At 45.0% G+C, this 576716-nt stretch overlaps 2 protein-coding genes across 3 annotated transcripts; one reads left to right on the top strand and one right to left on the bottom strand.

Moving 5' to 3' along the window:
- The first annotated feature begins 114074 nt into the window (after window positions 1-114074).
- Window positions 114075-152163, top strand: CCDC92 (coiled-coil domain containing 92). Of its 2 annotated transcripts, XM_073586116.1 has the most exons (5): window positions 114075-114413; window positions 126531-126825; window positions 135100-135265; window positions 137701-137742; window positions 150978-152163. In XM_073586116.1, exons 3-5 carry the CDS (start codon window positions 135136-135138, stop codon window positions 151748-151750), a joined length of 945 nt encoding a protein of 314 aa, XP_073442217.1. In that variant the 5' UTR covers window positions 114075-114413; window positions 126531-126825; window positions 135100-135135; the 3' UTR covers window positions 151751-152163. The 2 variants fall into 2 exon arrangements, with proteins under 2 accessions (XP_073442217.1, XP_073442218.1); XM_073586117.1 differs by lacking the exon at window positions 126531-126825.
- Window positions 152164-170686: 18523 nt separating this feature from the next.
- On the bottom strand, window positions 170687-480082 carry DNAH10 (dynein axonemal heavy chain 10). Its single transcript, XM_073586115.1, has 79 exons — window positions 479851-480082; window positions 476632-476757; window positions 475876-476024; window positions 399919-400027; window positions 399703-399818; window positions 398705-398933; window positions 398436-398593; window positions 394739-394969; window positions 394456-394646; window positions 386740-386938; window positions 383362-383556; window positions 382843-383013; window positions 370454-370630; window positions 369718-369894; window positions 367344-367513; window positions 366216-366367; window positions 360518-360679; window positions 359624-359831; window positions 358392-358548; window positions 354227-354703; window positions 352632-352790; window positions 352179-352295; window positions 350951-351053; window positions 349106-349284; window positions 343181-343392; window positions 340578-340734; window positions 339410-339643; window positions 339199-339321; window positions 338820-339053; window positions 320117-320340; window positions 315791-316060; window positions 315523-315706; window positions 315055-315189; window positions 314183-314335; window positions 313257-313445; window positions 312778-312924; window positions 312142-312333; window positions 311116-311234; window positions 305794-305952; window positions 296282-296417; window positions 296073-296195; window positions 295830-295964; window positions 295030-295246; window positions 294821-294940; window positions 282111-282256; window positions 281816-281968; window positions 281414-281674; window positions 280800-280972; window positions 280586-280679; window positions 274241-274408; window positions 273961-274149; window positions 273710-273881; window positions 271536-271739; window positions 271351-271431; window positions 271016-271213; window positions 261835-261996; window positions 258612-258786; window positions 240100-240281; window positions 235509-235645; window positions 234053-234270; window positions 233186-233407; window positions 229171-229318; window positions 227345-227624; window positions 226924-227153; window positions 225073-225346; window positions 207148-207252; window positions 206854-207008; window positions 205550-205704; window positions 204533-204716; window positions 204073-204273; window positions 202827-203036; window positions 198808-198903; window positions 185436-185607; window positions 184964-185095; window positions 183724-183935; window positions 177637-177804; window positions 175532-175712; window positions 173551-173696; window positions 170687-170979 (listed from the first exon to the last, which is right to left on the bottom strand). Exons 1-79 carry the CDS (start codon window positions 480071-480073, stop codon window positions 170833-170835), a joined length of 13929 nt encoding a protein of 4642 aa, XP_073442216.1. The 5' UTR covers window positions 480074-480082; the 3' UTR covers window positions 170687-170832.
- Window positions 480083-576716: the final 96634 nt, after the last annotated feature.

Raw genomic sequence — 576716 nt, 5'->3', positions numbered from 1 at the left:
CACTTTTCAGCCCAATTCTCCAATTTACTCAAAACTGTCTGTAGTTGCAAACTGTCCTCCTTTGTGTTAACTACTTAACATAGTTTTGTATCATCTGCAAATACTGATATTTTACTGTGCAAGCCATCCACTAGAACATTAATAAATATATTAAATAGTAGGGGGCCCAATACAGAACCCTGTGGTACCCCACTAGTAACCCTGGCCCAATCTGAGTATGCCCCATTAATAACCAATCTTTGGTTTCTATCACTAAGCCAGCTACCTACCCATCTACACACATTTTCCCCTAGCCCAAGCTTTCTCATCTTACTTACCAATCTTTTATGTGGTACAGTGTCAAATGCTTTACAGAAGTCGAGATAAATGACATCCAATGATTCTCCTTGGTCCATTTGAGAGCTTACATCCTCATAGAAGCTGATCAGGTTAGTTTGACAGGAGCGATCCTTCATAAATCCATGTTGATATGGAGTTAAACATTTATTAACATTGAGATATTCCATAATGGTATCCCTTAGAAACCCTTCAAAAATTTTACCCACAACAGATGTTAAGCTTACCGGCCTATAGTTTCCAGGTTCCCTTTTACACCCCTTTTTGAATATTGGTACCACATTTGCTTGCTGCCAATCAAAAGGAACAGACCCTGTTTCTATAGAGTCTTTGAATATAAGGAATAGAGGCCTGTCTATCACATTACTTAACTCCCTTAATACTCGAGGGTGAATGCCATCAGGGCCTGGTGATTTGTGAATTTTAATCTTATTAAGGCGGTTCTGCACTTCTTCCTGGGTTAGGCAGGTAATACTTAATGGGGAGTTTACATTATCACTCTGCATTTCCCCTGGCAAATCCTTTTCCTGTGTGAACACTGTTGTGAAAAAAGTATTTAAAACATTTGCTTTTCCCACATCGCTCTCTATGATTTCACCCTCATTGTTCTTTAAAGGGCCGACACCATCAATTTTAATCATTTTACTGTTTATATAATTAAAGAATAGTTTGGGGTTTGTTTTACTTTCCTTAGCAATGAGTCTCTCAGTTTCCACTTTTGCTAAATGTATTTGTTTTTTACACATTTTATTTTTTTCTCTATAACTTTTTAATTCTTCTTCATTGCCTTCTTGTTTTAGCTTCTTAAATGCCTTGTTCTTGTTATTTATTGCCCTTTTTACATCCTTATTTAGCCACATTGGTGTTCTCCTGTTCCTAGCCCTTTTATTTCTGTACGGTATGGCTAGCTCGCAGTGGGTGTGTAAAACTGATTTAAATATTTCCCATTTATTTTCTGTGCTCCTATTTTTGAGGACATTGTCCCAATCAATTCGGTGAAGGTCCTCTCTAAGCTGATCAAACTTTGCTTTCCTGAAATTCAGCGTTTTTGTAACCCCCTTCCAGGGCACCTTACTGAAGGATAAGTGGAATTGTATTATATTGTGGTCACTGTTCCCTAGGTGCCCATCGACTCGTACATCTGTTATTCTATCTGGCCTGTTGCTTAAAATTAAGTCCAGAAGGGCTGTCCCTCTAGTTGGGCCCTGCACAAGTTGTGACAGATAATTATCCTTGGTCACTGACAGAAATTGGTTTCCTTTCTGAGATACGCAGGTTTCAGTTTCCCAGTCTATGTCGGGGTAGTTGAAGTCCCCCATAATAATCACCTCATTGTGATTTGCTGCTTTGTCTATTTGTTTCAATAATAGATTTTCAGTGGCTTCTGTTATATTTGGTGGCTTATAACAAACCCCTATGAGGATTTTATTACTTTTCCCTCCTTGTATCTCCACCCATAGAGACTCCACCTCTTCGTTTCCCTCTTGTATATCTTCTCTTAGTGTGGGCTTTAAAGTGGACTTTATATATAGACAGACTCCACCCCCTTTCCTTTTTTTACGATCCCTCCTAAACAAATCATATCCTTGCAAGTTAGCCGCTCAGTCATAGCTGTCGTCTAACCATGTCTCAGTTATTCCTACTATGTCGTATTTTTCCTCATACATTACCAGCTCCAGATCTTCAATCTTATTAGTCAGGCTCCTTGCGTTGGTCAGCATGCAGGAAAGAAGTTTTGCTTCCTTTTTCTTAGCTTCCTTCTGAGTACTCTGTCTTGGGTCCTCTGTACCACATCTAGTATCCTTGATTAGTTTATCCTTCTGCTGCATGTTCTTGTCTGTTGTTTTTCCTCCCATCCCCTCTTCTTCTAGTTTAAAGCCCTCCTGATGAGTGTGGCAAGTCTTCTGGCGAATGTGTGTTTCCCAGGTTTTGTGAGGTGTATCCCATCTCTTGCGAGAAGTCCATCGTAGAGGTAATTCATGCCATGGTCCAAGAATCCAAATCCTTGCTGCCTGCACCACCGTCGTAGCCAGTTGTTCACCTCTAGTATCCTATGAGTATATGGAAGTATCACCGACACCAAACCCGCGAACTACCAACATTAAATAGCCACCCCAGAATCAAAGAGAGGCGAACTAGCATTAACCCTTACCTGGACAGGATGGTTCCGCCTCCATCCTGGTGGAACCATCCTGTCCATAGTTTTGACAACAGGTACCTACAAACTTGTAATTAGTAAGCTTGCCTGTTTAAGGGGTGAAAAGTAATCACTATGCTGTTTCACCTCATGGTCTGTTCTACACTGAATACGGACCAAAGAAAAGCTAAGGAGAGAGTTGTCTCACAAGATTAAAATGAAAATGCTAGTTAAGCATGTTAAAGGTAAAGGATATAAGACCATCTCCAAACAGCTTGATGTTCCTGCTACCACACTTGTGTAAGCAGGTGACCGATTACAATGCACAGAAGGCACGAGGCGGGAAGAGTCAATGAACAGCAGTAAACCATACAACAGTAAACATACAATAGATTTTGGAATACAATTTGATTAATGGAAAAGTTTCTCAGGCATTATATTTGTGTCCTTACAAGGGTGGTACACTCGTTCCTTGGGAGCTACTATGAAGGCTCTTCCTGCAACAATAGCCCTAGATGGGGGTCACCTGGTTTTTCCACTAGGCCGCAAGTCCTTCTTAATAGGCTATCTAGGAATATTGAGCTCCAACCGGCCCCCACCTGTTGTCTTAACTCAGGCCAACCCTTATACCCTAAGTTATCATTGGAAGTGATGGCCTGGCTCACTCGTTTCATCCCTCTGTAACAGCAGGCGTCCTCATCTGGTCCACATCTCTTTGCAGATTTTCAGTCCTTGACAGATGGCAGGAATCTCTGAGGAAAATCTGAGGAAAATGAAGAGAGGGCTGGGTCTCAGCTCTTGACAGGCGCCATCTGAGCTCTGGATCTTGACCGGCCTAGGGCAAAGATTCTGATTTTGACCAGCGTAGTCTGGGCTCTGGGTCTTGACTGGTGCAAGTCGGGTCTTCTGGTCTTGACCGGCGCAGGTTGGGTCTTCTGGTCTTGACCAGCATAGTCAGGTCTCTGGATCTCACTGGGTATCGTCCGTGATCTGACTGAAGGCGGCCAGCACCCTGCTAGTTAACGCTCAATGCTGAGATCTATCGCGCTTCAATGTCATCTCTGGCCCACGTGTGCACTGCTCCTCTCTTTGGCACCAAATCCTTGGCGAGCAAGACTTTTATATCTGGGAATTCCTTCATCCAAGACATCTAACCAGGTCATGCTCATGAACTCTCTCCCTATGCAACTCTGCAACTCTTCTTGTGCCGGTAAGTTCCCCATGGTTTCTTCCAGCCAGCAGATGGCTGTCTCGCCTCACTAATGCCACATCACGCAGGGGCTCTTCAGAGGTACCATTGCCTCCTCTTACACTTGCACACATAATTCAGAAGTTTACAATCTATGGGACTGTAGCCAACCTCATTAGACGTGGCAACAAAAGGAAATCTTATGACAAATTGAAAGACAGATAATTTGAATGGTAACCAAAGAGCCCAGAACAACTTCCAAAGAGATTAGAGGTGATCTCCTAGGTCAAGGTACATCAGTGTCAGATTGCACCACCCGTCGCAGTCTTGGCCAAAGTGGACTTCATGCATGATGACTGAGGAGGAAACCACTGTTGAAAGCAAATCATAAAAATGCGAGACTGGTATTTGCCAAATGCATATTGACAAAACCACAAAGCTTCTGGAAGAATGTTCTTTGGGCAGATGTGACAAAACTGGAGCTATTTGGTAAGTCATTTCAGCTCTATGCTTACAGACACAAAGATGAAGCTTACAAAGAAAAGAACATTGTACCTACTGTGAAATATGAATGAAGTCTCAGTTATGTGTTGGAGCTGATGTACTGCTTCTAGCAGGGTCTCGTGAATCTGTGCAGGGTACAATGAAATCTGAAGATTCTCAAGTCATTCTGGAGAAAAATATGCTGCCCAATGTCAGAAAGTTTTGTGTGAGTTGCCCATCCTGGATTTTGCAACAGAACAATGATGCAAAACAAACGGCTAAAATTGTTTAAATTCCAGTCCGTAGGAGCTGCTAAACCAAAATGGGAGCATTCTTTTCTGCACAGGGTTTAGGGGAAACCCGACCTTTTTCTAAGGGCGATATGTCTGAAATTGCCGGGATTGTTTGCTGGAAATTCCGGAAAGATTTGGGACTATGGCAGTGTCTATTTTCTAAAATAGGCTTCTGCACCTACTGTCCAGCAAATCAAAGCAAAACATAGTCCCTACCAAACCTTTATGGTATTGATAATGACTCTCACAAGCCTTGGCACACCTTTCCTTAGAATGGCAGCATTGTGTGATAGACTCTTTTTTTTATTTTTTTCAAAGGAGCCATCTCAACTGGCTGCTAATGAGCATAATTAGAAAGCTCAAGACATGGATGGGTGGAGTGGGAGCCCACCCTTTTCGGCCCCAGCTCCAACAACAAGGTCCTATTCTGGACTTTAGACTAAACCCTTTTTAGAGAAAGGCCTCTTTCTCTGCTGAACACACCCTGTTTGTCTGAAATATTACATTTTAACCCCTTAGTGACAGGGCCAATCTTTTAAATTCTGACCAGTGTCACTTTATGTGACAATAACTCTGGAACGCTTCAACAAATCCCATTGATTTTGAGACTGTTTTTTTCATGGCACATTATAATTCATGTTAAAGGTAAATTTAGGTTGATATGTTTTGTGTTTATTTATAAAAAATATCAGGAACTTGACAAAAATGTAAAAAAAATGCAATTTTCAAACTTTGAATGATTATCCCTTTAATCCTGATAGTCATACTACAGAAAAACATTAATAAATAACATTTCCCACATGTCTGCCTTACATCAGCACCATTTTTTAAATGCTAATATATTATGTTAGCCTTTTCGGAGGTTTAAAAATGTAGTAGTAATTTTTCATTTTTTTCAAGGAAATTAACAAAATCTATTTTTTTGACAGACCTATCCAGGTTTGAAGTGACTTTGGGGATCCTATACATTGGAAAACCCCAAACGTGATCCCATTTTAAAAACAGCACCCCCTGACATACTGAAAACTGCTGTCAGGTAGTTTACTATCCCTTCAGGTGATTTTCAGGAATTAATGCAAAGTGGTATAGCAGGAATGAAAAAGTGTTTTTTTTTACCACCTAAATATCGCTAACTTCTGATCAGACCACTATAGCCGTGAGACTCTAAGGCAACTATTTGGCCATCAACTGCTATGGCAAACATCAGTACCACACAATCATGATCTCTGTGTTTCAATCAGATTAAACCGGAAGCCCTCACATTCTATTAACCGTTTATTTGACTTCATTTTTGACAGCAGCAACTAAGGGGTTAAACAGATATGGATGGTGCCAACACTGATCGTTTGTGATACAGCAAGTTGTCAACTATAGTGTACAGCCGACAGCTGCTGGATTGTCACCTGTATAGGGATGATATTCTCTGATATTTCAGATCAGTAAAAAGACGTATTGGCTGTCATTAAGGGATTAAGGGATACTGTCATCAGCAAAAAACGCTACTAACCTGCAGATGTGGGCTTAATCTGTAGGTTAATAACATTACTAACCTGCCCAGCGCCTGCATGCAGCTGAAAGCTGCGGGGAGAAAATTAACTTTATTCTCCCCGCCAGCATTCGGTTTCAGTCATGTGGCGGCACCGGCACAGATTCAGTCACCACTCTGAGAAGCAAAAACATGTAAATCAACAGCCGCGGAGACACCATCACATGTTTCTCAACGCAAGCAATGACTAGCCAGGTCTATCACCGGGAAGGAACAACCACGGGAAGGGCAGTCTCCAATGAAGGAAACCACCTATGCCAAAACATGGTATCCATCCACAGACAGCTGTTTCGGGGTATTGCCCCTCATCAGTGTGGAGTAGGAAACTGGCTAGTAGGAGCAATGCCTAGTAAAAAGACTGCGAAAATGAGGATGAGTGACCTCATGGAGATCAACATCCAACACTGCGGAGACACCATCACATGTTTCTCAACGCAGTGATTCTAGAGCAATTCCCCCATCCCTTGTGGGAAATATGCAAAAACATGTAAATCAACAGCCGCGGAGACACCATCACATGTTTCTCAACGCAAGCAATGACTAGCCAGGTCTTTCACCGGGAAGGAACAACCACGGGAAGGGCAGTCTCCAATGAAGGAAACCACCTATGCCAAAACATGGTATCCATCCACAGACAGCTGTTTCGGGGTATTGCCCCTCATCAGTGTGGAGTAGGAAACTGGCTAGTAGGAGCAATGCCTAGTAAAAAGACTGCGAAAATGAGGATGAGTGACCTCATGGAGATCAACATCCAACACTGCGGAGACACCATCACATGTTTCTCAACGCAGTGATTCTAGAGCAATTCCCCCATCCCTTATGGGAAATATGCAAAAACATGTAAATCAACAGCCGTGGAGACACCATCACATGTTTCTCAACGCAAGCAATGACTAGCCAGGTCTTTCACCGGGAAGGAACAACCACGGGAAGGGCAGTCTCCAATGAAGGAAACCACCTATGCCAAAACATGGTATCCATCCACAGACAGCTGTTTCGGGGTATTGCCCCTCATCAGTGTGGAGTAGGAAACTGGCTAGTAGGAGCAATGCCTAGTAAAAAGACTGCGAAAATGAGGATGAGTGACCTCATGGAGATCAACATCCAACACTGGCATAGGTGGTTTAGAATCACTGCGTTGAGAAACATGTGATGGTGTCTCCGCAGTGTTGGATGTTGATCTCAATGAGGTCACTCATCCTCATTTTCGCAGTCTTTTTACTAGGCATTGCTCCTACTAGCCAGTTTCCTACTCCACACTGATGAGGGGCAATACCCCGAAACAGCTGTCTGTGGATGGATACCATGTTTTGGCATAGGTGGTTTCCTTCATTGGAGACTGCCCTTCCCGTGGTTGTTCCTTCCCGGTGAAAGACCTGGCTAGTCATTGCTTGCGTTGAGAAACATGTGATGGTGTCTCCGCGGCTGTTGATTTACATGTTTTTGCATATTTCCCATAAGGGATGGGGGAATTGCTCTAGAATCACTGCGTTGAGAAACATGTGATGGTGTCTCCGCAGTGTTGGATGTTGATCTCCATGAGGTCACTCATCCTCATTTTCGTTACCACTCTGAGAAGCAACCGCTGTAACCGCGCCCTTGACACTGACTGACAGCCGGCCCCAATGCAGAGCAAAAATCAGTCAGAGCCGGGAGTTTGGTTACAGCTGAGTATACAAAGCAGTGAACGTGTAAGGATATGGACTGCATTGTCCCTGTCCATGAAGACAGCATTGTATTATAAGAATAATGTTGTGTGATTTTACTGTGTTTTATTGTTTATTGTGCCATGTGAAATGTGACCTGTATCATGTGCTTTTTAAAAAAAATATATAAAGTGCTCTCAGTGAGAGAAACTTTATATATTTTTTTCTACTGGCTAACACGGTACCAAACCACTTTTTTCGTTTTACTATGTGCTTTTTAGTAATGTAATGTAAATAATGTATAGTGTTGTAAGGTACTGATGCTGCTGTGTAAATACTGCAAAGATAATGCCTATTGTGAGTAACATGCACTAAGCTCAGGTATAAGGAAAGTATAAGAGATAGTTTAGGGCTTTGGTTTGACATAGTCACTGTAGTTAAGTAGATGCTGCTGGGTCCAGCCCACAGTTGGAGGGGTTAGGGCCAGTAAAAGGGAACCTCTTCCTGGTTTACTCAGGGTCAGTTAGTGAGGGGAGTTTGTTTGAATGAGGTGAAGTTGAAGGTGCTGTGAGCTGAAGCACAGTGTGGAGAAAACGTTCTGGCACTTTGAGGTCGTACAAAACTCTCAGCGGACATTCCTGTAACGTCCGGAGCTCAAAGCTCTGGTCGGGGCTATGGAGAGCACTGACAACCCTTCAGTACACACAAAGATAGCCATGGAACCGCGCTAGGAAAGCGTACCAGATCTTGGGAATACTGCAGTGCTGGATGGATGGGGAAGCCGTAGGGCTAACAGGACCTGTTAAAGTATGTAGTACGAGCTAATTGTAAGAAAATGGTTTAAATGTACTGTGTTGATGAAACAAGAAGCGGAGGGTGCTGTGCCCGATATTGCTTGTTAAAGACTGGTGTACTCTAACTGTCCAGTAAAGCTGAACTTGTTAAAATGAACCTGGTGTCTCCTGATGTGTGCGGCTGATACTGGAACTGAGGACATGGAGCCAAGGGAGGCATCCGGCCTACATGTGAGTACACTACAATGTACACAGCACAACACATATGGACTGGGACACGATTTGTTTGTAAAGTGCCAGGGAGCTATGCAGCAGCAGCTCACCCATGACTACCATCCTTGGCACCTTACAATTGAACCCATACCGGTGTTGCCCCTGTGACTGAAAGAAAATGCTGCTGGGGAGAATAAAGTTAATTTTCTCCCCGCAGCATTAGGCTACATATAGGGACTAGTTAGGTTAGTAGCACTATTAGGGTAAGTGCACACGTAGTTTTTAGGTTGTGCGGATTTTGTTGAAAAATCCGCAGATAAATCCGCAGGACAAAAGTCCTGCAGTTTATCTGCGGATTAGCCTGCGGTTTTGCCCTGCGGTTTCACACCTCATAATGATAAGATGTGAAACCGCAGCGGAAACCGCACAAAGAATTGACATGCTGCGGATTGTAACCCGCAGCAAATCCACGCTGAAAAATCCGCAGCATGTGCACAGCGGGTTTTTTTTCCATAGGAAATAAAGGTACTGTACAATGCAGCAGAATCTGCTACGGACCCGCAGAGCCAAAACCGCTGTGGATCCGCAGCAGAATCCGCAGCGTGTGTGGGTCGCCCTCCCAGGGCCGTGGGGTACTCGGTACCGGGCCGGTGTCGGCGGGATGTGTCACAGCAGCGGTGACCCGGTCCGTGGCCCTGGGCGCCCAATTAATGGGGGAGAGTTTGAATGGTGGAATGTAGTTAATGGAATAGTTTGTGACGCCACCTGTGGTGTTCAGCAAGTGAGATGTTAAGCCGACGCTGTTTGCAGATCCTCTGTGGCTGGTGGTGTGTTGCAGCCAAGATGGTGAAGCTCCCCACAGGTGAAGCTATAGCCCCAGGGCAGTGTAGATGTGGAGTTAGAGGAGAGGCACAAGCGGTGTGGAAGTTGGTACCCAGATGTAGCAGTGCTGGGTGTGTTGACGCAAGAATCAATGGAGGACACGAGGGCTTGTAGTTCCAAAGCTTTACTCACAGTCTGTAGTACACACAGGTGCCTGCCTCCGTACTGTGTCCTTCGGGTCAGAGGCTCAATCAACCTCCAGGTCAGATGGAATGCTCCCTTCCAACGCTCCGCCAACATGTACCTTTCTGAACGTCTCTTCTTATAGCGCCTTTAAGTGTGAAGATCTCCTAGTACTGAGTTACACTGGAGTTCCTCCTGACAGATGTTCCCAAGAACTCTACTTGTACGGCAGACAGCTGTAGCCTGCTTCGGGGACTCCTTACTCCTGAGTCCCGGCTCACTATCCAAGTTGCTGTTGTGCCCCAAGTCTTAGATGGGAGTAGTGCATTTACAGCCCACTATTCCACCGGTGTCTGCTGCAGAACCATTAGTGTCCATACAAACTCGGGGACCGGGCCCCAGCCTTGCGCTTAGAACTTTTAGGCAGGGTTCTTCCTCTAACCCACGTCCTCTCTGTTCCCTTTTACTCCTTCGTTCCGTACTAATCTCTCTCTCTTATGGAAGATCAGGTTTCAGTTCAATGTCTTTCTCCTTCTTTCCTTTCCCGTGCAAGCAGACCCAGGTCACTGAGGTCTGCTGCAGCACCTTCTTCCTCCATCCCTCTCTCAGGGATCTTCTTTCCTCACTCCTCTCTGAGTGGCTTCCTCTCCCAGACTGATCTGTAATCCTAAACATTCCCGCTCTTTTATGTATTCTTAACTCCACCCGTATCCCAGTACATTTCGTGTTCCAAGCAGGGAGCCACCAAAGGTGCTCTGCTACGCTCTATGCAAGGAGCCACAATGTGGCTTTGCTGAACTACTGTGTTGTGTGGGGTGCGAGTGTTGGAGCGCGGTCAGGAGCCTCCAACTTACCTGGATGGTGGGGCACCACACCTCAGGAGGAGGTGCAGTACCTCTGTGGCGACTGAGCCTCAGGAGCGCCACATACCCCCCATTAAACACAGCATGTCCACGGGCTGCAAGGCAAACAAATTTGACAGCACAGGAACATACAAAAATTTTTTGTAATGCTAAACAAACATTTCTTATACTAAACTTCCCAATGTGGGAGGCCCTCATTCTTGAACGTTGCAAACAATTCTTAATTAACTATCTAAAATCTTAAGTCAAATGTGCAATTTTTAATACAATACGTAATTCAAAGTGCTAATGTCTGTTACTCACTATCACTTCAGTATTCTTCATCAACACATTTCTTTCCATCTTTAGTGCACATTTTCTACTTTCTTTTAACTCTGAGTGACAACCGTGGTGCCTGGTTCATCACCTACATTTCCAATTCTTTATTCAAATCTCTCATCTCTATGTCAAAACATTGCTAATTCTATATAAAAGCCATTTCCTAGTTACCAATACTCTCATAAGACACATCATTATCAAATACTTCACATTAAAACTTCCAACAATTCTTGTAAACGCTGGACACCGCTCCCAGCCGGGATCTCTTGCAGTGTCCTTTGATTGGAGTCATACTCCAGATGAGGTAGACCTTATCTTCGAAAAGTGTCTATGTTAAACTAAGAGAGGGCACCTAAAGAGGTGCAACTATTTACAATAGCAGTTCTGGACCATTCAGCGTTCATGATCTCTATAGTTCAAGTATAAAGGCTGCCAACAAAACTGGGCAACTCTGGGAAAATAAACTAGGACATGATAACCAAAAATGGGAAAACTGGTGCAAAAAAATAGAAAACAATGGCACAACTGTGCAAATACCCTCCTGGGTAACGAGATTTACCAATGGTTGTTGTTTCCTCCTGGGGTTTCTGGACTGGAACCGCTACCAGATGTGATGCTTTGGGTATCTTCATCTTGTTGCTGGTTGCTTGCTAAGTGCATGTACTCTGCCTCCCACAGGGAGAGATAGGGACTGGTTGGGGTAATTGAAAGGGCCATGAAAATGTCAACTGCTTGAGGGGACGGCATATCCGCTACCACTGACGGCACTTCGGCTGTGGTCGGCGACTCAGCCGGTGTTGACGCTGCTACCTCAGAGTCCGATTCTTCTGTGTCCTTCAGGACCTCAGCCAGCGGCACTGCGGTCGGGGATCACCGGCGGAGGTCAATTGGGCCATCCCTATTCGTGGGTTCCGCTCCCAAAACTAGGGTCAAACCTGGAACGGTAATCATGCCTGGCGCTCCCAGCCGAGGTTCCGGCCCGGTACCTGGTGGTGTACGGCAGCAGCCGCAACTCCCGGCGTTGTTGATGGAGCGGACCGCAGTTGAATTCGGGCAGGGGCAAGGCTGGTTTCGGCCGGGGTCGTCGGTGGAGGCCAGGGAAAACGGGGGACGCGGTCCCGGCAATCCGTTCTGCTCCAGAGCCCTCATATATCTCCTCCGGACGGGACTCATCCAATGGCAATATCAGTTGTAAGGTGGTGGCGGACGCTGCAGAGGATGTATCAGCGGTCGCAGCCTCCGCAGGGGTGGTGTTATGAATGGGTCACCGAGGAGAAAAAAGCAAAACAAGCTAAGCCACAGAAAACCAGAGTGGTTGGTAACTATGCAGATTGTAGATCCCTGATCTTACCACACAACTAGCAGTAGCCGTGGAGCGTGCCTACGATGAACCTAGACGCCTCGTCACGGCCGGAGGACTACATAAGCCTAAAGCAAGAAAAGGGAAAACTAACTGCCCCAGAGCAGACCCCAAAGGAATAGATAGCCCCCACACATGTATTGACGGTGAAAAAAGATGAAGGCACAAACACAGGCAGGAAAATAGGCTGAGCAAATGATGGGGCCCAAACTAACTAGACAGGAAAGAAAAGGAAAGACACTATCTGCAACCTGCAAAAAACCCTACAAAAATAGTGTCCAACACTTATGATAGCAAAATTAACCCTGAAGTCACTAGACTTCTTCCACTATATCAGCACTCTGAAATATTCTGAGACAGAGCAAAAAGAGACCGAACTAGTAAGGGACAAAAAGCCAATTGGCAAAATACTGATAAATAAGAGTGGAAATTCAGCTCAGCCCCCAGCCGGGGCTGGCAGACCACACAAAAAACTGAATAGACCAACAAAATCAAGTGAGAACATTAGCAGAAAAACTTAGCTTTAGATGACTGGAACAGAGCTGTAAACCAAGAGCTGACAAGCCAGAAGGAATCACCAGCAACTGAAAAGGGCGTCGGCTGTCTTAAATCCAATCAGAGAATCCTGAGATCCAATCGTCATCCTCATTCTCAGGTGGCAGATCTCCACCGATCAAACCAGCCACACCACCTCCCGTCACCACCAGAGGGAGTCCAGAAGGGGAACTCACAACTGGTGAACCAGAGAATGAACTCACAACAGTACCCCCCCTTGAGGAGGGGTCACCGAACCCTCATCCACGCCACCAGGTCGATCAGGATGGGCCCGGTGAAATGCACGAACCAATCTATTGGCATGAATATCGGAGGCAGAGACCCAAGAATTATCCTCCTGACCATAACCCTTCCATTTGACCAAATACTGGAGTCTCCATCTAACCAAACGAGAATCCAATATTTTCGCTACCTCATATTCCACATTGCCTTCGACCAACACAGGGTCAGGAGGTGCTCCCATAGGAACTACTGGCTCAACAAACCTCTTCAACAGAGATATGTGAAATACGTTATGGATCTTGAACGTAACTGGAAGAGCCAATCGAAACGAAACAGGATTAAGAATTTTCAAAATCTTATAAGGACCAATAAATTAAATTTAGGAGATGCAACCTTCATAGGAATATTCTTAGAAGACAACCAAACCATATCACCCACTTTAAACCAGGGACCAATGGTCCTATGCCGGTTGGAAAATCGCTGGGCCTTTTCCTGAGAGAGTGACAACTTACCCACCACTTGGTCCCATATCTGCTGCATTCTCTCAACCACAGTGTCCACACCTGGGCAGGACGAAGATTCCACTTGCCCTGAAGAGAATCGAGGATGAAACCCAAAATTACAGAACAAGGGTGACATCAAAGTGGCAGAACTAGCTCTATTATTCAGTGCGAATTCGGCCAAGGGCAAAAATGAGACCCAATCATCCTGATCAGCAGATATAAAACATCTCAAATAAAACTCCAAGGTCTGGTTTGTTCTCTCAGTCTGTCCATTGGTCTGGGGATGAAACACGGAAGAGAAGGATAACTGAATTCCCAGATTGGAACAAAAGGCTTTCCAGAATTTGGAAACAAACTGGACTCCTCTGTTGGACACAATGTTCTCAGGAATCCCATGTAACCGAACCACCTCTGTTGTAAAAACAAGGGCACCAACTCAGCAGAAGATGGCAACTTTGGGAGTGTTACAAGATGGACCATCATCGAAAATCTATCACAAATCACCCAGATAACAGTCATTCTCTGAGAGACAGGAAGATCAGAAATAAAATCCATTGAGATATGGGTCCATGGCCTCTTGGGCACCGGCAAGGGCATCAGCAACCCACTAGAACGAGAACAGGGTTTAGACCGAGAACAAGTCCCACAGGACTGTACAAAATTCCTGATGTCACGAGATAAGGCAGGCCACCAAAAGGACCGACTAACCAAATCTCTGGTACCAAAAATACCTGGATGACCAGCCAATGCGGAGCAATGAATTTCAGACATCACTTTCTTTCTCCACTGGTCAGGAACATACAATTTTCCCATAGGGCAACGCTCAGGTTTATCCTCCTGAAATTCCTCCAGGGCGCGTCTCAAATCGGGCGAAATGGCAGAAAGAACTACCCCCTCACCTAGGATGGTAGTAGGCTCGGTCACACTAAGAGAATCGGCAAAGAAACTCCTAGAAAGGGCGTCTGCCTTAACATTCTTAGTGCCCGGAAGAAAAGAGACCACAAAATTAAAACGCGTGAAAAACAAGGCCCATCTAGCCTGTCTAGGATTCAAGCGTTTGGCCGACTCCAGATAAATCAAATTCTTGTGATCAGTGAGGACCACAACTTGATGTCTAGCTCCCTCCAACCAATGTCTCCACTCCTCAAATGCACACTTCATGGCCAACAATTCCCGATTCCCCATGTCATAGTTGCGTTCAGATGGGAAAAACATTCGAGAAAAGAAGGCACAGGGATTCATCTTAGAAGTCACAGGGTCTTTTTGGGACAAAACAGCTCCTGCACCAATCTCAGAAGCATCTACCTCCACCTGAAATGGAAGTGAGACATCAGGTTGCCGTAAAACTGGAGCTGAAGTAAATCTCTGCTTAAGCTCCTGAAATGCTGAGATAGCCTCAGGAGACCAATTCAGCACATCAGTGCCCTTCTTGGTCAGATCAGTCAGTGGTTTGACACTACCAAAAAAATTACCTATAAATTTACGATAGAAATTATCAAAACCCAAAAACTTCTCGAGGGCCTTCAAAGAAGTAGGCAGAACCCAATCATAAATGGCCTGTACCTTGGCCGGGTCAATTTCAATAGTCGATGGTAGAGTTGAGCGAAACGGGTCGAAAAAATTCAAAAGTCGCCGACTTTTGGCAAAGTCGGGTTTCATGAAACGAAACCCGACCCTAGGATGAGGTCGGCCACGAGGTCGGCGACTTACGCGCCAAAGTCGCGTTTCAAAAGTTTGTTTTGCGCTCTTTTTCAGCCAATCAGGATCCACGGACACTGTGGGCAACGTGATGACATAGGCACGGGTCACCACCATCTTTCAGAAGGGCATGCAAGTGATTGGCTTGCTTTGGTGGGCGTCACAGGGGGTATAAAAGGGCGTGCACGCCGACCGCCATCTTACTTCTGCCGATCTTAGTATAGGGAGAGGCTATATTGTGGTGTGGTGTTGGTTGTTGGGCTGCCTTTTAAGGCTTCCTGACACGCTGGCATTGCTGTTTACCCACTGCTCCGCAAACTGCTTTTTTAAAAGCAATCCAATCTCCCTTATCCTCTCGTCACTTTGGTCACAGGCAGCTGTGCCATCGAGCGTGTCACATAGCGCTCAGATATCAGTGGGCCGCACACAATCCACAAGTGTCCAGTGTCCAAAAGTGTACGCAGAGATTCAAAATCTCCATTATCCTCTCGTCACTTTGGTCACAGGCAGCTGTGCCATCGAGCGTGTCACATAGCGCTCAGATATCAGTGGGCCGCACACAATCCACAAGTGTCCAGTGTCCAAAAGTGTACGCAGAGATTCAAAATCTCCATTATCCTCTCGTCACTTTGGTCACAGGCAGCTGTGCCATCGAGCGTGTCACATAGCGCTCAGATATCAGTGGGCCGCACACAATCCACAAGTGTCCAGTGTCCAAAAGTGTACGCAGAGATTCAAAATCTCCATTATCCTCTCGTCACTTTGGTCACAGGCAGCTGTGCCATCGAGCGTGTCACATAGCGCTCAGATATCAGTGGGCCGCACACAATCCACAAGTGTCCAGTGTCCAAAAGTGTACGCAGAGATTCAAAATCTCCATTATCCTCTCGTCACTTTGGTCACAGGCAGCTGTGCCATCGAGCGTGTCACATAGCGCTCAGATATCAGTGGGCCGCACACAATCCACAAGTGTCCAGTGTCCAAAAGTGTACACAGAGATTCAAAATCTCCATTATCCTCTCGTCACTTTGGTCACAGGCAGCTGTGCCATCGAGCGTGTCACATAGCGCTCAGATATCAGTGGGCCGCACACAATCCACAAGTGTCCACTGTCCACAAGTGTACGCAGAGATTCAAAATCTCCATTATCCTCTCGTCACTTTGGTCACAGGCAGCTGTGCCATCGAGCGTGTCACATAGCGCTCAGATATCAGTGGGCCGCACACAATCCACAAGTGTCCAGTGTCCAAAAGTGTACGCAGAGATTCGAAATCTCCATTATCCTCTCGTCACTTTGGTCACAGGCAGCTGTGCCATCGAGCGTGTCACATAGCGCTCAGATATCAGTGGGCCGCACACAATCCACAAGTGTCCAGTGTCCAAAAGTGTACGCAGAGATTCAAAATCTCCATTATCCTCTCGTCACTTTGGTCACAGGCAGCTGTGCCATCGAGCGTGTCACATAGCGCTCAGATATCAGTGGGCCGCACACAATCCACAAGTGTCCAGTGTCCAAAAGTGTACGCAGAGATTCAAAATCTCCATTATCCTCTCGTCACTTTGGTCACAGGCAGCTGTGCCATCGAGCGTGTCACATAGCGCTCAGATATCAGTGGGCCGCACACAATCCACAAGTGTCCACTGTCCACAAGTGTACGCAGAGATTCAAAATCTCCATTATCCTCTCGTCACTTTGGTCACAGGCAGCTGTGCCATCGAGCGTGTCACATAGCGCTCAGATATCAGTGGGCCGCACACAATCCACAAGTGTCCAGTGTCCAAAAGTGTACACAGAGATTCAAAATCTCCATTATCCTCTCGTCACTTTGGTCACAGGCAGCTGTGCCATCGAGCGTGTCACATAGCGCTCAGATATCAGTGGGCCGCACACAATCCACAAGTGTCCAGTGTCCAAAAGTGTACGCAGAGATTCAAAATCTCCATTATCCTCTCGTCACTTTGGTCACAGGCAGCTGTGCCATCGAGCGTGTCACATAGCGCTCAGATATCAGTGGGCCGCACACAATCCACAAGTGTCCAGTGTCCAAAAGTGTACGCAGAGATTCAAAATCTCCATTATCCTCTCGTCACTTTGGTCACAGGCAGCTGTGCCATCGAGCGTGTCACATAGCGCTCAGATATCAGTGGGCCGCACACAATCCACAAGTGTCCAGTGTCCAAAAGTGTACGCAGAGATTCAAAATCTCCATTATCCTCTCGTCACTTTGGTCACAGGCAGCTGTGCCATCGAGCGTGTCACATAGCGCTCAGATATCAGTGGGCCGCACACAATCCACAAGTGTCCAGTGTCCAAAAGTGTACGCAGAGATTCAAAATCTCCATTATCCTCTCGTCACTTTGGTCACAGGCAGCTGTGCCATCGAGCGTGTCACATAGCGCTCAGATATCAGTGGGCCGCACACAATCCACAAGTGTCCACTGTCCACAAGTGTGTGCAGAAATTCTAAAACTCCCCTGTCCTATAGACACCTTGTACCTTGTTTTACATTACTATATAGTTTGTTGGATTTTGTCTACATTTCTACCAAAAATGAGGAAGGCTGGTGGAAGAGGCCGTGGAATTGGACGGGGGTTGGCAGCTGGTAATGATGGTGTTGGTGGTGGATCTGATGGTAGTGGCAAGAGCAAAATAGGACCGAATGCAGGAGGTGCTGACCCTGCGTCATCGTCTGGCTACATAAGGACTCGAACGCTTAGTTTTCTAGGAGTTGGCAAACCGCTTTTAAAGGCAGAGCATCAGGAAAAAGTTTTGTCTTACATTGCTGACTCAGCCTCCAGCTCTATCGCCTCCTCTTCTTCAGTTGTAAAAAGTAAAAGCACTGAGTCGTCATTGGAGGCTCATGTTCATGAACCACACCTTTCCTTGTGTCCTTCACCCCAACCAAGATTGAAGGATGACGCAGGCCATACTACTGATTACTCCATGGAGCTGTTTTCACATACCATGCCTGGATTATCAAGTCAAATGGTGAATTACCCAGGCCAAGATGAATCTGACATGGAGTGCACTGATGCACAGCCGCTGATGGATGATTCTGCTGGTACATTCACTCAGAGCACTACATTGTCCTCGCAGTGTACAGAGCCAGATTTTGACCCTGATGAGACTCAGGTGCCCCTTCCCGCACACTATACCACCATACACGGTGACACAGAGAAAGGTGCACATGACATAGAAGAGGAGGTGATGGATGACCCAGTTGTTGACCCAGATTGGCATCCATTGGGGGAAGAGGGTGCTGCTTCCAATAGCTCAGATGAGGAGCATCCACAGCAGACATCGACATCGCAACAGCTGTTATCTGGCAGGCCCGGAGCACTCCAAAGACAGGTTCCAAACATCAAAAGAGTTGCTGGACATCTTGTCCAGAGGGTCAAAAGATCACAGCGTGCTAGGCTGCAAAATGTCTGCCAAAGTAGGAAGAGTGCAGTGTGGCAGTTTTTTGAACAAAATCCTCATGATCAGGCCAAGGTTATCTGTAAGAAGTGCGCAAAGACCTTTAGCCGAGGGAAAAATCTGAAAAATTTGAATACCAGTTGCATGCTTAGACATTTAACCAGCATGCACTTGCAAGCGTGGACACAACACCAAACCTCAAGTGCCACATGTGCAACTGATCACAACGAAGGTAGTCAGCAACGCTACATTGTTTCCCCCACTGTAAGCCCACCGGTTAGCACAGCAGCAAATGTTGAGGTGTCGTTGCAAGGCCACAGCAGTCAGGGAATCCCACTGTTATATCAACGAAAGACTGATTCTAGGCCATCAGAAAGAACAACAACTTCATCACCATCATCAACCCTCTCTCAGTCCGCCCTGTCCACTGCTACTTCCACCATATGCAGCTCTCAAGTCCAGCTCACCCTCCCAGACACTATGAGTAGGTCAAGAAAGTACTCAGTCTCTCATTCGCGTACACTGGGTTTGAACGCCCACATTGCCAAACTAATCTCGTTTGAGATGATGCCCTTTCGGTTGGTGGAAAGCACAGCTTTCCGCGAACTCATGGCCTATGCAGTACCACGCTATGACCTACCCAGTCGCCACTTCTTCTCTCGCAAAGCCATCCCAGCCCTCCACCATCATGTGAAAGACCGCATTGTCCATGCACTCAAGCAGTCAGTGAGCGGAAAGGTGCACATCACAACTGATGCATGGTCCAGTCGGCATGGCCAGGGCCGTTACGTGTCCATCACTGCGCACTGCGTTAATGTGGTGGATGCAGGGTCCACAGGGGACATCGGTGGTGGGACAGTGCTGCCTAGCCCACGGTATAGGAAACAGTTGGCTGTAGGCGTTCGACCCTCCTCCTCCTCCAGAAGCGACAGCTCGTCCACAGAGCGCAGTCGTACGAGCACTCCATCTGCAGCTGCCACTGTTGCACACGATGTGTCCCCCCCGCCGGTCGCCTGTACACTCCGTTCGTATGCAGAAGCTGCAGCGATTGCTCCACCTTCCCAACCACCGCCTCATTATCGACATTGCAACAAGGTGGAACTCCACCCTGCACATGGTGGAGCGGCTGGGCGAGCAGAGGCAGGCCATAATGCATTTGTGGGAGGATACACGGCCAGGCACTTTGAGAGCAGACATGGAGTTGACAGGCGTGCAGTGGTCGAAGCTGAAAGACCTTTGTAAAGTCCTTCAGTGTTTTGAGGAATGCACACGGCTGGTAAGCGCAGACGACGCCATCCTAAGCATGAGCATCCCACTTATGCGTCTGCTCATGCAAACTTTGACGCACCTTAAGGAGCAGGCGTCTGCAGCCAATGTTGATGAGGAGGAAGAGGAGGAGGGAATCCTTGATGACATTCAGCCATTGTCTGCTCAGGGACCTCTCCTGGACGAGGTGGAGGAAGAAGAGGAGGAGGAGGAGGATGCATCTCGTGGGGCAAGTGAAAATGTTGGCGTGGCAAGGTCTGGTACAGGGTTTGTGCGTGACTGGAGGGATGTGGATTTGCCAGAAAGTGCTCCTCCACCCAGCACTCGCAGTGCATCATTGACACCGGGAACATTGGCCCACATGTCAGATTATGCCTTGCGGATCCTAAAAAGGGACCCCCGCATTGCCAAAATGATGAACGATGACGACTACTGGTTGGCCAGCATCCTGGATCCACGCTATAAAGGCAAATTACAAAACATCATGCCACAGGAGAACCTTGACCTAATATTGGCTAATAAACAAGCAACTCTGGTAAATCGGTTGCTTGAGGAATTCCCAGCACACAGCAGCGGTGATGGTTCTCACACGAGCCGTACGGGCCGGGGGCAGCTTGGCAGAGGTGTTCGTGGTGCACACAGCAGAAGTGGCGTTGGAGACAGGGGTTTCATGACAATGTTGTGGACTGATTTTTCAAATACCGCTCACACAACTGGTAATACTGCATCGATGGAAAGTGACAGGAGACAGCAGTTGTCAACTATGGTTACAAACTACTTTTCCTCCCATATCGATGTTCTCCCACACAGGTCATTCCCCTTTGACTATTGGGCCGCTAAACTGGACACCTGGCCTGAATTGGCCCAATATGCCTTACAGGAGCTCGCTTGCCCAGTGTCGGAAAGAGTCTTCAGTGCAGCTGGATCAATCCTGACAGAAAAAAGGACCCGTCTGTCAACCCAAAATGTGGATGATCTAACCTTCATTAAAATGAACCACGCATGGGTTTCCAAGGATTTTGTCCCACCTTCCCCTGATGACACATAGGGTGACAGAAAAATGGCTTGCTTTGGTCCACCTCTTCCTGGTACTTCACCTATTTCGCCTTTTGCATCAGTTGAATGTCCAACATCAACATATGCCACTTTCTAAAACTCCATAACTGTGCTGCCTCCCCCCCCATGGCCGGGGTCACCACCTAGCGCACGACACCGTGCGAGTGCCGTTGCCCTGGACAGGTGGGTAGGCCGACTCTTGGGCGCGGGCACTGGCACAGGGTCCCTCATAGTGCAATCAAGTGTCTCTGACGGTGGTGGTGCACACCCGCCGTCAGACACACCGCTGTACTATGAGGAGCCCAGTGCCAGTACCGACGCCCACGAGTGGGCCCCCCTTGCTTGGCCAGGGCCCCAGCATTTGCAATCTTTACCTCTCCCTGCTCCTCCGCTGTGTAATCTGGGCCGTCAAATCCATACTGTGCCTGACACCGTCTGAGCCTGCCTCCTGAGACATATATTTTGAATGTGTACGCTATCCATACATGTTATCCAGGGATACGGTACCCTTTCTAACCTTTGTGCAATCACGTGCAATCCATACTGGGCCTAACACCGTCTGAGCCTGCCTCATGCTGTATAGACATATATTTTGAATGTGTACGCTATCCATACATGTTATCCGGGGATACGGTACCCCTTCTAACCTTTGTGCAATGACGTGCAATCCATACTGGGCCTAACACCGTCTGAGCCTGCCTCATGCTGTATAGACATATATTTTGAATGTGTACGCTATCCATACATGTTATCCAGGGATACGGTACCCTTTCTAACCTTTGTGCAATCACGTGCAATCCATACTGGGCCTAACACCGTCTGAGCCTGCCTCATGCTGTATAGACATATATTTTGAATGTGTACGCTATCCATACATGTTATCCAGGGATACGGTACCCTTTCTAACCTTTGTGCAATCACATGCAATCCATACTGGGCGTGAGAACGGCTGGCGAGCTGTTAAGCAAGCTACAGCACCTGTCCAGACAAGAACAGGGATTCCCTAGCGAGGAGACTTATTTGATTGTTTTCTATGTTGGGACAGCAATTTTTGGGGAGCACTATACTCTGGAGAATGATAGATGGGGCCCACCATACACTGGAACATTCCAAAGGTGGACATCAGACACTGGAGCAGCATTTACAGGGCCCATTATACACTAGAGCATTAGAAATGGGGCCCATTATGTTTGGAGCATTATTTGGGCCCATAAGACAGTGGAGCTTCATCCATGGGGACCAACATATACTGTAGCATTATGTGGAGCTCATCATATACTGTTTCAAACATTATATGGGACCAATGATTTTGTATGGAGAAATAGATGGGCCTCGTCATGAGATGTAAAAAGTGAGGTATTTTTCATTGTACTATACCGCTATTTCTCTGCCGTATCGGAGCATGATGAGTTGTGGTATGTGTTAAAGGGGCGCTCTTTCGCCCAGGGCACATGAAAACCTGCAGCCAGCCCTCCCCCCCCACAAATTTAGCCAAATAACCCCCATTTTTCAGTGCGTAACTTGTATTATGAAGTTAATTAAGGTTGACAAGCTTAAGTAAGAAGAATTGATGCTTTTGGCATTCAAATGGGCACTGTAGGTGTGTTTCCTGTCCTCCTCTCACTGCCGACTTTTATTCCCCATTGACTTACATTGGGTTTCGTGTTTCGGGACGACCCCGACTTTTCCCTATAATCGGACGATCTTGCTCGACCCGACTTTTGGAAAAGTCGGGTTTCACGAAACGAAACGCGACCCTAAAAAACCAAAAGTCGCTCAACTCTAGTCGATGGAGATAAGATAAATCCCAAAAATGAAATCCTCTATACACCAAAGAGGCATTTCGATCCCTTAACAAACAGGGAATTCTCCCTCAAAATCCGGAACACTGTCCGGACGTGTTCCACATGAGAATCCCAATCACTAGAAAAGATCAAAATATCATTCAGATAAATGATCAAAAACTTATCCACAAAGTCACGGAAAATATCATTCATAAAGGACTGGAAGACAGAAGGGGCATTAGTGAGCACAAAAGGCATCACCAGGTACTCAAAATGTCCCTCCGGAGTATTAAACGCCGTCTTCCATTCATCCCCGTGCTTGATGCGAATAAGATTATACGCCCCCCTGAGGTCAAGCTTAGTAAACCAGCAGGCACTCTTAACTCTGGAGAATTAATCAGACATCAGAGGTAACGGGTACTGATATTTAACCGTCATCTTGTTAAGGGAACGACAATCAGTACACGGTCTTAATGAACCATCTTTCTTGGCCACAAAAAAAAACCAGCACCTAAAGGTGACGAGGATGGTCTAATATGACCCTTCTCCAATGACTCCTTAATATAGGATCGCATAGCATCATGTTCGGGTACTGATAAGTTGAAAAGCCGACCCTTGGGAAATTTACACCCAGGCATCAACTCAATTGCACAGACATAACTTCTATGAGGAGGCAAAGACGCAGACTTGCAATCACTAAATACATCAGAAAAATCAGCTAGATAATCAGGAATATCATGAGACTGAGGAGAGGTGGAGAAAACAGGAGCGTCCCTAAGAACACACTGACAACCCCAACTCACCACAGACCCAGATTTCCAATCCAAAACTGGATTATGAGTTTGTAACCAAGGAAAACCCAGAACAATAGTATCATGCAAATTATGCAGCACCAAAAATTTACAATTTTCTTGGTGGTCTGGGGCAACCCGCATCGTCACCTGGGTCCAAAACTGAGGTTTATTCTCCGCCAAAGGAGTAGCATCAATACCCCTCAAAGGAATAGGCGTCCGCAGAGGCGTCATGGAAAAACCACAACGTTTAGCAAAGTCCAAATCCATCAGATTCAACGCTGCTCCTGAATCCACAAAAGCCTTCGTGGAAAATGTGGATAAGGAGCAGATCAGAGTAATTGCCAAAGGAAACTTAGGTTGTATACTGCCCACAGCAAATGTGTGTGCAAAACGATTCTCTCGTTTTGGGCAGATAGAAATAGTATGAGAAACGTCTCCACAAAAAAAACACAGCTTATTATGCCTACTAAACTCCTGACATTGCGCCCTAGACAAAACTCTATCACATTGCATAGGTTCAGACATTTGTCCAAAAGGTGGCAACTCCTCTCGTGTAGTTTTGCGTTCACGTAAACGCCGATCAATTTGAATGGCTAATGACATAGAATCGTCAAGACCAGAGGGAACAGGAAATCCCACCATAGTATCTTTAACGGTTTCTGACAAACCCTTCCGAAAGAGAGCTGCCAAGGCACCATCATTCCAGGTAGGAAGGACTGCCCACTTTCGGAATTTTTGACAGTATAACTCTGCAGAATCCTGAACCTGGTTCAATGCCAACAGGGCTTTCTCAGCTTGATCAATAGCATTACGTTCATCATACAACAACCCCAAGGCTTGAAAAAATGCATCCACATTAGTCAGAATAGGATCTTCAGGTGTCAAAGAAAACGCCCAATCCTGGGGATCGCCGCGCAGCAAAGAGATGACAATTTTAACCTGCTGCGCAGAGCTCCCCGGTGAATTAGGCTTCAAGGCAAGAAATAAGTTATAATTATTCTTAAAATTCAAAAATTTAGACCGATCCCCAAAAAAAACACATTAGGAGTAGGGATCCTTGGTTCAGCAGCATGTGAATGAGCGAGATAGGCGGAAATTCCCCACACTTCAGCAGTGAGCTGCTCCACACGATCAGACAATCTCCATTAAAAAAAATCCTCCTACAGCCCCAGAGAAAAAGAGGAAAAAATATACATATAAAAAAAAAAAATTCTGACACTTTTTTTTTTTTTTACAATTCTTTCCTTCTTTTGAGTACCCTAGAATCTGCGGTATGGCTGGTGATTCTGTTATGAATGGGTCACCGAGGAGAAAAAAGCAAAACAAGCTAAGCCACAGAAAACCAGAGTGTTTGGTAACTATGCAGATTGTAGATCCCTGATCTTACCTCACAACTAGCAGCAGCCGTGGAGCGTGCCTACGATGAACCTAGACGCCTCGTCACAGCCGGAGGACTACATAAGCCTAAAGCAAGAAAAGGGAAAACTAACTGCCCCAGAGCAGACCCCAAAGGAATAGATAGCCCGAACTAGTAAGGGACAAAAAGTCAATTGGCAAAATACTGATAAATAAGAGTGGAAATTCAGCTCTGAACCCAGCCGGGGCTGGCAGACCGCACAAAAAACTGAATAGACCAACAAAATCAAGTGAGAACATTAGCAGAAAAACTTAGCTTTAGATGACTGGAACAGAGCTGAAAACCAAGAGCTGACAAGCCAGAAGGAATCACCAACAACTGAATAGGGCGTCGGCTGTCTTAAATCCAATCAGAGAATCCTGAGATCCAATCGTCATTCTCAGGTGGCAGATCTCCACCGATCAAACCAGCCGCACCACCTCCCGTCACCACCAGAGGGAGTCCAGAAGGGGAACTCACAACTGGTGAACCAGAGAATGAACTCGCAACAGGGCGGCCTGGGGGCGAGTGACTTCTCCTCTCCCCGTTCTTCTGACTTCTTTTCTCTTTCCATCATGGCATTCTTCCTGTCTTGGCTCTTTTCTCGCCACTGGCTTCTGCCCCTCCTTCTTGGGGCAGCGTCTTCTTCCAGCGCCTCCATACCAAGCCAGTATACGAACCCCTCGGGGGGTGGGCCATGTTGCTGTCACATAGTAATTCTGGCAGGGGAGGCACAAGACTGTTCGCGGTCTTTTCCTAGGACCTCCCATATCGTCACGCCCTTCTTCTCCAGCGACCATTTTTATTGTTCATTTTGTAGTCTATTAAATTGGGTCTTCTGCACATTCTCAAAAGTTTTAAGTCCAACAAATCTTAGGCACACAGAACCCGATGGCATCGGGTCTCGTCATCCTGTTCGTGACGCCAAGTTGGGTTACTCTCCCAGGGCCGTGGGGTACTCGGTACCGGGCCGGTGTCGACGGGATGTGTCACAGCAGAGGTGACCCGGTCCGTGGCCCTGGGCGCCCAATTAATGGGGGAGAGTTTTAATGGTGGAATGTAGTTAATGGAATAGTTTGTGACGCCACCTGTGGTGTTTGGCAAGTGAGATGTTAAGCCGACGCTGTTTGCAGATCCTCTGGGGCTGGTGGTGTGTTGCAGCCAAGATGGTGAAGCTCCCACAGGTGAAGCTATAGCCCCAGGGCAGTGTAGATGTGGAGTTAGAGGAGAGGCACAAGTGGTGTGGAAGTTGGTACCCAGATGTAGCAGTGCTGGGTATGTTGATGCAAGAATCAATGGAGGACACCAGGGCTTGTAGTTCCAAAGCTTTACTCACAGTCTGTAGTACACACAGGTACCTGCCTCCGTACTGTGTCCTTCGGGTCAGAGGCTCAATCAACCTCCAGGTCAGATGGAATGCTCCCTTCCAATGCTCCGCCAACATGTACCTTTCTGAACGTCTCCTCTTATAGCGCCTTTAAGTGTGAAGATCTCCTAGTACTGAGTTCCACTGAAGTTCCTCCTGACAGATGTTCCCAAGAACTCTACTTGTATGGCAGACAGCTGTAGCCTGCTTCGGGGACTCCTTACTCCTGAGTCCCGGCTCACTATCCAAGTTGCTGTTGTGCCCCCAAGTCTTAGATGGGAGTAGTGCATTTACAGCCCACTACTCCACTGGTGTCTGCTGCAGAACCATTAGTGTCCATACAACCTCGGGGACCGGGCCCCAGCCTTGAGCTTAGAACTTCTAGGCAGGGTTCTTCCTCTAACCCATGTCCTCTCTGTTTCCTTTTACTCCTTTGTTCCGTACTAATCTCTCTCTCTTATGGAAGATCAGGTTTCAGTTCAATGTCTTTCTCCTTCTTTCCTTTCCCGTGCAAGCAGAACCAGGTCACTGAGGTCTGCTGCAGCACCTCCTTCCTCCATCCCTCTCTCAGGGATCTTCTTTCCTCACTCCTCTCTGAGTGGCTTCCTCTCCCAGACTGACCTGTAATCCTAAACATTCCCACTCTTTTATGTATTCTTAACTCCACCCGCCTCCCAGCACGTTTCGTGTTCCAAGCAGGGAGCCACCAAAGGTGCTCTGCTACTCTCTAAGCAAGGAGTCGCAATGTGGCTTTGCTGAACTACTGTGTTGTGTGGGGTGCGAGTGTTGGAGCGTGGTCAGGAGCCTCCAACTTACCTGGATGGTGGGGCACCACACCTCAGGAGGAGGTGCAGTACCTCTGTGGCGACTGAGCCTCAGGGGTGCCCCATGTGCACATAACCTTAACCTGCAGATTAAGCCCTTATCTGCAGCTTAATAGCATTTTTGCTGGTGACAAGTTCCCTTAAACAGTATAAAATACCTCTCCAGCAGCTGTATTGCTATCCTAATAAGCAAGAGGCAGCAAGGATTTATATTCCACACTGCTTTTCTGAAAGACCATAAACAGCTTCATCATTCAGTGCATATTCATATACAGTGCATAGTTAACATATAACTGTTAGTTCACCCAAAACTATAGTAAAAGCATGATATGCTCTCATGATTCAAGTTAAACCCGCTTTTAGTAGTTTAACTACATCTACTCTTTTTCCTTGGGCCCTTTCATACTCAGGTTGTTAGGAGCAGGGCCGGCGTTAGGGACAGGTGTAAGGGGGTGAAACACAAGAAGAGTCAGGGGGTTGCCTCCTCTGTTCCGTGCCCGGAACCATTGAGCTGTACAGCAGGTTCCCCGGGGGGCACACAAAGAGGTCGGGACAGGAAGGAGGCAGGGCAGAGAGCGAGAAAAGTGCATGCGCGGTCCTCAGAGCAGATTGGGCAGCGGTCAGGGCAGGACACAATCACGCTCCAGAGAGGAAAGAGAACTCCCGTTCAGAGGACCCTATGGGGGTCTGTACAGAAAGACTGCATCTTGTGAGTACGTGGAACCGAAGTCTACAGTGACAGGAGAGGTGCGTCCTGACCCCCGCGCAGAGACAGTAGCCAATGCAGAGACAGTGGCCCGTGCAGAGACAGTGGCCCGTGCAGAGACAGTGACCCCAGCGCGAAGCCCCGGTAACCACAGTGTTATTGCAGAGCTCCTGATTCCTGTGGAGAGACTTAATTGTAGACGGATCTTCGTTTCCCCGGGAGAGAATGTAGTGTTGGAGCAAAGGACTCAGAGCAGAAGGGACCCCGTTTGCCTCATACCCCCTCTGACTCTCGCAGTAACCCCTAAGACCCCGCCTGGAGATTATTAAGACCACAGAGTTCACAGAGACTAGAGACGACAAGTGCCGCTGCTGTTCGGCTCCTATGTGGGAGAAGTTCGACCCTGCAAGCAAGTCTCTTTCAGACTGTTAAGTTCTTTCTAAGAAATGCCGTTTATTACTGTTTATACTGTTTGCCTGTCTGAGAAGTTGTTTCACTCTTCTAATACTCGCACTGTTATATTGCCAGTTTATATCCCTGTAAAAAAACCTTTAACTCTTGGTCCGTCTGTTCCATGGTGACATACTCAACACCTGCACTTTGTTACACAGGGATACTAGGCATTTGCCAAGGGCCCCCACTCCCACAGGGTCCCCAGCCAGTGGCATGCCACTATTAGCGGCACATCACACGGCTGCTAAGGGGCTCGTGAGTCAGTTGGTAGAGGTGCCAACTCCGGTACCCCCTGCATCGTGCAGTCTACTGTATCGACATCATAGATGCCAATACAGTTGAAATCACTGATGGAGAGCTCGTCAGGTGATGCTCCCTCTCCCATCATTCCCCCTCTGCTTCTGACACACAGCAAAGACTAGAGTAGCGGGGGAATGAGGAGAAGGTAGTATGTATTTATTTTTAAATTAGTGAGTATGTGGTGGAAATAATACTGGAGGAATATGAGATGTGCATTATACTCTATGGGGGCTGCATTATACCATATGTGGGCCGCATTATACCATATGAAGGCTGCATTATACTCTATGGGGTCTGCATTATACTATTTGAGGCTGCATTATACTCTATGGGGGCTGTTCTGTACTCTGTGGCGGCTGTGTTATACTCTGGGGCTGTATTATACTCTATTGGGGCTGCACTATACTCTATGGGGAGTTTGCTGTACTATATGGAGGATTATGGGGATGCATTATACAATATGGAGGACTATGGAGTGTGCATTATACTGTATGGAGGCCTATGGGGTACATTATACAATATGGAAGACTATTGGGTGCATTATACTATATGGAAGGCATTATACTATATGGAGAACTATGGGGAGTGTATTGTACTATATGGAAGACTATGGGGAGTGCATTATACTATATGGAGGACAATGGAAGTGTAATATACGTATTATACTATATGAAGGTCTATGGGGATTATATTATACTATACGGAGGACTATGGGGCACATTATACTATGTGGAGAACTAAGGGGCACATTACACTATATTGATGACTATGCGGAGTGCATTTTACTATATGGAGGACTGTGGGGTGCATTATACTATGTGGAGGACTATGGGGTGCATTATTCTAAACAAACAAAATGCTGCCTATTCATCTAGTGATTGGATTTTTTATGCAGGAAAAGAAATCATTGTTCTCGGCAGCACATCACCAAGTGAAATCTGCAGATATGCTGCTGATAACTTGATACTATATGGGGATAGATTGATCTACTAGTGATTGTTTTGTGCCCAACATTCTTCCTCTGACGATGTAGAGAGGCGGGGGAACAAACAACTTCAATATTGTTGATCACACTCGTTTGACGGCCTGAACTCAGCGCATGTAAATAGAGTTGAGCAACTTTGGTCGGATCGGGTTTCATGAAACAAAATTTGAGTTGGATGAAACTGGTCCGACTAGGGCAAAAAAAGTCGGAGTTTCGTCCGAAACCCGACCCCAATGGAAGTCAATGGGGAATAAAAGTCGGCATTGAGCGGATGACCAATTTCATCCGACTCAAATTTTGTTTCATGAAACCCGATCCGACCAAAGTCGCTCAACTCTACATGTAAATACAACCGAAATGTTTCTATGTGATGGTGAACTATGTTAGCATTTGGGGCCCACTTTAAAATTTTTCTCCAGGGTCCCAGTTTGTCTAAAAATGGCCTTTGGATTTCAAATTGAACTCTAAAGTGATGGTGACAAAACATAACTTTTAAACGATGAGAAAACCCCTTGAATAGCAATTATATTTTCAGCTATAACGTGATAGCGACGTCACTATATTTAAAAATAGTAATATTAATGCCCCATTATACGGTATTTAACCAGAGCTTTAGTTTAAAAAGAAGCTTATCACAATGACAATGCAGTGCAATTTGTAGGCACCATGTTATAGAGCATTAGGAGCTGAGTAGATTGAAATATGGTTGTGTGAGAAAAGATTAGTATGTTTTATTCATTTAAACCTCTCCTCTTTCTATGACAGTGGTCCAGTGGGTGGTCCTATCAGTGACTGACAGCTGTCTTTGTATAAGTGTGCTGTCAGTCACAGATAGGACTGCCAACTGGTCGAAAATCTCAGAAAGAGCAGAAGGTTAAATGATTAAAGCAAAAGTTATACTAAATTTGTTTTCACAAAATTATATATCAATCTTCTCAGCTCCCCGGGCTCTACAACGTGGTGCCTGCAGATTAGACTGCATTTTCACGGTAACAGGTTCCTTTTAAGAACAAGGACTGATATCTGAGGCGTAAAAAACGTAGCATCTTACAGTTCCAGCTAAGTGAATGGGATTTAAAGAAATCTCATGCCCACTATGCTTTCTTTTAAGCAGCATGACCTGCAGAGAATTTTGAAAATCTGCAACATGTCAATTGCCCTTGCGATAAATAAGTGTTTTATTTGCATATTTTCCCTATAGACTTAAATGAGATGAGGAAAATCCACAGGTAAAAAACTCATATGCATTTTTATTGAGTTTCCGCAGTGAAAATCCAATAAAAATGCAAGTCATCTGCACCTAACTTTATCAATAAAGAATTATCAAAGCTAGGTAACAGAAAGGATCCAAAACATGACAGTCCAAATGGAGACAAAAACATTAAAAATGCTATATAAACACATGCAAAACACTCAAAAATGCAATTTCCCTAATTTAACTACCGTAATTGGTACAGAAAGGCTTCAGAAAATCTGCAATATCATAAATGCAATTTGAGTTTTGGGGCATTTTGTGTATATATAGCTTTACATGGGCTTGTGTCCGAACAGTTGGGTCTGGGTCCTGCTCCGATCACATCTATTTTGAAGTCTGCTGACACATAGTGAGGTAAAACTACAAGAGTTAGGGGCTGTCACGATTGGGTACACCATATCGTGGCAGGATAGCTTTTATGCTTTTTTTATCAAAATAGTGTTAACCATTTGCCCTATGTTATTTTCATGTACTATTACTATTTATTTATTTACTTACTGCAAGATATTTGCTCATTTTGTTTTTATCTCTGTTTTTTTTTTCTAATAAATTGACCAAAGTGTGAATGTGCTCATGCATTGCACTTATACCAGGATATGTTCTGGCTCATTTCTTTGGTTTTCCTTTAGTTTTTTGCACTTTGTACACACAGGGGTGTGGCTCTCCCTTTATGGGGTGGACATTTTATATATATCTAATCTATAAAGCTCAATGTATGTGTGTATGTCCGGGATTGGCATCGCATCCGCACCGTCGCAGCTACAGCCACAAAATTTGGCACAGTCACACGTCTGGACCCCGAGAGCGTCATAGGATATGTTGTGAGGCGAAATTTTAACCCCACGCGTTCCAATTCACCAAACAATTTTGCCCCTATCTACATTATGGGGAAAAAGTGAAAGGAAAAGTGTTGGAGGCAAATTGACAGCTGCCAGATGTGAACAAGGGGGACTTAAAGAATGAGAGCGATGGCGCCTAAGAGTATATACCATACAGTTGCTAAGGTGGGGCCCTGACATGTGCTTCAACACATATACCACCCTCAGCACACATTTCACCACACATTCACCAACCTCACTACATAAAAGTCGAAACACAAAAGTCGCCACTCAAAACTCGCCACACTGTCCCAGAGCTGTTTAAAAGATGAATAATGAGCTGTGATTGGTTGCTATCAGCAACAGTTTTCTTTGTAGACAGTTGTGGTAACTGAGGCCTATTATTCTTATCATTTCTATGGTGTTATCGTCCTTCTGTAAAGCTGGAAATAACACCATTTAGTACCATGCCAACACAGACCACCCTCTGACACAGACTGCAGGGGGAGCCCAGTATCACACAGGATAGGAATAGATACACGGCTCAGCAGACAGTATCACACAGGATAGGATTAGATACACATCTCAGCAGTCAGTATCACACAGGATAGGATTAGATACACAGCTCAGCAGTCAGTATCACACAGGATAGGATTAGATACACAGCTCAGCAGTCAGTATCACACAGGATAGGATTAGATACACAGCTCAGCAGTCAGTATCACACAGGATAGGATTAGATACACAGCTCAGCAGTCAGTATCACACAGGATAGGATTAGATACATGGCTCAGCAGTCTGTATCACACAGGATAGGATTAGATACACAGCTCAGCAGTCAGTATCACACAGGATAGGATTAGATACACGGCTCAGCAGTCAGTATCACACAGGATAGGATTAGATACACTGCTCAGCAGACAGTATCACACAGGATAGGATTAGATACACAGCTCAGCAGTCAGTATCACACAGGATAGGATTAGATACACAGCTCAGCAGTCAGTATCACACAGGATAGGATTAGATACAGAGCTCAGCAGTCAGTATCACACAGGATAGGATTAGATACAGAGCTCAGCAGACAGTATCACACAGGATAGGATTAGATACGCAGCTCAGCACTCAGTATCGCACAGAATAGTATTAGATACACGGCTCAGCAGACAGTATCACACAGAATAGGATTAGATACACAGCTCAGCAGTCAGTATCACACAGGATAGGATTAGATACAGAGCTCAGCAGTCAGTATCACACAGGATAGGATTAGATACAGAGCTCAGCAGACAGTATCACACAGGATAGGATTAGATACGCAGCTCAGCACTCAGTATCGCACAGAATAGTATTAGATACACGGCTCAGCAGACAGTATCACACAGAATAGGATTAGATACACGGCTCAGCAGTCAGTATCACACAGGATAGGCTTAGATGCACTTTTTTTGTGCAATATAATCACTATAATTTGTTATAACTAACCACAGTTGGTTACTATGCCCAGGCAACGCCGGGCTCTTCAGCTAGTATATATATATATATATATATATATATATATATAGCTTTCCACGGGCAGGTGTCTGTACATTTGGGCCTGGGTCCTCCTCTGCCCCATCTGTTTTGCGGTCTGCACACATAGTGAGGGGAACTAAAGAGTTAGGGTTAGAGATGGGCGACCCCGAACACTAAAGTTCAGCGTCCGTACCCTACTGTTGGGGCACAGACACCGAACAAGGACTTCACCAGGAAGTCTGTGTTACTGCCCCGGTACGCGAACTGGAAGTTTTTGTAACTGTTCGGCCAAACCTGTCGGACCTGAACATCCAGGTGTCCACCCATCTCTAGTTAGAGTCCATCCCGATTGGTCATACCTTGTTGCAGTGGCATGGCTTTTACACTTTTTCAATCAAAATAGTGTCAACAAAGTACCCTGTGTTAACTACATGTACTATTACTATTTAGTTACTTACTAAAGGGTATTTGCTCATTTTTTTATCTTAAGTTTTAACATCATAAATGCATCGAATACTCATTGTGAGAACTTAGCGTTAGGAAACATTTTTGCAGTTGTTCAGTGATAGAGTCCCTCCATGAAGAATCTACTGATGAACTGATTTGTGAGGTTAATGATTAGAGAGAAGACACATTTGCACTGCGGAAATGGAATCTTTTCTTGAGATTCCTAGCAAGCAGAGACAGGCCCGGCCTAGCTTCTACAGGGAAATACTATGCAAAGAATTCATTTTATCTACCAAGGATGAGCTGCTCGGCATTAGGTGTGAATGAACGCTTTTCTGCCAAAAGCATCAGTTAATCACAGGCAACTGGAAAATGATACTGTGGAACAAGCCATTTATTACCTTTTCAGGTTTCTAGAGTTCTTTTGTATTTTCCAGCCTTTTTCCAAGTACAGTGGAATATTCTATAAGGGTTTCACTTTAATCAATCCATTGCACTGAGCAGCCAGTTTAACAGACTGTGAAATATCTATATTGCATTGCAGCCTTGAATAATGCATGTCATTTTCTTCTGTGCAGTATGTGGTTTAAAAAATCTAGAGTGCCCCCATCTGGTAAATGTAAGACACTACAGTCATGTAAGCCATCATATACCTTACAGTACTAATAATACGTGAACTCAAGCAAAAATAGTGAATATGTTCTACATTGTTAATGAATGTTCAGATATAGCTGTCTCAATTAATTTTTTTCTGCATGAAAAATGCAGACTATGACCAGAAAATGAATTTTATTTGCATTTTTATGTATTTTTGGTACATTTTGGGGTGCTTAGTTATTTTAATCTCAATAACGAAAACTGCTGTAAAATTGCTGAAATAGACATTTAAAGAAAAAAAGCAAGGAAAAAAATGCACCGTGTGAATGAAACTTAAATTAATTCTGTTAGCAAGACTTCATACCACAAACTATTTATGTGTGCATATTGCTTTTTGAAATACAAGTCCACCAATATCATTATATGGTCAGTCCTATCCTCAGTTACTGATAAATCAATTTGAATTTATATACAAATGAGCTTTTAAGACTCTGTCACTCCAGCTCTATTCCTTGCCCAGAGATGCCTTCTGCTATTTGATTAATGACTCTGTTGCCTGAAGTCACACAGGGTATGGGCTGTCAGTCAAGCAGGAGTAGTTGGCTCTGGGTGGGGAATAGATCTGGAGTGGCAGAGGCATCAGATCTACAGCTTCATTTACTGGTCAAGTCAAATGCTGATGTCTCAAGTAATGGAGTAACAGATCGGCCATGTAAAGCTATTACTGGACTTGTCTTTGAGTTATATGCATACACAAATAGTTGGGGGGCTGAAATACTGCTGACAGATTCTTTAAAAAAATCATCCATTTTACTGTTACTGTAAAACTGAATTTTTTTCCACATGAAAAATACAAGTTAAAAATGCATAAAATGTGTGAAAAATACTTTAGGTGTGTATTAACTTTTTCATCTACTGCTAATAACCTCTTTATAAGGGTATTCTGTAAGCAAGTAGACTTTCAAAAATTAGATGCTTGTGGGCTCTAATCAAAATAACAACTATGACACCTCATAATTGGTATTTGCCTAATTATTTGGTCTATAGCAACCTCTAAATTATCGTCTCATATGGATTAACAATTCACAATATGGGCTTGTTAAAAAAAAAAATATGAAATTCTCAGCAACTTACGTAAAAAAAATGGAATATGTAAAGAGACTAAAACTACAAAAAAAAATGAACAACAATTATGGCTTGCCTTTTTCACTTAGTAGGAAAACATTTTCAATGGTGGGGCTAAAGAAAATTATATGTGGCGTCAGCGCCCTCTGGAGGTTATTTTTCATATTGACCCGCAGTCACTGACTGATAAAAGCCTTTAATCTGATAAGAATATCCAATATTTATGTTTCTCCCTCTCCCATATTGATAGTTCTGCTTCACGTCACTTGTCTTATCTATTGCATTTTTTCTGTGTTGTATTGTGCATAAATATGTGACTCTTCAGATTTTGTATTAGTCTAGCCTGATGAAGAGACCTGAGTAGTAGTGTTGAGCATTCCGATACCGCAAGTATCGGGTATCGGCCAATATTGACTGTATCGGAATTCCGATACTGAGTTCCGATACTTTTAGCATATCGAATACCGGAATCGGAAGTTCCCATAATGCTATGAGCCAGTTTGATTTGATTCAGCCAATGACAATCCTCAGAAGTGTGGGCACATCCTGTTAGGCATGTAGGCATGTTAACTAATGGCATGGCTGTGATTGGCTGCTGAAATGATGTCATGATGCACTATAAAAGCCACCGCAGCCGCCATTTCTGGTTCACTCTGCTGTGAATTCAGTTAGGGACAGGCTGCTGTTCAAGACTGTGAGGGACAGTTAGAGATAGCGATTTTCACAAATCATAGTGTGCTTTACCCAGGCTACATAATCCACCACTGTAGCTTTCTTTTGCCTTGCAGCAGCGTTCACAGCTGTCTGCAAGGTCTGTGTGAGTGCAGCTCACACTGAGTAGTGTGTCCTGCAGCCACGTCTGGTTGTAGGCCGCTCAGTGTGTCACTGCCTCATACATATTTTTATTTTTTTGCTGCTCATTTTTCATTCTCCTATTAGTGTGCACTGTGCATCCATCCGTATCCATATACGTTGGTTGCAAACACTATAGGAGTAGACAGCGGAGCCTCTCTGCAGCCTTTCAGTGCTAGTGCCCAGTTTGCTGCACTGTTCACGGCTGTCTGAGAGGTCTCTGACTGTGTGTGAGTGCAGCTCACACTGAGTAGTGTGTCCTTCAGCTACGTCTGGTTGTAGGCCGCTCAGCGTGCGTCACTGCCTCACACATATTTTTCTTTTATTGCAGCTCATCTTTTATTCTCCTATTAGTGTGCATCCATCCGTATCCATATACGTTGGTTGCAAACACTATAGGAGTAGACAGCGGAGCCTCTCTGCAGCCTTTCAGTGCTAGTGCCCAGTTTGCTGCACTGTTCACGGCTGTCTGAGAGGTCTCTGACTGTGTGTGAGTGCAGCTCACACTGAGTAGTGTGTCCTTCAGCTACGTCTGGTTGTAGGCCGCTCAGCGTGCGTCACTGCCTCACACATATTTTTCTTTTATTGCAGCTCATCTTTTATTCTCCTATTAGTGTGCATCCATCCGTATCCATATACGGTGGTTGCAAACACTATAGGAGTAGACAGCGGAGCCTCTCTGCAGCCTTTCAGTGCTAGTGCCCACTTATCTGCACTGTTCACGGCTGTCTGAGAGGTCTCTGACAGTGTGTGAGTGCAGCTCACGCTGAGTAGTGTGTCCTGCAGCTACGTCTGGTTGTAGGCCGCTCAGCGTGCGTCACTGCCTCACACATATTTTTCTTTTATTGCAGCTCATCTTTTATTCTCCTATTAGTGTGCATCCATCCGTATCCATCTACGTTGGTTGGTTGAAAACGCTATATAGGAGTAGATAGAGGAGCCTTTTTTCTGGCTTGTGCCCTTTAGCTGCAGCCAAATTAGTATTACCCTATTTTTTGGAGCCTCATCTTTTGCATTGTAGGTTACCTTCCTGCATTGTAATAGCTCCAAAAAGTTAGTGTTACTATCGCTTTCAAATCTTTGGTCACATCCTTTTAGTTTTTTTAAAAAACAAAAACAAAATAAAGATCACCAAACACTCCATTTGACAGTTGTGTAGGCCACATTAGCTCCTATTAAAGTGTAGTCCACACACACTTCATAAAATTAGTGTTTCTTATACCTGTTACCAGCTGTTCAGGAATGAGCACACTAAGCCCCCCCTTTGTATTTTTCTGCCTATCTTTATCAGTCTACCAAGATGAAGAAGGCAGGGAGTAAGGCACGTGGGCGTGGAGTTTGAGCAGGGAGAGGACGTGGGGATTCTGCAGGGAGAGGACGTGGGGATTTTGTGCCTGCTGCGGGCACCAGTGAGTCAGCATCCCCCAGTTTTAGCAGGCAACAGTCCTTTATGCGCAGCTTTGTAGAACCTCGCCGTACCCCACTGCTGCGGGAAGAACAAATTGAAGCCATTGTCGGATGACTTCCACGTCCTCTCAGGGCCAGAGCACTGAAGAGCAACCGTCTGTCTCTTCACCACCTGCCAAAGTGCCCAGGCAGTCAGAGAGCCCTGGACAGAAGCCATCACAGTCTCTACTTCTGTTCTCTGAATCTGTTGGCTTGGAAAGAGGGAGACAGCCAAGCAGCATTCCAGAATGTGAAGAAGAGGGAGTATACAGTGATGCGCAACTTCTTTGTCCCTCTGAATCTGAAGAGGCGGGTGGGCCAGTGCCTATGGTCAGCACACCTCAGTACGCATCAGATGATGATGAGACTCAGGTGCCACTTTCTGGTGCGTACGGTGCTGGCGAGACAACCCAGGAGAAGCAGGTGTTTGAAGAGGGGAGTGTAGATGATGAGGTCCTTGACCCATCATGGCGTGAGGAACAGGAAGGTGGTGGGAGCAGCTCTGAGGAAGAGATTCCCAGAATGGCCAAAACAGGAGGGAGAGGGAGGGAGCAGACTTGGTTGCCTGTAGCCTCCACTTCGGCACCCGTTAGGAGCATTCCTCTTTCAAAAGCCAAAACGGGCGCTCCCAAGACTTGCAGTGAGTGGTCCTTTTTTGACACAGTTGCAGATGACATTTGCTTTGTCAAATGCAAGATGTGTCATCAGAAAGTCAAAAGAGGTAAAAATGTCAGCAACCTCAATACCACAAATATGTGGAAACATGTGGGGACCAAGCACGAGGTGGAGTTACACAGACACACTGAAGACGTAGGCCAACGTACAGAACCACCTACCACCTCTTCAGCTCGTGTTGGGGCCTCTTCCTCCAGCTCACACACAGCTGGTTCGGCTTCCTCACAGGATCGCCAAGGAAGAACCTCTGGCACTGTTGTCTGGAGACCCAGTGACATTCCACCCACAGCACCACGTTCCCAGTCATCCTCACACTCCCAGGCCACTCTACAGCCATCGTTAGCACAGGCATGGGATAAAAGGCGGCCATACTCGGCAAACCATCCCCGAGCACAGGCTCTGAATGCTGGCATTGCCAAACTACTAGCCCTTAAATGCTCTCATTCAGTCTGGTGGAGACTGACACCTTCCGGAACTTCATGGCATTGGCAGTCCCACAATACACCATGCCCAGCCGCTTTTATTTCAGCAGGCAAGCCGTCCCTGCCCTGCAAAAACACGTGGAGGGAAAAATAAAACATGCGCTACTAAACGCCGTCAGTAGCAAGGTCCACCTGACCACCGATGCGTGGACCAGTAACCATGGACAGGGACGATACCTTTCCCTCACTGCCCATTGGGTCAATGTTGTGGAGCCGGGTACAGATCTGGAGAGTGGCGCTCTACGTGTACTGCCAACTCCACGGATTGCAGGAATCCAGTCTCTACACATTGACTCCTACTCAAGTTCCTCAGAAACAGCGCTGCAGGAGCCTGTTACGACCGATCTGAGCACAGCCGTGGCCAAACGTCAACAGGCCGTACTTAAATTAATTTCTTTGGGGAATCGAAGCCACACAGCGCAGGAGCTCTGGAATGCCATCAAGCAGGAGAGCGACGTGTGGTTTGTGCCAGCGAATCTCCAGCCAGGCTTGGTAGTGTGTGACAATGGCCAAAATCTGGTGGCAGCTTTGGGCCTAGGCAACCTCACTCACATCCCATGTCTGGCACATGTGCTGAACTTGGTCGTGCAGAGCTTTCTGAGGGACTATCCGGATCTTGATGCACTGCTGCACAAGGTCCGCATAGAGTGCGCTTACTTGCGGCGTTCCAGCACGGCAAGATCGCGCCTTGCTGCTCTGCAGCGCCGATTATGCCTTCCGGAACATCGCATCATATGTGACCTACCCACCAGGTGGAATTCAACATTACATATGTTGGAGCGGTTGTGTGAGCAGCAGGCAGCAGTCATGGAGTACCAGCTGCATCAGGCGCAAACAAGTCGCACTGTGCGCCGGTCACACTTCAGCACCACTGAGTGGGCCTCTATGAAGGACATCTGCCTTGTTTTGGGTGCCTTCGATGATTCCACGCGGATGGCGAGTGCAGATGATGCACTAGTCAGCATGACTGTCCCCCTTATCTGCCTGCTTCAAAAAACACTGCAAGCACTAAGGGAGGAGGTTTTGGAAGAGTTGGAGGATGAGGAGTCACAAATGCCATCTGCTTCTGGACAGTCTGCGCTACGTGGTTCCTCACAAAGGCCTAGGCAGGGGACACTTTGTGAGCAGGATGAGGAGGACTCAATGGAGGAGGAAGACATCTCTCCAGAGGAGGGAGGTACACAATGCTCTAGTCAGGGTGGGGTAATGCAGAGCAGGCAGAGATGACGTCTCAAGCAGGGGACAGCGTTTCTTTGGCAGTTGGGAGTCTGCAGCACATGGTTGTTTTCATACTGCAGTGCCTGAGAAACGACCGCCGCATCGCCCACATTCTCAACACAACTGATTATTGGGTATACACCCTCCTAGATCCTCGCTACCGGGACAACTTACAAAGCCTCATATCACCGTTGAACCGGGAGCGTAAACTGCGGGAGTACCAAGACACACTGGTGCAGTCCATCATGTTCTCCATTCCACCCAATAGTAGTGCTGCTAGTGCTTTACAAAACAGCTCTGTGCGTCGAGGCAGTGGAGGAAGCTCGGCACAAAGAGGGAGCAGAGGCAGCGCCTCAGCACAAGGCAAGACCACTATGGCTCAAATATGGCAAAGTTTTGTGTGTCCGCCACAAATGTCTACACCATCACAGATGGATCCAGTCAGCAGGAGGCAACGTTTCCGTCAGATGGTGACACACTACATGTCTTGCCCTGTCAGTGTACTCCCAGATGGCTCTTCCCCCTTCAAGTTTTGGGTCTCAAAGCTGGATACATGGCCAGAGCTTAGCCAGTATGCATTGGAGGTGCTGGCTTGCCCTGCTGCCAGTGTATTATCGGAATGCGTCTTTAGTGCCGCAGGTGGTGTACTAACAGACCGTCGCACGCGACTATCCTCCGATAATGTTGACCGGCTTACTTTTCTGAAAATGAACAAAGCCTGGATCTCGCCAGAATTTGCCAGTCCTCTACCAGAATAAATAATTGGTTGGCAACAGTATCCAGGTCTCCTGTTGTGTTCATGTTTCTACCACCTGAACTGTAATCCCTGGGCTTCAACACAGCCAGTTGTCGCTCAGAAGTTCCCATTACTAGTAGTGGGATTGTGGACAGAGCAGGAGACCTTGCCGGACACACATCAGGGGATAAACTGACGTGACTGAGCCCCAGTAACACAGGAACAAGTGTGGATTGTGCAGACGCCACTTCAGAGCAGCAACTGGCGGGGTTGGAGCCCAGGGGAAATACTAGAGACAGTGGAGCCAGAGGCCATAGTGGAGCACGGTTACAATCAGTAATAGTCAAAAACCTATATCAAACTTGCTGCAAGTTTGCCTCCGCCTTCTGCATGATTGATCCTGGGCTTCAACACAGCCAGTTGTTGCTCGGAAGTGCTGTCCGCACAGAGAAAAACACTAGCTCCTGTGTTAGTGGGGTTCAGTAACGTCTGCTGTTCCCCTGCTGTGTGGGCGACAAAGTCTCCTGCTGCCTCCACATTCAAAAACCATCAGGCCTCAGCCTGCTCCATGCTTGATCCTGGGCTCCAACAACGCCAGTTGGTGTTCAGAAGTACCGTCTTCACAGAGAAAAGCACAATAGCTCCTGTGTTAGTGAGGTTCAGTAACGCCAGCTGCTCCCCTGCTGTGTGGACGACAAAGTCTCCTGCTGCCTCCAAAATCACACTACATCTTATTTTCTACTCGCTCCAAGTAGGCCTCAGCCTGCTCCAGGATTGATCCTGGGCTTCAAGACAGCCAGTTGTTGCTTGTAAGTGCCATCCGCACAGAGAGAAACACTAGCTCCTGTGTCAGTGGGGTTCAGTAACGCCAGCTGCTCCCCTGCTGTGTGGATGGCAAAGTCTCCTGCTTCCTACACAGTCACACTACTACTGATTTTTAACTGTGCTCCACTTAGGCCTCTGGCTCCACTGTCTCTAGTATTTCCCCTGGCCTCCAACCCCGCCAGTGGCATCTACACAATCCACACTTGTTCCTGTGTTACTGGGGCTCAGTCACTTCAGTTGATCGCCTGATGTGTGTCCGGCAAGGTCTCCTGCTCTGTCCACATTCCCATTACTAGTAGTGGGAATGTGGACAGAGCAGGAGACCTTGCCGGATACACATCAGGGGATCAACTGACGTGACTGAGCCCCTGTAACCCAGGAACAAGTGTGGATTGTGCAGACGCCACTTCAGAGCAGCAACTGGCGGGGTTGGTGGCCAAGGGAAAAACAAGAGACAGTAGAGCCAGAGGCCTAAGTGGAGCACGGTTACAATCAGTAGTAGTGTACAACCGATATAAAACTTGCTTCAAGTAGGCCTCAGCCTGCTCCATGATTGATCCTGGGCTTCTACACAGCCAGTTGTTGCTCGGAAGTGCCGTCTGCACAGAGAAAAACACATGCTCCAGTGTTAGTGGGGTTCAGTAATGCTAGCTGCTCCCCTGCTGTGTGGACGACAAAGTCTCCTGCTGCCTCCAAAATCACACTACATCTCATTTACTACTCGCTCCAAGTAGGCCTCAGCATGCTGAATGATTGACCCTGGGCTCTAACATCGCCAGTTGCTGCTCAGAAGTGTCTTTGGCACGGGTACTCCCTCCTGCCCAGCCTGGTTCCAGCACGCCTGCTGTTTCCGGGGATTGTCAACGTCACTTTGCCACCAAAACGTTGTCCAGTCGTGTTGCGGTCGGGTTAGTCGACTCTATGGTGCCTGCAGTTTAGGTGCTTCCTATGTGGGCTGCGGGTTCTGGTAATAAAGGCTGGTTCCGTAGTGCCAATAGGATAAGCACCCCCTGTAGGACTGTGGGTTTCGGTAACAGCGGCCGGCTCGCGGCCTTGCAACGTTGTTTTTCAGGGGTAGCTGAACCCATCCGGGTTCCAGCACCGTCAGCTGGTTCTCGGCAGTGCCTTTGGCCTATTTGCCTCCTTCTCGGTATCCGAGTTCCAGCAACGTCTGCTGGTCCTTGGTAGTGCTTTGTAGCACAGGTACCTCCTGCTTACTAACCGTGTTCCTGCACCGTCAGCTGGTCCACGGTTGTGCCATTGGCTCTTGTTCCTTCTGCTGCCCATCCGGGTTCCAGTACCATCAGCTGGTTCTCGGCAGTTCCTCAGCCTTCTTGTACCTTCTGCTACTTTTCAAAGTTCAGGGTTGTGGAAATGGTTTTTGGTTCTCACTCTGGATCTCCCTGACGACGACCCTGAAGACGACGACCCTGAAGACCACACCGAAGAAGACCAAAAAGATGACCCTGAAGAAGATGACCAAGAGGACAAAGAACATGAAGACAACCACCAAGATGCAGAACAACAAGAGACAGAAGAGCAAGAAGCAGAAAAAACAAAAGCAGAAGAACATTAAGCATAAGACTAAAAATCAGAGCAAATGATATTATCTAAATTATAAGCAGAAGAAGACTAAGCAGTGTATGGGGGTGAGTCCGTTCCTCCTCGTGGTGCCCCTGGAAAATGCCTGCTGCTGCAGGCCAAACTGAACTCGGACAAATCCTGTTGTAAGTCTTTTGTGACAGGCAGAACGGAAGGTGTAATCTTCAAACTTTTATAGATAACAACTACAGGAATGCCTGTCACAAATAAGAATATGATGAAGAAGAAGATGAATAAGAAGAATATGAAGAATGTACAAAAAAAGAATAATAGGAAGAAGATGAAGAATGTAAAAAAAAGAATAATAGGAAGAAGGTGAAGAAGAAGATGAATAAGTGAATAAGGTGAAGAAGAAGTTGATGAAAAAGATGCTGCTGCTGAGGATGATGAAGGAGAAAGTGTTGGAGAAGTAAAAAAGAAGGTGAGGAGCATGGAAGTAGTGAAACACACATATCTAACAAAATATACAAAAGGTTAACATAGTCAATATCTTTGTAACTCCGAACATCTTTAAAAAAAAATGTATTCCTGCTATTCCATTTGATTGGGCTAAACCTCTATGCCTTTAATGTCTCCTCCACCTCCCCCAATACATTCTACATTATTCTTAGTTGTTTTTCTTCATGTAGAATTAAACTACAAGGAAAGAAAGGGTTTTTTTTTATTCCAATATTTCTGTTCCATTGACTTGAATGGGACTTCCGGGATCGGAATCGGCGATACCCGATACTTTTTTGATATCGGCCGATCCAATCCGATCCGATATTATTCAATATCGGGTGGTATCGCTCAACACTATTGAGTAGTCTCGAAAGCTTGCAATGTGTTGCCATGTTTTCAGTTAGCCATTAAAAGGTATCAACCACTGAGGACTCTCTATTCTGAATATTTTTCTATCTACTGGCTAACACAGTACAAAGATATTCATCTTTCCTTTAATCTGATAAAGCACTTTTCTACATGGGCTATAATTAAAAACTTCAGCAGTGGGACTGAAGATCTGGCCATATTCAGGGCGCTAAAGCACACAGCTTGCCGGTAGTGTACTCTCCTTACCCTGGTAACAAGCCTCACTGAGTCTGCAGGGTGGCTGATAACTTAGGTATTGATAGATGGCAAATTGTAAAGTTGCTTGTTTTTACAAGCACTTTGCAAATTTACCCATTTAAGAAATTGAGACCCCCTCCCTTAATGAGAGTTTCACAAGATGAATCTTCAGGAGCACACCACTCCCAGACCCCAACTTCCTCTTTGGTTGGGATTGGCACACTCCAGAAGATTGACAGTTCAGACCAGGGAAATGATGGCACTGTGCTCTCTTTTAGGCTGCCAGCAAAGGCAGCTTTAGATCTGCAGTGGTACTTCAGAGTGGCACAAGCAGGCTTTGAAGTATTGAGCCTGCTCGAGCCATATACTCCTGCCCAGGTAACAATTTGAGAATTGATTCACATGTAAATCGCCATGAAAAAATAATGCCCATCACTAGAGTTGAGCGAAACGGGTCGAAAAAATTCAAAAGTCGCCGACTTTTGGCAAAGTCGGGTTTCATGAAACGAAACCCGACCCTAGGATGAGGTAGGCCACGAGGTCGGCGACTTACACGCCAAAGTCGCGTTTCAAAAGTTTGTTTTGCGCTCTTTTTCAGCCACTCAGGATCCACGGACACTGTGGGCAACGTGATGACATAGGCACGGGTCACCACCATCTTTCAGAAGGGCATGCAAGTGATTGGCTTGCTTTGGTGGGCGTCACAGGGGGTATAAAAGGGCGTGCACGCCGACCGCCATCTTACTTCTGCCGATCTTAGTATAGGGAGAGGTTGCTGCTGATTCTGTAGGGAGAGCGTTAGGCAGGGAAGAAGACAAAAAAACTGCTTCTGCTGCTAGCGATTTGGCCTGCACAACACACAAGTCACTGTGTGTGCAGTGCAAGGGGAGGCTATATTGTGGTGTATCAGTGGTGTTGGTTGTTGGGCTGCCTTTTAAGGCTTCCTGACCCGCTGGCATTGCTGTTTACCCACTGCTCCGCAAACTGCTTTTTTAAAAGCAATCCAATCTCCCTTATCCTCTCGTCACTTTGGTCACAGGCAGCTGTGCCATCGAGCGTGTCACATAGCGCTCAGATATCAGTGGGCCTCACACCATCCACAAGTGTCCAGTGTCCAAAAGTGTACGCAGAGATTCAAAATCTCCATTATCCTCTCGTCACTTTGGTCACAGGCAGCTGTGCCATCGAGCGTGTCACATAGCGCTCAGATATCAGTGGGCCTCACACCATCCACAAGTGTCCAGTGTCCAAAAGTGTACGCAGAGATTCAAAATCTCCATTATCCTCTCGTCACTTTGGTCACAGGCAGCTGTGCCATCGAGCGTGTCACATAGCGCTCAGATATCAGTGGGCCTCACACCATCCACAAGTGTCCAGTGTCCAAAAGTGTACGCAGAGATTCAAAATCTCCATTATCCTCTCGTCACTTTGGTCACAGGCAGCTGTGCCATCGAGCGTGTCACATAGCGCTCAGATATCAGTGGGCCTCACACCATCCACAAGTGTCCAGTGTCCAAAACTGTACGCAGAGATTCAAAATCTCCATTATCCTCTCGTCACTTTGGTCACAGGCAGCTTTGCCATCGAGCGTGTCACATAGCGCTCAGATATCAGTGGGCCTCACACCATCCACAAGTGTCCAGTGTCCAAAAGTGTACGCAGAGATTCAAAATCTCCATTATCCTCTCGTCACTTTGGTCACAGGCAGCTGTGCCATCGAGCGTGTCACATAGCGCTCAGATATCAGTGGGCCTCACACAATCCACAAGTGTCCAGTGTCCAAAAGTGTACGCAGAGATTCAAAATCTCCATTATCCTCTCGTCACTTTGGTCACAGGCAGCTGTGCCATCGAGCGTGTCACATAGCGCTCAGATATCAGTGGGCCTCACACCATCCACAAGTGTCCAGTGTCCAAAAGTGTACGCAGAGATTCAAAATCTCCATTATCCTCTCGTCACTTTGGTCACAGGCAGCTGTGCCATCGAGCGTGTCACATAGCGCTCAGATATCAGTGGGCCTCACACCATCCACAAGTGTCCAGTGTCCAAAAGTGTACGCAGAGATTCAAAATCTCCATTATCCTCTCGTCACTTTGGTCACAGGCAGCTGTGCCATCGAGCGTGTCACATAGCGCTCAGATATCAGTGGGCCTCACACAATCCACAAGTGTCCAGTGTCCAAAAGTGTACGCAGAGATTCAAAATCTCCATTATCCTCTCGTCACTTTGGTCACAGGCAGCTGTGCCATCGAGCGTGTCACATAGCGCTCAGATATCAGTGGGCCTCACACAATCCACAAGTGTCCAGTGTCCAAAAGTGTACGCAGAGATTCAAAATCTCCATTATCCTCTCGTCACTTTGGTCACAGGCAGCTGTGCCATCGAGCGTCTCACATAGCGCTCAGATATCAGTGGGCCTCACACAATCCACAAGTGTCCACTGTCCACAAGTGTGTACAGAAATTCTAAAACTCCCCTGTCCTATAGACACCTTGTACCTTGTTTTACATTACTATATAGTTTGTAGGATTTTCTCTACATTTCTACCAAAAATGAGGAAGGCTGGTGGAAGAGGCCGTGGAATTGGGCGGGGGTTGGCAGCTGGTAATGATGGTGTTGGTGGTGGATCTGATGGTAGTGGCAAGAGCAAAATAGGACCGAATGCAGGAGGTGCTGACCCTGCGTCATCGTCTGGCTACATAAGGCCTCGAACACTTAGTTTTCTAGGAGTTGGCAAACCGCTTTTAAAGGCAGAGCATCAGGAAAAAGTTTTGTCTTACATTGCTGACTCAGCCTCCAGCTCTATCGCCTCCTCTTCTTCAGTTGTAAAAAGTAAAAGCACTGAGTCGTCATTGGAGGCTCATGTTCATGAACCACACCTTTCCTTGTGTCCTTCACCCCAACCAAGATTGAAGGATGACGCAGGCCATACTACTGATTACTCCATGGAGCTGTTTTCACATACCATGCCTGGATTATCAAGTGAAATGGTGAATTACCCAGGCCAAGATGAATCTGACATGGAGTGCACTGATGCACAGCCGCTGATGGATGATTCTGCTGGTACATTCACTCAGAGCACTACATTGTCCTCGCAGTGTACAGAGCCAGATTCTGACCCTGATGAGACTCAGGTGCCCCTTCCCGCACACTATACCACCATACACGGTGACACAGAGGAAGGTGCACATGACATAGAAGAGGAGGTGATGGATGACCCAGTTGTTGACCCAGATTGCCATCCATTGGGGGAAGAGGGTGCTGCTTCCAATAGCTCAGATGAAGAGCATCCACAGCAGACATCGACATCACAACAACTGTTATCTGGCAGGCCCGGAGCACTCCAAAGACAGGTTCCAAACATCAAAAGAGTTGCTGGACAGCTTGTCCAGAGGGTCAAAAGATCACAGCGTGCTAGGCCGCAAAATGTCTGCCAAAGTAGGAAGAGTGCAGTGTGGCACTTTTTCGAACAAAATCCTCATGATCAGGCCAAGGTTATCTGTAAGAAGTGCGCAAAGACCTTTAGCCGAGGGAAAAATCTGAAAAATTTGAATACCAGTTGCATGCTTAGACATTTAACCAGCATGCACTTGCAAGCGTGGACACAACACCAAACCTCAAGTGCCACATGTGCAACTGATCACAACGAAGGTAGTCAGCAACGCTACATTGTTTCCCCCACTGTAAGCCCACCGGTTAGCACAGCAGCAAATGTTGAGGTGTCGTTGCAAGGCCACAGCAGTCAGGGAATCCCACTGTTATATCAACGAAATACTGATTCTAGGCCATCAGAAAGAACACCAACTCCATCACCATCATCAACCCTCTCTCAGTCCGCCCTGTCCACCGCTACTTCCACCATATGCAGCTCTCAAGTCCAGCTCACCCTCCCAGACACTATGAGTAGGTCAAGAAAGTACTCAGTCTCTCATCCGCGTACACTGGGTTTGAACGCCCACATTGCCAAACTAATCTCGTTTGAGATGATGCCCTTTCGGTTGGTGGAAAGCACAGCTTTCCGCGAACTCATGGCCTATGCAGTACCACGCTATGACCTACCCAGTCGCCACTTCTTCTCTCGCAAAGCCATCCCAGCCCTCCACCATCATGTGAAAGACCCCATTGTGCACTCAAGCAGTCAGTGAGCGGAAAGGTGCACCTCACAACTGATGCATGGTCCAGTCGGCATGGCCAGGGCCGTTACGTGTCCATCACTGCGCACTGGGTTAATGTGGTGGATGCAGGGTCCACAGGGGACATCGGTGGTGGGACAGTGCTGCCTAGCCCACGGTATAGGAAACAGTTGGCTGTAGGCGTTCGACCCTCCTCCTCCTCCTCCTCCTCCAGAAGCGAAAGCTCGTCCACAGAGCGCAGTCGTACGAGCACTCCATCTGCAGCTGCCACTGTTGCACACGATGTGTCCCCCTATCGAGCAGCTAGTGGAAAGCGTCAGCAGGCTGTGTTGCAGATGATGTGTTTGGGCGACAGACACACCGCCGAGGTGCTGGCCGAGTACTTGAAGCGACAAACTGAGTCATGGCTGGGCAGTGTACATCTTGAGGCAGGCAAGGTAGTTAGTGATAACGGCCGTAATTTTGTGGCAGCCATAGCCCTTTCAAAACTCAGCCACATACCTTGCTTGGCTCACACCTTGAACCTGGTGGTGCAGTGCTTCCTCAAAAATTATCCGGAGTTAACAGCCCTGCTCCAGAAGGTGCGAAGACTGTGCGCGCACATCCGCCGGTCGCCTGTACACTCCGTTCGTATGCAGAAGCTGCAGCGATTGCTCCACCTTCCCAACCACCGCCTCATTATCGACATTGCAACAAGGTGGAACTCCACCCTGCACATGGTGGAGCGGCTGTGCGAGCAGAGGCAGGCCATAATGCATTTGTGGGAGGATACACGGCCAGGCACTTTGAGAGCAGACATGGAGTTGACAGGCGTGCAGTGGTCGAAGCTGAAAGACCTTTGTAAAGTCCTTCAGTGTTTTGAGGAATGCACACGGCTGGTAAGCGCAGACGACGCCATCCTAAGCATGAGCATCCCACTTATGCGTCTGCTCATGCAAACTTTGACGCACCTTAAGGAGCAGGCGTCTGCAGCCAATGTTGATGAGGAGGAAGAGGAGGAGGGAATCCTTGATGACATTCAGCCATTGTCTGCTCAGGGACCTCTCCTGGACGAGGTGGAGGAAGAAGAGGAGGAGGAGGAGGAGGAGGATGATGGGGATGATTACTTAGGGGAGGAGGATGCATCTCGTGGGGCAAGTGAAAATGTTGGCGTGGCAAGGTCTGGTACAGGGTTTGTGCGTGACTGGAGGGATGTGGATTTGCCAGAAAGTGCTCCTCCACCCAGCACTCGCAGTGCATCATTGACACCGGGAACATTGGCCCACATGTCAGATTATGCCTTGCGGATCCTAAAAAGGGACCCCCGCATTGCCAAAATGATGAACGATGACGACTACTGGTTGGCCAGCATCCTGGATCCACGCTATAAAGGCAAATTACAAAACATCATGCCACAGGAGAACCTTGACCTAATATTGGCTAATAAACAAGCAACTCTGGTAAATCGGTTGCTTGAGGCATTCCCAGCACACAGCAGCGGTGATGGTTCTCACACGAGCCGTACGGGCCGGGGGCAGCTTGGCAGAGGTGTTCGTGGTGCACACAGCAGAAGTGGCGTTGGAGACAGGGGTTTCATGACAATGTTGTGGACTGATTTTTCAAATACCGCTCACACAACTGGTAATACTGCATCGATGGAAAGTGACAGGAGACAGCAGTTGTCAACTATGGTTACAAACTACTTTTCCTCCCATATCGATGTTCTCCCACACAGGTCATTCCCCTTTGACTATTGGGCCGCTAAACTGGACACCTGGCCTGAATTGGCCCAATATGCCTTACAGGAGCTCGCTTGCCCAGCTGCAAGTGTGCTATCGGAAAGAGTCTTCAGTGCAGCTGGATCAATCCTGACAGAAAAATGGACCCGTCTGTCAACCCAAAATGTGGATGATCTAACCTTCATTAAAATGAACCACGCATGGGTTTCCAAGGATTTTGTCCCACCTTCCCCTGATGACACATAGGGTGACAGAAAAATGGCTTGCTTTGGTCCACCTCTTCCTGGTACTTCACCTATTTCGCCTTTTGCATCAGCTGAATGTCCAACATCAACATATGCCACTTTCTAAAACTCCCTAACTGTGCTGCCTCCCCCCCCATGGCCGGGGTCACCACCTACCGCACGACACCGTGCGAGTGCCGTTGCCCTGGACAGGTGGGTAGGCCGACTCTTGGGCGCGGGCACTGGCACAGGGTCCCTCATAGTGCAATCAAGTGTCTCTGACGGTGGTGGTGCACACCCACCGTCAGACACACCGCTGTACTATGAGGGGCCCAGTGCCAGTACCGACGCCCACGAGTGGGCCCCCCTTGCTTGGCCAGGGCCCCAGCATTTGCAATCTTTACCTCTCCCTGCTCCTCCGCTGTGTAATCTGGGCCGTCAAATCCATACTGTGCCTGACACGTCTGAGCCTGCCTCCTGAGACATATATTTTGAATGTGTACGCTATCCATACATGTTATCCAGGGATACGGTACCCTTTCTAACCTTTGTGCAATGACGTGCAATCCATACTGGGCCTAACACCGTCTGAGCCTGCCTCATGCTGTATAGACATATATTTTGAATGTGTACGCTATCCATACATGTTATCCGGGGATACGGTACCCCTTCTAACCTTTGTGCAATGACGTGCAATCCATACTGGGCCTAACACCGTCTGAGCCTGCCTCATGCTGTATAGACATATATTTTGAATGTGTACGCTATCCATACATGTTATCCAGGGATACGGTACCCTTTCTAACCTTTGTGCAATGACGTGCAATCCATACTGGGCCTAACACCGTCTGAGCCTGCCTCATGCTGTATAGACATATATTTTGAATGTGTACGCTATCCATACATGTTTTCCGGGGATACGGTACCCTTTCTAACCTTTGTGCAATGACGTGCAATCCATACTGGGCCTAACACCGTCTGAGCCTGCCTCATGCTGTATAGACATATATTTTGAATGTGTACGCTATCCATACATGTTATCCGGGGATACGGTACCCTTTCTAACCTTTGTGCAATGACGTGCAATCCATACTGGGCCTAACACCGTCTGAGCCTGCCTCATGCTGTATAGACATATATTTTGAATGTGTACGCTATCCATACATGTTATCCGGGGATACGGTACCCTTTCTAACCTTTGTGCAATGACGTGCAATCCATACTGGGCCTAACACCGTCTGAGCCTGCCTCATGCTGTATAGACATATATTTTGAATGTGTACGCTATCCATACATGTTATCCGGGGATACGGTACCCCTTCTAACCTTTGTGCAATGACGTGCAATCCATACTGGGCCTAACACCGTCTGAGCCTGCCTCATGCTGTATAGACATATATTTTGAATGTGTACGCTATCCATACATGTTATCTGGGGATACGGTACCCTTTCTAACCTTTGTGCAATGACGTGCAATCCATACTGGGCCTAACACCGTCTGAGCCTGCCTCATGCTGCATAGACATATATTTTGAATGTGTACGCTATCCATACATGTTATCCGGGGATACGGTACCCTTTCTAACCTTTGTGCAATGACGTGCAATCCATACTGGGCCTAACACCGTCTGAGCCTGCCTCATGCTGTATAGACATATATTTTGAATGTGTACGCTATCCATACATGTTATCCGGGGATACGGTACCCTTTCTAACCTTTGTGCAATGACGTGCAATCCATACTGGGCCTAACACCGTCTGAGCCTGCCTCATGCTGTATAGACATATATTTTGAATGTGTACGCTATCCATACATGTTATCCAGGGATACGGTACCCTTTCTAACCTTTGTGCAATCACGTGCAATCCATACTGGGCGTGAGAACGGCTGGCGAGCTGTTAAGCAAGCTACAGCACCTGTCCAGACAAGTACAGGGATTCCCTAGCGAGGAGACTTATTTGATTGTTTTCAATGTTGGGACAGCAATTTTTGGGGAGCACTATACTCTGGAGAATGATAGATGGGGCCCACCATACACTGGAACATTCCAAAGGTGGACATCAGACACTGGAGCAGCATTTACAGGGCCCATTATACACTAGAGCATTAGAAATGGGGCCCATTATGTTTGGAGCATTATTTGGGCCCATAAGACAGTGGAGCTTCATCCATGGGGACCAACATATACTGTAGCATTATGTGGAGCTCATCATATACTGTTTCAAACATTATATGGGACCAATGATTTTGTATGGAGAAATAGATGGGCCTCGTCATGAGATGTAAAAAGTGAGGTATTTTTCATTGTACTATACCGCTATTTCTCTGCCGTATCGGAGCATGATGAGTTGTGGTATGTGTTAAAGGGGCGCTCTTTCGCCCAGGGCACATGAAAACCTGCAGCCAGCCCTCCCCCCCCACAAATTTAGCCAAATAACCCCCATTTTTCAGTGCGTAACTTGTATTATGAAGTAAATTAAGGTTGACAAGCTTAAGTAAGAAGAATTGATGCTTTTGGCATTCAAATGGGCACTGTAGGTGTGTTTCCTGTCCTCCTCTCACTGCCGACTTTTATTCCCCATTGACTTACATTGGGTTTCGTGTTTCGGGACGACCCCGACTTTTCCCTATAATCGGACGATCTTGCTCGACCCGACTTTTGGAAAAGTCGGGTTTCACGAAACGAAACGTGACCCTAAGAAACCAAAAGTCGCTCAACTCTACCCATCACCATTTCACATATTGCCAAAGTTTATATCCACCAGTTAGCAAGCTCACTTGAATCAAGTGACTTGATATTTTGGCGTAGCCAAGCGGAATTCCCCATAATGTCTTACATCTAGCACATCACATGATTTAGCACAAAAAATTAGTGGAGACTTTCAAAGATAATATAATTCATGAGGCAGGGAAAGCAGCAGTCATTTTAGGGTTTATAACCTGGAGAGAAGAAGTCAGAGCACCCAGCTCATCATTAGAGATAGGGGAAAAAAGGCTTAAACAGAGTGTAGTGTATTACTGCAGTGCTAAAGAACATAGAAAATAGGAGTGGTAGTCTCAGTCTGTGAACATACCTCTCAACTTTCATAAAAGAGAAAGAGAGGCAAAGTATGGGGTACAACATTTCTGCCCATGCTCTCAACCACACCACTGAGCCAAACCCATTTTACATTTCTTTCCATCCTGGCAGGAGGAAATATCATAGAGGAATGGTGGAACATTAAGCACAAAACAGGAAAGAATAGTCCCAGCTCACCATTGAAGTTTATAGGAGTCCATTGTCCACAGAACCACGAGCCGTCCACTCATGTATAGCAATTGCAGGAAAAAGAGGAAATGTTCCGGCTTCTCGTAAAATTTTCAGCGTAATCTTTATTCTATAAAAAAAAACATTAAAAATATAATGGACAGGAACAGGAGCAAGCGACGCGTTTCAAACACAGTTGTTCTTTATCAAGCTAGATAAAGAACAACCATGTTCGGAACATTAAGCAGGACAGTGGGAAGCGGACTCAAATCCGGGACTCTCCCGCTGTATGTGGGACGTTTGGATCCTATGGATTTTTTTTTGTTCATTCATTGTTGTAGCAGCCATAACTTTTTCATTTTTACATAAACTTCACTATATGAAGTCTTTTTAACCCCTTTACCACCAAGGGTGGTTTGCACGTTAATGACTGGGCCAATTTTTACAATTCTGACCACTGTCCCTTTATGAAGTAATAACTCTGGAAAGCTTCCATGGATTTTGACACTGTTTTCTCGTGACATATTGTACTTCACCTGGACCCGTAGAAGCGAGTAATCATGAAACGGCCGTTGTCCGGCACCTCCCTCCCTTAGCATTCCTCTAACGTCCTGCATGTCCACATATCTGTTGATGGAATTCATGTGAAATAAAGACGCACAGTTTTTCAGCTATATCGGTGAGTGCTGTATATTTCTTCTTTTTTCATTTCACATTGAAATATTCATGTTTTTCATGCAAGCACCTCTGTTTTTTGACTGAAATATATACCGCAATACTTCAGATAAATAGCTCCATCTGTTAATGTGGTGATTTGTGTGCCCTAGTTTGCCGTTCATCTGTTTGCTCTTTGCTGGGATCATCCAAGCCTAGCCCTAAACCTAGCCCTAACCCTAACTCTAATGGGAAAATGGAAATAAATACTTTTTTTATATTATTATTTTTCCCTAACTAAGGGGGTGATAAAGGGTGGTTTGTTTGGCAGCTGTCACACGCTAAAAGATGTTTTTTATTGCAAAAAATAGTCATGTGAGGTCTTATTTTTTGCGGGACGGGTTGACGTTTTTGTTGGTACCATTTTCGGGCACATGACTTTTTTTATCGCTTTTTGTTATGATTTTTGGGAGGCAGAATGAACAAAAAACAGCAATTCATGAATTTCTTTTGGGGGGCATTTATTCTGTTCCGCATGTAGTAAAATTGATAAAGTGGTTTTATTCTTTGGGTCAGTACGATTACAGCGATACTTCATTTATATCTTTTTTTATGTTTTGGCACTTTTATACAATAAAAACAATTTTATATAAAAAATTATTAGCTTTGCATCGCTCTATTCTGCAAGCTATAACTTTTTTATTTTTTCGCTGATGACGCTGTATGGCAGCTCGTTTTTTGCCGGACAAGATAACGTTTTTATTTATATCCGTCTTTTTGATCACATGTTATTCCACTTTTTGTTCGGCGGTATGTTGTTAAAGCATTTTCTTTTGCCTTTTTTTAAGGGGTTCACTAAAGGGGTTAACTAGTAGGACAGTTTTATAGGGCGGGTCGTTACGGACATGGCGATACCAAATATGTGTACTTTTATTGTTTTTTTACTTAAAGAAATGTATTTATTGGGGAATATTTTTTTTCTTTACTTAGGAATTTGTAAAAAATATTTTTACCCTTTTTTTTCTTAACTTTTTTACTTTGTCCCATGGTGGAACATCACTGTATTATATCAGCTCGCTGATCTGACACTTTGCAGAGCACTGTGTCAGATCAGCGATCTGACAGACAGTGCAGGAGGCTTGCCGGTGCCTGCTCTCAGCAGGCACTGACAAACCACCTCCCTGCAGGACCCGGAAGGACCCCACGGCCATCTTGGATCCGGGGTCCTGCAGAAAGGAGGCACTCAGAATAACGCAATATGAGCCCCCTTATTGCGCGATGCTTCCCTATGCCACCGAAACACTGCGATCATATGCCGGGTGTCAGCAGTGACACCCGGCTGTAATCAGCCGCGCTCCCCCGTCAGCGCTGCTGACTGGGTATGATGTACTATCCCGTCCATGGGCATTCAGGGTCAGGGCACGGGATAGTACGTCATATGTCAGAAAGGGGTTAAGTGTCTATTTGCAAACATGCCTGCAAGGTCCCCTTCATCTGTGTGCTGTCCGTATACACAAGACTTCCGGTATGACACGTACTGGATCAGAATGCAGAATAGAAATTACAGATTTTTAGATGAGATAGATATCCAGAGATATGTAATTAGTGCCTTATGTGTAGCTTACTATGCATGGATTCAGCTAATAAATAAATGGAATAAACAACCTGGGGTTCCCCACATTTTTGATAATCAATAAAGGTAAAGCAGACAGCAGAAAGCGGATATTATTATGCTGGGAAGGTCTATGGCTATTGGGCCCTTCTTAGCAATAAACTACCAGCCCTCAGCTGCCCCAGAAGCAGTGCATCACATTAGATGCGGCAATTCTGCTGCTTCGCCTTCACTCTTCCTGATTGCCCAGGTGCGTTGGCAATTGGTGTAATGGGGCTTGAGGTTGATGTCAGCTATGAATTGTCAAAAAACACAAATGAAATCATGCCCTGTGTTTAGTAATGGAGAGGTTTCTAACAGACACCTCCATTAATAACCCAGTAAAAAAAGAAAAAAACATAAAAAAAAACTTTATTTTTTTTTAAAAAAAACACTCCACGACAATTTCCCTGGTTCACCAATTTTTTTTTTAAGTCCTACACAGGTCCAATAAAGTCCAGGGAATCTGACGTAGGCCACAAATGGAAACCTGAAAAACATAAAAATAGTGAAATAAAAACAAGACTCTGTCCTTTGTTCACCAGTTTATTATAAAAAAAAAGGTAAAACGCAGATCTGAAGTAGTCCAGCCTTTCTCGTGAAGATGTTCTGTGAATCATGCTTACGGTGCTGTGCTCAGACGGTGATGTAACCACAAGTCAGAGACACCGGGTCATGCTGCGCTCCGCGAGACCTGGTGATTGTGGAGAATGGTGATATCAGTGTAAGTAGGAAGACCGGGAGGTGGGTACCTGCATCATGCCGGGTCCGGAACTGCTGAGGCTGCGTCCCATGTTGCCTGGGGGAAAGTATAGGGAACCGGGGAGAGGGGGCGTGGCTAAGCTGGGTGGTGAGGAGAAGGCGTGTAAAGGAACAGGCAATTTCCCACTGTCAGTGAGAGTGCAGAAGGGTGTGCAGTGGGCTCTGCACCCAGCGCAGCAGAGCCAAGACGTGCCGCGACCAGGCTTACTTGAATTCTCCAGCGGGACCATGACGGTGGAGAACGCCGCACACCTGGATAAACGTCGGGCAGCACTAGTACGGAGAAGTGCGGGCCAGCTACAGGACACTGAGGTTTGTCTCATGCTTGGTACAGGGACCCCTGCAGCTTCCTCCATTTTGGCTGCACAGGCTTATGGACTAGGGGCTCAGCAGGCAAAGCTGGAGACCGCCCATTGCAGCCAGAAATTGGAACCTTAACAGAGGACCCCATCTGAGGACTCTACGCCGGTATTACAACCCCCATCGGACTGTATACCAAATAGTACCAGCGGGAGTCATGATAAGTGCTGTTTAAACCTCAGACTGTTGCAGTAATTCTTATTCTTCCCTTAAAGGGAACCTGTCACCCCCCAGGGCATTTTTAACTAAAAGAGCCACCTTCAGCAGCCCTAAGGCTGCATTCTGTGAAGGTGGCTCTTCTGTTTCTGACCCCCATTATCGGCAAAATATTGACTTTTATAACTAGGTCCTCATACCTTGAATCAGAAAAGGAGGTATGGAGTGTGCCTCTGTTTAAGCTGCCTCCCAGCTGTCCATCAACCCGCCTGCAGCATCCTGGCACCGCCTCCTCCTGTGCTGGATGCCGGAGGGCAGCTGCATTGTTCCAAAAGTCCTCGGGTATGTGCAGTGCACGCTGCCCGGGAACTGACATCAGGCTATGAAGCCCCAGATCCCTCCCCGCAGTGTGTTATGAAGTATTCACACTGCGGGGCTGGGAATCATGCACCTGCGCATTGAACAGCTTTAGATTCGCCTGTCCCCATCTCCCTCCTCCTCTTTGTTTTCATCCTTTGGCAGTGTCTGATGAGCTGAGCGGTTCACTGGCAGTACAGCTCATCAGACACTGCCAAACGAGGAAAACGAGAGGAGGAGGGAGATGGGGGCAGGCAAAGCTAAAGCTGTTCAATGGCAGGTGCAGGATTCCCAGCCCCGCAGTGTGAATACTTCATAACACACTGCGGGGTGGGATCAGGGGACTCCAAAACACGCTGGCTTCATAGCCTGAAGTCAGTTCCCGGGCAGCGCGCATGCCCAAGAACTGTTGGAACAACGCAGGCGCCCTCCAGCAACCAACAAAAGAGGAGGAGGTGCAGAGACAATATAGAGGGGGGTTGATGGACAGCTGGGATGAGGCTTAAACAGAGGGATACGCCATACCTCTTTGTCTGATTCCAGGTATGAGGACCTAGTTATAAAAGTCAATATTTTGCCATTAATGGGGGTCAGTAACAGAAGAGCGACCTTCACAGAATGCAGCCTTAGTGCTGCTGAAGGTGGCTCTTTTAGTTAAAAACACCCTGGAGGGGCGACAAGTTCCCTTTAATTCTTGTATACTGTTTATTAACTCCCTGCGAGATTATTTGCAACTCTACTGTTAAAATAAATAATATTGTTATACTACATTGCTCTACAATCCCTGCGTACTGCATCTCAGCACCTGCTTACATTTGGCGTAGTTGGCAGGATGCAGTCTACGAGCACAGAGGCAGCAGACCAAACAGTCATGGGTGTCCCGAGGGCCAGCTTACTGCTAGGGGCCATGCTCAGCAATCTCCCAGAATTTACAGGGAGCAATTCACTGCTATCTGACTGTACTGAGCAGGTTAAAGGTATGCTGAGGATGCACTCTGTGAGCCCCACTATGCAACCAGAGATTGCTATGATGGCCCTGGACGGGGAGGCTAGATGTTCTGTAATGTTTCGGCCCCCACATGAATGGAACACCTTCAGCAAGGTGTTGCAAATTTTAGAAGAGATGCATGGGGATCGCACTGATGTCAGAAAATTGCAGATGCGATTTTTTAGCCATGTTCAGAGAGAGGGAGAATCCGTGACTCAATATATGAATATGCTACAAGAGGTGCACTCGGCGATCGCCAAGCAGGATGATGTGGGCTTGGGACCCCCTGATGTGATCTTGAAAGATCAACTTGTAGCGGGCCTAAGAGACACGTCACTTAAACAAGCTTTGCGGGAGAGCCTGCGTACCGATCCATGCATGACTTTCCTGGAGATCGGGGCGGAAACGCACATGTGAGAGCAAGAGCAGGGGACGGCAGCCTCGGCAGGAATGGTTCGGAGTAGTGGTGCACCCACCTCACCCGCGGCCGATTCAGGATGGGCCAGAGATTCGGAAAGAAATACAGAAGATGTGGGAAGAGTGGTCTGGCCTCAGAAGAGTCCCCACTGTGACTCCAAATCCATCCAGAGACAGGAGTGACTCCGAGTCCCGCTTGCCCGTTGTACCTCACCACGAAATGGGACAATCCTGAACAGAGAGACATCCGACTTGTTTCAAGTGTGGGGACGTTGGACACTATGAAATAGCACAGAAAGAGGACTTAAAAATCCTCCAATAATAGAAAACAGCAAAAGAGCAAAAAGGTTTACTCGTCCAAGCCTCCAGACAAATGCACTACTACTACTCACAGCCTACCAATACATGGAGGGGGCGGTTGCCTGGTATGTTAATGCACAATAAAAAACTTGTATGCGGCGCTGTTCACACAACCGCCCCCTCCATGTATTGGTAGGCTCTGAGCGGTTGTTTCATCAGTATTCTTGCACCTGTGTTGCCATCTTAATTATATGGGTCCACTGCATTTGTCTGGAGGCATGGACAGGTAAACCTTTTTGCTCTTTTGCTGTTTTCTATTATTGGAGGATTTTAAGTCCACTTTCTGTGCTATTTCAGTGTCAGGATTTAGTGTTAGGTACCCGTAAACGTGGAGAACTTTGGTACAGGTTACGGGCTCACGTATTTTGGCCAAAATATCAGCTAATACTCCACATTTTTTAATGTGTTTTTTGTACTTTTTATTCAGGGTGCAGTTGGGCCCATTTGGTCTTGTACACTGCGGTGTCTGTTCAAATGGCATGCATTTTGATAGCGCTGGGCAGCCCGCCTGAGCTAATAGAAGGGTGTCACTACTAGGCTGGCCTAGATGCTGTGCATGGCCATAGTGTGAACAGCGCCGCATACAAGTTTTTTATTGTGCATTAACATACCAGGCATACCATGTATTGGTAGGCTGTGAGTGATTGTTTCATCGGTATTCTTGCACCTGTGTTGCCATCTTAATTATATGGGTCCACTCCATCTGTCTGGAGGCCTGGATGGGTAAACCTTTTTACTCTTTTGCTGTTTTCAACGTTGAACACTATACCTGAGGCTGTGCAAGACAGGGGAGGCCTCTTACTCGGCAGCCATTAAACTAGTGGGCTCCGTGGCTGGGGGACGATGCCTTGAGCCTGAGAGTCCAAGGAGGAGAGAAGGCAGTTCCGAATGTTTAATTTCCGTGAGTCCCCTTGTATGTACTGAAATGAATGGTCAAGCCATTCACTGTCTAGTTGATACCGGTTCACAGGTTACTACCATGCCGGAAGCGTATTTCAGACGTCATTTTCCTGAAGTGACACAGCCAGAGTGGGGCCCAGTAATTAAGCTGACGGAGGCCAATCAGTTTCCCATCCCGGTCACAGGTGTGGTCTGGATGCAAATTACAGTGTGCGGCAAATATGTGGGCCGAAAAGTAGTAGTGTTGACCGCCGGAGAAAATAGCAACGGCCCTCCAGTGACTGGGGATGAATGTGCTGAAAGAACTCAGGACTCTCTTGATCAGCAAGTCATCAGATGCTTTTCTGGACCGATGGAGCCCACGAACCGCCTAGAGGAAGGTGTTTCAACAATTGATATGGGTCGCCCAGGCAACGTCGAGTGAAGGGAAAGTCATAGCAAAAGTGATAGTCCCTGCAGCTGCTAAACTCGTCCTCCCGCCTGGCTAGACTGTTCTCACGTTGCCCGTTTGAGCTTGTACACCCCTCGAAGGAGTGGAAGTCCAAATAGAGCAACCTTAATGGACCAGAAACCATTGGGACTCCTCATTGCTCGGACATTAGCCATCGTCCATGATGGTAACATGGTGGTGCGGTGCGTCAACCTGGGGGAGGACAACTTTACTCTCCCGCCCAAGAGTGAAGTGGCGCAGGTGCTGAGAATGTAACCAGAGGCCATCCAGTTGGCAGTCAAGCAGGGAGAACCATGGGCTGTAGCCGTTACAATGACCCCAGGGCACCCGCCTGGAATCATGAAGGAGGGGTGCCGAATCTTGAAGCAATTACGGGCTGAATTGATGGGACTCTCACCGCAACAGGGGCAACAGGTAGAAGCCATACTGGAGCGTTACCAGGAAGTCTTCACCCATCATGAAGATGAGTTCAGGTGCTCTACAGCCATAACCCATGAAATACCCACAGGAAGTGCCACACCTATCCGGGAGAGATACTGACAGATACCGCCTCAGATGTACAAGGAGGTGAAATATTTTTTACACATGCTGCAGAGTGGAGTCATATCAGAGAGCCAAAGCCCGTGGTCCACTCCCATTGTCCTAGTTCGGAAGAAAGATGGGACCCTGTGATTTTGTGTCAACTATAGGCGACTGAATGCCTGTATGGTGCGGGACTCTTACCCCTTACCCAGAATTGTGGAGTCGCTATTTGGGAAAGGCAAAGTATTTCTCATCCCTGGATCTAGCCAACGGACACTAGCAGGTGCCCCCATGGCTGAACACGACCGGCCAAAGACAGAATTCATACATGGGGAGCAAGTGTTGACTACAGAAGCACGGCCTGAAAGTGAAGCCCCAAAAATGTCACCTTTTCCGGAAGCAAATTGATTACCTGGGAGACATCGTATCCGCTGAAGAGGTGAGACCTGTACGTGAGAAGACTGCAGAGGTACAGGACTAGCCCACCCCGAAGACAGTGAAGGACGTTCGGGCCTATCTGGGGTTGACTGGTTAGAACCAGAGGTTCGTGAAGAATTTCACCTGTATCGCAAATCCGCTGCTGGAACGACTAAAGGGAGTGCCGTCTGGTTCGAAGAACTGGATTATCCAGTGGGGAGACAGCCAGGAAGAAGCCTTCCGAGCCTTGAAGATGGCCTTGACTGAGGCCCCAATACTCACCTATGCGAACTTCTCACAGCCCTTCATTCTTCACACCAATGGTCTGCATGGTCTGGGGGCCATGCTGTTGCAGATGCAGAAAGGGAAGGAACGAGTGACTGCCTACATGAGCCAGTCCCTCCACGACTCAGAATGGAACCCGGACAATTACAGCTCCTTCAAGTTGGAATTGCTGGCGTTAGTGTGGGCGATGACTGAAAAGTTTGCCGAATACATGTCAGGATCCGGTTTTGGTACGTACCAAATAACAATCCTCTAGCCCACCTGGAAAATGCAATGTGGGTGGCCCGCATGGCGAAGTACCGGTACAAGATCGCATATCGGGCCAGAGATGAGAATACGCATGCTGATGCTCTGTCGAGAGTGACCCATGAGCGACCTAAGCGTGATTAATATGAAGAGTTGGAGGCAAAAGAGATTCCTGGCTTTCGGGACCTCGCCAGGTCATTGGTGGCAACTCACGGACATATCGTAGAGGCATCTGGGGAACAGGTGCTGGGGCGACCCTGGGATGACTGGGTGCGACTCCAGAAGGAAGATAAGGAACTTGCCCAGTTGAGACAATGGGTGGCCCTGAAGCAACTTCCCAGCTGGTGTGAAAGAGACACTGTGTCCTCGGGAACTATGCAGATTCTAAGGCACTGGGAAGACTCCAGTTGGAAGACGGCTTGCTGTATAGAAGGGTGCAGTTGGTGCGAGAGTTGGGGGGTCACCTGTAGTGATGAGCGAGCATACTCGGTAATGCTCGGTACTCGCCCAAGCATCGCTGTACTCGCGGTACTTGGCGAGCACCAAGCATTTCCGGGATCATTCAGCTGGAGCCTGGGTCTCTGCCCTGCATGTTTGTCACTCTTTAGAGAGCCAATCAACATGCAGGGATTGTCTGCCACGCACTGTAATGCCGCAGTCATCTTGGTTGTGGCATTACAGTGATTGGCTAGTTGCGCAGCGTCATCAGGTCTATATCAGTCCTGGCGCCGCCCTGCTCATTCCAGTCAGCTCCAAAATCACCAGTGTAGGGAGAGCTGCTGCAGCGATAGGGACAGAATAGGTGGGGTAACAATTACTGTGGGTATACCATTGTTGAATCCACAAATCTAGCTAAACCATCAGTCCTTCTAAGGACTAATTACGGTGAGGTATATAGATACAGCGATAGGTAGGCAGGAAGTGTATGTGGCTATATATATATAACAGTGCTAGCCAGTGACATGGTATAGGACATGGTTAATGCCCTGCTCTCTCATGGTTAACTTTTGCTGGCCTCCCTTTGGATCTGTGACTGGTATTTATACTCACTCCATACTAGGATTCCCTGTCAGCTATACTGTTGTTCTGATTGCAACACCTGTGACTCTTTTATAGCAGAGCCAGCAATCACACCTGCATATTAATCATGTGCCCTTAACTAAAGAAACTAGAGTGCAATGACGCTCACCACCACCGGGGGCAAACTTAGAACAAATGACACCACAGTGCAATAATCCTAATGGCCACCGGGGGCAAAATGCAACCTTAAGCACAGCTTAGGGGAAAAAAAAGGTTACCTGTGCTTTTTATATGTCCTGATCCAGCATGGATCATGACAGTACCCTCCCCTTAATGAGGGGCCTCCGGACCCTCAAAACCGCTCACCATCAGGGAACTACCTACAGCGGGGACGCCCAGACCCAGAGTTCACCCCAGCAACTACCTGCATGTCAGGTTGATGAGAAACGAGCCCGCTGGTATTGGCAACGTATGTTCTGGAGGCAACACACCTCTCCGAAGCTCTGACCTGGGGAACAGGTTGTGTATGTGTATGTTTGGTATGAGCTGGTAAGACTCCACAACACACTTCCACTGGATGTTTTTTGGTGGCCACCCATACACGCTCGTTCACACACAGGGCCGGACCTGAACGTTTATTGTCACTCGATCGTTTGTCACCACTTGGAGAACTCTTTCTGGGATTGACAACAGAGGTGTCCCCCTGTGTCACCACACTCACACCCCGCACCTCACCAAGGGGTACACCACTCTCCAACCCTCTCCACCACGAGGTCTGCACCTCCCAGGGTTGGCCAATGGCGAGGGTTGAGATTTGCCCCTACTCTTCTGCAGCACATCTGCTGCCCTCACCAGAGACGAAGGGGTCCGTTGAAGAGAGATGGCAGAGACAGTAGTTCCTAGGCAGCAGCCCTCACACGAGTGCCCCCAGCTGACCACTTCCCTCGCCAGCCAATCTATTACCGGGTTGTGTCTCTTTAGCCAATGGAGGCCTAAAACAATAGGTACTGGCATTCCCTTCAAGACGTAGCATGATAAGGACTCCTCATGATGTCCTATACGCAGATGGATATTCTCTATGACCTTGGTCAAGCTCCCCTGGCTCAGTGGAACAGAGTTTATGGCCCGGACGCTTATAGGCTGAGCTAGCGTCCTACACCTCAGACCATGAGTCTGGACAAAGCGAGCATCCACCAGACTGACTCCTGCTCCGCTGTACACAAACACCGGTATCACCTCCGGTACCCCGCCAGCCAAGACCTCTGTAGACATGGTACTTTGGGAGGGCAAAATGGAGGAAATGTATACTCCCTGGTCGCCTCCCTCCAAGCGACCAGGGGAATGCGGCTTCTCAGATGGCACAGATAATTTGGCGCGCAATGGGCAAGCCTTCAGGACATGACCAGTCTGCCCACAGTACAAACATGCCGACACCACTCCCCTAACCGTAGGCAGCTGGAAAACAAACTAGCTCCTCCTACTTGCATAGGTTCGTCTGGAGATTTGGCATGAACTGGGCCGGCTCTGGCTCTCATAAAATGGCCAGGCTTCCCACAGGCAGGAAAAGCATACCCCTACACCACGACGAGCCGCAGACACCCCCTTTTTTGTATCAACAACACCGGGCTCTCTGGGTTCCTCCGTCCGCACTGGTGGGTCTTCCTCCCTAGTAAGGACATCAGGGGGCTCTTTTTGTATGTCTTTCCCTAAGGCGTCTATCCACTCGGATGGCAAGGGACATGGCGGCTTCCAGCGACCTGGGAGCAGCCTACTGCTCCAGAGTATCCTGCAACTTAGGAATCAATTTGTGCAAGGTTTGTCTCCAAAGTGCAGGGTCATTCCACTGAGTATTAGTTGCCCACCTCCTAAACACTGAGCAGTACTCCTCAGCGACCCGGGCTCCCTGTTTACACCTACGGATTCGAGATTCCGCCAGGGCGACGCCATCAGGATCCCCATACACAAGCGCCAAAGCCGAAAAGAACTCGCCCATGGACTCTAAAGATGGAAAATCGTCCGGTAGGGAGAAGGCCCAGGATTGGGGATCCCCTTTAAGAAGGGACATAATGATTCCCACCCGTTGCTCTTCACTCCCTGATGAACGAGGGCGCAGCCTGAAATACAATTTACAGGCTTGTTGAAACACCAAGAATTGATCTCTCCCTCCAGAAAATCTGTCAGGGAGGGATATCTTGGGTTCTGGCTGAGCCTGTTCCTGGACCAAGCCCCCAGCGCCCACCAACAGCCGCAGCTGCCGCACCAACCCTCCGCGCAGCCCCCTAATCTCATTAGTATGGGTCTGCAGCAATTGGGCAAAGGGCTGAACTGGGTCCATGGCTCAGCAGAAAAAAAAGTTGCAGTTGGTGATAATGTCACGTGGACCCGTCCTGTGTGACGCGACCAGCAGGCCGGTAACTAGAACAACAGGACGCGGCATGTGATACTGTCCTGTGTGGCACGGCTCGCAGACCAGTAACTAAAACAACAAGACAAAGGGAAGGGAAACAGTTACAACGGTGGGCCCTGCGATAGGAAAAGGGGACATGGAGACCTCCTGCACTCTCCTGAGTCAGTGTCCCTAACGCTCCTAATGTTCCCTATGCCGGTTGCGCACCGGGCGCCAATCAGGAACCTGTCGCCCTAGCACACCCTACACCTATCCCTTGCTAGGGAGTTGGGTGGCGCATGCACTGGCCCCACCGCTGTACTAATACACACTAAGGAAAAACACAAACAGGGAAACACCACTTAGCTTTACTCTGTTGCACTTGCTCCTGGCAAGAGTCCACCACCAGCATGCAGCTTTCCTCCTGAATAGCTGCCACCAAGCTCTGTCAGAGCTGCAAGGAAATCCCCTCTGACTCCTTCCACAACAGGTCTCTGACTGAGCTGCCAGGACCTCTCTCTAGATCCTTCCTCCACCAAGGATGGTTGAAATGAACACTATCACCAACACTGATTGCAACACCTGTGACTCTTTTATAGCAGAGCCAGCAATCACACCTGCATAATAATCATGTGCACTTAACTAAAGAAACTAGAGTGCAATGACGGTCACCACCACCTGGGGCAAACTTAGAACAAACGACACCACAGTGCAATAATCCTAATGGCCACCGTGGGCAAAAACCAACCTTAAGCACAGCTTAGGGAAAAAAAAGGTTACCTGTGCTTTTTATATGTCCTGATCCAGCATGGATCATGACACCGTCCCTTCCTCCTCTTCAGGTCGAATCTCACCGTCGGAACCTCTAGGCCCAGGTTGGAGTTCTGCTAACCTCGCCTCCACGCGTCGGGACAGCACAGACATTTGACCGTGGACAGTCGACACCCTCTCTGTCTCTCCTCGGCATCCGACGTTGTGACACTGTCTAGCTCTGAGTGGAGCTCTCCTTCTCCCACTGTACCATTCCCTCCAGGGGCGACACTCCCTCCAATTAGCAGAACCTTCAGAGGGGTGAGCGGTTCTTTGCCATCACTTTTCTCGGGTAGAGCAATTCCTGGACAGGTGTCCCACTCTTCCGCGCGCCCAGCACCAACGTCTGTCTGGTGGGCGCTTTGTCTGGATCGTCGACCTCAGCGGGAAGCATCTCTCATCTGCGGTTGCTCTTCACTTCAGGATACGGGGTTACACTCTGGAGCCGCCACTGAAGGCTTCTTCATGCTCCGCCCCTCTCCTCTAACTTCCTTCACCTGCTTCCACGCTTTACCTCGGGGTATGCCGCTGGTCCCCAAGACAGCAGTAAGGGCTTCCCCCAGACTCGATTTTTTTTCCCAAATTCTTCTTTTCTCCAGCCGTGAATCACAGGTTTATGTTGGCTCTTCATTTGGGCTGGGCACTCTGCAGTTGTAGCATGTGGGTGGTCCTCTTCGCTGGGCAGCACTAGTCTCATGTTGGGGGGCGGTCTCTCTGTCTCACACCAGTGGGCTGGACTCTTCAGCAGGGGTCCTCTTGGATTCAGCCATTTCTTCGCGGATCTGCTTAATCTCCTTCTTCAAGTCTTACACCCATTGGGGGGCAACGGCCGTGGCGGCAGCTACCTCCCCGCTCCATACCTTCCCCACCGGCACTGTCACTCCCTGCTCCTGCTCACGCGTGCACTCCTCACTCCCAACCTCAGAAAAAAGTCATGCCTAGCTTAACCAACATACGCTCTCGCAGGGCCTGCTTCATCATCACATCTCCCAAGCCCGTCAACGGCTGGTCTTGTAGCACAACGTCAATTGGCCCTACACCTATGCCACCCTTCCGTACGATGGCAGTATGGAGTTCCAGCAGGGCATTCATAAATTAAGTCATGGTTTCCCCCTCTCTTTGAACTCGGTGAAACAGTTGCATGCGCAGCTCCCCTACATCAGTGGGGTCCCCATGCATCTCCTCGAGTATCAGTAGAACTTTGTCCAGGGTATCTCTCGACTGGGGCGGTCTAAGCATGAGTCCCGTGCCTCCCCCTCTAGGGCCATCACAGCTATTTCTGCCTCCAGGGTCCGCGTCATGGGATGCATCCGCATCATCCCTCAGATGCGCTCCGTCCAACTCCACAACATAACATTGTTCCCAGAGAATTTTGGCAGATTAACATGGCTTCAAGGGAGATACAAGACCTGGGGCCTTCCCCCATCTGCTTGGTCTGCCCCCTCCGCGCCATTGTGCGGCATCCAGCTGACTATGCCACTTGTAATAAACTGCAGGTGCTGAGGATGTCACCACGGATCCAAGACAGACCAAGAGTTAAAGATTTATTTATAGGGATTTTTCTCTCCATGCAGGGAGGAGCATAAGGGGATAAATGTGACAGCAGAAAACAGTCATATAACACAATGGAACAGTAGAAAGAAATAAGAGAGTTATGCAGGCATTGAAACGGTTAAAACTCAGGCAATTGTAACTTATTAGTCCAGTCAAAGCTTGACTGAAGGGTCTACTTCTCCCACGTTGGCACTGACAACAGCGGCGCTTGCAGTCTCTACAGTCTCTCTTTTTAATAAAGTTGGGACCTCAGGGGTTAAAGCAAGGAGCAGGGAGATGCTGCGAACCTGAGTCTCCCTTGCTCTGAGTCTCTGTATGATGCCCTGTCTGTCTCTCTGCAGGAACGATGCTGTGCACACTATGAAGTCTCTTTACCACACTCAGGGGCTCTGGCTTGTCACTGCTGTCACCTGGACTGCACGCTCGGGTCACTCTCTGCACTGTCAGGGGGAAAGTCTTCTCTGGTCACAAAGGCTAACGGGTCCACGTACTCATATGCGGCACTCTCAACGCCTCGTCCATCAGACTCAGTCCCTTGACCCGAGGTTCTCTCTCTCTGGGAGCGCAGTGCTGCATGCTCTCCTTTCGCACCCTTTCCCTGCACAGCTTCCTGTCCAGCAACCCTCCTCTCTTGTCACAGCCTCCCACGGTCACATGGACCAGTCGGTCCAGGCCCGAATGTCTTCCCCCCGGCAATCCCCGGATACGAAGCAGGAAAGGTAACCCTTTTTAGACTCTTCATCCTATTCACCCCCTTACAATCCTGCTGTCCCATCTGTCTACATCCTGCCCCATGATCCTGCACCATGTGTCTCGCATCCTGCCCACTCCTGTGTCTCACATCCTGCCCCCTCCTGTGTCTCGCATCCTGCCCCCTCCTGTCTCGTATCCTGCCCCCTCCTGTGTCTCGCATTCTGCCCCCTCCTGTGTCTCGCATTCTGCCCTTGTGTCTATTCTGCCCCCTCCTGTGTCTCACATTCTGCCCCGTGTCCTTTCTGCCCCTCCTGTGTCTCACATTCTGCCCCAGTGTCCATTCTGCCCCTCCTGTGTCTCACATTCTGCCCCGTGTCCCTTCTGCCCCTCCTGTGTCTCACATTCTGCCCCTCCTGTGACTCACATTCTGCCCCTCCTGTGTCTCACATTTTGCCCCTGTGTCCATTCTGCCCCGTGTCCATTCTACGCCCTCCGGTGTCTCACATTCTGTCCCTCCTGTGTCTCACATTCTGCCCCCTCCTATGTCTCACATTCTGCCCCTCCTGTGTCTCACATTCTGCCCCATGTGCATTCTGCCCCATCCTGTCTCACATTCTGCCCCGTGTCCATTCTGCCCCTCCTGTGTCTCACATTTTGCCCCTGTGTCCATTCTGCCCCATGTCCATTCTGCGCCCTCCTGTGTCTCACATTCTGTCCCTCCTGTGTCTCACATTCTGTCCCCTCCTGTGTCTCACATTCTGCCCCATGTGCATTCTGCCACATCCTGTCTCACATTCTACCCCCGTCCATTCTGCCCCTCCTTTGTCTCACATTCTGCCCTGTTGTGAGTTCATTTTCCCCTTCACCATTGAGGTCTGATGAACTCCCTCTTCTGGTGAAGGAAGGTAGTGAGGCTGATTACCAAGCACCTGAGCAGGATGATGATGACTGGGTGACTGGAATTGCTGACTGGATATAAGGCAGCCGACGCCCTTCTGCCTTGCTGGTGATTTCTGAGAGGGATTCTAGGAGACCAGTCTGATTCCTGCTCCTCAAAAGCTAAGTTTCCTGCTCTGCTTTTTGCATTTGTGTTTTGGTTTTGTTTTGCCTTGTTTTTCTGGATTTCTGCCATTCCCTGCTGGGGTGAGCTGAATTCCTTTTTGCTCTGTCTTCAGAAAATACCTGCGTACTGATATAGTCTTTTTGAAGCCTAGCGTCTTCAGGGCTTTTTTCCCTATCAGTCTGTTGGCTCTTGTTTTGATAGGGTTTTGGCGGATTGCAGACAGAAGCTTTTCTATCCTTTCCTATTTAGTTAGCTTGGGCCCCATCATTTGCTCTTCCTATCTTTCTATCTGTGTGAGTGTTTTTTCATCTTGCTTCACCGTCATTATATGTTGGGGGCTGCCTATTGCTTTGGGGTCTGCTCTGGGGCAGTTTAGATTTCCCTTTCTGTCTTTAGGCTATTTAGTTCTCCGGCTGTGATCGAGGGGTCTAGGACACCGTAGGAACTCCCCACGGCTACTGCTAGTTGTTGTTGATAGGTTCAGGGGTCTGCAATCCGATAGCTGCCAACTTCTCTGGTTTTCTGGACTTAGCTAGTATTTCTGTTTTTGCCTCCTACGGTGACTCATTCATAACACTGCCCCCTCCCGTGTCTCACATTCTGCCCCCATGTCCTTTCTGCCCCCTCCTGTGTCTCACATTCTGCCCCCGTGTCCATTCTGCCCCCTCCTGTGTCTCACATTCTGCCCCGTGTCCATTCTGCCCCCGGCTTGCCGCTCTCAAAAAAATTAAAAAAAAACACTTTCTCCTTACCTTGCCACACTCCTGCAGCAAAGCTCACTCCATGCAGATCAAGCTCGCACTCGCTGGCGAATGACAATGATGTCATACGCCATCGATGTGCACGCTGACATCAGCTGCCAGCCTCCGATTGGCTTGCGGCTTTTAACTATTGACATGCGGGCCCGTGCCCACACGTCAATAGAGTTTAACTTCCGCTAGGGCCCTGTTTAGCCTGCCCCTAGGGCCCGGTGAGCAGATGAGACGGGGCCCGGTGAGCAGATGAGACGGGGCCCGATGTGGGCCCCCTCTGCCCGCCAGGTCCCATACGCCAGTCAGGGCAGTAATGCCCTGATGGCAGTGGGTAACCCTCCCAGGGCTGTGGGGTACTCGGTATTGGGTCGGTCTCTCAGAGGGAGGTGTCACAGCAGTGGTGACCCGGTCCGTGGCCCTGGGCGCCCATGTAAAAGGGGTTGAGTGGTGGAATAAAGTTTATGAGTGACTCGTGACGCCACCTGTGGGGTTTGGCAAGGAAGGTGTTAAGCCGACGCTGCGGACAGATCCTCTGGGACAGATGGTGGGGTGCAGCAGTGATATTATAGTCCTCCACAGGTAGGGCTGTAGTCCCAGGGAAGAGTAGATGAAGAGAATAGGGGTTAAGGAAGAGGGTGAAGTGTCTGGCACAGAGATGTAGCAGTGCTGAAGAAGTTGCAGAAAGAAGGCAAGGACACAGCGGAATGTAGTTTCTTTACCTTTACTTTGTAAGTGCAGTCCAGGGTCCAGATTACAGATGGCATAGGAGTTGATTAGCCTGGAAGCAACTTAGGAATCTCTCTGTCAGATGGGTTGTGTGGTCTCCTCTCTAGCGCTTATTTTTAGGTACTTGCAGTACGATGTTACACTGAAGTTCCACTTGCTTATTCTCTTTAGAACTCCCTCGTATGGCAGACAGCTGTAGCCTTCTATCTCCTTTGGCTCACACGTTGCTGTGGTGCCTCCGAGTCTTAGATGGAAATAGAGTATTTACAGCTTCCTATTTCTCTGGTTTCTGTTGCAGGACCGTCAGTATCCATACAACCTTGGAGACCAGGCTCCAGATCATGCGCTCTAGCTGGGAATGAGTCTCAACTCTCTGCTCAATCTCCCCGCTCCTCTCCTTACATCCACACACTTTGCCCTCCTCACAGAACTAACTAACTTTTCCCCTTCCTGGCCCCCAGAGAGCAGCTCTTTCCCCAGTTTTGGTTCAGAGCTCCCTCTGCTGGCCTGGAGTGGGAACTGTGTTGTGTGTATTGATTAACTGCTAGAGAGACCCTTCAATGCTTCCAGGCATAACATCACACTCCCTAGGAGGAAGGTAATGCCACTGTGGCGACCATACTCCTGGGGGCGCCACATTCCCCCCTAGTGCAATTCAGTACTCCTGGACTGAGAAAACCTGTAAAACATATAAACAATTAAACAATTATAAATGTACAAGATTTAAGAAAAAAAATGAAAAATACAAAAAACACAGCTCAAAAAGAGTCCTATGACGATTAGTCCATGCGTCATTGTCCATGGTCCATTAAAACAAAATGAAACTGTTCAAAAAGGTGGGTTCTTACAGAGTCTCTGTAGGCACAAAACTTAAAACGTTACATATTTACAGGTTAACATTTACATTATTTATTTAGATACGAAACCTGAGGGGTGGTATACCTTGGGTACTACGGACAGACCTGCGTAGCACTGGTGTGGTTGGGAACCTCACTGGTTGCGTGGTGCTAACTTCTGGTGTAGTGTGTGCTGTACTGGATACACTACTGGTGGTTCTGCGTAACACAGGGATACTAGATTTCCTAGGACCACTTCTACTCACTGTAGGTAAACTGGGTAGTAGCTGTCTGAGAACTTTTAGACTCACCATGGGCATGACAGATTCACCACTGACAGGGCGAGGATTCTCTGGCTCCACTGTTGGTGTGGCATCTGCTGCCTGAATTTCCTGATTTTCAGAATTTTCTTGAGTCACTTCTTCTTGCACTACCAGTTGGGGAAAGGTCAAAACTGGCACCACTATGGCTTCATTCACTCTAGTCCAATTTTCAGGGAATTCTCTGAGTACAGTGCTGACCTTTTCTTCTTCTTCTCTGGGTTGAAGGTTGTTTTGTTCTCCCATCCTTTCCTTTAGCTGGTCAGGGCACAGTTTCAGATGATCCCTCGATACTGCTGATGATGTTTCTCCTCCATCCTTACTGATAAGGCACACTTTGGTGTTGTCGAAGTTTGATGGTAAGACGGTGTAGGGTTCAGCTTCCCATTGGTCATCCAATTTATGCATCCTTCTTTTCCTCTTTAGGACTTGTTTTGGTGACAAGGGAACTGCAGGTGCATGTTGATTGTAGTTCTTTTCCTGTATTTGTCTCGCCTGAGCTAGACTCTTTTCTACACACTCTTGTACTCTTCGATATTGCTGCTGCCGCTCTGTATCCTAATCAGCATCTGGTGATGTCACCTCAGGTGTAAGGACTCCCATATCCAAATCAATAGGCAACTTGCCAGGCCTCGCTCTCATTAGGTACGCTGGAGTGCAGTTGGTGGAATTCACAGGAATGTGATTGTAGAGGTCTACCAGATCTGGCAACTTTTCTGGCCACAGATTCCTCTCTTTCAAAGGCAAGGTCTTCAGTAGATCGATCACCACCTGATTCATCTTTTCACACATGCCATTGGTCTGTGGATGGTACGGTTTTGTCCTGATCTTCTTGCAACCGTACAAGTTACAGAATTCCTGGAACACTTCTGCCTCAAAAGCTGGACCTTGATCTGTAAGCACTCGCTCGGGATATCCGTGTGGTCGACAAAAGTGCTGTTGGAATGCTCTGGCTGCTGTCCTGGCTGTTTGATCCTTGACAGGCACGACTACCAGGAATCTTGAGTAGTGGTCAACGATGGTAAGAGCATAAATGTAGCCTGAATGGCTTGGAATCAGCTTCACATGGTACAGGGCTACCAACTCGAGTGGTTGTTTGGATATTATCGGCTGCAAAGGAGCTCTTTGGCTGTTACGGTCCTTTCTGCACAGGTTGCATTGTCCACACTCCCGGCACCAATTTTCAATGGCCTTCCTCATTCCAGCCCAGTAGAATCTCTCCCGGAGCAAGGCTTCCAACTTTTTCCATCCGAAGTGTCCAGCTCCATTGTGATAGGCTTCTAAGACCATTGATGCCTCCCTCTTTGGGACTACCACTTGCCAGTCCAACTCATGAGTGCGGGCATTGATACTCCTCCGACACAGCTTTCCTTCATACATGAACAGCCTGCCTCTTTCCTTCCACAACTGCTGGGTTTCTTCAGGAGCATCCGACTCTGGGTGTGAGTCAGCTTGTGACAGTAGCTCCTTCACCAGGCGGACTGCGGGGTCGCTATCTTGGGTTTCTGCTCAGTCATGATGAGGCAATGGATTTAGGGTGGCCTGCTTCATGATAGACTGTCTGTTTCTCACTCCTTGGGCACGTTGGGCTGCAATTGGCCGGTGGAAGGCAGGTAACTCTATTTCTTCGAGTGCCTCAGGGTCTTCTCCTGCATCTGGCAGATTGGGCATTCTGGACAGCGCATCAGCATTGGCATTCTTGTGCCCTGCTCGGTACTTGATGGTGAATTCATAGTTAGACAGCCGGGCCATCCATCGCTGCTCCAGTGCACCTAGTTTTGCAGTTTCCAAGTGAGTCAACGGGTTATTGTCCATGAAGATGGTAAACTTGGCTGAAGCTAGGTAATGCTTGAATCGTTGAGTCACAGCCCAGACTATGGCGAGGAATTCCAGTTTGAAGGAACTGTAGTTGTCAGGGTTCCTTTCAGTGGGACGAAGCTTCCTGATGGCGTAGGAGATCACTCTTTCTTTGCCATTCTGTACCTGTGACAGTACTGCTCTCAGTCCCACGTTGCTGGCATCAGTATACAGAACAAATGGTTGGTCATAATCTGGGTAGGCCAGAACTTCATCTCCTGTGAGAGCCATCTTCAGTCGAGTGAAGGACCTCTCCAGTTCCTCATTCCATTCAAATGTAGGACTCTTCTTCCTGGCTTTCTTGGTCTGGCCCACCAGAAGATTTTGCATAGGGGTGGCTATCTCAGTGAAGTCTTTGATGAACCTTCGGCAGCAGCCTACCAACCCGAGGAATTGACGTACTTCATGGAGGTTGCTGGGCTTCTGCCAGTCCCGGATGACGGTGACTTTGTCAGGATCCGGTGCCACACCTTCTGCACTCACTACATGACCGAGGTACTGTACCTTGGGCTTCAGGAGGTAGCATTTGGATGGCTTCACTTTCAGGCGAAAGTTGGACAAGGCTTCAAACACCTCAGTCAGGGGCTTCAGATGGTCTTCATAAGTCTTGAAGAAAACAATGACATCATCAAGATATAACAGGACTGTCTCGAAGTTCTTGTGTCCAAGACAGCACTCCATTAACCGTTGAAATGTCCCAGGGGCCGTGCAGAGCCCGAACGGCATGTAGTTGAACTCGCAGAGACCCACTGGTGTAGTAAATGCTGTTTTCTCCTTGTCTGCCTCTGCCACGGGAACCTGCCAATACCCACTAGTGAGATCTAAGGTGGAAAAATAATTAGCAGTTTTAAGTGCGGCTAATGATTCCTCAATTCTGGGTAATGGGTAGGCATCCTTATGTGTAATGCTGTTAATTTTTCTGTAATCAACACACATTCTCATGGTACCATCTTTCTTTTTCACAAAGACTATTGGGGCTGCCCAAGGGCTGCAACTGTCTCTGGTCACCCCAGCCTCCTTCATTTCCCGCAACATACTTTTGGCACATTGATATTGTGTTGGAGGTATAGGCCGGTACCTTTCTTTAATGGGTGGATGATCTCCAGTGGGGATACGGTGTTGAACCCTTTTTGCCTTCTCAAAGTCTAGAGGGTGTTTACTGAATACCCGCTCATACTCCTGAGTCACTCGGTAAACCCCATTCTTTTGGTATGAAGGGGTGGAGTCAGTTCCCACCTGCAGTTGCTGACACCACTCCTCCAGCTGCTTTACAGAGCCATTGTCCTCCACATGGTCGGATGAGACCAAGGGCTCCGCTGCCTGTATGGCGTTGTTGCTGACGGTAAGCAGCTTAGCAACTGTGGCATACCGAGGTATTGTGGCCTCCTCCTCCCCACAATTCAAGAGGCGTACAGGTACTCTCCCTTTGCGAACATCAACTACCCCTCAGGCTGTCAGGACAGTGGTCCGGCTATCAGAGAACACTGGCTCTACCAATGCTTGTTAATCTTTTCCTCTGAGGCCTATGGCTGACCGACACCAAATCAACATTTCACATCTGGGGGTATCGCAATGGGGAAAGAATCATTCACTCTGACGCTGCCAATTTCTCCGCCAGACAGTTCTACCTGCTGTCTTTGCATCAGGGCCTTGATCTGCTTCTGCAGGACTCGTTGTTCACTGGAACCAGCAGTCTCGGCTACCTGTTGCAACAAAACAATAACCTCAGAAAGACAATTTTCAATCACATTGGTACCTAAAGTCATCATTGGGTTACATTCTCGTCGATCAATATCTACAACTATCAGACCTTGAGACTTTAACTCTACTCGCCCCACTTTAATAGTAATCTCTTTACATCCTACTTGCGGTAAAGACTGACCATTACTGGCAGCTACTATGAGTTCATCACTTGGGCCACGGGTAAGTTCAGATTCAGCCCAATACCGCTTGTAAAGGATATATGGCATAGTTGTCACCTGAGAGCCAGTGTCAAGCAAAGCGTTCATGGGGATGCCATCAATCACCACTGGGAGGACCGGTCATCTTCCAACATACTTGGCTAGCCAGTTCTTTGGGCCTTGTGGTCCTACTCCTGGGGGTTGGCCCTCTGCCCCAGGGGTTGTTCGTTTAAATAACAGAATCTTGCGATGTGGCCTGCCTTGTGGCAGTGACGACAGATGGGACGTCCGTCCTGGTCATAGCCATCGTTGTTTCTCCCTCGGAGTGGCGGGGATCCTCTTCTTCCATAGCCACGGGACATCCTCTGGACTGGAAGCCAGCTGGATCTTCTCCTTTGAGGACACCTGCAGGGACTGCACAGTTTTAGCAAAGTGCAGCCATACCTTTGGTCAACTCCTCGACCTGAAGACGCAGCTCTTCAGACGGATCTTTATCCAGAGTCTGTGCATCAGCCTCCGCAGGGCTGAGAGGGAAAGATGCTGCCTCCTGATGGTATGTGATCGCTGGGTGCCTAGGGGGCGCTGGACGGCTAGCAGTTGGTTCATGCAGCACCCAAATAGCCCGGTGTTTGAAGTCTGCGAAGTCCAGATCAGGGTTCTGTAGGGCTATGATGCGCAGCTGTGCTCTGTGGGTGCTGGATAAGAGTCCTTCAATAAGCTGCTCCTTTAACAGTCTGTCTCCATCTTTCACACTGTCTGGATCAATCTGCTTGATGGCTCGCAGCGCCTCCTGCAGGTTAAGAGCATAGTCCCGTATACTGTCCTGCTCTCTCTACTTACATCCAAAGAATATCATCTTGATCTCAGCTGCAGGACGGGTGTCAAAGGTGCTTCTTAGCTTGGCCAGAATTCTTTTAACAGTCTGTTTATCAGTGTCCTGCCAGGTTTTTACTTCCCTCTGTGCTGCACCTGTTAGCTGCCCAATAAGGATGTTTCTGGTCTTCAGACAAAGGATACACCTCAAACAAACTGCACAGTCTCTCTTTAAATTCACTCAGGGTATGTGACTCCCCTGAATACTGCGGTAGCCAGGCTGCTCCCGGTATGTAGGGCATAAACAGCGGCATTATGGGGACCGCTGCGGTGGGCGCTTACTCCTGCTGCGCTCCGGAGGCGGCGCCGTCTGATGGATTCAGCGGCGCCATCGGAGCCGCAGCTGCATAGGGCCCTGCATCTTGTGGAGCTGGGGGGTCGGCGGGGGTGTTCATCACCGCGTCTGCGCGTGCCTCGGACATTCTCTTCCCCCCTAGTTAACGATGGGCCAGGCCCTGGGTTGCGCTGGCTTACCGGTTGGATGATCGGGGGACGCAAGGGCTGCAGGTCTCTGCTCCTCCCACCTCTCGCGCGCTGGTCTCTTCCCACGCGACACTTCACTTCTTCGCGCTCTTCGGCTGGCTCCGCCCATGACGGCCCGCCTCTTTGGGTTCCCGCGCGCGCCAAGCAGCGGGATAATGGCGGCAATGGTAAAAACAGTCTAATGCACACAACACAGTCTCTGGCACACAGGACCCGGGGACACCGGGCTCTGTAAATCCCGTTTGTGACGCCAAAATGGGTCGCCCTGCCAGGGCTGTGGGGTACTCGGTACCGGGCCGGTCTCTCAGAGGGAGGTGTCACAGCAGCAGTGACCCGGTCCGTGGCCCTGGGCGCCCATGTAAAAAGGGTTGAGTGGTGGAATAAAGTTTATGAGTGTCTCGTGACGCCACCTGTGGTGTTCAGCAAGGGAGGTGTTAAGCCGACGCTGCAGACAGATTCTCTGGGACAGATGGTGGGGTGCAGCAGTGATGTTATAGCCCTCCACAGGTAGGGCTGTAGTCCCAGGGCAGAGTAGATGAAGAGAATAGGGGTTGAGGAAGAGGGTACAGTGTCTGGCACAGAGATGTAGCAGTGCTGAAGAAGTTGCAGAAAGAAGGCAAGGACACAGCGGAATGTAGTTTCTTTACCTTTACTTTGTAAGTGCAGTCCAGGGTCCAGATTACAGATGGCACAGGAGTTGATTAGCCTGGAAGCAACTTAGGAATCTCTCTGTCAGATGGGTTGTGTGGTCTCCTCTCTAGCGCTTATTTTTAGGTACTTGCAGTACGGTGTTACACTGAAGTTCCACTTGCTTATTCTCTTTAGAACTCCCTCGTATGGCAGACAGCTGTAGCCTTCTATCTCCTTTGGCTCACACGTCGCTGTGGTGCCTCCGAGTCTTAGATGGGAATAGAGCAGTATCCATACAACCTTGGAGACCAGGCTCCAGATCATGCGCTCTAGCTGGAAATGAGCCTCAACTCTCTGCTCAATCTCCCCGCTCCTCTCCTTATGTCCACACACTTTGCCCTCCTCACAGAACTAACTAACTTTTCCCCTTCCTGGCCCCAGAGAGCAGCTCTTCCCCCAGTTTTGGTTCAGAGCTCCCTCTGCTGGCCTGGAGTGGGAACTGTGTTGTGTGTATTGATTAACTGCTAGAGAGACCCTTCAATGCTTCCAGGCATGACATCACACTCCCTAGGAGGAAGGTAATGCCACTGTGGCGACCATACTCCTGGGGGCGCCACAGGAGCCCTGCATGTGACTCTTTTTTATTGCCATTTCCATATTTATAAAGATTTTCTCGCCCTATTCATTGCTTCTAAGGGAGAATAATATCCATCATAAGGCATCTGATGGTGAATGCATCCATTTTCTTTTGTTGGATTCCTTATAAACAAAACACTACAAAACTCAAATATCGCCTAATAGACTTCGATCTATTATGACTAGTGATGGGCAAGCACAAAATGCTCGGGTGCTCGTTGTTTGGGTCAAGCAAATTGGAATACTCGAGTACTCGGACAGAACAACGAGCCCAATGTAAGTCTATGGGAGACCCGAGCATTTTTACCACGATTTCCCCCGGGGGTCCTTTTAAGGTCTAAAAACGTGTGAAAATGATAGAAACTCTGCTTAAATTACACAGGGACATCATGGGGATCGCCCCTAGAAGCATACCTGACTCCTAGTTCACAGCTTTAAACAATGTTGCCAGAGTTTCATGCTCTCTTTACCGGTGCACCAAAAAACATACCAAAACGAAACCAAAACAGATTTTGCTGGGAATTATTTTAAGGTATATCCTTTCCAGGTTAATGACTTATATAAGACAAAATAATGAACCCCAGACCAAAATGTTCCTCCACCACTCGGGCTATTTTCAGATGCAGCGTTTTTTAAGCGTTTTTCAACTTTACATTGCTTTCAACCAAAACAAATGCATTCACTGTGAAATGTCATTGTAACATTTACCAACCCTAGCTGGCCATATGGTGTGTGACACATAAGCAGACATATCTTGTTTCATTTATGAAGGACGGACTCTTAAAGTCACAGGGCCTATTTTTACTGGGGCATCAGGCAGCATTAATCTGCTTAAAGGGGCATTATTAAACAGTGGGTCTCCTAAACAGTTGTAGCCTATGTAGTGAGTGGATGGGCTGCCAAGAATTACGACACACCCCAATACCCCTTTCACGAGATGTCCAGGATGGCTTCCATATAAAATGTTGCATTGAATCCAAGGCCTGCCCTGCTACCAAGTCATATGCACCCCAATAAGCCTTTGAACCCACATACTGGATGGGCACAGGAAAATCCCCTTCACATTATTCATTTTGCACTCCCATTCTGTTTTCTTATGCATTGACTGCAAGGCCTGCCCTGATGCCAAGTCATCTGCACCCCAATATGCCTTTGAACCCAGGTAGTGGATGGGCCCATGAAAATCCAGTTCACATTATTCACTTTGTACTCCAATACTCTTTTCTTATGCATTGACAGCAAGGTCTGCCCTGCTGCCAAGTCATCTGCACCCCAATATGCCTTTGAACCAAATTAGTGGATGGGTACAGGAAAATCCAATTCACATTATTCATTTTGTACTCCCATACTCTTTTCTTATGCATTGATTGCAAGGTCTGCCCTGCTACCAAGTCATTTGCACCCCAATAAGCCTTTGAACTTAGGTACTGGATAGCCACATGAAACAAAAGTTTCCATTATTATTTAATTATTTATTACCGTATATACTCGAGTATAAGCCGATCCGAGTATAAGCCGACCCCCCTATTTTTGCCACAAAAAACTGGGAAAACTTATTGACTCGTGTATAAGCCGAGGGTACACAGTGAGTGGCCTCAGTTATCTGCAGTGTGTGGCCCCAGTTATGATGCACAGTGAGTGGCCCCAGTTATGATGCACAGTGAGTGGCCCCAGTTATGATGCACAGTGAGTGGCCCCAGCTTTTCTGCACAGTGAGTGGCCCCAGTTATCTGCACAGTGAGTGGCCCCAGTTACCTGCACAGTGAGTGGCCCCAGTTATGCACAGTGAGTGGCCCCAGCTTTGCTGCCCAGTGAGTGGCCCCAGTTATCTGCACAGTGAGTGGCCCCAGTTATGCACAGTGAGTGGCCCCAGTTATGCACAGTGAGTGGCCCCAGTTATGCACAGTGAGTGGCCCCAGCTATCTGCACAGTGAGTGGCCCCAGTTATCTGCACAGTGAGTGGCCCCAGTTATCTGCACAGTGAGTGGCCCCAGTTATGCACAGTGAGTGGCCCCAGTTATGCACAGTGAGTGGCCCCAGTTATGCACAGTGAGTGGCCCCAGCTATCTGCACAGTGAGTGGCCCCAGCTATCTGCACAGTGAGTGGCCCCAGTTATCTGCACAGTGAGTGGCCCCAGTTATCTGCACAGTAAGTGGCCCCAGTTATCTGCACAGTGAGTGGCCCCAGCTTTGCTGCACAGTGAGTGGCCCCAGCTTTTCTGCACAGTGAGTGGCCCCAGCTTTTCTGCACAGTGAGTGGCCCCAGCTTTTCTGCACAGTGAGTGGCCCCAGCTTTTCTGCACAGTGAGTGGCCCCAGTTATGCTCAGTGAGTGGCCCCAGTTATGCTCAGTGAGTGGCCCCAGCTTTTCTGCACAGTGAGTGGCCCCAGCTTTGCTGCACAGTGTGTGGCCCCAGCTTTTCTGCACAGTGTGTGGCCCCAGCTTTTCTGCACAGTGAGTGGCCCCAGCTTTTCTGCACAGTGAGTGGCCCCAGCTTTTCTGCACAGTGAGTGGCCCCAGTTATGCTCAGTGAGTGGCCCCAGCTTTGCTGCACAGTGAGTGGCCCCAGCTTTTCTGCACAGTGAGTGGCCCCAGCTTTTCTGCACAGTGAGTGGCCCCAGCTTTGCTGCACAGTGAGTGGCCCCAGCTTTTCTGCACAGTGAGTGGCCCCAGCTTTTCTGCACAGTGAGTGGCCCCAGCTTTTCTGCACAGTGAGTGGCCCCATCATGTTGCTGCTGCCGCTGCCTCCCTTACAAAAAAAACAAAAACCTGTATGCTCACCTCAGTCGCTGCCCCCTGCTCATCAGCGTTGCGCTCTGCAGTGACTGTGCAGGCAGAGAGCGATAGCGCCCTCTGACCTAAATGTCACTGCAGAGGATGCAAGACAGCAGAGCGCAGGGACAGGTGACTATGCCTCCCAACCCCCCGCGTTCATACTCACCCGGTCCTGGCGCTTGTCTCTGCAGCTCCCCTGCTTGTTCTATGTTGTCCGCGCTGCTCTCTTCCTGGTTCAGCGGTCACGTGGTACCCGCTCATTAAATATGCGCATATTTAATGAGCGGGTACCATTTGACAGCTGAAGCAGGAAGAGAGCAGCGCGGACAACATAGAACAAGCAGGGGAGCTGCAGAGAAGGGTGAGTATGATCTGACACCCCCGCTCCCCCGCCGATCCCCCCCGGTATATGACTCGTGGAATCATAGTGGAATGCCACTAAACATACATAACCACGACCACTGGAAACACCAGATTTCCTCTTTACAAGATATGGACGATGATGGTACTGATGCCGACTTTGAAATTTACCACATCCACACCAAGAAGATGAAGATCGCAGCGGCAAAAAATGTTCAAAAAAGGTAGTGAATTTCTGGAAAATCATTTTCTCTTGGGCAAAGTTTCCCTCTTACTAAAATGGTACCGAATGATGCATACACAGCTCTCATGTCTACTCAGCATGAGATGATTGAAAAATTATGTATTCTGATTTGTCCATGTCCACTTTTGAAAGCAAGCAGAAAAGAAGGATGATACAGCGGGAAGAAATGTGATTTTGGTCTGTAAGGAGGTGATGTCAGGTACAGATAGGTAGATCTGCGTGTCATCGGTGTAGTGATGCTATTGCAAACCATGCCATTTCATCAGCTGTCCCAGGCCGAAGGTGTAGATGGAGAAGAGTAGGGGTCCTAGAACTGAGCCTTGGGGAACACCGAAAGACAGGTGTCGAGGTGAGGAGGTGGTGTGGGAGAGGGAGACAATAAATGTCTACCTAATAGTCTTGTTGTTTTTTAAAGACTCTGCTGATAACCCCAAAAAGGCCATTTGCACCATCGGCCATGCGCGCAGCAGCAGGGGTAGCAAAACTACCAGCCTTACCAGCAGCAGCATGATCAGGCACATGGCAGCAAAGTACCCGGCTTTGTTGGTTGAACACCAGGCTCCACGAACAGTGTCTGCGGGTGATACCACTGATTCTTCCGCTGTTGTGCGTGCAAGCAAATCCCCTGTCCATGGTGCATGCAGAGATGCCTCCTGCTCTGCATCTGTAGTTGCACACAAACTCAACTAGCACCAATAACAAGCATGTTCAAGTCCTTGTCCCATCGCAGCGTTCAGATGTTCATATCCCAGTACTTGGAAGGCAAGCGGAAATACGCAGCCAATGCCACAGTACTAAATTCACACCTTTCTCGTCTGCTTGCGCTCAAAATGTTGCATTTTAGGCTATTGGTAGATAGAAGCTTTCTGCAACCTGATGGCGGTGACCGTCACAAGGTACTCGGTCCCCAACCGCCACAACTTCTCCTTGTCTGCCATCACGACATTACACAAGCAAGCACGTGTCCCACCTTACCTGGGCCCACAACAATGCTGTTACAGGGAAAGTGCATCTAACCACGGACACGTGGACAAGTCCTTGTGGGCAGGGACGGTATATCTCACTGATGGCACAGAGGGTTAGCGTAGAAGAAGTCATGACCCGGTTGGACATTGGGAGACCATGTCACAGATGTATGGAGGTGACAGATTGTGGAAGGCTTTGTATGTCATAGTTAGGGTTTTGAACTGTAGCCTATTGGAAATAGGAAGGCAGTGAAGGGCTTGGCAGAGAGGAGAGGCTGGGAAATCACGGAGGGACAGTTGGATTACTCTGGCAGCAGAGTTTAGGATAGATTTGAGTGGTGTAAGAGTGTTAGAGGGGAGGCCAGAGTAGAAGGTTGCAATAGTCGAGGCGGGAGATCATGAGGGCGTGCACAAACATTTTTGAGTTGTAGTGAGCAGGATGAGGCAAGGGCTTGGATATATAGCTTGAAATAGAGGGCAGAGTTGAGGATCACCCCAAAGCCATGAACATGCGGGACTATTTGTCCTGGTGTGCAGTCCCGGCATTACACAGTCGCGTGTCCCACCACATTACCTGTTCCCTCCACAATGCTGTTACTTGGAAAGTCCACCTAACCAGAAACACGTGGACAAGTGCATGTGGTCAGGGACGGTAAATCTCACTGAGGCCACAGTGGGTTAACATAGTGGAAGCCGGGATCCACTCCGACCTCGGTTTGATGCACGTCTTCCAAACCCGGAGTATTGCGGGCCCTACGTCAATCTGGGTTTCCCCCCAGTCTACAGCCCCTGCACCTCCTCCTCCTTCGCCTCCTCTTCTGCCTCCATCTCCAAAAGTAGCACATCAGTGACTAGCTGGAAGCACTGCAGCACTGCCTCATCAAAGTTGCAACAGGCTGTGCTGAAGCTAATATGCTTAGGTGACAAACTTCACAATGATGAAGAGTTCCGCTCAGTACACCCCGTACACACACGGCTGTGCTACATCCACCCTGTAAACCCCTCCTGACCCCACACAGAAACTTTACGGCTTTGTGCACACGATGCAGATATCCAGTGGATCCGCAGCGGATTTTACCGCGCAGAAACGTTGCATATCCGCATTGTGATGTACAGTAGCCTTAAAATCAATGAAAAAAAAAACCGCTGTGCAGACGCTGCGGATTTTTCCGCGCGGTTTTCCTGTGGTACGAAATCCGCAGCATGTTACTTCTTTTGTGCGGTTTTCCATCTCCCCTGTCACCAAATCCGCAGGGGGAAAACCGCACAAAAACCGCAAGAAAACCGCAGTAAAAATGGAAGAAATCCGCAGGAAAAATGCAGGTCATTTGACCTGTGGATTTCTTCCATTCTGCGAGGAAAAATCCATAGGGCTAAAAAGTCCGTCTGCACTCAGGCTACGGCCTCTTTCACACTTCAGTTTTTTGCATCAGTCAAAATCCGCCAAAAGGACGGATGGCGGATCCGTTTTAGAACTGAAGACAACGGATGCCACCCATCCGTTTTTTTTGACGGATCCGCAAAATGAAGAAGTTTAAAGGAAGAGAGAGAGAGAGAGATATTTTTGTTTTGTCTGGCACCCAGCAAGAATTTCAGGTTAAATCAGTGTCTGGAGGATCCGCCAGAAAAAAAAACGTTACAAGCTCTGTTTTGAAATCTTTGAGGATGGTGACGGAAAGCAACTTTTGGTGGATCCTCAAAAAAAACGGATACAACGGACAGCAATCTGTCACAATCCGCCATTAATGAAAGTCAATGGAGAAAAAAACGGATCCTCAAAAGAAAATTGAGGATCCATTTTTTTCAAAACCTGGCGGATTGTGACTGATTGTAAAAAACTGAAGTGTGAAAGAGGCCTACCTCATCCAGCACCATGCGCAGCAGAATCCTGTATACACTGAGGCCCCTGATCATGTGACCCCTGACTCCTCCCCTCCTAACACCTCATCACAGGTCCTGGGTGCAGCCATAACACCACTCAAAGGAAGGAGCTGCACAGCCAATGAGTGGCTGCAGCTCCGTGATCGGGCCCCTAAACACTCCGGGCCCCATCACAGCTGCGAACCCTGCGACCGCGGTAGTCCCGCCGATGCTTATACCCCTGATGATGCTGTGCAGCCAGCCAATCAGTGCACGACCACAACTAAGATGGCTGCGGCGTTTCATAGCCTGGCAGACCATCCCTGCAGCGTGATTGGGTCTCTAAAGTCCGCCAAAAATGCTGGGTGGAGACCCGAGTTCCCGCCGAGTAATCCTGGAAACGCTTGGTGCTCACTGAGTGTAATATCCACAAGTTATGAAGAATTCAAGGTATTAAACTTTAGATATGTTTTATTCTTCGTCCTCCAGCACACAGCATAACAGTTGCATTCCCATGCTACCCAGAAGTGAAACTGAAACTTCCCTATTCATCCCTCTTGTCTCCACCCCCAAGTCCCTAAAGTCTGGCTTGCTTAAAGAGACAGATCTAATTATTATACATTACATCATCCCCTTTTTTTTTTTTTTTTTTTTACTATAAATAACCCATATTACTGATAAATGCAACAACATGAAAACGTCCAAAGAAATCATATGTCCGTTTTGTCTTATTTGTTCAATTCCAAAACCAGAGAAACAAACAAAACAAAAAAACCAAAACAAACAAAACTGTAGTTACACTTCTTCAATAAGCCTCGATGGAGCTCTTCTCTCTCGTGTAGGATAACGTCTGGGCTCATTGAGAGGGTTCATTATTGATGGACCAGCTACCTCTTGTTGGTCCTCTCCACCATCGGATATCAAATCTTCCACCAAAGAGAGTTCATTGTCATCATTCTGCGGTATGACTTTAAAATATGAAGAATTTCGCGTTATGGAGTGTCCATCTCGTTCAGCTGTGATCATGCTGCCTTTCCTTTTAGTAACATAATATTTTGCAGGACCATATACAGGTGAGGTCTTGTTGGTTGGTCTTTGACGTACCACCACGACATCCCCTCTTTCGATGGCACTTGACTGTGTCCTTCGCCTTCTGTCTGCATAACGTTTCATGGCTTGTTTGTTGGAGAAATCTGTGGATCTCACTGAGGAGTCACTCGGTCGGGGATGGCTGGTCACATCAGGGAGACGTATACGCAGGGTTCTGCTGAACATTAAATGAGCTGGAGCAGCATTAGTAGTGGAGTGTGGCGTATTGCGGTAATTACGCATGAATTTGTATAATGACTGTTTCAGTGGGATGTGCTCCAGACTCGCTGCCTTGATACGTTTCCCCAGAGTGCGCATAAAACGTTCCACAATTCCATTGGCTTGCGGCCAGCAAGGTGTGATTTTCCTGTGATTGAATCCCAAGTATTCAGAAAATTGTGTAAACACATGTCCATTGAATGGAGGTCCATTGTCTGTTTTAACCACTCTTGGAATACCATATGCCGAGAAAATGTCGTCCAGCTCTGGTATGACATTATTAGCAGATGTTGAAGAGATAAATTAAATGACAGGGTATCGAGAATATTCATCAATTGTTACGAGAATGTATTGGCCATTTGGCAATGGTCCATATATATCGACTGCCACTTCCTCCCAGACAGCAGTGGGTAACGGAGACATTTGTAATGGCTCTAAGTTTGATGATGGAGTGATTAATTGACAAGTAGAACAGCGTCTAATCTTTTCTTCCACCAAGTGATCCATATTTGGGAACCACACTTTTTCTCTGAGTAACTTCTTTGTGCCAACAATTCCTAAATGACCTTCATGTGCTATCTGTATGACTAAGTTACGCAAAGTCTTAGGTACAACTAGTTTGGTACCTCGAAGAATGAGGTGTTCTTCAGTGACTGATAATTCCTCACGTACGTTTGAGAATAGTTTTAACTTTTTCAGATCAATCTCAGAATCAGGAAATTTTTCCTTTTGAATTTCAAGCCACCTTCGATTTTGGATGATTTGTATTAGGGCACAGAGTGTCTTGTCTTTTGTTGTTTCATTTATAAATTGATCAAGAGAAAGTGCTTTTGGCACGGCATGATCTGTAACAAAACGTAGGTATTCTTCAATGGAGGAATGCACAGGTATATCATCATTAGTAGGATGTCTTGAAAGATAATCAGCCGGATTGCTGTATTTTCCAGGTTTGTGAACAATTTTATAGTTGTAGTCCTGTAGACGTAGGCCCCATCGTTCAATTCGTGCAGGCATTTTAGCTCTGGGATTTCCAAAAATTGTAAGAAGTGCTTGATGATCTGTGACAATGGTGAAGGGAGATCCATAGAGAAATAAGTGAAAGTGTTCACATCCCCAGACAACTGCCAAGCTTTCTTTTTCAGGTTGAGAATTTTTTCTTTCAGTGTTTGTTAAACTCTTACTTGCATAAGAAATGATGTGAGGATTTTGATTGTTATCCTTGTACTGCCACTTCCTCCCAGACAGCAGTGGGTAACGGAGACATTTGTAATGGCTCTAAGTTTGATGATGTAGTGATTAATTGACAAGTAGAACAGCGTCTAATCTTTTCTTCCACCAAGTGATCCATATTTGGGAACCACACTTTTTCTCTGAGTAACTTCTTTGTGCCAACAATTCCTAAATGACCTTCATGTGCTATCTGTATGACTAAGTTACGCAAAGTCTTAGGTACAACTAGTTTGGTACCTCGAAGAATGAGGTGTTCTTCAGTGACTGATAATTCCTCACGTACGTTTGAGAATAGTTTTAACTTTTTCAGATCAATCTCAGAATCAGGAAATTTTTCCTTTTGAATTTCAAGCCACCTTCGATTTTGGATGATTTGTATTAGGGCACAGAGTGTCTTGTCTTTTGTTGTTTCATTTATAAATTGATCAAGAGAAAGTGCTTTTGGCACGGCATGATCTGTAACAAAACGTAGGTATTCTTCAATGGAGGAATGCACAGGTATATCATCATTAGTAGGATGTCTTGAAAGATAATCAGCCGGATTGCTGTATTTTCCAGGTTTGTGAACAATTTTATAGTTGTAGTCCTGTAGACGTAGGCCCCATCGTTCAATTCGTGCAGGCATTTTAGCTCTGGGATTTCCAAAAATTGTAAGAAGTGCTTGATGATCTGTGACAATGGTGAAGGGAGCTCCATAGAGAAATAAGTGAAAGTGTTCACATCCCCAGACAACTGCCAAGCTTTCTTTTTCAGGTTGAGAATTTTTTCTTTCAGTGTTTGTTAAACTCTTACTTGCATAAGAAATGATGTGAGGATTTTGATTGTTATCCTTGTACTGCGCTAGAATAGCACCCAGTCCTAAGGGACTGGCGTCCACAATCAGTTCAGTTCGAAGGGCTGGATCAAAATAAGCCATAGTGGTTGTCGAGCAGAGTTCATTTTTAATTGTTTCAAAAGAGGCCTGACAGTCTTGAGACCATTGAAAAATACAACTTTGTTTTGTAAGTTCCCGTAGTGGATTGCTGATTGTTGAAAAATTCGGAATATATCTAGCACAGTAACTTGCCATTCCAAGGAAAGAACGCACTTCACTGGCATCCTGTGGAATTGAGGCTGTTCTGATAGCTTCCACTTTCTTGGGGTCTGGTTGTACTCCTTTTGCCGAGAAGATGTGACCATAGAATTCTAATGAACCCTTGTCAAACTCGCACTTCTCTTTGTTTAAAGTGAGTCCAGCAGAAAGCAGACATTCGAAGATAGCATATAGAGCACGATTATGCTCAGCTTGAGTTTTACCAAAAACCAATATGTCATCACTGTAATAAAAGGCATTTGGGATGTGTTGAATGACACTCCTTATTGCATCCTGAAAAATTTCTGCTGCTGAGCAGACTCCAAAAGTCAATCTTTTGTATCTTCTGAGGCCCACATGGGTGGAAAATGTGGTCAAGTATCGGGACTCTGGACTCAGTTCTAATTGATGATATCCCTTATTGAGGTCGAGCTTTGAGAAGACGGTGGCTCCATTTAATAAATGAATAATGTCATCAATCGTAGGTGAGATATGTCTTTCCCTCTGGATAGCGGTGTTGGGCAGGCGCATGTCAACACACAGTCTCACTTGATCAGGAGTCTTTGGTTTTGGAACTACCACAAGTGGAGAGACCCACGGAGTGGGACCAGTAACAGTTTCAATAACGTCCTCATCCATGAGCAATTGGAGTTCCTTTTCTACCTTCTGTCTCAGGTGAAATGGAATACGCCTGTGAGGCTGGGCTACTGGACGAACATTGTCATCCACATGAAGGTGTACTTGAGAGTCCTTTAGTTTTCCCAAACCACTAAATAGGGAGGGAAAGCTGTTCACCATAGTTTGTACATCCATATCCGCAGGGTCAGTTATGGTATGAATAATCTGGATGAGCCCTAGCTCCAAGGCAGTGTGATAGCTGAGAAGACATCCTCCCGATCCTTGTAATGTGTGGAAAGTGGTTTTCTGCCTGTTTTCTTTATATCTAATTTCAGCATCAAATTGTCCCATTATAGCTAGAGGTGTTTTAGATCCATAAGGAAAGATTTTAGTCTGCACTTGTTGTAAGACTGGCCTTGTTTTCAATTGTTCATATGTAGTGCCATCTATGATATCCACTGAAGCTCCTGTATCTATTGTAAAGGTAATGTCAGTGTTGCAGATTGAGAGTGTAACACAGGGAGACTGTACTGAACCAGTGACAGAGGTAGTGAACACATAGTTCTCAGTCGCAGACATTTCTTCTGTGTCCTGATTTATCACTTTTACATCTGCAGATTTTGTCATAGGCAGCGGAGGCTTATAGTGCGCTGATTTGCAAACAGCTGCAAAATGATTCCCTTTTCCACATTTACTGCAGGATTGTCCCATAGCTGGACATTTGTTCTGGTGGTGAGGGAAATCCTGTCCACATCTATAACATTTCTTCTGTTTCTGGGCTTGTTTGTCTGGTAAATTTTTCTGTTTGAGATTATGCACATGTAATTTATCCCCATTTTCCATTACGGTAGCCTGATGATCTGCTATTTCTATAGCACGGGCCATTTTGAGCAAATCATGTAGAGAAATATCCTGCTGCAGAGCCTTACGCCTTAGGTTATTAGACGAGCAGGTGACAATTATTTGAGTTAGGATTTCATCATCTACATCTGTAAAGGCACATCCATGTGCTAACTCTTTCAGCCGTGTGACATAAGTGTCTATGGACTCTTCTGGAAGCTGCTGGCAATCCTGAATTTATATCTTTCATATCTGATGTTCTGTTTGGGGTTGAAGTAGCCAGTGAGAGCTTTAGTGCAGTTGCTGTACGTGTCTGTTTCTGCTGCAGGTAACGTACTGTATATGTCATAGACTCCTGTGCCTGCACAATGCAGAAGCAAAGCTCTCTTTCTTTTCTCCTCCTTTATGTCCATGGCTTCTAGGAAATTCTCAAATCTGTTTAGCCATTTTCTCCAGTTATGGGAGAGATTAATGACATCAGTCATATCAAATTGTGGGAATGTGTGTAAGTAGTCAGCCATGATAGAGTCTCTCAGTGGTGCTGGTGTGTGAAGCGGTAAAATATATTCCGTACTCACAGCAGTAGGTGATTATATCCCATCCTCGTCGCCAGTTGTAATATCCACACGTTATGAAGAATTCAAGGTATTAAACTTTAGATATGTTTTATTCTTCGTCCTCCAGCACACAGCATAACAGTTGCATTCCCATGCTACCCAGAAGTGAAACTGAAACTTCCCTTCTCATCCCTCTTGTCTCCACCCCCCAAGTCCCATAAGTCTGGCTTGCTTAAAGAGACAGATCTAATTATTATACATTACACTGAGTACAATGATACTCGGGCGAGTACCGAGTAGTGGCGAGCACGTTCGCTCATCACTAGAGTTGAGCGACTTTTGGTTTTTTAGGGTCGCGTTTCGTTTCGTGAAACCCGACTTTTCCAAAAGTCGGGTCGAGCAAGATCGTCCGATTATAGGGAAAAGTCGGGGTCGTCCCAAAACACGAAACCCAATGTAAGCCAATGGGGAATAAAAGTCGGCAGTGAGAGGAGGACAGGAAACACACCTACAGTGCCCATTTGAATGCCAAAAGCATCAATTATTCTTACTTAAGCTTGTCAACCTTAATTAACTTCATAATACAAGTTACGCACTGAAAAATGGGGGTTTTTTGGCTAAAGTTGTGGGGGGGGAGGGCTGGCTGCAGGTTTTCATGTGCCCTGGGCGAAAGAGCGCCCCTTTAACACATACCACAACTCATCATGCTCCGATACGGCAGATAAATAGCGGTATAGTACAATGAAAAATACCTCACTTTTTACATCTCATGACGAGGCCCATCTATTTCTCCATACAGAATCATTGGTCCCATATAATGTTTGAAACAGTATATGATGAGCTCCACATAATGCTACAGTATATGTTGGTCCCCATGGATGAAGCTCCACTGTCTTATGGGCCCAAATAATGCTCCAAACATAATGGGCCCCATTTCTAATGCTCTAGTGTATAATGGGCCCTGTAAATGCTGCTCCAGTGTCTGATGTCCACCTTTGGAATGTTCCAGTGTATGGTGGGCCCCATCTATCATTCTCCAGAGTATAGTGCTCCCCAAAAATTGCTGTCCCAACATTGAAAACAATCAAATAAGTCTCCTCGCTAGGGAATCCCTGTACTTGTCTGGACAGGTGCTGTAGCTTGCTTAACAGCTCGCCAGCCGTTCTCACGCCCAGTATGGATTGCACGTGATTGCACAAAGGTTAGAAAGGGTACCGTATCCCTGGATAACATGTATGGATAGCGTACACATTCAAAATATATGTCTCAGGAGGCAGGCTCAGACGGTGTCAGGCACAGTATGGATTGCACGTGATTGCACAAAGGTTAGAAAGGGTACCGTATCCCCGGATAACATGTATGGATAGCGTACACATTCAAAATATATGTCTCAGGAGGCAGGCTCAGACGGTGTTAGGCCCAGTATGGATTGCACGTGATTGCACAAAGGTTAGAAAGGGTACCGTATCCCTGGATAACATGTATGGATAGCGTACACATTCAAAATATATGTCTCAGGAGGCAGGCTCAGACGGTGTCAGGCACAGTATGGATTGCACGTGATTGCACAAAGGTTAGAAAGGGTACCGTATCCCCGGATAACATGTATGGATAGCGTACACATTCAAAATATATGTCTCAGGAGGCAGGCTCAGACGGTGTTAGGCCCAGTATGGATTGCACGTGATTGCACAAAGGTTAGAAAGGGTACCGTATCCCCGGATAACATGTATGGATAGCGTACACATTCAAAATATATGTCTCAGGAGGCAGGCTCAGACGGTGTTAGGCCCAGTATGGATTGCACGTGATTGCACAAAGGTTAGAAAGGGTACTGTATCCCTGGATAACATGTATGGATAGCGTACACATTCAAAATATATGTCTCAGGAGGCAGGCTCAGACGGTGTCAGGCACAGTATGGATTGCACGTGATTGCACAAAGGTTAGAAAGGGTACCGTATCCCCGGATAACATGTATGGATAGCGTACACATTCAAAATATATGTCTCAGGAGGCAGGCTCAGACGGTGTTAGGCCCAGTATGGATTGCACGTGATTGCACAAAGGTTAGAAAGGGTACCGTATCCCTGGATAACATGTATGGATAGCGTACACATTCAAAATATATGTCTCAGGAGGCAGGCTCAGACGGTGTCAGGCACAGTATGGATTGCACGTGATTGCACAAAGGTTAGAAAGGGTACCGTATCCCCGGATAACATGTATGGATAGCGTACACATTCAAAATATATGTCTCAGGAGGCAGGCTCAGACGGTGTTAGGCCCAGTATGGATTGCACGTGACTGCACAAAGGTTAGAAAGGGTACCGTATCCCCGGATAACATGTATGGATAGCGTACACATTCAAAATATATGTCTCAGGAGGCAGGCTCAGACGGTGTTAGGCCCAGTATGGATTGCACGTGATTGCACAAAGGTTAGAAAGGGTACCGTATCCCTGGATAACATGTATGGATAGCGTACACATTCAAAATATATGTCTCAGGAGGCAGGCTCAGACGGTGTCAGGCCCAGTATGGATTGCACGTGATTGCACAAAGGTTAGAAAGGGTACCGTATCCCTGGATAACATGTATGGATAGCGTACACATTCAAAATATATGTCTCAGGAGGCAGGCTCAGACGGTGTCAGGCACAGTATGGATTGCACGTGATTGCACAAAGGTTAGAAAGGGTACCGTATCCCCGGATAACATGTATGGATAGCGTACACATTCAAAATATATGTCTCAGGAGGCAGGCTCAGACGGTGTCAGGCACAGTATGGATTTGACGGCCCAGATTACACAGCGGAGGAGCAGGGAGAGGTAAAGATTGCAAATGCTGGGGCCCTGCCCAAGCAAGGGGGGCCCACTCGTGGGCGTCGGTACTGGCACTGGGCCCCTCATAGTACAGCGGTGTGTCTGACGGCGGGTGTGCACCACCACCGTCAGAGACACTTGATTGCACTATGAGGGACCCTGTGCCAGTGCCCGCGCCCAAGAGTCGGCCTACCCACCTGTCCAGGGCAACGGCACTCGCACGGTGTCGTGCGGTAGGTGGTGACCCCGGCCATGGGGGGGGAGGCAGCACAGTTAGGGAGTTTTAGAAAGTGGCATATGTTGATGTTGGACATTCAGCTGATGCAAAAGGCGAAATAGGTGAAGTACCAGGAAGAGGTGGACCAAAGCAAGCCATTTTTCTGTCACCCTATGTGTCATCAGGGGAAGGTGGGACAAAATCCTTGGAAACCCATGCGTGGTTCATTTTAATGAAGGTTAGATCATCCACATTTTGGGTTGACAGACGGGTCCTTTTTTCTGTCAGGATTGATCCAGCTGCACTGAAGACTCTTTCCGATAGCACACTTGCAGCTGGGCAAGCGAGCTCCTGTAAGGCATATTGGGCCAATTCAGGCCAGGTGTCCAGTTTAGCGGCCCAATAGTCAAAGGGGAATGACCTGTGTGGGAGAACATCGATATGGGAGGAAAAGTAGTTTGTAACCATAGTTGACAACTGTTGTCTCCTGTCACTTTCCATCGATGCAGTATTACCAGTTGTGTGAGCGGTATTTGAAAAATCAGTCCACAACATTGTCATGAAAACCCTGTCTCCAACGCCACTTCTGCTGTGTGCACCACGAACACCTCTGCCAAGCTTCCCCCGGCCCGTACGGCTCGTGTGAGAACCATCACCGCTATTGTGTGCTGGGAATGCCTCAAGCAACCGATTTACCAGAGTTGCTTGTTTATTAGCCAATATTAGGTCAAGGTTCTCCTGTGGCATGATGTTTTGTAATTTGCCTTTATAGCGTGGATCCAGGATGCTGGCCAACCAGTAGTCGTCATCGTTCATCATTTTGGCAATGCGGGGGTCCCTTTTTAGGATCCGCAAGGCATAATCTGACATGTGGGCTAATGTTCCCGGTGTCAATGATGCACTGCGAGTGCTGGGTGGAGGAGCACTTTCTGGCAAATCCACATCCCTCCAGTCACGCACAAACCCTGTACCAGACCTTGCCACGCCAACATTTTCACTTGCCCCACGAGATGCATCCTCCTCCCGTAAGTAATCATCCCCATCATCCTCCTCCTCCTCCTCTTCTTCCTCCACCTCGTCCAGGAGAGGTCCCTGAGCAGACAATGGCTGAATGTCATCAAGGATTCCCTCCTCCTCTTCCTCCTCATCAACATTGGCTGCAGACGCCTGCTCCTTAAGGTGCGTCAAAGTTTGCATGAGCAGACGCATAAGTGGGATGCTCATGCTTAGAATGGCGTCGTCTGTGCTTACCAGCCGTGTGCATTCCTCAAAACACTGAAGGACTTTACAAAGGTCTTTCAGCTTCGACCACTGCACGCCTGTCAACTCCATGTCTGCTCTCAAAGTGCCTGGCCGTGTATCCTCCCACAAATGCATTATGGCCTGCCTCTGCTCGCACAGCCGCTCCACCATGTGCAGGGTGGAGTTCCACCTTGTTGCAATGTCGATAATGAGGCGGTGGTTGGGAAGGTGGAGCAATCGCTGCAGCTTCTGCATACGAACGGAGTGTACAGGCGACCGGCGGATGTGCGCGCACAGTCTTCGCACCTTCTGGAGCAGGGCTGTTAACTCCGGATAATTTTTGAGGAAGCACTGCACCACCAGGTTCAAGGTGTGAGCCAAGCAAGGTATGTGGCTGAGTTTTGAAAGGGCTATGGCTGCCACAAAATTACGGTCGTTATCACTAACTACCTTGCCTGCCTCAAGATGTACACTGCCCAGCCATGACTCAGTTTGTCGCTTCAAGTACTCGGCCAGCACCTCGGCGGTGTGTCTGTCGCCCAAACACATCATCTGCAACACAGCCTGCTGACGCTTTCCACTAGCTGCTCGATAGGGGGACACATCGTGTGCAACAGTGGCAGCTGCAGATGGAGTGCTCGTACGACTGCGCTCTGTGGACGAGCTTTCGCTTCTGGAGGAGGAAGAGGAGGAGGAGGAGGAGGGTCGAACGCCTACAGCCAACTGTTTCCTATACCGTGGGCTAGGCAGCACTGTCCCACCACCGCTGTCCCCTGTGGACCCTGCATCCACCACATTAACCCAGTGCGCAGTGATGGACACGTAACGGCCCTGGCCATGCCGACTGGACCATGCATCAGTTGTGAGGTGCACCTTTCCGCTCACTGACTGCTTGAGTGCATGGACAATGCGGTCTTTCACATGATGGTGGAGGGCTGGGATGGCTTTGCGAGAGAAGAAGTGGCGACTGGGTAGGTCATAGCGTGGTACTGCATAGGCCATGAGTTCGCGGAAAGCTGTGCTTTCCACCAACCGAAAGGGCATCATCTCAAACGAGATTAGTTTGGCAATGTGGGCGTTCAAACCCAGTGTACGCGGATGAGAGACTGAGTACTTTCTTGACCTACTCATAGTGTCTGGGAGGGTGAGCTGGACTTGAGAGCTGCATATGGTGGAAGTAGCGGTGGACAGGGCGGACTGAGAGAGGGTTGATGATGGTGATGGAGTTGGTGTTCTTTCTGATGGCCTAGAATCAGTCTTTCGTTGATATAACAGTGGGATTCCCTGACTGCTGTGGTCTTGCAACGACACCTCAACATTTGCTGCTGTGCTAACCGGTGGGCTTACAGTGGGGGAAACAATGTAGCGTTGCTGACTACCTTCGTTGTGATCAGTTGCACATGTGGCACTTGAGGTTTGGTGTTGTGTCCACACTTGCAAGTGCATGCTGGTTAAATGTCTAAGCATGCAACTGGTATTCAAATTTTTCAGATTTTTCCCTCGGCTAAAGGTCTTTGCGCACTTCTTACAGATAACCTTGGCCTGATCATGAGGATTTTGTTCAAAAAAGTGCCACACTGCACTCTTCCTACTTTGGCAGACATTTTGCGGCCTAGCACGCTGTGATCTTTTGACCCTCTGGACAAGCTGTCCAGCAACTCTTTTGATGTTTGGAACCTGTCTTTGGAGTGCTCCGGGCCTGCCAGATAACAGCTGTTGCGATGTCGATGTCTGCTGTGGATGCTCCTCATCTGAGCTATTGGAAGCAGCACCCTCTTCCCCCAATGGATGCCAATCTGGGTCAACAACTGGGTCATCCATCACCTCCTCTTCTATGTCATGTGCACCTTTCTCTGTGTCACCGTGTATGGTGGTATAGTGTGCGGGAAGGGGCACCTGAGTCTCATCAGGGTCAAAATCTGGCTCTGTACACTGCGAGGACAATGTAGTGCTCTGAGTGAATGTACCAGCAGAATCATCCATCAGCGGCTGTGCATCAGTGCACTCCATGTCAGATTCATCTTGGCCTGGGTAATTCACCATTTCACTTGATAATCCAGGCATGGTATGTGAAAACAGCTCCATGGAGTAATCAGTAGTATGGCCTGCGTCATCCTTCAATCTTGGTTGGGGTGAAGGACACAAGGAAAGGTGTGGTTCATGAACATGAGCCTCCAATGACGACTCAGTGCTTTTACTTTTTACAACTGAAGAAGAGGAGGCGATAGAGCTGGAGGCTGAGTCAGCAATGTAAGACAAAACTTTTTCCTGATGCTCTGCCTTTAAAAGCGGTTTGCCAACTCCTAGAAAACTAAGCGTTCGAGGCCTTATGTAGCCAGACGATGACGCAGGGTCAGCACCTCCTGCATTCGGTCCTATTTTGCTCTTGCCACTACCATCAGATCCACCACCAACACCATCATTACCAGTTGCCAACCCCCGCCCAATTCCACGGCCTCTTCCACCAGCCTTCCTCATTTTTGGTAGAAATGTAGACAAAATCCAACAAACTATATAGTAATGTAAAACAAGGTACAAGGTGTCTATAGGACAGGGGAGATTTAGAATTTCTGCACACACTTGTGGACAGTGGACACTTTTGGATTGTGTGAGGCCCACTGATATCTGAGCGCTATGTGACAGGCTCGATGGCACAGCTGTGACCAAAGTGACGAGAGGATAATGGAGATTTTGAATCTCTGCGCACACTTTTGGACACTGGACACTTGTGGATTGTGTGAGGCCCACTGATATCTGAGCGCTATGTGACAGGCTCGATGGCACAGCTGCCTGTGACCAAAGTGACGAGAGGATAATGGAGATTTTGAATCTCTGCGCACACTTTTGGACACTGGACACTTGTGGATTGTGTGATGCCCACTGATATCTGAGCGCAATGTGACAGGCTCGATGGCACAGCTGCCTGTGACCAAAGTGACGAGAGGATAATGGAGATTTTGAATCTCTGCGCACACTTTTGGACACTGGACACTTGTGGATTGTGTGAGGCCCACTGATATCTGAGCGCTATGTGACACGCTCGATGGCACAGCTGCCTGTGACCAAAGTGATGAGAGGATAATGGAGATTTTGAATCTCTGCGCACACTTTTGGACACTGGACACTTGTGGATTGTGTGAGGCCCACTGATATCTGAGCGCTATGTGACACGCTCGATGGCACAGCTGCCTGTGACCAAAGTGACGAGAGGATAATGGAGATTTTGAATCTCTGCGCACACTTTTGGACACTGGACACTTGTGGATTGTGTGAGGCCCACTGATATCTGAGCGCTATGTGACACGCTCGATGGCACAGCTGCCTGTGACCAAAGTGACAAGAGGATAATGGAGATTTTGAATCTCTGCGCACACTTTTGGACACTGGACACTTGTGGATTGTGTGAAGCCCACTGATATTTGAGCGCTATGTGACAGGCTCGATGGCACAGCTGTGACAAAAGTGACTAGAGGATAAGGGAGATTGGATTGCTTTTAAAAAAGCAGTTTGCGGAGCAGTGGGTAAACAGCAATGCCAGCGTGTCAGGAAGCCTTAAAAGGCAGCCCAACAACCAACACCACTGATACACCACAATATAGCCTCCCCTTGCACTGCACACACAGTGACTTGTGTGTTGTGCAGGCCAAATCGCTAGCAGCAGAAGCAGTTTTTTTGTCTTCTTCCCTGCCTAACGCTCTCCCTACAGAATCAGCAGCAACCTCTCCCTATACTAAGATCGGCAGAAGTAAGATGGCAGTCGGCGTGCACGCCCTTTTATACCCCCTGTGACGCCCACCAAAGCAAGCCAATCACTTGCATGCCCTTCTGAAAGATGGTGGTGACCCGTGCCTAGGTCATCACGTTGCCCACAGTGTCCGTGGATCCTGATTGGCTGAAAAAGAGCGCAAAACAAACTTTTGAAACGCGACTTTGGCGCGTAAGTCGCCGACCTCGTGGCCGACCTCATCCTAGGGTCGGGTTTCGTTTCATGAAACCCGACTTTGCCAAAAGTCGGCGACTTTTGAATTTTTTCGACCCGTTTCGCTCAACTCTAGTCATTACTAGTGATGAGTAGAGTTGAGCGAAACGGGTCGAAAAAATTCTTACGCGCCAAAGTCGCGTTTCAAAAGTTTGTTTTGCGCTCTTTTTCAGCCAATCAGGATACACGGACACTGTGGGCAACGTGATGACCTAGGCACGGGTCACCACCATCTTTCAGAAGGGCATGCAAGTGATTGGCTTGCTTTGGTGGGCGTCACAGGGGGTATAAAAGGGAGTGCACGCCGACCGCCATCTTACTTCTGCCGATCTTAGTATAGGGAGAGGTTGCTGCTGATTCTGTAGGGAGAGCGTTAGGCAGGGAAGAAGACAAAAAAACTGCTTCTGCTGCTAGCGATTTGGCCTGCACAACACACAAGCCACTGTGTGTGCAGTGCAAGGGGAGGCTATATTGTGGTGTATCAGTGGTGTTGGTTGTTGGGCTGCCTTTTAAGGCTTCCTGACACGCTGGCATTGCTGTTTACCCACTGCTCCGCAAACTGCTTTTTTAAAAGCAATCCAATCTCCCTTATCCTCTAGTCACTTTTGTCACAGCTGTGCCATCGAGCCTGTCACATAGCGCTCAGATATCAGTGGGCCTCACACAATCCACAAGTGTCCAGTGTCCAAAAGTGTGCGCAGAGATTCAAAATCTCCATTATCCTCTCGTCACTTTGGTCACAGGCAGCTGTGCCATCGAGCATGTCACATAGCGCTCAGATATCAGTGGGCCTCACACAATCCACAAGTGTCCAGTGTCCAAAAGTGTGCGCAGAGATTCAAAATCTCCATTATCCTCTCGTCACTTTGGTCACAGGCAGCTGTGCCATCGAGCGTGTCACATAGCTCTCAGATATCAGTGGGCCTCACACAATCCACAAGTGTCCAGTGTCCAAAAGTGTGCGCAGAGATTCAAAATCTCCATTATCCTCTCGTCACTTTGGTCACAGGCAGCTGTGCCATCGAGCGTGTCACATAGCGCTCAGATATCAGTGGGCCTCACACAATCCACAAGTGTCCAGTGTCCAAAAGTGTGCGCAGAGATTCAAAATCTCCATTATCCTTTCGTCACTTTGGTCACAGGCAGCTGTGCCATCGAGCCTGTCACATAGCGCTCAGATATCAGTGGGCCTCACACAATCCACAAGTGTCCAGTGTCCAAAAGTGTGCGCAGAGATTCAAAATCTCCATTATCCTCTCGTCACTTTGGTCACAGGCAGCTGTGCCATCGAGCGTGTCACATAGCGCTCAGATATCAGTGGGCCTTACACAATTCACAAGTGTCCAGTGTCCAAAAGTGTGCGCAGAGATTCAAAATCTCCATTATCCTCTCGTCACTTTTGTCACAGGCAGCTGTGCCATCGAGCGTGTCACATAGCGCTCAGATATCAGTGGGCCTCACACAATCCACAAGTGTCCAGTGTCCAAAAGTGTGCGCAGAGATTCAAAATCTCCATTATTCTCTCGTCACTTTGGTCACAGCTGTGCCATCGAGCCTGTCACATAGCGCTCAGATATCAGTGGGCCTCACACAATCCACAAGTGTCCAGTGTCCAAAAGTGTGCGCAGAGATTCAAAATCTCCATTATCCTCTCGTCACTTTTGTCACAGGCAGCTGTGCCATCGAGCCTGTCACATAGCGCTCGTCTCTCGTCACTTTGGTCACAGCTGTGCCATCGAGCCTGTCACATAGCGCTCAGATATCAGTGGGCCTCACACAATCCACAAGTGTCCAGTGTCCAAAAGTGTGCGCAGAGATTCAAAATCTCCATTATCCTCTCGTCACTTTGGTCACAGGCAGCTGTGCCATCGAGCGTGTCACATAGCGCTCAGATATCAGTGGGCCTCACACAATCCACAAGTGTCCAGTGTCCAAAAGTGTGCGCAGAGATTCAAAATCTCCATTATCCTCTCGTCACTTTGGTCACAGGCAGCTGTGCCATCGAGCGTGTCACATAGCGCTCAGATATCAGTGGGCCTCACACAATCCACAAGTGTCCAGTGTCCAAAAGTGTGCGCAGAGATTCAAAATCTCCATTATCCTCTCGTCACTTTGGTCACAGGCAGCTGTGCCATCGAGCCTGTCACATAGCGCTCAGATATCAGTGGGCCTCACACAATCCACAAGTGTCCAGTGTCCAAAAGTGTGCGCAGAGATTCAAAATCTCCATTATCCTCTCGTCACTTTGGTCACAGGCAGCTGTGCCATCGAGCGTGTCACATAGCGCTCAGATATCATTGAGCCTCACACAATCCACAAGTGTCCAGTGTCCAAAAGTGTGCGCAGAGATTCAAAATCTCCATTATCCTCTCGTCACTTTGGTCACAGGCAGCTGTGCCATCGAGCGTGTCACATAGCGCTCAGATATCAGTGGGCCTCACACAATCCACAAGTGTCCAGTGTCCAAAAGTGTGCGCAGAGATTCAAAATCTCCATTATCCTCTCGTCACTTTGGTCACAGGCAGCTGTGCCATCGAGCCTGTCACATAGCGCTCAGATATCAGTGGGCCTCACACAATCCACAAGTGTCCAGTGTCCAAAAGTGTGCGCAGAGATTCAAAATCTCCATTATCCTCTCGTCACTTTGGTCACAGGCAGCTGTGCCATCGAGCCTGTCACATAGCGCTCAGATATCAGTGGGCCTCACACAATCCAAAAGTGTCCACTGTCCACAAGTGTGTGCAGAAATTCTAAATCTCCCCTGTCCTATAGACACCTTGTACCTTGTTTTACATTATTATATAGTTTGTTGGATTTTGTCTACATTTCTACCAAAAATGAGGAAGGCTGGTGGAAGAGGGCGTGGAATTGGGCGGGGGTTGGCAGCTGGTAATGATGGTGTTGGTGGTGGATCTGATGGTAGTGGCAAGAGCAAAATAGGACCGAATGCAGGAGGTGCTGACCCTGCATCATCGTCTGGCTACATAAGGCCTCGAACGCTTAGTTTTCTAGGAGTTGGCAAACCGCTTTTAAAGGCAGAGCATCAGGAAAAAGTTTTGTCTTACATTGCTGACTCAGCCTCCAGCTCTATCGCCTCCTCTTCTTCAGTTGTAAAAAGTAAAAGCACTGAGTCGTCATTGGAGGCTCATGTTCATGAACCACACCTTTCCTTGTGTCCTTCACCCCAACCAAGATTGAAGGATGACGCAGGCCATACTACTGATTACTCCATGGAGCTGTTTTCACATACCATGCCTGGATTATCAAGTGAAATGGTGAATTACCCAGGCCAAGATGAATCTGACATGGAGTGCACTGATGCACAGCCGCTGATGGATGATTCTGCTGGTACATTCACTCAGAGCACTACATTGTCCTCGCAGTGTACAGAGCCAGATTTTGACCCTGATGAGACTCAGGTGCCCCTTCCCGCACACTATACCACCATACACGGTGACACAGAGAAAGGTGCACATGACATAGAAGAGGAGGTGATGGATGACCCAGTTGTTGACCCAGATTGGCATCCATTGGGGGAAGAGGGTGCTGCTTCCAATAGCTCAGATGAGGAGCATCCACAGCAGACATCGACATCGCAACAGCTGTTATCTGGCAGGCCCGGAGCACTCCAAAGACAGGTTCCAAACATCAAAAGAGTTGCTGGACAGCTTGTCCAGAGGGTCAAAAGATCACAGCGTGCTAGGCCGCAAAATGTCTGCCAAAGTAGGAAGAGTGCAGTGTGGCACTTTTTTGAACAAAATCCTCATGATCAGGCCAAGGTTATCTGTAAGAAGTGCGCAAAGACCTTTAGCCGAGGGAAAAATCTGAAAAATTTGAATACCAGTTGCATGCTTAGACATTTAACCAGCATGCACTTGCAAGCGTGGACACAACACCAAACCTCAAGTGCCACATGTGCAACTGATCACAACGAAGGTAGTCAGCAACGCTACATTGTTTCCCCCACTGTAAGCCCACCGGTTAGCACAGCAGCAAATGTTGAGGTGTCGTTGCAAGACCACAGCAGTCAGGGAATCCCACTGTTATATCAACGAAAGACTGATTCTAGGCCATCAGAAAGAACACCAACTCCATCACCATCATCAACCCTCTCTCAGTCCGCCCTGTCCACCGCTACTTCCACCATATGCAGCTCTCAAGTCCAGCTCACCCTCCCAGACACTATGAGTAGGTCAAGAAAGTACTCAGTCTCTCATCCGCGTACACTGGGTTTGAACGCCCACATTGCCAAACTAATCTCGTTTGAGATGATGCCCTTTCGGTTGGTGGAAAGCACAGCTTTCCGCGAACTCATGGCCTATGCAGTACCACGCTATGACCTACCCAGTCGCCACTTCTTCTCTCGCAAAGCCATCCCAGCCCTCCACCATCATGTGAAAGACCGCATTGTCCATGCACTCAAGCAGTCAGTGAGCGGAAAGGTGCACCTCACAACTGATGCATGGTCCAGTCGGCATGGCCAGGGCCGTTACGTGTCCATCACTGCGCACTGAGTTAATGTGGTGGATGCAGGGTCCACAGGGGACAGCGGTGGTGGGACAGTGCTGCCTAGGCCACGGTATAGGAAACAGTTGGCTGTAGGCGTTCGACCCTCCTCCTCCTCCTCCTCCTCCAGAAGCGAAAGCTCGTCCACAGAGCACAGTCGTACGAGCACTCCATCTGCAGCTGCCACTGTTGCACACGATGTGTCCCCCTATCGAGCAGCTAGTGGAAAGCGTCAGCAGGCTGTGTTACAGATGATGTGTTTGGGCGACAGACACACCGCCGAGGTGCTGGCTGAGTACTTGAAGCGACAAACTGAGTCATGGCTGGGCAGTGTACATCTTGAGGCAGGCAAGGTAGTTAGTGATAACGGCCGTAATTTTGTGGCAGCCATAGCCCTTTCAAAACTCAGCCACATACCTTGCTTGGCTCACACCTTGAACCTGGTGGTGCAGTGCTTCCTCAAAAATTATCCGGAGTTAACAGCCCTGCTCCAGAAGGTGCGAAGACTGTGCGCGCACATCCGCCGGTCGCCTGTACACTCCGTTCGTATGCAGAAGCTGCAGCGATTGCTCCACCTTCCCAACCACCGCCTCATTATCGACATTGCAACAAGGTGGAACTCCACCCTGCACATGGTGGAGCGGCTGTGCGAGCAGAGGCAGGCCATAATGCATTTGTGGGAGGATACACGGCCAGGCACTTTGAGAGCAGACATGGAGTTGACAGGCGTGCAGTGGTCGAAGCTGAAAGACCTTTGTAAAGTCCTTCAGTGTTTTGAGGAATGCACACGGCTGGTAAGCGCAGACGACGCCATCCTAAGCATGAGCATCCCACTTATGCGTCTGCTCATGCAAACTTTGACGCACCTTAAGGAGCAGGCGTCTGCAGCCAATGTTGATGAGGAGGAAGAGGAGGAGGGAATCCTTGATGACATTCAGCCATTGTCTGCTCAGGGACCTCTCCTGGACGAGGTGGAGGAAGAAGAGGAGGAGGAGGAGGATGATGGGGATGATTACTTAGGGGAGGAGGATGCATCTCGTGGGGCAAGTGAAAATGTTGGCGTGGCAAGGTCTGGTACAGGGTTTGTGCGTGACTGGAGGGATGTGGATTTGCCAGAAAGTGCTCCTCCACCCAGCACTCGCAGTGCATCACTGACACCGGGAACATTGGTCCACATGTCAGATTATGCCTTGCGGATCCTAAAAAGGGACCCCCGCATTGCCAAAATGATGAACGATGACGACTACTGGTTGGCCAGCATCCTGGATCCACGCTATAAAGGCAAATTACAAAACATCATGCCACAGGAGAACCTTGACCTAATATTGGCTAATAAACAAGCAACTCTGGTAAATCGGTTGCTTGAGGCATTCCCAGCACACAGCAGCGGTGATGGTTCTCACACGAGCCGTACGGGCCGGGGGCAGCTTGGCAGAGGTGTTCGTGGTGCACACAGCAGAAGTGGCGTTGGAGACAGGGGTTTCATGACAATGTTGTGGACTGATTTTTCAAATACCGCTCACACAACTGGTAATACTGCATCGATGGAAAGTGACAGGAGACAGCAGTTGTCAACTATGGTTACAAACTACTTTTCCTCCCATATCGATGTTCTCCCACACAGGTCATTCCCCTTTGACTATTGGGCCGCTAAACTGGACACCTGGCCTGAATTGGCCCAATATGCCTTACAGGAGCTCGCTTGCCCAGCTGCAAGTGTGCTATCGGAAAGAGTCTTCAGTGCAGCTGGATCAATCCTGACAGAAAAAAGGACCCGTCTGTCAACCCAAAATGTGGATGATCTTACCTTCATTAAAATGAACCACGCATGGGTTTCCAAGGATTTTGTCCCACCTTCCCCTGATGACACATAGGGTGACAGAAAAATGGCTTGCTTTGGTCCACCTCTTCCTGGTACTTCACCTATTTCGCCTTTTGCATCAGCTGAATGTCCAACATCAACATATGCCACTTTCTAAAACTCCCTAACTGTGCTGCCTCCCCCCCCATGGCCGGGGTCACCACCTACCGCACGACACCGTGCGAGTGCCGTTGCCCTGGACAGGTGGGTAGGCCGACTCTTGGGCGCGGGCACTGGCACAGGGTCCCTCATAGTGCAATCAAGTGTCTCTGACGGTGGTGGTGCACACCCGCCGTCAGACACACCGCTGTACTATGAGGGGCCCAGTGCCAGTACCGACGCCCACGAGTGGGCCCCCCTTGCTTGGGCAGGGCCCCAGCATTTGCAATCTTTACCTCTCCCTGCTCCTCCGCTGTGTAATCTGGGCCGTCAAATCCATACTGTGCCTGACACCGTCTGAGCCTGCCTCCTGAGATATATATTTTGAATGTGTACGCTATCCATACATGTTATCCGGGGATACGGTACCCTTTCTAACCTTTGTGCAATCACGTGCAATCCATACTGGGCCTGACACCGTCTGAGCCTGCCTCCTGAGACATATATTTTGAATGTGTACGCTATCCATACATGTTATCCAGGGATACGGTACCCTTTCTAACCTTTGTGCAATCACGTGCAATCCATACTGGGCCTGACACCGTCTGAGCCTGCCTCCTGAGACATATATTTTGAATGTGTACGCTATCCATACATGTTATCCAGGGATACGGTACCCTTTCTAACCTTTGTGCAATCACGTGCAATCCATACTGGGCCTAACACCGTCTGAGCCTGCCTCCTGAGACATATATTTTGAATGTGTACGCTATCCATACATGTTATCCGGGGATACGGTACCCTTTCTAACCTTTGTGCAATCACGTGCAATCCATACTGGGCCTAACACCGTCTGAGCCTGCCTCCTGAGACATATATTTTGAATGTGTACGCTATCCATACATGTTATCCGGGGATACGGTACCCTTTCTAACCTTTGTGCAATCACGTGCAATCCATACTGGGCCTAACACCGTCTGAGCCTGCCTCCTGAGACATATATTTTGAATGTGTACGCTATCCATACATGTTATCCGGGGATACGTTACCCTTTCTAACCTTTGTGCAATCACGTGCAATCCATACTGTGCCTGACACCGTCTGAGCCTGCCTCCTGAGACATATATTTTGAATGTGTACGCTATCCATACATGTTATCCAGGGATACGGTACCCTTTCTAACCTTTGTGCAATCACGTGCAATCCATACTTGGCCTAACACCGTCTGAGCCTGCCTCCTGAGACATATATTTTGAATGTGTACGCTATCCATACATGTTATCCGGGGATACGGTACCCTTTCTAACCTTTGTGCAATCACGTGCAATCCATACTGTGCCTGACACCGTCTGAGCCTGCCTCCTGAGACATATATTTTGAATGTGTACGCTATCCATACATGTTATCCAGGGATACGGTACCCTTTCTAACCTTTGTGCAATCACGTGCAATCCATACTGGGCCTAACACCGTCTGAGCCTGCCTCCTGAGACATATATTTTGAATGTGTACGCTATCCATACATGTTATCCGGGGATACGGTACCCTTTCTAACCTTTGTGCAATCACGTGCAATCCATACTGGGCCTAACACCGTCTGAGCCTGCCTCCTGAGACATATATTTTGAATGTGTACGCTATCCATACATGTTATCCGGGGATCCGGTACCCTTTCTAACCTTTGTGCAATCACGTGCAATCCATACTGTGCCTGACACCGTCTGAGCCTGCCTCCTGAGACATATATTTTGAATGTGTACGCAATCCATACATGTTATCCAGGGATACGGTACCCTTTCTAACCTTTGTGCAATCACGTGCAATCCATACTGGGCCTGACACCGTCTGAGCCTGCCTCCTGAGACATATATTTTGAATGTGTACGCTATCCATACATGTTATCCAGGGATACGGTACCCTTTCTAACCTTTGTGCAATCACGTGCAATCCATACTGGGCGTGAGAACGGCTGGCGAGCTGTTAAGCAAGCTACAGCACCTGTCCAGACATGTACAGGGATTCCCTAGCGAGGAGACTTATTTGATTGTTTTCAATGTTGGGACAGCAATTTTTGGGGAGCACTATACTCTGGAGAATGATAGATGGGGCCCACCATACACTGGAACATTCCAAAGGTGGACATCAGACACTGGAGCAGCATTTACAGGGCCCATTATACACTAGAGCATTAGAAATGGGGCCCATTATGTTTGGAGCATTATTTGGGCCCATAAGACAGTGGAGCTTCATCCATGGGGACCAACATATACTGTAGCATTATGTGGAGTTCATCATATACTGTTTCAAACATTATATGGGACCAATGATTCTGTATGGAGAAATAGATGGGCCTCGTCATGAGATGTAAAAAGTGAGGTATTTTTCATTGTACTATACCGCTATTTTTCTGCCGTATCGGAGCATGATGAGTTGTGGTATGTGTTAAAGGGGCGCTCTTTCGCCCAGGGCACATGAAAACCTGCAGCCAGCCCTCCCCCCCCCCACAACTTTAGCCAAAAAACCCCCATTTTTCAGTGCGTAACTTGTATTATGAAGTTAATTAAGGTTGACAAGCTTAAGTAAGAAGAATTGATGCTTTTGGCATTCAAATGGGCACTGTAGGTGTGTTTCCTGTCCTCCTCTCACTGCCGACTTTTATTCCCCATTGACTTACATTGGGTTTCGTGTTTCGGGACGACCCCGACTTTTCCCTATAATCGGACGATCTTGCTCGACCCGACTTTTGGAAAAGTCGGGTTTCACGAAACGAAACGCGACCCTAAAAAACCAAAAGTCGCTCAACTCTAGTTATGACCATTATGTTGTCATTTATTTTATTTAGGATGCACTAAAATCAATGTAAATTTTTCTCCACAGCCTTCCCCTATTATTTGTGATCACAATACTTACGTACGTATACATATTTATATAGTTAAATAGATCAAGTATCTCGGCTTGTGGTTTAGAATCCAAAGTATCCAATATACTAAGACTGAGTAAACAGGTTCTCATTTGCTTCTGTTACCATAGCTACTGACATCTTACTCCCTAATTTAGCTCCAATGTATTCCATGACAGGTCATACCTGCACTGCACTTTCAGTACTGAGAATGCTCTGCATGGGACCAACGCTGAGCACAAAGGTGACATTGAAGCCAGTGAACAATGGCATCATCAGACTTCCTGGTCTGGGTCATTTTCCTCTATAATGTAAGCTGACCATACACATAAGATTAGGATCTGGACAAGCGGCCATAGTCCATGCCGTGAGTTTTTTCCACATAGACTGTTGGTCCAAATGGAAAAATCGGCCATGTGCACTGGGTCATTGGCTATAGTAGATGCGTATGCTCTCAGGGATCAGTCCATGGTGCACAAGGACAGCACACATCTGCATGATACTCTCTTCTGAACAAGCTCTTAAGTTGTGAATTTGATGGCGCGTATAAGGCCACATGCACACATTCAGTATTTGGTCAGTATTTTACCTCAGTATTTGTAAGCCAAAACCAGGAGTGGTTGATAAATCCAGAAGTGGTGACGGGTTTCTACCATACTTTTCCTCTGATTGCTCCACTCCTGGTTTTGGCTTATAAATACTGAGGTAAAATACTGAGGTAAAATACTGAACGTGTGCACATGGCCCTAGATGTTCCTGAATTTACCCGATTCAAGCAAGCTGTGTTGGAAAACTGACAAAAATCACAGCAACTTCACTGACAAAACAACACTTGTGATGTGAAAGCTGCCAAACGTGATATCGCTGTGGTTTTCTAAGGGGAAGCTGGAAACAACAAACGACCCTTGTGCAAGAACACTGTCTGGATGTCCTGTTTTTCAGCAGCTAATTTGACAACTAGGTCCTAGCCATAGACCTCTTCATTCAGAGCTACATGCATACGGGCATGTCAATTGGGGAGACACGGATGAGACAAGGCATAGCCCTTGTGGTTTATTAGGCGGTGGGTCTCTTTTTCTTCACGGCTCCAGTGTAGCATCACAGGTTGCACACATGGTACGTCTGCCTCTGTACAAATGTCTCCCAAAAAAGTGATTTTTGATTTGTGATGTTGAATTTTTTGAGCAATCGCATTGTATGGCATAATTGGCCAAGGACAACATCTGCAAGGAGTTTGTATAATCTCACCATATTTGCGTGGATTTCCTCCCACATTCCAAAGACATACTGATAGGGAATTTAGATTGTGAGCCCCATCGGGGACAGTGCCAATAATGTCTGTAAAGCGCTGTGGAATTAATGGCGCTATATAAATGAGTAACAACATCTGCAAGGAGTTTGTATGTTCTCCCCGTGTTTGCGTGGGTTTCCTCCCACATTCCAAAGACATACTGATAGGGAATTTAGATTGTGAGCCCCATCGGGGACAGTGCCAATAATGTCTGTAAAGCGCTGTGGGATTAATGGCTCTATATAAATGAGTAACAACATCTGCAAGGAGTTTGTATGTTCTCCCCGTGTTTGCGTTGGTTTCCTCCCACATTCCAAAGACATACTGATAGGGAATGTAGATTGTGAGCCCCATCGGGGACAGTGCCAATAATGTCTGTAAAGCGCTGTGGAATTAATGGCGCTATATAAATGAGTAAAATAAATAAATAAATTATGGCGGTGTAACATATCTTGCAGTTTTCCTGCGCTATCTCTCCATTTTGCAGTTGAATGGAGCTTACTAGATTGCTTTTCAGACAGTTTTCCTAGTGATCAGAGTGACATGTCTCAGAGCCAGATAAAAAGAAATAAACAATATAATTAAACTTTATTTAAAAAAAATAAAAAAAAATTTTGCTAAGTAAAAAAAAATACGTGTAGGGAAAACATACAAATGACAAACTATATAGACCTATTTTTGTAAAAGGTGCACAATAAAGCTGTAAAAAAAGAGAACACCCAAAAAAAATTGCTAGTCTAGACCATTAACTGAAAAAAAAAACAATAAAAGCTAAAAGGTTTTATATGTTCCTCAAAATAGCACCAATAAAAAATATATAACTTTTCCTGCAAAAAAAAAGAAAAGTCCTCATGGAGCCATGACATTGGACAATGACAGGGCCGGCCCGAGAGATTACGGCGCCCTAGGCGAAACTATTTTGTTGCGCCCCTACTATTCTTGGCAGTAGATGAAAACTTGGGATATAAATTTAGGAGCAAAATAAACCACAACAACAATGATTAATTAACTCTCTCCTAACTCTTTAATCTTCTGAGAAGTTGTATAGGACAAATATATACAAAGTAATCAATAACACAAAACAAAAACGACCATAGGTAATTAAAATTTTTGTTTCCTTGTCTTTTTTTTTTTGAAAAGGATGAAACTAAGTCACAGAGATTATTTTGTTTAGCAAATTCAGATTCTATCGAAATTGTTGCCAACCCAACCAACCTCTCTTGCGTCATATTTGCCCTTAAATATGTACACTTTTCTTTCCATCCCTAAAACTTTTTGCCTTTTGAAAAGATTTTTTATAATTTTTTCTATTTTTTCTCTGGCGCCCCCTTTGGGTCGGCGCCCTAGGCGGCCGCCTAGTTCGCCTATACGTTCGGGCCGGCCCTGGACAATGAAAGAAGTTGTAACTCGTTAGTCATTTTGTTTTAAGTTTTTCTCCAAAGACATACTGATAGTGAATTAAGATGGTGAGCCCCAATGGTGGCAGTGATAATAATGTCTGTAAAGCGCTGTGGAATATAATGGCGCTATATAAGTCAAGAGTCAGACGACAACTTGGAAAAGGATCGCAGCGCAGTGAACGGACTGGCTGGCGTGACGGCATGTATTTGCACGCAGCTGTCAGGCCCGGGGCAGAAGAGCCGCCGGCCAGTCCGAGCATTGCTCTATGATCCTCGTCCAAGAAAAATGTATATCTTTGTACCGTGTTAGCCAGTAGATAGAAAAATATTCAGGATTGAGAGTCCTCAGTAGTTGATACCTTTTAATGGCTAAATGAAAAGATGGTAACACATTGCAAGCTTTCGAGACTACTCAGGTCTCTTCATCAGGCTAGACTAATACAAAATCTGAAGTCACATATTTATGCACAATACAGCCTAGAAAAAATGCAATAGATAAGACAAGTGACGTGAAGCAGAACTATCAATATGGGAGAGGGAGAAACATAAATATAAACATTGGACCAGTTCATAGATAAGGAGTCCGGATGTTTTATGGTCCTCTGATTGGGGTCTAGTTCTGTGTTGTGATGCCCCCACACGGTTTTAAAAGGAAATTCCTTAATTGATGTAAAAAGACATACATCCATGCGACACATTCATTCCAGCACTGAGAGTCTCAAAGTTCGTCATAAATTTGTACTCCCAAACTCGTCTCTCTCTCTGAGAATTGAAGTTACCTTTCAATACCAGTAATTTCATATCCACGCTGCTGTGATCAGTGATACAGAAATGTTTTGCCACAGGTAGATCCATTCTTTTTTCTCTTATTGTGTGACGATGAGCATTCATCCTTGTTCTAAGCTTTTGCCCTGTCTCCCCCACATACAGACCCCCAGTTGGACATTTAGTACAAATAATTAAGTACACCACATTAGATGTAATGCAGCTGAAAGTACCTGCGATCTTGTAGTCCTGATGTGAGTTGGGGATCTTTATCTTGTCCGTGGTCATTATAAATGGACAGGTTTTACATTTTTTCTGGTTGCAAGGAAAGGTTCCTGCAGCTGTTGTAGAGGACAGGGAGCTTCTGACAATGATGCTTCTTAAATTTGGGGGCTGCCTAAAACACAGCAGTGGGGGGTCTGGAAAAATGGATTTCAATCGGGCATCTTTTTGTAGTAAAGGTTGTAATTTCTGTGCAGCTCCCCTTAGCACCTCCAGATTTGGGTTGTAGGTGACTACTAGAGGCACTCGGTTATTTTTCCACCATGCCACCATGGATGTGGAATCTTTGTACTCTAATATCCCACACCAAGATGGTTTAAATGCCTGCAAATTCTTCATGGAAAACACAGGGACTGATGCTGATGCTGTGGTGAAACTTATAAAATTCATCCTCACCCACAATTACTTTGAATTTGACAAAAGGATCTATCTACAGGAGACTGGCACAGCTATGGGAAGTAAAATGGCTCCACAGTATGCAAATCTTTTCATGGCAAAGCTTGAAAGCGACTTTTTGTCCTCATGCCCCATCAGGCCCCTGGCCTACTACCGCTTCATTGATGATATTTTAATCATCTGGACGGAGTCTGAGCAACAGCTAAAGACATTCCACGAACAGTTTAATCAATTTCATCCCACCATCAATTTAACACTCAACTACTCCAGTACTGAGATTAATTTTTTGGACACCATCATTAAGCTAAAAAACAATGAAATAGAGACATCCCTGTATCAGAAGCCAATCGACCGTCCAACATACCTTAAATGGGACAGTTTCCATCCAAAACACATAAAGAACTCTATTATCTATAGCCAAGCCATCAGATACAATCGTATATGTTCCAACCCCATGGATAGAGACAAACACCTTGGTCGCCTCAAAAAGACCTTTGTGAATCAGGGCTACCATCCAAGAACAATTGAAAACCAAATTACAAGAGCCACCAGATTGTCAAGGAATCACCTGCTAAATTACAAAGCTAAAGAAGAAAATAACCGAGTGCCTCTAGTAGTCACCTACAACCCAAATCTGGAGGTGCTAAGGGGAGCTGCACGGAAATTACAACCTTTACTACAAAAAGATGCCCGATTGAAATCCATTTTTCCAGAACCCCCACTGCTGTGTTTTAGGCAGCCCCCAAATTTAAGAAGCATCATTGTCAGAAGCTCCCTGTCCTCTTCTACAGCTGCAGGAACCTTTCCTTGCAACCAGAAAAAATGTAAAACCTGTCCATTTATAATGACCACGGACAAGATAAAGATCCCCAACGCACATCAGGACTACAAGATCACAGGCACTTTCAGCTGCATCACATCTAATGTGGTGTACTTAATTATTTGTAGTAAATGTCCAACTGGGGGTCTGTATGTGGGGGAGACAGGGCAAAAGCTTAGAACAAGGATGAATGCTCATCGTCACACAATAAGAGAAAAAAGAATGGATCTACCTGTGGCAAAACATTTCTGTATGCCTGATCATAACACCAGAGATATGAAATTACTGGTATTGAAAGGTAACTTCAATTCTCAGAGAGAGAGACGAGTTTGGGAGTACAAATTTATGACGAACTTTGACACTCTCAGTGCTGGAATGAATGTGTCCCATGGATTTATGTCTTTTTGCATCAATTAAGGAATTTCCTTTTAAAACCGTGTGGGGGCATCACAGAACTAGACCCCAATCAGAGGACCATAAAACATCCAGACTCCTTATCTATGAACTGGTCCAATGTTTATATTTATGTTTCTCCCTCTCCCATATTGATAGTTCTGCTTCACGTCACTTGTCTTATCTATTGCATTTTTTCTAGGCTGTATTGTGCATAAATATGTGACTTCAGATTTTGTATTAGTCTAGCCTGATGAAGAGACCTGAGTAGTCTCGAAAGCTTGCAATGTATTACCATCTTTTCAGTTAGCCATTAAAAGGTATCAACCACTGAGGACTCTCAATCCTGAATATTTTTCCGTCCAAGAAAATAAATTAAAAAAAAAAAAAACTTATACCAGACAATAAATGGCTTAAAAAATAATTGCAGAAGAATAACTATTTATATTCCCTGCCCCAAAATAATACATAAAAATTGCCACAAATGCTACCACTGAAAAAAGTAACGCGGTCTGAAAGAAAAAACTCACACGGCTGTATTGAAAAGTTGTTCTTGAATGGGACAATGGAAAAATATGGTTTGTGAGTTAAATTATGCCGTGTCCTAAAAGGGTTAAAAACTTAAAGGATAAAATAATACATAACACATAATATACATTTTTGCAGCTTGGGAGCACATCACGTGACACACTGCTCTATGCTGCGCTGTCCGGACAGGAGCAGCAGATAACGCTAGTGAGCCCCCCAGTGGCTGTAGATGTTGCTGCAGCGCCCGGCCTCTTCCTGTGTGACCTCGTTTCTATGGTGACCGCAGTGCACCTGAGTCCTGTGCCGTTGTATTCCACGGTAGACTGCAGAGAACCCGCTCCAACCGGAAATACCGGCCGGCCTATTGTCGCTTGTCACCAAGACGGCCTGAACGGCTGGATACCTGCAGACCAGTGATTGCCGCCTCTCCGGGAGGCCTCCCGTCATGCATTGCTTTATTGTGGTCGGTAGCTCCGGGAGATAGGCGTGAAGGCAGCTGGACAGGAGCAGGGCGGCGGACATGAGCCTGTAATCGCCTCTAGGTATGTGTGCCCGCTATGTATGCACTGCAGCGTCAGGTGCCCTATGGGTCAGCATGGGTTTAAACTAGTGCATCCAGGTGGCATGGTTGTGTGTGCCCCCCCCCCCAGTATACAATGGTGAATGTATGAGCAGCAGTCTCATCTCCATTGGATGTACCCGGTGTTGTGCCCACTGTGGGATGTACCTGGTGTTGTGCCCGCCGTGGGACGTAGCCGGTGTTGTGCCCGCCATGGGACGTAGCCGGTGTTGTGCCCGCCCTGGGATGTACCCGGTGTTGTGCCCGCCATGGGACGTAGCCGGTGTTGTGCCCGCCATGGGACGTAGCCGGTGTTGTGCCCGCAGTGGGATGTAGCCGGTGTTGTGCCCGCTATGGGACGTAGCCGGTGTTGTGCCCGCCATGGGACGTAGCCGGTGTTGTGCCCGCCGTGGGATGTACCCGGTGTTGTGCCCGCCGTGGGATGTACCCGGTGTTGTGCCCACCGTGGGATGTACCCGGTGTTGTGCCCGCCGTGGGATGTACCTGGTGTTGTGCCCGCCGTGGGATGTACCTGGTGTTGTGCCCGCCGTGGGATGTACCTGGTGTTGTGCCCGCCGTGGGACGTAGCCGGTGTTGTGCCCTTCGTAGGATGCACCCAATGTTGTGACCACCATGGGATGTGCCTGGTGTGCCCGCTGTGTGTAGCCAGTGTTGTGCCCGGTGTGGGATGTACCCGTGTTGTGACCGCTGTGGGTTGTGCCTGGAGTGCCCGCTGTTTGTAGCCGGTGTTGTGCCCTCCGTGGGATGCACCCGATGTTGTGACCACCGTGGGATGTGCCTGGTGTGCCCTCCGTGGGATGCACCCGGTGTTGTGACCACCATGGGATGTGCCTGGTGCGCCCGCTGTGTGTAGCCGGTGTTGTGCCCGGTGTGGGATGTACCCGGTGTTGTGACCGCCGTGGGATGTGCCTGGTGTGCCCGCTGTTTGTAGCTGGTGTTGTGCCCTCCGTGGGATGCACCCGATGTTGTGACCACCGTGGGATGTGCCTGGTGTGCCCGCTGTGTGTAGCCGGTGTTGTGCCCGCTGTGGGATGTACCCGGTGTTGTGACCGCCATGGGATGTGCCTGGTGTGCCCCCTGTGTGACGTAGCCGGTGTTGTGCCCTCTGTGGGATGCACCCAATGTTGTGACCACCGTGGGATGTGCCTGGTGTGCCCGCTGTGTGACGTAGCCGGTGTTGTGCCCGCCGTGCGAGGCAGGCAGTGTTGGAATCAGGCAGGCCTGTGGATCTGATCAGGGCAATCATATGACGTGATCACTATCGCAGACAGGTTTTGTTACGATCACCCTTCATGTTGCAGGATAAAACACGAGTGTAAAACCTGTAGTGTCCCACGATTTCCACTATAATCTGGCACTGTAATACGTGACCCGTGTGAGAGCGCCCTGCCTTACAGGTGGAGTCACACACAGCGTTACAAGCTATGGCACTAGAGTTCTCTTCCTCTCTGAAGAGATTATTTACAAACTATTTGAAAAATTCTTTGTAAAAAAAAAAATAAAGTTTTTCAGTGTCCATTTTTTTCAAGGCTCATCACTTTTTTAAATTTTTTTTTATTGGTGGACCTGTATGGGGGCTTGTTTCTGCATACCAAACTTTATTTTTTCATTATTCCATTTTGGGATGTCTTTAGAGCCGCTCTGCCTTATCTCACCGTAAGCAACGCCTGCTTGCTAAAGACCATAAAAATTTCCACTAAACGAAGAGGCACAGATTAAAAAAAAGTGTCATACTCGGGAACAGCAGTAATAAAATAAGAGCAAAAACTGACCACTTCAGACTTGCTGACAGGTCCTCTTTAAAGGGGTTGTCCGGTCCAAATTGGGAAGTTTGCAGTCACGCTGTGCGCTGTGGGGATTTGCCGGTTTCAGACCTGAATGTATGTATGCATAAGGCCGGGGTCACACTTGTGAGAAACTCGTACGAGTCTCTCATGTCAATACCCGGCACTGCCGCCGGCACTTGGATCGGAGCGTGCGGCTACATAGAAATACAGTACATGCAGCCTCACACTCCGCTCCCGAGTGCTGGAGCAGTGTCGGGTATTGACATGAGAGACTCGTACGAGTTTCTCACAAATGTGACCCCGGCCTTATGCAGAGTCCATCTTGTGGGTGTGGCCTGGGTCGATACACTTGTTTTGAATGAGGCTGCATAACACGGCCGTCCGGTGGGCGACTAGAGGGCGCGACCTCGCTCAGTTCAAGTGTATGGAAGTTAGACCATGCCTACTGGCCTGGGAGTATGTATGACGCATACATACCCTTCGATCCCGACTCCCCGGCCCTGAAACCAGCGAATCCCCACAGATCACAGTGCGTGCGCTGGGGGGATTCATAAGCCTGCAGTCTCACAGAGTGACTTATCGATTTCAACCAGACAACCCCTTTAAACTTGTTAATCCCCATAGCGCACTTGAACCTGTTTTGGTTCTTCACAGGGATACCAACATGGGAGAGACAGAGGCCTTGAACGGGGGATAGGGTGGCCAAATAGACACTTGATACAGGATCGTTGCCTTAGGGCTCGCTCACACAAGCGGATGAATTAGACTAGTGCAATCCGATAAAAAATTGGATTACAATCGGACCAATGTTAGTCAATGAGGCCGTGCAGATATGCATATTTTTTTCTCAGCTGTATTCGGCATGAGCAAAAAATCTGTGTGCAGTCCGTATACAATCCGTTTTTTTTTTTACCCAGGAGCTATTTTTCCGGACCATTTAGGGTATGTGCACACGTTGCGGATTTGGCCCTGCAAATCCACATCAGTTTTCCATACGGTGTACAGTACAGCGATGCGTTGGCATAACGACCAGAGGTCTCCTGGAGACCTCTATGGTTGTTGATGCCTGATTGCTATGAGCGCCACCCTGTGGACGGCACTCATAGGTATGCAGTAATTCGGCTACATATAGATCTGACCATCGCCTATATGTAGCAGAGCCAATCAAGTTATGGCAGCTTCTAGCCTCCCATGGAAGCTTTTGAAGCATGCCAAAAGTTGAAAAAAAAAATGTTTTTAAAAATATGAAGAAAATAAGAAAAATATAAAAGTTCAAATCACCTCCTTTTGCCCCATTCAAAATAAAACAATAAAAAAATCAAACATACACATATTTGGTATTGCCGTGTTCAGAATCAACCGATCTATCAATAAAAAAAAGGATTAACCCGAACACTAAACGGTGTAGCAAGAAAAAAATCAAAACGCCAGAATTACTTTTTTTTGGTCGCTGTGACATTGCATTAAAATGCAATAACGGGCGATCAAAAGAACGTATCTGCACAAAAGTGGTATCATTAAAAACGTCACCTCGGCCTGCGAAAAATAAGCCCTCACCCAACACCAGATCGCAAAAAATGGAGACACCAAGGGTCTCGGAAGATGGCTCAATTTTTATTTTTTTTTCTTTAACAAACTTTGGAATTTTATATAATAAAGAACCTAGACATGTTTGGTGTCTATGAACTCGTAATGACCTGGAAAAACATATTGGCATGTCACTTTTAGCATTTAGAGACCCTAGAAAAAAAAAAGCCAAACAAAAAACAAGTGTGGGATTTCACTTTTTTGCAATTTCACCGCACTTGGAATTTTTTTCCCGTTTTCTAGTACACGACATGGTTTGTCCCGCAAAAAACAAGCCCTCACATGGCCATATTGACAGAAAAATAGAAAAGTTAGGCTAAGTGCACACGTACCGGAACTCTCGCGGAAATTACCGCGAGAATTCCGGAATTCCAGTCCGCGGGAAAATCGCATTTTAAATTCCCGCGATTTTCCCGCGGAAAAACTAGCATTTTGCAAGCGTATTTAGCTTGCAAAATGCTAGCGTTTTCCAAGCGATCTGTAGCATCGCTTGGAGAACTGATTGACAGGTTGGTCACACTCATCAAACATAGTGTTTGACAAGTGTGACCAACTTTTTACTACTGAGGCCGCCTATGCGGCATCAATAGTAAAAGATAGAATGTAAAAAAAAATACAAAATACTGTTGTTCTTACCTTCCGACGTCCCGCGCATCCGTTCCCAGTAATCCTTTGCGAAAATGCCCGCGATGACGTCCGTTCTCGCGGGATCGCGACTTCTTGCGGTAATTCGCGATGACCGCGAGACTTCGCGATCCCGCGAGATCGGACGCCATCGCGGGCATTTTCGCAAAGGATTACTGGGAACGAGAGCGTGGAGAGAAGCGAGAATGCTGCGCAGGACGTCGGAGGGTGAGAATAACAATATTTTTTATTTTATAATTCTATTTTTTACAGGGATATGGTACCCAAAGCCCGGAGGACAGTCTCCTCTCCTCCGGACCGTGGGTACCATCCGCAATTGTTCTGCTTACTTTCTGCATGTTGTGCACAGCCACATGCGGGAAGTAAGCGGAACAATGCATTCCTATGGGTGCGGGATCGCCGCGATTCCGCAAAATAATGAGCATGCTGCGGTTTTTACCGCGAAGCGATTCAGCCGCGGTAAAAACCGCACCATTAGCACAGCATTGCGGAATCCCATAGGAATGCATGGGATGCTTATTTTTCGCGTTTTCGCGGCAAAATCGCGCGGTTAAAACCGCCGCGGAAACGCGAAAAAAACGCCACGTGTGAACTCAGCCTTATGGCTCTGGGAAGAAGGGAAGGGAAAAATGAAAATGCAAAACCAAAAATACCCCTGGTCGTTAAATAGGGGTTAAATAGGATATCTGAACCTTTACCTCGCCATGAAAGAAGCAGGTATTGCTCCCGAAACCCTGGGCCAGGCAAAGTGATCAGCGTTGCCACAAGGTGGCTACATACAGTCATGGCTGAAAGTGTTGGCCCCCTTGAAATTGTTCCTAATAATAGCAATTTTTATTTATGTAGCGCAACACAAAAACCTGAGGAGGAATAAGGCAAATTAGACATATTTTCACACAAAACCCCCAAAATGGACCAAAATAAATTGCTGGGACCTTTCCAAAATTGTGGGTAACCAACTTTGTTTCAAGCATGTGACGCTCTTTCAAACTCGCATGGGGTATGTAACAGGTGTGGTCAATAAGAAAGTCACGAGAAACCCCCCAAAAAAATATTCAAAAGAGTGCGAAAACAAATAATTTAATTACTCACAATAAACACTTTATTTAGTAATAGATAACGTATAAGGGTACCGTTACACTTAGCGATGCACCAGCGATCCCGACAACGATATGGATCGCTGGTGCATCGCTAAGTGGTCGCTAGTGAGCTGCCACACAGGCAGATCTCACCAGCGACATCGCAGGGGTCGGGGGTCGCTACTTACCTGTCAGACGCGGCGATCCTGATGTCCTCCCGCCCACGTCCACGCGCCGCTCGTCGCCACAGGAAGCGCCCGACGAGAAATGGTCCAGGATGTTCTCGCGCGACCAGCGATGAGCAGTGGGGAGCCGGTCAGAGGTAAGTATCAGACATAGCGATATCGCTGCTACGTCACAAAATCGGTGACGTTACAGCGATGTTGCTAGCGATATCGCTATGTGTAACGGGCCCCTAAAACAAGAAAAAGACAAGGACATGTTAAAAATATATCTAAAAAACAGCTCAGTAAGGGGAAGGGTATGTCCAAGAATTAGGAAAAAAATCATAAATTCAAGCCACCATTCCAATTATGTATGCCTCCAAAATGGCTCAATGTACACAATTACACCACAGATTTAAATAAAGTATAGTATTTGTTCAATGACGACATATTAAATAAGTACTAAAGTGCATATACATAATTTATTAAAGAAAAGTATTACCGTATGTGCAGCTGTAGATATATATACTACATACCGCCCCAACTCCACCACACTGCCTGATGAAGCGGTAGCAAAATTGCGTAGGAGTGGTGTGAGGGGGTTGTGGTATGTCCTTGCATTCGTTGTTTATGGAATTTAGCCATGGTTTTTTCAATACTGCAATTTGACTTGTTCAATCCGTATATAAACCATGCCTTCTAAGCAATTAGCTTTGCTATTTATTATGTAACTTACATCTCGCAGCATTTTAGGTGTGTTATCTAGTATGCTATTTTTTGCGCCCTAGTATTTATTGGTTTCATGATAGGTTGTATGCTTTTCAGTATTAAATTATGCATATGCACTTTAGTATTTAATAAATCGTCATTGGACATTTATTATAATGTAATTAAATCTGTGGCATAATTGTGTATATTGCGCCAATTGTACATTTATTCTATTTTTGAGGCATACATAATTAGAAAGGTGGTTTGAATTTATGATTGCATAATATACAGCTCCTTGATATGGCTCCTGAGCTGTTTTTTTATATATTTTTTAATATGTCCTTGCCTTTTTGTTGTTTTTTATGTTATCTATGACTAAATAAAGTGTTTCTTGTGGTTAATTACTTTTTGTTTTCACCCTCTTTTGAATACTTCTGTGGGTTTCTCTTCATTTTTTGGTAATCTAGGGTACACCTATAACTTATTGTTGCGAATTCCTTCTTTTATAGAATTTTTTATTAAATATAATATGAAAATCCCACCTGAAACCATATAAAAAGAGATGTTGACTCAATCTTTGCATTGTGTGTCTGTATTTGACACTTGAGGACTTGAGAACCAAAATTGTTGAAAAATATCAAGTCGTAAGATTACAAGTCCATCTCCAGAGATCTTGTTATTCCTTTGTCCATGGAGCACAAAATAATCAAGAAGGTTACAACCCATGGCACGGTAGCTAATCTCCCTGAACGTGGACAGCGCAGAAAAATTGATGAAAGGTTGCAAAGAAGAATAGTCTGAATGGTGGATAAGCAGCCCCAATCAAGTTCCAAACAAATTCAAATTATCCAGCAGGCTCAGGGTGCATCAGTCTCAGCGTGAACTAGTCATCGACAATTGAATTAACTGAAACACTATGACAGGAGACCCAGGAGGACCCCACTGCTGATACAGAGTCATAAAAAAGCTGAACTGCAGTTTGTCAAAATGTACATGAATAAGCCAAAATCCTTCTGTGAAAGCGTCTTGTGGACAGATGAGACCAAGAATGAGTTTTTTGGTTAAGCAAATCATTCTACTGATTACCGAAAATGGAGTGAGGCCTACAGTCAAATATGGTGGAGGTTCAAATATGTTTTGGGGTTGTTTTGCTGCCTCTGGCAATGAGTGCATTTCTGTGTGGAAGGCATCATGATATCTGAAATTTCCAAAGGATTTTGGGTTGCAATGTAGTGCACAGTGTCAGAAAGTTGAGTTTGTGTGCTAGGTCATGGGTCTTCCATGAGGATAATGACCCCAAGCATACTTCAGTAAGCACCCAGAAGTGGATGAGAAACAAAGCGCTAGAAAATTCTGAAGTGGCCAGCAATGAGTCCGGATCTAAATCCCGTTGAACATTTGTGAAAAGATCTTCAAATTGCGGTTGGGAGAAGGCACCCTTAAATATGAGAGCAGTTGGCAAAAGAAGAGTCTTCCAAAATTCCATTTGAGACGCTTCAGAAGTTTATTAATGGTTATATAAAAATGATTGAATACAGTTATTTATTCCAAAGGGTGTGCAACTAAATATTAAGTTGAGGGTGCCAACAATATTGTCTGTCCCCTTTTTGTTTTGTTTTTTGTGAAATTATGTCCAATTTCCTTTTTTCTGTTTTCTCTGTGTTTTTGTATTGTTACAGTACACACAAAGGAAATAAATGTGTATAACAAAACGTGTAACTGCAGTAATTTTTGTTAGAAATACTTACCGTATATACTCGCGTATAAGCCAAGATTTTCAGCCCATTTTTTGGGGGCTGAAAGTCCCCGTCTCGGCTTATATGCGAGTCATATAGCCAGGGGGTAGGTGGGGGAGCGGGGGTGTCAGATCACACTTACCCCCCTGGCGCGGTCTCTGCAGTCCCCCTGCTTGTCCCACGGTCTCCTTTCCTTCCTACAGCGGTCACATGGTACCGCTCATTAAAGTCATGAATATGCACATATTTATTACTTTAATGAGCGGTACCTCGTGACCGCTGAAGGAAGGAAGGGAGACCGTGGGAGAAGCGGGGCTGCAGAGACCGCGCCAGGGGGAGGTAAGTATATGCTATATTCACCTGTCCCGATTCCAACGCTGCTCGCCGCTGTCTACTCGCCGGGTCCCTCTGTCAGTGACGTTCAGGCAGCAGAGGGCACAATGACCTAGTTAGTGCGCGCCCTCTGCTGCATGACGTCATTGACAGAGGGACCGGGTGGGCAGACAGCGGCGAGCAGCGTTGGAACCGGGACAGGTGAATATCTCACGTGCCGGGTCCTGAGCCAGCGGCGGACAAGAGGTGAGTATGTCCTTTTTTTTTTTTTTTTTTTAAATACCTGCAGTAGCGGCAGCAGCAATATATGGGGGCATAATCTATGGGGCATATTCATTGGAGCATCTTATGGGGCAGCATATGGGAGCATATTCAATGGAGCATCTTATGGGGCAGCATATGGGGGCATATTCAATGGAGCATCTTATGGGGGCAGCATATGGGGACATATTCAATAGAGCATCTTATGGGGGCAGCATATGGGGGCATATTCAATGGAGCATCTTATGGGGGCATATTCAGTGAAGCATCTTATGGGACAGCATATGGGGCATAATCAATGGAGCATCTTATGGAGGAAGCATATGGGGGCATAATCTATGGAGCATCTTATGGGGCATAATCTATGGAGCATCTTATGGGGCCTATTATATGAAGCATCTTATGGGGCAACATATGGGGCATAATCTATGGAGCATCTTATGGGGCCTATTCTATGGAGCATCTTATGGGGCAGCATCTGGGGCATAATCTATTGAACATCTTATGGAGCCATTACCTTTATGGAGCATCTTATGGGGCCATTATTAACCTTTGTGCAGCATTATATGGGGTGTATTTTTTATGGAGCATCTTATGGGGCCCATCATGAACTGTATGGAGCATTATATGGGGCTCCTGATTCAATATGACTATTCAAAAACATTTAACCTACTGATGTCTCAATTAATTTTACTTTTATTGGTATCTATTTTTGTTTTTGAAATTTACCAGTAGCTGCTGCATTTTCCACGCTAGGCTTATACGTGAGTCAATAAGTTTTCCCAGTTTTTTGTGGCAAAATTAAGGGGGTCGGCTTATACACAAGTATATACGGTCATTTTATGGATCAATTTCAAGAGTGCCAACACTTTTGTTCATGACTGTACATGTGTTTTTAACATGATCACTTTTTAACACGTATTTTCTTAGTAAACCACTATATTTTATTTGGTAGTGCAGAACCACCAGATATCTAATTTATCCATCAGACATGCAACAGCTGCAGACTTTTGTAATTCTTAGTAAGTTTGGGATTTGTAGTCGTATCCCATTCACTCTCAGTGGCTTCACGAATGCTAATGGATTGATGCAACATCACATATAAAGTAAATCAAACTTCTGTGAAATCAAACTGTCCAAACTGTGATAATTTCTATCTGTTGTCTATTCCATTTGCACAACAGCATGTCAAATTGATTGTCAATAAGTGTAGCTTCCTAAGTGTACAGTTTGATTTCACAGAAGTTTGACTTACGTGGAGTTATATTCTGTTGTTTAAGTATTCCTTTTATTTTTTTGAACAGTGTAGTTCCTCGAGATTGTACAGTACTTCTACGGCAGTGTTCACACTGCATTTATGCATTGCTTCGGGGTTTCTGTCTGAATCCCAGAGTGAAAGTGTTTGTTTCTGTGCCGGTCTGAAAAAACTCGACAGTGCCGCAAAAAAGAACAAACTGTATTCATTTGAACTTCGTTTCTGTCATTGCAGTCACTGACTCCCTTGTGGTTACATGTGAAACCCCTTATTCGGGGATTTAGGAGGAACCGCTGGATGCTGTTGGCTTACTCATAAGTAGAGTTGAGCGAAAATGTTCAGAATCGGTCGCCGAATGTGAATTTGCCATATTTGTGCCATTTTGGTACCCTATTTGTGCCGAATTTATGTTTGATGATCGGTCCCAAACCTATTCGGTAATTTCTACTCCCATTGACTCCAGATACGTTCGGCTGTGTTTGTAACCGAAACTCTACTCATAAGTGGTTTTTGAATGGTATTTTGTGGTTTGTCGTTAAAAAGGGAAAGTAAGAGGCGATCTAGTGTGGATCATGTTTTGCCTGGGCATTTGGTCAGCGATCAGTGAGGCATTCTGTATTTGTAAAGGGACCATCACTCTCAAGTTTCTATATGTTCAGCTGAACTTTCACAATCTTGTTTTTGATCAATCCAGCCAATCGCTACATTGCAGTATTATAGAGTAACCCTTGTTTTAATTTTTATTTCATAAATCAATAGCACATGTGAAAATAAGAAATGTTGTAATATGTTACAATCGGGTAAAATCTGTGTTCAGTGAAGACAAACTTTCTCATTACTGAGATAGGAGATAGTGGTTGCTACAGATATAATTCTATGTAGATGAGTCCGCGTGCATCGGTTTGATGATGCGGCGACCCGCGTCGAGCGCAACGTGTTGTAATTTGTTGCAGTCGCCGCATCGTCAAAACGGCGCATGCGGACACATCCGCATACATCCGCATGGCCTGCGTACCCAATGTTAAAGGTAGGTACGCAGGCCACACGCAGACGTAGTCTGAGCTGACCGGAGGAGGTGCTGCAATGGGCGGGGCTTCACAGAGGAACTACGCAGCTCTGATGAACGCAAATGTGAACATAGCCTTAGGCTGACATTTAAATCTGAATAGGTCACTAAAGAAACAGGTTTTGTAACATTTTTTGCAAAAATTAGAAATTGCTGCTAAACTTTTCACCCTTCTAACATCTTAGCCAAATAAAATTACATGTGAAAAATGATGCAGATGTAAAGTAGACATATGGGAAATGTCATTTATTAATTATTTTGTACAGCATGACTAACTGGTTTGGATATAAAGTTTGAAAATTGCAAATTCTTCCTAAATTTTTGGAAAAAAAAAATCTGATATTTTCACAAATAAGCGCAAATAATATCTACCTAAATTTACCACTTGCATAAAGTACAATGCGTCACGAAAAAAACAGTCTGAGATCTGAGAATCGCTGGGACACGTTGATGCATAAAATGACGGTGGTCAGATTTGAAAAAAAAATTGACCTGGTCTTTAAGGTCAAAATTGGCTTGGCCACTAAGGGGTTAAGAAGACAGGAATAACCCTTTTAGTATAACCAATGTGAAACATAGGCTAGGTTCACATTTGCGAATGGGCGAGCTGCGGAAGGCTGCAGACTTCCTCCGTGAAGCTCTGCCCACTGCCGCATATCCTCTGTCAAGCTCCGCCTACTTCTACATACTTCTGCATGCGTCCTGCATACCCTATCTTTAACATTGGGTACGCAGGTCGTGCGGATGTATGCGGATGCCTCCGCATGCATCTTTTTGACGATGCGATGACCGCATCAAATTCTAACATTTTGCGTTCAACGCGGGTCGCCGCCTTGTCAAAACGACGTATGCGGAGGCATCTGCATAGATCCACACGACCTGCGTACCCAATGTTAAAGATAGGGTACGCAGGCCGCATGCAGAAGTAGGCGGAGCTTGATGGAGGAGGTGCGGCAGTGGGCGGAGCTTCACAGAGGAAGTCCGCAGTTTGCCCATCTGCAAATGTGAACCTAGCCATACTGATTTGTTTGTCTGATCCAGCATGATATAAGAACACATTACGTCTGTGGCGGCGTTTGGGTTGTGCTATGCCTGTTTGGTCCATTATGACTGTCATCCATTAGTAATCCCATGAGTTTGGGATCTTCAGTTACAATATGAGGCATCTATTTTCCTCTGCATTGTTTTTCCTTTTATTTTTTTTATTTGAATTATTGGCTGGCGGACCATTGGGCACCAGCCGGCACGCCAGCATGCTGTGAAGATAGCGGTTGTCCTATGTGACATTGTCGCTGCATTGACTCTTCATTGTGTTCGGTGAGGGCTTGGCCGGACGGTCTGTAGATGCAGTCATGAGACGGCTTGTATTTTTAGCACTGGGTAGCAATACATTTGATCTACCTCTGATGTGAGGGAGGGGCAGAGCTTCTTTTATTTATTTATTTTTCTTTTTTCCAGCCTCCCATCTTTCATCATCAGTATGCGGGGCATTGCCTGGGAATAAACGATCCATATCATCCCCAGCGGGATGTGAAGGGCGTTTTCTTTCACTGATCACTGGAGGACGGGGGGCTTGGAGCATCTGGCTGAGCTCTGTACATGACAGGGTGGGGACACGTTGCAGTCTGTGTCTGCGCACATCCAGTGTCATCCTTCCCCAGTGTGTGGACAGCAGTGCTGCCCTTCCTCATGAGCTGACCCTTCTACACGTGGTGCTGAAATCTACAGGAGGCGAGGATATTTCCCCCAGGAGGTAAGGATCTCTCATAATGAAGATTTCTTTGCTGCAGGTTACAGGAGGAATGTCAGTGGAGATCTGGTGATCCGCATTGCAGATGGGAACCTGTGTCCAGACCGGTAGCATCATGATTTATTCACTTTGATGTGAGGAGATACAACCTCACATCTTTGTGAGGTGCTGTAATATAATGGTGTTTTATGTGTCCCTGCGCTGCCTCGCAGTGTCCGAAAATGATTCATTGGTTTCTAATTATAACCTCCCTCCAGAGCTCCGGTACCTGAGCCTTCCTAGCACCCAGTATACAGCCACTCTGTGCCGCCTTCTTATTGGCTTTGTTAGGGGCACTAAGCAGTGCTCCCAGGAGCCCCCCCCCCCCCCCCGTCAGAGGGATCGCTGCCCTAGGAAGGACCAAGTCAGCCTTTATATCTATTTTGCAATAGAAGTTCCAATGGGTGTTAGGATGTGTCCATAGGACCTGCACTGGGAGGAGGCGCAGAGATCATCCATGTTACCTGCAGTGGATTACCATATATTGTCAGCGGGCAGCAGAAAAAGAAAAGTTTCACTCCACATGTTGTGAGTTTTTACACTAGGTTTACAGCGTGGACCGTGTGTACTTCATTGGATCTCTCCTGCTGAGATCACTTGCTCGATTTCTTAGTCTTGTTTGGCAAAAAAAAAAAAATTTAAAAAAACATCCCGTCTAAGCAGCTTTTTGTTTCTTTTTCCTATTTTTGTTCATGGAAAGATTCTGGGAATTTGCAGCTGTAACTACAAGATGAAGGCTATTTGCGCAATTAACCTTTTCTAGGTCACATGAGTTTAGAATACATCAATTTGCAATGTATGAATTAGTTTACAATTTTTAACATTGAGATTGTGGCACCATACGCCACAGCATAGTACACAACCCTCATAACCAGTGTAATTCAAGATGTTTAATGCAATACATATACACACTCCATGCATGCACACACACACACTCAATACTAACAGATATTATATACATATAAACACTATACACACATTATATACATATAAACACTGCACACATTATATACAGTTAGGTCCATATATATTTGGACAGAGACAACATTTTTCTAATTTTGGTTCTAGACATTACCACAATGAATTTTAAACTAAACAATTCAGATGCAGTTGAAGTTCAGACTTTCAGCTTTCAATTGAGAGTATCCACATTAAAATTGGATGAAGGGTTTAGGAGTTTCAGCTCCTTGTGCCACCCTGTTTTTAAATGGACCAGAAGTAATTGGACAGATTAAATAATTGTAAATAAAATGTTCATTTCTAGTACTTGGTTGAAAACCCTTTGTTGGCAATGACTGCCTGAAGTCTTGAACTCATGGACATCACCAGATGCTGTGTTTCCTCCTTTTTGATGCTCTGCCAGGCCTTCACTGCGGTGGTTTTCAGTTGCTGTTTGTTTGTGGGCCTTTCTGTCTGAAGTTTAGTCTTTAACAAGTGAAATGCATGCTCAATTGAGTTGAGATCAGGTGACTGACTTGGCCATTCAAGAATATTCCACTTCTTTGCTTTAATAAACTCCTGGATTGCTTTGGCTTTCTGTTTTGGGTCATTGTCCATCTGTTGTATGAAACGACGACCAATCAGTTTGGCTGCATTTGGCTGGATCTGAGCACACAGTATGGCTCTGAATACCTCAGAATTCATTCGGCTGCTTCTGTCCTGTGTCACATCATCAATAAACATTAGTGACCCAGTGCCTCTGGCAGCCATGCATGCCCAAGCCATCACACTGCCTCCGCCGTGTTTTACAGATGATGTGGTATCCTTTGGATCATGAGCTGTACCACGCCTTCGCCATACTTTTCTCTTTCTATCATTCTGGTAGAGGTTGATCTTGGTTTCATCTGTCCAAAGAATGTTCTTCCAGAACTGTGCTGGCTTTTTTAGATGTTTTTTAGCAAACTCCAGTCTAGCCTTTTGATTCTTGAAGCTTATGAGTGGCTTGCACCGTGCAGTGAACCCTCTGTATTTACTTTCATGCAGTCTTCACTTTATGGTAGATTTGGATATAGATACACCTACCTCCTGGAGAGTGTTGTTCACTTGGTTGGCTGTTGTGAAAGGGTTTCTCTTCACCATGGAGATTATTCTGCGATCATCCACCACTGTTGTCTTCTGTGGGCGCCCAGGTCTTTTTGCATTGATGAGTTCACCAGTGCTTTCTTTCTTTCTCCGGATGCACCAAACTGTAGATTTTGCCAATCCTAATGTTGTAGCAATTTCTCGGATGTGTTTTTTCCATTTTTGCAGCTTAAGGATGGCTTGTTTCACCTGCATGGAGAGCTCCTTTGACCGCGTGTTTCCTTCACAGCAAAACCTTCCAAATGCAAGCACCACACCTCAAATCAACTCCAGGTCTTTTATCTGATTAATTGAGAATGACATAACGAAGGGATTGCCCACACCTGTCCATGAAATGGCCTTGGAGTCAATTGTCTAATTACTTTTGGTCCCTTTAAAAACAGGGTGGCACATGTTAAGGAGCTGAAACTCCTAAACCCTTCATCCAATTTTAATAAGGATACCCTCAAATGAAAGCTGAAAGTCTGAACTTCAACTGCATCTGAATTGTTTTGTTTAAAATTCATTGTGGTAATGTCTAGAACCAAAATTAGAAGAATGTTGTCTCTGTCCAAATATATATGGACCTAACTGTACATATAAACACTATACACACATTATATATATACATATAAACACTATATTCACACATTTAACATATGAACACTATACACATATACACACAGTGTATGCATATACAAAAACTATATACATATATACCCATACTCTACATATGCACACTATACACATGTATACAGATATTCTACGTATGTATAAACTATTTCCATATGTACACACACTCTACATATGCACACACTATATACATATATATATATATATATATATATAATATATATATACACACACTTTCCATATGCACATCATATGAGCCGTCAATATATGGAAACTGGGTGCCGGGAAGTATTATGTCAGCTGTCGGCTCACTATTGTTCTGAGACACACCCTGAGGAAGACGGAGCTCAGGTCGTGTGATCTTTCTTCGTCTCCTCCTATAACAGAAGACCATATAACGTGTGTCCTGCCCCTGTGTCCAGTAAACAGTGTGAGACGGGTACAATGGTCAGAATTTGCACAGTACCCAAAGAGAGAGCACGACGGCCAGGATCTGTAGAGTGCAAACACAATACTATCACTGTGGTAATGTCACATAATGCTCGTGGAGATACTGTAACATTATTAAGGCCATAGCGTTAATACATGGTGCGCTGTCCAAACTTGTCTAATTAACATGTACGTTATTACAATAGGCCTGATGTGAGGCCCAAAAGATTCATCAACTAATGTAAAAACTACAAACTGCGTCAATGGGACTCGTTTACGGAAACCATCTAAGGCTGTGTGCACACGCTGCGGATTGTGCTGCGGAATTTTCCGCGCGGATTTGTGTAAATCCGCAGGTAAAACCGCAGGTCAAAAGACCATGGAGCAGGTGCCAAACCGCAGCGGAATCCGCACAAATAATTGACATGCTGCGGTTTTGAAACTGCAGCAAATCCATGCGGAAAATTCCGCACAGTGTGCACTGCGGATTTCATTTTCCATTGATTATAATGGTACTGTACACCACAGCAGAATCCGCAGCGTGTGCACACACCCTTAAAGAAAATCTTTTTGTCCCGTCCTGTCCAGCATTACACAGATAAACCATTGATGTGAATGAGCACTGTGTAATGTTTGCGTTCCCCTGTGGTGGCGCGGCAGAGAGATTGATCACTTTATTGACAATTATTTCTACAGATTACAGATAATAATTTTTATTTCTACGGTGTCATCATATTCCAGAACAGTTCACATTTCAGTGGGGATATGTGCAGGCAATAAAGACGTTACAGAATAACACATAATTCATCAGGTACCTCGAGGAGTGAGGGTCCTACTCACAAGCTTACAATCTAAAATCAAAGCCCTCTTTTCATTGCTCCTTAGAGCTAAGACTTGCTATTATCAACAACTATCTTACAAATCACCATAAAAATGGGATCGTTGGACCTCAAACCTAATTCTTGATTTATATACCATAGTCAAATTCATAACTATCCATTCTTCTTCCCTCTTGTTTTTGGTATTCTTGTGGATAATAGAAATATACCGTATATACTCGCGTATAAGCCGAGATTTTTCAGCCCTTTTTTTTTAGCTGAAAGTCCCCTTCTCGGCTTAAACGCGAGTCATATACACCACGGGGTCGGCAGGGGAGGGGGAGCGGGAGTGTCAGATCATACTCACCCCCGCTTGGTGCGTCTACAAACCCCCCCTGCTTCTCCCACGGCCTCAGGCTCCTTCCTTCAGCGGTCACGTGGTACCGCTCATTGAAGTAATGAATATGCGCATATTCATGACTTTAATGAGCAGTACCACGTGACCGCTGAAGGAAGGAGCCTGAGACCGTGGGAGAAGGGGCTGCAAAGACTGTGCCAGGAGGGGGTAAGTATATGTAATAGTCACCTGTCCCCATTCCACCGTTGCCGCTCTGTCTTCCGGGTTCTCTGTATGTGATGTTCAGATTAGAGGGCGCGGTGACGTAGTTAGTGCACGCCACATCCTCTGCTGCCTGAAAATCACTGACAAAGGACCCGGAAGACAGAGCAGCAGCGTTGGAACGGGGACAGGAGAATATCTGAGGTGCCGGGGCCCTGAGCCAGCGGTGACACCGGCACCTGGCCCCCCATAGCGCGCCGGTGTCCCCGCCTGCTCAGGTCACTGGCACCTGGCCCTCAGCGACGAGAGGTGAGTATGCCATATTTTTTATTTGCAGCAGCAGTGGCAGCATATGGGGCATAATCTATGGAGCATCTTATGGGGGCATAATCTATGGAGCATCTTATGGGGGCATAATCTATGGAGCATCTTATGGTGCAGCATATGGGGGCATAATCTATGGAGCATCTTATGGGGGCATTATCTATGGAACATCTTATGAGGCCATTACCTTTATGGAGCAGCATATGAGGCATATTATTCTATGGAGCATCTTATGGGGGCATTATTAACCTTTGTGCAGCATTATATGGGGTGTATTTTGAATGGAGCATCTTATGGGGCCATCATGAACTGTCTGGAGCATTATATGGGGCTCCTGATTCAGTATGGATATTCAAAAACATTTAACCTACTGATGTCTCAACTAATTTTACTTTTATTGTTATCTAGTTTTATTTTTGAAATTTACCAGTAGCTGCTGCATTTCCCACCCTAGGCTTATACTCGAGTCATTAAGTTTTCCCAGTTTTTTTTGTGGCAAAATTAGGTGGGTTGGCTTATACACGGGTCGGCTTATACACGAGTATATACAGTAACTCTTCTTAATTATTTAATTGTTTTTGCTGTTACTATCGTTATTGTTATATTGCCTATTTAACCTACATATTTCAATGTTATTTCCTTTGCTACAAACTAAGTTCTCCCCGTTCTCCTCCTCCTTTCCCCTTCCCTTTTCCAAAGGTTCAAAACAGAACCTTTAACAAGTAGTTTTTTAAAAGAAAAATATAATCAAGTTAAAGGGTGTAGAAACTTATAAAACAGAGATCCATAGGCCGCAATTCACATCAGGTGTACATGTAGTGATTTCACCAGGAAATCTCCTGTCATATGTGTTGAACATGTCCACAGGGCTCCTCTGGTTTGAAGAAAGCGAAAAGTGTGTCCTTTAGACCTCTGTTTAGCTGGTATGTGTCCATGTGTATCGCATAATATAGGTGTGTAGTAGCTTGGTACACTGTCCATCACAGCCTCCTGTCCATCACAGCCTCCCGTGCATCACAGCCTCCCGTGCATCACAGCCTCCCGTGCATCACAGCCTCCTGTCCATCACAGCCTCCTGTCCATCACAGCCTCCTGTCCATCACATCCTCCTGTGCATCACATCCTCCTGTGCATCACATCCTCCTATTCATCACATCCTCCTGTGCATCACAGCCTCCTGTCCATCACAGCCTCCTGTCCATCACATCCTCCTGTCCGTCACATCCTCCTGTCCGTCACATCCTCCTGTCCGTCACAGCCTCCTGTCCATCACAGCCTCCTGTCCATCACAGCCTCCTGTGCATCACAGCCTCCTGTGCATCACAGCCTCCTGTTCATCACATCGTCCTGTGCATCACATCGTCCTGTGCATCACTGCCTCCTGTCCATCACACCCTCCTGTCCATCACACCCTCCTGTCCATCACATCCTCCTGTCCATCACAGCCTCCTGTCCATCACAGCCTCCTGTCCATCACAGCCTCCTGTCCATCACATCCTCCTGTGCATCACAGCCTCCTGTCCATCACAGCCTCCTGTGCATCACATCCTCCTGTGCATCACATCCTCCTGTGCATCACATCCTCCTGTTCATCACATCGTCCTGTGCATCACAGCCTCCTGTCCATCACAGCCTCCTGTCCATCACATCCTCCTGTCCTTCACAGCCTCCTGTCCATCACATCCTCCTGTCCATCACATCCTCCTGTCCATCACATCCTCCTGTCCACAGCCTCCTGTCCATCACAGCCTAATGTGCATCACAGCCTCCTGTGCATCACAGCCTCCTGTGCATCACAGCCTCCTGTCCATCACATCCTCCTGTCCATCACATCCTCCTGTCCGTCACATCCTCCTGTCCGTCACATCCTCCTGTCCGTCACAGCCTCCTGTCCGTCACAGCCTCCTGTCCATCACAGCCTCCTGTGCATCACAGCCTCCTGTGCATCACAGCCTCCTGTGCATCACAGCCTCCTGTGCATCACATCGTCCTGTGCATCACTGCCTCCTGTCCATCACACCCTCCTGTCCATCACACCCTCCTGTCCATCACATCCTCCTGTCCATCACAGCCTCCTGTCCATCACAGCCTCCTGTCCATCACAGCCTCCTGTCCATCACATCCTCCTGTGCATCACAGCCTCCTGTCCATCACAGCCTCCTGTTCATCACATCGTCCTGTGCATCACATCCTCCTGTGCATCACATCCTCCTGTTCATCACATCGTCCTGTGCATCACAGCCTCCTGTCCATCACAGCCTCCTGTCCATCACAGCCTCCTGTCCTTCACAGCCTCCTGTCCATCACATCCTCCTGTCCATCACATCCTCCTGTCCATCACATCCTCCTGTCCACAGCCTCCTGTCCATCACAGCCTAATGTGCATCACAGCCTCCTGTGCATCACAGCCTCCTGTGCATCACAGCCTCCTGTCCATCACATCCTCCTGTCCATCACATCCTCCTGTGCATCACATCCTCCTGTGCCTCACATCCTCCTGTTCATCACATCCTCCTGTTCATCACATCGTCCTGTGCATCACAGCCTCCTGTCCATCACAGCCTCCTGTCCATCACAGCCTCCTGTCCATCACAGCCTCCTGTTCATCACATCGTCCTGTGCATCAGAGCCTCCTGTCCATCACAGCCTCCATTGAACGTACCTGAAGCTTTATCCTTTGGAGAAGTGAGAGGCCAAATTATGTGTTCCCTGCCGCCATATTGTACAAATTCCAGGTTTTTCTGATGATTTTGTCCCTTTCAATCAAATTCTGAATATGCAATGTGATATGTTATCGTTCCTGTCATGTTGAGTGGACACTCATCCACCAGATATTTATACATAGATTGCATGGTAATCCTCCTTTTTCTAGGAAATATCTGAGCAGGATTGGGTTAAGAAGACTTCAAACAACTAAGTGGAAAGACTGTAACCACACAATTATTAGAAAATAAATTAGCTATTATATTGATTAGAAGAACTGATTTGGCCACTGTCATCCGATGCTCGTAGTTACTGCTATTTTGCACATATGCAAACAGTCTATTAGTCAGATTTGTGCAAACGTCAATGGCAATTCGCAGGTGGTGCTGACATTAGCTGTGGCGCAGTTAGCTGTAGAAATAATGTGTAATGAACAATACTATTATTACTTATAGCCATCTCATAGATGTCTCGGAAGATGCCATTACGTGATCTTAAGATGAATATTGACATGTTAGAACTTTTTGTGTTATTTTCTATTGATTTGCACTGCATTGTACTGATAAATCGTCAAAGTTTTTGTATAAATATATAGATATATTTTATTTTTTAAGGCTCCATATTGAGCAGAGAGTTAAAACTTACAGTAATTGTTGACTCTAATGTGAGCAGAATTGCTGATCCTATGTGTATATATTTTTTCAAATGCAGGCTCACACCTTCCTCTCTCCTTTAAAAGCAATCAAGATGGCCACTTCTAACCTGGAAAATCAACTGCAAAGTGCCCAAAAGAACCTGTTGTTTCTGCAGCAGGAGCATGCCAATACACTGAAAGGATTACACTCGGAGATCCGCCGGCTACAGCAGCACTGCACAGGTCAGAATGGAGCATAAGAGGGTCTGACATCTGTAATATTTATCCCTCCCTCCAGCTTGAGGCGTGGACTGACCACAGATCTCCTAACCCGAACTCGACAGCATAATGCGCGTTTATAAGGCCAGTCCAACCATCATGGTTCGTACTCAGACCACGGTACACAGATGTGTGAAATCGGCCTTAGTGAGAAACCTGTCCATCTAGCTGAGCCTAGGGGGAGGTCCACTTAGGCCAGTTTCACACATCCATGTATCACTCTCCGATAACACGATGCATGGGCCAACTGAGTCTCCTCGCCTAAATTCGACAGCCTCGTGGGCATGTATGAGACTGTTGAGTTCAGGTTTATTCCGTAGATCACGGATCTTACAGTGTTCGTGATACACAATTAGCCTTAGAGCCAGACTTGTCCATCAAGCCAAGCTTGGAGCATAGACATTCGGAGGACACGTGTCCCTGTCCAAACCACGGCCCCTGCTCATATAGACTAATGCTTTGCATGGCCGTCTTCATGATGCCTCCTAATGAATTTGTCACATCTTTCAGCTGCCGTGCACCAGTGCCATAATTGCTGCCCCAGTCAGGGAAAGTAGTGCATTTCTGTCATAATTTAAGACACTTTTGTAACGTAATTTCTGATTAATTTTTTAGCTTGCCCCATAACATCAGAGGTCTACTCACTTTTCTAAAAGTTGTCGCAAGTGGCCGGGGTTGATATAAAAACGTCAAAAAGTGTTACGTTTTTGTGCAACTTCAAATTTGGCAACATTTCAAGCAGTTTCGCTCTCGAAAACTGACAAACTGCTTGATAAATCAGTACCTTTGTTTTCTCTGAAATGGCATAGCAATTTAAAGTTAATTCTGATTCACTGTCATGAGGGCATCTGATGGTTTTTTCACGATCATAAGTGATGGAATTCTGCTAGCATATGCCTTCACCTATTGAATAGTGAGGGTCCAGCTGCCAGGACTCCCACCAGTCCTGACAATGAAGCAGGAGTGCTTGTCAGGTGGTTCAGCTCCCTCAGATATTTTCCCTGCCCAGTGACGCTCCTGGACACATGCTTTATAGGGCACGAATACACACACCTGATCACTTGAAGTATTAGCAATATTACAGACCCCCAACATATTAGGTGGCTAGAAGGACATAGTGTTATGTTATATCCCAGCTATATTTGCAAAAAAATCTAAGTGGCATCTAAAGGCTGATGTCCATCCAAACATTGGCAACCAGTCTTTATTTATACACTCCTGAACAGTGAAATTGCAACACCATAAAGGGAAAATGAAATTAATGATGTAATGAGATGCAAATGATGAAAACATAGATACAGAATTCTCAAATTATTTTGATTTCTCAGTAATGCTCAGAAAAACACCTTGGCATACTAATAATGAGATTATTAAGGATTTTGTGAGGAATGTACTGACTCACTGAATGCAGTTCGGTACTCAGATCACCAAGATCCTCTTCTTTGCAATCGCCTACATATGATGTTCCCCCGATATGCTCGATGGGAGACAAGTGTGGAGACTCTGTAGGCCATGGTAGCAAGTTTAGGCCAAGTAGGCTGCTCACAATATCATGAGCAACATGTGGCCTGACGTTGTCGTGTTGAAAAACACTGGGACGCTTTGGAGAAGTGACTGTACCACTGATTCCACCACCAAATCAATTTAATGCTAAGCTTGCATATCAATAACATGTCTCTCGATCCTGTGATCTCCATCATTCTACAACTTTTCTTTCTTGGTGTTGTCATTTCAGCGCTGAGGAACGTAGATGATATAACAAGCACTAGACTTATCACAACGACATATGATTGAAACAAGATACACGGACAGACCCTTGAGGAATATGTGGGAACAGCCAGACATGGGGGGGGAGCCTTGCTGTCAGAGTACATCTCTCCAGTCATCCCCATCTGTTCCCTGTGATGTACTGCATATATAGTTGCTTTTTTCTTTTTTTGTTTTCTGCTTTATTGTACACTCTTGTATGAGACACTTTTATTCCACGTTTTCAGCTGTTAATACCTTCATTCTATCATTGTATTCCTCATCTTTGCACTTGCACTTTTGCACTCAGTAGCAGTTGGCACTTTTTCTCAGTAACTTAGGGTCTTTGCTGGGTGTAGGAGGGGAGTTGAGTCAGCACACTGCAAGTGCAATGAGATAGGACTATGTGCCCTGAGTTTCTATACATGTTCTTAATGGTGTGTATTATTACATATGGGTAAAGACTGTTTGCCTCTTGTGAATGTGTACTAGCCGTAAACTGTAGTATTGGTTTCACATCTGTAGCTCTTCAATCCACCTTGTATATTATAAGTGGCATCATAAGATGGACATGCATTTCATGGGAGGTAAAAGTTTCAAGTAATTTCATGACTTCGATTCTCAACCATCTTCTCTGTATTCTTTATCTATAGATCTAACGTATGAACTGACGCTTCAAACGTCCGATCAGACAGGTAAACGCTATAAAGCTTCATTCATTAATATGGCATTTTCTTATTATGCAGTAGGTCTAAATGTTTTATTTCCTTTTACCAATGGAGGATTTCCTCAGTTGTCCATGGTGTCATATGCACCTATTCAGCAAAGAAAAGAACAAGGAAACTTTTCTTTACTGATCCAGTAGCTGCCTTCAAGCTGAATCTGATAGACAAATAGAAATGTATGAAAGGGATGTGCACTGTGCCAGCATGGTCGCCACTCGCTCACACTGCTTTCTTTGTTGTTCTTATCTATCACAGCTCCGCTATCCTTCCTCCTGTCTGTGCAGAAGACAGCGGGACTGTATTAGAATTGTAAATGTAATGTTGGAAACGCTGGTTTCTAACTACTGTTAAACAGGTAACAATGGCATTTCTGTAAGTATAACATGCTTAAAGGGATTCTCCAAGAGTTCCAAATGTTAATTGTTAACCCCTTAACGACCACCAATACGCCTTTTAACAGCTGCAGTTAAGGTTACTTAATTTCTCTCTCATCTGATTTGATTTCATATCACAGGAGAGAGAAACGGTGTCCCCCGATACGTCCGGTGTCCCTGCATCCCCCCGTGTTGTCCCCCTACCGCCGGTGTCTTCTTCCAGTAAGAAAATGCACATGTGCCCGCCGAGATCTGCCGGCCAGCAACCGGGAACATTAAGAAATTTTTCCTGTTGGTTCATTTTGATCACTGTGATAGACCCTATCACTAGGGTTTGGCTAAAGCTAGGGTGTGGTTAGGGTTGGAGTTGTGGATAGGGTTGGAGTTGTGGTTGGGGTTAGGGTTAGAGGTGTGTTGGTGTTAGGGTTGTGGTTGGGGTTAGGATTGGGGTTGGGGGTGTGTTGGGGGTAGGGTTGGAGTTAGGATTGGGGTGTTGCACTGTTTAGGTACATCAGGGGGAGTCTCCAAACGTGATATGGCGCCACCATTGATTCCAGCCAATTTTGCGTTCAAAAAGTCAAATGGTTCTCCCTCCCTTCTGAGCCCTGCCATGCGCCCAAACAGTGGCTTTCCCCCACATACAGGGTATTGGCATTCTCAGGAGAAATTGCAGAACAAATTTTGTGGTCCATTTTCTCCTGATACCCTTGTGAAAATAAGAAAAAATTGGGTGCAAAGTAAATTTTTTTGTGGAAAAAGTAAAATGTTCATTTTTTTTCCTACCACATTGCTTTAGTTCTTGTTTTGCGCACCTTGAGGGGTGCAGTTTTTAGAATAGTGTCTCTTTTGGGTATTTTCTATTATATTGACCCCCCCTCCCCCCCAAAACGCACTTCAAATGAGCGGTGGTCCATAAAAAAAATGGTTTTGTAAATTTTGTTGGAAAAACGAGAAATCGCTGGTCAACTTTTAACCCTTATAACGCCCGGAAACAAAAAATGTTTCCTAAATTGTTCTGATGTAAAGTTGACATATGGGAATTGTTATTTATTAACTATTTTGTGTGACACCACTCTCTGATTTTAAGGGTACACAAATTAACCCCAAGGGTGGTTTGCACGTTCATGACCGGGCCAATTTTTACAATTCTGACCACTGTACCTTTATGAGGTCATAACTCTGGAATGCTTCCATGGATCCCGGTGATTCTGACATTGTTTTCTCGTGACATATTGTACTTCATGTTAGTGGTAAAATTTCATTCAAATAACTTGCGTTTATTTGTGAAAAAAACGGAAATTTGGCAAAAATTTTGAAAATTTCGCAATTTTCCAACTTTGAATTTTTATGCCCTTAAATCACAGAGATACGGCACACAAAAAACTTGATAACTAACATTTCCCACATGTTTACTTTACATCAGCACAATTTTGGAACCAAAATTTTTTTTTGTTAGGAAGTTATAAGGGTTAAAAGTTGACCAGCGATTTCTCATTTTTACAACACCATTTTATTTTTAGGACCACATCACATTTGAAGCCACTTTGAGGGGTCTATATGATAGAAAATACCCAAAAGTGACACCATTCTAAAAACTGCACCCCTTAAGGTGCTCAAAACCACATTCAAGAAGTTTATTAACCCTTTAGGTGCGTCACAGGAATTTTTTTGAATATTTAAAAAAAAATGAACATCTAACTTTTTTTCACAAAAAAAATACTTCAGGTTCAATTTTTTTTATTTTACCAAGGGTAACAGGAGAAGTTGGACTGCAAAAGTTATTGTGCAATTTGTCCTGAGTACGCTGATACCTGATTTGTGGGGGGGAACGACTGTTTCGGCGCATGGCAGAGCTCAGAATGGAAGGAGCGCCGTTTGACTTTTTCAATGCAAAATTGGCTGGAATTCAGATCGGACGCCATGTCACGTTTGGAGAGTCCCTGATGTACCTAAACAGTGGAAACCCCCTACAAGTGACCCCATTTTGGAAACTAGACCCCCCAAGGAACTTATCTAGATATGTGGTGAGAACTTTGAACCCACAAGGGCTTTACAGAAGTTTATAACGTACAGCGGTACAATTAAAAAATCATATTTTTTCCAAAAAAATGATCTTTTCACCCTCAATTCTTATTTTTCCAAGGGTAACAGCACCCTAAAAGTTATTGTACAATTTGTCCTGAGTACGCTGATACCCCACATGTGGGGGTAAACCACTATTTGGGCGCATGGCAGAGCTCGGAAGGGAAGCAGCGCCATTTGACGTTTTTGGCTGGAATTGAGATCGGACACCATGTCGCGATTGGAAAACCCCTGATGTACCTAAACAGTGGAAACCCCCCCACAAATGACACCATTTTGTAAACTAGACCCCCCCCCAAGGAACTTATCTAGATGTGTGGTGAGCACTTTGAACCCCCCAGTGCTTCACAGAAGTTTATAACGCCCGGGCGTGAAAATAAAAAATTCGTATTTTTTCCACAAACATGATCAATTAGTCCCCAATTTTTTTATTTTCCCAAGGGTAACAGGAGAAATTGAACCCCAAAAGTTGTTGTCCAATTTGTCCTGAGTACGCTGACACCCCTTATGTGGGAGAAAACTACTGTATGGACACACGTCGGGGCTCGGAAGGGAAGCAGTGACGTTTTGGAATGCAGACTTTGATGGAATGGTCTGCGGGTGTCATGTGCGTTTGGAGAGCCCCTGATGTACCTAAACTATTGAAACTCCCCATAAGTAACCCCATTTTGGACACTAGACCCCCCACGGAACTTATCTAGATGTGTGGTGAGCACTTTGAACCCCCAAGTGCTTCACAGAAGTTTATAACGCTCGGACGTGAAAATAAAAAAATCATTTTTTTCCACAAAAATGATATTTTTGCCCCCAATTTTTTATTTTCCTAAGGGTAACAGGAGAAATTGGACCCCAAAAATTGTTTTGCAATTTGTCCTGAGTAGGCTGATACCCTACATGTGGGGGTAAAACACTGTTTGGGCGCATGGCAGAGCTTGGAAGGGAAGGAGCACCATTTGACTTTTTCAACTCAGAATTGGCTGGAATTGAGATCAGACGCAATGTTGCATTTGGAGAGCCCCTGATGTGCCCAAACGGTGGAAACCCCCAATTCTAACTCCAACCCGAACCCCAACACGCCCCTAACCCTAATCTCAGCCCTAACCCTAGCCCTAACCCTAATGGAAAAATGGAAATAAATACATTTTTTTTATTTTATTATTTTTCCCTAACTAAGGGGGTGATAATGGGGGGTTTGATTTACTATTTATGGCGGTTTTTATGTTTGGCAGCTGTCGCACGCTAAAAGACGCTTTTTATTGTAAAAATAGTTTTTGCATCACCACATATTGAGAGCTATAATTTTTCCGTATTTTGACCCACTGAGTCATGTGAGGTCTTATTTTTTGCGGGACGAGTTGACGTTTTTATTGGTACCATTTTCGGGCACGTGACATTTTTTGATCGCTTTTTATTCCGATTTTTGGGACGCAGAATGAACAAAAACCAGCGTTTCATGAATTTTGTTTTGGGGGAGTGCGTTTACACCGTTCCGTGTGCGGTAAAATTGATAAAGCGATTTTATTCTTCGGGTCAGTTCGGTTACAGCGATACCTCATTTAGGTCGTTTTTTTATGTTTTGTCGGTTTTATGCAATGAAAACTATTTTATATAAAAAATAATTATTTTTGCATCGCTTTGTTCTGCGAGCTATAACTTTTTTATTTTTTCGCTGATGATGCTGTGTGGCGGCTCGTTTTTTGCGGGACAAGATGACGTTTTCAGCGGTACCATGGATATTTATATGCGTCTTTTTGATCGCGCGTTATTACACTTTTTGTTTGGTGGTATGATAATAAATCATTATTTTTTGCTTCGTTTTTTATTTTTATTTTTTAATGGGTTCGCTAAAGGGGTTAACTAATGGGACAGTTTTATAGGGCGGGTCGTTACGGACGCGGCGATACCTAATATGTGTACTTTTATTGTTTTTTTTTTTTTTTATTTCCAAAAAATGGATTTATTTGGGGGAATATTTTTTTTTTTTTCTAATTTATTTGGCGATTTTTTTTTTTTAATTATTTTAACACTTTTTTTTTATTTTTTTTTTTTTAACTTTATTAAATAGTCCCAGGTGGGACATCACTGTCCTGTGACAGATCGCTGATCTGTCACATCACAGATCACTTTGACAGATCAGCAATCTGTCACAGGCATTGAAGAAGACTTCCTCTTGCCTGCGCTTTGCAGGCACTGAGGAAGCCAGCTTCCTGCAGGCCCCCGAAGGCCCCCGTCGCCATCTTGGATTCGGGGGCCTGCAGGAAAGGAGCCCCCGCAGCAGCGCTGCACATTGCGCTGCTGTGGGGGGCTCAGGGAAGCACGGAGGGAGCCCCCTCCCTGCCGATGCTTCCCTTTAATCCCCGGTACACCGCAATCGTGTTTGATCGCGGTGTGCAAGGGGCTAACGTGTCGGGGGCAGTCCGTGACCGCCCCTGACACATTGTGCCGGGTGTCAGCTGTGATAATCAGTAGACGTACTATCCCGTCCATGGGCATAGGGGCCTGGGTCCCATGGACGGGTTAGTACGTCTGATGTCAGAAAGGGGTTAAAAGTTTGAAAATTACTACATTTTCTAAATTTTTGTCAAATTTCCATTTTTTCATAAATAAAAGCAAGTTATATCGAAGAAATTTTACCACTAACATGAGGTACAATATGTCACGAAAAAACATTCTCAGAATCAGTGGGATACGTTGAAGCTTTCCAGAGCTATACAGCTTTGGCAATAATTAAGAGACCACTGCAAAATTTTCAGTTTGTCTGATTTTTCTTTTTATAGGTATATTTTTGAGTAAAATGTAAATTGCTCTTTTATTCTATAAACTACTGACAACATGTCTTCGAATTTCCAAGCACTAAATTTTGTATTTTATTTTCAGAAAATGAGAAATGATCAAAATAACAAAAAAATGCAGTGCTTGCAGACCTCAAATAATACTAAGAAAACAAGTTCGTAATCATTTAGTAACAACAATACTAATGTTTTTAACTCTGGAAGAGTTCAGAAACTTATATTTTGTGGAATAACCATGATTTTTAATCACAGCTTTCATGCGTCTTGGCATGGTTTCCACCAGTCTTTCGCACCTTTCGCACTGCTTTTGGGTGACCTTCTGCCACTCCTGGTACTAAAATTTAAGCAGTTCTTCTTTGTTTGATGGCTTGTGACTATCCATCTTCCTCTTGGATTACATTCCAGAGGTTTTCAATGGGCTTCAGGTCTGAAGATTGGGCTGGCCATGACAGAGATTTGATGTGGTGGTCCTTCATCCACACATTGATTGACCTAGCTGTGTGGCATGGCACATTGTCCTGCTAGAAAAAACAGTCCTGAGCAAAAGGAATCAACTGTTTTTCCAGGATAATCTTGTATGCTGCTTGATTCATTCATCCTTCACAAAGATTAACCTGCCCAATTCCAGCCTTGCATCCCCAGATCATCACCGATCCTCCACCAAATTGGGTGCAAGACACTGTGGCATGTATGCCTCTCCAGGTCTCAGTCTAACCATTTAGATGACCAGGTGTTGGGCAAAGCTGAAAATTAGACTCATCACAGAAGATTACCTTACTCCAGTCCTCTATTGGCCAATCCTTATGGTCTTTGGCAAACTTCATCCTGGCTCTCCTTTGCTTCTCATTGATGAAAGGCTTTTTTCTACCTTTACATGACTTAAGCCCTGCCTCTAGGAGCCTGTTACAAACTGTTCTTGCCGTGCACTTCACCCCAGCTGCCATTTGCCATTCCTTTTGTAGGTCACTTGATGTCATCCTGCGGTTGCTGAGTGACATTCGAATAAGATGACGGTCATCCCGGTCAGTGGAGACTCGTTTTCGTTCTCTGCCGGTCTGTAGCTTTGTTATCCCCAATGTCTGCTGCTTGACCTTATTGTAATGGACTGCCATCTTAGAAATTTTAAGAATGGAGACAACATGACGCTCACTGTATCCCTCTGCTAGTAAAGCCAGAATTGAGCCCTTTTTTCCTCACTCAAGACTTTTCTTTTCCACTCCTTTGGCATAGTTAAAAGTTATTTTTTCCTTCCTATTACTTTTGGGATATTACTAGCACTTGTTTTGCCATCCAGCTTGTCCTATTGCAAGAGGATTGTGAAGACCACAGCAGGGTTTTTTATACTTTCCTTCGTTAAATAAGATTTGGGTCAGGTGATCACCTATTCAGAAGCACGTTAAGTAGAATGAGGTGTACTCAGGTTGAAATTCAACAGACACTAGAATGGAATGGCTGTCAGACATGGAGAGAAGAGGATTTTTATAAAACTGTGCAGTGGTCTCTGAATTTTTGCCAGAGCTCTAACTTCATAAAGTGACAGTGGTCAGAATTGTTAAAATTGGCTTAAAATTGGCTTGGTCATTAAGTACCAAATTGGCTCTGTCACTAAGGGGTTACATCCTCCAGTGGTCTATCTGGGCTTTCATGTATTATTCTGCATCTATAACATGCCAAATAATATACACTGCAGTTGGGATTTAACAGGTCAGTAATGATGGTTTTATTTTCTTCTGTTTCATATCTCTTAAACTCCCGGACCCCCCCCCCTCCAACTTTGTTGCTTTCAGCGTGAAATATTAAAATGATAAAGATGTGTTTTTATTTTTTTTTTAATATAGCCCCCCCCCCCTTCTTTTGCCATTAGAATGGTCCCTGTACATTTTGGCAAGTGTAAAATATAATATATCCTGTTCATGTAATGGAGGGGCCATTTTTAATTTATTGGCCCTAAAAATGTAATGAAAATATTCATTTCATCATATGACAAGGCACAGAATGGGGTCTCAGGACTTGTTGGAGATTCACTCATTCATTTTCCATTACAAGAATATGGAACTAGGTTATTCAGGACACATGATCCTTGTCTGGTCCGGTCTTGGTATGCTGCTAGGCGCGGTGGAAGGTCGCTGGACATTGGTCTTCCTGGTTTACTTGGAAAATGAGTTGTAGTTTTGTCCCAGCCACAACACAAATTCCTCTCAAACGTAACACTAATAAAGTGATTCTTATTGTTCCTCAGGAAAACCTTCATTTAAGATGTGTTGACTTGTGTTATTTTTCTGGATTACTTTATTTTTTGTGCACTGTCGTTTACATATTCATGACAATATTGTATTAATTTTTTAATATATATATATTTGCGCAGTCTATGACCGGACAATGCACCATGTTAATTATTGTCACTTACTGTGCATTGAATTTTTCATAGAAAATCATGCCAAAGGAGAAAAAAAAAATGTTTGTGCTTCTTCACTCCTCCATCAAATGGGCTTACAGGAGTTGAGCAGTCATGCCAAAAATATGGCACAGTCAGGGGCAGACATATCATTGATGCAACCTGTGCAGCCACACAGGGGTCCAAGAGGTGAGGGGGCCCATGTCTACCTCCAAAGCAGGTGCAATTTGCAGTCCAATAACTCATCCTAATGCACAATGGCCCATATAATAATTTTTATTTCTATAGCACCAACATATTCCGCAGCACTTTACATTATAGAGGGGACTTCTACAGACAAAAGACATTACAATGCATAGCATAGCAATAAACACATAGATCAAAACAGATACCAAGAGGAATGAGGGCCCTGCTCGCAAGCTTACAATCTGTAAGGAAAAAGGGGAGACATGAAAGGTGGATGGTAACAACTGCTTTTATTGTATATTTTATTGCCATAGTGTAAGAATCCAGTTTTCCAGTAATGCTGCATGAAGCAGTTAACAGTCTAAATATGTAACAGTATAGACACAGAGGGCTATTAAATGCATAAAGCATGTGAGAACATGTGAGGAACCTGGTTATGGTAAAAAAAAAAAAAATTGAATGAGCCACACAGGGATATTTAGGTTAATGCATTGGAGACGAGAGTGGGAGGTTCTGATTATTGAGGATGTTAACCTCAGGGCACAGATAGGGTGGTAGACTGAGACGAGAGAGGAGATGTAGGGTGGTGCTGAGCCGTGGAGTGCTTTGTGGGTGAGGGTAATAAGTTCATACTGAATTCTGGAGTGGATGGGTAATCAGTGTAAGGACTGGCACAAGGTAGAGGCATCGGTATAACGATTGGTGAGGAATATGATCCTAGCTGCAGCGTTCAGGACAGATTGAAGAGGGGAGAATTTGGTAAGAGGGAGACCGATTAGTAGAGAATTACAATAGTCCAGACGAGAATGAATAAGAGAAACAGTAAGAGTTTTTGCAGAGGCGAAAGTAAGAAAGGATCAAATTCTAGAAATGTTTTTGAGATGCAGAAGATAACAAGAGCGAGCCAGTGATCGGATGTGGGGTGTGAATGAAAGCTCAGAATCAAGTATGATCCCAAGACAGCGGGCATGCTGCTGGGGAGTAATGGTGGAACCACACAGTGAAATGGCAATGTCGGGCATAGGTAGGTTAGTAGAGGGAGGAAACACGAGGAGTTCAGTTTTTGACAGGTTCAGTTTCAGATAGAGGGAGGACATGATGTCAGAGACAGCGGTAAGACAATCACTGGTGTTTTCCAAAAAGTCAGGTGTGATATCAGGAGATGAAGCGTCTTGGGTGTCATCAGCATAGAGATGGTACTGGAACCCAAATCTACTGATTGCTTGACCAATAGGGGCAGTGTACAAAGAGAAGCGGGGGGTGCCTAGAACCGATCCTTGAGGAACCCCAACACTAAAGGGAAGAGGAGCCAGCAAAAGATACAGTAAAGGAGCGGTCAGAGAGATAGGAGGAGAACCAAGAGAGAACGGTGTCCTTGAGGCCGATGGAGCGGAGCATAGTGAGGAGGAGCTGATGATCCAGTCGAATGCTGCGGAGAGATCCAAGAGAATTAGCATGGAGTAGTCACCATTAGATTTAGCTGTTAGTAGATCATTAGAGACTTTAGTGAGGGCAGTTTCAGCAGAGTGTAGAGAGTGGAAACCGGATTGTAGAGGGTCGAGGAGAGAGTTATCTGAGAGATAGCGGATAAGTCGGGCATGAACCAGGCATTCCAGGAGTTTAGAGATGATGGGAAGATTAGAGACAGGTCTATAGTTAGCGGCACAGTTTTGGTCGAGGGATGGTTTTTTAAGTAATGGCTGTATATATATTGTTCTTGCACAGGGGCCCTCTTATTTGTTTATTTTCTTCACTTACATAGCGCCATTAATACGACAGCGCTGTACGCTCATCATCCCCATTGGGGCTCACAATCTACATGTCTTCTGCCTTTGTGCCACTGGGCACACTTATGGGCTAGTACAGCACATTTGCTGTGGACTGTGGTGACCTATAAGAGACTCCCTCCTCCTTCATGCTCCTTATTCTGTAGGGTGCTTGGTGCCATCACTACAAGTGTCACCAGGCAGCTGATCTCTGGCCTCATCTGTGCTGTCCCTGCAGAGTCCCCTGTGGGTTCAGGAGACAGATTTACAGGAGATAGAAATGCTTCATGTAATCTGGTTACAGTGGGCACTGATGGGTCTCAGGTAAATGCGAAAAACTGGATAAGGACAACAAATGACTTCCCCGTATTGAGTCATTGGCCATTAGTGCCCTTGAGCAGACGCAGCCGTCCATGCTGTGGGCAGGCTGAAATCTGAGCACACACCAGAGAGATACAAATAGTGCAGCTTCATAAATGTTTTATTGTCTCTTGTGGTGCATGGACTAAACCATGGTACAGAGAGGAGGAGACTGGCAGGCATTATATGTGTCTACATTTAGCTCTCTCTGCATTTTCCCCAGTTTCAGTTTCAAGTGTCTTTTTTTAATTCTGTCAAATTAGAGCAAAAGTTTGTAATGTTCTGATGAGAGCTTTCTTCAATTTTTCATTGGTAAATATAACATAATTGATTAAAAACTTGTATTTCTATTTAAAGGGGATATCCACCATTTTTTTCACTTAAATGCATGTATTTGGAGCTAAATGTTTTTTGTGCTATTTGAATTTCAGCTTTAACAGGTTCTTTGTTTCCCTGTACATTGAACTTGGTTGTGGTCCTAAATCTGAGAGGAACTTAAAAAAGGCAGATAAGAGGGGCAGAAGCTCTCCCATTGGACTATCAGAACAAGCTCGCTAACAGATTCGCAGTTAATTCATTTTGCAGAGTCGATAGACCTTGTAAAGGAATATAAATATATAATCTATCCTTAAAGGTGAACAACCCTTAAAAGTATACAACAGGACATTTTATACTGTGAGTGGGGGAAGGCCCAGTGCCAGCACCGGCACCACCTCCCCACCCCACCCCCGCTTCGTAGTTTCAACTGTTTCGGCATCCTTGATGCTGATACAGTTGAACAAAATGATGGGAGAAGGAGCCATAAGCTGACGCTCCTTCTCCCATCATTGCCCCTCTGCATCTGAGCTCTGTGAGGTCTCAGCGCAGAGTGCATGATGACGTAACTACAGCACGATCTCTGTACCAAGCAGTGCAGAGGATCAGAAGACTGGAAACTGCAGAGACCAGAGCAACAGTGGGAGGTGAGTATCTATTTTTTATGTATGGAGGCCCATTATACTGTATGGAGCACTATATGGGGCCAAATATACTGTATGGAGCAATATATGTGACCCATCATACTGTATAGTGAACTATATGAGGCACATTATACTGTACAGAGCACTATATGGGGCCCATTATACTGTATGGAGGACTATGTGGTGCCCATAATACTATATGGGGACCATTATACTGTATGGCGAACTACATGGGGCCCATAATACTGTTTGGAGGACTATGTGGTGTCCATAATACTGCATGAAAGACTATGTGGTGCCCATAATACTCTACAGAGGACTATATAGGAGGAAAATGACTTTGTAAGGGCTGCAAAGTTGTGGGATGTGTTCTTCTGTGGAGCCCACATAGAACTCCTGCTATGGGGCCTCATGATTTGGATGTATACCCCTGGCTCCAATCACTACTTTATGATGTTGTTTCAGATGTTGTATTAGTCAATGCCTGATGAAGAGACCTGAGTAGTCTCGAAAGCTTGCAATTTGTTACCATCTTTTCAGTTAGCCATTAAAAGGTATCCACCACTGAGGACTCTCAAATCTAAATATTTTTCTACTTTACAATGTAAATACATCAATAGTATCCCATTGTTTGTTTTTTAACTTTATACCTTTGACATGGTTTTTCCAGAATACCATTGTATTGAAAGTGGTAAAAGGCCCACCAAAGTAAATTCTTTCTGCCACCATTGAACAAATGTAACCCTATGGACACATTTATGCTATGTGGTGGAAGCTTTTTCAGGGTACATGGTAAAAGTACCCTATATACTCATGTATAAGACGACCCGAGTATAAACCGACCCCCCCCCCTAATTTTGCCACAAAAACTGGGAAAACTTATTGACTCGCGTATAAGCCTAGGGTGGAAAATAAAGCAGCTACTGGTAAATTTCAAAAATAAAAATAGATACCAATAAAAGTAAAATTAACTGACATCAGTAGGTTAAATGTTTTTGAATATCCATATTGAATCTGGAGCTCCATATAATGCTCCAGACAGTTCATGATGGCCCCATAAGATGCTCCATACAAAATACACCCCATATAATGCTGCACAAAGGTTAATAATGGCCCCATAAGATGCTTCATAGAATAATATGCCCCATATGCTGCCCCATAAGATGTTCCATAGATTATGCCCCATAGGATGCTCCATAGGTTATACCCCATATGCTGCCCCATAAGATGCTCCATAAAATAATATGCCCCATATGCTGCTCCATAGATTATGCCCCCATAAGATGTTCCATAGATTATGCCCCATAAGATGCTTCACAAAGATTATGCCCCCATAAAATGCTCCATAGATTATGCCCCCATATGCTGCTCCATAGATCATGCCCCCATATGCTGTCCCCATATGCTGTTCCATAGATTATGCCCCCATGTGCTGCCTCATAAAATGCTCCATAGAATATCCCCCCATATGCTGTCCCATAAGATGCTCCATAGATTATGCCCTCATATGCTGTCCCCATATGCCGCTGATGCTGCTGCTGCAAAAAAGACATACTCACCTCTCGTCCCTGGGGGCCAGGTGTCGGGTCCTGAGCAGGCAGGGACACTGGTGTGCTATGGGGGACAGGTGCCGGTGTCACTGCTGGCTCAGGACCCAGCACCTGAGATATTCACCTGTCCCGGATCCATTGCTGCTCGCCGATGTCTGCTGCGTCATCTGTCAGTGACGTTCAGCCAGCAGAGGGTGCGGCGCGCACTCACCACGTCATCGTGCCCTCTGCTGCCTAAACGTCTCCGACAGACGACGCAGCAGACAGCAGCAAGCAGCAATGGACTGAGGACAGGTGAATATTGGATATACTTACCCCCTCCTGGCGCATTCTCTGCAGCCCCGTTCTTCCACGGTCTCCCTTCCTTCCTTCAGCGGTCACGTGGTACCGCTTATTAAACTCATGAATATGTGCATATTCATGAAATTAATGAGCGGTACCACATGCTTGCTGAAGAAAGGAAGGGAGACTGTGGGAGAAGCGGGGGGGGTTAGTATGATCTCTGACACCCCTGCTCCCCCTCCCCCGCCGACCCCCAGGTATATGACTCGTGTATAACCTGAGAGGGGGACTTTCAGCCCAAGAAAATGGGCTGAAAATCTCGGCTTATACACGAGTATATTGTAAATGTGAACATACTTGGGTACGCTAAACTTCTACAACGTAATACCTGAATATGAAAAGTTTGGCACGCTTTTTTAATAATCAGAATGATAATGTTATTTTTTAATTCATTTACAGGGGACAGTTTTTCAAGAAGTGATGAGCTTAGGAGAAAATGTGAAGAACTGGAAGCTCAGCTTAAAGACAAAGAAGTGGAAAACAATGAGCTAATAAAGGAGCTCGAGCAGAAAAATGCAATGATAATGGTGCTGGAAAATACAATAAAGGAAAGGGAGAAGAAATACTTGGAAGAACTGAAAGTTAAAAGCCATAAGCTCAACATGTTGTCCAGTGAGCTGGAGCAGAGAGCGAGCACTATTGCCTATCTCACATCACAGCTGCATACAACAAAGAAGAAGCTGCTCAGTACAAGTGGAGCCCCTGAAGCTGCTCCTCCAGGGAGCCCAGTAATGTCCACCTACAAGCCATCTCCTCCGAAAGAAAAGCTACCCGAGACTCCGAGAAGAAGGATGAAGAAGAGCTTATCCACACCCCTTAATGCTGACTTTGCAGAGGTTTATAGGCTCGGGGCGGATGGTCGTAAAATAATGTTACGTGAACCTGTAGATGCCATGCCTGATCCCACCCCATTTTTACTGGCAAGACAGACGGTGGACACACAGATCATCAAGGAGCGCCCACTTGTTATCCCTCCGATACGCTCTGACTCAAGTAGTCCAGCTAAAGAGAAGAAGCAGAAGGCCCATGTTGGGGTTGCCCATAGGATCCCACATGCAACCTCTGTCCAGAGTCAACATGTGCCCCAGCCAGAAGTGGAGACTCTAGCAGTGGACCAAGTCAGTGCGAGCAAAGTTGTTAGGAAGCACTCAGGAACTGACAGAACTATATAAATATATTTATCCAGCCCTAAAACTCATGATCATGATGCTTTTTATGCACTGTTACCACATCCGGTAAATACAAACACTACATTTTGATTTCGTCTTTTATTTTTACAATTACTTGATTTCCCTGCATGCCAAATATGAACAGATACTTTGTTAATAAGTCATACACAGTCCTAAGCTCCTAATGGAATTGCTATCTATCCGCCTGTGTAAAGCTTGCTCCAATCCCTCCAACAATAACGGACTACGCTGACAAGAGCACTACTGCACAGCAATACCAGTGTGGCAAACTGTATGACGCTGTTCACACATACTGCTCTACTCTGTATAACAATGCCATCACTGGCGGAACGGCAAACCACGCAGATAAATGTATATGTCTGATCAATTTAATAAGACCATTTCCTGAAAGTCAATGGTGGTGTTTAGAGATTTCATTTACCCATAATTCCACTTCTGGTTTCTATTCTCTGTGATCTTCTTACAACTCTGCATTCAGTCATTCTTCTGTTATTCCTCCTGAATATTTATAAATAAATGGACAATTGGGTGTCACCATTTCTTTTGTCAGATCTGTATATGCCTACATGGCGTGACACAGGCTGGCGAAACAGATTGGACACAACCTCCAACTGGTGACACTACTGTCGGTGTGTCCAGGAATGTGGAGCAGGAATAACAGAGGACTGGCTCAGTGGGGGGTTCTAAGAAAAAGATGCAGAATCCTGTCTTAGGCATTATAAAGATCCCCCTATCAGGAAGAATACCTGTATTTGACAAGTCCTCTAAACATTTTCTATACGTAAGTGGGTATTCCTATCACTGAAAGTCATGGCATTTGGATATGCCTAAAGGTACTGTCACACTTAGCGATGTACCAGCGATCCCGACCGGCGATATGACGCGGTCAGGATCGCTGGTACATCGCTAAGTGGTCGCTAGTGAGCTGCCACACAGGCAGATCTCACCAGCGACATTGCTGGGGACGGGGATCGCTACTTACCTGTCAGACTAGGCGATCCTGATGTCCTCCCGCCCGGCTCCACGCTCGTCGCTCGTCTCTCCACAGGAAGCCCCAGCAGGAAGCTGACGACGAGAAACGGTCCTGAACGTTCTCGCGCGATCAGCCATAACCAGCGGGGGAGCGGTCGTAGGTAAGTATCACACAGCGATGTCGCTAGCAATATCGCTATAACGTCACAAGTTATAGCAATATTGCTTGAGATATCGCTTAGTGTGACAGGCCCTTTAGCGTTGTGCTCACTGGGGATCCAACACTTGGACTCCCATCACCCTGGAGAATAAAGAGACAGATTAATTTGTTTTTTTTAATGCGCAGAAGTACTTCAGATCCGTACTGTGCAGGGAATTGCAACAGAGACACATTCAGATTGTGACAGGCTGAATCTTCCATCTCACGTACGAAGACAAAAGCACAGGGCGTTTTAGGTCAAATCGGCGCTGCTTTCTGAAAATTGCTGCTAGAGCTTTGTCTTTATTAAAAGCTAAATCTAAACAGTATATGATCTAAAAGCTTTGGCCCAGAGATTTTTTTGTTGTGGCTTTTATTTAAAGTCCCTGGCAATAAACATGTGAAACCATAACTCCACATTCAGGGATTCCCATACACAAGCTTTAAAAAATCCCCAGAGTTTGTACTGTTCAGATAATAAATAATGAATGAAAATGAGGGATAAAGTTTCCACTTCACATCATTTTCTTGCACTTTTGGTTGAGGAATGTTAGCCTGAGGCTGGTTTCATGTGTACTCATGTTCCAAGCATGGATAGCGGTGTCCTGACAGACACTCAACTCCCTCATTTCATGTTGCATGCGTAATTGCCCAAACTGATAAAATATTTGTTTATCCCATAAGGTGAATACTGAAGCAAATAAATATCAAAACTACACAGTTGCCATTTTTTTTTTGATACGGCACATACAATTTTGGGGTATCAATAAAAAGTACAGCTCCAAACGCAAAAAAAACAAGTCCTTCCATAGAGGAATTAAACAAAAGTTACAAATCTCAGAAAATGGAGACACAAACCATTTTTTTTATTTTGTATATTTTACAAGGTTCAGAATTTTTTTTTTATCCCCTAAAACGTAATATATACGGGTAGAGTTGAGCGACTTTAGTCGGATCGGGTTTCATGAAACAAAATTTGAGTCGGATGAAACTGGTCCGACTAGGGCAAAAAAAGTTGGAGTTTCGTCCAAAACCCGACCCCAATGCAAGTCAATGGGGAATAAAAGTCATTCATCCACTCAATGCCAACTTTTATTCCCCATTGACTTGCATTGGGGTTGGGTTTTGGACGAAACTCTGACTTTTTTTGCCCTAGTCGGACCAGTTTCATCTGAAACAAATTTTGTTTCATGAAACCCGATCCGACTAAAGTCGCTCAACTCTAGTGCCGAGTATTGACGCGTGAGACTCGTGCGAGTTTCTCACAAGTCTAACCCCGGCCTAAGAGGCAGAAACTTTTCCTGTGGCTGTATGATGGTTCTGTACAAGTTCCGAGTATACATACCTACAAATTTATGGGTCCATTCTGAACTTTCAGGTTTTGAAAAAATCTAGTAGAAAGATTTTGCCTCATGCAGAGATGCCATACTTCAGTGCACCAAGGTTTTATTCACATTTTGTTCCATTTATGTTAAATGCCATTGGAGACACAATCGGCAAACTGTTATCTTTTCAGCTGTACTGTTACAGACTGCAATCCTATATTCTGGGTCCCAGAAGCATTCGAGGGCCATGCGCATCACTGCCTGAGCGGAGTGCTGAACTGCTTGAGCCTACAACGATGAATGTAACCCCCTGCCTGCTTTTAGCTAAAACTTGGCACCAAAATCTGAAAAGTGTCTGGGCCCATTGTCCTTTCTTTCCCATGGGCTTTCAAAACTCATATTAAAGGGAATGGGCAAAGATGACAACTGAATGATTGCTGGGGATCTGGCTGCTGAGACCCCATGATCATGAAAAGGGGAAGGAGGAGCACCCTAAGATACTGGTGTGAATGGAGTGGTAATGATCCTGTATAACCACCACTACATACAAAACACAAAACTTGAGCTTAGTTACAGTTGGTATACATGCAGTATATAAACGCATGTTCACATTGGCCATAAAACATTGAAAAAACCTACAAGAAGCAAAATAAACAAAAACCCTCCTATAACTAAGTATGGTACGTAAAAAGCAAGTACGTTTAAATAACACAGGGCTCTTAGTAATACGATTTTTGATGAAAAAAAGCATGAAAGCCATCTCACCATCGCCAAGGTGACCATGATCGAGACGGTCCTGCACTGTCTAATATTAAAGGGAATCTGTCACCCCAATTTTGGCCTATAAACTGCGGCCACCGCCATCAGGGGCTTATCTACAGCGTTCTGTAATGCTGTAGATAAGCCCCGATGTAACCTGAGAGATAAGAAAAATGAGTTAGATTTTACTCACCGGGGGCGGTGGGTGCACTGTGCTTCTATTTGACGCTGCGTAAACTCACCCGCGGTGCAGGTTTACGAGCCGCAGCATGTCAATTTCTAGTTTCTGCAATAGAAATTTTCACAACACATGTCGATTTACCTGCGTGAATAGTACTTAAAAAAATACGCTGCATCCAAAGCGCTGCGACTTCCTGATTGTGGGCACCCGGCCTTAGAGATGATATCTGTCATCTGATCATTCACTATTTTCAGAGAAAACAGCAAGTGATGTAAATGCACCGTACTGTATTTTATATGATATGAACCTATTGGTAAAATTGTTCATAACTTGACAAATATTTTACTTATTTCTCAGTGTTATAAATATGACATCAAATAGGCAACTCATAAGAAGCGTTTTTTGGTATACGCAATCCTTAACCCCCCAAGGGTGGTTTGCACGTTCATGACCGGGCCAATTTTTACAATTCTGACCACTGTCCCTTTATGAGGTAATAACTCTGAAATGCTTCCATGGATCCTGGTGATTCTGACAATGTTTTCTGGTGACATATTGTACTTCATGTTAGTGGTAAAATTTAATTCAAATAACTTGCCTTTATTTGTGAAAAAATGGATATTTGGCAAAAATTTTGAAAATTTCGCAATTTTCCAACTTTGAATTTTTATGCCCTTAAATCACAGCAATATGGCACACAAAAAACTTAATAAATAACATTTCACCTATGTTTATTTTACATCAGCACAATTTTGGAACCAAAATTTTTTTTTTGGTTAGGAAGTTATAAGGGTTAAAAGTTGACCAGCGATTTCTCATTTTTGCAACACCATTTTATTTTTATGGACCACATCACATTTGAAGTCACTTTAAGGGGTCTATATGATAAAAAAAATACCCAAAAGTGACACCATTCTAAAAACTGCACCCCTTAAGGTGCTCAAAACCACATTCAAGAAGTTTATTATCCCTTCAGGTGTGTCACAGAAATTTTTTGAATGCTTACAAAAAAAAAATGAACATTTAACTTTTTTTAAAAAAAAAAATTATTTCAGGTCCAATTTTTTTTTATTTTACCAAGATAACAGGAGAAATTGGACTGCAAATGTTATTGTGCAATTTGTCCTGAGTACGTTGATACCTGATATGTGGGGGGGAACCACTGTTTCGGCGCATGTCAGAGCTCAGAAGGGAAGGAGCGCCGATAGACTTTTTCATTCCAAAATTGGTTGGAATTCAGATCGGACGCCAAGTCACGTTTGGAGAGCCCCTGATGTACCTAAACAGTGGAAACCCCTCACAAGTAACCCCATTTTGGAAACTAGACCCCCCAGGGAACTTATCTAGATATGCGTTGAGAACTTTGAACCCACAAGGGCTTCACAGAAGTTTATAACGTACAGCCGTACAATTAAAAAATCATTTTTTCTACAAAAATGATCTTTACACCCTCAATTTTTATTTTTCCAAGGGTAACAGGACCCCAAAAGTTATTGTGCAATTTGTCCTGAGTACGCTGATACCCCATATGTGGGGGTAAACCACTATTTGGGCGCATGGCAGAGCTCGGAAGGGAAGCAGCGCCATTTGACTTTTTTGGCTAGAATTGGGATTGGACACCATGCCGTGTTTGGAAAGCCCCTGATGTGCCTAAACAGTGGAAACCCAACACAAATGACACCATTTTGGAAACTAGACCCCCCAAGTAACTTATCTAGATGTGTGGTGAGCACTTTGAACCCCCCAAACCCCCAAGGGCTTCACAGAAGTTTATAACGCCCGGGCGTGAAAATAGAAAAATCATATTTTTTCCACAAGCATGATCTTTTAGGCCCCAATTTTTTTTATTTTCCCAATGGTAACAGGAGAAATTGGACCCCAAAAGTTGTTGTCCAATTTGTCCTGAGCACGCTGATACCCCATATGTGGGAGAAAACTACTGTATGGGCACACGTCAGGGCTCGGAAGGGAAGTAGTGACGTTTTGGAATGCAGACTTTGATGGAATGGTCTGCGGGTGCCATGTTGCCTTTGGAGAGCCCCTGATGTACCTAAACAGTGGAAACCCCCCACAAGTGACCCCATTTTGGAAACTAGACCCCCTAAGGAACTTATCTAGATGTGTGGTGAGCACTTTAAACCCCCCAGTGTTTCACAGAAGTTTATAACGCCCAGGCGTGAAAATAAAAAAATCATATTTTTTCCACAAACATGATCTTTTAGTCCCCAATTTTTTTATTTTCCCAATGGTAACAGGAGAAATTGGACCCCAAAAGTTGTTGTCCTATTTGTCCTGAGTACGCTGATACCCCATATGTGGGGGTAAAGCACTGTTTGGGCACATGGCAGAGCTTGGAAGGGAAGGAGCACCGTTTGACTTTTTCAACGCAGAATTGGCTGGAATTGAGATCAAAGCCATGTTGCGTTTGGAGAGCACCTGATGTGCCCAAACAGTGGAAACCCCCAATTCTAACTCCAACCCTAACACCAACAAACCCCTAACCCTAATCTCAGCCCTAACCCTAGCCCTAACCCTAATGGGAAAATGGAAATAAATACATTTTTTTAGTTTTATCATTTTTCTCTAACTAAGGGTGTGATAACGGGGGATTTGATTTACTATTTATGGCGTTTTTTATGTTTGGCGGCTGTCGCACGCTAAAAGACGCTTTTAATTGTAAAAATAGTTTTTGCATCACCACATTTTGAGAGCTATAATTTTTCCATATTTTGACCCACCAAGTCATGTGAGGTCTTATTTTTTGCGGGACGAGTTGACATTTTTATTGGTACCATTTTCGGGCACGTGACTTTTTTGATCGCTTTTTATTCCGATTTTTGGGACGCAGAATGAACAAAAATCAGCATTTCAAGATTTTTTTTGGGGGGGTGCGTTTACACCGTTCCGCATGCGGTAAAATTGATTTGGCGGTTTTATGTTTCGGGTCAGTACAATTACAGCGATAACTCATTTATGTTGTTTTTTATGTTTTTGCGCTTTTATGCAATGAAAACAATTTTATATTAAAAATAATTATTTTTGCATCGCTTTGTTCTGCGAGCTATAACTTTTTTATTTTTTCGCTGATGATGCTGTGTGGCGGCTCGTTTTTTGCGGGACAAGATGACGTTTTCAGCGGTACCATGGTTATTTATATGCGTCTTTTGATCGCACGTTATTGCACTTTTTGTTCGGCGGTATAATGATAAAGCTTTATTTTTTGTTTTGTTTTTTATTTTTTAAGGGGTTCGCTAAGGGGGTTAACTAATGTGACAGTTTTATAGGGCGGGTCGTTACAGACGCGGCGATACAAAATATGTGTACTTTTACTGTTTGTTTTTTTTATTTCCAAAAAATGAATTTATTAGGGAATTTTTTATTTATTTAGCGATTTTTGTATAAATTATTTTTACTTTTTTTTTTTTACTTTATTACAATGTCCCAGGAGGGACATCACTGTCATGTGACAGATCGCTATTCTGTCAAATCACAGATTGCTGTGACAGATCAGCGATCTGTCACAGGCACTGCTGCAGGCTTCCTCATGCCTGCGCTCTGCGGGCAGTGAGGAAGCCAGCTCCCTGCAGTCCCCCGAAGGTCCCCGTTGCTATATTGGATCCGGGGACCTGCAGGGAGGGAGACCCCTGAAGCAGCGCTGCACATTGCGCTGCTGCGGGGGTCACAGGGAAGCACGGAGGGAGCCCCCTCCCTGCCGATGCTTCCTTTAACCCCCGGTACACCACGATCATGTTTGATCACGGTGTGCCAGGGGTTAACGTTTCGGGGTGGTCCGTGACCGCCCCTGACACACAGTGCTGGGTGTCAGCTGTGATAATCAGCTGACGTACTATCCCGTCCCTGGGCATTAAGTCCCAGGGCACATGGACGGGATAGTACGTCATATGGCAGAAAGGGGTTAAAGGGAACCTGTCACCAGGTTTGGCCGATATGAGATCCATCTACCAACTTTTGGGGCTGATAATACAGCATTCTATAATGCTGTGTATAAGAATCCAACCCGACCTGTAAGAGAAGAAAAATAACTTTTATTATACTCACCTGCGGGGCGGTCCGGTCCGATGGGTGTCACTGGCCTGGTCTGGTGGCTCCCATCTTCTTATGATCGCCGTCCTCCTTCTTGCTTTGTGTGGATGACGTGTCCCTGCATCATCACACAGTCTGCTCGGCATCGTGCTCCTGCGCAGGTGTACTGATCTGCCCTATTGCAAAGTATTGTAGTGCGCGGGAGATGGGCCTCTCTGAGCTTTCCCGGCGCCTGGGTACTGCAGTACTTTGCTCTGCAGGGCAGAGAAGTACTCCTGCGCAAGAGCGCGATGCCGAGCACACTGTGTGGATGATGCAGGGACGCGTCATCTACACAAATCAAGAAAGAGGACGGCATCGCAAGAAGATGGAAGGCGTCAGACCAGGACCAGCAACACCCCTCGGACTTGACCGCCCCCCCCAAGGTGAGTATAATACAAGTTATTTTTCTTCTCTTCCAGGTCGGGTTGGGGGCTTATATACAATATTACAGAATGCTTTATATCAGCCCTGAAAGGTGATGGCCACATCTGTTATCGGCCAAACCTGGTGACAGGTTCCCTTTAAACATTAAATGCTTTATCTTATGAAAGGGTTCTTGGGTTTCAAAATTTCTTGTGTTAAGGTTCTTGTAATTTAGTGTTACATTTTCCAGAACATTCTAACATTTTAAGAGGTGTTATTTTCTTCAATGCTCTGTTAAGTCGTATTTCTGAGGTGCTGGTTGTGCTGCACAGATTAGCCGAATGGCACCTCAAAATAACACCCACTCCCACCAAAAGAAAAAATGCTTTCGAATACATTTATAGTTTTGTAGTTTAACTAAATCCGTAGTCACATTGGTAAATGGTTGTAACACTAGAAATACTTCTCAGGGGACTGGAATCACAATTCAGGCATTTGTCATATAGGGCTGATGGATGTGGGACCCACCTCTACGGCTTGACTCTTTCAACAAAATGGGATCCTCAGCTCTTATTGGTGCTTATGAGACTGAAAACTAGTTGGAAACTTAATAACTACAGGCCACTAACTTTCTGATAGTTAGCAGTGCAGGCAGATGGGTCTTCGGCGCTGGTGAACAAGCTTGTATTAGTAAAAATATCCACATGTCTTCTTATTAAACATTTTAATATATTTCAGATTTCTTTGGAAATCATTAAACAACAGTTTTTTCAGTATTTTATTTTAAATCAAGCTTAAAAGGAATCTGTCACCAGTCTTTTCCTACTCCATCTAAGAGTATCATGATATAGGGGCAGAGACTTTGATTCCAGCGCTGTATCCCTTACTGGGCTGCTTGCTTGAGTTTTGTTAAAATCCCTGTTTTATCTGCTGCAGGTCTACCAGTTATCTGAATGCTGAGTTGTGTATAACCCAGCCTACACCACTGATTGGCAACTTTCTGCTTATGGGCAGCCAATCAATGGTGGGGGCGTGGTTGGACTACCTGACAGCAGGTTTACAATTCCTCTAGTGATAATCTGCTGATAAAGCAATAGTTCTATAAAAACTACACTAAGCAGCCCAGTAAGTGACACATCGCTGGAATCAGGGTCTCTGCCTCTATATTATTCCTCTCTATAATTAAGTCGCAAAAACCTGGTGATGGATTTCCTTTAATAACATTAACTTAAAAATTGAATACAAAAAAAAAAATCTTGTTTAAAGAGGACATTTCACCAGTTTTAGCATGTTAATCTGGCCACATCATGGCTAGAGCTAAATAAAACATATTTTATTAATTTTCATCTCCGTTGCAGAGATTTGCCTCTTGTGGCATGTACTTTGTTCCCTGCATGACGTTGACCAATCATGAGCAAGAGGCTTCATACAGGGGAAAGAAGAACACCACCAGAAGGTCAGAAGAACATGCTTTCTCCTGTCAGACATGATGATAGACATTCCTCCTTTCCTCACTGACCTCAGCAACTAATATGTTGAACACAGCGGAGATAAGTGTGATTACAAAAACTTATAGCGATTATCTCATGGCAGTCAGTGTGGGGGAGGGTTTGTACAGTAAAGCTGAGTGTAATTGCAAACACCTCTGCAGCTTTTCACTCTGTGCTGTCAACTCATCTGTATCTGTCCTCCCTTCACACTGACTTCTGCATAGGTATAATCACAGGAACTAACCGCATCAAAGATGCTTATAATGGTTGTAGCTCTTTTAATTAAATTGCAAAAGTGCTTATATCACACCATCTTTAAAGTGGTATTCTCAAATTTTATTTTACTAGAAAGCATGAAAATAAGCACAATTTCAATTGATTGACTTTTGCTATCTTCTGTCATTCTGCAATGAGAGCTTCCTTCAAAGAGTACAGCTGGTTTTTATCAAGCTCGACCAGTAATGCCTGTGAGAGTAAGCAGCAGTTACATTCCAGGAAAGGGGTTGGTTGACTCTTAGCATACCAGTCAGTTTATTTCTACCCAGCAGTTAGCTGTTCAATTACCACCTCAGATTCTGAAGAGCTGCTGTTAGAAATCTTTCGCTGATCAATTGCTCCTATCAATCCTGTAGAACCACAGGAACCCAGCCCCATGGCTTACACTGCTACTGTCTAGTTGTTGGTTTGAGAGACCCCACCCCTCTCTTGTGTGACATGCTCATAAAGAGCCGTCTTACACCACGTGTCCATACTAGGAAGCGCCTGTCTTAATCCTGTTCATTTAGACACTGTTCATATGTTCAGGTTTTAAATACATTAGATAGGGACTGCTCTGCTCCATTAAGGGTTACCTTGACGAGGTGGAGTGGCTTGGTATACACTTTTTTGCAAAAAAATGTATCGACTAAATACCCTGTATTTGTTGTCATCTTATTACCAGCACTTGCTGATTGTCATATTTTTTACTGCAGGGTATTTTTGCACATTTGTTATTCTCTGCTTTCTTTTTGTGTTACTGTCTAGTTGTGTACATGTTCAAATGCCCTGTTATCTCTTTGTAAGACTAGTATAGACTAAAGAACAAACCACTAGTAGCTGAATGTGTTACAGCAGAACTTGTGCTGAGCTTTATAGTCCTACTAACACTACAGGTCTACTATTCATCAGAATTGTCACTTAAGGAGAAGAGCCCGCCCTACCCTATAACCAAGAAATACGGAGACTACAGCACTATGAACTGCTTCACAATATCCTTCGTTCATGCAAACCACGGTACATGTATGGTGTGACGATTGTGCGAGCTCACTCCAGCATCGGTGTGATCAAAAGCAGGTGTCAGCACTATATGACAGCTGACACCAATGCCCATGATCGGAGTTAGTACCAATCGCAGTTGTTTAACATTAAGCAAAAGGCACCACTAACCAAACAACAGCATGAAGAACAAAAAGATCTTCAAACAAGTCAGGGACAAAGTTGTTGAGAAGTAAAAGTCAGGGTTGGGTTATAGTAAAATATTCCAATCTCTAATGATCCCCTGGAACAGCATTAAATCCATTATCATCAAATTGTAATACAACAAACCTGCCAAGAGAGGGCCACTCAACAAAACTCTCAGCCCAAGCAAGGAGGGCATTAATCAAAGAGGCAGCAGAGACCAAAGGGAACCCTGGTGAAGCTGCAGAGTTCCCAATCAGAGACTGAAGTATTCGTCCATAAAACCACAATAACCCATTTACTTCATAGAGGTGGCCTTTCTTTATGGAAGAGTGGGCAGAAAAATGCCTTTAGTTACACACACAAATTGCAAGGCTGATTTTGAGTTTGCCAAAAGACATGTGGGAACTCCCCAAATGTATGGAGGAAGGTGCGGTGGTGAGGTGAGATTAAAATTGAACTTTTTGGCCAAAAAGTTAAATGCTATGTCTGGCACCAAAACAATGCAGCTCATCACACCAATAACACCATCCCCACAGTGAAACGTGGTGGCAGCATCATGCTATGGGAATGTTTTTCGGAAGCAGGGACAGAGAAAATGGTCCGAGTCAAGAAGATGGATGGTGCGAAATACACTGTTGCACTCTGTCTGTGATTTGAGACTGCGACAGAGGTTCACCTTCCAACAAGACAAAAACCCAAGGCATATTGCTAAAGCAATACTTGGGTGATTTAAGGGGAAATGTAGAAATGTTTTGGAATGGCCTCATCAAAGCCCAGACAATCTATGGTCAAACTTGAAGATTGCTGTTCACCAGAGAAAATCATCTAATCTGATGGAGCTGGACCAGTTTTTCCTTGACGAACGGGCAAAAATCCCAGTGGCAAGACGTGGAAAGCTCATAGAGCTTATAGAACTTATCAAGAGCAACTTGCAGCTGTAACTGCTGCAAAAGGAGGCCCTACAAAGTACTGACCTGAGGGGGGTGAATAGTTATGTGCACTGACGTTCTCGGTTATTTTGTCCTATTTGTTGTTTGCTTCACAAAAAAAAGAAAACCAAATGCTCACAATTGTAGGTGTGTTCTTTACATGAACTGATGCAAACCCTCAAAAAAGAACAGTGAAATTCCAGGTTGTGAAATAGCAAAACACAAAAAAATGCCAGGGTTCATTCTGCCTCTAAATGATCGCAGTAAGGCTTGGCGCACTCTATGCTGTGTGGCTAAACAGTACCGTACTGCCACATATTAAGCATTGCCATATTCAGCAGAAATTGAGTGACAGATTTTGGTGCCATTTTACACATGATTACTGCATCCTTAGATGAATTCATTGAGACGTGGTTTGTAAAAATTGGTCACTTATGGGGGGGTTCTGCTACCCCAGGGTTGCTGCCAATGTGACATGGCTCCCGCAAACTATTCCTGCAAAATCTGTCCTATAATATAGCGCTCCCTCCCTTATGAGCTTTGCAGTGTGCCTCAAAGGTAGTTCCCAATTACATGTAGGATATTGTTGTACTCAGGAGAATCTGCAGAAAAAATGAGAGGTACATTTTTTTCCTATTAGCACTCACAAAAATTAAAAACTTGGGGCTAAAACAACAGTTTAGTAGTAAAAGTATAATTATTTTTTCTTCTCCCAGTATTATAAAATTCTGTAAGCCACCTGTGGTGTCAGTATGATCACTGCACCCTATATGAATTCATTGGGGGTGGGGGTGAAATTGAAAATTGTGTGGCTAAAGAAAAAATTTTTTGTGAGAAATGTATTTTTTCATTTTTATGGCTCAATGTTATAAACTTCTGTGACGCACCTACAGGTTCAAAGTGCTCACCATACCTTTAGATAAATTCCTTGAGGGTGTAGTTTCCAAAATGGGGTTACTTGTGGAGGGTTTTCACTGTTTAAATACATTAGAGGCTGTGCAAACACAACATGGCATCCACTGTCTATTCCAGCCAATTTTGCGCTCCAAAAGTCCAATGGCACTCCTACACTCCCGTGCCCTGCCATACAGTAGTTTTCCACCACTTATGGGATACCAGGAGAAATTGCACAACAAATTGTATGGTCTTTTTTTACTTACTACCCTTGTGAAAGTTAAAAATTTGGGACTAAAAGAACATTTTTGTGGGAAAAATTATAATGTTAATTTTCCCTTCCACATTGCTTGAATTCCTTTGAAGCACCTAAAGGGTTAAAAAAAAACTTCTTGAACATTGTTTTGTGAACTTTGAGGGGTGCAGAAATTAAAATGTTTTCACTTTTTGGTATTTTCTGTCACATAAGCCCCTCAAAGTCAATTTAAACATAATGTAGTACCTAAAAAAATGTTTTGTAAATTTTGATAGAAAAATGAGAAATTACTGAACCCTTCCAACTTCCTAACCAAGAAAAATTACTTAGGTTTTAAAAATGATGCTGAAGTAATGTAGACATGTGGGAAAAGTTGTTTATTAATTGTTTTCTATGATATAGCTCTAGTTTAAGGGCATAAAAGTTTGAAAATTGCAAAATTTTCAACCAAATTTCAATACTTTCACAAATAACCGAAAAAAATATCAACCTAAATTTACCACTAACAAAGTATTATTTGTCATTAAAAAAATATCAGAGTCACTGAGATACGTTGAAGCATTCCAGAGTTATTACAACATAAAATGACACTGGTCAGAATTGAAAAAATTGGCCTGGTGAGGAAGGTGAAAACCGGCTTAGGTGTTTGGGGGGATTATACCAATTATATTAACACATAAAATTAGCTTGGTCTCTACTACTACATGTTCTGTTACAGGTTGTGTAGTGTTAAAGGGGTTGTGCAGGACAGAAATTCTATAAAATAATAAAAAAAGAAGTTTCAGTTAATGACATGCGTTCTCCTTTTGGGGCCTGCAGAGCCCAGTGATTGGCTGCAGTGGTCTTGTGGGTAGGCAGCACGTAATCAACTGCATCAAAGTATTGAGGGACTATCAGAATGGACAGAGGGATTACTGGAGTGGGAAATATTTGCCTGTGTTTTTTTTTTTATTTATTTTATAGCATTTTCTGGTCGCTAAAAAAATACTAGCTTTATACAGTACTAGCTGAAGAGTCCGGCGCTGCCCGGGCATAGTAACTAACTACGGATAGTTAGAACAAATTATAATGATTTATATCTATATATATAAAGCTGAGTGTATAGCCCCACCCAGTACGCATAACCACACTCACTCTAATATCCCACATCATCCCGGTAGGCCAAAGCTACCGGACTACTACCCCTAATATCCTAATATCCCACATCGTCCCATCAGCCAGAGCCACCTGACTACTACCCCTAATATCCCACATCATCCCATCAGCCAGAGCCACCGGACAACTACCACTAATATCCCACATCATCCCATCACAGCCGCCGGACTACTACCACTAACATTCCACATCATCCCATCAGAGCCACCAGAATACTACCCCTAATATCCCACATCATTCCGTCAGAGCCACCAGACTACTACCCCTAATATCCCACATCATTCCGTCAGAGCCACCAGACTACTACCCCTAATATCCCACATCATCCCATCACAGCCGCCGGACTACTACCCCTAATATCCCACATCATCCCGACAGCCAGAGCCACCGGATTACTACCCCTAATATCCCACATCATCCCGTCAGCCTGAGCCACCGAACAACTACCCCTATTATCCAACATCATTCCAACCGCCAGAGCCACCAGACTACTACTCATACCACAAGATATGGCCTTCCCAAAACCCTGTCTGATGACAAATGCACATATAGCAGGATGCAGCCGGCCTCCACTAATAAAAGCAAGGAGCAGCACAGGTGCAGACTACTGATAAAAACAACCACCCCACACCTATCAGACCATGGAGGGGTTGGCTGCCTAGTAGAAAAAATGCACATAGATAAGGCTTGCATAGGATGCCAGTCACACATGTAAGTGTGATGCAAAGTGTCTGGTGTTATGATTGGGTCACCGAGGAGGAGAGAAAGCCAAGCTAAGCCACAGAAAACCAGAGAGGTTGGTAACTAAGTGGATTGCAGACCCCTGATCCTATCCACACAACTAGCAGTAGCCGTGGAGTATGCCTATGATGATTCTAGATGCCTCGGCACAGCCGGAGAGCTAACTGAGCCTAAAGCAAGAAAGGGGAAATCTAAACTGCCCCAGAGCAGACCCCAAAAGAATAGACCGCCCCCAAACATATACTGTCGGTGAGACAAGATGAAAACACAAACGCAGGTAGGAAAATAGACTGAGCAAACGATGGGGCCCACACTGACTAGACAGGAGAGGAATGGAAAGACACTGTCTGCAATCACGCAAAAAAACACTGCAAAAAAGTCCAACACGTCTGATGCAAAAAATACTGAAGTCGCACGACTTCGCCCACTATATCAGCACTCTGGTATATTCTGAAAGCAGAGCAAAAAGAGGCCAATCTAATAAAGGACTAAAACAAACTGGCACAAGCAGAAACATATAGGTGGTGATTTAGCACAGCCCCAGCCAGAGCTGGCTGACCCGCACAAAACTGAAATAGATAAAACCAGATCAAATGTAAACAGAATAGCAAATGAACACTTAGCTGAATATGCAGGGACTGAGCTGGAAACTAAGACCTCAGGAGGCAGGAAGAAAATCACCAGCAGGGATAGGGAGTCGGCTGTCTTAAATCCCAGTCTGAAACCCGAGATCTCCAATCGTCGTCCTCATTATCAGGTGGCAAGCCTCTATTAATCAGATCAGCTCCATTACCTCCATTAACCACCAGAGGGATCCCAGAAAGAGAACTCGCAACCCCTCTGTCAATTTGACCAGCTCCACTACCTTCAGTTGTAATCAGAGGTAGGCCAAAAAGCGAATTCACAACAGTCTGGCTTGCAACCTATTAATAACGTCCATAGTATTCTCAGGCGGGCTGCTCCAGCACTATAATATGCAACACACAGTGACAGACGCCCCCATAGACCAAGCCAACAAAAAGAGGCCCGGCTGCATCCTGCAAAAAATATGATAAGTGCAAAAAATTAATGCATACAATGAGTACATTAAATGAGGTATTGGTTAATATTTTGGCCAAAATAGAACCTGCAAGCCGCGTCAAGGCTCCTCATAATTTGCATGCGCAGTCAGGCTTTTTGGCTTTGCCTGCAGTTGGGTAAAGCATACTGAGCGTGCGCGAGCCAAGAATGCTTAGCGCATGCGCAAAAAATGGCGGACACCTACTTCTATTCATGAAAAAACTGCGGACGGCGGCCAAGGATGGGGAGGCGGCAAAGATCGGAAACACCGCCCATCGGACCGGACCAACCTCATTTAAATAGCCCGCCAAAAGTAGGTGACAGATTCCCTTTTAAGAGAAGCCTGGGGTCAAAACCAAAGCGCTGGATGGATTTGCCCTAACTTCAATACCATTGATCCCTTTAAGACAGGTCTGGTGTCAGTATCAGAGCGCCAAGGGATTTACCCTAACGTCCATACTGGAGATCCCTTTAAGAGGGAAGATGTGCCTATGGGATGGAGGATGTGTGATGGGTATATGGACACGGGAGGGGGGATTCATTTCTGTCATGTGCTCTCTGCTCCTTTCTGGGGGGCAGACAATGGCTGGGAACTTATGTTTCCAGGGATGCTAGATTTCTCCCACCATGTCAGTGTTTGCTGAGGTGTTGTTGAGTGGGAAAACGGTTGCTCATAGCAACCAATCACAGCTCAGCTTCTTTTAAACAGCTCTGGTGAAATGAAAGATGCTTAGTGATTGGTTGCAAGGAAAACTGTTGCTCATAGCAGCCAATCCCAGCTCAGCTTCTTTTAAACAGCTCTGGTGAAATGAAAGATGCTTCAGGATTGGTTGGTGATATACACATACACACACACCCATACATTTAATTTTATATATATAGACTAGCTGAAGAGCCCGTTAGTTCCCCGGGCATAGTAACTAACTGCCATCCCGCTCTCTCCCTCCGCAGCCCCACTCACCACTCCGCGTCCCGCTCTCTTCCTCCGAAGCCCAGCTCTTCACCCGCTGTCTCGCATTCTCCCTCAGCAGCCCCACTCTCTCCCTCCGCAGTCCCTGTCTCCACTGGCCGTCCCTCTCCCTCAGCAGTCGGTTTTCGCTCCGCAGCCCTGTTGTCTCCCTCTGCAGTCCAGCTCTCCATCCACCATCATGCTCTCTGGTTCCGCAGCCCCACTCTCTAATTGCTGTCCCGCATTTTCCCTCCACAGGCCTGCTCTCTCCCTCAGCAGAACCTGTCTCCACTGGCCATTCCGCTCTCTCACTCTGCAGCTCCGCTCTATATTCGCCGTCCCACTCTCTCCCTCCGCAGCCCCTGTCTCCACTAGCCATCCTGCTTTCTCCCTCAGCAGCCCAACTCTCCACCAGGTACTTCTTTCCTCATCTGGAGTAAGATTACTGGGGTCAGGAATACCAAAGCATGTCATGAATTAGACAAGCCTCATGCTCCGTAAAGGTCCCAGCTCCACCCATTTTGGCAGATCTGGGAGAAACTGGAATGAAGACGCTTTGCTACATTTTTCTGCAATTCCGAGTTGTGCCAAAACTTTGCGACTTTTCAAAGCAATTAACATCTGAATTCTAGAAAAATTGTTTTGATGAATCGGGGCCTAAATGTATTAAAGGGAATATGTCGGTGGGATTAACCTTCTTAAGCCATGTATATGAGCATGTAGGTCATAAAAGGTTAAATTAAATGATATCTTGATATCTCCAATCCGATGTCTTATTCCAGAGAAATCCACATTTTTCTTAATATGTGCATGAGCTGTTCAGGACTATTGGCCAGACATAAATCTTCATGAGAATCTGAGCTTGTTTTAAATTAAAGAAGGTATTACGAGTGTGAGACTTGTAGGTCAGGTGAGCAGACTGTCATTACATATCACATTGGTAACACCCTCTTTTATTGAGAATCTGCCTTCAGAGTTTATTCTAAGGGAGATCTGTGTCCGGCCCATAGATCTTAATAGTTCATTTACATATTAAGAAAAATATGAATTACTCTTGAATAAAATATAGAATCCCAGATATGAAGGTATCATTTTATGAAACTTTCTATGACCTGCGTGCCCATATAGATGGCTTATGAAGGTTAATCCTACTGACGGATTCCCTTTAACAAGTGTTAAAATGGTATTAGTGTTCTGAAAGATTAAGTCTAGGGTTCATGCAGATGTCTGTAGATCTTGGTCCGAACACGGACCCGAAAGCATGGTCTGGCCGTTGGTCTTCTGAGCCAAGTATGGCAGCTTCTTGTAATTTCTATGATGTGGTGACGCTCTGATCACCAGTCCATGCATTGCAGTCTGTGATCTGACCAAGATCCACGGTAATCTGACTGAGCCCTTAGTACAAGACAATGATGTACAATTTACAATATATCATCAAGCAGTGTATCGTGTAGTGATATATCATCACTTGGGTGGTATAGTTTTCACAAACTAGTAAAGGAAGGGTAACCATCTCACCTAAGTAGTCTCAAGGCGTGCAGGAGCAAGGAAACCGCATGACCCCATGTAGATAGGTCAGCAAAAAAGTGGAAACTTTCAGCTCCTTAAAAATTCTAAGTTTAATTACGGTAAACAAATTAAAAACTCTTTGAATCCATAGTGTGATCAAGGTCAACGCGTTTGAAATCTGTGACATCGGCAAGTGACCAGGGCTGTGGAGTAGGTAAGCCAAACCTCCGACTCCTCAATTTCCCTGACTCCACAGCACTGGTCACTACTGAGCATGTATATAAAGTGCAGCACAGATTCATCTCAACTAAAAGCCCAGATCCTTAGATCAGGAACAGAACAGACATTTCTAGGACATTTCACAACTTTCCCAAATTATTATGAAAACATTTACAGCACATCCTGCATTGTACTACTGTATCAATTTATGATATATTTTAGGAGTCGGTCCATTTTATACTGACTCCACCAAAATGGACACCGACTCCATAGTCCTGGCAGTGACGCCTTGCCAACAGAGCAATGTGGAAGAGAAAGAGCTGCTCTTTTGATGTGAGTCGGGAGATATGTTGTAGGGCAGACCCCGTAGAAAAAAAAGACGAACACCAAAATCCTGGATAACCACTTTAATGGAAACATCCACTACAGTAAAAAATACACTTACAGTCTAACACTTATTAAAGAGTTTAGACTTGTATGTATACAGATTTAACTGGAAAAATATATTATCTTTTTAATGTTTTTTCCAAAATATAATCTAATCAGAATTAAGTGTAAGGCAGACGCCTTGCAGCACCCAGTGGGAGATGTGTTTGGTAGTGAAGAGGTCTGCCTCAAACACCAGACCAACCCCCATAGCATTCCTCCTCATGGACGTAGTGTAAACCGGGGTCCTGAATGTATTCTGAAAAACATAAAACAATCAAGATGGGTACAAGTAGCAATATGTTACGCTGTATGGGAGGAAGAGTAAATCATTTCTAGTAATACAACAGTCCCTGAAAATCTTTGTTAAAAGGAAATACCCTATTGCTAGAGCAAGCACATACGTTCACACTTCCTAACATACTTTTTATTTTTTTCATATTGCCTCTATCGGGCCAGTGGTAAGAAGTCCTGAATCTATCCAACCTGGTGTTTGTAAGAATGTTTAGCTAGAACACCATTTACTAGCCACTCGTAAGGTCATATATTTATTCTTGACACTTACGGAAAAAAAAATGTATTAATGTTAATCCCTTACTGAAATGCTGATGTTCCGTTGGCCCAATGAGAAGGAATAAACGTCCACATTGCAGTGGGTGACTGGAAACTAAAAATCTGCCTGGAAACCCATAGTAGTGAATGCCGAAGAATGCAAAAATCTCCCTTGGCATACACTAATTTTGGCCTTTAGGTGTCCATACACATTTGATAAAAGTTAGCTTGTGGTTGAAGAAATGTTCTTCTCCAGAATAACTGTTTCACCGATGCAGCCATACAGATTTTTTTAGGTATAAGCAGTCATTGTTCTTCAACGTATATCAAATGCAAAAATGAAACAGCGACTTCATTACAGGCGACGACAGTGTGTCGGTGGTTGGTAGCGACAACTATTGTGATTCCACCAGAGGAACATTCCCTATGATTGAAATAGTCCATTTCTGCCAACTTTGTTCTGATGAGTATTAGACTGACAATTAGACCAAACTCTGGATTAGCATCCCAGCAGGATGTAATCCGAGTGCAGTCCGATTTCTTTTCCATGGACCCACTGACTTGCATTGCCAGTTTTGATCCAACCTTAAGATCAAAATCCGACATGTCTCCGATATCTTCGGCGGACCATGTGGTCAAAGGAAAAAATTGGACATGTGAATGGCCCCATATACTATCGTTGGTACAAGTGCCATCTGTGCAAATTATGGACAGCACTTGTATGCAAAAATCATAAGTCTAAATGAAGCCTAAACCCTCTACATTTTATTTCTTTAAAGGGCTTCTCCAGTACCACTCCCTTCCACATCAAGAGGAGAAAGGCATTAATGTTGTATTGGCAGATGCCTGCCAGGAGTGTACACCATGCGCATGTATCGTACCCGGCTCTGTAGGACTCAAAAGAAATGTATCTAGAATATATCTATCCATTTTTTATCTTCCCATAATATCAGCCATAATGAAATCCTGTTACACCAGGAGTTTACTGTCCATATTTATATGTTTATGAGCGTTTGACTTTTTATGTCTTTGAATTTGTATGCAAGGGTGCGTTACTTACCATATTTTTCGGCTTATAAGATGCACTTTTTCCCCCCAAATTTGGGGGGAAAATGAGGGTGCTTCTTATAATGCGGATATACTTTACCGGCCATGGTGGAGCAGAGTCCCAGGGTCGCTGCTGGAGGCGGAAAGAGTGGCGCATTGCTGCAGGCCACAGGCTGGGATGAGGGGGTGTTCCAATGTGCTCCACTGCAGGTGAAAATGGTTGCGGTGCTCTGTGGTGCAGGGGGTCTCCACCAACATTTTGTAAAAGCCATGAACCCCCGCATACCCATTACTGCAATACAGTGACCTCTGGGAAAATGTTGCCGAGATCTCAATCTGAGCATGGGCCTCCCCGGTGGCCATTTTCCCTGGGGTCACCCCATCGCAGTAATGAATATGCGGGGGGCTCAGGCCTTTCATAAAATGCCAGTATATCCCCCCCGCACCACAGAGCACTGCAGCCATTTTCACCCGCAGTGGCGCACATCGAAACACCCCTTCATCCCAGCCTGCGACCTGCAGCAACACGCCACTCTTGCCTCCAGCAGCGACCTTGGGAAACTGCTTCACCACAGCCACCACCCCTGGTAAGCAATAAGACGCATGGATTATAAGAGGCACAGCCGTTTTATTAAAACAAAGGTTTTTTTTTTCCTATTTTTCTCTTCAAAACTTGGGGTGCGTCTTATAATCCGCAAAAACACTACTTTTGTGCTTCTGATTACGTGTTGGGCCAGTATATTGTGACAGCAAAGGTGTAATTCTAAATTTTAACCTCAATATTCAAAACATGAAGACTGATGGTATAACCTGAGCTACCGTATGACTATGTACTTTGCACAAACAGGGGTGTGGCACCTCGTTTTTAGGGGGCTGTTCATTTTGTTTATATTCTGTAGCTTTCCATGGGCAATGTCTTAACAGTCCGGACCCCGTCCTGCTCTGCTCTTATTTATTTTTAGATCTGCTGACACATAGCGATGTGAACTACAAGAGTTGGGTACCACCTGATTGGGTCACCTTGTCGTGGTGGGATAGCTTTTACATTTTTTTTTATCAAAAAATGTTAACTAAGTACCTATGTTAGTTACATGTACTATTACTATTTATTTACTTAGTGCAGGGTACTTGCTCATTTTGTTTTCATCTTAGGTTCTGCTTGTTAAATGGCCAGAGTGTGAATGCACACCTATGCATTGCAAAAAAAATTATTTTGGTTATGACTATGTACCTGTAGCTTGAGCCGATGAGATTCTATAGGGATAACCTTCAGTACAGGCAACTCCACCACGAGAACTTTGGGTTTACTTTTAATTAAACAGGATTTCTCAATGTCCCAGTCAGCTCCTTCCAGGTATAATCCAGAAATAAAGCATCCTGTGCAAAGTAGAAAACACAACACGGTCATATAAAATATCAGCTTATACAAATATACAATCGTATCATATCTGTTCTTATAATATCCCGTGGCTGGATTTTAGAGCGCAGCTAGAACATATACAAGAAAAACAGTACTCGGAAGGTTTGATGGTGAGTAGTGTATCTTCATGGAGACATATAATCAGATAGTTGCAAAAATAACAATTGTTCAAATTGCCTTAATTTTGGTATTGTTCCATTAAAAAATAAAAAAAGGGGAGGGGGGGTGTTAACCCTTTCCCTCCACAGCCAATTTTCATTTTTACGCATTAATTTTTTTCCTCCCCTTCTTCCAAGAGCCATAACTTTTTTTAATTTTTCTCTCCACACTGACATGTGAGGACTTGTTTTTTACAGGACAAGTTGTAATTTTGAGTGGTGACATTCATTTTAGGGCTCCCTCACACTAGCATTTAAATCAGATGAGTTCATTCCGATAAAAAATCGGATTGCACTTGGACTAATGTCATTCAATGAGGCTGTGCAGATCTGTGTAATTTTTCTCAGCTGTATTCAGCATGCTACAATTTCACTCCGATATCCGAGAAAAAAAAATCACATGCCATATGGACCATCAGTTCGGCATCCGATTTTTACAGATACATTGCAGTTCTGTAGCAGAGGAAACTGTAAATGGTCTTGTAAAAGATTAATAGCTGCTGAGTAAAAAAACGGATTCAATATGGACAGTACACGGATGACAAGTGAGAAAAAATCGTGCCCCTTTCCTTGATGAGAACGGGACCGAATTTGTATACGCAAGTATGAGTCAACCCTTATCGGTATGCTCACACTAGCATATAAAAAAATCGGTCCCGTTCTCATCCAGAAGAGTGGGATGATTTTTTTCCACTTGTTATCCACGTGCTGTCTGGGTGCAATCAGCATTGAAACACGTTGCGAATTAAAAAAACCTTATCATCATCACCATTGTTGAATAATTAATAAACTCCAACAGCGTAGCCCACCATATGTGTTTTATCCAACTGGATCCATTGATACCGTTTTTATTACACTTTTTATTGTGAAGAGCTGTCACGAAAAAAGCAATCGTATTATTTTGATTTTTTTCTTCTTACATAATTTACCAATTGGATTAATTTTAGATTTTGATATATTGGGCTTTTATGAACACGGAGATACCAGATATGCTGTCTACCAAAAACGGAATGAAGTTTACAAAGAAAAAAAACAGTAACTACATTCGAATATGGTGGAGATTCAAAGATGTTTTGAGATTGTTTTGCTGCCATCCAACATGGTATCCATGAAACATGTGATGGTGTCTCCGCGGCTTGTGTTTTACATATTTCCCATAAGGGATGGGGGCATTGCTCTAGAATCACTGCGTTGAGAAACATATGATGGTGTCTCCGCGGCTTGTGTTTTGCATGTGTTTACATATTTCCCATAAGGGATGGGGGCATTGCTCTAGAATCACTGCGTTGAGAAACATGTGATGGTGTCTCCGCAGTGTTGGATGTTGATCTCCATGAGTTCATTCATCCTCATTTTTCAACACTTTCGGCCATGACTGTAAATATAGAAATTTCCTCTTCCGAAGGTTGATTAGATCGATCAATGCGTTGGATTAGGAGCCATGGATAGGATCATGCATTATGAATTTACTTATGCCTCATTACATTTACCTTTTCCAACTTCTTAGTTGGACTTGATGGGCATGTGTCTTCTTTCAATTGTATTAACTATGTAACTTCAGATTGAGTCAGGTTTAAAAATGATCCTGAATGTGTAAAAATGCTATTGAAAATGGTCTCTTTGAAAATCCCTACCTTGTCCTGGTCTCTCAGTGACCTCTTCAGTTGTACGGTACTTTGTAACCTGAGTGTACAACGTAGAGCGGTCAAGTGGCCATCCATTCTTTCTGCAAGTGGCTTGCACAAGAGCAGTCAGATAGGACTCTGGGATATGTAACCCAGACAGCCACATAACATTTGGCTCACCGTCATTCACCTGCAAGAATATAGGTAATATCAGTGATTGTATTTGTATGAACAAAGCAGACACTATAAGAATGCACATTTTTGTGAAAAAGTGTTTGCCCACTTCCTGATTTCCTATTCTTTTGCATGTTTTTCATACTTAAATGTTTGAGATCACCAAACACATTTAAATATTAGACAAAGATAACAAATGTGAACGCAATATGCATTTTTTTTTTTTTTAAAAAAAAGGTCTTTATTATTAAGGGAAAAATAAATCCAAACCTACAGGGCCCCGTGTGAAAAAGTGATTGCCTCCCACCCCTTTAAAATCTAAATTAACTGTGATTTATTACATCGTTGGAAAGCCAATTCAAATTAGCTACACCCAGACCTGATTACTGCCACACCTGTTCTCAATCAAGAAATCACTTAAAGGCCGGGGTCAGACTTGCTAGAAACTCGGACGAGTCTCGCACGTCAATACCCGGCACTGCTGCCAGCATTCAGATCGGAGCATTCAGCTGCATGTATTTCTATGCAGCTGAACGCTCCAATCCGTGTGCCAGCGGCAGTGCCGGGTATTGACGTGCGAGACTCGTCCGAGTTTCTCGCAAGTCTGACCCCAGCCAAATAGGAAATGCTTGACAGTAAAGTAGACCAAAACATCATCAAAAACTAGACATCATGCCGTGATCCAAAGAAATTCTGGAACAAATGAGAAACAAAGTAATTGAGATCTATCAGTCTGGAAAAGGTTATAAAGCTATTTTTAAAGCTTTGGGACTCCAGCGAACCACAGCGAGAGCCATTAAACACAAATGGCAAAAACATGGAACAGTGGTGAACCTTCAGAGGAGTAGCCAATAGACCAAAATTACCCAAAGAGCGAGGTGATGACTCATCCAAGAGGTCACAAAAGACCCAACAACAACATCCTATGAACTGCAGGTCTCACTTGCCTCAGCTAAGGTCAGTGTTCAAGACTCCACCACAAGAAAGAGACTGGGTAAACATGGCCTGCATGGCAAAGTTCCAAGATGAAAACCATTACTGAGTAATAAGAACATAAAGGCTCATCTCTGTTTTGCCAGAAAATATCTTGATGATTCCCAAGACTTTTGGGAGATTACTCTGTGGACTAACGAGACAAAATTTGAACTTTTTAGAGGGTATAGGTCTCAAAACATCTGACGTAGACGTAGAACATTTCAGAAACTAAACATCATACTGATAAAACATCATACAGTAAAATGTGGTGGTAGTGTGATGGTCTGGGGCTTTTTGCTGCTTCAGGACCTGGAAGACTTCCTGTAGTAAATTGAACCATGAATTTTGCTGTCTATCAAAATATCCTGAAGGCCATCTGTTCGTGACCTCAGGCTGAATTGCACATGGGTTATGCAGCAGGACAATGATCCAAAACCAACCAGCAAGTCCACCTCTGAATGGCTTAAGAAAAACAAAATTAAGACTTTGGAGTGGCCTAGTTAAAGTCCTGACCTTAATCCGACTGAGATTCTGCGGCATGACCTTAAAAATGGAGGTTCATGCTCAGAAACCCTCCAATGTTGCCGAATTACAATAATTCTGCAAAGATGATGGGTCAAAATTCTTCCAGAGCGTCGCAGTTGTTGCTGCTAAGAGTGACCCAACCAGTAATTGGGTTTATGTAGCAATCACTTTGTCACAGTTTTTTACCTGTAGGTTTGGATTTCTTTTCCCCTTAATAATAAAAACCTTATTTTAAAAACTGCATTTTGTGTTAGTTGTGTTATCTTTGTCTAATATTAAAATTTGTTTGGTGATCTGAAACATTTAAGTGTGACAAACATGCAAAAGAATAGGAAATCAGGAAAGAGGCAAACACATTTTCACTCAACTGTATCTAGATAGCCATTGCAGATGGTACAATTCACACAGAACAGTCGGAGTTCAGAAATCTTATATCATACCCATGACGTGTACTGATTATAACGTGTTCTGAAATGAATCATCCAATTTCCCAAAGATTTTAAAGTATCAGGTGCCAGTTTTCTCCATATGCTTGGAATCTGCCCATTAAATAGTGCTCGGGCTACTTCGTCCAATTCATTGCTCATTCCAACTTCACCAGCCAAAGCCTGTAGACATGAAAGAATAAAGGTAATGTACTGGATATCAACTTCTCATGACGCACAAATTACGGTATATTCCTTTTTTTAATCCACAGAAAGAAATTATGGATAATAATGATGATAATAATAATAATAATTTTTATTTATATAGCGCCGACACATTCCGCAGCACTTTACATTTTAGAGGGGATGGGTACAGACGATAGACATAACAGCATAACAGTAATCACATAGGTCATAACAGATACCAAGAGGAATGAGGGTCCTGCTCACAAGCTTACAATCTATGAGGAAAAAAGGGAGACACGAAAGGTGGGTGGTAACAATTGCCTTCATTGTTCAGACCAGCCATAGTGTTGAGTATGTAACAGCACTGACACAGATGGATAATAGATGCATAAAGCATGTGGGAACATGATGCGGGGAACCTGGTTATGGTAAAACTTTTGACTGGGCCACCCAGGGATAGTTAGGTTAATGCATTGAGGCGGTAGGCCAGTCTCAATAAATGCGTTTTTTGGGCACGCTTAAAATTGTAGGGATTGGGGACTAATCGTATTGACCTGGGTAATGCATTCCAAAGAATTGGTGCAGCACGTGTAAAGTCTTGGAGATGGGAGTGGAGGTTCTAATTATTGAGGATGCTAACCTCAGGTCATCCGCAGGATGGAGGGCACGGGTAGGGTGGTAGACTGAGATGAGGGAGGAGATATAGGCTGGTGCTCAGCCGTGGAGTGCTTTGTGGGTGAGGGTAATAAGTTTGTACTGGATTCTGGAGTGGATGGGTAAGCAGTGTAATGACTGGCACAAGGTAGAGGCATCGGTATAACGATTGGTGAGGAATATGATCCTGGCTGCAGCACTTAAGACTGATTGGAGGGGGAGAGTTTGATAAGAGGGAGACCGATTAGTAGAGAGTTACAATAGTCCAGACGAGAATGAATAAGAGAAACAGTAAGAGTTTTTGCAGAATCAAAAGTAAGAAAAGATCGAATTCTGGAAATATTTTTGAGATGCAGATAACAAGAGCGAGCCAGTGATCTGATGTGGGGGGGTGAATGAAGGCTCTGAATCAAGTATGACCCCAAGACAGTGGGCATGTTGTTGGGGAGTAATAGTGGAACCACACACCGAAATGGCAATGTCAGGCATAGGTACATTAGTAGAGGGAGGAAACACAAGGAGTTCTGTCTTTGACAGGTTCAGCTTCAAGTAGAGGGAGGACATGATGTTGGAGACAGCGTTTAGACAATCACTGGTGTTTTCTGAAAAGGCAGGAGTGATGTCAGGAGAAAAAGCATATAATTGGGTGTCATCAGCATAGAGATGGTACTGGAAACCAAATCTACTGATTGTTTGACCAATAGGGGCAGTATACAAAAAGAATAGAAGGGGGCCTAGAACCGATCCTTGAGGAACTCCAACAGTAAGTGGAAGATGAGAGGAGGAGGAGCCAGCAAAAGATACAGTGAAGGAGCGGTCAGAGAGATAGGAGTAGAACCAGGAGAGAATGGTGTCCTTGAGGCCAATGGAGTGGAGCATAGTGAGGAGGAGCTGGTGATCCACAGTGTCGAATGCTGTGGAGAGATCCAGGAGAATTCGCATGGAGTAGTGACCATTTGATTTAGCTGTTAGTAGATCATTAGAGACTTTAGTGAGAGCAGTTTCAGTAGAGTGTAAAGAGCGGAAACTGGATTGTAGAGGATCGAGAAGAGAGTTATCAGAGAGATAGCGGATAAGATGGGAGTGGACCAGGCGTTCCAGGAGTTTAGAGATGAAGGGAAGATTAGAGACAGGTCTATAGTTAGCGGCACAGTTTTGGTCGAAGGATGGTTTTTTAAGTAATGGATGTATGATGGCATGCTTAAATGAGGAGGGAAAGATACCAGAAGAGAGAGAGAGGTTAAATATTTTTGTTAGGTGGGCGGTAACAGCAGGGGAAAGGGACTGGAGGAGATGTAACGGAATTGGGTCACTGGTGCAAGTGGTTGGGCGAGAAGATGCAAGGAGCCTGATTACTGGTTCAAAATCAGAGAGTGAGCTAGCTGCACTGGGGGAGGAAGGAAGATGCATGGTATGAGGTGTTTGGGAGATAATTTCCTGTCGGATATGGTCAATTTTTTCTTTGAAGTAATTCGCCAGATCGTTGGCTCGAAGATCCGTGGTTGGGGCCTGCACTATTGGGTTGAGTAGGGAATGAAAAGTGTCAAAGAGACGTTTAGGCTGCGTTCACACAGCGCGTTTTTTTTTGCGTCTTCGTGGCGTTTAACGCGCGATTTTGCAGCGAAAACGCAAAAAAAAGCATCCCATGCAATCCTATGGGATTCCGCAATGCTGTGCTAATGCTGCGGATTTTCCCGTGGCGGAATCGCATCGTGGAAAAATACACAGCATGCTCATTATTTTGCGGAATCCTGGCGATCCCGCACCCATAGGATTGCACTGTTCCGCTTACTTCCCGCATGTGGCTGTGCCCACCATGCGAAAAGTAAGCAGAACATTTGCGGCTGGTACCCACGGTCCGCAGGAGAGGAGACTGTCCTCCGGGCTGTGGGTACCATATCCCTGTAAAAAATAGAATAAAAAATGGTGTTATATTCACCTTCCGGCGTCCCGCGCAGCCTTCCCGGGCCTCAGCGATGCGCCCGTTCCCAGTAATGCCTTGCAAGACCTTTGATGACGTCGCGGTCTCGCGATAATGTAGCGGTCCCTATTCCTTGCGAGACCGCTTCATTATCGAGAGACCGTTACGTCATCCAAGGTCTCGCAAGGCATTACTGGGAACGGAAGCATCACTGAGGCCCGGGAAGGCTGCGCGGGACGCCGGAAGGTGAATATAACACTTTTTTTTTTTTTTTTTTTTTTTTTACTATTTTTAACATTATATCTTTTACTATTGATGCCTCATAGGCAGCCTCAATAGTAAAAAGTTGGTCACACTCGTCAAACACTATGTTTGACGAATGTGACTAACCTGTCAATCAGTTCTCCAAGCGATACTACAGATTGCTTGGAAACCGCCAGCATTCTGCAAGCTAATTACGCTTGCAAATCGCTAGTTTTTCCACGGGAAAATTGCGGGAACTTAAAATGCGATTTTCCTGCTGAATGGAATTCTGGAATTCTCGCAGTAACTTCCGCGAGAATTCCGCTACGTGTGCACATAGCCTTAGGGTTCTTGGACAGTGAGGTAATGAGGGTGTTGAAATAGGTTTGTTTGGAGAGGTGAAGGGCAGTTTTGTATGTTCTAAGCATAAACTTATAATGGATGAAATCTTCATGTAGGTTGGATTTTCTCCACAGACATTCGGCGCACCTGGAGTACCGCTGCAGGAAACGTGTTTGCACAGTGTGCCAGGGTTGTCACCGTCTGTGTCGTGTTGTTCTATGTATAGGAGGTGAAATTTCATCCAGGGCACTTTGAAGTGTTTCGCTGTAATGCTTCAGTGCAGAGTCAGGACATGAGAGGTAGGAGATAGGGGCCGATGATGACTGCAAGTTCTTTGTGAGTTTCTGAGTGTTAATGGCCTATATGTTTCTATAAGTGTGGAAAGGGGGGCGACCTGAGTGGGGTGGCAGTTCTTGATAGACAATGAGAGAAGGTTGTGGTCAGAGAGCGGGAGAGGGGAGTTTGTGAAATCATCCACTGAGCAAAGCCGAGAGAAGACCAAGTCAAGGGAGTTTCTGTCGTCATGCGTTGGAGAGTTCGTAAGCTGCGAAAGGCCGAAAGAGGAGGTTGGAGATAAAAGGTTAGTAGCAGAAGGGGAGAGGTGAAGAGCGATGGGGATGTTGAAATCATCCATGATGAGGGTGGGGATGTCACAGGAGAGAAAAAGTGGAAGCCAGGTGGCAAAGTGATTCAGGAACTGATGGGAGGGGCCGGGAGGATGATACACCACCGACACTCACATGGAGAAGGGGGAGTAGAGTCTGACGGCATGAACCTCAAAGGAAGTGAAGACAAGTGAGGATACTTGAGGGATAACCTGAAAGGTACAGTTAGGTCCATATATATTTGGATAGAGACAACATTTTTCTAATTTTAGTTCTAGACATTACCACAATGAACTTTAAACAGAACAATTCAGATGCAGTTGAAGTTCAGACTTTCAGCTTTCATTTGAGGGTATCCACATTAAAATTGGATGAAGGGTTTAGGAGTTTCAGCTCCTTAACATGTGCCACCCTGTTTTTACAGGGACCAAAAGTAATTGGACAATTGACTCCAAGGCTATTTCATGGACAGGTGTGGGCAATACCTTCGTTATGTCATTCTCAATTAAGCAGATAAAAGGCATGGAGTTGATTTGAGGTGTGGTGCTTGCAATTGGAAGGTTTTGCTGTGAAGGAAACACGCGGTCAAAGGAGCTCTCCATGCAGGTGAAACAAGCCATCCTTACGCTGCAAAAACAGAAAAAACCCATCCGAGAAATTGCTACAACATTAGGAGTGGCAAAATCTACAGTTTGGTACATCTTGAGAAAGAAAGCAAGCACTGGTGAACTCATCAATGCAAAAAGACATGGGCGCCCACAGAAGACAACAGTGGTGGATGATCGCAGAATAATCTCCATGGTGAAGAGAAACCCTTTCACAACAGCCAACCAAGTGAACAACACTCTCCAGGAGGTAGGTGTATCAATATCCAAATCTACCATAAAGAGAAGACTGAATGAAAGTAAATACAGAGGGTTCACTGCACGGTGCAAGCCACTCATAAGCATCAAGAATCAAAAGGCTAGACTGGACTTTGCTAAAAAAAAAACATCTAAAAAAGCCAGCACGGTTCTGGAAGAACATTCTTTGGACAGATGAAACCAAGATCAACCTCTACCAGCATGATGGAAAGAGAAAAGTATTGCGAAGGCGTGGTACAGCTCATGATCCAAAGCATACCACATCATCTGTAAAACATGGCGAAGGCAGTGTGATGGCTTGGGCATGCATGGCTGCCAGTGGCACTGGGTCACTAGTGTTTATTGATGATGTGACACAGGACAGAAGCAGCCAAATGAATTCTGAGGTATTCAGAGCCATACTGTGTGCTCAGATCCAGCCAAATGCAGCTAAACTGATTGGTCGTCGTTTCATACTACAGATGGACAATGACCCAAAACATAAAGCCAAAGCAACCCAGGAGTTTATTAAAGCAAAGAAGTGGAATATTCTTGAATGGCCATGTCAGTCACCTGATCTCAACCCAATTGAGCATGCATTTCACTTCAGACAGAAAGGCCTACAAACAAACAGCAGCTGAAAACCACCGCAGTGAAGGCCTGGCAGAGCATCAAAAAGGAGGAAACACAGCGTCTGGTGATGTCCATGAGTTCAAGACTTCAGGCAGTCATTGCCAACAAAGTGTTTTCAACCAAGTACTAGAAATGACCATTTTATTTACAATTATTTAATCTGTCCAATTACTTTTGGTCCCTTTAAAAACAGGGTGGCACATGTTAAGGAGCTGAAACTCCTAAACCCTTCATCCAATTTTAATGTGGATACCCTCAAATGAAAGCTGAAAGTCTGATCTTTAACTGCATCTGAATTGTTTTGTTTAAATTTCATTGTGGCAATGTCTAGAACCAAAATTAGAAAAATGTTGTCTCTGTCCAAATATATATGGACCTAACAGTACATTTTGGTGATAGGAGCAGACCAATGCCTCCACCTGCTCTATTGTCTGCTCTTGGGGTATGTGAAAAGTGTAGTCCCCCATATGAAAGAGAAACAGATGGATGAAATAATTGTTTGTTATCCCCAGTATTAATGATCCGTTATTCCTATTTGTAGTAATAATTACCATATTAAGAGTTTATCTGAGACTGGGAATGAAGTGTTAGTGTTTGATATAAAAGCTTTGCCAATATAAAAGATAAAAAGGCTGATGGGTTGAGAAAGATGGCACCATGTCATCATTGTACTCACCCTCTGAAGTTCAGCTAGAGACCTGGACATGCGTACGATCAGCTTGTTAAACCTTTCTAGCTCCTGCAGTAACACCACTGTGGTTGGTGATATTTCTAGTCCAAAATTTTTCCTAATTTGATCCAGATCAAATACTTGCGGCAGCTTGTTCTCAATATCCTTTGCCACCTGCCCAATGTACTCATCCCGGCTTATACCTTTGCCCGATTCACCTGTAGAAATAGTACAGCTAAGATTTTCATCTGCAAAGATAAGGCTGGTGAGATGAGCTCCACCCGTGAAGTTTTGTACACAGTGGGCTAATGTTATACAAACTGTGGGTATGTTAAAGCACCACTCCAGCATTTTATCTTTTACTGCTGAAATGGTGGCACTAATCTAAGTTCCCTGCCCCTAATTTCATACTTATCAGCTGCCATCTTAATCTGTTCTCGGTGCTGCACAAGTTGGCCTCCAGCATTTTGTGACCTGCCGGATCGCTCCAGTGTTTGCTGGGAGATGCGGAAGTCACTTCTCATTGTAAGTCTATGAGAGCCAGAATGGGGCCAGAACAAGGCTCTCTTAAACTTACATAGAGAGCTTGTGACCGTTACCTCTGACTTGCAGTCAGTCAGAAGTTTCAGTCACAACATGGTGGCACATTGGGACCGGAACGGCGCCAAGAACAGCAGAAGATGTGAGCTGGTAAATATAATATTACGGTCAAGAAACTTACATTAGTGGCACCACTCCAGCGTTGAACTTAAAACTTAAAAAAAAACACTGGAGTGGTGCTTTAAAGAGGAACTGGCACTAAGTTATAATCAGTGGCATCATGTAACACATTATTTTGCAGTTTTATTCAGACTTTAATTGTGGCTAAATATGTGAGTCCATGGCTGGACTTAACCTTGAATTTCTGTATTGCAAAGGGCATTCCAATATTCCTAAACGATGATCAATATGCAGCATTAAAGGGGTTCTCCAGATACATCAATATGAGATACGTGGGGGTCTGACATGTTATTTCCTTTGGTAAGTGCCAGATGTAACCACTTTGAATGCAGTGGCAAATCACAGCTCCATTCACTATGTAGCGGCTGCTGCCAGGTACTGCAGAACAGAGAAATATGAATAGGATCACTACAGATCTAACATTGATGAGCTATAGAAAAGGATAAGTCATCAATATGCTGTAGCCAGACAACTTCTTTAAACAGCAGAAAACAAAATTATAACTAGGTGATGCCAATTCTCATACCTGTCTGTGGCTGTAGTTCCAGGAGGTGAGACCACATATCCCTAGCTGCCTGTGTGTAGTATCCAATTTCAGCATTTGGATGCAGACCAAACACTTCAGGGGTATTTGCAAGGGGAAGCGATTCTATTTCCTCTGTTAACCAAAATGAATATATGAAATAGATTCAAATAAAAAAAAAAAATGGTTTGATAAAATATTTTCCAGTTTTTCAGTATCTAAGTAAGTAATGCTACTCATTATTCATTTTTTTAATACAGTGTTTTATTGTGCGGCACAGGATATTTTGACATAAACTCACCTGCTGATTGTTTCCACTGAAAAGAGCAAGAAAGAAATTGGATTCATATGAAACAAAGTCTACACTAAAGTCACGAGCCACTAACAGGCTGCTATCATGTAATTAGAGATTAAGGTCAGTCTCCTGCCCTGATCGTTATGACAAATATTTTATTAATCCTAACACTGATCTTACCGACAAAATCATCTTTTTTGTCTCCACTTGGAATTTTGTAATCAACATCGTCATTTTTGTAGAAATGGAACAGTTGGAAAGTATCAAATATAAAGTCGCCTAAATATTCATCCATGTAAGTGGTGAGAATCCGACGATCAAAGCTGTCAATGGCCCTTCCCCCATACATGACCTACAGAAATACACAGTAACGTAATAATGTGAATAGCTTACAATACAAAAGCTGATACAGATAAGTTGTCTCACTGCAGTTACACGTAGTAAGGCTATGTGCACACGGTGCGGATTCTGCTGCGGATCCGTTTCTGCAGCTGCGGGTCCGCAGCAGATTTAGGTGCGTTGTACAGTACCATTGTTTTCAATGGTAAACTGGAAAACGCAGTGCACATGCTGCGGATTTTTCCGCGCGTTTTTGCTGCGGTTTACAATCCGCAGCATGTCAATTCTTTTGGCCAGAAACGCTGCGGTTTCACACTCATCCATTATGAGGTGTAAAACCGCAGGGCAAAACCGCAGATAAACCGCAGGACTTTAGTCCTGCGTATTTATCTGCGGTTTTCACTACAAAATCCGCAGAGGCAAAAAACTCCGTGTGCACATAGCCTAAATGGGATAGAAATCACCTGCCCCTTTCATTAAAGCACCACTGCAGCGTTTTGTTTGCCGGAGTGGCGCTTTAAATGTAAATCCCCTACCGGATTTTGGCACCCCTCTGGTCCTGCAGCGCCATCTTGTGAGCGCAGCTTCTGACTGGCCGGAAGTCAGAAGCTACATCACAAGCTCCCAGTGCAAGTCTATGAGAGCCAGAACGAGACTCTTATAGACTTGTACAGAAAAATTACCTCTGCGCTGCTCCATGAAACACTGGAGCTGCCAGCAGGTCACTTTTCGCCAGAGACTGACGGGAGCGACGCTGGAAAACGATGAAGGCAGCTGCAGATTGCGATACTCTTGTGACAGCTCACTGGTTTTACCCATCATGAGACAATTCTTGTGTGGCACTTTGGTAATGAGACACATTTGTATAGGCCATCAGTTGAAGCAGATGATATTATTTTTCACTAAGTGGTAGGTCATGCTTTCTAATAACTGATAGATTTCAATTGGTTTGATTTCTTTGCCTGTGCGGATTGGATGGGTTGTTATCGACATCTGGTGAGAATTTCATGTCAATAGCACCTTTAGAAATATATTTACTTAGAAAATTGGTGACATGTTCAATACTTATTTCTCACGCTATATGTCCGGCAGAGAGCTGGTCATGGTGTGGATGTGAAGCGGGCTCAGGACCTGAGGACGCTCTATACGTGGTATATGCCATCTAAATTAAGTAGCCTGCATCTGTGCCTAACAACAATGACCACAACTAAGTTCCGCCAGCAGCTGTTAACTTCTTAATGCTGTGACTATTTTCCATTTTTCTCTCCACTTTTTGTAAGAACCATAACTTTTTATTTGTCAGTGTAGCCATGTAGGGGGTTTGTTTTTTGCAGGACGAATTGTACTTTTGAATGACACCATTAATTTCACCACATAGTGTACTGGAAAATACGTAAAAAAAAATTGCATTGTGTTGAAACTGCAAAAAAAAAAATGCACTTTCAGAATGTTTCTTGGGGTTTTTTATTTTCCATGTGCACTACATGGTAAAACTGATTGGGTAATATGAGTTTCTAGGTCAGTTTGAGTACAGAGATAACAAACATGTATAGTTTTTTTATTTACGTGATGAAAAAAAAATTAGAAATGTGTAAGAAAATGTTTTTTGCTTTTGTTGCCCCTTTCCAAGACCCGTAACATTTTGATTTTTTGGGATATGGGGCTGTGGTCATTTTTTGAGCCCTGAGCTGGTGTTTTTACTGATACCAGCAATGTTTTGATCACCTATTATTGCATTTTAACACAATGTTGTGGCAACCAAAAACAGTAATTCTGGAGTTTTGATATTTTTTTTCGTTATGCCATTTACCAATCAAATTAATTTACTTTATATTTTAATAGATTGGAATTTTACGAAAGTAGCAATACCAAATGTGTATTTTTTATTTCATTTTAATTGTTTTATTTTTAATGGGACATAAGGGGGGTGATTTGAACTTTTGTTTTTTTCATATTTTTAAAAACTTTTTCTTCAATTTTTAATATATTTAATATTCCTCTTAGGGGACTTGAATCTGCGATTGTTTGATCACTTGTGCTATATAGCAGTGCATCAGCACTACTGTGTATAGATAAAATTATGATCTCCTATGAACGCCAGCAACAACCTGGCTTTCATAGGAAGATCGTAGTGACAGGCATGAGGTCTTCAGCAGACCCCTGGCTATCATGACATCCTATCAGAGCCCAGCAATCACGTCACGGGTGCGCCTATGGGAGTGCGGAACAACTCGCTCCCCTGATGGTGCATGTTAAAAGCCCCTGTCAGAGATTGACAGTGGGATTTAACAGGTTAACAGTTGTGGTTGAAGGTTAAATCAGCCGTCATGTGTGGGGCAAGATGCAGGTTTGGCTGGCGAGCCTGCATCAAATGTAGGAACATGACATATGACGTATGTTTATGTCACATGTTGTGAATGGGTTAATTATTTAACAGCTGCCGTCAGTCTGATTTCTTCTATCGCCTTCTTACGACATGATCGTGGGGAACCGTTGGTTTACCATGGTGGGCCTTCTTAGTACTCCTGTGAAACTAAACCATGGGCTGAACTTCAAAGCAGTGCAAGATTTTTCTGCATACTGTACTACAATACTTTTGTACTGTACTGTAAAGTATAAGTGATCAGATGATCACAGGTTCAAGGCCACTCAGGGGGCTAAAAAAATAAGAGTAAGAAATAAAAAAAAAAAAAGTTTTAAAAGATGTAAAAATAATTCATAGAAATTCCAATCATACCCTTTTTTCCCCATTAAAAATACAGGAGTGTAAAAACTAAAAAAAATTAAACCTATCTGGTATCACTGTGATACACAAAACAAAGTAATGAGAAAGAAATATCAAAACACCAGAAATAATTTTTTTCGGTTACCATACTTCCCTAAAAAAAATGCACGAAAAAGCGATCAAAACATTGTATCTTCTCCAAAGTAGTACAGTTGTGGCCAAAAGTATTGACACCCCTGCAATTTTGTCAGATAATGCTCAGTTTCTTCCTGAAAATGATTGCAAACACAAATTCTTTGGTATTATTATCTTCATTTAATTTGTCTTAAATGAAAAAACACAAAAGAGAATGAAGCAAAAAGCAAAACATTGATCATTTCACGCAAAACTCCAAAAATGGGCCAGATAAAAGTATTGGCACCCTCAGCCTAATACTTGGTTGCACATCCTTTAGCCAAAATAACTGCGACCAACCACTTCCGGTAACCATCAATGAGTTTCTTACAATGCTCTGCTGGAATTTTAGACCATTCTTCTTTGGCAAACTGCTCCAGGTCCCTGATATTTGAAGGGTGCCTTCTCCAAACTGCCATTTTTAGATCTCTCCACAGGTGTTCTATGGGATTCAGGTCTGGACTCATTGCTGGCCACCTTAGAGGTCTCCAGTGCTTTCTCTCAAACCATTTTCTAGTGCTTTTTGAAGTGTGTTTTGGGTCATTGTCCTGCTGGAAGACCCATGACCTCTGAGGGAGACCCAGCTTTCTCACACTGGGCCCTACATTATGCTGCAAAATTTGTTGGTAGTCTTCAGACTTCATAATGCCATGCACACGGTCAAGCAGTCCAGTGCTAGAGGCAGCAAAGCAACCCCAAAACATCAGGGAACCTCCGCTATGTTTGACTGTAGGGACCGTGTTTTTTTCTTTGAATGCCTCTTTTTTTCTCCTGTAAACTCTATGTTGATGCCTTTGCCCAAAAAGTTCTACTTTTGTCTCATCTGACCAGAGAACATTCTTCCAAAACGTTTTAGGCTTTTTCAGGTAAGTTTTGGCAAACTCCAGCCTGGCTTTTTTATGTCTCTGGGTGATAAGTGGGGCCTTCCTGGGTCTCCTACCATACAGTCCCTTTTCATTCAGACGCCGACGGATAGTACGGGTTGACACTGTTGTACCTTCAGAGTGCAGGGCAGCTTGAACTTGTTTGGATGTTAGTCGAGGTTCTTTATCCAACATCCGCACAATCTTGCGTTGAAATCTCTTGTCAATTTTTCTTTTCCGTCCACATCTAGGGAGGTTAGCCACAGTGCCATGGGCTTTAAACTTCTTGATGACACTGCGCACGGTAGACACAGGAACATTCAGGTCTTTGGAGATGGACTTGTAGCCTTGAGATTGCTCATGCTTCCTCACAATTTGGTTTCTCTAGTCCTCAGACAGTTCTTTGGTCTTCTTTCTTTTCTCCATGCTCAATGTGGTACACACAAGGACACAGGACAGATAATCCATGTCAACTGGCTGCAAGTGTGATTTAGTTATTGCCAACACCTGTTAGGTGCCACAGGTAAGTTACAGGTGCTGTTAATTACACAAATTAGAGAAGCATCACATGATTTTTCGAACAGTGCCAATACTTTTGTCCACCCTCTTTTTTATGTTTGGTGTGGAATTATATCCAATTTGGCTTTATGACAATTCTTTTTGTGTTTTTTCATTTAAGACAAATTAAATGAAGATAATAATAACAAAGAATTTGTGTTTGCAATGATTTTCAGGAAGAAACTGAGTATTATCTGACAAAATTGCAGGGGTGTCAATACTTTTGGCCACAACTGTATCAACAAGACCATCAGCTCACCGTGCCAAAAAAAAAAAGAAGGAAACATTTAAACAATTCGGGTCTCAAAAAATGTGAATAAGGCTGGCGTCACACTACCGTAGGATACAGACGAGTGCTATGCGAGAAAACATCGCATAGCACTAGGCCCAGTGTTAATCTATGGGGCAGCTAACATCACCGTTTATTTTCTCGGGCGTATTCAGCGTGCGTGTAAATCATAGCATGTTGCGATTGTTGCCGAGACTCGCCAATGCAAGCCTATGGGTGCGAGAAAAACTTGGACGCCACATGGACCATTCATCTAGCTTGCGACAAATACGCACACATTTTCCTTATTTCAGCCCATTGAGCAACGTCTTTCAATGGGGAAAGTCAGTGAGAAATGTAAAGCCATACGCATGTCATACAGATACATGGGTGGGAGAAAATCACATCATCGCATTACAAATGCATTACCCACGGATGACCATACAGAGAACACTTGTGCGACTCTCGTATGGAAAATCGGTCCCCGCCAGCATTCGGCTTCAGCCACCAGCACGGCGCTGGATCTGTCACCGCTCTGAGTATACAGTGAGGCCACTGTAGCCGCACCCCGGCCCTGACTGGCACTGGCTTTACCTTGCGGCCGGCTGTCAGTCAGGGCCGGTGATGAGGTTACAGGTGCTGCTCAGTATACTCAGAGCGGTGACTGAACAAGCGACGCCCCCCGCCCTTATGACTAAATACCGAATGCTGGCGGGGAAAATAAAGTTCATTTTTTCCCAGCTGCATTCAGCTACGTGCAGGCGCCAGACAGCATAATAACGCTGCTAACCCCACATATGCACGTTAGGCTGGTTTCACATTTGCGCTTTTGTGCGCAGCGCATCGTGCGCACCAGTGCGCATGCGCACTGCGCACCTATATTTAACATGATGTGCGCATGGTCTTGCGCATACTTGCGCTTTCGTGCGCATGCGTTTTCTTGTCTTTCGCGCCAGGCGCGTCAGACGCAACATGTTGCATTTTTGGTTCCGCCCTGTCTCGTTAAAACAACGCATGCGCACGGAATGCGCACGGAATGCGCAAAAACACCACATTGGAGCCTATGGGAGCGCAATACTTGCGCATGGTATTGCGCACGCTTGCGTTTTTATGCGCATGCGTTTTTACAATAAACATGACTGAAATGTGGTCTAGACAGTAAAAAAAAAAATTAAACCAAGGTGATAAAATGGTGTGGGCACTGGGATTCCACAATACTTTAAGGATTGCTCACGAGTGGACACACAGCACAAGCTGCACCAATGTAAGTATGAAAAACCTAATGTCTGGCTGAAATTTCAATACATTTCTATGTACTTATGTCTCTTTTTTTTTTTATTGCAGCATGTCTTCATCTGGTGAGGAATATGTCCCCGGGACAGGGCAAGAGGCAGAAGAAGTGAGTACTATGCTTCCGTATGGATTGGAAAAAATAAACACGTGATTAATTTTTTTGGTTTAATTTTCAGACCTCATCCTCCATCACGCCACCACCACCGGAGGAACGGCAGGAGCAGCAAGGCCAAGTGCGGGCGGGAAGACGTGATGTAAGTACAGACGGACTGTTATTTTTTTTTTTACTTATTTTCTAGTCTGGTTTATTTTTTTTATTTTTTTATTTTTTTTTTTAATTTTCATGGTTGTTTTTTTCGATGTTTGTTGCTTTTTTTGCATTTATTTTCATTTAAAACAAATAATTTTTTCATGGCTTGTTTATCTAAAGCTCAAAGTGTGTATGTGTGTGTGTGTGTGTATGTTTGTTTGTTTGGGTATATGGGAACGGGACTATGGGATGGCGGATATGTATGATGGTATATGGTCACGGGACTATGGGATGGAGGATATATATGATGGGTATATGGGCATGGGATGGAGGATATGTATGATGGTATATGGGCACGGGACTATGGGATGGAGGATATATATGATGGGTATATGGGCATGGGATGGAGGATATGTATGATGGTATATGGGCACGGGACTATGGGATGGAGGATATGTATGACGGGTATATGGGCACAGGACTATGGGATGGCGAATATGTATGATGGGTATATGGGCACAGGACTATGGGATGGCGAATATGTATGATGGGTATATGGGCACAGGACTATGGGATGGAGGATATGTATGATGGAATATGGGCACGGGACTATGGGATGGAGGATAATTATAATTTTCTATAACTAACCACAGTTAGTTACTATGCCCGGGCAGCGCCGGGCTCTTCAGCTAGTTTTCAAGATTTTTTATTTTAAAATCTTTCAAAGATTAATGTTTGTCTTTCTTTTCTAGGCTCCACAGCGGGAGGAGGACCTCGCCCTGGACAACGACGAGCTCATCCGTCTAGTCCAGGAGCGAGTCCCGTTGTGGGACACCCGTCACCAACTGCACTCGGACAACGTGGTGATCCGGCGGCTCTGGAACGAGGTGGCCGCATCGCTGATGGATGGCTGGGACAACGCCTCTCCCCGGGTCCGCAAGGATTTTCGTAAGTATTTAAATGCAGTGTGATGCAGCAGTGATCTTGGCCGGGATCACCCAACTGTGTGTGATGCTATTAACTCCATGGAGTTTCTATCATCACACACAGTTGGATGATCACAGCCTCCAGTGCATAGTCTTACTTTTTTTCTTTTTTTTTTTTTCCACCACAGTGAACAAAGTCAGAACCCGTTGGCGCTCGATGAAGGACCGCTTCAACAGGGATATCCGTCAGGAGAATAAGGTTCGCAGTGGTGCTGCGGCAAGGACCGGCACGAAGTACAGATACCATCGTGCCTTGGCATTTTTAAGACCGGTCCTTGCCTCCCGAACGTAAGTATTTTCTAGTTGTATTGTGTTTTATTCTGTGCTTTTCTATTTCACAGGAGTTGGCGATTGTTAATTTATGGTAGTAATTTCTTTCTTTTCTTTTCACAGCACCTGGAGCAGCACCCTGCAACCTGGGCCCGAAGCGGTCCTTCATCAAGCTGTCCCGGACCCCTCCCAGCCATCCATCAGCGAGGAAGCACCTTGCAGGTCTGCACCACAGTCATCTGGAGACCAGGAAGCTGGTCGCTCAGGTGTTCCCCTGTCCCAGGTCTCTGCCACTGGTTTTGCGGGCACTTCCCGCCAGCAGCGGCAGAGGACCTAGGACAGGCCTCTCATGCCCGAGTTCGTTGAATTGAGCTCGGTCTTTCAGAGTAGCCTCAAGGCACTCTCCGATAGACTTGAGAGTGGTTTCCTCCTTTTGGACCAACGGTACAAGTCTATCGAGGGTCGCCTTGAGCGCCTGGAAGTCGACCTCGCCAGACCAGACCACAGTGCATCATTTTTACACCCAAATAGCTCGGGACACGGCGGAACACCTTACCCCTGACCTCCAGTTGACTGTCATGCAGGCCTGCAACAATGCTTTTATGCAGGCTATGCAGCAGAGTAGGATTATGCAGCAGTCAGCGGTGGCATTTCCACCGGTGCCACCCCTGACTCGTTTTACAGCATTACCTACTTCTGCTGCATATCACTGCACAGCCACCACACTTCCAAGCCTCGCCGGACACCAATATACCGCCCCAAGTCCGAGTGCAGCTGGACACTTACCCGCCAACACCATGCCAAGCGCTGCTCCTGCCTGGCCCACCACTGCTGCCGCCACCACCACTGGATGGCCCGTCGTCACCACCCCTGCCTGGAGCGCCGCCACCACCACCACCAGCGGGAGGACCACCCCGGTATGGACCGCCACAGCCACCACGCCTGCATGGACCGCCACCACCACCAGCACCACCACCTCGGAGCAGCATCAGCTGGGGGACCCGCATTCAATATTTACGGCCCCTGCCAGGACATCCACCACCACCAGCATGCCACAGCAGGTACAAGATCCTGGCAGGCGGTCCACAAGCGCCAGGCGGTCCCCCAGCTCCAGCCAGTCCACAGCCTCCAGGCGTTCCAGAGGCTCAAGGCGGTCCAGAGGCTCAAGGCGGTCCAGAGGCTCAAGGCGGTCCCCGGGGTCTAGCCAGTCCTCAGGCTCAAGCGAGGACAGCAGCAAGACGACGGGCCACCGTCATAAAAAAACAAAGAGGAGGACTCTTACCCTCCCTCCTCCCTCACCTCCCACTTCACAACTTTCCTTGCCTCGGCTCCCTTCCCCCACTTCTTTGGTTCCTCCTTCCCCTAGAACCCCTTACTCCACCCAAAGCCGTTCCTCATCCCTCCACACCCCCCAGTTTCCAACAACTAATAAGTAAAATAAATGTTAAATTTATATTTCAAAATAATGTTTGGTTATTGTGTCTTTCGCCGCCTGCACACACTGCGCCGTACACTATGGTTTGTTTTTCTTTACTTTATACCGGATGGTCAGCCATCCAACTCTGAAAGGGATACTATTTTTCATTTTTTTTTTTTTATATATATATATATATATATATATATATATATATATATATATATATATTATATATATATATATATATATAAATAAAAAAAAAAATGAAATATAGTATCCCTTTCAGAGTTGGATGGCTGACCATCCGGTATAAAGTAAAGAAAGGGAAACCACCAAAAAAAATAAATAAATTATATATATATATATATATATATATATATATATATATATATATAAATATATTATATATATATATATATATATATATATTTTATATATATATATACACTCACTGGCCACTTTATTAGGTACACCTGTCCAACTGTGTGTTAAGACTTAATTTCTAATCAGCCAATCACATGGCGGCAACTCAGTGCATTTAGGCATGTAGACATGGTCAAGACAATCTCCTGCAGTTCAAACCGAGCATCAGTATGGGGAAGAAAGGTGATTTGAGTGCCTTTGAACGTGGCAAGATTGTTGGTGCCAGAAGGGCTGGTCTGAGTATTTCAGAAACTGCTGATCTACTGGGATTTTCACGCACAACCATCTCTAGGGTTTACAGAGAATGGTCCGAAAAAGAAAAAAAATCCAGTGAGCGGCAGTTCTGTGGCCGGAAATGCCTTGTTGATGCCAGAGGTCAGAGGAGAATGGGCAGACTGGTTCGAGCTGATAGAAAGGCAACAGTGACTCAAATTGCCACCCGTTACAACCAAGGTAGGCAGAAGAGCATCTCTGAACGCACAGTGCGTCGAACTTTGAGGCAGATGGGCTACAGCAGCAGAAGACCACACTGGGTACCACTCCTCTCAGCTAAGAACAGGCATCTGATGGCTACTTTCATCAGGATAATGCGCCATGTCATAAAGCTCGAATCATCTCAGATTGGTTTCTTGAACATGACAATGAGTTCACTGTACTCAAATGGCCTCCTCAGTCACCAGATCTCAATCCAATAGAGCATCTTTGGGATGTGGTGGAATGGGAGATTCGCATCAGGGATGTGCAGCCGACAAATCTGCGCCAACTGTGTGATGCCATCATGTCAATATGGTCCAAAATCTCTGAGGAATGCTTCCAGCACCTTGTTGAATCTCTGCCACGAAGAATTGAGGCAGTTCTGAAGGCAAAAGGGGGTCCAACCCGTTACTAGCATGGTGTACCTAATAAAGTGGCCAGTGAGTGTATATATATATATATATTTATATATAATATATTTATATATATATATATATATATATATATATATATATATATAAATATATATATATATATAAATATATTATATATAAATATATTATATATAAATATATATATATATATATATATAATATATATATATATATATATATTATATATAAATATATATATATAAATATATATATATATATATATATATATATAAATATATATATATATATATAAATATATATTTATATATATATATATATATAAATATATATTTATATATATATATATATATATATATATAAATATATATTTATATATATATATATATATAAATATATATTTATATATATATATATATATATATAAATATATATTTATATATATATATTTTTATTTTTTTTTTTATGGTGGTTTCCCTTTCTTCACTTTAACCTGGGCAGGTGAGTAGTGGAGTTTATTAAGACACAGTACACTAGGTATAAAAAAACATGTATTTTATTTTTAACAAACAACAAAACTATTAAACCATTTGATCCTGCCATGCTACACGACCAACATCGGATAAAAAGTAGTCCGCAAATTGGTCCCTCATTTGGGCAACTTCGACTGAGGACCGAAGAGGGTGCTGAGTAAAATCTGGCAAAGGGTTGGCAGCAGGCTCATCCATGTCAAAGTTCGGCCGCTCCTTTGCCATAACAAAATTGTGCAGAACCACGCATGCCTTCACCACCTCATCCACTGTTTCCATTTTGAGATTGATGGCGGTGCTGAGAATTCGCCATCTGGCCACTAGAATGCCAAAGGCGCACTCTACAGTCCTGCGAGCCCTCGTAAGCCTGTAGTTGAAAATTTTCTTGCGGTGGTCCAAGTCACGGCTGGAGTACGGCTTCAGCAGGTTTGGGCACATCTGAAATGCCTCATCCCCAACCACTACAAATGGCAGTGGTGGAGTTTGGGTTTGGGGAAGAGGACGTGCCAGTGGAAAATTGAAATGGTTGCCGTACAACCTCCAGCCCATATCAGAGTTCTTAAAAGTCTGTGAATCGTTGCCCCGTCCGAATGCCCCTATGTCCACCGCCACAAACCGGCAGTCTGCATCCGCAATGGCCATTAGGACTGTGGAAAAGTACTTCTTGTAGTTGTAGTACTCGGAGCCACTTGCGGGTTTTGTGATGCGGATGTGCTTCCCGTCCACCGCTCCTAGGCAGTTCGGGAAATTGCAGACTGCCCAGAATTTCTCCGATATTTGAAGCCACTTTTCGGCAGTGGGCAATGGCAGAAACTCCGGACACAGAACATGCCACAGAGCCCTGCAAGTGTCGGCAACAATCCCGGATAAAGTAGAGATTCCCAGCCGGTACTGGAAATGCAGGGATGAAAGACTCTCTCCAGTTGCCAGGAACCTGCCAAACATAAAAAGAAAAAATAATTATATTTCTGTCTTGGGTATTAATAAAAACACTGAAAATAAAAAAGTACATGGCCTAACTATTTTGCATGTTTTTTTAATACAACATAGCAAAAAAACATTTTATAAAGGCTTGGGATTAGTACATGCCAGAAGAAAAACCATTATGCAAAAAAGCAATTTCCCAAAAATAATGTTAAAATTCAATAGCCAAAAAAAAACCTAATTTTTTGGACCAAAAAAAAAAAAGGGAAAAAGCCAAAAAAATTATGCAAACATAACAACATACATACCGTAAGGTGACAAGGAGCCTTTCTTCGGGAGGAATGGCACGCCGGAGCTGAGTGTCCCTTCTCCGGATGTTTCCTTCAACCATACCCAGCAAGTCAAGGAAGCTTTCCTGGGACATCCGTGTATAGTCAGCAAATTTCTCCGGGTTTTCCTGTAGCTCGCTGTACAGCGTGTGATATGCTCCACGGCTTGCCCGGAGTTCGATGATTGGATGCCTCCAAAACCGACGCCGCTGCCGTCTCTGCTGTCTCTCCCTCTCCCTTTCTTGCTGGCAACAAAAGGCATACGCCTGAGACAGCGCAATGTCAAGATCCAGCTTGAAGCGGAAATTATCCAGACGCAGGTCCATCTTGACACCGGAAACAGCAGCAAAATCTGATGAATTCAGCAGTACAGGGTCTATAAAACATTCCAATGACACACGCCCACTGGTGACCCATTGGTGGTCAAGGATTTTTCTATTGTGAAATGTCACACCTAAAAACGCATGCGCATAAAAAACGCAACCGCATGCAAAAACGCATGTAAAACGCAAGTAACACTGCGTTATTTTGACGCATCAGCGTGCGCATGAAGAAAAAAAACGCACATTTGTTTTGCGTTTTTCTTTGCGTTTTTTATGCGCACGATGCGCTGCGCAAAAAAACGCTAATGTGAAACTAGCCTTATCTGCGTTATTTCTGGTGGCAGGTTCCCTTTCAGTAAAATAAGAAAAGTTATGTATGGAAGTTTGATATCATTGTAGTCAAACTGACCTATAGAATCGTATTTACAGGTTATTTTTTAACCTGTGATCAAAACCCAAAAAACTTTTGCAGAATTGCATTTTTCTCACCATTTCATCCAACATGAATTTTTTCCACCCAATTTTTAATTGTAATAATATGGTAAAATGAACGGTGTAATTCAAAACTACAACTCGTTCCGCAAAAAAACAAGCCCTCACCAGGCTATTTAGACAGAAAAATCTTATCGTTAAGCCTGTTGTAGGAAGGAAAGGAAACATTTGAAAAGTGTAAAAATGAAAAATTGCCAAAGCGTTAAGAAACCATAAAATATATCTGTTACTTAAACTATTAAATTCACAGGCATGAAGGTATATTGAGCTGTACGCATTACCCAATGTATACCCACTTTTACACTACGCTGATCTGATGCTATTATCTATACTTATTTTAATATGTCTCCAGAGTAGCTGCCAACACAATTATGGATTTTGAGGACGCTGCTGACAGCCATGCTAGGAATACAGCCTGCATGTCTAATTCCAGGGGATTTACAGGAAGCTGCATGAATAGGTCTTCTGAGAGTGAAGAGATCAATGAGAGTAAGAAAATAGCTGCAGTGCAGACAAACCCACCTCTCCAATAAGATACTTCAGACTGCCCCAGGGGATCCTGGGATCATGCTGTGTGAACGCTTTGGTCAGGTACGTGTTCAGAATTTCCATGCACACCTGAAAAAAACAACACAAGGTGCACTGTTATAATCTACCACTAAGCAGGCAGTTGAAACCTCACATTCACTGAGCTGCAAGAGTCTGAACATGTACAGGTTAACGCTGGCCTCAAAAATGTAGAAACCAGAAAAATACTTTATGAAAGATGTTTTTTTCCAATTAGCACGATCCATTGATGACCGATAAATGGTCATATAAACATTGTGATAGTAGAGTCTACAAACACTCAAGGAATGGGTCACCCTGAGGCTAGGGTCACCCTGAGGCTAGGGCACACGACCGGATTTTCTCTCATCCGAGAAATTCAGTCCGATTATGTTAATCACACTGACCACACTCTGATCAGAGCGTGATCCAATATTTTTCGGATGTGGAGAAGATGGAAAAAAATCACTTCATTCTGTCAGTCCGTGAAATTGGACCGCACTCGAATGTAATCCAAGTGTGGTCTGATTTTTTTTTTTTTTTTTTTTTTTTTACAGACCCCCATTGATTAGCATGGCTGAGTGGATCCAAATATATCAAGCGCGGATAAACAGAGATTTATTTTTTCCTCAGATAGATTCAGCCCTATAGAACAACATTAGTCCGAGTGCGACCCGATGTTCTGTCAGATCGTGCTTGGACCAAAAATACAGTAGTCTCCATGAGCCCTTATAGAGTCCATTGCTAGAAATGTAACCATGTCAAGAAGATATACACTCCTCAACATTCAAATTACAACTAGGGATGAGCGATATTGCCCAATATCGTATTGGAATTCCGATTTCCGATATTGGAAAATATCGGATATTGGAATTTCCGATTTCCGATATCAATGCAAGTCAATGGGAGAAAAAAATCGGAATTACAAAATGACCACTACAGTGCTATATAATGGATAAAATGGAGGGAAAACACCTCAGGATAATGGGGAAGGAGTTTGCAGAGGCAGAGGAGCAAAAAAAATCGCTAGAAAAATGCACAGAGCGAAAAAACTGGTCGCCATTTTCTTAACAGCGGTGTTTTTTCTTTGGGTTAGGATTAGTTGGGGTAGAGTTAGGGTTTATGGTTAGTAGGGTAAGCGTTAGGGTAAGGGTTAGTAAGGTTAGGGTTAGGGGTTAGGGCTAGTGTAAGGGGTTAGGGTTAGTTAGGGTTATGCTTAGGGGTTAGGGTTATTAGGGTTAGGGGTTATGGTTATTAGGGTTAGGGGTTATGGTTAGGTTTGGGGTTAGGGTTGGTAGGGTTAGAGTAAGGGTTAAGGTTAGGGTTAGTAGGGTTAGGGTAAGGGGTTAGGGTTATGCTTATGGTTAGTAGGGTTAGTGGTAAGGGTTAGGGGTTAGGGATGGTTAGGGTTAGTGATTTTACATTATTAAATTAAAACTGCCGGTGGTGGTGTCAATATGCCCTTTGACTGACATGGCTCCACGGAGCGCTCAGAGGCTGAAGGATTATGGGATTTCCGATTTCCGATGTGAAAAAAATATCGAAATTGGGAATCGGAATTCCGATATCGCAAATATCGGGCCGATTTCCGATATTTCAATATCGGAAAGCTCATCCCTAATTACAACCCCAGAGAGGAAAAGTTGTGGACTTATGGAAATTAGCTTGCAGAAAAGAAAGCTAAGAGGAGACTTAGGCTGGAGTCACACTGCCTTATTTCTCAAGCGATAATCGCATCGCACAGCACGGACTGGCCGCCACCTCTCCTGACCTGAGCATGACAGCGTGATGGATTTCTATGCAGCTGTCAAGCTCAGGTCAGGAGAGGTGCCGGCCAGGGCAAGTTTTACGATGCGATTCTCGCACGAGAATTATGGCAGTGTGTCTCTGCCCTTAAAGAGGTATTCGAATCTCCAAGATCCCATCTCAATATGTAGTAGGCGTAATAATAAAATTAGTAAATCCCTCCATTTAGAAATGTAGTATACTTTTTCTGATTCGGTATGTCTTTTTCCTCATGTGCAGGCATTGCAGAACCTTAGGTATCCATGGTTATGACTATTAGCAACTGGCTAACTGTCACTATATCAGTGGTCATAACCATGGATACCTAAGGTCCAGCAATACCTGCACATGAGGAAAAAGACATAGTGAATCGGAAAAAGTAGAGTACATTTCTAAATGGAGGTATTTGCTAATTATTTTTACACCTACTGCTTATTGGAATAGGATCTTGGAGATGGGCATACACCTTTAATAGCGTTCTACAAATATCTGAAGGGATGTCACAGTGTAGAGCGATCATCCTTATTCTCATTTGTACATGGAAACACGAGAAGCAATGGAACAAAATTGAAAGGGAAAAGATACAGATTAGATATTAGAAAAAACTTTGATATTGAGGGTGATCAGTGAGTGGAACAGGCTGCCACGAGAGGTGGCGAGTTCTCCTTCAATGGAAGTCTTCAAACAGAGGCTGGACAGACATCTGTCTGAGATGGTTTAGTGACTCCTGCATTGAGCAGGGGGTGGGACATGATGACCCTTGAGGACCCTTCCAACTCTAACATTCTATGATTCTATGATTAAGGGATTGATAGACATGTGAATTGTATGAAAATGAAGAAAAAAATGGAAAATAAAATTCTAAATATCTCAATTTATTCAGTAAAGAATATGATCATCATGATGAAATACTCGCACTTACACGAATTGGCTGTTATCAATTAGGTTTTTAAATGTTGTCTGAGGAATGTTCTGCCACACTGAATGCACTTGGGAATGCAAATCATCAAGATCTGCTGCTGGCAGCTCCTTTTGGGTTATTGGATTTTTATTTATCCAATCGATATCATTGGACACCTGGCAGCATGTCCTCTGAGATAGTTAAATTAACAAGTAGTCAGCCAGTCTACAGAGAAACCAAAAGCTCTCTGCATATTTAGCATATCTTTGCAGAGGATGAACGCACAGAGAAGATAATTGCCCCTAAAGTAAACTGTACATCTCTAGTTCATACCAGGAACATCACATGGAAATGCAATATTTTCATGCCATATCTCTAATAATCTGCTGTTACCACAGATATAGTTTTCATCAGGGGACATGATCACATCTGTGATTCCAAGCTCCAGGATTTTGAGCCTTGGGAAACCACACAAATGTAATATCAATCTGAATTATAGATATACCATAGTCGTGTTTGGTGTTTCGTGTTAAACTTATAACACTCCCGTTGTACCATATGGAATAGATTCAGCAATCTGTTACAATAAGAGATGGCTGAAAAGGTCTGTCTAGTTTGTAATACAATGGACTGATAGATTTTACATTTAATCTTGGTTTATAGAAACTTAAGAGAATATCTGGAGGATTGATGTGTCCTCTATAGTCCATGGGCTGGTGAATTCACTCATCTCTAATGTGATTATAAAACTTTCTATAACAATGAGTTACAAGTATTAGCTGTAAAACACGATGGAATTAGTTAAAAGGTTTAACTGTCATAAAGTGCAAATATGGAAGTCTAAGCTCTTACCAGTCACCATAAGTTCTTCTCTTAAGGGCCCGTTACACATAGTGATATCGCTAGCAATATCGCTGTAACATCACCGATTTTGTGACGTAGCAGCGATATCGCTACATGTGATTCTTACCTCCGACCGGCTCCCCCGCTGCTCATCGCTGGTTGCGCGAGAACATCCTGGACCATTTCTCGTCGGGCGCTTCCTGCTGGGCTTCCTGTGGCGACGCGTGGACGTGGGCCGGAGGACATCAGGATCGCCGCGTCTGACAGGTAAGTAGCGACCCCCGACCCCTGCTATGTCGCTGGTGAGATCTGCCTGTGTGGCAGCTCACTAGCGACCACTTAGCGATGCACCAGCGATCCATATCGTTGTCGGGATCGCTGGTGCATCGCTAAGTGTAACGGTACCCTTACAGCTTCTAAATGCTGCGAGCTGGACATGACCATTGTAGTATTAGTAAGATCATACCTGGAAATCAGATTCATTGAAGTCATAAGGAACATTCCAGCCAATCTTTCCAAATTTCCTCCTCTCCTGCACCACAGCATGGAAGAACGCCAGCACATAGACCAGGGATTTAAAGGCTGGATGCTGGCAGGCGTCGAGAGCTTCATGAGAGATTTTAAAGTATGTAGCCCTCATATTTAGCTTCAGCCCATTAGGAGGCTCTGTAACAACCTGTAAGGAAATGGACAAACTATTTTATTGTATGGTCTTTTCTTAGAATAATTATAGAGCAATTATTATTTTTGTTTCTTTTAACTGACTGAATGTCGCTATTTTATTATATTGGAACTTGTTTTTCCCCTTATTTATTTTTGTAGTTCTATATTATTCCATATGGTTGCATTACATAGATATTTGATATATTTAGAAAATGGAATTCTCCTCTGCATAAAACTTAGAACCCATTTGGTTAGGGCAGTTAAACAGCCATCAGCAATAGCGTTTAACGGCCTTTTTAGATAACGCTTCCATGCATACAATATAATATAGTCGTTTGTGTGCATAAAACATCATGTAATTGGCAACGCATCACTTGTTAACATACAGTAGAATGGTGTTATGTTGAAAACAATGAATTTTAAGGCTGCTGTAAAATCATCTCCCCGGATGAATGAGAGTTTTGCTTATTCGTTGAGTAATTGCTGGCCTGTTTAGACAGGCCAATAATGGGAAGAAGGGCTGATAATCTGGATACGTTATTGATTTTAGAAGTAGGAGCCGATAATCGGGATGAAAGATCGTGTTTAGACGTGAGTGCAGTTAATCATGATACGATATTGTGGTTATTTGTAAGAGTCGATAATCAGAATACGAAATTGCATTTAGAAGGGCCGATGGTTGGGATATAAGGATTCCTAGGTATCCCAATATCCCCGTACCTCTTAACACAATTTAATTGTCTATTATTTATTATGCTTACATATATAGCGCCATCATATTCCACAGCGCTTTACATACATTATTATTACTCACAATCTAAATTCCCTATCAGTATGTCTTTGGAATGAGGGAGGAAACCAGAGAACCCAGAGGAAACCCACACAAACACAGGGAGAACATACAAACTCCTTGCAGATGTTGTCCTTGGTGTGATTTGAACTCAGGACCCTGGCGCTGCAAGGCTGAGTGCTAATCACTGAGCTTCCATGCAGCTGATTTTAGTAATCAAATTATTCATTTTTTTACTTTCTATTTCCAGAATTCAAACCTTGAGGGATTTCTGAAGTATTCCAATAGGAAAGTCTTTGGTGGGATCTGTGGTGAGCCATAGGCGGAAGTCTGGGTGTGGTTTCCTTATCATCTCCAACGCTTTCTCCAAATCTTTTAGCCACTTTACCAACAAGTGACAGTTTTGTAACATAAGCCATTGGCCACGAGACACTGCTGTTTCCAGGAGCTGAAGTGCCACCTACCATAACAAAAGTAACACATATAAATAATAACACAAAGTAAAATGTATGAATCATCTGCCCCAGTGCCCCATTCAATCAACACCTAAACAAGAATCTCTGCCATTGTATCTCAAGTAACTAAGTACTGTATATCCACTGATATTCATGTACAAGGTCATGAAAAGTGTACAAATCCTCATGTAAGACAAAAATCTACATGTCAAAGCAAAACTGGACGTAGTACAAAGCCATCAGACAACTAAGCGAGAAACGTACCTTTTCCTGCCCCTGACCCATGGCAAGGAACTTAAGGCGATTTCCTCCAAATCCCGACCTCTCTGCCAATTTCATGAGGTCACTAGCGGGATCAGACCCAGGACTCAGGATAAAAACAATAGGTGATGTAGGAACACTCTGTTCAAATATAGCTTCAAAGCTTATGACTGGTGGCTGCACGTATCTATGAGGTGTAATAATCTGTATTATTAAATAGTAAATATATTTATTTTATTGAGAACAGATGAAAGCAGCATTCCGGAACAGCACTAAGCAGTGTGATGGCGCTGTGCCCTTCCGCTCATACAATGTTTTACTTCGGGCTGCTGGTAAAGCTGGTAACAGCTGGTCAGTGGGGCTGCTGGGTGTCAGACCCCCATGAATTTGATACTGACTACCTTTCTCTATGATAGGTCATCAGTAGTATAGTAGTGGACAACTCATTTAATAAGTGCGGAGTTCCACAAAGCAGCTCCGACGGCACATTACATACGTGTATCTAAACACGAATTGTAAAAAAGAAACATTTATAATTGTCAAATAAACAATAATAAAAGACAGATAATTGGATTCCTCAGAGGCTCCTGAGAGGACAGGGAGTGAAGTAGACGTGCTGCCGAGATGCTTTCCAGCAGCGACATAGTTAACAGGCAATCTATAATCTGTAAAGTGTCTGCACCATGGCTGCTCCCAGTGGTACTTTATCCTGGCGTCTGGTCACACTGGCTCCAGATCTCCGTTCCTGCAAATATGCTATAACACAGGCAGCACAATTTCAGGATTTGATATCAATAGATATAATGATTACAGTAGTATTATTAATATTACAACTGCATGACAGCCCGGGCATGCTGGGAGTTGTTGTTTCGTGACAGCTGAAAAGTTACAAATAGGAGACCTATGAGTTATGAATATAGGAAATAGGTAAAGGGAATACCTCACAAAACAGATATGTCATTTATTCTGATTTATTTTGGATTAGTGGTAAAATCGCTTTTCGCCAGTTAATGCACTTACTTCTCTCCCATGGTGACAGTCACATAGTCGGTCACAGCTCTATAGACACGGTCTACTCGAAAGCATCGAAGAAGCAGCAGTTTTTGAAAGGTGGATAGTTTGTCTTTGTAGCTTAAAGGGGAGGGGTACTGTTCTGGAGTATCCAGGTCATACCACTGAATAAGACAAAGTGATAGATGAGTAAGGTTTTAGTAAGACTGAGCATGATGGCATCGTATTTGGATCTCTAAATAAATATCTTGAATGATTACGATTGATCGTCTTGTCCAAGATTACTAGATCTGATTGTTTTCAGTGAAGAAACATGGATACTTTCTGAATATATTCCCTCGCCGAGTACTGTTCACACCATTCCTGTACCTGTCAGGATGCATAAGGAGCTCTCAGGCGGATACAGAGGCATTTGCGCTGCTGTATTTAGGCCTACAGAGGCCATAAGCACAAGTGTGAAGAAGCCCAGAGCTATGATAGCCCCTATATAGGAAGTTCTTCTATAACCATGGACCCTCCTTACTGAGAAGCTTATAGACTATCACACAGTTCTAGGTTCCTTTACACAATGTAGGATATGTAACCTCTTTAAAGGGATTATCTCAAAATTGTGTTAATATAGCCATCATGCCCAATGATAAGAAGCCCTGCTGATCATTGGTAGCATGCCCCATTAATGTTTATCCTGAGATAATCCCTTAAAAATTGTTATTGCTTTGTCTTAAAGGCAAAGGACGTATTACTTAGAATCCTCCGTATATTACCCAGCATAGATTGCAATCTTCCAGAGATTATGTATTACTCATGAATCTCCTTGGCACCTGGATGTTACACATACATTGTATCATAATAGGAGGTGTTATATTGATAACCATTAAGGAGATCCTGTCAGTCAATTCATGCTGCCCAAACCACAGGCAGCATAAATCGGAGCCTGGCTGGATGGTTGTAGCCAGGTATATTTTTTTCTGAAACACTCCAGTATTTCAGAGAAACCATAGTTAGTGATCCAACCCTAAAGAGAGACCTGATTAGTCCATGCTGCCTCCCCGCACTGGTCTAGATTGACATGGTTCTCCCATATGTGTTTACTAGGAGAGACCTGTCAGTCAAACAGATCAGTACAGAGAGAAGCCGGCCAGGGGCTGTGCCAGACTAATTTCATCTCAACCCACAATCCCCAGCTGGATCTTTTCAGAAAAAGAGCCAGGCTCTGATACAAGCTGCCGTGGTTTGGGCAGCATGAATCGACTGACGGGTTCCCTATTCTGCAGTTTATTAGGTTTGACATAGACCTCGGATTTGCCACTTACAGCTTTCCATTCTGACTCATGTCTCTCTACATCATCAGGAAGCGACCCAAACAATGACGAGAATTGTTCAGACAAGCGCATGATGTCCTGCCATCCTTGGTCAGGGAGCCAAAAGCATGGCTTCTTCCTCTTGCTTTTCTCCAGGGAGATATTTCCTAGAAGAGAAGGAAAGGTCAGAACCAGGACAATGTAAATCAAACACTGAATTTTAATCACCAGAACAAAATATGACAACTGAACTGGGGAACTTAACTGAGGTGCACCTAAAAGTGAGCCATTCTGTAGTTTTATTACCTTTTAAGAAAAAGTCCAGTTCTTCTTGTGGCACCCTGGCATCGGCTTGTTCAATCTTAATGGTCATATTGAAAGAAAACAGCAACTTATGTCTCTCAAATAAGCCTGAAAGAAAACATTCTGATTAGTTTCCAACAAAAAGAACCCACCGAGTAGTGTCCGGTAGTGATTTATTGGGAATCTGCTCAATAGCCCCATTATACCAAGTACCAGGAACTATCAGAGGAACTCATGTTGCCCTCTACGTAGAAACTGTCTCCTTGCCTCCAGTATTTACAGTAATCCCTTCTTGAATAGGCCATTTTTATTCTTTTTTTCTACCCTTCTTCCGAGTGTCATAACTTTTTTTTTATTTTTTAGTAAATGTTTGTTTTTTTGATGAGTTGTTGTTTTGAATGACACTATTCGTTTTACTGTATAATGTTCTAAAAAAAATGAGCTAAAAAATTGTAAGTGGGGTAAAATGTTGAAAAAAAAAAGCATGCAATTCCGCCATTGTTTTTAATTTATTTATTTATTTTTTTATGGCATTCATTGTGTTGTCCTGGCATTGACCTGGCAACATGATTCTTCATGTCAGCATGATTACAGTGATAACAAAGTTTTGTGTAGTTTTTATTTATACTGAAATGGCTAAGAATAGTTTCGAACTTTGCAACTAAATATGTTTCGTTTGTTGCACCATTTTCTGAGAGCTGTGTCTTCTCTGTTTTTATGGTAGTTTTTTTAGTGGCAAGCTGAAGTTCTGACTAATACCATACTGGGGCATGTATGGTGATTTCTTCAATAATAAAGTCTAATTTTTCATTTTAAATTTTCATGAAACACACATGACAATACCAAGTATTTTTATTTTTTTATGTTTTCATTTATGGAGAAAGAAAAGGGTGTTTCAAACTTTTATATTTTTTCAAACTTTTTTTTCTGTATTTCTAAAAACTTTTATTGGCAAAAAACGGCGTGAAAGTGCAATGAGGACTGCGCTTGCTTCTGGTGGAGTATAAAGTTCTTTATTTAGCCAACGCGTTTCCTAAGCCTACTGGTTCACTTCATCAGGGCAGATTACATTGAAAGATAGTGAGACATTCTTATAGAGGAAAGGAAAAAAAAATTGGCGCCAAAACAAGGTTAAATGACATCAGCAAAGGTCAAAGAAAAAAAAACAAAAAAAAACTCAAAAACAATGAAATTTTATTACAAACATAAAAACACTACAATAAAAGTGTATTAAAATGAGAAAAAATATATAAAATTATGCAAAAATAAAAATAGAACAGAGTGCCATGGATCACGGGGTAAAAAGTGGCTAAGGTTAATGAAAAAAAAAAAAAAGGGGGGGGAGGGGTGAGACCTCAAGGAGTATTAGAACCTGGCTCATGAAGTGCAGATGTATGCTATAAAGTGCAAGTACCAGGTATTAGTCCACTAAACCATTAGATTTAGCTGAAGTGTTTTAAGAAAAATTTTTTAGAAATTATTTGTTTTATAGAAATCGAAATTCAGCAAAATAACTTGAAGTGGTATTAGAACCTGACTAATGAAGTGCAAGTGCAGATTGAAAAGTACGAGGTATTAGTCCACTGAACCCTTTAGAATAAACAGAAGTGGTTTGAAGAATATTAGAGGAACTGTTTGTCAATTTATTATATAGAAATCAAAATAAAAAAAAAAAAAAAACTTCAAATGGTATGAGAACCTGGCTTATAGCAGGCTATAAGGTGCAATTACAAGGTATTAGTCCACTCCACTATAAGACTGTAATGATGTTTTTTGTGTGTATTAGTCCATTATACCATTAGACTTTAATGATGTTTTTTTGTAAAAAAAAAAAAAAAAGGAGGGGCATGAAATTGGGTAAAATGTAATAAAAATGTATGAAAATCACAATAAGGAAAAAATCAAATAAAAGCATCATTAATAATATTGAGGCAATAGGAGCCAATTGTCTTCAATTTATAAATCCAATAGACCTCTTTTCTGTTTAATGCTTGGGTTCTATTGGAAACGTGTTCAGGGATGTGTTCTATAGGAAAAATGATGGCTTTAGAGAAATCTCTTTGGTGAAATGAATCAAAGTGGCGTGACAGACCATGTTGTTGATATCCAATTTTAGTGTTGTGTCTATGTGAGTTCATTCTACAATGAAGGGGTTGTGTGGTTCTCCCAACATACAATTTAGGACAAGGACACAGGATAACATAGATCACAAAGGCAGACACACAGGACAGGTGATTAATGATAGTGAATTTTTCTGAAGTGAATGGATGTGAAAAGATAAAAGTATTATGGGCAATATTACTGCAAAGGCTACACCTGGGCCTCTGGCATCTAAAAATGCCTGGTGTCAAGCCGGTATGATTGTCGGGAGTGTATTGGCTCAATCTGCTAGGGGCCAGATGATTTTTTAGTGATCTGGCCTTCCTAAATGTAACCGTAGGTTTGTCAGGAAGAACTTTATTAAGTACAGGATCTTTTTGGATAATGTACCATAGGTCCCCTAGTATATTTTTAATCTCCTTATGTTGGGAGTTGTAGGTAGTGATAAAATTGGCCTGATAGTTAGCATGTGTATCTTTTTCTTTAGATCTCCCACTTAAAAGAATTTGCTGGTTAAAATTTTTTGAAACATTATTAAAAGTAGAATGAACCAATTGGGAAGGGTATTTTTGAGCCAGGAATCTTCCCTTGAGGACCTCAGCCTGATTATTAAAATCCTCATCTTCTGTACAGTTCTTTCGGATTCTCTGAAATTGATTATGAGGAATGTTAAGGCTGAGTTCACACGTGGCTTTTTTTCGCGTTTCTGCGGCTGTTTTAACCGCGCGATTTTGCCGCAAAAACGCGAAAAATAAGCATACCATGCATTCCTATGGGATTCCGCAATGCTGTGCTAATGCTGCGGTTTTTACCGCGGCGGAATCGCTTCGCGGTAAAAACCGCAGCATGCTCATTAATTTGCGGAATCGCGGCGATCCCGCACCCATAGGAATGCATTGTTCCGCTTACTTCCCGCATGTGGCTGTGCACACCATGCGGAAAGTAAGCAGAACATTTGCGGATGGTACCCACGGTCCGGAGGAGAGGAGACTGTCCTCCAGGCTCTGGGTACCATATCCCTGTAAAAGTAGAATTTAAAAATAAAAAATATTGTTATTCTCACCCTCCGACGTCCCGCGCAGTCTTTCCGCTTCTCTTCACGCTCCCGTTCCCAGTAGTCCTTTGCGAAAATGCCCGCGATGGCGTCCGTTCTCGCGGGATCGCGAAGTCTCACGGTCATTCGCGTGACGTCATCGCGAATTACCGCGAGACATCGCGATCCCGCGAGAACGGACGTCATCGCGGGCATTTTCGCAAAGGATTACTGGGAACGGATGCGCGGGACGTCGGAGGGTGAGAATAACACCATTTTTTATTTTTTTTTACATTTTATCTTTTACTATTGATGCTGCATAGGCGGCCTCAGTAGTAAAAAGTTGGTCACACTTGTCAAACACTATGTTTGATGAGTGTGACCAACCTGTCAATCAGTTCTCCAAGCGACGCTACAGATCGCTTGGACAACGCTAGCATTTTGCAAGCTAAATACGCTTGCAAAATGCTAGTTTTTCCGCGGGAAAATCGCGGGAATTTAAAATGCGATTTTCCCGCGGACTGGAATTCCGGAATTCTCGCGGTAATTTCCGCGAGAGTTCCGGTACATGTGCACTTAGCCTTAGAAGCCATTTAGAATAATGGCTACTCTTAAAATGGACATAACTATTGGAGTCTACCTTCTTAAAAAAGGTTTTGGTATAGATTTTGGAGTTTTTTATATAGAAGGTGATATCAAGGAAGTCCATCTGGGTATTACTAATGTGGGGGGTGAACTCCAAACCCCATGTGTTGTTCTGTATAGAAGAAGTAAAGACATCAACTGGAATAAAACTGGTATCAAGGATTAAGAATAAATCATCAATGTATCTTTTATATAAAACCACGCCCTCTAAAATTTTTTACCAAATTTCATGCCCCTCCTTTTTTTTTTTTTTTTTTACAAAAAAACATCATTAACCCCTTCCTGCCATCCGACGTACTATCCCGTCCACGGTACCCGGGCCCGTATGACCGGGGACGGGATAGTACGTCGGCGCGATCAGCGGCGCCCACGTGGTGAGCGCCGCTGATCGCGGCCGGGTGTCAGCTGATTATCACAGCTCCCCCGACACGTTAACCCCTTGCACACCGCGATCAAACACGATCGCGGTGTACCGGGGGTTAAAGGGAAGCATCGGCAGGGAGGGGGCTCCCTCCGTGCTTCCCTGAGCCCCCCACGGCAGCGCAATGTGCAGCGCTGCTGCGGGGCACTCCCTTCCTCCAGGCCCCCGAATCCAAGATGGCGACGGGGGCCTTCGGGGGCCTGCGGAAGCTGGCTTCCTCAGTGCCTGCAAAGCGCAGGCATGAGGAAGCCTTCTGCAGTGCCTGTGTCAGATCGCTGATCTGTCACAGTGATCTGTGATGTGACAGATCAGCGATCTGTCACAGGACAGTGATGTCCCACCTGGGACTATTTAATAAAGTAAAAAAAAAAATAAAAAAAAGTGTAAAAATAATTAAAAAAAAATCGCCAAATAAATTAGAAAAAAAAAAAAAAATATTCCCCCAATAAATCCATTTTTTGGAAATAATAAAAAAAACAAACAATAAAAGTACACATATTAGGTATCGCCGCGTCCGTAACGACCCGCCCTATAAAACTGTCCCATTAGTTAACCCCTTTAGCGAACCCCTTAAAAAATAAAAATAAAAAACGAAGCAAAAAATAATGATTTATTATCATACCGCCAAACAAAAAGTGTAATAACGCGCAATCAAAAAGACGCATATAAATAGCCATGGTACTGCTGAAAACGTCATCTTGTCCCGCAAAAAACGAGCCGCCACACAGCATCATCAGCGAAAAAATAAAAAAGTTATAGCTCGCTGAATAAAGCGATGCAAAAATAATTATTTTTTATATAAAATAGTTTTCATTGCATAAAACCGACAAAAACATAAAAAACGACCTAAATGAGGTATCGCTGTAACCGTACTGACCCGAAGAATAAAACCGCTTTATCAATTTTACCGCACGCGGAACGGTGTAAACGCACCCCCCCCAAAAGAAATTCATGAAACGCTGGTTTTTGTTCATTCTGCGTCCCAAAAATCGGAATAAAAAGCGATCAAAAAATTTCACGTGCCCGAAAATGGTACCAATAAAAACGTCAACTTGTCCCGCAAAAAATAAGACCTCACATGACTCGGTGGGTCAAAATACGGAAAAATTATAGCTCTCAATATGTGGTGATGCAAAAACTATTTTTACAATAAAAAGCGTCTTTTAGCGTGCGACAGCCGCCAAACATAAAAACCGCCATAAATAGTAAATCAAACCCCCCGTTATCACCCCCTTAGTTAGGGAAAAATAATAAAATTAAAAAAATGTATTTATTTCCATTTTTCCATTAGGGTTAGGGCTAGGGTTAGGGCTAGGGGTGTGTTGGGGTAGGGTTAGGGTTAGGGTAGGGTTAGGGTTAGGGCTAGGGTTAGGGTTAGGGGCGTGTTGGGGTTCGGGTTGGAGTTAGAATTGGGGGTTTCCACTGTTTGGGCACATCAGGGGCTCTCCAAATGCAACATGGCGTCTGATCTCAATTCCAGCCAATTCTGAGTTGAAAAAGTCAAATGGTGCTCCTTCCCTTCCAAGCTCTGCTATGCGCCCAAACAGTGTTTTACCCCCACATGTAGGGTATCAGCCTACTCAGGACAAATTGCAAAACAATTTTTGGGGTCCAATTTCTCCTGTTACCCTTAGGAAAATAAAAAATTGGGGGCAAAAATATCATTTTTGTGGAAAAAAATGATTTTTTTATTTTCACGTCCGAGTGTTATAAACTTCTGTGAAGCACTTGGGGGTTCAAAGTGCTCACCACACATCTAGATAAGTTCCGTGGGGGGTCTAGTGTCCAAAATGGGGTCACTTGTGGGGAGTTTCAATAGTTTAGGTACATCAGGGGCTCTCCAAACGCACATGACACCCGCAGACCATTCCATCAAAGTCTGCATTCCAAAACGTCACTGCTTCCCTTCCGAGCCCCGACGTGTGTCCATACAGTAGTTTTCTCCCACATATGGGGTGTCAGCGTACTCAGGACAAATTGGACAACAACTTTTGGGGTCCAATTTCTCCTATTACCCTTGGGAAAATGAAAAAATTGGGGACTAATTGATCATGTTTGTGGAAAAAATACGATTTTTTTATTTTCATGCCCTGGCATTATAAACTTCTGTGAAGCCCTTGGGGGTTCAAAGTGCTCACCTCACATCTAGATACGTTCCTTAGTGGGTCTAGTTTTCAAAATGGGGTCATTTGTGGGGGGTTTCCACTGTTTAGGTACATTAGGGGCGCTCCAAAGGCAACATGACACCCGCAGACCATTCCATCAAAGTCTGCATTCCAAAACGTCACTACTTCCCTTCCGAGCCCCGACGTGTGCCCATACAGTAGTTTTCTCCCACATATGGGGTATCAGCATACTCAGGACAAATTGGACAACAACTTTTGGGGTCCAATTTCTCCTGGTACCCTTGGGAAAATAAAAAAATGGTGACTAAAAGATCATGTTTGTGGAAAAAATACGAATTTTTTATTTTCACGCCCGGGCGTTGTAAACTTCTGTGAAGCACTGGGGGGTTCAAAGTGCTCACCACACATCTAGATAAGTTCCTTGGGGGGTCTAGTATACAAAATGGTGTCATTTGTGGGGGGTTTCCACTGTTTAGGTACATTAGGGGCTCTCCAAAGGCAACATGACACCCGCAGACCATTCCATCAAAGTCTGCATTCCAAAACGTCACTACTTCCCTTCCGAGCCCCGACGTGTGCCCATACAGTAGTTTTCTCCCACATATGGGGTATCAGCATACTCAGGACAAATTGGACAACAACTTTTGGGGTCCAATTTCTCCTGGTACCCTTGGGAAAATAAAAAAATGGTGATTAAAAGATCATGTTTGTGGAAAAAATACGAATTTTTTATTTTCACGCCCGGGTGTTATAAACTTCTGTGAAGCACTGGGGGGGTCAAAGTGCTCACCACACATCTAGATAAGTTCCTTAGGGGGTCTAGTTTCCAAAATGGTGTCATTTGTGGGGGGCTTCCACTGTTTTGGTACATCAGGAGTTTTCCAAACGCGACATGGTGTCCGATCTCAATTCCAGCCCAAAACATCAAATGGCGCTGCTTCCCTTCCGAGCTCTGCCATGCGCCCAAATAGTGGTTTACCCCCACATGTGGGTGTGATACAAATGGGATATGCATGAGTGAGAGACTGGTATAGATAGGCATCCAGTCAATAAGATAGTGATTGCAGTACATTGAAACATCCATTTGGATACTATGGATTGTGATCGGAATCTGAACTTTTTCTGCCATGAGGAGAGCACACACTCAGGAATGTGAAAAAACAACCACCTGCCCAGGCATTGTTGTGGGAGTCGAAAGGGAGGAATGTGAGAACCAAACCAACTGAGATAAAGGAGGAATGTGAAAAAAAACAAGTTACTGTGCATGACAGCGCGTGATCAAGGTGAAACCTGATTCACTGCGCATGTCAGTGCGTGATCATTCCAATTAATATTATAAAAAGTGCTGACCTCCTCAGCGGGTAGGGACTTTCCAGACGATTCAAGTGGACGCACTTAGTCTGTGATGCTTACCGAGGAGAACCCCTTCCCGCTGATCGAGGTCCCCCGATGCGAAGGGTGATGCTACAATAACTCGGTAATTATTATTGATGCTGAAATCTTTCATGTCATAACTGTCATTCTTAAATCTTGAGACTATTCATGTGCTATGTAAGACAAAATGATTGCTTGCTAAAATAAAAGATTGTCAATAATCTTTGCCTGGTTGGGATGCCAGTGAGCGCTACGTAAGTTAAGGTAAATAACCTAATTTGGGAGAAAATTTAGCAAGACATAAATTGGCGTAGTCGGCAGGATCTTTGAATTTATATATACATATATATATATGTATATGTATATTGCATATAGATATACGGATTTGGGAAAAAAAAAACCCATAATTGTTATTACTATCATTGTTGAAGATGTTTAGAAAAAAAGAAAAAGTCTAAAGTGACTCATATGGAGATCCCCGGCTGGACCGAGGCTCCATATAATATAATAGCACATGAGTTGGCTCATTGTGGCTTGGCAGAACCATGGAAGGATAAGCTCAAGGGTTGTGAACCTACTGATGTTGTTTCTGTACTCGGTAGTGTCCCTGCGAAGTCAGGTGATGTTGTGGCTTTAGGACGGCGTATGTGGATTTGTTTTCCCTGCAAAGGCAGGTGATGCAGATAACCCCTCGATGTTGTTTAGTTACTCGAGGTTTTCCCTGCAAAGGCAGGTGATGCAGTCAGGGGTGTCCCCGCCAAGGCGGGTGATGTTGTGTCGCTTGGGCGATGAACTTGGATTCTGCTCAGTGCATATCGCGCGATGCATGAGCGGAATCAACAAATGCAGAGGAAGTGCTCTCAATTGGAACAAAAAGTTGCAGAGCTAGGAGGGCAGAAAGTGGTGCTGGATTGCAATACCCATCTGCTCAAAGATAAGTTGGAACATTACCAGAGTGTAGCAGAGAAAGCTGCTATCATTGTTGCTCAAAATAAATATTGCAAGAGAAGAGGAAAAATTAATAAGGAAAAAAGGTATTCCCACAAAATTCAGAGGTCCAAAAATTAAAATTGCTGGACTAGGAGGACAGGTAATCACCGGAGTACAAACACAAGTTGCTTTGAAAATAGGAAACTTACCGATAAGAAATTACCGTGTTTTAGTAGTACCCATTCCAGAATATATATTGGGAATTGATGTTTTAAAAGGAATGACTTTAAATTTATCGGCTGGAAAATTCTCCTTTGGCGTAAAAATGGCAGAAATACAAATGAGACCTGTAACGATAGGAAAAGTAAAAATGCCCCCTGTACATATCCCTCCTGCTACTAAAATGGTGGCAATGAAACAGTATCGAATACCAGGGGGACACAAAGAGATTACTGAAACAATTAAAAATCTGGTGGACGCAGGAGTCATGCGTACCACTACTACTGCATGGAATAATCCAGTCTGGCCAGTTAAAAAGAGTGATGGCTCCTGGCGTATGACAGTGGATTACAGGGAATTGAACAAATGTACCCCCCCCATTAACAGCTGCAGTGCCAGATACTATCACTATAATAGAAAATATACAGAGTCATAATGGAACTTGGTATGCAGTGATTGATTTGGCTAATGCCTTCTTTACAATTCCAATAGAGGAAAAGGCGCAGGATCAATTTGCTTTTACCTGGTTAGGTCGACAGTATACCATGACCAGATTGCCTCAAGGATGTCTTCATAGCCCAACTATTTGTCACCGGACGGTGGCAGAACATCTAGATCAGTTCTCCTTGCCCTCAGATATGCAAATTTCTCATTATATTGATGATATAATGATACAAGGAAATGAGGAGCAGGCAGTGAAATCACAATTGGAAAAACTTTTGGTGCATATGAGGAGCAAAGGATGGGAAATAAATGAGGCAAAGGTCCAAGGACCGGCTCAAGTTGTAAAATTCCTTGGAATACAATGGAACAAAGGGCATCGGGAAATTCTCCCGAAGGCTCGACAGAAGATACTTAATTTCCCAGTCCCAAAAACGAAGCAAGAAACACAATCCTACATTGGTTTGTTTGGATTTTGGAGGCAACATATTCCCCACTTGGGACTTATGTTGGCCCCTTTGTACAAAGTTACTCGTAAAAAATATGAATTTCATTGGGGTGAAGAACAACAAACCGCCTTTGAAATGGTAAAAGAAGCAATACAACAGGCTGTAGATTTATGGCCAATGACTAATGGGCCAGTGGAATTACATGTCACTGTTCAGCATATGTATGCTAACTGGTCCCTTTGGCAAAAACAAGGGGGGAAAAGAGTTCCCCTTGGATTTTGGAATAGGAAATTGCCAGATGCGGGAGAAAAATATACCCCATTTGAACAACAATTGTTAGCCTGTTATTGGGCTTTGGTTGAAACAGAACAGTTGACATTAGGACATGAAGTCCTACTCAGACCGTTGATACCAATCATGCAATGGGTCTTGTCTAATCCGAAAACCAACAGAGTGGGCCATGCCCAGGAACAAAGTATTATCAAATGGAAGTGGTATGTCTCTGAAAGAGCGAAAAAAGGGGAAGGCGGGATCGCCACCCTCCATGAGAAAGTTGCAGAAATTGGGGATGACATAGTCAACCCACTTGAAAAAGCATCTATGATGGAGGAATCCCCTGTAAAATGGGGAAAAACCTATGAGGATCTAACTGCAGACCAGCAAGAGCATGCTTGGTTTACTGATGGTTCAGCTAGGTATGTAGGAGGGAAGAGACTATGGAAAAGTGTTGCTTATAATCCAAAGTTGGAAAAGCATCTCCAAATGGAAGGAGAGGGAAAAAGTAGTCAATATGCTGAACTATATGCTGTTTTCCTAGCAAACGCTTTTGAAAAAGGGAGACAATGTCATGTTTTCACTGACTCATGGTCAGTGGCAAATGGTTTAGCAACATGGATGATGGGATGGAAAAAGCATAATTGGATGATTCATGGTAAAGAAATTTGGGGTAGGGAAGTGTGGCAATATTTGGAGGAAATGGTGCAAGAGACACCTACCACTGTCTTTCATGTTGATGCTCATATGCCAATTGACTCACTTGAACGTTTGTTTAACTCTGAAGCAGATAAAGCAGCTGCTATTCGACAAAATACTACTGAGATTGATGCTGGAGAAAAAGAAGCATGGCTGCAAGGTACAGCCGTTTGGGCTCATCAGAAAAGCGGACATCTTGGAGAAAAAGCCACTTACAGGTGGGCCCAGGAGAGAGGTGTGCCTCTGACACTTGACATAATAAAACAAACTATACAACATTGCCCAATATGTCAACATTCACAAAAACGAGAGGTACCACACACCGTAATGGGACACATAGGCAGAGGCCAGTTACCTGCTCAGATATGGCAAATGGATTTCATCGGCCCTTTGTCAGAGAGTAGGGGGTGTAAGTATGTCTGTACTGCGGTAGATACATATTCAGGACTGATGGTGGGCTTTCCGTGTAAAGCAGCCACCCAATGGAGCACAGAGCGGACCTTAGAGATAATAACACAGTATTATGGGGTCCCCTTACAAATTCAAACTGATAATGGATCTCATTTCACTGGGGATGCCATTAAGAAATATGCTCAGGACAACAATATACAATGGGTATATAATATACCTTACTATCCACAAGCAGCAGGTTTGGTGGAAAGAATGAATGGATTATTAAAATCCACATTGAGAAAACTTAATCAATCTGATACACAGTATGGACAATGGAGAGACAATTTGAGTGAGGCTTTACAGATAATTAACAACAGGCCTATCACAGACTCTATGACTCCTCTCATGAGGATGCTTACACCCAATCTCACCATACATGAGGCACACCTGGTAAAGTCCGTCGTATGGTGGAAAACTGATCAAGAAGCACGAATACCGGAACGAGCAACTCCACATTCAGCAGGTTTGGATTTGAGTGCATTGGAAACTGTTGTGATCCCACAAGGGAAAGTAAAACCAATAGCTACAGGATTGGGGTGTCAGATTCCAAAGGACCACTATGGACAGATAGCCACTAGGTCTAGTTTGGCATTAAAGGGGGCCATGGTGGTGGGAGGAGTCATAGATGCAGATTATCAAGGAGAAATCAAAGTATTAATGATAAATTTGGGGAATGAGCCTCTAATTTTGGAGAAAGGACAGCGTATTGCGCAAATGCTTTTGATTCCAATAAATTTGTCAGATGTGCAAGAGGGAACAGCCCCTTCAGAATTAACGATCAGAGGCTCAAAAGGTTTTGGCTCTTCTAACATCACTAATGTGGGAGCCAAAATCTGGGTTCAAAATACCCAAGGACCGCCTTCAGAGGCTGAAGTGATAGCAATAGGCAAAGACCATACCCTGTTAATTATGAGGCCAGGAGTGAAAAAATGGGAATATATCCCACAAGAAAAATGTTATTTGAGAGAATAATGTTGATTATTGATTTTATAGATTCCAAATCTTCAAATATGGTTAAGTGGAATCCTTGGGCTCGCGTGTTTGGACAGCATCGGTGCCTGGACTCCTGAAATCTGTCTGACTACAAAATTCAGGAAGGAGTATGTTCCGAGGCCAGGAGATTGGAAGGAATACAACCGAACCACCCCGAATGAAAATGCCGGATGTGGAGGTTGGGGAAAACTCACCACTCAAGTGATTTTTGACGTTAATCTCACCATAACTGCAAAATATCCCCGACCGTGGTATTATAATGGGACTAAGTCTACTATATACTTAGCTGATAGTAAGGACACTTTGAATATTCAAGCTGAAGATCATATTATTTGTTGGACGACTGAACAATTAACCTTTGATCAGTCGATATGGGATAATTATAGTTCAAAAGGGGAGAATAAAACTGAGTTCACTTTTACTTTAAACAAAACTATGATTATATTTTGTGGTAATGCCACCAATCGTCAGATGGTGGCGATGACAGGACAGAAATACCCGCCTTGTAATAATCACACGGGAACCTATAACGGAACAGGACTATGCTGTGGGATACCTAGTTTATCATGTGTATCATGGAGAAGGATACTCCGGGTGTATCTGATGTCACAGACTAAAGCTGATCCAGGACAGATGAAGAAGATTCCCACATCATGTGTAAAAACAGGAACTCAATCGCAGAAGACTGTCGTTGCAGCCAAAATAATCTTCCCATCTACTCCTGCATGCCATTATAGGGGAAAAAGGGCATGGTATGATACAGTATTGGGAGGAGTCGGGGCTGTGACTGGGACTTTGAACTCATTTGATATTGAAACTTTGGCAAATAAAATGCATAATGCCGGAAAAGATATCCAAGATGCTTTGACTATACAAGGTAGATGGATGCCTACTATTTGGCGTCCTTGGAAGCAGGCATTACAAATGGATACTTTTCTTTTACAAATGAAAAATGTTTCAGATACTTTAAATTTAGAAATTAATACTAATGTTAGCATAATAGTTAACTGGACAATATGTACGCTGCAAGCTATATATCAAATTCAGCAGAAAAATAATATGCAAACTCAACTTATGACCGGGAATGAGTTAGTCTGGAGGACCGTATTTAAAAATACAATCCCCAAGGTTTCCTGGTTAAGAATAGAAGCTCCTAAGATGGTTTGCAACGACACTTTGTGTTCAGGACTATTGATTGTTTATAATGTAACCAATCAACAAGTAATGTGTAGATTTGTAGTGATGCCATTATTATTAGGTATTCCTGGACAACAGTGGTTATGGATGCCCAAGTTTAATGGGTTATATATTGATAAAAATAATCGTACTCATGATTTAAGTTTATGTGAGGATACTTTAGAGGGGAAAATTTGCAGGTTACAATCAGCCGTATATGAACCATGTTTGTTACAAAATACTATGAATGTATGTGAATTCATCATTTTGCCAACCTCATATAGAATGTTGATTGAAATAGCCCCACGAGAGGTATGTGTAATAACGGATGTTCCAATAATCTCTGGAATGATAGTACCTTATGTGGGATGCCTAAGAAATGTAACCGCACTACAATGGGAAAATCGAACTTTTCTGTTAAGCTCAGATGTAACCACTGCTGCCACTATTGAGTGGGAACCAACAACATTAGAAATCAATAATTGGGAGGTAAATTTAACGAAATTGAAACATATAATTGAACAATCAGAAGAAGGAAAATATATGATTACTCAATTAAATAGAACTATACAAATGCATGTGATAAGCACCACTATTATAGCAGATAAGATTGTAAAAATGGGATCGATTATTGCTGATGCTACCTCTCATCATTGGTATGATATTTTTCTAGGGTATTTGCCCTCAGCTACTAAATTATTGAATTGGCTGATTCATCCCGTGTTGGTGATGGCTATTGTAGTGATTCTATTATCCATATGGAATTGCTATATAGCTTACAAAATGTGTTGCAAGAAACCACAAGTGCTCATGGTGTCCTATAAAAATGGCGTTTAAAAGACTGCAATCAAGGACCGATTGTGATACAAATGGGATATGCATGAGTGAGAGACTGGTATAGATAGGCATCCAGTCAATAAGATAGTGATTGCAGTACATTGAAACATCCATTTGGATACTATGGATTGTGATCGGAATCTGAACTTTTTCTGCCATGAGGAGAGCACACACTCAGGAATGTGAAAAAACAACCACCTGCCCAGGCATTGTTGTGGGAGTCGAAAGGGAGGAATGTGAGAACCAAACCAACTGAGATAAAGGAGGAATGTGAAAAAAAACAAGTTACTGTGCATGACAGCGCGTGATCAAGGTGAAACCTGATTCACTGCGCATGTCAGTGCGTGATCATTCCAATTAATATTATAAAAAGTGCTGACCTCCTCAGCGGGTAGGGACTTTCCAGACGATTCAAGTGGACGCACTTAGTCTGTGATGCTTACCGAGGAGAACCCCTTCCCGCTGATCGAGGTCCCCCGATGCGAAGGGTGATGCTACAATAACTCGGTAATTATTATTGATGCTGAAATCTTTCATGTCATAACTGTCATTCTTAAATCTTGAGACTATTCATGTGGTATGTAAGACAAAATGATTGCTTGCTAAAATAAAAGATTGTCAATAATCTTTGCCTGGTTGGGATGCCAGTGAGCGCTACGTAAGTTAAGGTAAATAACCTAATTTGGGAGAAAATTTAGCAAGACAGTGGGGTATCAGCGTACTCAGGACAAATTGCACAATAACTTTTAGGGTCCTGTTACCCTTGGAAAAATAAGAATTGAGGGTGAAAAGATCATTTTTGTGGAAAAAATATGATTTTTTAATTGTATGGCTTTATGTTATAAACTTCTGTGAAGCCCATGGGGGTTCAAAGTTCTCACCACACATCTAGATAAGTTCCTTAGGGGGTCTAGTTTCCAAAATGGTGTCATTTGTGGGGGGTTTCCACTGTTTTGGTACATCAGGGGTTTTCCAAACGCGACATCGTGTCCGATCTCAATTCCAGCCAAAAACGTCAAATGGCGCTGCTTCCCTTCCGAGCTCTGCCATGCGCCCAAATAGTGGTTTACCCCCACATGTGGGGTATCAGCGTACACAGGACAAATTGCACAATAACTTTTAGGGTCCTGTTACCCTTGGGAAAATAAAAATTGGGGTGAAAAGATAATTTTTGTGGAAAAAATATGATTTTTTAATTGTACCGCTGTACGTTATAAACTTCTGTAAAGCCCTTGTGGGTTCAAAGTTCTCACCACATATCTAGATAAGTTCCTTGGGGGGTCTAGTTTCCAAAATGGGGTCACTTGTAGGGGGTTTCCACTGTTTAGATACATCAGGGACTCTCCAAACGTGACATGGCGTCCAATCTGAATTCCAGCCAATTTTGCATTGAAAAAGTCAAACGGCGCTCCTTCCATTCTGAGTTCTGCCATGCGCCGAAACAGTCGTTCCCCCCCACATATCAGGTATCTGCGTACTCAGGACAAATTGCACAATAACTTTTGCAGTTCAATTTCTCCTGTTACCCTTGGTAAAAGAAAAAAAATTGAACCTGAAGTATTTTTTTTATGAAAAAAAGTTAGATGTTCATTTTTTTTTAAATATTCAAAAAAATTCCTGTGACGCACCTAAAGGGTTAATAAACTTCTTGAATGTGGTTTTGAGCACCTTAAGGGGTGCAGTTTTTAGAATGGTGTCACTTTTGGGTATTTTCTATCAAAAAGACCCCTCAAAGTGATTTCAAATGTTATGTAGTCCCTAAAAATAATGGTGTTGTAAAAATGAGAAATCGCTGGTCAACTTTTAACCCTTATAACTTCCTAACAAAAAAAAATTTTGGTTCCAAAATTGTGCTGATGTAAAGTAAACATGTGGGAAATGTTAGTTATCAAGTTTTTTGTGTGCCGTATCTCTGTGATTTAAGGGCATAAAAATTCAAAGTTGGAAAATCGCGAAATTTTCAAAATTTTCGCCAAATTTCCATTTTTCTCACAAATAAACGCAAGTTATTTGAATGAAATTTTACCACTAACATGAAGTACAATATGTCACGAGAAAACAATGTCAGAATCACCGGGATCCATGGAAGCGTTCCAGAGTTATGACCTCATAAAGGTACAGTGGTCAGAATTGTAAAAATTGGCCCGGTCATGAACGTGCAAACCACCCTTGGGGGTGAAGGGGTTAAAGTCTAATGGTATAATGGACTAATACACACAAAACACATCATTACAGTCTTATAGTCGAGTGGACTAATACCTTGTAATTGCACCTTATAGCCTGCTATAAGCCAGGTTCTAATACCATTTGAAGTTGTTTTTTTTTGTTTTTTTATTTTGATTTCTATATAATAAATTGACAAACAGTTCCTCTAATATTCTTCAAACTACTTCTGTTTATTCTAAATGGTTCAGTGGACTAATACCTCATACTTTTCAATCTGCACTTCATTAGTCAGGTTCTAATACCACTTCAAGTTATTTTGCTGAATTTCGATTTCTATAAAACAAATAATTTCTAAAAAATTTTTCTTAAAACACTTCAGCTAAATCTAATGGTTTAGTGGACTAGTACCTGGTACTTGCACTTTATAGCATACATCTGCACTTCATGAGCCAGGTTCTAATACTCCTTGAGGTCTCACCCCTCCCCCCCCCCCTTTTTTTTTTTTTTTCATTAACCTTAGCCACTTTTTACCCCGTGATCCATGGCACTCTGTTCTATTTTTATTTTTGCATAATTTTATATATTTTTTCTCATTTTAATACACTTTTATTGTAGTGTTTTTATGTTTGTAATAAAATTTCATTGTTTTTGAGTTTTGTTTTTTTTTTTGTTTTTTTTTCTTTGACCTTTGCTGATGTCATTTAACCTTGTTTTGGCGCCAATTTTTTTTTCCTTTCCTCTATAAGAATGTCTCACTATCTTTCAATGTAATCTGCCCTGATGAAGTGAGCCAGTAGGCTCAGGAAACGAGTTGGCTAAATAAAGAACTTTATACTCCACCAAAAGCAAGCGCAGTCCTCATTGCACTTTCACGCCGTTTTTTGCAAATTTGTCCTAGGACCCTGTGCAGACTTGCTGCTGCTTCTCATGCGTTTATGGGCGTTGTGACTTCTTCACAACCCCAATAGGTGAGCACCTTCCTTTTATCTCTGTTAATGTGTTTTTTGATACGGATTCCACACAGTGGATGCGCCCTGTATTTTTCCTTTCTAAAAACTTTTATTTTAATTTTATTTTTTTGGGCCTCTTAGGGATCTGGAACCTGAAAGTTTGACTGCTTGCTTTAAATATAATGCAATACTACAGGAGTACCAAGATGGTGACAAAGGGGTCTTCCGCAGTAACCCTTTGGCACCCCGTGATAAAACCAAGTATAATTTAGGTCTGACATACAGTTTATGAGGGCAAGTCAAAATTTATCAGCACCATGGCTGTAGACTTTCCATACACACACTCTTCTTCACAACAACAGATGAGTTAATATTACTGGAGTGTGGATAGTTTTTGACTCACCCTCGTACATTTGATTTCTCAGTAGTAAATATATATTTGGTCCATATACATTAGTAATCCTGACATTTTACAACATCTCTGTAAGTTGTGTCTATATATTTACTCTTAACAAGAAGGAAACATCGATGTTGAGTGAAAAGGATCAGATTATTTGTTGCGCTCACAGCACAGGTCTATAAGCTGGACAAATAGATAAAGTGCAATTAAACATATTTTTAAATATATTTTTAAAGAGCTGACCTGTACATCCGTAGTTATAAACGTTGAATGTCAAGGTGTCCATTATGTTTTTCAATCTTTTGGCCAAAATCCCATCGGGAAGAGACTTCCGCAGAGATAAATCGAAGACCGCCAAGAAAGAAGACAAAGAATACTGATACATTGAGTTGACTAAGGCCATCTCAGAAAGGACAAAGAACAGTATGGCTCCACGCTTAGCAGCTGGTCTATACCCATCTCGTAATTTATCAATGTCCAGGGCAGTCCTCTCCGCTAATTTCAGTTTTTCAGACACCTGAAGGTATAATATTACCATTGGTAAATCTGTACTACAATCGTCATTAACAACAGCACATTGTATAAGTAAAACATATAGCAAGAAATAACAATAGCCAATGCACATTCCATTAAAGGTAAAATGACCATAAAATCACTAGCCTTTAGGGTTGTAAAAGAAAAAAAAGTTCCCTTGTTATTAACAGCAACCATTAGGGGTTTATATTTTATTTTTGCAGTGATATCTAAATTCTGATTGTCCTCGTGGCCCAAGCCACCAATGTACAGTTCTGTTGGGGTTAACATTAGTTGTGCCTCTTCCCTTTCATACAACAATCTAAATCTTTATGATACTTTTAATATAAAAATGCCATTTTTTAACGGGGCATACTGGTCACAAAATATTTGCAGAGGTGGGAACAATTTCAATGTGAAAAAGTGTTCATGATGCTGCAAATCATGTTCATATGGGTTTCTGTGCATGATTTCTTCCCATCCAATAACTGTCATTACAGGGACATAGGTAACACTCCCTCGTATCAACACATGGCCTTTTCCGTATGAGAAAGTGACTAACTGTTCATTTCAATAATTAAGCTAGCCCCTTCTCTGTCTATACATTGCCCACAAGGAGAAGGGGTCTGGGTTAGTCATTGAAATGAACAGCCAATGAGCCCCCTTCACCCATGTGCCAACACCGGAAACACTTTACAGCACAGGGTTGAAAGTAGAACCATGATTGATAATGTATAGGGAGGCATCTTTAAAGCTCAGTTAAACTGAGATATGTTGTCGAGACATGTCAGATGTTTATAAGGGTCAGATGCTGAGGCCTCGACCAATTATTGAAAAGGGACAGGAGTGCTCAGCTGAGTGCTGTGCACCTCCAACTAAGATCAGCTCTGGGGACTTTCCATATACAAAGTCTGAATCTGTACAATGGTAAACCTGTTTCAAAGCTTAAACAGGGCCACGTACAGTTCTGCTTCTTAAGTTTAATAATTAATGGAGGTCCAAATCCTCACCAACCAAAAGTTCGGACAATGTCACTGTGACAGGTACACTTTAAGAACTACATTAAAAGTCTTTATCAAGGAGGTTGTCCACAACTTGGATAACCTGGTGTCAAATAGCATGTTTGCCCCTAGTAAAATAAAAACACTTATACTCACCTCCGATTCCGGGATTGCTCCAGCAGTGTCAGCACTGGCTCACCGGGGGATAACGCAACGTTGTCATTTCACATGATCCCTACGGTCAAACAGTGCTGGATTCACTCTTGCCATCTTCGGATAAATCAGACATCAAGAGGAAGTATGAGCTGCGGTTCTCTTCATCTTGATGTCTGATTTGTCTGAAGCCGGAGAGAGTGAAGCCAGCGCTGATTGGCTACAGGGATCGTGTTACATTGTTATGTCTCACGATCCTCAGGATAGCTAGTACCAACACCACTGGAAACATTAACTCTTCTATATCAGCACCAGCAACAAAGGTGAGTATAAGTATTATTATTTTACTGAGAGGAGACATAGGGCTTGAGAAGGAGTTGTTTGAATGGTAGACAACCTCTTCAAGACTGGGATATTGGATAGTTACCTCTGTAGCTTTGGATTTTGTCTCTTCTAATGTTTGAACTAATTCCACATTGTCCAGCATGTTACCAGTGGAAGTCGCAAGCTCTCTAAGTAAGGAGTCCTCCAAATCTTTCAACAACTTTTTATTTTCACTGGTCTCTTGAATTAGATGTTCTCTTTGCTCTTCTAATTCTCTTCTTTCAAAGCCAACAATGACGCTGAGCAACTGATCTTCAAGACCCTTCAGAGTAACTGAGAAAAACATTGACAAGAGAATCATGGACAGCATTAAATGTAATGAGGTACAGTTAAGTGTACGCCTGAAGTAAATCGTACACAATAAAGGACAATCATTGGTGGAATTCCGCTTCAATTCCTTAAGTAGCAATGAATATAGAATGAAAGAAAGTTGTGCATGATATTTCATTAATGAATGTACTCACCTGTATAATTTATGACCATGGCTTTACCAAACACTGAAGGAGAATACTTAGGATTTGCCAGTTTGGTATTCAGGTACAATTTGAAGTTGGGATCATAATCGACTTCCTTATCTCCTAGGATGATAAACTGACGACCTTGGGCACCTTTTATATTTTTCTCTAAAACGTTGTCAATTACAGGGTCAATATATTCATCAACGTCTTGAAAGAGGAAGGGAAAGCCATACTTAATAGCCATTTCTAATTGCTTTAAGAAATCAGGGTCATTAAAAGAGGAAATCTGGAAAGAAAAAATATCAATTATTAATTTTTTGTTGCAGTCACCATGCATCGTACTCAGTAGTACAATCCATTAAGAAAGGCAGGACAGATGAGAACATCAAACTCAAACTACCGGAATGACCCAAAATATTTCCTTCTGCGGAATCTTGTTTAAATTACATAAAGTGTGTACTACAGACATGTTTTTTCAAAGTAATACAAATAAATCCGTTGTTACTACATTTCAGAAAATACAGTAAGAAGAAATTAACACATTAATGGGGTTGTCCACTAAATATATATGGTATTTAAATTTGTGATTTATGAAATTCTACGTAACTTTCTAACATGCTTAATTGAGCAAAGCTCCACCAATACTTCCCTTTTACAATTGCTCCTAGGTCCCAGTGGCTCCAGTTTATGAGTGGTTTCTATGTCTTAGTGTGACCAGCACTTAAGGCCCCGTCTCACATAGTGAGATCGCTAGCGAGATCGATAATGCGTCACTGATTTTGTGACGCAACAGCGATCTCGCCTGCGATCTCGCTACATGTGACATGCAGCAGCGACCGGCCCCCCAGCTGGATATCGCTGATCATGCAGGAATGTCCTGGGCCATTTTTCCGTCGTCGGCGTCTCACTGGCCAGCATGCATCACTGTGTTTGATCGCTGGATCGTTGCTGCGTCGCTGAAGAGATCTGCCTGTTTGGCAGCTTACTAGCGATCATTTAGCGACACACCAGCGATCCCTACCAGGTCGTATTGTTGTCGGGATCGCTGGTGCGTGGCAAAGTGAAACGGGACCCTTAGTGTGAAGGGGGCTGACTCACTGGTCATTTTATAGGAAAAAACAGCCCCCTTCAGAACTATATTGTCCTTGATATAAATGGGGTTGACACCTGTCTTTCCTGACTCCCCCCTCCATACACATGAATGATTGGCTATACCTCTGGTAGTGGTTTATATGCAAAAAAATTTAAAGGAAAGGGCAAAAGCTAAGGGGCTTTTTTAGACATCAGATAATTCAGCCAAATCAATTGGTTCAGCCAACTTTAAAGAAGAATTCTCATCAAAGTTTTATCCTCTTGATATATTGCAATCATCATCATATTACATATCACTGTGTACTTACAATTGCTCATATTGCCTTTCTACCCAGCTATTTCTCCCTCTTTTCCATTAGGTTTGTGACATCACGTGATTAAAAATTGACTAGCTGAACCCTTCCAAGCTCTATATAGAAAGAGGAGGTCAATTTTTCTCTGCACAAGTCATGACTCACTACAAAAGACTATGGCAGGGGAAGAAACAGAAACTGGGACAGGGGTTGAAGAGGGGGATGAGTAATGCAAGGACAAGAGACTTCCTGTTTCTACCGAGAGCAGTGAAAAGAGCATAAGCTGGGTAGAAAGGCAAAATGAGCAATTGAAAGTACACAGTTCTATATAATATGATGATTGCAATATATTAAGAGGATACAAATTTTTTGACGGGAGTGCTTCTTTAAGTGTAAAATATTTGACATAACAGGTAACTGGTAGTAAGGTAAGGAAGCTTAGCTCACCTTAAGGTTATGCCGTTCTTCTTTTCTTTTGATCCAGTTCAGGGCTTGCTGTTGAGGATCTATGCAAAGTGGGAAGCGACTGGCCCTGGTGGTCAGGATACCATTTTGTATAGAGAGTTCATCTGGAGGTAATCCTTCTGAACCCCATCTGCATAAAATTTACAGAATGAGCATGTTTATTATATCTTGTCATCTACTTTGGAGATGGAAACTGACTGACTATGTGTTCTCATAGTAATTCTGGCATTATTACATTCCCTGGAATGTAGAAATGAAGTAGACTATCTGATAAATATGTATCAGCTTTTCAATCTTTGTGATAGCTCTTATTTCTCCTGCGTGCATTAAGTTGGCATGTTTTTAAGCTGACCGCTGCACTACCCCTCCCACACACATTTATAACTTCTCTTTATCACCAGCCTGTTTTACTGTGTCCGTGTTATATCCTGCATCTGGCTCAATTGTGACTATCTGATATAGATGAGCATAGGCCTCTCCCCTCAGTTTCACACCTGAATGCTTTTGTTAGCAAACATATTGTGAGCACTATGCCTTCATTGACGTCAGTCTACCCATTGCATCACCTAAGTGAAGCACTAAAATGTATTGCAATGAATTAGACCAGAATTGAACTGAAGGTAACTGGATACACAGTCACAGTAAACAATGTTTTGGTTTGTCTTTACTCTCACCCCCATAGTCCTTCACTTCATACTAACCCCCCAATCCCTACACCTAGTAATTAACTGGTCATTTCTCCCTCCATCTTCCCCATCCATCTCACCACTTCCTCAGATCTGTTCCTCAACATAAAATCTTCTGTCTCCAATCACAGACTGCCACCTGTGCATGGTGGAGGAGTTGGTTTTCTCCTAACAGATACCTGCTCCTTCAACCAAATTCCACTGCCACCCTCTGTTACTCTCCTTCTTTTGAGGTGTACTCTGTGCGCATCTACTCCCTCTCCAACCTTCAACTGGCTGTCATCTACTGCCTCCCAGGGCCAACCACCACTTTCTTCAACCACTTCACCACCTTGCCTCTTAATTTCCTTTCCTCTGACATCCCCACTATCAACATGGGTGACTTCAACATCCACAATAACACTTCCCACTCAGCTGTCTCTAAGATTCTCTCTCACTTCCTCCTTCGGCCTCACTTAATGGTGTTCCGCAGCCACTCACAAAGAGTGCCACACACTGGACCTCATCTTCACTGGCCTGTGTTTCCAATCTAACCTATCTAACTCACCTCTCTGACTACAATCTACTTACATTCTATTCCCTCTCCTCTCCAGGTGCACAATCCCCACTCCATAAACTCATACACCCTCGCAGAAATCTCAGACATCTCGACCTGTACTGACTCTTTGAATACCTTCTCTCTCTTACATATATAAGTTACTTACACAATGCAGATGCTGCTGCTGCCACTTTATATAACACCACAACAGCTGCAGCTCTCAAATCGGTTACCCCCCTCACACATACCAAAGCTTGCACAATCAACAGACGATGCTGGCACAACAGCATGACTAAAGAACTGAGGTGAATTTCCAGGGTAACTGAGCGGAGAAGGAAAAGATCCCACTCCAATGAGCACTTCATCACATTCAAACAGTACCTCACGACTTTCAAGTCCACACTCAGTGCAGCAAAACAAACATACTTCTCATCTCTCATATCCTCTCTGTCTCATAACCCTAAATAGCTACTCAACACTTTCAATTCTCTTCTCCATCCCCCAGCACTTCCTCCTTTCATCTAGGCTGAAGACTTTGCCTCAATCGTCAAGCAGAATATTGACAACATCAAGCAAAGCTTTTGTCTAAAGTACCCACAGTCCCTCCTCATAACCTTCCTCCTCCAGAACCAACTTCTCGATCATTACAGAATATCAACTTTGCTCTTTACTCTCCAAATCACATCTCACTTCCTGTGCAGTTGACCCAATCCCATTCCACCTCATCCCAAACCTCACCACAGACTTCATACTAACCCTAACCAATCTCTTCAACCTATCACCAACTACTGATGTCTTCCTTTCATGCTTCAAACATGCCTCAATCACACCCATCCTCTAAAAGCCCTTCCTTGACCCATCCTCTCTGTCTAGCTATCGCCTTATATAATTTCTCCCCTATGCCTCAAAACTACTAGAACACCACGTCCAATTTGAACTGTTCTCCCACCTCTCCTCCCTCTCTCTCTTCGACTGCTTACAATCTGGCTTCCGGCAGCATCATTCCGCTGAAACTGCCCTGACTAAAGTTGCCAATGACCTACTAACTGCCAAATCCAAGCAATACTATTCTGTCCTTCTCCTCCTGGACTGGTCATCTGCATTTGACACAGTGGACCACTTCCTCTTACAATAGATTCTCTCATCTCTTGACATCACAGACCTGGCTGTATCTTTGATCTCCTCATAACAGACCGGACATTCAGTATCTCTCATCTTGCCCCGTATCTATTGGTGCCATCCAAGGTTCAGTTCTAGGACCCCTGCTCTTCTACATCTACACATTTGGCCTGGGAAAGCTCATAGAGTCCCACAGCTTTCAGTATCACCATTATGCTGATGATATACAGATCTAACTCTCTAGACCCGATATCCTATCCTTACTAACCAGAATCCCACAATGTCTGTTCGCTATTTCATCTTTATTCTCTGCTAGATTTCTAAAACTTAACATGGATAAAACAGAATTCATCACCTTTCCACCATCTTACTTAACCCCCCAACAGACCTATCAATTAAAGACAATGGCTGCCCATTCTCCCCAGTCGTGCCTTGTTGCCTCGTGGTAACCTATTACTCTGATCTCTCCATTAAACCACACATCCAAGACCTTTCCACTTCCTGCCGACTCCAACTCAAAAATATCTCCTGGATCTGCACATTCCTCAACCAAGAATCTGCAAAAACACTAGTGCATGCCCTCATCATCTACCGCCTCACCTACTGCAACCTTCTGCTTTGTGACCTTATCTCTAACACTTTCACACACCTCCAATCTATCCTAAGCTCCACTAACTGACTTATCCACCTATCCCCCTATATTACTCCGCCTCTACTCTCTGTCATTCCCTTCACTGGCTCCCCATTGCCCAGAGACTCCAGTTCAAACATGGCATAAAAAGCCATTCACAATCTGTCTCCTCCATACATCTGTGACCTAGTCTCCCAGTACTTATCTCATCGCAACCTCCGATACTGACAAAATCTCCTTCTCTACTCCTCTCTTATCTCCTCTTCCCCTGCATCCCCCCTACTCTGAAACTCTCAAACCCAAAAAATCAAACTCTCTACTACCGTGGAATCCATACCGCTGAACGATCACTTCTGCCTTCACCTTCTGTATCTCCACCCATCCCTTGTAGATTGTGAGCCCTCACAGGCAGGGTCCTCTTTCATCTTGTACCATTCGGTAACTTGTTTTGTTCAAGATTATTGTACTTTTTATGTTATGTATACCCCCTTTTAACATGTAAAAGGCATGGACTAAACAACGCTATAATAATAATAATTGTAATAATAAATAATATAAACTAATAGATTGGATTCAAACCATACAATAAAATCAAGCATTTCAATGGTTGATGTTAGAAGAGCAGTAAATGATCCCTGCAAAATAATGCATGGTGGACTGATCATGAACTTTTCACTGAATATTCAGGATTTTTTTTTTATTCCTGTTAATCACTTTGTATTCTCACATCAATGAAACCTATACAACATCTAAAGAATTACAGCAAATTAAGTATCAAGTACATATACACAATCAGGGTTGTCAATCATCCAGAAATTCCAGAGCAATTTGTAAAAATAAGACACTTTTCAGTAAAAAAAAAAAATGTGTTGGGTGTGTGTTGTTGTGTAGAAAATAACTCAAAATCAAGTTGAAAACCTTATGCATAGTTTACACAGACAGAAAGTGTTTATCCTCCAATTCCGTCATTTATTTTTTTCAGCCTTTAATTTTGGACTGTATGTAGAAAGAGAGGAAGACTACCTGCTAATTTCAACATCATCGGTGAGCAGAGTCTCCACCCGAAATGGATGACTAAGAGGGATTTCACGACCCACTATGTCCTGCTGCCAGCCTGTGTATACCATCTCTTTCCGAAATTCCCAGTTGAAGGCTCCTTCGTAGCTGAGAAATGCTGAACAGAGCAGACAGTCTCCAAGCAACTTCACTCTTCTCTCCTTCAACTCTTCCAAATCTTTAGTCCACCTGAAAACGAAAATATTGTACTTGTATTTTCATTTTATAATATGTACTATAGATTTAAAATCTATTTTATTCCTTTATTTAAGCTGTTTTTTTATATGTTGTGGTCTCTGAAAATAGTCTGTCTCAGTATAATTGCCAAATTACACTAAGCTAGTATAAAAAGTAGGAGGAAACAAATATGTTCAAGGACACATACAACTATACAGCATAGCTGTACAACATCTTGGCAACTATGTCTAAGGGTCCCGTTTCACTTAGCAACGCAATCCCGACAACGATACGCCGGACCGCTGTTGCGTCGCTAAATGATCGCTAGTAAGCTGCCAAACAGGCAGATCTCTTCAGCGAAGCAACAATGATCCAGCGATCAAACACAGCGATGTGCGCTGGACAGTGGGACGCCGACGACGAAAAAATGGCCCAGGAGATAACTGCACGATTAGCGATATCCAGCGGGGGGGCCGGTCGCTGCTGCGTGTCACATGTAGCGAGATCGCAGGCGAGATCACTGTTGCGTCACAAAATCGGAGACGCATTAGCGATCTCGCTATGTGAGACGGGGCCTTAAGACCCCAACTGCCAAAGAAAAAGACCAATGGCTGATGAAGACCATATATTGTTTATTAGACATCTCTATAAACTTACCTTATATTCTCTGATCCCAAACCAGAGATTAGCTTATCCGCTGCGATCAGTCTGCGCTCCATAATTTCTGCTTCCTCTTGAAGTTTCTGCTTCTCTGTTATGGCAGCTTCATACCGTTCGCCGAGGGTTTTCAATTCCCCTTGTATGGCTGCTAATTCAGCTTGGATCCTTTCCAGCTCACGTTTACTCATGTGATAGTTGCGTTCCAGTTTTGCTACCTGCATTACAGAAGTCATTTCTTCTCAAAAATGTTCTGATTATAGAAATGCTGAGCTAATTTAATAAAAAATATCCTTCTTTCCTCTTCTGCTTAACCTTAGGACAGAATCTGAAAGTTCCACCAACAATACATTGGTAGAGCCCATATTTTACTGGAATTTCAGAAAAAAGTAAATTGAAAAAAACCTGTTGGGTATTTTTCAGCTTTGGAAAATCCTGTGATAAAGTCCTTATAAAATGAATCTTGCAAGACCGTAGATACGCTTGTTTATATAACAGGCAGTACTGTGCATCAATGTTAGCATTGTATCCTTGCTGCTCCTGAGTATGAACCAAACCAAGACAGCATCATGTAATATCTTGGAGCTATATAATAGATACAAATTAAAGGGAATCTGTCACCAAATTTTTGATACCCCATCTGAGAGCAGCATGATGTAGGAGCAGATATCCTGATTCCAGTGATGTGTCACTTACTGAGCTGCTAGGTTTGTTAAAATCACTGTTTCATCTGCTGCAGATCTACCAGTTCTCTGAATGCTGAACTCTGTATATCTCCGCCCACACCACCGATTGGCAAAATTTTTGCGTACACTGTGCATAGGCAGAAAGCTGACAATCAGTGGTGGGGGTGGAGCTATATAGCGCTCATGCATATAAAGGACTACCTGGTAGCAAGTTTACAAGTCCTCTAGTGATAATCTCCTGCTGATAAAACACTGATTTTATCAAAACTACAGCGAGCAGCCCGGTAACTGACACATCGCTGGAAACAGGGTCTCTTTCTCTACATTATTCTGCTCTTAGATTAGGTGGCAAAAAACCTGGTGTGACACATTATCTTCAAAGGGTTATTCTCATGTTAAAAAAGAAACAGAACATGAATGGTTGACAGTAAAAAATTAAGCAAGTTTGCAATTTACTTCTCTTTAGTTCTCTCTGCCTCCAGTCTTTTTCCATCCCTGCTTTTCTCTTTTTTGGCTTACAGCTCAATTGGCATGGGGACTGCTGCTGTCCAGGTGTGAACAGCAAACATGGACAGTGCTTACAAGCTCTTTTCTACTGAGCTTGTAAACAATGACCTGAAAGATGCTGCTTACTATCACTCTTTTTGGAGTAGCTACCTTCATCAACCTGGTAGATGGGAGGCTGGGAAGTGGGGCACTCACAAACAGGGAATATGGGACAAATCTTTTAAGAAGCTTTTCATGAACAATTTACAAAAATATATTTGAACCTTTTCTCGTTTCGGTTTAATCTCCTTGGCCACATCACAATAACCCATCACGGCATCAACAAACTTCAGCATTCCCAGGCCAGCTTTACTAATGGCTTCCATCTCTTCAAATGTGGCATTTAGATTTCTTAAGAATCCTGCAGAAAAACCCACAACATAATAGTGAGTGTATTCACCAATGTAAGACTGAGCTAAAATATGCGGTTGTATCCTGAGGAAGAAGTTGGATTACTTTGAAACGCGTAGCAGCGCTTTATTCATCTCCATCTCTCGAGTACATTTGTGAGATTTCACCAGCACGGCAGAAAAAAACCCTTGATCTCCACACCCTTTAAAACTTAAACTCTGCAAGCTTCTATATGGTAACCAGCTTTTCCAATCTCTGCTCTGAATCCACTCCTGTGTCTCCATTCAATGTCAGCAAGCAGTTAATCCTGAATGCTATCTCTGTGTTTTCAACTCTGCAAGCTTCTATATGGTAACCAGCTTTTCCAATCTCTGCTCTGAATCCACTCCTGTGTCTCCATTCAATGTCAGCAAGCAGTTAATCCTGAATGCTATCTCTGTGTTTTCAACTCTGCAAGCTTCTATATGGTATATAGTTTTTTTCAACTTACTCTGCTTGTCCCCTTATGTTGTGAGGTCAAGAAACTTTTCAAAGTGCTTTATGATCCATGTAGTGCTGGACATGTGTTTATTTGACCACAACATTTTATTGGGTCCTGGTGTCTCAATTTAGTGTGATTGATTAACGAGAAGAGAGAGAGCCCAAAAAAAAAAAAAAAAAAAAGTTCTAAGTCTTATCCTCCTATATATTCAGACATAGCTTGGGGATAGCATTTATGCAGGGGGCATTTATGCACACTTTATCGAAGTACAGTTTATCAAAGTACTGGCAGTTATAACATGGCAGTTAGACAGGGCAGGAGACAGGTAAGACATTTATATACATCTACTCCCTGTACATTTGGAGTACAACAAATATATACCATATGCATTTGTGTAATTTTAATCCTGGCCGCTGCATTCACACACATCCACCGCCCTGGCATTAACTCTCTACACTCCATCCACATTGGCCCCTCGCTTCTTTCCTCTCCTATGTATAGCACTCATGCTCTTTTCACGTTGTTAAACTGCACAGATTCAGTCAGTCCCACCATTCAACATCAGAGACGCTCTCACAAATCACTTAACCATCTGCTCACTCTTTCTATCCTCCTTCTCCTAGTCGCAGGAGACATTGCTCCCAACCCTGGTCCCCCATGTTATAGAAAGTCAAACCTCCCGACTGCTACACTCAGAAACCCCTCTAATCTTATTAATATTCCCTGCATGCCATCTGTCTCTCTTAATTGTGCACTTTGGAATTCTCGCTCAGTGTGTAACAAACTCTCCTTCATTCTTGACTTTTTCCTTTCTAATTCTCTTAACCTCCTGGCTCTTACTGAAACCTGGATCCAGCAGTCAGACACTACCGCTGCTGCTGCTCTTTCATACGGGGGGCTTCACTTCTCTCATACCCCAAGATCAGACAATAGAGCTGGTGGAGGCGTTGGTCTGCTCCTATCACCAAAATGTACCTTTCAGGTTATCCCTCAAGTACCCTCACTTGTCTTCCCTTCTTTTGAGGTCCATGCCGTCAGACTCTACACCCCTTCTCCATGCGAGTGGCGGTGGTGTATCGTCCTCCCGGCCCCTCCCATCAGTTCCTGGATCATTTTGCCACTTGGCTTCCACATTTTCTCTCCTGTGACATCCCTACCCTCATCATGGGTGATTTCAACATCCCCATTGCTCTTCCCCTCTCACCATCTGCTACTCACCTTTTATCTCTAACCTCCTCATTTGGCCTTTCGCAGCTTACTAATTCTCCAACGCATGAAGACGGAAACTCCCTCGACTTGGTCTTCTCTCGGCTTTGTGCAGTGGATGATTTTGCAAACTCCCCTCTCCCGCTCTCTGACCACAATCTTCTTTCATTCTCTATCAAGAACTGCCATGCTGCTCAGGTCACCCCCACTGTCCATACTTATAGAAACATACAGGCCATTAACACCCAGAAACTTATGAAGAACTTGCAGTCTTCATTGGCCCCTATCTCCTCCCTCTCCTGTCCTGATTCTGCATTGAAGCATTACAATGAAACACTTCAAAGTGCCCTGGATGAATTTGCACCCCCTATAAATAGAACACCACAACGCAGACGGCGACAACCCTGGCACACGGTGCAAACACGTTTCCTGCAGCGGTGCTCCAGGTGCGCCGAACGTCTGTGGAGAAAATCCAATCTACCCGAAGATTTCATCCATTTTAAGTTTATGCTTAGAACATACAACACTGCCCTTCACCTCTCCAAACAAACCTATTTCAACACCCTCATCACCTCACTGTCCAATAACCCGAAACGTCTCTTTGACACTTTTCATTCTCTACTCAATCCAAGAGTACAGGCCCCAACCACGGAGCTCCGAGCTGACGATCTGGCCAATTACTTCAAAGAAAAAATTGACCAGATCCGACAGGAAATTATCTCCCAATCACCTCATACCATGCACTGTCCTCCCTCCCCCACTGCATCTAGCTCACTCTCTGATTTTGAACCAGTCACAGAAGAAGAAGTAAGCAGGCTCCTTGCATCTTCTCGCCCAACTACTTGCACCAGTGACCCATTTCCGTCACAGCTCCTTCAGTCCCTTTCCCCTGCTGTCACCCCTCACCTAACTAAAATATTTAACCTCTCTCTCTCTTCTGGTATTTTTCCCTTCTCATTTAAGCATGCCATCATACATCCACTACTTAAAAAACCATCCCTCGACCAAAACTGTGCCGCTAACTATAGACCTGTCTCTAATCTTCCCTTCATCTCTAAACTTCTGGAACGCCTGGTCCACTCCCGTCTTATCCGCTATCTCTCAGAAAACTCTCTTCTCGACCCTCTCCAATCCGGTTTCCGCTCTTTACACTCCACTGAAACTGCCCTCACTAAAGTCTCTAATGATCTGTTAACAGCTAAATCAAATGGTCACTACTCCATGCTAATTCTCTTGGATCTCTCTGCAGCATTCGACACTGTGGATCATCAGCTCCTCCTCACTATGCTCCGTTCCATTGGCCTCAAGGATACCGTTCTCTCCTGGTTCTCCTCCTATCTCTCCGACCGCTCCTTTACTGTATCTTTTGCCAGTTCCTCCTCCTCTCATCTTCCCCTTACTGTTGGGGTCCCCCAAGGATCGGTTCTAGGTCCCCTCCTCTTCTCCTTGTACACTGCCCCTATTGGTCAAACAATCAGTAGATTTGATTTCCAGTACCATCTCTATGCTGATGACACCCAATTATACGCTTCTTCTCCTGACATCACGCCAGCCTTTCTAGAAAACACCGGCGATTGTCTAAACACTGTGTCTAACATCATGTCCTCACTATATCTGAAACTGAACCTGTCAAAGACTGAACTCCTGGTGTTTCCTCCCTCTACTAATGTACCTATACCCGACATTGCCATTTCTGTGTGTGGTTCCACTATTACTCCCCAGCAACAGGCCCGCTGTCTTGGGGTCATACTTGATTCCGAGCTTTCCTTTGCCCCCCACATTCGATCACTGGCTCGCTCTTGTCATCTGCACCTCAAAAACATTTCTAGAATTCGACCTTTTCTTACCTTTGACTCTGCAAAAACTCTTACTGTTTCTCTTATTCATTCTCGTCTCGACTATTGTAACTCTCTTCTAATCGGTCTCCCTCTTACCAAACTCTCCCCCCTCCAATCTGTCTTGAATGCTGCAGCCAGGATCATATTCCTCACCAATCGTTACACCGATGCCTCTACCTTGTGCCAGTCATTACACTGGCTACCCATCCACTCCAGAATTCAGTATAAACTTATTACCCTCACTCACAAAGCCCTCCATGGCTCAGCACCACCCTACATCTCCTCCCTTGTTTCAGTATACCACCCTACCCGCGCCCTCCGTTCTGCTGATGACCTGAGATTAGCATCCTCAATAGTCAGAACCTCCCACTCCCGTCTCCAAGACTTTACACGTGCCGCGCCAATTCTTTGGAATGCACTTCCCAGGTCAATACGATTAGTTCCCAATCCCCACAATTTTAAGCGTGTCCTGAAAACGCATTTATTCAGACTGGCCTACCACCCCAACACATTAACCTAATCTATTCCTGTGTGGCAGAGCCAAAAGTTTTACCATAACCAGGTTCCCCGCATCATGTTCCCACATGCTTTATGCCTCCATTAGCCCTCTGTGTCTGTACTGTTACACACTTAACATTATGACTGGTCCATACAATCAGGGTAACTGTTACCACCCACCTTTCGTGTCTCCCTCTTTCCTCATAGACTGTAAGCTTGCGAGCAGGGCCCTCTTTCCTCTTGGTATTTGTTATAATCTACTGTATGTGATTATTGTTATACTGTAATGTCTATTGTCTGTACAAATCCCCTCTGAAATGTAAAGTGCTGCGGAATATGTCGGCGCTATAAAAATAAAATTTATTATATTATTATTATTATTAGCTAATATAATATATAAAGGATATTACAATTTCGACATATAAGATATAAGCACAGTACCTCTGACTGTCCTCACTTGATTCTGAGTGATTGCATCAAAATCGATATCCATGAGGATTTTCAGGAAGTTTGGCTCTGACATCATTCCTTTTGCACTTTTCCAGCTGATTTCCTTGTAGCCCCTCATCACTAAGATGCACTCACAGACGACCTGCACTGCCCTTGGTGGTTTGGCAAAAGTCCTTAAATGTAAGAATAGTACAAATAATAATGATAAAAAAGGAACAGGAATTTCATTTTTATGCAAAGTGTTTGATATTACAGTAGACCACTGCAAACGGCTCAGTCTCAACCAAACTACATACTGTAACTAATATATGATCCAATGTACAGAGCAGGACAATTATTACAGCAAACGCACAGACTGGACAGCACACTGCACAGATAATAATCTCATAACATTATAGAATGGAGAGGTTTGTTACAATGCAAATTAATTCATGGTCACTTTGACATTTAGACTCATAGATCCTATTTCATACATTCTCATATATATTTAATCTGATCACATGACAGAATTTTAGTAATCTCACATTTTCTTCCACTTTTCTATAAATTATTCAATTCAAGAAGCACTCCCATCAAAGTTTTTATCCTCTTAATACATTGCAATCATCATATTATGTAGCACTGTGCGCTTACAATTGCTCATTTTGTCTTTCTACCCAGCTAATTCTTCTCTTTTCTCTGCTCTATATAGAAACAGAAAGTGTCTTGTCCCTGCAGAAATCCTTCTTATTAACTGTACGAATCATCATGATTCATATAGTGAAAACTGACCGGTTTCTACATAGAGCTTAGAAGGATTCAGATAGTTTTTAATCATGTGATGTCATAGACCTAATGAAAAAGAGAAGAATTAGCTGGGTAGAAAGCCAAAATGAGCAATATGATGACTGTTATATATCAAGAGGATAATATTTGGTGGCAGTCCTTATTTAAAGCAGAATAAACATTCTAAAAAAAAACTAATACACAATAGTCAAAAAAAGAATAGTAGGAAGAAATATTGAAACTGCTCTAACTGCCACTATGGCTTTCATTCTGGTGGCCTACACTGATGGCAGCACTCATGACTTACAAACATGGCTACCCAAATATTGACACTCCACAGTACAGTCACATTAAAAACTCACAGCACCCCAAATCAGAAAGGTCCTGACATGTACTTACATCTTCCTTTGATGAGCAGAAAGTAAGAGAAAAGCCTTATTCCACGTCATGGATACTCAAGAGAATATCTATAAATGCTTGCGATTGACAAAACAGTACAACTTAATATAAGCACAAGATTTTCTCTTTTCTTTCTTATTTATGATATGCATTTTTCCTAACACTACAGGCTGTGCATGCTGCAGAAGAAAATGCTATCTGCCTCCATTTTATGAATCATTTCTCTACTTTTTTATTTTGTCATAAAATATTATTTTTATACTTCATATAAACATCAGATCTATTACTGTGAAGCTGAGGCAGGACATGACAGGAGGTCATGGGATGTTAGATGTTCCTGTAGCAGATTACATCTGTGGGGACACTAGGTTGAGCAATAAAACACACATCCTTGCTCCATCAGGAGTCTTGTAATGATCACTAGTTAGATGTATTCATACTGTAAGTACAAAGACGGGAACATCCAACACATGGGTTTTGTACATGTGACATTCAACCACAAGGCTCTTCAGTACGGCAGGCCTCTTGTAATGGAAGCCTACATGTGTCAGACAAATAAGCTGCAGGACTTGTCGGGTTCATCATTTCCTTTCTGAATAAACTCATTACATACAGTGCCTTGAAAAATTAGTCATATCCCGTGAACTTTTTCACATTTATTTTACATTACATCCACAAAATTAAATGTATTTTTTTGGTATATTATGTCATATACCAACACTAAGTAGTATGTGTGAGTGTAAACAAAATAATAAATGGTTTTCTAATTTTTAAAATGTAAATCTGAAAATTGTGAAGTGCATTTGTATTAAGCCCTGAAAAACCTGAGTGACCAATTGCCTCCATAAGTCACATAATAAGAAAATTGAGTCCACCTGTGTGGATACTCTGTAGTTATACTCTCAGTATAACTACAGCTGATCTGTGAAGGTCTCAGAGGTTTGTTTGAAAATATCAGGGATCAAACAGAAAACCAAGGAACACACTGGACAGGTCAGGGATAAAGTTGTGGAAGAGAGTAAAGCAGGGTTAGCTTATTAAAAAAAGTAGCCAAAGCTCCAAACATCTCATAAAGGACTGATCAATCCATCATTCAAAAATGGAAGGAGTAAAGCATAACTGCAAACATACCAAGACATGGCCATCCACCTAAACTGACATCCCAATTAGGAGATCACTAATTAGAGAAACAGCCAAGAGGCACATGGGCACTCCGGAAGAGCTCCAGAAATCCACAGCTCAGGTGGGAGAATCTCTCCACAGTACAACTATTAGTTGTACACTCCACAAATCTGGCCTTTATGGCAGAGTGGCAAGAAGAAAGTCCTTTTTGAGAGTAAGCCATAAGAAGTCCCGTTTGGAGTTTTCAAAAAGCCATATAGAGGATACAGTAAACATGTGGAAGAAGGTGCTCTGGTCAAATGAGACCAAAATAGAACTTTTGGGCTAAATGCTATGTGTGGTGGAAAACTAACCATGCACATCACCCTGAAAACACCATCACCATCAGTGGCAGCATCATGCTGTGGGGATGCTTTTCTTCAGTAGGGACAGGGAAACTGGTCAGGGATGGGAAGACGGATGGAGTTAGATACAAGGCAATCCTGGAGGGAAATCTGTTAGAGGCTACAAAAGACTTCAGACTGGGGCATAGGTTTCAAGTATGTTCACCTATTAGCAGGATAACAACATTAAACATAATGCCATATCTACAACAGAATGGTTAGATCAGGGGTGGGCAATTTTCCAGAGGGGCCACATGAGAGACCATGGCTATTGTGGAGGGCCGAACCAATAGCTTGAAATTAATTCTACTCAATATTAATTTAATAATATTAATTGTATCACTAAATATTGAGCAGAATTAAGTATGCTGACACCCTCTATATATCTTTAAACCCCCCACAGCCCCTTATATACAGCATGAGCCTTACGCAGCCTACTACATATGCGGCATGAGTCCCACACAGCCTCCCCAATATGTGGCATAAGCCCCACACAGCCTCCCTATATATGGCATGAGCCCCACACATCCTCCCTCTATACAGCATGAGCCCCACACAGCCTCCCCATATACAGCATGAGCCCCACACAGCCTCCCTATATACAGCATAAGCCCCTCACATCCTCCCCATGTACAGCATGAGCCCCACACAGCCTCCCCATGTACTGCATGATCCCCACACAGCCTCCCCATGTACTGCATGAGCCCCAGGTTCCCCATATACTGTATGAGGCCCCACACAGCCTCCCCATATACTGCATGAGCCCCACACAGCCTTCTTATATAGTTCATGAGCCTTACAGTCTCTCCACATACTGAATGAGGCCCCACACAGCCTGCCATATACTACATGAGGTCTCCACAGCCTCCCCATATACGGACTGAGCCCCATACAGCCTCCCTATATACTGCATGAACCCCACACAGCCTTCCCATATATGGCATGACAGTATACAGCCTTCCCATAGCCTCCCCATGTGCAGCATGTCACCCCCATAGAATCCCCATGTGCTGCATGTCACCCGCATAGAATCCCCATGTGCGGTACGTAACCCACATAGACTCCCCATGTACTGTACGTCACTCCCATAGACTCCCAATGTTCACCCCCATAGAATCCCCATGTCAACCCCCATAGAATTCCCATGTTCACTTCCATAGAATCCCCATGTTCACTTCCATAGAATCCCCATGTTCACTTCCATAGAATCCCCATGTTCACTTCCATAGAATCCCCATGTTCACTTCCATAAAATCCCCATGTTCACTTCCATAGAATCCCCATGTTCACTTCCATAGAATTCCCATGTTCACTTCCATAGAATCCCCATGTTCACTTCCATAGAATTCCCATGTTCACTTCCATAGAATCCCCATGTTCACCTCTATAGAGTCCCCATGTTCACCCCCATAGAATCCCCATGTTCATCCCCATAGAATCCCCATGTTCACCCCCATAGAATCCCCATGTTCAACCCCATAGAATCCTCATGTTCACTTCCATAGAATCCCCATGTTCACCCCCCCATAGAATCCGCATGTTCACCCCCATAGAATCCCCATGTCCACTCCCATAGAATCTCCATGTTCACCCCCATAGAATCCCCATGTTCACCCCCATAGAATCCCCATATTCAACCGCATAGAATCCCCATTGAGGTGTAATGACTACTGTGTCCGCCAGGGGGTGCTGTGTGGATGTCTCAAGAGAGAGGATGAGTGGCAGAATACTGAGTGGCCGTTGTGTATCTCAAAGTGGGTGGCTTTGAGATGAAGGCTTGGTTATGTGCTGATCAGCAGAGCTGATCTTTCGTGCCTATGTGTTAGGGAGAAGCCTTCAGGCAGCTGGAGAGATGGGCGGGTTCTAGCTGCCTACAAATCCACCCAGGGGTGTGTCTGATAACACCTATAGTAAAAGGCTATGTGAGTAGGTGAAGGACCTGTGATGAGGTCATAGCCATGTGACCCAGTGGGCGTGGCTACGGACCATATAACGTAGCCAGGGTAGGTCACATGGAGTGAATGCTGGGACCAGGTTGGTCCTGTTTGGAAGGTCCCGTGAGGAGAAGGATCTCCTCACTAACAGCCTGTGGAGCGGCTGGGCGTGTGCAAGGGCGATGTGTGCCTGAGAGCTCCCTGGAGGGAACTAACATAAAACGTCCTGATAAGCCGCATAAGGAACCCTGACGGGTGAGATAACGCTGGGGCTGAATAGCCTGTTTAATGGACGCTATGTTGGTGATATGAAGCTGTTGTACATTGCTGCTGTGGTTTATGAGGGTGAATAAACCGCATGGACTGCTATGTTTTTATGGAAAACCTGGTGCCGAATGTGTTTTGTTCGGGGTGGTAGCCCAAAAGGGGGTGGTCCAGAAAGGGGCCGAGTGTGAAGAAATGGCAGCACTGGTTGGCTCAGTGGGTATGTCTGGGAAACTGCAGTGTTCATGTATGTCATTTCCAGAATGTGGGATATTCTTTCCGAGTGATGACTGGCCGCAAGTGTGTACCGTGATGCTACACCGGGAAGGGATATCGGGACGGTTGGACTCAAAGAGTCAGTTGACTCTGGTAGGAACTCCTCTCACTTTCTGCCTGACCGAAAAAATGGTCCAGGTTCGCTGTAAACATGGGGTCATGGTGAACTATGCGGTAGACAGAATAATGTTTGAGGGGCTCGGAGGCAGTGAGTGCCAAGGGAGCAGTATACCATCAGACTTAGTGTATGCCTTGGAGTGGGGTCGGGACTTTGTCAGGTTTGATGATATATGCCACGAGGGTGGAGACGTTCCTACTGTTGGACTAACCAATACGAAGACGCTGACGCCTCCTAACGTGGACAGGCCAGACGTAGGGACGACCAGAGAAAGAATTGCGTTAGATGAATTTACTGACCTGACGTCACCTGAAGGGTACTACAGTGTGAATGAGAATGGTGTGGTAAACAAAAAGAGCGGAGCTGACACACGGATTGAGAGTGTCTTGGGGGTTCACCGTACGATGGGGTGTGACTGACGTGTTGTTGCCAGTAGCCACCACTAGGACAGAATCTAGTGCTGTGCTGACTGAAACTCGTGACAAAGCTGATGCTGACCTGGTGGGTAAGACGGCGGAAGTAGTCACACGGTTAGTGAGTAACTGGAGGGATGACTTAATCTCTGGGGGTGACTGTGGCTTTGAGAAAGAAAGGGAGCACAGAATAGCAGGGCTAGAGAAAGAAGTCTCTGAGCTCAAAGGCCACATGGTAACGTGGCAAGGACTGAACAAGGCCCTCAGAGAGGAGGTGGATGAGTGGGTCAAACGAGAAAGAGTCCTGAGACAAACGGCTGAGCACAGGGTCGAGGAGCTCAAGAAAGAGATTTTGGAGCTCAGAGGTCACCTGTCCACCTGGCAAAGTGTGAACAAGAACCTCAAGGAAGAGATGGAAGAACTCAGAGGAGTAGTTAACAGTCTTCTGCGGGAGAAATTGGACGAAGACTTACCGCGGGTGAGCATGAGTGATAGTAAGACAGAACTGCCAGTAGCCATAGTGGCCAAGGGTCATGAAGTGATCCAATCGTGTGAAGTTGATGAGTTAAGAACGGAAGAAGACAGTCACCCGGTCGGGTCAACTGTAGTGAGGGAAGTGTCCGTGGTAAGGCCAGAGCCTCCTGGCCTGGAAGAGAGCAAGACCACGTCCTTCAAGACTGTGATTGACGTTCCAGAAGACATGCAAGACGCCTGTGCGGAGGAAGGTGTACATGAGGCTTTCAAAGAGGCGGTCAAGGCGTGTGAGGTGCACTGGGCACCTGAGACTCGGCACTTAGTGATAATATCCGCCAGAGAAGATACATCAAACCGAGTAGCTGTCCTGAAAGAGATGCATTTGCAGTGTCTCCACGTCAAACAGTTGGTCAGGCAGAGTAATGTGAAAGCTGCTCGACACCTGGAGTTAGCCAGGGAGGCTATGGATCGGCGGGGTTTGCGGAAAGATGTGGTTCCGGTACCCAAAGCTCTGATTGGGAGAATCATTGGAAGATCCGGGAAGGTGATGCAAGACCTCGTGAATATCTCCGGTGTGATGAGGGTGAGGATCCCTTCTGATAATGAAGACCCGGTATCCAGTGAAGTGGGTAGAATTCCCATCATCGTGGTTGGCTCCATGGAGAGCCTGAGAGATTTTCGGATGCTCGTGGAGTATCGAGTGGGGTACCTGCAAGAAATTGAGCAGTTGAGGCTGGACAGTCAGCGAATTAGTAAAGAAGTACGGAATACCAGGTGGCGGCCACCTCCAACCCAAGATGTAAGGACCCGAAGGGTTCCTCCAAGTAGTGACATAGCAGGTGGCCGAAGAATGTCAACAAGTGGCAGTTCGATGGGCCGTGCGAGGCTGAGAGACCGCAGTTCCTGTGAGACGCTGAATGGGTCAGACTCAGGCCAGACAGTAGGACCGATTAAGACTGATGACCGTACCAACCGGGAGAGCCGGTCAGTGGGACAACGGTCAGGTGACGAAGCGCACTCTAGGAGGGTGGTGACTGAACAGTGTCTGATGACGCAGACAGACTGCAACTGGAGGGTCAAAGACAATGAACGATATTATGACCGCTGGGGGTGGGGGAGGCCTAACGTAGAAATGTGGCCGGATCACAGAGGGAGACGGTTCTCTCGACCTATAGGGCAAGGTGTAATGAGTGCCCGGTCTCGAGATCCTGATGTAAGATTGTGTGTTCAACCCCACAAGTTTGAACAGAGGGGCAGGGTATGTGGTGTAATGACTACTGTGTCCGCTAGGGGGTGCTGTGTGGATGTCCCAAGAGAGAGGATGAGTGGCAGAATACTGAGTGGCCGTTGTGTATCTCAAAGTGGGTGGCTTTGAGATGAAGGCTTGGTTATGTGCTGATCAGCAGAGCTGATCTTTCGTGCCTATGTGTTAGGGTGAAGCCTTCAGGCAGCTGGAGAGATAGGCGGGTTCTAGATGCCTACAAATCCACCCAGGGGTGTGTCTGATAGCCTTTTACTATAGGTGTTATGTGAGTAGGTGAAGGACCTGTGATGAGGTCATAGCCATGTGACCCAGTGGGCGTGGCTACGGACCATATAACGTAGCCAGGGTAGGTCACATGGAGTGAATGCTGGGACCAGGTTGGTCCTGTTTGGAAGGTCCCGTGAGGAGAAGGATCTCCTCACTAACAGCCTGTGGAGCGGCTGGGCGTGTGCAAGGGCGATGTGTGCCTGAGAGCTCCCTGGAGGGAACTAACATAAAACGTCCTGATTAGCCGCATAAGGAACCCTGACGGGTGAGATAACGCTGGGGCTGAATAGCCTGTTTAATGGACGCTATGCTGGTGATATGAAGCTGTTGTACATTGCTGCTGTGGTTTATGAGGGTGAATAAACCGCATGGACTGCTATGTTTTTATGGAAAACCTGGTGCCGGATGTGTTTTGTTCGCTGCCAAGCGAGTGATCCCCTACTGGATGACAGCGCTACCTCACACCATGTTCACCCCCATAGAATCCCCATGTTCATACACATGAAAAAAAAACACCACATACTCACCTCGGTCCCATTCCCAGGCGCCCTGCTTCTGCTTCTGTCTCCGATGCACTACTCTCCGGCTGTACACAGCTGACGCGATGATATGACGTCAACGCGTTAGCTGTTTCACATGCTGAATGGTGGAGGAAGTGGCCGCAGGCCCCTCCTCTACCAAAACTTTCTGCGCCTAGGGAGACAGCGAGCGGGCGGGCACGGTGCGGCCCGTGGACTTCAGGTTTCCAGCCCCACAGCTGTCTAGGCCCGAGGGTCAAACTGAGACAGCCAGAGGGCCGGATGTGGCCCGCGGGCCACACTTTGCCCAGGTCTGGTTTAGATCAAAGCATACTCATGTGTTTGAATGATGCAGTCACAGTTCAGACCTAAATCCCCTTGAGAATCTGCAGCAAGACTTGAAAATTGCTGTTCACAGACGCTCACCCAATGTCACTGAGCTAGAGCTATTTTTTTATGCAACTGAATTGTTATTACATTTTTTACAAAAGTAAAATTACAGAATGACATCATAAAATTCAAAGTACTAGCAAACAATATTGCATAGTTTTACTTAATAATCAGTAACGATGAGTAAAGTCAACATCTTACAATTACAATTAAACATGGACAATAACCGGACAGGGCACTGACACAGAAGGAAGAAACGGGGGAGAAGAGTTGAAGAGCAATTCTAGTTTGACAGCTACTCCGCAAGAGGGATTCCCCCAGAAAACTGTCCTGTTTGTTGATGTATCAGTGTTTCAGGTGATCATTTATATAGGGGTTAAGTAATATCTGATAATTATTTGATATTAATCCTTTAGTTGAAATACCAGCTCTACATAACAAAGTGGGTAGGATGAGAGACTCTGAGAGAAGAGAAATGAGAGGACACAGGGTGCCTGATTTGCATGTAGTGATAATGAGAATATAAGGGTAGGGGTGGGATTCGGCCAGTTCTCCCCGGTTCGGTGGAACCGCTTGTTAAAAAAGCAGCCGGTTCCCCGAACCTAGGAGATTCAGAGCCGCAATCCGGTACTGCCATGGGGGGCCCTGCAGGGCGGCAGGCAGGGAGCGATCCAAGTAACTCCGCTGCCTACAAGAGAAAATAGCAGCGGAGCTGCAAGGATACGTCCTGCTTCCTGCCCGCGGCTCGCGCTTCCTGACACAGAGGAGCGCCGCTGAATGACGTCATCATTCAGCGGCCGCTGCTGTGCCAGAGCGAGGAAGCGCGGGCGATGCTGCGGACAGGTGAGAGGTGCTGTTGTTGCTGTGTGTGTGTGTGTGTGTGTGCGTGCGTGTGCTGTGCGCTGTATATGTGTGTGCTGTGTGTGCGTGTGCATGTGTATGTGTATATATACGTATGTGTGTATGTCTGTGTGTGTAGGTGGAGCCTGGCCCTGGAGGAGAAGGCAATGATATGATGGGGACATGGGGAAAGAAGGCAATGATGGGGTGATGGGAGAAGGCCATGATGGGGTGATGGGGAGAGAAGGCCATGATGGGGGTGATGGGGAGAGAAGGCCATGATGGGGTGATGGGAGAAGGCCATGATGGGGAGAGATGGCCATAATGGGGTAATGGGGAGAAGGCCATGATGGGGTGATGGGGAGAAAAGGCCATGATGGGGGTGATGGGTAGAAGGCAATGATGGGAGTTATGGGGAGAAGGCAGTGATGGGGTGATGGAGAAGGGAATGATGGGAGAAGGCCATGATGGGGTGATGGGAGAAGGCAGTGATGGGGTGATGGGAGAAGGCCGTGATGGGGTGATGGAGAAGGCAATGATCAGGGTGATGTGGAGAAGGCAATGATGGGGGTGATGGGGAGAAGGCAATGATGGGGGTGATGGATAGGGCAATGATGGGGTGGTGGGGGAAAAAGAAATGATGATGGGGTGGTGGGGGAGAATGCAATGATGGTGGTGGTGGAAAGGGCAATAACGGGGGTGCTGGAGGAGGAGGAAATGATGGAGGTGGTGGAATGGGCAATGATGGGAGTGTGGGAGAGAAAGCAAAGACTGTGGTGGGGGAGAAGAAAATGATGGAGGTGGTGAAAAGGGCAATGATGGGGTGGGGGAGAGGATAATAATGGGATGCAAGGGGAGGAGGACAATGAGGGGTGTGGGATGGGGGACTTATAATGGCCTTAGGAACATGGAGAGGTGGAGGAAGACATTATTATCGCTTATTATGTCTAACACAGTCCCTTAGTATATAGTGTACTCACTATGTCTAAAACAGTCCCTTAGCATATAGTGTACGTACTTATTATGTATAACACAGTCCCTTAGTATATAGTGTACTCACTAATTCTGTATAACACCATCCTTAGTTACATAGTTTCCTCTTTTATTATGTATAACACCGTCCCTTATTACGTACCATCCTCTCTAGCTATATATGGTGCCGTCCCTTATTATATAGCTTCCTCTGCTGTTATGTATAGTGCTGTCTCTTACATAGTGTATTCTTGTTAATTTTGTTATTCACAGTGCCCTCTTTTATTACATAGTCCCCTCTCTTTTTAGATATAAAATGGATGCTGATCGAGTTGCCGGTGACCAAACTACCAGTCCATCAGCTCCTCCATTAGAAAGGAAGCTTTCCCATGATCCATCAGCCATCATTGCATTATAGAGCTAACAAGACAGGACGGTATGTAATAAAAAACGGGGCTCTATATAATCCAATATGTAAGGGACAGTACTGTACATAACAAGAGAGGGCACTGTGTAAGGGACAGCAATATACATAATAAAGGAGACTATGTAACATATATATATGTACAGTTGTGGCCAAAAGTATTGACACCCCTGCATTTTTGTCCGATAATACTCAGTTTCTTCCTGAAAATGATTGCAAACACAAATTCTTTGGTATTATTATCTTCATTTAATTTGTCTTAAATGAAAAAACACAAAAGAGAATGAAGCAAAAAGCAAAACATTGATCATTTCACACAAAACTCCAAATATGGGCCAGACAAAAGTATTGGCACCATCAGCCTAATACTTGGTTGCACAACCTTTAGCCAAAATAACTGCGACCAACCGCTTCCGGTAACCATCAATGAGTTTCTTACAATGCTCTCCTGGAATTTTAGACCAGTCTTCTTTGGCAAACTGCTCCAGGTCCCTGATATTAGAAGGGTGCCTTCTCCAAACTGCCATTTTTAGATCTCTCCACAGGTGTTCTATGGGATTCAGGCCTGGACTCATTGCTGGCCACCTTAGAAGTCTCCAGTGCTTTCTCTCAAACCATTTTCTAGCGCTTTTTGAAGTGTGTTTTGGGTCATTGTCCTGCTGGAAGACCCATGACCTCTGAGGGAGACCCAGCTTTCTCACACTGGGCCCTACATTATGCTGCAAAATTTGTTGGTAGTCTTCAGACTTCATAATGCCATGCACACGGTCAAGCAGTCCAGTGCCAGAGGCAGCAAAGCAACTCCAAAACATCAGGGAACCTCCGCCATGTTTGACTGTAGGGACCGTGTTCTTTTCTTTGAATGCCTCTTTTTTTCTCCTGTAAACTCTATGTTGATGCCTTTGCCCAAAAAGCTCTACTTTTGTCTCATTTGACCAGAGAACATTCTTCCAAAACGTTTTAGGCTTTTTCAGGTAAGTTTTGGCAAACTCCAGCCTGGCTTTTTTATGTCTCGGGGTAAGAAGTGGGGTCTTCCTGGGTCTCCTACCATACAGTTCCTTTTCATTCAGACGCCGACGGATAGTACGGGTTGACACTGTTGTACCCTCGGACTGCAGGGCAGCTTGAACTTGTTTGGATGTTAGTCGATGCTCTTTATCCAACATCCGCACAATCTTGCGTTGAAATCTCTTGTCAATTTTTCTTTTCCATCCACATCTAGGGAGGTTAGCCACAGTGCCATGGGCTTTAAACTTCTTGATGACACTGCGCATGGTAGACACAGGAACATTCAGGTCTTTGGAGATGGACTTGTAGCCTTGAGATTGCTCATGCTTCCTCACAATTTGGTTTCTCAAGTCCTCAGACAGTTCTTTGGTCTTCTTTCTTTTCTCCATGCTCAATGTGGTACACACAATGACACAGGACAGAGGTTGAGTCAACTTTAATCCACGTCAACTGGCTGCAAGTGTGATTTAGTTATTGCCAACACCTGTTAGGTGCCACAGGTAAGTTACAGGTGCTGTTAATTACACAAATTAGAGAAGCATCACATGATTTTTCGAACAGTGCCAATACTTTTGTCCACCCTCTTTTTTATGTTTGGTGTGGAATTATATCCAATTTGGCTTTAGGACAATTCTTTTTGTGCTTTTTAATTTAAGACAAATTAAATGAAGATAATAATACCAAAGAATTTGTGTTTGCAATCATTTTCAGGAAGAAACTGAGTATTATCTGACAAAATTGCAGGGGTGTCAATACTTTTGGCCACAACTGTATGTGTGTTGCTATATAATATATATATATATACACACATACACACACACATGTAGCTTTGACGTCATAAAAGGAAGGGGGCTCAGACACATTTCTTGCACAGGGGCCCCAAGCTGTCAGTGTCCGCCCCTGGGTACTGCCACTAACTACTCTCAGTCTCCACTCATGCTGGCCGCATCAGTACTGACTACTCCACCCACGGCCCACACACAAGACTGGACGTGACGGTGACGTCCCTTAAACTAGCATAACCATGTCTTCTAGCCTGGCAGAGCTGGATGGTTATAGACCTCACTGGTTACATCATCAGTGTGCGCCGTTGGATTGCGCATGTCCTCAGGAGAGCTGCTGGCCAGAATGTGCACTGTTCTGATCTCATTCCAATTGATTTTTTTTCAACTGTTTGACTGCGCCCCTACTTGTATATGTTTGAGGAAAAGGTGTGTGTAAATGGATGTGGCTTAAAAATGGGTGTGGCTTAAAATGGGTGTGGTTTTCCAACACACAAACACAAAACCTGTTGTTAAAAATTTGAATCCCACCCCTGTATAAGGGTATGTTGAAGTGAGATTGTAATGTATCAAAAGGTAGTAAAACCCTATAATGCAAATCTACTATGTCTGCAAAACAGAAAAGTTGCTTATTAAACCATTGATTTATGAAACCACCATTTCACCTATCAGGTATTGCAGGATTAAACAGGAATTAGAAATAGAGCTAGTTTGCAAAGAAGAATGGTCAAAACTTTCAGTCTCTAGACGTGCAAAGCTGGTAGAGAAATACTTCACAAGACACGGAGCAGTAATTGCAGCGAAAGGTGGTCCTAGACAGTATTGACTCAGGAGGGCGGAATACAAATGGACATAACAATTTTCAGATTTACATTTTTAAAATAATGAGAAAACCATGTATCATTTCCTTTATACTTCACAAATACTTGCTACTTTGTGTTGGTATATCACATAAAATCCCAATAAAATTCATTGAAACTTGTAGGTGTAACGTGAAAAAATATGGAAAAGTTAACAGGGTATGAATACTTCTTCAAGGCATGGTAGTTGCAAAAATTTCTGTATATACTGCACACATATACTTTCCAGAATAATAAGACACAAATACAATTAATGTGTATGGAATCTGCTATTAAATACATATTTTTAATTAAAGGGAATCCAAGCATGTTCACTCTTCCCTAGTAAACAGCTGATGAATGAAGGAAGGATCCAACTCGTAGGCAAAGGGCTCATACTCATCTGCGAGGAAAACGGATGAGTGCAATCCAAAGAAAAATTGGATTGCACTCTGACCAATGTTAATCTATGAGTTGAAAGGAACTGAGTTGAACAAGCACGCAGAGCTCAGTGTCTCTGCTGTATAGTCGCATCATGCAACAATGCAGCCTGACAACTAGATGTAGCAGAGCTAGACGCGTCGCGGGACAAATGGATTATTATCTTCTCAGCAGACAGGTGAGAAGTATAGTTGTTTATTATTTTAATTCTGCTACAGGGGGCATTGGCCTTCAGTGAAGCCAATGCTATGAAGCTGCATCCCTTTTTCATTCATAAGTTAAACATTTTTCAGCCATTTTTCATTTTTTCAAGGAAATTTACAAAACAAATTTTTTTAGGGACCTATTCAGTATACAAGTGACTGCGAAGGACCTATACGTTGGAAACAAAAAATCCTAAAGTGATACCATTTTAAAAACAGCACCATTCAACAATTCAAAACTGCAGACAAGTAGCTTGTAACACAATTTTGAATGACTGGAATGAAAATTGTTATCTTTACCATTAAAATGTTGCAGCTGACATACTCTAAGGCTATTACTGTATTTAGCATTGGATTCCCAAGGAAACCATTAGGACCACACAATTGTGATCTCAGGGTGCCAAAGGGGTTAAAGAGAGAGCCCCTACGCTCTTTGAACCATTTTCTTGCTGTTATCACTATTAGGCCGGGGTCACACTGGCGAGGAATACGGGAGAGTGAGAGGCGCAAAAAGCCCGCATTAGACACGGACCAATGATTCCCTATGGGGTCCCTCGCACCAGGCGTATATTTCTCATCCGTATTCTATGCTCCGTGCCACTCACAGCATGCTGCGATTGTCAGCGTACTACGCCCGTAGTACGCCAATGCAAGTCTATGGGTGCGCAAAAAATACGGATTACACACGGACCACACGTGTGACTTGCGAGAAATACGCACCAGGTGTCTTTTAGCAAAGTCGGCAATTCAGTGCGCTATACAGTAAACTCACACTGACAGGTTTAATAAAGAAATGAAAGAATAGATATAGACACATAGAATACATATATATATATAAATATATATATACACGCATTCTATGTGTCTATATCTATTCTTTCATTTCTTTATTAAAACTGTCATAGGACTCCATTATATGTCCATTTTGCAAGCCTGCGAGAAAATCTCACCATACGGATGCCATACGGATTACATACGGATGCTGACATGCGCAAAATACGCGACCACACCTTGATTACAGATGACATACGGAGCACTGTTTAGGGGTCTGTCATCCGTATTACGCATGTAAAATACTGACCGTATTTTGCGCTGGTTAGTGTGACTCCAGCCTCAACAGTAACATCTAAGGGGTTAAATGGCCATGGTCTTTGCCACCACCAATTGTGACTGATGCAGCAGGGTGTTAGCTATAGTGTACAGATGGTGCGTCTTCACCAGTCAGGGGATGTTATTCTCTTATGTATCAGGTCAGTAAAAAGCTGTATTGGTGGTGACTAAGGGGTTAAAAACATTTAGGGTATGTGCACACGTTAAGTACTTGTACAAATTTCAGCTTCAAAAATGAGTCTCTTGGCAGAAAAAATAAGCGAGTGTTTTGATTTTGTATTTACGTGCATTTTTTATACCTTTTTTTCCCAGTCATTAGAATGGGTGAAAAACGCTGCAAAAACACTGAAATAATTAAAATATTTCAGATCTGCAGGGAAAAAATAAGCAACATGTGCATGAGAGTTCAGAAATCTTACACACTTTGCTGGGACAATGAAATACTGCATTTAAAAAAAAAACCGCACAAAGACAACATGTGCACATACTCTAACAGTGATACTCAGACCTTCTTATTGACTACACTGGCCAGTTATAGGAGCGTATGCTGTATCTGCATATAAAGAATGTCGTTCGGATTTATCAGAGGAGCGGTCAGTTCATCTGATAAGCCTTTTGGAAAATCATTTTAATTCCCATATTGTATCATGTTTGAAGAATTTTTCCCTATACCGCTGAGTTGCACTGTTCGGCCAGGATCACACTACCGTGTGTGATGCGAGAAACTCGCATGAGTCTCTCGCATCAAAACCCGGCACTGCCGCTGACACTCAGGACTGGAGCTGCGGCTGGATGTATTTCTGTGCAGCCGCAGCTCCAGTCCTGAGTGCCAGCGGTAGCGCTGGGTGTTCATATGCGAGACACTCGTGCGAGTTTCTTTCATCACACACGGTAGTGTGATCCTGGCCTTCCTCTGTTATCCCGGCTAGAAATGTCTCTCGCATGAGAGAATAGCAGCACAGGTGCAGAGAAGACAGAGAAAGTACTTGCTCCATCTTCTCCATTGTGTCTGTGGATGTTAGACTGCACTCGGATGACATCAAAATGCAGTCTGATGTTTCACTTGCACCCATAGACTTGTATGGGTGCGTGTGATCCGATCATTGTGTGCACCTGCAACATACCAAATCGGTATGAGAAAAAAAATGCAGATCTGCACTGTCCCATAGTACAGCACTGGGCCGAGTGCTATCCAATAAAACTTCAGACAGCACTTATCAGTGTTATACGCCAGTGTGAGAAAGCCCTTATACTGTCCAATCACTACTGACAGTGTCAGACTCTGTAGGAACACTCCCCTATGACAAGGAAAATGGTAACGCCCATTGGTTAAATTATTCCTAAGAAGAAATGCTTCATTGCCTTGGGAATACAAATATCTACTGTAACATACTGTACATCTCAGGAGAACAGAAACGTCCTTTTTAAAGAGCCAGTCATAGTGATAATTTATCTTTAAGGAATTTTTTTCTCCCATAACTTTTACTAATTAAAATCAGAAGCTGAAAAAACTTTTTTTCCCCATCTGTGTTTATTTTCTGATCTTTAGTTTAGATTTTATACGATTTTCTGTGCATGATTATAGGGACAGCCATTTTGCCTGCTGCTAAGAGCATTCAGAGATAAAAATATGTTTTACTGCACCTAGACATACTATAAGGGCCTGTAGTATAAGGACTCTTGCGATGCAATCGTACGAGAGCGATCCGATGAAAAATTGGATTGCACTCAGCCCCGTGTAACTCTATGGTGCAGCTCCCATCTCCGATTATTTTCTCATGCCGATTCGGCATCCAAAAACAATCGCAGCATGCTGCAATGGCACCCGAGAATTGGATCGCACGCAACCACATTAGCCTATGGGTGCGTGTGAAACATTGCACTGCACTCTGATATCACCTGAGTGCAGTGCGATTCTCGCCGATGCCAGCAGCAGAGGAGATGGAGAAATTACTTTCTCTGTTTCCTCCACAGCTGTGCTCGGACCCCGTCATCTGAGGGGATCGGAGCACAGTAGCATGACACTCAGATCACACTCGCAGCAGAGCAGGAGCCGAGGGTCATTAGCAAATCGCATCTGATGCTCTCGCATAGAGAATCATCGGATACCATACGCTAATGGGACCCCAGCCTAAATCTTACTTTTATTGAAGGGTTTTCTATACATTCTCTGTGATCTGTGCAGAGGTGGCTGTGCAGGGAGGGGGAGGAGGGGAGCTGTAACATCACTATTGTGCTCCTCTGTTATCTACATATAGGTGATATTTTTCGTGATGATAACGAGATGACATCTCTACAGACTTAATTTGAAGAATAGGACATATTACAATGGCACATGCCCTTTAAAACCTTTTTTGTCTAAAGGGCCCATTACATACAGCGATATCGCTGGCGAGATTGCTGATTTTGTGACACATCAGCGATCTCTCCAGCGAGATCGCTGTGTGTGACATCCAGCAGCGGTCGACCCCCCTGCGGGGTATGGCTGATTGTACTGGATTGTCCTGGCCCGTTTTTTCATCGCTGGTCTCCCGCTGACCAGCACGCATCGCTGCGTGTGACAGCAGGAGCCAGCAATGAGCGACGCTGCACGCTGGTTACCAACATAAACATCGGGTTTCTAAGGGCCGCACACAGACCGGAGTAGCTCTGCTATCTGCTACTCCAGTCTGTCAGACCGGAGTAGCAGATAGCAGAGCTACGCCGGTCTGTCTGCGCCGCTCTGACTCCACCTCCCGCCCTGCCTGCAGTGCACGCTGGTATCTAGGGTAAACATCGAGTTTCTAAGGGCCCCGCAGCCCTTAGAAACCCGATGTTTACATTGGTAACCAGCGTGCTCGCTGGTCCTGATCGCTGGAGGGGCTGTCTATGTGACAGCTCACCAGCGATCAGCTAACAATGTCCCAGCGATCCCATCCACGTCGGATCGTTGGTGGGATCGCTGGGACATCGTTATGTGTAACGGTACCCTAAGTGACAAAAATACAAATAAAAACACGATGTGCAACTATGCCCAGTAGCATCCTTAGCACTGATGTTTTTAAATATCTGCAAATTATTTGTCATGCTTTGTTCCACATCTCCCATATTATTAATAATCACTTCAGAACACTACTATTTTTGGCTTCAAAGAGTTTTCAGCTCTTTATCACCACGCTCCTAAAAGCTATTTTTCTCCAGAACTAGTTGTATTTTTTATGATACCATTGTGGGGTATACGGTATATAATGCATTTCTTTTATTATTAGCAGCAACACATATATATATATAATATGATACTACATCAGTGTGACCTACCTAATCTCAGTTACATCTGACTTGTCCAACTTCTGCAGTTCCAGCTTTGCAGCTTCCAGTATAGGCAAGGCTTCGGCCAGAGCGCTTTCTGCCTCCTGCTTTTCTACAGCAATAACCTTATTTTGCTCCTCTATTTCTGCTGCTTTCTCCTCCGCAAGCATCCTTTTCTCCTCGGCTGTAATTGGAAATACACATTTTTCTTATTTTTTTTGCTGTCTTTTCTCTTTTAAAGATTACTTAATGTCCATGCCTTGGAATGCAATCATTGAGGTTACTAACAGTAGTGATAGGAAAGTACTTCCACTCTTAATCCACTCGGCATGGAAATCATCAAGATCAGCTGCTGGCAGCGTCCTTTGCAATTGCCGACCCATATCATCACAGCTGTGCTCGATGAGAGACATATCCGGAGATGCTGAATGCCATGGTAGAATCTGTAGGCCACGTAGGCTGCTAATAGTACCACGAGCAACATGCAGCTTGGCTTTGTCATGTTGAAAAACAGCTTCTGAGACACTTTGGACAAACGGCTGTACCATTGTTTTCATGATTGATCCATACTGTACTGGAAGTGAAATTGTATGTGACCCATTCCATTGACCTCATGCCACCACTCGCTAAGACTATCATGGTGCAGAGCAAAATGGCAATTAAGGTTAGAATAGAAGTACAAGTGCTTCTCACTAAATTAGAATATAATCAAAAAGTTAATTTATTTAATTTCTTCAGTACAAAAAGTGAAACTCATATATTATATAGAGCACACAGAGTGATCTATTTCAAGTGTTTATTTCTGTTAATGTTGATGATTATGGCTTACAGCCAATGAAAACCCAAAAGTCATTATCTCAGTAAATTAGAATACTTTATAACACCAGCTTGAAAAATGATTTTAAAATCCGATATGTTGGCCCACTGAAATGTATGTTCAGTAAATGCGCTCAATACTTGGTCCAGGTTTCTTTGGCATTAATTACTGCATCAATGCGGCATGGAGGCGATCAGCCTGTGGCACTGCTGAGGTGTTATGGAAGCCCAGGTTGCTTTGATAGTAGCCTTCAGCTATTCTGCATTGTTGGGTCTGGTGTCTCTCATCTTCCTCTTGGCAGTACCCCATAGATTCTCTATATGTTAAAGGTCAGATGAGTTTGCTGGCCAATCAAGCACAGTGATACTATTTTTTTGAAACCAGGTATTGGTTCTTTTTGCAGTGTGGCAAGTCCTGCAGGAGAATGAAATTTCCATCTCCAAAAACTTGTCGGCAGAGGGAAGCATGAAGTGCTCTAAAATTTCCTGGTAGACAGCTGCGCTGACTTTGGTCTTGATAAAACACAGTGGACCTACACCAGCAGATGACATGGCTCCCCCATACCATCACTGATTGTGTAAACTTCACACTACACCTCAAGCAGCTTGGATTGTGTGCCTCTCCACTCTTTCTCCAGACTCTAGGACCTTGATTTCCAAATAAAATGCAAAATTTACTTTCATCTGAAAACAACTCCTTGGACCACTGAGCAACAGTCCAGTTCTTTTTCTTCTTGGCCCAGGTAAGACGCTTCTGGCGTTGTCTATTGGTCATGAGTGGCTTGACACAAGGAATGTGACACTTGTAGCCCATGTTCTGGATACGTCTGTGTGTAGTGTCTCTTGAATCAATGACTCCAGTAGCAGTCCACTCCTTGTGAAACTCTCCCAAATTTTTGAATGGCCTTTTCTTAACAATCAATTCAAGGCTGCGGTTATCCCGGTTGTTTGTGCACCTTTTTCTACCACACTTTTTCCTTCCACTCAACTTTCCATTAATATGCTAGGCTACAACACTCTGTGAACAGCCAGCTTCTTTAGCAATGACCTTTTGTGGTTTACCCTCCTTGTGGAGTGTGTCAATGACTGCCTTCTGGATATCTGTCAAGTCAGCAGTCTTCCCCATGATTGTGGAACCTACTGAAACAAACTAAGGGACCTTTTTAAAAGCTTAGGAAGCCTTTGCAGGTGTTTTTGCTAATTATTATAATTTACTGAAATAACGACTCTTGGGTTTTCATTGGCTGTAAGCCATAATCATCAACATTAACAGAAATACACACTTGAAATAGATCACTCTGTTTGTAATGACCTTATATAATATATGAGTTTCACCTTTTGTATTGAAGAACTGAAATAAATTAACTTTTTGATGATATTCTAATTTAGTGAGAAGCACTGGTATATTTTCATTGAAGAGTCCCACTTTAGTCTTAGATACAACAATAGCAGGAGAAGGACATTGGTCTGGAGACTACTTGAGCAATGCCATGAAGAGGCCTTCACAATAGAATGTCTCACCGGTCCAACTTGAGGAATTATGGTGTAGGATCGTATGATGTACGAAAGCCAGACCTTTCTAGTCTTTATTACAGGTACACTAAAAGTTTGTTGTTACATTGATTTGGTCATGGAACCAGAAGTACGGCCATTTCTCCAAAGTGTCTCAGGAGACAAATTTATAACAAGGCAATGCCAAGCCGTACGTTAGTAGTGCTATTGTGAGCAGCCTGCATGGCCTACAATGTGAAACAAGGCCTGCAGCATCTTCAGACTTGCCTCCCATCGAACACATCTGGGATATCATTGTGTCAATAGTCGGTAATTGCAAAGGAAGCTGCCAGCATTGGATTTTGATGACTTGCGCTCCCAAGTGCATTCAGAGTGGCATTATATTTTTCAGACAACCATAAATAACCTCATCGATATCAGCCAAGGCAGGCAAACGCGTGTATTTTTAAAAGCACTCATACTTGATAATGAATAAATCAAGATGTTGCAAAATTTTGTTTCCATTTGTGTGTTATTTGCAATTCATTAACAAGTCTATGAATTCTGTGATTTCCATAATTCCACAACTTTTCCATGTTGCAATTTCAGTGTTCAGGAGCGTGAATATGGATCAACTGAAGCTGAAAACTTGTCATGCCATCCAAAATCAATTTGAGAAGCCATATATAACTAATACACAATTCACTGTGAAACCACGTGTGGCTTCGCTTTTTTCCTATTGGAAAGAATTGCAAGTGACCTTTCAAATGCACAAAAAAAATCTCAGATTATATTTTACGATGGCTGTAAGGTTCCTAATGCTTATTCCTCCATTATATAAATTCCTTGATTGTGGGGGAGAGTCATTCATAGACACATGCCAGTAACACAAATCTATATAGTGTAATGACAGTGATTTGCTCACCTACTGCAGTGTTCACAGATATCTCATCCAGTAATGCTTCACATGCAGCCGATTTCTCTGCTAATACCACCTTCTGCTCCGCCAGCTTTACATTCAGTTCAGCCAGTTGGACAGCAGCTTCCTTCAGCTTGTCTAGGCCTCCTTCCAATCGCTTACATTGTGCTGCAGTAGGACAAAACATTCTGCTAAATTGGAGATCTTTTCCATACATTTTTCTGTTCAGCTATCCCAGCCAGTTTGGCAAAAGTGAAAACAGAACATGTAGCCATATTTTTTGTCCCTTTGAATTTGCTGCTTATGTGCACATATAGCAAATGATAAATACACCCAGCCATTAGTCATGATGAGCGAACGTGCTAGGATAAGGTGTTATCCGAGCATGCTCTCGGGTGCTAACCGAGTACCCAATCAGGATGGTGTGTCAGCAGACGTAAAAAGTGCAATGCATAAGTGTGCATCCACTCTGTGGCCATTTAAGAGACAAATGCTAAGATAAAAATAAAATAAGCACATACCCTGTAGTAAGTAAATAAAAAGTAATAGTACATGTAAATAGCATAAGGTACTTAGTTAACACTGTTTTGATAAAAAAACAAAAAAACGTAAAAGTCATCCCACCGTGACAAGGTGTACCCAATCAGGATGGTACCTAACTCTTCTAGTTCATCTAAGTGGAGAAAACAAAAAGCAAAAAACACAAATATCCTGAAATAAAAAGTAAAAAATAAACTGCAAATAATGCATAAAGGTAATAATAAGGGTATTTAGTAAACATAATTTTGATCAAAATAATGTACAAGCCATCCCGCCACATCACGGCAACCCTTGTGGGACAGTCCTACTCTAATATTTAAAACTTTTTCACTTGCCAAGTGACGTGAATGTGAACAAGGATCGAGGGACTGACCCACTAGTAAAAGCATAGGCCAGACTGGATGGCTTTCCCAGCTCAGAAAAGGAGATTTTTGTGTACTCACCGTAAAATCTCTTTCTCTTAGCCTCTAATTGGGGGACACAAGACCTTGGGTGTTATGCTTTCCGTCCACTAGGAGGCGACACTATGCTTAATCTGAAAAAGATTTGGCTCTGGCTCCTCCTCCACAGCATACACCCCTGGGAGGCATCCGCCTTACCTCAGTTTTTGTACCCAAGCAGTAGGAAGAGATAACAAATCCAACATAACCAAGCCTATAAACAAAGGCTACTATGTACAGTTCAAGGAACAATATGAGTACCCAACATAATAACAGCAAGCAAGGGCAACAGGGTGGGAGCTGTGTCCCCCAATTAGAGGCTAAGAGAAAGAGATTTTACGGTGAGTACACAAAAATCTCCTTTACTCTGTCGCCTCATTGGGGGACACAAGACCTTGGGACGTCCCAAAGCAGTCCCTGGGTGGGAAGCAATGGACGAATATTGTGCTGACAGGTCCCTAGACTTGGGACACTGCCGCCGGCAGTACCAGTCTACCCAGACTCGCTTCCACTGAGGACTGAGTATGTACACTGTATTGTTTTGTAAACGTGTGTAAGCTAGTCCAAGTGGCCGCTTAACACACGTGTTGTGCTGAAGCCTGGCGTCGAATGGCCCAGGAGGCTCCTACCGCCCGTGTGGAATGTGCCGTGATACCGGCCGGAATAGGAGAATTGTTTAGGCGGTAGGCGTCATGGATGGTGGACCTGATCCACCTGGCAAGGGTAGCTTTTGAAGCCGGTAAACCCCTACAAATGCCTTCTGGAACAAGGAAAAAAAAAGGAATCAGACTTCCGGAAGGGTGGAGTCCTAGACACACACGTACGCAATGCCCTGGCAAGGTCAAGCGTATGCCGGGCCCTCTGCACTCTATGAACCGGAGCCGGGCAAAGGGTCGGTAATGAGATGCCCTCATTGAGGTGGAAATCAGACACAACCTTTGGAAGGAAGGATGGAACTGTACGGAGAACCACCTTGTCCTGGTGGAAGAATAGGAAAAGCTGTTTGCAGGAGAGCGCTGACAGCTCAGACACCCTGCGTAGCGAGGTGATTGCCACGAGGAAGACCACCTTTTGTGATAAAACTCGAAGTGGAACTTCCTTAAGAGGTTGAAAAAAAGGAGGTGCCTGTAGAGCAGTTAGGACCAAATTAAGGTCCCACGTATCCAGTGGACGTCTGTAAGGAGGGACCAATCTGGAGACTCCCTGAAGAAACGTCCTGACTTGAGGTTTGTTAGCAATACGCTTCTGAAAGAGCACTGAAAGCGCTGACACCTGACCCTTAAGCGATCCTAAGGATAGGCCGGCGTCCAGACCTGATTAAAGGAAACCATGAACTTTCGGAAGAGAGTAAGGGAACGGAATTCGGCCGCGAGAGTCGCACCGAGTAAAATACGTTTTCCAGGTACGATAATAAACTTTGGCGAAAGCTGGTTTCCGTGCCCTGATCATGGTTCTAATGACGTCTGGAGCAGACCCTGCCTGGGTTAAAACCCAGGTTTCAAGGACCACGCCGTCAAATTGAGAGTCCCTAAATTCTGGTGGTAGAACAGGCCTTGAGACAGGGGATTGGGACGGTCTGGAAGACACCAAGGGGTGTCTGCTGTAATGCTGAAGGATGTCGGCGTACCATGTACGTCTGGGCCAGTCCGGCGCAATTAGGATGGTCAGAACTCCTTCCTGTTTGATCTTCCTCATGACTCTGGCCATCAGGGGAAGAGGTGGGAAAATGTACAGAAGCTGGAACTGAGTCCAGTCCTGAACCAGGGCATCCGTCCCGAGCAACCTCGGACCGCGTGTCCTTGCCATGAAAATGGAGACCTTGGCATTGAGATGAGATGCGATTAGGTCCACGTCCGGAGTCCCCCAGCGATAACAGATCCGACGAAAGATTTTTGGAATGGAGAGACCACCCCCGAGTCCATTTCCTGTCTGATGAGGTAGTCGGCTTCCCAGTTGTCCACACCCGGACTGTGGACCAGTGAGAGTACTGATTTCTTGTTTTCTGCCCAGCGAAGGAGACGCGCCACATCTCTCATTGCCTGGGCACTGCGAGTCCCACCTTGGTGGTTCACATATGCCACTGCCGTGGCATTGCTCGACTGCACTCTGATGTGAGAGGCCTTCAGCAGATGGCAAAAAAAATTTTTTTAGCGCCAGGAAGATAGCTCGAATCTCCAGAATGTTGATGGGCATGGTCGCTTCTATTGGAGACCACGTGCCCTGTGAAGTAGGTGCACTGCACCCCATCCTGTTAGACTCGCATCGGTGGTCAGGACTTTCCATTGACTGGGAAGAAAGAATTTTCCTTTGGCCAGTACGGGTGGTTTGAGCCACCAGTACGGTGATTTCCTGGTTGACTCAGTCAGTCGGAACTCCCTTTCGAGGGAGAAAAGGGTTCCTGTCCTAGGATCTGAGAATGGCTAGTTGAAGAGGTCTGAGGTGGAACTGGTCAAATGGTACCACCTTCATTGCTGCTGCCATCCTGCTAAGGAGTCTCCTGGCAAACCGAAGAGATCGGCAAGGTATGAGTATTAACATGCGAAGTGCACCGCGGATAGCTTGTACCTTGTCCTTGGGAAGGTGTACCAGACCCCTGGAGGTATCAAATAGGATCCCTAGGAAGATCAGTGACTGACTCGGGAGTAGTTGACGACTTCTTAAAGTTGACTAGCCAGCCTAGACGAGTTAGTGTGTCGATCGTGATCGAGACGCTGTCTTCGCAGTCTTTGACAGAAGGTGCCTTGATGAGTAGATCATCGAGACATGGGAGGACCACTATGCCTCTGGAGTGTAGGACATCCATGGTGGCTGCCATAACCTTGGTGAATGTTCTGGGAGCCGTGACCAATCCGAAAGACAAAGCCACGAACTGGTACTGATTCTGCCCTATTGTGAACCTGAGAGATCTTTGATGAGCAGGCGCAGTAGGGATGTGCAGGTATGCCTCTTGTATGTCTATGGAGGCGAGATATTCTCCCTGTTCCATAGCCGCAATGATGGATCGAAGGGACTCCATGCGAAACTGCCGAACTCTTACAAACTTTTTGAGTTGCGTTAGGTCCAGGAATTGGCCGAACGCTGCCTCCTTTCTTTGGGAACCACGAATAGGTTGTAGTAGAGTCCTTGGAATCTCTCGTTTTCGGGAACCCGTATTATGACTCCTGCTTGAAGGAGAGAGAGACACTATTTCCTTGACCCACCTGTCCTCTGTAATAGGCAGCCAGACTTGCTGAAAAATTAAAAATCGACCGCCTACAGGTGGGGTGTCTTCTGTATTTCGTGAGTCATGACGAGGAGAAATTCTGGAATTTCCCTCCTTTGGGCTTTGCCTGGCCTGATGTTGACCGCCAATTCTTGTCCGTCCTCTGTGCTGTCCTTTGGTTGTCCCTGTGAGGAGGAACGGTTGTAATTCCGTGAAGGACGTGAAGCGGCCTAGCCTGAGGAGTTCTGAAAAGACCGGAACTTAGCCTGGTTACGTCGCTTAAACGTACGTTTAGGTTGCGGTTGGGGAAGAAAGGTACTCTTACCCCCTGTGGCATTGGAAATCATCTTGTCTATTTTTTTCCCCGAAAAAAATCTCCCACTGACGTACGGGAGATCCGTAAGAGGCTTGTTTGAAGACGTGTCCGCTTCCCATTCTCACAGCCAGAGGATACGTCTGATTGTAATTACATTCGCTGCTATACCTGCTACGCCTCTTGCAGAATCAAAAGCTGCAAGGCGTATGTAATCTGCCACCACCGCTATCTGAACTAGTTGATCGAACATCTGAGGAGCAGACTTTTGGAGGCTCTCCTGCAATCTTTTGACCCATGCCAGAATGGCAGTGGCTGCCCACGTTGAGGTGACCGCGGGAGCCAGGGAGGCTCCTGAAGCCTCTAAAAATTGAACGAGCCATGCGCTCAACCTGCCAATCTGCTGTATCCTTCAGGGTTGAGCTATCTGGCAGTGAGAGGAGAGACTGTGCTGCAAGCTTAGAGATAGGGGGATCGATTTCTGGTGGAACTGTCCACTTCTTGGTCTTTTTGAGAAAAAAGAGAGTATCTAGCCCTTTTTTACGGTTTTATTTACGGTTGGCGAATTTTTTGGCAGGTTGCGAAAAAAGCTTATCAAGGATGTCCTGAAAGCTTGGGTGATCAGAAAAAAACTTTAGGGACTTCAGGGACCCCTCAAAACAGATTTTATGTTTTGGGGTTTTTTGGGGAGCATCGGATAAAACCAGCACCCGATGAATAGAAGTGATAATGTCCTCAACTAGCGCTGTATTGCTAGGAGGACAAGGAGCCTGAGACTCCTATGTTTCCTTTTCTGATTCGGAGTCACAGATGCCCTCTGAATCCTGCGCATCGCTGAGGCGTTGCCTGGAGGGAAATCTGGACCGCCGCTTTTCCATGCCCGAAGATCTCTGTGGAGATCTGCTGCGCCCGTCTTTGGAACGAGACGGTCTAGGAGACCTAGAATTACGGTGTCTCTGCGTAGAGCGGGACGACTGTAAGCCATGGGAGGACGTAGCTGAACGTGACCTATGGAGCCGTTCACTACTAGCATTGCCAGGGACTGCCTGTCCGCTTATAGCTGGGATATGACCCTGCATAGCCTGAAGCAATGTGGAAGTCAGCGTATCTATGGACTGTGACATAGATGCGGCCCATACCGGCATGTCAGTGGAGTTGAAACAGTGACAGGAGCCTCTTGGGGCACTGACCCAGCATTTTGGGAACAACTCTAGCAGTACGGTGCATGTTGCCACTGGGAAGATTGGCTTTACAGGCTGAACAGACTGCATAACAGCAGATAAACCTTCCTTCTTTCGGACCTGGAGACCGACATAGTGCACTGAGTGCCGGCAGGTTATTCTGACCAAAAACCTTACTGGGGTGGCTATGCAGAGGAGCGCTATAGGGAACCTATAGGGAGTCTGCGTCCACAGCAGGATAATATCCTGCTGTGCCTTACCCCACCGGTGTGCTCCTAGATCCGGCGCCAGCAGAAAAACTTCGGTTCTGCGCCCCCTGGAGACTGTGCAGCGTTCTTGAGTAATATAGCAGCGCTGCTTTTTTTTTTTTTTTTTTTTTTTTTTCTTCTTCTTTCCCTGAGGTAAAGAGGTGGGAGGGAGGAGGGGCGGAGAGCAGAAAAAGGGAGCGCAGCCAGGCAAAACCGCGCCTTCCTGGTTCGATCCGCTCCCTGTATGACGCTGTGCAGCGTCATTATCATCATCCAGGGGGGCGGGCCGGGGGTGGTAACAAGGGCGGTGGCTTCGGCTTAGGCCGAAGCCGCGGTCTAAAGTACAAAATCCTGACCGGGAAGGGCTCCAGAGCGGCGCGGTAGTCCGGAGGGGGGCAGAAAACGAACCAAAACCCCCCCCGGATGAGTGCCATATCGCCCGGACGCCCCTATATACGCAGCGCAGCCCTGTGAAGGGTCTTTTTGACCCCTTTAGAGGGCTGACGCTGCCGCAGGGACAGGAATCCCTGTATACTGTGGCCCAAATATGACAGCCCCTGGCCCCATAGCAGACCACAGCAGTGCTGGGGCTACAATAAAGTTAGCGCTGCGAACGCAGCTCCTACCTGCGGTGTCTCAACCTAACATCCCTAGAGGGGGTTAGGGAGGGCGCTTCACCGCCATCAGGAGGAATTCTTCCTCACCTCAGCTTCAACCCAAAAGGCCCAGGGCCTGGGGAGGGAGGGGGGTTCTCGACCTTGAACCATGCACCCGAAGGGCTGGGGAGGGAGCGACATGGGGAAGAGCCATCTCTACCTCAACCGGGTACCGCTAAAAAGAGGACCGAGGAGGGAGCCATGCCGGGAGTCTCAGAGAGACCCTCTTTTCTTCATCTGTGTCAAGAAGAATCTTCTTATGGTGGGCCTCCTTGCGACACTAAGCAAAAACTGAGGTAAGGCGGATGCCTCCCAGGGGTGTATGCTGTGGAGGAGGAGCCAGAGCCAAATCTTTTTCAGATTAAGCATAGTGTCGCCTCCTAGTGGACGGAAAGCATAACACCCAAGGTCTTGTGTCCCCCAATGAGGCGACAGAGTAAGAGGGCGGTCACACCCAGTCTGACCTATGCTTTTACTAGGCCAGACTGGCCTATTATTATTATTACTTTTATGCATTATTTGCAGTTTATTTTTTACTTTTTATTTCAGGATATTTGCGTTTATTGCTTTTTGTTTTCTCTGGTTAATGGTCATGTGTTAATATGCATACACATTAATTTACTTTCTCAGTTTAGTCTCCATTTTTTTATTCATCTAAGTGTCAGCAGATGTAAAAATAGATAAAAGGCAGAGAAGTACCAGGCCCCCATGCTATTTTAGACTGTAAGCTTGCGAGCAGGGCCCTCATTCCTCTTGGTATCTGTTATGATCTATGTGATTATTGTTATGCTGTAATGTCTATCGTCTGTACAAATCCCCTCTGAAATGTAAAGTGCTGCGGAATATGTCAGCGCTATAGAAATAAAATTTATTATTACATGTACTATTACTATTTATTTATTTACTTACTACAGGGTATTTGCCTAATTTGTTTTTGTCTTAGGCTTGATCTCTGACTGGAGTAAGATTGGTGGCGCAGCACACAGAGGTGCACACCACTCGCTTTTGATTTACTAAGATGCCAGTGCTTCTTATTGAATCAGGAGTGTCTGACTCCAACATGCCCCTTCATCAAGATTGGTATGAAAATTGATAAATCAGGTCAATTGGGTAAAAACTCAAGGAATCATAAGCGTCACTGGCTGTGAGAGACGTCAAAATGTAGCATCTGTCACCCACAGGCTATATAATAACATTTATTTAAATGATAATTCATTAACTTTTCAATGACTGTATCCGGTAAACGGATGCCATTTTAGACTATGAAGTTTACAAGGTAAATTTTCGGCAAGCACTGTGACAGCAGGAAGCCAAACCTGAACGGTGTGTAATAAATTTGGCTATGTTTCTTGGTTTGAGCGGTCATTACATGACCCCAAGAATGCGATCTGCATACTTGCGGACATGTGCCAACTATCTTCTCTCAGGGTTATTAATATTCATTGGGAGAAACAGGAAAGACGATAATCTGCACATTATCGCATCGTTACACCGATGCCTCTACCTTGTGCCAGTGATTACACTGGCTACCCATCCACTCCAGAATTCAGTATAAACTTATTACCCTCACTCACAAAGCCCTCCATGGCTCAGCACCACCCTACATCTCCTCCCTTGTTTCAGTATACCACCCTACTCGCGCCCTCCGTTCTGCTGATGACCTGAGGTTAGTATCCTCAATAATCAGAACCTCCCACTCCCGTCTCCAAGACTTTACACGTGTTGCGCCAATTCTTTGGAATGCACTTCCCAGGTCAATATGATTAGTCCCCAATCCCCACAATTTCAATCGTGCCCTGAAAACGCATTTATTCAGACTGGCCTACCGCCTCAACACATTAACCTAACTATCCCTAGGTGGCCCACTCAAAAGTTTTACCATAACCAGGTTCCCCGCATCATGTTCCCACATGCTTTATGCATCCATTAGCCCTCTGTGTCTGTACTGTTACACACTTAACATTATGGCTGGTCCAAACAATCAGGGCAACTGTTACCACCCACCTTTCAAGTCTACCTCTTTCCTCATAGATTGTAAGCTTGCGAGCAGGGCCCTCATTCCTCTTGGTATCTGTTATGATCTATGTGACTATTGTTATGCTGTAATGTCTATTGTCTGTACAAATCCCCTCCAAAATGTAATGTGCTGCGGAATATGTTGGCGCTATAGAAATAAAATTTATTATTATAAGTGTATAAAACATAAAATTGGGGTCTTGTTATGACTGCTCGAACTGAAGCCAAGTCCTAAAAGTGGGTATATTGCACACTGTTAGCATTCAGCATTCTACATTGGTTGGCAAAAATGTGTCCTTTACTGGAAAACCACTTTAACATATTTATCACCCAGAGGCTATGGTTGCATCCATTTAAAGAAAAAGATGATGAAGTATTCATTAAACAGATGGCTGTGGCTGATGCCATAGAGTAGCAGCTTTGACCCATACGCTGTTCAGATATTATTTTAAACGTGCATGAGGATAGTATACTTTTCAGCTTTAGCAGTATGCTTACCCAACCCAGCCAAACCAAGGCAAAATGGTGATTATGGATGCGTTGAGCATGTATGACGTGCAATGCAGACACATTCCAACAATTATATTTTACCCAGATTAAACTTGTTCTTTTCATCCAGTAACTTTGAATACGTGTTGATGAAATCCAGATAATTCTTTGGAGTGACGTAGTTACTTCTTCTTAATTTCTGCTGGAATTTTTTACTAAATTGTCCAACTGAATCATGAACCATAACAACATGACCAATGACAGGCTCCAAGTGCTGAGAAGAGATCATCTGGCTATCTCCTAGAGAATATAATAGAAACAGTTTATCTCTTAAAAGCTTTGCGGGATAAGTAAGAAATAAAATAAGGTGTGCAGAAAATGTTGGAGCTTCAGCGATGATTAGAATTAGAAATGACGGAGAAATGGAATACACTCACCTAAAAATGATTTAGCAACAGCATACAACGCTTGAGGTGGCCAAGGCAAAAACCAATCGATACCAGTGTTATTTACTAAGCCTAGACATGAAAGACGCAGGTTTTATTATTCAAAGGAGAAATAGTCTGCAATGACACAGAGATACGAGTGAATTCAACTGTACTATAAAAAAGTGTCTCCTTACCTGGGAAATTTCGGCATCTTGTCCTCAACGTATCACCCACAGGAGACATTCCAAGAACTATATGGAGATTGTTTGCGCTCTTGTTAACAAAGAACTGCCAAATGCTCTCTTTGGCAGGTCCCATGCCATGTTTTCCAGCTTCATCTCTGATTTGGTTTAGAATGGATTCCTTCTCGTCGTCTGGGAAAAGTGCTGGGACCATTCCTAAGAAATAATCAAATAATTTATAACCAGTACCCTTCCCAGATTGATGGATAGCAATAATGGCTTCTATACCATCATTGCTAGTGATCAGTGTGGCAGAAAGGGCCCCTGTCGAGTGTCCGGGCCAGAACCAAGGGGACCGTCATTTAGATTCCAGGGCAGGTTGTTTCCGGGGAACAGAGTTCAGGGCCGGACTGTTGAGACTGACAGATGGGCTGGGGGAGGAGCCGATATAAAAGGGGAGGAGAATGCTAGTCACAGGGAGTCAGCAGAACGGGGAAGAAGGAGCAGGAGACCGTGGGAGTGTGTGAGAGCCAGAGCGACGTACAGAGGCCAGAGAGGAGGACAGAAGCAAGAGGGACACTTACTCTGGAAAGCAGAGGGACGGCGCCGAGTCGGCCGTCCGAGAACCGCTGCTCCGCTTCAAACCACGGCCTGCCCGTGGACACCTGCAGCCGCTACACTCCAGCCCACGGCTGTGGCCTGCCCGCGGTCATCTGCGGCCGTTGCCGCCACACTCCAGCCCGCGGCTGCGGCTTGCCCGCGGTCACCAGCGGCCGTTGCCGCCACACTCCAGCCTTGCGGCTGCGGCCTGCCCGCGGTCACCCGCGGCCGTTGCCACCTCACTCCAGCCCGCGGCTGCGGTCTACCCCTCGCCGCCCGCAGCCACCCCGCTCCCGAACGCGGCTGCGGCCAGTTCATTGCAGACGGCAGCCACTAGTTCCCCGCTCCAGTCCGTGGCAAGAGTCAGGCCGTCGCCCGCCGCGGACTCCCTGTTACAGCCGCTAGCTGCGCCGGTGGCTTACCAACCGCCACCCCGCTTCGCGGCCACTGACCCCCGTCCGGGGATTGCGGCCCATCTGTCCAAGAACTCTTCCGAGGCCTGTTGTGCCCCTGCTTCGCCTGGGTGTCGGAACGCTCGAAGACTACGCCAGATCTTCAGCAGCTGGGCCCAGCAGCTGCTACGCCGAAGAACCATCGTCCAGGACGCCGAGGACATCAGGACGGATAAGTGACATTATATAATTATATAATTAAGGACCCGTAGATGGCCATACCGCGGCCCTATATTGACCGGCCTTTGCTGGGGTAGTCGTGTTCTTATATATCAGTGTTTGCTTGTGTTAAGTCCCTGTGAGGACAATTCCTGTTACCTGTTTGGTTGCTTAGACTAGTCCCTCTGATCTATACCTATAAAAAGTCCCGCGTACCTGCCGGTACCACATTATTAAATTTAATTGACTATCATTTCCTGACCACACCAAACCAGCAAACCGGCAAAAGTTCTGCTTTTATAGAGGTAATGAACAATTAATGATTTGATCAGCAGCACTTGGCTGCTATTTCATTTATTACTGGGTGCTGCAGTTCTGATAGACAGTTTTCTCTGCTGTGGTTCATTCAGAGCTCAGTTGTTGAGATGTGTATGACCCCACCCACAACACACAGTTTTCTATGTAAATTGTACATAGTGTACATAGTGAAAGAAAGTGACTAATCAGACGTGGGTGGACTAGGAAGCACTTGGACAGTTGTCCTGTAGTGATAATCTCTTGCTGATAAGACACTGATTGTATTTAATCAGCAAAACACAGACCAGTAAGTGACACATCACTGTAATCAAGGTCTCTGCTCCTAGATTACGGTTCTCTCAGATGTCATAGCAACAACCTGATGACAGATTCCCTTTAATTCCTATAGTAAGTGTGTACTTACATTTTCAAGTAATACTTCTGCATTTGGCCTAGCTTTTGCTAAATAAATAATGGCACAGTGTAATTTGTCCGTGTTGTTGTTCATCTGAGGTTGTATTTACCTCATTTTAGGGCCTTACAAGGATCAGATGTTTTTTTAATTACCGTATGTCCCGATAAGAAAAATCATAGAATTCAAAGAGGGTGTACTTAGTTTTTTTCGTGACTGCATATGTAGCCAAGTATACTGTTCCATAAAAGTTGGCAACTGCTTACCGGACGTTAGCATGTTATTAATAAGTTCCAGAAACCCTTCTTCTGCCACGTGTGCATCTGTAAACAAGAAAATCATCTTCTTGTTCTCCAAACCAAGCTTAATATAGAGATTCTTCAAATCTTCCCTGAAACTGTTCTCTCCGTATCCACGGCTTAGGACAATTTCAAAAACCTAATGGAAAGATAAGAATTCTTTACAATCTGATGCCTCTGAAAATAAACTGTAAACTTCTATAGAAATACTGTCAAACCTCATATCCAGCAGCAAATGCTGCAAGCCTAGCAAGTGACTGCTTTCCTGAGCCTCCGACACCAACCAACAGAGCGTGACCTCGATCCATTCTTATAATGCGGTGTATTCGAGTTAAATGCTCAAGTGCATCATCAAAAAGAACTAAGTTCATTTTGGTTTTACTTTCATTATATTCTTCCAGGATTTCCTAGTGGGGAAAAAAGACAGAAACATAAACTGTATTAGAAATGTGGGATCATATGTATCATACGTTTGACAAAAGCTGGAGCATCTTTTACCTGAATAAGAGCTTTAGCTGCATCATAATCTTGGATGTCTTCATATACTCGCGGCTCCCCCTCATTCATTGCTGTTCTGTAGTCCCCAAAAAGAATGGGGTCTCGCATTGCATTATCTAGGTCAGCTTTGAAGTGTTCTTCAATTAGACTTTGAATATGACCTTGTACCTGGAAAATGAAAAACAAACTTAAATAGGTCGTAATAAATGGGTAAAATTTATGGGTAAAAGCGTTTGTAAAAACAAGAAACTTTGCAATTTACCTCTTAGGCCGGGATTACACATGCGAGGAATACGCCCGAGTCTCGCATGTTAAAACCCGGCACTGCACCGGCACTCAGGAGTGGAGCGTGCGGCCGCATAGCAATACATGGAGCCGCACACTCCGATCCTGAGTGTCGGCGGCAGTGCCGAGTATTAACATGCGAGATTCGGCCGTATTCCTCACATGTGTAATCCCGGCCTTATTGGAAATCTTCTCAAGAACAGTACTTTTAAATTTACAAAGTACAGCTCGCTGTCATGCTTACCGGCTACCCTGCAGGCAAAGCCAGGTCTGTTACATAGCAAAGAAGCATGAGGTGCAAGCAGGCTCTAAGTTTTACAGCCTGAAACTGGCCATACAAGATCTGAGCAGCTTCAGTCCCTCTGCTCTTCTCCCATATTGGACAGGCAAAGCTGCCTCTACTTGCAGCCTGGGAGAAAGCACAGCTCGGACCAGTGGTGCCACAAAGCCAGTGATCTGAACTGTCAATCTTCAGTAGTGTACCACCCGCAGCAAAGCAGGAAGTCGGAGACTGGGATGTAAATTTACATCAAAGACCATGTCCCTGCCTTTGATACGGGCTCACAATAGGAGCCAACATCTTTCCCCACACATGATGACTGATTTAATCTGCCATCATGTGCTTTTAACAGCCGCAGGTGGAGCTGTGCTCCGGTTTGGCTGTTATCCAGTTAAATAATGTCAATCATGGACAGCGGGATTTAACATGCACCGACTGGAAGTGCGTCATTCATCCAGGCCATCGGCGTCCTTTTCATGTGATTGCAGGACGCCAATGGGTTATCATGACAGCAAGGGGTTTAATAAGAACCAAACGCCTGTCATTGCGATCGTCCTGTGTTAGGTATTCATAGAAGAGTGTGATTTCTGCTATACATAGCAAGGCTGATGCACAAGTGATCTGACAATTGCAGATTCATCATGAAAAAGAACACAAAAGTTCAAATCCCCCCACTTTTGCATCATTGAAAATAAAACAAGCTAAAAAAATACACAAATTTGGTATCGCTGCAATTGTAAAAGTCCAATCAATCAAAAAATAAAATAAATTAATATGACTGGTAAAGGCGTAGCGAGAAAAAAATAAATGAAAAATCCAGAATTAGGGTTTACTTGGCTGCCACAACATAGCAATAAAATGCAATAAGAGGAGAGCACAACATAGTACCTACCCCAAAATAGTATCAACAAAAATGTCAGCTCAGGGCACGAAAAATAAGCCATCACACAGCCCAATATCCTGAAAAATTAAAACGTTCTTGGAAAATGGCAACATACGGTATGCAAATTTGTTTTTTCTTTCAAATTTCCAAAATTTTTCACCACTTAACCCCCAAGGGTGGTTTGCACGTTCATGACCAGGCCAATTTTTACAATTCTGACCACTGTCCCTTTATGAGGTAATAACTCTGAAACGCTTCCATGGATCCCGGTGATTCTGACATTATTTTCTCGTGACATATTGTACTTCATGTTAGTGGTAAAATTTCATTCAAATAACTTGCGTTCATTTGAGAAAAAAATGGAAATTTGGTGAAAATTTTGAAAATTTTGCAATTTTCCAACTTTGAATTTTTATGCCCTTAAATTACAGAGATACGGCACACAAAAAACTTAATAAGTAACATTTCCCACATATTTACTTTACATCAGCACAATTTTGGAACCAAAATTTTTTTTTGTTAGAAAGTTAAGGGTTAAAAGTTGACCAGCGATTTCTCATTTTTGCAACACCATTTTATTTTTACGGACCACATCACATTTGAAGGCACTTTGAGGGGTCTATATGATAGAAAATACCCAAAAGTGACACCATTCTAAAAACTGCACCCCTTAAGGTGCTCAAAACCACATTCAAGAAGTTTATTAACCCTTCAGGTGCTTCACAGGAATTTTTTGAATATTTAAAAAAAAAATGAACATTTAACTTTTTTCACAAAAAAAATACTTCAGGTTCAATTTTTTTTATTTTACCAAGGGTAACAGGAGAAATTGGACTGCAAAAGTTATTGTGCAGTTTGTTCTGAGTATGCTGATACCTGATATGTGGGGGGAACCACTGTTTCGGCGTATGGCAGAGCTCAAAAGCGAAGGAGCGCCGTTTGACTTTTTCAATGCAAAATTGGCTGGAATTCAGATCGGACGCCATGTCACGTTTGGCGAGCCCCTGATGTACCTAAACAGTGGAAACCTCCCACAAGTGACCCCATTTTGGAAACTAGACCCCCCAAGGAACTTATCTAGATATGTGGTGAGAACTTTGAACCCACAAGGGCTTCACAGAAGTTTATAACGTACAGCGGTACAATTAAAAAATCATATTTTTTCCACAAAAATGATCTTGTCACCCCCAATTTTTATTTTCCCAAGGGTAACAGGGCCCTAAAAGTTATTGTGCATTTTTTCCTGAGTACGCTGATATCCCATATGTGGGTGTAAACGACTATTTGGGCGCATGGCAGAGCTCAGAAGGGAAGCAGCGCCATTTGACTTTTTTGGCTGGAATTGAGATCGGACACCATGTCGCAATTGGAAAACCCCTGATGTACCAAAACAGTGGAAACCCCCCACAAATGACACCATTTTGGAAACTAGACCCCTCAAGGAACTTATCTAGATGTGTGGTGAAAACTTTGAACCCCCAAGGGTTTCACAGAAGTTTATAACGTACAGCCGTACAATTAATAAATCATATTTTTTCCACAAAAATGATCTTTTCACCCTCAATTCTTATTTTTCCAAGGGTAACAGTACCCTAAATGTTATTGTGCAATTTGTCCTGAGTACGGTGATACCCCAATTGTGGGGGTAAACCACTATTTGGGCGCATGGCAGAGCTCAGAAGGGAAGCAGCGCCATTTGACACTTTTGGCTGGAATTGAGATCGGACACCATGTCGCATTTGGAAAGCCCCTGATGTACCAAAACAGTAAAAAAAAACACAATTGACACCATTTTGGAAACTAGACCCCCCAAGGAACTTATCTAGATGTGTGGTGAGCACTTTGAACCCCCCAGTGCTTCACAGAAGTTTATAACACCCGGGCGTGAAAATAAAAAAATCGTATTTTTTCCACAAACATGATCTTTTAGTCACCAATTTTTTTTATTTTCCCAAGGGTACCAGGAGAAATTGGACCCCAAAAGTTGTTGTCCAATTTGTCCTGAGTATGCTCATACCCCATATGTGGGAGAAAACTACTGTATGGGCACACGTCAGGGCTCACAAGGGAAGTAGTGACGTTTTGGAATGCAGACTTTGATGGAATGGTCTGCGGGTGTCATGTTGCCTTTGGAGAGCCCCTAATGTACCTAAACAGTGGAAACCCCCCACAAATGACACCATTTTGGAAACTAGACCACCTAAGGAACTTATCTAGTTGTGTGGTGAGCACTTTGAACCCCCAAGGGCTTCACAGAAGTTTATAATGCCCAGGCATGAAAATATCGTATTTTTTCCACAAACATGATCATTTAGTTCCCAATTTTTTTATTTTCCCAAGGGTATCAGGTGAAATTGGACCCCAAGAGTTGTTGTCCAATTTGTCCTGAGTACGCTGATACCTCATATGTGGGATAAAACTACTGTATGGGCACACGTCGGGGCTCGGAAGGGAAGTAGTGACGTTTTGGAATGCAGACTTTGATGGAATGGTCCGCGGGTGTCATGTGCGTTTGGAGAGCCCCTGATGTACCTAAACTATTGAAACTCCCCACAAGTGACCCCATTTTGAAAACTAGACCCCCCCCCCGAACTTATCTAGATGTGTGGTGAGCAATTTGAACCCCCAAGTGCTTCACAGAAGTTTATAACGCCCGGACGTGAAACTAAAAAAATCATTTTTTTCCACAAAAATGATATTTTTGACCCCAATTTTTTATTTTCCTATGGGTAACAGGAGAAATTGGACCCCAAAAGTTGTTTTTCAATTTGTCCTGAGTAGGCTGATACCCTATATGTGGGGGTAAAACACTGTTTGGGCGCATGGCAGAGCTTGGAAGGGAAGGAGCACCATTTGACTTTTTCAAAGCAGAATTGGCAGGAATTGAGATCAGACGCCATGTTGCATTTGGAGATCACCTGATGTGCCCAAACAGTGGAAACCCCCAATTATAACTCCAACCCTAACCCCAACACACCCCTAACCCTAATCTCAGCCCTAACTCTAGCCCTAACCCTAATGGGAAAATGGAAATAAATACATTGTCTTTTAATTTTATTATTTTTCCCTAACTAAGGGGGTGATAACGGGGGTTTGATTTACTATTTATGGCGGTTTTTATTTTTGGCAGCTGTCGCACGCTAAAAGACGCTTTTTATTGTAAAAATAGTTTTTGCATCACCACATATTGAGAGCTATAATTTTTCCATATTTTGATGCACAGAGTCATGTGAGGTCTTATTTTTTGCGGGACGAGTTGGCGTTTTTATTAATATCATTTTCGGGCACGTGACATCTTTTGATCGCTTTTTATTCCGATTTTTGGGACGCAGAATGAACAAAAACCAGCATTTCATGAATTTCTTTTGGGGGGTGCGTTTACACCGTTGGGCCTGCGGTAAAATTGATAAAGCGGTTTTATTCTTCGGGTCAGTACGGTTACAGCGATACCTCATTTAGGTCTTTTTTTATGTTTTGGCACTTTTATGCAATGAAAAGAATTTTATATAAAAAATAATTATTTTTGCATCGCTTTATTCTGCGAGCTATTACTTTTTTATTTTTTTGCTGATGATGCTGTATGGCAGCTCGTTTTTTGCGGGACAAGATGACGTTTTCAGCGGTACCATGGATATTTATATGCGTCTTTTTGATCGCGCGTTATTGCACTTTTTGTTCGGCGGTATGATAATAAATCATTATTTTTTGCTTCGTTTTTTATTTTTATTTTTTAAGGGGTTCGCTAAAGGGGTTAACTCATGGGACAGTTTTATAGGGCGGGTCATTACGGACGCGGTGATACCAAATATGTGTACTTTTATTGTTTTGTTTTTTTTTATTTCCAAAAAATGAATTTATTAGGGAATTTTTTTTTAAAATTTATTTAGTGATTTATTTAAAATTATTTTTACACTTTTTTTTTAACTTTATTACATTGTCACAGGGGGGACATACCTGTCATGTGACAGATCGCTGATCTGTCACATCACAGATCACTGTGACAGATCAGCGATCTGTCACAGGCACTGCACAAGGCTTCCTCCTTGCCTGCGCTTTGCAGGCATGAGGAGGCCAGCTCCCTGCAGGCCCCCGAAGGTCCCCGTCGCCATCTTGGATTTGGGGACCTGCTGGGATGGAGCACCCCACAGCAGCGCTGCACATTGTGCTGCTGTGGGGGGCTCAGGGAAGCACGGAGGGAGCCCCCTCCCTGCTGATGCTTCCCTTTAACCCCCGGTACACCGCGATCATGTTTGATAGCAGTGTGCCAGGGGTTAACGTGTCAGGGGCGGTCCGTGACCGCCCCTGACACATTGTGCCGGGTGTCAGCTGTGATAATCAGCTGACACCCGGCCGCGATCAGCAGCGCTCAATACGTGGGCGCCGCTGATCGCTGTGACGTACTATCCCGTCCCTGGGAATTAAGTCCCAGGGCACATGGATGGGATAGTATGTCACATGACAGAAAGGGGTTAAATAAAAAAAAAAACTAGACATGTTTGGTATCTACGTACTCATGCTGACCTGGAGATTTAAATATGCAGGTCAGTTTTACCATATAATGAACATGGTAAATAAAAAACCCCCAAAACAATTGTGGAAATTAACCTTTTTTTTTTGCAATTTCATCGCTCTTAGAATTTTTTTCCAGCTTTCCAGTACATCACATGATAAAATGAATGTTGTCATTCAAAAGTCCCACAAAAAACAAGCCCTCATACGGCCATGGGGATGGAAAAATAAAAAAAGTTTTGGCCCTTGGACTAAAGGCAGGAAAAAAAACGAAAGCGCAAAAACGGAAAATCGTGTGGTGATGAAAGGGTTAATAGGTCAAATATTTTTGCAGAGGAAGAACTACTCCATATTGCACAATGTAATTGATAATAAAGGTGTTATTTACCACTGTCTTATCGTTTTCATTGATCAGTCTATCATGGAAAACTCTCAAGGCCTCATTCCTCCAGACTCTCACCATTTCTGCCTTTGTCTGGAATCTTAAATTTAATAAAACACAAAAAAAGTCAGAAAGAAATATACCATATAGGTACATTTTTAAAAGAATCATACTGAAAATGTAACGCAATAAATACATAGAATAAGGAAATAAAACCTACCTCTCTGGAGTTGTCAAAACCAATCCATTAAATACTCGGGAAAGATCTCGAAGGTTAAATATATAATGGAACTTTGAAGGAGTTGGAGGAAGGTCCCGAACAATCATTTTATAGAGCTCCAGGGTACAGAAAGTCAACCTATCACAAATGGCCTGGACGTCTTCATTAAATAGCTGTAGAAGTGATAGAGATCAACAAGTCAAACAACAAATGATGGAGAACACAACATGAAACGCCACATAAAGGAAACCAGTTTTTAGACCCTCCACTGCCACTAAGCTGCTATATTGAACACTATGGAAGTGTAAAGCTGCCCCTGTATAATCTGTCTGATGAGGCATAATATAAAAGCTCAACATACAACATGAATTACCGGAGAAGAGTCATGTGAGAGGAACATGATGCTGAAGAGTCATGTCGTCTGGTCCCACAGCGTGCAATGCTGTAAGGTTCATTTCTACATTACGCACCTCTGAGCACCTTACTTATGAGCATTCGTACAAAACTTTTACTGTTCAGTATAACGGCATGGTGGCGGTTTAGAGGAATTAAAACTTGCAACAGTTTCCCTTTAAATAAAGCCATGGTGAACTAGAAAGCAACATTGAAGTTACCATTGTGTGTCCATGTAGGATAGAGAAGTAAATACGATGTAAGGATTCTTCTGAAGGGAAAAGCACATTAAATACAGTAAAAAGGGATATAAATCGCGTGTCCACTTCATTTCTGCCACCACCGGCCTTTCCCATTGCAGCTATAAATCCAAGATCCCTTAAGAACTTGCAATTTAGTTCCTTGCCACGGTCGTACATGCCGCCCTTTTCCAGCAGCAACTTTAACAGCGCAATTGGCTGCTGGGTCCCATATTCATCCACCTAGATTCAAAATGGAAAGCAGGATTAGTTTGTAGGGAATCATCTTTAGAAAATTTGTTATTTTTTCCATAAAGTATAACAGCTAAAAGAAAGTATTCTTCTTCTTAATTTTTGGAACGAATGTGATAAAAGAACACAAACCTTTGGCATATTCATGTCATCCATGAACACCAATAAGCGTTTGCCCATAGGTGGGCCGTAGGTGTCTTTAGTACGTTTCTCTACATTGGCTTCTAGATTTCTTTGGATATCCATAGAAGTAGTACGTGATGAAAAATTGATGGTCAGAAGAATCTGTCCAGGAAGAAATGCATAAGATTGTATGGAAATGGATGTTTTTAAGCAAGAATTATATGTCTACAGAATATGAAAAAAAATAAAAGAGAAAAGATGAAGCAGGGAAGGTGATTATTTAACTGGGCGACCATACAAGTACCGTAGTATCACTGTTCAAGTTCCTTAAGAGGTTCATTGTAGTAGCTGTCTTAGATGTACCAGATTCGCCAACAAGTACTACTGGTCTTTTAATTTTCACCATTTGCTCCAACAACCATGTGGTACGTGTAGTGTCCACCGTAGGAACTAAAGGTAACATAGAATGATTTTTATTTTAATAGTGTGCGTTACAAGCATTTACAAGATAATATGGAGATCATGACAAGTTGACTTGCAGACAAATGACATCTCACTCCAAAGCATATTAGAATGACACTCTATGCTAAAGCATTTTTCCTCTGATCAAAATCTGTCGAACTTGTTAGATTTGGTGGGACTGGCCAACCATTTCACGGAAATGGAGTCTACAGAATTTTCCTTAAAAGATGATGAGAAAGAAGGATCAGGCATTTCAACCAAAGGGTCAAACAGTAGTATTGTCCACGCTCCCCATTTAAGACATGTCCACGAAAGCTGACCTAAGCAGAGAAAAGCTGTCGGTCGTTGGTGTATTGACACCTTAAGAAATACTTTTGAATTAAAAATGAACAGATCATGAAAAATTAAGCCAATTACTAACACAATGGCCCTAAATCATTAAGACTAGTATTTTGTACCCCCAGTCTTGAGGAAGACTGCGCTAGAGTAAGATGCTCCAAATTCAATAAGAGGCGGGCACCAACCGCAAGAAATGACATGAATAATACCAAAATAGCCTGATTTTAGCAATATCTGTATATATCTTTCTAGAAAATAATATAATCTATAAGTATCCTAATAGTTATTTCCATAGATACTATACAGCAGCTAAAAGGAATGGTAGACCATTCGAAGACATTTAGAAAAACCAACAAAGCATTATTCGAATTTAAGGTCAATGAAGAAGTATAAAATATACAAATACAAGTAATGTTAAAAGAGACAACCTCTATTTTATAAAAATACCTTTATTTAAATAGGGTAACAATAGTAACACAACACGTGTCCTCTGTGTGAGAAATAGTAAAAATAATTACATATATAATAAAATAAAATAAAATATATAGCAGGCTGGCAATTAATCAATCCATGATATATATATATAAGAATAAATTGGTATATATTTATAAAACTTCTCATACAAATATGTAAATAAAAAGGGGGAGAGGTAACAATGTAATCACACAGTGTACATAATCAATAATCAACTGTGATTTTAATACAAAGTGCAAAGTGCATAAATGGTGCAACCATTACATACTATAACCAAGTAAGTGTAAAAAATGCAGTTAAAGCACTTATTGCAGAATGTGGCTTTTAAACAAAAAAAGTGCCAAGTGCAAATGTAAACAACAACCTAATGTGGCCTTTGAATAGTGCCCATGTGCATATATATATGGAATCAATATAATAGGAAGGGGATTGAGAAGTATATATACCTGAAGCACAGCCTGCCGGTCACAGAGAAACAGGTTGTGCTTCAGGTATATATACTTCTCAATCCCCTTCCTATTATATTGATTCCATATATATATGCACATGGGCACTATTCAAAGGCCACATTAGGTTGTTGTTTACATTTGCACTTGGCACTTTTTTTGTTTAAAAGCCACATTCTGCAATAAGTGCTTTAACTGCATTTTTTACACTTACTTGGTTATAGTATGTAATGGTTACACCATTTATGCACTTTGCACTTTGTATTAAAATCACAGTTGATTATTGATTATGTACACTGTGTGATTACATTGTTACCTCTCCCCCTTTTTATTTACATATTTGTATGAGGAGTTTTATAAATATATACCAATTTATTCTTATATATATATCATGGATTGATTAATTGCCAGCCTGCTATATATTTTATTTTATTTTATTATATATGTAATTATTTTTACTATTTCTCACACAGAGGACACGTGTTGTGTTACTATTGTTACCCTATTTAAATAAAGGTATTTTTATAAAATAGAGGTTGTCTCTTTTATCATTACTTATATTTGTATATTTTATACTTCTTCATTGACCTTAAATTCGAATAATGCTTTGTTGGTTTTTTTAAGAAATGACATGAGAACATTTTAGCCTTAATTTGAGCAACTTTTGTGATGTAAGTTAAGATAAATTTGCCAATTTCAAAAGTGGAGAGAGCTGACCAAGACTGGCGTAAAAGCAACTGAATTCGGGTGAAAACTGCTGAATCGAGGCCAATGTCTATAACAACATTTCTCTGTAAACCTCATGGCCCAATGTAAATCAAATGTGGCGCCCCCAGGAGTAAGGTCGCCACAGTGGCTTTGCCTTCCTCCAGGGAGGGTAATGCCAGGCTTGGAGGCAATGATGGGTCTCTCTCGCAGTCAATCTATGCATGCAACACAGTTCCACTCCAGGCCAGCAGGGGGAACTCTGAACCGGAATTAAGGGGAGGAGTGCTCTCTGATGGCCAAGAGGAAGGAGTGGTTAGTCAGTCTTCGGAGGGTGAAGTGTGCAGACGTGTGGAAGGAGCGCTGAGATAGAGCTGAGAGGAAGAGCTCATCTCCCGTAAAGAGCGCATGAACTGGAGCCTGGTCTCCACGGTTGTACGGATACTAACGGTCCTGCAACAGACACCAGAGGAGTAGAAGGCTGTAAATGCAATACTCCCATCTAAGACTTGAGGGCACAACAGCAACACGGATAGTGAGCTGGGACTTAGGAGTGAGTGGTCCCTGGAACAGGCTACAGTTGTCTGCCGTACAAGTAGAGTTCTTGGGAACATCTGACAGGAGGAACTTCAGTGTAACTCAGTACTGGAGATCCCTCAAGTAAGCACTAGGAAGGAGACTGCACAGCCTATCTGCAGAGAGAGAATTCCTGAGTTGCTTCCAGGCTAGCCTGCTCCGGTACCATCTAACCAGGACCCTGGACTGCATTTATCAAGTAAAGGTAAAGAAATTGCACCCCGCTGTGTCTTGCCTGCTTCCTACCTTTCCGGCACCGCTACATCCCTGTGCCAACCACATCTACACTGCCCTGGGACTACAGCTTCGCCTCTGGGGAGATTTTACATCTTTGCTGCACCATACCGTCAGTCCCTGCGGATCTGCATGCAGTGTCGGCTTAACACCTCCCTTGCCGAGCACCACAGGTGGCGTCACGAACTATTCCATCTAACTACATTCCACCATTCACATTTTCCTATTACTTGGGCGACCAGGGCCACTGTCCGGGTCACTGCTACTGTGACACATCCCACTGATACCGGCCCGGTACCGAGTACCCCACAGCCCTGGGAGGGCGACCCAATTTGGCATCACGAACAGGATTACGGAGCCCGGTAACCCCCGGGTCCTGTATGCCATAGACTGTGCTTGTGAAAAAGACTGTGTGTGAAATTGGCGCCAATTGCAGGCATTGCCGCGCTGCTTGGCGCGCGAGGGAAGAAAGAGGGGCGGGCCTTCATGGGCGGAGCCTGCCACAGAGCGAGAAGAAATGAAGTGCCGCGTGGGAAGAGAGGACAGCGCTCGAGAAGGGGAGGAGCTGAGGCCTACAGCCCGGATCGTCGGGCTTGCGAAGCGGCCGCCGGTGAGCTCACACAACCCCCGGCCCTGGCTAACGTTAACTAGGGGGGAAGAGAATGTCTGTGCCAAGCAGCAATGTAGCGGCGGACGCCGTCGCCAACCTCGCAGTGCCGCAAGGAGTAGCGCCCACCGCAGCGGTCCCCATAATGCCGCTGTCCATGCCCTACATACCGGGAGCGGCCTGGCTACCGCAGTACTCGGGTGAATCACATACCCTGAGTTAATTTAAAGAGAGACTGTGCAGTTTGTTTAAAGTATACCCTCTGTCTGAAAGCCAGAAAGTGAATATCCTGATTGGACAGCTAACGGGTGCAGCACAGAGAGAGGTGAAAGCCTGGCAGGACACTGATAAAGAGACTGTTGCAAACATCCTGGCCAAGCTGAGAAGCACCTTTGACACCCGCATTGCAGCTGAAATCAAGATGAGGTTCTTTGGCTGTAAACAGAAGGCACAGGACAGTATAAGGGACTATGCTCTCAACCTGCAGGAGGCACTGCGAGCAGTTAAGCAAGTTGATCCTGACAGTGTAAAGGAGGAAGATAAACTGTTAAAGGAGCAGTTCATTGAAGGACTTCTATCCAGTACACACAGAAGACAGGTGCGCATCATAACCCTGCAAGACACTGATCTGGACTTTGCTGATTTTAAGGACAGGGCTATACGGGTACTGCAGGAACCAACTGACAGCCGTCCAGCGCCCCTGAGGCGCCCAGTGATCACCTACCACCAGGAAGCAACGTCTTTCACTTCCATCCCTGTGGAGGCTGATGCACAGACTCTGGATAAAGATCCAACTGAAGAGCTGCGTCTTCAGGTCCAGGAGTTGACCAAAGGAATGGCTGCGCTTACTAAAACTGTGCAGTCTCTGCAAGTGTCCTCCAAGGAAAAGATCCAGCTGGCTTCCAGTCCAGAGGATGTCCCGTGGCTCTGGAAGAGGAGAGCTCCGCCACTTCGAGGAAGGAACAACGATCGCTATGACCAGGACAGACGTCCCATCTGTCGTTGCTGCTACAAGGCAGGTCATCTTGCAAGATTCTGTCCTTTAAACGAGCAACCCCTGGGGCAGAGGGCCAATCCCCAGGAGTAGGACCACAAGGCCCAAAGAACTGAAGAGCCAAGTATGTGGGAGGGAGATCGATCCTTCCAGTGGTGATTGATGGCATCCCCATAAACGCTTTGCTGGACACTGGCTCCCAGGTGACCACTATGCCATACATTCTTTACAAGAGGTATTGGGCTGATTCTGAACTTACCCGTGGCCCAACTGATGAACTGACGGTAGTTGCCACTAATGGTCAGTCTTTGCCGCAGATTGGATGTAATAATAATAATAATAATAATAATAATAATAATAATAATAATCTTTATTTATATAGTGCCAACATATTCTGCAGTGCTTTACAGTTGAACAGTTTCAAACACAACAGTCATAAGTAACAACGTTAACAATACAATAATTAAAGCGAAATAAGACGACCCTGCTCGTGGGAGCTTACAATCTACAATGAGGTGGGGGAGATACAAAGCACAGGTTTGTATTTACAATGATGTATTTACAATGATGGTCAAGCCATCTTCAGGGGGTGGGGGTTAGATGGATATAGTGAATGGGCTACACACACACAAACATAAAATGACTTTGATTACTGAATGTGATAGGCCGCTCTGAACAAATGTGTTTTGAGCGAGCGCCTAAAACTATGCAAATTGTGGATGGTCCTAATATCTTGGGGTAGAGCATTCCAGAGGATTGGCGCAGCACGGGAGAAGTCTTGGAGTCGGGAGTGGGAGGTACAGATTAGGGCAGAGGTTAATCGAAAGTCATTTGCAGAGCGCAGCGGTCGGTTATTCCGATAGACAGAAATGAGGGAGGAGATGTAAGGGGGTGCAGCACTGTGGAGAGCTTTGTGGGTGAGAACAAGTACTTTGAATTGTATCCTGTAATGAATGGGCAGCCAGGTAACGACTGGCGAAGAGCGGACGCGTCCGAGTAACGATTAGCCAGATGGACAACCCTGGCTGCTGCATTAAGGATGGACTGGAGAGGGGAGAGTCGAGTGAGGGGGAGGCCAAGTAATAGAGCGTTACAGTAGTCCAGGTGGAAGTGGATCAGGGCGACAGTGAGGTGTTGTGAGTTCATTCTCCCCTTCACCTTTGATGTCTGATGAACTCCCTCTGCTGGTGAAGAGAGGTAGTGAAATTGATTGGGATGGGAAGAACCTGTCATTTGAACAGGCGGAGTGTGATTGGACATCTGGAATTTCTGAGTGGATATAAGGCAGCCGACGCCCTGCAGGGCTGCTGGTGATCCTTTCTGCTCTGAGCTCTTGCATCCAGTTTTGTTCCTGTCTACTAAAAGCTAAGTTTTTGCCCTGCTAATATTCCATGAGATTTTGTCTGGTTTCCTTAGTGTTTGTATTCAGCCAGTCCTGGTTGGGACTGGCTGAATTCCATTTTTGTCTCTGATCAGTTGATATCTTTGCTCTGTTTTCAGAATATACCTGAGTGCTGATATAGTGATTTTGAAGTCTAGCGACTTCAGGGCCTTTTTCCCTATCAGACGGTTGGGACATTGTTGGTAGGGTTTTTTGCGGATTGCCGCCAGCATCTTTTCTGTCCTGTCCTATCTAGTTAGTTGGGCCCCATCGTTTGTTCAGCCTGTCTTTCTGTCTGTGTTTTCATCTGTTTTTCACCGACAATACATGTTGGGGGCTGTCTATTGTTTTGGGGTCTGCTCTGGGGCAGTTTAGATTTCCCCTTTCCTACTTTAGGCTTATGTAGTTCTCCGGCTGTGATGAGGGGTCTAGGGCACCGTAGGAACCCCCCACGGCTACTGTTAGTTGTGGTGTATAGGATCAGGGGTCTGCAATCCGATAGCTACCAACCTCTCCGGTTTTCTGGACTTAGCTTGTATTTTTGTTTTCTCCTCCTCCGGTGACTCATTCATAACAGTGAGGGTTTTTGAAAAGGGCGTATTCTAGAGATGTTCTTTAGGTGTAAGCGGCACAAGCGGGCAAGAGATTGTATATGGAGGTGAAGGAGAGATCGGAGGCAAACATAACACCCAGACAGCGCGTCTGCTGTCGGGGTGTTATTTTGGTGCCACCCACGGAGAGGGAAATGTCAGATTTAGGGAGGATAGAAGATGGCGGGAGCAGAAGAAGTTCAGTTTTGGAGAGGTTGAGTTTCAGATAGAGAGCAGACATGATGTTGGAGACTGCAGACAGACAGTCAGTGGCGTTCTTTAGTACAGCGGAGGTAAGGTCAGGGGATGATTTGTATAGTTGTGTGTCATCAGCATAAAGATGGTACTGAAAGCCAAATCTGCTGATGGCCTGTCCAATTGGGGCAGTGTAGAGAGAGACGAGAAGGGGGCCAAGGACTGAGCCCTGAGGTACCCCGACAGTGAGAGGAAGAGGAGATGAAGTGGAGCCAGAAAAAAGAACACTGAAGGAGCGGTCAGAAAGATAGGAGGAGAACCAGGAAAGAGCAGTGTCCTTAATGCCTAGTGACTGGAGCCTAGAGAGTAGGAGAGGATGGTCAACAGTGTCGAAAGCTGCAGAAAGGTCGAGAAGAATGAGCAGAGAGTGGTCATGTAAAGAGATTACTGTTAAAGTGGGTTGGGTAGAGCTAAAATCTCAAGGTCTGATAGTTGTGAATATTGATCGACGTGAATGTAATCCCATGATGACTCTTGGTACAAATGTAATTGAAAATTGTCTTTCCGAGGTTATTGTCTTGTTGCAACAGGTGGCTGAGACTGCTGGTTCCAGTGAACAACGAGTCCTGCAGAAGGAGATCAGAGCCCTGATGCGAAGACAACAGGTAGAACTCTCTGGCGGAGAAATTGGCAGTGTCAGAGTGAGTGATCCCTTCCTCATTGCAATACCCCCCAGATGTGAAATGTTGATTTGGTGTCAGGCAGCTATAGGTCTCAGAGGGAGAGATTACCAGGCATTGGTAGAACCAGTATACTCCAATAGCAGGCCCACTGTCCTGACAGCCAGAGGGGTGGTTGATGTACGAAAAGGGAGAGTGCCTGTACGCCTCTTGAATTGTGGGGAGGAGGAGGCCACAATACCTCGGTACGCCACAGTTGCTAAGCTGCACACTGTTAATAACAACTCATTGCAGGCAGCAGAGCCCTTGGTCTCATCCGACCAGGTGGAGGACAATGGCTCTGGACAGCAGCCAGAGGAGTGGTATCAGCAACTGCAGGTGGAAACTGACTCTATGCCCTCATACCAGAAAAATGGGGTTTACAGAGTGACACAAGAGTATGAGCGGGTATTCAGCAAACACCCACTAGATTTTGGGCAGGCAAAAGGGGTCCAACATCATATCCCCACTGGAAACCATCCACCCATTAAGGAGAGGTACAGACCTATACCCCCAACACAATACCAATGTGCTAAGAGTATGTTGAGAGAGATGAAGGAAGCTGGGGTCATCAGAGACAGTTGTAGCCCATGGGCAGCTCCCATAGTTTTTGTAAAGAAAAAGGATGGTACCATGAGAATGTGTGTTGATTACAGGAAAATTAACAGCATTACACATAAAGATGCCTACCCATTACCCAGAATTGAAGAGTCATTAGCTGCACTTAAAACTGCTAATTACTTTTCCACCTTAGATCTCACTAGTGGGTATTGGCAGGTTCCTGTGGCAGAGGCAGACAAGGAGAAAACAGCATTTACCACTCCAATGGGTCTCTGTGAGTTCAACTATATGCCATTCGGGCTCTGTACCGCTCCAGGAACATTTCAACGGCTGATGGAGTGCTGCCTGGGACACATGAACTTTGAGACGGTCTTGTTGTACCTGGATGATGTCATTGTTTTCTCCAAAACCTATGAAGATGATCTGGAACACTTGGCTGAAGTGTTTGAAGCTTTGTCCAATTTTGGCCTGAAGGTGAAGCCTTCCAAATGCCACCTCCTGAAGCCCAAGGTACAGTACCTCGGTCATGTGGTCAGTGCAGAAGGTGTGGCACCAGATCCTGACAAGGTCACAGTCATCCGGGACTGGATGAAGCCCAGCAACCTCCATGAAGTACGCCAATTCCTTGGACTTGTAGGCTACTACCGAAGATTCATCAAAGGCTTTACTGAAATAGTTACCCCTATGCAAAATCTTCTGGTGGGGCAGTCCAAGAAGACCAAACAGAGAAATTCCACCTTTGAATGGACTGAAGAGTTGGAGAGATCCTTCACTCGGCTGAAGATGACTCTCACAGGTGACGAAGTTCTGGCCTACCCAGATTATGACAAACCCTTTGTGATGTACACTGATGCCAGCAATGTGGGACTAGGAGCAGTACTGTCACAGGTACAGAATGGAAAAGAAAGAGTGATCTCCTACGCCAGCAGGAAGCTGCGTCCCAGTGAAAGGAACCCTGACAACTACAGTTCTTTCAAGTTGGAGTTCCTTGCCATAGTCTGGGCTGTCACTGAAAGGTTCAAACATTACCTTGCCTCCGCCAAGTTTACTATCTTCACGGACAACAATCCGTTGACCCACTTGGAAACTGCAAAGCTAGGTGCACTGGAACAGCGATGGATGGCTCGGCTATCTAACTATGAATTCACCATCAAGTACCGAGCAGGGCACAAGAATGCCAATGCTGACGCGCTGTCTAGGATGCCTAATCTGCCTGATGCAGGAGAAGACCCTGAGGCTCTTGAAGAAATAGAGCTACCTCCCTTCCACCGGCCAATTGTGGCCCAACGTGCCCAAGGAGTGAGAAACCGACAGTCTGGATTGAAGGAGGTCACCCTGAATCCATTGCCCCATCATGACTGGGCAGAAACGCAAGATAGTGACCCTGCAGTCCGCCTGGTGAAGGAGCTACTGTCACAAGCTGACTCACACCCAGAGTCGGATGCTCCTGAGGAAACCCAGCAGTTGTGGAAGGAGAGAGGCCGGCTGTTCATCTATGAAGGAAAGCTGTGTCGGAGGAGTATCAATACCCGCACTCATGAGCTGGTTTGGCAGGTGATAGTCCCAAAGAGAGAGGCATCAATGGTCCTGGAAGCATACCACAATGGAGCTAGACACTTCGGATGGAAGAAGTTGGAAGCCTTGCTCTGGGAGAGGTTCTATTGGGCTGGTATGAGGAAAGCCATTGAGAGGTGGTGTCGGGAGTGTGGACAATGTAACCTGCGCAGAAAGGATCAAAACAGCCAGAGAGCTCCTCTGCAGCCAATCATCACCAAACAGCCACTTGAGTTGGTAGCCCTGGACCATGTGAAGCTGGTTCCAAGCCGGTCAGGCTATATCTATGCTCTTACCATCGTGGACCACTACTCGAGATTCCTGGCAGTTGTGCCTGTCAAAGATCAAACAGCCAGGACAGCAGCCAGAGCATTCCAACAGCACTTCTGTAGACCACATGGATATCCTGAAAGAGTGCTTAAAGATCAAGGTCCAGCTTTTGAGGCAGAAGTGTTCCAGGAATTCTGTAACTTGTATGGTTGTAAGAAGATCCGGACAACACTGTACCACCCCCAGACCAATGGCATGTGTGAGAAGATGAACCAGGTAGTGACTGACCTGAAGACTTTGCCCTTGGAGGAGAGAAATCTGTGGCCAGAGAAGTTGCCAGATCTGGTAGACCTCTACAACCATATTCCAGTGAATTCCACTAACTGTACCCCAACCTACTTAATGAGAGCAAGACCTAGTAAACTGCCTATTGATTTGGACATGGGAGTCCTTACGCCTGAAGTAACGTCACCGGACGCTGACTGGGATACAGAAAAACATCAACAGTACAGAAGAGTTCAAGAATGCGTGGAAAGGAGTCTAGCTCAGGCAAGACAAAAGCAGGAGAAGCTTTACAATCAAAATGCACCTGCCATTCCTTTGTCGCCGGGAGAACAAGTTCTCAAGAGGAAAAGAAGATTGCACAAATTGGATGATCAATGGGAAGCTGAACCTTATACCATTCTGCCCTCAAACTTTGATAATACCAAGGTATGCCTTATTAGCAAAGATGGAGGAGAAACCTCAACAGCAATATCAAGAGATCACCTGAAACTATGTCCTGACCTGTTGAAGGAAAGAGTGGAAGAACCAGATAACATCCAACCAATAGAGGAAGAAGAGGAGAAGATCAGCACAATACTTGGAGAATTCCCTGCGAATTGGACTAAAGTAAATGATGCAATAGTGGTGCCCGTGTTGACATTTCCCCAACTGGTAGCACAGGAAGACGTGACTCGAGGAAATCCTGAAGATCAGGAATATCAGGCAGCAGATGCCACACCAGCAGTGGAGCCAGAGAATCCTCGCCCTGCCAGTGGTGAACCTGTTATGCCCATGGTGAGTCTAAGAGTCCATAGGAGAATACTACCCAGTTTACCAACACCAGAGTTACGCAGGTCTACCCGTACTACACAAGGTATACCACCCATCAGATATCGTATATAGCAAAGCAAATGTAAATGTTGAAATTGTATGTATATAAATGTAACTGTTCTCAAGTTTTGTGCCTACAGGTAACCTGTAAGAGTTTACTTTGGAATTTTCCAGTTTTGCTTTATGGACATTGTACCACAGGACTTGTGTGGTCACCAATCTGTATATAGTTCACCATTTGCCCAGGAATGGACCATGGACATTGATGCTTGGACTTATCATCATAGGACCATTTTTGAAGCACTTGGTTTTTTGTAACTTTTTCATTTTTAAATCTTGTACAATTAATATTGCTTAACTGTTTATGTGTTTCATGTTTTGTTCAGCCCAGGAGTGCTAACTTGCACTAGGGGGGAATGTGGCACCCCCCGGAGTAAGGTCGCCACAGTGGCTTTGCCTTCCTCCAGGGAGGGTAATGCCAGGCTTGGAGGCAATGATGGGTCTCTCTCACAGTCAATCTATGCATGCAACACAGTTCCACTCCAGGCCAGCAGGGGGAACTCTGAACCGGAATTAAGGGGAGGAGTGCTCTCTGAGGGCCAAGAGGAAGGAGTGGTTAGTTAGTCTGCGGAGGGTGAAGTGTGCAGACGTGTGGAAGGAGCGCTGCGATAGAGCTGAGAGGAAGAGCTCATCTCCCGTAAAGAGCGCATGAACTGGAGCCTGGTCTCCACGGTTGTACGGATACTAACGGTCCTGCAACAGACACCAGAGGAGTAGAAGGCTGTAAATGCAATACTCCCATCTAAGACTTGAGGGCACAACAGCAACACGGATAGTGAGCCGGGACTTAGGAGTGAGGAGTCCCTGGAACAGGCCACAGTTGTCTGCCGTACAAGTAGAGTTCTTGGGAACATCTGATAGGAGGAACTTCAGTGTAACTCAGTACTGGAGATCCCTCAAGTAAGCGCTAGGAAGGAGACTGCACAGCCCATCTGCAGAGAGAGAATTCCTGAGTTGCTTCCAGGCTAGCCTGCTCCGGTACCATCTGTGACCAGGACCCTGGACTGCATTTATCAAGTAAAGGTACAGAAATTGCACCCCGCTGTGTCTTGTCTGCTTCCTACCTTTCCGGCACCGCTACATCCTCGTGCCAACCACATCTACACTGCCCTGGGACTACAGCTTCGCCTGTGAGGAGATTTTACATCTTTGCTGCACCATACCGTCAGTCCCAGCGGATCTGCATGCAGCGTCGGCTTAACACCTCCCTTGCCGAGCACCACAGGTGGCGTCACGAACTATTCCATCTAACTACATTCCACCATTCACATTTTCCTATTACTTGGGCGCCCAGGGCCATGGTCCGGGTCACTGCTGCTGTGACACATCCCACTGATACCGGCCCGGTACCGAGTACCCCACAGCCCTGGGAGGGCGACCCACATACATCTGTAGTTAAAGAGCGCCCACAGAAAGGGACATCTGCATAGTCACTCGCTACATTAACGTGAACTACTGTATATTTATTTTTAACCCCTTCACACATATGAATCTACAGTGTATGTGTGTTGAAGGTGGTTAAAAATACAAGAGGAAGTTCAGCAGGAATGATGTCACTAACTTGGATTTCCTCATTGATTGGACCACACTAAAGAGTTGTCTCAACACAGTAAGTTATTACCTATGGATATGTAAAAATTTGCTAGGTTAAAGAAGATACCTCTTTTAAAACATCATAAAGCATTTTGACTATATAGCCTAGAACATTCAATGTCCGAATAATTCAAAACATTAGTACATCTTCAAACTTACCTAGAATATCAATAAATTTCGCCTCTGGTTTATGTATATATTTTGAGACCAAGTTGCTCCAAGGTATCCATTTCTTTATCTCAGCATCAAAATGAAAGTCATAAATGGTAGGTAGCTGACCTGAAAAAAAAAATTCCACAAATTTAAGTAATTCCCTTTTAATTAAATCCACAAGATTTGAAATGTAATCTTCGTAGAATGGCACTTACCGGGAAGTTCACCAGGTCCAGCTAGAATCTGCTCATCATAACTAGTTGACATTGAGGCTAAATGTTTCATGTACTCATCAAATTTATTTCTTCCATTTTCAAGCAATGTTGCTCCCAAAGAGCAGTATAAAGCCTCTATGAAGTAGCATTCCAAGATGTCCACATCTTCAACCTCTTTTTCAATTAAAGCATCAAGCATCATAGACAGTTGTGTCACCTATAGTGTTTATGAGAATAGAACATTGCATTTTTTATATTAAAATAAATCTTAAATTAATATGTTATGTATATGTAGAATCGATCAATGGCTATGGGTCCCAGGAAATTGAGCTAGGTGCACTCTTAATCCTCTCAATTTGCATCTTGGTGACTGACCTAGAGTGAACGTTGCCCTTGTGTGTGCCCAATGATACTGGCACACACAATAGCTGAGTGTGCTGTCCTACCTCGCTCTCTGTGGACTCCACTTGCTAAAGTTCCTGAACTATCAAGCACCATCATCAGAGAGGAACCAGGAAGGAGAACACTTTCAGCCACTGTGTGCCGGCGTAGGTTCTATCAAACAGTCAACAAAACTCTGCTCTGTACCAATGAGGGGCAAGTACCTGAAACAACAGTCTGTCGATTGGTTGTCTTGGCTATTACTGTAGTTGTGTTGCAAGGCTCATTAAATAATTGGTCATTTACATATAAGTAAGCCACTCCTGTTAGGTGGCACTAGCAAGCTACTTTGCTTTATTCTGGGAAAGCGCTAATTGCCATTGACTCACATAATGAAAAAACAAATCCTTGATAATTACCATGTTTAGATCTGTTTGAGGAACAATAGTTTTTAACTTTTCTCCTTGTTTCCCATCCATGATTCCTTCAATAATCATTTCAATGCAAGGAGGCACATATTTCTCAAATAATCGGTTTAATTCAACTTGCTCTTGCTAAGAAAAAATAGGCAATTTAGCTAAAATTTCAAATCCTCAGAAGCAGTAAACTGAAAGTTAAGAAAGTTGCTATGAGTCAAACTTTTCATTCTCTTTACGCTTTACCTTGTTTTGCCTATTGCTGACCCACTTCTGCCAGTAAGGCCTGTAGTTAAGATTCTTAGGGTCTACAAACACCATCCCACAACGGGACACAGTAGCCGGTGATGCGTATTGTAAATCTCCAACCTAAAGAAATAAGACACAGGTTATACAGCAGCATAAGAGAGACTGCAGATGAAGCAAATCAATAATAAGATGAAAATAGCCCAGACCTCAAACAATAATGCACAGTGCGGCTGAAGTCGAATTCTCTCTCCATTTGCCAAGGTCAATAGCTTGTTGTCATCCATCACTGAATTCATATTTTCCACCCAGAGAGCATCAACATCCCCATCAAACAATATATACCTGAAGAAAATAAATATAATGTTTTATGGCAGAAATAATAAGTAACCTCAAATAATCAAATAATATACAATACAGACCAAAAGTTTGGACACACCTTCTCATTCAAGAGTTTTCTTTATTTTCATGACTATGAAAATTGTAGCTTCACTCTTAAGGCATCAAAACTATGAATTAACACATGTGGAATTATATAATTAGCAAAAAAGTGTGAAACAACTGAAAATATGTCTTATATTCTAGGTTCTTCAAAGTAGCCACCTTTTGCTTTGATTACTGCTTTGCACACTCTTGGCATTCTCTTGATGAGCTTCAAGAGGTAGTCACCAGAAATAGTCTTCCAACAGTCTTGAAGGAGTTCCCCGAGATGCTTAGCACTTGTTGGCCCTTTTGCCTTCACTCTGCGGTACAGCTCACTCCAAACCATCTCAATTGGGTTCAGGTCTGATGACTGTGAAGGCTAGGTCATCTGGCGTAGCACCCCATCACTATCCTTCTTGGTCAAATAGCCCTTACACAGCCTGGAGGTGTGTTTGGGGTCATTGTCCTGTTGAAAAATAAATGATGGTCCAACTAAACGCAAACCGGATGGAATAGCACGCAGCTGCAAGATGCTGTGGTAGCCATGCTGGTTCAGTATGCCTTCAATTTTGAATAAATCCCCAACAGTGTCACCAGCAAAGCACCCCCACACCATCACACCTCCTCCTCCATGCTTCACGGTGGGAATCAGGCATGTAGAGTCCAGCCGTTCACCTTTTCTGCGTCGCACAAAGACACGGTGGTTGGAACCAAAGATCTCAAATTTTGACTCATCAGACCAAAGCACAGATTTCCACTGGTCTAAAGTCCATTCCTTGTGTTCTTTAGCCCAAACAAGTCTCTTCTGCTTGTTGCCTATCCTTAGCAGTGGTTTCCTAGCAGCTATTTTACCATGAAGGCCTGCTGCACAAAGTCTCCTCTTAACAGCTGTTGTAGAGATGTGTCTGCTGCTAGAACTCTGTGTGGCATTGACCTGGTCTCTAATCTGAGCTCCTGTTAACCTGCGATTTCTGAGGCTGGTGACTCGGATGAACTTATCCTCCGCAGCAGAGGTGACTCTTGGTCTTCCTTTCCTGGGGCGGTCCTCATGTGAGTCAGTTTCTTTGTAGCGCTTGATGGTTTTTGCCACTGCACTTGGGGACACTTTCAAAGTTTTCCCAATTTTTCGGACTGACTGACCTTCATTTCTTAAAGTAATGATGGCCACTCGTTTTTCTTTACTTAGCTGCTTTTTTCTTGCCATAATACAAATTCTAACAGTCTATTCAGTAGGACTATCAGCTGTGTATCCACCAGACTTCTGCACAACACAACTGATGGTCGCAACCCCATTTATAAGGCAAGAAATCCCCCTTATTAAACCTGACAGGGCACACCTGTGAAGTGAAAACCATTTCCGGTGACTACCTCTTGGAGCTCATCAAGAGAATGCCAAGAGTGTGCAAAGCTGTAATCAAAGCAAAAGGTGGCTACTTTGAAGAACCTAGAATATAAGACCTATTTTCAGTTGTTTCACACTTTTTTGTTAATTATATAATTCCACATGTGTTAATTCATAGTTTTGATGCCTTCAGAATGAATCTACAATTTTCATAGTCATGAAAATAAAGAAAACTCTTTGAATGAGGTGTGTCCAAACTTTTGGTCTATACTGTATATCCATAGTAATTACACATGAGCATATTAAGAAAAATGTTAGCCATAACATAGGATATTAGTATGATCAGTTCAGAACACAATAACATTGTAGTCGCCTAGTCAGCCTTCAGACTTGAGCCCAATAAAAAAATCTTTAGAGGGATCTGAAACTCACAGGATAGGATTAGATACACAGCTCAGCAGTCAGTATCACACAGGATAGGAATAGATACACGGCTCAGCAGGCAGTATCACACAGGATAGGATTAGATACACGGCTCAGCAGTCAGTATCACACAGGATAGGATTAGATACACAGCTCAGCAGTCAGTATCACACAGGATAGGATTAGATACACAGCTCAGCAGTCAGTATCACACAGGATAGGATTAGATGCACAGCTCAGCAGTCAGTATCACACAGGATAGGATTAGATATATAGCTCAGCAGACAGTATCACACAGGAGATAATTAGATACACTGCTCAGCAGACAGTATCACACAGAATAGGATTAGATACACGGTTCAGCAGTCAGTATCACACAGGACAGGATTAGATGCACGTTTTTTATGTGCAAAATAATCATTATCATTTGCTATAACTAACCACAGTTGGTTACTATGCCCAGGCAGCGCCGGGCTCTTCAGCTAGTATTATATAGATATCAAGGCACAGAAATATTTGCAAATTAAACAAACGTAATTTATTGATGCCACCAAAATTATATCTACATGAAACATGTGAGACAGATGAAGAATTGCTACATGAATTCCTCATCTGTGTCACATTTGGCCCCGATGAAGGTCATCCTGACCGAAACGTCAGCCTTGTTTCACAAACAGATAATTTTGGTTTCATCAATAAATTAGATTTCTGTGCCATGGTATCTATATAATATAACATTTTCGCTATGTGAACATGGCCTCAAAGTGCTTTCTGGGAACGTCATTGAGTAGGCAGTGACCAGCACGGTTGAAAAAACATATCTCGCCAAATACAAAGTAATTTAACTTCAGATTCAGATATAAAATCATTATTTCATCTTTTTAATCAGATACTATTTTATTGAACAATTTTAAGCCATACTAACATACAGTACATATGAACAATTACACACAAAAAAGAAATACAAGGATTCCAGTCACTAAGATTGGAGCCAATGAATCTATCCTGTACACCCTGGTTTAGCTCCAAGCCCAATTTCTTGTCATGTCGGACGCTGTGCACACCACAGCATCCGGCAGGCAGAGGTAGTTCCACCTCCAGCCACTATAGCCTCAGTGGCGCCGGCCTGATCTTCAGGCTCTCGGGGGTTAATCCTGCTGGAGACCAGGTTGGATGGTTAGTCACGCCCACGGTCTTTAAATAGTCATGCTGGCCTATGGGCGTCGCCGATTATAGCTTGTGTTTCATACCAAGTGGTTCCGGTCTGGAGTGGAGGTGTTCAAGAGAGAGAGATTCATATCTGGTGTCGTATGATCCGTCGTTATCCTTTCTCCTTCCCATATTTGTGTTTAGTTGTGCCCTGTTCACATTACTGTTTATTCCTGTGTGTGTGCGGCGCAGTGCAGTTTAAGTTCTCCCTGTCTGTCATTATTTGTGTGGGAGCTTTGGTGGTGACTTCTCACTGGGTGGAGGGTGGAGGGTTAAGTGCAGGGCTGAGCAGGAGATAAGGAAAGGTCGGAGGCTCAGGCATTTGCACCTTCAGCAAAAACCCTGGGTTGAGGGTCAGACAGGGTTTCCCCTAGTAAAGGGACACCACAGGGGCCCCGGGTATTTCAGCCTTTGTTGAACTAAGCCCCCGTGACATTATAATCGGCCCACATTTTTTCAGGAGTCCATGGATCCATTAGATTCCATAACCCGCCAGTTGGCGGCGCTGTCCATACAGGTCTCCGAGTTGAATGGGGCAGTTCAGCAGCAGGGCCTGGTAGTAGCAAAGGTGCAAACGGCATCTGCAGGTATCGGTGCAGAGCCGAAGTTTCCGCTGCCAGAACGATTTTCAGGCGATCGCAGCAAATTTGTCGTATTTCGGGAGGCCTGCAAATTATACTTCCGCATGCGGCCAATATCCTCAGGTAATGAGGCCCAGCGAGTAGGGCTGGTGTTGTCATTACTGAGTGGTGACCCCCAAGCATGGGCATTTTCCTTACCACCTGACTCTGCTACATTTCATTCGGTCGATAATGTTTTTTCTGCCCTCGGGCTCATTTACGATGACCCTGACCGACTGGCTCTAGCGGAATCTAAAATCCGCGCCCTCCGCCAGGGGGAGCGCTTGGCAGAAGACTATTGTTCGGAATTTCGCCGCTGGGCTGTAGACACACAGTGGAATGACCCAGCACTGCGGAGCCAGTTTATTCATGGGGTATCAGGGAGGGTGAAACAAGCCCTCCTGATGTATGAGACTCCGGCATCATTGGAGTCTGCCATGAGTTTGGTGATACGTATTGATCGCCGTTTTCGTCAGGGGGCACAGGAGACGCTACCTCTGGGGGAAAACAGAGGTGCAGGTGTGGTTGGAGTAGATGAGTCCCCTGAACCTATGCAGATTGCTGGCGTGGCACAGGTTCAGCCTCGCGCTCCGGGAGTCCGGAAGTCCGGAGCATGTTTCTACTGTGGTAAAGGTGGTCATTATGTTAACGTTTGCCCGGTACTACCTAAGAGGGTCACACCGGCGGAAAACTGTTAAGCTCAGAGGGTATGGAGGAGACCCAACTGAGCGTATGCATATCCTCCATGATGGTATCTCAATGTATGCTCCCTGCCAAGGTTATTGTCGCCGGCAGAGAGCTACCTATATCAGTGTTTGTGGATAGCGGTTCCGCCACCAATCTCATAGATGAGGAGTTTGCACAAACAGCCGGGTTTAAGATTGAAAAACTTCCTCACCCCATACAGGTGGTGACCATTAATGCTGTTCCCCTCCCTCAAGGGGAGATTACTGAGTTTGTGGCAGAGGTGAAACTCCACATTGGGGTCCTACATTCTGAGTCGGTTACATGTAGGGTCCTCCGTAATCTCCCAGCTCAAATGGTCCTGGGTTTTCCATGGCTGTCCAGGCACAACCCGGTAATTGATTGGAAAACTCAGGACATAGTACAATGGAGTGGTTTCTGCCAAGACAATTGCTTGGCCACATGTGTGTCCGCCGTGACGCCCAGCCTGCCGGAGGCTTTGCAGGATTTCGCGGATATTTTCTCTGAGAAGGGTTGCTCAGAACTGCCTCCACATAGAGCCTATGACTGTGCTATTAGGTTAAAACCCGGGGCCAAATTACCTAAGGCCAGGATGTTTAATATTTCTGGTCCTGAGAGACAAGCTCTGAAAGACTAAATCGCGGAGAGTCTGAGCAAAGGTCACATCCGGCCTTCGTCCTCGCCTGTAGCCGCGGGGTTTTTCTTCATTAAGAAGAAAGATGGGGGGTTACGCCCGTGTCTGGATTTCCGAGAGTTAAACCAGATTACTATCCGTGATCCCTACCCAATGCCGTTGATCCCGGATTTGTTCAACCAGGTAGCGGGGGCAAAATGGTTTTCCAAGCTGGACCTCAGGGGGGCGTATAACCTCATAAGGGTCCGTCAGGGGGATGAGTGGAAGACGGCGTTTAACACTCCTGAGGGTCATTTTGAGAGTCTGGTTATGCCGTTTGGGTTGACCACCGCGCCTGCCGTTTTCCAACATTTTATTAATGATGTCTTTGCTCATGTCCTGGGGAGATTTGTGATTGTATACCTGGATGATATCCTCATTTATTCTAGCGATCGGGACACTCATTTGCAGCATGTTAGGCAGGTGTTACAGTTGCTCCGGGAGAACCAGCTCTATGCTAAGCTGGAAAAATGTTTATTTTTTGTCCAGGAGTTGCCCTTTTTGGGATATATTGTGTCCGCAGCTGGTTTTAAAATGGACACCGCTAAGGTGCAAGCGGTGTTGCAATGGGAGAGGCCGGAGAGTCTGAAAGCACTCCAGCGGTTCCTTGGGTTTGCGAATTATTATAGGAAATTTATAAAACACTTTTCGACTGTCGCCAAACCGCTCACGGACATGACAAAAAAGGGTGCCGATCTGGCGAACTGGCCTGAGGTGGCTATACGTGCATTTGAGCGTCTGAAGAATAGTTTTGCTTCAGCCCCCATTCTGGTGCAACCAGACGTGTCTAAACCTTTTGTGGTAGAGGTTGATGCGTCGGAGGTGGGAGTGGGGGCAGTACTGTCTCAAGGCTCGTCCTTGAGCGAGATGCATCCATGCGCCTACTTCTCCAAGAAGTTGTCGCCGGCCGAACGGAATTATGATATCGGCAACAGGGAGTTGTTGGCCATCAAACTGGCTTTTGAGGAATGACGACACTTCTTGGAGGGGGCGGCTCACCAGGTCACAGTTATCACCGACCATAAGAATCTGCTCTACCTGGAGTCGGCCAAGCGTCTGTCTCCTAGGCAGGCTCGCTGGGCATTGTTTTTTACTCGTTTCAATTTTCTTGTGACGTACCGTCCCGGGGCTAAAAACACCAAGGCGGATGCTTTGTTTAGGTGTTTTCCGGGGGGAGAACCTCGGGAAGAGCCGGTACCCATCCTCCAGAAAGGGGTAGTGGTCTCGGCTCTCACGACTGAGGTAGAGGCGGAGATTGCCGAGGCCCAAGAGGAGGTACCACCAGGACTTCCCGCCAACAAATCATTTGTACCCCTGCATCTTCGGCCTAAGGTGTTGAAGGAACACCACGATTCGGTACTGGCTGGTCACCCAGGGGTGAAGGGCACCTTAGAGCTGGTATCGCGTCGTTTCTGGTGGCCCAAAATCCGGCAGGACGTGGTCTCGTACGTGGCAGCTTGCATCACGTGCGCTAGGGCTAAGTCACCCCGAACCCGTCCTGCTGGCACGCTACAGCCTCTGGGGGTACCCAATAGGCCATGGACAGAAATCTCCATGGATTTTATCACTGACTTGCCAGCCTCGGCAGGGAACACGGTCATCCTGGTGGTGGTTGACCGTTTTTCAAAGATGGCGCATTTTGTGGCGTTGTCCTCTTTGCCCAATGCTAAGACGTTGGCTCAGGTATTTGTGAAGGAGGTGGTCAGACTCCACGGAGTACCGTCTGACATAGTATCTGATAGGGCTACGCAATTTGTGGCGAGATTTTGGAAAGCTTTTTGCTCAAGGTTGGGGATCAAGTTGTCACATTCATCGGCGTTTCATCCACAGTCTAATGGACAAACTGAGCGCATGAACCAAAATCTAGAACAGTATTTACGATGCTTTGTGTCCGACAACCAGGAGGAGTGGTCTACTTTCCTTCCTCTGGCCGAATTCGCATTAAATAATCACCGCCAAGAGTCATCAGGAGAGTCTCCATTCTTTTGTGTGTACGGTCAACATCCTCAGTTTTGTACCTTACGTCAGGGTGACTCCGGGGGTGTCCCGGAGGAGGATCAGCTAGGAGCCCAATTGTCATCAGTCTGGAGGCGGGTGAAACAGCGTTTGTTGAGCATGAGTGCCAGGTACAAACGGGTGGCTGACAGTAGACGCGTGCCAGGTCCGGACCTGTGTGTGGGTGAATGGGTGTGGTTAGCTACGAAGAACATAAAACTCAAAATCCCTTCTTTAAAACTGGGTCCAAGGTTTATTGGGCCTTTTAGGATTTCTGCCATCATTAACCCAGTGGCTTATCGGTTGGAACTTCCCGCAGTGTACAAGATACACAACGTGTTTCACAGGGCTTTATTGAAAAAGGTGGTAGGCTCTGTGGACACAACGCCGATGCCACCTCCAGTCATGGTGGATGGCGAGTTAGAGTTCGAGGTCGCCAAGGTAGTGGACTCTCGAGTAGTACGCCGTACTCTTCAGTATTTGGTGCACTGGCGGGGGTATGGTCCAGAGGAGAGGTCTTGGGTTCCAGCCTCAGACATACATGCGGATCGGCTGGTCAGTTCTTTTCACCGTCGTCATCCGGACAAGCCGGGTCCTATGAGTCTTGAGGGCCCTGGGGTCCCTCGTAGAAGACGGGGTACTGTCATGTCGGACGCTGTTCACACCACAGCATCCGGCAGGCAGAGGTAGTTCCACCTCCAGCCACTATAGCCTCAGTGGCGCCGGCCTGATCTTCAGGCTCTCGGGGGTTAATCCTGCTGGAGACCAGGTTGGATGGTTAGTCACGCCCACGGTCTTTAAATAGTCATGCTGGCCTATGGGCGTCGCCGATTATAGCTTGTGTTTCATACCAAGTGGTTCCGGTCTGGAGTGGAGGTGTTCAAGAGAGAGAGATTCATATCTGGTGTCATATGATCCGTCGTTATCCTTTCTCCTTCCCATATTTGTGTTTAGTTGTGCCCTGTTCACATTACTGTTTATTCCTGTGTGTGTGCGGCGCAGTGCAGTTTAAGTTCTCCCTGTCTGTCATTATTTGTGTGGGAGCTTTGGTGGTGACTTCTCACTGGGTGGAGGGTGGAGGGTTAAGTGCAGGGCTGAGCAGGAGATAAGGAAAGGTCGGAGGCTCAGGCATTTGCACCTTCAGCAAAAACCCTGGGTTGAGGGTCAGACAGGGTTTCCCCTAGTAAAGGGACACCACAGGGGCCCCGGGTATTTCAGCCTTAGTTGAACTAAGCCCCCGTGACATTTCTCCCATCTCTCTCATCTCTTCAGTCACCAACCTAACTCACATCATCAAGTTTTGTATCCTGTGGTCTACTGGAGACTATTTAATCATAGATTATAAATCAAATCTACTGCGATTTAGGAGCTGCTACCATTGCCTAACTCTAAGCCTGGTATCTAATAAGGCCTGTGCAGTAAGTCCAGGTTTGTCTAGCCATCTTCCACAAAAAGCTTTGACTTTAGCAATACACTTCTATGTACTCTCAGCATTCTATCAAATAATTCCATTTTTTGGGGGGGGTAACTCAATTCTCTAGCTGAGAGGAGGACAAGTTGAATTCAATGTGATGCGAAAATTTTCCAGGCTTGGTATAGCATTCTTAGTATATCCAATACCTCCAAGTCCTGAGTTGACTTAAATTAACACACTCCAAATACACATTACTCAAATATCTAGATAGGTTTTAAAAAATCAACGTATTTTTAAAACCTAACTTGTCACTTTAAACAATGTCCCAGTAAAAGTTGTAGGACATTTCCTATAGAAGTGAATGAGACCAATGGTTTGTCTTCCTCTAAATGAGTCTAAAGGCTTGAGTTCTAGTGTTGCTCAACACTTTACATGAAGTCCCTTTCATATCACTAGTTTGTATATTGGCAACTTCCACATGATATAATCATTTTTATCTATTTAGTAACAGATCAAGTTACTCTTACATCTTAAAGCTCATTCAGACATCCGTGCAAATCGATCTGCGATTGGATCACAATGCACGGACTGGCCTCAGCAATTCCGATCCGAGAGTGACAGCCTCATAGAAATACATGAAGCGGTCCCGCTGGGGTCAAGAGAGCCGCGGCCAGTTCGTGTATTAGAGGTCCGTGCTCGGACTGATAGGCACAGATGTCCAAATGAGACCTTAGTTAAGAGCCGCTAATAAAGATAGTGTCATATTTGATGGAAATATAATGTTACATACAGCAATAATCTCTGTTTAAAGACAACAAACCTCTCACTGGAAACCCCTTATAAGTAATTGAGGTCCATGGAGAACTGGTGGTGTCCATAATGTGATCGGAACAAAGCTTTACACTTTACTCTCTTACCGTCTCTCTTTTTTATCGGTTGGTTTGTTGATTTCCCTGAAAATGTTTGAAAGGACGCCATCAGTCCAGTCCCTGGTTGTGGGGTCCAGGATACCGTACAATTCAATCACACTCATGGCCTTGGGATTCAGTGTATATAACTTAGTTGTGAGACCAAGTCTGGCAAAAATAATATTTTTTATCATTAATAAGGATAATCAGCACTCAACTGGATTATACATTACAGTAATTCATTTTATATGCAAGAAAAAAACTGTAAACCCAAAGGCAGCCCATGTAACTATGGGGAGAGCAGATGAACAGATGTAGATGTTATCTTTTGTTGGATTTGAACCCAAGACCTCAGTTTTGTAAAGCAGCAGTACTAACTTTCCATATTTAATGAGAATAACTTATTAGTAAAAGTAGCTGTATAGTAAAACAAAAATGTAGGCAGCTATAAAGACATATACCAGCAATGGAATAGATTAAAATAGGCAAAATACAGCAGATGCTACTGCAAAAGAAAACAATTACGGAACAAAAAAAACATATTACTACCAAATGCTGTGGAAAAGCAGGAAAAAGCGGATCAAAGAGTCCACTAAGAAAATCTCTCACAAATAGTCAATATAAATCAGCAATTGAGAAAATAATGAAATATAACTTTTAGTTCAACTAGTAAAATATTAGTGCTACCTAAAAGGAGAAGATAGGGCTCCAAAGAACAGTATGGTGGCTAGATGTATATGGGACCTAGCTTCTCTTGGTTAGAATCAGATATAAAGAAATTCTGATGTAGAAGATAATGAACAATATACAAGGGTTTACGGACACCTATAAAGTAGCAGTATAATATACAACAGGTATCTACATATAACCCAGTATACATAAGAAATATCTCCAGTTCTGCAATAATAATACGACTGGATCTATCCCTATGTGCTCGCTCAGCATGCAAAGACGGTGGTTTGAATAGGGTATTATTAGCGATATCACCGGACAGTGGTCAGAGAAAAAACAGCAATGTAAAGACCCCATTTCATCAGCTATAAGCCACAGAAATATGCATGTGCGAGTACAGGGACGAAAACATGATTACAGTTGTGGCCAAAAGTATTGACACCCCTGCAATTCTGTCAGATAATACTCAGTTTCTTCCTGAAAATGATTGCAAACACAAATTCTTTGGTATTATTATCTTCACTTAGGGTGGTTTCACATTAGCGCTTTTTAAGCGCACGCACGGCCGGGGGTAGCTCCGCCCCCGAGCCGGCTCTCTGCCCGGCGTGCCCGCTCCTTGCTTGTAGCACCGCCTCCTAGCGCACAGCGGCGCCTGCGATCGGCGCACCCTATCTTTAGCATAGGGTGCGCAGATCGTGCGCAGGCCGTGCGCTAGTTGCACTTTGACCTGCGCTGTGCACTTTTGACGGTGCGCCGTGCGCGCCAAAATCAAACTTTTCGCTAGGAGGCGGTGCTACAAGCAAGGGGCGGACACGCCGGGGAGAGAGCCGGCTCGGGGGCGGAGCTACCCCCGGCCGTGCGTGCGCTTAAAAAGCGCTAATGTGAAACCACCCTTAATTTGTCTTAAATGAAAAAACACAAAAAGAATTGTCCTAAAGCCAAATTGGATATAATTCCACACCAAACATAAAAAAGAGGGTGGACAAAAGTATTGGCACTGTTTGAAAATCATGTGATGCTTCCCTAATTTGTGTAATTAACAGCACCTGTAACTTACCTGTGGTGCCTAACAGGTGTTGGCAATAAGTAAATCACACTTGCAGCCAGTTGACATGGATTAAAGTTCACTCAACCTCTGTCCTGTGTCCTTGTGTGTACCACATTGAGCATGGAGAAAAGAAAGAAGACCAAAGAACTGTCTGAGAAGTTGAGAAACCAAATTGTGATGTGAGGAAGCATGAGCAATCTCAAGGCTACAAGTCCATCTTCAAAGACCTGAATGTTCCTGTGTCTACCGTGCGCAGTGTCATCAAGAAGTTTAAAGCCCATGGCACTGTGGCTAACCTCCCTAGATGAGGACGGAAAAGAAAAATTGACAAGAGATTTCAACGCAAGATTGTGCGGATGTTGGATAAAGAACCTCGACTAACATCCAAACAAGTTCAAGCTGCCCTGCAGGCCGAGGGTACAACAGTGTCAAACCGTACTATCCGTCGGCGTCTGAATGAAAAGGGACTGTATTGTAGGAGACCCAGGAAGACCCCACTTCTTACCCCGAGACATAAAAAAGCCAGGCTGGAGTTTGCCAAAACTTACCTGAAAAAGCCTAAAACGTTTTGGAAGAATGTTCTCTGGTCAGATGAGACAAAAGTAGAGCTTTTTGGGCAAAGGCATCAACAGAGTTTACAGGAGAAAAAAAGAGGCATTCAAAGAAAAAAACACGGTCCCTACAGTCAAACATGGCGGAGGTTCCCTGATGTTTTGGGGTTGCTTTGCTGCCTCTGGCACTGGACTGCTTGACCGTGTGCATGGCATTATGAAGTCTGAAGACTACCAACAAATTTTGCAGCATAATGTAGGGCCCAGTGTGAGAAAGCTGGGTCTCCCTCAGAGGTCATGGGTCTTCCAGCAGGACAATGACCCAAAACACACTTCAAAAAGCAATAGAAAATGGTTTGAGAGAAAGTACTGGAGACTTCTAAGGTGGCCAGCAATGAGTCCAGACCTGAATCCCATAGAACACCTGTGGAGAGATCTAAAAATGGCAGTTTGGAGAAGGCACCCTTCAAATATCAGGGACCTGGAGCAGTCTGCCAAAGAAGAATGGTCTAAAATTCCAGCAGAGCATTGTAAGAAACTCATTGATGGTTACCGAAAGCGGCTGGTCGCAGTTATTTTGGCTAAAGGTTGTGCAACCAAGTATTAGGCTGAGGGTGCCAATACTTTTGTCTGTAGCATTTTTGGAGTTTTGTGTGAAATGATCAATGTTTTGCTTTTTGCTTCATTCTCTTTTGTGTTTTTTATTAAGACAAATTAAATTAAATGAAGATAATAATACCAAAGAATTTGTGTTTGCAATCATTTTCAGGAAGAAACTGAGTATTATCTGACAGAATTGCAGGGGTATCAATACTTTTGGCCACAACTGTATAAGTAAATAGCTCTCCCACATATATCATAGATAAAAAAATGGAGTGATCTCACCCATTCATTTGTAGTAAGTAGTCAGGTCTAGGAGGTACATCACGATCCAATAGATGACTCCAAGAAAATGAGGATGGTAGTCTAGCCCTACAGATCCCTGACAAATCCTTATCCCCAAAACTCCCACCCTGACAAGGGCATTCCACATCTGACCCTACAATGGGGGTCCTGCACTTTCACTGTGTGTCCCGAAGCATTTTCATCAAAATCCAACTCTTCAGGGGACCCATGGCACACATAGCAAATCTACTATCAGTGCCGATAGATAAGACAACTCTTAGGCTCTTCCTATACAAGTTGGATGCAACAGACAGATAAGGGGAATGAGCAAAGTGTTTCACGGAGAAACCACTTCCAGTATCCAGCATGCAAAGTGACATCACATCCGGACATTGAGACGCAGGACATGGCACACCCGGCAAATGAACCACGAGTCCATGGTATAAATAAAATGACTAAGATGGCATAAATTAGAATAACAAGTTCTTTACTAGCTGAATTAAAAATTTATTAGATTTTATTATTTTCTCAATTGCTAATTTATACCAATTGCTGTGACAGTACAGAATCACTGAGAATAATCTGTCCCAGGCGATAAAGGGGTGGTTCAAAATACTTATTGATTTTCATCCTAATTGCCTATCTATTTAATGCCATAATTGTATATATTTTCTAATACACTTTAATAAAAAATGTCCTATCCTTCACTAATTACACTATCTTTTTTTAAACCAAATTTTTTTTTATTATTAAAATTATTTTTTATAACAATACAATACAGAACAACAACCCAACCATAAACGGGACCCAGTCCCTCTTCTATCCCTCCCACGTCACCCTTTTAAACATAACATCATAAGATAAATCTTTCACAGTTCTGTCCACAACAGATTATAAGTCTTGTACTATGAATAACTACTATCATAACGATAGTAATAGGGAATCCAGAACTTGGTTTGGCACATTTGTATACACGACTATAGCTGCCCAATATGGAATACAGCATCTATCAAGTATTTAAATTGAATCTATACATAAATCGAAACAGATCTAGTCTAAATCTTTGCAGTTCTCTACATGCTAGGCCAGAGCCGTCAATCCATGGAGCCAATATTTTTTCAAATTTGGAGATGGCCTTCCTTTTCAAATATATACTTTGTTCCAGATTTAACAGCCAATTATTTTTTTTTTCTAAATTCTGTTACTGTGGGCGCCTGCTCTGATAACCAATGCTGGGCTATCAATTTCCTGGCCATATATAACATGCATGCCACCTTTATTTTGCCATGTTCGTCAGTGCTCAGATCTTCTATATATCCCAGTATACATACTAATGGTGAGGGATCTATATCGACTGAGTATGTTCTATTAATGATCGCTAGTACATCCCTCCAAAAAGTATCCAAAGCAGAGCATGTCCACATCATATAAAGCATGTTAGCAGAGGGATGTTTTACACTAGCTACACTATCTAACTGTTTTCTGTTTTGTTTTTTTACTTCTTTTTTGATTATGCTTCATTTGAGAAGTTGGGATACTCAAATAAAGCATCATCAGGGTACAAAGACTGTGGTCACTGCCTCAGCCCCTGCTCCTTTCCTGAAACGAAGCGTCATCGGTGACCTTCGTGTCAGGGGCTTGGCTAGTCCCACCTCTGTCACTGTAGGATGTGCAAAATGACAGTGCATTCTGTTGCTGGCTCAGATCAGTAGTAATGATCTGGCAACAAAGCGTATTGTCAGTGCACTCTATAAGACAAAAATGAATACCCAGCTTGCAGAGACCAGCACAATCTTCCACAAGTGACGTCACATGCGGAGGCTGCGCTTGTCTTTGCAAGCTGGGTTAACCCGTCTCAGTTGGTTTTCCCTCATGCGCCACTAGTCGAGCCGCTTCTTTGTATGACCATATTCACATGCCTATTTTAGGATTACATTTCTTAGAGATTTCTGAGTGCTGTTAAAGTCCATAGTCAATTACCCATCTGCCCTTTTGATACTTTTTAATTAAATACGCTTTATGTTTAAAAAAAAATTGTGTTAAATCATTTTAATTATATTAATCAATAAAATATTTGAAGTTTTAATTTTTTCATGTTTATGCCTCTTTATCCCTTTTAATGGATTGGGATCTTGTGTTAGTAAATGTTGCCTGTGAAGGAAAGGAAGTACTTACTTAGTCTGTGCTGAACACAAAGTATTAATTACAACAGATTTTCCCCCTCCTGTGGGCCCAACCACCATGGTGGTGTGACGTGTCAGCATAGTCTCATACATCTGAACAACTTTGTCTACCTATAAAAAAATAAAATAAAAATTAATAAAGATTGTATAAAATCGAAAGATGAATACAATACAGCTCATAATTTCTCTTCTCTGTGTGCCCTCTTTATACCATGTCTTTAAATTTAAGGCCATTGATTGTAGCAAGAAAAGTCAGCATTGCAAATTTGCTTTGTAAGGCCGGCTTCACACGTCAGTGTCTCCGGTATGTGTGGTGACAGTTTTCTCACGTACCGGAAACACTGACACACGTAGACCCATTCAAATGAATGAGTCTATGCAGATGTCAGCATGTTTTCATGGACCGTGTGTCCGTGTGCAAAACACGCTGACATGTATGTTTTAACACGGACACACGGGCCACAAAACGTGCAGCACACATGCACACAGAGAATAGTGCACGCTGTCCTCCGTGTACACGGACAGCCGCCGGGGAAGTAGCGCTACTATAAGCCACTATTCCCCGGCAGCAGGTGTTGAACGAGGCTGTCATCCATTCTCCCTGCTCTGCCAACGAGCAGAGGAGAAGGAATGAATGAAAAACTGACCTGCTGTTACCTCTGGACCGTGAAAGAATTCAAGTGATGAGGTCACGGAAGTTCAAGCTCTGACACAGTGACCTCATCACTTGCATTCTCCAATGGTCCGGAGGTCACAACAGGTGAGTTTTTCATTCCTTCTCCTCTGCTCCCTGGCAGAGCAGGGAGAATGAATGACAGCCGGCTTCAGCAATAGCCGCCGGGGGACAGCGGCTTACAATAGAGCTACTTTCCCGGCGGCTGTCGTGTGGTCCTGATGCGGCACACGGTTGCCACATGTGTGCCGCACGTAGAACACACTCGGGACACTGATATCTCTGGTACCGTTTTTTCTGGTACCGGAAATATCAGGACGTGTAAAACTGTCCTAATCCACTTACCTGAACAGGCAGCAGGACATAGTTGTTGTCTATGAGAGCCTCTTCTACTGCATCATTAAAGTTGGGGTAGCGAACTCGAGGACAGTCCAGTCCTGGGAACAAGTCCGAAATTAAGCCAAAAAACAAGGGGACATCCTCAAACACAAACTTGGGTAGGTTCATGTCTCTCAATGCCCTCATCAAAACAACATCCTAAAGGGAATGGAACATATTAAAGCCAAATATTTGTACTGAGAGGTGTAATATAGGTCAAAACATTTACAATAACATTGCATTTCCAATCATCCAAGTGCTAACCTCACAGTAGAAATAAATTCATAAAGTCTTCCTCCTTGGTCATCAAACTCGAGGAGAAATTAATTACCTTCAGTATCTTCCTCTTTTTCGGATATAGTGAATAACATGATTTGTCCTCTAACTTGTAACCTCACATGGCGCCCTATTTTAATGAATGGCTAAAGCATTAATAGGCCTGCAAAAACAGGAGATGCTCTTACCATTTCTCATTTCTGATTCAAAAAGCACAATCCTAATTGGGAACCCTAACCCCCGTGGGATGATAATCATGGGTCCTAAAAAGAATATGTGAATATGTGAACATACGTGAACGAGGGATAAAAATTCCAATTTACTTACTTCACTTAAGTCTGGCGAACCTCTCTTCAACTCGCCAGCCATTACTAACACAGATTTTAAGGCACGTAATCCAAAATCATAATGATGCTGTTTGGACAGTTGTTCTTTGGCAAGTTTATATAACACGGTCATTTTTTTAGCCAAGTTCTAAAATGACATAAAATAATTTTATACTCAATGGAGCAAAGGGGTTGTTAGCCTAGACTAGAAGTCTACAGTGTTTTTATGTGACTGCAGACTTGTGAATCCTCACATCACGTACATTGCATGCATGATGTGAGGATTCCCAAGTCTGCAGTCACATGTAGCCTAAGGCTGGACAAGCCCTTTAAGCTAATCAGCATTAATAACAGGATTTGAGAAGATTTTCCCTTATACTTTGCAGATACATTGGATATTGTTGCAGCTCAGGACATACCTTATTAATAATAACAACAATACTAGTTAAATAAATCATAAAATTAATTTATATAACGTACCTTGGCCAAAAGAAATCCTTCTGAAAATAGCATAATTTCACAGATTTGTTGGAGATCTGGTACAATTACAACCACAGGCCTGAATAGAGCTTTCACTGATTCAGGTAATTCTGTTCGACCAGCATAACCAGGGTTCATTGTGATAAAAATCCCCATTCGAGCATCCATGGTAATCTCCTGACCTTCAAACTGCAAACCAATGCATTGAAATGGATTTCAGATGAAAAGTTCTAGAATCCAGATCCAGATTTTACAATTGAGAAAAATACAGGGTTGAGGTAAAGGAATACACGTAAGAGATCATCACAGCATATCTTGTACCAAACCTGCCTACTAGAGATTCTAAACATATGTTTATGGGTCAAAATCTATTAAAGGGGTTGTCTGGTCTTCTAAGAAAAGTCTTCAATTACTATATGTGACTGCAGCTTTCTAAAATCTGACCGTGTGGGCTGCGCATGTTGTCAGGATTCACTAGTATTTACAGTGACACCAGGTGGTCATGAGACCGTAAGTATACGATTTGCATACATGTGATCACATGCCGACTAGACGTGCTCAGCTTATATTAATTCACTTGTATTGAGAGAAGCCAGTCACGTCTAGTCGGAATGTGACATAAGAAGGGAAATCGTAACCGTCTGCTCTCACCAGCAGTTCTTGTGAATCCTGCTAGCATGCGCACGCAAAGAGTCACTGCAGACGGTTATCAGAAGACAAAACAAACCTTTCAAATGTCTTTAAAATGGGAAAAATAAAATAAGGAAATACAACATTGGATGGAAAAAGAGCAGTAAAAACTATATGTATGAATAAGTCCTTAATGAGCAATGACTTGATTTTAAGGACATATGAAAAAATACAAAATAAATCTCTCTGTGGGATATAAAACACACTCAGGTGATCCAGCAAGAAGCGCAACCCACCTGAAATTTCTTCAAGTGATGGATTAAAGCATTACGTATGGTCTGTATCTGAGAGGAAATAACTGAGAGTACCGAGGCGTCAATACGATTGAATTCATCAAAGCAGCCCCATGCTCCACACTGTGCCAGGCCAGAGAAGATTTTACCAACAGCCTTAAAAAAATGATGAAAAGTTACAAACAAAATTCCAGACTACACGTTGAAGACAACTAAAATGGCAGTGCAATGTATTTATTGTACATGAAAGTAAATGTTTAGTAATGGAGTCTGTCAGCAGGATTTCACCCCCCAAACTATTTATATGCGCATGTAGAACTTTCAAAGACAAGTCCAGCAATACTTTTACCTGGCCAGTCCTTTCGTCCATTCCTGAGAAATCAGCCTTTGAATTGATATGCAAATGAGCCTGAAAGACTGTTGTAGATCTGAAGCCTCTGTCACTCCAGCTCTATTTGCTGTCCTGTTCCACCTCCTCTTTTTTCTCAAGTCACACAGCAAAGAAGAAGGAGGAGGGCAGGGAATAGAGCTGGAGTGACAAAGGTTTCAGATCTACTATAGATCTTCAGCCTCATTTGCATATCAATTCAAACATTGATATCTCGGTAATGGAGGAACGGACTGGTCATGTAAAGATATTGCTGGACTTGTCGTTGAAAGAGCTACATGCGTATATAAATACGATAAGCATTAAATCCTGCTGACATATTCCCTACAGTATAAGCTATGATATATTATTCCCAAATTGTCCTATTCTCTACAGTGTGTCTAATAGGAATAAGATAGCAGGATGACCTAATAAAGTTATGTTTTAATGTGAATACACTATATGCATGTGCTAAATAAATAACAACACAACAAACTGTCAAGTTTACCTTGTAGTCCATGCCTTCACCGCAGTTTGTCACCACACACAGCAATCCAAGAGCTTTTGCCAGATCTTTAGTTGTCTCAGTTTTACCAGTACCTGCTGGCCCTGCAGGTGCTCCACCCAAATACATGGAGAGCGCCTAAAAAAAAGAAACAAAAAATAGACTCTAAAGCTTGCTGACATAGCGTATTGGCAGGAGGCCTTTATAACCTTGGTCATATTTTGTACCTAGCAGTTTTACAACAAAAGGAATAAGTGGGGGAAAAACACAATTATGTGTTAAACCAGCTATGTCCTCTGCATAAAAAAGATACCACAATGACAGTACAGATTTTATTTCATGTTCAGCATTTTTCATCTACGACAGACCCAGCAAAATACTATAATATATACAATTCTCTGTCAATGTATGTGTTCTCTCATCATACAACCTAAATGATGTAATAAGATCACACCAGATACTCGCAGTTACCTGTGTAAGAGTGAGATAGATCCGATCAGTCAGAGGGGTAATGACTAGCCTTCCGTTTAGACCCATGTATTCATAACCATAGGAAAATGTTCCAGTGCACTGTCGGACATTAAGTTCATCTGGTTCTCTGTCCCAGTAGAAACGTAATTGACTTTCCCATTCAAACTCACGGGCATCCATAATGCTAGGAAAAAGGTCAACATTTCCTTTTAGACAGTTACCATTCACCATGTCAGCTGGCAAGAGCTTATGTTAACATTAAACCTACCTGTCTCTCACAAATATGTCCACAATGTCTCTAGCATGTACGTCAATAATGAGAACAGTATTATATTTTTTCCTGTCGTTTTTACTTAGAGGTTCTGTGATCCGGGTAACTAGTTCGTCAATCTGCTGGTGCATTTTTTTAGCAAAGCTCTTTAGTGCTTGTTTCTCTCCCTTTTTAACCTTACGGAAGACATCTTCAACTTCCCAGGTCCACCACACCTGATTACCAGCTAGGACAACCATCCCTTGATACAACAGCATCCAATCTACCCTGTAAAATTAACGTAGTCCAAAAATAAGAAAGAGGCAATTACTTAGTTTATTATTTAAGGAGTTTCCAATCTTACACATTTATGGCATACCCACAGTAAGCTCCATCTGTCTGATTGATGAGGTCCCATCTCTGGATCCCACAACTATGTCAAGACTGTCAAGCACCATTATAGATGCAGAGTATGAATTAAAGAGTGTTTTATTGTCTTCTCTCTTATGTTACACAAATTATGGGTGCCTTATATTGCACATCTAGGAATGAGTTGCGCGATCTATCTTGAAAATGTTGGAACAAATAAAACAGGATTTTTTTGGCTACTCACCATAAAATCTGTTTCTCAGAGCCGTCATTGGGGGACACAGGAAACCATGGGTGCAAGCTGCTGCCACTAAGAGGCTGACACTATGCACAAAAAAAGTTAGTTCCTCCTCCGCAGTGTACACCCCACCGACCGGCACTAGGACATTCAGTTAGTGAGAAAGCAGTAGGAGAAGCAACAAATAAAAGAGAAAGAAAACACACAAACTCAAACTTTAACAATATAATACAGTAAACAGAGCCAAAGCTGTTAAACTTGGGAGGGTGCTGTGTCCCCCAATGAAGGCTCCGAGAAACAGATTTTACGGTGAGTAGTCAAAAAATCCTGTTTTCTCTATTGCTTCATTGGGGGACACAGGAAACCTTAGAATGTCCCAATGTAGTACCCAAAGGGAGGGAACTATATTGCTGGATGCCTGAGCAGCACATGCAGCAGAGTCCAGGTAGGTGGATACCATGTACTTCCCTGCATTAGCAATTTGGTCAGCAAGGTTCCTCTGGTCGGGCTCCAGAAAGAATGCCCTGACGGAGCTGAATAGCCCATGTCATTATCGACTTTGCCACCCAGGTGAAGGCAAAGGCAGGGCACAATGAAGAGGCGGCCACTTCAAAGGCTGACCTTGCAAAGGACTCTATCAGCCTGTCATTGGTGTTCTTGAGAGACGTTCCATCCGGAAGAGGGAGGACTGTATTGGTGGATAGTGTGGAAACCGGAGGGTCCAAAGTTGGAGACGAGGTCCAATTAGCAGTGAGCTCAGGGGGGAAGGGATATAGCATGTCAAGGGTCTTTTTGATTACTTTAATGAGCGGTACCATGTGACTGCACAGGAAGAAGACAGGAAGAGAGATGCAGACCCCGGAACTGAGATGTAGCAGAGCGTGATATGCAGACGCCAGAAGGGTGAGTAGCACTGGAGGAGGGTGTGCCATGCCATATTCACCTGTACCCGTTCTACCGCTACACTGTCTCCCTGGTCCTCTGGCTGTGACGTTCAGGTCAGAGGGTACGATGACGTGATTAGTGTGCACCCTCTGCCTGAACAGTCACTGCAGAGACGGTGACTTTGAGGAGCAGCGAGCAGCGACGAGAGGTGAGTATGTCATTTAGAAAAAAAAATTGCAGCAGCATTATTATATGGGGCATATATTAATATGGAGCATGTTATGGGGCCACCATTACCCTTTGTGCAGCATTATATAGGGCATATATTAATATGGAGCATCTTATGGGGCCACCATTAACCTTTGTGCAGCATTATATGGGGCATATATTAATATGGACCATCTTCTGTGGCCACCATTTTACTTTTATTAGTATCTATTTTTATTTTTGAAATTTACCAGTAGCTGCTGCATTTCCCACCCTGGGCTTATACTCGAGTCAATAAGTTTTCCCAGTTTTTTGTGGCAAAATTAGGGAGCTAACCGCCAGAAACAGCAGGAGAGGGTGTGCTATCGACGGGCGGGAAAAAAGCCCATCCCAACATGCTGAGAAGGGGGGAGCTAACTGCTCAAGTTAGGCAGTGCTGAAACTGGGGCCTAAATTTATAACTGAGGCCCAGGAGTCAGGGGATGGCGGCGTGGAGGCCCAGACTGCCTGTCAGGTAACCCAGAGTGAAGGGTAACCCAGAATGCAGGGGGAACAGGCCCCCTATAGATCAAATGCCTATATCTAAAAGGAAAGCCCCTGTACTAGAGACTCTGAGTAAAAGATAGGAGAAAAAGAAGGCCCTTCTAACTACAAACCCTCTAACAATAAACAACTAGGGGGATGGGGGGCAGTAAAACTCATACATCTTCTTCTGTCAACTACCTCCATCTTTACATTATCTTCATCCTTCTGCTCTTTTCTTCTTCTTTATCTTCTTCTTTGTCCGGACCTTCTCCCCTGACACATCTGGGCTCCTGACAGAGAAAGAAGAAAGGGAGTTGTACCTCTCCATCCAGACTTTCATCGAACGTCCGAGCCTCTTGGGACTGTGGGATGTCCATGCCTCCTGAAACCGACAGACTCTGGTGGGAGAGTGGGTAGGAGACAGGGGCCAGGACCAATGTTCGGATCACCTAAACACTCTTCTGTGTTAGGGGTTAGGGTCCTGCCGGCTAGACATATGAGGATACATGGTGGTAGTACACGCCGTACTCATAGTCTCTACGTGGGAGTACAGTTTTGACTGTTCACACTGTATCCCTTCAGTGGTAAGGGTAGAAGATCCATCTGAAAAGAAACAACGAGCACTGAGGTACATATGGGTCTAGTAAAAGACCTGTGTTCACCTCCTACTGACACTAAGCTAAACTGAAAATGTGGCGCCCTTTGTCTTTGCAGCCACAAAATGATCAAATATGTACTATTTTATATGTGTTTTGTAAATGATGGGAGTTATGCTTTCTCTGCTGGAGACAAATGCACACACAATTTTACCCCACTCCCTTACTTGCCTGAAACTTAGAGCTTTGCAGAGATACCCTAACTGGGAGGGGAGAAGTTTTAGCTGGTGTGGGAAGAAAGACAGTGTGTAGAAAAATGGAGAATGTTCTTTCTCCAGGAACAATGCTGAGAAGGATCAGGGCTTCAGCCCCTAGGCCATCTATGCTTCTAGAGTCAGATGGTAAGCTGAGAGGCTGCATGGTTTACACAACCAGCAGTGGAATGTCTTCTCCCAGGAAAACTACAGCAACAGAGAATCAGTGAGGGATTGTGCCAAAACAAACACATGCTTCACATAGGATTCAAGCTGCATGTTGCCGGGGCAGAAAACTGTGAGTACTGGTAGTACTGGAAGTTTCAGACTCTAGGAAACCTTTGTCCCTGAAAGGATTAGAACAGCAGGAAGTTTACACTGAACCACAGCATAGAGGGATAACTCCCACCGTGCAGAGCAGACTGTAAACCTGTTGAAAGAGTTGTATTTTATCCTCTGAACTACATCTGAACTTCAGTAAATGATAAAGTGACTTTCCTTGTCTCCTGCCTTGTTACTCTGTGCCATTTACTTCTATCACTATCTTTGGGGGCCAGCCCTAGTTGGAGGGGGTTAAACACCTGCACTGCCATCATCATCTACCCCCCCCCCAGGAATCATCTGCAGTTCTGACTATTTTACAGTCGAACACTCCAACTGGCGTCACAAACTCTTTTTTTAATTTTTTTTCTTTCGCTTTCCTTTTTATTTTTATTTTATTTTTAACCCCTATTTCACTGTCCCTGGAGCACAGGCACCGGGCACGGCTGCCACCCCCGTGACCCACTGAATCCAACGCTGCCCGGCGACCTGGGTACCCCGCTCTAGGTGACACAAATATTCTAATGCCGGTCGGTGGGGTGTACACTGCGGAGGAGGAGCTAACTTTGTTTGTGCATAGTGTCAGCCTCCTAGTGGAAGCAGCATACATCCATGGTTTCCTGTGTCCCCCAATGAAGTGACAGAGAAATATGTTTACTATTTCTTAGGATCACCTATCACTTTATTCACCCTGACAACTCTGGTAATTTGGTATTTGAATTCTGCATGGTTTGGAAAGTGTTAGTGTACAACCACATGAGACATTCACTAACAACCATCATTTGAAATACTGAAGCAAAACGCATATTGAAGTGCTAAGTTCTTATGCTGATACAGCTTTGAACCCTACTTACATGCTCCAATTAAGCAGAGCCCATCATGTTCTTTTCAGTGACGTATAGAAATATACGGTTCCCATAATTATAACATGGCGATATATGCACAGTACCTGCTTTTATCCTCACAATATCTAAATATGGCCTCCTTAGTAATGAGTCTGTTGGTTCTCCTCATTTCCTGCAGTACAGCAGTCATCCAATCCTCCACACGACCTTCAGCGGCTATAGCCTGGCGGAATGCCATCACCTCTCCCTCAGCTGAGATCATGCCTGTTGCCAACATTTCACCATTGTCTCCATCTTGGAATCTCAGCGATGCAACGTTATCATACATCTGCAACAAAGTAGGTGTTCAGGTATGTATAATGTTTAGTCTAAATGTAGGAGAATATATGTGACAAAGTAGCAAGTATCTGTGAAGTTTAAATGAAATGGTGCAATTTTTAAAAATTAAAAAAAAATATCTGAATATAGTGAACTGCATTTGTATTCAGCCCCCAGTAGATGGATACCCCTAAATGAAATCCTGAGTGATCAATTACCTTCACATATTTAGTTTATTGCAGGGGAGGACCTACCGCCCGTGTATTGAATGGGGGCCCCGGGGGAGAGGGGGCCCCTCCAGCCTCCAGCACCGCATGCAGGGGCGCAGCTATAATGATTTAAGTTGAGCCAGCTGCTCAAGCGGCAGTCAGCAGGGGGGTCGCGGCATTATGCGCTCCTCTACCAGCAGCACCTACAATTTAGCCTCTTCTGCACACTGGTGCTGCGGTCGTACAAGAGGCTTGTTGTAATTGACGAAGTCACAGGAGGGAAGGAGTCAGGGCCCCCTGATCATGTGACCCGACTCCTCCCCTCTTGTGACCTCATCACAGGTCCTGTGCACAGCCCTAGCCCTTGTTTTACGCAGGACTCTGCTGTGCTGGTTGTCATCGTGCTGGATGAGGGAAAGTAAGTTTATGTGTGGGGTCAGGGGAGTTTACAGGGTGGATGTAGCAGAGCTGTGTGTGTACGAGGTGTACGGAACGGAGCCGTGTGTGCGAGGTGTAAGGAGCAGAGCTGTGTGTGTACAAGGTGTACGGAGTGGAGCCGTGTGTGTGTACAAGGTGTACGGAGCGGAGCCGTGTGTGTGTGTGTGTGTGTGAGGTGTACGGAGCGGAGACGTGTGTGTGTGAGGTGTACGGAGCGGAGCCGCGTGTGTGTGAGGTGTACGGAGCGGAGCCATGTGTGTGTGTGTGTGAGGTGTACGGAGCGGAGCCGTGTGTGTACGAGGTGCATGGAGCCGAGCCGCGCGTGTACGATGTGTATGGAGCTGAGCCGTGTGTGTACGGAGCAGAGCTGTGTGTGTATGGAGCAGAGCCTCACGTGTGCGAGGTGTACGGAGCGGAGCCGTGCATGTGTACAAGGTGTACGGAGCAGAGCCGCACGTGTACGAGGTGTACGGAGCAGAGCCGCTCGTGTACGAGATGTACGGAGCAGAGCCGCACGTGTACGAGGTGTACGGAGCAGAGCCGCACGTGTACAAGGTGTACGGAGCAGAGCCGTACGTGTACGAGGTGTACGGAGCAGAGCCGCACGTGTACGAGGTGTACGGAGCAGAGCCGCACGTGTACGAGGTGTACGGAGCAGAGCCGCACGTGTACAAGGTGTACGGAGCGGAGCCGCACGTGTACATGGTGTACGGAGTGGAGCCGCACGTGTACGAGGTGTACAGGGCAGAGCCGCACATGTACGAGGTGTATGGAGCAGAGCCGCACATATATGAGGTGTATGGAGCAGAGCCGCAAGTGTACGAGATGTACGGAGCAGAGCCGCACGTGTACGAGGTGTACGGAGCAGAGCCGCACGTGTACGAGGTGTACGGAGCAGAGATGTGTACGGAGCGGAGCTGTGTTTGTGTACGAGGTGTACGGAGTGGAGCCGTGTGTGTACGGAGCGGAGCCACGTGTGTGCGAGGTGTACGGAGTGGAACTGCGTGTGTACAAGGTGTATGGAGCAAAGCCGCAAGTGTACAAGGTTTACGGAGCGGAGCCAGGTGTGTACAAGGTTTACGGAGCGTGGCCACGTGTGTACAAGGTGTACGGAGCAGAGCCGCATGTGTACGAGTTTTACGGAGTGGAGCCATGTGTGTACTGAGTGGAGCCGTGTGTGTGCGAGATGTACAGAGCGGAGCCGTGTGTGTACGAGGCATAAAAAGCGGAACCGTGTGTGTATGTGGTGTGTGGAGCCATACGTGTACAAGGTGTATGGTGGGGAGCATTCATACCTCCCAGCGGGACAGTCCCGATTTTGAGAGAGAGTCTGCCTCACTCTCACTGCCCCGGCTGGGAGCTTACATTTCCCGCGGACACAGGAGTACATAGCGGAGCCCCGAGGAGCACTTTAGAATTCGCACGTGAAGTTCCACCGGAAGTGACGTGCTGGAAGCTGACCGGAAATGAGGTAATTTCGGGAGGAGATTGTGACGGAACCATGGAGGCACTTCAGGGAATGCTTCAGATCCATCATCGTGTCCTCCTTCAACACTGCGTCCTTTGACAGATTGTGTTCTTGATGCTACATGCTATGGTGAAGACTCTTACTATATATATATATATATATATATATATATATATATATATATATATATATGCGAAAGCTGATAAGTTAAAGCCAGGGATCATTATACTACAGGCCTAAAACCCCATTCTGCCTCCATACAGCAGGATTACAGCCAACATTTGCAGACTGGTGAGTGATAACACTGCTTCTTTGCATTGTAATTCATTCTATGCTGTTTATAAATATACAGTCATATGTAAAAGTTTGGGCACCCCTATTAATGTTAACCTTTTTTCTTTATAACAATTTTGTTTTTTTCAACAGGTATTTCAGTTTCATATATCTAATAACTGATGAACTCAGTTATATTTCTGGATTCAAATGAGGTTTATTGTACTAACAGAAAATGTGCAATCTGCATTTAAACAAAATTTGACTGGTGCAAAAGTATGGGCACCCTTATCATTTTCTTGATTTGAACACTCCTAACTACTTTTTACTGACTTCCTGAAGCACTAAATTGGTTTTGTAACCTCATTGAGCTTTGAACTTCATAGCCAGGTGTATCAAATCATGAGAAAAGGTATTTAAAGTGGCCACTTGCAAGTAGTTCTCCTATTTGATTCTCCTATGAAGAGTGGCATCATGGGCTCCTCAAAACAACTCTCAAATGATCTGAAAACAAAGATTATTCAACATAGCTTTTCAGGGGAAGGATACAAAAAGTTGTCTCAGAGATTTAACCAGTCAGTTTCCACTGTGAGGAACATAGTAAGGAAATGGAAGAACACAGGTACAGTTCTTGTTAAGCCCAGAAGTGGCAGGCCAAGAAAAATATCAGAAAGGCAGAGAAGAAGAATGGTGAGAACAGTCAAGGACAATCCACAGACCACCTCCAAAGACCTGCAGCATCATCTTGCTGCAGATGGTGTCACTGTGCATCGGTCAACAATACAGCGCACTTTGCACAAGGAGAAGCTGTATGGGAGAGTGATGCGAAAGAAGCTGTTTCTGCAAGCACGCCACAAACAGAGTCGCCTGAGGTATGCAAAAGCACATTTGGACAAGCCAGTTACATTTTGGAAGAAGGTCCTGTGAACTGATGAAACAAAGATTGAGTTGTTTGGTCATACAAAAAGGCATTATGCATGCGCTGTATTGTTGACCGATGCACAGTGACACCATCTGCAGCAAGATGATGCTGCAGGTCTTTGGAGGTGGTCTGTGGATTGTCCTTGACTGTTCTCACCATTCTTCTTCTCTGCCTTTCTGATATTTTTCTTGGCCTGCCACTTCTGGGCTTAACAAGAACTGTACCTGTGTTCTTCCATTTCCTTACTATGTTCCTCACAGTGGAAACTGACTGGTTAAATCTCTGAGACAACTTTTTGTATCCTTCCCCTGAAATGCTATGTTGAATAATCTTTGTTTTCAGATCATTTGAGAGTTGTTTTGAGGAGCCCATGATGCCACTCTTCATAGGAGAATCAAATAGGAGAACTACTTGCAAGTGGCCACTTTAAATACCTTTTCTCATGATTTGATACACCTGGCTATGAAGTTCAAAGCTCAATGAGGTTACAAAACCAATTTAGTGCTTCAGGAAGTCAGTAAAAAGTAGTTAGGAGTGTTCAAATCAAGAAAATGATAAGGGTGCCCATACTTTTGCACCAGTCAAATTTTGTTTAAATGCAGATTGCACATTTTCTGTTAGTACAATAAACCTCATTTGAATCCAGAAATATAACTGAGTCCATCAGTTATTAGATATATGAAACTGAAATACCTGTTGCAAAAAACAAAATTGTTATAAAGAAAAAAGGTTAACATTAATAGGGGTGCCCAAACTTTTACATATGACTGTATTACCTGAAGAGCCTGGCATTGCCCAGGCATAGTAACTAGCGGTGGTTAGTTATAACAAATTATAATGATTATCCTCCATCCCATAGTCCCGTGCTCATAGAACCTATATGTTTACTTAAAGGGAACCTGTCACCCCCCGCAGGCGTTTTTAAGTAAAAGAGCCACCTTGTGCAGCACTAATGCTGCATATTGTCAAGGTGGCTCTTTTATTTAGGGTACCTTGCACCGCAGAAATAATCGTTTTTAAAATTGGTCAGACATACCTGATATTTGTCAGGGGGGCAGGTGTTTCCCTATCTGACAGAGACGCCTCACATCCATCACTCATGTATGCCTGCATTGTGTCTCTGCCTCCAAATCTTTATTTTCAAATTATGGCGCCTGCGCTGTACTATGTCTTCTTGGTTACCGTCGCCCGTCCTCTGTCATGACGTCGGCGGCCAGAGATCCGGCCAGTCGCTTACGGTTTATTCACACTGCGGGGCAGAAATCTTGGGCATGTGCAGCAGTTATCTGCGCCCTAGATTCCCATTATTTTACTTAAAAACGCCTGCAGGGGGGGGGTGACAGGTTCCCTTTAAATTTGTTGCAGTATTGAGGGGAGGGCCCAGGAAGATTTCTTGCACAGGGGCCCTCTGCAGTCTGTGTCCGCCCCTGGTCTAGAGTCCACCTGTGTGTAACTTATTCTCAGTATAACTACAGCTGTTTTGTGAAGAAGGCCTCAGAGGTTCATTTAAGAGCATTTGACAGCATCATGAAAACCAAGGGACACATCAGACAGGTTATGACTACAGTTGTGGAGAAGAGTAAAGTAGGGTTTGGTTGTAAAAGTAGCCTAAGCACTGAACATCTCATGGAGCACTGTTCAGTCACCCAAAAATGGATAGTAGGACACAACTGCAAACTTACCAAGACATAACTATACTGACATTCCAAGCAAGGAGAGCACTAATTAGAAAAGCAGCCAAGAGGCCCATGGTCACTCTGGAGTAGTTGAGGAGATGCACAGCTCAGGTGGGAGAATCTGTCCACAGGACAGCTATTAGTCATATACTCCAGAAATCTAGCCTTGATGGAACAGTGGCAAGAAGAAAGACATTTTCGAAAGAAAGTTTTAACCCCTTTCTGACATCTGACGTACTATCCCGTCCATGGTACCTGGGTCCCTATGATCGGGGACGGGATAGTGCGTCATCGTGATCAGCGGCGCTCCCGGGGGAGGCGCAGCTGATTGCGGCCGGGTGTCAGCTGATTATCACAGCTGACACCCGGCACTATGTGTCAGGGGCATTCACAGACCGCCCCCGGCACGGTAACCCCTGGAACACTGCGATCAAACTTGATCGCAGTGTACCGGGGGTTTAGAGAAGCATCGGCAGGGAGGGGGCTCCCTCCGTGCTTCCCTGAGACCCCCAGCGCAGCGAGATGTGCTGCGCTGCTCTGGGGGCCTCCTTCCCTGCAGGTCCCCAGATCCAATATGGCCGAGGGGGCCTTCGGGGGCCTGCAGGGAGGCGGCTTCCTCACTGCCTGCAGAGCACAGGCATGAGGAAGCCTTGTGCAGCGCCTGTCAGATCGCTGATCTGTCACAGCACTGTGTGACGTGTCAGATCAGCGATGCAAAAATAATTATTTTTTATATAAAATTGATTTTATTGTATAAAAGCGCCAAAACATAAAAAAGACATAAATGAGGTATCGCTGTAATCGTACCAACCCGAAGAATAAAACCGCTTAATCAATTTAACCACACGCGGAACAGTGTAAACGCACCCCCCAAAAGAAATTCATGAAATGCTGGTTTTTGTTCATTCTGCGTCCCAAAAATCAGAATAAAAAGCGATCAAAAATGTCACATGCCCGAAAATGGTACCAATAAAAACGTCAACTCATCCCGCAAAAATAAGACCTCACATGACTCGGTGGGTCAAAATACGGAAAAATTATAGCTCTCAAAATGTGGTGATGCAAAAACTATATTTACAATCAAAAGCTTCTTTTAGCGTGTGACAGCTGCCAAACATAAAAAACCACCATAAATAGTAAATCAAACCCTCCTTTATCACCCCCTTAGTTAGGGAAAAATAATAAGGCTGTGTGCACACGCTGCGGATTTTGCTGCGGTTCCGCAGCGGTTTTGGCCGCTGCGGACCCGCAGCAGTTTTTGCTGCGGTGTACAGTACAATGATTCCCTATGGGAATCAAAAACCGCAGTGCAGACGGTGCGGAATTTTCCGCGCGGATTATCTGCGGTTTTCAATCCGCAGAAAGAATTGACATGTCAATTCTTTCTGCGGATTCTCCTGCGGTTTGCCATCTCCTCCATTGAGGAGATGAAAAACCGCAGGGCAAAACCGCAGAGCAATCCGCAGGTAAAACCGCAGGTCTTTTGACCTGCGGTTTCACCTGCGGATTGTACAAAATCCGCGCGGATGAATCCGCACCTTTTCCGCAGCGTGTGCACACAGCCTTAAATGAAAACAAATGTATTTATTTCCATTTTCCCGCTAGGATTAGGGCTAGGGTTAGGGCTGAGATTAGGGTTAGGGGTTTGTTGGTGTTAGGGTTGGAGTTAGAATTGGGGGGATTCCACTGTTTAGGCACATCAGGTGCTCTCCCAACGCAACATGGCGTCTGATCTCAATTCCAGCCAATTCTGAGTTGAAAAAGTCAAACGATGCTCCTTCCTTTCTGAGCTCTGCCATGCGCCCAAACAGTGTTTTACCCCCACATATGGGGTATCAGCCTACTCAGGACAAATTGCAAAACAACTTTTGGGGTCCAATTTCTCCTGTTACACTTAGGAAAGTAAAAAATTGGGGGCAAAAATATCATTTTTGTGGAAAAAAAATATGAATTTTTTTATTTTCACGCCTGGGCGTTATAAACTTCTGTGAAGCACTGCGGGGGTTCAAAGTGCTCAACACACATCTAGATAAGTTCCTTGGGGGGGTCAAGTTTCCAAAATGGGGTCACTTGTGGGGGTTTCAACAGTTTAGGCACATCAGAGGCTCTCCAAATGCGACATGACACCCGCAGACCATTCCATCAAAATCTGCATTCCAAAACGTCACTACTTCCCTTTCAAGCCCCGACGTGTGCCAATACAGTAGTTTTATCTCACATATGGGATATCAGCGTACTCAAGACAAATTGGACAACAACTTTTGGGGTCCAATTTCTCCTGTTACCCTTAGGAAAATAAAAAAATTGGGGACTAAAAGATCATGTTTGTGGAAAAAATATGATTTTGTTCTTTTCACGCCCGGTCGTTATAAAGTTCTGTGAAGCACTGGGGGGTTCAAAGTGCTCACCACACATCTAGATAAGTTCCATGGGGGGTCTAGTTTCCAAAATGGTGTAATTTGTGGGGGGGTTTCCACTGTTTAGGCACATCAGGGGCTTTCAAAATGCGGCATGGCGTCCGATCCCAATTCCAGCCAAAAAAATTAAATGGTGCTGCTTCCCTTTTGAGCTCTGCCATGCGCTCAAATAGTGGTTTACCCCCACATGTGGGGTATCAGCGTACTCATGATAAATTGCACAATAACTTTTTGGGTCCTGTTACCCTTGGAAAAATAACCAACCGTGACATGGCGTCCGATCTGAATTCCAGCCAATTTTGCATTGAAATAGTCAAACGGCACTCCTTCCCTTCTGAGCTCTGCCATGCGCTGAAACAGTGGTTTCCCCCCCACATGTCAGGTATCAGCGTACTCAGGACAAATTGCACAATAACTTTTGCAGTCAAAATTTCTCCTACTACCCTTGGTAAAATAAAAAAAATTGGACCTGAAGTAATTTTTTTGTTAAAAAAAGTTAAATGTTCATTTTTTTTAAACATTCAAAAAATTCCTGTGAAGCACCTGAAGGGTTAATAAACTTATTGAATGTGGTTTTGAGCACCTTGAGGGGTGCAGTTTTTAGAATGGTATCACGTTTGGGTATTTTCTATCATATAGACCCCTGAAAGTGACTTCAAATGTGATGTGGTCCGTAAAAATAAAATGGTGTTGCAAAAATGAGAAATCGCTGGTCAACTTTTAACCATTTTAACTTCCTAACAAAAAAAAATTTTGGTTCCAAAATTGTGCTGATGTAAAGTAAACATGTGGGAAATGTTATTTATTAAGTTTTTTGTGTGCCATATCTCTGTGATATAAGGGCATAAAAATTCAAAGTTGGAAAATTGCAAAATTTTCAAAATTTTTGCCACATTTCCATTTTTTTCACAAATAAATGCAAGTTATATGAATGAAATTTTACCACTAACATGAAGTACAATATGTCACGAGAAAACAATGTCAGAATCACCGGGATCAATGGAAGCGTTCCAGAGTTATTACCTCATAAAGGGACAGTGGTCAGAATTGTAAAAATTGGCCTGGTCATGAACGTGCAAACCACCCTTGGGAGTAAAGGGGTTAAGAAGTCCTTTTGCAGTTTGAAAAAAAGCCATATAGGGGAGAGTTTTAAGAAGTCATTTTGCAGTTGGAAAAAAGCCATATAGGGGACACAGTTAACATGTGGAAGTGTCACGCACAGTCACCACTCACGGGCAAGCCGTGAGACAGGGTAGTCAGGAGGTCCGAGGTCAGATACCGGGAGGGCTTGTAGTACAGAGGGGTAAGTCAAAGACGTGAACTGGAAACAGTCCAGATTCAAATGCCAGGAGGGTATGTCAAAACCAGGGAGTACAACAAACAAATAGTCAGAGGCCAAGTCCAGGGTCAGATACGAGAAGTCAGAGAGCATCCAAACCAGATGGGACAATCCACAAGAATTGTCAAAACAGGTCGAAAATCATAAACAAGATCAGAAGTCAGACACAGAGTAAGCACACAAATCTAAAGCAAAGCTATAACTGACAATCTGCTGCTAGCAGCAAGCCAGATAAACACCTAGCAAATCATTTGAGGATGGGAGGCACCCGGAGAAATGCCTGCAGAATACACCAGATCAAGCAGCAGGGCTGTCAATCAAAATGGTAACAGCCCAGCATATCCCAGGATTAAAATTGGATGACTGAACTGTTACTCACAAAACCAACAGTCCAGTAAACTCCAGACTCAATAGGCCGGCGGCCTGTCACTCACAGCATCCCTAGACCACAGTCAGTTCTGAAAACATGACAAGAAGATGTTAAAGAGAAATTAATATTCACTGCTCTCCATGCCCATAATTCTTCCCACCTCTATGCACTGAAGCAGGTGCTGAGAGGTGGAAGGGACTATGGGTGTGGAACCAGTGAATATTAATTTCTTTTCAATATCAGGCACACTGTTAGCTGGGCTGGTCAATCACGACTATATGCGTGTGGAGCAGTGAATATTAATTTCTCTTAAATAGCGGACTTACTAGCAGCAGCCACCAGCTTCCTGCACCACCTGCTGGTCGATCGCATGTGCCCGCTATTAAATAGAATGAATATTCACTGCTCCCCATCCCCATGGTAGTGTAGAGCAGTGAATATTCATTCTCTGTAGTAGCGGGCACACGTGATCATCCAGCAGGAAGCCGGCAGCTTTGGCTAACAGTGTGCCTGCTAGTAAAGAGAAATGAAAACTCACTGCTTCACACGCCCATAGTCCCGGGTGTAGGGAGAAGGGATTATTCCGCCAGCTGTCCTCGGAAATCAGCTGCCGGCATCAGAGGGAGCGCAGGGTAGATAAGCAGAACAGATTTTTTTTTTTTAATGCTTTTCTGATGAGGGCCATGCATATCAGGATAGCGATGAGGTGGCCATGTATACCAGGATAGGGATGAGGGGGCCATGCATACCAGGAAGGGTATGACGGGACCATGCTTACCAGAATGGGGATGAGGGGATCATGTATACCAGGAAGGGGATGAGGGGACCATGCTTACCAGAATGGGGATGAGGGGATCATGTATACCAGAATGGGGATGAGGGGACCTTGTATAGCTGGATTAGTGACATTTATATTTACACCAGGATGGGGAATATTAGTACAGAATTGACCACATTTTTTAAAATCAATTTTTTATGTTATTTGCCTTCTCTAAAACCTAGGTGTGTCCGGTGCATCTTATAGTCCGAAAAATACGGTAACATGTCAGAAGAGAGAGAAATGGTGTCCCTAAGCCCCCCATGGTTCCTTAGTACAGGATCGGTCATCCCCCAGCGCTCCTCCTCCTCTTCATGATGCAAAATGGTGGGCGCATGGGCAGTGTACCCGCCGAGATCTGCTGGCCAGAACCCAGCAACTACAGGAATTTTTCCTATTGCTTCCTAACTTTAGATCACTGTGATAGCATCTATCACAGTAATCAAAATCCTAATAATTAGTAAACAGGACAGCAGTTGGGCTGTGCCTCACTGTGCACTCCCTTGATCATCCCCTCCCCAGTGTCATAAGTCAGCTTATAACATTTTTAATTTTGCTATTTTATGATTTTTATATCTTTCATTTTTTCCTGTAAGGGTTAGGCTAGGTTTAGGGTTAGTTGTATAAACAGGCCTCAATACAAATGCACTAACAGGGTGCAGCGGACCCAAGTAAAATGGCAACTGCACAGGTGCAATAATACCTAATGAAACAGCCAGCCTACAATCAGGGATTGGCCGTGTGGCACACCAGTGCAAAAAAATAATCCGTATGTGGCAGTGTTCACACAGGGAATGCAGAGCATATGAGCAACTGTGGCCTCTGTTCACACGGGATGCATTATAGTTAGCACTGGGCAGCCCCCCTATATGGTGTTACTAAGAGGCTGTGAACCATATGCTCTGCATTCCCTGTGTGAACACTGCCACATACGGATTATTTTTCTGCACTGGTGTACCACACAGCCAATCCCTGATTGTAGGCTGGCAGTTTCATTAGGTATTATTGCACCTGTGCAGTTGCCATTTTACTTGGGTCCGCTGCACCCTGTGAGTGCATTTGTATTGAGGCCTGTTTATACAAGTAAGCATCTCTGCCTGTTTTGTTTTTTTCTCAAATATTGGAGGATTCTTTCCTCTTTCTGTGGTTTTCATGTTAGAGTAGGACTGGCAAGTGTAAGGAACTTTGACGTTAGTTTGCCAGCTTACGTATTATGGCCATAATATTAACCAATACCTTACATATATTGATAGGTTTAGGGTTAGGCTTTTTTTTCCAAAAGATACATAAAAAATGATGACGATATATTCAATATGACAATCTAATGTTATCAAATTCTGTGTCATAACTGTGGTTCAAAATCCTCACTATGCCCCTAGATAAAATCCTTGAGGTGTGTAGTTTCCAAAATGGGGTCACTTGTGGGGGGTTTCTGCTGTTTAGGCACCTTAGAGGCTCCGCAAATGTGACATGGTGCCCACAGTCTCTTTCAGCAATATTTGTGTTCCAAAATACAAATATTGCTCCTTCCGGGGGGCGTGGCTATGCCGTGAGCAGGAGAGGACGCTGGCTAGGAGAGCTCCTCATCATCCTGCTGGATCCTGGACTTAGGACCTCTTTCTAGTGGCTTACTGGGCGCTGGCTGGACCCCTTTGGACGTCGGGATCCCCTGGGTACCCCGCGGCAAGTCGTGAGGAAATTTCTGAGAGCGGGCGGTGGGGGAGACAGGAGCGGGTGGCTAGATCCCCCACGAGGCGGCGGCCATCTTGGATGCGCAGCTCAGCTACTGAGAGCTGCATCGTCGGCTTACACTGCTGCACCGCCGCCGGGCAGTGAAGATACAGGCTGGAAATCTTGAGGGGGCATGCGGTGAGTGCCCTGAAATAGTGGGCCCTGCGTGGTATCCCTCTTCTATTTATTGCTCACTGCGCCGGCTGGCGCTATTAATAAGGGAGGCTCTGTACACCCTCCCCCACTGCAGCTGTCTCTGTGGGGCCTCTTCTCCCTCCCCTGGCTACAAGGAACTGTGCTAAGTGAGGCTGGTTGCCATTCTCATAATCCCTGTGGCATCCCTCTGCAGCCTGAATTACAATAAACTATTACCAGCCCTGCTGTGACCCCTATCCGTGGTGGGTGATATCCGGACCACACGTCTTCAGCTGTTTTATTAGACCGCACTGCAGATAACCATGAGCCGACGTAAAGGATCAGGAGCCGCGGAAAAACTGAAGGAGTTTGTCAGACCTGACCCCGCTGAAAGTGCACGACATAATAGGAGCACTTCCGCTCAAGTTCAGCGTAAAAATCGCCCCTCTGGGGGTGAAGATGAGGCAGAACAGGAGAAGTTGACCCTTAAACAGGCATCTGAGCAGTTGATGCAAGCTATTTCTTTGACCAGGACATCCCTGACGGAGAAAATTGAGGATGTTTACACGGAGGTGGGGAGACTTCGTCAGGATATGCAGGCCATGAAGGGATGCATTACGGAGGTGGAGACGAGGGTGTCCAAGGTGGAAGATACCATTACACCTATGGAGGCTAAATTAACGAAGGTGGCGGGCTACATGAATGCTTGGAAGCAGAAGGCGGATGATTTAGAAAACAGAATGCGCCGGAATAATATCCGTATAGTTGGTCTGCCTGAGCGCTCGGAAGGTCAGCATCCTGAGCAGTTTCTGGAGGATTGGCTTAAGACCTCCCTGGGAGATGAATTCTCCTCAATGTTCGCTGTTGAAAGAGCCCACAGGGTCCCTACAAGACCCCTGCCTCCGGGGGCCCCGACTCGGCCTTTCCTGGCACGCTTGCTCAATTGTAAGGACAGAGATACCATTCTGAGTCTTGCATGACTGAAGAGTCCTATTAAGTTCAACAATGCTGTCGTTTCCATCTTTCCGGACTTTTCCATGGAATTGCAGAAGCAGCGGGCACAATTCATCGAGGTCAAGAAACTGCTCAGGGACAGTAACATTGTATACTCGATGATATATCCGGCCCGACTTCGGGTTGATCATGAAGGTTCCTCCATATTTTTCACAGATCCGGCGGAGGCGAATGAGTGGCTGCGGACCCATAGGGGATCCCCTGCGAAGGAATCCTAATGTAGCGGCTGTTACTTTGGATCCTTTCAATCAAGGTCTAATTGGAGCTCTCTCGGCGAATTCCCAGATATCAACAATACCGGACGCTGTGCTCAGTGATGGTATCCCCTGGTTTAATTTTTGATGGGGGCGAGAGACTGTGCTCCTATGTTACTAGGTTCCTGTTTTGTTTTTTCTTTTTCAAAAGTTTTAGTTTTTATAGCTGTTTAGGTAAATGCCGCAGCCGACGCCAATTTTGCTATAGGTGGGATCTCTGCACTTGGTTCGAGCACTATTATGCATCATATCCGAATGGACGGGAATGGGTTCTGAGTTGATTTGTATGACTTGGAATGTAAGAGGCATAAAAACCCCTCGAAAAAAATTAAGGTGTTCTTACAAATTAGACACTACCGTCCTCATATTGTGGCTCTGGTGGAGACGCATCTAACCAGAGATACGGTTCGGTGGGTACAGAAACCGTGGGTGCAATGGTTTATACATGCTTTTCACACCAGCTATTCAAGGGGGGGTTTCACTGTTAATTCATAAAGATGTTCGGTGGGAAGCCAGGGAGGCCCGGAAAGACCCTGAGGGACGATTTGTGTTTGTGCATGCGCTGATTAACTCTCAGAAATATGTTATTCTTTGTATTTATAATCCCCCTCCGGCCAATTTATCAATTATTCAGAAGGCATTGAGCTTTGCTTTGAATTACCCAGATGCACATGTCATTTGTACGGGAGATTCTAACTTGGTTATGAACAGCCATCTTGATAGATTGAAATTAGATGATGGAGTACAGGGTGGCGTCCCCCCCCGGGCACATCCCAACTGTCACAATTCATGGCGGGTAGTGGGTGGCTGGATCTTTGGAAAGTGCGCCATCCAGAGACAAGGGAGTATACTTGCCATTCCTCCACTAAACGCTCTCTGTCTCGAATAGACTCCATTTTTCAGTCCAGCAGTCTGGCGGCGTGGGTGGATGATATTAAACATGGAAGTAGAGGGATTTTGGATCATAGCCCAGTTATTCTTAAGCTTAAATACGGGCCATCGGCTAATAGGATAACATGAAAACTGAATCCTTTTTGGCTGAAGTTGATAACATCCCCTGATAGAACGATAGATCAGTTACGTTGCTTCGTCTCGTCCCACCCTGAACCCCGAAATATTAATGTATTTTGGGATGCTCTTAAAGCCTATTTACGGGGTTGTTTATTCTCTACGATCTCTTACATTAAACGGGTGACATCGGAGGAGGATGGCGAGATGGAGCGACGTCTGAAAGATTCAGAGGCAGCCTATATATCTGATCAAACTAACAGTAATAGGGTGGAATGGCTGACTGCTCAAAGGTTATATGCTCAATATACTGACACCAAGACGAAACGTAGATTATTTTTTGCCCGGCAGTCTTATTTTGAGATGGGGAATCAGGCAAGCAAATTTTTGGCTTACTTAGTACGACAGCATAATGCGACTAACACAATTCTACAGATTCGTGATTCGGGTGGTACTTTGGTTTCCTCAACTGAGGAGATACTGAAATGCTTTTCTGACTATTATGGTTCACTATACAATTCTAAGACTGATGTGGATGGCCCGGAGTGTCTAAATTATTTGTCAGAAAGGGAGTTTCCTGCACTAAGTCCTTCCCAACAGGCCTTTATGGATGCTGAGTTTACTCTGGAGGAAGTAGAGGATGCCATAAAAGACATGGCCTCCGGGAAGGCCCCTGGGCCGGATGGATTTCCTGTGGAATTATATAGGAAATACCAGGATATACTGGCGCCCCTTTTGCTGACAGTGTTTCGTGGGATTTGGGAGGGGGGATGCATGCCAGAGTCCTTTTATAAGGCCAACATCATAGTTCTTAAAAAGGAGGGGAAGGACCCTTTAGATTGTGGATCTTATAGGCCTATATCACTAGTAAATGTGGATTATAAAATTTTTACAAAAATTTTGGCCAAAAGAGTGAATTCAGTCATATTAGATCTTGTACACTCTGACCTAACGGGTTTTATGCCGGGCAAGAGCACCTCCATTAATATCAGATGAGTCCAGTCAGTGGTCCAATATAGTTCTCTGGTAACAGATAATGAATGGGCATCGGCATCGCTGGATGCGGCCAAGGACTTTGAGACTCTCTTGAATGGCCTTTTCTCAGCGCCTGTTTGCAGAGGTATGGATTTGGTGATAGATTCCAAAAATGGGTCAGTGTTTTATACATGAAGCCCAAAGCCCGGGTCATCGTAAATAACTCCATATCTGAATCATTTTCACTGCATAGGGGAACTCGTCAGGGGTGTCCCCTTTCCCCGGCCCTTTTTGCTCTTGCTATTGAGGCACTGGCAATTCGTATAAGATCTTCCCCTAATATTGCTGGTATAGAAATAGCAGGTCGGACGGACACCATAGGCCTATATGCTGACGATATGGTGATATTTATGGACAAAGCGGAGGAGACTCTGATGGGAGTCATCACTACTATAAATAAATTAAGTAAATATTCTGGCCTATATATAAATTGGGAGAAATCTGCTTTGATGCCTCTTTCCCATGCTCCAATGCCACGACTTGAGACTCTCTCCTTACTCCCCATTGTAACCAGTTTTAAATATTTGGGTGTTCATATTTCTCAGGGTAGTAAATTTGATTTGCAACTCAATATACAACCATTGCTGGAGATGGTCAAAGGTAAATTTGCGATCTGGGGTAAACTTCCACTGTCTATAGCCGGATGTATTAATTTAATTAAAATGATTTTGCTTCCCAAGCTTTGTTACTTTCTTCAACATAGTGCGGAAGTGGTGCCCAAATCCTTTTTTGCTAATCTGAATTCCCAAACCACATCCTTTATTTGGGGGAAAACCAGGCCTAAACTTAAACTAACCACTCTACAGAGGCTCAAGAGGGGAGGGGGGGCAGCGTTACCCGATTTCTTTTTATATTATTTGGCTGGACAGGCCAAGGCCATAAGTACATGGATGCCTGGAGGTCATCTCCCAAATTCTGAGAGTCATCTACTTCATGCTGCATGGATTAGTTGCCCACTGGGTTTTTTGAAAATGAGGAAAATAAATGTCTTGAGACTGTTACCTCTGCTTCGTCTGGCACGATCTATATGGAGACAGATTAAGGGGGTGGTTAGATTTGGGGATATTATAGCTGAAATGCCCCTATGGAATAATGACTACCTCCCGATGCTACTTGAACATCCATCCGCCGAGTTTTGGGCTCAGTATAGTATCTCTACGATAGGTGATCTATATGATCATGGAACTTTAGTGTCCTTTGATCAATTACAAGTTAATCGCAATGTCCCGAGATCCCAGTTTTCCCGTTATTTACAACTAAGGTCAGCTTTTCAATTGCACATGAGATGTATAGGTATAGATAATGCCATTTCGTCTCTACCTTTGATAGGGATCCTCAAATCACAGGGCCCTCAAGGCCTCATCTCCTCTCTATATACATATATGTTGTCAGTATGGACAGAATGTGCCTTAGATTCCATTAAGAAGAAATGGGAGGGGCTCATCCCAGATACACAGGGTGAAGAATGGGAAGAAATCCTGGAGTCACCTATCTGGGTATCTCCGTCGGCCAACAACAGGATGATACAATTGTATATTATTAATCAATCATATTTGACTCCAATTCGACTCTTTAAGATGGGCCGATACCCATCATCGGAATGTTTGAGATGTCACTCAATAGATGCAGACTTTATCCATATGATCTGGTGCTGTCCTGTTGTTGCGCAATACTGGAGGAAGGTGACATCATTATTAACATCTTTGGTACAAGCCCCTGTTCCCCTTGAACCACTGATCTGTCTTTTTGGAGTGTGGGATGAGGAGGCATGGGGTTATTATGTTGGGATTTTTCTACGGGAGACACGGAAGGTACTAGCATTACGGTGGATGGGGAATTCACCTCCTTCTCTTGGGTCCTGGATCACTTTGGTAAATTTGATCATCCCATATGAACGAACGCTGTATAAAAATAGAGGATTCCCGGGTAAATTCGAAAAGATTTGGGAGAGGTGGAACTCCTCTCACCTCACTTTGCAGAGCAGAGCTGTCGCACAGTAAACAGCTCGTTATGTGGAAGTAGGCTGCGGAATAGTTTATGTTTTTGTAGACGTAGGTATGGTTTAGAAGCTAGGCAGATTTCATTATTGGCACAATGACACAACGCTATTGTGATTCAATTGGTACTATGTTTTGCTTTATTTATATACAACTGATGCACACATTATGCTTCACATTTTCATGTTATCTGAGCATATGTATATTTTGTATCAAGCTTAACATCATATACTAAATGTGTGTATTATATAACTGCTTATGGTTTAATAAACGAATTAAAAATATATATATATTGCTCCTTCCGCTCTGAGCCCTGCCATCTATCCAAACAGAAATTTTTGACTACATGTGGGTTATCGCCGCGCTTATAAGAAAGTGGGTAACCAACTGTGGTGTAAACTTTTGGAGGTAACCTCTTTCAAAAGTGAAAAAAAATGGGGCTAATGAAACATTTTAGAGGATTGTTTTCCTTCCACTTTGCATTAATTCCTGTGTAGCACCTGAAGGGTTAAAAAAAAATTCAGCATTTGAGAGGTGTGATTTTAAAACGGTATCACTTTTTGGGAATTTCCAATATATAGGCCAGACAAAGTCCATTTACATCTGAATATGTTCCTAAAGAAACGGGTTTTGTAAATTTGCTGAAAAAATTAGAAATTGCTGCTAAACTTTTAACCCCTCTAACATCCTAACAAAATAAAAGGACGTTTGACAAATGATGCAGATGTAAGGTAGATATATGGGAAATGTTATTTAATAATTATTTTATACAGCATGACTAACTAGTTTAAGGATACAAAGATTGCAAGTTTGAAAATTGCGATTTTTTTTTCATCATTTTTTTGTCAAAATTGTGATGCTTTCACAAATTAAACAAGTCATATCGAACAATATTTACCACTATCATGAATTACAAAATGTCACGAAAAACAAACCCTGAATCAGTGGGATCCGTTGAAGCGTTCCAGTGATTACCACTTAAAGTGACAGTGGCCAGATTTCTATAATTTGGCCTGACCATTAGGGTCAAAATTAGTTTGGTCATTCAGAAGTTAAGTTTGTGGGTGTAAAGTGAAAAAATATGGAAAAATATTTTCAAGGCACTGTATGTTTCATAGCTCTGTTACATGTTTATTTGAAAAGAGTCCCACAATTTGTCCTAGTAATTGATACACATTTGCATAAACAGATAGTAACATATAACTGAAGCGTATATATTAATTGTAGGCTAATTCCACAGCATTTCAGTCTATTAGCGATCATGTCAAATAGCAATGTAATAAGAAACGCTGTGTGTTTGCAGGGTAATATTATAATATCACAGTAATAAAGTAAATAATAAATGATAGTAATAGTAAATGATATTAGACAGTGAAAAGAAGTCACCTTGATAATGTGCTCCTGAACACAAGTGGGATCACTGCTACCCAGGATACTGAGCAGCTCGTCATCTGATATGAAGAAGAATCGAGGAAAAGCATTCCTCTTGGAGTCCAAGTAATCATTTAGGCTCTTTTGACATTTCTCAAGACCCTCACTTAGGTTTTGTAAGTCAAACAATCGATTTGCAGCCTGGCAGCAACGCTTTATTACTGGATCCTTCACAGTATCTGACATTATCTGAAAGATTACATAAAGACATTGTAACAGACGGAGGTTAAACCTCTTAAAAAAATAGAAAAATTATTACTTTAATTATTATTATTATTATTATTATTATTATTATTAATAATAATAATCCAATGATTATTTTACCTAGACTTACCCTTTTAAATATTTTATCAATATTGTCAAATTTTTTCGCCTCATCTGGCAGCTGTGACCTGATATCACCTCCAATAAAAATACTCTCCAAATACATCCATTTTCGTTGAACTACCATCCATACCTGTAAACCAGACAAATAATATTGATTATCATTTTACAAAAAATGTACAAGGGTTTTAATTAAAAATAAATAATAATTCTGCACTTACTGCAATGACTTCTCCAATGAGAGAAAGCGTTTTTTCCCACTGTTGTACTGTATTGAGGAAAGGACCAACAAAGCGACTTCCAGAAATACTCTGTAGGTTCATAGCATTATCATCAAGTATTTGTAGGAAATCATCAACAGACCCCAATATGCTACCACGGTCTTGAGTGCCCTTTATATACCTCTGAACAGTAAATTTCATATTTTCCCAAGTATCTATAATTTCTTTAACACCCTAAATAAACAAAGAGGAAAACAAAATGTGCAGTTAATTACATATCAAATGACTTAAAAGGAACCGGTCACCATATAAATGCAGTACAATCGAATGGCATCACGTAATACAATGTTGACTGATACATCGTTTTGTTAAAAAGATTTATTATATCTGTGTTTTACTCATTTAATCCTTTGATCTTTCTGGGCTTTTCGGTCCAGTGGGTGATCTTATCAGTGACTGGCAGCTTCCTTTGAATAAGTGTACCTATAGAAATAGCTGTCAACCACTGGTAGGACCGCCCACTGGACCAAAAATCCCAGAAAGAGAAGTGAACTAACCCCTTAACGACCTAGGTCCATCAAAAGTCATCTGCCTGCTTTTGATGCAGGCTCGCAGGCTAAGCCTTCATGTTTCCCAAAAGATAATGACGGCAGTATTCAGTTATCAACTGCCTCTAACAGCCGCGGGTAGAGCTGAGCTCCAAACGCAGCTGTTACACTGTCAACTGCTGCTGTCAATCTGTGACAACGGCATCAACAGCACACCGGCAGGAGGGAGCTCTGTGCTATCTCCTCTTCCGGGATGATGATGTGTTGCCATGACAGCCAGTGGTGTGCTGAAAACCCCTGTGTCTGTCATCATGGTACTTCTGTTAAAAACAGCCCATGACTGGGGTTCATAGGAGACTGTGATTTCTGCTATACATAGTAGTGCTGTGGCATTGCTGTATATAGCACAAGCGATCAAATGATCGCAGGTTCAAATTCAATAAAGAGACTAATAAATACTGTGAAATGTAAAAAAAAAAATGTTTTTTAAAAAAATAAATAAAAGTTCAAATCACCTACATTTTCGCCCAATAAAATTACAACTGAATATCTCACTCATTTGTCTGTTTTATATCCATCAATTTATCATTTACTAATGTTTCCCACCATGTAATTCTTACCTTTTCTATGCTAAGCTCTTTAACTGCTGACGCTACAATGTCACTGATGACATCAGCATACTTGTGTAATTCCATGGCAAACATGTTCTCCAGGGTGAAAGTGTCAGGATTCATTTCAAAACTTGTCCCTGTTTTGGTCATCAGATCCTTCCAATGTCTGAAAATATGAAATGCAATAAAGCTATATCATGAACTCATGCAGACAAACAAGGGCTCGTGCAGAAATTCGGGCTATGCTCTTTGACTGGACCAAGATCCACAGACGTCTGGAAGAGCCCAAAGTACTCATTCAGTTGTCACTTTTTCTCATATGAGTTTGATCTTTGGTTTTCACGGATAGAGTGGTCAGCATAAAATCACACAAATTCTAGTGTATGGGTATGGCCACGTTCAGTATTTGGACAGTATTTTACCACAGTATTTGTAAGCCAAAACCACGAGTGGAACAGTCAGAGGAAAAGTATAATAGAAACACGTCACCACTTCTGGATTTATCACCCATTTCAGATTTTGGCTTACAAATACTGAGGTAAAATACTGATCAAATACTGAACGTGTGAATGTGGCCTAAGTGAAAAAGTACGACAACACTCAGATGCCATCTGTCTGCTGTCCGTTTTTCATTGACTGTTAGGAGAAGCTTGAGAATCCTCTATCAGTTAATTTTTGATTTGACAAAAACTGATTAAACTCTGACCAAACTCTGATGGTTAAAACAGACACGATAATTAACCTGTGAAGAAATTGATCAAAAACACTTAGGAAATTAGGACTTTTTTTGCGTAAGACAAAAATCACTGATGTTTGAATGAGCTCTAAGTAAAGCTTTAACACCAAACTAACCTGCAGCTAAATATCTAAAAAGAAAATACATTTATTTCTACCAATTGAAATACTTGCATCACATACAGTGGGTACGGAAAGTATTCAGACCCCTTAAAATTTTTATCTCTTTGTTTCTTTGTTTCATTGCAGCCATTTGGTAAATTCAAAAAAGTTCATTTTTTTCTCATTAATGTACACTCTGCACCCCATCTTTACCGAAAAAAAAACAGAAATGTAGAAATTTTTGCAAATTTATTAAAAAAGAAAAACTGAAATATCACATGGTCATAAGTATTCAGACCCTTTGCTGAGACACTCATTTTTAAGTCACGTGATGTCCATTTCCTTGAAATCCTCGTTGAGATGGTTCTACTTCTTTATTAGAGTCCAGCTGTGTTTAATTACTAATAGGACTTGATTTTTAAAGGCACACACCTGTCTATATAAGACCTCACAGCTCACAGTGCATATCAGACCAAATGAGAATCATGAGGTCAAAGGAACTGGCCAAAGAGCTCAGAGACAGAATTGTGGCAAGGCACAGATCTAACCAAGGTTACAAAATAATTTCTGCAGTACTCAAGGTTCCTAAGAGCACAGTGGCCTCCATAATCCTTAAATGGAAGACGTTTGGGACCACCAGAAGTCTTCCTAGACCTGGCCGTCCAGCCAAACTGAGCAATCATGGGAGAAGAGCCTTGGTGAGAGAGGTAAAGAAGAACCCCAAGATCACTGTGGCTGAGCTCCACTGATGAAGTAGGGAGATAGGAGAAAGTTACACAAAGTTTATGGCAGAGTGGCCCAACGCAAAACTCTCCTCAGTGCAAGCCATATGTAAGCCCGAATAGAGTTTGCTAACAAACACATGAAAGACTCCCAGACTATAAGAAATAAGATTCTCTGGTCTGATGAGACAAAGATAGAACTTTTTGGTGACAATTCTAAGCGGTATGTGTGGAGAAAACCAGGCATTGCTCATGGTGGTGGCAGAATCATGCTATGGGGGTGTTTTTCAGCAGCAGGGAAAGGATGACTGGTTGCAATTGAAGGAAACCTGAATGCGGCCAAGTACAGAGATATCCTGGATGAAAACCTCTTTCAGAGTACTCTGGACCTCAGACTTGGCATAAGGTTCACCTTCCAACAAGACAATGACCCTAAGCACACAACTAAAATAACAAAGAAGTGGCTTCAGAACAACTCTGTGACCACTCTTGACTGGCCTAGCCAGAGCCCTGACATAAACCCAATTGACCATCTCTGGAGAGAACTGAAAATGGCTGTCCACCAACGTTCACCATTCAATCTTACGGAACTGGAGACGATCTGCAAGGAAGAATGGCAGAGAAACCTCAAAGCAAGGTGTAAAAACTTGTTGCATCATTCCCAAGAAGACTCATGGCTGTACTAGCTCAAAAGGGTGCTTCTACTCAATACTGAGCAACGGGTCTGAATACTTATGACCATGTGATATTTCAGTTTGTCTTTTTTAATAAAATTGCAAAAATTTCTACATTTCTGTTTTATTTTCAGTCAATGAGGTGCAGCGTGTACATTAATTAGAAAAAATGAACTTTTTGAATTTAGCAAATGGCTGCAATGAAGCAAAGTGAAAAATTTAAACGGGTCTGAATACTTTCCGTACCCACTGTATATTGCAATTTGCCTTCCAGAAACTAAACATACTCATGCTTCACCTTCTGAATTTCATATGATTTTATTATATACCAGAATAACATCTGCATTAACAACCTACAATACTCAAAAAAGATCCATACCTATCTCTCAAAGCTTCATTCTTGAGATCAAGGAGTAAAGGAATTGAGTCTTTGAACTCTTTCATTTTAGACTCAAGGTAAAAAGCCACTGGCAGACTGCGTATTTCTTTGGAAAGTTTTCTAAAAGTTTTGAGAAATCCATCAATTCCATCTTGGAGAATCTGAACATTTAAATTTGCCCACAGAGTTTGAGACCATTCTTCTTTGGCAAGCTAAAAAAATAAACACTTACAATTGTTATAACAGTACAGAAATGATAAGGATTATACAAAAATAATATGTAGACCAATAAATATTATTTGCAAACAATCTTTTTCTGTCGTAAATTATAAATTCATATAACACAAAAATGCAGGTCTAGAATAAGGCCTCAGAATATGTCAGAGCCATAAACTCAGGGTCAGAGGCATATCTAGGAGGGACCGGGAGCAGCTGGAAGGAGACCATTGGGCTGACTGATGCGACGGTTCGAGGTGCCTCCGCAGAGGCTGCATTTTGCCTCCCCCCAGATTGGGAGTCTGCCATTCTCTAAGCCAGCTGTCAAGCTCAGAGAAGTTGCAATGCGCTGGCTCCCAGCGATCAATTGTGCTAGTGCAGTTGAAGCCCTGACAGTGGTCAGGGCAACGTCAGCAGCATGTTCAGGTCCTGTGATCATACTGCTGACGTCATTCGACGATGCTGTAGATGTGCAAACAACATAGGTAGTGCTCAAGTGGAGCTGAAGACACTAAAGATTTAGTGTAATGTGGGGGGTTGAGAAAGATTTGAGGACACAGTTTGGGGAGCAAGGAAGGAATGGGTGCAAACACAATATGGGGAGAGGGAGAAATTTGAAGACACTGAATAAGGAGCAAGGGGAGAAGAGGTGGTGCATGTATAAGGAATACTATGGATAGATGGGTGCAGACACAGTATGGTGAGTGGGGAGATTGGTGCAGACACAGAATAGTAAGGTTGGGTGCGGACACAGTATGGGAAGCAAAGGGGGGAATGTATACAGACATTATATGGGGAGCGAAGGAGGGGATGGGTGCAGACAGTATGGTGAGTGAGGGAATGGGTGCAGAGACAGCATGAGGAGCGAGGGGGCAAAGTATGTGAATACAGTATCAGTAGCGAGAGAGGTCTATATTCAGTCACAGTATAGGGAGTAAGGATGATAGGATGGATGTGGACACAGTATGAGAAGTAAGGGAGATGGGATGGGTGTAGACACAATATGGGAAGTAAGGGAGGGGATAAGTGCGGACACAGTATGGTGAGTGGGGAAAGGGTGCGAACGCAGCATGAGGAGCAAGTGGGAATGTGTATGCAAACCAAACACATTATGAGGAATGAGGGGGGAATGTATGCAAACCTACCATGAGTAGTGAGTGGGGAATGTATGCAGACAGTATGAGGAGTGAGAGCAAGAATGTATGCAGACACAGTATTGGCAGCGAAGATGATGGGATGGGTGCGGACAAAGTATGAGGAGTGAGGGTGATGAATGAAGACACAGTATGGGGAGCGCGGGAGGGGATGGGTGCAGACAGTATGGTGAATGGGGGGATGGCTGCGGACACCATGAGGAGCGAGGGGAGAATTTATGCAAATACAGTATGAATAGTGAGCTGGGGAATGTATACAGATGCAGTATGAGTATAAAGGGAGGAAGGTATGTGGACACAGCATGATGAGCGAGGAGAACAATGTATGCGGACACAGTATGGGGAGAGAGGGTGATAGTATGGGTGAGGATAAATCATGGGGAGTAGGGGAGATCTCTGAGAAAGAAGTATGGAGAGCAAAAAAGGTAAATATATGAGAAAACAGTATGGTTAGTAGGGGGGATGTGAGAGTAGACAGTAAGAGGAGTGAGGAGGAAAACATGTGAGGAGACTATTCAGGGGAATAGTGTGAAGAGACTGAGTAGTGAGGAAGGTAGCATGGGGGGACAGTGTAAGTGCACAGCCAGGAGGGGAGAGTATGCTAAGGAGAAGGAGACATGTGCTCTCACTCAATGAATATGAATTAAGTGAGGCCGGGCACATTAGAATGTTGCCAGGAGTTTACAAATCGCATACTTGTGCTCGCCTGACCGTCCACTCTTGTCACAGGCAAGGGAGAATCCTAAGGCTGGGGGTCACACTGCGTTAAGGCAGTCTGTTTAACGGATTGCGTTACACTGTGGCATAACGCGGTGTAAAGCAATCCGTTAACGCTGCCATTTACTTCCATTAGGAGCGCATCACTAGCACATACCATAAATCGGCATGCGCTAGCGATGTGCCGTCATTCTGTGATGGACCCTCGGACGCGGGCTGCAGTGTCCGGGGGGTCCGTCACTGCTAGCGTTCATCTGCGCTAGCGGTATAGCATAACGCAATCGCTTTATGCTATAGCGTTAACGCAGACCGTTAACGCTATGCGTTGAATGGTCTGCTTTAACGCAGTATGAACCTGGCCTAAAAGTGTGCAATGCATGCACTGTGAGAATTCAGAAGCCTGCAGTCACCTAAAGTGACTGCAGACTTTCATCTCAAACCTGAAAAAGCACTTTAATTATAAAATGAAGTACTGTAGAATGCCAATCCTAACAGTGTGTAATATGCTCAATGTTAGGATTTAGCTCTGCTTGCTGGTTCCATCATTCATCACATGAGCACTTTACTCATTTGTGATTTTTATACTTACGGTCATGTGACAACTAGCTTTTCTTCTTGCTTCTCTCAGTTTTTCACTGAACATTGAGAGAATTAAGAAGAACAACTCGTTGGCACGTGACTGTAAGTGTGCAAATTGCATATGTGCTTGGGATGGAGGAAGGGGCCAAATTGATTTCTTGCTCTGGGGGCCAGAAAACCTATTTACATCTCTGTCAGAGATCATATGAATGTACATGTGAGTGGAAAGCTATAGCCACTCTATGGTGATTTACAGACTTCTGGGGGGAATTACCTCCATAAGGTAGCATGCAATGGCTCTCATGACTACAGAATCATATAGAATATTACAGAAAACCTTGACATGATTCTGCATGAAATTGTAGGCATATAGAAGTTTGGGCCCCACATTTTAAAAAGTATATTGAGAAATTTGAGTCTGTTCAAAGCTGGAAAGCTACATTATTGCAAGGGATGGAAAGCCTCTCATATGATGAGAGGTTGAAAAATTTGGGCTGAAATTGCCCGTGTAACATAATAAAGGTTAATTTTTTACCTGGATCGCCATTCCAGGGGCGAGAAGCAAAACGGCGCCCGTCGAGTGTGGGGGAAGTACTGCTCTGCCATACCACCCCTTGCCAAGCATTATCAGCCTACGATTCAGCTCTTAAATGGCTATCCAGGTAAAAAATTAACATTTATTATGTTACACGGGCAATTTCAGTCATATACAATGATACTGCAGGAAGGGTTGGTCTAATTAGGAGCCCTCTTTTAGTCATCTTAGGAACACCTCTTGTGGGGATAAGAGTATATATGCACTTGTTTGTCCAATTACCTGCACTTGGTATATCCTGCTATATTGAGTATTGCTTTGCTTGCACCACGTATTTACCTATATCATAGCTACATTAATAATAGTCTCATACGGTTCAAGTCCACTTGCTACCTGAACCATCATTTACATTTAACATATCGTTATTTTATTGGTGGAGTTATACTGTGCAACATAGTGCTTAGAATCATAGAATCGTAGAGTTGGAAGGGACCTCCTGGGCCATCTGGTCCAACACCCTGCTCAAAGCAGGATTCGCTAAATCATTCCAGACAGTTGTCTGTCCAGCCTCTGTTTGAAGACTTCTATTGAAGGAGAACTCACCACCTCTCATGGCAGCCTGTTCCACTCATTGATCACTCTAACTGTCAAAAAGTTTTTTCTAATATCTAATCTGTGTCTCCTCCCATTCAGTTTCATCCCATTGCTCCTAGTCTTTCCTTCTGCAAATAAGAATAAAGATGATCCTTCTACAATGTGACAGCCCTTGAGATATTTGTAGACAGCTATTAAGTCTCCTCTCAGTCTTCTCTTCTGCAAGCTAAACATTCCCAAATCCTGCAACCTTTTCTCATAAGACAGGGTTTGCAGAGCGGTCACCATTCTGGTCGCTCTTTTCTGAACTTGCTCCAGTTTGTTGATGTCTTTTTTAAAAATGTGGCACCCAAAACTGGACACAGTATTCCAGGTGAGGTCTGATCAAAGAGGAGTAGAGGGCAATAATGACTTCACGTGATCTAGACTGTATGCTTCTGTTAATACATCCTAGAATTGCATTTGCCTTTTTTACTGCTGCATCACACTGTTGACTCATATTCAGTCCGTGATCTATTAGCATACCCAAGTCTTTTTCACATGTGCTGTTGCTTAGCCCTATTCCTCCCATATATGCTTTTTTCATTTTTATTGCCCAGAGTAGCACTTTGCATTTTTCCCTGTTAAAAACCATTCTGTTAGTTGCTGCCCACTGCTCCAGTTTATTTATATCTTTTTGAATCCTCTCTCTCTCTTCTCTAGTATTAGCTATCCCTCCAAGCTGTGTGTCATCAGCAAATTTTAGCAGTTTACCCTCAATTCCTTCATCTAAATCGTTGATAAAGATGTTGAACAATACAGGGCCCAGGACAGAGCCCTGTGGTACCCCACTTGAGACATTCTTCCAACTGGATGTGCAGCCATTTACGACCACTCTTTGGGTCCGATCACTAAGCCAGTTATGAATCCACCTAACAGTTGCCTTGTCCATTCCATACTTAGCCATTTTTTTAAGGATTGTGTGAGATACTTTGTCAAATGCTTTGCTGAAGTCAAGATATACTATATCTACAGCATTTCCCTGATCCACCCAATCAGTGATTCCGTCATAGAAGGAAATTAAGTTAGTCTGACATGACTTATTAGTTACAAACACATGCTGACTGTTTAATCACTTCATTCTTATCCAGGTACTGACATACATGTTGTTTAATAATTTGTTCAAAGATCTTTCCTGGTATAGAAGTCAGACTCACCGGCCTATAGTTGCCTGCTTGTTAAGCATCTTCAAGAGATATATATATATTTTGGTCCTGACATACTACTAGTGGCATCATGCTGTGCTTTTCCCTCCTCTTTTTGGAGGTTTCTTAGCCCTGTCTTTTTTAACTCTAATTTACGATTGTTTTTATTATTGATGAATAAAATTTACTTTATGGCATATTTTAAGTTGGAATCGCTTCTTGTCTAGTGGGAATACTACAATAGACTAATTTGATGCATATGTTTTGAAGTGTCTAAATCATTGAACCTTTGGACACATAGAATTTACATTCTTATATCTTCCTTTTCATGGGTATAACTTAAGAAAAGAAAAAAAAAAGCAAGATCTATGATGGATGTGAAATATCTATTCATATCTATTACAGCAGTTTTCTCATGTTTCATCTTCAGCAGCACACTGCTCCTCAGCCTCATGGCTTCCTGTTTGCAAGGGGCGGTGTGCTCCTGAAGATTGACATTTCAGACCATGGTTGTTCTGCTGGCCCGAACTGTTTGCGCTTCGATGCTGGAACAGATGCAGTTTTGCCTCTACAGTATCGGAAGCGCACAACAGCACTAAAACTGTGGAGATTGTGTGCTGACGTGATCACTCCAGCTTTAAATCAGCGTTTACAAGCTCTCTTAAAAAGTGCTTGCAAGCACTATGTATGTATGGTCACAAGTGCTAAACTTCTTATTTGGCTGATTATCTAGATAATAAGCAATTAAATGAAAAATTATTCACTTCCTGAGAACACAGAGAATTTTTATGAACAAGTAAAATGCAAACGTTCTTGTTTTTACAAAGAACTTTTTTTGCAAGAACTTTGCAATGTTTCCAATGGTGATCCTGAGACTAACGCTTTATAAATACCTTTTAGATTTTACTGTATATAATAGCCCAGTAAGGGTTACCCATGTACAAACCTTTTGTGCGCTGTAGATATCATAAATTTGACGCAAACCCTTCATTTCTTTTTGCACTTGTAAAAGTTCAGGATACATAGTTATAGGAAGATCAAAAAGCTTTTCAGCATTCGCCAACTCCTGTCGGTTCTTTTCGTACTTCTCCAGCTCTTTTTCATAGGCAGCAAGAATCTGTAAACCTGTAAGCAATCAAAACAGATATATTTTCCATTAGCTGTCAGATGTAGTTAAAATAGTAATCATTAAAAAAATAACACTATAAGCATTAAACAATCACGGTACTCAAATGAGGAGAAGTTAAAACTTATTTTTTGTAATCACCTGTTAGTTACAATCATTTGACCATTAAACAATATGCAGAATTATTATTTAGATATCTATTAAAGCATAAACTCTATATAAACTCACAGCAGTGATTTTCCAGTGACTACTGTTTGATCGGTAGAAAATGGTAATTTTAATAAAATGGCACAAGCATCATTAGTGCTCATCAAAAATCCACTGCCATAAGAAGTTGTATTATATAGGACCAGCCTAACAGCTTGGATATAAGCAAGAGACCTGAATTAATATCACATTAATTTCCCATGATCCAAAAATCAAGGCAACTATATTTAAACATAGATGATAATATTGCATTAGGTTCTTTAAAGTACAGTGCAGATTAAAAATACATTGAAATTACAAATTTGTGACCTTGTGACAAATAATATATAGGTCGGACCAAGCTGGGATTGTACATTAGACTAAAAGAACATGTCTATCGCATTAAAAAATGATTTACAAGCCATCTCCTACCTAAACATTATAAAGAGGTTCATAATAGTATATTAGAGGGTACTTCTTTTTGGGGAACAGAAAAAAAAATCAGGCAACCCTGGAGAGGTGGAAATTATTTGCATCAAATGTCCAGAGCAGAAAGTCGCTGGACAGGGGTGTAACGATCGCATTCTCAAGGGAAGGGGAGCCTACTGATGGAAGAGTCTACTTCAGCAGGATGTGCATCTCAGGATAGAGCAGAGGGTCGGAGGCGCCCGAAGAGTACACATGGGCAATAAGCCCAGGACTCGGCAGCAGTCTCGCAATGTTGCAAGTGAGAAGCCCAACCTTCCTCTGCACCAGCACAGCACAACAACAGGCTAGTACAGCAGAATGTGGCAACTTATTGCTTGGGCACACACCTTTAAGACCAGGGCAAAACGGTCAGGGGAGCCCACAGAATCAGTAAATACAGATGGAGAAGAAGCGGGGCCGGTACAGAGAGCAGTACATCATATCAGGGCTCATCCTCCGTGGCTACTGACTCTGGTGACTAATGAACTTGTGTCTGGGGTGAAATAGACCGAGGAATGCTTGGCTGTGGCAGAGCTGAATAGAGAGGAAACTTGGAAACCGTCAGAGACGGTCCGACCCGGGCCCGTGCAGAGTAACCATGGAAACAGTTCAGGGAAGCCTGTTGTAAATGCTGTGAAGTCTTTGGAAAAGCTGTGTAATGAACCAAGTAAAGATGTCTTTGTTGAAGTTATGATGGACTGCGTCTCAGTTGATGTGAATTTTCCTGGAAACGGTCTCCCACTGCATAGGGAGGACTCTAGAGGAGCTGAATCCGGAGACACAGGTACGCTGACTAGCGAGCATGATTTTTCTGTGAGGAGAGGTCAGGACAACAGAGCCCTGGTGTCCTCGGCTAAGACTCCTCTCCTGGACCTCCCTTACATATGAATAAAGGAAAGATTAAGCAGCTTACTGCAGCAGATGTGCACAAATTAAGGTGGCAGCACCGGTATTACTCTTGGACAGCATGGTTACATTCTTATATAATTGTTACACAATGTTATAAGGTACCTTTATCGAGGTCATCTCCAACAACTCCAGGTCCTTCAGAACAGAACAATTCCGCAAACTGCGCCACCTCTTTCTTATAATCTTCAATCTGATTTTTCGTAATCTAGTAAAACAAAATATGAAAACTGCTTAGAAAGTACAAAGGGTATATGCAAAAGGTTATAAAGAATGGGTTTGAATTATGAATACTTACAAGTGTGTGCATACACATGCAAAATAAAACTTAATTCAGTGTCCCCATAACATTTACCGATGTCAGTGACTGACCAATATAAAACTGCCAACTCTCGTAACAATGCCAGTCAGTGTCCCCCACAACTCTATCAATGGTGCCCACATATCCCGTGCAAATTACAGTATCCCCAAACACAGGCTGCCATAGTTAATTCATAACAAGACCAGCCACCATGCCCCCTTATAGTGGTAGCCATGCAGCCACCATACACTACTGGAAACAAATTCCACTTATAGTGCCATCTACACATGCCCAATAAACTACAACATTTATATTATCTTGCACAGATCCCCATACAGTGACAGTCAAATATTGCATAAAGTTAGGGGTATTCCCATCTCCAAGATCCTATCCCAATATGTAGCTATGTAGTAGGTGTAATAATAAAAATATTAGCAAATACCGCCAATTAGAAATGTAGTATAGTTCTTCTGATAACCTATGTCGTTTATCCCATGTGCAGGGCATTTCAGTAACATAGATATCCATGGTTACAACCACTCATATAGTGACAGTTAGTTGCTTGTGGTAGTAACTCTGGAACCCTAAGCTACTGCAATGCCTGTACATGGGGTAAGCGACATAGGTTATCAAGAGAACTATACTACATTTCTAATTGGCGGTATTTGCTAATATCATTACTATTATTATTATTATTATTACACTCCATAGGATCTTGGAGATGGGAATACCACTTACAAGTCACAGTGCAAGCGTCAGAGCCCACTGTGCCAACCACATACTATCCAGCCCCTTAACACCCCACAAAGTTAGTCTCAAATACTAGGCAGGTAAATGTAAGTGGCCATAAGGCAAGTCAACAGCTTCACTGCACCCGGGAGATCAAACTGATTGTTCTACAGGGACAGGAACACTGTGTCCCATAATAGCAGGACAATGAGGAATCGGGTACTAAATCCCTCCACATATACTGTAAATTATATTTTCCTTAACCAACAGGCTTATGTGTGCTATACTAAGTTATTCAGTTACCTGGGTAAATTTCCTTTTCACCTTTCCCAGGCTGCGATCCACATGTTTAGACTCCATGAACAGATCTGCCCAGATTTGTGTTATTTTCTCTGACAAAATCTTCTCTTCTTCATCAAACTAGAGAGACAATTAACATAGTAATGGGATTTTCATCAATAAAACCTGCACATTTTTGGATTATTTACAACTCAATCTAAAAAGAGAAATCACAATGTATAATATGTGGCTGCAGTCACTTTTTTCCAACTCTTTCCACTCTGGAGCACTTTTTGATACAGTCTTGTGGAGTTATAGGTTTTCTAGATTGTAGTTATGATTTATGACTATTGCAATCACTCATTGCTTTAAAATCTTTAATTTAACAATGAGGGCTTTTTTAATTAAAAAGACATTATTATACACGATAAATTACAACAAGCAGAAACCCAAAAAATACATCCTGCATCTACCCACCTCAATATTATACATGGTCAGGGTCCTATATCGCTCTTGGATATCTCGATATCGCATTTCAACAACTAGCGACATATCTCTAATGTCTGCAATTGTGGCAAGAACAAACTTGAGGTCTTCAAGGGTATCTGGTGCCACCATTAAGTTTATTGACAGTCTCTACAATATAAAAAAAAAAGGTATTTTCTATAAAATGGACCAAGTTTAGGTTTTGGTAGGCAGTGGGTTAATAGATTTGAGCCATTGTATGCAGTCAGTGTGTGATTACCCCTGGATCATTATGCTTCCGTAGAGACGAGATTAGTCATGCATGCATTTGCTTAATTTTTTGTTGTCCTAAATGAAAGCACAAAAAATGTGGAAACTCATATTATAGGGCCTCATTACTTACTATAAGTCAGACAACTTTCCTGTTTTTCTGCTGCAGCGCTGAGTCCTTCTATTCATGAGCTGCTGCTCCCCTGCCCGTAGCTGATTGATAGTTGTCTCTGTATATATAGCTGTCAATCGGCAATGGGCAGGCGGAGGGAGCAAGGACTCAGCAGTGCATGTAAATAATGGGATGAAGTCCACAGCTCATGAGCATTGCAGGAGAAAACCATGCAGTGAGGAAGAGGCCTTGAACTCTAGTGACAGTTATTGGAAGTAGAGATAATACAAGTCAATATCAACCTTTTAACGAGCCTTGCCATATGACTTAGGATAAACGCCAATCCAGAATCCCAATTTACAGACACCGTGTTTCAGGGTGCAAAAAGGAGGATGTGGCACACCAAAATGAAGATAAAAAAACTTTAATTGGCACTCAAGCCATAATTAAAAACCATGTTTCAGGGTATTGCCTCTTGTCAGGGCAAAGTATGAGAACTGATTTGAATAGGTGAAAGGCTAAGACTGGGATGTAAGGTTTCACCTTATGGAGAGTGACAAGCCAGTATGAGGAGACTTAAAAGCCTTGCAATGCTCCTCTGGGAAATTAAATATGCAAAATGTTTCTTCAGAGAGGAAGAGGACTTGAACTCTATTGCCGCCTTTTGGAAGTAGCAAGTAGTTGTGGCTAATGCTTCATATAAAAAGGCTTAGCCAAGAATACCTGTATATTTCAATGGGAAATAGCAAATAAGCCTCTGCCAGACCCTGCAGAGGCTTATCTCCTTTAGTATCAAATAACAAAAGATCAGGCATGTTGAAATCTAACATGCCCAGGCCCTTTTACCTCCGAAATCTGTCATCAGGGAAAAGTCAGGAGACCCTAATAAATATGTGAGCATTGGCCAACCAGGCAGAAATCAGCAGGTTTGCCTGAAGTATATCTTACATGTAAGGCTAGCGAAAGCCAGAAGTGACCAGCAAGACTATTGAGACAAAAATAGCTCAGTATGATAAAAAGTGTATATTAATTTACCTGTTTACTGAGTTTTACATAAAGACCTATGTAAGTCAGAATGACTCGTCACACATGTATCATAACAAGAAATATCTACCTTGGATCTATTTATGTTAGCCTTTTAGGTGACTTGGTAAATGGCAATTAATCGTTACAAATATAATAGTAGATTATCAGATAATAAAGCCAAATAGAAGAAAATACATACGTCCAACTCATCCCTGAGCCTGTAAAGCTGTTCCCGAGCGGACTCATTGAGAAGGTGGCCAAGGGAGTTTACCCATGCTCTAGCATTCTCCTGCACGGTGTAGGCCAGGGGGCCCAGATACAGTCGAATGCACTGCTCATCTTTAATTAAGGGTTGTTGTGTAACCTCCAGTGCTAACCGACTATAGAACTGCAACTTCTCATCATACGTGACGCAAGATGGCTTCTTGGCAGCAAACCTCTCTAGCACAATGGCCTTATCCAGCTTCCATAAGGGTCGGTATTTCTTCCACCTGTTCAGGTACTTTGTGAGCGATGTGAGCAGCTTGTGCATGTTCTGGTTGATAATCAGAGCTTGTTCTGTGATCTGTGGATTCTGGTAAATGTCGTTGTAGAAGCTGTATATAATGGGTTCATCATCATCAGATTTTTGAGGAGGACAGAGAATGCAGGTTCCGTGCATCCAACGAACAAAACTCTAGGACCAGAACAAAAGGGTGGTAGGAAAACAACTGTACTACCACAAATTCTGAACACAAAGGTAAATTACATCTAACTTGCACATGGATAGTAAATTACATGTACATTTCTACACAGCAGTGATACCGAAGATCCTATAAGATGCAAGACAGGAAAGACACCATGGATGAAACCCAAAGCAGACAACAACTGGAGTGAAGCTCAAAGTCAAGCTTTTTTTCCAAAGCAGAGCTGAAAATCAAATGAATATATTAATCCCCCTAATGTGTGAATAGGTTTATTTGGATACGTGATAGTAGATAAAAGGATTAAGCAAGTAAATAAATAACTAATACATTTAGTTTTAAATGGGGTTCACTAGTACATTAGAATTCTGATATAGTATAAATGAAATATAAGCCCCATTTCTTCTACATAACCTTAAAGGGCCTGTCACACTAAGAGATATCGCTAGCAATATCGCTATAACTAGTGACGTTATAGTGATATTGCTAGCGATATCGCTGTGTCTGATACTTACCTACGACCGGCGCCCCCGCTGGTTATCGCTGATCGCGCGAGAACAGGCTGGACTGTTTCTCGTCGTCAGCTTCCTGCGGCGCTTCCTGCTGTGAGGGCGAGCGACGCGTGGAGCCGGGCGGGAGGACGCAGGATCGCCTAGTGTGACAGGTAAGTAGCGATCCCCGTCCCCAGCGATGTCGCTAGTGAGATCTGCCTGTGTGGCAGCTCACTAGCGACCACTTAGCGATGTACCAGCGATCCTGACCGCGTCATATCGCTGGTCGGGATCGCTGGTACATCGCTAAGTGTGACAGTACCTTAATTACATTGATAAGTGTGCACTGGCTGACTAACACGATCTTGGCCTGTGACAAAGTTTCCCAGTTTTCCTTTCCCTGCCGCCTCTCATCGGTTCCCTTGAAAGAACTGACCGTGATCGGTTGTGTTATGTGAGCATTGTGACTGGCACTGTTGTCACTAATGGACCATTTAGACAAACCGAATTTACCTTTCATGAGTGCTGACTGACAATACACAAGTTGCTCAGTGCTTGTTTATTGTCCTGTTTATGTAAGGGGTCACAAAAACTGTTTAAGGCTTAAACACGTCCCGATCCTGAATGTCTTACTTTATAAATAATGTTATGCACTTAATGCTGCTATATGTATATTATTGTTCAGAGAAAGCGTAGTAATTTAGTTAGCCCACTAGAGGGGGCATTTTAGCATACTTAGATTAGGATAGGTAACAGTTAATTTAGGAGGGGCCAACTGTGGGTAAGCCAGCAAGTTCCCGGCATTTTAGTCAGTTGGGCCAGGGAGCCCAGACAGTGCTGTAGAGCCTTAGAGCCCAGGCAACGCAGTGGATCCTGTAACGTTCAAGCTAGGGGCTCAGTCGTCCAGGGCTTGGGAACCGAAGGACACAGCAGCAGGGGACTTCAGGGCAGCACCAAGATGAGTCAGCTGACTATGTGGGCAGATGCCTTTATTTCTGGGGCGAAACAGCAGGGGAACTCCTGAAAGTAGTTAAGCTGGTCAGAAGAAATGCTCCGGTACGGGATGAGTTGGTACGACCCGGGAGCATTCTAGAAGAAGTGGGGAAAAGCACAGGAATAAACAAGGATCTGTACTGTGATGTTGCTGTAAATGAGCTGGACGTACTGCAAATGGATTCCAGTAAAATTATTTGTTACAAGTTGAAACTGGACTGTCTCTTTGAGTGAAACCGACAGGAGTGAACCCACAGCAGCTCAGCGAGGACCCTGATGGTTCAAAAGGCATTAAAGAAGGTACGCTGCAAAGGGGACATTGTATGCATGTGGCGGGAGAACAGGGAGTGATTGAGCAATCTATGTGAGCCACGACTACGGCCCTGGCTCCCCTCACATTTATACAGGTCAACAAATACTGATGGAAAAGAAGGATTGTTTATCTACAGCACATCTCCTGTTTACATACAGTTGTGTGCTGCTCTTTCCCATCTCAGAAAGCTGGGACCTGGGAGGTGTAAAAACTTTTTTTCAAAATTTTTTAAAGCTTTTTAAAATGTAAAAAAAAACATAATTTGCTCAGAAAATGGTATTTCAGGGTATTTGCTGTATAATTATGTGTTATTCAATTTTTCAATACACTTTCTGCAGTATTATGACCTCTATAAAGATTAGATGGCTGCCAGCTGAATGACGTCTCTCCCATACACTGAAGTGCTCGCTCTGTAAAGAGATCTTGTGTCCTCTATGATAGCCACACCAAGACATCTCTGGACGCAGCTTATCTCAGGGAGAACAAAAGGATGGGCAGTCTGAAACCAGACATGTCGGAAACATTAACTCCCCCTGACAATCAATTGTCCAGGGCTCCTGTACACCCATACACATTAGATAAAAGTTAGTAGAACACTCCAATAGCTTACTAATATGTATATCTAGCTTTACGGTACAGGGCCTTGCAATCACTTTTGCAATTATCAAGTTTTTGTTCATTGTAGAAAAGATTCCTATTTCTAATTCAGGGAGAGACATTTAAAATCACAAAGAAATTATACAGAATGTATAATGGGAAATGTCGTTAATGAAACTTGAATCCAATATCCCGCTATGTTATGGAGGTCTTTAGGCCAGAGTTTGCATGGTACAGTGCTGACTGCAAACATGGGAGAACCAACGTGACACCAGCCAAGCCAAGTAATCTCACAGCCTGCATTATTGGACTGATTTTCATGAAAAGGGGACTCCAATCTCAGCTATTCTTGGGAATAACTGTCTGTGGTGCAATGACCAGAGGTGGAATGGATTACAGGCACAGTCGAGGAGACAGTGCTACTAAACCGGTTTAAATTTTACTTTTCACCTCAAAACACTAAGGGCCCAATTCAACAAAGTGTTTATTACATACAGAATTCTGTGTAAATTCCTTTAAGGCTATGTGCCCTCGTTGCAGAAATGATTGTCTGCAGCATTTCCACAACTCCCCGCCGCGGGTAAAACGCATGCGGAATTCGCATGCGTTTTCCCGCAAAACACAAGCGTTTTGCAAACGTTTGTAGCGTGCAGAAAAGTGATTGACAGGTTGGTCACACTTGCCAAGCATAGTGCTTGACAAGTGTGACCAACTTTTTACTATTGATGCTGCCTATGCAGCATCAATAGTAACAGATAGAATGTTAAAAATAATTAAAAAAAAAAAAAAATAGGGCTATACTTACCCTCTGTCGGCCCCCGGAGTACTCCCGGCCCTCATGGCGCTGCCAGCAACTTACGCTCCCAGGGATGCATTCACACGAGACCGCTACGTCATCAGAGGTCATTCGCGCAATGCATCCCTGGGAACAGAAGTTTTGCCAGCAGCGCCGAGGGCCACTGAGGACTCCAGGGGCCGATAGAGGGTAAGTATATCCCTATTTTTTATTTTAATTCTATTCTTTACAGGAATATGGTACCCAGGGCATGGAGGAGAGTCTCCTCTCCTCCAGACCCTGGGTACCATCCGCGCATAGCCATATGCGTAAAGTGAGCGTTTCAATGCAATCCTATGGCGGCGGAATCGAATGACAATGCACCAAATTCATTAAGTGGAGTGTGCTTCTTAATGAATAAAGCGCATCTTACTCCAGCGGCGTCTTCATTAGGGCTGACGTACAAGGCGGCTTTTACTTTTCTACGTTGTTTACCATTATCTTGACGTTACCTTTGTGGTTTCAAGACAACCCTTGTAGCACTGCACAATCAACTTGAAAATTTCATTGAAATTAGGATGAAGAATTATTTCTGGAGCAGACAGGATGGTTTCAACTTGAAAGAGAGGAATATTTCCAATGATAGCTGCATTAAAAGCCTGGAAATTCCTGTGAAAAAAAATAAATTTAATGGCCCCACTCCACATAACTTTCCATATAATATAATGGGCCCAAAATGCCTTCCATATAATACAACAGCTTACATAGCTTTCCAAATAATATAATGGGCCCCACATAGCCCTCCATATAATATAAAGGCCCCACGTCGTCTTCCTTATAGTATAATGGCCCCATGTAGCCTTCCATATAATATACCAGGCCCTATATTGCCTTCCATATAATATACCAGGCCCTACATTGCCTTCTATATAATATAATGGGCCCCACAATGTTCTCATTGATTAAACTAAAATAAAAAAACAAAATGTTCACCTCTCCTGTTCCTCCACTGCTCCTCAGCTTGACGCTCCCTCCTCCATCATGGCTTTCAACTGTATCGGCATCCAGGATGTCAATAAAGTTGAAAGTGCGACGCTGGGCTGGGGGTTTTCGGTGCCAGCACTGGGTCTCTCATGGGCCCCATAGCGACCGCGTGGCCTGTCACAATTGGCAGAAAGTCACTGTGTTGGTGGGAAGCATGCATGGTGCCATCCCTCACTTATTCTGTTTATTCACTTCATCTTCATCATCTTTACGTTTGCATTGCAGGTTTGCTATCAGGGTCACCCCCTTCAGGGCTTCCATGCGGTTATGACCGTAAGCTGGAATACTGGAAAGCAGTCAGAAACGTTGGGTGATCCTGTGGCTGTCAGAAGGTAGGGGAGTAAAGGCTGCCCTGTTCCACTTTACTTTCTTGTAGGAGGAAGGAATAATCTGATTATGCAACAATGTTTTCCCTCCTCACTTGTGGATAAACGGGGAGATTGGAAGAGCAGGGAGGTCGGCCTACTGCAGGACACTAAGCTACAAATTGATTAGCTCAGTTCCTGCTGGAGGGGTATAACCAGTGGGAGGACCAAATGCTTAAAGAGTTACCATCATTTTCATTTATATTTCATAAATCAATAGTACAAATGATTTATTTTCATGTGTACTATGGATTTATGAAATAAAAATTAAAACAACAATTAGGCTTTAACTACTTAGTGTCCCCCAATGTCACAGACAAGAAAGTATCACTTACTTTATGACCATTTTCGTCAGTATGGTGTACACTTTGTTTTCCCAGAATGCATAATATTGGGCCATTTGAGTATTTTTTCCCGTGTTTGTGTTTACCACTAGGCCTTCTATTTTTGTTAGAATAGACCCGATGGCGGTATATTTTCTGACCATTATTTCCAGGTCTTTGGACCGTTCATTTTCAATGTATTCAAAGAATTCCTTGACACCTACAGAAGAAGTGATGATGATAACACAAGTACACAAAGTGAGGGTGGTTCATCAAGGCTGATGGTAAATAAAAATGAAATGCCGCTACCATTAATGCAATTTTATATTTATGGTTTTAGCTGGCTATTTTTTCTTTCATATCTTACACTAGTATTGGGGCTAGATAATGGCATTAAGGGCCCGCTCACACTGCCATATGCCAAGGCCGAGTGCTATCTGATATTTTATCGGATAGCACTCGGCCTAATGTTAGTTTCTCATATCGATTTGACATGAGAAAATAATCGCTGCGAGTGCATCCGAGACTACGGGTGCGAGTGAAACATCAGACTGCTCACAGACGTCATCCGAGAGCAGTTCGATTAGTATGTACGCTGGCAATGGAGACATTTCTTTCTGACAGCGTTTGAGCCGAGTGTCATTTGCATAATCGGCCCGATTCTCTCACACAAGAGAATCGACGGCCGCGTCACCCCGGCCTAAACATTAGAATTGCTGCAAGTGACAAGGCAACTCGACAGGTAGCAATATTTCTGTGCCGGGTGAGTGACTATATGCTGTCAGGTAACCCATGGTCAATTAAGGTTAATGCTTTTTATTTATCTTCTGATACGTATATTCTGTACAACATAAAGAGCATGAATGTGAGGCTGGTGCTAAGTACATGAGACCATTCATCACCTACCTGAGAGATCTGTTGACTTCCTATTGATAAACTTAAAAAGGTTTGCAGATTCAATAGCGGACAGCTTATTATCAATGTCACTTGCATTCTTCTGAACTTTATGCACCAAAGACTCAAACTTTGACACTGCTTGGGTGCAACGATTAATAAAGTCACCAATACCTAATAATATAAAGTAACATTAAAGTAATAATATTGTTTAAAATATATATATATTTTCTGTTAAAAAAAAGACAAAAGAAAAAAAGCAGCAGTGCAGCAGTGTAAAAACATGAAACCCCCAATGGAATGGAATAAATAGATCATAAAAACAAATTTCTCGCAGTGCAAAAAAAAGCCTAAGCAAAAATAAAAAGGATGAATCTACAGAGACACACAATAAGGCCGGGGTCACACTACCGTAGAATACGGACGCGTGCTATGCGAGAAAACATCCCACAGCACTCGGACCAGTGTTAATCTACGGGGCAGCTCACATAACCGTATTTTTTCTCAGGCGTATTCATGCGTGGCGTCTCTTTTCAATACAGCGCTGTGTCACTCCCGGGCTGGATGACGCACTTCCGGTCCGGCGGTACACAGCGCGGCATTTAAACCCCGCTATGCCACGGACCAGCACAGTCTTCCATCCACCCCAGAACAGGGCGCGGGAGCGACGCCTTTACCGCCTCTTTCACTATCTCAAGGACTCCCCAGGTAACCTGTGGCACTCAAGTGTATTTTATATTGCACCCTGATACTGGTAACATTTCCTTTACTGTGTGCCACTCAATCTACAGGTGGAAACAATTACATGACGGCCATTACAGCCCCAGGCTAAAACCGCCCTACCACAAGGTATACTATTGACCTTGGTATATATCTCTAATGATCTTTATAGACATTATGCTAATTTATTTTCTTTTTCATTAATCCAGCCAAAACTAATATATGGTACTTCCACTACAAAAACTTGGCAGCATTCACTTGAGCCCTTTTCAACATTATCTAAGCCTTCCAGGTACCTTTTTCCTAGCCTGTCATTTTGTCTACAGTCATGGCCAAAAGTTTAGAGAATGACACAAATATTAATTTTTACAAAGTCTACTGCTTCATTTTTTCTAATGGCAATTTGAATATACTCCAGAATGTTATAAAGAGTGATCAGCTTAACAGCAATTACTTGCAAAGTCAATATTTGCCTAGAAAATGAACTTTATCCCCCAAAACACATTTCAACATCATTGCAGCCCTGCCTTAAAAGGACCAGCTAACATCGTTTCAGTGATTGCTCCATTAACACAGGTGTGGGTGTTGATGAGGACAGGGCTGGAGATCAATCTGTCATGATTAAGTAAGAATGACACCACTGGACACTTTAAAAGGAGGCTGGTGCTTGGCATCATTGTTTCTCTTCTGTTAACCATGGTTATCTCTAAAGAAACACGTGCAGTCATCATTGCACTGCACAAAAATGGCCTAACAGGGCAGAGTATCGCAGCTAGAAAGATTGCACCTCAGTCAACAATCTATCGCATCATCAAGAACTTCAAGGAGAGAGGTTCCCTTGCTGCCAAAAAGGCTCCAGGGCGCCCAAGAAAGACCAGCAAGCGCCAGGACCGTCTCTTAAAAGTGTTTCAGCTGCGGGATCGGGCTACCAGCAGTGCAGAGCTTGCTCAGGAATGGCAGCAGGCAGGTGTGAGTGCATCTGCACGCATTGTGAGGTGGAGACTCTTGGAGCAAGGCCTGGTCTCAAGGAGGGCTGCAAAGAAGCCACTTCTCTCCAGAAAAAACATCATGGACAGACTGATATTCTGCAAGAGGTACAGGGAGTGGACTGCTGAGGACTGGGGTAAAGTCATTTTCTCTGATGAATCCCCTTTTCGATTGTTTGGGACATCTGGAAAACGGCTTATTCGGAGAAGACCAGGTGAGCGCTACCACCAGTCTTGTCTCATGCCAACTGTCAAGCATCTTGAAACCATTCATGTGTGGGGTTGCTTCTCAGCCAAGGGAATGGGCTCTCTCTTAGTTTTGCCTAAAAACACAGCCGTGAATAAAGAATGGTACCAGAATGTCCTCCAAGGGACCATGGCCTGGAAACTCCCCAGATCTTAATCCCATTGAGAACTTGTGGTCAATCATCAAGAGATGGGTGGACAAACAAAAACCTTCAAATTCAGACAAAATAAAAGCATTGATTTTGCAAGAATGGACTGCTATCAGTCAGGATTTGATCCAGAAGTTGATTGAGAGCATGCCAGGGAGAATTGCTGAGGTCCTGAAGAAGGGTCAACACTGCAAATATTGACTTGCTGCATTAACTCATTCTAACTGTCAATATAACCTTTTGTTACTCATAATATGATTGCAATTATATTTCTGTATGTGATAAAAACATCTGACAAACACACATAAAAACCAGAGGCCAGCAGATCATGTGAAAATATAATATTTGTGTCATTCTCTAAACTTCTGGCCATGACTGTATATGTAGCAACTAACAGTTATATATATATATTTTCATCTATAGTACTTCCGCCACGAAAATCTGGCAGCATCCACTTGAGCCCTTTTCAACATTTTCTAAACCTTCCAGGTATACCATATACCTTTCTCTTAACCTGTCACTCTATCTATATGTGGCAACTAACAGTTATATATATATATTTTATTTATTTATTTATTTTATTTTTTTTCACGTATAGTACCTACCTTTAAGGGGACGTATATCCTGTCCAAGTGCCCTAGGTCCACTACTATTTCCATTAAGGTAAATTAATAGTCTCTAGTCTCTTAATTTCCTGAAGCTATTTTTCATTTTTTTTTTTCACTTTTTTCATTTTTGTCAATCAACCAAAGCGAAATGCTATAGCTGGTTAGCAACGCTTCAGTAATATTTTTGCATGTTTCTGTCTTTTTGTTCTTTTGTCCTTCTACATATTTGTCATTGTATATATACATTGTTTGTTATCTATCCATCCTCTGGTTATGTCTTGTATATATTTGAATATTTACTGTATAATTATTGTTCAACGTTCTTTTTCATTTTAGTGTACCCCATGATTAAGATCCGGGAGGATCGAAACGTCGTTTATTTTTGATTGTACATATCCTAATCTTGTTTGGGCACATTCTTTGATGGATTGGACACTTTGAATAAATTTACGAATTTTCGCATACTATCAAGTTGTTGAGTGCGGTGAATCATTTTTTCTTTAACAATATAAAGTAACGTTAAAGTAATAATATTGTTTAAAATATATATATATTTTCTGTTAAAAAAAAGACAAAAGAAAAAAGCAGCAGTGCGGCAGTGTGGCGTTTACATGAAACCCCCAATGGAATGGAATAAATAGATCATAAAAACAAATTTCTCGCAGTGCAAAAAAAAGCCTAAGCAAAAACAATAAGGATGAATCTACAGAGACACACAATAAGGCCGGGGTCACACTACTGTAGAATACGGACGCGTGCTATGCGAGAAAACATCCCACAGCACTCGGACCAGTGTTTATGTGGCGCCCCTGAGGCTCAGTCGCCACAGAGGTACTGCACCTCCTCTTGAGGTGTGGTGCCCCACCGTCCAGGTAAGGTGGAAACTCCTGACCACGCTCCAACGCCTACACCCCACACCACAAAGTAGTGTAGCAAAGCACCTTCGGCGGCTCCCTGCTAGGAGTATAGCAAAGCACCCATTGGTGGCTCCCTGCTTGGAACACGAAACGTGCTGGGAGGTGGGTGGAGTTAGATTACATTTCAAGGAGCGGGAAGAGTTTAAGTCAGTCAGTAGTTGATTGAGGAGCTAGAGAGAAGAAGATCCCTAGAGAGAGGGATAGATGGATGGAAGTGCTGCAGCAGATCCCAGTGATCTGGGTCTGCTGGCACGGGAAAGAGAGAACGAGAGAGCAACATAGGCTGAAAGCTTGACTCTCCATAGAAGGAAAGGATTAGCATGGAACGTGAGGAGTAAAAGAGAACAGAGGACGTGGGTGAGAAGGGAACCCTTCCTAGAAGTTCTAAGTGCAAGGCCGGGGCTGTACGGATACTAATGGTCCTGCAGCAGACACCGGAGGAATAGAAGTAGTGACCACTTTATTCCCACACAAGACTTGGGGGCACAACAGCAACTGGATAGTGAGCCGAGAATAGTAGCAAGGAGTCCCCGAAGCAGGCTACAGCTGTCTGCCGTACAAGTAGAGTTCAAAGGAACATCAGCCAGGAGGAACTCCAGTGTAACTCAGTACTAGGAGTACTTCATCTAAAGGCGCTATAAGAGGAGACGTTCAGAAAGGCACAAGTTGGCGGAGTGTTGGAAAGGAGTATTCCATCTGGCCTGGGGGGTTGACTGAGTCCCAGACCCGGAGGACACGGCATAGAAGCAGGCACCTGTTTGTGCAACAGACTGTGAGTAAAGCGTTGGAACTACATGCCCTAGTGTCCTCCACTTATTCCAGCGTCAACCTGCCCGGCACCACTACACCACCTAAGTGTCACCATATCTACTCTGCCCTGGGACAACAGCCTTGCCTGTGGAGGGCTATGCCATTCCTGCTGCACCACACCATCTGTCCCAGAGGATCTGTCTGCAGCGTCTGCCTAACATCTACATTGCCGAACACCACAGGTGGCGTCACGACTTATTCATTCACACTGAACATTTAACATGGGCACCCAAGGCCACGGGCCGGGTCACAGCTACCGTGACAACTCCCATTGAGATCCACCGGGCCCGGTACCGAGTACCCCACAGCCCTGGGTGTGAGGGCGTCCCATTAATCTACGGGGCAGCTCACATAACCGTATTTTTTCTCAGGCGTATTCGATTGTACACGTATGCTGTGATTGTACGCGTATATCATCCGGGACTCGCCAATGCAAGTCTATGGGTGCGAGAAAAACTCGGGACACCACACGGACCATCCGTCTAGCTTGCGACAAGTACGCACACATTTTCCTCATTTCAGCCCATTGAGCCATTAAATTCAATGCAGAAAATCAGTGAGAAATGTAAAGCCATACGCATGTCATACCAATACATAGGTGCGAGAAAAACGCATCATTGCATTGCAAACGCATTATCCATGAATGGCCATAAGGAGAACACATGTGGGACTCTCGGAAGGGAGACTCGGACCGATTTTCCATAACTTTAGTGTGATGCCGGCCTAAAGAAGAAGCCGGATACACCCATAAACATTTCTCTGGACCAAGACTCAATAGGACAGATTTAAAGGTCTTAATACTGAAGGGTAATGTTAAGAATGTCAGGGAGAGGATCGTTTGGTAATACACACAGGTAAGAAGTTCCCAGTCACTGACACAAGAGCTCAAACTAAAAGCAGGATTTTTGACATATACCCACAGCAGACTGATCTTAGATCCCTGAACAATTTATGAAATTCATCACAAGAAGATTTTATGCCCAAAATAAGTGACCAATATAGAAAGTCAATTTGCGCCCGTTTAGCTGCATTTACATGCATTCATATTGCATGCATGCGATCATTGACAATGTGTTTGACCAAATGGTTGTTAGCTATAAAAACTTCAAATACAAGACACAAAAAATGACCAGAAACTATGTTCTGATCAGTCCTTCATTTTTAGACTTCTTGATAATCATAAAATGTCAAATATTCATCTTCTTCTAAGAAGAATTAGATTGTTTCGACAAAGCTAAATCAAAGTGAACTACAGAAAAAGAGAGTTGTGTTACCTAATGAGTTCCAATTCAATCTTCTGTATCCAGATCTAAAGACTTTTAAAAGTTCCCGGATGTGATTATCAAGTAGTTGGGTTTCAGCGTCATTAAGACCCTGCATTAGCTTTTCATAAGAAGCAAGAATTTGCTTCATGTCATCGATGTACCTGCAAAAAAAAGGTGTTTATATAAAAGTGGATCTGAAGCCATAGCTGGTCTATGGGAAATTTGTGTTATAGAAAAGTCAACTATTAAGAAGTAGCAAACAATCAAATGGAAATGTAATTAAAAAATATTATAAGATAATAAATAATTATAATACGAAACCCATTTGTGGTCATTCAGTCAAACTATTATCCCATATGAAAAGTTACAGAAAGGTCATTTAAATCCCCACTCCTGCTTTTTTCTTCTTTTTTTCAGCACTCGAGTGGTACTATTTAATTTAAGGTCCCTGACCATATGGTGTTATGGTGTTATACTTAACTCCGCTGTCCTCGCCTTTTATTGGAACCGCTCCATTCCCGGGACGCCAATTGTGGCCGCAACTTCTGACTGACCAAAAGTCCGACATAATGGGCACAAGTGCTCAATGCAATTCTATGAGAGCCAGACTGAGCGATCGGCAGGTCAAAACCTACTGAAGACTAACCGGAACAACGCAGATAGAAGGCAAAAAGAGCGGCAATTAAGTATAGCAATAAGGTCAGGGACCCACGGATCATAAGCTCTACTGCAGCACTGCATTAAAAAAAAAAACACTGGAGTGGTGCTTTTCTAAAGCCAACAAATGGTTCCACAGATATGGGCCTTATTATTTAGTGCCAGCACTAAACAAAAAAGTCCATATCTCTGGAACCGAATGGTGGCTTTAAACAAAAAACGGAAAACTCAAGGTATCAGCGATCAGCCATTTCTCTCCGCATCATTCTGTAAAGTCAGAAACCTATTATTTATTGTTGTAAAAAACGGGGATAGACCATAGTTCATAAATATGTCGGACTACAATTTCACCTATACACTGTTTCACAGAACAATATTTCTGTCATTACTTTATGTTCCCCCAAGAGAGGTCACCATAGACTTGCTGACAGTGATAAATAATAACTGTAAATGGTCAGAACTGCCATAAAGTTAAACCACCTTAAGAATTTATCTTCTTGCAAGGCTACATTTCTTGGCAATTCACCAACAGAAAAGCCCAACTGCTCCATATGTTTGGTTTCTGTAATAATTTCTTGCAGTTCTGGAGCAAAGTTCACAGCGTAGTGCACATTCTTGTAATTGGTGTCAGCCTTTACTTGGTCCAGATCCTGCAAAACAAAACAAACGTGTAAGGCGGTTACTTTAAATAATAAAAATAATAATAATATTTTTTTTTATAGCACCAACATATTCCGCAGCACTTTACATTTCAAAAGTAACATAATACAAATACAGAAATAACTAGCTTGGCCCATGCAAAATTTTTGCACATTGGTCATCAGGGGCGCAGGCAATTTCAGAAAAAGCAAGCTGGTCAAATGTAAATGTATTTCATGAGATGATGAACACAGACAGGTATTTATATATGCAGATTGGTAATACAATATGTGCCTCACCTGCAGTGAAGTGTGCAATCCTTCAATTTGGCTAAAATAGGCTGGGCAAGCAGTTCAGCAAGCTGGAAAGCCTCCAAGGCAAATATTTGGATTTGTTTGTGATGTCTGTAAGCAGCTTTGTGGTAGTGTGCTTTGGGGTACTGTGGTGCCACCTGCAGGTCAATTTTCCTAACTGCAGGTTTATGAAAATAAATGTTTAAACTGTATTTTGTGATCAAATCATGGTTGTGTAGTTTGTTTGGCTGTTTTCCTGCTGAAGGGGGCAAGTTTACCTTTCAAATGGTGTATCATTTGTGTGTGTGGGTGCAGTATGAACGGAGATACAAAGTAACCACCGAAAAACAGTGTTTAGAAACAATAGAATAGATTGGTAATGTGCATAGATACGATCAATAAAACATTGGGAAATGTAGCTTTCTTTCTTATTAGTATCACCCACATGACTCTTTGTCACGATGTGCGACTGGCCCTGCGTGGCGCGTCCCACCAACTGGTCAGTCACAAAACCAACAAAGACAAACAAGGGGACACCGGGGACACAATTACAATGGTGGGCCATGCACTAGGGAATGGGGAAATTGGCACCTCCTGCACTCCCTTAAGAAAGATCCCTGAACTCTCCTCACGTTCCCTATACAGGTTCTTTCAACCTGTCGCCAACCAGGATACCTAGGTCCCTCACTTGCCCTGCACCTATCCCTTACTAGCGAACTGGCAAGTGTGGACACTGGTCCCACCGCTGTACTAATAAGACACCAAGAAAAATAACAGACAGTGAAAAACAAACAACACTTAGCTGGCTCTGCAGTCATGCATCGGAGCGCAGAGAAAGGCACCCAAAACATAGCTTCCAGCAGGAAAACCACTGCTCCAGATCAGCTGCAAAGACCACTGCTCAAGATAGCTTCTCTCCTCAGAACGGTTGGCTTCCAAATGACCTGCATTACCAACAGTGAGCTGCAGCACCAGGTGGCCTTAAAAAGGGAGATGGGAGTGGCAGCCACCTGCATAGATTAATCACCATGTAGTAACACCAGCGGCCACCGGGGGCAAAAACCCACCAGTAGACTAACCTTGTAGTAACACCAGCGGCAAAAAATAATATTAACCCCCGATGGCCTGAAAGGAAAAAGGTTTATATAAGAGAATACAGAATCTGACACAGATCCAAAAATGGATCGTGACACTCTTACACCCACAAAGGGCAGGGATTGCAATTAATAAAAAGCTAATTAAACTTAAAGAGTAATTGTTGTTTTAATTATGGTTTCATAAACCAATAATACACATGAAAATTAGAAACTTTTTTAAATCCTAAAATGATTATTTATTCTCAAAATTCTCAATTCAAAGGTAAAAGCTGTATTTAGTGAAAATAGATTTTCACATTACTGAGATAATATTTTAGCACTAGAATCATAGAATGGTAGAGTTGCAAGGGACCTCCTGGGTTATCTGGTCCAACCACCGCTCACTAAACCATCTCAGACAGATGTCTGTCCAGCCTCTGTTTGAAGACTTCCATTGAAGGAGAACTCACCACCTCTTGTGGCAGCCTATTCCACTCACTGATCATGCTCACTGACAAAAAGTTTTTTCTAAAATCTAATCTGTATCTTCTCCCTTTCAGTTTCATTCCATTGCTTCTCGTGTTTCCATGTGTAAATGAGAATAAGGATGAGTCCTCTACTCCTCTACACTGTGACATCCCTTCAGATATTTCTAGACAGCTATTAAATCTCCTTCTAACCTTCTTTTTTGCAAGCTGAATATTCCCAGATCCTTTAATCGCTCCTCGTAGGACATAGTTTGCAGTCCGCTCACTATCCTGGTAGCTCTTCTCTGATCTTGCTCATTGAACTTAATCATTGTCATAATAAATCTGTCATTATGAATCTGTCATACAGCTAACTTACTACTTCGGTAAGAGATGTGCTGGTGTGGTTAATAAGACCAGGTACACGCGTATTGACAAGCAAACTTCTTTTCAGTAGTGATGGCAGGGTCTGATCTGTGCTTTCTTTCCAAGCCTCGTACTTCTTGTCCTCATACTCCTTCATTCTTCTTGCCACTTCCAAATATTTTGCCTTTGCCTAAGTAAAATGAAAAATACATCAAATCACAAATGTTTAACTTCTCTAAAGAATATTCATGTTATGGTTACTAGTAGCTTTCCTAGAGGCAAAAGTGTCCTTATTACAACTCCCAGCGTTGTACTGCAGACACCCATTGTAGAAGATTCTTCCACAGACTACACAAGCAATTTAAAAAGGACCTGTTACCAGGCTAAAAGTGGCCAGCTGTTGTCTTGTTATTTCCACTGCTCCATTTTTTTTTTTAAATCCACCATAGAGCTCCAGTGAAATGGCTTTTATTTAGTGCTAATTTTTATGGCCTTTACCAAGGGGGCGATACTCACAGGGTAATAACGAAGAACAGCCAAAAGACACAGCCCCAGAGAACTCTGTGAGCCATGCCTCTTTGGTAAAGACCATAAAAATTGGCAATGAATAAAAAGCCCCCTTTGATTTGAAACTGTATTGTGATTTAAAAAAACAAAAAACTAAACGAATACTTAAAGGAGCAGCAGGAGAAAAATTCGACCAAAAACTGGTCACTTCACCTGATGACAGGTCCTCGTTAAAACCTTACCATTTTCCCATGTTCACTTGCTAACATTTCTTCCATTTCCAGAAACCGAACAATTGTTTGTTTGATTCGGAGGAAAAGTGACCTTTCCCAATATATTGCCCCGGCCACTGGAGGGTGATTCTTGTAGAGCGGAGGAGTTTCCAAATGTTTCATGAAGAGTTTGTTCACTATATCAACCTGCAATGCAAGATACAAAGAAAACCTCAGAATCTAGGGAGAAAAAAACTCTTCTACAAGAGCAACAATGTTTGAGTGTGAGGGTTAAAAATGCATTTCATGGGAAGATCAATGTTTTGTTTAGTTTCTTTTTACTACTAAGAAAATGTTTTTTTTTTTGTTTTTTTTTAAAGGTTATTATGGTGCTCACAGATCACAACTGGGTACAGCATAGAACATCTTTTGAAGATGCTTCCATGTAGCCCATCAGGCCTCCATAAACCCTGGCCACATAGTATAAAGCTGTAAGATCTTGCTGCTCAGACTTCATATATCGATAACTGATATATGACCACATTATGCAGCTCTGTGGAGCTGCGAGATCCTGTGATAACTGACAATATCTGCATACCACATACTCTCCAGTCGCTCCCAGGCGAGAAACTGGGGAATGCTTGCAGTGCATAGTGCATGCGCAGGCGGGATTCAAAAATCTACAGTCACACAGAGTGACTGCAGACTTTTCATTTTAGACCGGACAAACCCTTTAATCGAAATTTGGAACCTGTCACGTTGCAGATGCAGCTTGATCTGTGGACAGTATGGTATAAAGAAAAGCTGACCAAAATGATATATAGTTTTGTGGGAAAGATTCAGTAAAACTTATAGTTTATTCATTGAAATCCCTGGAGTTTGTAGAAAAAGGAGTCCAGTGGGAGGTCCAACTCAGTGACTGACAGCTCTGTCCACATGCACAGTCATATAGGGTGAATCCAAACTCTAGGGTGTTTCAATTAATAAAATGCAAAGTTTACTGAATCTTTTCCAACAAAAAATGTACGTCAATATGATTGACTCCTCCTGCTCTATAACATTCCACCCACAGATCAAATACCATTTTCATCCTGAGAGGTTACCTTTAAAGTAAATGTGTATTTTAAGAGGATCCCATCAGTGGCAGATATTGTTCTTGCAGGAGAGAATACCCCCTATTCCAAGTTAATGAGATATACAGTGGGGAAAACAAGTATTTCATACACCGCCGATTTTGCAAATTTTCCCACCAACAAAGAATGGAGAGATCTGTAATTTCTATTGTAGGTACACTTCACCTGTGAGAGACAGAATCTAAAAGTAAAAACCAGAAAATCACATTTTATGATTTTTACATAAATAAATTTGCATTATATTGTATGAAATAAGTACCGTATTTGTTAACCTACTAATCAGCAAAAATTATGGCTCTCACAGACCAGGAGCTCTCCAGCGAGAACATCTGGGAGGGAGGTAAGATACCCCCATCAATTAAACCTCGTTCCAGGAAGTTTCCCCCTCTTTCCACCTGCACGAGCATTGATATGTTCGTCCAGGTGGTAACACAAGATCTCTTGAAAATTCCACAACGTTTTGGTAGGGATAATTTGGATGGAGAAGAAAGGTCGAGGTTGCATCAATTAAAAAACGTCCAGGATGTTGTGCTGAAACCGGCGGACAAGGGGATAAATGTGGTTATATGGCTTAAAATTATGTATGAAAAGGAGGCCTTTCGCCAAATCCATAATACTGTTTGCTATAAAAAGCTGACATATAACCCCTTGTCAGCCTTCAGCTCTAAATTGGATAACATCCTTAAATTATCTGTGGAGGATAATGTAATTACGAAAGATCTGGCAGATGCATTGAGAGTCCATGAGCCTGTGATCTCGACCTTTTATCGCCTTCCGAAGATCCACAAGGATGCCAGGGTGCCACCAGGCAGACCCATTATTTCAGGGAGTGGAAACTTACTGGAAAATGTCAATCGATGGATTGACTTTCATCTTCAACCTCTTGTGGAAAACTTGCCTTCCTTCCTTAAGGACACTGGGGAGCTCCTCAAGAAAGTAGATTGTCTTAACTTAGATAATGACACTGTCCTAGCAACAGCAGATGTTGAGTCATTATATACAAGCATCAGACATCAGGATGGCTTGAGGGCAGTGCGTTTCTTTCTCGAACACTCTGGATCCTCCCCGCATTTTGTGGAACTTATCTGTTGTGAGTTCATTCTCTGGTTCACCAGTTGTGAGTTCTCCTTCCAGACTCCCTCTGGTGGTAACAGAAGGTAGTGAGGCTGATTTGATCGGTGGATATCTGAGGATGACGATTGGACCTCAGGAGTCTCAGATTGGATTTAAGACAGCCGACGCCCTATTCAGTTGCTGGTGATTCCTTCTGGCTTGTCAGCTCTTGGTTTTCAGCTCTGTTCCAGTCATCTAAAGCTAAGTTTTTCTGCTAACGTTCACACTTGAATTTGTTGGTCTATTCAGTTTTTTTGTGTGGTCAGCCAGCCCCGGCTGAGGGCTGTGCTGAATTTCCACTCTTATTTATCAGTATTTTGCCAATTTGCTTTTTTGTCCCTTACTAGTTTGGCCTCTTTTTGCTCTGTCTCAGAATATTTCAGAGTGCTGATATAGTGGGAGAAGTCTAGTGACTCCAGGGTTAATTCTGCTATCAGAAGTGTTGGACATTATTTTTGTAGTGTTTTTTGCAGGTTGCAGACAGTGTCTTTCCTTTCCTTTCTAGTTAGTTTGGGCCCCATCGTTTGCTCAGCCTATTTTCCTGCCTGTGCTTGTGCTTTCATCTTGTTTCACCGTCAATACATGTGTGGGGGCTATCTATTCCTTTGGGGTCTGCTCTGGGGCAGTTAGTTTTCCCCTTTTCATGCTTCAGGCTTATTTAGTCCTCCGGCTGTGACGAAGTATCTAGGAACAGAACATCGTAGGTACGCTCCACAGCTGCTGCTAGTTGTGTGGTAGGATCAGGGATCTGCAATCTGCATAGTTACCAACCTCTCTGTTTTCTGTGACTTAGCTTGTTTTGCTTTTTTCTCCTCGGTGACCCATTTATAACACTTATCCTTGATTTACTTGAATTTTCTCTTACTCATAATTTTTTTGCTTTTAAGGGGTCCTTCTACCTGCAGCTCCAGGGAACGGCCATGGGAGCGGCCTTTGCGCCCTCCTATGCTAACCTGTTCCTGGGGCTGTGGGAGAGGGACCTCTTCCTGTCAGATCAACAGGCATCAATGGACCGGGTCCTTCTTTGGACCCGGTACATTGATGATATCTTCTTGATCTGGCAGGGTTCCCTCATTGATCTTTCCCAATTTTTGGTTGGCTTGAACAACCACGATCTTAATATTCGGTTGACGTATGTGTATAACAGTGAGAAAGTGGAATTTCTTGACACTGTAGTCAAGAAAGTTAGCGCTGGTATGTTGCAAACGGACATTTTCCGTAAGCCTACTGCCACAAATTCACTTCTCCATGCTACTTCATGTCATCCTGCACATATTATCAGGGCAGTGCCTGTGGGACAGTTTCTCCGCTTGCGGTGGATCTGTTCCTCAGACTCAGACTTTGAAAAACAGGCTAATGAATCGAGAAATTGTTTCCTGAATCGGGCCTATAGCCGGCGCTCTATAAAGAAGGCGTACAAAAGGGCAAAATTCAATTCCCGCTCATCCCTTCTTTATAGTAATACACGGAAAATGTCTCTCTCTAAGGAACCTCAGGTTAGGTTTGTAACTGGCTATAATTCGCAAGCAACCAAGATACGCGAGTCTTGGCCCATTTTGAAGGTGGATCCAATTTTATATCAAATTTCAGACGTGCTAAAAATCTGAAAGACCACCTTACTCGCAGTCTCTATGTGGGCGAGCCTAGAACAACGTTTCTTGATAACATGGCCCCCCGGTGCGGATGTTATCCATGTGGCCGCTGCGTCGCTTGCCCTAACATGGATCGCGCCACTACCTTCTCTGACTCTAGCGGCAAGGTTTATAATATTAAGAACTCTATTTCCTGCGACACACGGTATGTCATCTATTATGCCACATGTCCGTGCAATCTTATTTATGTAGGTTTGACATCACGTCAGTTGAAGGTACGTATGCGCGAGCATGTTTTGGGCATTGAGGCGTCGGCTGGTCAGGTGGATGCATCCACACTGAAGACGATCCCACGTCATTTCAAAATTTGCCATGCGAGTGACAGTAGTCTGATAAGATTCAGAGGAATTGATGCCATTGATATTAGTATACGGGGTGGTAAATTATCCACTAGATTAGCACGTCTTGAATCTAGATGGATTTGGACATTGCGAACTGTGCATCCTCACAGGTTGAATGATAATCTTAGTTTTGCCCCGTTTTTGGAATAAGTGACGTGGAGTTCCACATTCTGGACTGTTCTCATTTCCATTTTTGATTTTATTCTTTTTATATTTTTTTAGTTATCTGTTCTATTACTGAGGGCTTCCTGATGGACCTGTCGGCTCATGGATGTATCAGAATGACGGATCCGTTTCTCATCAGTGACGTGGCAAGAGTGAATGCTGACACAAGGTCTAAGGACATTACACTGTGTTCCAAATTATTATGCAAATGATATTTTTCCATGATTTTCCTAAATAGTCGGTGCAAATGACAGTCAGTCTAATAAAAGTCATCACCTGTTAGAGTATACATCAAATTTTATTGAAGAAACCTCCCAATGATAACAGTATAATCTCCAAAATCAATAAAAACTCAAATTGCACTGTTCCAAATTATTAGGCACATTAGAATTTCTTAACATTTGATATGTTTTAAAGAACTGAAAATGCTCCTTTTTGGAATTTGCAGCATTAGGAGGTCACATTCACTGAACAAAAAAGATATTTAACTCCAAAACATCCTAACAGGCCAAGTTATATGTTAACATAGGAAACCTTCTTTGATATCACCTTCACAATTCTTGCATCCATTGAACTTGTGAGTTTTTGGAGAGTTTCTGCTTGTATTTCTTTGCATGAAGTCAGAATAGCCTCCCAGAGCTGCTGTATTGATGTGAACTGCCTCCCACCCTCATAGATCTTTTGCTTGATGATACTCCAAAGGTTCTCTATAGGGTTGAGGTGAGGGGAAGATGGTGGCCACACCATGAGTTATCTCCTTTTATGCCCATAGCAGCCAATGACTCAGAGGTATTCTTTGCAGCATGAGATGGTGCATTGTCATGCATGAAGATGATTTTGCTCCTGAAGGCACGTTTCTGCTTTTTATACCATGGAAGACAGCTGTCAGTCAGAAACCCGATATACTTTGCAGAGGTCATTTTCACACCTTCAGGAACCTTAAAGAGCCCTACCAGCTGTTTCCCCATGATTCCGGCACAAAACATGACTCTTCCACCTCCTTGCTGATGTCGCAGCCTTGTTGGGACATAGTGGCCATCCACCAACCATCCACTACTCCATCCATCTGGACCATCCAGGGTTGCTCGACACTCATCAGTAAACAAGACTGTATGAAAATTAGTCTTCATGTATGTCTGGGTCCACTGCTACCATTTCTGCTTGTGAACACTGTTTAGGGGTGGCTGAATAGTAGGTTTATGCACCACAGCAAGCCTTTGAAGGATCCTACACCTTGAGGTTCGAGGGACTCCAGAGGCACCAGCAGCTTTAAATATCTGTTTGCTGGTTTGTAATGGCTATTTAGCAGCCGCTCTCTTAATCCGATGAACTTGCCTGGCAGAAACCTTCCTCATTCTGCCTTTATCAGCACAAACATGTCTGTGCTCAGAATCAACCACAAATCTCTTAACAGTGCGATGATCACGTTTAAATTTTTGGGAAATATCTAATGTTTTCATCTCTTGACCAAGGCTTTGCACTATTTGATGCTTTTCAGCAGCAGAGAGATCCTTTTTCTTTCCTAAATTCCTTGAAACCTGTGCCCTGCTTAATAATGTGGAACATCATTCTTAAGTAGTTTTCCTTTAATTGGGCTCACCTGGTAAACTAATTATCACAGGCATTTGATATTGATTTCAGTGATCCAAAGAGCCCTGATACACAATACCATCTATGAGTTTATTTGAAAAACAAAAAATTACATCTTTATGACACTTAAATCCAATTTGCATAATAATTTGGAACACAGTGTATGTATTATATACTGCCTAATTTGTGATGGATGTGTCTTATTGTTTTTGATTATGTTAGTGAACAGTTATATTATATATAAAGTAGCATCTTAATTACTGATAATATTACTGATCACTAATTATGGTGTTTCACTGTCTTAGGCTGTATGATACTGATTTTTACTGTACGGTGTAACTAATTATTCATCTCCTGCTGCCGTGTTTTGTATGTGTATATATGTATGTTTTAATTTTTCTTTTTGTGCCAACATGTCGCTAATATAAAGGTGGGGTATACTTTGGTATGTGTGCCCACTTCCAATATGGTGGAGATTCACCATCCTTTGCTTCTGCGCCTGTGCGGTGCTTGGAACACTTCCTGTGCTGGCGTCTGGAGTTATAGGCGTCTAGGTCACGTGGGGCCACACGTGATTTGGGCGTCACACCTTTCATGTCGCTATGCCTGGATGTCTCAGGCATCTCCCAGGTAACGGACTACAACCGGTATTACCCTCGCAACGTCTATGTACATGATGACGTGCGCGTTACTGTGGTGACGGATGATTACTTCCGGTTGAGCCGACAGCAGCCCTTCCGGTGTATGCCCTTTTTAAACAGCGTCTCTCTACTAATCATCGCGCCCCCTGACGAAGGTGTTCCGAAACGCGCGTTGGGGCGGACACAGGGACCCTCTGTTTGCTTATTACTGCGTCTTCCAGGTAATATGTAATATCTGTATATATATCTGTCCGTTTTGCACTACCCTTTCTGTTTATTCAGTTCGTTTTTCTGTAAGGAGCCTCCTACTCTGCATTCATTACCTGTATTAATTGCACCTGCTTGAACTCGTTACCTATATAAAGGACGCCCATCCACACTCAATCACACTCCAACATCTCCATCATGGCCAAGACCAAAGAGCTGTCTAAGGACACAAGGGACAAAATTGTAGACCTGCACAAGGCTGGGATAGGCTACAGGACAATAAGCAATCAGCTTGGGGAGAAGGCAACAACTGTTGGCACAATTATTAGAAAATGGAAGAAACAGAAGATGACTATCAATCTTCCTCAGTCTGGGGCTCCATGCAAGATCTCGCCTTGTGGGATAAGGATGAATCTGAGAAAGGTCAGGAATCAGCCCAGAACTACACCGGGGGACCTGGTCAATGAGCTAAAGAGAGCTGGGACTACAGGCTCAAACATTACCGTTAGTACCATACAAACACATTAAAATCCTGCAGGGCATGCAAGGTCCCCCTGCTCATACCAGCACATGTCCAGGACTATTTGAAGTTCACCAATGACCATCTGGATGGTCAGATGACACTAAAATATTAACTCCACTCGCCGTGTGTGGAGGAAGAAGGATGAGTACAAACCAAAAACACGTCCCAACCATGAAGCATGGTGGTGGAAAGATCATACTTTGGGGGTGCTTTTCTGCAAAGGGGACAGGACCACTGCACCATATTAAAGGGAGGATGGATGGGGTCATGTATCGCAAAATTTTGCCCAACAACTTCCTTTCCTCATTAAGAGCATTGAAGATGAGTCATGGCTAGGTTTTGCACCATGACAAACAGACCGCCAGGGCAACTAACAAGTGGATCTAAAAGAAGCATTTCAAGGTCCTGGAGTGGCCTAGCCAGTCTCCAGACTGAAAACCCAATGATAAAAATCATTGGAGGGAGCTGAAACTCAATGTTGTACAGCAACAGCCCTAAAACCTGAAAGATCTGGAGAAGATCTGTATGGAAGAGTGGGTCAAAATCCCTCTTGTGGTTCTTGTGAAATCAGTGTTAGTTTTCAATTAATAAGATGTTTGTGCTCTGGGCGGGACTGTAGGTAGACTCACATCTTGGTGCTCTAGGCCAAAGAAACCAAGGAAAGCCCTGCCCACTGGCCGCACCAAACTACAAACATGTTCCTCATCATAGAGACAGAGAGAGACAGACTGTTTGCGTTTCAGGGCGGGTATATGGACAGGTCTCTTCTTGATTTCTCTGGCCTAGAGCACCAAGATAAGACTGCCTACAGTCCCACCCCGGAGCACACGCAATTTATTACCTGAAAAATTGTAACACTGATTACACAATAACTGCAAGATGGATTTCTTCAACGCAGGTATCATTGTACTCAGTGTAACAAGGCCAACCTGACAACTCCTGTGTATAATAAGCCCTATTTCCCATTAATGATCCCTTCTGCTGCCTTTTCTAGAAGTGACCCTTGACAGATCTGCATTGCAAAAACAAAATATGCCTTTACTATTTTCAGAGTCCAGTGAGGTAATATATAGAAAAAAAGTGTCATAATGAAGAACCATAATAACCAGCTCTATCATTAGAGGTCTGTCGAGCCTCACATGTAGCATTGGACAAGGTGCACGGCACTAGATTAGTAGTTGTCTAACACCTGAAAGAGGCGATGGCCCTAGTACAAACTCTGTCCCACAGGAACAAAGAAGATGATGAAAGAATGGATAAGACACTTGGACTCTCAAGTAATGAAATGACTGTAATGCTGCAAGGGTTAAGTACTGCAGTGTACATGTTACATGTTGGAGCTCATCAACCACCCAACGAGGACCATCACACCCATCGGGCTCGACCGCCCGGCTGTTAAGTATAATAAGTGTTTTTGTTTGGTGCAGCCCGGATCCGGGTATATACACACCATATTAGTATGCAGTATATGAGGGCTTAAAGGTGTCGGCCGTATTTCATATGGGGCAAATTTGGTGACAAGTTCCCTTTACATTCCTACTGAGAAGATAGTCATGTATTACTGAAGGAAAAAAAACTGGAGATTTGCCTTATACTTGGCCATAACAATCTAATATATAAAGCTCAATGTGTGTGTGTATGTATGTATGTGTGTATGTCCGGGATAGGCATCCGCACCGTCGCAGCTACAGCCAAAAAATTTGGCACAGTCACACGTCTGGACCCCGAGAGTGTCCTAAGCTATGTTGTGAGGCGAAAGTTTAACCCCGCGCGTTCCAATTCACCAAACAATTATTCCCCTATCTACATAATGGGGAAAAAGTGGGTGTATCAATCCCCGCCCCTCATTATGATGTCATAATGGTTGCCATGGCGACGCTGATGTCATCATAGGTTGGAAGCCCCGCCGCTCATTATGATGTCATAATGGTTGACTATGGGATGGAGGATGTGTGATGGTATATGGGCACTGGACTATGGGATGGAGGATATGTATGACGGGTATATGGGCACGGGACTATGGGATGGCGGATATGTATGATGGGTATATGGGCACGGGACTATGGGATGGAGGATATGTGTGATGGGTATATGGGCATGGGACTATGAGATGGAGGATAATTATAATTTGTTATAACTAACCACAGCTAGTCACTATGCCCGGGCAGCGCCGGGCTCTTCAGCTAGTTATATAAAATATACACATGTATTATTTTAGCCAAATGTAAAACTTAGCTCTGTAACTCAGTATGTGTGTTCATACATGGTGGATACCCTGCATATTATTCAAAATTGTAGATATATGACAAAATCCAATGAATATATGCATATTATAGATCGTATCATGCTAAAGTGCCGGCATGATGAATGTAATTTTTTTCCAACAATATGATATGCAGTATGTAAAATGATGGCAGGTCTCTGAGGGATCAGTGACCTGTCATAAGCCATCAGCATGGATAGCTAATAAGAGCACCACATGCAGACCCCCCACAGGCCGCCTCGGGGCACGAGCATATCATTAAGTGAAAACTGCAAATACAGATTAAACAACAACCACAAGACAGATTTCATCAACCCATGTAACATTTTAGTCAGAATCACAGTGCCATCCTGACACTGTGTGTAGGTTACTGAGCACAATCCTGCTGACAGGTTCACTTTATGTCTAGTGTCCCTATCTGGTACTTCTTCTCTATGGTCAATTCTACTCTATAGACCAACATTCAGCCTATGAGTTAATATTTAGAAGATGGGAGAAAAGCAGCAGGAACCTAAAATACGTGGATGTGACCACGGTGGGAACCCACATCCCCAGCACCGCGCCTGTCTCTAAACTCTGAGGAAACCTGAAGGAAAAAATGTGCAGTGGAGAGACCACGTCATGTCGCGTAGTTCCTACTTGAACATATGTGCCGAGGCAAACACATATGCGAACTGTCGTATCATGCCCATCTATCCTCTTCACTGATAGATGGGCACAAATGACATCTATCTATCCTCTTCTCTGATAGATGTCAATTGTGCCCATCTATCCTGTGGTGTCCTCTTCACGCTGATATATGGCTTTTCAGCAGATATTCTTTACACTACCACACACAATTATACATGAAAACCTCCGCTCTATTTATACCCCAGCACTAGCACAAACTTTTACCTTAGGGAGACTAAAAAAAAAAAAAAAATCAAAAGGGACCTGCTGACAATCTGATCCACCCCTGCTGACATACTGACCCTCTCCTGCTGACATGACCCGCACCTGCTAAATATTTAGGAGAAATTTGTTGAAAAGTCGTTTTTTTGCCACTATGGAGACAGATGGGGCAGAATGAAGACAGATGGGGCAGGATGGGACATCACATGTGGGCAGAATGGATATTCATGAGGGCAAGATGGGAGAACATATGGCTGGAGGCAGGAATGAGACACAAGAGGGCTTGGATGGATAATATTAGTGTAGGGACCAATTAAGGGCTATTACTACTGCAGTGATGTATTTGTATTTGTAGTGATGTTACTGTGCAGAGCGAAATTATGTCACCTTTTTTCCTTCATCTGGTGTAGTGTAGAAGTTGGGAAAAATTAAGTAATGTGCTCTGCAAGCGGTGTCCTAGATAACTGTGTTGCTTCCTGCAGAGACAAGTCCTGGCAAGAAGAAAAGATGGCGGTCTGTGCTGGATAAAGATAAAAAGCGAAGATGAAGGACTTCACCTAGAGATGTCACTAGTGAGTAAGTGTATTACATGTACATGCACACTATGCACTGTATATTATATATATTATATACAGAGCTCTTGTGTACAATATCACCAGCGATCACTGTATTACCTGTACACCGACACTGTATACAGAGCTCCTGTGTATAATGTCACTGATGATCACTGTATTACCTGTGCACTATATACAGCGCTCGTATGTATAATGTCACTGGTGATCACTGTATTACCTATACACTGACACTATATACAGAGCTCCTGTGTACAATGTCACCAGTTATCACAGTATTACCTGTACGCTTACACTATATGCTGTATACAGAGCTCCTATGTATAATGTCACTAGTGATGTCAGTTTTACCTGTACACTGACACTCTATACAGAGGTCCTGTGTATAATGTCACCGGTGATCACTGTATTACCTGCCCACTGACACTGTATGCAGAGCTCCTGTGTATAATATCACTGGTGATCCCTGTTTTACCTAAACACTGACACTATACTAAGTGCAGATCTCCCATGTATAATGTCACTTACGGTGATATTAGTATTTTGTTTTTCTATTAATGATCAGTATTGTAGTATTTGGTCACTGTGGTGGTAATATGTGTTCTGGTCATGGTGTGGCAGTATTTGTCCACTGTATGTGGTATTATTCGGTTGCTATGTCGTAGCAATATGTGGTCCGGTCATGGTGTTGCGGTATTTGCTCCCTGTATGTGGTATTATTTGGTCGCTATGCGGTGATAATATGTGATCTGGTCATAATGTGGCAGTATTTGTTCCTTGCATGTGATATTAATGGTCATTTCAAAAATTGAAGAAATAAAAATATACCTAAAGAGTATTGGATATTTTAACAAATGTGATTGGTGAGGACGTGGTGTAGAATTACAGAAGTGGAGTTTTTCCAAGAGTGAGAGGTGGGACTGTGGATGGTTCGAGGGGTGGAGGTGGAGCTGGGGTGGAGCCTGGGCGGAGTCTCAAGGGGGCCCCGAAATTCTTAATGGCAGCCCTGGTCTGATGCCTTCATTCCTTCACAAGGCGGTTTCTTCCTTCTACATTAAAACAAAGAGAATGTTCTTCTTTCTCTCTGTCCTTCTTCTGATGCTGCAGAGAAATTCTTACACTGTTTGGATCTGGTCAGAGAACTGCATCACAAGAATGTCACAGCTTCTTTCAGATGTTCATGTGCGCTGTTCATCATTTCACAAGGACAAAGTCCTCTTTTTTTTTACGAGTGAACAATATGTACAATGAGCTTTGATTACGACTGTGGGAGTACCACTTGAAATGAAGATGATGATCTACTACAACAATATACCTTCAGTTCTTACCTCTTTACAATACTGTTCCAGAATAGCATTAAATTTCATCATCATCTGCCTGTTGATGGCTTCTCGAGAGCGAATGTGCTGAAACTTCAATAGCATGTCAAATGCAGCCTCAGCTGAACGAAGAGTTTTAAATGATTCGTCAATGAAATTTATGGCTTCTCCTTCAATGGCCTGTTAACATGGGACAAGGTAGAAGCAAGTCAGCAGAAAATATTCACACTAAAAGGATTTTGAGGACTTTGGGAGAACAAAGGGATTGTTATAAAGCTAAGGTTTTACTTTTCACTTGAATTCCCCAACACTCCAGAGGTCTCTGTCAGGGTCAGCAATGATGACGAACAATCCATCTGTCACAGGACCCTGCAGCAAATACGACACAAACCAAGTGGGGGATTCAAGTTATAAGTAATGTGTTTCTCTATATTATACCAATCAGTTTGCTTTCCAAAATTTTGAAGAATCCTGAAAAAAACCATTACATTACTGACTTTGCCAAAAGAATTTCCGCCTATTTCATACCTGAACTTCATTTTTAAAGTCATCTATGACAAGTTTCCATTCTTGGGAATATTTTATATCGAAAGGATCAAAAGACAGGGCCTCCATTGGTTTGATAAGACCATCAACTCTATGCAATACATCATCAATACGCTTGGGGTCCCCAGTGACAGCTTTTAATTCTGGACCAAAAATGTTGTAAAACTCTTCAAGGACCTGGGTATTACAATAAGACAAATTCACACTTTTCTTTAAAATAATAAAATGTTAAATTAACACCCCAGCGGCAGTCAGCAGCCCATAAAAAATAAAATATTCAGTTAATGGTGTTTTTCTTTATTTTTAGGTAATATTTAAAAATTGTTTCACACATCAGCAGCTACTCTTCTATAATTGCCAGTGCCAGTTTAAATTTAATTTATCACCTATAGTTATTTTTTAATATATGGTACTTAAATCTGGATAGTGATACTAATTATTTTTCATAATCTTTTTACTATTTTTGATTGTATATTTTGTTTTTTACATGATAATAGGGACTGACATCTTGTTGAATTTTTTTTTTAACAGCATTAAAAAATTGTTTCACTGCCGTTGGACCATAGACAGCAGTAGACTCATTGACTTGTATAGGGGATCTTTCTAGGCATGTGCAGGGAGGGAGAGGAGGTTAGCCATGACATCTCCGAGTGTGAACGGTGGATTTTGTGCCAGCTATACATACAGTCATATGCAAAAGTTTGGGCACCCCTATTAATGTTAACTTTTTTTCTTTCTAACAATTTTGGTTTTTGCAACAGCTATTTCAGTTTCATATATCTAATAACCGATGGACTCCGTAATATTTCTGGATTCAAATGAGGTTTATTGTAGTAACAGAAAATGGGCAATCTGCATTTAATCAAAATTTGGCTGGTGCAAAAGTATGGGCACCCTTATCATTTTCTTGATTTGAACACTCCTAACTACTTTTTACTGACTTCCTGAAGCACTAAATTGGTTTTGTAACCTCATTGAGCTTTAAACTTCATAGCCAGGTGTATCAAATCATGAGAAAAGGTATTTAAGGTGGCCACTTGCAAGTAGTTCTCCTATTTGATTCTCCTATGAAGAGTGGAGTCATGGGCTCCTGAAAACAACTCTCAAATGATCTGAAAACAAAGATTATTCAACATAGTTGTTCAGGGGAAGGATACAAAAAATTGTCTCAGAGATTTAACCTGTCAGTTTCCACTGTGAGGAACATAGTAAGGAAATGGAAGAACACAGGTACAGTTCTTGTTAAGCCCAGAAGTGGCAGGCCAAGAAAAATATCAGAAAGGCAGAGAAGAAGAATGGTGAGAACAGTCAAGGACAATCCACAGACCACCTCCAAAGACCTGCAGCATCATAAAAATAGTGTTTTTCTTGGAATGGTGTGTTTTTTAGCCTCCATGCATAACGCCTTTTTGTATGACCAAACAACTCAATCTTTGTTTCATCAGTCCACAGGACCTTCTTCCAAAATGTAACTGGCTTGTCCAAATGTGCTTTTGCATACCTCAGGCGACTCTGTTTGTGGCGTGCTTGCCGAAACGGCTTCTTTCGCATCACTCTCCCATATAGCTTCTCCTTGTGCAAAGTGCGCTGTATTGTTGACCGATGCACAGTGACACCATCTGCAGCAAGATGATGCTGCAGGTCTTTGGAGGTGGTCTGTGGATTGTCCTTGACTGTTCTCACCATTCTTCTTCTCTGCCTTTCTGATATTTTTCTTGGCCTGCCACTTCTGGGCTTAACAAGAACTGTACCTGTGTTCTTCCATTTCCTTACTATGTTCCTCACAGTGGAAACTGACAGGTTAAAACTCTGAGACAACTTTTTGTATCCTTCCCATGAACAACTATGTTGAATAATCTTTGTTTTCAGATCATTTGAGAGTTGTTTTGAGGAGCCCATAATGCCACTCTTCATAGGAGAATCAAATAGGAGAACTACTTGCAAGTGGCCACCTTAAATACCTTTTCTCATGATTTGATACACCTGGCTATGAAGTTCAAAGCTCAATGAGGTTACAAAACCAATCCAATTTAATGCTTCAGGAAGTCAGTAAAAAGTAGTTAGGAGTGTTCAAATCAAGAAAATGATAAGGGTGCCCATACTTTTGCACCAGCCAAATTTTGATTAAATGCAGATTGCACATTTTCTGTTACTACAATAAACCTCATTTGAATCCAGAAATATTACTGAGTCCATCAGTTATTAGATATATGAAACTGAAATAGCTGTTGCAAAAACCAAAATTGTTAGAAAGAAAAAAGGTTAACATTAATAGGGGTGCCCAAACTTTTGCATATGACTGTATGTGCTATCTTTCTCTGTAACCTAGTCTGTGATAATAATGAGACTGCAGAGAAGTAATTTCTACAGAACAGGAAATATCAGCCTAATATTAGACTTGGTGGTCAGAGTTAAAACTCCAATATTTGAGGATTTTTCTATTTATATCATGGAAAATTAAAGAGAAGAAAAACATTGCCTTCCGCCCCTCCTGTTTTGGCTGCATCAGTAGACCGCATCCATCACTGAGCTCAGCGGCTCATGCCATTTACATCGGCAGACATGCCAAGCTTAATAATTGGTTACAGTGGTGATGTGTGTTGTCTACGAGGCATCCGTGATCCAGCCAAAACACAAAGACTAGAGGAAGGGCGAAGAGCTGGTGCTGAAACACTGGAGAGCTAGTGCTAAATGTTTATTATTTTACAAGTATAAAAGCATTTGAAGAAAACTTTTCTGAAAATGGAAAACACCATTGAAAGTTCATTTGCCCTATTATCCAAATATATAAAATAGTAGATTAATTTTGGGTAACCTAACAAAAAAAATTATTGCAAAGATAACAAACAGGATGATACTAATTTATATCCTAAATAATAATAATAAAAAAAAAACTTTCTACATACATACTTTAACAGTATTACTGAAAAACTTGAAAACAAACTCAATAATATTGTATGTCAATTAAATTAGGATAGTGGAAGTGCACCTCGTTAATTAAAAGTCGGGCCCCTCTTAAAAATGCAGCCAAATGTTGAATTTCTTTTTATTCCTGACATACCTACACAACATTACATGTCAACATTACTAACCTCTGTAATGTTATTGCTTCTTCTGCTTGACTATATTTACTTATTTTTGGCCATTTTCATTTATTTTGTCATGAGAAGACAACACTTTTGGACTAATATTTAAATAAACTTAGGATTATGTTTCACAAAAAAAAATGAAGCAAAATATGTTTTATTATTTGCTACGAAATATATTTTTTAGGTACCGGCATATTTTTTATTTTATGCGTCATTTGTAAAAGCTACCGTTAATTATCAAAAAAGTATTTTATCAATGTACAATTAGTACCTGCAAAATATCAAACAGGTTTTGGCATATACTGGCTAAATAGTCAGTTTTCTTGAACAGACGTTTTCTATCAAATTCCCAACGCTGGTCTCTTCCTGAAGCTTCAATCTTAGCACGGATTTCAAAGTAGCAACTTTTCCACAATTCCAGGGTTTGCTTTGCCTCCAGAGTTTTGTTTTTTGCTGATTCTCTATTCTCACTGCAAAATAGTGTTTGATAAAACTTGTGAAATTGATTTTATGGTAGATGTGATTTAGGTCACCACCTCACATTTTAAAATAGTAAAGAAAAATAAAGTAGATTTTGGGTTCTTACCATAAATTATCTTTCTCAGAGACTTCATTCGGGGACACAGGAAATCATGGGTGTATGCTGCTGCAACTAGGAGGCTGACACTATGCAAATAAAAAGTTAGCTCCTCCTCCACAGTGTACACCCACCGACTGGGGCCAAGCTGGTCAGTTAGTGTCAAAGCAGTAGAAGCAACTTAAACGGAATAATTAGAAAAAAAGGGTGGGTGCTGTGTCCCCCAATGAAGGCTCCGAGAAAGAGATTTACTTTTCTCTATCGCTTCATCGGGGGACACAGGAAACCATGGGACGTCCCAAAGCAGTACTCAAGGGTGGTACTCAAGGGTGAGAAGACTACAAGAACTAGTCAAAAACACGAGCAGAGGCAAGAATCGCAGGACGGAGACTGGCATCTGTAAAATGGAGAAGACCTTACTACCCAGGTGAAAAACACCAGGAACTTAGAAGGAAAGGCAAAAATATAACAGAGAACAACAGCTTAGAGAGCTGCTATTAGGAACCCGAGAAAGAATGTTTGCAGGAGGCCAGTCGTCCAGATGCTGAGAGAAGTAGGGAAGACAAAACATGATGACTGTCCAGAAGCAAACAGGGAATCTGAGCGTCCGAAGAAACTGCTCTCGACAGAAGAAACGGGGCTATGCCCTCGTCCAGTTACTAAGGAATCCGGGAAAATTGCTGGACAGACAAGAATGAACGCATGAAAATGACCGCCACCAGAGGCGGGCTATCTTAAAGGCACCCTTGGAAGCCGCTAGGAATCAAGAAAGCGTGCACTCCCCATAGGAAAAAAAAAATGAACCAATGAAAAGAAAAGGGGCATATAAAAGGGTAAGTCCCTGCATAGATCGTATTTATGCTTTGACTGGAGGACCCGATGTTTGGATGCTGCGGTTTCACTAGTAGGCCGCAAAAAGGACAGGGACAGAAGGACGGGGACAGTTAAATTGAAATAACAAGGAAAAAACTTGAAAGTAGGCTACTGTGAACTGTGAACCTTCTGGAGAGCAAAACACTGAGTCTGTACTGAGGAAAAAACTCATGAAGTACTCAGGATCTCTTCAGAGCGATGCTGGTTCTGTGTCATCAACAAGCAGCTCATAAAAAGAGAACCATCTGAAGAGACAACCCCTTGCCTGTCTAAGTAGGTATAACGTAGACTGTCATGGACAAATCGAGACGCGGCTCATCAGGTAGCTAAATTCAAGTGTACTGGGATGAGGAAGGTTATATGGAAATAGTTGTCAAGATGGGTATTGGAAGGCACATTAGTAAATCGAGCCCGAACAAAAAGATGGATACCGCCCTACTCCGAACAGGCAGAAATTAGGAGGAAAAGCTCCTGAAGAACTGAAGTATGCCACGTCCAAGTGAGAGGAGACCAGCCAAATCCATGAAAAGTTGGCCATGGGAAGGAGCACATAGCATGCAGAAGATAGTTGTTCCTTTGGTCAGTCAAGTTATCACTATGACGTTCTGGGCGACCTATGTCGGTCCTGGACTATCAGGAACGGGGCAAAGATTACTCTAGGAAAAAAGGATGCAGCTCAGAAGAATAAAATCCGAAAATCTTTATTGGTTTCCATAAAACTTGAAAAAAGGCTTGCAACAAACCCGACCAGTATGTCCGGAGGAAAGGTTGCTATTGAGAGACTGGACACGTTTCGAACAGCAGTCACGCCTGCCGCTGCAGCCGCTGTCTCTGCCCCCGCTGCCTCAACCGCCGCTGCCTCTGCGACCGCTATCGTGCCCGCAGCCGCCTCCACCATGCCACCCTCCGTGCCCCGGCGCGCTCACCTCTCCCGGCACGCTCCCGGAGTGAGCGTGCGTCACCCGGCTCCCTCACTTCCGGTCCTGCGTCCGGCCTCTGTCTCTCGTCGGGTGCGCATGCGCACCTTGCACCACAGACTCTGCGGCACACTCCCTCCTGGCTGAACTGCAACCACTCCATCCCTTTCCTCTATGATCCTGGAGGATCCTGACCTGGAAGTCCTGCAGCGCGCACCCTATATCAGGTAGCCTCGCTCCCTGCTCTGTGCCTGACTATCATTAGTGTTTCACGTTTGATTCAGGCCCACGCTCCCCTGCATCTCTCCTGCCTTGCGTTCTGTTCTGCACCTTTGCCCTGCCATACCTCCCCTTGTGACCTCCTTGTATTCCTTTCTAGTGCCCGTCCTTCCCAGCCTGTGCCTGCCTCCTCCTGTGTTGTCAGCCCCTCCTCTTCATCCGCCTCATTCCAGACCTGCAGCAGTCTCCTCTGGGGTCGCCGGATTCTCCTTCCCGTCTTCCAGTCCACCACCAGTCTGTGTCTCCCTCCAGCTGTCTCCGGGTATCAGCTTCCACGGCGATAGTCTCCCTGGGCCTGCCCCTAATGCTCCCTGTATAGATGGCGGTCCATCTGGCCACCTTGCCCGAGGGAGGTTCGTCGTCGCAGTCCTGCGGGTTCACCCTTGGAGTCTCCCTAGCATCACACAAGCCTTTTTTCATGTTTTATGGAAACCAATAAAGATTTTCAGATTTTATTCTACTGAGCTGGATCCTTTTTTTCCTAGAGTTATCCATTTCATCGTCTGACAGAGATGTGGTCCATGCTGGGAAGTTATTTTGGAATCCAAAGGGTGAGCTGAACTAATTTCCTATTTTGCACAGGGCATGGATTCTCGTGTGTGGACCCACTTACCTAGGTATGACTCACAACCCAATCGCAGATAATGGTGAGAATGTAATTGTCAAAAAAAATGATAAGGATAGGATTCTTTCCGAAGGATGAAACCTGTTATCACCATGCTCCAAGCCTGGAGCAGCCTTCGTATACTGGTCGATGCTTGCGCAGAGAAGATCCAATCTCTGTCAGAGGGGAGAACTTGTTCCTGCAACTTTTGGAAACCAAATTCCAGTGTCTGTAAGAAAGAAGAGGTAAGTACTGACAAACAAATAGGCCTCTACGATCGTACAGTGACCAGTTATGAGAGTCATGGTATATATAGGATCTGACTCAGAAAAAGATAGCCAGAAGGTATAAACTGCAATTGGTAAATCATGTATGGTAGGTGTAACGCACTGGATAGTGAAGACAGCATGAGGACAGCACTGTAGACTGACCTACTGGATATTTAGCGGTAGACCCGGATAACCAGAAGGTAAGGAAAGGCACCTGGGAGCTAACGCAATCAGGGAAAAATGCATGGCTGAAAGAAGACTTCTTGTCATCCGGTACTTGACACCCGCGTGTCTGACCTACCTGAAAGTTAAAGTGGACTGGCCACTGATGCTGCCACTGTGAACAACCATGTGGTACATGGTAGAATATCTGTCTCACTGAATACAGTACAGAAAACCAGTACCACTGCAGCAGTCAACCCAAGACACGTCTAAGGCACTGAAAAGACGACGGCTTCAATCCACCGTATCGTACCTGGTAGGTGTGCTGCAGTCGGCTCTCAGTAACCTTCGACTGACTCACCATGGAGAAATGATATAGGAGAGAGCCAATTCTGGGTTGTGGTCCAGATCTGGTTACCTGACGGTATTAGGCAGAATAACAGTCTCACGTACGGCTGTGTAGTAAACCGCATCACGGAGTCAGTCCTGAAGTATGTCCTGTCCTATCATTTCTCCTGAAGGCAGAACAGTCAGCTTGGGATCAGAGGGAGACTAAACTCTACTCTCTGTCTCCTGGGTTCAAACCCTTGAGCCTGCGTTTTGTGGTCAGCTTTTTTGTCCACTGAGCCACAGCAGTGGAAAATATCTTTTCTCAGCAGGAAGTCGGTCCCAAACGCTGCACTAGTAAAAGGATAAGAGCAGCTTACCTCTCTGCCTAGAGCAGTGTAACACTGGCATCATGAGGGGCTGCGGGGAGATGCAGGAGGAGTGCCTGTGTTACCTTGAGAAAACACCACCTTCCGGGTCCAGGTGCTAGCAGATGGCAACTGGAGGGAGGGAGAGAAGGACTTTCAGATCAAAAAGGCACGCAGCTTCCACGCCACTGAGAGAGGAAAGGGGGCATGCCTGCGATGAGTGGGAAAAACCCATGTATATATAAGAAAACGGGCGCACTATTGATGTAGCAAATGGAGGGAGGTGCAAATTGGTAGTAAAAATATATGCTAAAAAGAGAAAAGAAAGCACTACCATAACATGCACACTACACCAATCAATAAACAAAGTAGTGAAAACAAAGCTTTATTGGTACACACAATAGAAAAGTGCATAATAAAACACAATTAAAAACAAGGACCCAGAACCAGGTACCTGCCAATGTGCAGACATGTCGCATAATATAATACAATACGAAAAATCATGCTGGAGACCCAATGCGCAAATATGCAAAGAACAATGCTTGCTTAAGCTAAGGCTAATGCGAAAAATCCATCAGAGTAACATAATATATAATGGTACTAACTGCTGAACTGCCAGGCTGCTTCAGGAGTAGGAACCAGAAGATTGCAAGTCATATATATAATAATAAAGACCGCTATAAAAAAGGTTCACAATAATAGTGTGGTCAATCCCACAAATGAGCATATAGAGATGAATGCATTCCAAACCATAGCATGTGGGCTAAGTATAGCCACAGAGCAGCGCTCACAATAGACCTGGGAGCAGTAGCCACAATAAATGATTCATGTGAGAGCATAAAAGGCAAAAGGATTACCAGACCAAAATCATACATGCACAAGGAACGGCAGGACCCGTCCTGGGGACCCGAACGGTGGCCCCACGCGTATCGCTGTAGCAGGTACGGCTTCGTCAGGGGAAGTACTGGTGGTGTGACCAAACTGCTGATAAATACCTTAAAAAATCAGCTACAGGAGGCACAGGTGTGAGAAGGCAGCGGCCGTGATGTGGGCGGGGCTAGAACAAGAAGTCAGCGGGGGGAGGCGGAAGTAGGCATGAAGCCCAAGATGCGGTGAGAAGACGTCTCTGCATCACCATATACAGGGTGTATACGTATAGTGGGCCGCATGTAGCGTGCCCTCGAATGCAAAAGAGTAGAAGAGGGATCCCTCATGGAAGTATGTTGCCATTGGCACAGTGAAAAAAGCCTGTATCAGGCAGAGGGCTGCACCAGAGACAAAAAGTTATGCAAACACATATAACAGAATAAGGGAAGACACAATTCAAGGATACCTGTCATCCACATATGTAAAAAAAACACAAACCAAAAACAACCGGACACGGTGTATACATGAAACACAGTATGAAAATAAGCACAAACACCAAACAAGGGCACATATCACACTTGCATACTTAAGGAACATGAGGGAACAAACACACCCCAGTCAATCAGCAACAAAAAAAAAAGGTGTACGAGATACAATTGTGAATCGTTTAATATAAGGAATTCATTTATTATTATAATAGTTATTAAGTATATTATTTTTATTATAATGAATACAATTTAAAAATTATCAGCATTTTATCCTAATGTGAATAGGGACCAGTTCAATTGTCCGCATTTAATCCTAATGTGAACAGGGACCAGTTCACACCCGATAGCATTAGATGTATCAAGAGACAAAAAAGGTGATATTTGGGAATAGGATCATAAAAAAATTATTATTTGATTTTTTTGAAAATATATTGCAAATATACCACTGAAATGCAGTGGATGGAAAAGGGTATGTATCGATGAAGTGAAGTATAAACCTCATCAATACAACCCAAATGGAATGAGAAAATGAAAAGGGGGAGGAGGGAAAGGTGAAAACGTGGAATGACGTGTGTAGATACAAATACAAACCACAAAAAACCTGATGCAGCCCAGCAGTTATAAGAAAAAGACTTTTTAAAGTAATGGGCTCATGTAATAAGAAAAATCCAACAAGATTTAAAACAGTTAAGCTAAAAGAGCTTGAATAATGCTCACATAGATAACAGAAGCCTATCTACCCTAGGCTCCAATCCAGGATAACCCAGCTTGAACCAAGGGCCTGAAAATGGAACCACATGAGAACCATATGAAAAAGCAGCAGACCAAATGGAATAAACAACATGAAAACCATATAGAGATAACCGTGTCAATCTATATATTGAAAATAAGCTGACCGCACCGAAGGGTGGTGGTATAGAAGTCACGTATAACAAACTACTGATCCTGAATCCAACTATCGGATAGAATCACTTAAATCCAAAAGTACGAGAACATATCGGGAACAGCGATTACATCAAAAACCACAAAAAAAATGATTTTTCTTTTTTTTGTATATTTTTCCCCAGAACAAAATCCTGGATAAAGCCATATAGGCGAAAAATACTATTCAGTGTCATGTCCAAATAACGATTATGGAAATCCCTTTCTAGTATCCATCTCAATGGTTATGGATCCAAAATCCAGGGTCAAACGAATGGACTAAGAGTCTTCAGCCTCAGATCATCTTCAGAGAAGTATTTATTAAGGTCCATTTAATGATAAATCAAAAAGGACCAGTCCTCAACTGAGAAATCCAGTAAAAAGAAGTTCTTCGTTGGGAAAAAGCCAGCTTGAAAAATCCGGGAAGGAGGGGGCGGGGCTAACAGCTGCAACTAGGCCGCACAGAAGCAGGGGCCTAAATTAGTAAAAGAGCCCGGCAAGACAAGGGGGGCAGCGCGGAGCCTAAAAAAATAAAAAAAAAAAAAGGGAAAAACACCCTGTGCCCACCGATCCTTGCCTCAAGTAGCTCCCACACAGGCGCCTATAGACCAAAAGTTCTAAACTACCCTTCTGGGACCTTGCTACAAGGAAACTCCACCCAGAGGTATAAGACTATTTTAACCCTCACAGTCTATGAAAAAAGGATGGGGGGGGCAAATAAAAAAACCTTTAACTTCTTCTCAGGAAAGAAGGAAGGAAAAGGAAGTACCTCTACATTCCTGATGTAGTCAGGAACATCCTTAAACGTCTGAGCCTCCTGGGGTTGTGGGACGTCCATGCCTCCTGAAACTGACAGGCTCTGGTGGGCGAGTGGGTAGGAGACAGGGGCCCGAACCAATGTTTGTATCACCTAAACACGCTTCATGTGTTGGGGGTTGAGGTCCTGCCGACTAGACATATGAGGATATGGGGTGGCAGTACATGCCATACTCATAGTCTCTACATGGGAGTACAGTTGTGACTGCTCACACTGTATCCCTCCAGTGTAAGAAGATCCATCTAAAAAGAAATGACGAACACTGAGGTAGATATGGATCTAGTAAAAGACCCGTGTCCACCTCCTACTGATGCTAAGCTAAACTGACCAGCTTGGCCCTGGTCGGTGGGGTGTACACTGCGGAGAAGGAGCTAAATTTTTTATTTGCATACTTTCAGCCTCCTAGTGGCAGCAGCATACACCCATGGTTTCCTGTGTCCCCCAATGAAGCGAAAGAGAAAAAAACATTATATTCCTTATTAACATACCAAATTTTAAGATGTTGATTTGCCACCTACCGAAACAAACTGCGAATATTCAGGACTCGACAGACTCTTTCTGCTATTTCCCAGGCGATTCTTTCCATTAATGGGACCATTCTCTCATCTTTATTGTAATGACGGGAAATAATCCACACCATCCTCAAAGCATTCATCATTGGAGGAATTGTATCCAGCACTACATTAAAACCTGTGCCATGTGTTAAGTTCTACAGGAGACAATACCAAACAATTAGGATATTATAGTCTTTATAGACAACATTATACTGGCTGGTTGAGATACTTCATTTAGAATACTGACCTTTAAATGACGTTCAAGAGTGGTGAGGAATCGAACGTTATCAGCAGCTTCTACATGGTATTTTGCCAGCTCAGTTACTGTGAGTTCTAGATTTTGGACTAAACCAGGATCAGCAATGGACAAAACATTTAAGACCTTCTTTACTGCGGGTAGTTTCAGCTGTTCACTAAGAGCACTTAAAGTACCATTACGTTCTCGCCAGAAATCTATTTCGGCCAATGGAGCCTTTCCCTGAAAACAGAAGAGCTTTAGAAGACCTTTGAAACATTGAAAAGACTTTCCTCTTATATTTGTCATAAAGGGGTGTTTATGTTAGCTCCTCCCTTCTCCACTATAATAGCAGGTTGCTAAAGGTTAAAGAGGTTTTCCATGACTATTTTATTTTTTTCTCATGGGGCTTAGAACTGGCAGGCAGGTACCTGCTGGCTGCTAATTTCCTGTCACTTCTACCCATCGATCACGGACCCCTCCTGCCAGCGATTCTGGTGTTTCATGAAACCTCATATATACAGAGCAACTCTTAAGGGCTGCTCTGTTTTCGGGGTGTGACTGATGAACTCATGCTGATTAACAGATAGCTCCCCGCAGTTAGGAAGTGGGGAGTTGGCTTATAAATCAGCGGGACATTGGCAGTAACACCCCATCAACAGAGCTGAGCATAAGAAAGCAAATGCTCTGTCAATGTGACTTCACTGGAAGCCGCAGAATCTCTGGCAGAAGTGATCCATGACTGCTCTGATCGGGCAGAAATCAGCACTGGGCAAAGCAGGCAAGTAGTTAGCAATTACCTCCCTGTAAGTTCTTAGGCACATAAGGGGATAAATCAAAAGGTTCAGGATAACCTCTTTAAATATGCCAAAACGCTGAACCTAGCTTGTTTTAAAAACAGAGATGTTCTGATGAAATACCCGCCTTTTCCAAGTATATGCAATGTGTGTACAATATACTATACAATGTATATATCAGAAATTAAAAAAAATGTTCTATAATAATCCTAGTTTCAGTGAAATAATGTTAGGATCAGGCAAATTTACCCTGTTCATGAACAGGAACATTTCCTGGGATTTTCTCTTTTGGATTGTCAAATCATTTTTGCCTCATTTTTTCGCAATGCAAGGGAAATTTTAATATTCTTTTTTTTGCTGATGTCGGAGGAAAATGTAAAGAAAAACAGGAAATTTGTGTCTATTTTCACATTTTTTATTTATTCTTTACGACCACAAAGAACTGCTAAAATAACATTTTAAATTGTGCTCCCAACTTTGTAGAAATTATTTTTATACATTGGACATGTGTTTTTTCACCGGGGCTATAATCAGCTATAATCAGCATTCCGGACAGGCTTTTTTTTCTTGCTTTTTTATTTACTTATTTTTCATTTATTTCACAAACTGAGCACCCAATAAGGTCTTATAAGATTTTATTGGCAGAATTTCAAAATATTAATACATTTTTTATTGTTGATTTTCCCTGTAACAGGGGCTGATAAATTAACCTCTGTTACAAAGGAAATTCAACCTCCTGGTTGCATAGCAGAACTGACTAGATCTCCTTTGACAAAGCAGCTCCTCTTCTCCCTACACCCAGTGATTACATGATCACTGGGTCTGGAGGAGGAAGAACCGTCAGTGTTTCCTAATGTGCATAAACAACACTTGCTCAGTGCTGTGAACACAGCAATCAGCAAGGCAAATATGATGATAAATCTTATTTTCCTTCTATGTTGCGAGTCTGTCTGTTTCTGCCAGCACTCTCTTTCTTCTCAGCTGCACAATCTCTGCAAGCTGTTAACTCTGAATTGACATTTTGAAACATCAGTGCAGAGCAAAGTGTGGACCACCAGGATGATTGAAATCTATGGGCCATCCAGAAGTAAATAAAGAATACATATCAACATTTTTAATACCTATTACATTTATATCTATGTATGCAAACCTGAGTGTATGTATGTGTGTGTATATCAATCCATGCTCACTCCACATAGCCCCACTCATTGGCGGGTTGAGAGCGGGCTTTCAGAGGGAAAGTGCGGGACATGGGTGGAGAGCGGAGCTGCGAGGGAGAGAGTGGGACACAAATGGATTGCGGGGCTGCAAAGGGATAGAGCAGGATGGCGCGTGGAGAGCAGGGCTGTGGAGTGAGAGAGCTGGACTGTGGACGGAGAGAGCGGGGCTGTGGAGGGAGAGCGGGATACGGATGGACAGCGGGGCTGTGGAGGGATAGAACGGGACGGAGCATGGAGAGCGGAGCTGCAGAGGGTGAGAATGGGACGGTGGGTGGAGAGTGGGGTTGTGGAAGGAGAGAGCGTGATGGCGGGTGGAGAGCGGGCCTGTGGAGGGAGAGGGCTGGGGTGTGGAGGGAGAGAGCTGGATACGGATGGAGAGCAGGGCTGCGGTGGGATAGAATGGACGGCGCATTAAGAGCGGGGCTGCAGAGGGAGAGAGTGGGATGGCGGCTGGAAAGCGGGGCTGCGGAAGGAGAGAGCGTGATGGCGGGTGGAGAGCAGGGCTGTTAAGGAAGAGAGCAGGACGCGGGTGGAGAGCTGGGCTGCTGAGGGAGAGCGGGACGGCCAGTGGAGACAGGGGCTGCAGAGGTTAGACAGTGGGAAGGCGTGTGGAGAGCGGGGCTGCGGAGGGAGAAATCGGGACGGAGAGTGGAGAGCAGGGCTGTGGATGGAGAAAGTGGGATGGCAAGTGGAGAGCAGGGCTGCGGAGAGAGAGAGTGGGACGGTATATATCCCCTTCTACTACTATACTATGTATCCCCTGTGGATGATCCTACTATACTATGTATCCCCTGTGGCTGATAATACTATACTATATATCCCCTGTGGATGATACTAAAAGGAGGAGCGTGGGGTGCAGGAGGAGGCTGTGTAAAAAGCAGAAGCATGAGGTGTATCAATACTTGGGTAATCATTTAGTTAATTTGTGTTGCAAATCTGTAGTGTTGAATATATGATGTGAAATGTTTTTATGTGCAATATAATCATTATAATTTGTTATAACTAACCACAGTTAGCTACTATGCCTGAGCAACGCGAGGGTCGTTCAGCTAGTTATTTAATAAAACAGTGACGAGCGTTTGATAGATGATATTTATAAAAATGACCAATTAACAAAAGTGCTCATAAGGGTCTCTAACTGATCTCCCAAAAAGCGAGATATCACAAGGTCTCACTCGTAGCACTGACTGAGCACTGCCATGTACTTTACTAAGCTGTTACCGAATGTTAACATCATTATAGAGGTTGCAATCTGGTAACCGATTAAAAAAATATGAGGCAGAATTCGATTAGCAAAAAGAGCAGAATCTTGCTCTTTCACTAAGAGAGAAGCTGCAGATGATTGTGGGATCCTGCTCTGTATGCCAGGATCCCACAAACCAGAACTTTCGTGAGACATTAGGGACGCTTGTGAACACTTTTGTAAATAGATATTACAAAAAAAAATCAACACTCGGGGCTCCCCAGTTTTTGTTTTTAATAAAAGGGCAGCCCCTGATTGGTAATATGTACTCTTTAAGTGCAACGTCTAATTTGTCATAGTTCTTTTGTCATGTGAAATTTAATTCCAATGAAACATTAAAATCAATTATAATTACACCGCTCACATAATATGACTTTTACTATGATCTAATAGCTTTGACAAACTATTTATGTGAGTGAGAGAGGGAATTAATACCATGTATAAATTACCTGCGGTTTCTTTTGCAGCAGTTCCTCCACAGCTGCGGACACTCGTGTCTGCCAATTCATCACACATTGCTCAAGTTTCTCCACAGCAGTTTTATCTGCTGCCACTATGGAAGGTTCAATGTCAAGGTTCACATCTGGCATTTCTAATTTAATTTCTCCTAATATTGAGATAAAAAGAAGATAAAAAAGTATATTTTAGGATAAGAATATTCCATCAATGGAAAGTCATGGGAAACATCTTATAGTCTTTAAATAACTGGATAAAACACCTTCAAGTTGTTGCATTGTTTGTTGTATATGGTTCAGGAATTTCTGCATATTCATGAGGAATTCATCTCGAATTAGTTGTACACTTCTTAGTTCCACATTGGGTTCTTCCATCTTTAAGGAATCTTTATCACTAATGGTTTCAGGGGCTCCTGTGTGCTGATCTTGATCATCATGCAGTGAGAGATCTTTGCTTTTGTGTTCATTGTAAGACAACAGAGGCATAAAAATCTAAAATTAGAAGCAAATCAAATCATATGTATGGAGGAGTAGTAGGGGGGCAAAAAAAATAGGATATCAGAAGGGTTTCGAAGGCTAGTGCGTTCTCAGGCTTGGTTTCAACCAAGAAAAAATTTAAAAAATGCAAAATACATGAAACAAGCAACCTCTATGATGGAGAAGTAGTAGGGGAAGACACAAAAAAAATGAGGAAACTAGACGCGTTTCGAACACAAGTGCTTTCTTAGACTTGGCTTAAACCTAGTCTAACAATGCACTCAAAACGCGTCTGCTATCCTCCGATATTCCCCCTACTATTCCTCCATCAAAGAGGATGTTTGTTTCATGTATTTTGCATTTTTGAATATTTCTTCTGATTTTTAGTTCTTCTGGAACTTCATGATTTTAACCACATCTCCATGAACTGTAGATCAGAAGCTGGATCAACTTTTTCCTTCCCAGGGTCTAAGCAACGCTGTGCGGGGGCGTGGATCGCGGGCTTCTGTGCAGATCGAGCTACAATAAGGAATGAGCTATTTTTTTTTTCATTTTTTCTATTCTCATCATTTATAAGTATAAACACATCTAAAGATATTTTTGGAAGCAGACAGCCCCTTTACTATACAAACATAAGCCACTGCTTAGATTTTAGTCACTGTCAACATAACAATACTCCACTGTTTTATGAAGATAAGAAACAGAAAATGACCCTGCATCATTGACGAAACCTTTATTACATTGTCCACATTTCCATTTGATCTAGCAGAGTATTATTTAATACCTGTGAGAAAACCTGTTTTAGCATCAGAAGGCAATTTCCATCAAGATATCCATACTCCAGGTACATTGGCATGATGTCATTGGCTTCCTGCATATCATTGGGCTCGGAAATCGTTTCTGCACACAGAGGGAATTTATTAGCATATTGATGTAACCAGATGATCTACACAGAAATATCCAAAAAAGAACCCATAAAAATAAAATAAACATAAAATACCTTGGGTATTGCGCAGAAAATACAAGGCGTTTGATTCTGCAAATTCTTGCGGGATGCAATTGAAAGCGACATGGAGAACAGTGCGATTCACCGTCTGTTTGATCGTTTTCTGGAATGAAATAACGCGCATGACGTGTGTGTCAGGACACTCATGTATTGATTTTCTACAAGGGTACTGCTCCTTGAAGGGGCATCTTTTGTCTACACCAAAAAGTAATCTACTTTACAAGTCAGGGCTGGTAACATATATAACTTTTGGTGTAGACAAGAGATACCCCGTGGAGCAGGACACTTGTAGAAAATCAATACATGGACTTTAAGTAAAATTGTCAAGTAGTTTAAGTTATATATAAACCAATGAATGAATGGCTGCAGTGGTCAAAACATGTAGATGAGAAACTACCACCGCAGGGAGCAGGAAAGAGGCAATGCTGGAGCTGTAAGAAATGCTACAGCTGCAATCAAAATGATTCGCCTCCATTGCAAATTACCGTAGGTCTATTAACAAAATGTACAAACTTTCTGCTGTTAATCAACAATTTAAGTAGCTCAACACAACTAATATCATCTAAAAATCCCCTGCTATATAAGAACTCTGAAATCATAATTCCTCACTTTGATGACTCTCGCTCCATGATGCCAGCTATCGCACAATACAAATTAAAGGCATCCGTTTTCATAAAAGTGATGAGCAAGTAGCTAATGCTGTAAAATAACAAATAATTAAAGTTGCAATGAAAACTATTCAACCCTTAGTGCAAATTATGCTTTTTATCAAAATATACACACCTTCTGATCTGATGTTCGCAGTCAAATAATTTAAATAGTTAAAGAGCACCGCCAGCCAGTCTGTGCACCGCGGTCCGATCTCTGCAGCAATCATTAAAAGTGGCATTTTGTGTTGTGTTTTTAGAATCCACTTGCTATACTAGGTCTCTTTAATTGGTTTATTTCAAACATCAGAAAGTGCATAAATTTTGATAAAAAGCCTAATTTTCACTGGAATAGTGTAATTATTTGTAATTTTACAGCATTAGTTACTTGTTCATCTCTTTTTTTGAAAACAGACGCCTTTAATTTGCACTGTGTAATAGCTAGAATCATGGAGCAAGAGACATCAAAGTGAGGAATTATAATGTCAGAGTTCTCTTATACAGAATGGGATTTGTAGTACCTTCAAACACTTCTATGACTGATAGTATAAGGCCTCATTCTCACATCTGTGTTGCACATACGTGTGGTATCCGCTTTTTTGGAACACGTGCCCATTATAGTCTATTGGGCTGCTGTCATGATCTGCTTAGTTCATGGGATTAGGTAGTTCAGAGGTTAATCTGGACCGGCCTCACTCTGAGATTCTGGGAGGCTTTTTATAGCCTCATTGTGGGCTCACTCCTCGTAGCTTATACTCAGATCCTTGGTCGAGTGTTTGTGACCCTGGTGTGCTTTGTGACTGTGATACTTTATGCTTGCTTGGTTTTGATCCGGTTCTGTCCCTGTTACGAGTTCTGCCTGTTCCTTTTGTACTGCGTTGCTATCTCTGTGTATGACTCATTGCTTACATTCTGACTATTCTCTGCTTGCCCCCCTGGTACCACGCCGCCCTCTCTGTGTATGACCCCCCCTTTGTCTGACCTGAGTTTCCCTAGTCTTTACTTCAGGATTCCTGTAATAGAATCCTACAGTTATCTCCTGCAGCAGGACGCTAAGCCACGCCCCCTGTGGTCACATGATCGTAGGTCCTTGTACTCTTTTCTACCTTTAGTGTCGCAGGTCCTGTTCTCGGAACTTTCCCTGCAGTATCGGACCCCGGGCTCTCCCGTAGTCTGGGTGAGTTACCTTGCTCAGCCGCGGCAGTGAGCCGGCGCTGACAGGATCCTGATAGCTGCTCACATATCTGTGTTTTCTGATAGACTGTGTGTCTGTGCAAAACTCACGGAGACATGTCCGTTTTTCTCCAGTGTCACAGATAAATAAAACCAATACAAGTCTATGGGTCCATGAAAAAAATATATACCGTACAATATATATATATATATATATATAAGTCAAACGTTTTCTGTACGTCTTCACAAGGTTGGCACACTCTGTTGGTGGTATGTTGGCTCTTTCCTCCATGCAGATCTCCTCTAGAGCAGTGATGTTTTGGGTCTGTTGCTGGGCAACACAGACTTTCAAATCCCTCCGTTTTTCTATGGGGTTGAGATCTGGAGACGGGCTGGGACACTACAGGACCTTCATATGTTTCTTACGAAGCCACTCCTTCATTGCCCTGGCGGTGTGCTTAGGCTCATTAGCATGCTGAAAGACCCATCCACTTTCATCTTCAATGCCCTTGCTGATGGAAGGAGGTTTGCACTCGAAATCTCACGATACATGACCCCATTCATTTTCATGTACACGGATCAGTAGTCCTGGTCTCTTTGCAGAGAAACAGCCACAAAGCTACACTGTCATGGTCACTGTGTGTCTGGGCGCAGGTGTTACCGCAAGGCGAACCCATAACACACGTGACCCTGGATACAGCGCCTCCAGTGGGGCGGATTTAAATAATAAAACGTGCAGGTGGATACGCCGCCTCCACCTGGCGAATTTAGGTATTACACGTTATACATACAATAATCAAATAATAAAGGGGGAACCTGGGAAACTTTAACAATGGTGGGCCCTGCGATAGGGAATGGGGACATGGAGACCTCCTAAGCTCCCCTGAGCCAGTGTCCCTGCACTCCTTACATTCCCTAAACAGGCTCCGCACCTGTCGCCGCACGCGTACCTTAACGCCCTTGCTCACCCTGACCCTAAACCCTCACTAGGGAATGGGTCGGTGCGGAGACTAATCCCACCACTGCACTAATAACACACATGAGGAAAGAGACAATACAGGGGAAACACCACTTAGCTTTGCTCTGTTGCGTGCGCTCCTAGCAACAGAGCCCTCCACCTGAGTGCATCTTCTCCTCCACCTGGATCCATCACCATAACAGGATCCTTCACCTTAGTGCAGCCTTGGAGCAGAGTCCAACACCAGTTGCAGCTGCTTAGTACCAGAGTCCCAAGGAAGTGTTCAGCTTCTGCCACGAAGTCGAGCATGCTTGAGTCCAGCTCAGCGGCCAAGTCCCACATGGTGAGTGCCACTCTCCATAGTAGCCACTCCACCAGACCATGCAGACACTTCCCGCTGACTCCATCACTGCGACCCCACCACGCCATGCGAGCCCTTCGTCCAGACACCATAGCTGCAACACGTCCCCCCTGGCTAAGCTGCGCAGGACTCCTCACCAGCTCCATCCTTCCTCCAGGCTCTCCAACTCAAAGTGAACACAATCTCACAATATCACAGGCAGTGAGTGAACACCCTGAGCACACCTTTATAGGGTGTCACACCTGATCCATAATTAAGTGAACATTAACCTAAACCTAAGGTGCGATACCATTCCCCACCACCGGGCAGCTTAGAATGAACGACACCACGTGATAATTCTAATGGCCACCGGGGGCAATCACGACACCTTGGAACTTTCCCAAAGTAAAAAAAGTTCACCCAGTGCAATTTAAAACTGTCAGATCATGACACACACATGTTGCAACCCCCATGCTTCACAGTAGTTATGGTGTTCTTTGGATGCAACTCAGTATTCTGTCTCCTCCAAACACGACGAGTTTTGTTTCTACCACACAGTTCTACTTTGGTTTCATCAGACCATGTGACATTCTCCCAATACTCTTCTGGATAATCCAAATGCTCTTTAACAAACTTCAGATTGGCCCGGACATGTACTGGCTTAAGCAGGGGGGCATGTCTGACACTGCAGGATCTGAGTCCCTGGAGGAGTAGTGTGTTTCTGAAGTTAGCTTTTGTTAAAGTGGTCCCAGCTCTATGCACGTCATGCACTAGGTCCCCCCCTGTGGTTCTCGGATTTTTGCTCACCGTTCTTGTGATCATTTTGACCCCATGGGGTGAAATCTTGCGTGGAGCCCCAGATCGAGGGAAATTATCAGTGGTCTTGTATGTCTAAACGTACTGTCACACTTAGCGATGTACCAGCGATCCCGACCAGCGATATGACGCGGTACATGGCTAAGTGGTCGCTAGTGAGCTGCCGCACGGGCAGATCTCACCAGCGACATCGCTGGGGACGGGGGTCGCTACTTACCTGTCACACTAGGTGATCCTGCGTCCTCCCACCCGGCTCCACGCTCGTCGCTCGTCTCTCCACAGGAAGCGCCGCAGGAAGCTGACGACGAGAAACAGTCCTGGACGTTCTCGCGCGATAACCAGCGGGGGAGCCGGTCGTAGGTAAGTATCAGACACAGCGATATCGCTAGCAATATCGCTATAACGTCACAAGTTCTAGCGATATTGCTAGCGATATCGCTTAGTGTGACAGTACCTTTACACTTTCTTATTATTGCTCCCACAGTTGATTTCATCACACCAAGCTGCTTGCCTATTGCAGATTCAGTCTTCCCATTATGGTGCAGGGCTACAATATTGTTTCTGGTGTCCTTCGACAGCTCTTTGGTCTTCACCATAGTGGAGTTTGAAGTGTAACTGTTTGAGGTTTTGACAGGCATCTTTTATACTGCTAACAAGTTCAAACAGGTGCCATTACTATAGGTAATGAGTGGAGGACACAGGAGCCTCTTAACAAAGAAGTTAAAGGTCTGTGAGAGCCAGAAATCTTGCATGTTTTTAGGTGACCAAATACTTATTTTCCACCATAATTTGCAAAATAAATCTTGCCAAATCAGATAAGGTGATTTTCTGGATTTACTTTCTCATTTTGACTCTCATAGTTGTGGTCTACCCATGATGTCATCTTTCTAAGTGGGAGAACTTGCACAATTGGTGGCTGACTAAATACTTTTTTTCCCCACTGAGTATATATATATATATATATATATATATATATATATATATATATATATGTATATATATATATAACAGTTCCACCCAACTACCACCCAATAACCTGCCTTACAACAACATGGAAACTCCTGTCAGGCATCATAGCCACCAAGCTATAGAACCATATGAACCAGTACATGAATCCAGTTCAGAAAGCAATTGGGACCGACACCAGAGGCTCTAAGCACCAGCTCCTAGTAGACAGAGCTGTCGCTAAAGACTAAAGATCCAGACAGATCAATCTCAGCACAGCCTGGATTGACTACAGGAAAGCCTATTACTCACATATGGATCTGTGAATGCTTGGCTCTCTACAATGTCAACAGGAAATTAAGAACCTTCCTCAGGAACTCAATGGGGCTATGGAGAACAACAATGGAAGTCAACTCAAGGCAACCAGCACAAGTGACCATAAAATGTGGCATATACCAGGGTGATGCACTGTCCCCATTGCTGTTCTGCATAGGCTTGAACCCCCCTCAGTCAGATAATTACAGAGTCCAGCTGTGGATACAAGTTCAAGAGTGGAAGCACCAAAGCACCATCAGCCACCTCCGCTACATGGATGACATCAAGCTGTATGCGAAAAACAAACGAGACATCAATTCACTGATCCACCTTAGAAGGATCTACAGTGAAGACTAGAGTTGAGCGAAATGGGTAGGTCAAATTCAAAAAACGCCGACTTAAGCTAAATTCGGGTTTCGCCGATCGAAACCCGACCATAGCGTGAGGTCGGCCATGAGGTTCCCGACCCGAGCGCACAGTCGAAGTGGCGTTGGAGACAGGGTGGAGACAGGGGTTTAATGACCATGTTGTGGAATGATTTCTCAAGTACCGCTCACACGACTGCTAATACTGCATCGATTAAAAGTGACAGGAGACAGCAGTTGTTGACTATGGTTACAAACTACTTCTCCTCCCATATCGATGTTCTCCCTCACAGGTAATTCCCCTTTGATTATTGGGTCTTTAAACTGGACACCTGGCCTGAATTGGCACACTATGCCTTACAGGAGCTCGCTTGCCCTGCTGCTAGTGTGCTATCTGAAAGAGTCTTCAGTGCTGCTGGATCAATCCTGACAGAAAAAAGGACCCGTCTGTTGACCCAAAATGTTGATAATCTAACCTTCATTAAGATGAACCATGAATGGGTTTCAAGGGATTTTGTCCCACCTTCCCCTGATGACACATAATTTGCCAGAAAACTGCCTCGCTTTTGTCCTCCTCTTCCTCGGACTTGCCCAATTCCGCCATTTGCAGCAGCTGAATGTCCAGCCTATACATCAACATATGCCATTTTTTAAACCCCCCTAACTGGGCTGCCCACCCCCCCAAGGGCTGGGGTCAAAACCTGGCGCACCCGGGCAAGTGCCATTCCTCTGAACAGGTGGATGAGCCCACTGATAGCCGACTGCACTGGCACAGGGCCCCTCATAGTACAATAGTGTCTCTGATGGTGGGGGGGCCCACTTGCCGTCAGACACACCAGTGTACTATGAGGGGCCCTGTGCCAGTACCGTCGACCACGAGTGTGCCTCCCCGCTTGGTCATGACCACAGCACTTGCAAGTTGCAATACTTACCTCTCCCTGCTCCACCGCTGTGTAGTCTGGGCAGTTAAATCCTTCGCAGGGACGGCCACTAGAAATTTGGTGTATTGATCTATGATGGTTAAGATGTAGCTATGGCCTGTCCTGCTGGCCTCTACCTTCAGATGATCAATGGCAACCATTTGTAATGGACGTCAACTTACAAGCGGATGCAGTGGTGCTTTATGATCACCTTTCACAGTTGTGATAGTCACAGACATGTGACATTCCTGCCAGCATTTTTCAATGTCTTCTCTCATGCTAATCCAATAGAATCGCCTACGGCCTGTGGCTTCTGTCTTTTGCACTCCAAAATGACCAGACACATCATGATAGGCAGTGAGGACTATGTCTACATCTCTCCCTGTGATCACAATTTGATGGAGACGAGTAACGGTGATGTGATCCACACTACTGCGATAAAGCAATCCTTTCTTCACAAAGAACCGTTTTCGCTGTCTCCACAGACACAGTAATTGAGGGTCTGCATCGCCTCTGCAACATCTACCGGGAGGTTTTCCCGCGATGAGTAATTCCCAAATTCCTGCTAACACTCAACTTTCCGTCTGTACTTGTATCCATGTAGTTTCCAGTAGCGGAGAGTCTGGACTGGCTTACTGAGATTGAAATATAAACGAAGATTTAAACGTACCACAACACTGTATACTGTTGTACGCTTCGAATACCTTTCCCTTTTTCTACTTTTTAAATTCTGGTGTAATACATAGTGAGCCTGTGAGCGTCTGTGTCTGACTTCGGAAGTATAGATGGAAATTTACAATTACCCCTAGACTGGATACACCTGGTATGTGCTGATACAGTACCTTTGTTAAAAATTTGTTGTTACGGTATCATCCATTGGGAGTGAGCGTGTGTGGTTTACGCCTTCCATATATACAGTGAATCGGAGATACCAATTTTTACCCTATACTCGATACAGCTTGTATCTTGTTATACAGTACCTTTGTTCGACATTTAGTATTACGGTCAAATCCATACTGAGTAAGCGTCTTAGCATGACTACGGGACTATGTATACAGAGATTTCAATTGTACCCTATAATATATATACTTGCTATCTTGTTATCCGGTAACTTTTTTAAAACATTTTTTATTATGGCCAAACCCAGACTGAATGAGCGTCTGGGGGTGACTCAGGAAATATATACCGAGATTTCAAATTTGGCCAACACTGTATACAGCTGTACGCTTTTGATACAGTAACCTTTTTTGCTATTTGGATTCTGGTGTAATCCATAATGAGCCTGTGAACGTCTGTCTGTTACTCCGGAAATATATTTGGAGATTTAAGATTACCTCAACACTGTATACAGCTGTACGCTTGTGTTACATACCCATTTACAGCTTTTCATATTCTTGTGTAATCCATACTGGGCATGAGAGCGTTTGTGTCTGCCTCCTGATATATATACACGGCGATTCCTAATGTTTACACTATACTATATATACCTTGTATCTGGTGATACTGTACCCTTTTTCAACGTTTTATTTTATTGTGCACTCCATACTGAGCCTGTGAGCATCTGTGTATGACTCATGAAATATATACGGAGATTTATTGTTATTATTATTATTATTTATTACTAGCTGAAGAGCCCGGCGCTGCCCGGGCATAGTAACTAACTGTGGTTAGTTATAACAAATTATAATTATCCTCCATCCCATAGTCCCGTGCCCATATACCCATCATACATATCCATGATCCCATAGGCCCGTGCCCATATACCCATCGTACATATCCTCCATCCCATAGTCGAGTGCCCATATACCCATCACACATCCTTCATCTCATAGTCCCATGCCCATATACCCATCATACATATCCTCCATCCCATAGTCTTGTGCCCATATACCCATCATACATATCCGCCATCCCATAGTCCCGTGCCCATATACCCGTCATACATATCCTCCATCCCATAGTCCAGTGCCCATATGCCCATCACACATCCTCTATCCCATAGTCCCGTGCCCATATACCCGTCATACATATCCTCCATCCCATAGTCCAGTGCCCATATACCCATCACACATCCTCCATCCCATAGTCCCTTGCCCATATACCCATCACACATCCTCCATCCCATAGTCCCATGCCCATATACCCATCATACATATTCGCCATCCCATAGTCGAGTGCCCATATACCCATCACACATCCTTCATCTCATAGTCCCATGCCCATATACCCATCATACATATCCTCCATCCCATAGTCTTGTGCCCATATACCCATCATACATATCCGCCATCCCATAGTCCCGTGCCCATATACCCGTCAAACATATCCTCCATCCCATAGTCCAGTGCCCATATGCCCATCACACATCCTCCATCCCATAGTCCCGTGCCCATATACCCGTCATACATATCCTCCATCCCATAGTCCAGTGCCCATATACCCATCACACATCCTCCATCCCATAGTCCCGTGCCCATATACCCGTCATACATATCCTCCATCCCATAGTCCAGTGCCCATATACCCATCACACATCCTCCATCCCATAGTCAACCATTATGACATCATAATGAGCGGCGGGGCTTGCAACCTATGACATCAGCGTCGCCATGGCAACCATTGTGACATCATAATGAGGGGTGGGGCTTGATACGCACACACTGTTTCCCCAGTATGTAGATAGGGGCATTATGACATCATAATGAGGGGCGGGGCTTGACACGCACACACTTTTTCCCCAGTATGTAGATAGGGGCAAAATTGTTTGGTGAATTGGAACGTGCTGGGTTAAAATTTCGCCTCACCACATAGCTTAGGACGCTCTCGGGGTCCAGACGTGTGACTTTGCCAAATTTTGTGGCTGTAGCTGCGACGGTGCGGATGCCTATCCCGGACATACACACACACACACACACATACACACATACATACATACATACATACATACATACACACTTTGAGCTTTATATATTAGATTATAGCGCCATTTATTCCATGGCGCTTTACATGTGAGGAGGGGTATACATAATACATAAAAGTTCAGTAATCTTAAACAATACAAGTCACGACTGGTACATGATGAGAGAGGACCCTGCCCGCAAGGGCTCATAATCTACAACGGGATGGGTGAGGATACAGTAGGCGAGGGTAGAGCTGGTCGTGCAGCGGTTTGGTGGATCGGTGGTTACTGCAAGTTGTAGGCTTGTCGGAAGAGGTTATCCCTAGATTGTTATCCCTAGACTGTATAGAACTGTACGCTACTGATACAGTACCATATATCTGCTGGTATTTTGGGTCCATTTTCCAAAACATGAGGAAGTATGGTGGAAGATGATGCGGACGTGGGCGTGGGGGGGGCCCTGGTATTGATGGTGGTGGTGGTGCATCTGCTGGTAGTGCCAAAAACACAATAGCAGCTAAGGCAGGAGGTGTTGAGCCTGCGTCATGGTGTAGCTCTGGAAGGCCTGTAAGGCTCCCTTTTCTGGGAGTAGGTAGACTGCTTTTAAAGCCGGAGCATCAGGAACTTTTTTTGGCTTACATTGCTGAAACAGCCTCCAGCTCTATCGCCTCCTCTTCTGAAGTTTAAAAAAATGCAAGCACTGAGTCATCAGTGCAGGCTTCGGGTCAGGAGCAACACCTTTCCTTGTGTCCTTCACCCATACCAAAAGTGAAGGATGCGGCAGCACACACTTCAGATTACTCCATGGAGCTCTTTTCACATACCATGCCTGGGTTAATTAAAAATGGGGACCATCATATACTGGAGCATTTCAAATGGGGGACATCAGACACTGGAGCAGCATTTACAGGGCTCATTATACACTGGAGCATTAGAAATGGAGCTCATTATATATTGAGCATTATTAGGGCCCATCATACACAGGAGCATCATCCATGAGGCCCATCATATACTGGAGCATTCCAGATGGGGGACATCAGACACTGGAGCAGCATTTACAGTGCCCATTATACACTGGAGCATTAGAAATGGAGCCCATTATATATTGAGCATTATTTGGGCCTAGAAGACACTGGAGCATCATCCATGGGGCCCATCATATACTGGAGCATTCTAAATGGGGCAGATCAGACACTGGAGCAGCATCTATGGGGCACATTATACACTGGAGCATTAAAAATGGGGCCCATTATATATGGAGCATTATTTGGGCCCATAAGACACTGGAGCATCATCCATGGGGCGCATCATATACTGGAGCATTCTAAATTAGGTAGATCAGACACTGGAGCAGCATCTATGGGGCACATTATACACTGGAGCATTACAAATGGGGCCCATTATATATGGAGCATTATTTGGGCCCATAACACACTGGAGCATCGTCCATGGGGACCATCATATACTGTAGCATTATGTGGAGCTCATCATATACTGTATGGAACATTATATGTGACCAATTAATCTGTATGGAGAAATATATGGGGCTCATTATTCTGTATGACGCACAATGTGGTGGCCATAATACTGTATGGAGTAATATACTGTCCGTTTTTTGAGCTATTGTACAATTTAAAATAGATCAGTCATGTCATGTAAGCAGTGAAGTATTTGTCATTGTACTATCCCTATATTTCTGTGCCGTATCGGAGCATCATGAGTTGTGGTATGTGTTAAAAAGGCGCACTGACACTCTTTGGCCCGAGGCACACGAAAACCTGGAGCCAGCCCTACCCCCCCACAACTTTAGCCAAATAACCCCCAGTTTTCAATGCGTAACTATTATTATTAAGTAAATTAAGGTTGACAAGCTTCAGTAATAAGAATTGATGTTTTTGGCATTGAAATGGGCACTGTAGGTGTGTTTACTGTCCTTCACTCCCTGCCGACTTTGCTCTCCCTATTGACTTGCATTGGGTTTCGTGTTTCAGTCAACCTCCGACTTTTCGCTATAGTCGGCCGATTTCGTTCGACCCGACTTTTGCGAAAGTCGGGTTTCATGAAACCCGACTCGACCCTAAAAAAGGCAAAGTCGCTCAACTCTAGTGAAGACATCCAGATGTCCTTCGGACTGGAGAAGAGCAGTCGGTTGGTAATAAAGAGAGGAAAGGTAGTCAAGACTGATGGAGTGGAATTACCAGCAGGGCACATAGCAGATATACAGACATGCTACAAGTACCTCGGTATCCCACAGGGATACGGTAACCATGATGAGGAGGCAAGGAAAGCAGCAACATCCAAATATCATCAAAGGTTAACACAGGTCCTGAAGAGCCAGCTCAATGGGAAGAATAAAATCCATGCCATCAATACATATGCCCTGCCAGTTATCAGATATCCTGCTGGCATTGTGTGCTGGCCAAAAGAAGAGATGGAAGCTGTAAATGTGAAGACACAAAAGCTCCTCACAATGCATGGAGGTCTCCATCCTAAGTCTAGCACCCAAAGATTGTATACCAACAGAAAGGAGGGTGGTCAAGGCTTTATAAGCATTCAAGCCACCATCATAGATGAAACAAGGAGCAGGGCCGCCATCAGGGCATTACTAGCCTTACTGGTGTAAGGGGCCCCGGGAGCTGGAGGGGCCCCATGCTCAGAATTTTCATAAACCGGCGTTCTGTGTGTGTGGAGGGAGCAGGAGTCATTGTGACAGACAGCTGGGAGAGGCAGCCAGTGCTGAGCAACAGGAGGGTGGGACTTTCCAGCAACCAATCCTGGCTGAGCGCGGGCTTACTGCAGTGCAGTTATAGTATTCTCCCATCACACAGTCTGGAGCGAGTCACTGAGCAGCAGTGCAGCCCTCAGTCCCAACCCCCCCCCCCCCCCGGTGAGTGTCTGAGCCTGTGTTGTTTAAGGGTATGGCCAGTGTCTTGCCAGGATCTACTGTAGCCCAGCCCCTGTAGCAGATGGATCCTCAGTGAGTGGGCTGTGTGCTCAGTGACAGCGTCAGTCACACTATCAGCACAGCAGCCACTCACCAAGGAAGGACGCTGCTATGTCCTGAGTCTGACCCCTGCCTGTATCAGCTATAGACGAAGATAACAGCAGAGCTGAGTGCCCCCTCACCTCCTACAGAGAAGCATAAGACCGCTGAGAACAGCCTGCCCCCTGACAGGACAGCAGCCCCCTCTTAGGATTCCCTGCATTTACTCTCTAATCTTATGTAAAAAAACTTCAGTCTTCAGAATGGAGCTGTGGTGTCCTGTCAGGGGCAGAGGGGGCACAACAGCCTTATCCTTCTCTGGAGGGGACAGGGGGCCAGGACACTGCTCATCAGGATTTATAGCATCTCCCAGAGATGTTATGTAACCCTAACCACACACTATAATCACAAACACAGTATATGTTAGGGTATATGCACACATGGCAGATTCTGCTGCGTTGTACCCTTAGGCCATGTGCACAGGTTGCGGATTCTGCTGCGGATCCGCAGGGGTTTTGGCTCTGGAACCGCAGCTAAGCTGCGTCGTACAGTACCATTGTTTTCAATGGAAAATGAAAAACGCTGTGTGCATGCTGCAGATTTTTCCGCGGGTTCAAATCCGCAGCATGTCAATTCTTTGTGCGGAATCCGCAGTGGTTTCACACCTTCTCCATTGTAGAGGTGTGAAACCGCAGGCTAATCCACAGGTAAACCGCAGGACTTTTGACCTGCGGATTTTTCCAAATCCGCACAGAAAAATCCGCAGTACGTTTCACTACGTGTGCACATAGCCCAAAAGTCTATCTAAAACCAAAACTGTTGTGCACATGCTGCGGCTCTAAATCTGCAGCATGTCAATTCTTTGGCTGTTCCGCAGCATTTTTACACCTCTTTTATTATAGGAATCCACAAGTGTAAAAACGCTGTGGAAATCTGCACAAAATCTGCAGAAAATCCTCAGGTAAAACGCAGGTCATTTTACTGGCGGATTCAGTGAAATTTGTGTGGAAAAATCCGCAGCAGAATCCGCAACATGTGCACACACCCTAAAAGTATGCAAAAATTCCACAGTATTACAGAAAAGTAACTGAGGCCGGACTCCAGCATGAGAGGCTGATGAGAAGATCTGCAGGGGAAATGAAGGCTCTTAGTCCTCGCTCACACAAGCGTATAACATGGCTGAGCGCTATGTGATGTTTTATTGCATAACACTCAGCACAGTGTTATACTATGCGGCATCGCAGATCTGTGATTTTTTCTACAGACCGAATTCGTCTGTGGAAAAATAATCTGCAGCATGCCACGAGTGGCTTTGGAATTCAGATCACACGGACCCATTGAAATCTATGGATGCGTGTGAAACATCAGGCTGCACTCAGCTGTCAGCTTAGTGCAGTCCGAACCCATGACCTCAGACAATGGAGAAGATGGAGAAATTAAGTTCCCTGTCTTCTCAATGTGCTCCGATTATTTCATGCAAGAGAATCAGATGACACTTGGATGAGAGTTTGAGCTGAGTGTCAGTAGCATAATTAAGCTGATTCTCTCACATGAGAGAATCATCACTCGTGTGACCCCGGCCATACACTTTTTTCAGCTGGACAATTCTTTTATATACCTTAATAATTCCTAATATTACCAAAAACTTTATAATATAAGTATCCTTCCCAAACCCACTGACCTAAGCAGGGCCGCTATCAGGGCATTACTGCCCTTACTGGATGGGGCCTGATGAGCAGAGTGGGCCCGGAGTGGGGCCCCGGTCACTATGTGGTGGTAAAATGTGGTCTGGTCATGGCGTGATGGTATTTGTTCCTTGTATATGGGATTTTAGTTCACCATGTGGTGGTAATATGGTGGCTGGTCATGGTCCGGTGGTATTTGTCCCTTGTATGTGGCATTATTGGTAATTTTTAAAAATGGAAAAATAAATAAAAATATTCCGAAATTGTATTGGATATTTTAGCAAATGTTTAGTAAGTTACAGTAGAGTAGGGCCCGACCAAAAGAGTCTACTTTGTCGTGGTGGCGGATTAAAAAATCTTTTGGCCAAAACAAAAGCTGCTGGCTATGTATGTGGTGATGGGAACTGTTAATGTGTGATTTGTGAGGACATGGTGCAGAAGTGGAGTTGTTCCAAGAGAGAGTGGTGGGACTTTGGAAGGTTCGAGGGGTGGAGACGGGGCTGGGTAGAGCCTGGGCGGAGTTTCAAGGGGCCCCGAAAATTTTGCCAGTATGGGGCCCCGAAATTCCTAGTGGCAGCCCTGACAAGGAGTATCCAGGAATACATCAGAAATATGGCACCAAAAGATGAGATGCTGAGAGAAAGCCTAAGGCAGCAAAAACAACAGATCTGGAAGGAAGAACAGGAAGCGCCATGGCAAGACAAGCCGCTGCATGGGATGTACCATCGACAGATAATGGAGGTGGCTGACATGGAGAAATCCTACCAATGGCTGGTGAAAGCTGGACTCCAAGACAACACAGAGGCACTAATCATAGCGGCACAAAAGCAAGCACTAAGTACCAGATCCATAGAAGCAGGAATCTACCACGCAAGACAAGACCCAAGGTGCAGACTATGCAAAGAAACTTCAAAAACCGTCCAACACATAGTGTCAGGATGCAAAATACAAGCAGGAACAGCGTATACCGAACCACACAACTAAGTAGCGGGAATTATATACAGGAACATCTGCACAGCATATGGGCTAAGTCCCCCCAAGTCCAACTCTGAGACCCCAGAAAAAGTGGTGGAGAATGAAAGGGCTAATATCCTGTGGGACTTCAAGATCAAGACTGATAAGGAGGTGTTGCCTAACCAACCAGACATTGTGATAGTAGACAAGGACCAGAAGACAGCTATAATAATAGATGTGGCAGTGCCAAGTGACAGCAACATCAGAAAGAAGGAATATGAGAAGCTGGAGAAATACCAGGGCCTCAAAGGAGACCTGGAGAAGATGTGGAAGGTGAGGGCAACAGTGATTACAATGGTGATAGGAGCACTTGGAGCAGTGACCCCTAAGTTGGAAGAATGGCTACAACAGATCCCAGGAGCAACATCTGAGCTCTATGTCCAGAAAAGCGCAATGCTGGGAACAACTAAGATCCTGCGCAGAACCCTCAAACTCCCAGGCCTCTGGTAGGGGACCCAAGAATTAGAAAGGACAATAAATACTACCCACAGTGGGGGTGAGAAGGACGTTTTTTATATATCATCAATATAATTCAACAATCTGACCAGAAAAAAAAATCCTAAGGGTAAGTTCACACTAGGTTTTTTTCAGCATGTTTTTATTGCGTTTTTCGTGCCATTTTCATAGCTCTCTAAACACAGCTTGAACCCCCATCTAGCCTCCTATACACAGTATTAGCCCACACATAGCTCCCTAGATGCAATATGAGCCCACACATAGTTCCCTATACAGAGTAAGAACCCCCATATAGCCTCCTACATACAGTATAATCCCCCATATAGCCTTCTATATACACTATAAGCCCACACACAGCTCCCTAGATACAGTATGAACCCCCACATAGCTTCCTGTTATGAACAGGCCACCGAGGAGGATGGCAGGAATAGGCTAGGCCACCAGGAAACCAGAATGGTTGGTCACTTAGTGAATTGCAGACCCCTAATCCTAACAACACAACTAACAGTAGCCGTGGAGCATACCTACGATGCCCTAGATGCCTCGACACAGCTGGAGAACTAACTAGGCCTAAAGCAAGAAAGGTGAAATCTAAACTGCCCCGGCGTAGAACCCCAAAGAAATAGATAGCCCCCAAACATATATTGTCGGTGAGACCAGATGGAGGACAAACACAGGCAGAAAATAGACTGAGCAAATGATGGGGCCCAAACAGTCTAGATAGGATAGGAAAGGAAAGACACTGTCTGCAATCACGCAAAAACTCTAAAAAATCCAACACAACTGATGTACAAAAAACACTGAGGTCTCACAACCTCTCCCCCACTATATCAGCATTCTGGTGTAAACTGGCAGCAAAGCAAAAGATACTAATATAACAGGGGACTGAACAAACTGACACAAGCTGTAACATATGAAGCGGGGTCCAGCACAGCCCCAACAGGGAGCACGCTGAACCCGCACAGCAAAGCAGAAAGAGGCAAAACCAGATCAGAAGGAAAGGATTAGCAAATGAACAACTTAGCTGAAAAATGCAGGATCAGGCAGGACAGAGCAGAGCTCAAGTTGCACAGGAAGAACTAATCACCAGCAACAATTGAGGGAAGCCTGCTCACTTAAATACTCCCAATCAGTAACCCCAGATTTCCAATCATCATCGTCAGGTGGCAGACCGCTGTCAATCCGGCAAACTCCACTACTCACAGTAACCACCAGAGGGAGCCCCAACTCAGAAGTAAGAGAATTTACGACAGCTTCCTATATAAACGTATAAGCCATCACATAGCTCCCTATATACAGTGTAAACCCCAACATAGCACCCTATATACAATATTAGCCCCTATATAGTTCCATATATACAATATGAGCCTGCACATAGCCTCCTATACACAGGATGAGCATCATATAACCTCCTATATAAAGTATAAGACCTTATATAGCATTCTACATCTTGTATGAACCTGAACATAGCCTAATATATACAGTATAAGCTCCATAAAGCCTCCTATATATAGCATGGGCCCCGATATACCCTCCTATATACAGTATAAGCCCCCATATAGCCTCCTATATAAAGTATTAGCCTGCATATAGCCTCCTATATACAGAATGAGCCCCATATAACCTCTTACATACAGCATGAGCCCCATAAAGCCTCACATATAAAGTATGAGCCCCAATATACCCTCCTATCCTCTTATATATAGTATGAGCCCCCATATAGCCTCCTATATACAGTATTAGCCTGCATATAGCCTCCTATATACAGCATGAACCCCCATATAGCCTCCTATATACAGTATGTGCCTCATTGTAACAACCCTGCTGGCATCGCAGCATGGCCTCCCATTCCCCACTCACCAACTTTCTCACTGTTCCAGGCCATGCTGTGATTTCTGTCTACTGCCAGCTCCATGCTCTGTCTCCTGTCTGCTCTGTGCATGTGTCCTGGCTGTGTGTATAGAGGGGCGGCACCAGAACTCTCTGGTTCTTATAGAGTCAGGGTGCACCTGTCTAATCTGTCCCTGACCAATTACCAAGAGCCCTCTAGTATTTAGGGCAGCTCCACCCATTGGAACCTTGCCTGTGCAACGTGTTAACGCAGTTAGTCTCTTGCTACTGAGCTGCCAGGTCTTGCTCTGTGTTCCTCCTTCCCTGGAGGTCTTTCTTCTAGCTTTGCTTGGTACTTTGTCTGCCCTCTAGGAGGCAGTATATCCTGGTCTCTGTGTCTCTATCCTAGCTTTGTCTTGTACCTGTCCTGCCGCCCTCCAGGAGGCAGTATTTCCTGGTCCCTGTGCTGTTGCTCCTAGTCTTGCTTTGTATCTGTGTATACTCCGGTCACTGCGTCCTTGGCTCTGTACCTTGTCTCGTACTGTTACCCTGTGTGAACTCTGTCCTACCTTTGCCTGTCTGTCTCCTTGTCTTTGGCTTCTTTCCTTGCTGTGTCTTTCCTTGTGTCCTCCCTGTTTTCCTGTGCTCCGTACTCTTTCGGTTCTGCTTGGTTCCAGTTCTGCTGCTGCCGTGCCCACCTGCCTGCCTGTCAGTCGCACCTGACCAAGTGTCCTGTTCCCCAGTGGGATCAGCAGCCACAGCCAGACACAACCCTGGAGTGGCATCTGACAGCTGCCTGCTGCACAAGCCTGACCTCACCATCAGAGGCTCCAGCGAAAACCAAGGCAGCTGTCCTAGTCACGCCCCTTCCAACCCCCTGGCTCATGCCCACCAGACAGGGCGTGAGTGTGACACCCATATAGCCTCCTATATTCAGTATGAGCCCCCACATTGCTCCCTATTTACAGCATTATCCTCAATACACAGTATAAGCCTGCAGCACATAGCCTTCTATATACAGTATGATACCCCATATAGCCTCCTTTATACAACATGAACCCCATATAGCATGCTATATACAGCATGAGCCCCTATATAGCCTCTTATATACAGTATGGGCCCCCAAATGGCCACTTATATAGTGTGAGCCCCCACATTGCTCCCTATATACAGTGTAAACCCCTATAGCTTCCTATGTATGGTATAACCCCGCACATAGCCTCCTATATACAGTATGAGCTCCCATACAGTCTCCTATATACAGTATGAGCCCCCATATAGCCTCCTATATACAGTGTGAGCCCCCACATTGCTCCCTATATACAGTATAAGCCTTCACATAGCCTCCTATATACAGTAAGAGCCCCTATATAGCTTCCTATACACAATGTGAGTCCACACATAGCCTTCCATATACAGTATGAGCCCCTATATAGCCTCCTATATATAGTTGTGCTCAAAAGTCTACATACCCCAGCAGAATTTCTTTCTTGGCCTTTTTTTTCAAGGTATATGAATGATAACAAAAAAAGAGAGAGAAGCCAGCGCTGCTGTGGTTAGAACGCATAACATGAGGTGCATATGCACATATTAACATATTAACATCTAACTGTATTCAAAAACGGGAGTGATGCAGATATGCTTCAGGTACGGATTGCATTTGATATGGTCTTGCTTTTAAAATATTTAGGAGGCCGTAATGGCACAGTGAATAATAAAAATGTAGAGTAGGACCCCCCACATGAGATTGCATTGGCACGGCGGGGTGGCTCAATTTATTGACCAATATTTTGCCAAATGTCTCATCTTGAATACAGTTAGGCTGAGTTCACATGTACCGGAACTCTCGCAGAAATTACCACGAGAATTCCGGAATTTCAGTCCGCGGGAAAATCGCATTTTAAATTCCCGCGACTTTCCCACAGAAAAACTAGCATTTTGCAAGCGTATTTAGCTTGCAAAATGCTAGCGTTTTCCAAGCGATCTGTAGCATCGCTTGGAGAACTGATTGACAGGTTGGTCACAGTCGTTAAACACAGTGTTTGACAAGTGTGACCAACTTTTTACTGCTGAGGCCGCCTATGCAGCATCAGTAGTAAAAGATAAAATGTAAAAAAAAAATAAAAAATGGTGTTATTCTTACCTTCCGACGTCCCGCGCAGGCGTTCCCAGTAATCCTTTGCAAAAATGACCGCGATGACGTACGTTCTCGCGGGATCGCGATGTCTCGCGGTAATTCGCGATGACGTCGCGCGAATGACCGCGAAACTTCGCGATCCCGCGAGAACGGACGCCATCGCGGGCATTTTCGCAAAGGATTACTGGGAACGAGAGCGTGGAGAGAAGCGGGAAGGCTGCGCGGGACGCCGAAAGGTAAGAATAACAATATTTTTTATTTTAAATTCTATTTTTTTACAGGGATATGGTACCCAAAGCCCGGAGGACAGTCTCCTCTCCTCCGGACTGTGGATACCATCCGCAAATGTTCTGCTTACTTTCCGCATGGTGTGCACAGCCACATACGGGAAGTAAGCGGAACAATGCATTCCTATGGGTGCGGGATCGCCGCGATTCCGCGAAATTAATGAGCATGCTGCGATTTTTACCGAGAAGCGATTCCGCCGCAGTAAAAACCGCAGCATTAGCACAGCATTGCGGAATCCCATAGGAATGCATGGGATGCTTATTTTTCGCGTTTTCGTGGCAAAATCGCGCAGTTAAAACCGCTGCGGAAACGCGAAAAAAACGCCACGTGTGAACTCAGCCTTAGATGTTAATATGTGCATATGCACCTCATGTTATGCGTTCTAACCACAAGCAGCGTTGGCTTCTCTCTTTTTTTGTTGCATATTGGTTTGTGGTTGACCACCACTGTTGCCGTGCGCGCTGGGTTATGTTCGCCATTTTTGCTGTGTTCATTGTGATGGATCTAGGCTGCTGTGCACACACACAGCAGCCCCGCCCTGCCCCAGGCTTTATTTAATTTGTGCACCTGTGTCTGAGCCTGCATCGCCCTTCATCTGTGTTTGCTGGTCAGGCAATGTGTGGAGGTCAAACCTGAGATGTCTATGTTCAGACCTTGTTGGCCTTTACCTGCACTTGCTTCATCTGGCTACACGGGAGTGATGCAGATATGCTTCAGGTACGGATTGCATTTGATATGGTCTTGCTTTTAAAATATTTAGGCCGTAATGGCACAGTAACTAATAAAAATGTAGAGTAGGACCCCCCACGTGAGATTGCCTTGGCGCGGCGGGGTGGCTCAATTTATTGATCAATATTTTGCCAAATGTCTCATCTTGAATACAGTTAGATGTTAATATGTGCATATGCATCTCATGTTATGCGTTCTAACCACAAGCAGCGCTGGCTTCTCTCTTTTTTTATTGTATATTGGTTTGTGGTTGACCACCACTGTTGCCGTGTGTGTTGGGTTATGTTTGCCATTTTTGCTGTGTTCATTGTGATGGATCTAGGCTGCTGTGTACACACACAGCAGCCCCGCCCTGCCCCAGGCTTCATTTAATTTGTGCACCTGTGTCTGAGCCTGCATCGCCCTTCATCTGTGTTTGCTGGTCAGGCAATGTATGGAGGTCAAACCTGAGATGTCTGTGTTCAGACCTGGTTGGCCTTTATCTGCACTTGCTTCATCTGGCTGCACGGGAGTGATGCAGATAGGCTTCAGGTACGGATTGCATTTGATATGGTCTTGCTTTTAAAATATTTAGGAGGCCGTAATGGCACAGTGAATAATAAAAATGTAGAGTAGGACCCCCCACATGAGATTGCCTTGGCGCGGCGGGGTGGCTCAATTTATTGATCAATATTTTGCCAAATGTCTCATCTTGAATACAGTTAGATGTTAATATGTGCATATGCACCTCATGTTATGCGTTCTAACCACAAACAGCGCTGGCTTCTCTCTTTTTTTGTTATATGAATGATAAGACCAAAACTTTTTATCCCCTCATGGTTAGCGATTGGGTGAAGCCATTTATTGTCAAACTACTGTGTTTTCTCTTTTAAATCATAATGACAACACAAATCATCCAAATGACCCTGCTCAAGAGTTTACATACCCTGGTGATTTTGGCCTGAAGTAGACACAAATGGGTCTGAATGGCTACTAAAGGTAACATTCTCACCTGTGACCGGTTTGCTTATAATCAGTGCATGAGCATAAAAGCTAAGTGAGTTTCTAGGATCCAGACAGACTCTTGCATTTTTTTTTATCCAGCCACTGACGTTTCTGGATTGTGAGTCATGAGGAAAGCAAAAGAATTATCAACGGATCCACGGGAAAAGGTAGATGAACTGTATAAAACAGGAAAGGGATACGTAAAGTTATCCAAGGAATTGATAATGCAAGTCAGCAGCGTTCAAACTGTGATTAACACATGGAAAATCAGGGGCTCTGTAAAAACAAAACCACGATTAGGTAGACCAACAAAAATTTCATCCACAACTGCCAGGAAAATTGTTTGGGATGCTAAGAAAAACCCAAAGGCACAGGAAGCTTGGTCAAAATTGAAAGAAACATGAATGCAGCACGTTATCAGCAAATACTGGAGGCAAATTTGCAATCATCAGCCCAGAAGCGGCGCATGGGACGTACTTGGACGTTCCAACATGACAACGATCCAAAACACAAGGCCAAGTCGACCTGTCATTGGCTACAGCAGAACAAAGTGAAGGCTCTGGAGTGGCCATCTCAGTCTCTTGACCTCAATCTCATAGAGCCACTCTGGGGAGATCTCAAGCGTGCAGTTCATGCTAGACAGCAAACGAATTTACAGGAACTGGAGGCTTTTTGCCAAGAAGCGTGGGCAGCTTTCCCATCTGAGAAAATAAAGAACCTCATCCTCAACTACCACAAAAGACTTCAAGCTGTCATTGATGTTAGAGGGGGCAATACATGGTATTACAAAATGGGGTATGTGAACTTTTGATCAGGGTCATTTAGATGTTTTGGGCTGTCATTATGATTTAAGAAGAGAAAACATAGTAGTTTGACAATAAATAGATTCACCCAACCACTAACCATGAGGGGAGAAAAAGTTTTGATGTTATCATTCATATTGTTTATAAAAAGGCCAAGAAAGCAAAAATTCTGCTGGGGTATGTAAACTTTTGAGTGCAATGTACATTTTGAGTCTGCACATAATCTCCTATATACAGTACGAGCCCCATACATATATTAATTTAAAAAAAACACAATACCTCACTCCCGTTTCCCTGGAGCTCTGTTCTGATCCTCTGAGGTTCCACATTTACTGGCCAGCGCGAACATGCTAGCACGATGACGTTATTGCGTCGGGTGAGGTGACAGGAGCTGCACTGCCATTCTGTACCATCGACAGCGCAGTGCCAATAAAGCTCCCTATCAGGATATGTGCGCTGCAGACGGCACGATGGCTCAGTCTTTCGCACTGCAGCCTTGCAGAGCTGGGGTCCTGGGTTCAAATCCCACCAAGGACAACATCTGCAAGGAGTTTGTATGTTCTCCCCGTGTTTGCTTGGGTTTCCTCCGGTTTCCTCCCACAATCCAAAGACATACTGATAGGGAATCTAGATTGTGAGCCCCAATGGGGAAAGCGCCAATAATGTCTGTAAAGCGCTGTGGAATTAATGGCGCTATATAAGTGAGTAAAATAAATAAATAAATACATTTTGCATGTCCAATGCGATGTCCGCACCATCTCCAATGCCTCCTGTGATGTCCGTACCATCTCCAATGCCTCCTGTGATGTCCACACCAGCCCCAATGCCTCCTGTGATGTCCACAGCAGCCCCAATGCCTCCTGTGATGTCGTCTCCATCACAACTGTCTCCTGCGATGTCCTCACCAGCCCCAATGCCTCCTGTCATGTCTGCACCAGCTCCAATGCCTCCTGTCATGTCTGCACCAGCTCCAATGCCTCCTGTCCAATGTGGCTAAACAAAAAGTAGAGGGGCAATTAACAGTAAAAAGAAAGCATTTAAACTGCTAAAGCAGGATGGCACCGTTGAAGCTCTAAAAAACTATAAGGAGAAAAATTCTTTATCTAAAAAAATAATTAAAGCTGCCAAAAAGGAAACTGAGAAGCACATTGCTAAGGAGAGTAAAACTAATCCCAAGCTGTTCTTCAACTATATCAATAGTAAAAGAATCAAAAGTGAAAGTGTAGGCCCATTAAAAAATTGTGAGGAAAGTATGGTTGTAGATGATGAGGATGAGGAAAAAGCTAATATATTAAACACCTTCTTCTCCACGGTATTCACGGTGGAAAATAAAATGCTTGGTGAAATGCCGAGAGACCAAGAAAACCCTATATTAAGGGTCACCAATCTAACCCAAGAAGAGGTGCAAAACCGGCTAAATAAGATTAAAATAGATAAATCTCCGGGTCCGAATGGCATACACCCACGAGTACTAAGAGAACTAAGTAATGTAATAGACAAACCATTATTTCTTATATTTAGAGACTCTATAGCTACGGGGTCTGTTCCACAGGACTGGCGCATAGCAAATGTGGTACCAATATTCAAAAAGGGCTCTAAAAGTGAACCTGGAAATTATAGGCCAGTAAGTCTAACCTCTATTGTTGGTAAAATATTTGAAGGGTTTCTGAGGGATGTTATTCTGGATTATCTCAATGAGAATAACTGTTTAACGCCATATAAGCATGGGTTTATGAGGAATCGCTCCTGTCAAACCAATATAATCAGTTTTTATGAAGAGGTAAGCTATAGACTGGACCAAGGTGAGTCATTGGATGTGGTATATCTTGATTTTTCCAAAGCGTTTGATACCGTGCCACACAAGAGGTTGGTACACAAAATGAGAATGCTGGGTCTGGGGGAAAATGTGTGTAAATGGTTAAGTAACTGGCTTAGTGATAGAAAGCAGAGGGTGGTTATAACTGGTATATTCTCTAACTGGGTCTCTGTGACCAGTGGAGTATCGCAGGGGTCAGTGTTGGGACCTATTCTCTTCAACATATTTAGTAACGATCTGGTAGAAGGTTTGCACAGTAAAATATCAATATTTGCAGATGATACAAAACTATGTAAAGCAGTCAATACAAGAGAAGATAGTATTCTGCTACAGATGGATCTGGATAAGTTGGGAACTTGGGCTGAAAGGTGGCAGATGCAGTTTAACAATGATAAATGTAAGGTTATACACATGGGAAGAAGGAATCAATATCACCATTACACACTGAACGGTAAACCACTGGGTAAATCTGACATGGAGAAGGACTTGGGGATCCTCGTTAATGATAAACTTACCTGGAGCAGCCAGTGCCAGGCAGCGCTGCCAAGGCAAACGATCATGGGGTGCATTAAAAGAGGTCTGGATACACATGATGAGAGCATTATACTGCCTCTGTACAAATCTCTGGTTAGACCGCACATGGAGTACTGTGTACAGTTTTGGGCACCGGTGCTCAGGAAGGATATAATGGAACTAGAGCGGGTACAATGGAGGGCAACAAAATTAATAAAGGGGATGGGGGAACTACAATACCCAGAGAGATTAGCAAAATTAGGATTATTTAGTCTAGAAAAAAGACGACTGAGGGGCGATCTATAACCATGTATAAGTACAAATATCTCTCCGGGGATCTGTTTATACCAAGGAAGGTGACGGTCACAAGGGGGCATTCTCTGCGTCTGGAGGAGAAAAGGTTTTTCCACCAACATAGAAGAGGATTCTTTACTGTTAGGGCAGTGAGAATCTGGAATTCCCTGCCTGAGGAGGTGGTGATGGCGAACTCAGTCGAAGGGTTCAAGAGAGGCCTGGATGTCTTCCTGGAGCATAACAATATTGTATCTTACAGTTACTGTTAGGTTCTTTAGAAGGATGTAGATCTGGGGATTTATTCTGACAGAATTTTATAGGCTGAACTGGATGGACTAATGTCTTTTTTCGGCCTTACTAACTATGTTACTATGTTTCACTAGCCCCTCTGTCTTCTGCGATGTCCGCACCAGCCTCAAGTTAAATTGCCGTGTTGGAACTTTGTGATAAATAAGTGGGTTTTGGGCCATCATTTGCATCAGTCACGATCGGTGTTGGCACCGATGACCAAAGCCATTTAACCCTTTAGATGCTGCTGTTTATATTGACTGCAGCATCTAGATAGATAACAGAGCGCAGAGGCTCCCTCTTAAACCCTATTCGGTACCCTAAGGTTGTGCTGTCCTAAAGGTCACAATGACAATTCATGGTGGAGCAATGTTGTTAGCCACTTCACCCCCGCCCCCCAAGTCTGTTTTCATCTTCATGACTACGCCAAATTTTACAATTCTGACCACTGTCACTTTGTGAGGTAATAACTCTGGAACGCTTCCATGAATCCCGGTGATTCTGAGAATCTTTTTTCGTGACATATTGTACTTCATGTCATGATAGTGGTAACATTTGGTCTATATGACTTGCACTTATTTGAGAAAATATTGGAAATTTGGAGAAAAATTCGCAATTTTAAACTTTTAATTCTTATGCCATTAAATCAGAGGCTTATGTCACACAAAATAGTTAATAAATAACATTTTCCACTCGTCTACTTTGCATCTGCATCTTTTTTAAAACATATTTTTTTTGTTAGGAAGTTAGACCGTTTAAAAGCTGATCATCAATTTCTAATTTTTCCAACAAAATTTACGCAGGGGCGCCGATCGGATTCTTGCTTTGTAAATGCTGTGATCGATATGGAATGCAGCTTTTAGTGGGTTAAACAGCTGGGAGTGGTGCAGGCACTATTCCTGGCAGTGAGACAGGTGTCCGCTGTCATGCTTGCTGAACCACTGGCTGCAATCGCATGTGCACAGCTCCTGTGTCCGCACGATAGCCAGGACGTAGCCACATGTCATATGTTGGGAACCCCTTCCCAGCCAGAACGTATGAATACTTCTAAGGTTGTGAATGGGTTAAAGTCTGCCAGTTATAGTGGCTTAATCAGATGTTAGCGATATCTTAGTGGTAAAAATACAATTTTACATTTTTGTCGTGACACTTTGAATTAGCTCCTGAAAAGCACTTAAAGGGTTAAAAAAAATCTAAAGAAAACTGACAGCTGTTTTAAATATGTTTTTAAAATAGTGTCATTTTGGGGGATTTTCCAATATATACCGTATATACTCATGTATAAGCCAACCCCCCTAATTTTGTCACAAAAAACTGGGAAAACTTATTGACTCGCGTATAAGCCTAGGGTGGAAAATGCCGAAGCTACTGCCCTTATAATGCTGCACAGTGAGCGGCCCCTTACAATGATGCACAGTTACTAGTGGCCCCTTATAATGCTGCACAGTGAGCGGCCCCTTACAATGATGCACAGTTATTAGTGGCCCCTTATAATGCTGCACAGTGAGCGGCCCCTTACAATGATGCACAGTTATTAGTGGCCCCTTATAATGCTGCTGCTGCCGCTGCCTCAATTAAAAAAAAACAAACTATATTCTCACTTCATCCCTGTCGCTGCAGCTGCTGCTCCTCAGCGTTGCCGGCTCTGCACAGTGACTGTTCAGGCAGAGGGGCGTCTGCTAACTACGTCATGGCGCCCTCTGACCTGAACGTCACTGCCAGAGGAAGCAAGACAGCAGAGCGACGCGCAGCGGTGGAACGGGGGACAGGTGAATATGGCTCCCTCCGCTATACTCACCTCTCCTAGCATATCTCTTGCAGCCCCAGTGCTTATTCCATCTTCTCAGCGTTGTTCTTCCTGCTTTCAGCTGTCACATGGTGCTGCTCATTACATATGCGCATATGTAATGAGCGGCACCACGTGACCGCTGAAGGCAGGAAGAACAGCGCCGAGAAGATGGAATAAGCACGGAGGGCTGCAAGAGACATGCTAGGAGAGGTGAGTATGATCTCCTACACCCCCGCCCGGCCAACCCCCGGTATATGACTCGCGTATAAGCCGAGAGGGGGACTTTCAGCCCAAAAAAATGGGCTGAATATCTCGGCTTATACGCGAGTATAAACTGTGTTCCAAATTATTATGCAAAAAGAGCTTAGGAGTGATAAGGTTAGAATTTTTTTGTTTATCATTTAAACTCATTGATGGTGATGTGTGTCAGGGCTCTTTATATCACTGAAAGCAATTGCAGATACCTGTGCAAATTAGTTTGGCAGGTGTGTTCAAATAAAGGCAAGACTACTTAAGAAGTCTGCTCCACATTATTAAGCAGCCTACATTTTTTGCCAAAATGGGAAAGAAAAAGGATGTGTCGGCTGCTGAGAAGCAACAAATTGTGGAGTATTTAGGTCAAGGCATGACTACAATCAACATTGCCAAGAAACTTCATCGTGATCATCGCACAATCAAGAAGTATGTAGCTGATTCCCAGCACACACGTGTGCATGCTGAAAAGGACAAATTGAGGACTCTTTCCAACAGGCAATTGCGTCAGGTTAAAAGAGCAGCTGCAAAAATGCCTTGACATAGCAGCAGACAAGTTTTTGAAGCTGCTGGTGCCTCCAACGTCCCCCAAACAACAAGATGCAGGGTCCTTCAGAGGTTTGCAGCTGTGCGTAAGCCATCCTGTCAATCACCTCTATCTACTGCACACAAGCAGAAACGGCTCCAGTGGGCCAAACGATACATGAAGACTGACTTCCAAACTGTTTTGTTCACCGATGAGTGCCGTGCAACGCTCGATGGTCCAGATGGATGGAATGGAGGATGGCTGGTTGATGGACACCCCATGAAAACACGGCTAAGGCGCCAACAAGGAGGAGGTGGAGTAATGTTTTGGGCTGGAATCATGGGGAGAGAGATTGTCGGCCCCTTTAGGATCCCTGAAGGGGTAAAGATGAACTCCATAATCTATGTGGAGTTTCTAAAACAGCACTTCCTCCCATGGTTCAAGAGGAAGAACCGTGCTTTCCGCAGCAAGATCATTTTCATGCATGATAATGCACCGTCTCATGCTGCAAATAACACATCTGCATCTCTGGCTGCTACGGGAGGACAAACTTATGGTGTGGCCACCATCTTCCCCTGACCTCAACCCCATTGAGAACCTCTGGAGCATCATCAAAAGGAGTGTCTATTATGGCGGGAGGCAGTTCACATCTAAACAACAGCTCTGGGAGGGTATTCTGTCCACATGCAAAACAATTGAAGCACAAACCATCCAAAAACTGACAAATTCAATGGACGAGAGAGTTCAGAAGCTTCTTTCGAACAAGGGGTCCTATGTGCAAATGTAACATCACCTAGAATAAAGTTTTGACTTGAAAACTGTTTGATTTCATTTTGTAATAAGCTGATAATGCTTATAATTTCACAATTCACCATTTTTTGTTAAAAATAAAAATAAAAAGGTTGAAAACTCTGCTGTGCATAATAATTTGGAACATGCATTTTGAGTGTTTATTATTTTAAAAAATATACTGTTTTCATAGGCAGTTTGTTCAAAAACATTGCAATTATACTCAGTGGTGGATTAAGAGGACTATGGGCCCGGGGCTGTTCATAAAACCTGGGCCCCTGTACCCCACTTCCCAGGAAAACATTTTCTGTCAAAATTTTGTGGCTCTTCTCACAAAAACACTGCATATGCTGATTTTTAGGTATACAAATTGTAACATTTATTAGACCATAAAAACAAAGAAAAATTACTTTTTTCTCACAAGAAATTGTATTGTATGGTCAAACAATATAAATAATATTAAATCGGCTGTTCCCGAATTTGGCGCCCCCCCAGGCGGTGAATGGCCTGCTCGGATGCGGGGTCTGGAAAGGAATAAAATGGCCGCGCTTGGGAGGGGGTACCGGCCTGGCCGGCTACTGGTTAGGGATGTTAATGATTAATCACACAGTCACAGAGAGACATTCATTTCTGACACACTGCCTGCGACAGTGCTCCCAGGCAGCACAGACAGTAATGTGCAGGCTCAGCTCCGCCTCCTCTGCCCCTGGCCGCAGTATAAGTTACACTTATATATATATATATACTGTATATATATATATATATATATATATATATAAAACAATACCAAATGGAACAATTCGCAATGTACCCCAGGCGAGTCACCATTTGTAAAATTATGACTCAAAGGGGATCGATAATGGACACTCCCACTTAACATGTTAACACAAAAAAATGGAGTGAAAGTCCAAAATATTTTAGAAACGTAAGAAATTTATTATACATAAAAATCGTACTGACAATTATAAACAACATCTACAATGAAAGAATCGGGTAATATCAGCTGCTAATTGTCCTGTCCATATAATATTAAGTGAAAAGGAGCCAAGTGCTTCTTGTAATGATGGGCCATAAAACCGGGACACAAAGTGTAGGGAAGAACCCAGGTGCGCACCCTGAGGAACAACCCCGTTATCCCATGCTAAAGTGCTTACCCATCATGTGCTCCAGCCTCCAGGACAAGTGCAGCGCCGCCACGCTGCACTTGCGCTGGTGGCGGCGCTGCACTTGTCCTGGAGCACATGATGGGTAAGCACTTTAGCACGGGATAACGGGGTTGTTCCTCAAATAAATTTCTTACGTTTCTAAAATATTTTGGACTTTCACTCCATTTTTTTGTGTTAACATATAAGTTACACTTAGGCTGTGTGCACACGCTACGGATTAGGTGCGGATTCATCCGCGCGGATTTTGTAAAATCCGCAGGTGAAACCGCAGGTCAAAATATCTGCGGTTTTAGGCTGGTTTCACATTAGCGCTTTTTAAGCGCACGCACGGCGGGGGGTAGCTCCGCCCCCGAGCCGGCTCTCTGCCCGGCGTGCCCGCCCCTTGCTTGTAGCGCCGCCTCCTAGCGCGCAGCGGCGCCTGCGATCGGCGCACCCTATCTTTAGCATAGGGTGCGCAGATCGTGCGCAGGCCGTGCGCTAGTTGCGCTTTGACCTGCGCTGCGCACTTTTGACGGTGCGCCGAGCACGCCGAAATCCGAAAAGTTTGATTTTGGCGCGCACGGCGCACCGTCAAAAGTGCGCAACGCAGGTCAAAGCGCAACTAGCGCACGGCCTGCGCACGATCTGCGCACCCTATGCTAAAGATAGGGTGCGCCAATCGCAGGCGCCGCTGTGCGCTAGGAGGCGGCGCTACAAGCAAGGGGCGGGCACGCCGGGCAGAGAGCCGGCTCGGGGGCGGAGCTACCCCCGGCCGTGCGTGCGCTTAAAAAGCGCTAATGTGAAACCAGCCTTACCTGCGGATTGCTCTGCGGTTTTGCCCTGCGGTTTTTCATCTCCTCAATAGAGGAGATGGCAAACCGCAGGAGAATCCGCAGAAAGAATTGACATGTCAAAAACCGCTGCGGAACCGCAGCAAAATCCGCAGTGTGTGCACACAGCCTTACACAGGCTGCCTGCGACTGCCTGGCTGCTGTGTGTGTGAGTGTGAGTGACTGCAATTCATATAGGTAATTTAGAGAAAATATGAGGAAATATTTTTTGCATAATAATTTGGAACACAGTGTATACGGTAAGTCACTTCAAAACTGAACAGGTACATAAAAGAATAATCTCTGAAAATTTGCTTGGAAAAAAATTACTGCTACATTTTTAAACCTTCTATCATCCTAAGAAAATAAAAGGACATTTTAGAAATGCTGCTGATTTAAAGCAGACAAGTAGGAAATGTTCTATATTAACTGTTTTGTGTGGTTTTGCAATTTTTTTTTACATTTTTGTCAAATTTCTGATATCTATAAATATAAAGTTGAATGTATGTGTGTGTGTATCAGCAACCAATCACAAATCATCTTTCATTTCACCAGAGCTGTCTTAAAGAAGCTGAGCTGTGATTGGTTGCTATGAGCAACAGTTTTCCTTGCAACCAATCACTAAGCATCTTTCATTTCACTAAAGCTGTTCAAAATTAGCTGAGCTGTGATTGCTTGCTATGAGCAACAGTTTTCTCACTCCACGACAACACCTCAGCAGACAGTGACCAGGTGGGAGAAATCTAGCATCCCCGGAAACATAAGCTCCCAGCCATTGTCTGCCCCCCAGAAAGGAGCAGAGAGCACATGACAGAAATGAATTCCCCCTCCCTGCCCATATACCCATCACACATCCTCCATCCCAGGCTCGGACTGGCCTATAGGGTAAAAGGGGAATCCCCACGGTGAGCCCCTGTGCAGATCTGGGCCCTCAACCCCACTATATGGGCAGTACTTGGCATGATTTAATTGATTCACTCTGTACAGAAAAAAGCAGCATATCATTCATTAACCAAACTACCCAGTTTATTATTATATATAGGTGTAGGTACATTTGTGAATGAAGGCAGTATAATATTTGCATGCAGGTGAAAGGTGGGTCCCCAAAGTCAATGTTACTGATGGGCCCTTAGCACCCCAGTCTGACACTGCTCCATCCCATAGGCACACCTTCCCTCTTAAAGGGATCATTGGTATGGAAGTCAGGGCAAATCCATCCAGCGCTTTGGTTTGACCCCAGGCCTCTCTTAAAGGGATCCCCGGTATGGAAGTTAGGACCGTTCCACTCAGCGCTGTGGTTCTAACCCCAGGGCCTCTTAAAGGGATCATTGGTCTGGAAGATAGGGCAATTCCACTCAGCGCTCTGCTTCTGACCCCAGGCTCCTCATAAAGGGATCACCGGTATGGAAGCGAGGGTAAATCCACTCTACGCTTTGGTACTGACCCCAGGCCTCTCTTAAAGAGATCTCCGGTATGGAAGTTAGGGTAAATCCCTCAGCGCTCTGACTCTCACCCCAGGCTTCCACTAAAGGGATCATTGGTATGGAAGACAGGGCAAATCCACTCAGCACTCTGGTTCTGACGCCAGGCCTCTCTTAAAGGGATCACCAGTATGGAAGTTAGGGCCATTCCACTCAGCGCTCAGGTTCCGACCCCAGGCTGACGGGATGATGTGGGATATTAGGGGTAGTAGTCCGGTGGCTCTGGCTGATGGGAAGATGTGGAATATTAGGGGGAGTAGTCCAGTGGCTCTGGCTGACGGGATGATGTGGGATATTAGGGGTAGTAGTCCGGTGGCTCTGACTGACGGGATGATGTGGGATATTAGGGGTAGTAGTCCGGCGGTTGTGACGGGATGATGTGGGATATTAGAGGTAGTTGGCCGGTGGCTATGGCTGATGGGATGATGATATTAGGGGTAGTAGTCCGGTGGCTTTGACGGGATGACGTGGGATATTAGTAGTCCAGTGGCTCTGGCTGATGGGATGATGTGGGATATTAGGGGTAGTAGTCCGGTGGCTCTGGCTGATGGGATGATGTGGGATATTAGGGGTAGTAGTCCGGTGGCTCTGGCTGATGGGATGATGTGGGATATTAGGGGTAGTAGTCCGGCGGCTGTGACGGGATGATGTGGGATATTAGTAGTCCGGTTGCTCTGGCTGATTCGATGATGTGGGATATTATAGTGAATGTGGCTATGCGGAGTGGGCGGGGCTATACACTCAGCTTTATATACAGTATATAGATATAATCATTATAATTTAAATAAAATAACTCACCATAGTTAGTTGCTATGCCCGGGCAACGCCAGGCTCTTCAGCTAGTCTTTATAAATAAAAGCAAACTATATCGACCTAAATTTACCATCATCATAAAAGTACAATGAGTCACGAAAAAAAAACAAATCTCAAAATGACTGAGATCTGTTGATGAAACATTCCACAGTTATCTAATATATAAAGCTCAATGTGGGTGTGTATGTATGCATGTACAGTTAGGTCCATATATATTTGGACAGAGACATTTTTCTAATTTTGGTTCAAGACATTACCATAATGAACTTTAAACAAAACAATTCAGATGCAGTTGACGTTCAGACTGGATGAAGGGTTTAGGAGTTTCAGCTCCTTAACATGTGCCACCCTGTTTTTAAAGGGACCAAAAGTAATTGGACAATTGACTCCAAGGCTATTTCATGGACAGGTGTGGGCAATCCCCCTTCATTATGTCATTCTCAATTAAGCAGATAAAAGGCCTGGAGTTGATTTGAGGTGTGGTGCTTGCATTTGGAAGGTTTTGCTGTGAAGGAAACAAGCGGTCAAAGGAGCTCTCCATGCAGGTGTAACAAGCCATCCTTAAGCTGCAAAAACAGAAAAAACCCATCTGAGAAATTGCTAGAACATTAGGAGTGGCAAAATCTACAGTTTGGTACATCCTGAGAAAGAAAGAAAGCACTGGTGAACTCATCAATGCAAAAAGACCTGGGCGCCCACAGAAGACAACAGTGGTGGATGATCGCAGAATAATCTCCATGGTGAAGAGAAACCCTTTCACAACAGCCAACCAAGTAATCAACACTTTCCAGGAGGTAGGCGTATCAATATCCAAATCTACCATAAAGAGAAGACTACAAAAAGCAAAAAACACAAATATCCTGAACTAAAAAGTAAAAAATATACTGCAAATAATGCATAAAGGTAATAATAATAATAATAATAATAAGGGTATTTAGTAAACATAATTTTGATCAAAATAATGTACAAGCCATCCCGCCACGTCACGGCAACCCCTGTGGGACAGTCCCTACTCTAATATTTAAAACCTTTTCATATATTATATATTTAATATTAGAGTAGGGACTGTCCCACAAGGGTTGCCGTGACGTGGCGTGATGGCTTGTACATTATTTTGATCAAAATTATGTTTACTAAATACCCTTATTATTATTATTATTATTATTATTATTATTATTATTATTACTACCTTTATGCATTATTTGCAGTATATATTTTTTACTTTTTAGTTCAGGATATTTGTGTTTTTTGCTTTTTGTATTCTCTGGATAATGGTCATGTGTTAACATGCACTTACATTGTGCATACACATTAACTTACTTTTCTCAGTTCAGATTTGTTTTTTATTCATTTCATTGTGCATTCAGTGCATATATGGGTGTGACCGCCCTTTTTCTGAGCTGGGAAAGCCATCCAGTCTGGCCTAAGCTGTTACTAGTGGTTCAGCCGCTCGACCCTTGTTCACATTCACGCCACTTGGCAAGTGAAAAGGTTTTAAATATTAGAGTAGGGACTGTCCCACAGGGGTTGCCGTGACGTGGCGGGATGGCTTGTACATTATTTTGATCAAAATTATGTTTACTAAATACCCTTATTATTATTATTATTATTACCTTTATGCATTATTTGCAGTATATATTTTTTACTTTTTAGTTCAGGATATTTGTGTTTTTTGCTTTTTGTATTCTCTGGTTAATGGTCATGTGTTAACATGCACTTACATTGTGCATACACATTAACTTACTTTTCTCAGTTCAGATTTGTTTATTTGTTTTTTATTCATAAAGAGAAGACTGCATGAAAGTAAATACAAAGGGTTCACTGCACGGTGCAAGCCACTCATAAGCATCAAGAAGAAAAAAGCTAGACTGGACTTTGCTAAAAAACATCTAAAAAAGCCAGCACAGTTCTGGAAGAGCATTCTTTGGACAGATGAAACCAAGATCAACCTCTACCAGAATGATGGAAAGAGGAAAGTATGGCGAAGGCGTGGTACAGCTCATGATCCAAAGCATACCACATCATCTGTAAAACACGGCGGAGGCAGTGTGATGGCTTGGGCATGCATGGCTGCCAGTGGCACTGGGTCACTAGTGTTTATTGATGATGTGACACAGGACAGAAGCAGCCGAATGAATTCTGAGGTATTCAGAGCCATACTGTGTGCTCAGATCCAGCCAAATGCAGCCAAACTGATTGGTTGTCGCTTCATACTACAGATGGACAATGACCCAAAAGATAAAGCCAAAGCAACCCAGGAGTTTATTAAAGCAAAGAAGAGGAATATTCTTGAATGGCCAAGTCAGTCACTGATCTCAACCCAATTGAGCATGCGTTTCACTTGTTAAAGACTAAACTTCAGACAGAAAGGAACACAAACAAACAGCAACTGAAAACCACCACAGTGAAGGCCTGGCAGAGCATCAAAAAGGAGGAATCACAGTGTCTGGTGATGTCCATGAGTTCAAGACTTCAGGCAGTCATTGCCAACAAAGGGTTTTCAACCAAGTAATAGAAATGAACATTTTATTTACAATTATTTAATCTGTCCAATTACTGTTGGTCCCTTTAAAAACAGGGTGGCACATGTTAAGGCCCCGTCTCACTAAGCGACTTACCAGCGATCCCGACACCGATATCAAGGTGTCAGGATCGCTAGTAAGTCGCTATGTGATCGCTGGTGAGCTGTCACACAGACAGCTTCACCAACGATCAGCACAGCGATGCCGAGCGCCCGGCATCGCTGGCCATCCTGTAAAAAATAGAATCAAAATAAAAAATATAGTTATTCTCACCATCCGATGTCCCGCGCAGTCTTCCGGCCTCTCTCCACGCTCCAGTCCCAGTGATCCTTTGCATGAATGACCGCGAGATGTCACGGTCTCGCGGAATAACAAAGTCTCGCGGTCATTCGTGCAAAGGATCACTGGGACCGGAGCGTGGAGAGAGGCGGGATGGCTGAACGGGACATCGGAAGGTGAGAATAACTATATTTTTTATTTTTTTTATTATTTTTTACACCTGATCGCTGGTCTCCTGCTGTCACACACAGCGATGCGTGCTGGCCAGCGGGAGACCAGCGACCAAAGAAATGTCCAGAGATTTCTTGCAGCGATCAGCGATACCGGCAGGGGGGCCGCTCGCTGATCGCTGTCACACACAGCGATCTCGTTGGTGAGATCGCTGTTACGTCACAAAAGTTGTGACTCAGCAGCGATCTCCCTACCGAGATCGCTTAGTGAGACGGGGCCTTTAAGGAGCTGAAACTCCTAAACGCTTCATCCAATTTGAATGTGGATACCCTCAAATGAAAGCTGAAAGTCTGAACTTCAACTGCATCTGAATTGTTTTGTTTAAAATTCATTGTGGTAATGTCTAGAACCAAAATTAGAAAAATGATGTCTCTGTCCAAATACAGTTGTGGCCACAAGTATTGACACCCCTGCAATTCTGTCAGATAATACTCAGCTTCTTCCTGAAAATGATTGCAAACACAAATTCTTTGGTATTATTATCTTCATTTAATTTGTCTTAAATGAAAAAACGCAAAAGAGAATGAAGCAAAAAGCAAAACATTGATCATTTCACACAAAACTCCAAAAATGGGCCAGACAAAAGTATTGGCACCCTCAGCCTAATACTTGGTTGCACAACCTTTAGCCAAAATAACTGCGACCAACCGCTTCCGGTAACCATCAATGAGTTTCTTACAATGCTCTGCTGGAATTTTAGACCATTCTTCTTTGGCAAACTGCTCCAGGTCCCTGATATTTGAAGGGTGCCTTCTCCAAACTGCCATTTTTAGATCTCTCCACAGGTGTTCTATGGGATTCAGGTCTGGACTGATTGCTGGCCACCTTAGAAGTGTCCAGTGCTTTCTCTCAAACCATTTTCTAGTGCTTTTTGAAGTGTGTTTTGGGTCATTGTCCTGCTGGAAGACCCATGACCTCTGAGGGAGACCCAGCTTTCTCACACTGGGCCCTACATTATGCTGCAAAATTTGTTGGTAGTCTTCTGACTTCATAATGCCATGCAGACGGTCAAGCAGTCCAGTGCCAGAGGCAGCAAAGCAACCCCAAAACATCAGGGAACCTCCGCCATGTTTGACTGTAGGGACCTTGTTTTTTTTCTTTGAATGCCTCTTTTTTTCTCCTGTAAACTCTATGTTGATGCCTTTGCCCAAAAAGCTCTACTTTTGTCTCATCTGACCAGAGAACATTCTTCCAAAGCGTTTTAGACTTTTTCAGGTAAGTTTTGGCAAACTCCAGCCTGGCTTTTTTATGTCTCAGGGTAAGAAGTGGGGTCTTCCTGGATCTCCTACCATACAGTCCCTTTTCATTCAGACGCCGACGGATAGTACGGGTTGACACTGTTGTACCCTCGGACTGCAGGGCAGCTTGAACTTGTTTGGATGTTAGTCGAGGTTCTTTATCCAACATCTGCACAATCTTGCGTTGAAATCTCTTGTCAATTTTTCTTTTCCGTCCACACCTAGGGAGGTTAGCCACAGTGCCATGGGCTTTAAACTTCTTGATGACACTGCACACGGTAGACACAGGAACATTCAGGTCTTTGGAGATGGACTTGTAGCCTTGAGATTGCTCATGCTTCCTCACAATTTGGTTTCTCAAGTCCTCAGACAGTTCTTTGGTCTTCTTTCTTTTCTCCATGCTCAAAGTGGTACACACAAGGACACAGGACAGAGGTTGAGTCAACTTTAATCCATGTCAACTGGCTGCAAGTGTGATTTAGTTATTGCCAACACCTGTTAGGTGCCACAGGTAAGTTACAGGTGCTGTTAATTACGAAAATTAGAGAAGCATCACATGATTTTTTGAACAGTGCCAATACTTTTGTCCACCCTCTTTTTATGTTTGGTGTGGAATTATATCCAATTTGGCTTTAGGACAATTCTTTTTGTGCTTTTTCATTTAAGACAAATTAAATGAAGATAATAATAACAAAGAATTGTGTTTGCAATAATTTTCAGGAAGAAACTGAGTATTATCTGACAGAATTGCAGATAATAGTGTCACCCCAATGGGTGTGTAGCAATATAAGAAAATAGCGCCCCCCAATGGGTGTGTAGCAATATAAGAAAATAGCGCCCCCCAATGGGTGTGTAGCAATATAAGAAAATAGCGCCCCCCAATGGGTGTGTAGCAATATAAGAAAATAGCGCCCCCCCAATGGGTGTGTAGCAATATAAGAAAATAGCGTCACCCCAATGGGTGTGTAGCAATATAAGAAAATAGCGTCCCCCAATGGTTGTGTAGCAATATAAGAAAATAGCGCCCCCCAATGGGTGTGTAGCAATATAAGAAAATAGCGCCCCCAATGAGTGTGTAGCAATATAAGAAAATAGCGCCCCCCAATGGGTGTGTAGCAATATAAGAAAATAGCGTCCCCCAATGGGTGTGTAGCAATATAAAAAAATAGTGTCACCCCAATGGGTGTGTAGCAATATAAGAAAATAGTGTCATCCCAATGGGTGTGTAGCAATATAAGAAAATAGCACCCCCCAATGGGTGTTTAGCAATATAAGAAAATAGCGCCCCCCAATGGGTGTGTAGCAATATAAGAAAATAGCGCCCCCCAATGGGTGTTTAGCAATATAAGAAAATAGCGCCCCCCAATGGGTGTGTAGCAATATAAGAAAATAGCGTCCCCCAATGGGTGTGTAGCAATATAAGAAAATAGCGTCCCCCAATGGGTGTGTAGCAATATAACAAAATAGCGTCCCCCAATGGGTGTGTAGCAATATAAGAAAATAGCGCCCCCCAATGGGTGTGTAGCAATATAAGAAAATAGCGCCCCCAATGAGTGTGTAGCAATATAAGAAAATAGCGCCCCCCAATGGGTGTGTAGCAATATAAGAAAATAGCGTCCCCCAATGGGTGTGTAGCAATATAAAAAAATAGTGTCACCCCAATGGGTGTGTAGCAATATAAGAAAATAGTGTCATCCCAATGGGTGTGTAGCAATATAAGAAAATAGCACCCCCCAATGGGTGTTTAGCAATATAAGAAAATAGCGCCCCCCAATGGGTGTGTAGCAATATAAGAAAATAGCGCCCCCCAATGGGTGTTTAGCAATATAAGAAAATAGCGCCCCCCAATGGGTGTGTAGCAATATAAGAAAATAGCGTCCCCCAATGGGTGTGTAGCAATATAAGAAAATAGCGTCCCCCAATGGGTGTTTAGCAATATAAGAAAATAGCGTCCCCCAATGGGTGTTTAGCAATATAAGAAAATAGCGTCACCCCAATGGGTGTTTAGCAATATAAGAAAATAGCGCCCCCCAATGGGTGTGTAGCAATATAAGAAAATAGTGTCACCCCAATGGGTGTGTAGCAATATAAGAAAATAGCGCCCCCCAATGGGTGTTTAGCAATATAAGAAAATAGCGCCCCCAATGGGTGTTTAGCAATATAAGAAAATAGCGCCCCCCAATGGGTGTTTAGCATAATAAGAAAATAGCGCCTCCCAATGGGTGTGTAGCAATATAAGAAAATAGCGCCCCCCAATGGGTGTGTAGCAATATAAGAAAATAGCGCCCCCCAATGGGTGTGTAGCAATATAAGAAAATAGCGTCACCCCAATGGGTGTGTAGCAATATAAGAAAATAGCGTCCCCCAATGGTTGTGTAGCAATATAAGAAAATAGCGCCCCCCAATGGGTGTGTAGCAATATAAGAAAATAGCGTCACCCCAATGGGTGTGTAGCAATATAAGAAAATAGCGCCCCCCAATGGGTGTGTAGCAATATAAGAAAATAGCGCCCCCCAATGGGTGTGTAGCAATATAAGAAAATAGCGTCACCCCAATGGGTGTGTAGCAATATAAGAAAATAGCGTCCCCCAATGGTTGTGTAGCAATATAAGAAAATAGCGCCCCCCAATGGGTGTGTAGCAATATAAGAAAATAGCGCCCCCAATGAGTGTGTAGCAATATACTAAAATAGCGCCCCCCAATGGGTGTGTAGCAATATAAGAAAATAGCGTCCCCCAATGGGTGTGTAGCAATATAAAAAAATAGTGTCACCCCAAAGGGTGTGTAGCAATATAAGAAAATAGTGTCATCCCAATGGGTGTGTAGCAATATAAGAAAATAGCGCCCCCCAATGGGTGTTTAGCAATATAAGAAAATAGCGCCCCCCAATGGGTGTGTAGCAATATAAGAAAATAGCGCCCCCCAATGGGTGTTTAGCAATATAAGAAAATAGCGCCCCCCAATGGGTGTGTAGCAATATAAGAAAATAGCGTCCCCCAATGGGTGTGTAGCAATATAAGAAAATAGCGTCCCCCAATGGGTGTGTAGCAATATAACAAAATAGCGTCCCCCAATGGGTGTTTAGCAATATAAGAAAATAGCGTCACCCCAATGGGTGTTTAGCAATATAAGAAAATAGCGCCCCCCAATGGGTGTGTAGCAATATAAGAAAATAGCGCCCCCCAATGGGTGTGTAGCAATATAAGAAAATAGTGTCACCCCAATGGGTGTGTAGCAATATAAGAAAATAGCGCCCCCCAATGGGTGTTTAGCAATATAAGAAAATAGCGCCCCTCCAATGGGTGTGTAGCAATATAAGAAAATAGTGTCACCCCAATGGGTGTTTAGCAATATAAGAAAATAGCGCCCCCCAATGGGTGTTTAGCAATATAAGAAAATAGCGCCCCCCCAATGGGTGTGTAGCAATATAAGAAAATAGCGCCCCCCAATGGGTATTTAGCAATATAAGAAAATAGCGCCCACAATGGGTGTTTAGCAATATAAGAAAATAGCGCCCCCAATGGGTGTTTAGCATAATAAGAAAATAGCGCCTCCCAATGGGTGTGTAGCAATATAAGAAAATAGCACCCCCAATGGGTGTTTAGCAATATAAGAAAATAGCGCCCCCAATGGGTGTGCAGCAATATAAGAAAATAGCGCCCCCCAATGGGTGTTTAGCAATATAAGAAAATAGCGCCCCCCAATGGGTGTTTAGCAATATAAGAAAATAGCGTCACCCCAATGGGTGTGTAGCAATATAAGAAAATAGTGTCACCCCAATGGGTGTGTAGCAATATAAGGAAATAGCGCCCCCCAATGGGTGTGTAGCAATATAAGAAAATAGGGTCACCCCAATGGGTGTGTAGCAATATAAGAAAATAGCGCCCCCAATGGACGTGTACCAATATAAATAAAGAGCACCCCCCAATGGGTGTGTAGCAATATAAGAAAATAGCGTCCCCCAATGGATGTGTAGCAATATAAGAAAATAGTGTCACCCCAATGGGTGTTTAGCAATATAAGAAAATAGCGCCCCCCAATGGGTGTTTAGCAATATAAGAAAATAGCGCCCCCCCAATGGGTGTGTAGCAATATAAGAAAATAGTGTCACCCCAATGGGTGTGTAGCAATATAAGAAAATAGCGCCCCCCAATGGGTGTGTAGCAATATAAGAAAATAGCGCCCCCCAATGGGTGTGTAGCAATATAAGAAAATAGCGCCCCCCAATGGGTGTGTAGCAATATAAGAAAATAGTGCCCCCCAATGGGTGTGTAGCAATATAAGAAAATAGCGCCCCCCAATGGGTGTTTAGCAATATAAGAAAATAGCTCCCCCAAAGGGTGTGTAGCAATATAAGAAAATAGTGCCCCCCAATGGGTGTGTAGCAATTTAAGAAAATAGCGCCCCCCAATGGGTGTTTAGAAATATAAGAAAATAGCGCCCCCCAATGGGTGTTTAGCAATATAAGAAAATAGCGTCACCCCAATGGGTGTGTAGCAATATAAGAAAATAGCGTCCCCCAATGGGTGTGTAGCAATATAAGGAAATAGCTCCCCCCCAATGGGTGTGTAGCAATATAAGAAAATAGCGCCCCCCAATGGGTGTTTAGCAGTTTAAGAAAATAGCGTCACCCCAATGGGTGTTTAGCAATATAAGAAAATAGCGCCCCCCAATGGGTGTTTAGCAATATAAGAAAATAGCGCCCCCCCAAAGGGTGTGTAGCAATATAAGAAAATAGCGTCCCCCAATGTGTGTGTAGCAATATAAGAAAATAGCGCCCCCCAATGGGTGTGTAGCAATATAAGAAAATAGCGTCACCCCAATGGGTGTGTAGCAATATAAGAAAATAGCGCCCCCCAATGGGTGTGTAGCAATATAAGGAAATAGCGCCCCCAATGGGTGTGTAGCAATATAAGAAAATAGCGTCACCCCAATGGGTGTGTAGCAATATAAGGAAATAGCGTCACCCCAATGGGTGTGTAGCAATATAAGAAAATAGCGCCCCCAATGGGTGTGTAGCAATATAAGAAAATAGTGTCACCCCAATGGGTGTGTAGCAATATAAGGAAATAGCGTCACCCCAATGGGTGTGTAGCAATATAAGAAAATAGCGCCCCCAATGGGTGTGTAGCAATATAAGAAAATAGCGTCACCACAATGGGTGTGTAGCAATATAAGGAAATAGCGTCACCCCAATGGGTGTGTAGCAATATAAGAAAATAGCGCCCCCAATGGGTGTGTAGCAATATAAGAAAATAGCGTCACCCCAATGGGTGTGTAGCAATATAAGAAAATAGCGCCCCCAATGGGTGTGTAGCAATATAAGAGAATAGTGTCACCCCAATGGGTGTGTAGCAATATAAGAAAATAGCGCCCCCCAATGGTTGTGTAGCAATATAAGGAAATAGCTCCCCCCAATGGGTGTGTAGCAATATAAGAAAATAGCTCCCCCCAATGGGTGTTGAGCAGTATAAGAAAATAGTGTCACCCCAATGGGTGTTTAGCAATATAAGAAAATAGCGCCCCCCAATGGGTGTGTAGCAATATAAGGAAATAGCTCCCCACAATGGGTGTGTAGCAATATAAGAAAATAGCGCCCCCCAATGGGTGTTGAGCAGTATAAGAAAATAGTGTCACCCCAATGGGTGTTTAGCAATATAAGAAAATAGCGTCCCCCAATGGGTGTGTAGCAATATAAGAAAATAGTGTCACCCCAATGGGTGTGTAGCAATATAAGAAAATAGCGCCCCCCAATGGGTGTGTAGCAATATAAGGAAATAGCTCCCCCCAATGGGTGTGTAGCAATATAAGAAAATAGCGCCCCCCAATGGGTGTTGAGCAGTATAAGAAAATAGTGTCACCCCAATGGGTGTGTAGCAATATAAGAAAATAGCGTCACCCCAATGGGTGTGTAGCAATATAAGAAAATAGCGTCCCCCAATGGGTGTGTAGCAATATAAGAAAATAGTGTCACCCCAATGGGTGTGTAGCAATATAAGAAAATAGCGTCCCCCAATGGGTGTTTAGCAATATAAGGAAATAGCTCCCCCCAATGGGTGTGTAGCAATATAAGAAAATAGCGCCCCCCATTGGGTGTTTAGCAGTATAAGAAAATAGCGTCACCCCAATGGGTGTTTAGCAATATAAGAAAATAGCGCCCCCCAATGGGTGTTTAGCAATATAAGAAAATAGCGCCCCCCAATGGGTGTGTAGCAATATAAGAAAATAGCGTCACCCCAATGGGTGTGTAGCAATATAAGAAAATAGCGCCCCCCAATGGGTGAGTAGCAATATAAGAAAATAGCGCCCCCCAATGAGTGTGTAGCAATATAAGAAAATAGCGCCCCCCAATGGGTGTATAGCAATATAAGAAAATAGCGCCCCCCAATGGATGTGTAGCAATATAAAAAATAGCGTCACCCCAATGGGTGTTTAGCAATATAAGCAAATAGTGTCATCCCAATGGGTGTGTAGCAATATAAGAAAATAGCGCCCCCCAATGGGTGTTGAGCAATATAAGAAAATAGCGCCCCCCAATGGGTGTGTAGCAATATAAGAAACTAGCTCCCCCCAATGGGTGTGTAGCAATATAAGAAAATAGCGCCCCCCAATGGGTGTGTAGCAATAAAAGAAAATAGCGTCCCCCAATGGGTGTTTAGCAATTTAAGAAAATAGCGCCCCCCAATGGGCCTGTACCAATATAAGAAAATAGCGCCCCCCAATGGGTGTTTAGCAATATAAGAAAATAGCGCCCCCCAATGGGTGTTTAGCAATATAAGAAAATAGCGCCCCCAATGGGTGTTTAGCAATATAAGAAAATAGCGTCCCCCAATGGGTGTGTAGCAATATAAGAAAATAGCGCCCCCCAATGGGTGTGTAGCAATATAAGAAAATAGCGTCCCCCAATGGGTGTTTAGCAATATAAGAAAATAGCGCCCCCCAATGGGCCTGTACCAATATAAGAAAATAGCGCCCCCCAATGGGTGTTTAGCAATATAAGAAAATAGCGTCCCCCAATGGGTGTGTAGCAATATAAGAAAATAGCGCCCCCCAATGGGTGTGTACCAATATAAGAAAATAGCGTCCCCCAATGGGTGTGTAGCAAGATAAGAAAATAGCGTCCCCCAATGGGCCTGTACCAATATAAGAAAATAGCGCCCCCCAATGGGTGTTTAGCAATATAAGAAAATAGCGTCCCCCAATGGGTGTGTAGCAATATAAGAAAATAGCGTCCCCCAATGGGTGTGTAGCAATATAAGAAAATAGCGCCCCCCAATGGGTGTGTAGCAATATAAGAAAATAGCGTCACCCCAATGGGTGTGTAGCAATATAAGAAAATAGCGCCCCCCAATGGGTGTGTAGCAATATAAGAAAATAGCGCCCCCCAATGGGTGTGTAGCAATATAAGAAAATAGTGCCCCCCAATGGGTGTGTAGCAATATAAGAAAATAGCGCCCCCCAATGGGTGTTTAGCAATGTAAGAAAATAGCGCCCCCAATGGGTGTGTAGCAATATAAGAAAATAGCGCCCCCCAATGGGTGTGTAGCAATATAAGAAAATAGCGCCCCCCAATGGGTGTTTAGCAATATAAGAAAATAGCGCCCCCCAATGGGTGTGTAGCAATATAAGAAAATAGCGCCCCCCAATGGGTGTTTAGCAATATAAGAAAATAGCGCCCCCCCAATGGGTGTGTAGCAATATAAGAAAATAGCGTCACCCCAATGGGTGTGTAGCAATATAAGAAAATAGCGTCCCCCAATGGGTGTTTAGCAATATAAGAAAATAGCGCCCCCAATGGGTGTGTAGCAATATAAGAAAATAGCGCCCCCAATGGGTGTTTAGCAATATAAGAAAATAGCGCCCCCCCAATGGGTGTGTAGCAATATAAGAAAATAGCGCCCCCCAATGGGTGTGTAGCAATATAAGAAAATAGCGCCCCCCAATGAGTGTGTAGCAATATAAGAAAATAGCGCCCCCCAATGGGTGAGTAGCAATATAAGAAAATAGCGCCCCCCAATGGGTGGGTAGCAATATAAAAAATAGCACCCCCAATGGGTGTGTAGCAATATAAGAAAATAGCGTCCCCCAATGGGTGTGTAGCAATATAAGAAAATAGCGCACCCCAATGGGTGTGTAGCAATATAAGAAAATAGCGCCCCCCAATGGGTGTGTAGCAATATAAGAAAATAGCGCCCCCCAATGGGTGTGTAGCAATATAAAAAATAGCACCCCCAATGGGTGTTTAGCAATATAAGCAAATAGTGTCATCCCAATGGGTGTGTAGCAATATAAGAAAATAGCGCCCCCAATGGGTGTTTAGCAATATAAGAAAATAGCGCCCCCCAATGGGTGTGTAGCAATATAAGAAAATAGCGCCCCCCCAATGGGTGTGTAGCAATATAAGAAAATAGCGCCCCCCAATGGGTGTTTAGCAATATAAGAAAATAGCGCCCCCCCAATGGGTGTGTAGTAATATAAGAAAATAGCGTCACCCCAATGGGTGTGTAGCAATATAAGAAAATAGCGCCCCCCAATGGGTGTTTAGCAATATAAGAAAATAGCGTCCCCCAATGGGTGTGTAGCAATATAAGAAAATAGCGTCCCCCAATGGGTGTGTAGCAATATAAGAAAATAGCGTCCCCCAATGGGTGTGTAGCAATATAAGAAAATAGCGCCCCCCCAATGGGTGTGTAGCAATATAAGAAAATAGCGTCCCCAATGGGTGTGTAGCAATATAAGAAAATAGCGCCCCCCAATGGGTGTTTAGCAATATAAGAAAATAGCGCCCCCAATGGGTGTGTAGCAATATAAGAAAATAGCGCCCCCAATGGGTGTTTAGCAATATAAGAAAATAGCGCCCCCCCAATGGGTGTGTAGCAATATAAGAAAATAGCGTCCCCCAATGGGTGTGTAGCAATATAAGAAAATAGCGCCCCCCAATGGGTGTGTAGCAATATAAGAAAATAGCGCCCCCCAATGAGTGTGTAGCAATATAAGAAAATAGCGCCCCCCAATGGGTGAGTAGCAATATAAGAAAATAGCGCCCCCCAATGGGTGGGTAGCAATATAAAAAATAGCACCCCCAATGGGTGTGTAGCAATATAAGAAAATAGCGTCCCCCAATGGGTGTGTAGCAATATAAGAAAATAGCGCCCCCCAATGGGTGTGTAGCAATATAAGAAAATAGCGCCCCCCAATGGGTGTGTAGCAATATAAGAAAATAGCGCCCCCCAATGGGTGTGTAGCAATATAAAAAATAGCGCCCCCCAATGGGTGTTTAGCAATATAAGCAAATAGTGTCATCCCAATGGGTGTGTAGCAATATAAGAAAATAGCGCCCCCAATGGGTGTTTAGCAATATAAGAAAATAGCGCCCCCCAATGGGTGTGTAGCAATATAAGAAAATAGCGCCCCCCAATGGGTGTTTAGCAATATAAGAAAATAGCGCCCCCCAATGGGCCTGTACCAATATAAGAAAATAGCGCCCCCCAATGGGTGTGTAGCAATATAAGAAAATAGCGTCCCCAAATGGGTGTGTAGCAATATAAGAAAATAGCGTCCCCCAATGGGTGTGTAGCAATATAAGAAAATAGCGTCACCCCAATGGGCCTGTACCAATATAAGAAAATAGCTCCCCCCAATGGGTGTGTAGCAATATAAGAAAATAGCGCCCCCAATGGGCCTGTACCAATATAAGAAAATAGCGTCCCCCAATGGGTGTTTAGCAATATAAGAAAATAGCGCCCCCCAATGGGTGTGTAGCAATATAAGAAAATAGCGCCCCCCAATGGGTGTGTAGGAATATAAGAAAATAGCGTCACCCCAATGGGTGTGTACCAATATAAGAAAATAGCGCCCCCCAATGGGTGTTTAGCAATATAAGAAAATAGCGTCCCCCAATGGGTGTGTAGCAATATAAGAAAATAGCGCCCCCCAATGGGTGTGTAGCAATATAAGAAAATAGCGCCCCCCAATGGGCCTGTACCAATATAAGAAAATAGCACCCCCCAATGGGTGTGTAGCAATATAAGAAAATAGCGTCCCCCAATGGGTGTGTAGCAATATAAGAAAATAGCGCCCCCCAATGGGCCTGTACCAATATAAGAAAATAGCGCCCCCCAATGGGTGTGTAGCAATATAAGAAAATAGCGCCCCCAATGGGCCTGTACCAATATAAGAAAATAGCGTCCCCCAATGGGTGTTTAGCAATATAAGAAAATAGCGTCCCCCAATGGGTGTGTAGCAATATAAGAAAATAGCGTCACCCCAATGGGTGTGTACCAATATAAGAAAATAGCGCCCCCCAATGGGTGTTTAGCAATATAAGAAAATAGCGTCCCCCAATGGGTGTGTAGCAATATAAGAAAATAGCGCCCCCCAATGGGTGTGTAGCAATATAAGAAAATAGCGCCCCCCAATGGGTGTGTAGCAATATAAGAAAATAGCGCCCCCCAATGGGTGTGTAGCAATATAAGAAAATAGCGCCCCCCAATGGGTGTTTAGCAATATAAAAAATAGCACCGCCAATGGGTGTGTAGCAATATAAGAAAATAGCGTCCCCCAATGGGTGTGTAGCAATATAAGAAAATAGCGCCCCACAATGGGTGTGTAGCAATATAAGAAAATAGCGCCCCCCAATGGGTGTGTAGCAATATAAAAAATAGCACCCCTAATGGGTGTTTAGCAATATAAGCAAATAGTGTCATCCCAATGTGTGTGTAGCAATATAAGAAAATAGCGCCCCCAATGGGTGTTTAGAAATATAAGAAAATAGCGCCCCCCAATGGGTGTTTAGCAATATAAGAAAATAGCGTCACCCCAATGGGTGTGTAGCAATATAAGAAAATAGCGTCCCCCAATGGGTGTGTAGCAATATAAGGAAATAGCTCCCCCCCAATGGGTGTGTAGCAATATAAGAAAATAGCGCCCCCCAATGGGTGTTTAGCAGTATAAGAAAATAGCGTCACCCCAATGGGTGTTTAGCAATATAAGAAAATAGCGCCCCCCAATGGGTGTTTAGCAATATAAGAAAATAGCGCCCCCCCAATGGGTGTGTAGCAATATAAGAAAATAGCGTCCCCCAATGTGTGTGTAGCAATATAAGAAAATAGCGCCCCCCAATGGGTGTGTAGCAATATAAGAAAATAGCGTCACCCCAATGGGTGTGTAGCAATATAAGAAAATAGCGTCCCCCAATGGGTGTGTAGCAATATAAGAAAATAGTGTCACCCCAATGGGTGTGTAGCAATATAAGAAAATAGCGCCCCCCAATGGGTGTGTAGCAATATAAGGAAATAGCTCCCCCCAATGGGTGTGTAGCAATATAAGAAAATAGCGCCCCCCAATGGGTGTTGAGCAGTATAAGAAAATAGTGTCACCCCAATGGGTGTTTAGCAATATAAGAAAATAGCGCCCCCCAATGGGTGTGTAGCAATATAAGAAAATAGCGTCACCCCAATGGGTGTGTAGCAATATAAGAAAATAGCGTCCCCCAATGGGTGTGTAGCAATATAAGAAAATAGTGTCACCCCAATGGGTGTGTAGCAATATAAGAAAATAGCGCCCCCCAATGGGTGTTTAGCAGTATAAGAAAATAGCGTCACCCCAATGGGTGTTTAGCAATATAAGAAAATAGCGCCCCCCAATGGGTGTTTAGCAATATAAGAAAATAGCGCCCCCCAATGGGTGTGTAGCAATATAAGAAAATAGCGTCACCCCAATGGGTGTGTAGCAATATAAGAAAATAGCGCCCCCCAATGGGTGTGTAGCACTATAAGAAAATAGCGCCCCCCAATGAGTGTGTAGCAATATAAGAAAATAGCTCCCCCCAATGGGTGTATAGCAATATAAGAAAATAGCGCCCCCCAATGGATGTGTAGCAATATAAAAAATAGCGTCACCCCAACGGGTGTTTAGCAATATAAGCAAATAGTGTCATCCCAATGGGTGTGTAGCAATATAAGAAAATAGCGCCCCCCAATGGGTGTTTAGCAATATAAGAAAATAGCGCCCCCCAATGGGTGTGTAGCAATATAAGAAAATAGCGCCCCCCAATGGGTGTTTAGCAATATAAGAAAATAGCGCCCCCCAATGGGTGTGTAGCAATAAAAGAAAATAGCGTCCCCCAATGGGTGTGTAGCAATATAAGAAAATAGCGTCCCCCAATGGGCCTGTACCAATATAAGAAAATAGCGCCCCCCAATGGGTGTTTAGCAATATAAGAAAATAGCGCCCCCCAACGGGCCTGTACCAATATAAGAAAATAGCACCCCCCAATGGGTGTTTAGCAATATAAGAAAATAGCGCCCCCCAATGGGCCTGTACCAATATAAGAAAATAGCGCCCCCAATGGGTGTTTAGCAATATAAGAAAATAGCGTCCCCCAATGGGTGTGTAGCAATATAAGAAAATAGCTCCCCCCAATGGGTGTGTAGCAATATAAGAAAATAGCGTCCCCCAATGGGTGTTTAGCAATATAAGAAAATAGCGCCCCCCAATGGGCCTGTACCAATATAAGAAAATAGCGCCCCCCAATGGGTGTTTAGCAATATAAGAAAATAGCGTCCCCCAATGGGTGTGTAGCAATATAAGAAAATAGCGCCCCCCAATGGGTGTGTACCAATATAAGAAAATAGCGTCCCCCAATGGGTGTGTAGCAAGATAAGAAAATAGCGTCCCCCAATGGGCCTGTACCAATATAAGAAAATAGCGCCCCCCAATGGGTGTTTAGCAATATAAGAAAATAGCGTCCCCCAATGGGTGTGTAGCAATATAAGAAAATAGCGTCCCCCAATGGGTGTGTAGCAATATAAGAAAATAGCGCCCCCCAATTGGTGTGTAGCAATATAAGAAAATAGCGTCACCCCAAAGGGTGTGTAGCAATATAAGAAAATAGCGCCCCCCAATGGGTGTGTAGCAATATAAGAAAATAGCGCCCCCCAATGGGTGTGTAGCAATATAAGAAAATAGCGCCCCCCAATGGATGTGTAGCAATATAAAAAATAGCGTCACCCCAATGGGTGTTTAGCAATATAAGCAAATAGTGTCATCCCAATGGGTGTGTAGCAATATAAGAAAATAGCGCCCCCCAATGGGTGTTTAGCAATATAAGAAAATAGCGCCCCCCAATGGGTGTGTAGCAATATAAGAAAATAGCGCCCCCCAATGGGTGTTTAGCAATATAAGAAAATAGCGCCCCCCAATGGGTGTGTAGCAATAAAAGAAAATAGCGTCCCCCAATGGGTGTGTAGCAATATAAGAAAATAGCGTCCCCCAATGGGCCTGTACCAATATAAGAAAATAGCGCCCCCCAATGGGTGTTTAGCAATATAAGAAAATAGCGCCCCCCAATGGGCCTGTACCAATATAAGAAAATAGCGCCCCCCAATGGGTGTTTAGCAATATAAGAAAATAGCGCCCCCCAATGGGCCTGTACCAATATAAGAAAATAGCGCCCCCCAATGGGTGTTTAGCAATATAAGAAAATAGCGCCCCCCAATGGGCCTGTACCAATATAAGAAAATAGCGCCCCCAATGGGTGTTTAGCAATATAAGAAAATAGCGTCCCCCAATGGGTGTGTAGCAATATAAGAAAATAGCGCCCCCCAATGGGTGTGTAGCAATATAAGAAAATAGCGTCCCCCAATGGGTGTTTAGCAATATAAGAAAATAGCGCCCCCCAATGGGCCTGTACCAATATAAGAAAATAGCGCCCCCCAATGGGTGTTTAGCAATATAAGAAAATAGCGTCCCCCAATGGGTGTGTAGCAATATAAGAAAATAGCGCCCCCCAATGGGTGTGTACCAATATAAGAAAATAGCGTCCCCCAATGGGTGTGTAGCAAGATAAGAAAATAGCGTCCCCCAATGGGCCTGTACCAATATAAGAAAATAGCGCCCCCCAATGGGTGTTTAGCAATATAAGAAAATAGCGTCCCCCAATGGGCCTGTACCAATATAAGAAAATAGCGCCCCCCAATGGGTGTGTAGCAATATAAGAAAATAGCGTCCCCCAATGGGTGTGTAGCAATATAAGAAAATAGCGCCCCCCAATGGGTGTGTAGCAATATAAGAAAATAGCGTCACCCCAATGGGTGTGTAGCAATAAAAGAAAATAGCGCCCCCCAATGGGTGTGTAGCAATATAAGAAAATAGCGCCCCCCAATGGGTGTGTAGCAATATAAGAAAATAGCGCCCCCCAATGGGTGTGTAGCAATATAAGAAAATAGCGCCCCCCAATGGGTGTGTAGCAATATAAAAAATAGCACCACCAATGGGTGTTTAGCAATATAAGCAAATAGTGTCATCCCAATGGGTGTGTAGCAATATAAGAAAATAGCGCCCCCAATGGGTGTTTAGCAATATAAGAAAATAGCGCCCCCCAATGGGTGTGTAGCAATATAAGAAAATAGCGCCCCCCAATGGGTGTTTAGCAATATAAGAAAATAGCGCCCCCCAATGGGCCTGTACCAATATAAGAAAATAGCGCCCCCCAATGGGTGTGTAGCAATATAAGAAAATAGCGTCCCCAAATGGGTGTGTAGCAATATAAGAAAATAGCGTCCCCCAATGGGCCTGTACCAATATAAGAAAATAGCGTCCCCCAATGGGTGTTTAGCAATATAAGAAAATAGCGTCCCCCAATGGGTGTGTAGCAATATAAGAAAATAGCGTCACCCCAATGGGTGTGTACCAATATAAGAAAATAGCGCCCCCCAATGGGTGTGTAGCAATATAAGAAAATAGTGCCCCCCAATGGGTGTGTAGCAATATAAGAAAATAGCGCCCCCCAATGGGTGTTTAGCAATATAAAAAATAGCACCCCCAATGGGTGTGTAGCAATATAAGAAAATAGCGTCCCCCAATGGGTGTGTAGCAATATAAGAAAATAGCGTCACCCCAATGGGTGTGTAGCAATATAAGAAAATAGCGCCCCCCAATGGGTAAACAACAAAAACCCAATGAATAATAACGGCAAAAACTCAAATTAGAATCCATAAACAACAAGAATAAGTATAAATTGCCCAAAAGTAAACACTTTTATTGAATACAAAAATACAAGGATAAAAATTACACACAAGGGTGACTGCTATCCAAAGCAGGAGCCATATTGCACTAGTGCCCATTTAACCAAATATAAGTACAAATATTAAACAATTACACACACTGATCAGAAAGTGGCATGTGCTATAATACATATAGCTGAATATTTATATTGCTCGTTTTACCAAATATAAATAAAAGTATTGAATAATTACACATATTGATCAGAGAGTGGCATGTAATTTGCTACGTACAGCTAAATAGCCCAAAGAGAACAGCACAAATGTTACTGAACTCACAGTACTTCCCACAGTGGGTATATACACAACCACTCAGTGATCACTTAGCAGAAAGAGCCCAACTATGAGCAATGTGTATAAACAGATACATAAACATACTACCAATGTGGTAAGGACACTTACAAGATGTAAGTAATGGCGCTGGCTTCCCACTCGCCCCAACGCGCGTTTCGCTTCTTCGTCAGGAGGCGTGTCTAATGGCTAGGTGGGTGGGTATTAAATATACTGGACGGCCAATCACAAGTTAGCAACATATGCACGTCACCAATTTATCATGCAATCCAACCCCATTACGTATCACTGCTTCCTGTCTTCATGGCGCATGTGCCGCTGGCGTCACACTCCCTAGAAGGAGACCACGGATGGGCGGACCCGGACCAGAAGCGGCGGCGCGTCGTCAAGACGACCGCGCAAGCGCACCACTTTCCCATTGTCTGCCCATCAGAGGTCGGAGCCCGAACAAGCCGGACATGCGCACTCCACAGAGCAGTTAATGTCGATATTATATTAACTCTAGGGAAAATCTAAAAGAACCAAAATATAATATAAATAGGATATCAATACATTTGCATAGTCAGTAATACAATACAAAACTAATACATGAAAAAATAGACAAAATATACAAAAGCAGCATCAAAATACCACAATAGACATTAACTGCTCTGTGGAGTGCGCATGTCCGGCTTGTTCGGGCTCCGACCTCTGATGGGCGGACAATGGGAAAGTGGTGCGCTTGCGCGGTCGTCTTGACGACGCGCCGCCGCTTCTGGTCCGGGTCCGCCCATCCGTGGTCTCCTTCTAGGGAGTGTGACGCCAGCGGCACATGCGCCATGAAGACAGGAAGCAGTGATACGTAATGGGGTTGGATTGCATGATAAATTGGTGACGTGCATATGTTGCTAACTTGTGATTGGCCGTCCAGTATATTTAATACCCACCCACCTAGCCATTAGACACGCCTCCTGACGAAGAAGCGAAACGCGCGTTGGGGCGAGTGGGAAGCCAGCGCCATTACTTACATCTTGTAAGTGTCCTTACCACATTGGTAGTATGTTTATGTATCTGTTTATACACATTGCTCATAGTTGGGCTCTTTCTGCTAAGTGATCACTGAGTGGTTGTGTATATACCCACTGTGGGAAGTACTGTGAGTTCAGTAACATTTGTGCTGTTCTCTTTGGGCTATTTAGCTGTACGTAGCAAATTACATGCCACTCTCTGATCAATATGTGTAATTATTCAATACTTTTATTTATATTTGGTTAAACGAGCAATATAAATATTCAGCTATATGTATTATAGCACATGCCACTTTCTGATCAGTGTGTGTAATTGTTTAATATTTGTACTTATATTTGGTTAAATGGGCACTAGTGCAATATGGCTCCTGCTTTGGATAGCAGTCACCCTTGTGTGTAATTTTTATCCTTGTATTTTTGTATTCAATAAAAGTGTTTACTTTTGGGCAATTTATACTTATTCTTGTTGTTTATGGATTCTAATTTGAGTTTTTGCCGTTATTATTCATTGGGTTTTTGTTGTTTATCATTTTTTCTGTTTCTTAACAGATTATACCCAAATTTGGTCACTATGGACCTTAAAGCTAGGGAATTGACCTGGCTTCAAAAAGCGTCTAATATTTTTGTTCAGGGGACTGCCTCCAATTTTAATGAGATTTCATGTGATTTTAAAGATTTGACCCGGAACCACAAGAATCTTGTTCATAAAAAAACCCGGTTATGGTGGACTAAGATCTCTTTGGATAACTATTTGAGGTTGAAAATTATTCCAAGGGGCTTACGTGTCCAATTATTTCCATCCTTTGAATTGGATGATGAGGTGCTTCTTAAGAAATGGGAAGAATGTGCAACTAATTGTTCTCTGTCTTTTATGCAAATTATTAATGAGAAGAATACTAAATTGCTTGCTGAGATTGATTTGCAAATTGAACAATCGCAAAACTCGATGAGTCAGAAATTCCATAGTGATGAATTGAATTCTTTCTACAAGGACCTTGAGCGTGATCTGAGCAAATGGGAACATGATATTAGTACTATCAAAACAAAGAAATATCAAAGAGATGTTGGCGATTATGAAAACAAAAAAGTGTATCGCTGGCAATTTAAAATGCGTAAATTGGAGAAACCCCTGATTAGGAGTCCTTCCAATGTATCATTATCATCCCATGCGAGTAGTGCATCCTCTAATTCAGAATCTGAACTTGGGGGTTATGCAAATGTGAGAACTAGATTTGGTGGAAGAAGTAATAATCGTGATTACAAAAAGAGACAAGATATTCACAGACGTAATGATCATCCTAAGGTAATAAATCTTTCAGAACATTGTCTTTCTGATATTCAGATTGATCTTCTTGAAAAGGGTTTAACTTTCTCGCCTGGTACTCCCCTAGACCCATTTACGGCAATAAAGGATGTTCACTTGTTTGCCAGAAAACTGATTCTTAAGCGTTTTCATGAAAAATCCAGCACGAATATAGGATTTGACACTAGGGAAGAGAGAGAAGCATTGGAGATTTTGGAATCCTTGGTGGATGAGAACGGTATGTCTGAGGTTAGTGATTTTCCTCATCATCTTTTTAATAAATCAAAAAAATTTCCTAGCCTCAATATTTGTCCGGCAGTTGATATTTTTGTTAAAATGGTCTCAGCTGACATTGAGAAATTGAGGACTTTCTCCCCTAAAAATAAAAATAGGCAGTCAATTGAAGCTGCCATTAAGGAGCTGAAATCATGGTCAGATGTTACAATTAAATCCGCCGATAAAGGTGGTAACCTAGTAATCTGGCCTAACATATTATATGAGAAACAGGCTATGAAACTGCTGTCGGACAAAAAGTGTTATAAGAAATTAACACATAATCCACTGACGTGTTTTCAAGAAGAACTCAGTGAAATAATTATTAAAGCCTTTGATTTGAATATAATCTCGAAAAAGATGAAAGACACCATAATTGGTATTAAACCACGTCTCCCTACATTTTATTTAATTCCCAAAATTCACAAAAATCCTATTGATCCACCGGGGAGACCCATAGTTTCTGGGAATGGAGGACTTTGTGAATTGGTGTGTCAATTTATTGACCATTATTTAAAACCAATAGTTTCTACTTTGCCTTCTTTCATCAAAGATACTACATCTGCTTTGGGTCATTTTGATGGATTGGATTTGCAGGACAATATGTTGATGGTGACCGCGGATGTGGAGAGCCTTTACACCTCGATACGGCATGAGGATGGTTTGCGTGCAGTATCTTGGTATCTACATTCTAGTAATTTAGAGAAACCGTTGGTGGAGATTTTGATTCTGCTTCTAGAATTTATACTCAAGCACAACTGTTTTACTTTCAATGGTCAGATATTCCTACAGCTCCAGGGGACAGCTATGGGGGCTTGCTGTGCCCCCTCATATGCCAACTTGTTCCTTGGGGCTTGGGAGCGTGACATATTTCAGAGCAACCCAGTGAACCAGATGAATAGAATCCATAAATGGATTCGTTATATTGATGACATTTGGTTCATATGGGAGGGCTCAGTAGAACAGTTGGATTGTCTTATGATGGAACTCAATGACAATTGTTTAAACATTCGACTGACCCATTCTTATGGTCGCAGAATTAATTTTCTAGATGTAGATATCCAATGTATGGAAGATGGCCATTTGGCCACTAATGTATATCGGAAACCCACGTCAACCAATACTCTATTACATGCTGGCTCTTCACATCCGCGCTCAACCATCAACAGTATTCCGATTGGTCAGCATCTTAGAATTAAGAGAATATGCTCAACGAAAGAAACTTTTGATCAACAGGCCAAAGATTTATATTCGAGGTTCCGAGAACGCGGTTACAGTCATAGGACTATTCGGCGGGGATATCGTAGAGCATGCAATGTCACCAGAAATGAGTTATTATATAAATCTCCTAATAGGGAGATTAATGCCAATTCATCACCTAGACTGATTACTCCATTTAACAATCAATGGGATTCTCTAAAGGGTATCTTCCAAAAACATTGGGACATACTGAAAATGGATCCCATCATTAGAAATTTTATCTCACCAGTACCGTTAGTTACAGCAAAAAGATCTCAAAATCTGCGTGACTTGTTGGTACAAAGTCACTATGAGGGATCTAGGCAAAAATCGATTGGTCAGTCTATTAAGGGCTTTTTCCCTTGTGGACTGTGCAAAGCGTGTAGAAATTTAGTTAAATGTAAGGAATTTTCTAATTTTGATGGATCCCGCTCTTTTAAGATCTTGCACCGCCTTACCTGTTCGTCCTCAGGAGTCATTTATCACGCTCAATGTCCTTGTGGATTGATTTATGTAGGAATGACTACTCGCGAGCTAAAAATTCGTGTCCGAGAGCATGTACGTGACATCGAAAAGGCAAAGAATATGGATTCCATGGACACGTTGAAGACTCTTGCGAGACATTTTAAAGTTCACCATAAATCCGACTCAAGCAAGCTGATTGTTAAAGCTATTGACCAGGTATCTTTGGGCCCTAGAGGGGGGGACATATTTAAAAGTTTATCCCAAATAGAAAGTAAGTGGATATACCGTTTACATTCCATTACCCCCTTTGGGCTAAATGAAAGTTTCGGGTTCAGTTCCTTTTTATAGTATTATATGTGGGTCCTGTGTGTAGTTGGGTTGTATGTTTCTTTTCTATTCTTTCATTTTGTTTTAATATTTTATGTATTTGATTTTAGTTTATAAAGATTTCCTTCTGACCTCTCTTTCCATTGAATCATCCTCTTCAAGTGGGACGTTCTAAGTAGGGATCTCTTGAAGAATTTTCTGCATCGTTCAAGATTTTCTACTACAGTATATATAATATTATGTATATCACAGTATGGTTAAATAATTTATTCTACTAGATTGTAGCCTACTTTGAATGTATATTGTGGTATTTTGATGCTGCTTTTGTATATTTTGTCTATTTTTTCATGTATTAGTTTTGTATTGTATTACTGACTATGCAAATGTATTGATATCCTATTTATATTATATTTTGGTTCTTTTAGATTTTCCCTAGAGTTAATATAATATCGACATTAACTGCTCTGTGGAGTGCGCATGTCCGGCTTGTTCGGGCTCCGACCTCTGATGGGCGGACAATGGGAAAGTGGTGCGCTTGCGCGGTCGTCTTGACGACGCGCCGCCGCTTCTGGTCCGGGTCCGCCCATCCGTGGTCTCCTTCTAGGGAGTGTGACGCCAGCGGCACATGCGCCATGAAGACAGGAAGCAGTGATACGTAATGGGGTTGGATTGCATGATAAATTGGTGACGTGCATATGTTGCTAACTTGTGATTGGCCGTCCAGTATATTTAATACCCACCCACCTAGCCATTAGACACGCCTCCTGACGAAGAAGCGAAACGCGCGTTGGGGCGAGTGGGAAGCCAGCGCCATTACTTACATCTTGTAAGTGTCCTTACCACATTGGTAGTATGTTTATGTATCTGTTTATACACATTGCTCATAGTTGGGCTCTTTCTGCTAAGTGATCACTGAGTGGTTGTGTATATACCCACTGTGGGAAGTACTGTGAGTTCAGTAACATTTGTGCTGTTCTCTTTGGGCTATTTAGCTGTACGTAGCAAATTACATGCCACTCTCTGATCAATATGTGTAATTATTCAATACTTTTATTTATATTTGGTAAAACGAGCAATATAAATATTCAGCTATATGTATTATAGCACATGCCACTTTCTGATCAGTGTGTGTAATTGTTTAATATTTGTACTTATATTTGGTTAAATGGGCACTAGTGCAATATGGCTCCTGCTTTGGATAGCAGTCACCCTTGTGTGTAATTTTTATCCTTGTATTTTTGTATTCAATAAAAGTGTTTACTTTTGGGCAATTTATACTTATTCTTGTTGTTTATGGCCCCCAATGGGTGTGTAGCAATATAAGAAAATAGCGCCCCCCAATGGGTGTGTAGCAATATAAGAAAATAGCGCCCCCCAATGGGTGTGTAGCAATATAAAAAATAGCACCCCCAATGGGTGTTTAGCAATATAAGCAAATAGTGTCATCCCAATGGGTGTGTAGCAATATAAGAAAATAGCGTCCCCCAATGGGTGTGTAGCAATATAAGAAAATAGCGCCCCCCAATGGGTGTGTAGCAATATAAGAAAATAGCGCCCCCCAATGGGTGTGTAGCAATATAAGAAAATAGCACCCCCAATGGGTGTTTAGCAATATAAGAAAATAGCGCCCCCCAATGGGTGTGTAGCAATATAAGAAAATAGCGCCCCCCAATGGGTGTTTAGCAATATAAGAAAATAGCGCCCCCCAATGGGTGTGTAGCAATATAAGAAAATAGCGCCCCCAAATGGGTGTTTAGCAATATAAGAAAATAGGGTCACCCCAATGGGTGTTTAGCAATGTAAGAAAATAGCGCCCCCAATGGGTGTGTAGCAATATAAGAAAATAGCGCCCCCCAATGGGTGTGTAGCAATATAAAAAAATAGCGCCCCCCAATGGGTGTGTAGCAATATAAGAAAATAGCGCCCCCCAATGGGTGTGTAGCAATATAAGAAAATAGTGTCACCCCAATGGGTGTGTAGCAATATAAGGAAATAGCTCCCCCCAATGGGTGTTTAGCAATATAAGAAAATAGCGCCCCCCAATGGGTGTGTAGCAATATAAGAAAATAGTGTCACCCCAATGGGTGTATAGCAATATAAGGAAATAGCTCCCCCCAATGGGTGTTTAGCAATATAAGAAAATAGCTCCCCCCAATGGGTGTGTAGCAATATAAGAAAATAGCGCCCCCCCAATGAGTGTGTAGCAATATAAGAAAATAGCGCCCCCAATGAGTGTGTAGCAATATAAGAAAATAGCGCCCCCCAATGGGTGTTTAGCAATATAAGCAAATAGTGTCGTCCCAATGGGTGTGTAGCAATATAAGAAAATAGCGCCCCCAATGGGTGTTTAGAAATATAAGAAAATAGCTCCCCCCAATGGGTGTGTAGCAATATAAGAAAATAGCGCCCCCCAATGGGTGTTTAGCAATATAAGAAAATAGCGCCCCCAATGGGTGTGTAGCAATATAAGAAAATAGCGCCCCCCAATGGGTGTTTAGCAATATAAGAAAATAGCGCCCCCCAATGGGCCTGTACCAATATAAGAAAATAGCGTCCCCCAATGGGTGTTTAGCAATATAAGAAAATAGCGTCCCCCAATGGGTGTGTAGCAATATAAGAAAATAGCGCCCCCAATGAGTGTGTAGCAATATAAGAAAATAGCGCCCCCCAATGGGTGTTTAGCAATATAAGCAAATAGTGTCGTCCCAATGGGTGTGTAGCAATATAAGAAAATAGCGCCCCCAATGGGTGTTTAGAAATATAAGAAAATAGCTCCCCCCAATGGGTGTGTAGCAATATAAGAAAATAGCGCCCCCCAATGGGTGTTTAGCAATATATAAGAAAATAGCGCCCCCAATGGGTGTGTAGCAATATAAGAAAATAGCGCCCCCCAATGGGTGTTTAGCAATATAAGAAAATAGCGCCCCCCAATGGGCCTGTACCAATATAAGAAAATAGCGTCCCCCAATGGGTGTTTAGCAATATAAGAAAATAGCGTCCCCCAATGGGTGTGTAGCAATATAAGAAAATAGCGCCCCCAATGGGTGTGTAGCAATATAAGAAAATAGCGTCCCCCAATGGGTGTGTAGCAATATAAGAAAATAGCGCCCCCCAATGGGTGTTTAGCAATATAAGAAAATAGCGTCACCCCAATGGGTGTTTAGCAATATAAGAAAATAGCGTCCCCCAATGGGTGTGTAGCAATATAAGAAAATAGCGTCCCCAATGGGTGTGCAGCAATATAAGAAAATAGCGTCCCCCAATGGGTGTGTAGCAATATAAGAAAATAGCGTCCCCCAATGGGTGTTTAGCAATATAAGAAAATAGCGTCCCCCAATGGGTGTTTAGCAATATAAGAAAATAGCGCCCCCCAATGGGTGTTTAGCAATATAAGAAAATAGCGTCACCCCAATGGGTGTTTAGCAATATAAGAAAATAGCGCCCCCAATGGGTGTGTAGCAATATAAGAAAATAGCGCCCCCAATGGGTGTGTAGCAATATAAGAAAATAGCGTCCCCCAATGGGTGTGTAGCAATATAAGAAAATAGCGCCCCCAATGGGTGTGTAGCAATATAAGAAAATAGCGTCCCCCAATGGGTGTGTAGCAATATAAGAAAATAGCGCCCCCCAATGGGCCTGTACCAATATAAGAAAATAGCGTCCCCCAAAGGGTGTGTAGCAATATAAGAAAATAGCGTCCCCCAATGGGCCTGTACCAATATAAGAAAATAGCGTCCCCCAATGGGCCTGTACCAATATAAGAAAATAGCGCCCCCAATGGGTGTTTAGCAATATAAGAAAATAGCGTCCCCCAATGGGCCTGTACCAATATAAGAAAATAGCGCCCCCCAATGGGTGTGTACCAATATAAGAAAATAGCGCCCCCAATGGGTGTTTAGCAATATAAGAAAATAGCGTCCCCCAATGGGACTGTACCAATATAAGAAAATAGCGCCCCCCAATGGGTGTGTACCAATATAAGAAAATAGCGCCCCCAATGGGTGTTTAGCAATATAAGAAAATAGCGCCCCCCGATGGGCCTGTACCAATATAAGAAAATAGCATCCCCCAATGGGTGTGTAGCAATATAAGAAAATAGCGTCCCCCAATGGGTGTGTAGCAATATAAGAAAATAGCGCCCCCCAATGGGTGTGTAGCAATATAAGAAAATAGCGCCCCCCAATGGGTGTGTAGCAATATAAGAAAATAGCACCCCCAATGGGTGTTTAGCAATATAAGAAAATAGCGCCCCCCAATGGGTGTGTAGCAATATAAGAAAATAGCGCCCCCCAATGGGTGTGTAGCAATATAAGAAAATAGCGTCCCCCAATGGGCCTGTACCAATATAAGAAAATAGCGCCCCCAATGGGTGTTTAGCAATATAAGAAAATAGCGCCCCCAATGGGTGTTTAGCAATATAAGAAAATAGCACCCCCAATGGGTGTTTAGCAATATAAGAAAATAGCGCCCCCCAATGGGTTTGTAGCAATATAAGAAAATAGCGTCCCCAAATGGGTGTGTAGCAATATAAGAAAATAGCGTCCCCCAATGGGCCTGTACCAATATAAGAAAATAGCGCCCCCAATGGGTGTTTAGCAATATAAGAAAATAGCGTCACCCCAATGGGTGTGTACCAATATAAGAAAATAGCGCCCCCCAATGGGTGTTTAGCAATATAAGAAAATAGCGTCCCCCAATGGGTGTGTAGCAATATAAGAAAATAGCGCCCCCCAATGGGTGTGTAGCAATATAAGAAAATAGCGCCCCCCAATGGGTGTGTAGCAATATAAGAAAATAGCGCCCCCCAATGGGTGTGTAGCAATATAAGAAAATAGTGCCCCCCAATGGGTGTGTAGCAATATAAGAAAATAGCGCCCCCCAATGGGTGTTTAGCAATATAAGAAAATAGCGCCCCCAATGGGTGTGTACCAATATAAGAAAATAGCGCCCCCCAATGGGTGTGTAGCAATATAAGAAAATAGCGCCCCCCAATGGGTGTTTAGCAATATAAGAAAATAGCGCCCCCCCAATGGGTGTGTAGCAATATAAGAAAATAGCGTCACCCCAATGGGTGTGTAGCAATATAAGAAAATAGCGCCCCCCAATGGGTGTTTAGCAATATAAGAAAATAGCGCCCCCAATGGGTGTTTAGCAATATAAGAAAATAGCGCCCCCCCAATGGGTGTGTAGCAATATAAGAAAATAGCGTCACCCCAATGGGTGTGTAGCAATATAAGAAAATAGCGTCCCCCAATGGGTGTGTAGCAATATAAGAAAATAGCGCCCCCCAATGGGTGTGTAGCAATATAAGAAAATAGCGCCCCCCCAATGAGTGTGTAGCAATATAAGAAAATAGCGCCCCCAATGAGTGTGTAGCAATATAAGAAAATAGCGCCCCCCAATGGGTGTGTAGCAATATAAGAAAATAGCGCCCCCCAATGGGTGGGTAGCAATATAAAAAATAGCACCCCCAATGGGTGTGTAGCAATATAAGAAAATAGCGTCCCCCAATGGGTGTTTAGCAATATAAGCAAATAGTGTCGTCCCAATGGGTGTGTAGCAATATAAGAAAATAGCGCCCCCCAATGGGTGTGTAGCAATAAAAGAAAATAGCGCCCCCCAATGGGTGGGTAGCAATATAAAAAATAGCACCCCCAATGGGTGTGTAGCAATATAAGAAAATAGCGCCCCCCAATGGGTGTGTAGCAATATAAGAAAATAGCGCCCCCCAATGGGTGTTTAGCAATATAAGAAAATAGTGCCCCAATGGGTGTGTAGCAATATAAGAAAATAGCGCCCCCCCAATGGGTGTTTAGCAATATAAGAAAATAGCGCCCCCCAATGGGCCTGTACCAATATAAGAAAATAGCGTCCCCCAATGGGTGTTTAGCAATATAAGAAAATAGCGTCCCCCAATGGGTGTTTAGCAATATAAGAAAATAGCGTCCCCCAATGGGCGTGTAGCAATATAAGAAAATAGCGTCCCCCAATGGGTGTGTAGCAATATAAGAAAACAGTGTCCCCCAATGGGTGTGTAGCAATATAAGAAAATAGCGTCCCCCAATGGGTGTGTAGCAATATAAGAAAATAGCGCCCCCCAATGGGTGTGTAGCAATATAAGAAAATAGTGTCCCCCAATGGGTGTTTAGCAATATAAGAAAATAGCGTCCCCCAATGGGTGTGTAGCAATATAAGAAAATAGCGCCCCCCAATGGGTGTTTAGCAATATAAGAAAATAGCGTCCCCCAATGGGTGTGTAGCAATATAAGAAAATAGCGCCCCCCAATGGGTGTTTAGCAATATAAGAAAATAGCGCCCCCAATGGGCGTGTAGCAATATAAGAAAATAGCGTCCCCCAATGGGTGTGTAGCAATATAAGAAAATAGTGTCCCCCAATGGGTGTTTAGCAATATAAGAAAATAGCGTCCCCCAATGGGTGTGTAGCAATATAAGAAAATAGCGCCCCCCAATGGGTGTTTAGCAATATAAGAAAATAGTGTCCCCCAATGGGTGTTTAGCAATATAAGAAAATAGCGTCCCCCAATGGGTGTGTAGCAATATAAGAAAATAGCGCCCCCCACTGGGTGTTTAGCAATATAAGAAAATAGCGTCCCCCAATGGGTGTGTAGCAATATAAGAAAATAGTGTCCCCCAATGGGTGTTTAGCAATATAAGAAAATAGCGTCCCCCAATGGGTGTGTAGCAATATAAGAAAATAGCGTCCCCCAATGGGTGTGTAGCAATATAAGAAAATAGCGTCCCCCAATGGGTGTGTAGCAATATAAGAAAATAGCGTCCCCCAATGGGTGTGTAGCAATATAAGAAAATAGCGCCCCCCAATGGGTGTTTAGCAATATAAGAAAATAGCGTCACCCCAATGGGTGTTTAGCAATATAAGAAAATAGCGTCACCCCAATGGGTGTTTAGCAATATAAGAAAATAGCGCCCCCCAATGGGTGTGTAGCAATATAAGAAAATAGCGCCCCCCCAATGGGTGTGTAGCAATATAAGAAAATAGCGCCCCCCAATGGGTGTGTAGCAATATAAGAAAATAGCGTCCCCCAATGGGTGTGTAGCAATATAAGAAAATAGTGTCCCCCAATGGGTGTTTAGCAATATAAGAAAATAGCGTCCCCCAATGGGTGTGTAGCAATATAAGAAAATAGCGCCCCCCAATGGGTGTTTAGCAATATAAGAAAATAGCGTCCCCCAATGGGTGTTTAGCAATATAAGAAAATAGCGTCCCCCAATGGGTGTGTAGCAATATAAGAAAATAGCGCCCCCCAATGGGTGTTTAGCAATATAAGAAAATAGCGTCACCCCAATGGGTGTTTAGCAATATAAGAAAATAGCGTCACCCCAATGGGTGTTTAGCAATATAAGAAAATAGCACCCCCAATGGGTGTGTAGCAATATAAGAAAATAGCGCCCCCCCAATGGGTGTGTAGCAATATAAGAAAATAGCGCCCCCCAATGGGTGTGTAGCAATATAAGAAAATAGCGCCCCCCAATGGGTGTTTAGCAATATAAGAAAATAGCGTCCCCCAATGGGCCTGTACCAATATAAGAAAATAGCGTCCCCCAATGGGCCTGTACCAATATAAGAAAATAGCGTCCCCCAATGGGCCTGTACCAATATAAGAAAATAGCGCCCCCCAATGGATGTGTAGCAATATAAGAAAATAGCGTCACCCCAATGGGTGTTTAGCAATATAAGAAAATAGCGCCCCCCAATGGGTGTTTAGCAATATAAGAAAATAGCGTCACCCCAATGGGTGTTTAGCAATATAAGAAAATAGCGTCACCCCAATGGGTGTTTAGCAATATAAGAAAATAGCGTCACCCCAATGGGTGTGTAGCAATATAAGAAAATAGCGTCCCCCAATGGGTGTTTAGCAATATAAGAAAATAGCGTCCCCCAATGGGTGTGTAGCAATATAAGAAAATAGCGCCCCCCCAATGGGTGTGTAGCAATATAAGAAAATAGCGCCCCCCAATGGGTGTGTAGCAATATAAGAAAATAGCGCCCCCCAATGGGTGTTTAGCAATATAAGAAAATAGCGTCCCCCAATGGGCCTGTACCAATATAAGAAAATAGCTCCCCCCAATGGGTGTGTAGCAATGTAAGAAAATAGCGTCCCCCCAATGGATGTGTAGCAATATAAGAAAATAGCGCCCCCCAATGGGTGTGTAGCACTATAAGAAAATAGCGCCCCCAATGGGTGTGTAGCAATATAAGAAAATAGCGCCCCCCAATGGGTGTTTAGCAATATAAGAAAATAGGGTCACCCCAATGGGTGTTTAGCAATGTAAGAAAATAGCGCCCCCAATGGGTGTGTAGCAATATAAGAAAATAGCGCCCCCCAATGGGTGTGTAGCAATATAAAAAAATAGCGCCCCCCAATGGGTGTGTAGCAATATAAGAAAATAGCGCCCCCCAATGGGTGTGTAGCAATATAAGAAAATAGTGTCACCCCAATGGGTGTGTAGCAATATAAGGAAATAGCTCCCCCCAATGGGTGTTTAGCAATATAAGAAAATAGCGCCCCCCAATGGGTGTGTAGCAATATAAGAAAATAGTGTCACCCCAATGGGTGTATAGCAATATAAGGAAATAGCTCCCCCCAATGGGTGTTTAGCAATATAAGAAAATAGCGCCCCCCAATGGGTGTGTAGCAATATAAGAAAATAGCGCCCCCCCAATGAGTGTGTAGCAATATAAGAAAATAGCGCCCCCAATGAGTGTGTAGCAATATAAGAAAATAGCGCCCCCCAATGGGTGTTTAGCAATATAAGAAAATAGCGCCCCCCAATGGGTGTGTAGCAATATAAGAAATTAGCGCCCCCAATGGGTGTTTAGAAATATAAGAAAATAGCTCCCCCCAATGGGTGTGTAGCAATATAAGAAAATAGCGCCCCCCAATGGGTGTTTAGCAATATAAGAAAATAGCGCCCCCAATGGGTGTGTAGCAATATAAGAAAATAGCGCCCCCCAATGGGTGTTTAGCAATATAAGAAAATAGCGCCCCCCAATGGGCCTGTACCAATATAAGAAAATAGCGTCCCCCAATGGGTGTTTAGCAATATAAGAAAATAGCGTCCCCCAATGGGTGTGTAGCAATATAAGAAAATAGCGCCCCCAATGGGTGTGTAGCAATATAAGAAAATAGCGTCCCCCAATGGGTGTGTAGCAATATAAGAAAATAGCGTCCCCAATGGGTGTGTAGCAATATAAGAAAATAGCGCCCCCCAATGGGTGTGTAGCAATATAAGAAAATAGCGTCCCCCAATGGGTGTTTAGCAATATAAGAAAATAGCGTCCCCCAATGGGTGTTTAGCAATATAAGAAAATAGCGCCCCCCAATGGGTGTTTAGCAATATAAGAAAATAGCGTCACCCCAATGGGTGTTTAGCAATATAAGAAAATAGCGCCCCCAATGGGTGTGTAGCAATATAAGAAAATAGCGCCCCCAATGGGTGTGTAGCAATATAAGAAAATAGCGTCCCCCAATGGGTGTGTAGCAATATAAGAAAATAGCGCCCCCAATGGGTGTGTAGCAATATAAGAAAATAGCGTCCCCCAATGGGTGTGTAGCAATATAAGAAAATAGCGCCCCCCAATGGGCCTGTACCAATATAAGAAAATAGCGTCCCCCAATGGGTGTGTAGCAATATAAGAAAATAGTGTCACCCCAATGGGTGTATAGCAATATAAGGAAATAGCTCCCCCCAATGGGTGTTTAGCAATATAAGAAAATAGCGTCCCCCAATGGGTGTGTAGCAATATAAGAAAATAGCGCCCCCCAATGGGTGTGTAGCAATATAAGAAAATAGTGTCACCCCAATGGGTGTATAGCAATATAAGGAAATAGCTCCCCCCAATGGGTGTTTAGCAATATAAGAAAATAGCGCCCCCCAATGGGTGTGTAGCAATATAAGAAAATAGCGCCCCCCCAATGAGTGTGTAGCAATATAAGAAAATAGCGCCCCCAATGAGTGTGTAGCAATATAAGAAAATAGCGCCCCCCAATGGGTGTTTAGCAATATAAGCAAATAGTGTCGTCCCAATGGGTGTGTAGCAATATAAGAAAATAGCGCCCCCAATGGGTGTTTAGCAATATAAGAAAATAGCGCCCCCAATGGGTGTGTAGCAATATAAGAAAATAGCGCCCCCCAATGGGTGTTTAGCAATATAAGAAAATAGCGCCCCCCAATGGGCCTGTACCAATATAAGAAAATAGCGTCCCCCAATGGGTGTTTAGCAATATAAGAAAATAGCGTCCCCCAATGGGTGTGTAGCAATATAAGAAAATAGCGCCCCCAATGGGTGTGTAGCAATATAAGAAAATAGCGTCCCCCAATGGGTGTGTAGCAATATAAGAAAATAGCGTCCCCCAATGGGTGTTTAGCAATATAAGAAAATAGCGTCCCCCAATGGGTGTGTAGCAATATAAGAAAATAGCGCCCCCCAATGGGTGTGTAGCAATATAAGAAAATAGCGTCCCCCAATGGGTGTTTAGCAATATAAGAAAATAGCGTCCCCCAATGGGTGTTTAGCAATATAAGAAAATAGCGCCCCCCAATGGGTGTTTAGCAATATAAGAAAATAGCGTCACCCCAATGGGTGTTTAGCAATATAAGAAAATAGCGTCCCCCAATGGGCCTGTACCAATATAAGAAAATAGCTCCCCCCAATGGGTGTGTAGCAATGTAAGAAAATAGCGTCCCCCCAATGGATGTGTAGCAGTATAAGAAAATAGCGCCCCCCAATGGGTGTGTAGCACTATAAGAAAATAGCGCCCCCAATGGGTGTGTAGCAATATAAGAAAATAGCGCCCCCCAATGGGTGTTTAGCAATATAAGAAAATAGGGTCACCCCAATGGGTGTTTAGCAATGTAAGAAAATAGCGCCCCCAATGGGTGTGTAGCAATATAAGAAAATAGCGCCCCCCAATGGGTGTGTAGCAATATAAGAAAATAGCGCCCCCCAATGGGTGTGTAGCAATATAAGAAAATAGCGCCCCCCAATGGGTGTGTAGCAATATAAGAAAATAGTGTCACCCCAATGGGTGTGTAGCAATATAAGGAAATAGCTCCCCCCAATGGGTGTTTAGCAATATAAGAAAATAGCGCCCCCCAATGGGTGTGTAGCAATATAAGAAAATAGCGCCCCCCAATGGGTGTGTAGCAATATAAGAAAATAGCGCCCCCCAATGGGTGTGTAGCAATATAAGAAAATAGCGCCCCCCAATGGGTGTGTAGCAATATAAGAAAATAGTGTCACCCCAATGGGTGTATAGCAATATAAGGAAATAGCTCCCCCCAATGGGTGTTTAGCAATATAAGAAAATAGCGCCCCCCAATGGGTGTGTAGCAATATAAGAAAATAGCGCCCCCCCAATGGGTGTGTAGCAATATAAGAAAATAGCGTCCCCCAATGGGTGTTTAGCAATATAAGAAAATAGCGCCCCCCAATGGGTGTTTAGCAATATAAGAAAATAGCGTCACCCCAATGGGTGTTTAGCAATATAAGAAAATAGCGCCCCCAATGGGTGTGTAGCAATATAAGAAAATAGCGCCCCCAATGGGTGTGTAGCAATATAAGAAAATAGCGTCCCCCAATGGGTGTGTAGCAATATAAGAAAATAGCGCCCCCAAATGGGTGTGTAGCAATATAAGAAAATAGCGTCCCCCAATGGGTGTGTAGCAATATAAGAAAATAGCGCCCCCCAATGGGCCTGTACCAATATAAGAAAATAGCGTCCCCCAATGGGTGTGTAGCAATATAAGAAAATAGTGTCACCCCAATGGGTGTATAGCAATATAAGGAAATAGCTCCCCCCAATGGGTGTTTAGCAATATAAGAAAATAGCGTCCCCCAATGGGTGTGTAGCAATATAAGAAAATAGCGCCCCCCAATGGGTGTGTAGCAATATAAGAAAATAGTGTCACCCCAATGGGTGTATAGCAATATAAGGAAATAGCTCCCCCCAATGGGTGTTTAGCAATATAAGAAAATAGCGCCCCCCAATGGGTGTGTAGCAATATAAGAAAATAGCGCCCCCCCAATGAGTGTGTAGCAATATAAGAAAATAGCGCCCCCAATGAGTGTGTAGCAATATAAGAAAATAGCGCCCCCCAATGGGTGTTTAGCAATATAAGCAAATAGTGTCGTCCCAATGGGTGTGTAGCAATATAAGAAAATAGCGCCCCCAATGGGTGTTTAGAAATATAAGAAAATAGCTCCCCCCAATGGGTGTGTAGCAATATAAGAAAATAGCGCCCCCAATGGGTGTTTAGCAATATAAGAAAATAGCGCCCCCAATGGGTGTGTAGCAATATAAGAAAATAGCGCCCCCCAATGGGTGTTTAGCAATATAAGAAAATAGCGCCCCCCAATGGGCCTGTACCAATATAAGAAAATAGCGTCCCCCAATGGGTGTTTAGCAATATAAGAAAATAGCGTCCCCCAATGGGTGTGTAGCAATATAAGAAAATAGCGCCCCCAATGGGTGTGTAGCAATATAAGAAAATAGCGTCCCCCAATGGGTGTGTAGCAATATAAGAAAATAGCGCCCCCCAATGGGTGTTTAGCAATATAAGAAAATAGCGTCACCCCAATGGGTGTTTAGCAATATAAGAAAATAGCGTCCCCCAATGGGTGTGTAGCAATATAAGAAAATAGCGTCCCCAATGGGTGTGTAGCAATATAAGAAAATAGCGCCCCCCAATGGGTGTGTAGCAATATAAGAAAATAGCGTCCCCCAATGGGTGTTTAGCAATATAAGAAAATAGCGTCCCCCAATGGGTGTTCAGCAATATAAGAAAATAGCGCCCCCCAATGGGTGTTTAGCAATATAAGAAAATAGCGTCACCCCAATGGGTGTTTAGCAATATAAGAAAATAGCGCCCCCAATGGGTGTGTAGCAATATAAGAAAATAGCGCCCCCAATGGGTGTGTAGCAATATAAGAAAATAGCGTCCCCCAATGGGTGTGTAGCAATATAAGAAAATAGCGCCCCCAATGGGTGTGTAGCAATATAAGAAAATAGCGTCCCCCAATGGGTGTGTAGCAATATAAGAAAATAGCGCCCCCCAATGGGCCTGTACCAATATAAGAAAATAGCGTCCCCCAATGGGTGTGTAGCAATATAAGAAAATAGCGTCCCCCAATGGGCCTGTACCAATATAAGAAAATAGCGTCCCCCAATGGGCCTGTACCAATATAAGAAAATAGCGCCCCCAATGGGTGTTTAGCAATATAAGAAAATAGCGTCCCCCAATGGGCCTGTACCAATATAAGAAAATAGCGCCCCCCAATGGGTGTGTACCAATATAAGAAAATAGCTCCCCCAATGGGTGTTTAGCAATATAAGAAAATAGCGTCCCCCAATGGGCCTGTACCAATATAAGAAAATAGCGCCCCCCAATGGGTGTGTACCAATATAAGAAAATAGCGCCCCCAATGGGTGTTTAGCAATATAAGAAAATAGCGCCCCCCAATGGGTGTGTAGCAATATAAGAAAATAGCGCCCCCCAATGGGTGTGTAGCAATATAAGAAAATAGCGCCCCCCAATGGGTGTGTAGCAATATAAGAAAATAGCACCCCCAATGGGTGTTTAGCAATATAAGAAAATAGCGCCCCCCAATGGGTGTGTAGCAATAGAAGAAAATAGCGCCCCCCAATGGGTGTTTAGCAATATAAGAAAATAGCGCCCCCCAATGGGTGTGTAGCAATATAAGAAAATAGCGTCCCCCAATGGGCCTGTACCAATATAAGAAAATAGCGCCCCCCAATGGGTTTGTAGCAATATAAGAAAATAGCGTCCCCAAATGGGTGTGTAGCAATATAAGAAAATAGCGTCCCCCAATGGGTGTTTAGCAATATAAGAAAATAGCGTCCCCCAATGGGTGTGTAGCAATATAAGAAAATAGCGTCACCCCAATGGGTGTGTACCAATATAAGAAAATAGCGCCCCCCAATGGGTGTGTAGCAATATAAGAAAATAGCGCCCCCCAATGGGTGTGTAGCAATATAAGAAAATAGCGCCCCCAATGGGTGTGTAGCAATATAAGAAAATAGCGCCCCCCAATGGGTGTGTAGCAATATAAGAAAATAGTGCCCCCCAATGGGTGTGTAGCAATATAAGAAAATAGCGCCCCCCAATGGGTGTTTAGCAATATAAGAAAATAGCGCCCCCAATGGGTGTGTAGCAATATAAGAAAATAGCGCCCCCCAATGGGTGTGTAGCAATATAAGAAAATAGCGCCCCCCAATGGGTGTTTAGCAATATAAGAAAATAGCGCCCCCCCAATGGGTGTGTAGCAATATAAGAAAATAGCGTCACCCCAATGGGTGTGTAGCAATATAAGAAAATAGCGCCCCCCAATGGGTGTTTAGCAATATAAGAAAATAGCGCCCCCAATGGGTGTTTAGCAATATAAGAAAATAGCGCCCCCCCAATGGGTGTGTAGCAATATAAGAAAATAGCGTCACCCCAATGGGTGTGTAGCAATATAAGAAAATAGCGTCCCCCAATGGGTGTGTAGCAATATAAGAAAATAGCGCCCCCCCAATGAGTGTGTAGCAATATAAGAAAATAGCGCCCCCAATGAGTGTGTAGCAATATAAGAAAATAGCGCCCCCCAATGGGTGTGTAGCAATATAAGAAAATAGCGCCCCCCAATGGGTGGGTAGCAATATAAAAAATAGCACCCCCAATGGGTGTGTAGCAATATAAGAAAATAGCGTCCCCCAATGGGTGTTTAGCAATATAAGAAAATAGCGCCCCCCAATGGGTGTGTAGCAATATAAGAAAATAGCGCCCCCCAATGGGTGTGTAGCAATATAAGAAAATAGCGCCCCCCAATGGGTGGGTAGCAATATAAAAAATAGCACCCCCAATGGGTGTGTAGCAATATAAGAAAATAGCGCCCCCCAATGGGTGTGTAGCAATATAAGAAAATAGCGCCCCCCAATGGGTGTTTAGCAATATAAGAAAATAGCGCCCCCAATGGGTGTGTAGCAATATAAGAAAATAGCGCCCCCCAATGGGTGTTTAGCAATATAAGAAAATAGCGCCCCCCAATGGGCCTGTACCAATATAAGAAAATAGCGTCCCCCAATGGGTGTTTAGCAATATAAGAAAATAGCGTCCCCCAATGGGTGTGTAGCAATATAAGAAAATAGCGCCCCCAATGGGTGTGTAGCAATATAAGAAAATAGCGTCCCCCAATGGGTGTGTAGCAATATAAGAAAATAGCGCCCCCAATGGGTGTGTAGCAATATAAGAAAATAGCGTCCCCCAATGGGTGTGTAGCAATATAAGAAAATAGCGCCCCCCAATGGGCCTGTACCAATATAAGAAAATAGCGTCCCCCAATGGGTGTGTAGCAATATAAGAAAATAGCGTCCCCCAATGGGCCTGTACCAATATAAGAAAATAGCGTCCCCCAATGGGCCTGTACCAATATAAGAAAATAGCGCCCCCAATGGGTGTTTAGCAATATAAGAAAATAGCGTCCCCCAATGGGCCTGTACCAATATAAGAAAATAGCGCCCCCCAATGGGTGTGTACCAATATAAGAAAATAGCGCCCCCAATGGGTGTTTAGCAATATAAGAAAATAGCGTCACCCCAATGGGCCTGTACCAATATAAGAAAATAGCGCCCCCCAATGGGTGTGTACCAATATAAGAAAATAGCGCCCCCCAATGGGTGTGTAGCAATATAAGAAAATAGCGTCCCCCAATGGGCCTGTACCAATATAAGAAAATAGCGCCCCCCAATGGGTGTGTACCAATATAAGAAAATAGCGCCCCCAATGGGTGTTTAGCAATATAAGAAAATAGCGCCCCCCAATGGGCCTGTACCAATATAAGAAAATAGCGTCCCCCAATGGGTGTGTAGCAATATAAGAAAATAGCGTTCCCCAATGGGTGTGTAGCAATATAAGAAAATAGCGCCCCCCAATGGGTGTGTAGCAATATAAGAAAATAGCGCCCCCCAATGGGTGTGTAGCAATATAAGAAAATAGCACCCCCAATGGGTGTTTAGCAATATAAGAAAATAGCGCCCCCCAATGGGTGTGTAGCAATATAAGAAAATAGCGCCCCCCAATGGGTGTTTAGCAATATAAGAAAATAGCGCCCCCCAATGGGTGTGTAGCAATATAAGAAAATAGCGCCCCCCAATGGGTGTTTAGCAATATAAGAAAATAGCGCCCCCCAATGGGTGTGTAGCAATATAAGAAAATAGCGCCCCCCAATGGGTGTTTAGCAATATAAGAAAATAGCGCCCCCCAATGGGTGTGTAGCAATATAAGAAAATAGCGTCCCCCAATGGGCCTGTACCAATATAAGAAAATAGCTCCCCCCAATGGGTTTGTAGCAATATAAGAAAATAGCGCCCCCCAATGGGTGTGTAGCAATATAAGAAAATAGCACCCCCAATGGGTGTTTAGCAATATAAGAAAATAGCGCCCCCCAATGGGTGTGTAGCAATATAAGAAAATAGCGCCCCCCAATGGGTGTTTAGCAATATAAGAAAATAGCGCCCCCCAATGGGTGTGTAGCAATATAAGAAAATAGCGTCCCCCAATGGGCCTGTACCAATATAAGAAAATAGCTCCCCCCAATGGGTTTGTAGCAATATAAGAAAATAGCGCCCCCCAATGGGTGTGTAGCAATATAAGAAAATAGCACCCCCAATGGGTGTTTAGCAATATAAGAAAATAGCGCCCCCCAATGGGTGTGTAGCAATATAAGAAAATAGCGCCCCCCAATGGGTGTGTAGCAATATAAGAAAATAGCGCCCCCCAATGGGTGTGTAGCAATATAAGAAAATAGCGCCCCCCAATGGGTGTGTAGCAATATAAGAAAATAGCGCCCCCCAATGGGCCTGTACCAATATAAGAAAATAGCTCCCCCCAATGGGTTTGTAGCAATATAAGAAAATAGCGCCCCCCAATGGGTGTGTAGCAATATAAGAAAATAGCACCCCCACTGGGTGTTTAGCAATATAAGAAAATAGCGCCCCCCAATGGGTGTGTAGCAATATAAGAAAATAGCGTCCCCCAATGGGTGTGTAGCAATATAAGAAAATAGCGTCCCCCAATGGGTGTGTAGCAATATAAGAAAATAGCGTCCCCCAATGGGTGTTTAGCAATATAAGAAAATAGCGTCACCCCAATGGGTGTGTAGCAATATAAGAAAATAGCGCCCCCCAATGGGTGTTTAGCAATATAAGAAAATAGCGCCCCCAATGGGTGTGTAGCAATATAAGAAAATAGCGCCCCCCAATGGGTGTTTAGCAATATAAGAAAATAGCGCCCCCCAATGGGCCTGTACCAATATAAGAAAATAGCTCCCCCCAATGGGTTTGTAGCAATATAAGAAAATAGCGTCCCCCAATGGGCCTGTACCAATATAAGAAAATAGCGTCCCCCAATGGGTGTGTAGCAATATAAGAAAATAGCGCCCCCCAATGGGTGTGTAGCAATATAAGAAAATAGCTCCCCCAAATGGGTGTGTAGCAATATAAGAAAATAGCGCCCCCCAATGGGCCTGTACCAATATAAGAAAATAGCGTCCCCCAATGGGTGTGTAGCAGTATAAGGAAATAGCGCCCCCAATGGGTGTGTAGCAATATAAGAAAATAGCGCCCCCCAATGGGTGTTTAGCAATATAAGAAAATAGCGTCCCCCAATGGGTGTGTAGCAATATAAGAAAATAGCGCCCCCCAATGGGTGTTTAGCAATATAAGAAAATAGCGTCCCCCAATGGGTGTGTAGCAATATAAGAAAATAGCGCCCCCCAATGGGTGTTTAGCAATATAAGAAAATAGCGCCCCCCAATGGGCCTGTACCAATATAAGAAAATAGCTCCCCCCAATGGGTTTGTAGCAATATAAGAAAATAGCGTCCCCCAATGGGCCTGTACCAATATAAGAAAATAGCGTCCCCCAATGGGTGTGTAGCAATATAAGAAAATAGCGCCCCCCAATGGGTGTGTAGCAATATAAGAAAATAGCTCCCCCAAATGGGTGTGTAGCAATATAAGAAAATAGCGCCCCCCAATGGGCCTGTACCAATATAAGAAAATAGCGTCCCCCAATGGGTGTGTAGCAATATAAGAAAATAGTGTCACCCCAATGGGTGTGTAGCAGTATAAGAAAATAGCGCCCCCAATGGGTGTGTAGCAATATAAGGAAATAGCGCCCCCCAATGGGTGTGTAGCAATATAAGAAAATAGCGCCCCCCAATGGGTGTGTAGCAATATAAGAAAATAGCGCCCCCCAATGGGTGTGTAGCAATATAAGAAAATAGCGCCCCCCAATGGGCCTGTACCAATATAAGAAAATAGCGCCCCCCAATGGGTGTGTAGCAATATAAGAAAATAGCGCCCCCCAATGGGCCTGTACCAATATAAGAAAATAGCGCCCCCCAATGGGCCTGTACCAATATAAGAAAATAGCGCCCACCAATGGGCCTGTACCAATATAAGAAAATAGCGCCCCCCAATGGGTGTGTAGCAGCTGTGAGATGGAATTCTTGTGAAATTTCTGATATTTTATAAATAAACAGAAAACATATTGGCTTAAATGTTTCACTATCATAGAGCAAAAAATCACGGGGACATGATGAAACATTCCAGTTATTGCCACATAACGTGACACGTCAGAATGGAAACATTTGCCCTGGCTAATGCTACACACAAAAACAAATATTAATATATATAATGTCATTCCCCAGTATAAAAATACATGTTAAACCAAAATAATGGTATCAGCCACAAATCTCCTGTATATAAAACAGAAAACCTGCCATTAAACAAATAAATAAAATCCGCAGATCTGATAGGTGGCGGCTGATCCATCAGTTCATTCTTACGGTAAGTTTGATGGGAGTCACACTTTTGCTGTCAGCAGGTTCTTCTTGGCCTGATTCCGGGCCACTGTCGGTCCCCAATGGAATAGAAGCCTCAGCCTTTCCCTCGGCGTCGGTGGGCCTACTGGGATTGTCCGATGCCTCTTCTTTCTCTACGTGCAAAGCACAATTTCCCATCATTAGTTTATCTGTTGGGAGGGTAAATACAGGAGCGGACACAGACAGAAGAGGGCCCCTGTGTAAGGACAATATACGGGCCCTACTTTGGAGGAGGAAGTGGCCCCCTAACCTCTTGGGCCCCTATGCGATTGCACAGGTTTCACCAACGCTATTTTCGTTCCTGGATAAATATAATCCTAAAGTGAACAATCACTCATCTGCACTGTCCCATTGATTAGCACTGGCCCGAGTGCTGGCCTTTATTTTCATGGATGGCGCTCAGACCGAATATACGGTTGTGTGAACGAGCCTTACCCGACATACAAACCCAAGCGTCAGGAAGTCTCAGATGCATCTGCCATTACAGATAATCGACAACAGTCTCCGATATTTACAGACTATCCGTGAATTTATAGGAGCAAGGCAACCTTCTTTTTTCTTCCTGGGCCCAAAAAGTGAGAGGGCCACTTCTACCTCCAAAGCAGGGTGAAATGTGCATTATGATGAGACATATGTCGTTCTTGCACAGGGCCCTTGTCTGTCCGTGTCCGCCCCTCACTACATGTATGATAATGGGACACACGCAGTGTTTTTTCTTACTGCCACCAGATGGATCCAGTGAGTTTGGGTCAGCGGATCTTATGGTCAGGTCTGTTCTGTCTGTGAGTGGAGGGTTAATACCGTCTTCATCTGGTCCTGTGCTCTGTGCTTCCAGCTCTTCTGGTTCTAGGTGAAATAAATGTGAAGCATTCTGAGGACTATTCTCATTGGCAGCAGCAATGTCTTCTGGAAATACTGGAGTGTTGGCAGGAACAATCCGGAGTAAAATACGCACGGTTCTGCAGGAGGTTTTGATGCGTTTTTTTAACAGAACTGAAACTGCTTCAAATTTGCAAGGGAAAAATATGCAGCGTGTGCATGAGAGCTCAGAAATGTCATTCACTCTGAAGGCCCTAAAAAACTGCAAAATGCGTGGGAAAACTCGGCAAAAATGCAATGTGTGAATATGATTTACCTTCCATCAATCTGAAAGGTTTTTTTTTACATATTTTCTAGTTAGGGGAGCACAGCAGGCAGTGTTAGGGGAGTACAGCTGGCAGTCTTAGTGGAGCACAGCTGGCAGTGTTAGGGGAGCACAGCTGGCAGTGTTAGGGGAGCACAGCTGGCAGTGTTAGGGGATCACAGCTGGCAGTGTTAGGGGAGCACAGCTGGCAGTGCTAGTGGAGCACAGCTGGCACTGTTAGTGGAGCACAGCTGGTAGTGTTAGTGGAGCACACCTGGCAGTGTTAGTGGAGCACAGCAGGCAGTGTTAGGGGAGCACAGCTGACAGTGTTAGGGGAGCACAGCTGACAGTGTTAGGGGAGCACAGCTGACAGTGTTAGGGGAGCACAGCTGGCAGTGTTAGGGGAGCACAGCTGGCAGTGTTAGGGGAGCACAGCTTGCAGTGTTAGTGGAGCACAGCTTGCAGTGTTAGTGGAGCACAGCTAGCAGTGTTAGGGGATCACAGCTGGTAGTGTTAGGGGAGCACAGCTGGCAGTGTTAGGGGAGCACAGCTGACAGTGTTAGGGGATCACAGCTGGCAGTGCTAGTGGAGCACAGCTGGCAGTGTTAGTGGAGCACAGCTGGCACTGTTAATGGAGCACAGCTGACACTGTTAGTGGAGCACAGCTGGCAGTGTTAGTGGAGCACAGCTTGCACTGTTAATGGAGCACAGCTGGCACTGTTAGCGCAGCACAGCTGACACTGTTAATGGAGCACAGCTGACAGTGTTAGGGGAGCACAGCTGACAGTGTTAGGGGAGCACAGCTGACAGTGTTAGTGGAGGCTCTCTGGCACTTTTAATAGTGCACTGGCTGGTACTGATAGTGGAGGCTCTCTGGCACTGTTAATAGGGCACTGGCTGGTAGTGATAGTGGAGGCTCTCTGGTACTGTTAATAGGGCGCTGGCTGGTAGTGATAGTGGAGGCTCTCTGGCACTGTTAATAGGGCGCTGGCTGGTAGTGATAGTGGAGGCTCTCTGGCAATGTTAATAGGGCGCTGACTGGTAGTGATAGTGGAGGCTCTCTGGCACTGTTAATAGGGCACTGGCTGGTAGTGATAGTGGAGGCTCTCTGGCACTGTTAATAGGGCACTGGCTGGTACTGATAGTGGAGGCTCTCTGGCACTGTTAATAGGGCACTGGCTGGTACTGATAGTGGAGGCTCTCTGGCACTGTTAATAGGGCACTGGCTGGTAGTGATAGTGGAGGCTCTCTGGCACTGTTAATAGGGCACTGGCTGGTAGTGATAGTGGAGGCTCTCTGGCACTGTTAATAGGGCACTGGCTGGTAGTGATAGTGGAGGCTCTCTGGCACTGTTAATAGGGCGCTGGCTGGTAGTGATAGTGGAGGCTCTCTGGCACTGTTAATAGGGCGCTGGCTGGTAGAGATAGTGGAGGCTCTCTGGCACTGTTAATAGGGCGCTGGCTGGTAGTGATAGTGGAGGCTCCTGGCACTGTTAATAGGGCGCTGGCTGGTACTGAAAGTGGAGGCTCTCTGGCACTGTTAATAGGGCACTGGCTGGTACTGATAGTGGAGGCTCCTGGCACTGTTAATAGGGCGCTGGCTGGTAGTGATAGTGGAGGCTCTCTGGCACTGTTAATAGGGTGCTGGCTGGTAGTGATAGTGGAGGCTCTCTGGCACTGTTAATAGGGCGCTGGCTGGTAGTGATAGTGGAGGCTCTCTGGCAATGTTAATAGGGCGCTGACTGGTAGTGATAGTGGAGGCTCCTGGCACTGTTAATAGGGCGCTGGCTGGTAGTGATAGTGGAGGCTCTCTGGCACTGTTAATAGGGCGCTGGCTGGTAGTGATAGTGGAGGCTCCTGGCACTGTTAATAGGGCGCTGGCTGGTACTGAAAGTGGAGGCTCTCTGGCACTGTTAATAGGGCGCTGGCTGGTAGTGATAGTGGAGGCTCCTGGCACTGTTAATAGGGCGCTGGCTGGTAGTGATAGTGGAGGCTCTCTGGCACTGTTAATAGGGCGCTGGCTGGTAGTGATAGTGGAGGCTCCTGGCACTGTTAATAGGGCACTGGCTGGTACTGAAAGTGGAGGCTCTCTGGCACTGTTAATAGGGCGCTGGCTGGTACTGATAGTGGAGGCTCTCTGGCACTGTTAATAGGGCGCTGGCTGGTACTGAAAGTGGAGGCTCTCTGGCACTGTTAATAGGGCGCTGGCTGGTACTGATAGTGGAGGCTACCTGGCTGTTATCTCTGGCTGAATATGATTGTCAGCTTTATGTACTATGGATTTTCTGTTAAACCTGCCAACCACGGATTAACCACAGATGGTTGTACAAGCTGCAGAAAGCCGGACTACCGACAGACTGGCAGAGCGAACACACTACCAATCTCTGCTCCGCCATATAGGCCTAGTACAGGACCAGAGGAGTTTTCCTGTTTATTAGATCCTTTCAGTGGACGGGTCGTGTTAATGAGACTTCAGTCCTGGAATGTAGTATCTGGGTATTATATGTCCTGCATAATCCATATTATAGGAAAACAATATAGAAGTGTGTCATATAATGCACACTGCAGCATAGGATAATGTATAGTATTATAATATACTGCCTAATAATACACATAATAATCTAATCTAAGACACATTATAGCTTACTAATGAGAGCGAGTTAGGATACAGAGAAGATGTATAAGTAAGATGTCCTATAATACCCATGGTAATGTGATATAACACTGCACAGAATAAGATGGCTATAATGCACGCGATAGAATAACACACAGAGTAATGTGATATAACACTGCAGCACACAGCCACAAGCCTCTCACCCACTGCTATCTCCACTGCCAGCTCCTCTCGCCGGGAGCTCTTGAAGAACAGCAGCGCTGATGCGCCCTCCTCCTCCTCCGTGCTCTCGTTCAGAAACCGCAGAAGCTTCACTTCATCTTCCCCATCGTTCCGGTTGAGCAGCTCCTCAAAGCAATTCGGATCCGTCAAGCCAAATCCGCAGATCACACGATCCCGGATCCACTCCAGGCGCGGATCGTCCATGGCCGAGGTCTCCGCGGGACGCTGCCTTTCAGTTTGTGGTGTGTAACTATGGCAACGCGACGCTGCCTGCCCTAGTAACAGAGACTGCGGTGGCCGTGTGAGTACAAACTAGAGGTGAAGTATTCAGCGCTCCCCCTGCTGGAAAGGATGCAGCACTGCACCACTCTATCGATGGCGATAAAGTGATATTGCGCTTTTCCATAGTGACATTACAGCTAATGATTTCCAATGTTGTCATATCGCGACTTGCTACCTATCACAACTACTACAGCAGGTTACAAGTTTTTTAAGGCCCTTTTCACATTACGTTCGTGGCCATAGTCAGTAGTTCTGTGCGGCTGACGCTCATACACCCTGCAAACGGCCATTGACTATAATGGTGCCTACAGTCACCGTGTGCTCAGTCTTGTGGCGTGTGCTCCTAGAAGCGAACGATTAGCTGTAGTAGACTGCTACCAGTGTCCCCCTCTGGGCGTAGATGTCCGAAAATGATGCTCCACATACCACACGGTTACTCTGTCGGCACCATTAGGCCACGTGCACACGATGAGTGTTTGGTGAGTTTTTTACCTCAGTATTTCACGCGGCTGAAGTTGGTTTCTTATTCGTCAGTTTCTTATTCGGCAATTTTTTCCTCTCCTTCATATTTCACCAGGCTTCAGTTGGTTTCTTGTTCGACGAATAAGAAACCAACTTCAGCCTCGTCAGTATTTCATACTTCCCAACTTTTGAAGAACAGAAAGAGGGACAGATGTTGTGGCGCACGCAGGGCCAGTGTTAGGGGCAGGCAGACCAGGCAGCTGCCTAGGGCCCCCACTCCTCCAGGGGCCACCATCCAGCAGCATATCACACAGCGGCTATGGGGTCCCTGTGAGGCAGGGGGGCCCGCCTGCCCCCAGCGCCGACCCCCCCGCCAGCCGCCGCATTGAACTATACTGGCGACTGCCAGTAAAGTTCAAAGCAATGATGGAGGAGAGAGCGTCAGCTGACGCTCGCTCTCCCATCATTACCCGCTCTGCCTCTGACACAGCGGGTGCGCAATAACGTCATCACGCTCTCACTGTGTGCCAGGCAGAGCAGGAGACAGAAGCCGGGAGCAGCGCAGGCACGAAGAGAAGGTGAGGAGTGTGGTTTTTTTTCATATATCAGTGTGAGTACTAGACTGTGGGGCCATTCGGGGGACGGCTATATACTATGCTGGGCTGGGCTATATACCATGCTGGGCTATATACTAAGCTGGGCTATATATCATGCTGGGCTATATACTATGCTGGGTTATATACCATGCTGGGCTATATACTATGCTGGGCTATATACCATGCTGGGCTATATACCATGCTGGGCTATATACCATGCCGGGCTATATACCAAACTGGGCTATATACCATGCTGGGCTATATACCATGCTGGGCTATACACCATGCTGGACTATATACCATGCTGGACTGTTATGAATGAGTCACCGAGGAGGAAAAAACAAAAAGCAAGCTAAGCCCAGAAAACCGGAGAGGTTGGTAACTAGCGGATTGCAGACCCCTGATCCTAACCACAACAACTAGCAGTAGCTGTGGAGCGTGCCTACGGTGGTCCTAGACGCCTCGTCACGGCCAGAGAACTAAATAAGCCTAAAGAAAGAAAGGGAAAATCTAAACTGCCCCAGAGCAGACCCCAAAGCAATAGACAGCCCCCAACATATATTGTCGGTGAAACAAGATGAAAACACAGACACAGGTAGAAAGATAGGCTGAGCAAACGATTGGGCCCTCGCTAACTAGAAAGGACAGGAAAGAAAAGCTGCTGTCTGCAATCACGCAAAAAACCCTGCCAAAAAGAATGTCCAACACGTCTGATAGAAAAAGGCCCTGAAGTCGCTAGACTTCAAAATACTATATCAGCACTCAGGTATATTCTAAAGACAGAGCAAAAGAGATCAACTGATCAGAGACAAAATGGGGATTCAGCCCAGTCCCAGCCAGAGCTGGCTGAACACAAAAACTAAGTAAACCAGACAAAACTCATATGAACAATAGCAGAGAAAACTTAGCTTTAGGGAGGCAGGAACCAAACTGGAAACCAGGAGCCACAGTCAGGAAAAATCACCAGCAAGAAACTAGGGAGTCGGCTGCCTTAAATCCAATCAGAAACTCCTGATGTCCAATCGCAGTCCTCTTCCTCAGGTGGCCGGTCTCTGCCAATTAGATCAGCTTCATTACCTCCCTTCACCAACAGAGAGAGTCCAGATAGAGAGCTCACTACTCCTCTGTCAGCACAGCCAGCTCCATAACCCTCACCAGAAGCCAGAGGCAAACTCGAAAATGAGCTCACAACACTGGGCTGTATATCGTGCTGGGCTATATACCGTGCTGGGCTATAAACAGTGCTGGGCTATATACCATGAGGGGCTATATACCAAGTGGTGCTGGGCTACATACCATGTGGTGCTGGGCTATATACCATGCTGGGCTATATATCATGTGGTGCTGGGCTATATACCATGCTGAGCTATATACCATGCTGGGCTTTATTTTCCATGTGGTGCTGGGCTATATACCATGCTGGGCTATATACCATGGTTGGCTGTGCTATATACCATGTGGTACTGTGCTATATACCATAGTGGGCTGTGCTATATACCGTGGTGGTGCTGGGCTATATACCATGTGGTGCTGGGCTATATACCGTGTGGGGCTGTGCTATATACCATGTGGGTCTGTGCTATGTACCATGGGGTGCTGGGCTATATACTATGCGGCTGTGTTATATACCAAGGGGGGTACATTTTACATTGTATTCTATGGGGGAGGCTGTGTTATATAATATGGGGGGTTACATTATATTCTATGGAGAGGTGGGCTGTATTATATTATTATATTCTATTTGGGGATACATTATGTACTATGAGGGGCTGTATATTTATTATATTCTATGGGGGTGATTGCATCATACTCTATGAGGGGGCTACATTATACTATATGAGGAGGCTACATTGCATTCTATGGGGGCTGCATTATATTCTATGGGGGGCTAGATTATATTGTATGTGGGCTTTATTATATTTTATGGGGGCTGCATTATATTCTATGGAGGGGCTACATTATACTATATAAGGGGCTGCATTATACTCTATGAGGGGGTTGCCATATATTCTATGGGGGGTTACATTATATTCTGTGGAGTGGCTGCATTATACTCTGAGGGGTAGCTGCATTATCCTCTAAGGGGTGGCTGCATTATCCTATAAGAGGTGGGCTGCATTATATTCTATGGGGGTTACATTATACTCTGTGGGGTGGCTGCATTATGCTATATGTGGGCTGCATTATACTGTATCGAGGACTATGGGGAATACATTATATGAAGAACTATGGGGTGCATTATACTATGGGAAGTAAATTGTACTAAATGGATGACTATGGCGGTGCATTATACTATATGGAGAACTATGAGGAGTGTATTATACTATATGGAGGACTGAGCAATGTATTTTAATGGAGGGCTATGAGGAGTGTATTATACTATATTGAGGATTATGGGGAGTGTATTATACTAAATGGAGGACTGAGGAGTGTATTATTCTATATGGAGGACTATGGGGCACATTATATTATATGGAGAACTATAGGGAGTGTATTATACAATATGGAGGACTATAGAGAGTGTATTATACAATATGGAGGACTACGGGGGACATTATATTATATGGAGGACTATGGGGTGTAAACTGCAAATATGCTGCTGATAACATGATACTGTATGGGGACAGATTGAATCCATTATAAAGTAGATATGACAGGCTCAAACCCCAACTTAGGTGCTCTGGGAAAAAACAAGACTAAAGTATAGGAGTAACCCCGGCACACTAATAACATGAAAGTAAAGTCTTCTCAACGACAGTCTTTAATTGTTGTGATTTTATTGATTGTGAAAAAAAAAAAAAAAAAAAAGGGTGGTGTTACAATCCAAAAAAGGGTGGTGTTACAATCCAACGTTTCAGCTCTACATCTCGAGCATTCATCAGGGATATGACTAGATCCTTGGTTTTGAGGTGTGTGTATAAGTGGTATAGGTTTGCCTTTGTAATCCAGCTGCTGGAACGGTACCTATAGTAACCACGATGTGTAGGGTCAGCACGTGACTCCCGTCCTTGTGTCCTAAATCTAGTCAGGTGTGGAGGAGGCCGGAAGTCTATGGGGCACATTATATTATATGGAGAACTATAGGGAGTGTATTATACAATATGGAGGACTATAGAGAGTGTATTTTACAATATGGAGGACTACGGGGGACATTATATTATATGGAGGTCTATGGGGTGTAAACTGCAAATATGCTGCTGATAACATGATACTGTATGGGGACAGATTGAATCCATTAGTGATCGTTCTGTTCTCATCATTCTTTCTCAGTTGGTGGAACGAGGCCGGGAAACAAGCGTCGAACGACTTCAATATTGTCGATCACACTCATTTAGCGTCCTGAACTCAGCGCACGTAAATACAATCAAAATGCTTCTGTGTGATGTGCAATATGTTAGCATTTTGGGCCCCATTTTAAACTTTGCCTAGGGACCAACTTTGCCTAAAACCGGCTCTGGGTGCACGTAGTGGCAAATTTTGGTCACGCCCCTGGCCACACCCCAATCCATGCCCATTTACCATTTCTTTCTCCCCGGCAGAAGGAGATGTCAGAGGGGCGCTGGTAGTGAGGGAAATTCAGCAGGATCTGACACCCAAATCCGGGACTGTCTGCAGTATCCAGGACAGGTGGGACTAGAGATGAGCGGATGGATTCCTGGGTCTCTGGTACCTGGCGGCTGTACGGGGGGCCACGAATCTCTTACTATCCAGCTCGGCTTTTGATCACCCAGGGCCGGTGCGACGTCATCTGTGCGTCCTGCTCATCTCTTGTTGGGACCTGTGGATTCTTTTTTGTTCTTTAATTCACAGTTGGAGCCACCAGAACATTTTCATCCTTATGTAGCTTCCCTATATGACACCCGACTTTTTTGGGTCTGTAAGGCCGTGTTCACACATAGCAGAAATACTGTGTTTTTTGTTTTCTGCAGGATCCGCACCAAACTAAACAACAGCAATCTTCTCCCCCTTATTTGATGTGTTTTTGGTGCAGATTTGAAGCAGCGTTTTTAATATGCTTTTTATAATACAGAAAAGCTTCGATTCTGCACTGTAAGGGGTTGTCCACTACTAGGACAATCCGTTCTTAAACTGAGCCCCACTGGCCCAGGGCTGTGATGCAGTGGAATGACATGTGATGCTCGGCACCCAATCAGCTCTGGTGTCACTGTCTCCGTCCTTGTACAAACTGAACATGAAGAAGCAGTGCGGGCTATGGCTGATCAATGGCCTCCTCTTTATGTTAAGTTTGTCTGAAGGCAGAGACAGTGCTGATTGGGTGCCGGGCATCACGTGTCACAACACCGCATCACAGCCCCGGGGAGAGCAAAAAAAGCACCAAAACCACACAGTTCAACAGCGTCCATGGACTGCTTTAAAATGGCCATCAATGAGACCTGACGTCAATCCCATTGAAAATCTTTGGGGTGAGCTGAAATCTGCCATTGGGAAAAAGAACCCTGCAAACATTCAAGAGGTTGAACAAACTGCAAAGGAAGAGTGGGAGAAAATACCAGCTGAGAAGTGAGCGAAGCTTATAGATGGCTACAAGAAATGTTCGGAGGCTGTCATCAATGCCAAAGGGTGTGCAACAAAGTATTAGTTACGGGAGCCCTTACTGCTGCACATGCTGTTTATTCGGTTTCCTCTTTTGCAACATGAAAGGTGAAAAACAAAGTTTATTGTTGTATTACTTTGGACTACGAATTAAAACATCCTGAGGATATAACTTTGGTACATTTCCATTTATTTCTGAAGATATTGTATATTAAGGCTGTATGCGGAAACTAGTCATTCATGGCTTCATCTCGCTGTAGTCTGGTTTGCTATGAGCCATCATTCCTGGTTTAATGCTTATGTCAAATAAACTTCAAGTATTAACCCCTTTACCCCCAAGGGTGGTTTGCACGTTCATGACCGGGCCAATTTTTACAATTCTGACCACTGTCCCTTTATGAGGTAATAACTCTGAAACGCTTCCATGGATCCCGGTGATTCTGACATTGTTTTCTCGTGACATATTGTATTTCATGTTAGTGGTAAAATTTCATTGATATAACTTGCGTTTATTTGTGAAAAAAAATGGAAATTTGGCGAAAATTTAGAAAATATTGCAATTTTCCAACTTTGAATTTTCATGCCCTTAAATCTGAGAGATACAGTCATAAGTTAAAGTTTGGGCACCCCTTTTAATGTTAACCTTTTTTCTTTATAACAATTTTGGTTTTTGCAACAGCTATTTCAGTTTCATACATCTAATAACTGATGGACTCAGTTATATTTCTGGATTCAAATGAGGTTTATTGTACTAACAGAAAATGTTCAATCTGCATTTAAACAAAATTTGACAGGTGCAAAAGTATGGGCACCTTTATCATTTTCTTGATTTGAACACTCCTAACTACTTTTTACTGACTTCCTGAAGCACTAAATTGCTTTTGTATCCTCATTGAGCTTTGAACTTCATAGCCAGGTGTATCAAATCATGAGAAAAGGTATTTAAGGTGGCCACTTGCAAGTAGTTCTCCTATTAGATTCTCCTATGAAGAGTGGCATCATGGGCTCCTCAAAACAACTCTCAAATGATCTGAAAACAAAGATTATTCAACATAGCTTTTCAGGGGAAGGATACAAAAAGTTGTCTCAGAGATTTAACCTGTCAGTTTCCACTGTGAGGAACATAGTAAGGAAATATAAGAACACAGGTACAATTCTTGTTAAGCCCAGAAGTGGCAGGCCAAGTAAAATATCAGAAAGGCAGAGAAGAAGAATGGTGAGAACAGTCAAGGACAATCCACAGACCACCTCCAAAGACCTGCAGCATTATCTTGCTGCAGATGGTGTCACTGTGCATCGGTCAACAATACAGCGCACTTTGCACAAGGAGAAGCTGTATGGGAGAGTGATGCGAAAGAAGCCGTTTCTGCAAGCACACCACAAACAGAGTCGCCTGAGGTATGCAAAAGCACATTTGGACAAGCCAGTTACATTTTGGAAGAAGGTCCTGTGGACTGATGAAACAAAGATTGAGTTGTTTGGTCATACATAAAGGTGTTATGCATGGAGGATAAAAAACACAGCATTCCAAGAAAAACACTTGCTACCCACAGTAAAATTTGGTGGAGGTTCCATCATGCTTTGGGGCTGTGTGGCCAATGCCGGCACCGGGAATCTTGTTAAAGTTGAGGGTCGCATGGATTCAACTCAGTATCAGCAGATTCTTGACAATAATGTGCAAAAATCAGTGACAAAGTTGAAGTTACGCAGGGGATGGATATTTCAGCAAGACAATGATCCAAAACACCACTCCAAATCTACTCAGGCATTCATGCAGAGGAACAATTACAATGTTCTGGAATGGCCATCCCAGTCCCCAGACCTGAATATCATTGAACATTTGTGGGATGATTTGAAGCGGGCTGTCCATGCTCGGCAACCATCAAACTTAACTGAACTGGAATTGTTTTGTAAACAGGAATGGTCACAAATACCTTCATTCAGGATCCAGGAACTCATTAATAGCTACAGGAAGCGACTAGAGGCTGTTATTTTTGTAAAAGGAGGATCTACGAAATATTAATGTCACTTTTGTGTTGAGGTGCCCATACTTTTGCATCGGTCAAATTTTGTTTAAATGCAGATTGCACATTTTCTGTTAGTACAATAAACCTCATTTGAATCCAGAAATATAACTGAGTCCATCAGTTATTAGATATATGAAACTGAAATAGCTGTTGCAAAAACCAAAATTGTTATAAAGAAAAAAGGTTAACATTAATAGGGGTGCCCAAACTTTAACATATGACTGTATGGCACACAAAATACTTAATAAGTAACATTTCCCACATGGTTACTTTACATCAGTACAATTTTGGAACCAACATTTTTTTTTGTTAGGAAGTTATAAGAGTTAAAAGTTAACCAGCGATTTTTCATTTTTACACCATTTTTTGGGGGGGACCACATCACATTTGAAGTCACTTTGAGGGGTCTATATGATAGAAAATACTCAAGTGACACCATTCTAAAAACTGCACCCCTCAAGGTGCTCAAAACCACATTTAAGAAGTTTATTAACCCTTCAGGTGCTTCACAGGAATTTTTTGAATAATTAAAAAAAAAATGAACATTTAACTTTTTTTCACAAAAAATTACTTCAGGTCCTTTTTTTATATTTCCAAGTAGTAACAGGAGAAATTGGACTTCAAAAGTTATTGTGCAATTTGTCCTAATTACGCTGATACCTGATATGTGGGGGAACTACAGTTTCGACGCATGGCAGAGCTCAGAAGGGAAGGAGCGCAGTTGGACTTTTTCAACGCAAAATTGGCTGGAATTTAGATCGGACGCCATGTCGCGTTTGAAGAGCCCCTGATGTGCCTAAACAGTGGAAACCCCCCACAAGTGATCCCATTTTGGAAACTAGACCCCCCAAGAAACTTATCTAAATGTGTGGTGAGCACGTTGAACCCCCAAGTGCTTCACAGAAGTTTATAACGCCTGGGCGTGTAAATAAATAAATCATATTTTTCCCACATACATGATCTTTTAGTCCCCAATTTTTTTATTTTCCCATGGGTAACAGGAGAAATTGGACCCCAAAAGTTGTTATCCAATTTGTTCTGATTACACTGATACCTGATATGTGGGAGTAAACTACTGTATGGGCACACGACGGGGCTCGGAAGGGAAGTAGTGACGTTTTGGAATGCAGAATTTGATGGAATGGTCTGAAGGTGTCATGTCATGTTTCAAGAGCCCCTGATGTGCCAATGTGGTAATTGCAGGTACGCAGGATGCAGTGACGAGTCGCGAGACAATTTGGTGCTTTCTATAGTAACGTTTATAAGACTAGAGGGAAACTTTCCTCAGTCACGGCTTGATCACCAAAAGGGGTAAGACGGGTTGCCCTCGCAGGGGCTCTAAAACAAGCAAACACAAACAGGTAGAACACGACTACTTCCGGCAATAGCCGGTCACTATAGGGCCGCGGTATAGCCGACTACGGGTCCGTAAATATATAGTCAACTTAGCCGTCCAGACGTCCCTCGCCGTTCGGGATGGTGGTCTTTCGGCGTAGTAGTCACTGGGCCCAGTTGCTGAGGCGTTGGCGAAGTCTTCGCGCGCTCCAGCGCGCTGATGACACTGGAGCCCCACAGGCCCCGGTGGAGTCCTTGGACGGATGTGCCGCAGTCCCCGGACTGGGGCAAGCGGCAGCGATGTAGGGTGGCGAATCACAGACCACCTGCGCAGCTTACGGCTGCGACGGGGAGTCGGCAGCCAGCAGAGGCTTGGCCCCTGCTGCGGACCGGAGCGGGACAGTGCTGGCCGCCGGCGGCACTGTACTTGCCGCGGCCACTGGTGAGAGCAGGGCGGCTGCGGGTGGCGGGGCTGTAGCCGCAGCCGCAGGCCGGAGCGAGATGGCAGCGGCCGCGGGTGACCGCGGGTAGGCCGCAACCGCGGGCTGGAGCGGGGCAGCAAATCTCGGATGATCGCCCTGGCGCCGTCCCTCTGGAGTCCTCAGTCGGCGTCTTCCCTGGCACTGGTAGGTCGATCTATCTTGCAGTCGCTCCCACGGTCTCCTGCTGCCTCTGTCCCGGTCTGCTGACTCATCGTCCCGGGGATTCCCCGCCTCCTTTATACTGGTCCCTCCCCCAGCCCATCCGTCTGTCACAGCGGTCCGTCCTCGAACTCTGTCCCCCGGGGACAGTTTCCCCCGGAACCCAGATGACGGCTCCCTTGGTTCCGGCCCGGACACTCGACGGGGGCCGTTCCTCCCACACTCCCCCGCCCTGTATGCTCGCCAGTCATCGGGCGAGGGTTTTCGTAGACTCGGGTTAGTTTTGTCGCCATACGAACTGGTCCTGTTCGTAACGTTCAGGGGGTTTGCCAGCTGTTGACCGCTCGGAGCGTCGAAGCTCGGGTGTAGTGGAGTCTTCTGGGGTGGAGGAGGGTGGTCGCATAGTTGGTTCTGGTGGAAAGCCCTGGTCTATTGTCGAGCCACTACTGGGGCGACCCGCAGCTGCGACGGGGAAGTCCTCGTCATCCAGGTCCGCATAGGCGGCCGACTCTGCTGTTTGGTCTCGAGTGGGGGTGACCACGGCGAACTTGGTGAAATGGTCCACCATAACGAGACAATGTTCATATCCCTGATAGGCAGGACCTATGGTCATATAGTCCACCGTAAGAAGCTCCAGAGGGGCTGATGTTACGATAGTTTGCACCGGGGCTTGTTGCTCGGGGGGTTTAGCGAGCTCGCACGAGCGGCAGGTTCGGCAAACTTCTTCTACAGCAGCGTGCAAGCGTGGGTGGTATGCTATCTGCTGCAACCATTGTAAAGTCTTTTGAGCCCCAAAATGAGCCCCCTTCTCATGGGCTTCCCGGGCCAGTTGGTTGAGATGGGCTCCCGGCACGATCACCTGCCATATCGTAGCTGACGTAGTTCGTGACATGGCTTTTCGATATAAAAGTCCCTTTTTGATGATTAGTTTTTCCCATTGGTGCAACATTAGCAACATATCTTGGGTCAAAGCCTGTCTCTGTGAGCCCGTGGGCAATTCACCGGTGGCCACCCATCGGCGTTGGAGTCCAACTTCTGTATCTTCCTGTTGCTGCTGAATCCATTTGTCACGGGGCTGTTCCAGCATCCCTCCTAGGAGCCCCGGATGAGGCACTTCCTGCCTCTGCCTACCACCCAGAGTCTAATGGACAGATGGAGCGCACGAACCAATCGTTGGAGCAGACTCTGAGATGCTTGGCCTCTTCCAGGCTGGAGGACTGGTATGAGGTATTGCCCATGGCAGAGTTTGCATTCAACAGTCGTGTGAGTCAATCTACTGGGAAGTCTCCCTTTCAGATCAACTATGGGTTTAACCCACATTTTGGAGAATTTTCCCGCATGGATTCAGGTTGTCCTGGAACTGAGGGTACGACACAACGTCTTAGAATTTTTTGGAGGGAGGTTCAGGGGAATATTTCCAAGGCCCAGGAAAACTATAAGCAGTTTGCTTACAGGAGGAGGGGGTCAGGTCCAGCATTTGCAGAAGGGGAGGTGTGGCTATCCACCCGCAATATCAAGCTTAAGATACCATCTATAAAGCTGGGCCCCAAGTTTATTGGCCCATACAAAGTTGTGGAGGTTGTTAACCCAGTAGCCTACCGACTGCAGCTGCCCACCTCCTTTAAAATTTCTGATGTCTTCCACAGGTCCCTGTTAAAGCCTGTGGGGACGGTGAGAGAGGATCCCTCATCAAATGCTCCACCAGTGCTGGTAGAGGGGCAGCTGCAGTATGAAGTAGGGCGCATTGTCGACTCCTGGTGGGTGCGCCGGAGACTCCAGTATCTGATACACTGGAAGGGGTACTCTCTGGAGGATCGGTCATGGGTTCCGGACAGTTCAGTGCATGCCGATCATCTGGTGCGGGCTTTCCATGCCAGATACCCAGACAAGCCTGGGGGTCCAGTGGCCCCCCGTTAAGAGGGGGGTACTGTCATGGTTTGAACAGGGTTATTTCCCTGCACTCACAGGGTTAAGTGTTCATGGCCTCTTTCTGGATCTGGGAGGGGTATTTATACTCACTCTTTACCAGGGTTTTCTGTCAGCTATACTGTTGTTCTGGTGTGTCTGACCTCTGGTGTGCGTGTATTCTGCGTTGCTTGTTTGCTTCCCATGTATGACCCGGTCCGTTCCCTCACTCTGTACTCCATCTCTCATTTTGGCACTATTGTCTTTTCTGGTTCTGACCTCCTGGCTTGGCTATCGTTACTGCGTTACAGTTTGTCCCTATTGTACCGTCTATTGCCCGTTCTGGTTTTCTGATCTATTGCTATGTCCTGACTATCCATTCTGTCTAACCCTTTGGTACTGTATTGCTATCTCGCGCTTTGACCCTGGCTTCATCTGGTTTCTGTCTCTGTCTATGCCCCTTGGTAACATTGCCCTGTAGTTACCTTTCTAGGAGTGTCCCTGCAGCTCCTGGCTCTGTGGCGCTGAGGCCACGCTCCCAGCAGTCACATGCTTCAGGTCCTGTGAGCTTGGAGCATGCATCGTCACCACTAAGACCCCGCTCCGCATGTATCTTTGTGCACAGTCTTTGTACTCAGGACACGCGCACTGGCTCAGTGAGCAAGTGCAGTGCGGGGTTCCTGACACATGCATTCCCTTATTGGGGGGTGAGGGGACCATGCATACCAGGATTGGGGGGTGAGGGGACCATGCATACCAGGATTGGGGAGTAAGGGGACCATACACTCCAGTATTGGGGGGCGAGGGACCATGCATTCCAGAATTGGGGGGTGAGAGGACCATGCATACCAGGATAGGGAGTGAGAGGACCATGCATACCAGGATAGAGGGGTGAGGGGACCATGCATACCAGGATAGGTGGGTGAGAGGACCATGCATACCAGGATAGGCGGGTGAGGGGGCCATGCATACCAGAATGGGGGGTGAGGGAACCATGAATACAAGGATATGGATGAGGTGGTACCATGCATACCAGGATGGGGGGATGAGGGGACCATACATGTCAGGATAGGGATAAGGGGGTACCATGCATACCAGGATTAAGGGGTGAGGGGACCATGCATGCCAGGATGAGGAATGGGGTGCCATGCATACTAGGATTGGGTGGGGGTGGTGAGGGGACCATGCATACTACTATAGGGATGAGGGGGCAATGCATAGCAGGATAGGGATGAGTGGTGCCATGCATACCAGGATAGGAGGGGGCAGCACATACCAGGATGGGAGACCATATACCAATAAAAATGCTCGCCACCCGGGCGTAGAACAGGTTCATAGCTAGATAGATATATATATATATATATATACAGTATATATATATATATATATGTAGGGAAAAAAAGTATTTAGTTAGCCACCAATTGTGCAAGTTCTCCCACTTAAAATGATGAGAGAGGCCTGTAATTGACATCATGGGAAGACCACAACTAGGAGAGTCAAATGAGAAAACAAATCCAGAAAATCACCTTGTCTGATTTGTCAAGATTTGTTTTGCAAATTCTGGTGGAAAATAAGTATTTGGTCATTAACACAAGTGCATCTCAATATTTTGTTATATATCCTTTGTTGGAAATGACAAAGGTCAAATCTTTTCTGTCAGTCTTCACAAGGTTGGCACACACTGTTGGTGGTAGGTTGGCCCATTCATCCATGCAGATCTCCTCTAGAGCAGTGAAGTTTTAAGCCTGTCGCTGGGCAACACGGGCTTTCAAGTCCCTTCAAAGGTTTTCTATAAGGTTGAGCTCTGGAGACTGGCTAGGCCACTCCAGTACCTTCATATGCTTCTTACAAAGCCATTCCTTTGTTGCCCTGGTGCTGTGCTTGGGATCATCATTATCATGCTGAAAGACCCATCCACGTTTCATCTTCAATGCCCTTGGAGAAGGAAGGAGGTTTGCACTTAAAATCTCACGGTACAAGGCCCTACTCATTCTTTGATGTACATGGATCAGTCGTCCTGGTTCCTTTGCAGAGAAACAGCCCCAAAGCATGATGTTGTCGCCCCCATGCTTCATAGCAGGTATGGTGTTATTTGGATGCAACTCAGCATTCTGTCTCCTCCAAACACGATGAGTTTTGTTTCTACCAAACAGTTCTACTTTGGCTTCATCAGACCATATGACATTCTCCCGATACTCTTCTGGATAATCCAAATGCTCTTTAGCAAACATCAGATGGGCCCAGACATGTACTGGCTTAAGCAGGGGGACACATCTGGCACTGCAGGATCTGAGTCCCTGGCAGCGTAGTGTGTTACTGATGGTAGCCTTTGTTCCGGTGGTCCCAGCTCTATGCAGGACATTCACTAGGTCCCCCCCCATGTAGTTCTGAGATTTTTTTCTCACCGGTTTTGTGATCATTTTGACCCCACAGGGTGAGATCTTGTGTGGAGCCTCAGATCGAGAGAGATTATCAGGGGTCTTGTATGTTTTCCATTTTCTTATTATTGCTCCCACAGTTGATTTCATCACACTAAGCTGCTTGCCTATTGCAGATTCAGTCTTCCCAGCCTGGTGCAGGGCTACAATTTTGTTTCTGGTGTCCTTCGACAGCTCTTTGGTCTTCACCATAGTGGGGTTTGGAGTGTAATGTTTGAGGTTGTGGACAGGTGTCTTTTATACTTATAACAAGATCAAACAGGTGCCCCATCCTGGTCCTGATATGATTGGTCCCATCCTTATTCTGGTATGATTGGCCCCATCCTTATCCTGACATGATTGGTCCCATCCTTTCCTTATCCTAGTATGCATGGCCCATCAGAAAAGATTAAAAAAAGCAAACCATTACAAACATCGTGCTCCGTTGCCAGCAGCTGATTAATGCTTCTAAGCAGCGTATGGCAGGGAAGTCATGCGCTGCTTGCAAGCCGAAGGGCCGCTGCCGGAATACTCAGTGCTCTGCACGCAAGGACTGTTTGTGCGGAGAACAGTGAGTATTCATTGCTCTTCAGTAGTGCGTTGTGTCAGCCAGAGCCTTCCTGCTGCAAAAAGAATATTCAGAATGTTAATTTATCTTAAGTATCGGCACACGTGACCACCGGCAGCAGAAGGAAGGCTCCGGCTGAGACTGTGCGCGCTACTGAAGAGCAATGAATACTCACTGCTCTCTGCCTCTGCGATGAACAGTCACGGCGTGCAGAGAGCACTGAGTATTCTGGCAGCTGGCCTTCGGCTTGAAAGCAGCACATGATGTCCCTGCCATGCGCTGCTTACAAGCATAAAGCAGCTGCTGTCATCGGAACAAGATGCTGCGAGGGAACGCTGGGAAGGTAAGTGTAAAGGTTTGTTTATTTTAATCTTTTCTGATGGGACCATGCATACCAGGATAAAGAAAGGATGGGACCAGTCATACCAGGTTAACGATGGGGCCATGCATACCAGGACTGGGATGGGGGCCAATCATAGCAGGTCATGCATACGTGGACGAGATGGGGACCCTACACACCAGTATAGGGATGAGGAGGACCATTCCTACCAGGATAGGGATGAGAAGCCATGCATACTAGGACGAGATGGGGACTCTGCATACCAGTATAGGGATGAGGGCGATCATTCCTGCCAGGATAAGGATGAGGGGACCATTCCTACCAGGTTAGGGATGAGGAGGCCATGCATGCCAGGCTAGGGATGAGGAGGCATGCATATCAGGATGGGAATGAGGACCATGCATTTCAGGATAGGGATAAGGGGGCCATAATACCAGGATAGGGATGGGGGCCATGTGTATCAGGATGGGGATGAGGGGATCATATTTATCAGGATAGGGGATATTAAGTACAGAATTGACCACATTTTTTGCTTCACTGTTTTTTTACCCTAATTTCCTCCTCTAAAACCTAGGTGCGTCTTAAGGTTCGGTGCATCTTATAGTCCGAAAAATATGGTGTATATATTGGAAAACCCATTTAAATGGATTATGCCAAGTAATCCCCTATCCCGAGAACTTTGTAGTCTCTGGGGTCCGATCGCTGGGACCCCCATGATCCCGAGAACTGGCGCTCTAAAGAAGCGGTCGATCATGCGCACTGTGGCAGTATTCACACATGGCTCTTCAAATAACCCCTTAACCCCCAAGGGTGGTTTTCACGTTAATGACCGGGCCAATTTTTACAATTCTGACCACTGTCACTTTATGAGGTAATAACTCTGGAATGCTTCCATAGATCCCGGTGATTCTGACACTGTTTTCTCATGACATATTGTACTTCATGTTAGTGGTAAAATTTCATTGATTGTTTATTTGTGAAAAAAACAGAAATTTGGTGAAAATTTTGAAAATTTTGCAATTTTCCAACTTTGAATTTTTATGCCCTTAAATCACAGAGATACGGCACACAAAAAACTTAAGTAACATTTCCCACATGTTTACTTTACATCAGCACAATTTTGGAAACAAAATTTTTTTTTTGTTAGGAAGTTGGCCAGCGATTTCTCATTTTTACAACACCATTTTGTTTTTAGGGACTACATTTGAAGTCACTTTGAGGGGTCTATATGATAGAAAATACCCAAAAGTGACACCATTCTAAAAATTGCACCCCTCAAGGTGCTCAAAACCAGATTCAAGAAGTTTATTAACCCTTCAGGAATTTTTTGAATGTTTAAAAAAAAATTAACATTTAACTTTTTTCACAAAAAAAATTACTTCAGGTCCAATTTTTTTTTATTTTACCAAGGGTAACAGAAGAAATTGGACTGAAAAAGTTATTGTGCAATTTGTCCTGAGTGCGCTGATACCTGATATGTGGGGGGGGAACCACTATTTCGGCACATGGCAGAGCTCAGAAGGGAAAGAGTGCCGTTTGACTTTTTCACTGCAAAATTGGCAGGAATTCAGATCGGATGCCATGTCACGCTTGGAGAGCCCCTGATGTGCCAAAACAGTGGAAAACCCCCACAAATGACACCATTTTGCAAACTAGACCCCCCAAGGAACTTAGTTAGATGTGTGGTGAGCACTTTGAACCCCCAAGGGCTTCACAGAAGTTTATAACGTACAGCCATAAAATTAAAAAATATATCTTTTCACAAAAATGATCTTTTCACCTCCAATTTTTATTTTCCCAAGGGTAACAGGACACCAAAAGATATTGTGCAATTTGTCCTGAGTACGCTGATACCCCACATGTGGGGGTAAGCCACTATTTGTGCGCATGGCAGACCTCAGAAGAGAAGCAGCGCCATTTGACTTTTTTTGCTGGAATTGAGATTGGACGCCATGCTGCGTTTGGAAAGCCCCTGATGTGCCTAAACAGTGGAAACCCCCCACAAATGACACCATTTAGGAAACTAGACCCCCCAAGGAATTTATCTAGATGTGTGGTGAGCACTTTGAACCCCCAAGTGCTTCACAGAAGTTTATAACGCCCGGACGTGAAAATAAAAAAATCATATTTTTTCCACAAACATGATCTTTTAGTTCCCAATTTTTTTATTTTCCCAAGGGTAAGAGGAGAAATTGGACCCCAAAAATTGTTGTCCAATTTGTCCTGAGTACGCTGATATCCCATATGTGGGAGAAAACTACTGTATGGGCACACGTCGGGGCTCGGAAGGGAAGTAGTGACGTTTTGGAATGCAGAGTTTGATGGAATAGTCTGCTGGTGTCATGTTGCCTTTGGAGAGCCTCTGATGTGCCTAAACTGTTGAAACCCCCCACAAGTGACCCCATTTTGGAAACTAGTTCCCCCAAGGAATTTTTCTAGATGTGTGGTGAGCACTTTGAAGCCCCAAGTGCTTCACAGAAGTTTATAACGTAGAGCCATAAAAATAAAAAAATCATAATTTTTTTCCACAAAAATGATATTTTTGCCCCCAATCTTTTATTTTCCCAAGGGTAACAGGAGAAATTGGACACCAAAAGTTGTTGTGCAATTTGTCCTGAGTAGGCTGACACCCCATATGTGGGTGTAAACCACTGTTTGGACAAATGGCAGAGCTTGGAAGGGAAGGAGCACCGTTTGACTTTTTCAACGCTGAATTGACTGGAATTGAGATCAGATGCCATATTGCGTTTGGAGAGCACCTGATGTGCCTAAACAGTGGAAACCCCCCAATTCTAACTCCAACCCTAACCCCAACACACCCCTAACCCTAATCTCAGCCCTAGCCCTAAGCCTAGCCCTAACTCTAACCCTAGCTCTAACCCTAATGGGGAAATGGAAATAAATACATTTTTTAAAATTTTATTATTTTTCCTTAACTAAGGGGTGATAAAGTGAGGTTTGTTGAACTATTTTTAGCAGGTATTTATGTTTGGCAACTGTCATACGCTAAAAGATGCTTTTTATTGTAAAAATAGTTTTTGCACCACCATGTTTTGAGAGCTATAATTTTTCCATATTTTGACCCACCGAGTCATGTGAGGTCTTATTTTTTTGAGGGACGAGTTTACGTTTTTATTGGTACCATTTTCGGGCGCATGATATTTTTTAATCGCTTTTTATTCCGATTTTTGGGAAGCAGAATAAACAAAAACCAGCATTTCATTAATTTCTTTTGGGGGGGTGCGTTTACACCGTTGCGCATGCGATAAAATTGATAAAGCGGCTTTATTCTTCGGGTCAGTACAGTTACAGCGATACCTCATTTATGTAATTTTTTTACGTTTTGGCGCTTTCATGCAATAAAAACAATTTTATATAAAAAATAATTTTTTTTGCATTGCTTTATTCTGCGAGCTATCACTTTTTTATTTTTTCGCTGATGACACTGTGTGGTGGCTCGTTTTTTGCAGGACAAGATGATGTTTTCACCGGTACCATGGTTATTTATATCCGTCTTTTTGATCGCGCGTTATTGCACTTTTTGTACGGCGGTATGATAATAATGCATTGTTTTTTGCTTTTTTTTATTTTTATTTTATAAGGGATTCACTAAAGGGGTTAACTAGTAAGATAGTTTTATAGGCCGGGTTGTTACGGACGCGGCGATACTAAATATGTGTACTTTTTTATTTATTTTTTTTCCAAAAAATGAATTTATTAGGGATTATTTTTTTTATTTATTTAGTGATTTTTATAAATTATTTTTACACTTTTTTTATTTTTTTTTACTCTATTACTTTGTCCCAGGGGGGACATTACTGTGAAGTGTCATATCGCTGATCTGACACTTCACGCAGCGCTGTGTCAGATCGGCGATCTGACAGGCGCTGCACAGGCTTCCTCACTGCCTGCTTTCAGCAGGCAGTGAGTAAGCCGCCTCCCTGCAGACCTCCGGAGGCTCCCGCGGCCATCTTGGAACCAGGGGGCTGCAGGGAAACAGACCCTCCGAGCAGCGCAGCACATCGCGCTGCTCGGGGAGCTCAGGGAAGCACGGAGGGAGCCCCCTTCCTGCCGATGCTTCTCTAATCCCCCGGTACACTGCGATCACGTTTGATCGCAGTGTGCCAGGGGTTAATGTGCCGGGGGCGGTCTGTGACCGCCCCTGACACATAGTGCCGGGTGTCAGCTGTGATAATCAGCTGACACCTGGCCGCGATCAACGGCGCCTCCCCTGGGGGCGCCGCTGAGCGCTATGACGTACTATCCCGTCCCCAGTCATAGGGGCCTGGGTCCCGTGGACGGGATAGTACGTGAGATGTCAGAAAGGGGTTAAGGCTACTTTCACACTTCAGGTTTTCGGCGTCAGGCGCGATCCGGCGTCATGCCGGAACGCCGGATCCGGCAAATGTTTAGTAAAACCGGATGTGACGGATCCGGTTTTCTGCCGGATCCGTCTTTTTCTTGACAGACAAAACCGGATCCGTCTCATCCGGTCCATCCGTTTTTCTATCCGTTTTTCGACGGATTACGCCGGATCCGGTTTTTAAAATTGACCCTTGTGGCCTTCCGAACGGGATTGGCTACTGGAAAACTATATATAGCATGTTCCTACAGCCCTTCTTTGACAGGTTGTAGAGGAGAAAGTGCAGGTTGGAGAGAAGAGCAAGTTACTGGCGAAGATGGATGTTGTCATTGGAAATATTTTGAAGAATTTGGCGGATTTTATAGCGGAGGCGAATCGTTTGAGGGTGATTGTTCTGGAGAAGGAGAGAGCGAGACAGCAGCGCATCAGGCATCGTAGACGACGTTTGTGGATCCACCCCATCACAGCCAAGAGAATGACGCGTGGGGTCTATTCTACACTCTGCATGGACCTTCGACGAAACCCGGATACATTTTTTGGATATGTTCGGATGAAAATGGAGAATTTTGATTACTTGGTGGAGCGCATTGCACACCTCATAAGAAAAGCGGACACCTATTGCCGCTTCTCTGTTTCACCCACAGAGCGTCTGATGGTGACTTTAAGGTAAGCCACATTTATTGGATGTGATCGCATCAGAGCACACTTTCACTGCAATCTTGTTGGTGGTAGTTTGTATCTCCAAGTGTTATAGCTCAGTTTTGGTATGTAATGCTGTGATTTAAAACTAATTTATTGTTTTTTAATTCCCCACAGATTTCTTGCAACTGGAGAATCCCTTTCGTCACTGCATTTCCAGTACAGACTCGGGATTTCCACCATATCTGGAATAGTGAAGCACACATGCCGTGCACTGTGGGACTCCTTAGCTGAAGAGTTTTTACCAGAGCCCACAACAGAGAGGTGGATTGAAATTGCTGACAAGTTTCAACAGATATGTCAGTTTCCCAACTGCTTGGGCGCTGTGGACGGGAAACATATCCGCATTGTAAAGCCAGCTGGATCGGGATCGGAATATTTCAATTACAAGAAATATTTTTCAATTGTCCTCATGGCCATCGCTGACGCGGAATACAAATTTATTGCGGTTGATATTGGGGCCTATGGCCGCTCCAATGACTCTCAAGTTTTCAAACTATCTGCCATGGGGCGTAAACTGTATGGAAACACCTTCCAGTTCCCACCACCTAGACCGCTGCCGCAAACATCTGGTCCACCTATGCCATTTGTCTGTGTAGGGGATGAAGCCTTCCAGCTGTCAGAACACCTTTTGAAACCGTACTCTAGCAGAGGATTGACAAGACCAACCTCAAGACAGAAACTGTGGACGAGGTGATCAAAGCGTGCGTGGTACTCCACAATTTTGTTATCTGCAAGGAACCCATTTCCATTGAGGACACCTCTGAAGAAACCACCTTGCAAGATTACCATGACATTACCACTAGAAGTTCTGTGACGGTTTCAGTAATGAGGGACAATTTTGCACTATACTTTATGTCACCTCAAGGCAGAGTACACTGGCAGGATGACAGAGTGTGAAAGATTTGTGCCCAACCAAACTTGTGTACCTTCTGTACCAACAGTATATACCTTAGCCAAAGTTGGCTATCTTGTCATAGTCTTACTATTTTTACCTTTAGGCCACAGGTGTGTACCTGGTTGTGTTTTATGCAAAGTATTTCACCTTTTAACAAAAGTTGTGTACATTGTTATGAAATCACCAATAATAAACACAACTTTTTAGGTGAAATACTTTGCTTCAAACACAACCAGGAACACAACTGTGGCAAAAAGCTAAAATTTACCCACAGTTATATACCTAGTTTTGAATACCATTTCACCTTTTAAATACCCTGTATTTAACCTTTTTCGCCGCAGAAAGAAATGACAGACAACCAGTGTAAAATAATTTAACTTTTATTGAAAAATGTTTTTTTTAGTAAACTTTTTTAAAATTTTAATAAACTTGTTTAATAAAGCTTTGAAACCATAAAACTGGTCATTTTTATTTAAATACACACATTATAAATCTGTGTAGTGTGTGGTGGAAATACTGCTGTAGGGGCTGCGGGACACTTCGACACTGGGAGTGTGGAGAGAGGACTGGGATCGTGTTGGGGAAGGAACAGTTAGAGGTGAAGGTGTGGAAAAAACTACAGAATGGGTGGACATGTGGGAAGCAGAAGAGGTGGTGGGTGGTGGAGTGGAGGGTTGGGCAGGGACTGTAGGAGCAGATGATGTTGATGGCAAGTTGTATGGGGAAGGAGTTTGGTACGGGGCAGGTTGCTGGAAGTGGGGAGATGTCTGGTACGGGGCAGGTTGCTGGAAGTGGGGAGATATCTGGTACGGGGCAGGTTGCTGGAAGTGGGGAGATGTCTGGTACGGGGCAGGTTGCTGGAAGTGGGGAGATGTCTGGTACTGGGGAGGTTGCTGGTACTGGGGAGTTTGCAGGTACTGGGGAGGTTGCTGGTACTGGGGAGGTTGCTGGTACTGGGGAGGTTGCTGGTACTGGGGAGGTTGCTGGTACTGGGGAGGTTGCTGGTGCTGGGGAGGTTGCTGGTGCTGGGGAGGTTGCTGGTGCTGGGGAGGTGGATGGTGCTGGGGAGGTGGATGGTGCTGGGGAGGTGGATGGTATGTAATAGGAGGGGGAGGATGGAAAGTGGCTGGAGGGGGTGTAGATGTAATAGGAGGGGGAGGATGGAAAGTGGCTGGAGGGGGTGTAGATGTAATAGGAGGGGGAGGATGGAAAGTGGCTGGAGGGGGTGCAGGTGGAGGAACTACTGTGGTGGGAGGAGGAGGTTGGGAGGTAACTTGCTGGAGAGCAGCGTGGCATGAATGCATTACATGCATCTGCTGGGCAGGAGAGAGCGTTTCCATGCGCTCCACAACAGACCTGAAAAAGGTGTGGTTTGGCGAAGATCTTGCTTCTGAATGCATGGTTTGCAGAAGTGTCTTCACCTCCAGAATGCTGGAGTTGATCTGCTGATAGCCTGCGGAGATTTGCTCTGACAAGACTTTTAGACAGTTCTGGAAAGATGCATTCAGATGCAAGAACTCTGGCGCATAAGTCTTTTCCTGACCCCTCTGCCGCTGCCGCCCAGTACCCGCAGGTGTACTAGAGGTGGCAGGGGCAGAAGGGTGGGGTAAAGGGAAAGCGATCTCCTCACCAGCAGCTTCATGTAATGTAGGCGGCCACGATGCTCCTGTGCTGGTGGATGGGACAGATGGGTCGAATGTGTGGGAAGGTGCAGATGTACCGGGGCGGTCGAAGTGTCCCTCGGTGCCGGTCTCCTCAGGGATCGCCTCAGAAGGGTCCAATCGTGCAGGCTCCCGAGTGCTGCTCACCGTGCTGTGGAATAAAGAGAAAAAAAAACAATTAAAATAGTGACATGGTATGGCCCTGGCTGAAAAAAAAAAGTTACATCTAAACATTTTTTTGTCACATGTGGTGTGTAATATTTACCTTCTGGTGAGCATTGTCTCCCGGAGGAACGACAGGGCTCGTGCGTACTTGTACTTGCTCCTGCGTCCTCCAGATCCACTCGGGGCCCGCATCTCTTTATCGAACTCCTTCTTGAAACGATCCCTCACAGACCGCCACCGCTTCACAATTCTCTCCCCTGAAACGAGAAAGGACAAAGTGGTTAGTATACAACATCAGTGTTTCCCAAACTCCAGTCCTCATGGTCCCCAGGGGTCATGTTTTCAGGATTTCCAAAGTAAATAGAAATCCTGAACACATGATCCGTGGGGACCACGAGGACTGGAGTTCGGGAAACACTGGTTTAAATCAAGCAACCGGTACTGTATATACTTACGCTCTTTAATCTGGGCCCGAGCTTCGAGGTCCTCCCAGCGGTCCACAAGGAGAGAACAGATTTCCTCCCAGAGTCGTCGGGTAACGATCAGGTCAGCGTGGCGTCGGTCAGCCATATTCCAGAGCGGCTCCCTTTCTCTGACGAGATCGATGAGGCGGTCCACATCAATCCCTCCATCCTCACCGTCAGAGTCGGGAGCACGCTGTGAAGGCTGTTAAAGAAAAAGACAAAAATAACATAATTAGCCTCCACAAAAGAAATGAAATAAAAAGTGCAAAAAAAAACAAAGCAAAAATATTTATACTTACACGCTGGTGACCGCCGCGTTGCTGTCGCCGACGACCCTGGGAGGCACTGCGAGGACCTCTTGGCCGAGCACCAGATTGGGAAGACTAGAGAAGAAAACAAAAAATGTTATGTCTTTGGATGTAGGCATTTGTTTGCTGTGTGTGGTCTGCAGAACATTGTTTTCTATGTGTTGTGTGTAGTGTGATGTTGTGTTTCTGCGTTTGATGCAAAAAACTTACCAATTGTGAGCCCACTCCAAGTGTCTGTCCACCCCTTCCTTCTTCTTCTGGGAGCTCCTCTTCATCTTGTGATTCCTGTTTTGAAATAAAAGGCAATGAATACACATATATTACAGAGATGATGGATTTTGGAAATAAAAACTTACCGTCAAACGCTGACGATGCGAGGGAGGGCTCCCTGAAGATGTGCTGTCTTCCTCATGGCCAGACTCCATGGCTGTGGGTGGTGTTTCTGCTGCTGCCATTGCTGCTGCTGCTGCTGCTGCATCTATTGGGCGGCTGTTGAATAAAGAGAAACAAAGGGCCAATGAATATCTTGATATTCCATAGCCCTAGTTTGGAGGAATGGGGGATTTGATAATTACCGTCTCTCATCTGCTGCTGGACTCCCCTCCCGCTGTTCAGCATGCTGCTCCATTTGGGGTGGTGCTGATGGTGCTGCTGCTGCAGATGTCTGCTGCCTTCTCCTGCTCCTGGTTCTTGGCTTGGGTGGCATGTTGGGTGTGGCTGAGGGTCCCATTGTCTTGCCTTTATATATGTCCTGTGGGCAGAGCTACTGAGCATGCTCAGACCAAAGAAACCGGATCCGGCCGGCGGATCCGGCTGTCGCCGGATCCGGCGCATTGCGGCGCTCATAGGCTTTCATTGTATGAAAAAGCCAGACACGCCGGATGCGGCGTGTCCGCCTTTTTCGACGGATACAAAAAACGTTACAGTCAACGTTTTTTCCAGACGCCGGATCGCGTCACATTGCCGGATCCGGCGAAAATCGGATGAAACGCATGGCCATCCGGCTCGATCCGGCTCTAATGCAAGTCAATGGGGGGAAACCGGATCCGGCATTGCATTTCGACGGATCCGGTTTTAGTCAAAAGCGCCGGATCGCGCCTGAAGCAGAAAACCTGATGTGTGAAAGAGGCCTAAGAGGAATGTTGAAGGGCTCGACACAGTATAGCAAAATCCACTGATCGGGTGTGGGGGGGAGTGTTATAGTATGTGGGCTGGTGGGGTTTGTGTGGCAGGGCTGCTTTTTTGTCCCAGTCCGGCCCTGCTGGAGACCTCTATGATTGTCAGTGCCGGCTTGCTGTGGGCAGCACCCAGTGCTGGCTGATCTATCAATAAAAAAATGTATTAACCCAATCGCTAAACATCGTAGTGAGAAAAAGTCAAAAACGCCAGAATGAAGAGTTTTTTTGGTCGTCATGTCATTGCATTAAAATGCAATAATGGGCGATCAAAAGTTCTTTTCTGCGCCAATAAGGTATCATTAAAAACGTCTGCTCGGCATACAAAAAATAAGCCCTTGCCCAACCCGAGATCACAAAAAATGGAGACGCTACGGTTATCGGAAAATAGCGCAATTTTTTAATTTTTTTTTTAACAAAGTTTTGAATTTATTTTCACCACTTAGATAAAAAAGAACCTAGACATGTTTGGTGTCTATGAACTCGTAATGACCTGGAGAAGCATTTAGTAAACATGGTAAAAAAAATCCAAAAAACAGTTGTGGAATTGCACTTTTTTGTGGTAAAACCAATGGTGTCGTTCAAAAGCACAACTTGTCCTGCTAAAAACAAGCCCTCACACGGCCATATTGACAGAAAAGTAAAAAAGTTATGGCTCTGGGAAGAAGAGCGAAAAACAAAAACGCAAAACCGAAAAACGCTCCGGGGGTTAAGGGGTTAAAATCATAGACTGTTCATGTTTTTGTCACTGGGCAAACTTACAATATCAGCAAGGGATCACATACTTATTTACCCTCTATATTTGTGCCATTAATCTGCTAATCCACTGTTTTACATGCAAATTTTGTTGTGATGCATTGAAAAGAAAAAACCTCTACAAAAATATTCACCACATGTCAACATAACGCAACCTGGATGAGAGATTAAAATCTTCAATGTAAGGCAATGTGAATTTCCGGATAGAAAGTATAAAGGACTTTTGCATGTGTGTATATGCAGTGTCGGACTGGAGCACCTTGGGGCCACCAGAGAAAATCATTCTGGGGGCACACTATGTAGCTACATAGAAATAAATACAAGACCACCAATTGTGTGGTAAAACATGTTAATATCAGGGTAAAATATAAGGTAGTCCACGTCTTAATTATGTAGCAGGGGTTGGGGTAGCCCCCTCATAGAATATAAAGTAGCCCCCTCATAGAATTTAATGTAGCCCTCTCATAGAATATAAATTAGCCCCCCTCATAGAATATAATGCAGACCCCTCACAGAATATAATGCAGGCCCCTCATAGGGTATAATACAGCACCCCAAAAAATATAATGCAACAACATCATAAGGTATAATGCAGCCCCCATAGAATAATATGTAGCACCATTATATGGTATAATGCAGCCCCCCACAGAATATAATGTAGCACCCTCATAAAGTATAACGCACACCCCCTCATAGGGTATAATGCAGCCCCTTCATCATTGTTCTCCCCCTCACCCCCATTATTGTCCTCCCCCTCCACCCCCATCATTGTCCTCATCACCACCTCCATCATTGCCTTCCCACCCACCACCCCTATCATTGCCCTTTCCACCACCTCCATCATTACCCATCACACCACCTCCATCATTGCCTTCTCCCCACCACCACAACCATCATTGCTTTCTCCCTCACCACCCCCATAATTGCCCATTCCAACACCTCCATCTTTGCCTCCCCCCACCACCATCATTGTCCTTTCCACCACAACCATCATTGCCCATTCCACCACCTCCATCATTGCTTCCTCCCCCACCACCACCATCGTCCTTTCCACCACCAACAACATTGCCTTCTTCCCGACCACCCCCATCACTGCTCTCTCCATCACCCACATCATTGCCAATCTCCAATACACACACACAGCACCGCACCACTCTCACACACACAAACACAAAGACCGGCACCACACAACATACACACACGCAGGCAGACACACACAGCACCACTCACCTCTCCGCAGTTTCCCCGCAGCTGCAGCAAATCCCAGCAGCTTTCTCTCTGAAACAGCTGCGCTGAATGATGACATCATCCAGCTGTGCTGTGTCAGACAGGAAGGGCAGGAAGCAGGACGGCATTGGATCCCCGCAGCTCCGCTCCACTGTCAAGCTGCAGGGATCGCTCCCTGCCCAGCGATTGCTCTCAGGGAATCGTGAATACTCATTTCTCTTCAGCAGTGGGGACAGGAACCTGTCTCCAGCTGCTGCTCCGCTGGCACTGGCAGAGCCCCCCTGACTCAGGGGCCCCATAGCAACTGGGTGTTCCGCTATTAGTGACACGTCACTAGCTGGGGGACCCTGGAGCAGTGGGAGCCCTAGGCAGCTGCTGGCCAGTATGCCAGCAGCTGTCAGTGCCTTGGCCCACTGGAGAATCCTCCGGTTTTCCGGTTGGCCAGTCCGACCCTATGTGTATGTGTGTGTGTACATACATACCCTGTAAGTGTACATACCTAGTGTGTGTGTGTACCTACCCTGTGTGTGTACATACCTACCCTGTGAGTGTACATACCTAGTGTGTGTGTGTGTGTGTGTGTGTGTGTATGTGTACCTACCCTGTGTGTGTACATACCTACTGTCATGTCGGACGCTGTTCACACCACAGCGTCCGGCAGGCAGAGGTAGTTCCACCTCCAGCCTCTATAGCCTCAGTGGCGCCGGCTTGATCTTCAGGCTCTCGGAGGTTAATCCTGCTGGAGACCAGGTTGGAAGGTTAGTCACGCCCACGGTCTTTAAATAGTCATACTGGCATATGGGCGTCGCCGATTATAGCTTGTGTTTTCATACCAAGTGGTTCCGGTCTGGAGTGGAGGTGTTGCAGAGAGAGAGATTCGTATCTGGTGTCGTATGATCCGTCGTTATCCTTTCTCCTTCCCATATTTGTGTTTAGTTGTGCCCTGTTCACATTACTGTATATTCCTGTGTGTGTGCGGCGCAGTGCAGTTTAAGTTCTCCCTGTCTGTCTTATTTGTGTGGGAGCTTTGGTGGTGTGTCTCCTCACTGGGTGGAGGGTGGAGGGTTAAGTGCAGGGCTGAGCAGGAGATAAGGAAAGGGTGGAGGCTCAGGCATTTGCACCTTCAGCAAAAACCCTGGGTTGAGGGTCAGACAGGGTTTCCCCTAGTGAAAGGGACACCACAGGGGCCCTGGGTATTTCTGCCTTAGTTGTCCTAAGCCCCGCGTGACATTATAATCGGCCCACATTTTTTCAGGAGTCCATGGATCCCATGGATTCCATAACCCGCCAGTTGGCGGCGCTGTCCTTACAGGTCTCCGAGTTGAAAGGGGCAGTTCAGCAGCAGGGCCTGGTAGTAGCAAAGGTGCAAACGGCATCTGCAGGTATCGGTGCAGAGCCGAAGTTTCCGCTGCCAGAACGATTTTCAGGCGATCGCAGCAAATTTGTCGTATTTCGGGAGGCCTGCAAATTATACTTCCGCATGCGGCCAATCTCCTCAGGTAATGAGGCCCAGCGAGTAGGGCTGGTGTTGTCATTACTGAGTGGTGACCCCCAAGCATGGGCATTTTCCTTACCAGCTGACTCTGCTACATTTTATTCGGTCGATAATGTTTTTTCTGCCCTTGGGCTCATTTACGATGACCCTGACCGACTGGCTCTAGCGGAATCTAAAATCCGCGCCCTCCGCCAGGGGGAGCGCTTGGCAGAGGACTATTGTTCGGAATTTCGCCGCTGGGCTGTAGACACACAGTGGAATGACCCAGCACTGCGGAGCCAGTTTATTCATGGGGTATCAGGGAGGGTGAAACAAGCCCTCCTGATGTATGAGACTCCGGCATCATTGGAGTCTGCCATGAGTTTGGTGATACGTATTGATCGCCGTTTTCACCAGGGGGCACAGGAGACGCTACCTCTGGGGGAAAGCAGGGGTGCAAGTGTGGTTGAAGTAGATGAGTCCCCTGAACCTATGCAGATTGCTGGCGTGGCACAGGTTCAGCGTCATGCTCCGGGATTCCGGAAGCCCGGAGCATGTTTCTACTGTGGTAAAAGAGGTCATTATGTTAACGTTTGCCCGGTACTACCTAAGAGGGTCACATCGGCGGAAAACTGTTAAGCTCAGAGGGTATGGAGGAGACCCAACTGAGCGTATGCATATCCTCCATGATGGTATCTCAATGTATGCTCCCTGCCAAGGTTATTATCGCCGGCAGAGAGCTACCTATATCAGTGTTTGTGGATAGCGGTTCCGCTACCAATCTCATAGATGAGGAGTTTGCACACACCGCCGGGTTTAAGATCGAAAAACTTCCTCACCCCATACAGGTGGTGACCATTAATGCTGTTCCCCTCCCTCAAGGGGAGATTACTGAGTTTGTGGCAGAGGTGAAACTCCACATTGGGGTCCTACATTCGGAGTCGGTTACATGTAGGGTCCTCCGTAATCTCCCAGCTCAAATGGTCCTGGGTTTTCCATGGCTGTCCAGGCACAACCCGGTAATTGATTGGAAAACTCAGGACATAGTGCAATGGAGTGGTTTCTGCCAAGACAATTGCTTGGCCACATGTGTGTCCGCCGTGACGCCCAGCCTGCCGGAGGCTTTGCAGGATTTCGCGGATGTTTTCTCTGAGAAGGGTTGCTCAGAACTGCCTCCACATAGAGCCTATGACTGTGCGATTAGGTTAAAACCCGGGGCCAAATTACCTAAGGCCAGGATGTTTAATATTTCTGGTCCTGAGAGGCAAGCTCTGAAAGACTACATCGCGGAGAGTCTGAGCAAAGGACACATCCGGCCTTCGTCCTCGCCTGTAGCCGCGGGGTTTTTCTTCATTAAGAAGAAAGATGGGGGGTTACGCCCGTGTCTGGATTTCCGAGAGTTAAACCAGATTACTATCCGTGATCCCTACCCAATGCCGTTGATCCCGGATTTGTTCAACCAGGTAGCGGGGGCGAAATGGTTTTCCAAGCTGGACCTCAGGGGGGCGTATAACCTCATAAGGGTCCGTCAGGGGGATGAGTGGAAGACGGCGTTTAACACTCCTGAGGGTCATTTTGAGAGTCTGGTTATGCCGTTTGGGTTGACCACCGCGCCTGCCGTTTTCCAACATTTTATTAATGATGTACTTGCTCATGTCCTGGGGAGATTTGTGATTGTATACCTGGATGATATCCTCATTTATTCTAGCGATCGGGACACTCATTTGGAGCATGTTAGGCAGGTGTTACAGTTGCTCCGGGAGAACCAGCTCTATGCTAAGCTGGAAAAATGTTTATTTTTTGTCCAGGAGTTGCCCTTTTTGGGATATATTGTGTCCGCAGCCGGTTTTAAAATGGACACCGCTAAGGTGCAAGCGGTGCTGCAATGGGAGAGGCCGGAGAGTCTGAAAGCACTCCAGCGGTTCCTTGGGTTTGCGAATTATTATAGGAAATTTATAAAACACTTTTCGACTGTCGCCAAACCGCTCACGGACATGACAAAAAAGGGTGCCGATCTGGCGAACTGGCCTGAGGTGGCTATACGTGCATTTGAGCGTCTGAAGAATAGTTTTGCTTCAGCCCCCATTCTGGTGCAACCAGACGTGTCTAAACCTTTTGTGGTAGAGGTTGATGCGTCGGAGGTGGGAGTGGGGGCAGTACTGTCTCAAGGCTCGTCCTTGAGCGAGATGCATCCATGCGCCTACTTCTCCAAGAAGCTGTCGCCAGCCGAACGGAATTATGATATCGGCAACAGGGAGTTGTTGGCCATCAAACTGGCTTTTGAGGAATGGCGAAACTTCTTGGAGGGGGCGGCTCACCAGGTCACAGTTATCACCGACCATAAGAATCTGCTCTATCTGGAGTCGGCCAAGCGTCTGTCTCCTAGGCAGGCTCGCTGGGCATTGTTTTTTACTCGTTTCAATTTTCTTGTGACGTACCGTCCCGGGGCTAAAAACACCAAGGCGGATGCTTTGTCTAGGTGTTTTCCGGGGGGAGAACCTCGGGAAGAGCCAGTACCCATCCTCCAGAAAGGGGTAGTGGTCTCGGCTCTCACGACGGAGGTAGAGGCGGAGATTGCCGAGGCCCAAGAGGAGGTACCACCAGGACTTCCCGCCAACAAATCATTTGTACCCCTGCATCTTCGGCTTAAGGTGTTGAAGGAACACCACGATTCGGTACTGGCTGGTCATCCAGGGGTGAAGGGCACCTTAGAGCTGGTATCGCGTCGTTTCTGGTGGCCCAAAATCCGGCAGGACGTGGTCTCGTACGTGGCAGCTTGCATCACGTGCGCTAGGGCTAAGTCACCCCGAACCCGTCCTGCTGGCACGCTACAGCCTCTGGGGGTACCCAATAGGCCATGGACAGAAATCTCCATGGATTTTATCACTGACTTGCCAGCCTCGGCAGGGAACACGGTCATCCTGGTGGTGGTTGACCGTTTTTCAAAGATGGCGCATTTTGTGGCGTTGTCTTCTTTGCCCAATGCTAAGACGTTGGCTCAGGTATTTGTGAAGGAGGTGGTCAGACTCCACGGAGTACCATCTGACATAGTATCTGATAGGGGTACGCAGTTTGTGGCGAGGTTTTGGAGAGCTTTTTGCTCAAGGTTGGGGATCAAGTTGTCACATTCATCGGCGTTTCATCCACAGTCTAATGGACAAACTGAGCGCATGAACCAAAATCTAGAACAGTATTTACGATGTTTTGTGTCCGACAACCAGGAGGAGTGGTCTACTTTCCTTCCTCTGGCCGAATTCGCGTTAAATAATCACCGCCAAGAGTCATCAGGAGAGTCTCCATTCTTTTGTGTGTACGGTCAACATCCTCAGTTTTGTACCTTACGTCAGGGTGACTCCGGGGGTGTCCCGGAGGAGGATCAGCTAGGAGCCCAATTGTCATCAGTCTGGAGGCGGGTGAAACAGCGTTTGTTGAGCATGAGTGCCAGGTACAAACGGGTGGCTGACAGTAGACGCGTGGCAGGTCCGGACCTGTGTGTGGGTGAATGGGTGTGGTTAGCTACGAAGAACATAAAACTCAAAATTCCATCTTTAAAACTGGGTCCAAGGTTTATTGGGCCTTTTAGGATTTCTGCCATCATTAACCCAGTGGCTTATCGGTTGGAACTTCCTGCGGTGTACAAAATACATAACGTTTTTCACAGGGCTTTATTGAAAAAGGTGGTAGGCTTGGTGGACACGACTCCGATGCCACCTCCAGTCATGGTGGATGGCGATTTAGAGTTTGAGGTCGCCAAGGTAGTGGACTCTCGAGTAGTACGCCGTACTCTTCAGTATTTGGTGCACTGGCGGGGGTATGGTCCGGAGGAGAGGTCTTGGGTTCCAGCCTCAGACATACATGCGGATCGGCTGGTCAGTTCTTTTCACCGTCGTCATCCGGACAAGCCGGGTCCTATGAGTCTTGAGGGCCCTGGGGTCCCTCGTAGAAGACGGGGTACTGTCATGTCGGACGCTGTTCACACCACAGCGTCCGGCAGGCAGAGGTAGTTCCACCTCCAGCCACTATAGCCTCAGTGGCGCCGGCTTGATCTTCAGGCTCTCGGGGGTTAATCCTGCTGGAGACCAGGTTGGAAGGTTAGTCACGCCCACGGTCTTTAAATAGTCATACTGGCATATGGGCGTCGCCGATTATAGCTTGTGTTTTCATACCAAGTGGTTCCGGTCTGGAGTGGAGGTGTTGCAGAGAGAGAGATTCGTATCTGGTGTCGTATGATCCGTCGTTATCCTTTCTCTTTCCCATATTTGTGTTTAGTTGTGCCCTGTTCACATTACTGTATATTCCTGTGTGTGTGCGGCGCAGTGCAGTTTAAGTTCTCCCTGTCTGTCTTATTTGTGTGGGAGCTTTGGTGGTGTGTCTCCTCACTGGGTGGAGGGTGGAGGGTTAAGTGCAGGGCTGAGCAGGAGATAAGGAAAGGGTGGAGGCTCAGGCATTTGCACCTTCAGCAAAAACCCTGGGTTGAGGGTCAGACAGGGTTTCCCCTAGTGAAAGGGACACCACAGGGGCCCCGGGTATTTCTGCCTTAGTTGTCCTAAGCCCCGCGTGACACCTACCCTGTGAGTGTACATACCTAGTGTGTGTATGTGTGCCTACCCTGTGTGTGTGTACATACTGTGTTAGATCACTCACATGGCGGAACAGAAAGGTAAGAAAAAATGGGTACACCCTCTCTAAGTCTTTGCTGGTTTATCATCAGGCAGCATAAACCAGGTCATAGGAACACAAACTCAGCCTTTCTGGCTAAAACAGCAACAAAACAATCAAAATGAAAAACAACAATGCTGCAACACAGTCCGTATGTTGCGGGTGGCACCCCACACTGGAGCAGCACAGGATCAGTCTGTGCCCGTCGAGCCACAAAGCCCCTGGAGACTCCTATCTCCTGGCTAGCTGAACACCGACTGCCTGTAAAGCTCGGTTATTTAAACCTAAGCCTGTGCTTTCCATCATCCTCACGCAGGTCCTGGCAGGGAAGATAAAGTGGACCTCTCCCCACCTGTTCTATGAAGGTCCACATAAAACCAGCCCTTTTATGCAAATTAACCCTCACAACACATAGTGTGCTGGAGAAAAACTGCTCTGGTTTCATATCACTGACGCTGTTAAGCGCAGTGACACATATCTCCCTTCTACCACCCTGCCAGTGACTCTATCACAATACCTAGTGTGTCCCTGTGTGTGTACATACCCTGTGTGTGTACTTACCTAGTGTGTACATACCTAGTGTGTGTGTGCATATCCTGTGTGTACTTACCTAGTGTGTGTACATACCTAGCTTGTGTGTGCGTATACCTACCATGTTAACATGTATGTGTGTGTACATACCTAGTGTGTGTGTATGTATGCCTACCATGTGTGTGTACATACCTAGTGTGTGTGTGCGTATACCTACCATGTTAACATGTATGTGTGTGTACATACCTAGTGTGTGTGTATGTATGCCTACAATGTGTGTGTGTGCATACCCTGTGTGTGTGTGTGTACGTGTACATACCCTGTGTGTGTGTGTGTGCACATGTATCTACTCTGTGTGCGTGTGTACATACTTAGTGTGTGTTGTGAGGCAGTGACAGGTGTTACATGCAAGGGTCACTATGTGTCCCCCAGGATGCTCATAGAAGCATATTAAGACAGCTGGAGTGCATTGCAGTGCAAAATAAAAGTAAGTTTGGTCTTGGACAAGCTACTTGCCCAAGGCAGATTTAAGAAAACACGGCATGGGCTTTTATTTTTGGAGTGACCTACAGGATGGTAGTGGGGCAGGTCGCTCCCTCCAGGCCGGGGCTTACAAATGGCCCATGGCCACAGATTCCATTTTAAAAATCCGTACTCTGTGTGTGTGTACGTGTACCTACCCTGTGTGTGTGTGTGTGTGTGTGTACAGTAAAAATTATAAATAACAAAAAAAGATTAAAAAACTAAAAAAAAAAAATATTTGCAGTGTTCTACTCTCATATAATAAAATAAGCCCTTTTTCTCATTAATGAACCCTTCTGCTGCCTTTTCTAGAAGTGACCCTGGACATTTGCATTTCAAGAAACAGAATATGCCTTTATTATTTTCAGAGTCCAGTGAGGTAATATATAGAAAAAAGTCTCATAATGAAGAACCATAATAACCAGCTCTATCATTAGAGATCAGTCGAGCCTCACATGTAGCATTGGACAAGATGCACAGCGCTACATTAGTAGTTGTCTAACAACTGAAAGAGGCGATGGCCCTAGTACAGCCTCTGTCCCACAGGAACAAAGAAGATGCTGAAAGAAGGGATAAGACACTTGGACTCTCAAGTAATGAAATGACTAATGTTGCAAGGGTTAAGTACTGCAGTGCACATGTTATGTTGGGGCTCTCCAACCACCGGATGAGCACCATCACATCCATTGGACTCGACCGCCCAGCTGTTGAGTATAATAAGTGTTTTTTTTTTTTGGTGCAGCCCGGATCCGGTCATATACACACCATATTAGTATGCAGTATATGTGCTGAAAGGTGGCAGCCGTATGTTATATGGGGCAAATTTGGTGACAGGTTCCCTTTACATTCCTAGTGAGAATATAGTCATGTATTACTGAAGGAAAAAAAAAATGGAGATTTGCCTTATACAGTTGTGGCCAAAAGTATTGACACCCCTGCAATTTTGTCAGATAATACTCAGTTTCTTCCTGAAAATTATTGCAAACACAAATTCTTTGTTATTATTATCTTCATTTAATTTGTCTTAAATGAAAAAACACAAAAAGAATTGTCCTAAAGCCAAATTGGATATAATTCCACACCAAACATAAAAAAGAGGGTGGACAAAAGTATTGGCACTGTTTGAAAAATCATGTGATGCTTCTCTAATTTGTGTAATTAACAGCACCTGTAACTTACCTGTGGCACCTAACAGGTGTTGGCAATAACTAAATCACACTTGCAGCCAGTTGACATGGATTAAAGTTGACTCAACCTCTGTCCTGTGTCCTTGTGTGTACCACATTGAGCATGGAGAAAAGAATGAAGACCAAAGAACTGTCTGAAGACGTGAGAAACCAAATTGTGAGGAAGCATGAGCAATCTCAAGGCTACAAGTCCATCTGCAAAGACCTGAATGTTCCTGTGTCTACCGTGCGCAGTGTCATCAAGAAGTTTAAAGCCCATGGCACTGTGGCTAACCTCCCTAGATGTGGTCGGAAAACAAAAATTGACAAGAGATTTCAACGCAAGATTTTGCAGATGTTGGCTAAAGAACCTCAACTAACATCCAAACAAGTTCAAGCTGCTCTGCAGTCCGAGGGTACAACAGTGTCAACCCGTACTATCGGTCGGCGTCTGAATGAAAAGGGACTGTATGGTAGGAGACCCAGGAAGACACCACTTCTTACCCCGAGACATAAAAAAGCCAGGCTGGAGTTTGCCAAAACCTACCTGAAAAAGCCTAAAACGTTTTGAAAGAATGTTCTCTGGTCAGATGAGACAAAAGTAGAGCTTTTTGGGCAAAGGCATCAACATAGAGTTTACAGGAGAAAAAAAGAGGCATTCAAAGAAAAGAACACGGTCCCTACAGTCAAACATGGCGGAGGTTCCCTGATGTTTTGGGGTTGCTTTGCTGCCTCTGGCACTGGACTGCTTGACCGTGTGCATGGCATTATGAAGTCTGAAGACTAATCTCATGTATATATATCCCCTAAAAATGATACTTTATTAGTTAAAAACCACAAGTGTGGTAAACACACCAACAAAAAAAGTGACAAGAAATAAACAAAAATAGAAAATTGTTCAAGCAAAGACCACTCTAAGGTGACACCTAGGAATCCCTGATGTGATCCTGAGCTTGAGTCTACCTGTCCGCGGAGGTTGGCACCCTAGGGGGGAACGTTGTGGCGCCCCCGCTCAACGATGACTATCCCTAGGGGCCCTAGTATACCCTACAGCCACTAGTGGTCACCTCTACCCGATAATAAAGGGAACCTCTATTGCTAGACATAGACCAATCTGCTCTAAAGAGGGCCCTGTGTCCCAAAGAAAGAGGTTAAAAATAGAGAACACACATGGCATCAGGTGGTATAATTAGATACTCATTTGCATAATGATGCCCCACATCCAATATCAACAGTGAGGTATCATATACACATTAATGGGAGTCATAAACCGGACACTTTAGATACATTCCATGTTGCCACGATCTCACAGCTATACGATCTCTTCATATAGAGAGAAAAAGTATATACAAAGCTGGCAATTCAACCAGTGTAGCACAGGATAGAGGATAGTGTCCCATTATTAAATCCATTAACATCCCAATAACAAAATAAACACAGGGCTGCCACAGCGATACTCATCTGTGTTTATCGCCACCAGCCATCAAATGGTTAACGCCTCAACGCGTTTCGCCTGAGTAGGCTCATCAGGAGACCCGATAGTACAATATCTTGTGTCCCATAACGGTGCAGAAGCCAACCGATGCTCATCCCAGTTCCTCTTTTTAAACCCACCGCTAAGACCGCATATGCTCCGCCCACTCACGTGACATAGCAACGCTAAGCGCCTATTACGGTGTCCCTACTACATTATCAAACAGCACTAGCCAGACCCAGGTGTTCCGATTGGCTGTCAGGACTAACATACAACGTCACTCATGGATAACCAATCGGGTCTCTTCAAGCATCACAGCACTATCCAATCACTGGAGCTGAGACAAATTGCAAGGTCTGACGTGCGCAGCGTCACTCCTGGAGAACAAACAGGCAGTCTCGCAGCTCTCTCCAATCGCTGCGGCTGAGACAAACTGCCAAGTCTGACGTGCAGCGCCCGCACATGCGATCCATAGAGAATGTTGCACTCCCCCATCTTGAAAAGATGCGCCACAGATGATACAGCATCAGGTGTACAGTTCACCATTATGTACATATATTATATTCAGTGGCCAAATTGCACTCTTCAGTAGCATAGCAGTTGCGTCTTATCACACAATGAATAAACACTGTGCACTAACAGTTCAGATGTGCATACAAATAAACCGCAGCTAACGCTGACTAGTGTGAACAAGCGTCAGAATGCGTCTTCATTGTCAAATACATATAATTAAAAGACGCTTTTTTGTATATCTCAACTGGTATTATAAATTAACTGAGGTTGCTCAGAGTCCAGTGGGGAGTGAGTTAGCGTAGGGCAGTAAGAAGGGAACATTTATATATATAATGATCCATGACAATACATGGGAATCCCAAATATACGGGAAACAAAAGACAAAATCTAGAAGGTCAAAAGAGGAGGTCACATTTTTCAATTATGGCTTATAAGAAACAGGCAAACGACAATTGGTCATTCAGCCCCCTCGGCTCCAGGGACTCCATCCTGAATATCCATTCACATTCTCTCTTGAGAATATTCTTATCCACATTCCCTCCTCTGGGGTTCACATTCACAACTTCTATAATACAGAATTTGATTTCACCGGGGTCACCTTTGTGACACATCCACATGTGTTTAGCAAGTGCGGTCTCTCTTTGATTTCTAATATCCCCCATGTGTTCCCCTACTCTCCTTCTGAATTCTCTCCTAGTCTTCCCTATATAATTTTTAGAGCATGAGCAAGTGGCCATATAAATAACCCCTGTGGTCTTGCAGTTAGAAAAGTCTCGTTGATAAAACGTCTTGCCAGTGCTTGCACTACAGAAGGACTTTCCCGGTCTCATATATTTACAGAAACTGCAATCCCCACACTTGAAGAAACCACAAGGTCTCCTATCCAGCCACGTGCCACCAACCGCTGGCCTCCTGTATTGACTATGGACCAACATGTCTCTGATGGATTTACCCTTTCTGAACGTAATGTTGGGGCGCTCACCGATCACATCCTTCAAATCCGGATCCAATCTGAGAACGTCCCAATGTTTGGACAGGACCTTTCTGACCTCCTGATGTTTGACATCAAAAGTCCCAATGACCCTTATTTGTTCCATCGAGTCCCCAACCTCACGTTTCTGCAACAGTTTTTGTCTGTCTGCTTTACTTGCAAAATCATATGCTGTGTCTAAAATATGTTTAGGGTAACCCTTGTCCTTGAAGCGGCAAAACATATCCCCAGCTTGTTTCTGGAAGACATCATTCCTAGAGCAATTCCTCCTAAGTCGGAGGAATTGTCCCTTCGGAATTCCTCTATTGAGAGGAATTGGATGGTGGCTCTGCCAATGTAACAAACTATTTGTGCTCGTTGGTTTACGAAATATGCTTGTGGAGACACCTCCCATCAGATCTTTTTTGATTCTAATATCCAGAAATGGTATTTCAGTTTTGTGAATTTCTGAGGTAAACCTCAGATTCACATCATTTTGGTTTAATTCTCTTACGAATTCTTCAAATTGATTCTTTTCCCCTGTCCATATTACAAAGACATCATCTATGAACCTATACCACATGGAAATCATTCCGTGCCACCACTTTTCTTCCCCTCCAAACACAATGGTCTCCTCCCACCAGCCCAGGAACAGATTTGCATACGACGGGGCACAGGGGCACCCCATCGCAGTGCCCCTGAGCTGGTGGTAGAATTTGCCATCAAAGTAGAATGCATTGTGGGTCAGAATGAACCGTAGGAGAGATGTCAAAAAGATGTTATGCCCCCTACATGCTATTGACCTCTGATTGAGGAAGTGTCCCACACCCCGGATACCTGCTTCATGTGGTATATTGCTATAGAGAGCTTCTATATCAATGGAAGCCAACCAAGCATTTCGTTGGTGTGTTTACCACACTTGTGGTTTTTAACTAATAAAGTATCATTTTTAGGGGATATATATACATGAGATTACATTTGACCCTTTCTATTACTGTATGAGAGATTGAAGTCTGAAGACTACCAACAAATTTTGCAGCATAATGTAGGGCCCAGTGTGAGAAAGCTGGGTCTCCCTCAGAGGTCATGGGTCTTCCAGCAGGACAATGACCCAAAACACACTTCAAAAAGCACTAGAAAATGGTTTGAGAGAAAGCACTGGAGACTTCTAAGGTGGCCAGCAATGAGTCCAGACCTGAATCCCATAGAACACCTGTGGAGAGATCTAAAAATGGCAATTTGGAGAAGGCACCCTTCTAATATCAGGGACCTGGAGCAGATTGCCAAAGAAGAATGGTCTAAAATTCCAGCAGAGCATTGTAAGAAACTCATTGATGGTTACCGGAAGCGGTTGGTCGCAGTTATTTTGGCTAAAGGTTGTGTAACCAAGTATTAGGCTGAGGGTGCCAAAACTTTTGTCTGGCCCATTTTTGGAGTTTTGTGTGAAATGATCAATGTTTTGCTTTTTGCTTCATTCTCTTTTGTGTTTTTTCATTTAAGACAAATTAAATGAAGATAATAATACCAAAGAATTTGTGATTGCAATCATTTTCAGGAAGAAAGAGTATTATCTGACAAAATTGCAGGGGTGTCAATACTTTTGGCCACAACTGTACTTGGCCACAACAATTATTATATAAAATATGCACATGCAGGGCCGCCATCGGGGCATTACTGCCCTTACTGCTGTATGGGGCCCGGTGAATAGCAGTACACAGAGGGGCCTGCAGGTCCGGGGCCCCGCTTATGTGCTACCGTTCATCGGGCAGTAAAGTGGTGCGTGCTGCGGTGCACACATCAGCGCTAGGGCCCGGGAGCCTTCCCGGAGTTGTGCACGGCCATCTAACCTTGACGGCTTCGCAGATCCTGCTCCCTCCGTCTTCTGAATACTTCCTGTCAGGTGACGGCGCGTACGCGATGATGTCATCACGTACGTGCCACCCGACATGTACGGAAAGCTGGAGGCAGAGCCGCACTGCTGGTGAGCGACTGTGAGGTAAATATACAAAACTTTTTTGTTTTCTGTACAAAATGAATCAAATGGGTGAGTGGAGGAGGGGCAATTGCACATGATGACGGGAGAAGAAGTAAGGGGGACTGTGCATGATGTGGAGAAGGAGGTTAAAGGGGACTGCACATGATGGTGTGGAAAAGGGGGTTAAAGGGGGACTGCAGATGATGATGTGGAGAGGGGGGTTAAAGGGGGACTTCACATGATGATGTGGGGAGGGGGGTTAAATGGGAACTGCGCATGATGTGGAGAGGCGGGTTAAAGGGGGACTGTTATGAATGGGTCACCGAGGAGGATTGCAGGAACAGGCTAAGCCACCAGAAGACCAGAGAGGTTGGTAACTAAGCGGATTGCAGACCCCTGATCCTATCCGCACAACTAGCAGTAGCCGGGGAGCGTTCCTACGATGCCCTAGATGCTTCATCACAGCCGGAGAACTAACTAAGCCTAAAGACAGAAAGATGAAATCTAAACTGCCCTGGAGCAGATTCCCAAAGGAATAGACAGACCCCAAACAAATATTGTCAGTAAGACAAGAGGAGACACAAACACAGGCAGAGAACAGACTGAGCAAATGGTGGGGCCCAAGCTGTCTAGACAGGACAGGACACAAAAGATACTGTCTGCAATCACTTACAAAACCCTGAAAAAGTCCAACACTACTGATATACAAAAAACCTGAGATCACATGATCTCACCCCCGCTAGATCAGCACTCTGGTATAAACTGGCAGCAAAGCAAAAAGATACTAACATAACAGGGGACTGAACAAGCTGTAACAAATGAAGCAGGGCCCAGCACTGCCCCCAGCAGGGAGCACGCTGAACCCTAGCAGCAAAACAGAAAGCAAAAAAAAGACACAACCAGATTAGATGCAAAGGATTAGCAAAAGAATCACTTAGCTGAACCATGCAGATCAGGCAGGGGACAAAAGAGCTCCAAATGCACACTGAGGAAATCACCAGCAACCTCCAAGAGCAGCCAGCTCAATTATATGCTCCCAGCCAGTAATCCCTGGTTTCCAATTATCGTCATCAGGTGGGGAACTTCCATCCACCTGGCCAGCTCCACTACTCTCACCAACCACCAGAGGGAGCTTCGGCTCAGAACTCCGAGCAAGAGAATTCTCAACAGGGGACTGCACATGATGATGTGGGGGGTTAAAGGGGAACTGCACATGATGATGTGGGGAGGTTAAATAGGGATTGCACATGATGTGGAGAGGGAGGTTAAATGGGGACTTCACATGATGATGTGGGGGGTTAAAGGGGAATTGCTCCTGATGATGTGGGGAGGGGGGTTAAAGAGGGGACTGCGCATGATGTGGAGAGGGGGATTGCACGTGATGATGTGGGGAGGGGGGTTAAAGGGGGACTGCGCATGATGTGGACAGTGGGGTTAAAGGGGGACTGCACATGATGATGTGAGAAGGTTAAAGGGGGACTGCGCATGATGTGGAGGGGGGTTAAAGGGGGACTGCATATGATGATGTGGGGAATTAAAGGGGACTGCACATGGTGATGTGGGGGGTTAAAGGGGGACTGCACATGATGTGGGGGCTAAAAGGGGGACTGCACATGATTTTGTGGGGGTTAAAAGGGGACTGCATACAGGGCTGCCACTAGGAATTTCAGAGCCCCATACTGGCAAAATTTTTGGGACCCCCTTGAGACTCCGCCCAGGCTTCATCCCTCAAACTGTCCACAGCCCCACCGCTCTATCTTGGAAAAACTCCACTTTTCACCAATCACACATTAACAGTTCCCATCACCAGATCACGCATATAACCAGCAGCCTTTGTTTTGGCCAAAAGATTTTTTAAGCCACCACCACAACATGGCAGACTCTTTTGGCCGGGCCCTACTCTAACCTATTAAATATTTGTTGAAATATGCAATACAATTTAGGTATATTTTTAAATTTTTGAAGTGACCAATAATATCACACACAAGGGACAAATACCACCGTACTATGACCAGACGTCATATTACCACATAGTGACCTATAATACCACATACAAAGAACAAATACCGCCACACCATGTCCAGACCACATATTAAAACCACAGTGACTGAATAATATCACATACAAGGGACAAATACCGCCACACCATGACCAGACCACATATTACCACCACATGGTGACCAATAATACCACATACAAGGAACAAATACCACAACACCATAGTCTTACAACATATTACCACCACTTTGTGACTGAATACTACAATACTGGTATCAGTAATAAAAAAAAAACCCACAATACTAATATCACCATATGTGCCATTATACACAGGAGATCTGCACTTAGTATGCAGTGTCAGTGTAAAGGTAATACAATGATCACTGGTGACATAGTATACCGGAGCTCTGTATATAGTGTAAAGGTAATACAGTGATCACTAATTACATTGTACACAGGACCTGTTAGGTGTCGGGTTCCTGCAGCGGCACAGCAGGAATCCAGAGCCTCACTTTCTGCGGTCTCCCATGCTCCATCAACCGCAGAGGAGCTTGCTCAGCAGCCCCGTTGTTCCCGACGCTCTGTTCAGACCTGCTCTGTGGGTCTGGCTGTTGCTGCCACCTTTGGGCCAGCAATAGCAATGGAGGCTGCTCAGCTGCAAACCGCTCCACAGGCTAAGTCCTTCTGTCGCTCTACTGAGCATGCTCACGAGACGCTCTCCTGTTGGAGATCGGGAGTCACATGCACAGGTCCTTCTCCAGAGATGATTGGTCCATTTCAGGGATCTGGAAGCTTCCGGAAGGTCCTGGCTATAAAAGGTTCAAATGGCCGCTCAGCCATGCGCTAGTATAGACTCTAGTTGCTAACTGTGTGAATGATGATGGATGTATGGACTTGCAAATGACTCATTAAGATTCCCCTCCCTCTGATATTACGAGTGTGTATAGGAAACTAGTGTTATAGTCAGCGCCAGCCAGTGGCAAGCTACAGGCCACAATACTCATCCTACACAGTGCTAGTGACCGACAGTGCGCCTGCTACCGGGCATTGTCGTATAACGGCATGTATGTCGCTGTGCTGCAGTTTGCAGCTCCTCCTGGCGTCCGCGGTTGCGACGCCGCACACACGGTAGGTCTAGACGGACTTGGACTCTGTTTCGGGTCAAGTCCTGTGACCATATACCGTGCGTGCATTCCTCTGAGTCCTGTGACGTCAACAGGCTCAGCCTTTGTGTTTAACACCTCGGCTACCCTGTGATAGAACATAGATCATCCAGCGCACTCCACGTGATGTTCAACCCGCGTGCGTCATACCGCCATATAGCGCGTCTGCCATTATCTAGCAGCAGTGTAACACCTACTGCACGGTGGACCCTGGGCGGTGATCGCACTTCTTATTTATTATTTAGTGCATTGCGCCGTCCCTAACAGGACCGCTGTATATAATATATCGTCTATAGCAGGGGTCCTCAAACTTTTTAAACAGGGGGCCAGATCACGGTCTCTCGGACCATTGGTGGGCCGGAATATAGTTTAAAAAAAAATTAGCACCAAATTCGTAGGCACTCTGCACATATCTTATTTAGAAATCATAAAACAAAATAGGAACAAATACAATATTAAAAATGAAGAAGTAAAGTTAAATCATCAAACTTACCGATTCTTTTGGGTTCTTCGAATATCCTACACTTCGAGTCAATTTTTTCTCTTTCTTGATATCATTGTTTCCTAGGGATTCAAAATTGCTATTAGTAAAATACCAACATATATACAGCGCTACAAAAACAATATACCAGCAATAAAATTGCCCATACAGAGACATACAGACTGCACTGCCCATCAATGCAGCCTGATCAGTGCCCATCAAAGCAGCCTGATCAGTGCCCATCAATGCAGCCTCACCAGTGCCCATATTGGTGGAACTCCACTTTTACCTCAGGCTCAGACTAGTGTGGTGCAAGAATCCCCAAGAGGCAGCATTGGTCCCTAAAAGGCAGGTAAATGTCCCCAGTAAGCAGCACAGGTCCCAAATAGGTAGCACAGGTCCCCAATAGGCAGCACAGGTCCCCAATAGGCAGGTAAATGTCCCCAATAGGCAGGTAAATGTCCCCAATAGGCAGCACAGGTCCCCAATAGGCAGCACCAGGTCCCCAATAGGCAGGAACAGGTCCCCAACAGGCAGGAACAGGTCCCCAATAGGCAGGTAAATGTCCCCAATAGGCAGCACAGGTCCCCAATAGGCAGCACAGGTCCCCAATAGGTAGCACAGGTCCCCAATAGGCAGGTAAATGTCCCCAATAGGCAGCACAGGTCCCCAATAGGCAGCACAGGTCCCCAATAGGCAGGAACAGGTCCCCAATAGGTAGCACAGGTCCCCAATAGGCAGCACAGGTCCCCAATAGGCAGGTAAATGTCCCCAATAGGCAGCACAGGTCCCCAATAGGCAGGTAAATGTCCCCAATAGGCAGCACAGGTCCCCAATAGGCAGGTAAATGTCCCCAATAGGCAGCACAGGTCCCCAATAGGCAGCACAGGTCCCCAATAGGCAGAAAAATGTCCCCAACAGGTAGCACAGGTCCCCAATAGGCAGGTACAGGTCCCCAATAGGCAGGTACAGGTCCCCAATAGGCAGATACAGGTCCCCAATAGGTAGCACAGGTCCCCAATAGGCAGGTACAGGTCCCCAATAGGCAGGTACAGGTCCCCAATAGGCAGATACAGGTCCCCAATAGGCAGATACAGGTCCCCAATAGGCAGATACAGGTCCCCAATAGGCAGCACAGGTCCCCAATAGGCAGGTACAGGTCCCCAATAGTCAGATACAGGTCCCCAATAGGCAGATACAGGTCCCCAATAGGCAGATACAGGTCCCCAATAGGCAGATACAGGTCCCCAATAGTCAGATACAGGTCCCCAATAGGCAGGTACAGGTCCCCAATAGGCAGGTAAATGTCCCCAATAGGCAGGTAAATGTCCCCAATAGGCAGGTAAATGTCCCCAATAGGCAGCACCAGGTCCCCAATAGGCAGCACCAGGTCCCCAATAGGCAGGAACAGGTCCCCAACAGGCAGGAACAGGTCCCCAATAGGCAGGTAAATGTCCCCAATAGGCAGCACAGGTCCCCAATAGGCAGCACAGGTCCCCAATAGGTAGCACAGGTCCCCAATAGGCAGGTAAATGTCCCCAATAGGCAGCACAGGTCCCCAATAGGCAGCACAGGTCCCCAATAGGCAGCACAGGTCCCCAATAGGCAGCACAGGTCCCCAATAGGTAGCACAGGTCCCCAATAGGCAGGTAAATGTCCCCAATAGGCAGCACAGGTCCCCAATAGGCAGGTAAATGTCCCCAATAGGCAGCACAGGTCCCCAATAGGCAGGTAAATGTCCCCAATAGGCAGCACAGGTCCCCAATAGGCAGCACAGGTCCCCAATAGGCAGAAAAATGTCCCCAACAGGTAGCACAGGTCCCCAATAGGCAGGTACAGGTCCCCAATAGGCAGGTACAGGTCCCCAATAGGCAGATACAGGTCCCCAATAGGTAGCACAGGTCCCCAATAGGCAGGTACAGGTCCCCAATAGGCAGATACAGGTCCCCAATAGGCAGATACAGGTCCCCAATAGTCAGATACAGGTCCCCAATAGGCAGGTACAGGTCCCCAATAGGCAGATACAGGTCCCCAATAGGCAGATACAGGTCCCCAATAGTCAGATACAGGTCCCCAATAGGCAGATACAGGTCCCCAATAGTCAGATACAGGTCCCCAATAGTCAGATACAGGTCCCCAATAGGCAGGTACAGGTCCCCAATAGGCAGCACAGGTCCCCAATAGGCAGGTACAGGTCCCCAATAGTCAGATACAGGTCCCCAATAGGCAGATACAGGTCCCCAATAGTCAGATACAGGTCCCCAATAGGCAGGTACAGGTCCCCAATAGGCAGCACAGGTCCCCAATAGGCAGGTACAGGTCCCCAATAGTCAGATACAGGTCCCCAATAGGTAGCACAGGTCCCCAATAGGTAGCACAGGTCCCCAATAGGCAGATACAGGTCCCCAATAGGCAGATACAGGTCCCCAATAGGCAGATACAGGTCCCCAATAGGCAGATACAGGTCCCCAATAGGCAGCACAGGTCCCCAATAGGCAGATACAGGTCCCCAATAGGTAGCACAGGTCCCCAATACGCAGCACAGGTCCCTACTAGGCATGTAAACGTCCCCATTTTGCAGCACAGGTCCCCAATAGGACCCGGAGTTAAAAAGAAAAAAAAAAAAACAGTACTCACCTATGTCCCCTGCTGTTCTGAAGAGGCGCCCGCTCGTCTCAGTCTTCTTCCGGCACAGGCGGCGTGACGTCATTAGGCCGAGCAGGCGGCGTGATGACAAACACGTCGTCTGTGTGGTCTCTGCTGCATACTGAGGGCTTCACAACGCCTTTCCTCGGCGCCTCGTCCCGCCCGCGAGTTTTCACTCTGCAGTCTAGTTCTTTAGTGGGCGTGTCAGGGGGGTGGCAGTGTTTGTGAGCTGCAGCGCTGATTGGTTCATCACGGCTGCAGCGCTGATTGGTTCACCACGGCAGTGAGGGCGGTGCAATCAGTGCGGTTAATGTCAGCCTGGCCAGGGGCCGGATAAAAGTCCTTCGCGGGCCGCATGTGGCCCGCGGGCCGTAGTTTGAGGATCCCTGGTCTATAGTATCAGTGTATAGGTAACACACTGACTCACCAGTGACGTCTCCAGGTGAAGTCTTTCATCTTCATCCAGCACAGATCGACTTCACTTCTTCCAGCCAGGGCTCGTCTCTGCAGGAAATAACACAGTTATCTAAAGAACAGCTTGCAGAACACATTACTTATTTTTTTCCCAACTTCTACACTACACCAAATGAAGGAAAAAAGGCAACATAGTGCAACAGGACCGCCCCATTTAAAACAGTATACTCAAAAAATAAAATAAATATATCACTGCAGTAATAATATCTCTTAATTAATCCCTATGATAATAATATCCCTCATCCTGGCCACCGTGTATCTCATTCCTGGCTACAGCCATATGTTCTCCCAACCTGCCCTCATGAGTATCCATTCTGCCCCATATGATCTCCCCATCCTGCCCCATCTGTCCCATGATCCTGCCACAACTGTCCCATTATACTGCTCCATCTGTGCCATTACCCTGCCCCATCTGTTCCATGATCCTGTCCCATGAACCTGCACCATCTGTCTCCATCCTGCCCCATGATCCTGCCCCATGATCCTGCCCCATCTGTCTCCATCCTGCCCCAACTGTCTCCATCCTGCCCCAACTGTCTCCATCCCGCACCATGCCCCCTGTGTCTCCAATCCTGCCCCATATCTTTCATCCTGCCACCATGTCTCCAATCCTGCCCCGTGTCTCCAATCCTGCCATGTCTCCCATCCTGCCCCCGTGTCTCCAATCCTGCCCCGTGTCTCCAATCCTGCTCCCATATCTCCAATCCTGCCCCCATATCTTTCATCTTGCCACCATCTCTCCAATCCTGCCCCCATATCTTTCTTCCTGCCACCATGTCTCTCATCCTGCCCCCTGTGTTTCCTATCCTGCCCCCATGTCTCCAACTCTACCCCATATCTCCAATCCTGCCACCATATCTTTCATCCTGCCACCATGTCTCCAATCCTGCCCCATATCTATCATCCTGCCACCATGTCTCCAATCCTGCCCCCATATCTTTCACCATGCCATCATGTCTCCAATCCTGCCCCCTGTGTCTCCATTCTGCCCTCTGTGTCTCCAATCATGCCCCGTGTCTCCATTCTGACCCCTGTGTCTTCAATCCTGTACCCTGTGTCTCCAATCATGCCCCCTGTGTCTGCATTCTGCCCCATGTGTCTCCAATCATGCCCCCCGTGTCTCCAATCATATCCCCTGTGTCTCCAGTCCAGCCCCCTGTGTCTCCAATCCTGCCCCCTGTGTCTCCAATCCTGCCCCCTGTGTCTCCAATCATGCCCCCTGTGTCTCCAATCATGCCCCTTGTCTCCAATCATGCCCCCATATCTTTCATCCTGCCCCTGTGTCTCCAATCCTGCCCTCTGTCTCCATTCTGCTGCCTGTGTCTCCAATCCTGCCCACTGTGTCTCCATTCCTGACCCCTGTGTCTCCAACCATGCTCCCTGTGCCTCCAGTTATGCCCTCTGTGTCTACAATCATGCCCCCTGTGTCTACAATCATGCCCCCTGTGTCTCCAATCATGCCCCCATATCTTTCATCCTGCCCCGTGTCTCCAATCTTGCCCCGTGTCTCCAATCTTGCCCCCTGTGTGTCCAATCCTGCCCCCTGTGTCCAATCCTGCCCCCTGTGTCTCCAATCATGCCCCCATATCTTTCATCCTGCCCCCATGCCTCCAATCCTGCCCCCTGTGTCTACAATCATGCCCCCTGTGTCTACAATCATGCCCCCTGTGTCTACAATCATGCCCCCTGTGTCTCCAATCATGCCCCGTGTGTCTCCATTCTGCCCCATGTCTATTCTGCCCCCAGTAGGATGGACACTTGTCTCCATCCTGCCAGCTTGCCACTTTCAATAAAAATGGTAATTAAAAAAAAAAAACTTCCTCCTTACATTGAAGCGTTCCTACGGCAAGCAATTTTCCCTGCAGGCTGAAAGCACGCACTCGCCGGTGAATGACAATGACGTCAGACGCAGGGGACTTGCATGCTGATGTCAGGTGCCAGCCTCCAATTGGCTGGCGGCTTTAACTATTGCCATGCGGTCCCGGGCCTGCATGGCAATAGAGTAACTGAACCCTGCGTCTCAGACGCAGGGTTCAGTTACTGCATCGGCAGAATCCTGCCGCTGGGGTCTGATCAGCAGAAGAGACGGGGCCCGATGCGGGCCCCCACTGCTGACCGGGCCCCATACGCCAGTCAGGGCAGAGCAGTAATGCCCTGATGGTGGCCCTGACTGCGTATAATGATGTGGGGGGTCAAAAGGAACTGCAAAGGATGACATGGGGTAAAGGGGACTGTAAAAGGTGAAGTGGGGGGTAAAGGGGACTGTACATGAAGTGGGGGGAAGAGGACGGCACATGATGAAGAGGGGGGACGGGAGACTGCAAATGATGAACAGAGTGAGGGAAGAGACAGCAATTGAATTGAAGGTGGGAGTTGGGGAGAGCAAATGATGATCTGGGGAGAGAGAAAATAATAATGAATTTTGAGGGTGGGAGAGAGAAAACATGACAATGAATTGAGGCGGAAGGATCATGTAAATATAATAAGTCAGGGGAGCAGGAGGCACATAGTGGGGGCGTTGAGTATGCAGTGACTGGTAATGAATTGGGGGAAAGAGTACAGGTGCTAATTAATTTATATATTAGGTGGGGAAAGTGGCTATTTATAGTTATTGGGTGCACAGTGATGTATTATAATTTATATTTGGAATGTGTGTTGCATAATAACCAATTATATATTAATGGTGGGTGCATATCTGTATTCAGATGTGTAGTGTAGATGAAAGGGAAAAAGATGGAAATGTGCTCTGGAAACTGTGCTCTACTTAACTGTGTTATTTTATGCAGAAATGAGTCCTGGCTGGAAGAAGTGATGGCGGTCTGCGCTGCATGAAAAAGAAAAGCAAAGATGAGGGACTTCAGCTAGAGACGTCACTGGTGAGTCAGTGTGTTACCTGTACACTGACACTATACACTGTATACTCTGTACAGAGCTCCTGTGTATAATGTCACCAGTGATCACTATATTATCTGTATACTAAAAATACATACAGAGCTCCTGTATACAATGTTACTGGTGATCACTGTATTACTTGCACACTGACAGTAAATACAGAGTTCCTGTGTATAATGTCACTTAGTATTGTTTTTTTTAATTATGGTGTGGTGGTATTTGTTCCTTGTATGTGGTATTATTTGGTCACTATGTGGTGGTAATATGTGGTTTGGTCATGGTGTGATGGCATTTGTCCCTTGTGTGTGGTATTATAGGTCACTATGTGGTGGTAATATGTGGTATGGTCATGGTGTGACGGTATTTGTCCTTTGTATGTTGTATTAATGGTCATTTAATAAAAATGTACAGTATGTAACTCATTCCCTTAAAGAAAAATACATAAAAATATATTTATATTTAATAGTTTATAGTAGAGTAGGGTCCGGACAAAAGAGTCTATCGTGTCGTTGTGGCGGCTTAAAAATTATTTTGGCCAGAACACAAGCTGCTGGTTATGTATGTGATCTGGTGTATGATGGGAACTCTTAATATCTGATTGGTGAGGTCGTAGTGGAGAAGTTGAGTTTTTCCAAGAGTGAGCGGTGGGACTGTGGAAGGTTCAAAGGGTGGAGACGGAGCTAGGGTGGAGACTGGGTGGAGTCTCAAGGGGGCCTGAAAATGTTGCCAGTATGGGACCCCGAAATTCATAGTGGCAGCCCTGCCGGTACCGGTGTAACACGTATGTGTTTTATACAGATGTATGAAGGGGGTCTAACAGTGTTGTTGGCGGAATATTTTAGGATTGGGGCCCCACTTTTAATTTTGCCCAGGGCTCCAATTTGTCTAAAACCGGCCCTGCCTGTATCACCCCGATGAAGGATGATGTGAGCGGCTGCAGTGAGAATATAGCTTCACTCCCTGTAGCTGCTGCTCCACTATACAGGGCTCAAAAGCTACTTACAGATTAAGGCTGGTTTCACACTAGCGTAGGGCATAGCTACAGAGGGCTGCGTAGTTCCTTCATTATGCCCCGCCCACTGCTGCACCTCTTCCATTCAGCTCCGCCTATGTTGACATGCGTCCTTAATCTTTAATATTGGGTACGCAGGCCATGCGAATGTATGCGGATGCCTCCGCATGCATCGTTTTGAACACTCCAATAGAACACTGACAAAAAATATCAAGATGAATAATAAGAATTTATGGCACAATATGATATCCATAAAAACAAAAATAGAGTCGAACAAGCGGAGAAGGTTACAAAGGAAATGGATGAAATATCACTATGGGAAGCATCTATCAATTACTAAGTGCTCAATCCATCCTGTTACATCCTGTTCCCATACAAATATAAAACAATATGCTTAAACCCGCAACAATGTAATCCATGTAACGTAGGTAGCCTGATCATACCCCTCAAATACACAACATATTCAAAGTGCAAGTGCCATTACCTATTAGTAGATAGGTAGAAATGAAGTCCATGGTCAGATGGAGACCCTCATTGCACTTTGAATATGTTGTGTATTTGAGGGGTATGATCAGGCTACCTACGTTACAGGGATTACATCATTGTTGCGGGTTTAAGCAAATTGTTTTATATTTGTATGTGAAGAGGATGTAACAAGATGCTTTGAGCACTTAGTAATTGATAAACGCTTCCCATAGTGATATTTCATCCATATCCTGTGTAACCTCCGTTTGTTCAACTCTATTTTTATGGATATCATATTGTGCCGTAAATAATTTCTTATTATTCATCTTGGTATTTTTTGTCCGTGTTCTATTGGAGTGTTCCCCCTTGGGGTATTTTGTGTGAACTGTGAATATGTGGCTTTTGTAATATTTTTGAATTGTTTTCAATAAAGCTAATTTTTTATCTTATTTATGGCTTGCTTCAATTAGGTAGCAGTGTATACTCTGTTTGTGAAGACACTGAGCTTGAACTGCAGTCACCTCATCACTGGCACTTTCCCACGGTCCAGAGGTCACCGCAGTTCAGGCTGGCTGGGAGCGCAGACTCAGTGACGTCACCGCTATTCACTGAAGCTGCCCTGCAAGCAGTTCATTCACTTGTGGATTCCAGCCAGGACGGTCGCATTTTGTCACTGTACAGGTTGAAAACTGTTTATCCCCCAGACAGGGATTACGGCATGGGACAGTATGACAGACAGGTATAGTATATTGTTGTTTTTTTATTTTACTTTTATTACACGAGATCGAGGGCTTCGCAGGAATTAGGTGAAGTCGTAAGTATGGTTTAATTAAGAATAATAAAGGACTCTGTGTGTGTTATTCTGGCTGTGTCTTTATTTACCATACAAATATAGGATTAGTAATGGATAGGCGTCTTATTGACGCCTCTCCATTACTAACCACGGGGTTTGATGTCAACACACATTACAAAGGTGACATCAACCCATCCAAACTATTACCCCACTCGCCACTGCTACAGGGCAAGTGGGAAGAGCGAGGCTAGGTGCCAGAATTGGCGCATCTTAGAGATACGCCTTTCCTAGGCCGGCTGAGAGCTGATGTTTTTAGCCAAGGGGGAGCAGTATCCATGGCCCCTTCCTAGGCTATTAATATCAGCCAGCAGCTGTCTGTGTAGCCTTTGCTGGTTATTAATTATAAGGGGACCCCACGTCATTTTTTGGGGCAGGTCCCCCATTTTAATAGCCAGTAAAGGCTAAGTATATAACTGTGAGCTGATATTAATAGCCTTTAAGCTCCATGGGTATTACCCCCTTCCCAGGCTATGAACATCTGCCCCCAGTCGCCGACTTTCCCTCTCCTGATTTTGAAAATTGCGAGGGAGCCCACGGCATTCAATCTTTTATTAATTCAATACATGTACAGTAAGTGGCACACACACTTTACTAATTGTATTTGTCATTGATATCTATATATCTACCTATTCTATGTGTATTTACTGTACGTAATCAATCGCTTCTATCCTGTCGGCACCTTCTGTGATTTAAAACTATCGCGGCTGCTGAATTACCGGCTTTTCTTCTATGTAATATACATATATATGTGTGTGTGTGTCACTGACATGTACTGTATGTGTGTATATATATATATATATATATATATATATATATACTGTGAGGTAGCGCTGTCATTTACTTAGGGGATTCTCACTTGCAGCAAACAAAAACCAGTTCCGGCACAGGATTTTCCAACAAATTATACAGTCCTTGCGGTTTATTCACGCCTCATAAACCACAGAAGCAACATAACGTCATAACGTCTGCATAGCATCCATTATAGTGCTTCACTCTGGTTACCAGTGTCCAGTACACAGGCTCTCTTAGCCTCACAATTATCTCACCCACGTCAGGGCTCCTCATGCGGCTTCAGCATCCCGCACATGTTCATTCCCTCCAGGGAACTCTCAGGCACACATCGCCATTGCTCACAGCCACTTCCCACGTGCTGTCAGGCAGGAATTTCCATCTCTGCAGGACCTTCCACACTGGACCAACCAAGTCCCAGCATTCACCACATGTGACCTACCCTGGCCACATTATATGGTCTATAGCCACACCCACCGGGTCACGTGACTATGACCTCATCACAGGTCCTTCACACCCTCACATAGTCTTTTACTACAGGCGTTTTCAGACACACCCCTGGGTGGGTTTGTAGGTAACTGGCCCGCCCAACTCCCAAGTTACCTAGAGACTTCTCCCTTATACCTTGAAATAACACCTCAGCAATACCATTGCTGATCAATACGCATAACTAAGTCTCCATCTCAAAGCCACCCCCTTTGAGATACACAACCATCCTTCAGGATTCTGCCACTCATCCTCTCCCTTGGAACCTCCACACAGCGCCCCCTAGCGGAGATAGTGGTTACTACACCACAATACACACATATATATATATATATATATACTAGATGGTGGCCCGATTCTAACTCATCGGGTATTCTAGAATATGTATGTAGTATGTTGTGAGTTCATTTTCCCCTTCATTACTGAGGCCCGAGGAACTCCCTCTTCTGGTAAAGAAAGGTAGTGAGCCTGGTTATCAAACACCTGAGACTGATGATGATGACTGGCTGAGTGGAGTTACTAACTGGATATAAGGCTGCCGACGCCCTTCTGCCCTGCGGGTGATTTCTCTGTGGGATCCTTGGAGACCAGTCTGAATTCCTGCTCCTCTAAAGCTAAGTTTGCTGCTCGGCCTTTTGCATTCGTGCTTTGTCTTTGTTTTGCTTTGTTTTTCTGGATTTCTGCCACTCCCTGCTGGGGTGTGCTGAATTCCTTTAGCTCTGTCTTCTGAAAATACCTGAGTGCTGATTTAGTTTTTGAAGCCTAGCTGCTTCAGGGTCTTTTTCATATCAGCTTGTTGGCTTATGTCTTTGATAGGGTTTTGGCAGATTGCAGACAGCAGCCTTCCTGTCCTTTCCTATCTAGGTAGTTTTGGGGCCCGTCTTTGCTCAGTCTATCTTTCTGTCTGTGTTAGTGTTTTCATCTTGCTTCACCGTCATTATATGTTGGGGGCTGCCTATTGCTTTGGGGTCTGCTCTGGGGCAGTTTAGATTTCCCCTTTCTTTCTTTAGGCCTATTTAATTCTCCGGCTGTGATCGAGGGGTCTAGGGCATCGTAGGAACCCCCCACGGCTACTGCTAGTTGTGTTGATAGGTTCAGGGGTCTGCAATCTGATAGTTGTCAACTTCTCTGGTTTTCTGGACTTAGCTTGTATTTCTGTTTTTGCCTCCTACGGTGACTCATTCATAACAGAATCACCCGCCATACCGCAGATCCTAGGGTACTCAATAGCAGGAAAGACTTGTAAAAAAAAAAAAAAAAAAGGTGTGTATATTTTTTCCTCTATATCTCTGAGGCCGTAGGGGGAATTTTTTTTTTCTCTCAATGGAGATAAAGCAATTGTCTGATCGTGTGGAGCAGTTCGCTGCGGAAGTGCAGGTAATTTCCGCCTACCTTGCTCATTCACATGCTGCTGAACCAAAGATTCCTACACCTGATGTATTTTTTGGGGATCGGTCTAAATTTTTGAATTTCAAAAATAATTGTAAATTATTTTTTGCCTTGAAGCCTAACTCGTCAGTGAGCTCCGCGCAGCAGGTTAAAATTGTCATCTCTTTGCTGCGTGGCGATCCCCAGGATTGGGCGTTTTCTTTGAAACCAGATGATCCTATTCTGACTAATGTGAACGCATTTTTTCAGGCCTTGGGGTTGTTGTATGACGAACCTAATGCCATTGATCAGGCTGAAAAGACCCTGCTGGCATTGAACCAGGGTCGTGATTCTGCAGATTTGTACTGTCAAAAATTCCGAAAGTGGGCAGTACTTACTACCTGGAATGATAATGCCTTGGCTGCTCTCTTTCGGAAGGGGTTGTCAGAAGCCGTAAAAGATACTATGGTGGGATTTCCTGTTCCCTCTGGTCTTGACGATTCTATGTCATTAGCCATTCAGGTTGATCGGCGTTTGCGTGAACGCAAAGCTGCACGAGAGGTGTTGCCACCTGTTGAACAAATGTCTGAACCTATGCAATGTGATAGAGTTTTTTCCAGAGAGCAGCGTCAGGAGTTCAGAAGGCGTAATAAGTTGTGTTTTTTCTGTGGAGATGCCTCGCATATTATTTCAGTCTGTCCTAAACTAGAGAAACGCTTTGCACACACGTTTTCTGTTGGGGGTGTTCAACCTAAGTTTCTTCTGGCTATTATTCTGATCTGCTCCCTGTCCACATTTTCCGCCAAGGCTTTTGTGGATTCGGGACCAGCCCTAAACCTAATGGATTTGGATTTTGCTAAACGTTGTGGATTTCCGATGACACCTCTGCAGACGCCTATCCCTTTGAGGGGGATTGATGCTACTCCTTTGGCTAAAAATAAACCTCAGTTTTGGACCCAGGTGGTAATGCGGGTCGCCCCAGACCATCAAGAAAATTGCAGATTTTTGGTGTTGCATAATCTGCATGATACTATTGTTCTGGGGTTTCCCTGGTTACAAATTCATAATCCAGTTTTGGATTGGAAATCTGTGTCTGTGGTGAGTTGGGGTTGTTGGTGTGCCTTTAGTGAGGCTCCGGTGTTTTCCACCTCTCCTCAGTCGCATGATGTTCCTGATTATTTGGCGGACTTTTATGATGTATTTAGTGAGAATGAGTCTGCGTCTCTGCCTCCTCATAGGAGTTATGACTGTGCAATTGAACTGAGCCCGGGGTGTAAATTTCCCAAGGGTCGGCTCTTCAATTTATCTGTACCCGAGCACGAGGCTATGCGATCCTATATTAAGGAGGCGTTAGAGAAGGGTCATATTAGACCATCCTCGTCACCCTTAGGTGCCGGGGTTTTTTTTGTAGCCAAAAAGGATGGATCATTAAGACCTTGTATTGATTATCGTGCCCTCAACAAAATTACTGTTAAATATCAGTATCCGTTACCCCTGATTTCTGATCTATTCTCCAGAGTTAAAGGTGCTTGCTGGTTTACCAAGCTTGACCTCAGGGGGGCGTATAATCTTATTCGCATTAAGCATGGGGATGAATGGAAGACGGCGTTTAATACTCCGGAGGGACATTTTGAGTACCTGGTGATGCCTTTTGGGCTCACTAATGCCCCTTCTGTCTTCCAGTGCTTCATGAACGATATTTTCCGAGATTTTGTCGATAAATTTTTGATTATCTATCTGGATGATATTTTGATCTTCTCCAAGGACTGGGATTCTCATGTGGAACATATTCGGACTGTGTTCTGGATCTTGAGGGAGAATTCCCTGTATGTCAAAGGATCTAAATGCCTTTTTGGAGTACAGAGGATTTCTTTTTTGGGATTTATTTTGTCCCCGTCAACGATTGAAATGGACCCGGCCAAGGTACAGGCCATTTACGATTGGGTTCAGCCCACTTCTTTGAAGGCCTTCCAGAAGTTTTTGGGTTTTTCTAATTTTTATCGGAAATTTATAGCAAAATTTTCTAGTATTGCCAAGCCATGGACTGATTTGACTAAGAAGGGTGCTGATATGTTAAATTGGTCTCCGGAGGCTGTTTCTTCCTTTCAGGAGCTGAAGCGAAGCTTCACCTCCGCCCCGGTTTTGCGGCAACCTGATGTCTCACTTCCATTCCAGGTAGAGGTGGATGCTTCTGAGATTGGTGCAGGAGCTGTTTTGTCCCAAAAGGATCCTGTAATATCTAAAATGAATCCCTGTGCTTTCTTTTCCCGAAAGTTCTCTCCATCCGAACGTAACTATGATGTGGGGAATAGGGAACTGTTGGCCATGAAATGGGCATTTGAGGAGTGGAGACATTGGTTGGAGGGAGCTAAGCATCAAGTCGTGGTCCTCACTGACCACAAGAATTTGATTTACCTAGAGTCGGCTAAGCGCTTGAACCCTAGACAGGCTAGGTGGGCCTTGTTTTTCACACGTTTTGATTTTGTGGTTTCTTTTCTTCCTGGAACGAAGAATGTCAAGGCAGACGCCCTCTCTAGGAGCTTCTTTGCTGATTCTCCTGTGGTGACCAAGCCTGCTACCATCTTAGGCGAAGGGGTAGTTCTTTCCGACATCTCGCCCGATTTGAGACGTGCTCTGGAAGAGTTCCAGGAGGACAAACCTGAGCGTTGTCCCATTGGAAAGTTGTATGTTCCTGACCAGTGGAAGAAGAGAGTGATGTATGAAGTTCATTGCTCTGCTTTGGCTGGTCATCCAGGTATTTTTGGTACTAGAGATCTGGTGAGTCGTTTTTTTTGGTGGCCCTCCTTGACTCGTGATGTCAGGAATTTTGTGCAGTCCTGTGGGACGTGCTCCCGGTCTAAATCGTGTTCTCGCTCTAGTGGGTTGTTGATGCCTTTGCCTGTCCCCAAGATGCCATGGACCCATATTTCAATGGATTTGATCTCTGATATGCCTGTCTCTCAAAGGATGACTGTTATTTGGGTGATTTGTGATAGGTTCTCTAAGATGGTTCATCTTGTACCACTCCCTAAGTTGCCGTCTTCCTCTGAGTTGGTGCCCCTGTTTTTACAACAGGTGGTTCGTTTGCACGGGATTCCTGAGAATATTGTATCTGACAGAGGAGTCCAGTTTGTGTCTAGATTTTGGAGAACTTTCTGTTCCAGGCTGGGAATTCAGTTGTCCTTCTCCTCTGCTTTTCACCCTCAGACCAATGGGCAGACAGAGAGAACAAACCAGACCTTGGAGTCATATTTGAGATGTTTTATTTCTGCTGATCAGGATGATTGGGTTTCATTTTTGCCCTTGGCCGAATTTGCTTTAAATAATAGAGCTAGTTCTGCCACTTTGATGTCACCTTTTTTTTGTAACTTTGGGTTTCATCCTCGATTTTCTTCAGGGCAGGTGGAGCCCTCTGCCTGCCCAGGTGTTGACACTGTGGTGGAGAGAATGCACCAGATCTGGGACCAAGTGGTGAATAAGTTCTCTCTCTCCCAGGAAAAGGCCCAGCGGTTTTCCAACCGACATAGGACCATTGGTCCCCAGTTTAAGGTTGGTGATATGGTGTGGTTATCATCAAAAAATATTGCTATGAAGGTGGCTTCTCCTAAGTTTAAGCCTAGATTTATTGGACCTTACAAGATTGTGGAGATTATTAATCCGGTCTCTTTTCGTTTGGCTCTTCCTGTCACATTTAAAATCCATAATGTGTTCCATAAATCTTTGTTGAAGAGGTTTGTTGAACCTGTTGTTCCGGGGGTGGCACCTCCAGATTGTATTGGTTGAAGGTAACATGGAATATGAGGTAGAGAAAATACTGGATTCCCGTCTGGCTAGACGGAGACTCCAGTATTTGGTTAAGTGGAAGGGTTATGGTCAGGAGGATAATTCCTGGGTCTCTGCCTCTGATATTCATGCCAAAAGATTGGTGCATGCCTTTCATCGGGCTCACCCTGATCGCCCTGGTGGCGTAGTTGAGGGTTCGGTGACCCCTCCTCAAGGGGGAGGTACTGTTGTGAGTTCATTTTCCCCTTCATTACTGAGGCCCGAGGAACTCCCTCTTCTGGTAAAGAAAGGTAGTGAGCCTGATTATCAAACACCTGAGACTGATGATGATGACTGGCTGAGTGGAGTTACTGACTGGATATAAGGCTGCCGACGCCCTTCTGCCCTGCGGGTGATTTCTCTGTGGGATCCTTGGAGACCAGTCTGAATTCCTGCTCCTCTAAAACTAAGTTTGCTGCTCGGCCTTTTGCATTCGTGCTTTGTCTTTGTTTTGCTTTGTTTTTCTGGATTTCTGCCATTCCCTGCTGGGGTGTGCTGAATTCCTTTAGCTCTGTCTTCTGAAAATACCTGAGTGCTGATTTAGTTTTTGAAGCCTAGCTGCTTCAGGGTCTTTTTCATATCAGCTTGTTGGCTTATGTCTTTGATAGGGTTTTGGCAGATTGCAGACAGCAGCCTTCCTGTCCTTTCCTATCTAGGTAGTTTTGGGCCCCGTCTTTGCTCAGTCTATCTTTCTGTCTGTGTTAGTGTTTTCATCTTGCTTCACCGTCATTATATGTTGGGGGCTGCCTATTGCTTTGGGGTCTGCTCTGGGGCAGTTTAGATTTCCCCTTTCTTTCTTTAGGCCTATTTAATTCTCCGGCTGTGATCGAGGGGTCTAGGGCATCGTAGGAACCCCCCACGGCTACTGCTAGTTGTGTTGATAGGTTCAGGGGTCTGCAATCTGATAGTTGCCAACTTCTCTGGTTTTCTGGACTTAGCTTGTATTTCTGTTTTTGCCTCCTATGGTGACTCATTCATAACAGTAGTATATTTATGAAGATTTAATAATAATGCAATAATGCACCCCCCAATCCTGATATGCTTGGTACCCCTCACCCCCCTATCCTGGTATGCATGGTCCCCTCATCCCCCTATCCTGGTATGCATGGTCCCCTCACCCCTCAATCCTGATATGTATGGTCCCCCTCACCCTCCAATCCTGGAATGCATGGTACTCTCACCCCCCAATCCTGGTATGCATGGTCCCCTCACTCCCCTATCCTGGTATGCATGGTCCCCTCACCCCCAATCCTGATATGTATGGTCCCCCTCACCCTCCAATCCCGGAATGCATGGTACTCTCACCCCCCCAATCCTGGTATGCATGGTCCCCTCACCCCCTATCCTGGTATGCATGGTCCCCTCACCCCCAATCCTGATATGTATGGTTCCCCTCACCCTCCAATCCTGGAATGCATGGTAGTCTCACCCCCCAATCCCGGTATGCATGGTCCCCTCACCCCCCTTTCCTGGTATACATGGTCCCATCACCCCCCTTTCCTGGAATGCATGGTCTCGTCACCTCCCTTTGCTGGTATGTATGGTCACCCTCACCTCCCTTTCCTGGAATGCATGGTCACCCTCACCCCCCTTGCTTGGTATGAATGGTCCCCCTCACTTCCCCTTTGCTGGTATGTATGGTCACCCTCACCCCCCTTTCCTGGTATGCATGGTCCCCTCTCCCCCCTTTCCTGGTATGCATGGTCCCGTCACCCCGCTTTCCTGGTATGCATGGTCCCCTCACCCCCCGTTCCTGGTATACATGGTCCCCTCACCCCCCTTTCCTGGTATGCATGGTCCCCTCACCCCCCCTTTCCTGGTATGCATGGTCTTCTCACCCCCCTTTCCTGGTATGCATGGTTACCCTCACCCTCCTTTCCTGGTATGCATGGTCCCCCTCACCCCCCTTTCCTGGTATGCATGGGCCCCTTCACCCCCCTTTCCTGGTATGCATGGTCCCCTCACCCCCCTATCCTGGTATGCATGGTCCCCTCACCCCCCTATCCTGGTATGCATGGTCCCCCCTCACCCCCCTATCCTGGTATGCATGGTCCCCTCGCCCCCCCTTTCCTGGTATGCATGGTCCCCTCACCCCCCTTTCCTGGTATGCATGGTCCCGTCACCCTGCTTTCCTGGTATGCATGGTCCCCTCACCCCCCGTTTCTGGTATGCATGGTACCCTCACCCCCCTTTCCTGGTATGCATGGTTACCCTCACTCCCTTTTCCTGTTAGGCATGGTCCCATCACCCCCCTTTCCTGGTATGCATGGTCTCGTCACCTCCCTTTGCTGGTATGTATGGTCACCCTCACCTCCCTTTCCTGGTATGCATGGTCACCCTCACCCCCCTTTCTTGGTATGAATGGTCCCCCTCACTTCCCCTTTGCTGGTATGTATGGTCACCCTCACCCCCCTTTCCTGGTATGCATGGTCCCCTCACCCCCCTTTGCTGGAATGTATGGTCACCCTCACCCCACTTTCCTGGTATGCATGGTACCCCTCACCCCCCTTTCCTGGTATGCATGGTACCTCTCACCCCCCTTTCCTGGTATGCATGGTCCCCTCACCCCCTATCCTGGTATGCATGGTCCCCCTCACCCCCCTATCCTGGTATGCATAGTTCCCCTCACCCCCCTATCCTGGTATGCATGGTTCCCCTCACCCCCCTATCCTGGTATGCATGGTCCTCTCACCCCCCTATCCTGGTATGCATGGTCCCCCTCACCCGTCTTTCCTGGTATGCATTGTCCCATCACCCCCCCTTTCCTGGTATGCATGGTCCCCTCACCCCGCTTTCCTGGTATGCATGGTCCCGTCACCCCGCTTTCCTGGTATGCATGGTCCCCTCACCCCCCGTTCCTGGTATGCATGGTCCCCTCACCCCCCTTTCCTGGTATGCATGGTCCCCTCACCCCCCCTTTCCTGGTATGCATGGTCCTCTCACCCCCGTTTCCTGGTATGCATGGTTATCCTCATCCCCCTTTCCTGGTATGCATGGTCCCCCTCACCCCCCTTTCCTGGTATGCATGGGCCCCCTCACCCCCCTTTCCTGGTATGCATGGTCCCCTCACCCCCCCGTTCCTGGTATGCATGGTCCCCTCACCCCCCTTTCCTGGTATGCATGGTTACCCTCACCCCCTTTTCCTGTTAGGCATGGTCCCCATCACCCCCCTTTCCTGGTATGCATGGTCCTCTCACCCCCCTTTCCTGGTATGCATAGTCCCCCTCACCCCTAGGAAACTGCACACATACAAAAAAAACATTTATGCTCACCCATCTTCCCTGTGGTCCAGTGCTCTCCCGTTCTGCCGTAGGCTGGGGGAGGAGTGTGGCACTGGCGTTGGAGTATGCACATGCCCATACCGCGCTGTCCGGCGCCATTTTCCTGAAGACACACTGCAAATGTGTCTTCAGGAATATGGTGCCAGATAGCGCTATGTGCATGCGCGATTCTCACGCGCACTCCTGCCCCGGCATCTTCCAGTCCCAGTAAGGCTTAGCGCGAAGGACCGAAAATTATGTCACTCTCGCGAGAGCGAGACGTCATCAACGGCATTTAGCGCAAATGAGAAACTGGGTCTGAGCAGAAAAAGTAAATTAATGTGCATGCAAAATGCAATTTTTGCAATATATTTTTTTACTTTTTTATTCCTGGATATTTGTTTTGTGTTTTGTTTTTGGCATTTAGCGCAAAGCCTTACTGGGACCGGAAGATGCCAGGCACATGGTGAGAGGATGGAAAGAGTCCGGGGGCCGTCGGAAGGTGAGTGTATCACTATTTTTATTTTAATTCTATTTTTTACAAATTTATGGTACCCAGGGTTCAGAGGAGTCTCCTCTCCTCCGGACCCTGGCTACCATCCGCACATTAGGCCGCGCCCAATCAGCAACGCGGGATTTCTGTTACAGACAGACAGACAGAATTAGACAATTATATATATATAGATATGTACGCTATGATTATGTGTAGTCTATCTATTATATTCTAACCTGTCAGTGTGATTTTACTGTAGCCGCATATGAATTGCCAGGTTTTCAAATGCGATCGGTTTGTAAAAATTGGACAGCACTCGCATGGTCCAAGTTCTGTGTGATTTTTTTTCTCGCACCCATTGACTTCTATTGCGGGTTGTGATCCGATTTCAGATTACAATTCATGATCGTGATCCGATCCGAGCTGTAAAAAAAACGGAGATGAACACACAATCTTAGAATAACATTGGTCATAATTCAATTTGATATCGGATTACATTCGTCCGATTTCATCACAAGTGGGAACTAGTCCTTAGGCCGGAGTAAGGCTGGTTACACATTTGCATCTGTGCGTGCTGCGTTTGATCCGAATGCGTTCATATATTTAACATGGTGTACGTAGGGACATGCGTTTGTGTACGCATGCGTCGTTTCATGGTGTGAGGTGTGGCAAGCACAACATGTTGTTAGATGTCAAGTTTCCCCCACTGCCCAGGAGGAATTTCAAGCCATGTCCTCTGCAGCCACAGAGATTCCTGCTCAGCAGAGACGTCGGTCCCGGTATCTTGCCCAGGCTGATGCTAGGCGTCTGGTTGCTCCTTCAGGCACTGCTATAACACCATACTTGAGACAGCAGCAAGCAGACGCTTCTGGTATTAAGTCCTGTCTTTTGCTTACTGAGCATGCCCGTGGGACGACCTCTCATTGGAGGTCGGAGGTCACATGCGCAGGTCCCGTTCCTGCTCGGATTGGTCCACTGGGAAGGTCCGGGAAGGACGCCGCTATAAAGGAGTCACATGGCCGCTCGGCCATACGCTAGTATAGACTTTTATTGTATTTTGTGTGAGTGATGATGGATGCATGAAACTGGTGACTGACGCATTATAACTCCCCTCCCTTGGATACGTATGTTATAGGGATATAGAGTTAGAGTCTCTGGAGTGGGCCACACCACTGTGGGAGTGTGGTGATCATGTGGTGCAGAGTGCCTCACAGTTCTTGGGCACTCTTAAGCAGATCTTTCTGGGACTGCGAGTCACCCATGACACCGCGTTCCAGCTGCTTGCATTATCACAAAGCTCGTCTCTGGTCAGCCATCATGTCATCCAGTTCCAGACGCTGGCTTCAGAACTGGAGTGGTCAGATAAGACCCTCGTTACGGTGTCCTGGAGAGGTCTGGCTGACCACATAAATGGATTCCCGCCACACTGGAGGAGCTTATCTCCATCTCCACCCGCATAGACCTTCGTTTTTCGGAGTGAAGGTTGGAGCGGTCCAAGTGTAGGCAAAGGTTTAGGTTGGCACCCAGTTTTGCTAAACCTCTGGACCCTCCCAATCGGGCGTCCGAGCTCCAAGAGGCCATGGGGGATTCTTGCGCGGGATCCAGGTCCCGGTCCGCAGGAGTACCCGTGGTCTGTCACATTTGCCAGCAGTCTGATCACCCTGCCAACAGGTTCCCACAGCGGCCAGGAAAGCGCTCGCCTCTAGTGGCTGCTGGAGGAAGCCTACTAGATACTGCAACGTTTTCCTCCAAGCTGTCCTTTGCTTGAGTTTGGCTCTTCCACTCTGGCGGTGGAGGTTTGCGTGGACTCCGGGGCGGAGGGCAATTTCATGTCATCTGCCTTTGCCCAAAACGAAATTCCTCTGGGTTTACTACCTCAGCCAGTCACCATCAGAGTGGTGAATGGAGTGACACTACCTCTCAGATCACCCACCAGACCACCCCGCTGATACTCTCGCTGTCTCCTTCCCATCAGGAGACGCTATCTCTCCTTGTCATGCCTGAGGGTGTCGACCAGGTCCTCTTAGGGGTCCCCTGGTTGCATCTTCACTCTCCCCATATAGAGTGGTCCTCGGGGAGAATTCTCGGGTGGAGTAAATCCTGTGAGTGTAGATGTCAGAGGGAGTGCATTCAGGTTTCCTCAACTGAAGTCCCCGCAGATCTCTCCTCTCTCCCCAAATACTATCGACAGTATGCAGACGTGTTCTCCTAGAAGGCGGTGGAGACCCTTCTGCCTCACTGCCCCTACGACTGTCATATTGATCTCTTGCCTGGCGCTGAGCCTCCTCGGGGTCGAGTCTATCCCCTATCTCTCCCAGGGAGACAGAGGCCATGTCTCAGTATAGGGAGAATCTGGCAAGGGGATTCATTAGGAAGTCGGTGTCATCAGTGGGGGTGGGATTCTTCTTCGTCGAGAAGAACTACGTCCCTACATCGATTACAGGGGTCTTAATGCTATCACCATTAAGAATGAGTATCTTCTGCCCCTGGTATGGGAACTGTTCGATAGGCTACTGGGAGCGAGAGTGTTTACTAAACTTGATCTGCGGGGGGCTTACAACCTGATTCGCATCTATGAGGGGGACGAGTGGAAGACGACTTTTAACACCAGGGACGGGCACTATGAATACCTGGTGATGCCCTTCGGGCTCCAGCCGGGCTTCCAGGACTTTGTAAACGACATCTTCCAGGGTATGCTCACTACCTCAGTTGTAGTCTATCTGGATGATATCCTCATCTACTCTCCAGATATTGACTCTCATAGGAGAGATGTTTGCAAAGTTTTCGACCTCCTACGGGCAAACTCCCTCTATGCCAAGTTGGAGAAGTGTGTGTTTGAGCTGGAGTCCTTGCCTTTCCTGGGCTATATCATCTCCACCCAGGGATTGGCCATGGATCCTGCCAAGCTACAGGCGGTAATGGATTGGCAGGAGCCCCATTCTCTCAAAGCGGTGCAGCGCTTTAAAGGGGTTCATAAATTATTATAGCCAATTCATCCCCCACTTCTCGACTTTGGTAGCCCCCTTGGTGGCCCTTACCAAGAAGGGTGCAAATCCCAAGTTGTTGTCAGAACCTGTCTCCAAGGCCTTCTCCTCCATTAAGTCCCATTTCACTAGCACTCCCATTCTACATCACCCCGATGTAGATAAACCCTTCATTCTGGAGGTGAATGCCTCTTCCGTCGGTACTGGAGCGGTCCTGTTCCAGAAGGACACGCACGGTCGGAAGCACCCATGCTTCTTTTTCTCCAAGACCTTAACACCGGCGGAGAGGAATTATTCCATCGGGGACAGGGAGTTGCTAGCGATGAAGTTGGCCTTCTCGGAGTGGAGACACCTCCTGGAGTGGGCTCGCCACCCTTTCCAGGTGTTCACCGACCACAAGAACTTGGTGTATTTGCAAACAGCCTAGCGGCTAAATTCTCGCCAGGCCAGATGGTCCTTGTTCTTCTCCCGGTTCCACTTCACCCTCCATTTTCTCTCCGGTGAGAAGAACGTCCGGGCCGATGCTCTCTCCCGCTCCGTGGTGTCATCAGAGGAGGAGGAGGAGCCTCGACTGATCGCCCCGTCCGAGAGCCTGAGGACCGTGGCTCCGGTCGCCCTTGAGACAGTACCTCCAGGCAAGACATTTGTCCCTGCCTGTCACAGATGGAGGGACGCGACGTAGTGCCAACACACGGCTATCACATGCACAGGGGGGCTTATCATAGTTATCCCACCGCTGGCACCATGTGATAAAAAATGTCACGATCCCGCCGCTGACACCGGTATGTCACGGATGGAGGGACGCTACGTACTGCGAACACATGGCTATCACATGCACAGGGGGGCTTATCTTAGTTATCCCATCGCTGGCACCACGTGATAAAAAAACAGCAAGCTAGTCTTGCCCTAACAATTTATCACAGGGGGATTATTTTGGGTGTCCCACCACTGCCAACAATACTTTATGAAACTTTTCAGTTCCACTTTGGAACTCGCAGCTCTCTGGCGCCCCCCTTACCCTCAGGTCAGTCAGGGAACTACATCTGGGATAACTGGTCGCCGGCCGGCTGCTTCAATGAGGTCTGGCCACCAGGCACGCTGCAGTGAGGGAATCATAAAATGCTCTGGCCGCAGCCACCCAATTAGCTTATAAAATCCCTTTCCGTCACAGTCAGCAGTACCTGGGACCCAGACCACACTTCGCCGCCACCAGCTCCAGATTTTCTCTTATTAATTTATAAACTTAATAGAGGGGTTCGAAGCCAACCCGATTCAGTAGCGTAATTATCTTAAAGGCACGTAAATTCATCTTAGAGCATGAAGACAGACTAATAAAGTTATAATTTATTCACCAAAAGGCGGGCAGTGATTACAGAGATAAAAGATCTTACAAAGTTGAGACATTAGATATGTACAATGCAAATATAAAATAAACGGGTTTAAAAACAGAAATTAAAAATTACATGTGCTTAGATGGTCTTAGGCTAACCATGTGGGGAGAAGGCGGAGCCAAACGTCTCCACTCATCTGAGTTCCTTTTGGCATGGAATCTCCAGCTCGAATGTCTGAAGGTTTAGGGGACAATGCCTTATAGCTTTGGGCTAGTGACATCACAAAAGGTGCCATCTGGTTATGGTCCTCCCCCTGCTCTAGGGGTTACAATCTGGTTCTGAAAACTTCCAATAGCCATAATTAGCAGAGGGTACCTCGCATAAACACGCACATAGTATCATCTTTTTCAGCTCGTCGCTGGCATTAATTCAGGACCAAACACGGACTAATTATTTTACACGGTTCAGGGGAAATCCATTTCTCGGATTCTGTTGGTGCTAAAACTTAGCAAGCACCACTGTAGTGAAGTCCGATCGGTGCACGTTACCAATATGTGGCTTTCATCTCTCTGTCTTGTATGGTTTTCGTGATCGGGCCTCTTTAATTTTTCCCATACTTGTAACCAGCACATGTTGCTTCAAACCAAGGAAAGTCTTTCCACTGCTAATTAATATTCCTTAGCTGGGGAGGGGGGAAGGTTGGCATAGGAAGTGTCTGGTGTCCTGTTACAGATGCAGGTACAGAGCTGCAATGTGTGTGAGCTGTGGGGGCAGAAGGGGGGTCGCAGCTACAAACAGGCAAAAAACTCATCTGCAGTGTAATACTCAGGGAACCTTATGTCATGTCGTACAGTATAATTACATCTCCCCCTTTTAGAGTGCACTTAGGGAGGTAGTACCTGTCGGTACGCCGCCAGACGCACCTCCGTGGGTTTGCTCCTGCGGGACAATCCATCGGCATTTCCATGATCGCGACCCTTCTTGTGTTGTACGGTAAAGTCGTACTGCTGAAGGGCAAGGCTCCAGCGTAGCAACCTTCCGTTGTTTCCCGACATTGTATGCAGTCAGATCAGAGGGTTGTGGTCGGTTACCACCGTAAAGGTGCGCCCGTACAGGTAGGGCTGCAAACGTTGCACTGCCCACACCATGGCCAGGTACTCCTTCTCGATGGTGGAGTATGCCATTTCCCTCAGCAAAAGTTTCTGGCTCAGGTACAACACGGGGTGCTCCTGGTTCCTCGAGTCGACCTGGCTGAGCACAGCACCGAGGCCAAACTCGCTGGCGTCGGTCTGTACCATGAACAGGCGACTGCTGTCGACTGCTTTCAGCACTGGGGAGTTGCACAGGGCTGTCTTCAAAGCTTGGAAGGCCGCCTCGCAGCCGGCCGTCCAGTTAACTGTTTGGGGTAGCCTCTGCTTGGTGAGGTCCCTCAAGGGTTTTGCAAGGGCGCTATAGTCCTGTACGAACCGCCTATAGTACTCTGCAGTGCCCAAGAAGGACATCACCTGTTTCTTGGTCCTGGGGGTGGGCCAGGACGTGATTGCATCCACTTTCTCTGGTTCTGGACTCATGGAACCCCTCACCTACCCGGTGCCCCAGGTAGTGGACCTTGCTCATGCCCATATGGCACTTTCCCGGCTTGATGGTCAGGCCTGCCTGGTGAATACGCTTGAGCACCTCCTGGAGATGCTGAAGGTGTTCCTCCCAGGTGGAACTGAAGACGACAATGTCATCCAGGTACGCCACTGCGTACTCCTCCAGTCCCTGGAGCAGGTGGTTGACCATCCGCTGGAAAGTGGCAGGGGCATTTTTCATGCCGAAGGGCATGACCGTGGACTCGTACAACCCAAAGGGGGTGATAAAGGTGGATTTCTCCTGCGCCTCAGGGTTCAGGGGAATCTGCCAGTATCCCTGACTCAAATCCATGATGGATATGTATTTTGCGTTTGCCAACCGCTCAAGCAGATCCTCGATGCGCGGCATCGGGTGTGCTTCAGAGGTTGTGATGGCGTTGAGCACCCTGTAGTCCACGGAGAACCAGGTGGTCTGATCCTTTTTAGGCACGAGGACTACAGGTGAGGCCCACGAGCTCTTTGACCGTCGAATCACCCCCAGCTGTAACATCTCATTGATCTTTTGGCGCATGACCTGTTGCACCTCTTCATAGATACGATAAGGTGCTCGCTGTAGTTTGGCATGATTTCCGGTGTCCACCTCATGAACCGCTAACTCCGTCCTCCCAGGTCGGTTGGAGAACACGGCCCGGAAGGGATTCAGGGTGTCCAAAAACTGCGACCCCTGGGGTACGGTTAACAAATCACTTATCTCCATGTCCTCGGTGAACCCACCGGCCTTGACTTGGGCCAGCATGTCCAGGAGGGAATATTCCTCCCCATCCTCGGGCAGGTTGCAGATCGGTAGGACGCAGGCTTCCCATTCTCAATGAGCCTTCATCATGTTGACGTGAAAGGCCTTGCGCCTATCCCGTGCGTGGTCAAGCGTGACCACGTAGGTGACCGGGTTGAGCTGTTGGTGGACGACACATGGGCCTTCCCAGGCTGCCTGAAGCTTATCCGTTGGTACGGGGACCAGCACCCACACCTTTTGACCCACCCGGTAGGTCCGCTCCCAGGGGTTCTGGTCGTACCAGTGCTTCTGGTCAGCCTGAGTCTGCACCATGTTGTCAAGTACCAACTGCTTCAAGGTCTGCATCTTGTCACGGAAGCGCATGACATAGTCCACGATGGACACTTCAGTGGGGTTTGGCTCATCTTCCCAGGATTCTCTTATCAACCCAAGGGGTCCCCGGACTCACCTGCCATACAAGAGCTCGAAGGGGGAGAACACCGTCGAGGCCTGCGGAACTTCTCTGAAAGAGAACAGCAGGTGTGAGAGGTACGGCTCCCAATCGTACCCGTGGGTCTCAACAAGAATGCGGAGCATCTGTTTGAGGGTACTGTTGAAGCCTTCATACAAGCCATTGGTCTGTGGGTGATACGCACTTGATACCATATGATTCACCTGCATTTTCTCACAGAGAGCCTCTATTAGGCGAGACATGAATTGGGTCCCTCGATCGGTAAGCATCTCCCTGGGAAATCCTACCCTTGGAAAGATGGTCACCAGTGCATCAGCCACCTTGTCTGCCCTGGTTGAGGACAGAGCTACTGCCTCTGGGTACCGGGTAGCGTAGTCTACCACGGTGAGAATGAATTGCTTTCCAGAGCTGCTGGGGACGGCCAGCAGGCCCACAATGTCCACCGCAATTCTCTGGAAAGGCTCCTCTATCACTTATCCCTTATAAGGGGAGCCTTAAGAGCAGGCCCCTCCTTACCCACTCTTTGACAGGTGGTACAGAAGCGGCAGTAGTTTGTTACATCTGCCAGTAGAAATGGTGAGACAGCCGTGCCTTAGTTTTGCTGACCCCCATGTGTCCAGCGAGTGGAATCTCATGGGCAATCCGCAACAACTCAGTTCTGAACTGATAGGGGATGACCAGCTGTCTTTCCCTCAACCCCTCCTTTTGGGATTCTCCGGGTACTGTCTCCCGGTACAACCTTCCTCGTTCCCAGAACACCCTCTCCTTATCAGTCCTGGAGGTGGGCGTCTCGGCGAGGTGTCTCAATTTTTCCAGGCTCACATCTGAGTGCAGTGCTGCCTGGAACTCCTGGCTGGAGGCAGCCAGAAGTGACGTCAGGGTTCCTTCCTCACTGGGACCCTCTGGAACCTGCTCTGGGTTCACCTCTGGTTCAGTCTCTCCTATAGCGGAAGAGGGTCCAGAAGGCAGGGCGCTACCTGCGATCCGGGCACTCTGACTGCGTGTGACAGCAGCTACGTATGCTGTCTCCCCAGGGATTTCTACAGACCCACCAGCCAGCGCTGCTATGGGCTCTACCTCCCCATCCATCCGCAACACTTCCGGAGCCAGTGCTACTTATGGGCCAGTTACCTTCCTCGGTGGCACTGGTCAGTTGCATGGCATCACCTTCCTCACGGATCCCATGCACCTCCCCATTCCCTTGAGCACCATCGCTTGCTCCTGCTAGGGGTTCCTCAGCCGTCTCACTCCGCAGAGCGACGGGGCTGAACACTTCGGTACCTGTAGACACATCTACCGTTTCAGAGAAATGGTTAACAGGTTCAGCTGGCACAGATACATCATCATCATGAGCATCATTCCTAGGAAAAGAATGGTTATCAGATTTCTGTGGTACATTTACATCACCATCAGCATCATTCCTGGGGAAAGAATGGTTATTAGTTGCATCATTACTCATCAAGGCATTAGCAGGTAACACACACGTTTCTCATCATCACCGTTATCCTCCCTTTTAGCATTACCCTTATGATCAGATTGGGGAGGGGTGTCAGGGACGTAGTATGCAACCATCTTCCCCAAATCAGTCCCCAGCAAAACATCAGTGGGTAGGTTTTCGGACACCCCCACTTCCCTCACCCCGATCCCAGCACTCCAATCAAGAAAAACCCGGGCTACTGGCAAGGGACAGTGGACGCCCCCAGTCCCGGTGACAGTCAGGGTTTTCCCCTCAATCATCTCTTCACAGGTCGCCAGTTCGGGTCGATGAGGGTTCGTTCTGCCCCTGTGTCCTTGAGGCCTGTAGCAAGACAGGCCCCCACCTGGAGGGGCTGCATGTTGTCGTCAATCCTCCCAACCACACCTCCCACCAAAAGAACAGAGACGTTGGGCCCAGAGGCCTTAGCTGGGGGGGTCTTCTGCCTCTCCGGACAGGTGGTAGTGATATGTCCAGTCCGATTGCAGATGAAACACTTGCGACTGTCAGTAGTAGGCCTGGCATTGGCAAATGGGACAGGGCCTCCAGAGGGATGGCTGGCAGGGGCACTGGGGTTGGTTGCAAGCTTATCCCCTCTCCAGCTGGCGGTGACTGGCTTCCGAGTCTCCGGTTTCTGGTTGGCCTCATAGTTGTCGGCGATCTGCGCTGCTTTGTCTCCATTCGTTGGTTCTCGATCCAGGATGAACTGTCGGACCTCAGCTGGGCAAAGATGCAGGAACTGGTCTTTGATCATCAGGTCCTTCAGCAGGTCAAAGGTATCAACTGACAGTCCATGAATCCACTGGTCAAAGTGGGTCCTGAGTCCTTGCACCACATTGCTATAACTATCGTGTGGGCCACATTGGAGGTTCCGGAACTTCTTTCGGTATACCTCAGGTGTTAGCCAGAATTTGGTCATTCGGGCCTGCTTGATGGCCTCGTAGTCGTCATCTTCTTCAGGCTGGAGAGAAACAAACGCCTCCAGGGCTTTGCCTTTTAGCCCTGGGGTCAACTACCTTGCCCATTGTCCTCTAGGCAGCTGGTACTGTCTGCAGGCTTTCTCAAAAGCCTGGAGGAAAAGGACCAGGTCCCCGTCCTTCTCCATCACGGGAAAATGCTCTGGCCGGGGCTTCGGACTCTGAGCGCTGTTGGGCTCACGGCTCAGGGCTGCTGAGGGCATCACCCCTTGTCGGAGCAGCTCCAGTTCATGGGCTCTCTGAGCCTCTGCTTGGCACTCAGCTCTCTCTTGAGCTTCCCGGATCAGCTGTAGGCGCCTGTCCGTATCGTCAGCAGAGATCTGTTGCAGGGCCATTTGCAGATAGGGGTCCAACCCGCTCTGGTTGCATGTGGAGCCAGCATTCGGTGGTTGGACCTCAGTTGCAGCGCCATCTCTGCTGGTGCCAGGTTCTGCGCCCGCTGGGCTCTTGGCACTGTCCAGCTGCACTAGAGCCGAAATCAGTTGCAGGGCCGGCCCGAACGTATAGGCGAACTAGGCGGCCGCCTAGGGCGCCGACCCAAAGGGGGCGCCAGAGAAAAAATAGAAAAAAATTATAAAAAATCTTTTCAAAAGGCAAAAAGTTTTAGGGATGAAAAGAAAAGTGTACATATTTAAGGGCAAATATGACGCAAGAGAGGTTGGTTGGGTTGGCAACAATTTCGATAGAATCTGAAGTTGCTAAACAAATTAATCTTGGTGATTTAGTGTCATCCTTTTCAAAAAAAAAGACAAGGAAACAAAAATTTTAATCACCTATGATCGTTTTTGTTTTGTGTTATTGATTACTTTGTATATATTTGTCCTATACAACTTCTCAGAAGATTAAAGAGTTAGGAGAGTTAATTAATCATTGTTGTGGTTTATTTTGCTCCTAAATTTATATCCCAAGTTTTCATCTACTGCCAAGAATAGTAGGGGCGCAACAAAATAGTTTCGTCTAGGGCGCCGTAATCTCTGGGCCAGCCCTGATCAGTTGGTCTCTGGTTTTGTTTGTGGCATCAATGCCTCGGTACGTGCATACTCCAGCAAGAATTTCCTTTTTCTGCTGTGTGTACCAGTGTTCTCCTTTCGCCGCCATGGTTGCCAAATAAAAGATAGAATAGAAAAACGAAGAGAAGGGAGGGGAAACTCGCTAGTAAACACAATTGTCTAGCGACTAGTAAACACTGAGTCTGTTCTCCAAAACCTATGATGCAGGATTCCAGCAGGAACCATGCATGTTTTTAGTGAGAGGAATGATTGCTCAAACCAGATGACTAATGCTCTAGGATAATCCCACCGCTCTGCCACCAATATGTCACGAAGCCGCCGCTGACACCGGTATGTCACGGATGGAGGGACGCGACGTACTGCCAACACACTGCTATCACATGCACGGGGGGGCTTATCTTAGTTATCCCACCGCTGGCACCATGTGATAAAAAAACAGAAAGCTAGTCTTGCCCTAACAATTTATCGCAGGTGGTTATTTTGGGTGTCCCACCAATGCCAACAATAGTTCACAAAACTTTTCAGTTCCACTTTGGAACTCGCAGCTCTCTGGTGCCCCGAGTGGCGGGATCATGACATATTGCCAACACACAGCTATCACATGCACAGGGGGGATTATTTTATTTATCCCACCGCTGGCACCATGTGATAAAAAAACAGCAAGCTAGTCTTGCCCTAACAATTTATTGCAGGGGGGTTATTTTGGGTGTCCCACCACTGCCAACAATACTTCATGAAACTTTTCAGTTCCACTTTGGAACTCGCAGCTCTCCAGCGCCCCCCTTACCCTCAGGTCAGTCAGGGAACTACACCTGGGTTAATTGGTCGCCAGCCGGCTGCTTCAATGAGGTCTGGCCACCCGGCACGCTGCAGTGAGGGAATCATAAAATGCTCTGGCCGCAGCCACCCAATTAGCTTATAAAATCCCTTTCCGTCACAGTCAGCAGTACCTGGGACCCAGACCACACTTCGCCACCACCAGCTCCAGATTTTCTCTTATTAATTTATAAACTTAATAGAGGGGTTACGAAGCCAACCCGATTCTGTAGCGCAATTATCTTAAAGGCATGTAAATTCATCTTAGAGCATGAAGACAGACTAATAAAGTTATAATTTATTCCCCAAAAGGCGGGCAATGATTACAGAGATAAAAGATCTTACAAAGTTGAGACATTAGATATGTACAATGCAAATATAAAATAAACGGGTTTAAAAACAGAAATTAACACTTACATGTGCTTAGGTGGTCTTAGGCTAACCATGTGGGGAGAAGGCGGAGCCAAACATCTCCACTCATCTGAGTTCCTTTTGGCATGGAATCTCCAGCTCGATTGGCTGAAGGTTTAGGGGACAATGCCTTATAGCTTTGGGCTAGTGACATCACAAAAGGTGCCGTCTGGTTATGGTCCTCCCCCTGCTCTAGGGGTTAGAATCTGGTTCTGAAAACTTCCGATAGCCATAATTAGCAGAGGGTACCTCATATAAACACGCACATAGTATCATCTTTTCCAGCTCGTCGCTGGCATTAATTCAGGACCAAACACGGACTAATTATTTTACACGGTTCAGGGGAAATCCATTTCTTGGATTCTGTCAGCGCTAGAACTTAGCAAGAACCACCGTAGTGAAGTCCGATCGGCGAACATTACCAATATGTGGTTTTCATCTCTCTGTCATTTATGGTTTTCGTGATCCGGCCTCTTTAATATTTCCCATACTTGTAACCAGCACATGTTGCTTCAAACCAAGGAAAGTCTTTCCACTGCTAATTAATATTCCTTAGCTGGGGAGGGGGGAAGGTTGGCACAGGAAGTGTCTGGTTGTCACGCCGCCACTGTATACTCACCCGGCCTCTGCTCCCGCGCCATAGCCCTTCGCCGTCCGACATCCACGGCGGTCTCTTCTGACAGGCATGCGCCATAGGCCACAGCCGCGCCTCCCTCCTGTCACTTATGCTCCGGCAATGCCCTGACTCGGAAGCACCACCGGACCAATGGCAGTTCAGACAGGGGCATATCAGGCCGTCCCCCTTTGAGGGAGGTGCCTGATCATTGTGTTTGCTAGCACACTAGGTCCTGCTTCTTCATGTTCCTGCCGCAGTCTCTCAGTCCTGTACGCCTTGGTTCCTGCCGCAGTCTCACAGTCCTGTACTCCCGTGTTCCTGCTTCGTCCTGCTATCTATGCTCCAGCCCTGCAGTCCTATTCCAGACCTACCTCCCGTGTTCCTCCTTCATCCTGCTATCTATGCTCCAGCCCTGCAGTCCTACGCCAGTCCTGCCTCCCGTGTTCCTGCTCCATCCTGCTGTCTATACTACAGTCCCGCAACCCAACTCTGGTCCTTTCTCCTACAGTCTCGTGCTCCTACTCCAGTCCATTCTGTGCCGCCCCTCTTGGTACCGGCTTCCGTGGAACCCAAACCCCTGGGCCTGCTCCTAACGATCCCTGTATAGGGGTCGGCTCCACCTGGCAGCTCGCCCGGGGCCCCTCGGTGCCACGATCCAGAGGGTCCACTCCTGGAGATTATCCTCACCCAACCAGCCGCGGTAACAGTACAAGCAGGCCATGGACTCCGCCGGTACTTCTGCTGCTACCCAAAAGGAGTTGCTCTTTTTACGGGAGAATCAGGGACGCATCATGTCTGTCATGAAGTCTATGGACACCCGTTTGTCAGCCCTGCAGGTGGCTGATCCTGGAAAAGCCACTCAACTAGCCAATCTTCAACAGGAGCTGGGCCAGCAACAGGAGACTCAAGCCCATATTTTGAGTTATATAGCCTCCGTTGATAGCCGTTTGTCGGTCCTTCAGACTGCCGCCACGACCCCGACTCCACCTTCCGTGCCTACAGCTCTCCTGACGCCCCGCCTCGCCAAGCCGCCTCGGTTTAGTGGCGATCCCAAGCTCTCCAGGGAGTTCTTAAATCAGTGTAGCCTCCATTTTGAATGGTTGCCTCAGCAATATCCCTCTGACTGGGCCAAAGTGGCCTTCATTATGTCCCACCTGGAGGGAGAGGCCCTGTCCTGGCTGGACCCCCTCTGGTAACGGGACGACCCCATTGTCTCGAGTCTTCCGGTCTTTTTGGATACTTTTCGCAGGATTTTCGATGAGCCGGGTCAGTTAGTGTCCCTTACCAAATCTCTTTTTAACCTTCATCAGGGTTCCCTCACGGTCGGGTAGTATGTGATCCGCTTTCGCACTCTCTCCTTTGAACTGGGTTGGAATAACGCGGCATTGGTGGGGGCATTCTGGCACGGTCTTTCGAGTAGAATAAAGGATGAACTCGGGGGTAGGGATACCCCAACCACCCTAGAGGACCTTATCTCATTGGCCACCCGCATCGATCTGCGCTTCCAGGAGCACGCCCGGGAATCAGCGAGAGACAGGAGGTCTACTAGACCGCCTGTCCTTTCCAACCGGTCCGCTAGTCCCCGTCCTGCCGGGTCCCTTTCTCCCTCCTCGATCGAACCCATGCAGGTGGATCGCCTCAAGTTGGCCGAGTTGCGTCGGAGGGAGAGACGGGCTCAAGGCTTATGCCTCTATTGCGGGGGTTTGTCTCATTTTGTCCACACCTGTCCTGAGAAACCGGAAAGCTCCTCCACCTAGGTCAGGTAAGAGAGGCCTCCCTAGGTGCTAATGATTCCTCTCAACCTCTTACCATTTCTGTTCTTGTGGTTTCAGGGCAGAGACGTGGGTCCGAGGTGGCCTACGTGGATTCGGGCTCGGCAGGTAACTTCATCCGGCGTGAAGAGGTGGACAAGTACCAAATTCCCGTGGTTACCCTATGTAATCCTCGCCTGATTGCCGCAGTGGATGGCAAACTGCTACAGGAGACTGTCACCTTGGTCACTGAGGAAGTGGAGTTACAAGTTGGAGCCTTACATCGAGAGAAGATAGCCTTTTAGGTTTTGCCTAAGCTCTCCCATGCGATTCTACTCAGTCTCCCTTGGTTAAGGACTCATCAGCCTGTCCTAGACTGGTCTTCAGGGGAGGTACTCCGCTGGGGCCACCCGTGCTAAGCTCGCTGCCTGACTCCAGTCCGTCTTGCAGCCGCTCCTCGGCCACCTCCTGACCTTGAGGGCCTTCCTTCAGCCTACAGTTCCTACGCCGACGTCTTTGATAAGGAGGCGGAGGTCCTTCCTCCACACCGGTCTTTTGACTGCCCAATTGAACTAATCCCTGGTTCGACCCCTCCTAGTGGCAGAATCTACCCTCTGTCTCCCGCAGAGACCTTAGCCATGTCTGAGTACATCCGGGAGAACCTTGCCAAAGGTTTTATACAGAAGTCCTCTTCGCCCGCGGGAGCCGGGTTTTTCTTCGTCAAGAAAAAGAACGGATCTCTACGGCCGTGCATTGACTATAGGGGCTTGAATGAGATCACCATCAAGAACAGGAATCCTCTTCCACTAATTCCGGAGCTGTTTGACCGCCTCAGAGGGGCTCGGGTCTTCTCCAAGCTAGACCTTAGGGGAGCTTATAATCTGGTCCGTATCCGTGCAGGTGACGAGTGGAAGACGGCATTCAACACTCGAGACGGCCATTACGAGTACCTGGTCATGCCCTTTGGTCTCTGCAATGCTCCTGCGGTGTTTCAAAAGTTCGTCAACGAGATCTTCCGGGACCTCTTGTACTCCTGTATGGTCATATACTTGGACGACATTCTCGTCTTCTCTCCGGATCTCGCATCCCACAGAAAGAGTGTTCGCCTGGTGTTACAGCGTCTTCGGCAGAATCGCCTGTACACCAAGATTGAGAAATGTCTGTTTGAGCAAACCTCTCTGCCGTTTCTGGGATACATAATCTCAGACACTGGATTAAGGATGGATCCCGAGAAACTGACTGCCATTCTCAAATGGCCTCGCCCGTTGGAGTAAGAGCGATACAACGGTTTCTCTGATTTGCCAATTATTACAGGCAATTCATTTCTCACTTTTCCGCTATAACCAAACCAATTTCCGCCCTCACTCGTAAGGGGACAGCTCCCAATTCTTGGACTACTGAAGCGGAGGAGGCCTTTCAGACCCTAAAACGGGCTTTCTCCACGGCTCCGGAGTTGCACCTGGGTCGCCCTTACACCCAGGGCAGCAGGGTACTCGGTACCGGGCCGGTGTCAGGGGGAAGGTGTCACAGCAGCAGAGACCCGGTCCGTGGCCCTGGGCGCCCAATATCAATAGCGGTGATGTTAATGGTGTTAAAGTTTATTGGAATAGTTCGTGACACCACCCGTGGTGTTTGGCAAGAAAGAGGTTAAGCCAACGCTGCATGCAGATCCACTGGGACTGATGATATGTTGCAGCAAAGATGGTATAGCTCCCCACAGGTGGAGCTGTAGTCCCAGGGCAGTGTAGGTGTAATGGATGAGGAGAGACGCAGAATGGTATAGATGCTGTTACCCAGATGAAGCGGTGCTGAAGGTGTTGACGGCGAATGAATGGAGGACACCAGGGCTTGCAGTTTCAAAGCTTTAATCACAGTTCGTGGTACCCACTGGTGCCTGCCTCCGCGCCGTGTCCTCCGGGGTAGAGACTCAATCAACCTCCTGGGCAAGTCAGGGTTCTCCTCTCCAACACTCCTCCAACATGTGCCTTTCCTGAACGACTCCTCTATTGCGCCTTTTAGTGTGAAGAACTCCAGTACCGTAGTTCTCTGGAATTCCTCCTGTCAGATGTTCCTAGAACCTCACTTGTATGACAGACAGCTGTAGCCTCTATCGGGGACTCCCTTCTCAGGAGTCCTGGCTCTCTATCCAGTTGCTGTTGTGTCCCAAGTCTTGGATGGGAGTAGTGCATTTGCAGCCAACTACTCCACCGGTGTTGTGAGTTCATTTTTCCCTTCATTACTGAGGCCCGAGGAACTCCCTCTTCTGGTAAAGAAAGGTAGTGAGCCTGATTATCAAACACCTGAGGCTGATGATGATGACTGGCTGAGTGGAGTGACTGACTGGATATAAGGCTGCCGACGCCCTTCTGCCCTGCGGGTGATTTCTCTGTGGGATCCTTGGAGACCAGTCTGAATTCCTGCTCCTCTAAAGCTAAGTTTGCTGCTCGGCCTTTTGCTTTGGTGCTTTGAATTTGTTTTGCTTTGTTTTTCTGGATTTCTGCCATTCCCTGCTGGGGTGTGCTGAATTCATTTAGCTCTGTCTTCTGAAAATACCTGAGTGCTGATTTAGTTTTTGAAGCCTAGCTGCTTCAGGGCCTTTTTCATTTCAGCTTGTTGGCTTATGTCTTTGATAGGGTTTTGGCAGATTGCAGACAGCAGCCTTCCTGTCCTTTCCTATCTAGGTAGTTTTGGGCCCCGTCTTTGCTCAGTCTATCTTTCTGTCTGTGTTAGTATTTTCATCTTGCTTCACCGTCATTATATGTTGGGGGCTGCCTATTGCTTTGGGGTCTGCTCTGGGGCAGTTTAGATTTCCCCTTTCTTTCTTTAGGCCTATGTAATTCTCCGGCTGTGATCGAGGGGTCTAGGGCATCGTAGGAACCCCCCACGGCTACTGCTAGTTGTGTTGATAGGTTCAGGGGTCTGCAATCTGATAGTTGCCAACTTCTCTGGTTTTCTGGACTTAGCTTGTATTTCTGCTTTTGCCTCCTACGGTGACTCATTCATAACACACCGGTGTCTGCTGCAGAACCATAAGTGTCCATACAACCTCGGGGACCGGGCCCCGGCCTTGCACTGAGAACCTATAGGCACGGTTCCTCTTCCAACCCACAACTCCTCTCTGTTCTCCTACTCCTTCGTTCCGCGCTGTTCCTTCTCTCTCCTATGGAAGCTGAGGTTGCAGTTCTACGTCTTTCTCCTTCTCTTCTCTTTCTCGTGCCAGCTGGCTCAGATCACTGAGGCAGCTGCAGCACTCTTTCTAAACTGAACTCAAACTGAACTCAAAACTAACTTCAGAACTGAACTCCTCTCACCTGACCTCCCGTCAGACTGACTTCCTAACCTCCACTTTCCCTCTCTTTTATACTAACTCCACCCACCTCCCAGCACATCTCGTGTTACGAAGCAGGGTTGCACGAAGGGTGCTCTGCTACCCCCAGCCTGAAGCTGCTAGGTGGACCTACTGAACTATCCTGTGTGTGGGATGCAGGTGTTGGAGTGTGGAAAGGAGTTCCCAACTTACCTAGTTGGTGGGGCACTACACCTTAGGAGAAGGTGCAGTACCTCTGTGGCGACTGAGCCTCAGGGGCGCCACACACCGTCCTGAAAGCAACCAACCCTTTGTACTCGAGGTGGACGCTCCTTCAACAGGTGCCGGGGCAGTACTGTCCCAGATATCCGCCTCCGGTCGTCTGCATCCCTGTGGCTTCTTTTCGAAGGCCTTCTCTTCATCCGAGTGCAACTACTCAATCGGCGACCGTGAACTGTTGGGCATAAAATTGGCCCTGGAAGAATGGCGTCATCTCCTGGAGGGGGCTGTTCATCCTTTTGTAATCTCTGACCACAAGAACTTGGCCTATCTCCAGTCTGCCCAGAGACTCAATCCTCGTCATGCCAGATGTTCCTTATTTTTTGCCCGATTTGACTTCGAGCTCCGCTTTCGCCCCGGCAACAAGAACACCAAAGCCGACACCCTATCCAGGGTCTTCCAGCCAATTCAAACAGTGGAGGAACCTTTGCACATTATTGAGCCCACTAAACTCATCACGGTGGCTCCAGTGAACTGGCTTTCTCCACTCCCCGGCAAGACCCTTGTGCCTGAGAATCTCAAGCGAAAGGTCCTTCTATGGGGACACTCTTCCAGATTGGCCGGAATCAAGAAGACGCTTGCCCTTATCATGCGTCACTACTGGTGGCCTAAGCTTCACCAAGATGTGCTTGATTTTGTGGCCTCTTGTCCCTCCTGTGCTAAAAGCAAAGTGCCACGACGACCTCCATCCGGTTTATTGCTCCCGTTGCCTGTCCCTGCGGTTCCGTGGGAACACATAGCCATGGATTTAATCACCGACCTACCCCGTTCTTCTGGCTGTACAGTCATCCTGGTGGTGGTGGACCGTTTCTCCAAGATGGCCCATTTCATCCCTCTGTCCGGTCTCCCGTCAGCTCCTGAGGTGGCCAAAGTTTTTATCCACCAGATCTTCAGACTACCGCAACATATTGTGTCTGATCGGGGGGTTCAGTTCACCTCCAAGTTCTGGCGGGCACTTTTTAAGCTCATGAACGTTTCCCTCGACTTCTCCTCTACCTACCATCCACAGTCCAACGGACACAGGCCCGGATTGGCAATATAACCAACCGGGCATTTTCCCGCTGGGCCGCTGTCACGTGGGCCGCGGGCGGCAGCGCCCGATCATCTGGCCGCTTGCCAGCTGCTGCGGCCACTGTTGCTCCTGCCGCCGGCCCTCTGCGGGCACGGCGGTGATAGTTTCCAAGTTCCTCCCGCACTGCAGGGAGATAAGCCGCCACGCCCCCCCCTCGCACCCCATCCTCGCCTTAGCATGAGACCCCCTCCCCCGCAGCCACTCACAGCATCGCACTCGCTTGCCTGCTCGCTCTGTTCGCAGGACCTGTGATGAGGTCACAGGAGGGGAGGAGTCAGGGGGTCACATGATCAGGAGCCTTTGTCCAGACCCCCGATCATGTCACCCCTGACTCCGCCCCTCCTGTGACCTCATCACAGGTCCTGTGCGCTCAGCCTTGCCTCTACCGTCTGCAAGACTCTGCTTTGCTGTTGTCATGGTGCTGGTTGAGGTAAGTATGTGTGGGGTCAGGATTTACAGTGTGGATGTAGCAGAGCCGTGTGTACGAGGTGTACGGAGCGGAGCCGTGTTTTGACGAGGTGTACGGAGCGGAGCCACGTGTGTGTATGAGGTGTACGGAGCGGAGCTGTGTGTACGAGGTGTACGGAGAGGAGCCGCGCGTGTACGAGGTGTACGGAGAGGAGCCGCGCGTGTACGAGGTGTACGGAGAGGAGCCGTGTGTACGAGGTGTACGGAGAGGAGCCGCGCGTGTACGAGGTGTACGGAGCGGAGCCGTGTGTGTACGCGATGTACGGAGAGGAGCCGCGTGTGTACGAGGTGTACGGAGAGGAGCCGCGCGTGTACGAGGTGTACGGAGAGGAGCCGCGCGTGTACGAGGTGTACGGAGAGGAGCCGCGCGTGTACGAGGTGTACGGAGCGGAGCCGCGTGTGTACGAGGTGTACGGAGCGGTGCCGTGTGTGTACGAGGTGTACGGAGCGGTGCCGTGTGTGTCCGAGGTGTAAGGAGCGGAGCCGTGTGTGTACGAGGTGTACGGAGAGGAGCCGTGTGTACGAGGTGTACGGAGAGGAGCCGCGCGTGTACGAGGTGTACGGAGAGGAGCCGCGCGTGTACGAGGTGTACGGAGAGGAGCCGCGCGTGTACGAGGTGTACGGAGAGGAGCCGCGCGTGTACGAGGTGTACGGAGAGGAGCCGCGCGTGTACGAGGTGTACGGAGAGGAGCCGCGCGTGTACGGAGAGGAGCCGCGCGTGTACGAGGTGTACGGAGAGGAGCCGCGCGTGTACGAGGTGTACGGAGCGGAGCCGTGTGTGTATGGAGTGGAGCCATATGTGTACGGGATGTACGGAGAGGAGCCGTGTGTGTATGAGGTGGACGGAGCGGAGCCGCGCGTGTACGAGGAGTACAGAGAGGAGCCGTGCGTGTACGAGGTGTACGGAGAGGAGCCACGCGTGTACGAGGTGGACGGAGTGGAGCCGTGTGTGTATGGAGTGGAGCCATATGTGTACGGGATGTACGGAGCGGAGCCAAGTGTGTACAAAGCATACAAAGCGTGCTTTTCCCACGGACACAGGAGTACACGGCGGAGCCCCGAGGAGCATTTTAAAACACACACATGACGTTCCACCTGAAGTGATGTGCTGGAAGCTGACCGGAAATGAGATAATTTCTTGAGGAGATTGTGACGGAACCAGGAATGCTTCAGATCCATCACCGTGTCCTCCTCCGACAGCGCAGACAGCAGGATCGCCTTGGAATCGGCGATGCCGGCCATATGAGCGGATCATGATAGGTCCTGCACCGGGAGGCTCAGGTGGGCATTACAATGGGAGCCGGGCTGCTATAGTATCTTTGTAGAATCTTTCTTTATTTCTTTCTCTCTTTTTCTTTCTCTCTCTGTTCTTTCTTCCCCTCTTTCTTTCTTTCTTTTTCTTTCCTCTGTTTCTCTCTGTTCTTTCTTTCTTTTCTTTACTTCTTTCTTTCTCTCTCTGTTCTTTCTCTGTCTCTCTCTGTTCTTTCTTTCTTTCCCCTCTTTCTTTCTCTCTCTGTTCTTTCTCTGTCTCTCACTGTTCTTTCTTTGTCTCTCACTGTTCTTTCTTTCTTTCCCCTTTCTTTCTCGCTCTCTCTGTTTTCTTTTTTCTCTCTCTCTCTGTTTTCTTCCTTCCTTAGTGCCAGTCAGTGTGCCCATAATGCCAGCCACTGTGCCCTCAGTACCAGTCAGTGTGATCAGCAGTGCTAAATGGGTGCGATTAGGTGTGGACATGGGTGTGACTATTTGTGAAATGGGTGTGGCTGGGCATGGCCAAAATTTGCAGCGGCGCGCTGCGCGCGCCTGAGTCTTTGTCCATCTTTCCCTTCTTCAAAAGTTGGGAGGTATGATAGGGGCGGCTATGACCAGGGGGTCTGGTTGCCCAATAGAGAGCAGTTCTGCCAGGAATTCTGTAATCATGCATACAAAAGGGGACAGAGATTTGGGAGGAGTACTGTACCTAAAAGCAATAAATAGGACTGAGTTGAAATACTGGGCACAGCTGTGACTACATGTTATATAGTCATGTTAATCTCCTCTCACTTCTTGTAAACTACAAGTGTACAAAGATATTATATAGTCACCATGTGACTAGTGGGGCTGTATAACTTCAAATGCCAGGGCTGAATTTTAGTCCCAGTCCGGCCCTGAACGGACAGGTGGAGCGTACCAACCAGACGTTGACTGAGTACCTACACCATTTCTCAACGCCCACCAGAACGACTGCGTTGACCTACTTCCCTGGGCAGAATTCGCCTATAACAACCACACTGGTGAGTCCTCGGCCAAGTCTCCGTTTTTCATTGTGTTTGGTAGACATCCTGGTGTTCCCCTTCTGGTAACCCCTGCCTCCGAGGTACCCGCGGCCAACGTCTTATCCGCTGAATTTTCCAAGATCTGGGCTGAGACCAACACGTCACTCAAGAGGGCCGCTGACCGGATGAAAAATTATGCCGACAAAAAGAGATTGGATCCCCCGCCGTATCACATCGGGGACAAAGTCTGGATCTCGTCCAAATTTATCTGCTTGAAACTGCCCTCTTACAAGTTGGGTCCACGCTACATCAGTCCATTTGAAATTCTTGCACGTGTTAATGAAATCACCTACAAATTGAGGTTGCCTGCTTCGCTCCGGGTCTCGAACACCTTCCACGTCTCTCTCCTGAAACCTGTGGTACTGAACCACTTCGACTCCGTGTCTGATCCTGTTTCTCAGCCGGTTAGTGCCGATAATATCTTTGAGGTGGAGGACATCATCGCCATGAAAAAGGTTAGAGGTAGGACCCTTTTTCTTATTGATTGGAAGGGCTTTGCTCCTGAGGAGAGATCCTGGGAACCTCGGGAGACTATCAATGCTCCCCGTATCCTCAAGAGATTTTTTGCTAACCTCAGGGGAGGGCGGCTTAGGGGAGGGGGTACTGTCACGCCGCCACTGTATACTCACCCGGACTCCGCTCCTGCGCCGCAGCCCTCCGCCGTCCGACATCCATGGTGGTCCCGACAGGTCCGTGGCCGACGGCGTCTCTGCATGTTTGGCGCCCCTGAGGCTCAGTCACCACAGAGGTACTGCACCTTCTCCTAAGGTGTGGTGCCCCACCATCCAGGTAAGTTGGGGGCTCCTGACCACGCTCCAACACTCGCACCCCACACAATAGAGTAGTTCAGTAAAGCCACATTGCGGCTCTTTGCCTAGAGAGAGGCATAGCACCTTTGGTGGTTCCCTGCTTGGAACACTAAACGTGCTGGGAGGTGGGTGGAGTTTAGAACACATAAAAGAGCGGGATGGTTTAGGATGAAAGGTCAGTCAGTCAGTCAGTGAGTGAGGCTGAGAGAGGAAGCCACTCGGAGAGGAGTGGGAATCCCTGGAAGAGGGATGGAGGAAGGAGTGCTGCAGCTGCCTCAGTGATCTGAGCCAGCTGGCACGGGAAAGGAAAGAAGGAGAAAGACATTGAACTGAAGCCTGAGCTTCCATAGGAGAGAAAGACAAGTATGGAACGTAGGAGTAAAAGGAACACAGAGGACGTGGGTTAGAGGAAGAACCCTCCCTAGAAGTTCTAAGCGCAAGGCCGGGGCCCGGTCCCCGAGGTTGTATGGACACTAATGGTTCTGCAGCAGACACCGGTGGAGTAGTGGGCTGTAAATGCACTACTCCCATCTAAGACTTGAGGGCACAACAGCAACACGGATAGAGAGCTGGGACTTAGGAGTAAAGAGTCCCCGAAGCAGGCTACAGCTGTCTGCCGTGCAAGTAGAGTTCTTGGAAACATCTGTCAGGAGGAACTCCAGTGTAACTCAGTACTAGGAGATCTTCACACTTAAAGACGCTATAGAGGAGACGTTCAGGAAAGGCACATAAGTTGGCGGAGTGTGGAAGGGAGCATTCCATCTTGCCTGGAGGTTGACTGAGTCCCTTACCCGGAGGACACGGCACAGAAGCGGGCACTACAGACTGTGAGTAAAGCTTTGGAACTACATGCCCTGGTGTCCTCCATTTCTTCCTGCATCCGTCCGCCAGGCACTGCTACATCCCCTGCGCCAAACACTACACCATCTAAGTGTATCCACATCTACACTGCCCTGGGACAACAGCCCTGCCTGTGGAGGGCTATAACATCCTTGCTGCACCACACCATCTGTCCCAGAGGATCTATCTGAAGCGTCGACTTAACACCTCCCTTGCCGAACACCACAGGTGGCATCACAAACTATTCATCTAACTACATTCCACCGTTCACAACATCCCCTATTCATTGGGCGCCCAGGGCCACGGTCCGGGTCACCGCTGCTGTGACACGTCCCGCCGATACCGGCCCGATACAGAGTACCCCGCGGCCCTGGGAGGGCGACCCACATGCAATGCGCATGCGCCATAGGCCGCGGCCGCGCCTCCCTCCAATCACTTATGCTCCGGCAATGCCCTGACTCGGAAGCACCACCGGACCAATGGCAGTTCAGACAGGGGCAAATCAGGCCGTCCTCCTTTGAGGGAGGTGCCTGATCGTTGTGTTTGCTAGCACACTAGGTCCTGCTAGTCTCTCAGCCCTGTACTCCGTGGTTCCTGCCGCAGTCTCACAGTCCTGTACTCCCGTGTTCCTGCTTCATCCTGCTATCTATTCTCCAGCCCTGCAGTCCTACTCCAGTCCTGTACTCCCGTGTTCCTGCTTCGTCCTGCTATCTATGCTCCAGCCCTGCAGTCCTGCTCCAGTCCTGCCTCCCGTGTTCCTGCTCTGTCCTGCTATGTATGCTCCAGCCCTGCAGTCCTACTCCAGTCCTGCCTCCCATGTTCCTGCTCCGTCCTGCTATCTAAGCTCCAGCCCTGCAGTCCTACTCCGGTCCTGCCTCCAGTTATCCTGCTCCGTCCTGCTGTCTATACTCCAGTCCCGCAACCCCACTCTGGTCCTTTTTCCTACATTTTCGTGCTCCTACTCCAGTCCATTCTGTTCAACCCCTCTCGGTACCGGCTATCGTGGTACCCAAACCCCTGGGCCTGCTCCTAACGATCCCTGTATAGGGGTCGGCTCCACCTGGCAGCTCGCCCGGGGCCCCTCGGTGCCACGATCCAGGGGGTCCACTCCTGGAGATTATCCTCACCCGACCAGCTGCGGTAACACTGGTGTCCTGTTACAGATGCAGGCACAGAGCAGCACATGTGTGTGAGCTGTGGGGGCAGAAAGGGGGTCGCAGCTACAAACAGGCAAAAATTTCATCTGCAGTGTAATACTCAGGGAACCTTATGCCATATCGTACAGTATAATTACACCTCCCCCTTTTTAGAGTGCACTTAGGGAAGTAGAACCTTATGTCATATCGTAGAGTATCATTACACTGCCCGTCTGCAACCGGAGGTCCTCTCTTGGGCTCACTCATTCAAGATGGGTGGACATTTCGGGACAAAACGGACCTCTGAGCTTCTGGCGAGGACATACTGGTAGCCGCACATGGCCCGTGACGTCAGGGACTATATTCGGGCGTGCATCTCTTTCGTCCAGAATAGTTCTCCTCGGCAGCGACCAGCTGGGCTACTTTACCTCCTGCCGGTAGCGGACAGGCCCTGGGAGATGGTCGGTATGGACTTCGTGGTGGGACTGCCCAAGTCCAGTGGCAGCACCGTCATTTGGGTTGTCACCGACCATTTCTCCAAGATGGTGCACCTGGTACCTCTCTCCCGGTTACCTTCTTCACGGGGCCTGTCAGCGTTGTTCATTAAACACGTTTTCCACCTGCACGGCTTGCCGGACAAGATTGTCAGCGACCGGAGTCCCCAGTTTGCATCTCGGTTCTGGAGAGAGCTCTGTAGTCTGCTCAGCATTGAGCTAAATCTCTCGTCGGCCTATCATCCCGAGACGAACGGGTTGGTAGAGAGAGCCAACCAGACCCTGGTCACATATCTATGACATTTTGTGTCAGCCAGGCAGGATGACTGGGCATCCTTGCTGCCGTGGGCGGAGTTCGCTTGAACAACACTGTGGCCGACTTCACCGGTCAGAACCCATTCATCCTTAATTACGGCCAGCATCCGCGCGTTCCTGTGCCCATGCCCGTGTCGTCCACCGACTCTAGGGTGGCAGACTGGGCGGTGGAGGCACGTGACATTTGGGACCACACTCAGGATGCCATCCGGGCCTCCATGGAGAGAATGAGGTCCTCCGCTGATGCACACCAGCGCCCCGCTCCCACCTTTACTCCCGGCGACTTGGTGTGGCTCTCCGCTCGTAACATCAGGCTGCGGGTTGAGTCCACTAAGTTCACGCCTTGCTTCATTGGTCCCTTCAAGGTCCTTGAGCAGGTTAACCCTGTGGTCTACCGTCTGGCTCTTCCTCCACACCTGGGTATCACTGACACCTTCCACGTGTCCCTCCTTAAGCCCGTTCACATGTCCCAGTTTTCGGAGTCATCTACCGGGACATCAAGCTTGTCCTCGGACGAGTGCGAGGTGAATGCCATCGTGGAGTGTAAGGTGGTACAGGGCAAAAAATATTATCTAGTGGACTGGAAGGGTCATGGCCCAGAGGATAGGACCTGGGATGAACATTCGTAGGGGAATGTTATGCGTCAAGTTTCCCCCACTGCACAGGGAGAATCTCAAGCCACATCCTCTGCGGTCTCCCATTTCTTTGCGGCCGCAGAGAATCCTGCTCAGCAGAGACATCGGTCCCGGCGTCTTGCCCAGGCTGATGCTAGGCGTTTGGTTGCTCCTTTGGGCTCTCCTATAACACCATGCTTCAGTCAGCAGCAAGCAGACGCTTCTGGGATTAAGTCCTGTCTTTTGCTTAGTGAGCATGCCCGTAGGACGACCTCTCATTGGAGGTTACATGCCCAGGTCCTGTTCCTGCTCGGATTGGTCCACTGGGAAGGTCCCGGAAGGATGCCGCTATAAAGGAGTCGCATGACCCCTCGGCCATGCGCTAGTATAGACTCTTATTGTATTTTGTGTGAGTGATGATGGATGCATGAAACTGGTGACTGACCATTATGGCTCCCCTCCCTTGGATACGTATGTTATATGGCTATAGAGTTAGAGTCAGCGCCTACTAGTGGCTTGGTCTGCGCCCCGTGCTTCCGGTTAGTGGCGTCCGCCAGAGCGGTGCAGTTCGCACGTAGTGCGCTTTATTAATTTGTTTCTCCCTGGCACCACAGTTACGGTGTCGAGCACTATTGTGACTAGAGGGACTCTAACTCAGTGTCTCAGGGGTAGAGTTCTGTGTCTACTGTATACACCAATGCTCACACTGCCGAGCTCTGTGAGCATACACAGGCTGCGGCATTTGTGTTTGGTGGTTGGGCGGCTCTGTGAGGTAACAGAGTCCACCTCTGTACACACTAGGTGAAGTTAACCCCATGTGTTCCTCTATTGTACCGCCACATAATGTCTGCCATTACCGAGCAGCAGTTACCATCTCTGCACGGTGGACCCCAGGCTGCAAACGCAGCTGAATGCCTTATTTATTATTTGGTGCGTTCCTCCAGCCCATAACACATGTTGCATTTTTTGAGGCGTCAAAAATCCATCAAATATGGGCAGGCATGCGCATGCAGATGAGTGCGTCAAAAAACCGCATTACTGTCTATGGGAATGCATTGGTACGCAAGGACATGCATACGGATGCGTTCGATACGCATGCGATCTTTATGAGACATTCCCATTTGGTGTCTGGGTCATATCGAACGCATGCGCATAAACAACACGAACTCATGCAAAGACACATACAAATGCATGCACACGCAGCTTTTTTTGTGTCATGCGTAAGATGATGCAGATAAAAACCTACTGCGTAAACATGCGTTTGCATGCGATTTTGCATATGTTTGTGTATGCAGATGATATGCTGCACACACAAATGTGAACCTAGCCTCGTGTTAATATATGGGCCAGGTCCCATCGTTTATTTTCTCTGCTGTATTCTACGTGCAAGTGAAATTGCAGTATGTTGCAATTGTCACTGAGTCTCGGCACACTCGCACCCATATGAGCATATGCGAGTGACATAGCACACATCACTCAGATATCATCTGAGTGCTGTGCGATTTACGCCGATGCCGGCAATGGAGGAGATAGAGAAATTACTTTCTCTGCCTCCTTCGCAGCTGTGCTCTGATCCTCTCTGTGCGAGAACATCAGAGCACAGTCGCATAACACTCGGCTCCCACTCGCAGCAGAGCAGGAGCCGAGGGTCATTAGCATATTGCATCCAATGCTGTCACATGCCATACGCCAGTGTGACCCCGGCCTTACCCTAAATCTGCAGGTAGGTCGTGTTTCTTATAAGGAACACATAATAAATTAGCAAGAAATACTGCACACTTATAAAATTAAAGGGAATCTGTCACCTCATTTTTGCCCAATGAGCTGCGACCACTGCCATCAGGGGCTTATCTACAGCATTCTGTAATGCTGTAGATAAGCCCCCGATGTAACCTGAAAGATAAGAAAAACAAGTTAGATTATACTCACCTGGGGGTCCGGTCCGGGTCCGATGGGTGTCGCGGTCCGGCACCTTCCATCTTCTAGCGATGACGCCCTCCTCCTTACTCCTGCAGCGGATTCTGCGCAGGGGTACTTTATCTGCCCTGTTGAGGGCAGAGCACAGTACTGCAGTGCGCAGGCGCTGGGAAAGGTAAGAGAGGTCCTGCGCCTGCGCACTGCAGTACATTACTCTGCCCTCAATAGGGCAGATAAAGTTCGCCTGCGCAGGAGCCGCGGCAGAGGTAAGAAGGAGGACGGCATCGCTAGAAGATTTGAAGCGCCGGACCGGACCGCAACACCCACCGCACCCGCCCCCCTGGTGAGTATAATCTAACTCGTGTGGCGCCCCCAGGAGTATGGTCGCCACAGTGGCATTGCCTTCCTCCTAGGGAATGTCATGTCATGCTTGGAAGCAATAAAGGATCTCTCTGGCAGTTAAATACAACACACAACACAGCTCCCACTCCAGGCCAGCAGAGGGAGTTCTGAACCCAAAACTGGGGGAAGAGCTGCTCTCTGAGGGCCAGGAAGGGGAAATTTGGAGTTCGTGTGAGGAGGGCAACGTGTGTGTATGTGAGGAGAAGAGCTGGGAGATTGAGCAGAGAGTTCAGGCTCATTCCCAGCTATAGCGCATGATCTGGAGCCCGATCTCCAAGGTTGTAAGGATACTGATGTTCCTGCAACAGAAATCGGAGGAATAGGAAGCTGTAAATGCTCTATTCCCACATAAGACTTGGAGGCACAACAGCGAAGTGTGAGCCAGAAGAGAAAGGCTACCGCTGTCTGCCATACGAGGGAGTTCTAAAGAGAATAAGCAAGTGGAACTTCAGTGTAACACTGTACTGCAAGTACCTAAAACTAAGCGCTAGGAAGGAGACTACACAACCCATCTGCATAGAGAGATTCCTAAGTTGCTTCCAGGCTAGCCAGCCACTGTGCCATCTGTAATCTGGACCCTTTGTCAAGCAAAGTAAAGGTAAACAAACTGCACCCTGTTGTGTCCTTGCCTTCTTCCTGCAACCCTGTCAGCACTGCTACATCTTTGTGTCAAACACTACACCCTCTTCTTCATCTACTCTGCCCTGGGACTACAGCCCTGCCTGTGGAGGGCTACACCATCATTGCTGCATCCCACCATCTGACCCAGAGGATCTGTCTTCAGCGTCGGCTTAACATCTTCATTGCCGAACACCACAGGTGGCGTCACGAATCATTCATTCATAAACTTTATTCCATCACTTAATCCCTTTTACATGGGTGCACAGGGCCACGGACCGGGTCACCGCTGCTGTGACATTCCCCTCTGAGAGACCGGCCCAGTACCGAGTACCCCACAGCCCTGGGAGGGTGACCCATTTTGGCGTCACAAACAGGATTTACGGAGCCCGGTGTCCCCGGGTCCTGTGTGCCAGAGACTGTGTTGTGTGCCACAGACTGTCGGCGCCATTACCCCGCTGCTTGGCGCACGCGGGAAACTAAAGGGGCGGGCCGTCGTGGGTGGAGCCAGCCGAAAAGCACGGAAAAAGTGAAGTGCTGCGTGGGAAGAGGCCAGCGCGCGGGAAGTCAGAAGCGGAGGCCTGCAGTCCCGGCGTCCCCCGATCATCCAGCCTGCAGAGCGGCTGCCGGTAAGCCAGCGCAACCCAAGGCCTGGCCAAACATTAACTAGAGGGGGAAGAGAAAGTCTGAAGCAAGAGCAGACGCAGCGGCGGACGCCACTGCAAACCCTACAGTGCCACAAGCTGCAGGGCCCAGTGCAGCTGCCGCTCCCATAGCGCCGCTGCATCCAGTAGCCATCGCTGCCTCCAGAGCACCGCAAGAATCAGCGCCCACCGCAGCAGTCCGCATAATGAAGCTGTCCATGCCCTATATACCGGGAGCGGCCTGGTTACCGCAGTACTCAGGGGAGTCACATACCCTGAGTGAATTTAAAGAGAGACTGTGCAGTTTGTTTGAGGTGTATCCTCTGTCTGAAAGCCAGAAGGTGAACATCCTTATTGGCCAGCTAACTGGTGCAGCACAAAGGGAAGTAAAAGCCTGGCAGGACACTGATAAAGAGACTGTTAAAAAGATCCTGTCTAAGCTAAGAAGCACCTTTGACACCCGTACTGCAGCTGAAATAAAGATGAGATTCTTTGGGTGTAAGCAAAGAGTGCAGGACAGTATACGGGACTATGCTCTTAACCTGCAGGCGCTGCGAGCCATCAAGCAGATTGATCCAGACAGTGTGAAAGATGGAGACAGACTGTTAAAGGAGCAATTTATTGAGGGCCTCCTATCCAGTACCCACAGAGGACAGCTGCGCATCATAGCCCTACAAAACCCTGACCTAGACTTTGCAGACTTCAAAGACAGGGCTATTCGAGTGCTGCATGAACCAAATGTCAGCCGTCCAGCGCCCTCTAGGTGCCCAGCGATCACATACCATCAAGAATGCACAGACTCTGGACAAAGACCCTTCTGCCAAACTGCGTCTTCAGGTCCAGGAGCTGACCAAAAATATGGCTGCACTTGCCAAAACTGTGCAGTCCCTGCAGGTGTCATCCAAGGAGAAGATCCAGCTGGCCTCCAGTCCAGAGGATGTCTCATGGCTACGGAAGAAGAGGATCCCGCCACGCCGAGGGAGAGACAATGATCGCTATGACCTGGACGGACATCCCATCTGTCGTCACTGCCACAAGGCAGGCCACATTGCAAGGTTCTGTTATTTAAACGAGCAACCCCTGGGGCAGAGGGCCAACCCCCAGGAGTAGGACCACAAGGCCCAAGGAACTGGTGAGCCAAGTATGTTGGAGGGCGACCGGTCCTCCCAGTGGCATCCCCATGAACGCTTTGCTGGACACTGGCTCTCAGGTGACAACTATGCCATATAGCCTTTACAAGCGGTATTGGGCTGACTCTGAACTTACCCGTGGCCCAAGTGGTGAACTGACAGGAGTTGCCAGCAATGGTCTGTCTTTGCCGCAAGTAGGATGTAAAGAGATTTCTCTTAAAGTGGGGCGAGTAGAGTTAAAATCTCAAGGTCTGATAATTGTAGACATTGATCTACGAGAATGTAACCCAATGATGACCCTTGGTACTAATGTGATTGAAAATTGTCTTGACGAGGTTATTGTTTTGTTGCAACAGGTAGCCGAGACTGCTGGTTCCAGTGAACAACGAGTCCTGCAGAAGGAGATCAAGGCCCTGATGCAAAGACAGCAGGTAGAACTGTCTGGGGAAGAAATTGGCAGCGTCAGAGTGAGTGATTCTTTCCCCATTGCGCTACCCCCCAGATGTGAAATGTTAATTTGGTGTAGGGCAGCCATCGGCCTCAGAGGAAAAGATTACCAAGCATTGGTAGAGCCAGTGTACTCTGATAGCCGGCCCACTGTCCTGACAGCCAGAGGGGTAGTTGATGTTCGCAAAGAGAGAGTACCTGTACGCCTCTTGAATTGTGCGGAGGAGGAGGCCACAATACCTCGGTATGCCACAGTTGCTAAGCTGCTTACTGTCAGTAACAATGCAATACGGGCAGCAGAGCCCTTGGTCTCATCCGACCAGGTGGAGGACAATGGCTCTGTAAAGCAGCTGGAGGAGTGGTGTCAGCAGCTGCAGGTGGGGACTGACTCCACCCCTTCATACCAGAAGAGTGGGGTTTACCGAGTGACTCAGGAGTATGAGCGGGTATTCAGTAAACACCGTCTAGACTTTGGGAAGGCAAAAGGGGTTCAACACCATATCCCCACTGGAGATCATCCCCCCATTAAAGAAAGGTACCGGCCTATACCCCCAACACAATATCAATGTGCCAAAAGTATGTTGCGGGAAATGAAGGAGGCTGGGGTGATCAGAGACAGTTGTAGCCCCTGGGCAGCTCCAATAGTCTTTGTGAAAAAGAAAGATGGTACCATGAGAATGTGTGTTGATTACAGAAAAATTAACAGCATTACACATAAGGATGCCTACCCATTACCCAGAATTGAAGAGTCATTAGCTGCACTTAAAACTGCTAACTATTTTTCCACCTTAGATCTCACTAGTGGGTATTGGCAGGTTCCCGTGGCAGAGGCAGACAAGGAGAAAACAGCGTTTACCACACCAGTAGGTCTCTGCAAGTTCAACTACATGCCATTCGGGCTCTGCACTGCCCCTGGGACATTTCAAAGGCTAATGGAGTGCTGTCTTGGACACAAGAACGTCGAGACAGTCCCGTTGTACCTTGATGATGTCATTGTTTTCTCCAAGACTTATGAAGACCATCTGAAGCACCTGGCTGAGGCGTTTGAAGCCTTGTCCAACTTTGGCCTGAAAGTGAAGCCTTCCAAATGCCACCTCCTGAAGCCCAAGGTACAGTATCTCGGTCATGTAGTGAGTGCAGAAGGTGTGGCACCGGATCCAGACAAAGTCACTGTCATACGAGACTGGCAGAAGCCCAGCAACCTCCATGAAGTACGTCAATTCCTCGGGTCGGTAGGCTACTACCGAAGGTTCATCAAAGGCTTCACTGAAACAGCCACGCCTATGCAAAATCTTCTGGTGGGCCAGCCCAAGAAAGCCAGGAAGAAGAGTCCTACATTTGAATGGAATGAGGAACTGGAGAGGTCCTTCACTCGACTGAAAATGGCTCTCACAGGAGATGAAGTTCTGGCCTATCCAGATTATGACCAACCATTTGTTCTGTATACTGATGCCAGCAACGTGGGACTGGGAGCAGTACTGTCGCAGGTAAAGAATGGCAAAGAAAGAGTGATCTCCTACGCCAGCAGGAAGCTTCGTCCAACTGAAAGGAACCCTGACAACTACAGTTCCTTCAAACTGGAGTTCCTCGCCATACACTGTGTTCCAAATTATTATGCAAAAAATATTTCCTCATATTTTCTCTAAATTACCTATATGAATTGCAGTCATTGTTATTTTCCAGTCATCTAATATTCTAGTATAATTGCAATGTTTTTGAACAAACTACCTATGAAAACAGTATATTTTTAAAAATAAGAAACACTCAAAATGCATGTTCCAAATTATTATGCACAGCAGAGTTTTCAACCTTTTTATTTTTATTTTGAACAAAAAAATGGTCAATTGTGGAATTATAAGCATTATCAGCTTATTACAAAATGAAATCAAACAGTTTTCAAGTCAAAACTTTATTCTAGGTGATGTTACATTTGCACATAGGACCCCTTGTTCGAAAGAAGCTTCTGAACTCTCTCGTCCATTGAATTTGTCAGTTTTTGGATGGTTTGTGCTTCAATTGTTTTGCATGTGGACAGAATACCCTCCCAGAGCTGTTGCTTAGATGTGAACTGCCTCCTGCCATCATAGACACTCCTTTTGATGATGCTCCAGAGGTTCTCAATGGGGTTGAGGTCAGGGGAAGATGGTGGCCACACCATAAGTTTGTCCTCTTTTATGCCCATAGCAGCCAGAGATGCAGATGTGTTATTTGCAGCATGAGACGGTGCATTATCATGCATGAAAATGATCTTGCTGCGGAAAGCACGGTTCTTCCTCTTGAACCATGGCAGGAAGTGCTGTTTTAGAAACTCCACATAGATTATGGAGTTCATCTTTACCCCTTCAGGGACAGCCGACAATCTCTCGCCCCATGATTCCAGCCCAAAACATTACTCCACCTCCTCCATGTTGGCGCCTTAGCCGTGTTTTCATGGGGTGTCCATCAACCAGCCATCCTCCACTCCATCCATCTGGACCATCGAGCGTTGCACGGCACTCATCGGTGAACAAAACAGTTTGGAAGTCAGTCTTCATGTATCGTTTGGCCCACTGGAGCCGTTTCTGCTTGTGTGCAGTGGATAGAGGTGGTCGACAGGATGGCTTACGCACAGCTACAATCCTCTGAAGGACCCTGCATCTTGTTGTTCGGGGGACGTTGGAGGCACCAGCAGCTTCAAAAACTTGTCTACTGCTATGACAAGGCATTTTTACAGCTGCTCTTTTAACCTGACGCAATTGCCTGTTGGAAAGAGTCCTCAATTTTTCCTTATCAGCACGCACACGTGTGTGCTGGGAATCAGCTACATACTTCTTGATTGTGCGATGATCACGATGAAGTGTCTTGGCAATGTTGATTGTAGTCATGCCTTGACCTAAATACTCCACAATTTGTTGCTTCTCAGTAGCCGACACATCCTTTTTCTTTCCCATTTTGGCAAAAAATGTAGGCTGCTTAATAATGTGGAACAGCCTTCTTAAGTAGTCTTGCCTTTATTTGGACATACCTGCCAAACTAATTTGCACAGGTATCTGCAATTGCTTTCAGTGATATAAATAGCCCTGACACACATCACCATCAATGAGTTTAAATGACAAACAAAAAAATTCTAACCTTATCACTCCTAAACTCTTTTTGCATAATAATTTGGAACACAGTTTAGTCTAGGCTGTGACTCAACGATTCAAGCATTACCTAGCTCCAGCCAAGTTTACCATCTTCACGGACAACAACCCGTTACTTGGAAACTGCCAAACTAGGTGCACTGGAGCAGCGATGGATGGTCCGGCTGTCTAACTATGAATTTACCATCAAGTACCGAGCGGGGCACAAGAATGCCAATGCTGATGCGCTGTCCAGAATGCCCAATCTGCCAGATGCGGGAGAAGACCCTGAGGCACTCGAAGAAATAGTGTTACCTGCCTTCCACCGGCCAATTGCGGCCCAATGTGCCCAAGTAGTGAGAAACAGACGATCTATCGTGAAAGAGGCCACCCTAAATCCATTGCCTCATCATGACTGGGCAGAA

The sequence above is a fragment of the Dendrobates tinctorius genome, unplaced genomic scaffold, assembly GCF_039654945.1.
Source record: "Dendrobates tinctorius isolate UK_male_01 unplaced genomic scaffold, ASM3965494v1 ptg000090l, whole genome shotgun sequence".
Classification (NCBI taxonomy): domain Eukaryota; kingdom Metazoa; phylum Chordata; class Amphibia; order Anura; family Dendrobatidae; genus Dendrobates; species Dendrobates tinctorius.
Note: the sequence above shows the minus strand (reverse complement) of the source record. Positions and strands in the feature narration are given on the sequence as shown.

Bases quoted from the DNA above. Each gene is read 5' to 3' on its own strand.
- CCDC92 (XM_073586117.1), top strand. From the start codon at position 135,136: ATGGCCACTTCTAACCTGGAAAATCAACTGCAAAGTGCCCAAAAGAAC. The intron at 135,266-137,700 runs GTCAGAATGGAG...CTTTATCTATAG, and splicing joins GCTACAGCAGCACTGCACAG to ATCTAACGTATGAACTGACG. The intron at 137,743-150,977 runs GTAAACGCTATA...ATTCATTTACAG, and splicing joins TCAAACGTCCGATCAGACAG to GGGACAGTTTTTCAAGAAGT.
- DNAH10 (XM_073586115.1), bottom strand. From the start codon at position 480,073: ATGGACGATCCGCGCCTGGAGTGGATCCGGGATCGTGTGATCTGCGGA. The intron at 271,740-273,709 runs GTAAGCAGTTGC...ATTATTTCTTAG, and splicing joins TAATAACATGCTAACGTCCG to GAATGGTCCCAGCACTTTTC. The intron at 261,997-271,015 runs GTAAAATATAAT...GTCCTACTGCAG, and splicing joins AAAGAACAAGTTTAATCTGG to CACAATGTAAGCGATTGGAA.